We start from the raw sequence: 576,716 nt of genomic DNA on the forward strand, positions 1-576,716 counted from the left end.
TAGCTTCTCTCGATCCCAAAATTACACAGAAGGGAAAAAAAGTTCAGTTCAGTACAGTTCAGTTTGCTGATTCCGCCTTCTCAACTGGAGTGTTACCAACCCAGTAGAGTGAATAGACAACTGTTCGTGCCGTGAGCGACGAAACTATACTATAACACGGCACAATCCAATTGTTGTGTCGTTCCGCGATCCAATGACGCAACCATGTCGCAACCAGAGAGCGCATAATCGCTACTCGCAACAATGCTGGTCAACGGATGGTGTTAATTATTATCACGAGTTTGTTATAGAACTTTGTTGTAGATATTTTTAATATAAATCGTCGTCTTGCTTAGAATCCTTGTTAATTAAATAAAGAATGAAGAGGGAACCTCTACCGAAGAGAAATTGGCTTTAGATCAATGAAACGTGGCAAAACTTAAAATAAAGAGGATTTACTGGTAAATATTTACTAACCATTTTGCTTTTTATATACACTTATTTGGAAATATACACTCTTGGAAGACTAGATTCATCAGTGGAATTGATTAGTTTTGAAGAAAATAGCATTTTCCTAGGCCTAATGCAAAACTGTACTATGCGTCTAACGGCAATAATTAAGGCAGAGGAATTCCCATGTCAAATATAGGCCAATAAACTATGAAATAAGAGACTACATAACATACATAAATATGAGATTATAAAATCAAGTGGAATACAATGGTTCCGCTTTAAAAATAACAATACTGTAATAATACTATTTTAAAATTAAAAACATTTATTTTGGTATTTTTTTACTGTCTGTAATGCTAGTTTACTTAGGCTCACAATGGTTTTAATGACTTGAGACGACAGGGTCGTGCAGAAAATGTTGTACAAACATCACCAACACGTGATCATGATAAAAATGTTGTTATATAATTAGTTTTATTACATATTTTAGCCTTATTTAATAACATGGAAATTTTACATAGGCCTATGTTTATTTATTTAACGTCTCCTACTAAGTTAACACCACGATCAATGCTCGATGTTAACTATTAAATAGGCTGAACAACCTCCATAAGTGTAATTTATTTACATTACAAAACGATGACTAAATACATCTCAACTATGTAATTGTAAGATTAGTAAAATGTAAAACATAATAACATCTCCTAACTTCTTCAACTGATTACAGCTTGCTGTAAAAGTGAATTGTTTTGGGATGAGGCAATCAGTCGACTTTTATTGACGTCTCAGCGCCTTCAAGTCAATGTGTCAGTCAAGACGACACTTTTCGCCTCTTCACACAAAGTCTTTCGTTGTGCTGAATAGCAAACTCTTTTCGTAAAATGTTTTGTTCAACACTTTTCGGGATACAAATATTTTTTTATCATCATCATCATCATCATCATCATCATCATCATCATCATAAAATGGCTTTTAGTGGAAAGATATCACAACAAAAGGGAAAGTTCTTGATGTCTGAGTAACTATTTATTTTGATTTTCTCACATTCAGTGAGTCATGCCTTTACTAGGACCATATAGCTATAGCTGGAATCTTTGACTATTAATACAACAACTGTATCCAATAGTCAATGCTGGAATCCATTGATGGTATTTCATGATTAGACCATCGTCCTATCCTATATGATCTTTATTAAATACTGTGTTCCAACTATAGAAACAGTCTCATTTTTAAAGAATTAGTGCTTTATTGCAAAATTAATCATTATAATGAAAACATCAGCTAGAAGATGAACTTAAAACAAAATAATAAAAACAACTGTTAGCTGTTAAGTAAAACTTTACTTTTAAACCAGTCTCTTCAAGGGGAAATTTATTATGAGAACAATTTATCACATTGTACGCCGACGTTTTCTGTCAACGCAGGAAGATAATGTTTCTTGTTATATGAGTAATGCCAACGATGGTGCCGGAGTGTCTGAAATTATTTTGTGTTCTGTACATAAAAGAATTGAATAAAAATGACGGCCAAGTAAAACTACCTTTTTTAGCATTCTCTACCTAAAAATATGTTAGTGCAGTATTGGAAAACAGTAAAATGAAAAAAAGTACATAGTAAACATGGAAAAACAAATTGTGTTTAGATTTTTTATGGAGATGATAGGCTTTTACTTTTAGTAATGTGATAGTAGTATATAAGGTATTTAAGCTAATTAATTAATTCATGTTGAAGCCTTGTATATTTTATCTAAGATACAAATTAATAAAATATAAATAAGTTAAATCCATATGATAAGTATCTCATATTAATTGGTAAAGTTTTTAATTTGACGGAATTACTTGTTGGTTATTTACACAAATAATTATTTTTAATTGTTTTAGGATCCTCTAAAAGTAGGAGAGGTAGTTTTGTTTTATAACCCTAATATAAACAAAAAATTATTGTAAATACAGTAAAAGACAAAAGCATAAACTTTACATTCAACCAGTTCCTTAGATAAATTTGGAAGCCAATTATATTACACATGCAAAGAAACCACATTGTAATTAGTATAGGAGATTTCAATAAACATTTGTGTTGAAGCATTAAAATTTTGACTCTAAATTATTTAATATCTTTAACCAGCATGATCTATAAGAAATAAACTTTGAACAGTTAGTAGCAACATATTCTAAAAATATTGCAATTGCGTTCAACGTTAATCTTTGCGTCGTGGCATATTGTAATTTAAGCTTATAATCTATACAAAATATTAAATACACAATATGACAATACATAACGCATTGTATGATAAACAAATCCGAAGTTAAAATAAAAAAAAATATTTCATCTTCATAACAAGTAGCGTTGTAAATCACTTGGCAAACACAAGAGTTTTAAATATGAATTTTAATTTACATCTTGGCTGCAGGCACTCTTCGCTGAGTCTATGCAAAATATGAGAAGTGAGCGTCATTTTATTATCCAGCCAAGGATTTGTTTTATTATTTCAGCACATTTCCGAGCGCACAATCATCTCAGAACGTCAAGTGAGGGCTGCTTAGCTTGGATTAGGATAAGATTTATGTAATACGGACTGTAAATTTTTTATTAAAAATAAACATGTTTGTTAGAATGTTTTAAGTGTTAAATTACGAAGGCGATATCGTGTTCAATTAAAACTTGCAGGACAATAATGCCAAGTAATGATATTCATTTCACATTAAACCTACAAAAGAAAGGTGATCAAGTGGAAAGGAGAGAAGAGGAGGAAATAAAGAATTTTTATTGCCAGATCTAAAGATGAAATGAAACGCTTCGACTGGGGCATATTGGATTCCACTTTCCGTATTACGATTGGACTGTCAAAGCTAAAGTTTGCACAAAGAGGACAAACTCTCCGTTCCACGAAGTAAAAGAAATAAATGCTCCCCATTATTTAATTTATTTTGTGAGATAGTTTTAACCCTCAAAAAGTGAAAAATCCAATGAAAATAATATGTTGGGGTTGATATATATACAATATCGTATTATTTACTTTCCGTATTATTAAGTAGAACAGTTTTTCAGTTTAAGCTAATGTACCTCTACTTTAATATATAATTTTAGTGCAAACCTTGCTTTACTACATTTGTTTATTAATAGGTACATTTGCTGTATTAAACCCGTATTTTTAATATGTTTACAGTCTTAATTCTTTATTTAACATCTTTTAAACATCGCACAGTCAATAAAACACAAATTATTACTAGTTTTAGCTACGAGTATATTTAAAATTCATGTTGGCAATAACGAATTTGGGTTTTCAACCGAAAAAGGTATACTGAAAATCACGTTTACAAAAATAAAATAACTTTACCCTACGTTTAGTAGTCTCTTTTACGCTTGGATGTTATAAAAAACTATTCCTACCTTGAAATTCGCATCTGAAAGGAAAGGGGGTTTAAATGAATATGGACCATTTTACACTCCAATTGTCAGCAAATGTTAGATTCTAAATAACATGATGGCCCAATATGGCCTTGCTTCTTCAAACCTTTTTCCTGTTTTCCTAATTATATTTTTACCTCTCCAGTGATTTACACAACGTTTAAACATTATTTGTGACAGCATTTCGATTTTACTTAAAATATATTGATAAAGTTAGTTGATTGAACTAGTTAGATAAATGATTTAGTGTTTTAAATTTCAGGGATGTATCCCTTCGTATGTTATTTAAATAAATCAATTAGGACTGAATACCCAAAGGAAATCAACGAAAAAATGGAAACAACCTTTAGTAAACTATAATGAAAATACTAACTAGTGTTTATATGGTTTAATCCATAAGACTGGTAGATCACCAAGAATGATTGGCCTAGTTTGGATTATGTATTCTTTGCTTTTATCTTTTTCTCATAATATACTGTACTTCATTCATCTGTTGTTGCCTGGCTTCTTGTACGTAAGATATTTTTGTAAATCTGTGCATTCCTCCACTTTGTGTTGGCATCTTCTGAGGTCAATTAAGAACAATTCATCTTTTAAGAATAAAGGCAAAAAAGTAAATCTAATTTAATTTAAGTTCTAAAAACTGAGATAGCAAAAAATATATTCTCAATATAGCTTTGATATAAACTATGAAACATAAAGTTAGAGTAGGACATATACGATAAGTTAAGAATTGTATAACTGAGTCTTACCTAAAATCTGAACTAAACAAAGCAAAAATAAAGAATTCTTTTACGTTTTACATCCGGTATTTGTATAGAACCTAGACAGTTATTCAATTAGATTCAAATACAAAACCCTGGTTAACAATGTTTAAAATGCTCTTTATATTAACGATTGGGAACAAAACCAATGATCAATTCAACTCTGATTTGTAGACCCAGAACAACGACAATGTAACATTGTAACATTGTTCAATTCAATACAATTGTTTACAATCAGTACAAACGCATTGCAAATACAAGCTTTGAAGGTAATTGCCAAATTACATAATTATTACCGTCTAGGTTAAGGATAATCAGTTATTACAAGCAAATTAGGTGTCATGTTTAACTAACGTTTTTGTAGATTATTGTCTATTTAACAGTTAGTTGTCTCGTTGAAATAGTTTACAAAATTAGTGGGATCAGTTAGAAAAAAAAAACACCAGTAATACTTGTTATAATCTACTCAAGTGTTGTTTGCGTCATATTTAAAAGGAAACTAATGCGAAAATGCTAAACGAATATGACAATTGTAAAGTGTAAATTGTTGAGCTAAATCTATAAAATTAATGTTACTAAAATTATGGGGAAACTGTTCTAGTAATACAGTAGACATTTTAGAATGATACTGAGATCTTAACCCTTTCGACTATCATTTTAGGGCTCCGCCCCTATCCCCTGTATTTAATTTACCATGCAGATAATTAAGCTTAACAGTATTTCAACTTCAAATCATAGCCTATTAATAATAAAAAAATAAAAAAATTCTAAAAACGTTTTTAACTTTTCTAATTTGTTTGGAGCTGTAATTTGAACCGGTTACGAAACGGCCGGTGTCGGCTTACGGCCGATGTCGGCTTACGGCCGATGTCGGCTTACGGCCGATGTCGGCTTACGGCCGATGTCGGCTTACGGCCGATGCCGGCTTACGGCCGATGCCGGCTTACGGCCGACAAGAGAGGTGAAAGGGTTCAGATTGTATAATATACAAACGTAATTTCAGCTATGACAAAAACCAAAGGTAATAATTTTTGCCTCAGTGAAAAAAGAAAAGAATATTTGACACAGCTTAAAGTAATTAATTGGTTTGAAAAATTAACCAGTTCAAAATGCTGGATAATTATTTTTATATTATAAAACTTCTGCTGTTCTTAGATGGTGAAATGGTATTTTTGCCTCATGTTTCACACTGTATAATAACATGTTCAGCGATCTAAGTGGTTATATTTTATTTGTCAAGACATGGTCTTGGGGAAAATCACGAACATATGTTTACACCCTCTTGCATGTTTCAGATACAAAGGGTACCAACATAGACTCAACTAAGGCAACGTGATGGTCGAACAAGTAGTATATCAAGTGACAAAGTTGTGTCTACATGTGTCAGAACCATGCATGGCTCAGTTGTCAAGGGTATTGACAATGGACTATCTCAAACATCGTGCTGTATTGTACGCCTGACGTATCTGGTGACAAAGCCACTTAATTATGTGTCAAAACACAACACTGGTCACTTTAGCCCCGGCTGGTATAATGACCCAATAGACACCAATTATGGTATTTGACAAACAGAGTTCAATAAATAAAACATATACGAAACACGATAACACGGAACACTTAGAATGAAGTGATTACCTTGAGGTCTGATGATGGTTTAGAAGAACCGAAACTAGTTGCCAAAACAGCAACAAATATGCAGGTATTGTAAACCATTTTAAGTATAATCCAGTTATCCGGAAGCTAAACAACTATTTGACATAATGAAATACACAGGGCATACAAATTACAAACCCCAAAGATATATGTTTTTATCATACATCCATAAACAACGGAAAACTACATTTTATAGACGTCAAAGACGAAGCTTTTTCCTCAATCTATCAAAAGAATACAATTAAGCCACAAAAGTGACTTCGGAACGAAACGATCAGTTTGTTGGTGTCTGAACGCCTTTAAGTTAACGTTTCAGTCAATTTGACACTTTCCTCTACTTCCTCTCACTTCTCTTCCCACAGTGTAGTATTTGTATAAAACTGTTTGGAATGCTTCAGTATGTTTTCTCAAATATAATTAATTATGATCGTTAAAGAGATTTTAATACAAATATTTTCCTAATGGAGGAAACAACGTAGTCATCGTCTACGATACATAATTTATTTATAGGCCAACTCCTAGTTTCCAATTAGGTTGGGATATCCAGTTTAAAATATTATCATATCGCTAAAGCCCGCTACACACTGCAGTTCGGTGTGTCAGTTTGAGGATTGTTAGGATTTGAATCCAGACTTCAGGGACAGAAGGACAAAGCTCCTTTATTAGACCGTTCGTTCTGTTCAATGTGGCAATATTAGTTAAGGAATTTTATATTTTCTAAGAACCGCAATTTTATGAGCAAGTGAAGTAAAATATAAAACCTACGCACAGCTGGCTTCCGAAAATCTAAACCAACCTCTAATTGTAATATGAGAACTATTTCTAACATAGAATGATGACGTTTTCTGTCAACCACAACTATGACGTTTGTTGTATGAATAACGTCAACAGTAGTGCTATGTTATCTTTTATTACTTTGAGTTTTTTTAATAAGTAAATTTAAATAACCATCAAGGACATTAATTTAATAAACTCATAATAGAAAAAAGGTAAAAAAATAGAGAATACAGAGATATTGTTGTGAGATATTTAATTATTTTGTTTTATTAGTTCTAATGGATATTATAACTAACTGCAATAATTACAAAATAGTATCCAAAGAAAAAAATCACGTAGAAAATAGTTTTGTAGAACATTATTAAAACATCCATGTCTTTCTCAGTTAAAATATTTCACTTACAAACAATACCTTAAGTGTCAATTACGGTGACTATTGAAATGACTTATTGGATACATATTGCTACTAGCTAAAAAGAGGGAAATGTCAATAAAGAAACTCAGATATGTTTCCGCTATCTAGACGACAACAGTTGATGCTCCGTTTATTAAACAATTGTTTGCCGGTGTAATTGTGTTGGTTTAGTTACAACGTTGGATTTAAATTATCTACTTAACACAGTAGAGTGAACATTATTTGCATTGTAAAATGGGAAAGAGCAAACAACAAATGTGTCCTCAGTCTAAAATTACCTTAGCGATTAATGATCTCATTGAATGAAGACTTTGTTGATTTTACATGGTTCACAATGTATATTTAATGGTGGTTAAAACTTGAGAGGAAATAACACAAATTACATTGCAGGAAATAGAATCAGCATAAAAATAGACAAACAGTCTGTAAGTGCTTTGATTCTATTATTTTTAACGACCTTTGATGATTAATTTAATTGTTTTTGTAAGAACTTACCATAATTAATTGCTAATTTTAAGCTTTATTGTATATTATAATTATAGAAACCCATTAAATCTTCCAATTGGTTTAATGGGAGGTCTTTTTAAGAGTGGGTGATACACTTATCAATATGCTTATATAAATAAAAGAGGATTATACTTAGTATAAAACAGTGATCCCATTTTCATCATACTTAACATACAACATATTACAATTATAGTTCTGTCAAAGCCATATAAAATATTGATTTTATTACGAGGCTAAAATATATACATTTTATATCAAAATTTACCTCACCAAAGAGCACTATTCCAATTTAGGCCCAAACGCACATTGTGGATTTAATTAGTACTATTAGAAAAAAAAACACTACGAAGATAACCAAAGATTATTAGAATTGCATTTCATAAAGACATAACGGAGGAAAAAGATTATACCATTGTAATAAACCTTTAGAGAATAAAACTTAGGTTTTATTAAGCAAAACTGAATACAAGAATTAAACAGAATAAATAAACAAATCTGACTAAAACATTAAGAATGTCAGCTGACATTTTGTACAGTACTTGGAATATCACCACATTCTTCCGCTCTAGTAAATTTTATACACATCGAATTTCTTAGGTAACACCTTTGGTCTGGTTGACCGACGTGGTGGATGAGGTTGATTGCAAGGAGCGCTGCTGGTTTGATGTTCATCATTTTCAGGAACACCATCTGACGTTGCTGGTGGTAAACATAAATCTGTATAGTTTTGAAGGAGCGGTTGTGACGAAGTAGTGTTCTGTTCCAGAAGGAGCGATTTTGACGAGGTAGTGTTCTGTTCCAACTGTTCATCACCGTCTTCGTTTTCATAAGTAAGATTTGTTGGATTTTGCATTACATTTCCTCTTGGTGCTAAATATCTTAAGGACACAATTGATTCTCTTCCTTCTTTATTGCGGACTAAAGAATATTTTGGGTTTGTCTCAATTACTTCAACCTCTTCGACCAGTGGGTCAAACTTACTGCCTCTTATGTGCTTCTTCATAAGAACTTTTCCTGGAATAGTCAGCCAAGTAGGGATAGTTTCTCCATTGCTAGATCTTCTTTGATGTTTAAACATTCTTTCGTGCGGTGTACAATTCGTAGCTGTGCATAAGAGGGATCTGATGCAATGAAGGGCTTCATCTAAAACACTTTCCCACTGAGTTATTTTCATCCCTCTCGATTTCAATGCTAGCTGAACAGTATTCCATATTACTCCGTTGAATCGTTCAACTTGCCCATTTCCACGTGGGTTATATGGACTTGCACGACTTGTAGCTATTCCCAAATTATGTAAAAATGATTTTAGTTCTACCGACATAAAACCGCTACCCTGGTCTGTGTGTATATATGATGGTGTACCAAAAATACTGAAGACTTTGTGAAGTTGTTTGATAATAGTTCTTGAGCTCATATCAGGACAGGGGAGTGCAAAAGGATAACGTGAATATTCGTCAACTATAGTTAGAATATAGGTGTTATTTGTTACTGAAGGGATTGGCCCTTTAAAATCCATATTAAGCCTCTCAAATGGGGCCATAGCTTTGATGAGATGTCCACTAGAAGTTTTCAGGAATTTTGGTTTGATCTCTGCACATAGTGGACAGCCTGCAGTCATTTTTCGCACATCTTCGACTGAGTAAGGAAGATTGTGGGTTCGGACCCAGTGCACCATTCGAGTAACGCCTGGATGACATAGTGACTTATGTAAATCAATTAAACTTTGATTTGGCATCGAACTGCAGAGTCGAGTGAAGGCATCAGCGACTGTATTTTGAATACCAGGCCTGTAGACAGTGTCAAAACTAAAACAAGACAGTTCTAGCCTCCATCGTTGAAGTTTCTCATTCTTTATTTTGCTACTGTGTTTTTGATCAAAAATAAATGACACCGACCTTTGATCTGTCACAATCTTGAAATGCCGTCCAACTAAGAAATGTCTCCATTTCCTGACTGCCTCGACAATAGCTGCTGCTTCCTTTTCTATTATCGAGTGTCTCTTTTCACTGTCTGATAACGATCGTGAAAAAAAAGCAACTGGACGACCCATTTGACTAAGAGTCGCTGCAAGTGCATTCTGTGATGCATCAGTTTCTACTACGAATGGGATAGATTCATCAATAGTATTAATAGCAGACTGAGCTATCTCTTGTTTCAGTTTTTCATAGTCAGAAACAACTTCTGGAGGAATTGGGAATGTTTTGCATTTAACTAATCTGTGTACTTTTTCAGAAAATTGAGGGATCCATCTTGAATAGTGAGCTAGCATTCCAACTGCACGCCTTAATAAATCAAAATTACTAGGAACAGGTAAGTTCAGAAGGGGTTCAAGTCTTTCAGGATCCGGTTTAATAGTGTTATTTTCAATTAGGTATCCCAGAAGTCTGATTGATCTTTGGGAGTATGAACATTTGTCTTGATTCAGAGTCAGCCCGTACTTGTTGGCTGCTGCCAAGAAATTTGCAAGATTTCTATCATGATCTTCTTGATCTTTACCACAAACCGTCAAATCATCTAGATAAGCAAAAACCCCTTCTAACTTTTCTTTACTGATAATACCATTAATTACACGCTGGAAACAAGCAACTCCATTGGTAACTCCAAAAGGTATTCTGTCGAAATGATATAGTTTTCCACCTGCTTCGAAGCCAGTGTACTTTTTCTCATTTTCACAAATAGGGATTTGATGGTAAGCGCTTCGGAGGTCAACTGTACTAAATACCTCATACTTAGAAATTTTTGAAACAAGATCTTCAATATTTGGTAAAGGATAAGCATCAAGGTTAGTGAAACGGTTAATAGTTTGAGAGTAATCAATGACTAACCGTCTTTTGTGATTCTCATTTTTGGTAACCAGGACTTGAGCCCTCCAAGGAGAATTGCTCTCTTCAATTATTCCTTCAGACAACAATTTACCTATTTCATTTTCTATAAATCTTGTTTCATCAAGGGAGAACCTTCGAGATTTTATTTTTATTGGGTGACAATCTGGTGAAAGATTAGCAAATAGTTCAGGAGGTTCAACAATAGCTGTAGGCAAACTGCAAGGGCCCAAAGTTAGTGGTGGCTTAGAACCGCCAAATGATATGCATAGATTTGTATACTTAGAGAGAATATCATGCCCAATTATCATGTCTGCACAGAGATTAGGCAAAACTGAAACCTTAGTTTTTATATGTTGATGCCCTAAAAGCTCAATATCAACGAAGCAGTGCCCACAGATACGGGATTGTAAGTCTACAGATGCCATAGAAATCTGGCCTCCTCCAGGAACAACTAAAAACTTTGTTTTGTCAACGAATGTTTTATTTATGAATGTTTCAGAGCTACCAGTATCTATTAGAGCATCAGCAACAACATTGTTAATCTTAACTGTAACTACAGACTTTGATAAACATCGAGGAGCGGCAGCCAGCAGTCCCGACTCATGACTTTTCTCCATGGCTGAAAGATTAGAAGATTTACCTGATTTTTTACGACGACAAACATTTGAGAAATGACCTTTTATCCCACAGTTTCGACAATCAGCATCCCTGACTGGACAGACATTTCGAGGATGTTTGGCTTTTCCACAGAAGAAGCATTTTATTGTCCCTGAGGCAGCCAGTGATGATTCCTTATAACATTCTTCTTGATTCATCTCTTGATTTAAAGTACTGTTCAAGAATTGATTTTGATGAGTTTGTTGGTAGATTTCTGAGTGTTTCTGAGCTGATTCTAGAGCTCTTGCTTGAGCAACGGCATCCTCTAATTTCAGAGTATTGTTCTCTAGTAGTCTTTGACGTATTTGAGGAGATAATAGCCCAGTGATGAATGAGTCTCTAATGTAATCGTTTTTACTTTCTTCTGCATTAACATTACGAAAATTACAATCTTTACTCAAAAGTTTCAGCTTTTGTAAGAATTGATCTACAGACTCCCCAGGTTGTTGCTTGGAAATAGCTAATATATGCCTTGAATAAACTTCATTTTGAGGTTTCACATAGAGGGTCTGTAAAACCTTCACAGCATCTTCATAGGTCTTTGCTTCTGAAATAAATTCATATACGTTGTGACTAATGTAATTTATGAGTAGTTTTAACTTTTCTTCGTCACTTACTTTATCAACAGAGGATACAAAATTTTCAAAAGTCCTCAACCAATGTTTGAATTCAAATGCTGCTTTGGTTGTATCAGGTAGACATTCAAATCTTTCTGGTCTTAACAGTTTATCCATTTCTTTCTCTAGTATTAAGTGATTGAATAGAATGGTTTATAGGAAGCTTATAGATACTGATTCTCAGACTAATTATGATAATATTTGCTTAATAAATTGTAATAAACCTTTAGAGAATAAAACTTAGGTTTTATTAAGCAAAACTGAATACAAGAATTAAACAGAATAAATAAACAAATCTGACTAAAACATTAAGAATGTCAGCTGACATTTTGTACAGTACTTGGAATATCACCACAACCATTTAATCTGGGATAAAATATATGTATGTAAATGTATCATGCTTCCATAATAAGTAGTGTATATTAAATCATTCTGAAACAAGAGTGGTGAAATATAATGCAAATTTATATCTTGGCTGCAAACGCCATTCGAAGTGTCTGTGCGAAATATTAAAATAGCGCTATTTTGTTGTCCAGTCTTGGTGTTGTTTGTTTTTTAATACTTCTATTGCAAGGGTATAATAATGTTTTAATCCTAGTCAGGTTAAGTTTGCCTTAGTTAGCTCTGGATATATTCATAAGTATAATGTATTTATTTAACACAACCTTAAAAATCAATAATATATAGTTAGTGCTGTAACCAACTTTAAGACATCCTTCAATTTTAGTAAACCTACTCCAAAACTGAAATGTAAGCTAATAGTTACTTATGTGTCAAACAATCGTTTCTAATGTATTTGTAAAAATCATTACAACACATAAACTCTCGTGCATATCGCCAAAAACGTATGCCTAAATTTCCCTGTCACTATGAAAAACTACTCAACTTAGTACAACTTTAACTTAGTTTATTACAACACTTGCTATCTCACAGTGAATATGTTAGAGAAATAAGTACAGTTAAAGCATTGGATGTAACCAAACTTACTCCTTTAAAACATTGAATTAGGCAATCGCTCTTCTTGAAAATTATCTAATATAACCGTTATAGTGCAATATGTTCCTGGATGATCGCAGAACCTGATTTACACATTTACAAATGATTTAATTTACCCATCCAACAATTGTTTTTCTTATGAAAAAGTAATCAGTATACTTCTGTTGCCTTGCACTTGACCAAACAATGAAAAATAACTAGGAATTTCAAACGTTAGTAAAGTCTTTATAAACTTAAGTATGGAATATTAATACAATTAAAAGTGAGTATAAACCACCTTTAAAAAGAGTTACGGATAATGATATTCATTTAACATTAAACCCACAAAAGAAAGGCAATCAAGTGGAAAGGAGAGCAGAGAAGAAAATAAAGAATTTTTATTGCCAGATCTAAAGATGAAATGAAACGCTTCGACTGGGGCATATTGGATTCCACTTCCCGAATCACGATTGGACTGTCAAAGCTAAAGTTTGCACAAAGTTTGCACACTCTTCGTTCAAGGAAGTCGGACAAAGAAATGTTAACATCATTTCATTTATTTCGTGAAATTAATTTTTTTAAACTATCAAAATAGTGAATAATAAAAAAAACTACTCTGTCCGTTCAAATATAATCTAGATATATTGTAGTTTTATCTTCATCCTAAAATATTGTAATACGTATTTCAACTGTTTTTAGCAACAAGCCTTTAAATTTAACAACGTTTTTACACCATTAAAACATGGACTACTAATTTTTTTTAGTTCTTTGCCCTGTATGATTGATTTAAATCGGAGTTTAACTTGATAAACCTTTTTTAAATGGGGATGTGGGGTAACAAAAGTACAAAAAAAAAAAAAAAAAAAAAAAAAACTGTGTAGATAAAGTAATCGAGAAAATAAATTATTTGGCAGTCTCACTTTTTTTAATTATTTTTTTTAAAATACCCTGAACACATATACTAATCGATAACTCATCTCTACAGATATTTGAATTTATCTTTACTTCAAACGGCCGTTGTTATCACACTCAAATAATTGGGGGACTTAAAATAAAATATCTACCAGACTAAGATCCTGGTTTACCTAACATTTTAAAGTATATGTTTTCGTCATGGACAATTTGACGAACAGAATAAAATAAAAATGCAACAAACATTAAATAAATACTTTTTTACGTTTCTTGATGAAGTCGATAGATTTATTCGAACATAATAATGTTAAAGAAAAATATTCCTTAGAGATTTCGTTGAAAAAGTTCTAAATATTTGAAATAGCCTAAAATTTTATTTTTTCCATTCAATGAAAGCTATGCAACAAAAGGCTTCGATAGGTTAATTATTGTTAGGTCGTGTACTAAGAGTAAGTGGGGAGTGCTGATGATTTAGTTAGAACGACTTAGTTTTGAAGGTCTTTGCCAAAAACCACCCGAATAGATTCGTATATAATGATCTGGGATGCAAACCCTGCGTAAATAGTTCGAAAAAATTCTTAAATGTATGGAATTCGTTGCCTAAAATTCCGTTAAGGGTATGACAAAATTAAGGAAATCATACCGTACAATGTACATAGAATAATTCAATAGTGGAATGAAATAAATCAATAAATATCTCAACGAGGTTGGATAACTCCTAATCCACGATATTACCTGGCATCACCAGCTGACTGAACGTTGTACGGCTTCAAGATCAGGTTACGGCCAATGAATCGCGACGAAGATTCGATAGAATTTACATAATCCGAACCGAGAGTCTAGACGATCCTTCCTGAATGAAACACATCCTATCATTCCATCATCTACAAAATTGGTGAATAAAACGATTTTCATCGTTTTAGCCTTTTGTTTAAAAATGAACATAAATTTACAGGCAATGGATGATGTAATTATCTGAATTTTTAGATTTCACGATTTGTATGAATACAAAAATATATTTGTATGATTGGTTTGCTGGTGAACGTAAAGCTATTATGGTTTTCAAAGCTATTTATAAAATAGTTAACGACCAACGTATGGTTGTTGTCGATCATTTAATTCGTTACATAGCCTCACTGTCAATCAGAAAACTGCATATGCATTACAACATTTGAAATTTAATTACAATTTATGACTTTCATTTTAAATCAAACACTTTTCCCTTGAAAAATCGAAACTTAAGTATAAATCTCTATGTGAATTTCGAATGTAATTTTGTTAAAAAGAATTTCACATGGCAGCAATTAGGCCTACTTCAAAATTTCTGTCGTAGCCTACGATATGTGCAACTTAAGAGTTATTGACTGTATAGAAAAATAAACTAAACAAAAGATTTTCTTTTATATCTCCAATAACTATGGGAATGGCTTTTGAGTGTTTGAATTGCGTAGGATCTGCACTATTGTATTTTATGCAATCCAAGATGTTTTACAAGCTAAGGAATCTGATAGAGCATTTACGGTGGTTTTGAAAATCGGAGGAACGTTCTTAGGAAATGCCCTTGTGTAAAGGAAACCCTCTAAACTGGTCTTACACAAATATAAAATAAGTTAGATATGATTTGGAAAATCAAGGTTATAGATTAAATAGTATAATTGATATTTGCAAAAGAGATACTGTAATCAAATTCAAATCATAACAAGCCTAACAATCAAACTAGATGAAATAAAGTAAACTTATTACAGTCAAATAATAGGAAGGATCTCTCTTCTGACAATGATTTAAGAGAAAACTAAGTTTACTTTTTCTCTAACTAATTGCTCCTTCGTTAAATGTTCTTTTAGTAGCCTCATTATATTGTAAACTTTTATTCAACTGCCGAGGACATTGTAATATAGAATCTGCATAAACATTTGTATTAATATCAAAACCGTTCGTAATTGTTAACTATAAATGTTTTATATTTAGTAATATCACTTTTTTCGGAACTGATGATGGTGGGGGGAATTTATTTTATAAGATGATTCTTAAAATAAGGCACTTTTTGTAAATATACAGGTGATATTTACGATTGACCTTCAGTTGGTTGTATTTAATTCGATAAAATAAAATATACATATGATGTATTTTTTACTATTTCTGGTTAGGTTAGGTTTATTTGTATAAATTCATGTACACACCAATAATTGTTACTTTAATATTAAAAGAATTATATGCTGTGATTATCTTTAGTATAATAGTCACAATTGAAAATACCGATGGTTTTGTAGGAGTTGGATTATCAGTTTTGCCAAATAATTCGATCTGTTATTGCAAGTAAGCCATCAAAGTAGGCTACAGAAAATTTGTTTATGATACCTGATATACATTTATTATACAACCTCAGGAATCACGGACCATGTTTCATATTGTTATAACGATTTGGTTTCGTAGCAACGTTGAATTGTACTATTGAAAAATAAATAGATTATAGCAGCTATTGAGAAACACACGTGCTGTAATGTTATAGTTCTATTGCATTAAGTAATTATATGAGATCAAAGTTTCAATCATGAAGGCAGTGGCGAGGGACAGTAGAAACAATACAATCTGTAGATGGCATTGGAGTGTAATCTGCTCGCCAGAAGCAAACTTTGATGACAACTTTTACATTGTTCTTTAATTAAATTTAACCTCTCCCCGCGTCACGTAACTTACGACACTTGTTCAACAATCTTGGAATGAATCTTTTTTATTACTTTAATTTCCGCCTTTCATTTATGTTTGCCTCTTCAAAATATAAAATTAAATCCAAGCTGGGATTAGCATTTAATGGCTAAAAACACAACATGAACATTTCAATAAGATTTTTTCGAAAAATAATGTATCAATAACAATTTTTCATTCCCGACATATCCATGTGAAATAGACTTACCACAATGATAAATGAGAGTTGATTGTAATTTTCATACACTTATTAATAAATGTCTTCGGTATGAAACATAAAAAAATATAGTATTGAGTTATAAATTAAATACATGTAAGCATACACTTAAAGATATTATCATTGACTTTTCGATAGTATGGTAGACATCTTATTAGAAACAAAACACAGGTCTTATTAGGTAATAGTCAAGCTATAGCAATGTTTAATTTAAAATGCGTTTAGTGAAATGAGCCTCTCATAGTAAAATATATGAGAAGACTGTATTTCTCTGATTTTCAACGTTTTAAAATTTGATGTGATGAAAGATCCTAAATTTTAAAACAAGCTGTCGTCTGAGTTTGGCTTGGTAAACAAGTTGTGCAAGTGACTGAAATAAGTTATTTACAGCTTCATGCTTTGTTATTGACTTTCCTTGGCTCAGTATAATTTATTTATTATTTTCTTTAAAAACTTGTTAACGTTTTACAATGGAAAGATGTGTTATTCTATCTATAGTCAAAGTGTTAGAAGTACTCTATGTAAACTCTCTACTGCCTGTCATTTGAGGATAAAATCATATGTCTTATTAATTGTTATGATCTATTTACTTACTTGTTTACATTATATCAGTTTTGTTCTCAACCATGTTAATAAACCATCAATTGTTTTTCATCTCTTTTATTTAGTAAAATCTAATCAATCTTACTATCTATCATTAACACAAAGGTAATACTTAAATCTATAGTAAGGTAAAAACAATAATTTAATAACTTTATCTGTCTTTTAAATTTTGATTTTAAAAACTGGCTGTAATTGATTTAATTAAAAATACAACATTGAAAAATATTTTTGGCATAACATAAAGCGTAAAGTATGTCATAATACACACCCAAGCTATACGGTAAATGAATGTGTACAGAAGTAATGACGTATAATATTTAATTTGGAAAAAAGTCGGAACAGACCAATTGGAATTCAGAAAGATAAAGAAATACCTCAATTATTTTGTCAAATATGAAAAAATTTACTTCTTGACAGTTAACTTTTGGAATTAAACTTAAACACAGTTAAAAGTTGACTTTACTTTTAGCTAATTGCGGCTCTTAAACTTTGTTTCCGGCCGCTTCCTCCTGCGAACACGATATAAACGAGTTTGAATTTTTACCTTTCATTTAAGTGTTTTCCCCAAACTCTAACACCAATAAGTAATTGAAAACCTTGTTGAAGTGTTGCATGACCACATCGTATTTGCGGTTAAGTATGTAAAAACGATTTTGGAATGTCTTTCCATGTCAGTTTTTCTTATATTTTTAGTTTCCCAACGGTTTATTATGTATTTATCAAGTTTTAAAAGTAAAATGACTATCTGTTTGTATTTATTCAGAACATCATAAATAACAGTGTATAATGAATTTAAGCTGTTAAATACCATAATTATTTTATTTACCGTACAAACGTAAACAATATAACTATTGAACTTCCCAAGCAGGGAATAAGCTAATACCGAAGGTCTCATGGTAAGGCCTAGACGCGTGACTGATTTACTTTATCTTTTGACTACCCCATTGGCCAGAACCTTTTACTTACGTAAAAAGACACCATTCAAGAAAATAAAATTTTGCTTAAACACATTATGTCAAATGAGTGAGGATAAAAAACAACTATTTTTTCCGTACCTCTAATTAGAAAATTGTCACCACCAATATTGTTGAGAGGCTAAAACAATTCAAGACAATCAGGCATTTTAATTAAAGCACTTCAGGAAAACTTTGACTAAAACTTTTTGAACCCACTTTAATTAAATTTCAAAACCTGTCTGCATTTCCTCCAGTATAATTTAACATTTGATAAAACAACAGTCGAGAAAGAGCCAACCTCCGTTTTCAAAGTAAGTTATATCCTCTAGGAAATGATGCTTTACATTCCAGAAGAGTGTTTTCTACAAGGAGTTCAGCTTACACCAAGCACATTACTTAACTATTATCTTGGTACTTGCTTTTGTAACAAGGTAATGGAAAAAGGCTTTTTATAGTCTGGAAATATATTTTTAGCTAGTAGAACTTTTATTTGAAATCCTTTTATCTATCTGTAGAGTATAGATTTAAACCAATCATTCTTTATTTTGCAACATGAAAACTTCATTTATAATGTGTTTTTTCATACAAATTTTGACTTTATTTTTTGTTTTATGGATTTCACTAACTCAAAAATTAGAAATGATAGGTGATTATTTAAAATAGATTTTTTATCGTTAGAAAATAAGCATATACATTTCGTAGAAATAGGTACAGCAAAGCAGGCTAAGCATATTACGCGTATTGTACCATTAAAGCATGATTAACCTTGTAAATTATTATCTCTGTATTTCTACAATTTATTACATCATTTATACTGAGTGTATGTGGAATAATATAGCCGTTATTAGGACGTGAAAAAGGTTAAAGAACGTATAAATACGAGCGGAGTGCGTTCAAATAGTTCATTGCAACGATATTACACTTATGTTTCTGTCAGATTTAATATTTAACAAGTAAATATGGTTTACGTAGTTTAGTATGGGTTAATTTAATTAAGAATACTACTTTTTTATGAAACACCGATAGTTCAATAGCTACATAGTACAAATATAGACTGTCTAATTTGAATATACCGTTATATGCACAGGTGAATAATGAGCTAAACAATGTAAACAGATTTGATTGCGTCATTATTAAATTCTACGAGTTTGCATTAATCTCAACATTAACCTTATAAAAATAACATTTATATTAACATTCAGTGAAAGATAACAAGTTAAATAAATCCTTAACACATAATTACTTTCTCCAAAGACAAATTTACAAACAAGATACAAACAGCTTACAAACGATTTTAAAAATTCCGCTTTTATTTCTAAAAAACGATAATCTTATTTTTGTACCCAACTTCTCAAAACTTTGCATTAGAAAATTAAAATGTAAAAAAACCAATAAAATTATTTAATATTATTAATTAATAAATTATTAGAATGTTTATTATTTATTTTTCTAATTTTGGTGTTCACGAAAAAAGCCTGCTGAAAATGATTTTTTTCACTTGGTCTACTTTAAATAATTTCTTTGAAATTTTGTCGTACATACGTTCGTTCGAACCTGGTTTAACGCGATGACATAACTTCGCATATGGATTTTCCAGCGAGATCCCATATAACTAGGTAAGACTTAATAAAACTAGCAATAGGGATCGTTTCGCAATAGCAGTATTGGCTTAGTTTTTCACTTATAGGCCTATTAGCTTACCAATAAGTTTATTTAAACGTTTGATTTGTGTAAATAAATGATCGACGTTGTTTTACTTTCTCTCCCTACACAGTCAATTAAAAAAAAAATTGTTTTCGTTAGAGTTTTCGAGTTTGAGGTTTCAGTGGATAATTCGTTTTGCCCCCCCCCCCAAACCTCAAAAGTGGTTTTCGAAGTGTTACCACATGGTGGTATGTCTGTCTGTGTGTCTGTATGTGTAGATGTGTACAGAGCTGCAGACCACCCTGTTGTCCGATTTTCATGAAATTTGGTATGTATGTACTAATCCATTGTATCTCTAGGATTTTTTTTTAATTTTGATTTCCATTTAATGGAGGATTTCCAATAAAATAAAGGAAAAATTAGATTTTCTCAAAAAAGGCCCATACGATTTTGATGAAATTTGAGTATATAATAGTCCTTTAAATTCTAAACATAAAGGTACAAATCCAAATCCCCCAAAAATACGATTCAAAAGTTATTGTAGCCTATGTTATTTCCTAAAAAAAAAACACCATAAAAACGATAAATCTGATTTTTTTTTACTTCTACCCCCCTATTGCTGAATCAATTGCGGTTCAAAAATTATTGCATCTTTTGACATTTCCCTATAAAATATCATAGTTTCTCCCACTGCTTACCTATGATAAAGGTTGTTCACAAGATAATAGGAGAAAGTATGTGTCAGATTGCTAATAACGTGTATTTTTAAAACATAATAGATATTAGAGCGTTCCAAGAATCTTTATGTATATCCGGCATTTTCAGTGTTTTAGACAACGGTCGTAACCCTGGTCTTGTTACCATCTAACGCTGATCTTAGTGCTTGTCTAATGCTAATCACCTTGTTACAATCCATCAGCCAGAGCAATATAAATAATTTCAACCAAACAATAACTCCCGTAATCTAAATTACTACCAAAATAGAAAAGTGAATAAAAACATTTCTACCTCATGTTTTCCTTATCAATTCAGTTTCAATAAATATAGCCTATAGTAAAAATTACAAAGCAATAAATTCTAGTTACATAAAATCTTCTGGTAACTAAAACAAAACCCTTACTCAGAACCGAACCAATAAACAACCTAACCTAACCCTCAGAGAAGTAATATAATAAAGTATAGTAAATATTAGTAAATAACTTATCCAACACTTTCCACCCATTTTCACTCGTGTTTTACTTAATTGCAAATAAATCTTATACAATTGTAATCAATTCCATACGTGTTTTCAGACCTAAAATATTCAAAAGTATAAATATTTTCCGAAAGGTTTGATTGGAAAGCGTGTATTTATCTGCGTATAGCACAGAGGATTAGAGGATTGGCGGATCTTTGGCCATACTGTCGGCATGGAGGTTCAATATGACTGTCCAGGAGGGGGTTTATAGGGGGGTTTATTGAGGGTGGGGGTTGCTTCCCAACAACAGTGCGTCTCTGACGTCCGCGCCGTGACGTCGTGTGTTCAACGTTCGTATCTCGCGGTGAGTTCAACGTGCTGTGTTCGATACAAAGCCTCCTCGATTTCCGGTTCCGGTAGTGTTTGTCTTGCCTTATGGATTTCATCGTCGTTCACACAATGCTGCATTGAGGGATGACAATGATTAATTTAAGGTTGGTAAGATTCAAAAATGATATTTATGATGTACTGTTAAGGTAGACGATTCAATTGAAAGGCAAAATGCGTTTGATTTCAACATAATTTACAACTTACTTTCACAATTGTATTTAGGGTTTTACCACGTGCTTGTGTTTTATTGCACATCTTACTGGTCTTTTAGTTGCGAGTAAATATATTTCATGAACATGACGTATAGAGTTATTTTGACCAGTTAACACTATATTTTTTCAATCGAACTTACATGTTAATATTATGTCCATGTCAATGATATCAACAAACTTTAATATTATCGTAGCTAAAATTCACAATCACACGTGACTTTAAAATGTTTTAAAAATATACAGTATAGCCTACCAGTTTGTTTTATCAAGCATTATGCAAGTATGTGAAATGCACTATATTCTAAGTCCCATAATGCCCGATGAAGATTAAATAACTTCTGCATCAAGCACATCTAGTATATAACCATATTATCTCTATTTGCCGTCAGTTTAACAAAATTGAAATACATTAAATTTCCGACAATCTTGTGGTAAAATGAGATGCACAACAAAGGTGAGAGTAATTCCATCACGCTAAGGCAACGTTTTTTTTCTGCAAGAGAGCCATACAAATCCTCGTATTTTCCTGCCTAACGTAAACATGCTGTTAAATATGATAGTTATTTATAGCCAGTTTACAAATAAATGTTATTTCCATAGACACTGTCTTGGGTTTCAAACCATCAACCTTTAGATGCGAATGCAAGTTCTTTAACGATTACGTTTTTATATGATTATTTTTCTTAATTGACAACACAACAAGCACATGTTTACAACATCTATGATTCGGAAATTTGGTCCTTTCTTTAATATTTTTATAAAACTTAAATAAAACAAGATTGATCCGCAAATTGGTAAACAGCGGTAAACAGACAAATGATTGAAGGAACAAAAAATTAAGTATCATCCTACACTGTTTTACTTGCAACCGATCAAAGCTCAATTTAAGTTTAAGTCTACCGTATCTTAACCCTAACCACATTTAGATTGCACCTTAAAAACATATAGAACGTATTAAAGTAGGAAGCAGCATGCAATGTGCAGGAGGTGACACCACTAATAAAACATTCATGTTGCAACCTAGATCCAACCTCACTATATATCTCAATCATGATATAGAAATCATTGCTTTCACCGACCGTGCTTTGAATCACGCTTAGCCCTAATGTCTACTGTAGGGGTTTGTGTTGTATACAACTGTTATATCGTCATGACTGCATACCTGCATTGCGGAAGTAACAACTGCTACATTGTCTTACATAACATAGAGAGTAGACTCATATAGGATTGTTGTTCTTGTACAGTGTAGGCGTTACATGTTGTTACTTTATAGTTTGTATAACAACATTGCGGCAGTAGCAGTCCTACATTGTCTTACATAGCATAGAGGGTAGACTGATGTAGGGTTGTTGTTCTTGTACAGTGTCGGTGTTATATTATGTTGTTACTTTATAGTTTGTACAACAACATTGCGGCAGTAGCACCTGCTACACTGTCTTACATAACATAGAGAGTAGACTCATGTAGGATTGTTATTCTTGTACAAACGTTATTATATGTTGTTCCCTTTTAGTTTGTATTACAACATTGCGTAAATAGCACCTGCTACATTGCCTTACATAACATAGAGGGTAGACTCGTGTAGGGTTGTTGTTCTTGTACAGTGTCGGCGTTATATGTTGTTACTTTATAGTTTGTGTAACAACTTTGCGGAAGTAACAACTGCTACATTGTCTTACATAACATATAGGGTAGACTCATGTAAGTTTGTTGTTTTTGTACAGTGTCGTTGTTATATGTTGTTACTTTATAGTTTGTATAACAACATTGTGGCAGTAGCACCTGCTACATTGCCTTACATAACATAGAGGGCAAACTAATGTAGGGTTGTTGATCTTGTACATTGTAGGCGTTACATGTTGTTAATTTATAGCTTGTATAACAACATTACAGCAGTAGCACTTGCTACTTTGTCTTACACAACATTGAGGGTAGACTCATGTAGGGTTGTTGTTATTGTACAGTTTTTGTACCGGTGTTATATGTTGTTACTTGATAGTTTGTATAAACACATTGCGGCTGTAGCACCTGCTACTCTATGCAAGCTGCAAGGTGACATAGCCTAGTATAATCACTAGTGTCTGGTTATTGTATTTGTATAGTAGCAAAGATAGATCGTGTACCAGTTTGCAGTGGATACCAGCATTTCGCAATATCAGCTGTTACACCGTGCCAGGTGTGCTGGTGTGCAAACGATATTTGAAATAGTTCGAGGGGTAAAATGTAATGCATTTTTGATGATTTTTTAATAATCTTGGTTATCTTTGTGGGCAGAAATACATTATATTGTGCTGTATTTGTTATCCATTTCAAACATTTTGTGATAAATAATTGAATAGAATAGTATATGCATGAAAGTGTTTAAAATATCAATCTTTTTACCATATCTTCTATAAGAGAGATTAATAGTTTTTTCATACACTTCAGGGTTGTGGTTAAAAAATTGTTTGTAGCATAAGAGGGAAGATGAGCTATTACATATTTTTACCAAGAATAAAACAAAGATAAACTTTAATTATCAATTGAACCACATACTTAGATATTCCCTGTTTATTAAACAGGAACCCTTTTCAACCAGATATTTTATACGATATTACTTGAATGTAATATTAGAAGATAACACTCCAAATACTGGAAATGAACGTCAGCATTTGTATTTTTCATAGTAAACACCACGTGACACACTAATACAATTTCTCAATCTCTCTATTCTAAGTTAGTATTTCCTGCTTCAAACTTCCTCCTTGAACTTAATCTTGTTCTGTTCCAAGAAACCTATGCAAATAGTGACAACAAAATAAAATGTACAAGTATATTTTCAATCTTTTTAAGGATTTATACTATTTTCATTTAAATATTAAGTCTAACAAGTTCATGTTTGGTTAAACAAAAATTCTCAATAGTCATGTGAAACATACGTAATTAAAACTATTTATTTGAACTAAAATAAATTTAAATGGAATTTGAAACATACATCTCAGTTTACATTCATCTCTCTAGACCAGATTTGTCCATCTTACAAGAAATCTTTTTAAACTATTTAATTTGAATAGTAATATCTTTTTAGTTGGTAGTTACAAAAGTGTACTTGATGTACTAATTCGACTTATCTGTGCATTTTTTCAATCTTTGCCTGGTGAAATAAGTAATACTGTAAAATTTCACGTATATACCGCTTGGTAATCCACGTCAAGTAATAAAACCACTAACCCTCAGTCCTGCATTAATGTATTACATTCCCAGTTCAACATTCTCTTTACCATAACTTCACCGGAACAAAACAATTCCATTATCACGACACCGGACAAAGCGTCATCGCTATTCTAACCGTATCGTTCACCACTTTAACTCCATTATTTACAGTTAGGTTTAATATAGGTCTCATTTTGCTACAGTAATATCATAATGTATAAATCAAAAACATCCTTATCTTAGTAAATAAAATTGTATATAATTATCAGTTCAGCGTAAAAATTCTACACAAACATGGACACAGTTAAAAATCTACTCATAGTAAATTTGTCAATTAAAATATGTTTTGAACCATCTAACGGTTCTAGGAATTTGTGTGGTAAAATGTAGAGTTATAATAACACTCTATAAATAAGCCACAATGGTTTAATTTATGTATTTAAACATGAAATATTTCAAGAGGCCTAAATTAAATAATAACTAAACAACATTGTAGTTTACTGACATGTTGAATAGAAAAGAATGGTTTACTATGCTGCGAATTTACTCACTTTGGTAGAGACAATGTTAACTGTAATACAGGTGTCTGACAAAGTGTAGTCATGAAGCCAAGAGACATAATTAACGGTTCCGTTTAATCTGAAGGGAAGTTCCAAAGTTTACATCAAAGGTAGTCTGTAGAATATCTGTTACAACGTCCCTTTGATGGAGACAATGGTCTTGCATTTGATGTTGGAAACACGTGTTTCCACATTTTTGAAATATCTCCTCGGAGAAGCGTTAATTTTACTAAGGTTATAATTTCATTCCAAAAGCTTAAGATATATGTAAAACAAATGTATTATTTTTATCGTTACATGTTCGTTAATAATAATGGACTGTTATAGTTAACAAATACGAAAACATTTGTCGTTTTTCACTTTGACAACGTTAAACACTTCAAAGAAAACTAAAAAAATTGCAGTTTTAAAATCTTTTTTTAAACGATTTTTGCACATTTCTATGTAACCAACTGAAATAAGCTCAAGCTTTGCTTTACTTACCGGACCCTGAGTCATTGAGACTCACACACGATATTATACAGAGTGTTTTTAACACACATCCCAAATTAAAAGCACTGTGAGGCATATTTTAATGACAAAACAACCTTATATTTTGGTATCCCTGCGTTATTTACTTCATTGCCAATCAGGTGATAGTTATCCATGAAATTTAGTGTTGTTGGGAATTTATCGTAAATACTACAACATGGCGTTTCCCCAATCTCGAAGACCTTAGTCTGCAGGTTTGCTGCGATAGGGTATTCTTTGTTTACTACGGATCCGGTTTCCTTAAATTTTCAAACAAAAATCACCCCCTCGCAACAAACCTGCAGTCTAAGCGAATTTCTATATGCCTGATATAATTTCCACTTAAATCTAGAGATTTAAGCGTTCCTTGGATTCGGATTAAATTTCCTAAGATTTTTAAACGTCAATAATAGTTAGTTTATTAGGAACATCACTGGAATCTCACCTGGAAACTTAATTTTAAAATCTTCTTGGTATAAGACCAATGATTTACTTTCAATGTTCTATTCTAAGGCTTTGAGATTAAGGAAACGCCATGTTGTGTTTTATTTACAATACATTTCCATTAACACTAAACCTCGTTGATAGTTATGCAACAACGCAACAATTTAAATTGTTACAAAGAGAAAACAGAGCTCTTGATACAATTGTCGAGAATACATGCAAACTCCGATTGCTCAGGGACCTTGTTTGTTTATTCTCTTTAATTTAGTGGAATGTTTTATTTTACAATGTATATAATAATCGAATAATTCTGATTATTATAATTTTCGATTTTAATGTAAACGTGTTTTGTTTATTCGTTCGATATTTATCAATAACCTTACGAGTAAAGCTATAAATGGCAAATGCCACAATTTAATTTAGATTTCTCGTGGCTTTTGAGAAACAAACATTTTTGATTTATAAATTAATAAAATAAACTATTGATAAATAACACTTTAAAAAAAATCAATAGGGCTGTGAAAAAACCTGGAAAGCACGTTAAACGTGTTCAAAAACAATATTATTCTGTAACAGGCTGTATAAAAAACCCCATTACAATAGTATAGTGAATATAAAAATGCAGATTTTCCGTAATGATTTATCTTGAAAGAAACGTAGTGTATAAACAAATAAGAATGAATAAGAAATCACAAAATGGTAATCAATTGAAAAACTAATTAGTTGGTTGTATTTGCGTTGTCTGTTGATCAATATTTGAAAAGACGAAATAAAATTATCATGTGATTATTATATAATTAAGTACATTCCTTTATTTTGTATAGTCAATGCAGATTAGATCATAATTAAGAAAACACATAGTAAAATACTGAACTGGATAAACAAACCATTTGAGTCAACTATAATTTTTTATATCTCTCAAAAACGTGATTAATTTTGTTGTGTATGAATGATATGACTGTCAGCTACAAATAGGCTTCACCAAACATATTTTAATTTTTTAAGTGAATTTCCCTTTTAGGGAAAAAGCTTTTTAATGTTTAGTTTGTTTCCAAACGAAATCTTGCCATAACAATTAGTGCTTGACCAGTGCTTTATGTACTCCATTTTAATTTTTATAGGCTACTATTCAGTCTTTCTCAGTGCACTAGCTTGTCCAATATAGCCAATGTAATATAATTCCCATTGTAGTACTCTCTGCAAACGTTATATATTCTTGTAACTATCGTCGTCATACTAACCCTCTCCACCTAATGATATAACCTGAACGACAACCAGATCAACAATAGATATGCTTTACCATGTCTGAGCAATCATATAAATTCTTTGTTATGAGATGTTTTTTGCCGTAATACGCTCAATGCAGCATTTGAATTACTCCAATTTTCACATGCCAGCTAGATATCCTAGTATTATTATTATTATTATTTATTTATTTTTTTTAGAATTCGCCAACTCTAGATTTGCAGAGTAGTACTGTTCCATGTATAACATTCCTTGTGTTTTTTAAATAAATGCATTCACCATTTAAAAAATACTACTGAAATTTGAGATTCTTTTCTAGCAGTGTGGCAGAGCAATGTAAAAGGCGTTGTAGTTTTTCTAATTGTAGCTTTGAGCTACTAATATTAAGCTCGAACAAAGTTTAACCTTCCCTTGTATACGTAGAACTATTTTACACATACCGATCGGTCGGATGGACATTTGGTGACGCGAAAAGGATGTGGAAACAAATATTCAATTCGAAGTACATTGATAAATATTTGTTTATAAAAAAGGGAAAACCAGGGTTTGTTTTGACAAGCAGGTCAAATAGCAAACCAACTCCACTAATATAACAATAAACTGCAACAAAATCACTAAAGCGTTCAACAATGTTTCAATCAGCTGTACCGAGATAACCTGAGCAATCAGTGCTGTATTTGTTACGGAACGCATCCAACTGTAATCAGTGCAGTGAAATGATTGTTATTAATAAGCTGCGTTCAATATTGAATAATATATATATTCATTAATATTAATAAATTAAATCTACCTTTTTTCAAAGGAAATAATTTGTCGTTGATCATTTTCACTAGATGAACTCATAAATACATGAAAGGGTCATTATCACAAATAATAGAACATCCAATCATTTCAAACGTGTTTCATATCCAATTATGATAAACGCATTAAATTGAATTACTGGTCACGTCGTAAACAAGCATTATGTCCGGGAACAGTAACTGGTGAGGTTAGGTTAATGTTCAATCTATTTATTCAATTCGCAATCCCTTTACAACGTATGACATTTAAATTTAGTCTGTACTAAAAAAAAAACATTTAAATTTATACAATGACAATCCCGATATTTCAAAGTCTAAATAAGATTTACTCACCTCTACGATTATGAAGCATAATTTATTCACTTTTACCACTTGATGTTCAGTTGCATGTTGTAGTCGTAAGAGAAAACTAGTTCATTAGAAACCGAAATAAGTGTCATTCCACAATAAAACTCTATAACAACATAATCGTTCTTTATAGCTTAATATGTTTCGAAATATTATTAAAGCGAGGGAAAGCAAAGATTACTTGGATTTTATATTTAACTTAAAAAAGCATGGCCTTTACTTATGAATTGGGTCAAGATTTGTAAAGATGAAGGGTGCCAGCTTGCGAAAGATTCTAGTAACCTATTTGTACAAAAAGAGGAGAGTTTGCAAGATTTCAAAACAACACTCTCGCATAAGTATGTCCGAACCAATATACAGGGTGTCTCACCTAAATTGAATTTATAGCTAATATTTGTACTATAAGAAGTGTAGTTACATGTTAGTTAGTAGTTATGGGGCATTTCCCTTTATTTCTTACATTTTTTATGGTTTCAAAACTATTTCTGCTGTTTTATAATATGGCTGACAACTTTGTTATTTTTAAAGCCCCCCATACACGGGCGAGCATGTTCGCGAGCATGTTGGCGAACATGTTCGCGAACATGCTTGGCGTTGGCAACAGACGGACGAGCATGCTCGCGAACATGCTTGGCGTTTCCAAGAGACGGACGAGCATGCTCGCGAACATGTTCGCGAACATGCTCGTCGCTCGGTAGCGGTTCCTAGGCCTATTCTTGCTTTTCTTGTGCTCTGTGACAGTCAAGTTGTGTGTATGCCTATTTAGCCTACTCCTGCTTTTTGCTGCAATTACAGCATTTAGTTTTTTTTTTTTTTTGCAACATACGCATAATTTCTTAGACATAAATCAGGGGCGATTTATTTTTAGCCGATTTTGTAATCGGCCGATCTAAAAATAGACTGTTTGTGCCAGGCCTTAAGTTAACGGATTAAATTCATCTGATATGGTTTGAAAATAATGTTGGTTAAAATTCCATCGTTGTGCAATAACATTTCTCGTAGTTTTGCTTATTCTAGCCTTTCTTAGAATTATTTAATTGTGACAAATTACTACAGAATTGATTGTACACATTTGTGTAGTAATATACATATTGTAATTGATGAACCCTCTATTTTGGAAAGTCATTTAAATTTGTATTTATTGCGTTACAAACAAAAATATATATTTATTTAGCTTCTGTAAACATTGATTCTAAATCAATTACTGGAACTGGAATACATCAGAGTATCAACACCATGATGATTACAAGTGCAATCTGTCTATTGCGGCTACTTTGTAAGGGCGGTAACGAAGTAATAGTTTGGAACCGGAACGGTTACTTGTAATGAGTCCACGAGTGTAACTGGAATCATAGTAGCGACTACATGGATGGAATCATTTAGCATATCTCTATCCAAGTTGCAGCGGCGAACATGCTCTCGAACATATCGGTCGTCCCCACAGACGGGCGAGCATGTTCGTGAGCATGTTCGTTTTCGGGCTCGTCAAGTCCGACGAGCCGAGCACCGAGCCCAACATGCTCGCCGCGACAGATCCCACACATGGGCGAGCATGTTCGTCGCCAACACCGTCACGAGCATGCTCGCCCGTGTATGGGGGGCTTAAGGAAGGTATTTTATAATTGTTTAAGAATTTACATCTTTTTATTCCTGTGATTCTTTTTCTAAAGCTACTTGTTTAGGAGTTTCAGCGTGTTACACCTAAGAAAAAAAATGGCTTGTGGTATACATTCTGCATCCTGTAGCTCCTAAACGAGTATAAGTTTAGAGAAATTAGGCATAGAGCAATTAAGTTTTAAAATTGTATCAAGATAAAAAAAATGATAAAGCCAATATGTTACAACATTAATGAATGTTAAGAATGGTTTTTATGATTGTAGTTGCAAATGAAATTAACTTACAAATAAAGGTTTGGGCAGCAAAAGGTGGTCCTTTAATATACAGAAGCTTGTTGTGCCGAGCAGCCCACTTTTTCATCTTACTAACTTTATTTATTTTGTTTGTTTTGCTTTATTCTACTATTTAAAGGTAATAATAATAGTAATGCATATGTTTGAGTCGTAGCCAAAGAGATACTGATATTTATTAAGTAAAACATTTTAGTATGACCTATTAGTATTATCATTTGACAGTTTGCTTACATGACCATGACTAAACTTAAATGGGAATAACGTGCATCTGCTATGTATTTGGGTTAAACTTAACGGGTTTTCTTAAAAAAGACTTAAATTTAAGGATATAAGTAAACCAACTAATAATAAACTATAAAAAACAAACACCTACTAATAAACTATCAAAGTAAACTATCTTTAAAGCTGTTTTGATTTAAACAGTGTATTTCAAAGACGGGACATCGTGAATCCGACATCTTAAGACCTGTTTTGAATGCAAAGTACGTACAATATTACATGTGAAGCTGAAGATGTTGCTCTTGAGATCAGAGAAGTGATGAGGCCCAGAACGTTCAGTGTGAGGATTTTAGAGTAGAAGTGGTTTGGGGAGGGGGAAGACTTTACACAAAAGTAAGCAGAGTTGAGTAAAGGAGTAGTAATAGAGATCTTTGATGTTAGTGTGGACTGCAGGTAACTGTTGCAACAAACATATCGACCGTTGTTACATTTTACATTTAATTGGCATTATTATCAAAGCATTAACTATTTATATAAAAGAATTACCACTTTATATATGCAGTAGTACTCTCTGTGTAAACTTATAACAAACAAATTAATATTGAATCACTTTTATAGTCTGAATAATTCACCAATGTTAAATTATTTTTTGAGAAAAATCAAGCATCTATAAGCCAATAAAAAACGAATATTTTCATAATTGCTTTTGCTTAAAACTGTTGCTGATACTTAACACCTCTATATATTTATTTTACATAGAGGATAGTTCGAGATCTACCTTGCAAAGGAAAAGAAAGTATAAATTGGACCCATAAAAACCATAATAAAAAATGAAAAACTGTGAAACCATAACGACTTATTTTTGTAAAGGAGATTTACGATGTGTTTGATGAAGTTTCAATTTCGTTTAAGATATAACTAAACTGAGGTAAAAACTATTATTTGACTACATAATATGTTAAAAACTTCTGGATAAATGGGTCTAAAGTTACACTGACGAACAAGTATAAGTTTCTTCTAGACCTGTCAGTGAGAATATCTCACGTATCTTTTGACTTTAACACAAGTTCAACTTTCGTATCAATATCATACAAAAGTGGCATTAACTAGAGTTTCTATATATACCATCCATTACCGATATTATATCTGTTACATCTGTATATTATATCTGTTCAGTAGGGTTTAGAATTGTAATACAAGTATTTTTGTTCCTTTTAATTGTACATAGCTAATGTACACAACAAGTTGTAGAAGGTTCTCGCCTTGAACTTTAATGTTGATCTATTGATTCATCGGGTTTAACAACATGTTGAACGGGCCAATATTTTGAAAATGGAAATCATAGCTTCTAATTTTAATGTAAGTTTCTAGAACATTTTAAGCAATGGTTAAATGAATTCAAAAACTACATAACGAAAAATAAAATCATCCAGGGAAATTGGTCTAACCCACTAATACTAACCTATATAAAATACTCTTTTAAATTGAAACTAGCCATGACAAAATTAAAAAGTCTAAACATGGATTTTGTCAACCACAATTCATAGTTCAATATTTTACGTCGTTATTGTTTGTGAAGAACTACAACATTAAAAATGATCCAGCTAATACCAATCTGAGGCTAAACATGTTTAACAGTTATTATGAGTCAATTGAAATGGTGTTTTGGTGTCAGCTTAATGCTAATTTTAATAAAATGCTAGTTTGAAGATCAAGTTAAAAAGAGTAACCCATATGTGTTACTCTAAGATTAACAGTTACTCAATTCAATCTGCAGATTTAACTAGCAATATCGCTAGTTAAATCTGCAATTACGTTTACAACTTTGACTCTTTTATCCCTCCCCCACCCCTCTCATAGGCAAAGCCCCTCTCACCAACAACACTTTCAACCCCTAAATCTCCAGATGGAACGTTCCGTGTCTCATCTCGTCTTTGTTCCCACGAGATGATCTTTGGCTTGACATACAATATTGTATGTATTTTGCATTCCAACATGGTCTCAAATTTTAATACTAGATGTTTCCTTACATCTTTGAGTTGAATTTGTAAAACATTTAATTTGTAATATATTTGTCAGAGGATGGCCTATCCTAAACCTCTCTTAGTCGTAAACATGTTTTGCTCATACTTAGATGTAAATAAAATATGTATCTTTTCAGTGAGAGAAGCTGTAACTTGTAACTATACAACTCAAATAGAACAATGCAGTACAGAACAAATGAATAAAGTAAGTTGGTAAAATACAAGAGGGCCGCCCAGTGCAATTATCTTGTGTCAAATGGGCTCCACATTCTGCCTGTGACCTTCATTTGTAAGTTTTACAACATTTTTAATTTCACTAACGTAATTACCTTAATGAAGTTGTATAAAATTGTATGAGCAAATTTAAAGTATTTACTGAGGTAACGCACTAATTTATAATTTTTTTTGTCCTGAGTTCGAATCCTGCAAATGAACAATGCTATTAAGATATAGGATAAACACGGAACTCTCTAGGCCTACCCTGTTTTAAACGGTTCAGGGCTAGAATCTAGCATGTTAGGATGTTTAGAAAAAAACTTCGAAGAGTTATGGCCAATTTAATTCCTTATTTTAAAAAATCAGATTTTTTTAACCCTCCGAGGGTCACGCGTCAAAAAATAGACGCACAACACACTTTGTGTAGGGTCACGCGTCTAGTTTAAGACGCACAAACATCGTTTACGGCGAAGGCTCTATGACTGACTGAATCGGATTGAACTGGATCGAGTTAGGTATCGTTCTTTTCATTAGATTCTAAGCTTTCTAAAGGTCTGTCTCTAAGCGCTGTTTGTTCTCTGAGCCGATCGTAATTGTTAGCAGACAGCTGACGTGCATATTAGTAAACAGGTTACTTAACCTCGGACCGATGACTGATGTGTTTTATTATGTTTATCATTGTTTTAGTGTTAAAAATCAAAAGTAGTGATATACGTGGTGCATTATAAGAAGATTTAAGTGGTTTTGAAGTGCTGGTTGATGATCCTGAAGAAGTAGGTAGTGATATTGATGTAAATTATCAGCCAGATTCCTAGCTATGGTTAGGCTATGCATTCTTAGCTAAACGCTATGTACTGAAATCCGTTTTTCGCTCATAACTTATTTATTTGATAACTTACCTCGCTATATGATTATATATTTGTAATCCTCATTAAATTTAGAACAAAGTGGCTATTTTCAAATATTTATAGGCCTATAATTTATACAATTTCATTGAGCGCGAACTTACTGTCAAATTATCTTACAAAACAATGCGAACTTACAACTTCTAAAATGCGTATTTTAGAATAAAAGATAGGTTCCCAACTTCTTTTCGATTCAATTATATAGCAGTTTTTATCGTTTTAAAAATTATCTTTAATATACAATATACAAATTATTTAAACAAAAATACTGTTCTGTAGGTATTTGTTAGGAGGTTTTAAGTTCAGTAAGTTATTAACATAACCCTTAGGACATCACTGATATTAATATCTTCGCTGAACTCCTTGCAATTCATTTTTTTTAATTTTTTCCTTATTACTGCTCTTAGTGCTCGTGTACGAACATAATCGTCTTTGTTTTGATCCTACAACTTAATTGGAATTTTGACTAAAATATTCTTTATTGCCATTTATTACCCTGACTCACGACCAAGATAAAAAGAAGTTACCAGTAGATTATGAAGTTAAGAGTAAACGAACATAAAATGTTTGATGACATTTTGAAATTCAAGAAATTTTAACATGTTAACTATCCGCGTGATTTCACTCTATAACTTCATGAAAATTAGTTTTTATCCATGTCAAGTGATTTCTTCGTGTTGTTTGGACATAATTTTGGATTTAATCATACGAGGACATCCATATCGTTCTGGCTCTGTAATGAGCTTGGCAATAAAACGTTGTCCGCTTATCCACTTAACACCACAGCCATGTTTGGATTGAATTACGCACATCGATAGCAGGATCAAACCTAGCTCATGTTCTGTGTGGATTAATATTTCAATGCGTCCATGGTTAAATTATATTCAAACGAACGTTTAAATGTTGTAATTGATTAGTAGACGTATAACCTGTAGACTGGATTCATAAGTTACACAATTTCTTTTCGTAATACTGCAGAAAATTGTCGTTTTAATGCATGCGTTGTGAGTCTAAAATAGCATGTTTACTCTCTAGCTAGGGAGTAAAGCGTTTTTAGCCCCTAGGGAGTAAACATCAAAAAATGTCACTGGATATAATAATAATTATATTATTCATAATAACCATAAAGAGGTTGTCATTGCAGCAAAATATACGGTGTACCACAGTGATAAATAGAGTTAAATTCTAAGTCAAACGATAAAATGTTTTTAAAAAGTTTTAAAATGGAAACATGTTTAGTTGTTCAGAAAATTATTTTTATAAGGATACTATAAAGAAGTCATTCGTGCTGAAGTAAGAATGTTAGGTTTACACCATAAACAATTTTAGCAATAAAATCTTATATCAAAATTGAATATGATTGTATACATTTGAATAATAGAATAATGTTGAATAGGAAAATAATGACCTACCAACATGAAGTTGTATAAATGAATAACGTCTAAAATAGTAGGTTAGTGTCACACAGAAAATAATTTCACTCCGAAACGGAAAATTATACGTAAAAACATTGACTTTATAACCACACTGGATATAAAGTCAATTGCAAAACTATAATACAAAGGTGTCTGCCAAAGTGTAGCCATGGAGTCAAGAGACATAATTAACGGTTCCGTTTAATCTGAAGGGAAGTTCCAAAGTTTACATCAAAGGTAGTCTGTAAACTATCTGTTACGACGTCCCTTTAAAGGAGACAATGGTCTTGTATTTGATGTTGGGAACACGTGTTTCCACATTTTGAAATATCTACTTAAGTAAAAGCCAAAAATAGCCGTAGGGTTTCGGTTATTTCAAAAGAATAATACTAAAGGACATCCATAGATTTTAGTATTGAATTTACATGTCAAAATATTGGATTTTCCTTTTAATATATACAAATAAAACCTCTTAGATGCTTTTTCGATTAGGCCTATCAAACTTCACTCATTTAAATGAACTGTTATTAAAACTCAGTTATTAAATTGTTGAACTGTAATTTTTTTTGAGCATTCAAATAAAAAAGTTAATAATTGTATTTAATCAAGTTTAAAGTAACACAACTGATTAGAAAAACTATAATTATTTAAACGTGGCAAACATTTATCAAATATTCATATAGTGATTTATTTATTCAAACGGCCAATGTTTCCATGATAAATTCATCGTACTTCTAAACAACGTTTGAGTTACTATGCTGCTAAAAGCTTTGAAGTAAAATTAACATTTCTTTCTCGATTTGATATTTTGAAATATAAAAACATTATAAACATGTTCTTGATAGGAAATCGATTAAATTTATTATTAATTGTACGCGATTTTTATATTTATTATTTTATTTATTTTTACTATTTATACTACTACTACGTTTAAATTGTTACAAACAAAACAACACAGCTTTTGAAACAATTGTCGAGTACACATGCAAACTCAGATTGCTCAGGGACCTTGTTTATTGTCTTTAATTTAGCTGAACAGTTTTTATGTAAATTATCTGTTTGAATGATACAATTAAAATTAAAATAGTTTTATAGACTTACTAGCAGAGTACCCGTCCTTCGTACGGGGTTGGAATATAAGTATAAAATGCTTATTGCAGTTATACTCAAGCTTTGCGTTTGCAATAAGGGAGGAAACAGTTTGATAAAATTTGCTTTTTTAAATTTACAGTATTCTATAGTATTACACATCTACCATAGCCATAATGTTCTACCACTTCATCTAAACAACAGAGAAAAATAAATTATCAACAATTTGCAAAATATCACAAAATATTCATGAAATGAAAAACATAAACATAACTGTAAACAATCCTACTTTGACAGTTCTCATTGCGAATCACAGTTTTTTGTTGCTGCTTAGTTCATATTAGCAGTTTTCATAAATGCAAAAAAAATATAGTGCTGCACCCTGTTGGTAAATCTTATAACTTTTTAATGCTTTTCTATATCATAGAACCAACTTTTTTAGTTGAAACAGCTGACTAAATTCTTTAATTCCCTTTAAATATGAATACTCATAAGGTTAACATGGAGAATTACAGAGCCACTGTAGCCCAGGCAAATTAGACATATGCTCCCCAAAAAATCGTCTAAAGCTGGAAAGTGTTTTAATACCTTTTGGGGGTCCCAAATAAGACTCCTGTGAGTTTGCGACGGATTCTGACGTCTGCTTAAGTTTTGGGAGTCAAAAAACTATGAAAATTTTGCACTTTTTTCAGTTTTTCGCTTATAACTCCTAAATAACGAATCCTAAGGAAAATGATGTTCAAAGGTGACTTTTATTGCATTACATTCCGCGTCGATTGATGTTAAATACGTCAAAATCGGCCGAGCCGTTTAGCCGCTGTAGCTTTTCAAAGTTGGGATATTTTCATCAACATGGCCAAAAGGTTGATTATTTGACCAGTTTTCGGCTTACAACTCCTAAACGACGCATGCTATACAAAAATGCACCTGTAGTTAGTTTGGAAAAACACAAAATTCGGCGTAGAATTATGATTATGAATTACTAGATAGTGGTTTATTCCATGGTTATCATCCAGAGGTTTATCCAAGAATGTGTGAAGGGAAGGGTAGCAAGACCCCCTATGTAATTTTAAATCTAATATTGTTATCTGGGGTTACAAAAATTCTAGGATTCGTCCTAAGCTCCCATTTATACGATCCCATCTATGGACACTCCAAAATGGTGTTAAGCGATTCTAATATATAATAAGATCTTACAACGAGAAAGATTTGATTAAATATAGCAATAATGTTATTTTTATTTTAATAAGCGAAATATGATAATGGGACAGATGTACATAGTTTTACTATGTATTTAGCCTATTAAAAAAACCCATTTGGTAGTTTTCGTAGATTTTACCATATATAACTTTTCTACTTCTCATCATTAGAATCTTAAGAATTCATTCTTTGCTCTTATTGGTCTTGCCACAAATGGTGACATTCGGTACCATCCATCTTTTTCGTCAGATATAGAATTGAGATAATCGTGCCCCTTGCAAGTCTTTCAGACAGTAGTGCATTATATCCCTGCATTTCAAAAGGAGCAAGATAATGTAAACCTTTTTTAACATGTACTTACTGTACTTACCGTAATACGGTAATACGGTACCGTATTACGGTAACGGTCGAGATAGGTAGACGGAGTTGAGAAGTTCTTGTCGAACCGGTGGATTAACCGTAGTGATGGGAGCTAACCCATTGGCGTTAATTTTCCATACCTATCTCTCTGAATTAAGTACACTTTTAAATGAGCTCTAAAGGATTGGTGGATGAGCAGCCCCTTTTGTTAGAATCAATGTCAAAATTAGTTGAAAGTGTCTTCTAAAAGAGACCAACCCTCACTGGATTTGGATATTTTCTGCTCCCAACCATGTATAGGGCCAACCCGCTTCAGAACACAGTGAGATCTACATTGATTGGAGTAAACAGCATGAGTAGTTTTAGGCTACATGAATAGATTTTCGACTTTTCTACATCACGCTTTCTTCATCAAACTGCGCTAGTGGGTGCGGACCTATTTTTAATCCAAAGTATGATTCAAAAATGAGGCTTGGATTTAATGTGGAATATCACGTGCCGACTGAGGGGGCAAATTCTTCTTTAATCTTTGCTGGTGTCATCACAGCTCGCAATTATGGTCACCACTTCCTTTTATTCTGCACAGTTTATGGTCATTATAAGCTTGCCTATTTACGATTTTCTTGCAAGCTGTGCCTTTTCATTATGCTTTATACATATCTCGCGTTGATGCTATCATATGGGATAACTGCTGAGCCGATTGACATGAGCGAACTATTTTTAGTAAATGGGTCGTGACACTGAAACCATTTGATGAATTTCTTTTTGATCCCACTGTATCCTTGGAGTTTATATTGTCAACTTGCTGATAATATGTTGAAGAGGTGATCCCACAATATCCCTTAATTTGATGGGTAGCATTCACTGCGATGGGCCTGCCAGCGAACCATTGGGCTAGATCCCCATCATTGATTCCCCTATCTCGGAAAAGCTCTCCACAGTAAGATGAATCATAAATCATAAATCTTTATTGGTTATTAAATAACATATGTTACAATAGACTTCGTCAATAAAAAAAAGTGCCAAAAAGGGCCATAGATTCTAGATAGTATAACATGGAATCTTCACTAAATATAACAAAGACAACAAGAAAATAAATAGTTAAAAATCATTTGAAAAAAACAGAACTATATACAGAAACAAAAAGTAAGGTACTTAAACAAAGTGATTGAAAGACTAGGTAACAGTTGACTAGGGACTAAGTAAGAACTAGATAACAATTTTACCATAACAATTATGTTCTGCAAAAAATTCATCCAAACTGTAAAAAGGGTGGTCAGCAAGCCAAACCATCAACTTTTCTTTTAGCCGAGTACAAGGAATGTCAGGTTATTTCACTTGCAAAACAATTTACTATTTTTAGATGTTGCTCTCATGAGCATTTACTTGTTCATAGGCCATGCTGCAGGATCCATGACGTCACACTAGTGGATAGATTCACTGCCATATCCCCTATGTTTTTGGTAATAAGGCTGGTTGTTTGCCAGATTTCAATGGTAAGATTTTAAACTTCGGAAACTTGACAAGCATCTGATCTAGTGTTAACAATCAATAGCGGTTAAATGGTGAAGCCGATCTTAATGAATTGGAAAACATTCTACGCAGACGTTTATGCTCTACAGGAAACTACTACAGGAACATTTTTTTATAGCATGCGTTATGAGATGTAAGCCAAAAACTGAAAGATGAATACAGGGATGGATCGTATATAATGGGTGGTTGGGATATGAATCCTAGAATTTTCGGAACCTCGGACAACAATATTGGACTTAAAATTAGATAGGGTGTCTTACTCTCATCACACCTTATTAGATAAATCTCTGGATGACCATCATGGAATAAACCACTATCTAATAATTCATAATCCATTTAAGGACAGGATCTATGTTGTTACCAATTTTAGTAAAATTTCCCAACTTTAACTTTAATACTTTTTTCTATGAAATGGCGACCATACGAAGTAAGTAACAATCAATTGCCGTTATTGATTAATAAAAAAAACATTATACGCAGAATTTTGTGTTTTCCATACTCACTACAGGTGCATTTTTGTATAGCATGCGTCGTTTAGGAGCTGTAAGCCGAAAACTGGTCAAATAATCAACCTTTTGGCCATGTTGATGAAAATATCCCAACTTTGAAAAGCTACAGCGGCTAAACGGCTCGGCCGATTTCGACGTATTTAACATCAATCGACGCGGAATTTAATGCACTAAAAGACACCTTTGAACAACATTTTCCTTAGGATTCGTTATTTAGGAGTTATAAGCGAAAAACTGAAAAAAGTGCATAATTTTCATAGTTTTTTGACTCCCAAAACTTAAGCAGACGTCAGAATCCGTCGCAAACTCACAGGAGTCTTATTTGGGACCCCCAAAAGGTATTAAAACACTTTCCAGCTTTAGACGATTTTTTGGGGAGCACACCCTAAATTTGATCTAATTTGCCTGGACTACTGGGGCGGAGCCCGAAAGGATTTTTGAGATAAGAATATGCCTATATGTTAATCGGGAATGTAAGTTATTATCATGCAAAATTTCAGCCCAATCCGTCCAGTGGTTTATGCGTGATTGAACTTCAAACAAACAAACAAACAAACAAACAAACACACAAACTTTCACATTTATAATATTAGTAAGATAAGATGGAAAACTTATGAACTATTATTCGGGAAAACATCATGGAGTTTTTCTTGCACACGAGAACTACGCAAAAACGGCCGTTACATAAATAAACCGCCCTCTCATTACTATAACTATAATTAATACTATACTATAATTAATATTATTATTTACCTTGCCCTTATTCATAGTTATATTATAACCACTAACGATATACCCTATAATAAACACATGACTGCAACCAGATCAACAATGGATCAGCTCATACCTGTGCAATCAGAGCACGCAGTTGTTATGGTCTGCTTGTTACTGTAATCAGTTCAGTGCTGCGTTTGAATTATTTTGATATATTTCACATTTTAACAAAACTGTTTTTAGCGAATTTCCCATATAGGGAATAAGCTATTACCGTAGGTCTCATGGTAAGACCTGGACCCGGGCTGATTTACTTTTTCGTTTTGAGGTCCCCAGAGGCCAAAAACACCATCCGTTCAAATTCATATATATGTATATATTTATATGTTTATATATATATATATATACTAGCTGACCCGGCGAACTTCGTATCGCCTAAGTTATAGGTTTCCCCTAAGACAGACCGATGGAAAGAAAGTACCGTTACGTTTAATTTTAAAGATGATCTCGTTCGCATCGCTCAATCACGTCCTGGTTGAAGTTCGTTCGCTACGCTCACTCACCTTTGGGTTGGAGCTCGTTCGCTACGCTCACTCACCTTTAGGTTGGAGCTCGTTCGCTGCGCTCACTTGCCTTCAGGTTAGCTCGTTCGCTACGCTAACTCGCCTCCAGGTTGAAGTTCGTTCGCTACGCTCACTCACCTTTTGGTTGCAAATTAGCTGTTGTCATAAATGTAAAAGAAATAATAGTGCTGCACCCTGTTGGTAATCCTTGTAACTTTAATGCTATTGAACATCATAGAACAGAACCAACTTGTTTAATTGAAACAGCTGTTAAGATTCATTAATTCCATTTCTCATAAGGTTAACATGGGAAACTCCAGAGCCACTGGGGCGGAGCCCTTTTAAGAATTTCGAAACGGGAAATAGTTTACGTCCGATTCGCATACCTACAGAATTTACACACCAAATTTCATAACGATCGGTGAAGTCGTTCCGGAGGAGTTTGCAGACAAACACTGTGACACGAGAATTTTATATATTAGAAAGAAAGATAAATGCGTCCGTTAGCACGATAACTCGAGCAAAAATGATCCGATTTTGATGCAATTTGGTACAAACGTGTAAACCTACGTTTATTCGAACGAGTTCGCGATCCAGCATGATCGGACCATGGGAACGGGGGTTAACGGGGGGTTTTATGGGGTAAAATAGGTTTTTCCCACTTTTGACAAAAAAAACATAAAATTTAGCAATTTCTTTAATTAAACTGTTGTAACTTGTTGATTAAGTAAACTGTTGTAGTTTGCTTGTTTATGAACATATTTTTATCAAATTTGGTAAATGTTTTTATTTCTTAATAACTATTAACATCTTACAAAAAAAAAAAAAAAAACAAAAAAAAAAAACAGTTTTACCCTCCTGATGCAGCAAACCTAAGTACTTGTTAAACTAATTCTATTTAAATAGGCAATAAATGTTATATTTTTAAGGATAAATTTCAGTTTAAATCCAATCAGTCAAATGGAAATTCGCTTAGTTTGCAGGTTTGCTGCGGCGGGGGTATTTATATTTTTATAATCATTGAAACTAATACTTTCAGTTTATTTTATAATTGGGACAGACATAGCATAACAAATATTGTAATTGCTCATATATTATTGATTTGAATCAGCATAACCACTATAAGATGGACATACGTACCATTTAACTTAACGAAATAGCAGTGGAGGTTAGAAAAAAGTAATAATCTTTCATATCTCCCATGGAAACTTATCAACAAAAATATCCTTATAAGCTTTACAAGATAACTTTAAACTAACGTGGGAACTGTATAAAGTTTGAATTAACACTCAAACCACGGAGAATAAACTATTACAAGTTTCACGACAATCGTATTTACATTGGAAAATGCCAAAATGACATGAAAAAAATAAATTTGATTTTATTGAAATATATAAATATGTTTGTGTGTTATAAAATACACATAGTTGGTTTTGACAAGCAATTCAAATGTAAAAACCAACTTGACTAATTTAACGTGATAATACCTGCTCATTCATTGTTGATCCATGGCGTATTTGTTACGGAATAATACCAAGAACTACTACAAGAGCTACTATATTGGATAAAATAGTGAAATATAATTATAAAAGTACAAAATCCCATTCAAAGCGAATTGGCTACATAAACAGTAAAGTAAATGATTTACTATTGACCACGAATAATTACTGAAATATACGATATTATTATTACCGCGAGTTATGTTACAGCAAATCATTTCATACGGGGTGGAGCTCTAATGTTGGTAAACCAATTAAATTTAATCACTGGCAAACTCGTTAACAATCTCCTATTTCTGTAACTGATATACGCAGGTTAATTTTCAAACCAACAATAGAATTCACAATTACAATTGGAACAACTGAGTATGTTTTTTTTAAGTCCCATAAAAAAGAGGGTTAGTAATAGAAAATTGTTATTTCTGAGCGTCTATAAGATTCAATTTTTCTCTTGACGTATTTGATTTGTAGTTATAAATTAGCATTTGAGTCACAAAGTGAGGCGTAAACAGAGTTGTTAATCAGAAACAAAATGAGTGTTGTCAGTCCAAAATATTGTTAGTTGTTAATGTCTCGTAATTATTTTGTTAAATAATTAGGAAATTGTTAGAAATATTAACGATAGTGTTATCAATGTTTTTATATCGCGTGCACTGTTTTCTAAGGACCCAAAATTAAGCCATTAAATGTTTTTTGTTGACTGGCATATTATTTTTTAACCAAGATTAACAAAATTTTCCTAAAAAAACATTTATGTAAGGCAAATATATGAGTGAAATAGAAATTATATGAACATTGATAAACCGTTTACATGACATCTGACCTATAATGCATCACAAGGACGTAAAATATTTATTACATGACATCATGACTAAACAGTTTACTTTAAAAAAGGTTCTTCGTCTTAAACTAGTTTCCTTTACTAGTGTGTCAAGGACTGTAAACACGAGTTTTTACATTATTTTATAAAATGTCTCGGGTCTCGGTTGTTTGTAATAAACATGTATTTCTAAAAACATTTTTTGTTATATCTCAAGCAATAAATATGAAATAAGAATCATAATGAATGCAAGGGTATAAAAAGGGATATTTCTTAGATATGAGACACAAAACCACAGTTCACTTAGATTCTACTGAGATTTCCTTTGATGTTAACTTTAGCACTTCCCTTTAATTATACTCAACCGTCAATTTTGTCTCCTGGGTTCACCAACCTTTTGAAGAGTTAAACATAATGTTTTCTCAGTCTAGAACGTTCTAGAACGTTGTTTGGGAAGTTATCACGATAAATAAATAAATAATTAAACAAATAAATAATAATTGCGTTTGGAATTTTATTCAATTTCGCACAAACGTCAAATATGATGCATTGCTAGTATTTCAGGAGATATTCTTATTTAATCCACAACATAAGTTGATAATAGGGAATTATGACGATGTATTTTCCATTTAATTAAAAACACAACTTTTAAGATAATATCCTTGAGATTGTTAAAATATATCACCTATTTAGTCATGAAAGTTTAACAGTCTGTTAAAAAAGAAACAGTCATTAACATAAATAATAGTGTAGGTCAGACAAATGTAAAAAATCGTTACCAGTAAACGGACTACTAAAAAATTAAATAAGTTGGCGAAGGTTTTTATTAGTGTTCCTAGTTAAAAATGTACTTAACTTACAAATGGAAGTTTGGGCAGCAAAAGGCGGTCCTTTGTAGAAGATTGAGTCCATTATACAGAAGCTAATTGTGCTGGCCGAGGCCGACCCTCTTGTACTTTTCCATCTGTATTTATTCATTTGGTTCTTTTCGTAGGCTATTCTTCTAGCTTTTAGTCCAAAAATTGAAGGTGGTGTTTAAATATTATTACTGTTTCACTCTCAATATCTTAGTTTGAACAGTATTAAAGACAGAATTAATATTTCGTAATGACAACTAATCACATATTAGATGAAACACCCACATTCACTTTAAATGTTAAATAGCTGTTCCTTGAGCTGTATTTTAATTTGTTTGGTAAGAATTTTGTTTGATAGGGGAAAAATACTATTACTATGTACATGGAGGATTTTTTTTATGGGGATTTATTTTTGAGGTTTGGCATTAGTTCATAAAAACTAGCGCATACCGTTTTGTTTGTTCGCATTTCAAAACAGATTTTTATGTAGTGTATCATTTGTTTGTATTTTCATTCAAGCATTTTATTTGAAATTCTGCTTACGTAAAACACAACTCTTATCCTTATCATTTATTAGTCGTAGTCTGCTTCCCTGATTTTCGATTTACTTGGGTTGTAAAATTTAAAGAGTTCGTTGCATTTCAAGTTAAAAGTACTATAATTTAAAATTATTATTATGTTTTATAATACTAAAATGAATTTTAGATTCACATTATTTTCAAACTCTCCAGACTCTTATATCATATGTTTAAAACTAGAGTATCAAACTCATCAAACAAAATTATTCACAAAACATTGATTTACCGTACTAAAACACACTAAAAGTGCTATATTTAAAAGTGAGTATTTATTTACAGATCATTCGTTTAGGGTTATTATTATATAATGTAATTATTTTGTTTAATAAACGTTTATAAATAAACTAATAACAAACTAATAAACTAGTAAAACTAATAATCTTGTAAATTAACGTGTTGTAGAAGCTATTTTGCTCCAATCAGTTTATTTGAAGGCAGGAATGTAAATATCATTTGTTCTAAAGTTTGTGACCAGCGTTTAATGTAAAGTACACTCAATGTCACGGGTTAGCTGAAGAAACTCGGGATAGGATGACAAATGATGAGACCAAATAAGTTCAGTTTGAGAATTTTGGGGGTTGAAAGGTCTGAAGGGACGAGGTTTTGCAACAAAAGGAGAGGAATTGAGTTAGATAAGTGAAAATCAAAATATTGAATGTTCCTGTCGCGTTCATGTTAATAATCTAATAACCAAATTGTATATCCATCACCACAATCAATTACAAGTTTTTTGACTCATTATATGGAATGGATTACTTTGTATGTCAGCAGAATTTTAAAATGAAATGTTACAACCTCTAACTTATCCAGTTTGCAATGGAAATAGTGTTACTTTCATTGGAATATTTTTAAGGAAATGTAAAATTAATGTATGGACTCTGTTATGTCAGTGTTCCAAAATACGTTACACAATTTGGGATAAATAAGTTTTGAGTTATTCGGAGGAACATGTCTAAGGTTCTTCTAGACCTGTGAGTGAGACTATCTTACGTACATATTTTAAATAACACAAGTTAGTTCAACTTATCGTATCTCCTTCATACCGGTAAAAATTAAGGTAGTTGAGTACAGTTACCACATAAACTAATCCAGTAGTAATTTATTGAAACAATACTTGTTTGTTTTATCTCTATGTTTGCTGTAAACTAAATGTATTATTCATATTATATTCATAATAACGTAATATTTAAAACAAGTATAATATTCAGTGTCACCCAAAAAAGGTACTTATCTAAACTGCTGCTTTAACTAAACTTCTGTTTTAATTGACATCATTTAACAACAATGTTCAGGAATGGTTGAAAACATACAAAGACGGATGGAATATGTAATAAATAAACAATGGTGGAAACATGTAGACCGCTTGGTTTTAAGATAAAGTAAGTTAGTTCAGCTAATAAATAATACTTAATTGCCGTGAAATGATGAGTACCTTTTTCTGAACACCCTGTACTTACCTTAAACAGCATTATAGATATGTTGATTTTAAAGTATTAGGCTGAAAATGTAAACTACAGGGTGGTTGTAGATAGTTTTAAGTTGAGTTATCCTTCATTAAAGGTAACATCTTGGATATAAAATAAAAATTAAAATCATCAAGATAAATTGACGTGTTCCACTTCTGAACACATTAATTTATAAAGATTGTGATGCCGGCCTTAAGGATATACAATTTATCCATGGTAATAGCTACTATTCCAGACCATTTTGTTATGTATATGATCAGGTAAGTGATAGTACTTAAGATGCTTGCCATTATCATAATTCCATCGCATGTTTAGGATTCATTTGTAGGATTAATGTTACATCATTAGTGGAATCAAACGTAAATGGTGATCCTCAAGGTTTGACGGATTCAACTGAAGCTTAAACCATGAGTGATGATATAATTAATTAATGAGGATCTACATTGATGACAATGATTTGGTGCTACCAATTAGTATAGAAACTTAACTAAAGATATAAAAAATAAAAAAAATTATATTATAATTAATAAATAATACTGACAAATATAGTATTAATATTATTATTATATATTTTAATACATATTATATATATTATAATATATATATTACAATATATTATATTACATATATTATAAATATTATAATATATTATACATATTATAAGTATTAAAATAGTATTATACTTTGATAGTAATTAATATTATAAAGAAATACTACCTTTTTTGGTATGAGCAACTATATATGAACGTTTACTTTGTTCAAAGCTATACTTGTCTAATTAAAGAGGTAAACGTACCAAAACCAACAAACTTTCAGATAGATTATGTAAAATATAATGAAGCAGTTGATCAACTGAAATTTCATTCTTGCGGCGATCGCCTTTGATATCAAAAGAAACGACTTATCATTGTTTAATTGCATTTAAGAGCTACTTGGAGCAGAATTTCAATATTTACAGATTGGTTTAGCTCTTATCTTACATACTACATACTTCAGTATGGACCATCATCCTGGTTAAGCTCTTTTTATTAATCTGATTATACAAACAAATTAATTAGAAAATTGATGGTTGAATTATATTAGTACCTGGCAAAGAAAAGATTTGAACGAAAATTTATTGACGAAATAGCTTAAACAAAATACTAAAATAATGAAGTAGTAACATCAATTCAACCTTATTAGGCGATTCAATGTTTTAAATATTCATACTATGTCTGTTAAGAACGATAGAAATGCAAATTACTTAGTTACCTCTAGTCTGTAGTTGGACATGGTTAGCTGTTTAAATAAACTAAACGATTTTTGTGTTCTGAATGGAATTTGCGGTTACTGAACAACCGTAAAAACAGTAGGGTAAATAGGTTAGCATATCCGAAGTGACTCACTCCCATCCTTGAACCTAGGTAAAACCTCTTTCACCAAAAACACTTTCAATCCCTAAATCTCCAGATTGAACATCCTGCTGTTCATCTCTTCTTTGTTCACACGAGAGAATCTTTGACTCCTCATACAATATTGTTTGTTCGTTGTATTCAAGATTTAACACGTCAAGATTTATGTTAGACATTTCTGTACATCATCTTTGAATTTTGAAAACATTTTGTACATGCTATTTGTAAATACCTGCAACAAAATCCTGGCGTAGAATTCCATACTTAAAATAAAACGCATAAGATGGGTGTTTCAAATAATGAATCATGTTGAATAATAATTTGTAGTATAAAAAATATCTACAGTATATTCGCAAAGATTATAAGATTTTTTTTTATTTTATTCTTCCATTTTTCAGTACATCCCAAAATTGAATAACTATTATTAGGGTTACAAGTATAACTTGTAATACATTGTACAAGTAAAATAGAATATTTCAGTAGGGAAAAAATTATTAAAGTAAGTTAGCAAAGTACAAGAGGGCTGCCCAGCACAATTAGCCTGCATAATGGGCTCAATTGTCTACAAAAGACCGCCTTTTACTGCTCAAAAACTTCACTTGTACGTTTTACAACAGTGTTAACATAGTAATATTTTATTGTTATTCTTTTTTTACGGTACTCAGAATGTTGACAAAAAAGATGCATCACATAATAATAGTGTTTTTTGTTTACTGCACACGAATTAAATCAAATACAAGTAGTTAGTATAAAATACAAGAAAAAAAATTATAGTTGAAAACTACAATAAGCGATGCTTCTTATTTAAATTCTTCACATACCTTTAATGACACGTTAAAATTGTAGATTAAATTTATGTTTCTGTGTTGTCTAAGCATTACAAACGTCCTCTTATAAAAGCAATTAGTTTTGTAGATTATGTTATGTCAACGATGTAACCGAATTAGACTATGTCACAAATACTTTATTGCATAATTGCAATAAAAATTTAATATACAACTAGTAATGGCCATCAATCAATAAAGAAAAGACATATATTAATAAACACTTTCCACAGGACTTAGTAAGATGAGATATTCTAGTCGAAGTATTACTAAAATCTACGGGAGATGACGTCAATCTTTCCGCAAAGTTACTAAATTAGCTTCAAAGTTATTTATTGAATTTAAAAATACAATCCCATTCTTTAAATATTTCTTTGTATTATAGCATCATTGTTTGTAGTAGTTAGATTTTAACTACGGTGAAATTTCAGTTAATAGCACTGATATGAGTTTACATTGAGCGTGTTGGTTTAACCTTTGTAGTAACTGGTTTCTCCCTACATTACCCACCCTTTGCTCACTAATCTAAAACAATTATTTAAATTTTAATATTTTTTAAAATCTTTTAATGCCACATTACTTTATATTTTTATAACTGGTGAAGATCAAATAATATTAGTAAGAAAACCACTTTATATACTTTTTCTAATGCAACTAATTGTACAAAGTTTACAAAAATGTCAGTAGCTAGGTAAAAGTGATTGAGTTAAGTAACAGTAATTAAGTAAAAGTTTGAGTTACAGTGTTATAGAGTTACGGTTTTCGTCCTTCAGATCTGATCAATAAAAAACTAAATAACTAAACCGAATTACACATTTATTTTGTCGACAAGCTGTAAATTTGTAAATTTCAGCATTCGAATTAAAAGCAATTCGTTAATCAGTTTAGCTAGTTTTTATGTTCTATTTTGATCTAAATTTAGAACCAATCATACGAGGACATCCATATCGTTTTGGCTCTGTAATGAGCTTGGCAATAAAACGTTGTCGGTTTATACACTTAACACCACAGCCATGTTTGGATTGAATTACGCACATCAATAGCAGGATCAAACCCAACTCATGTTCTGTGTGGATTAATATTTCAATGCATGTATACTTCAATGCGTTATAAACGTTTTAAAATGTTGTTGTGTAATCCCAAGCGCATACACATTGGATTCATTAGTTTAAAAAAAATCAACATAAACCATTCTTTTGACTTATTTCATAAACAATTACATGGTGCGTTTAAATTAGATGTGTATGTATTAAAGAATTTGGCTATGCAGCTAGATTTGAAGCACACTATTTAGTTAAACTTTTGTTGACTTTAGGTGTAACATTTCGGTTGCTTGAGTTTGTACCTGTTTTGTTTCCAATGCAGGGTTACGACATTACTTTCATTTTTATTGTTTAGACCCTTTCACCTAAAAATGAAAATGTACCTTTGCCTTAATTATATTTATATACAAATTTAATTCATGGAAAAATTTCACAATTCAAATTTGATAAACATAGCTCCAACTTAGATCAAATAATTTGCGAAATATTTGATCATATAAATAAATAAAAAAAGCTAAGAAATTATCATTTAACATAGCACAAATCAAATATGGATTGGATTTACTATCTTCGGTAGAAAAAAAAAGATTGAACATAGAATCCTCTTTGTGGGAATGTATGACAGAAATCCTCCATTGAGAACCTCTGAGATATTCGGTTTCTCAAAAGAGCCTTATCATAAAAGTGTTCGGAAATAGTGTTCGTGATATAAAATATAAGTTAGTACTTACATCCCCTTTTCTTACAAATTATTTTTTAATTTAAATTTATTTAATATTTTGAGAAATGCAATTAGATTACCAATTTTAATCCCGAATACAAATATGAGAATATGCTTAACTTACTTCCTATATTCAGTTTGTAAATGTAGGACACAGTGTGGTTTGGATACAACAACCCAAGACCGTTTATAAAAGACTATATTTCAAAAACTGTATTCTTAAAAATAGATTATCAGATAAGCTTGTTTACTTTTAAGTTAACTATTACTGTCTTTAATATTAAAATACCCCCGCCGCAGCAAACCTGCCGACTAAGCGAATTTCCATTTGTCTGAATTGATTTTCAGTTAAATATATTTTATAACATTAGGTTTAACGAGTACCTAGGTTTGCTGCTACAAGGAAACTAATAAAGTGTGTTTTTGAGTAAAATATTGATAGCTTAGTACAAAATAAATAAATTTGCCAAGTTTGATCAAAATATATCCATAAACAAGCAAACTACAACATTTGACAATATTCTCCATAAGAATAACATGGGAATTTTAAATTTACAATTTTTTTAATTTTCTCCGTTACTAATAATCGAACAAAAATACTTTTATATACTAAATTATTTGTTTTTTTAAGCTCTTTAAAAAGGTCTAAAGAGAAATCGGGAAATTTTGTGTTTTGAGGGTCAAAAGTGAGAAAAACCAATTTTTACCCCATAAAACCCCCCGTAAAGCCCCGTTCCCATGGTCCGATCGTGCTGGTTCGCGAACTCATTCAAGTTTATCCCGCTTTACACCTTTAAACCAAATTTCATCAAAATCGGACAAAAATTACTCAAGTTATCGCGTTCACGGACGTATATATATATATATATGTATATATATATATATATAAGTCTATATATATATACATATATAAAAATTTGAACGAATGGTGTTTTTGGCCTCTGGGGACATCAAAATGAAAAAGTAAATCGGTCCCGGGTCTAGGTCTTACCGTGCCACCTACGGTAATAGCTACTTCCCTATAGGGAAATTCGCTAAAAAGTAGTTTGCAAACCAGACGCTAATTAAACATGTAAAACCTTGATCTTGATACTATCTGTGGTTGAACTTATGTTTAAAAGCGTTATTGCACCCAATAAAGAACGTGATTTGGGTTCATATCTATCTTGTTTAGGATCAAATCAGCAACGTAGATGTAAATTTCAATAAAATATGCCACTATTTTTGCCTTTTTAAATTATTAATAACCATTACATAAATTATTACATATCACAAATGGGACGCTGGTATTCTATCATAAAAATATGCAATGAGATCTACATTGTATTTTTATATTGACTATGAAACGATGGAGTAAAATTAATAACTTGTTCTCAATGGGCAATTGAAATATACTATACACGAAAATAACCACACTATCGTGTTTTGAATGGTACCTTAATGAATGAGTGGGATGCAATTTTATTTATAAGAGACATAAATTATAAGTTTTAATTATAATAGTGCAAGGCTAATTCCCTAGCGCTTTCCAGTAACCAGATGACATTGTAAAGTACAACAAGCATACAGTATTTGTATCGAATAAACACACTATCAGAGAAGCTTATTAATTATGTAACTGTTGGGGAACCATTTGTAATAATGACCGTAACATCAAATCACACGATTTAGCTGAATCATCACTGCTAATATCATTTTGTAGTTTCTAAACAAAATTTGTATGCCTATAGTGACTTTAAATTTTATATTTTTAAAATTAAAACTACTTGACAATAAATATAAAATTGTCGTTATTATGATAGGGACTTCTTTGAATAATTACACATTAATTACACATGCTAAAAATTGGGTTCAGAATTGGAACGTTCACAAGATATCAATAAAGTTTAAATAATTTAATTCATCCCATAGTTTCTTGCTTGTGCATTTAGTTGAATAGTACATAGTATTTTTAAATCATTGTTCAGTAAATTAGGGTAGAGCCCAATACGGTATGGTTACGAATTCATTGTTTAATGGGATATATTTATCTATCAAATCATTCAAACCTTAAAGTTCAGTAATAACAATACTCTAATTACATTACTTGATACTTTAAATAAATATTCCATACTTTATTTGAGCCAATATGTTAAGTACAGCATATAGCTGCGAACATATGTAATATCCATGATGTCATAAAACTAATTATAAAATATAAATGCTTAATAAAATATATACTTTGACAACTTGTTTATATATCATCTAGTGTCTTCATTTATCTGCATGTATGAGTTTAGTAACTCGGTTCAATATTATCAACCCTAATTATTGCATTTCTGTAAAACATTAGGTAAGCCTACTTAATTCCTCTACGACTCATTTCTTTGTATTGCAAAATTAGTACTTTTAGTAACTCAGTAAGATGTACCTACTAAAATGTATCGCAATGAATAATAAATATTTCTTCCGATTTCAGGTAGGACTACTGTTCTCTGTTCTCTTGGTTTGTACCGTAAGTAATTGTGCCTATAATTTACTACAGAATAATTCATGCATCATATGTAGTTCTTAAAGGTTTATTTAGTTTTTTTACACCACATGATAATTATACGTTGGTATGTAAATAAAATAAACGTACACTTTTAAATACAATTTCTTTTAATATAGGCCTTAATGGCACTATAATGAAAGCAGTATACCTAAATATAATAAACTATACTTTAAAAACCACACATCATTACAGTTATAGTCCTTCACATATGCATGTTTTAATCAATTTCTTTGTAAAAGGTACTTGTAAAAGGATACTTGAGTGAAACACATTTGTTCTACAGAAAATTAAATTTTATAACTGCTTGCACATTTAAAAAAATTAACCAATAAATGTATTGTAAATGAAGTTTTGTTGCAAAGTAGCTGATGATATAAAAGGATTTTGAATGTCAAGAAATATACGTAAAATATGCTTGCTGACAGGTTAAGGAGAAACTTTTACACAAAAAACGTGTAAGAAGGAATATTTTACAACTTGCTGTCTTGTTGGACATGCTTCTGACAGAAATGAATAAAGAATATGTTTAGTGAAACAGAATCATAATGTTTTTGGGTTTTACGTATACACGCATGAAGGTTAGATGTCAATTAAACATTATAAAAGTATTATAAAACTTAACTCCTATAAATTAACAATTCTTTGCTAAAAAAAATTACACGTTGGTTTTGTACAGTATACAATTTTTATGTGTTTAATTTACTCGGCAATAAAAAAAGGGGAAATATTGATTGTATCTCCAATTTTCTCATTGTTTTCTCACTGTTATATTTGAAATGTCAGATATTATGTAAACTTTAGTTGCCATGCCATTTAAAAATTAAATGTTATTCATACCTCATTCTTCTCTTCGCTTAGTGTAATATTTACGCACATTTTTAGTTCTTTCCTTGCCAGTATACCTTAGTAATCCTAATTTATAGCCATTATATAAAGAAAGAAAGTTAAACTATGTTCTTTAAAATTTCTCTAGGCTATTACTATTATAGTACACATTGCTCTAATAACTTTCTCTACTAGATATGACATTTTGTGTGAATGTTAATAATTATTTAAATAATTATTTATATTAAATATTATTTAAATAATTATAAAACGTTTTACATTATGTTTGTGAGATGTGCTGCTATATACCATATTTTAAAAGATTTTCAATCACGTTGAATAAAAAAAATAACTCACTGAATACAAATATTTAGATATATTATCATGTTTAAGAACGTGACATATTTTAAAAAACTAACCATCCTTACATTTTTATTTAATTCAAATATTTTGCAGATCTTTAACTAGAGCAACAATTCGTTCAGTATTACCGGAATAAATGAATGTTTTTCTTTTCTGGTTATGCGATCATAAAACTTTCTCTGCCAACTCAATGATTACACAACTATTTCATAACGATTACCTGAAGAGGTAACTCGCTTTTAGCTTATTCATATCTAGTTAGGAAATTGAAATAAAAACATAATATAATAAAATGCTAGTACTTTATTGCCATAGAATTTCTTGCAGCAATTAACAATTAAGAACTTCTCAGACGTAAGTAAATCTAGCCTTCTATAAATAACAATAAAATATCAATTGTGTTCATTCTCTCCAGAAGAGAAAAAAGTTTATCTACTTGTGAGGTTGTATGTCAGCGACATTTTACATAAAGATTCCAAGATGTTATCTAGCTTCTCAAAAAACTAAATCGATAAAATAAGAACTTTAGGTTTATTGACCTAAAAATAATCTTAAGAATAACCTGGCATTGTTTTATACTGCAACTTTATGTTTAATGATCTGCAAATTACAAATAAATATATTTTAATAATATTAGTAATGTCAGCTTCTACTCTCTCTAGTATCGGTGTTGTTTGGGGAGCGAGCTGGTCTAGTGGTTAGAGCGCGGGACTTCGGTTCCAGAGGTCCCGAGTTCATATCCTGCCAAATCACCAATGAATTTTATCCATGTGATAATGCCGCAACCCCTAGGTCTAGCCTGAAGTAATGTGAAAAACATTTCCGGGCTCGTGCCCTGCGTCCTAGGATAAAAAAGTATCGGTAGTTCGTATACATAAATGCATTTTATTTTAATGTATAATTAATTTTCTTTTTAAGACTACTAAGCGGGGTTTAAATGAAAAATTTAGGATGTTTCCTAAATGCTAAGCCCGATTTTAAATGGTTGTGTTTTGGCAAGAAAAAAATAGAACCGTACGTGTTTTTGTAGCCTGGCCTGGTGGGATCAGAGAAGAGATGAGGGCTTAGATGGTTCGATCTGGGGATTTTGAGGTTGAAAGGGTTAAGAGAGGGAAGAGTAAGAGAGAGAATATAAGGGGTAGTGAAAAGGTTAGGGGGGGATGTTTGAACGTCAGTGCGGTTATTTACCAGCGAGATGTTACAATCGTTTACGTGTCTTGCATTTGTGATTCTATGTTTACGTGATGAAAGAATCATTTTTGTGTTTTTATTTTTTCCAAATGAGGCATGAAATATTTTATCAACTGAAATTAGTAAGTTAGTCAATTTGTACCAATCCAAAGATAGCCTTTATTTTCTTCAGATGTAAAAAAAACTTACACTTACACAAACACAACCAAACTCAATTGGTATGAACAGGTTTTCTTATTTTTTTAAAGGCCAATTTCTAAGAGTTTTGCCTTACATGCCTTCAAAGTTTGCATTATGTAATCAATCAAAAGATATATAGATGGTCGATGAAATAAATATTTTAGTATACAAACCAGCTGTGTCAGAGTTTGTTTTATTTACATTTGGTAAATCTTTTAGATTCTTTTTTGCGTCTTCTTCTCAATGTGAGGCAAGGGTAAAGTATCTATATATAAAAAGGGGATATATTTGGTTTGTATATTTGTATATTTGGCAGCGATAAACTCAGAGTACCACTGGACCGATGGACAGGAAACTTGGTATATACATGTAGAATTTCATGGAGTAGGTTCATAAACCATCAATTTCGTATAACTTTCAAGTATAAACTAGGGACCGTCAGGTTCTCGTGTGTCAGGGATTTTGAAATAATTTAAGTTAGGTTTGTTTACTAACAAAATAAAACAGGTTTAAAACAGGTGATGCAAATTAATGGTATGTTTCGTTCTGTCATTTAATTGGATTTGATTATATGCAGATTTGTTTCTTGGTGCCATGTGGTTAATGAATTAGGCTTTTGCATATTGCAATACACTATATACAATGCTGATACAATATAAAATATGAAACCACGTGATAGTAGTTGGTCTATAATGTTCTAATATAGAGAAAGAATATTTCACATATTTCTAGCTTTAACAGTGTCAATATTCGTGTACAGTTAGTACATCTATGACCTTTATTTTATTATTGTTTGTATCCAGGCAAAGCCGGGGTTTGCTGCTAGTGTGACTATAATACGCTTTAGGTTACACGTATAAATATAAAAAAAAACAATAATAATTCTAATAAATTAATAAAGCTTTGTAATATAGAATAAGTACAACAGCAACATCAATTTAAACAAATACATTTGCTATTCATGGGAAAATTAGTTTTATTTATAATTTAAACAGTGATAACAAGGCAAGAAAAAGGCCTAAAATGTAACTCAATATTAAATGGTTCTTTCTGGTGGTTTTGTGTTTAAAAGTATTGTAAAGAGTGATTTGGTGTATGGATTACTTACAAAAAATAGGCACACAGTTTGTAGAATATTGTGTAAAATCATAGGATTCGTTAGACACTATGTGAACCAGTAGGCTGTTCTTGTCGTAAAACTAGAAACAAAACTTATTTTCAGAATAAAACTCATGAGTTTTTAAATATAAAAACTAGCTTGGAGTAAAAAATGATTGAACAGCCTTAGTAGTAATTAATGGCTAATATGATAATTTCAAGGGTGTAAAGCAATATAAGCTTATATACCATATCTCTCTGATATCATTGAGCATATCTAGGTCTAGATCATGGCGAGGGGACTGACTAGGGATTATGGGTATTGGAGTAAGATAAGTAGGCCTACCTTACGTCTTGTAAAGGCTACATGTTAAAATGAATTATATTCATGAAAGAGAATGCTAATAAATATTTATCTAAAACAAGTTTTTAGTTTTATTCTTTTAAATCTTTTGTAAATAATATATCTGACGTTTTTACAATTAATTATTTTTATGAAAATAAACGGATGCTTTCTAAATAAAGAAAATATCACCATAGCAAAGCTTATGGAGATGGTGTAATAACCGTATCGAGATAATTAAGCTGCAAACACATCCACAAAATGAAATGTACACAACAAACCAAAATAGGTTTCCCAGAACAAACGTTGATGTAACTTTGGAACTCCGCTAAATTTAATTAACTGAAAACGTAGCACATAGGTAATTGAACCATTTTCAACCTCTTGTGTAAAACCTCAATTGCATATCCGATATGATGCATTTCATTGAACAACGAGGAAAACCAACTATATGTAATGGTGGCGTACTAATTGAAAAGAAATATATTCAAGTTTGATCGAAGATTTTACAAAAGATAAGTATGTTAAAAAATGTAGTCTAGTAAACGTAGGAAATAAATAATTTATAGTGCAATTTTAATATTATGTTGGAAATGTTCTATTACAAATGCAACTGACAATGAGAATATTAGAAGTTCTATTTACAAAAAAAATTTGTTATGTATAGGTTGAAACTGAGAAATCCACAAAAACAATAACATCGTAAATTAGTTTTACTTCACAAGCATTTTATTTTATAACAGATTTATTTATGAAGTACGGATCGATCAGAAATCACTGGTGTTAAATATGTTGATTAATCTTCGCCGTATGTTGGATACTACAAATTAGTCTCTAAATCAATTAAATCACCATCTCTTTAACTTATTTTGCTAAATAACTGGGAAATCAGGAAAGTCTGAATCAGAATCAAAATTCGCATTTCATGTCCCCTTAAATATTGTTGCATCAATGTTCTGAAGAGGAAGCGACGACACACAAGATAGAGAAATAAGCTAAAAGTTTTTTTATGATCTCTTAACAGACCTAACCTACTTGTGGCAATTTGCACGTAATCACATTGTAATGGTTTGTACGAAAACTCAATAAATATAATATTTTATTATTTTAACGAAATAACTACCGGTCCTAAAGAATTTAAAGTTTAATCAGCACACACAAAGTAAGATAATAAATAGATACTTATCTTGAACCAGACTATATAAAAGATTCATCACAAATGTGCCGTATGAGGCAGCCATGACTTACAAAGACCAACCATATATTCATGTTGTGGTCAGCAGTAACTGTTCCGAGGCTTCAGTGAGGTTGGTGCTTGGGGTTTATCACATGTTACGACATTGCTTCAAAACTAGGGTTAGAAAGTTTAGTACAAATGAAAATATAACTGTATTATTGAGTATGACACACTAGTTGATGAATTGAAAAAAATATTTAGTTTTCTGTTTTCCGCAAAATGACTTTTACAAAACTATAGTACACTAAAATTAACTTTAGACACGTCGGTAACTGTTTGGTATTCCAAAGATCATGAAATTCAAATGGTTAGGTTTTACCTTCGTCTACAGCTCAATCAGTTGTAACTTGGCGTTATGGCCGTTCAGTGTTATGTGTTTCTACTGTGATGACACTGCTTCAGCTGATTGACCTGTAGACGAAGGTAAAATCTATTTTAGTTATAATGGAGCCCAGGGGCTAAAACATGGATTTTTATAAGTTATGGTTTTTAATAAATTTGCAGACTAAAACACGAACAAGGTTTTTGTTCTTGGTTAAGAACTTATTTAAAATTACTGGATTTGATTCTCATTATGTTTCCCTGTGTTTTATGTTATTTTTATCCCACTTCATGGGGAATACCTAGGTTATAATGTAATAAGTGATAATGACAGACTGGTTTCCTGAGTACCATTTAGGATGGCCTCAAATCTGACGGTTTCTCTTGTATTGTAAGTCGGCTGTTAATTGAAAAGCTATCCACTTATCTCCAGGACATCGTTGAGTAGTGTGGAAACCAAATATAATTTTGTTATAAAAGTTGTTGTATTAAACGTAAAGATTTTCAGAACCATAAACAAATTTTAATAGTGTTAGCTTGGTCTAAATAAAAAAAGATTAAGTTTGATTAAAAAAGTGGCGATTTCATACTTATAACTAAAACAATACCTTACCAAAATTTACCACGGGAACCATTAAAATCATAAATAAGGTGATCAGCAGATATGGAAAATTATTATCAAACTAATTACATAATTTTAAGCATCATAGAAGTGATATAAAATTATGAAATATGATTGCTATAACACAACTAATTCTACAACTATTCAAAAGAAAAATGGATCATTTAATGGATGTGATATATTATGTGTAATAATCAAATATATTTAAAATAAAGATGAATTCATTCACATAAGTACCTAAGGCTGTATAAATAATTTAATTTAAAATTGAATATAATAATGTAATGTTGGTTCCAAGCATAGAACGTTATAGGATTTGTTCCGTCCCAACAGCAACGTTTAATCTGATGTTATGGTTATTGCCAATGGCATTACCAGAGTCACAGTTCAGTAACTGTTAGATAATTAATGCATTTACTCTCTGATAATGTGTATATTGAATACAAACACAAGAGGATTATTGTATTGATATTGCAGAATACCATTGACTGTATGTAGTTCATATCTCCGTTCTAAATAGACTATTTGTCAACAATGACTGGTAGTGTATACTTATCTTTATCTAGCACTATTTTGATATTATGGTATTAGTTTGAAATGCACAATGTTAAAATAGGCTAAATAAAGTTTTAAAAAGCCCTAATAACTATAGAATGGATATAAAACTGTTTGTGGCATTGTAATCAAGGTAAAAATCTATTTCGGAATAATGGGTCACAACCCCACCTTTACATTTGAAAAAAAATATTTTGCATTCGATATGGCAGATCCAAGATGGCGGCCGGAAATGACCACCTTGTCAAAATAGTACTTACTACCCAACAATGTTTGGAAGTGGTCTGGGATTGATATTTGAAAAAAATTATAAAAAGTTGGGGGGGGGGGGGCAATAAAAACTCACCCTCTATATATCAAAGTACATAAAGATTTGCCAAATGTTATGCCAGGATGTAAGATTTTATTTAACAAACTGATGACGTTTTTAGTTTTTCAGGTAAGAAGACTGACTCCTTCATTGCCTTGGCGTGGATTTTGAGTAATAACTTCACATTTTGTATATTATAAAGTTTTAGTTTGCATCCTAATGATTTGTTTGCCTTGCAATATCTTTGTTTTTTACCCGAATGTAAGAAAAAGATTAAGTTGATTTGTATTATTAATTACACATCCGGGATAATATAACACCTCTGCAGGTTGTGCCTTAAATAACAAAAATGTAAAGGCATTTATTTCGCAGGCACCGATGCTCGTTGATATTAGTATTGCAGTAAATTTGATCATCTGTACGATATAATATGAAGTAATGTATGTTAATTTTCTGTTAGCGAATTTCCCTATAGGGAAGTAGCTATTACCGTGGGTGGCACGGTAAGACCTAGACCCGGGACCGATTTACTTTTTCATTTTGATGTCCCCAGAGGCCAAAAACACCATTCGTTCAAATTTTTATATATGTGTATATATATATATATATATATATAGACATATATATATATATATATTCTTGGAATATTTCAACTTTAAAAGTGAGGTACTTGTATTCATGAACTTTTTGATTGTTAGTCATTATTATACAATTGTTTAGATAAAGGGCCACAAAGAAAAAAGTTAAAAGTTAAGTTTAAAGTTGAAAGATTCCAAGAAGATATAAAATTTAATAAACAATGCCTATCTAAATATATATATATATATACATACGTCCGTGAACGCGATAACTTGAGTAATTTTTGTCCGATTTTGATGACATTTGGTTTAAAGGTGTAAAGCGGGATAAACTTGAATGAGTTCGCGAACCAGCACGATCGGACCATGGAAACGGGGCTTTACGGGGGGTTTTATGGAGTAAAAATTGGGTTTTCTCACTTTTGACCCTCAAAACACAAAATTTCCCGATTTATCTTTAGACCATTTTAAAGAGCTTAGAAAAACAAATAATTTAGTATATAAAAGTATTTTTGTTCGATTATTAGTAACGGAGAAAATTAAAAAATTGTAAATTTAAAATTCCTATGTTATTCTTATGAAGAATATTGTCAAATGTTGTAGTTTGCTTGTTTATGGATATATTTTGATCAAACTTGGCAAATTTATTTATTTTGTACTAAGCTATCAATATTTTACTCAAAAACACACTTTATTAGTTTCCTTGTAGCAGCAAACCTAGGTACTCGTTAAACGTAATGTTATTGAAATATATTTAACTGGAAATCAATTCAGACAAATGGAAATTCGCTTAGTCTGCAGGTTTGCTGTGGCGGGGGTATTTTATATATTCCTTTGGTTGTTAGAGTTTTAATTCAAAACTTGGCTTAGATAAATCTTTACATTAGAAACATTATATGTAGGGAGGTATGGAGGTAATTATCTAATTACAAGAGAGTTTTCAAGCACTTGTATCGTTTAATGGACTTAACAGTCCAACCAAGATTCATTTTTAATGACCAATCCCAGCTATTCTTAATTTTTTTACATTTTCCCCATGTTTATGTCTAATAAGCTCCTCAAGTATCATATAATGTTACAAATGGTTAAAGAACATTGTGAAATACATGAGAGTAAACGTTTTGTGTTAAGTAAGCTCATTAAAATATAGATTGCAATTATCTAAAACAATAGAAATTAAATAGCAATATTAAACTATTTGTTGGCTATCAACTTTTTACCTATTAAAAATGTTCTATCAAGCTGTAAAAATGTGTATAGAAGAATCGGCTAATGAATAAGAAGAAACTATTTAGCATTGTTATAATGATTCAATATGATAATATAAAAACAAATTTCAATCCCTTTAAACTATGACAAATAATTTCGAAATAGCACAACCTATACTTGTACAGCCTTAATAACAATGTTATTAAAGCAAGATATTTAATACTAAATTTATCCTACAACCGATATTTTAACGAGTGAAAAATGTATGCACGTCCTTGTTTCATCAGCTTTATAAAACGAGTATCATAAAAGAATAGAATAAATAGAAGAATCTTTAAAAGCCAAGAACATATGTTAAAAATAACGTAAATTATAATCCGAAGCCATGTTTGTATTCTAAAGACAATGTAAGTCTTGGCCTCGCAGGTTAAAATAAGAGATCAGGCTTAGAGGGCTCAATCTGGGGATTTGTGGGGGTGAAAGGGTTGCAAGAAAAATCAAGAGGAAAGAAAAGCCAAGAGAGAAAAGGGGGTGTAAAGAAAGGGTGTGGGGGAAGGGTGTTTGAGCGTTAGTGCATTTCTAACCAATGAGATTGTACAATTGTTTACGTGTCTTGAATATGTCTTCATTGGTTTGTTTTGTAAAAGAGGCACGTTGTTTTATATTTTCAAAATAGTGTAAGTCTGTATACACTCAGTGCACAATATTATTGGCCTATTAACTATATAGAAAAATTTAAACCTTTTAGATTTGCTTAGAATTATTCTACACTACAAACGGTGTAAATAGCTCTCTCAGAAGTCAATGAACAGCTCTACAACTCTGCTATATAGTAAGTTAAGTAATGCGGAAGCACTATCTGGAATTAGATACTACTGTGTGAACAGACTGTTCATGTTTGTACGTAATACATTGCAATAACCACCTAATCATTATATTACTCTTGTTGTTATTAATTATGGTATTACTCTAACTATTATATAACGAGTAATATATTACTCTTGTACAGTAATAACTCCTTAACCAACTAGGTTTTGTAAATTTCATATTCACCTCATATGTGATTTCAACATCTATGACAATTTCAGTTATATACAAATATATAATACCTAAAGTATTGTGTTTATGAAATAAATGTATCGTGAACGAAGGGTTTTTAGAAAATTGTTTTATTTTAATTTATACTATTTTGGTGGTTTTACTTTTTATGAAATTCGTTTGAAAATAAACGTTTGAAATCACTTTTAATCGAAAAATAGATATGCAAATTTACAGCTAAAGCATTTAACCTCTAAAACTATATTTTCTATTCCAAACCACAAATAGATAGCTCTATATTACTATATTAAACAATTCAATTAGTCAAGTAATTATTAGTCTACTAGGCTATAATTTATTTGTTATGTGTAGCAACTAGCAACCATTGTATACAATTGTTTTCATTACAAATGGTTGTGTAAAACCTTGCTTGCATTCAACGACACGTGTAATCAACCGTTGAATGAAATTTAATTAAAATATATATCTTTCAGGTAAAGGACACAGGTGTGACTTATGCTTTAAATGTTTTTAGACGATTTTTCGTTTGTTATTAGTAAATTTAATAATACCTACTATACTGAATTTAATTTACCGTGTATCGAATAATTTCTATAGCTCGTGTAATTTATTGTTGTTTTGTACAGAGCTTAGAGTGATTATTACCAACGTATGGTTACAGTATTGGATCACTAAAATATCCATATAAAGGAGTCTGATTGGAGTTGATTCTATTTTTGGATTTTTTATCTATTTTAGGTTCCTAGAACCAATCGTAATAACTTATAATTATAATATTAAGACAAATAATTAACAAACAAGTTACCAATTTTAACATTTTTTCTGATCTTAGTAACCTATAAATTTTCTGAATAGAAAACATAATTGATAAACATCAATATAAAATGAATATAAGAATAACAAATTGAAATATTGAAAATTATAGAACAAAAGAATGTTGCATTACAATATACTAAGCAAACTAAAAAAATTAAAATGCACTCGCATCATTTTTAAGTGAACATATTCAAACGCATTTTAATACTACTATATGAACCCTAGGATCATATAATACACTAAAATATAATGTGCAAGTGATATATTTGGTTTACACTATCATTAAATAATCAAGTAAAACACTGACATTCATATTTGGTGTATAAATACAAAAAGTGAATAAAAATGCAATACTATTTTTTGCACAAAGAAATGTTATAAATTTTATTATCATTGCAAGAGACTCTATTTTGTAGAAGGATATTCTAGCTATTTACACTCCTAATACCACTTATACCAGACTCTGTACATCATAAATATATTACGTTATATTAGGCTGAGTTTCAAATTGTTATACATAGAAACACCTTTTAATGATTTTAATCACTTGCATACGTAGATTATCTATGTTTCTTAACTTAAACCGTTGTTAAAGCGTAGTAAAGGTCGATACAACGTTCCTAGCTACGCTTTGTGAAAGCTGCCTTCACCAGCACCGTGTTAATCAGCCCTTATCAATCATGTATCATCTGTAGTAATGAACAGCTTGTGGTTAAACAAAGACTTGCTTTTACACACTAAATTGGGTTGCAACTAATTAAACCCACATTGATATTAAGCCATTGATTTATTTTCGTTAGTAAACCTGCGTAGGTTTCAGCTTTCTGAATTCTGAATTCCCATCGAGCAGCCCACTTTTAAAATACCGTACATATTTTTAATCGACTCTTTCTAACTCAATCAGGAGTACCACTGTTTCTAGATGCCCTCAACTTCCATAACATTATTAATAACCCTACCTGAAATTTGTTTGCTCTATACTAAGCCTAAACAACTGTTGTTTTGTAGATATTCACTAAAAATCTAGGTGTTGCCAAACACATTTTTTCTATGAGGTATTCACAGTAAAAAAAGATTGAACAGTTAATAATGTTTACATAACCTAAAAATTAAACTGGAAAAATACAGAGAAGAGGAGGATTACACAATCAATAATAAATGTATTTTTATAAAAGGCAAATGCAAATAGCTTCCACTGAAGCTGAGAAAACAGGATTACGTTTAACTAGACTCAGTCCAGTTTCTCTGTTGTCAACAATAAAAAAATACCTTAACTTTGTCTTATCAACAAAATACTTTACTTTTTTTATTTAATTAAGTGGTCAGTTTCACCTACCAATGCAAAATTATTACTTATTAAGTGTTTTCCGAATTTCTTCGATATTTTATAAGTAGTATGATAGTTCTTGACAATTATACATTTTTCTGGATAAATTCATTACACCAGATGTGTTTGTTAAAGTCTGCGTGATGTTAAATATTAGGTTCAATATACCATCCATACCACCAACATTTTTAGATATTTGTGTACTTTTCAGTATAAAAATACCATATTACTAGGGTCTCCCTACACTCAGTAGGTGCTTCTGGGTATCGCGTTAGTACTGTTAGCTTATATACGATTGCACATCTTGTTACTCTGAGATATTATCTCTACATCAGAGTATCAAGTCTTAGGAGATATTGGAACTGTTACGGTTGAATATTCATTGGATATAACCGTTGCGTTGTAACACATATCATATAAGCCTCTTATATACAAAACATGAGTTTAGTGTTTTGTAGATTTTCAACAGTTTAGAATAATAATCACGTCACATATGTGTTCCAATAGGTTGTAATAATATCATCGTAGCAATTGTCAAGCGGGATTCGTAAAGAGAGTGCTGCATTACTAAAAAGTCTTGTTTTTAAAATTGTGTACCGGTACCACAGTTAATTTTCCATATACAATTCTTAGCGTAGATAAAGAATTATTTAGTAGTCAAAATAAAATAAAATGAAACGTTCACATGAACTGTATTAATCCTATTTTAAGCCTATTTTGAGTTATTTTATCCTATATTTCTTATTATAGTACTATTATACATTGTGGGGAGCGAGCTGGTCTAGTGGTTCGAGCGCGGGACTTCAAATCACCAATGGATTTTATACAGGGTGTTGAAAATGTCTGGAACCAACATTATATCTGGTGAGTGGTTAAAGAAAAACAACTGATATTTTGTGTACGGATATACTATGGTTTTACCTATCTTTTGGTGCCTTATGAAATTTTTTACCACTTATAGGGAACGTCCTGTGGAGGATGCAGTAAAAAGTTTTAATGGAAGCCTATGGTAAATGATACATCATTTTAAAGGCCATTTTTTTCTGAGTAAGGAGCCGCAAGTTTCATCTCAAAAGGACCACCCTAGCGAAAATGGTGACTGTTTGAAATTTAAAAACCCACTTATAGGGAACGTCCGGTGGAGGATGCAGTAAAAAGTTCTAATGGAAGCCTATGGTAAATGATACATCATTTTAAAGGCCATTTGTTTCTGAGTAAGGAGCCGCAAGTTTCATCTCAAAAGGACCACCCTAGCAAAAATGGCGACTGTTTGAAATTTAAAAAACCACTTATAGGGAACGGAATTTTTAAATTTCAAACAGTCGCCATTTTCGCTAGGGTGGTCCTTTTGAGATGAAACTTGCGGCTCCTTACTCAGAAAAAAATGGCCTTTAAAATGATGTATCATTTACCATAGGCTTCCATTAAAACTTTTTACTGCATCCTCCACAGGACGTTCCCTATAAGTGGTAAAAAATTTCATAAGGCACCAAAAGATAGGTAAAACCATAGTATATCCGTACACAAAATATCAGTTGTTTTTCTTTAACCACTCACCAGATATAATGTTGGTTCCAGACATTTTCAACACCCTGTATATGTGGTGATGCCGCAACCCCTAGGTCTAGCATTACTTAATGTGAAAAACAATACTTGGCTTGTGCCTAGCGTCTTAGAAAAAAACTACTATATATTTAAACGGTTTAACGTTAGTAAATATTTGTTGAGAAGGGTGCATTTTATTTACTAGTAAACGGCGACAAATTTAACATGAATCAATCAAACGGACGCTGTGTTCTCAACTTTAGTGGTGGCCTCTTTTCATCAGCTCGTTATAACGATAATCCTATTATTGAGACTAAGCTTCCTTCTTAAGATTCTTCCATGACTTACGTTTCATGGGTAACGAAACAAAATAGTCCATTTTAATTGCAATAGTTTAAACGATTGATTTTTGCCATAAAAAAGTTAACATCTTATCTATATGGATCAGCAGTAGCCAATGCTTATCACACTATCACTAATCTCAAGTGAAAAGTATTTTGTGAGTATTCACCTGAGATATTTTTATACTAGTTTGTAGCATAAAATATGAAATTAAGTTGTTCTTAACAATTTTTATGGCTATAATTCGGGATACAAGACAACAATCTGTTATTGACAGCAGATCACTCTGTCGGCGACTCAATACAACTCAGTACATATATTTGTATTGCACAACAATGTTATCTTAGAAAAAGTATAGTAATCATAACGCATGGTTACAGAAAAGCTTATCTTTCATAACACTTGCCACAGGGTCTCCATATATCTTGTGGGGACGTAAAACCCTAGTAAAAGTGGATAGCTGATGAAATATGCAGTCATCGATTGGAATCGTTTTTCCGGTCTTCTCTACAATATCGAATCCAGTTATTCACTTTGGTTTGATGCCAACAATGAATTGTTATCGATACCTTTAAGAAATATATACTTAGGTGTGTGTTGTGTATATCCTTAATAACTTTATACTTTTTCACAAATAACTAAACAACTTACATTTAAAATTCGTCAGATTTATTATAACAATCTTCTACGAGGCATTCTGCAGAAGCTTTTTTAATACAGAATTCATATAAATGTAGATAAATAAATACTTAGGCAATAGAGTCTATGTTGAATTGACAAAAATGTGGGACTTTCAGCCTTGATAATACCTTTTACAAAGAATGAAAATATGAATCACCCTGAACTAGTATTTTAAAATGGCAAACCTATGAATAAGTTTAATACCCAGCTCAAAGAATTTATTTAGGTAAATAGTAAATTACATTTCCTAACAAAAAGCCTGTTGATGCAATTATCTATATACAAGCAGGTATATATCAACCAAGCAAAAGTAATAAAAGCCGATACGGTGGAAGAAATAGAAGTCTGTATCCGATTGATGGGCCAAAGATATAGTCATTAAGTTTACAGTTTAAATAATATTTATTTCACATTCATTTGTTTTATTTGATATATTTTTTAGCTATAGTCTTATGTTTAAAACGCAATTACTATTTTCCTCTTTTTGACAAGCCTGCATACTGTGTGGTACTGTAGTTTTAGAACCACGAGGTTTTAAATGTATGTAATGTATGTAGTTTTAAAGGTTGTAGTTTACAACCAATATCCATACTCTAACCATAAAAAAAACTCAAAATGCTGTTAAATGTGAAACATTTATTTTAAGGAATATTTAACGATTAAGCTGCAGAAATTAATTCTAATTGTAGAAGTAATCTATTGAAATAAATATTAAAGTTATTTCAAGATGAGAGATCAAAATGGTGTACAGAACCGTATTCCATTTTGGATTTTAAAGATACTTTGTTTACGATTCCCGAAGAAATAAATTAACGGATTAACACCATGTGGTTTCCCCATGTTTATTGTGATAGTCTAGTTGGTTTAGTATGATTGTGCACCATCTCATCTAACTGAGGCAAGATCTCTATGGTAAAATATACTCTATGTCTATTCAAATCTGTACTGATATTAGAGTTGATTAAGTTGTAATAATATTTATTACGTGTTAAAACAACGTACGCTATCAATAAACTGTATATCCATAGTTACATTATTGAACAACGCTACAAAAATATATATCAAATAATTTACTTAAGTGTTTGTGATAAATGAAAAATTGTGTAAATACTTTAGGAATATGTAGTTGACACCAAAAGGTTAAGTTGATGTAAAGGTGCATCGTAAAAAGAGGTTATCGAATGTTACAGAATCTGTGAAAGCGTGATTTATTGTTAGTCCCCGCCCGCAGCTTTCAAGTCGGCGAGTCCTATCTGAAATACGTGACTTTAGTGTACTACAACCTTTACTGTGTTGGTAAAACGTGGTTTGGTAATTTAAGTGTAACTACAAAGACCTAACAAGCTTAACTTATAGTAACTTAACAACAAACACAATCTAACAAGCTTATACAAAGTAATCTAACAAGCTTATAATTTATATACAATTGTTGTAATGTTTATTCAAACAAAATTTCAAAAATTTTTAGTTTTCATAGTTTTGCGCACACGTCTTAGTTTTGATTTGAAGACAAAAGAGTTTAATATGGGCTAAAAATATAAGTACAAATGCACTATGTTTGCATTCGTTCATAGAGATGTTTATTGTCTACAACCATCTAACTGACTCTTATTTAATATGACCTTTTAGTTTTACACAATCTAAAGTTCAGACTTATGGATATTTTAGTAGAACTTCTCCGTAAGCCTTCTAATTAAAGTTCAAAGCTGCAAGCGGTTTAAGGGATCAAGTGACTTGAGGTGGGAAATAGCTTACAAGTTCGATTGGGCGTAAATACGTTGGATATTTGTAAACATTTCAAACCTTTCTTGCTACACACATTGTTCAAATCGAAATTCTAATAACCCAGTTTCTTTTTATCAGAAACGGGTTTGTTTTGTTTATGTCTTACGATTAAGTTACTTCTTACCTTAGCATTCCACTGTTAATAGTTAATCCGTGACTGTTTCTAGAGTTTTACAAGTAAACAAAATCCTCTTTTTTAATTAATAAAACTTGCCACGGGGTCATATATTTATAACTTAAAAAGCATACAACAATCATACCGTTTTTGGGATTATTAATTAATTATATTAAATATATGTTATGATAATAAATAAAATAAAAATTATGCTGTTGGTTCTCTTTATTAGATTGAATTATAAAGGGAATTGAAAAAAAAAAATAAAAAAAAAATAAATAAACGGCGTAATATAAAATGTTGCTACTTCAACATACATGTTATAACATATGATGCCTTTTCTAGCTTTTTGCAAGATATCAAAATTTTGCCCCCCACCCCCCTTAAGGGTAGATAGGGGGCAACTGAATATATTAAAATGTAAAAACTCATGTTGGAGATATGTTGAAGTAGCAACATATTATCTTACGCCGTTAAATTTATTTTTGGGTGTGTTAAGACGTTTTCAATACCCTGAATATTTAAAAAAGGTACTAATAAGAGAGGAGCATTGGCTGCTACATAGGTTTATATAAATGACGGGACTGCTAAAGACTTTTTATTTTAAATGATTCCAAACACTTTTAACCCTTTTGATTGCACTTACAAAACTGATAATACATTTTAAAAATTATTAGGACGCAATAGCCTAAAAATTTAGTTTGAGTTATTATGATAATAATTTGGATTGACTTATGGTGTAAATTGTTTTATACTATAAATGCTGGTGGCTGAACCAAGTTGTTACATAATATATGATACTTTATGTAAATAACTGTAAAGATATAGCCTTGTTTACACGACAGACATCTGCAACTGGCAGCAGAAAACTGCGTTGGCTATTCAATCTAATACATTGGATTTCATTATACAATTTGATAGAAAGTTACCTTGTTGACGGGACGATTACTTCTATCCTCAGTCAAAAGTGAGAATGATGTGTTTCTATTGAAAACATGTTTAAAATTATGTAAAGATATGCCACAACTTGTACGAATATATGGTATTGTCATTCAGCTAAAAAAAAAAAAAATAAACACCTTGAATCTTTTACCAACAAGCTTTTGAAAATTATTTATTAGGAAAATATACTGTATATGGATAATAATTGTATAATAAACGTAAAATATCACACTGTAGAAGAATTCAATAGGTAGTAATTACAAACGGAGTAAATTTAACACAAAATGTATACATTTACATTACCTTCAGTAGTTTAAATGGCATCAATGTCTTACATGCCTTAATGAAACCACAAAACGAAAAACAAGTTGTTAATACTAATTGTGAATTATATAGAATTACAGAACAATTACACTTGGCACAGGGTTCACACATTTATCTTGAGGAGGCATAAAACCCTAGTAAATGTGGATAACAGATGGAATATGCAGTCAACGATGGGGTTCATTTTTCCATTTACCTCCCGATATGAAACTCACTTATTCATTTTCATGATATAGGCTACCAACCATGGGTGATATTGATGTTGTCAAAAAAAATAATATTAAAACATATTGTGTTGATATACCTTTGTATAGAATTTAAAATTTGACAATTACTTTAAAATAAACTTTTTTTGTAGAAAACAAAGTCATTATACTGAAGCATGTTTCCATAAAACAATGGCTATGATATAATTTTCTGATTATATGAATATATATTTATGCTTTTGACATTTCAAAAGTAAGATCCACCCGGCTTAATACGTATTATGATTATCTAAGCGATAATGCAAACTATTTTCCTTATTCAGATATTTTTTCAGTTCTTTAAATATTACACATTATTTTACAATATTATAAAATCTTATGAAAAAATACGAAAAAAATATAAATAAGAGTTACCCTTATATTATTGTTATTAATTTACGATCATTTCACTTTTAATGCTACGTATTTATTTTAGTAAACCATAAAATTTAATACCCCAACAAAAATGTTTAGACAAAATGCATGAGCTGGACTAAATAAAGTAAATCAATAAAATACGTTACGGAGGAAGTAATAAAGGTCTGTATCCGACGGATGGATCAACGTTACAGTCATTAAGTTGACATTCTACCTAACATTTATGTCACAGCAGTTTGTATTATTTATTTGTTTTTTTTAGTCCTTCGTTTCTATGGTCTAATTTATAGTAAATACACATTTGTAACAATAAAAGCATTCATTTAGATGGACGATTTAAACTAATTATATATTTGAAGAAACAATTTAACAATCAGGGACCAGAAAATATTTTAATTTGACAGTTATCTAAGTTATTCAAAATTAGAGATTTACATTTCTTACACCTTAAATATTAAATCTCATTACCATTGAAATAGTTATTGATGTAGTACCAATTATAGCATTAGGTTAATTCTGATTTAATTCATTTACAAGGAAGTTTTAGAATATAAGACAGTGTTGTTTTCCCATGTTTATTGTGATAGTCCGGTGAGCTAAGTATGATTGGATACCATCTCGGGATTGGAGATCTCAATGGGATTGGATATAGTCTATGATACAATATCTCTACAAAGCAACCTTAATATTTGGGCTGATCCTGTTCCATATACATTGTATATTGATATTGTATATTAAGTTTTAGCCAAACAAAAATGTAATACATGGTTTCCCATCCATAGCCACACCATAAAACAGCGCTACTATTTTATATCAAATCATTTACTCAAGCATTTATAATAACAGAAAAATGGTGATCACACTATAAATTAACTCCTTGATTAGCATCGTACGTGTTATTAAATTACCTGAAAAAAACAAAAAGATCTAGGAACACATGTAATAATATATTTACACTTATACTGTTGACTTACAAGACGGTAAAAACATATGAAACATGTTGGTGGTAAGTGGTGATCGATTCCGATTGGACACACACATCATCAGACCCAACAGGCGAATGACTATTGGGCAATCATCCAATCATTCGCCTATTAGGTCAGATGATGATTGGAGTGCCCTATATTTTTGTTGTGTATATATATATTTTTTCACACTATAGAGGTATTTACTTGACACTTAAAAAGTTAAAGTCGGTCTAAATTGTAAAGGTACAGTGCTACACAGTGTTATAGAATGTCACAGAACATGTAAAAGTGTGATTCACCGTTAGTTTCTAGCCCAAAGCTATCCAGTGTCATCCAGTCCTATCTGAAACACGTGACGTTTGTCTATTACAACCGTTATTGTGTTGGTGAAACGGGGATAGCAATTCGATTATATTCAATAAAATTTAGCAGTTTTATTCAATTATTCTCTACGTAAAAAATTTTCTATTAATTGCTATTTTTGTATCCAAACTGCAATTTCTTAAACCTTTGTCTCTCGTTTAACCAACGCATCCTCGTTTTTTTATTTCGAAACTACGGTAGGAGTTGTCGTTTAGTCTGTTCCTAAACTTCTCACAGAATACCACAAAGATAACTGTTTTTACGAAAGTTGTTGTCTCCTTAACCCATTTCCTCACCTTAAGCCTACGACTACTTACTGCACAAGATGGTGTAAAAATATATATTCGAATTTGAACGAAGGCCTCTGGGGACCTCAAAGCGCAAAGGTGAATCGGTCCCGGGTCCAGGTCTTACCATAAGACCTACGGTAATAGTTTATTCCCTATATGGGGAATTATCTAAGTATTAGGTGTTAACATGACAAAAGTATCAATTTAGTATTAATTCATGCAGACTATATTAAGGTCGTAAATAAAGAAAGTTTAATTTAGTGTTCTACTTTATTAAAGTTAAGCAACAATTTTTAACGTTTTATGAAGAAAGTAATAAGCATAGTCATAACAAGAAGGTATTAAAGCTAACTTATGGCGCGAGATGAGGAAATATCCCTAAGGTAACCTCTTATCTTGCAGTTCATTTTAAATTCAAGACAATTTATGAGCATTGAAATTAATCTTAAGCTAAGAAGGAAGAACTATTAAAGTAGATGCATTAACAAGGGCTTTAAGGATTTATACTCCCCACAATATAATATTAAAGGTAAGACGGTCTTTAGATATTTTTAACTCTATTTTTGCAATAAATAATTAGAACAATCATTCAAGAAATTTAAATACACAACCTTCAAAAGGTAGTTTGAGTGTTTGATATTATTAATATAATTTAGATTGAGCTTTACTGGAGATGGTCTTTCATTTTAAATTACGGGTTTCGAAGATAGACATAACCAAAGTTATTTAGTTTTTTGAAAAGAGGAACGAAACCATTTCCAGGAATGTTGCACTGTCTATTCCCAACTTGTGTTAAAATCACGTGGAAAAATAAGGTTGTGTCTATAACAGTTTCCTCACTGTGTAAAAGATTAAGATTAAGAAAATGATTTTTTTAAACCCTTTTAGGACAATTTTGGTTTTTTACTGGGTTTTCCTTAATTGAATATAGAAAACATTGTTGTAATCAGTATAAAGATGCTAAGCTAATATGTAGTAAAAATATAAATAAATAATAATTATGAATTGCATTTTGAATAGCTATGGATTTGATTGTGGCCGGTATTAAAAGTTGAAGAAGAAAGTTATATCACCCTTTTGCTCTAAAGACATGATCTAAGGACGTAGGTCTATGCCATACTGTTTATGAAACCTGATTGTTGACGTCTGTGTCTAATATGCAGTATAAATATAGCTGAACTTTTTCTAGTAAGTGTACACATTTTAAAGTTCTCTCTTGACGTATACTGTGCTGGCTTGTACTCATAGAGGGACATACAAAAATTGAGCCTAATTACTTACGATTGTTAAATTTCTACCTACCAATCAGAACACAAACCATGCTAATGTGTTCGTAACTGACTTGTTACAATTTTAAAACACAAGTATAAATCGTAAGAATGAAGTACGAACAACAAATAAAATACCAAACGATTTTTATCCAATAAAATTGTGTCTTGGGAGAATCTGCGGCACATTATATTTTGCTGGCGATGTCGGTTGAAAACGGTCAAATGGTCACGTTCTTGAGACATGCCTAGCCACTGATAAATCTGTTGAATTTTTCCGTTAATCTTAGAGTTTTAATTTAAGTAAAACAGTGGTAAACTATTTTGAAGGTGAATCCGTATTGTAAACTGATTGAATCTTTTTAAGTCTGATATTATGACTAGTGTTTAAAATATTTAGGAAATGGCGAAAATTTCGTAACGATATGAAGTATGACAGTGTATTGTTCAGGGCAAGAGGTGGTGGAAAGCATATAATGAAAGAAATGAACCACGCAAGAATAATAAAACATGGTTATAATTTAATTTTTTAAATGTGCAGTGTGAAAAATTGGAAGAGATCCGGAAGGTGGTCAAGTAAAAGTGAAAAAGAAAACCTCAACACTGTGCACTGTGCACTGTGCAGGCTATGTTTGAGCGAAGCCCGCAAAAATCAAGTGAGACAAAAAGCTAGAGTTTGTGAGCATGGGCAAAAGTAGGGGTTTACAGGAGGAGTCCAAAGACTTTTCATTACTTTGTAGTTTCCATTTGAAATGTTTCTGTAAATTTTTCACAGGATTTTATGCCAAAATCTGTTCAAAATGTATATGTTCGATTAAGACAATGTATTCACAATGCAGTAGCATATGATGAGGTAGGACATGTTCCATAATAAATGGTATTAATCAATGTTTAAATGTACAGTATTATTTGTTTTTGTAGTCCCATAAAAAGTAATGACAATTAATAATTGAAAATAGGTAATGACTTTCAGCCACCCTGTATAACACACCAGACATCTTTTTAGGTAAAACATAGTTGTATTATACAATTATAAAATAATATAACGTTTAAACAAAAAAAAATATGAAGACCATTTCTAGCTTAGGTTACGTAGCCTATTCTTATTGCTACTGTGCTTAGCAAAGACAAGAAAGGAAACTAAATACAAGACACGCCCGGTTTCGGTGGGGCTGTAACCAATTTGCATACAGAGTAAAACATTTCCCCACGTATCTTCACTCTGACTAATTGGTAAATAATTGCTTTATTTTCAAACCAGATACTTTAAGGGAGTCTGTAATAAACGGTAGTATCCTGTAATTTTTTAATAATAATTTTACCCTTGAAGACGTTTGTAAACTTTGTAAATATTGCTTCTAGTAGAAATTTGAAAACAAAATCGTATGAGTTAGAAAACATATTGCTATGAAAAACTTAAAAATGGAATTCCAAATACATTATAAGCTATTATGTAAACAAGTCATTGTTTATACTTACATTTAAGTTTTCTATCAAAGTGTTCTGTTACATCATTCTCATGTTTCCAATGTATGTATGCCTTTATTCTTTTAAGAAAAATCTTTACATATAATTTACCGATTTGAGTGATTTAGAAGATATATAAACCCTTGTTATACCAAACGGTGTCACCGAAACAATATATTACAGCCAGATTGTAGCGACTACCTTTGTAACACAAAAGCTATATCCCAATAAAGCATTTTCTATAATTCCCGCTGTATGTACTAAGAGTCATGACCTTCCAGAAAAAACTGATAATAACAATTTAAGGAGGAACTACTTTTTATTATACATTTAAATAATATTCTATTTTATCATTGTCTCAGGTTACGTAGTGAGCACTAGGTGGAGCTATTTATTATTATAAGCTGCAAATACTTACCTTATTATAAATATTCCGATTGACCTTTTTTAAAGAAATATTTATGTAACTGATTTTAAAAACCTATATATAAAGAGAAACGTGTAATGTGATGTTTACATTTTGTATAATATAACATTAGAAAATTAGTTAAGGTTTCCGGGTGAGAAAGAAAGTAGGAATCGACTTCATAACAGTAATTGGAAGCTATTAACTTGAATCAACTTCTTTCTTCATTCCACCTGCGTAACTTGTTTTATACTTCAACCAAAGACAATAATTTAAGTAAAAAGAACATTTTTTTCTTTGTAACACGAATTTTTTTTTTCAAGGCTAACCAACTTTCACCAACTGGAAATACGCCTATTCCCATTTTTTTACATTGTTTTAAATATTGTTGGAGGCTTACAACTAACCTACATTTAACTAACAAAACAATTAATCTAACCTTACTAATTAATTTATACAAATTCAAAAACACAATTTTTATGAAAAAAGAACACATACACGATAGCGATGGCTAAAGTACTGTAGCAATACTCATCGCAAACTATTTCTCACATGATGTAACGTTTTCCTTAAAATAGTTCTAATACAAACTACTGATCTTAGACTTTTTTATTTCTTTAAATTATAAACATGAGGTTTTGAACTAGGTTAAAATGTATATCAGGTGACAAAGAAACTCTCTGAGAACTAGCCTTTGTATTGATGTATAATAAGTGAAAGATATATATTTAAACAACAAATAACGTGTACTGTAGTGTATATCTATCCGATACAGCGATATCCAATTCCGCACAGTGTTTCCGCATTGCCTACCTTATGGGGCTATTCGTGATGGTATTATAGAGCTATGAGATTACAAGCCCCTATAGTCTCCATAAACCTAATTAAAAACAACCTTGGTTTATTTATATTAAAATTAGAGGGAGATTTCCGTCCAATTTGCAATGTGTTAATACAATGCCTTAATGTATAAGTTTTCGCATACAGAACCTAACCTACCTCCTACCTAACCTCCTAATCCTAATCCTAAACCTCCTAACCTTACCTAACCTAATATAAAATATGAATCTAGAATTTTTAAACTTTTCATCTAACAAAACCTTTCATGTTTTATCCAAAAAAACACACAAAAGTCTTCTTTGTCTAGTTCTAAGTAAGAAATCTTTAATCGAAAACGTGTAAGGTGTTAGTTTTTTCACAGAACTTTACTAGTCCAAAGCACAGAGTAGGTTTTATTAACACATAAACATCACTTGATTTAAGAATTTTTATTTTCTTAAATAATAATACAATAAATGATAATAACATACAAGCTTAATCAATTTGTAATACCAATTAACACAATAATTCCAGTCGGTCACTGAATACAGTCAACGTTATTATTATATGTAAGATTGAAATACGAAATACATACAGTCAGTGGTATTGTGCAATATCAATACAATAATCCTCTTGTGTTTGTATTCAATATGCCCATTAACAGAGAGTAAATGCATTAATTATGATCTAACAGTTACTGAACTGTGACTCTGGTAATATCATTGGCAATAACCATAACATCAGATTAAACGTTGCTCTTGGGTCGGAACAAGTCATATAACCTTATACACTTTGGGACTTACATTATTGTTTTATCTAAATATTATATTATAGTATGAATTTGAATTATAAATGATACCTCAGTCATTTGTATGATTATATGTATACTTAAATTATAATTGGAAATATTTACAAACCACGCACAATAGAAAACGATTATATAAGGATGCATTGATATTCTATAATAATATTAGGTGTAGAAAAGCATATATTAATCATTATTCAAATTATATCACTCCCATGATAATGAACGGTATAATATCGATTTCTGAACGTAAATGTTTACTTAATTACCTTGTTCGAAAATGATTTTATTCTATGCGTTTCCATTATTAATCTTTCAAATAAAAAACACTAAAATATCACAAAGTCCCTAAATATAACATTAGATGGTACATGATCGAATAGGGAAGATTTATTTTATTCTATTTACATTCCAACGGCCAAGACCATTACATTAACCCAATAACCCCCATTAAGATTGTACAACATACATCTTCAAGCAATGTTTGAACTGAATTATATTTTTAAGCATTATCTTTTGACGATGGGGTAATCATAGTGCTATTCAAAAGATTATGCTTGAAAAATAATAATTTCAGCTCAAACATTACTTGAAGATGTAATAGAAAATCTTTACTTAAAATGTAAACTCCACCTAAGTTAATTTTCTAAGTTTACGATACCACATATTTAAAATTTTATAAACCTTAATGTGTGTACGCTATATAATACCATTTATTTAGGTGTGTTCTTTTACAGTAAGTGGGTACTTATAAATTCGATTATCTACTTTCATTTAAAGTTTTAGTAGTCGGATGAATAAAAGTTATATTTTACATGATAGGTTCTGATAAAAAGTCATAGATGCCACATAGATGCTATGTTACACAAAGTGTTTTTTACTTTTTTCAGGGAGGGACTGCTTTGGTTTTTTGTGGGTATGGTATTCTATGGATACAACTGAAATCCATCTATTAAAAACATCCCGTTACAAAAACCCCGACCTGTTTATGATAGTATTAACATGTATTGATAAATTTCATTTTGTAGCCCCAGAACTGCGTAGTAGAGACTAAACAATTACATACCTCGTTTTGCAGTTCAAATATAGTGTTTGAACTCCAGTACATACGTTTCGCCAAATACAGCATTCTCAAGTGGTTAACATTAATCCAAATTGGACTCGTCAACATGTAAATTTCGAATACAAAAATATGTACATTGTGACATGCAAAATAAATAACGAATAGAACACTAAACCTGTAGAAATCCATGAGTGTAGCCCCTGAGCTGTGTGGTATAATGTAAACTAAATTACTTACGTAATTCCCGTCACAGCTCAATAAAATATGTCCTGAATAGACCTGTAGGTCTAGAACACTTAACCCGACCAACGGCATCGACTCAGACAGACTCAGAAAGTGCCGTTGGTCGGGTTAAGTGATCATAAACTACTTAACAGTATCTGCTACTTAATCAGTAGAATCAACAGAAGGTCTCTGATTATTTTCATGTATTAAATTAAATTATTATTACAATAATATAATAATATAATATTACAAATACACGTTATACATTCTATTCAACATCCATATTAGTGATACACCTTTGAGCTTTTATTGGTCTTCAATCTGACCAATGTAAAAAAAAAAAAACATTGTATACTTTGTTTAAAAGTTAAATAAAACAGGACAATTTCTAAAGAATATTAACTGCGTTATGTGTTATGAGTTTAGTCGTTATTATAGTTAATTTTAGATATTCAAACACAAATAAGATATGTATTGTAGTCCAATACCAGTAATCCTATATAGTATACAACTTATCTAGTTACAGTATATTCCGGACATTATGTATCGGATATTGTTCTGGTATTACAGATCTGATGGGACTATTCTTGGTGATATCAGAGGACTATGATCGTTCTATAAACCTCTTGCTTCACGCTCCAGAACTTAATGTATCAGTTATTGATATTGAAGGTTGTTCTGAAATATTCAGAAACCATGAAATAAAACAGGATTTTGCCTGTTGAACTGATTTTGGATTGAATACGAAGCTTATAAGGAAATACAAATAAATAATTTTTAGGATGTAAAGTTGTATAAGATAATAATTATTGTAATGCATTTGTTTGTGTTTCAGGTAAGGCCAATGACTCCTTAGCTTGGTTGTAAGTAACTCTTGTTTTATACCACAACGTGTTTTATACTTTTTACTGCCTTGGAATTTTAATTGGCTCTTTACTACATCTACAATTATTCTAGGTAAATGATTGTATTAATATATTGAAAATTTGGACGGAAATCTCCCTCTAAGTTTTAATATAAACGAGGTGTTAGCCCGTCCTACGTACGGGAGTAGTCAGTTAAAACGGTGTAGGCCTATAATTCAGAACAGCTAGTTTACACGTATAAAGAAAAATTTTATTGCAGCCTACAGTAGAAAGAGTAATTATCAATTGAGAAGTGTATAGGCATAGTCAATTATATCACCTTCCATCGCATACCTGCCTCTTCCATAATCAATATTACCACAATACAATTACTCATACTATACACGATTTCCAGTAGGTCTGAATTGAAACTCCCTAAAATAAAACGAAAACATCCAGTAAAATTCGCAGTACACATAATGATAACGTTGGTGTCCTGACATCATTAAAAACGAATCGTCCACACACATCCTTTATGTCAATTTCACTGCATCAATTGCTAAATAAATAAGTGTAAACAATGAAAAGTAAACACAACAACATATTACTTTGTTTTGTAAACAGCTGAGTCAAAAATAAAATAATATTCATTTGGACAAAAGAACCGGTCGGTCACATGTTGAAGGAATTTAAAAAGTAAAAACGCTAGTAAAGCTAGTGACGTAATTAATTGTCTATTGATAATCAAACCACCCTCATTGCATCAATGTACATCGTAATCCCCCATATTCATTTATTTAAACTATAAAATGTTCAGCGCCTCCAAACGTAACCACAACTAAACACACACCAAACAACTTTTTAGATTTCATAAAAGGATGGTTAGTCTAATTGCAGTATCTTAGGTCAATGATGACGTTATCAATAACAATCTATGTCATTCATCTGTATATCTTTGGATAAAACCCGTCTGAGGTTGTGGTGGTAATTTAAAATCGTATTCTTGAGGATTCTTGATCTCCATCTTTAAGACATCAATATTTCCGGCCTAATCCAAACAAAGTTCAAGCATTCAAAAACATTGATTGTAAACAAAATCTGCCAAGATGAATTAAAACATGTAAACATTGTGATTTTCCTACCCTTTCCATAAAAGTTGAGGAGTAAAATAATTTGCATATTACTTTTTTTTTAACTCGTGTACGGAGCCTCGACTTGTACACGTCGATGGTGCTACTTATCTCGGTGGTCTACTAATCTTACTTATTTCCTATAATAATTGACAAAATCAGAGTAAATAACCTCATAGTTCTATAGGGCATTTTTATAAAATTAACCAGCTGTTAGTTAAAACAAATTATATCGCTCTAAAACAAATCGAAGATTACAAAGATTGCTTTAAAAAATAATTTGAACATCCTAGTATTTTACTATGTATAATTTAATTAATCTGTCATCCTCTTACAGAAGAATTGAACGTATCAATGATTTGCATTACACATAGTATAAATAAGTCAACCCTAAGTATGTCTTTACATTTTTATCCAAATGCTGAATTTGTGACACAAAAGCTGAATGTTTACAGCTGTTATGTTAAGCAAATTATTTTATGCCAAAAGCTAGTTTAGAATCTCAGCGTCGGCTGCTAGACTTTAAAAAAATTAAAACTTAATTTCTAAAAAACTGGGACCCTAAACTAAATTTATGGCTTCGACATTCCCCAGTTCTCAAAATTATCTTTCTTTCAACACAAAAATCATGAAAATCCGTCGAGTGGTTGATTCAGAATCGTGAAATAAAAAAACACTGTTTCGTTTTAATATTATAGATAAATCAAGGTTATTTTGAATTAGGTTCATGGAGGCTATAGAGGCTTTGTCTCATAGCTCTATAATACCAACAGGAATAGCCCCATGAGGTAGTTAATGCGGAAACACTGTCCGGAATTAGATATCGCTACATCGGATAGGTATACACTGCAGTACACGTTATTTGTTGTTTAAATAGCTCTTTAACTTATTATGCATCAAGCCATAAGCTAGTTCTTAGAGAGTTTCTTTGTCACATGATATACATTTTCACCTCAAGCCCAAGGTCAGTCGTTTTTATCAGGGAATTTTCACTATAGGGGATAAGTGATTCCTGTAAATCTGATGGTTGGACCCCAACACCCGAACTGATTGACTTTTTCTTACACTTGCACAGACACACAAAAATACATATACATATACTTATATAAATATTTACAGAGAACAAAATATATTTACAACTTATATTTAAATATTGTTTTCATTTATCTATTGTACCCGTCAGCACGATCGTGGGTAAACCATTTTTATAATTTTGACTGAATTTAATAAAAACTTGTAAACCTAAGTTTATTCGAACAAGTTTGCGAACCACTGTGATTGGGCTATGGGAACGATTTCTTATGGGGTGAATTTGAGTTTCCCTATTTTTGACCCTCAAAACATAAAATGCTGCCCTTAATTTCCACACATTTTGTAGAGCTTAAACAATATTTAGTACGCTGGTGCTTTGTTACGCTTACGGATAAAATAAAATAATAAAAGTAAAGCTGTAAGTTTTAAACTTCCAAGCTTATATGATAAGAAAACAGGTTTGGTTTGATTTTTTATGGATATATTTTAATCAAATTTGTCAAATATTTAATTTTATACTAAGCTATTGACATTCACTAAAACATGATTTATTAATTTCCTTGTAGCAGTGACTTAAAATAGGATTACTCATTGAAATAGGACATCAAACTTGAATTTTACGGATGTATTTCAATGAAAATCCAATCAGGCAAATATAAATTATTCGCATGATTCTAGCGGCTGGGCTAATTATCAACTTATTATGCTTCAAAAAATCCAGTAAATTTGTAAATACACGTTTGAATTGTGATTGTTTTTTTTTTCAAAATTTATATTTTATGAAAACATACCACCATTGAATTTGGTATAAATTACTTATTAAACTTAGCCTACAATAAAACTAAAAAATATATCTTTGGAAATTAATAAATTATTAAATATTGTGTGTATTTTTCAATTTAGATCAACGTTTATCAACTTAGACTAAATTAAAGTCGTAAATAAAAAGTTTTTTATTCAATATACCACTTTATTAAAGTTATTAAAAACTTTGAACGTTTTATGAAGAAAGTAATAAGTAACGTCATAACAAGATGGTAATAAACCTAACTCATGGCTCAAGATGAGTAAATATCCTTAAGCTAAGCTGTTATTTCAGAGTTTTCATTTTGTACTGAAGACAATTTATGAGCGCTAAAATTAATGAAAATCTATGAAGGAAGTTGAGTAGGTGTGTTAAGGGCGTTAGGAGTACATAGTTAATATAATATTGACGATAAACGTAGTCTTGCCTTTGTCCTTCATTAACCTGTTTTTGACACTAAAGAAACGGATTATATTTTTTCAACTTCTTAGAAAACTTATTACAATAAATACGGAAAGTTGTTTGAATATTTTCAATTATAAGCATATTTTAGATCAGTTTCCTGGAGATTACTTTCACCAGCTTTGTACTTGTAATACAATTTCCGAAAATATCACAATATTAAAAAAATCTTCCTCCACAAACTTGAGAAGTTCTTTCATCATATTATGGATTACGACATTCGCAATAATTTATCGTGGTTCAATGACATACTAAAACCATATCATTGCATACAAGGCCATAAAATAAAAATAAATTTTCCATAATGTATATTTACTATTAAGTAAACAACCAATTTGAATATATTATAAAACACTTAATTGGCCCTGGCTCATGCTAAAATTTTGAAATACAGAATTGAAACATAAATGAGAATACTAACCATGGACCGTCTTCATACAATAATCATATGTCTAGGAAATATCCGCAGCACATATATTTTGATGGCGACGTGGATTGGAAACGATGAAAAGGTCACGTTCTTGAAACATGCCTAGCCACTGATAAATCTGTTGCAATTTGTGGATAATACTCGAGTTGTACGGCCTACGTCATGTAAATTATTGTTGTTAGTACAATAATATTGTAATAATTTTGTAGGAGCCGTACAAAAATGCATTGCAAACTCGAATTATTATTACTACAATTTTATTTGTAAAGTTAACAAATAATTGATGATTAGGTTGATGTTTAAATTAAATTAGCATAAGGTATCCTTTTGATTGTGATAATGGTTTTTCTATTTCCCTCAGATTTTATTCCATACATAAAATAACTGAACACATCAAGCGTTTAAATAGAACGCGTAAACTTCGCTTTGTTATTGAACAATTCTTAAACAGTTTTAAAATACGACTACTCTTGAATTTATTTTTTTAACCAACAATATACTCTAGATCTTCCTTTGAATTATGCCTGTATATTTTTATTGTGTAACGCACTATCAAAGTTTAAGATTTTACAGCATATAAGCTCTTAAACCATTTTAAGAACTATGTCTGTAGTAAATTGTAAGAGCATACCTAATTTCATTTTCAATTATAAAAAAAGCTTGAAATTTAGTTTTGAAACTAATTGTTTTTAATTTAAACCTTTTAGAACTGAGATCTAATAGGTGAAAGTTTAACAGTCGAAAAAAAAATAACATTTCAAGCAGTAACCTGTATTTTACTTAACATTGTTTACCCATCAATAAGAGCGATGTTTACAAAGAATATGATTTTGAGTGAATTATCACATGTTTAGACACTTTTGTCATATTCCAGTACATACATATAGTCATCAATGGTTTGTGATTTGCATTTTTAGGAACGATTGTCAAGTTTACATAAATCATTTAGCATAAATTCAGTACCGCAAAATTAAAATTTTTAAATTAATCAGTACAACATAGCGATATTTAATACTCGTAACACTTAGATGTATTAGCGTGTGATTAATTTGTCAAATGTAATCCTATATTTCTAAAACTTTTCAACTTTTTGACCGGCGGTGATGACCCGTGGTATCGACAAAGCAAGAACAATAACTACCTACTATTTTATTGGGGAGGATATTGACTTTGGTGACACAACGGAAGCCACCACAATCTGTCTAAAATATATTGTTCTGGTGGCGTCGTTTGCAATACCAAAGGGATTTCAAAATATCTCTATACTCCTTTGATGGTCATGTTAAATTAAATTAATCATTGTTTTGAGAAATAGTAAAAATAATTAATTTGTGTAGCGAGTGAAATAAAACCTATCCATACAATCTATCTTTATCCTTTATAGGCCTAATCTATAATAAAACATTCTGTTGGTAAAGTTAGGTTGAATTAGATCAGTTACATGTTAACTATAGTTGTGATGATTCATTTTTTAAAATTTTAATTATTTAATTATTTTTTTTTTATTTTTTTACCACAACAATGCTACAAAGCAGTATATGCCAATATGTAGAATTAAGCATTCAAAAATGTTTACAAGAGTAATATAAAATACAATATAAATATAATTAGGGGAATGTCCATCTATACTGTTGGCAGTCTTCAAACAATTCCTTTCAAAATATAAATATAAGAATGAAAATTTATAATTATATTGATTACAACCACAAGATCCTTTACTTACTAAAATAATATTGATGGTTATGAATATGATTATGAATGGTTTATTGATTTGGTTATCAAAGACAATTTTATAGTGAGACAATATAGGTTTGAACATGGATTCAAGAATACAATTGTAAAACATTTGTTAAAGACTGTAAAATTTATTAAAGTGTATATTTATGTATCTCGTTGAAAAAATTTATTAATAAGTCAGAGTAAAGGAAATGTTTTACTCTGTATGCAAATAGGTTGCTTACATCTCTCCACACTTGGGCGTATCTTGCATTCATTTTGCTCTCTTGTCTTTGCTAAACATTGTTGCAATACTTATGATACGTAACCTGGAACTGTAAAAAGGTGATTGTGTTATACATAAGCCATGATGAATATAACTTGAAATATATCAACAACTCTTGTAGATAAAAGGATTTTGTCTAAAGAGGGTTTACTGTTGACTTTTAATAACTAGTAAAACCTTCCACCTAAGTGATATGTTATGAGGCTATGACTTGGGGAGAGGAGGGCCTTTCTAATAGTAATTGTAGATTAACAAGTAAAAAAGTCCATGGTTCCAATCACCAGATCACTCGATGGTAAATTTCTTAAATAATAAACAGAAAACGCTATTTATATGTTTAGCAGAGTTTCTACGCCTCAAGAGGCGTCAAATTGTAAAGAGGATGTGTTTGACAATGTCGATCAACTCTTTTTATAAGTGCTTGACTATGTTAATGTTTGTGTGTTACAATGAATTCAATATGATTTGTATGAATATGACGCGGTATTTTATATGAAAAAATGATCATGCAATATATTCTTATAATATTGATAATTTAGCACTTTGCTATTCGTGTTTGTATCATGAACATTCTGATAGCTCTTTCTCATCTCATCCTCTGTTCCTGTAAAGCCGTTATGGAAACAGGTGTAAGAAAATGGCCCGCTATAACTAATAACGAAATCTGTTACACGAGTATAACCCTGCACTCTCTGAGACGATTTCATTTTTTGTGAACAATTTTTCAGACTTATGACTTATGCTATGGTGTTTTATAGTCACATATAAAGATAACTGTTGTTCAATGTTCCCATATCATAAGACGTATACAATAACTTTCAGTTTTATTAAACTTTGAGGCAACTGAAACCTTTAACATACCGGATCTAAAGAAAAATATGTTTGAAATTGTGAATTTATTATATTAAAAATGAAGTCTGTACGAAACTATGAGTCATAAGCACAAATCATAACAGTATAACGTTAAAAAAAGGTAAAATTGATATATTTCAGTTACTTGATACATTCTTTACTGGTAAGAGTATATACAGTAATATCAAAGCATTTTATAAATTCTAATTAATCACTATACATTTTCATTTGCTATTTTAGATTTTTGGGTTTTGAATGTAGGCCTATCATTTCTTGATTTTTATTTCCTAATAATATCTTATTTACTATGTTCTTTTTTTTATAAGTTACCTATAAAATTTTTTATAAAAAGTATAAAGCCAACATTAAAAAATAGACCAACGAAAGAGCTACTCTTATATTATTTTATGATTATACATACATATACATATACATATAGGTACGTGTTTTTGCATTCAACACAGTTTTAATAAGCTTTCAAAGGTCAAATTACAGGTTTAAAAATAAACTATTGTTTGCTAACCAAATATTCCAAGTCCTATTATTTTTGGAGTGATGATAAACTCCAAGCACTGACATTGCTGCTTGGGTCTGTTACTGTGATGGCCACAACATGAATATATTGTTAGCTCTTCTAACTTATGGCCTTTTGGTAGAGTATATTTGATGAGAATGTTTGTTAAGTTTGATGATTTATAAATAATTATCTAGGCTAATTAATACATAAATGTAAAGACTAGTTAGATAATGTGTGTATAAATTAATTGCATTGGGTTATCATGATACCCTGTCTAAAAACAATAGGGTAACGTTAGATAGTAAAAAGATCAACGTTTGGACCATTGCCTCTTTAAAGTTAATTGAATGGCCTAAACAGACGATAAAATACAAGGAAATAAACTAGGATCTTTCAAAAAAAAATGTATTCATCTAATTGCATCTTTGTATAATTCTTTAAAGTAGTTTTACTTCGGCTAGGTACTTATGCAAAAAAAGTTAATAAGCCACAACCATCTTAACTTAATACGACCATTTAAAGTGATTTTCCTAAACAATTTTCTTATTCTATACTGTACGCATCAATTGAAGACGATGATGATTTGTATAGTTAAATTATACGGTCCTGTACTTTGTGTGCATAAAATATAATCGCTTATCAGTCTTTTGAATTTCTGAATAACAAAAATAATAATTAGTTCCATAAAATCACCTACGGCTGAGAATGTTTCCTATGTAATTCAAACAAATATCCATTATCACTATTACAAAATGTCTTAGTTAATCAGTCAACGTCAGTTTTGATGTCAGAGTAATGGAACTGTTTTCAATCAAGCGCAACGTGTTTTTACAGCTTCAACTGCAGGATTTTGTGTTACGCTGATATCATACAAATTATACAATGTGTTGTCACTGAAATATTAAAATAATCTTCTATAGTGTCGAAAATAGTTTATGTTAAATCCCAATTAAATGTTGACTAATTAGCTTTATGAAGACAATGTTTTAAATAAACTAACTTCTCTGCATTGCTGTTATTTGTTTCAGAAAGTAAAAAGTATAAACCATTTTTTGCTAAAAAGTAAAATGTAAAATATTTAAAATGATTTTCTTTTATCAGAAAAAAGTCCACTAACATGATATACATCAAAGGCAAGAACAAACAGTGAAAGTTGAGTATAAGGTGTGGTTCTATTAAGTTTAATTAACCCTTATACATAATACAAGGTTATTTTGATTCATATTAGGTTATTGTCACAGTTAAGACGAGTTAACTCATTGTTAATAAATATCCAACCCTTTCTTGTAAACTGTTCAAAGAGTTTCACGACACAGGGATAGAAAATATACTCTAATACTTATAATAATGTGTATTAAAACCACGCAACTTTCATGTTAAAAGTATTTAAGATGAAAAAGGTAAAAAAGTGTACTGTAAGTTAAATACTTAAAAACCTACTTGATACTACCAACAATAACGTGTCTTGAAAATTTCCGCAGCACATTTATTTTGCTGGCGACGGGGATTGGAAACGTTTAAAAGGTCACGTTCTTGATCAAGTGTGTTAGAAACTTCGGTTTAACTTTTTATTTTTAATATAATAAAAATTTGTTCAAACATCTAAACAATACTGTAATCTTCAATTGTAGATATACTAAATTTAGAATAAACAGTCAATTCTGTGCAAGGTTTAACATAAAATATTTATTTCCATACACGAACCAACAAAAATTGTGTATTAACATCAATGTTTGTACAAACACAGTTTTGTATGGACGGGTTTTTAAGGAGGTTAAAAACGTGATTGTTAACAAAATAACTAAGTTAAATATGTCATTGGTTTCTCTTTTTAAGAGCCTGCTGTTTTTACTGAAACTTTGTTATCATAAAGGGTATTCTTTTAAGCGACTTAAATAACAAGAGTACAAGTGTAACTGTTTACAGACAATGATGCTCATAAGCTAGTAGCCCTGCTTCCCCTACTGTATTACCGATTTGCTCATAATGTATATATTTTTGCATTAAATAAGATTCATTATGGGGTTTCCTCAAACGCAACCCATGGTCAAGTTGGACCTATTAAATAGGCTTTAGAAAATACAAGTATTGTATTATTTATATTTACATTTTTTATAAATATAGATGATGTATTAGGTCCTGGAATGTCACCTAAAAACTTAACTGCAAACATTTCTTAGCATGGAACGGATAGTTCAGTTTTAAAGTATTCTTCTACAACACATACTCTTTGAGCTTGTGAAAAAGCCACCTCAACACTAAGCCATGTAGACTACCATGCTAAGATACATATCAGCTGATCGGAAATGGAAGAATGTAAGCAGCACTGCCAACATATTATGACCGTGTTTAGGAAAGCTATTTCATTTGAGTTTAGATTAATAAAATATTTTATTTACTAGTAAAAATTATGCAATCAAATAAAAAAATCAAGCTTTAAATTATATATAAGATAAATGTTACTTTAATATATTATCTTTGGTTTCAGTATAAAATAAGATATACAGGTGGAATGAAGATAAAAGTTAATGAAGTATAAATAGCCTGTTATTACTATATACTATTGAGTTTGTTCTCACATTCCTTTTCGCCAGGAACCTTAACGGTTTCTAATGTTCTAGAATCAAGTTAAAACTAAACATTACACGTTTATCTTTAAAAATATGTTTAATATGATAGTTTTAAGTCAATTGGTATACATTTTAGTCTAACTTAACCTTGTATTGATATTATTAACCATTCTTTGATGCTCATAGCTCTTTAAAAAATTATGAAACTGTAGTGTGTTCTTTAGTTTGTTTAACAACCTTTCCTTTTCGATATTTTCCATATATTTGTCTGGAGGACGAAGACCCTTGGTATTGATAAAGTAAGAAATATAGAAGCTGTTATTTTATTAGGGAGGGTATTGACTTTGGTGACACAACGGAAGCCACCACAATCTGTCTCCGATATATTGTTTTGGCGGCGTCGTTTGCAATACCTAGTGCTGTATCTCCACGCTCCACGACTCTTTAACCATTAAATTGAATGAAACACAGTGTCATAAAAAACACTACATACAAAATTAGAAACCCGAAAACCGTGTTAATAATAAAATATACTTGTTAAATTATGGTGAAAAAACTAGGCCTACTATTAGTTATCCTCTATAAAATGAATTTCCTTTTTTATATGATATCCAAAACGTCACATTAAAAAAAGCTAATGTTTAATTCACATTAAGGATTTTTATTTTGGCAATAGTTTTCCACAGATAAAATGGTCGTTGAAATTAAACGACACAACAGTCGTAGACACAGTTTATTTTTGAGGTTAGGTTTTGTTTTATTTTTAGAATTTTGAAATGGCTACTACTATTATATACATTCTAATGGCACTCACTTCTTTTATCCTATGTCCCCATGATCCATTACGGAAACACGTGGAAGAAGCGGCAGGCGGTAACTAATAACGGAATTTGTTCAACAAGTATATTTCTGCACGCTCTGAGACGATTTGACTACATAAAAGTTGGATAATTAAACTAAGGTATTTTGAAACAATTATTGCGAAATTATTATTTTAAATATTTGGAAATCGTTTAATATTAAATATTATGATAGTAAAACGCATTAAAAAACTAAATAATGGTGTAAATATCTGCATTTATGTGATCAATTTGTTGCTATATTGCAACCGGTTTCGACTCACAAAGGAGTCATCGTCGGGTCAGTACAGATGTCTTCTTGCTTCATTTGAAGGTCGTCAATTCATGATAAATAAATACATTTAACACGCACACGTACACGAACATAAAAACAAACACACAAATACCTAATATCCATCAACTATGGCTTAATCAAAAGTGGTAATTTTATGATTGGGCTTAAATAAATACAAAGGAAACGATGTTTTATTATTCTATCACCACTCTTACGTCGAATGATTAACTAGTCATATGGTAAAATAAATAACATATTGTTGTACCGATAGCATAGGTACAACATGCTATTGGTTGCGCTACAACATGTGCTATAACATACGATTGGTATCTAAGTTACTTGTTACTCGTCGTACTGTTGTTCGTCGTAATTGTCTTTTATACGCAAGAATTATTTTCCTCTGAAGTCTGTATGGCTTTGGTGGTATTATGTTTCGAAAACGTATAGCCAATCTTACTTTATTACAGTCAATTTGAAAACGATACAGGTTCCCAAATATTACATTTCTGAGACTATTCTCGACAGTATTTGATCTAATAATTGAGCAATGGTTTATGGAAATTGCCTGCAACTATGATATCAGCCTATCACGGTTGTTCTGGATAGTACTTCTTACCCAAATCAACTTTATTTCATTAAAAACCCGCTGTATTAGTAGTGCTGTCATTAGACTTAGAGGTCTTTGCTCAGACACAATATATACAGTATGTAAATCCGATACACACAATTTTAATTATTATCACAATTAGTGTTGCCCACTGTAGTAGTTATAATGAAAACCATTCTAATGCAACGGGAGCAACGCATCCAATAAATTAATCCTAGCAATATTAGAAACTTAAACTCAACATTTTGTGTGGAGGTAATTCTAGATACCTGAGTGTTATTAATTTGCGGATGTATTACATGTTAGCTCGTTATTACTGCATGTTTCATAACGTGTTATTTGCTATATATACTTTTTAATAGTACATACTCGTTTTTGAAAAATTTATCCAATCTGAAATGTACATTAATTGTTTGCATAACAGTTTAATATTGTTCTTCCTAGTGCGTTTTATTTGTAATTGTGCAATGCTTAACAGTATGATATATTAAAAAAATGTTTCTTCGTGGCAACAAGTTTAAGAAATAAATTTTGTTTTACCCATCAAATGTTTAAGTAACTTTTTGCCCGAAACTGTGAGCTATAAATTAATCGTCTGCTACTTATAGGAGAGAAGACAAAGCATTACTCATAACTTATGAAAGCAATAAGATAGTATGTCTTTGTCTATGGCTTTAAGTATAGATGTGTTTGATTAAATCTATAATCTACCTACTTTGAATGAATTTCTAGATTTATATTAAAGTAGTACAGCTATCTACAAATATACAGTATTATGTAGTGTATTAGTTTATACAAATATATGAACTATAAAACCAAAAGGACATTAACAATGTATCTTACAAAAATATATTGTTTTTATACAAACATATGTTGTTCTTAAAATTGACTTGATTGATTTACTAATTTAAAAAGGGGTTTCAATTATTGCAAATGTACAAGCAAGTAGAAATTTCAGTCGTTATAACTTAAATAAGAAATCGTAAACTTATGGATGATATAAACGAAATCAAACAAATTTACACGGTTATGCGTACAGTATATTGACATATTGTGTACGCATATAGAATTGACCATAGAGTTAGTTATACTGGAACGATATCTGGACCTGATGTAAGTAACACAACTAATCTTAGAACCCTTTTCAATAATATAATTTTGTTTGTTGATAACTTATGAGTTGTACAAGTGATAACCCACTTATAACAGGTTACGTACCTTGACGTCCACAATTCCTTAGTCGGTGTCTGTTGACTATAGTTTCGACTACTACGTAGTCATTATCAAAAACAGAAAGTTAAAATAATTACATTCGTTGAAATATTACATTATTACAATATTACATATAACATTCTTAACTCTGGCCTATAGAACATCTAACAAACTTGGGGCGAAACTAAATAAAAAGTTGCCGAAAAACAGTAAACCTAAGGAATCAGCTACTGGTACTTATAAAATTAAATGTTCTGACTGTCCAAACTATTACATAGGTCAGACCGGCAGATCATTTAAGAAACGTTTTTCTGAACATTTACCTAAACCAAAACAAACAGAACAAAAATCTAAGTTCGCTGAACATTTACTAAATTCAAACCATACTGTTAATAGTTTTAATGATAATGCAGAAATTCTACATGTTTGTAAGAAAGGCTTCATGCTAGACACCCTCGAAGAGTTTGAAATATACAAAGCCACTAAATCCGACCCGTACAACATGCTCAATGAAAAACTTAATTATGGTTCAAACAAACTATTCAACACAGTCTTAGATCACTTTGGTAACAATTATGTTGGCAACACGAGTCCTGGAGGCACAGCTGATAAACGAAATGGAGTGGGGTAAATAGTCAGTCGTCGTCGACCAGTTCAGTGACGTGTGCCGGCCGGCCAATTATGCTAAATGTCTACCGTGTCCGTGTTATGTTTGTTTGTGTGTTCGATATATTTAAGATTTGACGACATTCAACGAATGTAATTATTTTAACGTTCTGTTTTTGATAATGACTACGTAGTAGTCGAAACTATAGTCAACAGACACCGACTAAGGAATTGTGGACGTCAAGGTACGTAACCTGTTATAATTGATTACCAATTCCGGAAGGCTTCAACATGAATAAAATGATAACCCACATTAAAAAATAAAATATGTTAACTTTGTTAAAGCTGATGAGAAATCTATAAAAAAAAAATGTTTGTACTCCTGACTCATGTTGATATCAAAGTTTGATTATTAAAGCCATATGATCCTGAAAACCAGTGCAATAGATAAAACAAGATAAATTTACATGATTTTTATTACAACCGCAATTCATTAGAGATAAATGATTAAAGTTACTGAACGTTACGTTACTGAGCTTTGCTGCAACTGACATTCAGCCTGAAACGGTTACTCTAGCCATAATATTCTTCCGTTAGAGTTGTCATAAGGAGTAACCTCATCAGGGAGAGGGAAATATTAGGGTTGTTTTGATTCCTTATACTTATTATGTGTACAGGCGTAGCAAAACCCATTCAGTTTTCATGTATAGTAAAAATATACAAATCACAATACATTTATCTTTAATTTTGTTTATCTAAACAACTAAAATTCTCATTAAATGTCTAAGATCTAAAATTACTGTAAACTTTTGTCAACAAATTCCATTTCCTAAAATATCACACTCTATAAAACGATTTATACACATCATAAACTAACCTAAATGCCAACAATAGCTATGTGTATGGCTAGATATATTAGTTCTAAATATGTTGCTTAGAAAATTATCACAGGCATGTTCCATCACTATAAACAAAAATGAAGTTTACACGATGTATCTAGATATGAAATCTGATCCCGATCTTGGTGGGAAACCCCACAAACAAACAAATATTAGTGCATAAACCCAGCAAAAGCTGGAAAATTACACTTATATTTTTGTTTAATCAAACTGTAGAGTATCTATACATATAAAATAAAATATAAAAAAAACACAAAAAAGCCTATCGATAAACATATAATACAGTTGTAACAAACTAGTTTAGAGAACACAAATTACACGTCTGTACAAGAATATTGCTGTTGTGAGACTAACGTCATACGTCATCCTAGCAATCGGCGAAGCGATAACAATGAGATCCGGAACTGGCGACAATTGCAACACCTGGAACAAAAAATATATGGCAGTAACCATTACTACCCGCAATAACTACTTAAAATATTACATTCGCCAAAAAAGGATCTTTCAAAAATCTCAATTACCGTATTTTATTTAAGCATAGAAATATCTGAAGTATCAACTCGTATACGCACGTTGTTTAAAATCTAAATTAGTATTGCAAAGTTATATCTAAAATACGAGTATAAATAAAGCCGTTGGATTGTTAGTGAATAGAAGCAATTCGTAAGAGCATTTCTAAGGAAAACAATTAAATCATTATAGTATCCTAAAATGTATCGAAATAATTAAACCTATTTTATAAAAACATTCAGTTCGTTAAATTTACTTTCTATTTTATACCACTGAATAAACATTTTTACCAACTGTTTATGTAAACACGTATTTTAGTATCTGAAGTACTAGGAAGTAATAATACATCTGACTTGTTTATTATAACCGGTTTTATACATTTAAATTCACTTCGGGATTTGTGGAAAACCATTATAACAACTTTGAAAACTGCTATTTTTGGTACGTTTTCTTGTAAATGAGTATACATCTAGATTTGCATATAGATTTAGTTTGTTAGTTCATGGAGTAACTAGGTCTAACTAGTTGCAGGGGTAAGCTATGGAGCAATTAGATTAATGAGCTGTCTTGGCTACAATGTCATATAGGACCTTCCTATTGTCATTGCATCAATCCAAACATCAATTTTAGCTAAAATCAACTAAAACCCTTATAGATAAATTTGTTTGCCAATTTGAAGTAATATAACTCATAATATGTCTCATATTGTGCCTAATTTGTGAGTTTTACATTAGCTAAATCCTTGACGAAACAGTAATAAAGGCTAAAACGTTCCAAGCTACGCTTTGTGAAAGCTGCCTTCACCAGCACCGTATTAATCAGCCCTTATCAATCATGTATCACCTGTTGTAATGAATTTCGTTGGCTTTTGTTTGAACAATAACTTGTTTCATTAACACATATTCAAAAGTGAATTTATTAAAAGTTGAGTGATCACAAAGACCTGTGTTAGAACTCTTTTTATTTCTTGCCACGGCTATTACTTAGTTAATAGTTTTTTTATTTGTTCATGAAACTTGCATTAGAAAACATCAGTTTTCATTACGATATCCCTTATCTCCCAGGAGTTTTGTAATTATTTTATGTCCAAAGTCTTATTTAATTCATTAATCTCTTCTTAACACTAAAATAATTTTGCCATTAGAGGAAAAAAGGTTACAGTTTATTTTAAAAATGTTTTACATATCTGATTTCAATTAAAATCAACAGTTTTATTTAATCATTTGTAACGAAATTGCACATGTAATTTTCATAGCTTATACTAGCGTAGAATTGATCAAAAAGAAGTGTTCATAGTGAAATTGTTACAGAATATTTATACAGAATATCTAACATTTGCAACATTTGGTGGACTGCGGTCTTATTTTTAAGTTCGTTGATAAAACAAAGAGTACACAGAACAAAAATTGAATACATTAATAATGGGATAAATGCAAACGAAGGATGACATTGATTTTCAGTCACGTTTATTGTGATAGTCCAGTCTAGTTAGTATGATTGGACGCCATCTCATCTTACTCAGACAAGATCTCAGTTAGATGATATTGTCTATGATACAATATCTGTACAAAGCTGCTGTGGTATCGGGCCTGATCCTGTTCAGATGTATATACATTGTGTAATATGTGTTTAGATAATCGGTTCTTTATTACTACAACTTTCTTGTAGTAATATAGTTCGATGGTTTAGAGTGATAAGCCTTTCTTTACACTATACCTACATAGTTGCTTTACGTTCTAAAATTTCTAAATGCAGGTAAAGCCTAGAGAGGATAAAAATATTTAACCAAATAGTACTTAATATACATAAATAATAAGTAAATGATCTTACGGTGTAAATCGTAAATGTACAGTATTACGCAGTGTTATCAAATGTTACAGAATCTGTAAAAGAGTGATTTACCGTTAGTACCTCGTCCGTGGCTATCATGTGTCGACCAGTCTTATCTGAAATACGTGACTTTTGTGGTGGAAAACCCGTTACTGTGTTAGTAAAACGTGTTTGGCAAAGCTAAGTACACTTGTACCGTTTACTACGATCAATCCAAAGTCTGATTTATAACTAACCCAATAATTGGTAATTATTAAACCTGCAGAATTAACACCATTGAAAATGTTCAGACATTGTATCCATATACCTTTGTGTTCACTAAGAATCAATCCATCTAAATTGTTAAATAAATAAAAACACAATCAAGTTCCATATTTTTAGTAATCTATAAAACTTGTACGTTTGCAAAGTTAACAGAGGTCATATCTAAACCCCACAAAATTACACTAATCCAATATTATTGACTATGAAATGTTTTTAAGGATATAATTTTTCAAAATTTCCATAGTTGCAAATTTAGTTTGATTGAAATTGGTTTAATAACCTTGAATAAGCTTTTAGTGAAACCGCTACTCTGTAAGCACTAAGCTCTTCAATTAAAGTTCGAAGCTAGGATGCGTGGTTTAAGGTATCATGTGACTTAAGGTAGGAAATAGAGTTCAATTGGTCGTCAACAACTAGAGGCTGAGTGATCAAAATTTTTTCAATAAAATAAGTTTAGTCACTCCTTTGTTGTTATTGACATAGTCTATTTATTTAGTAAAAGGGGTCGGAACTCGGCACTCTGATCTTTCAATTACCTGGACAACTAAGTATAAAATACTTTGAACAAAAAATAATCCACTACAATTCAAATTCATTTTGAAATAAATTGCTACTCCAACTAATTCAATTTTCCTCTCTTGAAGTTCCTGATGAGTGTAACTTACAACAAATAAGTAAACAAACACCAACGTTGAAATGTTTTTATACCTCTTAAATTAATTATATACAAAACCTAATGGTTTTAGAGCTAAGAATTCTTGGTGACTCAGGAGTCTTATCAGCAACACTTTTTTTGAATTGGTATTTTTGTTGGTTACATTTTTCATACATTGTTGTTTCAGTTATTTTTAATAGCAGTAAAACTTAAATTGCAATGAATAATTAATAGATTATCCCCAGAAAGTCTAAGATAATATTTCAAATGAACACTAGAGGGTTACCAGTTATCTTGATCCTGATCTTGATACTATTATTTAAGAAGCTTGTAGTAAAATACTTAAATTTATGAATAAGTAATAACAATAAAGTATCATAAGAAAAAATAACACATAATTAAATATCAGAATTATTTTTACTATAAAAAATCTATTAAATATTTATCAGAGATTACTTTATAAGGCCAACAAATTAAATAACACTTTTAATGAAAATCCACTCTTATTAGGGTTACAGCATGTACGTAAGGAAACTTGAAAGATGAATTTTATATGCTATTATTTCAGTACAAATAAGCATTGTCAATCATGTAGGGTTCGTTTAAAGCCCTGATGTTTTGATCTCGGCCGGAGAGTCCAACTGTAAAAATGAAACATCTCCAGTTATCCAGAGGTGCCTTTTAATTAAATATTATCTAGACCCCTGTTAACCTTTATACAAATCACGTCGAATAGATATACATGATCTTAACATGCACTGAAAATAAAGTCGAGTATTTAAATATGATTGGATTGACCCTAGAAACTACATTATGTGCAGTACAATGGTTTGAATATGGAAATGTATACTGTTTTTAGTTACAAAACGTAATGTTATATTCACAGGAACAGAACATAACTTGCATTATGGCTATGTTTTGCCTTATCAAAATTATATTTTTAGCCCAACTAAATTCTGAAATTACCCACTTAAGCGAAGGAAATATTTTCAATCTTCTAAATCCAATACAAACTAAATATTTCACAATGTTTTGGAATCTCTCATGAACTGCATCGTTTGCACTATAAGTTGCCAGCAAATATTATATTTTTTGATGGAATTGATACCACTCGCCAGGTGGCTTTTAATTTAAAAATTTTATTTTTGTATCGTGCATAATGATAGATAATTGAAACTATCCATGTAAACTAACATTTAATTTCTCAAAACATTAAAAATTAACAGTCAGTGCCGAAATTTGTCATGCTTTCTCTATAATAGAGAAGAGAAAAGTTTTATTCCAACAGCTGGACCCCTCGGCCTGAGATGTTGGCGGTGAAGTTACAAACGAATCTTACATGATTGATAAGGGTTGATTGAACGAAAAGAAATCCAACTCTGCACTCAACTTTGTCGACCCACCCTTATATTTTATTCATTATATTTACTATATATTTAGCTATATTACGTATATTTATACAGATTATGAATTTTATAACTTCTTGTGGTAAGTCTTAATTGTTGTGAATTTAATACATTTCCCCCTAAAATGTTCGATAAATTGTAATACATATTCTGAAGTTCTTTACAATAGTAATTACAACGTATTTATTTTAATGTATTAAAAAAGAAACCGAAGGCTAGAGTTTCTTAAGAATATTTCACAGGATAACGGGTGTTTTAATTCATTTTATTCAGACATTTTGGTATACAGTTTCCAATTCCTTCTCTATTTATAACCCATAACTTTTTTCTCTGGTAATTTATTGCAGAATCTATTTTCTTTCGCTTGAAAATCATATTGAAATGAAAGCACTCTTGGCTTATAAATTTGTTTAGGTGAAGAGGTAGAATATTATGGCTATGGTAGATGTGTAATACTATAGAATACTGTAAATTTAAAAAAGCAAATTTTATCAAACTTTGTCCTCCCCAATTGCAAACGCAAAGCTTGAGTATAACTGCAATAAGCAATTTAAACTTATATGCCAACCCCGTACGAAGGACGGGTACTCTGCTAGTTAACAAATAATTCTATAAGATTGCAATATTTTATTAAAGATAAGATCTTTCAAAAGTTATTGTCCAATTTAAAATACATCTTGAAGGTCGTCTAACGCATTTCAGTAATAAGGTAATTGTAACAATTTATACGTTTTCCATAAGGAAACTTGTGCTGAAAAGGTTTTAGCCCTTGCTGACAAAAGAAAAATTGAATCTCATCCAATTAACTGTAATCTGTTTTGTTAGCTTCAGTAGAAGCTATATTCTCTTTTCTCATTTTGCTATGAAGCTTTAACCATTGTTAAAACGTTTTGTTGATTTTTATTTTTAAAAGTAAAAGAAATCTTTTTGGAATAACTTTTTTCTGTCTTAAGTAGTCTACTTTTGAATCTTTAAATATCAATAAACATATATTTTAAGTCAGTCATAATAACTATTATATTTTAATTTAGTTAGTTAATTATTGACATATAAACATAAACATGTCAAACAAGACATATTCATAAGACATAGGACATATTAACTTTAACAACTTTCTATATCATACGTTGATTATAGTTTTCACTTTATATGGTATTTGCGTATACTGTAGATAAGCAGTAATAACCATATTATACCAGGAACAAAAGTATAATCACTCTATTGTTAATAAATAAAACAAACTACTTAGTAAATACTATTAGTGAATTAATTTGATTGCGTTAAGACTTAAATTCATGTTCCTTTTTAAAAAAAGGGAAGCTCTATAAATTAGAAAATTAATTATTGAAAATAAATATATGACACTCTTTGTTCCTTTATTTATTCAAACATTCGCCCGTTAAATCGAGTTAGATCCCACCAACCATCAATTGATTTTTTCCAATTGATAATTTAAAATCATTCTAAGCCTTTTCTGAAAAATGTGAAAGTCGATTCAGGGCTGGTGCTCAGTGTCATAAAAGTGGAACAAAATAAGAGCGCCCAATATAAATACAAATTACACCCTAAAAAAATCACGTTGTAATCAATACTGTTTTTTCACATTATGACATATAGCTAACAAACTCAACCTATTCGAGGTTTGACAAGAGGTCATTTAATATTTTCAGGCGATGTTTTACGTTTTTATATAAACATAGACTACGGTTAAATAAAACTTATTCAATTAATTGGTGGGAATATATTAGGTACCTATCTTTTCCTTAGGAGAAAAGACGAACATTTCATCAAAATGTCAAGATTATTTAATCACACAGGAGAATTTATCAAAAGCATTTCCGTAACATTTGTTTATAGTTCCAACATTATAATGCACTATAATGTTTATAATATAACGTTTGCAATGGCATAGTTACAACACAATGTGAAAATAACATCAACATTAACCTTTATTTTGTTGTATGTTTTAACTATTGCATGAATGCTTTGTTCTTTTTTATAAATATGGCTAAACATTTGTTAAAGTTAGTCAGGAAAAACAAACAAAGCAATATAAAAAGTGTGAAACGATTCATGATTATTATAGTTTAGCTAAACCCTAACTATATTGATTTAGTTAAACTAGTATAGTTATAAAGGGTTATATAATATAGCCGTTAGTGCATCTTACTTAATGTTTTTAAGCTTTAAATAGGGTTTAAAGTTCATAAACAGACTTGAGTTTAAAATGAAAACCTGGAATGAACATTTAGCTTAGGTATATCTGCTCATCTCGAGATATAAGTTAGCCTTAATACCATCCTGTCACGGTGTTGCTCATTACGTGTATCATAAAACATTACAAGATTTTGTTCGAACTTAATTAAAGAGATACATAGAGTTAGATTTTTATCATTTACTTCTTTAGTAAACTCTATTCTCTGTAGTTATACACTATGAATGCAAAAGTGTTAAAAACATAATATATATGATGTATGAAGTTAAAAATTTTTAACAAACCAAGAACTTTCAACATTAAATATATGGGGGTTTCCAAAACTCCTCGAGGCCTGTGCGTGGAACGTATCCTACAAAACAAGAGATGAACAGGTTAAAGACCCCCCACACACTATCCAACATGTTGGTCGAGCATATCAGGATCCAACGTCTTGTCTTTATTCGTCAGTCTGTGGGTTCCAATCCAACATGCTCGACGGATATGTCAGGTGCTAGGTCCGGTAGCACCGCCCGACAAGTGCCGTCCACCTGGCATGTTGGACCGTGTGTGTGGGAAACCGTCGAGCCGCTCACCCGACTAGCCACAGTTTGCAGGCTTCACTTGTATTTGTATGAGTGAGTTGTGTTGTGAAGTTATTGCCCCAAATGCCTTATGAACACTTTTGTTTTCCATAATATCATTTAATGATAATAAACAATTCCGGTCAGAGTTCATTGAATTGAACAGAGACTTAAAGAAGATATGGCACGTCAAAAGTACACTTTATTGTAACGAACACGCGCATAAAGAAGGGTATGATATCATTTTGGAAAAGTGTTTTTAGTCTTGAGGCATTGATGGCGAGTACATCCAGGAGTGTTATGGGGCTAAACTTGTTTTGCTCCAAAAATTACTGCTTTGACCAACACCACCTATTTTTCTTCTTTTTACGTTTCAAACACAAATCTCATGCACAAACAGCTACAGTAGTCTAAATCCATCTCAAAAATGATATTATACCCGACTTGTTTGGTAACATGCTTTACAGTGTGTGGGAAACACCCAACATTGTCAGTTTAGATTTTGGGTCCGTCATGAGGTCTTGTTCAATAGTGTGGTGGGGGCTAGAAAAAGAGACAGTTGGATACACTAGGACAATAACTCACGATATTCCTTTCATTAATATATAGTACAGTACGTAGCTCTACCTCTCTACCAACCCACTTAAATAAAAAAGGTACATTTATAGTTACAGTTAGATTTACCTTATTGTCATTAAGGTAAATTAATTTGGTGTATATTATTTATTATAAATACAATTTATTATTTCCATATAAAAAGTCCATGCATAACAGAGTACATACATGCATTAAATAGCGCATAACACCTTTATGAAGTAGGCTGGTACATTGTATTCATTAATCTTTTAACTAATTTATAGAAACATAATTGTAGTTAAATTTATTTCACTTGTTTCTAACAATTATTTAACGCGAGATATTTATATTTTGCAACGTTTTCAAAGGTAAATTTGTAAAACTCTATCCTATGTAAAGATAGGATAGTTTTAAAACCAACTATACTAAACTTTTCATTAGTTATAACCTATTGTTGCATTATTATTTGCATAATAAACCTAATGTGTTTATTTTACTTTATTTTGTTTGAGTGTTCACTAAGTGCAATAATTGTTCAATAACCATCTTTTACTCTCGGTAATCATTCATATATTTGACTTCTTCAGTTGAAATGTTGTCACCAAACAAAAAAACTTATTTAAAAGCAACGAAACATATAAATAACGTATATGTTTCATATGCAGAAAGAGATGTTGAAATCATGCGCATCGTTGACTGTATATTTCATCTGTTATCCCCTTATACGAGGGTGCGGGTTTCACAAGTTATGGTCTGACCCGGTGGCAAGTGTTATTGCAGATAAGACTTTTGTAAGTCAACAAACCTTCTTTATATATTATTTCAGTGCTTTATCGGGTTTATTAAAAACACGTGTATACTCTTACATAGTTTGTGTAGTGACATTATCTTTGTAAGGGTGTATTTACTTAATTGTTCATATCTCCCTATTTATTTTGCATTCATCTGATATAGAATCTGACATTTTTGATTCATTTATAACTGACATCAAAGTCTTATAAATTTGTAAATTTTAAATTAATACTTAGTCTAGGCAAGAGTGCAGTGTATGTTTCCTTATTTGAGTTTTTACTTGACTCGATTAAGAAAATTACTTCAAAAGTTATGAAGCCAATTTTTCGATAGGAAATATTTTTAGTGAATGTCATTTTTCGGACAGTGTGTTGATTAGATACTCCAACGAAAGGCATCGTGAACTGTCTTCAATTTATTGTTTTGGAGGATAAGTTTGCTATAAATAGTACTTTACAAAAAATTATAACTATTCTGTATTACGTAAATTTTGAACACGCATGCTTATACTCTAAATAAGGCAATAAATCCTGGAAACTGGAATATGAATATGTTTCAGTTACAATCTTGGTCTGAGCCCTGTAGGATACCCATATTCTTAAAACAGTTTTTTTAGTGAAAGAAATTTTCTAGGAACACTATTGGAGTTGCAGCAAATTTATCTCTCTTAAAGTTTCTTCATGTCTATGTAAGGCATAAGAGGGAGCATTTAGTATTTAGGCTGAGTAAAGATACACGATGAAACGTTTTACTCTGTATGCAAATTGGTTGCTTACAACTCCACCGCACTTGGGCGTATCTTGCATTCATCTTACTTTTGCCTCTGGAAAACACAAAAAATAACATTTTGATTACGTTTTCAGTAAACTAATATATTTTTTCTAACATTACTCGCAATAAAACAGTGTATCAAATAATATTTCAAAAAAAAAAAACATTCAGAACTTTTGTATGTAATTGCGGCTTTATTGTTTTATTCAGTAGCCCATTACGTAGCGCAACGAAAGAAAAATTCATTACAGAGAAAAATGGGTGAGGTAGTAGATATTACTGCGATAACCATTTAATTAATATTACTTACCCATCAATATTAAATGGGTTTCTTCAAAAATGCACCTAAAAATTATAAAATCCTATGAAATCATTCTGTGTACATTGCCCGATTTGTTCGACTACATAATCATAGAAAATGGGAATCATCCAATGTGTTATACAAATTTCTAGGTTTCTTGGTCGTACCTTATACTAAGCAACTAAATAGTTACAACCCAAACCATCTTAAAACGTATAAAAAGTATAATGGTCCGTAATAGGCTGGTGATTAAGGAAACGCTTTATCGATTCATGAAGTTGACTAGTCATTTATTAATATTTCTTAGCCTGAGTTCTACTGAAACCCGTAACAAACCCGTAAAAAAACTAAGCCCCTCCGTTAAGGGTCTTTTTGGGAAATCTCCTTTTGACTTCCCTTTCAATGTAAATACAGCCTAATGATTCCTATTGCATGAGTATACTGCAGCTGGTTTGTGGTATATGCTAATCAATAGTCTTCTGCCAAAGGCATAGTTGTGGTAATTTGTAATTTGTAAAAGTTACTTTGATGTTTAGCTTCAGTTTCCTTCAAGTACGTCATTCGTGGGAGTACATAGAGTACATACTTAGCTACTTGGAGGTTACCAAACACGGGTTTAGGAAAGTAAATCAGGCTAATGCAGAGTTGAAAGCTTGTAACTTGTTTGTAAACAATACATTATCATATTTTTTTCGGATAAAAAATATAGTGTATTATATCTTAAATATAATAGTAATCCTTTTTACGCAATAAGTAGAGCGTATTAAGTAAATTGTATTGTATTAAATAGAGGAATCTTTTAATTAAATTTCCGTAATAATTAAATTTTATATTGGAATTAGGGTTCAAAATAAAATTAGAGAGAAATAATTATGACCTCTAATTTGTAATCACTTACATTTTTCAAAGCACTAATACTACTTATTACATTATTGCAAATGAAGAGTACTCTTCACCGAAACAATTCTACATTGCAAAAATATAAAGTTGTCTAATACTTTTAACTCTGGATGAAAATATTTTTATTTAGATTTATGTCAGTTGTGTTGGGTATTTTACGTCAATAAATGTAGTTTGTTGATCATGTTAAACGTAGTGCTTTCCTTCAGCGTAGACAAGAACAAAAAAGAAAAGAAATATTTTGCCTAAAGGGAAAACAAAATTAAAACATAAAAAGGAAAATTGGAAATATCTAAATGATATTGACGAAATATTGTCAAGAGCTGTGTTAAATTACAAAGCGTAATGTGGAATGTATCGCTAGTCAAGTGTGTGTGTCTACCGTATCCAACGAAGCGAACGTTTTGTGATAATTGCACTTTACTGGGAATTTTTATAATCGCAGATTTTTCCAATTAATATTAAAGACAGCCAAATAATCTTATAGCCAATAAATCAAGGACATCATAAAAATGATATTGAAATAACTTAATTTACGTTAATTACAGTGCACGACATGTCTGCCTGTACTTGTTCATTATCCATTGTAAAATAGCTGTACTTAAGTTTGCTCAGTAAGAATATAGTAAATTTTATTAAAACACATATATTACCCGAATTGACACTTTTTCATGAAGTCTAGCTATTTAACCATCGTGCAGTATTGACGGTCTTTCAAAGGTTGTTAAGGTGTCCTTTAACTTATGGTGAGTTTCATAGCAAAAAATATTATTTTACATATATGACAAGTTTTTATTTAGAATAAATAAACACCCCACTCTGTCACTGCCTTTATTTCTACTTCAAATCCACTTCCCAGTTGAAAAAAAACTATTTTTACTTATTTCACTAAACGGTGGTTAACTAATCAATAGAGTTAAGCCAATGTAATCTATACTTATTTAATACGCAAGCAGGTTTTTTGTGACAATTACTCCTCCGAAGCTACTGAACCAATTGACATGTTTTTGGTGTCATTGGAAAGAGCGTAACGGGAAGTTGTGCAGGAAACTTTCTTTTTAAGGAAATAATTAGAGAGTGAGGCCCTGGAGCCCTTTAAAGTTTCGTATTTATCCATAAGATTAACATGGGAAACAAAATTTGTTATGGAACTCCAGCTGTTGTTAGAAATTAAAAGTGAAATATTTATTGATGGTATCCATGGTAACAAAGACAAACCCACAAAATTTAAAAATGTAAACAAGCAGAACTAACTGTCAAATTAATTTTGATTTCACAATTCCACACAGCTGGTTCAAATATATTAAATACTGCATGATTATTAGAACAGGAACGGTAGGGATCATAAACATTAATAAAATATGTCACTCGCCCGAATCATTTTTGTCTATGCCCGAATGTAAACATTTAACATTGATTAAATGGAACTGTCAAATTATATGTTAATCTCATTAGTACGGAATTCTTTCAGTTACATCATTTGTTCATCGAGTTTGTTACAATATTTTTGAACTGCTGTAATAATATTTTACAGGAAATAATTGTTAGATAAATTCATGGATATAAGTAATAACTCAGATTCTTCAATCTTTGCTGTTATTAACATTGTGTATCCGCAGCAAACCTTCAGACTAAGCGAATTTCCATTTACCTGGCTTAATTTATACAAAGATATTCCCTGAAAATCATTTTTTCCTATTTTAATAACATTAAGTTAATTTTAATATGAGTACTTAGGTTTGCTGCTACAGGGAAGGTAGGTGTGTTTTTGTTGAAATGTTGATAGCTAAATATGATTGTTATTGGTTTGCAAATCCTGTAATACTTTACAATTGCTCGAATTCGAGCAACATGTACACTAGTATATGATTTAAATATAAAATTTAAAACTTACCACTTAGGATGCCTATGCCTGAATGTACATTTTGTTATTTCTGACGTATTATATTCTATGTTCATCCAACTAACATCTGTTCCATGTCTATGGTATTTGTGAAATTCCTTTTGTGAAGTGTGAAATCAAACAATTGCATTATATCATCCATTGAAGGCAACGAAGGCTACTGATAAGATGTAACCGCATTGTCCAAGACAATATTCATTTCAATTCTGCACTACTCGCCACATGTTAGCAACCGCAATCAGTTGTGGTTAAAGTATGTTTGCAAACTTGCCCATCACCATTCCCACATCAATTGTGAGATTTAATGGGTTTCACCACTTTGTGTTGGTCTCGCATTCTCTTTCCAATGGAATTTAACTCAATAAATCGTAATTGGAGTGGACCACCAAGCCGTCCAAAACGGAGGTTTAAGGGTTTGAATGTCAGGTTGTAAAACATTTTTATACAAAATACCTCTATGTTTAAGGTAATTAGACTAAAGTGATCTCTGGTTAAATGATCTTATCTAACATTTTACATTTACAAGCCAATAATAATAGAACCGTTGCCCGTGAATTGTAGCTTGATGAGAAGTTAGATAATACCTCGCATTATTAGCGTATATGATGTTGATGTACTAGCTTTATCCACATTATTGTATAGTTTGATAACTCTTTGTCAATACCAAAACTAAAAAGATCAAATGTTCATAATTTTTTATCCATTCATGTTTATAGTAGTGTCAATATAAAGGCCCTTAAGAAAATTTTGTTAACAAAATAATTGTTTAAAATGTAAATAATGTGCGGTAAATTAGTTTTGAATAATCGTAGTCTTTAATGATAAACTGAATTATCTGTGTAAAATAACTAAAAATGTAGTCTTTGCACAGCAGATAAGTGACATTTAGATCCTTGTTTATGTTCAAGCGTCTTGTAATTTTTTTTTATAAAAATCATTTCCCTTGTAACTATTTAATTCGTAATAGCCTGGGTTAGATTTTGGTAGAAAGATTTCTCGTATATAAGTTTAATCTTGACTATCAATGTAATTTATTTTGTGTTACGTTTTATTCTGTAGTTTATTCGAATTCTTATTCTTCAAATTTCATAAACTGAGAATGTACTCGAACTATAATGACGTGTTGACATTCTAGTTTACAAGAATTCCAGGCTGCACTTTCTGTACCATATTTGAGGTTCTGGAATGTCGTTATGAACATGATCAAAGCTTAATGGAATGGCTGGAATGTTAGGCTTTGCCTCTTTTATAGTAAATATTTTGACGAACTATATTCCAAAAATGTTTTTATTGACAATAGAAAGGATTTTTTGAAATAAAAATGGATGTCATTTTGGGAACATATATTTAAATTAAAGTATTTTAGTTAGTTATCATGTAGAGTTATTATACATCGATGGTTATCATAGTTTGCTAAAATAATGGTGCTAAAAATGTAGTTCATCATACGAGCTAAAAGTGTCTTTTCAATCTATAATTAATTTAACATGCAAATTGAAGATGAATAATAAAACACTTTTAATGCTCTAACAAAGTAAAACATTCACTTCAGATCAGAACAATACAACTCCACTAGTAAAAATATTATTTTCTCTATGATAACGAGAATCTATAAAATCCTCCAAAGATAAACAAAATCATCCAAAGATAAACAAATAAAAAATTTTACAATGTCAAACAGCTGATAACTAATTTACATTACAAGCACAAAATCCTCGGTATTTTTTGGGCATTTTGGAGATAATTTTATATTGTGATATCATGTTTCATTTTTAAATGATATATGAGTTGGATGGTAAGTTAATTGAGACTTTTTTATAATTGTGGTATAAGCTTTAACATTTATTTTAAAGGCAAATAATCATTGTGTTTTGCACTAGAAGAGTCATTGAATTATAAAATATAAGTTTAAAACCAAACTATTTTGTTTTCTATAAAAACAAATTTTATAATCAATTTTAAGGGGAGTGTTGTATTTCAATAAATAATGTTGGTTTGTCTTTTAGGAGGAAGTTATGTTTCCTGCAATACTGTGAAGTGTCCTTTTGAACGACGAGGGGTTGAAGAGAGAGCCCATTGAAAAAGTGACAATGAATTGGGAACGGATACACCATCGCGTCAAATTATCCCTATCGCAAACTCACAGAATATTATGTATTACACTACGAAGAAATAGTACTGGGAACCAACAAAAAAAAAGAAAAATATAAGTTTTATTGTTTACGAAATTATAAAACATAATGTCAGTATTTGAAGTTCAAACAACTTTGTACAGTTTTGGCGAACGACTGTAGAAAACTAATGAAAGCACACTCCGTTGATCAAATGGTTTGCAAGGAGGATACTTTTAACTTTGTTAAGCCTATGAAATTTATCATTACTTAGTTAAAATAAGATAAGTAAACTAAGGTAATGCAGTTAAAACACACATGTGCATACTTCTATTGACATTACTGAGGTTTTTCAAAACTAGCAATCAGGTTCAATACTTAAAAAAATTACATAAATAAAGACACATCCCTAGTAAGCAAACATATCTTTTAGCCACTATTTCCGTAAGCTGCAAATAAAAAAATATATGTGCAGCAAAACGTAGGAGTAAGAGTAAAGGTTATGTGTTGAAATTCCTAAAACTATATTGCACGAGTGATAATCACTTTGGTCCTGGCTTTGGTCTCCATGCTGTGGTTACTGGCAGTCAAGTAAAAAGGTAACCTAAATTATGCATACTTCTCATGTAATACAATTATATAATACATTGTACTTACTAAAGTATTATATGATTAAATATATTTATAAGTATTTATACCACTCATATAAGATCATAATAGCTAATTTATGTTTAATCCAACAAAAACTAATTAAATTAGTTTAGGAAATAGTTATTTGTATAAATAATAGGATACTCGAGAGAGATTTAATTTTTATGAGTATTTTTACATTGAATCATAACAATACTACAAGTTTAAACTCCTACCTTTAAATCTATTTAGTTGAAATAAACAAAACATATCTTGTGTATTATCATAAATTGAAGTTCTAGTTTTTCCCCTTTGGTTTGTTAAGTATTTATAATATATTATTTTGTATAATGTTCACCTCAAGCCTTAAAAGTTAACACACTAAAGTTGTAAACCTATTAGGCGTAGCTAAGCTTTGAGTTAGGTAGGTCCAATCTAAGTCGTATTTCAAAGTTAAATTGTGTTTTACAATCCCCTAATCAAAGACATATACCTATGCCTCATGTTAGTATAGCACAAATACGAATCTAGGCCTTCACCTTGTATTATAAATGTATATTTGTGTGGTTGTTTTTATTTATAAAACAGGTTATGAATATTTCATGAGAACGTGTTCAAAGTTATGAAATCAATATTACGTCATTACCTATTGAATAATGTGACTCTAAACACGGGATTTTCTAACTTGCACACTTACAATTTGTTAAAAATAATTAGTTGATCCCTAAAAGCGGTTTGTATATGTAAATATAACAAATTAATTATGATTAAAATTGTAATTAAAATGACAAATGCACACATAAAAAGGTAGGCCTACTTGCATATTTATTGATAAACAATGAAATAGTTTGTTTACACTTTTATATTAGCAATAATCTAAAGTTGATAATGATAAATTAAATATTTTTGCCATAACAAATTACATATGTTTTTATCGTATAATATGCTACTTGTTTTTTTACATATAGGTAGTCGAGTAGGTAACTTTAAAAAAATTGAATAAGCGACGGTAAAGTACAAACGTTTCATATCAAAGCAAACTCTAAGGTACTTTCAAGGCAAGCACATTTAGTCTACTGGGTCTTTCCAATTAAACTTTTAACGTTTTGCTAACTCATTCTTGATTTGCCCTTAACTCATGTTTACAAACGAAGTCGGCAACCTGCTGTATTACGCTGCTTGAGGTTTGATAATCATCTTCATTATAATTTTAAGTTAATTAAGTTTTGAACATAAAAAAATATTTGAGTATCAGGTAGGGTTCTGGTTTATTTATTTTAATTGATTGTAACAAATGAAAAAAAAATCGTAGTAAAACCCTAAAAGTACATGAATTGTCCAGCACAATACCTTTCTAAAGGTGGTTATTAGTAATTAGCAATTTTATTAACGAAATACTCATACATAACAAACACCTAAAGTTGTGCGTTCGGATTTTCCACCAGACTTTACGCTACATCACAAGATGTATTGCAGTTAATTTAAATGCATTTGTAAACAACATGGTCGTCAGAAAAAGATGTACTTTAACTGTAAGTAACAGACTTAAGTTTGCCTAATTTTTTTTAAATAAGCACTCATAATAAAGAAACAGGTATTTCTTTCAAGAGAGGAGATATGATATAATAAAGGTCGTTTATGTCTTCTTTTACGGCCCCTGAAAGCATCTCCATCATGTCAAATTGTGACTCCATAGAGTTAAGTATCCACACATATTCTTAACAAGGTCTCCATTGTCCATCGTAATCCATTTTCCATCCTAAATAGTTAAATCTACAAAATTTATTTGTTAAGTTTTTATGATTTTGATACCACGCGTTTTGAAAGTCTTGATAATTTCACCTAAATAGTACAATAAAACAAAAAAAAATCATCCCTACCTAATATAGTTTGCTATTACTGGTTTAGTTTATGTTATATAAACAATTTTACAGAATATCTCAAATAAATAACTTATTTCTGTTTTAATTCCTGTTTGGTCTTTGACAAAAGGTATTTAAAGCCTTGAAGAGTCTATTACTTTATTGACAGGTTCATAACACGTTAAAGTATATTTAAAAACCCAATTAATTATCACAAAGTAAACGTTAGGACAACGATAGTTTTAAAAAGTTACGTTTAAGATAATCATAGAAGGAATTGTGGTAAGTTATTACTCTTTTCAGGTCTTATACGGCGAAAATCAACACTACTTTTGATTCCGTACTATAATTTTTCAGTTATGAAAAAAAATTCCTCAACAATTTAGGTATATAAATAAAGGGATTAAACAGAAGAAATATTGTGGAAATTATGCCTGTATTCCATTATTATGAATTACATTAATTAATGATGTACTTTTATTTGGGAATTTTCTTTTAAATCATCGCTTCTAAAAGAAGTCATACGACATGTAACTAAGAACTAAGAAACTACTACTAAGACTAACTAACTAGTAACTAGTAACTAAGAAATACTTGCAAATGTTAAAAGCAGTAATTCTTATGGGCAAGACTAAAGGTAATACTCCTAATAGGTCTGCCAAGATACACTCTTCTATGATATATTTTTATGATAGTTTCAAATCACCTTTTTATCGTAATAGTGCGATTATAGGAATTCTATTTATACTATAAATTTTATAATTTCACTAAGCAAAATAGTTTACAGCCATTTATATTTTAGCTCAGCTCATTAATCATGCATTAAGAAAATTCTGATGAGTAAATCTTATCTTGGTATATCTGCAAAGCATCAAACAGGCAAGGTGTTGAAAAGAAACAACAATTTTTCATTACACTTATTTGAAACAGACCCTATGACTGAGAGAATCACTTATTTATCTGAACATTTATACTCAAACTTTGAAAGGTTCCAAGAAATTATAATAAGTTATTTGTTTTTTGTGTAGCTTCCCTGAGCATCTTAAACTATTTGCTACGTTTACATGGTGAATAAACTATATTAGTATCAATATGCTAAGAAATAAATTGTAAACACATTTTATAATTTCATTTATCGGACAAACTATTCTGCTCTATTTTAGATGTTGTGTCACGTGAGACACTTAGTGCCGTGTTATGTCTAGAGAAACCCATCACTGTAGATGAACTTTGACAAGAGATTCATACGAACGAGACTTCTTAAAGTTTCCTTCATGGGTTTCCATACTGCAGTAAATTTGTTTGATGGATTTATACGATATTTCTTGGATGTAATTCCAAACTTTTACAGATAAGGTTGCGGAAAAGTTATTGCTTTATGTTTTGTTCACAGTGTGCATATTTGAGTTGACGTTGTTGGAAAAATCATGCTTGGTAAATTGTATACACTATAGCAATTTATTTCTTGTTTTTCAGTCATTTAAAACCTCTTTTAACCAAATAAAACGATTTAATCATAAACAATAACTCGTTCCCTAGTTATATAACCAAACAGTAAAACACAAATAATGTAACTAACCGTAACATAATGGAATCAAAGTTTCGTCAACGCTAGTGATCAGTGTCACCGGACATGAACTATACAAGAAAAACGAGCTCCAATGTTTACAATGCGATGAGAAGTCTACCGTTGGTCAGACTATGGTAATAGAACGAGGAAAGTTAAGCATGTCATCAGAAAGACGGCGTAACATCCCATCATGAAACAGGGGTGTAGGCAAAATGTTGAGGGCAGCATTATTTATGGTTGGTTAATTATTTATGTTTGAGGATCATTAAACAAGTGGTATACACTTTTACTTTTCACCTTAAACATTATAATACACCAATATTTTTTGTTTTAATAGTTTATTATCAATAATAGTGTTTTGAAATGCGGTAATATAACCGGCCATCTGTTGATTACGAATCATTCTATAGTAATAAGTTATATTATAATTCAGTAACTATACATTGAAACAAATGAACTATTGTATTTCCATTCTAGGAGTGACTAAAAATTTTATTTTTATTCAAGGCTTCCTTAACGATTATTAAATAGATATTGAGTAATCTTATTTCGATTAGTGTAATATTAATAAATTAATATAAATTGGTGTCTTAGGAATCTTTTGGCTACATGATTAATGAAAGAGTAGCTTACTACTGGTAATCCCAAGGCTAATAAATTATGTAGAAATCCTTTCAATATTTTTTTTACCCGCTACGACCTTCTGACAAGGAACTCAGTGGCCTGAATAACTAACCTCACTCCATTCACATGCGGTAAATCCCCTACTTCACCCTTTTGTGCTAGGAGTTGAGCTACAAAAATAATTTTTATTATGGTTTATATTTTGTATTATTTAGTATAGTTTCATGAATTAGGTTTCCGAGCTGTGGAATTATAGCCTTACAAAACTGACGCGACATGTCTGTAGTATAAACAACAATTAAATCCTTTAAACTAACACATAAAACATACCTAATATTTTTTAATTATATATTGTTATTTTATTTGTGTATTTATATGTGTTTCATTATTTATGTTCTAAACAATTCGTGCTCATATAATGGAAACGGAAAATAAAAATAAGTATTTTATTGGTACTATTCACTTTGTAATTTTACGCAACAAATTTTTATTTGTCATTAAACAGCATACTTGCTTGGTGCTTTTAGGGCTTTAGTAACAGTCATTTTAAAGATACGACTATAGACGCATGATTAAAAAATAAATACAACTAAATATAATATCTCAGTTAATAAAAATATTATATTTCAGTTGCTTGATATGAAGCACTATTAACTTGTTGATCCGTGCGATGTTAATGTATGTAATGTATGTGTAATTAATGTAATTAATTAATCATGTGTAAATTAATGTATGTGTAATGCGATGGAAATGTTCGAACATCAACAACATTTCCTTCACCGACGTTTACAGAGGAAGCCATCAATGACACTTAAGATGAAAATACCTATAATTATGAACGACAACTGCAATAAATGTTATCTAATTTAAAAAAACCAAAATATAATTTTTCACTTGGTCACTTAGAAAAGACATTATTCGTGCCAAATTTATTCACTTCAGAAATAGACTTTTTAAGTTGCAACGGTCCCATAGGTTTACAATATTTAATCAGGTCACCTTTATACCATAAGGCAACAGAGCACAAAGAGGTTATTGAAAAGAGAATTAATACATAATTAGTTTTTATAGTTACTGCTAAGTACATCAAACACATAAGTCAATCAAATACATAAGTGAATACGAAATAAATTGTAGATATTAATTTGTTTTATATTTAACAATAAAATTCTAAATACAAATATAAAATAACATTATTTGCATGCATTAAGTGAACTATAGAAAAGTAATTTAAGATTACTCTTGAAGCACAAACAGAAGTGAAATGCACAACGCTGAAATAGGTTTTTAATAATGTATAAGACTTTGTATTCTATGGCTTGCTTGCTTGCCTGGAATCGCATTTGTTTATTTCCGACAGAATATTAAGACAGAATTGTAAGAAGATTTACGACACATAACGCTCTAAAAATTTCTTACATCATGTTAATTAACGTGTACTCATATTAATATTGTTATACATACTATAAAAATTAAAACTATTCTTATAATTCAAACTATATTCAATATATAATATGTTTCCTTACTGACCACATTCTTAGTATTGTTTTTAAACACAAAATGATTTTGCTACTAAATGTATGAGCTAAGCAAACATTGAATGTTAAATATAACTCCCCAACGACTCAATTTAGTAATATTTACAAATATAATAATATAGTTCTTATGTTTCCCATTGGAAATACATTTTCTTTCACAATAGTAGTTTACGCAACGATTGCGTTAAGTGAGTCTTTACGACACGAGTAGAAAACCTCTACGAGTGTCGTAAAGACTATTAACGCGAGTTGCGTACACTACTTTACCTACGACCGTTTTTTATTACTATCAATCTGGATTTAATTACTAACAATCACTAATGATAACTTTTTAGAGAGGTTATGTTTTCGTGTATTGTCATTGCCACTGAAAGTGATGCAACGACTTGTTGTATAATCAGCTGATTTCCTGTAATTACGTGTTTGTTAAACTTCGTTAAATATTACATTGCTAGCAGCATTCTTACCATAAATAATATTGTATCAGGTACAATTCGGCAAATATTTCATTTATTTTTGGACTTCCACCAACTTAATTAAGAATACAGGAGTATCAACATGAACAAGTCGGATCAACAATTAAATTGGTCAACTGTTCAGCTGATCAGCTGATTAGTTGACGTTCGAAGCATTACAATTTTAATTCTTTTCTCTCAATACTTGAACCTCATTGGTCCGTTACCTGTGTGGATATGAGAAAACTATGCGGATATGAAATGAAACTATGCGGATATGAAAGTAAACAGCTGTAAAGTGAAACTTTTCAATTCTAAGAACTGGACTGAAATGGCTACTTTAGAAAACGGTCGTAGGTAAAGTAAATTAACCTAACTATTAACCATTACATTATTTATTTCACTATTAACATACACACATTTAAGTATACGAAATAGAGAAGTGAGTTGAAAAATGTAAAAGTTGATTTGAAAATATCTCAAGTATAACATTCATAATCTTTGAAAAAGCGATTACTCAGAAAGTTTTCAAATAAACTGCTTCGTGCAACTTAGTGCAGCAAACTTTGAATGCTTTATTGCCATTATAAATGCGCAGCTGTTAAATATATCTAACTGTTACAAGTTTTGTTTATTTATAACTAGGTACGCACAGAAAACAGACAGCGCACTGATGTATTATACATTGCATTATAATTAAACGGCTGAACATTTGATCATCGTTGGCATTACTTACATTGTTGCAAGGGAGGAGTATGTTTTATCCATGGTAGTACCATGCTGGTCTGCTTACAATCTAACTTTGGACTTAAGCTACTTTTACTACTATAGTTAGTTATGGACCCAGACGCATCAATATAATTGTGTTATCAATTATTGATTTGATAGTTGTTTAAATGATCAATTGACTAATTAATAATTAATTAATTGGTAGACTAATCATATTGATGCATCTGGGTCCATAACCAACCTCAGGAGAGAACCAACCATTAGGCTACATATCTGAAGGTGGGTACCAAACTACTCGGTTCTCCAGATATTTAATTAAGCACTGTATGTAAAACAAATATATACATAAAATGAATTGTATTTGCAACAAGTAATAAAAGACATGAAATGTTACGAATAAAATAATTTGAATTATGTACCAACATAATAGTCTAACCAACATGAAAATAAAAAAAATATATATGAACTAACCCCCAATAACATCTTATACCCGAGACTGCGGTACAATTGTTTAAGGATTTCTTCATGGCTTACAAAAGTAAAAACAATTTCCACTGGGTCAGATAACTTCAAATTTTTGAGACGTAAACCCCTCGTATGTGGGGGAACAGATGATATGTGTAGTCGACGATGCGAATAATTTCAACATTCCCCGTACTATAAAAAAATACTTTATTTTTTTAGACATTTATACTTGATTTTAATGATAATTTTTTGTAAAATCATGACAGCAAAGGACAATAAACATAATTTTAAACACGTTTTTTAACTCATATTCTGATAATTTGTATCGGATCCAGGACTTAGGTATTTATTTTAATTTTTAATTTTAATGAACAAGTTATATTATTGTTAATTTGAACATGTTTTTATGTAAGTTTATAAATATGTTTTTAGTAGTGACGTCAACGAGTGCCATGGACTCTTCCTCACGCCTAGACGTAGTCTTGTGAGGAATATATTTCCTATTTTATAACATATGTTTGAACATCCAATTGTACAATAATGGAAATAAATAATCTTGAATACGTAACTTAATATTTCAAATGAAAACAAAAATCTTTAAGGGAAAAGGTACAAGTAACGAAGTAGCTTTGTGTGCATAAAAGCCTACTATACGTTTTGGCATCGGTGAGAAAGGCAAATGTTAAAAGTCTATGGGTGACTTGTCAAGTTTTTTAAACTAGTAATTAAAATTATAATTTTTTTGTAGTTGTTTGTAATAAATTGTAATAGATTTATAACATAGGATACTAAACGTTTTAGCATCTGTGAGAAAGGCGAATCATTAAAATCCATGGGTAACTTGGAATGTTTTAACTATTCAGTATCAAATAGAAATTAAAGTTTTAACATTTCTTGGAGTTATTTGTAATAACTTACAATATTTAACGCAAAAATAAATACAAATTAATGATAATAAGCCATTTACGCATTTAAAACAAAATCTTAATAAATAAAAATAACAGAAAACACTTGAATGAGTCAAACACTTAAGGAATTAAAGGAAATTAATTTGACATGAAAACTGAAACTTTAAATAATGAAAAAAACCATCAGATATATCTAATGTTATCTTACCACATTACAACATAGTCATAAACATCTAATGGGATATTTATGAGATTTTACTTTTTTAACCTAAGGGAGAACATATTCAATGTACAATTACCCAGAATTGCAGCATAGGAAGGAAGAATCCTTAAAGGTTATTGCTGGTTACGACTTTTTCAGTTCAATCCACCCTTGTCAATCATCTACGGTTCGTTTGCAGTCTCAGTCTTCATCTCGGGTCGGGTACACTCCCCGTTAGAACTTAACTGTACGATTGAAACATATCTTCCAACGTTGTCTGTGCAATACCATTTCTTCACATCTTTCCAAACTTGAAATTACCCTTAATAGTTTAAACTAGATGAAAACTACTCTAACATGTACTGCAAATATTATGAAACATTCAAACATCGTATAAACAAGAATTAATCTAAGAATGTGTTGTATTAAGGGTTTGGAAATCTAATATTACTAACATACATACATACTAACATGCTCATAAATTACAAATTTGACAGAGTTTACTGTAAGTCAAAACTCATTCTGTAGGTCGTACATGTCAATTGAAAGTCATAGCTTTTTATACCAGAAAGATTTAATAATTGTCATTTTACGATATTCAGATATTAAATGGTATGGGAATAAAATAATCAAGTGTCATGGAGTTATGGAGAGGGTTAACTAGGGAAAAGTGGTATTCCAACAACTAGGCCCCCTGGGGGCTGTAGTTGTGTACAATGAAGTTCTACAAGTTGTACAATGTACAAGTTGTGTACAAACTTTACATAGTAATAAAACCAGTTGTTGTCAATCTTCTGTTTCAAATCTTCAATGAATTAATAAGCTGAAATTTCCGATAAATTTCTTAGACTCGTTATGGAGTTTGTTCTCATTGTGACATATCAAATCGCATTCCTCCGAATTCAATTATTCGGTTATCAGTTTTTTGAAACTTATATTTAAAAGTAAAATAGTAGTTAGTATTCTCATGGAGAATAAGTAAACTGTTGTAGTTTGCTTGCTTTTGGACATATTTTGATCAGTAATAACATGTAACTTATTTATTTTATACTGAGCTTTTCATATTTCACTAAAAAAATAGTTTATGGCCTCCTTGTTGTAGAAAATTAAATTACTTTGTTAAAGCTAATGATATTGCAATAGATTTAATTGCAAATTCAATCAGTTGAATGAAAAATGTCGGGGGTATCACAAAGAAACCTATTTTTTATATTTATCTTTAATTTCTTTTACACATAATTTTTTCATTTATAATGCGTCATTAAATATTTACCATACCATAATTCATTCTTTAACCTCATAAAATAATATAAAAATGAAGTATAAAAAATGTAAGGAAGACAATAATGATTAATGTAAAAAAATTGGTACCGGTACCTGATTGGTTCGAAAAAAATATAGAAATGTCCAATACTGTCATACAATTACAGAATTTGATTAAATTTGTGAACTTCCTAAAATTGTTATTTAGGTGTTATTCTTCCTATATTTGTCAAAGGCTTTATAAACTGATCTACAGAAAAATGTAATTGGAAAAATGTATGTTTTTTAAACTTGTGCTTGCAAGGTTTTAGCCCTTGTTGACAAAAGAGAAATTGAATCTCGTCCAATTAACTGTAATCTGTTTTGTTAGCTTTAGTAGCAGCTATATTCTCTGCTCTCATATTGCAATAAAGTCTTATATACTGATAAAACGCTTCGTTGATTTCTTAGTTTCGAAATAACTATAAAAGAAAGAAATTTAAGGAAAGATATGCAGGGCAATTGTATTTCAGCCTTAAGCAGGATCATTCAAAATTGAAAATATACAAACAGCATTTTTTTTTAATTTTCTTAATATCAGCGTAAAAGTTTTAATATTGTTAAAAAATTAGCATGTTAACAAGCACAGGTATACCAAAATTTATTTTGTTCATATAAGTAAAATATTGGTGTGTCATTGTAATCCATTACTTTTATTATTTTCCTTTTTTTTCTTTTACCAAAAGCCTATTTTATTTTCTAGCATCTTACATTATTATCTATTTTTTAGATTAGCCTAAAAAAAACAAAAAAAAAACAACTAATATATACGTGTTTGCGCCAACGCTATGAGTGAACTAAAAGAAGAGTTTACCTTTGCCAAAAGCTCCCTATATTGCAACTTGGGTTACAGCTCTTTCGGGATTTACTTCATTTCGCTTCTGTAAGAATTAGCTGAAAGTTCTATGTGTCTCATGATGGTTTTCTAATGCCGAAATGATCGTAACCAAAGCTACAACGGATTGTGCTGTTGACAAAAGTAAAACCTTTTTTAGTAAAACTAGGTTTTACTTTAAATGTTGGGTATGTTTAGGCATACCCATATGAAATTTATATCCTTACTGTATCGTCAAATATCAATATTTATACCCATATAATTCTGAACAACTTGAGCAGACTACTTAACAGATGTAAGCTATGCCAATTTCATATAGGGTAAATATATGTATATAAGTTTAAAAAGGGACACATTTCAAATTATAAATTTACGATTGGAATAAATCGTTTTTTAGGGAGAGGAGGGAAAATGCGTTTACGTACACCAGCCTGTAGTGTGAGACTCCTGAATATATCAGACTACTAATCCCCCTCTACACACTAACACTAAAAAAACCCCTCTACTCTGTTGGACACAGACCTGGAATTTTTTGTCACATTACTTCAAGTCTGGCCAACATATGACCTAAGCCCTCAGGGCTCTTACCGCTTCTGGCATTTAAATTATTTATGACCAACACCGCATCCCGGTCAAGGTCAAGGTTCTCAATCGAAACCTAAATTAAACACGTAAATAATACTGATAAAATCAATATAAAATTAAAATATTGTTTGGCTTAATATGAAGCTGACATAAATTAATGGTCACATAATGCGAATCATTTCATAAGTATCATTAGGCTCAAGCCAATTTAGACGATAAACATTTTGTTTAATGTTAATTTTGAATAAATCACGATATGTATTACTTTTCTTCGAATAAATCTCTTACTGTGAATTATGTGAAGAAGGCTGGTAATACTAGCAAAGTAACAGAAGTATTGACCCATACTGGATAATTAATCAATATCCCTACTGATATTTTGAAGAAAAAAATCAGTGTTCTTAATTCTTCAGTACGTTTTGTCATTAAAATACACGTTAATGATTTAAATAATTGGATACGTTACCAATATAACAAAATATCTGTATTTCGTTTTAAACTACAATCAATGTACGTGTTTTATTATCAATCTAAACATTCATATTTCATAAAGTTATCAAAGTAAGTCTAAAACCTCAATCTTTATAAAAATAGTGCCATAAGTTATTTATTACTTCGTTAAATGTATAAAATATTGTATAAATGTTTTACACTTTTTCCAAGCAACGAGTATTTCTGAGAGATAGACTGAAAATAATCTAAGTGAGAAACGTTTCATAATATACTAATAAGCCTCTAAAACGTTATTAAACCTAGTTGATACACTTCTTGATATTACATGTAGCTTAAACTTTATAAATAGACTTCAGTTTAAAATAAAAATTTAGAATGACTATTTACCTAAGGGATATTTACTAATCTTGAGTTAAAAGTTAACCTTATTAATCTTGTCATGACGTTGTTGCTCATTACTTTAATTATGAAAACTTCCAAGTTTTTGTATTAACTTAAACGAAGAGGGTCATCGATGTTTAACTTTTAATTTACTTCTTCAATATAGTCTCAGTATATTATATTTAATACACATTCTAAGTAAAACAATCATTATATTTTTCATTTTATAATTTTAATCAAGCCTAGTGCATTCAAATTTTAATATTGGAATTTTAGTAAAGTCTTGGGCCTTTGCGTGGGATGAATTCAGCAAAGAAAGGGATAAGCCGTTACAATACAACAGTGAAAGTACTGGAAATGTGTAAGCGGTCACTGGGACATTCAAAATTCTTTTTCAAGAAAAAAAAACAAGTAAGCTAAACATTTTTACACAAAAGCCTATTTAGTTCTTAAGTACAACATAGTTAGCATGCAATAATAGCTTTTATAAATCTCTACATAGTAGGAAATTAAACTTAATTATTATATTTACTGCAATAATAAAACAAATCCCGTTAAACTTAAATTTAATTTTACTAATTAATCTTAAATTTAATTTTACTGTAATCATAGTCTATTTGAGCTTTGATAACAACATTAAAAACAAACATAATACACGTATAAACAAAACTACAAATATAAATAATGTATGTGTTTCTTATACAGAAAGAGATGTTGAAATCATGCGCATCGTTGACTGTATATTCCATCTGTTATCCCCTTATACGAGGGTGCGGGCTTCACAAGTTATATATGGTCTGACCCGGTGGCAAGTGTTATTGCAGATAAGACTTTTGTAAGTCAATAAACCTTCTTTCTGAAGCATTTAACTGGTTTGTCGTGTTATTTTAGCAGAAGTGGCGTTTTCATACAGCAATATATTCTTCTTCAAGGAGAATATATTCTTGGTTGGATAAAATGTTCTCGTTTGTTTAAATTTTTAAGTTTAGTTCATGATTATAACTAAAACCTATTTACATTATGTTACTAACTAACCAATAAATTACTTGGGTTTTGTAATTATGTGATGACATTAACCAACTCATTTGCACCTCATTGAGCCTCGGATACCACTGGATGGGCGTTTTGAGCCCCGGGTACCACTAGATAGGCGGGTTGAGCCCGCAAGATACCTGATAGGCGTGTTGAGCCCCAGGTACCACTGTATGGGCGTTTTGAGCCCGCAAGACACCAGATGGACGTGTTGAGCCCGCAAGATACCTGATAGGTGTGTTGAGCCCCGGGCACCACTAGATAGGCGGGTTGAGCCCGCAAGATACCTGATAGGCGTGTTGAGCCCCGGGTACCACTGTATGGGCGTTTTGAGCCCGCAAGACACCTGATGGACGTGTTGAGCCCGCAAGATACCTGATAGGTGTGTCGAGCCCCGGGCACCACTAGATAGGCGTTTTGAGCCCGCAAGATACCTGATAGGAGTGTTGAGCCCCGGGTACCACTGGATGGGCGTTTTGAGCCCGCAAGATACCTGATGGGTGTGTTGAGCCCCAGCCCCCGGCACCCCCGTATGGTTGTGTTGTGCCCGCGGGTCCGTAGTCGAAGGTGAAGGGGAGGACTCATGTAGTAGGGGCACAACCATAAAATCTTATAATATATACGCATATTATGAGTATACGTAGTGTATTGACGGAAGTTACCGTCGAGACTGCAGACCAAGTAGACCATCTAGAGAGTGTCCTTACTTCTTAGCAAAGTGACGCCAGAACCGTCTCTAGTGAAGAGCAGCAGCTAAGGAACCGAGGATTCCGGAATGAAGGTGCCAAGGTGGTCAAGGTGATTGAGACCGCGGACCCTACCGGATATCTTGTATAGGAGTGTCATATACTACCAGGTCAGTAAGGACGTACGGTAGGACTGATCAAAACACTGCCAAACCCTGAATACAAGCCCGGAGACACTACTTGTTACGACGGACCCAGGATAAAAACTGCATAGAATTATAAATATAAAACCTGTGTGAAAGGATATAGCACATTGAATAGACGCAAGTGTGAGAAATTTGAGTCTTTCAATTGTCAACCCTTACCACCCTTGATAAGGCTTAGTGTTATAGAAGAAACTTACTCACAAGTTAATACGAAAAATGCCAGTTTGTTATATTTAAATTAATACTTATTGTTAGATTTTACCATATGAACCACCAGCTTTGTTACAAATTTCATACTCTCCATCAGGACTAACTTTTGCAAAGAAACAACTTAACTAGGAACACTTATTGTTTTTGCTAATTACTTGGTATTTTCATCAAAATCTTTAATTTATAGTTTGTGTTGAACACAAGAGACAACATTTACTAATTAGTTGGAGTGAAGATTCGCGAGGAAATGTTTTACTCTGTATGCAAATTGGTTGCTTACAACTCCACCGCACTTGGGCGTATCTTGCATTTATCTTTCTTCTATCCCTGCTCCTGCTCGTACTTAGCTTACTTCGGTTATTTTGAGTAAACTAATCATTCTAGCCAATTTATACTATTTTGCAACATAAGTTTTTGAAACTGAAATATATCTGTTTTTATATTTTTTATTATTGTTTAAATAGGTTATCCGATTCAGTATTGTTTAATTTTATTCATTATTCGAGTTCAAAAACTATAACCTTTTAAAATTTATCATGGTGACTCAGTTTCCACAGTTAACTGACTAATGTTTTTCTCAATGCTGAAATTGAAAATTTAATAATATGTAGGAGGATGCCATAGGAATGTATGAGGTCACTGTTAAGTCATTTGTAAAAATTACTTTGATACCGAACATGATTCAGGCATCCTCATTTGCACGTACTCAGTTGAGTTTATTTGGTCAGCCTACTAAACTACTTGTATAGTTGGAGCCGTGGTTGTAGAAAAATAAAGTAGCCAAATGCACTTACTCAGAATATCTTTCATACCCCAATATTTTCTGTACAAATCCTAACAAAAATAACCATTTTTTAAACAACAGTTTTGTTGTATTTCAGGACATATTGAAATCGTGGGATCATTCAACATGCACTAACTAACTTATACTATTGTTTATACCTATCTCAAAGAATTTCAAATAAAAAAAAGAGGTTGGTGGCCTCTTTTAACCTTGCATTTGCCCGTCCACGCAAACTACTGATCTGTGCGTGGAACGTTTCAAGCAAAGCAAGGGGTGAGCCGGTTCAGTAAGGAAGGTAAACTGTAAAATACTGATAAAATTTTTGCGGCTGTGACCAGGATCTGAAATCACGGCATCGTAAAGATTTCCAAATTGTAGCTGCACTATTGGCGATAAAGATTCTTCTGTTAAAGCTCTTCAAAAATTACAAATTAAGGTACTCTAATAAAGAAAAACTTGTAAAAACTAATTAAATGTTTGTCAAAATCAAATAGAACGATATTTTCTAAGACGACACGTGTGTGACTCAAGTAGTGGCAATATGATGGTCCTATGACACTTTAGGCATGTTTTCCCCATAAGAATAACATGGTGAGCTTTTTTTGACCACTTTTTTAAAAATCCAGCTCTCGGCCTATACAAGCCTATATAAATGTTCAATACCATTGTATAACACTATTACTATTTCAAATCCACATCCATTCACAAAATCATCAACTTGACAGTGTGAGGTTTGCACGCGAACTTGTGCGTGCTCCCACATATAAAATGCATGCTACCCATATAAAATAATGTTAAATTTTTTTCTTACTTTTTGATTTTTTTATGTTGTAATATTGTTTATAATCAAAAGTTGACACCCACTACGTTTGCCAGAATTTCAACCGTTTTGCCGTATCTCAAGCCGTTTTCGAGATATAAGCGTTTTTAGATAGTTTTTACGGACTTAGACGATTTTTCATGGTAAATTTTATTCCTACCCATATAAAATAATGTTAAATTTTTTTCTTACTTTTTGATTTTTTTATGTTGTAATATTGTTTATAATCAAAAGTTGACACCCACTACGTTTGCCAGAATTTCAACCGTTTTGCCGTATCTCAAGCCGTTTTCGAGATATAAGCGTTTTTAGATAGTTTTTACGGACTTAGACGATTTTTCATGGTAAATTTTATTCCTACCCATATAAAATAATGTTAAATTTTTTTCTTACTTTTTGATTTTTTTATGTTGTAATATTGTTTATAATCAAAAGTTGACACCCACTACGTTTGCCAGAATTTCAACCGTTTTGCCGTATCTCAAGCCGTTTTCGAGATATAAGCATTTTTAGATAGTTTTTACGGACTTAGACGATTTTTCATGGTAAATTTTATTCCTACCCATATAAAATAATGTTAAATTTTTTTCTTACTTTTTGATTTTTTTATGTTGTAATATTGTTTATAATCAAAAGTTGACACCCACTACGTTTGCCAGAATTTCAACCGTTTTGCCGTATCTCAAGCCGTTTTCGAGATATAAGCGTTTTTAGATAGTTTTAACGGACTTAGACGATTTTTCATGGTAAATTTTATTCCTACCCATATAAAATAATGTTAAATTTTTTTCTTACTTTTTGATTTTTTTATGTTGTAATATTGTTTATAATCAAAAGTTGACACCCACTACGTTTGCCAGAATTTCAACCGTTTTGCCGTATCTCAAGCCGTTTTCGAGATATAAGCGTTTTTAGATAGTTTTTACGGACTTAGACGATTTTTCATGGTAAATTTTATTCCTACCCATATAAAATAATGTTAAATTTTTTTCTTACTTTTTGATTTTTTTATGTTGTAATATTGTTTATAATCAAAAGTTGACACCCACTACGTTTGCCAGAATTTCAACCGTTTTGCCGTATCTCAAGCCGTTTTCGAGATATAAGCGTTTTTAGATAGTTTTAACGGACTTAGACGATTTTTCATGGTAAATTTTATTCCTACCCATATAAAATAATGTTAAATTTTTTTCTTACTTTTTGATTTTTTTATGTTGTAATATTGTTTATAATCAAAAGTTGACACCCACTACGTTTGCCAGAATTTCAACCGTTTTGCCGTATCTCAAGCCGTTTTCGAGATATAAGCGTTTTTAGATAGTTTTATGGGCACTGTCACAAGGGCCAAGTGAAGCGGTCACGAGAGTGGGGAATCCTCAGGTGGTGACGTCACTGGGGACGAGCCTATATATAGAAGTGGCATCCGGGTGATATTTCATTCTCGTGCGTGATGTCGACCTGTCAACACTGCGCTGCCTCGCTCTCCAAGAAGAGCAATTTGGTCCGCCACTACAAGCTAGTACATCAAATGAAGGTGAAACTGTGCAAGGTATGTGATTTAATCTGTGATGATAATGTGGTTCTAAAATCGCATATATTACAAAGTCATAAGAATTGTAATTTTTGTAAGAAAAATGTGGTTGGTCATTTTAAAAGACATGTCGATTCTTGTAATAATTGTCCATATACAATGATTGAATTTGTTGGTGAATCGATTAGAAATGAACTTAAAAATAATCTTCAGTCTTGTCCTCTGCCGATAAAATGGACTTTAGTAAGGAGAATTAAATTTATAAAATATTCAATGGATCAAAATGGACAATTAGTTAATGAAAAAGAATGTATTGCAGATTTTAGAAGCCTTACCACCTTAACTATTGAGAAAAGAGATTTAATTCACCAAATTGAAAATGCACTTTTAAAGATTGATGCTTCCATACACAAATATCAAGCCCAAGGCAGTGGGTGGATTTATGACCATACTAAATATTGGCAGTTACATGTTTACAAGTATAAGCCCCTAACTCCAAAGTCATATATCCCTACACCAGAGAGTGTTAAATTGACAAAAGCAGTTTTAAATATAAAAAATGATGATAATAAATGCTTTCTTTGGTCGGTATTAGCAGCTTTACATCCAATGAATAATACACATCAAAATGTTAAAAGAGTCTCTAGCTATGCACCCTACATAGGTCAGTTGAATATGACAAACATAAAGTATCCTGTGAAAATATCCGATATAGATAAATTTGAAAGACAAAATAATATAAGTGTTAATGTATTTGGGGTTGAAGATGATAAATGTATATATCCATTAAGAACAACCAAACTAAATAGTAATACTCACATCGATTTATTATTATTACAAGAAGGTCGTAAATCACATTACTGTTTAATTCGTGATTTTGATAGGTTAATGTTCCACTCTACAAAACATATGAATAAGAAGCATTTTTGCAAGTTGTGTTTGCAACATTTTTACACTAGTGATAAATTAGAACGTCATATAACATATTGTAAAAACTTTGACGCCCAACGAGTGGAAATGTCGAAACAAGATACATTACAATTTAAAAATTATAAATATCAACTTAAAGCCCCATTTGTAATTTATGCTGATTTTGAGTGCTTTATAAACTCTAACAACCATATTCCATCTGGATTTGCATTTGTTGTAGTGAGAGATTCTAAGATTATTTCTGAAGAGTTATATAGTGGTGCAAATGTTATGGATGTATTTTTCAAAAGGTTATTTGAGACTTATGACTTCATTAAACGTCAAATGTTGATATATATTCCTCTTGTAATGACTCCTGAACAAGAGGCATCTTTCCAAAACTCAACGCATTGTCATATTTGTGAAAAACCCCTATATTTTGATAGGGTGCGAGATCATTGTCATTCATCTGGCCGATACCGTGGAGCTGCCCACAATGATTGTAATTTAAACTATAAAGTAACAAAGAAAATCCCAGTATTCTTCCATAACTTGAAAAATTACGATGGACATTTAATAATGCAACACTTGGGAAAATATGATCGTAAATTAAATTGCATAGCCAAAGATATGGAAAAGTACATTTCATTCTCTGTTGATGATTTAGTGTTTTTGGATTCCTATAACTTTCTGTCCCTTCCATTATACAAATTAGCTTCCAATTTAAATACATTTAGATTCATAGACAATCCACTACTACAACGTAAAGGCGTATTTCCCTATGAATATATGACGGGACCAGATAAGTTTGCAGAGTCTCTACCCCCAATTGAAGCATTTTACAGTACTCTAACTAAAGAACATATCTCTCCCATTGAATATGAACATGCTAAAAATGTCTGGACTCATTTTAATATAAATAATTTACAAGAATATCATGATTTATATCTTAAAACAGATGTATTGCTACTGGCTGATGTCTTTGAGACTTTTAGAGACCTGTGTTTAAAGGATTATAAACTTGACCCCGTACATATGTATTCACTTCCTGGATTAACATGGGAGGCCTGTCTTAGAATGACTGGTATAAAATTACAATTATTTCAAGATATTGACATGCATTTGTTCATAGAAAGTGCAATCAGAGGAGGAGTCAGTATGATTTCCACACGTTATGCTAAAGCCAATAATAGATATATGGGTGAACACTATGATCCCAATCAAGAGAGTGTGTATTTAATATATTTAGATTGTAACTCGCTATACTCTACAGCAATGTGCGAGCCACTGCCTGTGGATGAATTCCGTTGGACTAATGAGATAGACTACAAATACAATCAAAATTATGAGTTTGGTTACATTTTAGAAGTTGATTTAAAATATGATAAAAGCTTACATGATTTACATAATGACTATCCATTGGCACCAGAGAAAATGAATGGGAAATTAATACCAAATTTAAATGACAAAACTAAATATATTTTACATTATAAAGCATTACAAAAATATGAGGAATTGGGGTTGGTTGTTACAAAATACCATAGAATTTTAAAATTTAGACAATCAAAATGGCTTGCACCCTATATTAATTGATACCCTATATTAATTATTATATTGAAAAACGAAAAAGTGCTAATAATGATTTCGAAAAAGACTTTTACAAATTGTTAAATAATAGTCTCTTTGGTCGAACAATTATGAATCAACGAAAGTTCCGTGACATATATCTCAAGGATGAGTCACTATTAACAAAATATGTCACTAATCCAAGGTTTGACTGTAGCAAAAAGTTCGATAACAATTTACATGCTATACATTTAAATAAATTAGTTGTAAAGTTTAATAAACCAATATATTTAGGAATGACAATTTTGGATATTAGTAAAGTAATAATGTATGATTTCCACTATAATTATATGTCAAAATTTAAGAATAAAAGATTTCTTATGACAGATACAGATTCATTAATGTATGCTATAGTTACAGAGGACTTTTACAAGGAAATAGAATGTGACTTGCACTATTTTGATACCTCTGGATACAGTAAAGACCATTTCTTATACTCTGATAAAAATAAAAAAGTCACTGGAAAGTTTAAAGATGAATTAGGTGGTCATATTATGTATGAATATTGTGGTTTAAGACCAAAGTTATATTCTTACATTCCTCTAAAATGGTTATATGAAGAAGACAAGCAAGCTTTAGAGGTGAAGAAAGCTAAAGGAGCTGATGGTGCCACTGTTAAACATCTCCTCAGACATCAACATTATTTGAACTGCCTTGCAACTGGGCAAGATTACTATGAGAATGTGACAAGAATTAAATCTACAAATCATCATCTTCAAACCTTGACCATGAATAAAAAAGTACTATTCTTTGATGATGACAAGAGGTTTATTCTGGAAGATGGTATCAATACTCTTGCACTTGGTCATTATAAAATTGATCAAACATAGTTATGTTCAAATGTATGTAGATATATAATAAATACAAATGTTAAAAAACTCCAGTCTTTTATTTATTTACCCTTACCATCCTCTTGATAGAATTGGTCAAACATAAATCTATATTTGCCATTATTCTTTGACCTTTCTTTGTCTATTACGAAAAAGCCATATTTAGTTTTATCCCAACATTGATGACAGAGATTTTTAAATTGGTCAAATGAAAAGTCATTACCAACATGATTGTGATATACATGTTTTAAATTTAAATCATCTTGTTTGAATAATATTAGGAAATTTACATTATCACGTAAATGTTTGTGTACTTTGCTGTAAGATTGACACAAGTAAAAACAGTTAATATTTTTGTGTCGACCCATTGAGAAAAATTGTGTAATATTTGGACTATTTATGTCATCAAATACAACAACTGACTGTGATTTTACATCATTTGGTGTGATTTCACAGTCAGTAAACGTGTGTAATTTCACTTCGTCACACAAACTAAATATTTCAATTATTTTTTTATATTTTTCTTGTTCTAAAGATTTAGATATTAAATATAAGTTTGTAAATTTTAATCCTTCCTTTCTTACAATTAAATTGTAAATTACAACCGTCTTCCCACTTCCACTTGGACCACAAATAACACATCGAATATTGGTAGGAAATAGACCCAACTTCTTTGGTATATTTTCCTTAGTATGTACTATTTTAAATTTATGTTTTTGTTGAATAAAAGACATTTTTTATATAATAAAAATGGTAAAAAATGATAATAAGAAAACATGTAAAAAGGGCAAAGGTTTATTCCTAAAGCCTTACAGGGGTCGAGGGTTATTGAATACTCTTATAAATAACCTTCCATTCCCACTTCACATACCATCATATCAGTACTGTGGACCTGGAACGAATATACGTGGGAATCTAGCCAAAAATGTACCTCCAAAAAATAAACTAGACTCTTATTGTAAAGAGCATGACATATTCTACATGAATAATCCCGATACCGCTGCTCGGAACAAAGCAGACATGAGATTAGCAGACTTAGCTTGGACTAGAGTTACGGCCAAGGACGCAAGTCTTGCTGAAAAAGCTGCTGCTTATGCCGTGACAAATTTGATGAAGGCAAAAGCAAAAATGGGAATGGGATTAAAATTTAATAAAAAAGATGGACAACTACCAGCTGTTAGAGGCCGCAAAAGACGTGCCTCACTTCAGGGGGGTGTACCTAAAAAACGAGCTAAAAAATCTAAAACCAAGAGTAAAAGAGTGCGGAATAGTTAATTTGGATAGCTCATCTGGCACACATTGGACAGCATATCGTAAAAATAAAGATATTGTAATTTATTTTGACCCATTTGGAATCCAACCTCCAAAAGAAGTAATTAAATATTTTGAGGGATATAAAATCTTCTATACAACCGATCAAATACAAGATTTAAATAGTTCCATTTGTGGAATTTTATGTTTATCATTCATAAAAAATATTTCTTTATAAAAATGGATTCATTTACTATAACATTTTCGGGTACAGAGCCAGAGCTAAAGTCAGTGTTCTTTCCTCCCATAGAATTAAATGATGATTATGTAATTGGATTAGTAGATTTTCAAAGTTATAATTCTATATTTAATGTTAAAAAACCACTAAATACTTTAACATATTACAAAGTAGAGAAAAAAACATTACCAAAAGGAGAGACCTCTGTCGACGATTTAAACCAGTTATTAAATAGTAAACTTAAAGTTATAATAGATAAAAATGGAGAAGCATTAATTAATACTAAATCCAAACTTTTATTCAAAGGGCTTATTCCAAAATTAAATCAACTTAAAGGCAACAAATTAACCATTGGAGAAGGTGATAATGTTTTCTATTATGATCACAATGCTCCAGTTACAAAAGAAATTTCTGAAGGAACATATGAGGTGGTTGAGCTTGCAAAGGAAATTCAAAAGCAAATCCCAGACTTTTTCCTTACAGCTAATAATAAAACTATGAAAGCGACATTACTTTCTAGCCATGTGTTTGATTTTACAAAACCATGTTTAGGGTCTGTCTTATTGGGATTTAAAGGTGTTTCTACTCCTGGTGTTCAGTTTGAATCTACAAATAAAATAAACATTAATAATGTAAATGTGATTAGAGTAAAATGTAATATTGCAAACGGGTCCTATTTAAATGGCAACAAATCACACACCATACATAGCTTTTATCCAGAAGCTCCTCCTGGCTACAAAATTATTGAAGTTCCAAGAAATATTATATATTTTCCTGTAAATAAGAGAAGTTTAGATGTTGTCAGTATTACATTTGCCGATCAACACGACAAGGCAATTGACTTTAACGGAGAAGAAACTACAATTACTTGTCATATAAAAAAGATATGAGAATTTATAAGAATTTATCCATAAGTGTACAAAATGCTAGGTTCCTAAAGTCAATAGGACTAAAGTTAAAATTTTCTATTAATAAAAATGGAAGATTTTCTAGACGTTACAGGGAAATCCCAATTCGACGATAGTGTGGTTAAAATTACAAATCACTCCTATGTTCCCCACAACACTTTAGCAATAAATAATTCTGATGAAATTCGAATATGTATTAATAATCAAGATTTGCTAACTCTCCCATGTAGGAGTTATCTGTATATTAAGGGAGAAATTGAAAATCATGATAAAGGTCATTTTATAAATAATGCATTTGCGTTCTTATTTGATGAAATTAGATACGAAGTCGCAGGTAAAGAAATAGACATTGTAAGAAACCCAGGAATTTCTAGTCTTATGAAAATATTGAGCTCTTACAATAAAACTATTAAATTGTCAAATGTAGCATTTGATTCTGACACAAATTTAAAAGAGTTCCATAAAGGTGGCAAGTTTAGTACATGTTTGCCATTAGAGCTGTTAATGGGTGTATTCGAGGATTTTAATAAGGTATTAGTAAATGTCAAACAAGAATTGGTGTTGAAAAGATCCAAAAATGATTTAAATTGTATATTAACAACCACTAGTGCTCCAGCCAGTGGCACTGCTGATATGATTCCCAAAATTACACTTAACTCAATTCAATGGGTCATGCCACATGTGATACCATCAGATGGGGAGAAGTTACAATTACAAAAGATGTTATTGCAAAATAAAAATTTGCAAATTGCATTCAGAAGTTTAGAGCTGCATGAACTTCCATCATATCCCAATACCACAAGACATACATGGTCAGTAAAGACGTCTTCAAGTTTGGAGAAGCCTAGGTATATTATATTTGGTTTCCAAACAGCTAGGGATAATAGTGCACGAAAAAGAACTGATGAATTTGATCACTGTAAATTAAAAAATCTCAAAGTATTTCTAAACTCTGAATATTATCCTTATAGTGATTTAAATCTCGACTTTGAAAATGGAGATGTCTCTAAAGCTTATGAGATGTTTATGAGGTTTAGAGAGACTTACTATAATACTATCCCAGATCCTATGATTAGTAGGGCTGAGTTTATGAAGAAATATCCACTAATTATAATAGACTGTTCTAGACAGAATGAAACAGTGAAGGAAGGAATTGTTGATATTAAATTAGAGATTGAAACTGCAGACAATGTACCAGCAAATACATCTGCATATTGTTTGATAATACATGATAAAGTGTTTGAGTACAATCCTTTGTCAAATGAGATAAATAAAATGTAAATAAAAGATGAAAAACATTCAACAAGAATTGGTTGACTCTGCAAATCAAATACGAGAGAAATATAGAGCTTTAAAACGTGGCAAGTTTCTAGAGGCTGAAGAGAGGTTCCAAACATTCCAACCTTTAATAGAGCCATTACAAGAATTAAAAAAAATCACAGCTATTGGCAAAACAGAGAGGCCTCAAATGGAGATACTCCCAATGACTCCATCTAGAATATCAATGATACCAAGATTACAACCATTACAACCATTACAGCAATCCACTCCACAGAAATTAGATTTTGGTCTTTTAGCATCAGACTATTTAGGAAATTACCTCAGTAAAAGTAGTATGACAGACACTACATATGGTATTAGACGAGAAGCAAATAAATTTTTTATTGGAAATAAGGAAGTTGATATTGCCAATGATGATGTCACAGTTGCAAATAAAACCTACAAGGGGACAAAAGGCTTGTGGCAGTTGTTAACTTTAAAAGAACCTGAGGATTATACTCAGGTTGATTTGCAAAATTATAAAGAGATTTTGGAAGCCACAAATGGACATTTAAAGAGTTACAAAGATGGTGCACCAATTTCAAGTAATAGACATACTAAATATCTTAATATAATTAAACCTCTTTTTAAATCTGTTGGTGAAGGTTTGAGACAAGTGACTGGTAATAAAATAGACTATATTTATTGGGATGATCCTAATGAGCTTGTAGATAGGTTAAGACTTCTTTGGCTAAGTCGCCAAGCCGGTAACTCAGGAGTGGATAATGAAATAGATTCCATTATTGAGGAATTAAGAGAAATTGGAATTATTTATTAAATAAAAATATGTTTATAGATAAATTTTATCGTTTATATAATCCATATAATAAGCCTACAGAACCCAGGGCTAGTCATGAACCTACTTTAAATTTAAAAGACGATAGTTGGAATTGTTTAAACCGTAAAATTGGTAATGTTAAAGATGGGGAGTTTGTAGATGATGTATCAACTTTGGGTCAGACATTAACTAGAAAAGGTGATGTATTTTTACAAGGTAAAACTAAATATGAGTTTTTAGAATCTAAGAATAAAAATTGGAATGCTAAAAAACAGAAAATTACTAATGTGGAAAAGGGTGAAAGTTTAGATGATGTGCCCACTTTACAACAGACTTTAATACGAACAGATGGTGGTACATTTGTACAACACAATAAAAATTATGAATTTTTAGAATCAGAGAATGGTGTTTGGAATGCTAAGAAACGGAAAATTACTAATGTAGAAAAGGGTGAAAGTTTAAATGATGTGTCCACTTTACAACAGACTTTAATACGAAAAGAAGATGGTAAATTTGTACAAGACGATAATAATTATGAATTTTTAGAATCAGAGAATGGTGTTTGGAATGCTAAGAAACAGAAACTTAGCAATTTGATAGAAGGTACAGATAGTAAGGATGCTGTGAATGTTTCACAAGTTCCAAAAATGGAAGCAGGCTATTGGGATTTTAATAATAAAAGGTTAGTACGTGTTAAACCTGCCGTTGATGACACTGACTGTGTTACAAAAGAACAGACTATAACTTTTGATAAAAAAGAAAAATGTTGGGATGCCAAAAAACAATATATAAGAAATCTGCCAATGGGGGAATATTTAGATGATGTTTGTTTAATGTCACAAGCTATGTATTATGATGGATCAAAATTTGTATATGGAGGAAGAAAATTTAATTTGATGGAATACAATCCTGATTTATTAGTTGCCGACCCCACATCTTTGAGTGGATTTAAGTATATAGATAATAGACCATATATACCAGAAAACTATGTATTTAAAAGAATGGAAGATAATCTATTGATTGGGGCTAATGGTAATATATTTACAGTACAAGGAAAGAGTGATGTTATAAAAAATGAATGAAATTGCATACGAACTTCATAAGCCTGCAAGAAAGAATTTCATTAGAAGGTCTTTTAAAGTATTAGGTATAAACGAAACTGTACAAATAGATTTAATTGATATGCAAAACTATGCTAGAGAGAATTCTGGCAATAAATATATTTTAACTTTAATAGATACATTTTCTAAAAAAGCTTATGCTGCTCCGCTAAAGAATAAGACGGGTTTGGTGGTTACAGAAGCCATTAAAACCATTCTACCAAAGGGGGTTAAAAACATTCAATCTGACAATGGAAAAGAATTTTTTAATCAATATTTTAGCAAACTAATGAAACAATTAAATATTAATCACTATCACACATTTTCTACAACTAAGGCTGCAATTGTGGAGAGGTTTCAGAGAACTTTAAAGAATTGGTTATATAGGGAATTTAGTGCTCAGGGGAGTTATAAATGGTTGGATTTACTTCCAAAGTTAATTCGAAAATATAATAATAAGGTGCATAGATCTATAGGAATGAAGCCTAACCAAGTGAATATTAAGAACAGTAAATATGTGCATGAGAGGTTGACTTCTAAAGTAGTGCAAGTTAAAAAGCCAAGATATAAGGTAGGTGATAGTGTGAGAATTTCCAAGTATAAACATGTTTTTAGTAAAGGATATACCCCGAATTGGACAGGGGAGCTATTTACAATAGCAGAAGTAAAGAATACAAAGCCTGTGACTTATATCTTGAAAGATGAAAATGGTAATATAATCAGGGGAGGCTTCTATACAGAGGAATTGTTAAAGACCAAATATAAAGACATGTATTTGATAGAAAAGGTTATTAGGAGAAAAGGTGATTTATTATATGTCAAATGGCTTGGGTTCCCAAGTAGCCAGAACTCATGGATTTCCACTAAGGATGTCCAAGGGAGCATGCCATGAGCCGGGAGCGCGCCCAAGTTCGCATACAAACCTCACACTGTCAAGTTGATGATTTTGTGAATAGATGTGGATTTGAAATAGTAATAGTGTTATACAATGGTATTGAACATTTATATAGGCTTGTATAGGCCGAGAGCTGGATTTTTAAAAAAGTGGTCAAAAAAAGCTCACCATGTTATTCTTATGGGGAAAACGTGCCTAAAGTGTCATAGGACCATCATATTGCCACTACTGACTCAGTATTTGAAATTACGAAAAGAAAAAGAAACTGAAATATCTCAATGATATTGATGAAATGTTGTCAAGAGCTGTGTTAAATTACAAAGCGTAATGTGGAATGTGTCGCTAGTCAAGTGTATATCTACCGTATCCAACGAAGCGAACGTTTTGTGATATCATCATCACACTAGGAATCTTATGCGTCAAATGAATTTTCCAATAAATGACAACCAAACTATCACACAGCTTCTGAATGTCAATATTGTAATTTGAAGTCATTATTAAAACCCAATTTATGTTTTTCAATTACTTCAAAAAATATGTTTGTGATTGTAACTTCTTAAAATCCGAACCACCATACAGTTAACTCTTTTATTCCAACATATACTTAAATTTAACTTTTATTACTATGAATGTACGGTCATTAAACAATGGTGCCATTTAAAAGATTAAACGCTATACTACCGTGTGGTGGATTTTCAAAGACAAAAGAACACTGAAAGAGTTTCAGAAGTGTATATTATGAATAACAGAATCTATTAATCTACCTGTGACCTGACTTAAACTTTTGAATTAAAAATAATTTCAAAATAAAATAAAAACACATTTTGATTTAAACCAATAAACCGTCTTTAGCCTACCCTGTAAATGGAATTAACAGCATACTATTATAAAAGTAATTACCGTTAAGGATGAATAGGCATTAATACAACTTATCATTGAGTGGGATACATTAATTATATGTTAATTGAATTGTTATTATATTCTATACATGACCCATGTCTGTGGTAGTTATTACAGTAACTTTCAGAATTTACTCAAGTGCATAAATATATAATCCACTTAATGTCGCTGGTCAGATGTAACAATATCATACAAGGTAATATTAATTTTAATACTACACCACAATCCACACAGTAGAAACCACAAACAGTTGTGGTTAAAGTATGTTTGCAAACTTGCCCATCACCATTCCCACATCAATTGTGAGATTTAATGGGTTTCACCACTTTGCATCGATCTAGCAACATTACTCCAATAGAATGTTGGTATTATATTTGTGGTTAAAACCGTCAAATTGCCCAACCTAACGCTTGTATTCAAACGTACAATACAATTACCACAACATTATAATATATTGTAAAATTAGTTATAAAATCGCATGCTTGTGAATACAATTTTTATTGACCATTAATTAGTAACATTATTGTGCTAAATGACATAAAAAAGTAATTAAAACTAGGTGACAACATTTTCTAATTAGAATCAAGTCATAGAGATGGAACAAAAGTTTTTCCTTTGTTAATTAGGAAGTGTTTATAACCTAAAAAGTTACTGGGCCGTCCAAAAAGGAAGTTCTAGGATTTGAACCCCAGGTTTAATATTGCAGTGTCTCTGCCTCCTTACTAAATTGTGGTATTTTTGTGGATACATATTTTAATCCATTTGGAAGCCCTTTTATTTAGAGGACATTTAACTTAAGTGATCCCTATTAAAGATTGTGATGATATTAATTTTAGATTTACAAATAATACTATTAGTACTGTTCTTCGTGCGTTAAATAAAATAATGTGTGGGTACAAGATAATACTGTAACAATACTAAATACAAATATTGTAATATTTTCCACCCTGAACCACATGTCATACAAATTTGAGTGTAGCACATATCTAAAGTACTGTAATGTTTTGGACATATTTTTTTGTGACGTTTGGTTTTGATATATCACAGACTCACATCCATAAAATATTCACACCGCGTTGTTTATAGAATGAAATTGTTTGAAAATAGTAAAACCATTATGCAGGCACAACCTCCATTCACTCAGTAAAATACACTTCCTTTTTCAGGAAATCGTTTTCCGTATTTAGCAGAGAACCACTTAATGTAAATAAAGTGTGTTATTTTTTTAATCATAATTCTTGGAGTCATGGTTTACGCTCAACATTATTGCAGAGAGTTATTGCATTAGTACAATAAATTTACCGTATGAAAGGATAACCAAACATGAGAAATAGCAGAACAGTAATTGCGTATAAGCCATAGGCTGTAATGTGAGATATACTTTCTTTCATCCATAAAACCACGATGTTCAAAGTTATAAATTAGAAAATATAAAAACCGCAAGAAAAATATCTTGTCTTCTAAGTAAAAAAATGAATAAACAACAATTATTATTAGTAAATAGTTAATAATTGTTTAAAAGAAATCATATCGTATTACCTAATTATAAAAATATGTTCCAATTTATAGTTTGTATATCTGTAATGGAGCTTATGAGATAATTAGACTGCCAAAGATGAGCTGTGGGGAAACATGTTTTCCTTTGTATGCAAATTAGACACAGGAATCCCTAGCAAGCCTGGACTCACCTTGTTCTTATTTGTTGAATTTGCTAATTCTCTTGTTTCAGTTTTTCATTCTAACACGTCAAACTCAAATATGCACCTTATTGAGGAAAGCCTATAGAAGATGTACAATATAACATCCAAGAGTTGTAGTCTGCCAGATATTTTAGCAATTTAATTAAAACTGTCAAGATACGTAATTGACTGTGTATTTTAGGCGGGAAAGTATTCATACAATTTAATTAGCAATGGCAACGCTGTTAATCCCTCAATACAAGATTAAGCTCAATGATTAATATTGATGATTGATTTGATTGTTTATAGTAGGAAAAAATACAGTCATCTTTTGCTAATTTTATATACATTTTCAGGTATGCACAATTATCCTGTTTCAACAAATACATTTCGGTAAGTTAATTTTACACTTGTTGCTTTTATAACCACTCTCACAACAATCTGTAAACCTAGAGATGGTTTATATTATTTCCAATATATGCTTTGCTGTTGTTTGCAATGTAGGTTAAAGTATGAAACAGCTGAAGTAAAAAAGAATCTCAAAGTGGACGTCTAAGCATTAAGCACACTTACACACATTCCATTACATTTTATGTAATTTAGAAGTCGACCAGGAATCCGTAAATTACACTTACGGTTATTCTTACACGTTAAGTACTTAAGGTATAAAAATAGCTGATTACGAAGTAATGAATAAATGGTAATAGTGAAAATATTGATATGAGGTAATAGCTTATAATGGAACTTGGTGGGTCAGTTAGTTTTAAACGCTAATCATTGTTAGTAGTAAAAAAATAACCTATACGGAATAATGAAAGGCTCTAACTCTTAGTTTCCAGCCCCAAACTTGCCTCATCTGTTAAATATGATGTCATGCCAAATCAATGCAACACTTAATACACACCAAATGCACTAGGACTCTTTTTATAAAAGTTAGAATATTTTATGACTCTCAATACTAGTTTACTCATTACAAACCTTCAGTAAAAAATGGTGTAATGAATAATTCCCAGGTTTTAAATCTTTGGATGGAAATCGCAGGATTGCAATTTTAGATTTTATTGAGTGATGTTGAATGGGTACTTTATTGAAATTTGTCTCAATATTACAACTAAGAATACACCCAGATTAACAATGTTTCGTTGACATTCTAGTTTACAAGCATTCCAGACTGCTCTTTTATGTACCATATTCGTGGCTATGGAATGTCGTTATATACCTGAATAACACTAATGGTACGGCTGGAATGTTTAGCTTCGCCCCTTTTAAAGTGAATATTTTGATGAAATATACCAAAAGAATCTAAAATTACACACAGTTATATTCCCCTTGAACCACTTAAAACACAATGTAATATCTTTTAAACTATATGGTTGTACATTTCAGTTCAGCTGCCCTTTAGGCTATAAGGTTGTACATTTTATTTCAGCTGTTCTTTAGGCTATAGGGTTGTACATTTTATTTTCGCTGTCCTTTGGGTAAAAGAGATTTTAGATTTTAAATTCGTACGGTATTAAGTGTTGCACAATACTTTAAAAGAAAATAACCTAAACAATATAGTTATTGGATCGAGATTACACACTTCTAGCTAATTGACAACGTATTTATGCATTGTGATTCATCCATGAGTGACTTGATGTGCAGTAGTAATCTAACACTAACACTAGAGAAACCTCGCAGTTATATTGTCAAATTGAATATAAAAATTAAACAAAGAAACTTAAGTGTATCACTTAATATTATGATTTATTTTTTTCAATTACAAAAGAAAGACGAGATAAAAATACTTTTGATGCATTTGTTGAAGCCTTTTGATGTACGTTTTACGTACGATGTAGCATTATTACATACTTAAGTAGTAAAAAGGCAATGGCTAACAGGACCAGCTTATAAGAACAACAAATAAAACAAAATTTCTGTATCTTTGTCTAAAGCACTATTATAAATGAAAATAAGGGTTTAACATAACAGTAAATGGTAAGAGGGTTGTGTTATAGTAGGAGGTTATGTTTCCTGCAATATTGTGAAGTGTTCTTTTGAACGACGAGGGGTTGCAAGAGAGGGTCGTTTGAAAAGTGACAATGAATTAGGGAAGAGACATCCCATCGTGTCAAAGTATCAATTTCTAAGGCTCATGAAATATATGCTTAAACATGACACAGTTATAATAAAACTTATTAAACTACAAACAATGTAATACAGTATATTAGGAAGGTATCAGTTTGCTTTACAGTATACATTCTAGAAAAAATGTTGAATAAAAGTGGATCAGTGCTCTCTATTAATGCCAAAAAGCAGTTCCTCTTCACCCTACAATTACCATTCATGGTAAAAATATACTATTTAAACTGTTCAGCATGTAATGTGGCTGTATCACTTAACATTATAGGAACACAAGTTGTGATATGATGGGTACAGACTCGTCACAAGGACCGTAAAAGGAAGTCATAAACGACGTTTATGGTATCATATCTTTTCTCTTGTAGGAAATACCTGTTTCTGAATTCTTAAAAAAAGTTTTACGAAAACGAACGCCCGCGTTATTTTCTGTTGTGGTACGTGTATATTCTGGTAACCAATGGGTACATAAAAATATGTAATTGCAAAAATCTACCCGGGTTTCTGAAATAGAACTCCCTAATTTTGAATGGTTTTATTTATTGAACATTATATTGACTGATGCATTTGATGAAAGGTAATTAAATACAAGTTTTTTAACACTAGTACACCTCGATATGCGAACTATTTGTACCCCCTCAGATTCAAATGGTATTCAATCGCTCCAGGTATTAGTTAAAATAACAGGTGTGACAGTTGGTATTCCAGGCGATTTTCCTTCTAAAACATTACCAGTCTCTTTGAATTGTTCTAACCATTTACGGATTGACATAGGATCAGGTGCAATACCACGATATTCACGCCTAAAACTTGTGACGCTCAGCGCCACTATTTTATATAGTGCCACACAACTAAATCGCTGGCCTTGCGATCGGCGCGCCTCCTTCGGTCTGCCGCTTGCCTTTTTTTCGAGAAACGTCAAGGAGCTACGAAATCGAGTTTTCCTCGGTCTTGTCTGTCGCCGGCCTCCGTCCCCTTCGTTGGATTTTCTGATTGTCCGTTTACTGAGATCGACATGCCTTCGTTTTATCAGGATGAGTCTATAATTAATTATTAAGTAGAGCTAAGACCAGGATGATAGGCTAGTTTAATTATTTAAGGGGAAGCCGGCAGGCTTTCGCCCCATTCGCAGAAATGTAAATTCCAAATTATATGATTACCTCGCTTAACGAGGTAATCATTCCTAGACATGCAAAAATCACCACGTTGAAGGCTTAAGTATCAATTCTTTCAGGAATCGCCTTATGAGTCCAAATTGATTCAGTAATGAGTTAGGGAGTGATATTTACCTGTTTTTTATTCATTACCATTTACACTATCTACCAGTTTAGTTTGGAAGGTTAGCTATAGTTCTTTTAAATAGTTAAAAATAAGTAATCAAAGCTGGCTTGGCCTGCTTCTGGTCTGGGTAAAGATTTCCGCCCTCTGGTTCCCCAACAACGTTTCCAATTTAATTGTCATTTCAAGATGGTAGTAGAGTACAGCACTTTCTTAATTGCAACATGTTAGGGTCCTCCAGGCCATAACACCCACAACAGCCAATTACCAACACATTTCACTTAATTACAATCAATACATCACATCACCACAGAATCAATAATCAGTTTTCACACCATCAATCTCACCCAAAGGGCCGCAAACTGCGCTGCACAGTAGTAACGGAATTTGTTTCCTAAAACCAAATTACACATTGTGCTTTCTTCTAGGGAGAAGCCATTGCACTGACAGTACTGACAGCGCTGAGAGCTGAATGCGTCAGAAGGCAAAAACAGGTGTACCAAACTCATTGCCAAAGCATGAAACTAATATTTACAAGTATATTCTACAGTACCGAAGGATACTTAACAGAATAATTTAATAATTTAGTAATAATAACAATAATTTAATAAAATAATAATAATTATAAATATAATAATAATAATAATAATAATAATAATTTAATAATAATATAATAACTTATTAGTTCAATAATAATAATAATAATAATTTAATTTTTTTTTTTTTAATTTTGTATAGTGGACTATAAAGTAATAGTATGTAAGAAAGAGAGTACTCATCTATTTAAACTAATACTATTGCGAGGTATATTAAAAACTAGGGAGTTCTTTTTCGGACACGCCGTATAGTTTAAAATATATTGTTTACGATTTAATTTCAATAAAATAAAACAAGAATTCATTGAATTTTTAAGTTTATTTTTTTACTGAAGTAAAGAAGTATAGCAATTTAAATCATGTATCTTTTCTAAAATCTTAAGCAACGTTATAAACATCGTTTGTAATCATGAGCTAAGAGTATATAAAAAAATAAGAGGGTTTAACTCACAAACATGAGTTAAAGTTTTATAGGGCTGACCCAGCAAAATGCGCTTGCAAGAGCCCCTGGCTTTGCTTTGATATAAAACGCTTATATTTTACAGTTACTTTTAAATTATTTCAATGTTTCTTGATAAACAAACATATCCCAAAATTATCACCTAGTTGGATATCAAAATTATTATAAAGAAATTACAACAGAAACGCAAATTATCACTATTTATACCGAAAATTGTATTTCTGGCATAAATGTTATAACAAGCTCATTTATTATTTAACAGTGAATGATTTTCTGTGTGTTTTATTGTTAGTGGTCATGGGTGTATTATTATATCGCCAATAAATTCGGCCATACGTATAAAAACTATTTAAAGCCTTATTCAAAGTATTGTAATGTACAAATTGATTTGATGCTTTTACTACGGCTCAGTTGTGACGTCATATTGAGTATTGAATACAATAGCTCTTGCAATACACTTAGACAGAAAACCTCTTATATCAAAATATAAATTATCTGGGATTAACACTGTTTTTTATCCTTAATCTACATAACGTAAGAGAAAAAAAATAAATCTTTGTAACTAAGCTAATTCGATTACTAACCGTCGTTTTTACAAATTGAAATAATTCTAAAAATAATTAATTAAATGTCTAATTACTAAAGCTATTATATACAATAATTAAAATGAATAGTAGCATGCCTTTTGACATGATATGTCAAAACCAACCTGCAAAGATCGGCTATTATATTATAATAGCATGCCTAATGTTAACATGCCTTTTGATTTAAATGACGTCATAATTCACATTGGAATATTCAATATTGCTTACTAAGCTTTGTTGAAAAATAAACTTCACTATGATATTATCTTACGTTAAAGAAATGACTAACTATTCGTGTTTAAACATATATTTGATGAGCATGAGAAAGGGATACTTTGACACGATGGCGCGTCTCTTCCCAAATTCATTGTCACTTTTCAACAACAACCCTCTATTGCAACCCTTCGTCGATCAAAAGAACACTTCATAATATTGCAGGGAAGATAACCTCCTACTATCGCACAAACCCCTTACAATTTACTGTTATCTTAATCCCTCATTTTAATACTGTAGATATTAAGTGGTTCCTAATAGGATTTCAAATATACATTTATATATTTGAACATTATTATTAATAATTCAATTCCTTATTTACAACGTTAGATTTGATAAAATGGACGTCTTTAATTAGTATGGTGATAGTGTATGATCTGCCAAAAATACTACAATATATAGTTGAGAAGTATAAGGAGAGTCTTTTAACTTCATTGAAGCTTGAAATTAAACTTTTATCTCCGACTTGCCTGCTGAGAACAAAACTGTGTTATTTTGGGGAATATATTCATATATGCTTAAACGTTTTACTCATTCAAAGAGCTGTATTTCGGATTTGTTCATACTTATCAACACTGTAGCCATTCTAAATTCGTGATAAATGTTTTTATATTGGTTTCAAACAGCAATTATTGGTATGATTTTCAACAAAAGGTGTTCACTTACTTTTCTATTAATACTCGCTTTATTACACCTTAAGCATTTGATTTTACTATGGTTTATATAAAGTTGAAATTCCATAACTGAAGGTAAAGAAGTGAAGCTATTTCATAAGCAGCTACAATAGTGAAAAAAAACATTTAATAACATTCAATTTTAATGTAATGTGGTAGTAATACATACTTATTCGAAGAGGTAAAACTGCTGTAAAAATTCTTTTTGCTAGTATAATTGATGTAAAAATATAAATGAAGACTAGTAGGTTTATTTCAATAATTCCAGAAATAATTTAAACAAAAAAGATAGTGTACGTCCTATTTGGATTCCAACGAAGATGTGTAAATGATTATATTTGAAGAGATAGTAAAACTTAAGGAATGGAGATGTATTTTTTGCCGTATGTGATTTTTGCAGCTAGACTGTGAAGGGTAGTTTTGAACACATGATTGAAAGGAGAGGGTCTTTTGAAAAGTGACAATAGACGAGGGAAGGGAGCACCTCTACGTGTCATTTCATATCTTCCTGTGGTTTATGAAAGTCGTAAAATTTGAGAATATCTAACTTTTGAAATGAAAAAAAAAAAAACAATGCTTTATTTCCATATTTTTGGTACAAGTTTTACAAAAAAAAATGTCCATAATATAGACAGGTCTATGATTCACGCAGGAGATTTGCATTTTTCCTACTTTCTCTTATAAGACCGTTAGCCGGGTTGGCAAACACACAATAATTGCTAGATAAAACAAGTACACTATGCATACATTTAAATTAGCTTTCTGCTCTATTACCAACCTTTATTTCAGTTTATAAAATTTGCAAGTGTTTAGGCTTTGTTGTATTCTATATATCTATATCTAGATATCTAACTTTCATGGTAATTCTAATTAATTTGGTATATTATTTTAAGATGCACTTTTACAAAAGAATAAATACAACATTGTTTATATTTAGGGAATTAAATTATTTTGCAGATTGCATGCAAAGATCTGCGAACAATTACAAACATTAACTCATCATTAACTCTTCATTTTACAGTTTTGGTTATTCGATACCAGCACTCAACCAACACTAACACGTGAAAGAAGTTAACAACAAGTAGTTTTATGTATAACAACTTGGTTAGTATACTTTATTTTATGGATTATATGGACTATTTTTCCAAATAGAACAATAGTATTTTATCCAGGAATGACAAGGCTAAAACATGATTTATTCATCTTTGGCTTAGCACTCCGGTAAATCTCAAAGCTAATAAATTATGTAGAACTCCTTTCAATAACCTCTTCGTCCGCTACGACCTTACGACAAGGGTCTGAGGTGCTTGAATAACTCAAACCTTCTTTATTTACATACCACCATAGTCTTTTTGAGTAGAATCATATTTTCCATTAATAAAAATATACTTTTCGGTGTTAAGTATAAGTTAAAATAGTGTTAGTAAAATAATTCAAGATACGTTGGTTGTGTAATCACGATGGTAAAAATCACATTTTCAACATTAAAAATACTATGGAAAATTATGAAGTTAATCGTAGGTCATTATAATGTAGACCATGAACAATCTGTGACTAGAAATAACTTAAGTTTGTTTACCATTTAAATTTCAACAATGTCACAGTATTTTACGACATTATTTTTTATGTGCTTAAGACATTTCAAATAGTTAAACCGACGCAATAAAAGTAGTTGATGTAATGTTAATTATTGTTTTGTCCGTGTCCTGACAATACCAGAGTACAGTTTGTGTTTGTTCACGAAAACCCAAAATCATATTTAATATTATGGTAGTTTAATCTTTATAATCCCATATACAAATCATACTTTTACTTATTGTTATACTTATTACTTAAAAATAATATCTATCAATAGTATTTTGACATTCATTATCAAAACAATTTAGGTACTTATCTTGACTGTAGGTTTCTTTTTAATTAAACCTATTGTGGAAAGATAAAAGAAAAGTACCAATAAGGTCAGATTTGGCATAACTTCTAGAGATAAATATAACCTTATCAACACGTGAAGTAAAATAAAATAGGTCACAGAATTTATATAAAATATTACCATTAAAGCTGCAGAAACAAAAAATAAGGCCTCTGTGGTAACATATTGCATAATCGTTTCGTATTTTGCACATTTTTCCTTATCTCAAACAAAACAAATATTGTTGTTACACAATCTTAAAATACACTTCAATGCTTAGATGCTTGGTGCAACAAAAATGAAACTTTAATAATAAAGTGCTCTTACAACTTCCAACAGAGACATATTTCATAAAGTTGTTAAATTTATAGCACCATAAAGCTTGTTGCGCCTTGGAATGCTAGAACTACGAAGTGTATAACAGAGTCTTGGGTAAAATATATGCACTAGGATGAGTATGACTCTTACAGTAAAATAGACTTTGAAAGAATTGTCTTTCTTTTAAACTCTATATAAACCTCTATATTTTTCATTAACTTCTTTTTGGCTAGAGACTTGAACTATGTATGTTTAATATTTCTAAATCCTGGTACTGGTTCTCTTTTAGTTCAAGGAAGCATAAAATAAAATATTTAATATTTTACCAAATTTGATTTCATGATTTCGCTGTAAATAAATTAAGTCCTCTTCACAAACTCTACTTTCGTTTAGCTTTAAATAGTTTTCTTTTTGACTAGGGATAGTAATTACAATACTTACAGAGATTTCTAGAGCAATGTCTTTCTTATCGATATATATTGATTTATAATCAGCTATCACGTTATCTCGACTTTTAACTGAAACAATTTTGAATGGTAAACATAATGTTGCTCCAACCCTACGCCCATGTTTTCTCAACTACTTGAAATTTCTTAAAAACATAATCTAGAGTACTACTGATTGTTATATCTTATGAAAGTTTGGTTTAAGCATGTTAATCCTGGTCCAACAAACATCACATTCTAGTTTACACAAAACATTCTACACTTGTTAATTGCTTACCTTACGCACTTATACATACTATGATAAAATATCAGAAACAATTAAATGATAAAATGTTTAATTAACCTATAGATACACAATGGTCCTTTAACCCAAACAACATTTATCAAGCATTACGATTAGGATTTGTAAATAAAACAATGATAATAAGATACTTCTACGTTATTTCACTCTATTTTGTTTATTATTAATTATTAGAAAATATAAACAAGTCTAAAAAGACCTACTTATTGCAACACAGTATGTATATTACTACAATTTAATATTTGTTTGTTCCTTGTACTACAATTTTTAATTGGTCTTAACATGATATGATAATTCATCATAAATAAATCAGCCGCATAATTTAAGCTAGACCTCTGTCTAATTACAATGTATTTTGGAAAAATTACCATGAAATTATCTTTAATATTTTGTAGAAAGAACAACAGCAACAACACATAATCTTTTTCTGACGATGACATTATTTTACTGATGAATGTTGTGATTCCTTCACTTTCATGTCGCCAGCACGTGCCTATTTCCATGGTTGTATTTTATTATATGTCGCAGACATCATGCCCGCGACATCAGAAATATCGGCGACATTATGTCTGCGATACCGGTGTGTAACCCGCCCAAGATCCATTTACTCCATGATTTCATAAGAATAGTTTTTATCCTTCTGTTCAACTGAAATTCATTCTCATTTCAACTTGTGGATTGATAAGGTAACTTGATTTGATATATTATTTTTAGGTTTTGGAAATGGTAAAATTTAATGGCTTACATTGGATAAGTTGTTATACTCATTAGTTTTTTGAGAGTTTGTTTATATATTTTTTTAGGGATTAGTTGATTAGACTACTTCAACCCTGAGTTAAACAACTTGAACGTTCATTTAATGTTGAATCGATTTCGACAGCCAAACAATAAAATTAAGGCAACTACAACCAGGATAAATGTAATGCACACGAATGAACTAGCAACCTCTGGTTATTATAGTGAGCGTTGTAACCAACCAAACTCATTTTTTTTAAAATATATTTTAAATTTCATTTCACCGTTCTTTTTCCAAAGAGGTACAAAAGAACATCATCAGTGAACATTTACTTCTTTCTCTATGCATGTTTAACATGACATGTTGAAGTTAATAAATATGCGTGAAAGAAAGAAATAACCGCCGCCGAAGCAAAGCTGCGGACTAAGCAAATTTCCATTTACCTGAGCTATTTTCAAATAAATCTTTTTAAATAACATTAGGTTTAACGATTACCTAGGTTTGCTGTCTACAGGGAGGGTGTGAAATTAAGTGTTTTTGGATAAACAAGTAAATGCTTAGAATAAATTTAATAGATTTGCCCCGTTTATTCAAAATATTTCGTTAAACAAACAAACGACAAAAGTTGACTTAATCTCCATAAGAATAACACTCATTCATAAGAGAATTCATTCAAGCTTAAGTAAATCGGTCCCGGGCCTAGGTCTTACCATTTTTTACCATGAGACCTACAGTAATAGCTACTTCCCTATAGAGAAGTTCGCAAAAAAATGAATTTGGAGTCTAAAATAAACTAATTTATTGTTCAATTCGAATGCATTGAGCAGAACAATTGAAAGTCATCAACGGGAAGCACTGAAGCACATACATGAGTGGAGCGAGGAACGCTGAAAGAGGTTTTCAATAATGTATAAGACTTTAGATTCCCGGCTTGCTTGCTTACCTTGAATTGCATTTAAAATTGCCTATCCCTCCCGTTCTTTACCAAACATACAACTAACGATAATTTAAAAACAAATTAATTTTTTTTTATTAGTTACCATATAATTTTGTCTAAAGTTTTGTAGTGTTTAAGATAGTTTTTTTTTTATAATACATTGAACTTATACGAAATATGAGTCTTCATGCATGCAGTTAATATGAGCATACCAAAAGTATAATTACATTTATAACATGGAGAAAGTTTTCAATTAATTTGGCAATTGTATGTTGTTAATTAAAACGCTCACTTTTTTATATTGGCGAATGAAAAAAAATTAATAAAAATGACTTTGTATTACTTGACTATTACTAATAACCTTTACACTGACAAGTTATCCTTGCCTCAGTATTTCAGCAATTTTACTAATTTCACGCAAGTGGGACCAAAGGCGTATTGTAACTTGTACTTCCCGAACCATGGGAACACAACATAGTAACACAAATATATTTTTGTAGTTTGCGTTTAGTTTTTCAGATTTATTTTATATAAACCATTTCTTGATGACTGGGGTATTGAAGCAGTAGGCCTAAAAAGTCAGGAGCATCTTCAACTCCAAGATAGTTTTTCTTGAAGACGGAGATTCGTGATTTTGAGTATGGCTGTTCCAAAATCATTTTGGTAGCACTAAGCTTATTGAAACAATTATCTGTCTTTAGAGATGAAATATGCCATAAATCACCTTTTCTCGTACCATCATCCGGGATCGGAACGGGAAGTTTTCAACTGGAAGTAACTTTTGGTCCTGCATTAAACAAATATATTTTGTTACACCTCATTGGTAATATTTTCGTTATTGAAACATAGAGGGCTACACAGTAAGTATATAATAATAAGTTGAAGGACAATCAAGGCAACAAAAGTGAATAAAAAAGCCTGAGAAGCGCACTTGATACTTTATTGATGTTGAGCCAGCTGAATAGGCAGGTACAAATAGGTTTATGTCGTACTTTAAGGGAATGTACGATTATTAAAATTCCTAGTCATTATATAAGATGCCTAATTATTAAATTTGCCAGTAACATACACATAAACTAAAGTTTAAAGTGTTTGATCAATTAAATTAAGTAACCTGATAACTATATACTTATAAAAACGATGGTATATTGGCTAAATACTCGGAAGTCGTGTAACTAGTTTGCAGGTAGTGATCTACGATTTCGTTGTACAAACATTGTATGTTGTAACTGAGCATTCAGAATTTTTTCTTCATTAGGGTTTAGGGGATAAATTATGATAATACCACTGATCCAACTTACATTCATATTGGAAATTTGTATCATAAACTAACATTCAAACTCGAAAAACGTAAGTTTGCTTACTTAAAAAAAAATTAAATAAAATGCCTTTATTTTTACTAACCAAAAACATATGGCAGACTTAGGCAAAATGTAGGCCTATCGTTAACAAATAGATAAAAGAGGTAAAAAGGTTGAAAAGAAATTGTCAGTCTGGCCCTATTGTTATTGAATATCCATTTTAGCAAAGTGAGTGATTGATTGTATTGGGAAACAAATGTTTGAAAAATGAATAGGCACACTCGTTGAAGCTATACTGCAATTATTTCGTTACATTTCTATATTTCTCTTGTAACAGGATTATATTTTGGAATCTATATTGTACTAAAAGGTTAAAACTTAAATCTTTTTTCTACTATTCTTACTATAAGTCGTCTTACTGATAACGTTATTTCTCAGCTATTGAAATGTATATTGCTTAGCAGCTTTAAATAGCTATAAAATGAATAGTTTATACAGATTTTATATTGTAGAAGAAGATATCCTATACTTACAGATTTTCTTTACGTATTGCTTTTCCCCAATAGCATAGTAGTTTGTATTCTTGAAATATAATCATTTCATATAATTAAAATTATTCATTTATAACTTTATTTAGATTACTTTGGATAACTTTATTGAAGAACAGACTATTAAAGTTTCAGAACAATGTCATGGAAAATATCAACTAAACATTTATACTTATAATTTATTTTTGTAAAAAAATACAACCGACTTCAAACGCTCTAAAAAGAATGAAATAATTTCAATAAAGTAAACTTTTGTATTAGGCAAGCTCACGTACTTCAAGTCGGCGCGTCTCTATGATGATTTTTGAAACAAAATTGAAGGAGGGTGTCCATATTGCAGGTGACTATCTATAACTAAAGTTGTTAATCTGCATGTCTTTTTCATAGTTATGTGTTAAGTGTTATTTTATTACCGTAATCAGAGATCGGCATTATAGTGGTATTAACGAGCATCTTTAAAAAGATTATAACGCTTATAAAGATTATAATGTTTTAACATGGAAAAGTAACGTTTTAATACCAAACTAGCTTCTTTTCCCTATCATAATATCAAACTAAATTATTTTCCTATTCATATAGAAAATTTGTGTGTGTTATTTTCATAATGCATTTATTCTGAAGTAAACATAAAATACAATAAAATATTTCCTTTAATATATAAACAAAACAGTTTAGTATGATTTTTATATATTTATGTTATGCAGCTACAATTTATTGATTTTCAAAATACACACACGCACATTATTTAATTTCAATCATATTTGCAGTTTGAGCCGCGCCGACTTGAGATACGTGAGCTTGCCTAATACAAAAGTTTACTTTATTGAAATTATTTCATTCTTTTTAGAGCGTTTGAAGTCGGTTGTATTTTTTTACAAAAATAAATTATTTTATAATTTTTAGTGACTGTATAATTTTTTATATATTAATTACTTGAGGTTTTATGATAAGCAAAACTGTTTGTAATAATCAAAAGTTCCACAGAACAATCATTATTTTAAAACTGCTTGAGTCACCTGTTCAGGTTACATAATCAATGGGTATGAAAATAAACATTTTTAGATATTCCTTAAGAAAGAAAGAGTTGTCCATTACATTAGCTCTAATGAAAAACTAATAGTCTTTTCTAGATACATTGAAATGTCAGACATCATCGTTTCCTGCAATCGGTGTACTTCTACATTATAAAAAGAAATACAGTAACGTCTCAAGCCTTTTGGAACAATATGAAAGTTATTCCTCAGCTACCAGCAGTAAAAAATCTCTCAAAAGTGGAAAATTGGTCGATAACACGTATAGTACCTTTGGAAAATATTATATGAAAGATTGGTTCAGCTAAAAGTGGTGTAAGTCATGTAGGGGGTTTTGTTTATTTAAGATATAGCCTAGTCGAAATTGCAAATCATCTTCTTCTAGGACTTTCCGAAGCAGGCATAATAGTATTGATATGTTATAGTAACTGGGTAGAGAATATTAATAAACATTCCACATCTGCAAATGAAATATGTGTATGAACGATTGGTTCAGCTAAAAGTGGTGCAAGCCATGTAGGTGGTTTTGTTTGATCAAGATATAGCCTAGTCGAAATTGCAAATCATCTTCCTCTAGGACTTTCCGAAGCAGGCATAATAGTATTGATATGATAATATAGTAACTGGGTAAAGAATATCAATAAACATTCCACATCTGCAAATGCATGTTTAGTAATAAAAATATTTAACACTTTTAAGACAATTGACGATTTTGCAATGTCACACTTTTTAGGTCGTGTAAGGAATAATTGCAGTTAATTTATATTTAGACATGTTTTACGAATGCTTTGGTTATCACAATACACCTTTATTTGTCAATATCAAACAGCTATTTACTGAAACATATATGTTTTTTTTAAGTCAGAATATTCAATACTAAAAACAGAATTACTCTATACACAAATCAGATCAAACGTTAAAATACATTTTTATAGTAACCAAAACAAAATGCATGGCAAGAAATAGTTTATTGATCAATATGAAGCAACTGTTTCATGAAGAATTGTCTCTAGCTTCATTTAAATGGTTTCAACTAACAGCTGTAGGAATGTTATCATTATTTATTGCCTTCTCTGCACAAATGTAAACAATCTGCACAAATGTAAACAAAATAAATGTTAAATATTTAAGGTTTTCAGAATTTTTCACCGAAACAAATATTATACTTAAACATAATATATAAGGTACCAAATAGAAACTCTCCTGGTTATTTTGGTGGTGGAACCACACTGATCGGTAAAAGAATCACAGAGAAATTGGTGAACATACATAGAAAAAAAAACATCGCCACAAACAAATTGAGAACCTCCTCCTTTTGTTGGTAGTTGGGAAGTCGGTTAAAAAGAATGTGGATTTGTTATTAATTGAAGAACAGCCTTATATTCCGTCGGATGGCAACACATCTGTACTAGTTCATTCTCAATGCATTGCTCTCACACTACATAGTCTTAATTTTCGTCGAATTCAAGGTCCTTGATGAACTTCGTGATCTTCCTGACGATTGACAGCCATAAAATGTTAACTAGCACTAGCAAAAACTTAAAATGGTTAAGCATAAGCAAAAACTCGTCAAAAAACAAGACGAGTTCTGGTACTACCTGGAAACTGAGTTTTGGAAACTGCCTAACTATAGAATTCTTTCAAAACGTAATGAGATAAAACAAACCCAAAGTATTTAACACTTTTAAATAAATATGTTGTTTTCCATCATCTATACTCTATATACAGGTTTAATTCACTAGCAAAACTTTAAGCTAAGGACGAAAGGGTTAGAGGTGTTGGATTTTATTCAAAGTTTTCTGCTAGTTTGAATGTTTCAAAGTGGTGCCAAGACAACACTTGTGTCCCAAACCTTCCCCCCAATCCATCCCCAAAACCCTCCCCCAAATGCCGGAGCCAGGGTGGCGGGCTACATTGATCTCTAGTCCAATTCTCAAATAGAAAACTTGGTTTAGACGACAAAACTGTATTGAATTTGTGATAAAAAAATAATTGATGTACATAATTTATTGTACATTTATTTTATTATTTTTGGTCTGTTGTTAATCAAATGGTGTCTACTGGAATTTGTTATAATCTCCCTCATTAGGAAATGAATGCAAATCTGGTGCATAATTTTAATATAGTTAGATTTTTTGTATTCTATTTAAGTGTAGCCTGTATATTTTCGAATTGGTTTTGCAGTCTGAAACAGTTTAGTGTAAAACTCTATGCAAATAGGTATGGAACACTTGCATCAACCAAGGTAACATATAAAGAATTAAAATTAAGTACGTTTAAGCCATGATAAACAAAAAACATTCGAATTTAAAACTCGAACTCGAGACAATGCTATAACGAATTAAACAACTTTTTGAATTTTGAAAACAACTTTAAATTTACCATTGATGTTTCATCCAATACAATACAAAATTAAAAGATAGCACATTTATCTAGTGTATTTAGAGATGGATAGTCTTTGGGTAATATCACGTTTGAATGAACTAAAACCAATGAATACACAAACTATAATATAGTTTGCGTATTCATTGCTAAAACATGCACTATATTATAGGGTTTAGCATTGGAACTGATTTCAATATTGCTAAACTGATACCCATGTTATTATCAACAAATCTAAGAGGAAGCATTGATATCATATAACAGAACCTTATGCACAATTCCAATGAATTGTAGTTGTGGATGAGCCAATTGAACGTCCATTTCCTGTCAAAGTTCTATTTTGTAAGGTAATAAACTGGAGAGAAGAGTTCAAATCATCGAAGAAAATTCGTCAACATTTGGTTGTAATTTAAATGCAATGTTCTAAATAAAAAACCTAACTGATTAATATCACTAAGAAATTGTAAATAATAAGCCTGAACAAAAAATATTATGATTTAAAAAAAGTTAAAAATATTCAGCCCGCTGTATTTGTTTTATATTACTATAGTTAGTCTCTATGCAGTTATGTTTCGTTGCAAGTTTCATTTTCTATGACGTCTTGTATAAATTTTGAAATACTAAATACATTAATATAATGTTTTATAATACATTTTCAAACGTATAACAGAGATATTTCCAATGACAATTTACTTTGATTCCATAAAGGACTGTAAAGATGTCCGTGAGATGTTAGGAAGCGTTGGTTCTAAGACAAGCAGTAAAACCGGCGGTAAAAGCACAGTAAATACTAACAAGGTCCAGGAGACCGTGTTTTATAGTCATGTCCTGTTTAATTTAGGGTAGGAGGATTCTCTAAAACACTTTTCTCCTTAAACTTATCATCATATTGCATTTTCCATAAAAAGTAATCTAATATAAAGGCCTTTATAAGACTTTTTATTTATTACTAAACTTCTGATTTTGATAGTGTTTTTATAATGTTACCTTTAGTAACAAATATAGGAATGGATTATACTTCAGATTTGTTGAGTCAATAAAAATATAGTTTTTTGTAGGATACAGAAATAATGCTAACCACTAAGTAGGTTAGTTGTTAAGTATATAAAGGAAAGCGGTAGACAACTCTACTGGTGGTACAATAATCTCTTACACAATTCTCTGTACAATAATATGTTAGTATAATAAACTACGGTAAAACCTAATAGGCCGTTAACCATATTTTAAAAGCAGAACGGTGTCCCAAAAACTATTCTAATGGAGTTTGACCATATGAAAATAAATGTTTTTCGTTAATATACCTATATAACACACCTCAATATATACATTTTGAACAGATTGATCAGTATCATATTTCAAACCATTCCATTAAAAACACATTTGTTACAATATTATTTCTTATATGGGGGGATGTGAGTTGTAGATGGTTATTCCCTTTTATTTCTATTGTATTTTATTTGATGTGTCATGGATTTAGATTTTATTGTATTAATGTTGTTCCAGGAGTGAAGTGGTGGTTCCTGTGGTGATTATCTGTTGTACCTGCATAGTTGGTGTGTCGTGTGCTTCAAGAGGCCAGGATGGTAAGTTAATATCTGCTAGGCCAACCTTTACTAATCTATATACGTTTTTATTTAAATAAAATTTGATTTTAGTTTATTTCGGTATTTACTGTTATAGGAATTATAACAATGAGCATGTACAATATATTTATTAATGCTAACTGATTAATTATAATTTACCCATGTTGTGTTACCTCATCATCTAGACACGGGAAAATAGTTGAGTCATAAATGTCTACCCATTTTTGAATTAAGTATCCATTGTTAAATGGAACAATGGACTGGTTTCGAATGAATAGGGAATTCTTCGTAAAAGACGTAATCACATAAAGTCCCAACACATAAAACGTTTACCGTGGAGCGATATAGCACAGTCAGCTAAACTGTGACGTATTGAAAATCCCCGGTACAGTCATTTAAACACGTGCACATAGTTATAGCTAGTTATACTGTTGTTGCTAATTCGGATGAAAGTGTTTACTTCATTACCGTTAATAAGTATTAAAAGCAACAAAGAAATTTACTTTTCAGTAATAAAGAGACATCGCAAACAATTACGTATCAGTTTTTCAACTTTCATACCTATAAATTCCAAAATAAGTTTCATATGGAACAATCTATATAATTAATACGCTACATGAAACTTTGTCGGTTGAACTCCTCCGCCATTTCTTGACCGATTTTATCCATTGACGCCTCATTGGAAAGAGCGTGTCGCGTAGATTTGCATTTTTTACATTTTTTTTAAAGTCCCTTGGGCTCTGCCCCAGTGGCTTTGAAAGTTCCCATGTTATCCTTATGGAGAACACAATTGTTTACATTTTGATCAGCTGTATAATTTAATTGCTGTTATTTATTTTTCAATTCAACGAGCGCATTGAGTACATTTATTTACCATTTGAGTTTGTGTAAACATAACCCCCAAGACGGATCGTGTTAGTATGATTGTATCCTAAATTTGTGTATTTATCGTTGTTTTGTGTCGCTATGACGGATCGGGTTAGCATGATTGTAACTTTAATTTGTGCATTTATCGTTGTTTTGTGTATCTATAATTTGTTTATTTGTTGTTATTTCGTTAAATGCCTACGACGCGACGAAAACGAAACATAGACAGGAGGCGTAATCGTGATAACGACCGCAGCTACAGAACAGTGGCACGTAATAGGCTTCTTAACTCATCACAGTCAGCACCTGACCCTGGACAATCTCAACTATTAGGTTACAATGCGCCCTAACACTACCACAAAACGACTTTTCGTTCTCAATTGGCCCTCTATCAATGACCTGTGTTGCCTGTACAGCGAGGCATTTTGAGAAGGAGAAAACCGACCGGAATGCTTGAGGTTTATCAATAACGAAGATAAACGTGGTCAACCTTATATGGCTATAAGTCAGGAAGTGTTTGTATAAAACATTAAAAAGCAATCTTAGGTTATGAAATATGATACAATATTTACAGGGAATTTTGATTACTGTTTGTTTTGTACATCTTGAGTATCTCCATGAGTTACACACCGGTAATCTTTGAGTTGACTCTTTTAAACTCAATGTAAATATGACTGTTATTCGTTTAGAAATAACTCCTTTAGGCCTAATACTTTGCAATTGCTCGAATTCGAGCAACATGTACACTAGTACTTAATGGTTTTTGTAAAAAATTATTACATTTAAGATGTGTATTAGATTGCTTAAGGACTTATACAAGATAAAATCGATAATACTACTGACAGAAGTTTAAAGGACTTCTTACAATCTTTCAATGAACATAAAATGATTAATAAAACGTAGACAATTCATGTTTAGACACCTATAAACTCACAGAGTAATAAGTTGTTTGTAACATTATTTACCATTCCTCACAGTTAACTCATAAAATTCTACTTTATTTTTATTTTTGGTGTAACACATATCGTCGTTGTTTTAAACTGAAAATATGGGTAAAAATATGAATGTAGGTATATTGTTTTACTAAATCAATTTAGGTATATAGAAGTAACAATCATATATTACTGGACAGTGAATAACAACCACCTCATATTTGTTGTTTGATCAGTTCGTGTAGGCATTTTAAAATCTATTATTTCCGATACCCATCTGACTTGAACCCGACACAATCCGAAAATAATCCATTTAATTACACCATATATAGTCTGTATGATACTATCTTACAACATTTTGATAGACAGTTTAAAGATATATTTTATCTAATTTAATGGCCAGATCACTACCGATAACACTATTTATATAAAATAAATATCTCAATGAAGACTAACAATAATGTTGAATAATTTGTAATGGCATTAAACATTAAAGTAAAGTATAAAGTTCAACTAGTAGAAGTGGAGGCTGCTATCAAGAGTCTGTTTGCTTTTCTCCCTATAAACATAACTTCACAAACCTTCTGATCAACTGTTTGAGTTTCCCACAAGTACTGTGTTTGGTTAATCAGCTGTAATTAAAATCAACGCAAACTAACCACACTGTAGGTTGTATGAGAACAAACGTTGAATGCATTATTTCAAGGTGTAATGCAAATGTTTATGTAAATGTTATATGTTTTAAGGGGAAAAAATACTTCCTATTCAAGAATTTGTTTACTTGTATAATCCTCGAGTTATCTCTTATGATATGTTATTCTGGGAAACCTATAGGTAATGTTAAAAAGATTTCGACTGTAGACTGTATTCAAGGAGATAAATATAATTTATTAGAAAGTTTTCAAATTTTATTTGGAATCGTATTTGCAAGTAGAAATAAAATTACGCCGAAAATAAAAAAAATCGCCTATTGGGTCTGATGATGATTGGAATGTCCAATCGAAATCTTTCACCACTTACCATCTTTTAAATGTATATTTACGGTCTTGTGAGTATCAGTATAAGCGTAAATATAATATGTTTTAAGTGTTATAAGACGTTTCTTTTATTTACTTTCTGTAAATTTAATAACACGTACAATGTATTTACCGTCTTCTGAGTAAACAGTATAAGTGTAAATATATAGTTACAAGTGTTATTTGACTATTTTGTGTGCTTTCAGGTAATAAAATTTAAAAACTTTCATTTTTGCTAAATGGTTAATTTTTAGTGTAGAATTTGTGTAAATTTTTGTATGAATTGTAGGTTATTGTGATGCAATACGTAAAATCAGCTTCGGTGCAACGAGTACTAAACGGGTCCAATTATAAGTTTTTGTATGAATGTATTTTGCCATTCTCCAGGTCACTGAGAGTAATATTTCCTTCAGATTAAATAACTCTTCGGTTATTCAGGAATCACAGATGAACGATAACTTTGTATTCTTCATAAGTAACCTGAGAGGCAAAATGAATGCCCCATGAAACATGGAACTTAGGGATTTTTGTAAGAAGATTCTAGATTTATACACTGAAGTAGGTATTTTCATCAGGATATAACCCAAACGCTAATCTCTCACGTGCTTTAACATATTTATTTACTTACCATTATCTTTAATCATGAATATATACTGTGTACATTTTCATAATATTTTTTAATTTTTGTATAGGAAATGACTTTTAAATGTGATAAAATAGCTGAGTTGTATAGCATTTAAAGATGATACATTGTATCATACCTGTAACATCATTGATCTTTCTAGTTTGACGGAATAGGCAAGACTGCTTTTTCTAATTTGTGAGCAAGAGTTTTGATTGATTTAAACTTATGACGGAAACTCCTTACAAAGTATTTTGGTTCCTAGAGATATGATGAAAAAAAAAACAGTTTCATCGTTAATATATCTATTTAGTCATCAGGTTATTAAATAAGCTTGTAAACAAATAAAATCGTTTTCCTACAGTCGCCCGACAAAGTTGGCTTCCTTGTACTGTTTATAGTACAGAAAGCTGCTAATTGCTGCATATTTATACTTTGCCGTACGGTTTATACTTTGCCGCACATCAGGATTCCAACGAAACAACACAAAACAGCGTGGTTCCATTATGCACGTAATCCGTGTACGCTTGGAAATAGGTTGGCAACACTTAACTTACAGATAATTATACTATGAGCAGCTGATTGACTATTATAACTACGATTTAACCTGTCATTTCGTGTTTATAGTTTCGGTATTTCTGAACTTTCTGGACTTTTCTTTTAAACGTTTTTAAAACCTTCCTACGATCTTAATAAACAAGAAAATACCTTTTAAGCATTTTTTTTTGGGCGCGGAAACCACTTCAAATTACAAAAACATACGGAACTATATTCTCAAAACTCGGAGCACATTTCTTGCCGAGGAAAAATAGCGGAGTGATATGGACCGCGGGTACTACTTTCTCTAGGGCACCATTTGTGTTGCCAGCTGAACCTAAAAACGTGTTGCATAGTGTTTGAAAGACTAATTATTTATATGCTTTATAGTGACTGTAGGAAAAATATAATGTGTAACACGAGTGAAAAAGGCCTTTGCTGCACTCGAGATCATTCCACACTCGCCTGCGGCTCGTGCGTAAACATTGCTCTCGTGTGCAGCAAAGTGCCACTTTCACCACTAGTTACACAAATAACTATTTCTGTCACAATGGGAATATATTGAACATAGCGGTATCCCAAAACGTCAGAAGTTTTACTGGTGTTCTTTGAAAGCTGCCTGTTTATGTAGTCTAAGTTATTAGTGTTATCAGACCATGAAAATGGCACAATCGGACAATCAACATGAGTATATAACCAACAACTTCGCTGGTGTTGGCATTGGAAGCTGGGACTTGGCAGTGAACAAAGGTAAGTTATAAATACATTGAAAATATATAGAAGATTTTTTCTTTGTAACACTTTATATAAGACTTGGATCTATTTGTAAATATTACGTTTTAAGAACTACAATTGTGAGTATATCTTTACTTTTGGTTTATTTCGTTGGGATTACTTTATATTTACCGTGTGTCTTTTGGCTAAATTTTACTTTAGCCATTTTATTTTGTTTTCTATCCATAAATAAATGTTTTATTGAAAAATACACTATCCACAGGTATACCTATACAATTTTTAAAACAACATAGAGATACACAATAACGTAATGCTTTGGAACGTAACAGGACTGATAGTTGAATGTATAGTCCAGCTTCTAAACTTCGTAAATTTAAACGAAGACAAACTTTAATATCTAAACTAAATTTAAATTGAAAATAGTGTATGAAAATTACCTGAAACCCGTATATTTAAGGAGGATGATCGTAGTATTGTGTGAGTTAAAATTGCCTGAAAATGCAAAAAAAACTTTCTTAAATAAACGGATTTATCTAAGTATTTGTTTTAGGGTGTACAGCATAAATGTTTAACCCTTATTGCATGGATTTGGTTTTGACTTGTAGTTAACTTAGTTGTAACCACTAAGTACTAAGCTGTGAGAAAAAGCTGGTCTAGTGGTAAAGCGCGGGACTTTGGTTTCTGAGGTCCTGTGTTTGTATCCCGCCAATCACCAATGGATTTTATCTGAGTGATAATACAGCAATCCCTAGAAATAGCATGGTGGTGTGTGAAAAGGGTACCTGACTAGAAACTAGTCTCTTAGGGAAAAGAAGAAGAACCACTAAGTTGTCTTATTGCTCTGTTTTGATTGATATGTATTATAACTAATTAATTTGTACTATTTCAGTGTCATTCCAAAGCAGAGCATAGTTTAAACCATGGAGAAGTCGTCCACCATGCTTTGTATAGGAGTTTTGTGGCTATGCTTTGTAAGTAAAGAATGATTAAATTTTTTTTTTTTTTTGTTAAAGCTATATATAAAATGGAATTTAAGAAAATGATCATGTAAAATTATTTGTTATTTGGATATGTAGGTGAGGACAAAAAGAAGTTTGAGAACAAAATTGATTATTGACGATTGTTGTAGAAAAAAACATAAAAAAATTATCCTAAAGGTCTTACTGCAACAATACTGTTGGCATACCTTATTGCTAAGGAAATTATAACGTAGAAGTAAAATAAGCCATTAAAATAATTACAGTATACAGAAAAAATCACAAATGTTTAACATTTTGGTGATAGTTATTACATGTATGTTTTACTTATGAACAACTTTAACAAATCTTTTACCAAAGGAGCAAGTTGAAATAATGAAATGATGATTTATTCCACCATAATTACATAAAATAAAAATTAAATAAAAACTCTGAATTACGTTGCCACAGCATCCAGTTAATGTGACAGTTTTACAACTTATAACAAATTGTAATTTTAGTTTAAAGATTGTCGTATGGATTTAATTATAACATGTTAAATTTCATATATCATATTGTTTTTTTGTTGTTCTATAAATATATTTGAAATATTGTGTTAGCTTAAATACATAATTAACAGCTTTAAGATTATTCTTTTGACATTATCGGTTTGGTTTATAAAATAGTTTGATAAATACTATAAATACCTCACTACAAAAATATTCAAGTTTATATTTTTTTTTATCCATCGTTTTTTAGCGAATTTCCCATATAGGAAATAAGCTATTACCGTAGGTCTCATGGTAAGACCTAGACCCCGGACCGATTTACTTTTTTGTTTTGAGGTCCCCAGTGGCCAAAAACACCATCCGTTCAAATTCATATATATATATTTATATAAATATATATATATATATATATATTTATATATGTGTCCGTTAGCGCGATAACTCGAGCAAAAATGATCCGATTTTGATGAAATTTGGTACAAACGTGTAAACCTACGTTTATTCGAACGAGTTCGCGAACCAGCATAATCGGACCATGGGAACAGGGGTTTATGGGGGGTTTTATGGGGTTAAAATGGGGTTTTCCCATTTTTTAACCTAAAAACAAAACATTTTGTATTTTCTTTCTCAACCATTTTGTAGAGCTTAAAAAAATAAATAATTTAGTATATTGAAGCGCTGTTGTATGCCTAACGGTCACGGAGAAAATTAAAAAAAGTGTAATTTAAAATTCCCATGTTATTCTTATGGAGAAAATTAAAACTGTTGTAATTTACTTGTTTATGGATATAATGTTGATAAAATTTGGCAAATTTATTTATTTTACCCTATACTATTGACATATTGTCAAAAACACTTTTTACCTCCCCCGTAGCAGCAAACCTAAGCACTCGTTAAATCTTATGTTATTTAAATTGGAAATATATAACTTATGTTTTATTTATCTAAATATTTTAGTAAAAATGTAATCAGACAGTTGAAATTCGCTTAGTCTGCAGGTTTGCTGCGGCGGGGGTATTTTTTTATCAAACGGTATAGGCCTAAATTATTGAATCATTGATTTTTCCCTCAGTATAAAAAGGTTAGATTATTACAATCTTAAATTATAAATGTTTCGTACAATTATATTTGAAAAATATAAAACACTGTGATAATTCAATGTATAGCTTGGTATTTTATTTCAACATATTTTATCCAAAGTTCAAACCTTTGTCAATGTGTGATATAGTCTCCAAATACATATAACTGAGTATATCACTAAATGTTAGTATTTTTTTTCATTGCAGGCAAGTGTTACTGGTGACGTAAGATATTGGGTCTATAATACTGTATCTTTAGAACACCTTTCTCCGGAACAAATGGTTAACACATCTAAAGAAATGGTTAGATTCAAAGACGAGCATATTTATGAGAGATGGTGGACGACAGAAAATCTTACATGTCAGGAGGTAGAGAAAGTATTAGATCTGATGAGAGATAAAATGGGGAATGACCTGAACTTGCTTATGATTGATGCAACAAGACATTTAAATAAAGCTAAACGTGTTGGAGACAGGAAAATACAGAGGTGCAGCGAAGATATTACAGTCCAAATTAAGGAAGCTGTTGATGATGGTAAGTTTATTGAAACCACTATATCGAATTTTCCCGATTATGCAAAAAGATTTGTAATTTGATCTTAAGGACTTACTGCGAATGAAAACAAATCTCAGTATTGTAACGATGATATCTTTGACCAAAAAACTAGCTTGATAAAACTATTTGGCTTTAAATCAAATAAGAAAAAAAACATAAAAATAAAAATCCCTGTTAAAGCAAGCAGCTGATATTATTCACTTACAAAGCTACACACTCACTCAGATCATCTTGCTTCGTTCTACACTTTTTTTTGCATTAATATTTAGCTTAAAATACACTCCTAAGTGTGTGTCACTGTATAAATGTAACGATAATAATATATAACGAATACAATAGTATGTTAATAACTAGGGCATAAAGTGACTCTTTTCGACCCGAGCTTAATTTATTTGATCGAAGCGAAGCAAAATAAGCGTGGGTTGAAAAAAAACTTGTTGTGCTCGTATAATAAACTATATTTTCCACCATATTGCTTCATTATATGAACAAAATGTGTTTTACAAAGCTAAAATAGTTTTTGTTTACAACCTCTTAAAACTACTTCTATGCTAATCGAAACAAATATTTAGTAAGTGATTCAATCGTTTCGTCCATTACGAGTGTGTTAGTGAACATTATACTACCGATATGTCCAACTATTTATAATAAGGCAACCATAAGCTACAATCCGGTTAAACAATCGACAAATACTTTTTATACATGCAACTGGTTACAATCGAAATCATAACTGAGTTCACTACAGGTTATCTTTACTCCCTAGGGGCTAAAACGTCTTTTACTCCCTAGAGCTAGTTTAGACCTGCAAAGTATGCATTGAAAACCCCGAAAAGTACATTTCAGAGGTATGTCAACCAATATAATAAAAAATGACATTGTTTGAATTAAATACTATACGAATATATATTACACAAAATTCATAGGATTTGTATATAGCATTAAACTGTTTTGTAAAACATCGAGTAATTTTCTGGCTTAGTATTTCCCTGGGCAGTTAGCACCTGAATAAAATCTAGCCTTACCTTAAAAAAACAATTGTACTAGATTGTTTAACTATATCCAAGCAATTCGAAAGAAAATTATGCATAGACAGAATTTTCACCGCTATAAATTTTTACAATCAAGGTAGAAAGGTATACCGTATAATATAACCCACCAAATCATAAAATTTAGCCTACTGGTATATGAAATGGTACTAATATGATAATTTAAGCTTTAGATACAAATTCAAATGAATAAAATGACTCAAATAAATATTTCCTACGATAAACATTTTTATTTCATTCGTGATAATGTTTATTTTAACATGATATACTTGCATGGGTTTTTACTCCTAAAATAGGCTGTTTTATGATGGACCTAATTAATCTTTGGAATTGAAAATGTTTCAGGGGTTTACAGTTTCTTAAGATGCACTGCAACGTCTTCAATAGTACAAAATGACATCACAACAGATATGCAAAAGAAAAGATTTAAATACCAGAGTGCTATTAACCATACGCTAAATAGCATAGATGGCTGTTTAGTGTATAGCAATAAAAATGCAGAAACACATAGAGATCAGTGCATCGAAAAATTAATCAACGGAACTCAAATAGAAACTAAAGAAGCCTGTAAAACATTCACGGAAAGCAAATGTATGGCCCATTTCACTGATGATATTCTGAGCTGTACTCACAAAGTATTTAATGAAATAGCAGATAAAAGAGAAAAACTTTTTAATGAAATACGATCTTGCGTTGGATATCATCAAGTTTATCAAGTAAGTAAAGACATGGTCTACATTCAAACTTTACGTCAACAGGTGGAATATCCAGTTTTTGAAAGAAGATCTTCGGTTTTATTTTTATAAAGTAAATAGTGACAGAAAGTTCAATATTTATAGAAAACAACAAAATTCTGAATTACGACCAAACGTTTCGGAATCGGACTAGGGTTTATTGGAACTTTTTTGTTCCTTTTGATCAGAATCCACTGACGAAGTTGTGGGCGTCAGTAGAAGCTCACCCTGTATATCGTTTTGTGCATTTTCATTAGTTATTTATACAGGGTGTTCATTTGAAAACTTTCCATATCTGTTGTGTGCAAAGGTAAGGCTTTTACCACTTGTTTGTTCTCATTTCCCCCTAATTTGGACATGCCAAATCCAATAAAATTATTTTCAATTTCGAAAAATGCCCCAAAAGGGCCCAATTTGGGGGGTAGGGGTGCTTTTTGAGAAATTTTCAAATGTAAACATGGGTTTTTAAAGGTCTAATCATCCCGACTATTTTAGTGCAATAAAAATGTAATTATCTTTAACCGTATTTACAGGGTGGTTCAAAACATTTTAAAAAAGGACTTTGAGGTTATGTACCGTATTACCCGAACTACTGAACGGAACAGCGCCAAATTTATTTCCAAGCTTATTATTGATCTACTCTTTAAGTTAACTTGTAATAAGGGCATTTTCCATGTTATTTTCTAATTTTAAAAAAATCTCAAATTTTAAGAATAAAAGAAAGCTGAAAACTCAAAATTCTTAAATAGCAAGGTATAACAAATTTCATACCACGTGAAAGGTAATTTTTTAACAAACATTTTACGTATTTAAGTTTTCTTTCTATCTCTTACCGTTTAAAAATTGCAGTAGAAAAACTGAATTTTCTATGGTAAAATTATAACTAGTTTTCTAACAAAATACGCATTGCACTTTGCTCAACGATGTATTATGATTAATTACAAATTGATCAACTACTTTTACTTGTGTCAGTTCATCTTGGACCCTCCATCCTGTTCTTTTCTCATTGGTAACTGAGCCAGTTTCAGAAATTTCTTAACTAAATCATTTACAGCTTTATGACTTAAGGTCTTACCTGGATATTTTTTGTTAAACACTTTGCAGTTATCCTGAAACACTTTTGTTCTGCCCAATAAGTAAAAATAAAGTCTATTTTTTAAAGTGTACACCATATTCGATTAGATACTATAGAAAATAGTACTTTTTGAAATTAGTACTACCATTGACTAGTCAATGGTACTACAAAAAGCGGCCCACATGTAGGTTGTCCTCATCAGCTATACGACTTGTTTTTCACAAATTAAAACGTAATAACTTGTTTGTCAATCAGGGTATCAATAATTATGAATTGTTTCCTTCAGTTAATGCACCATTAAATGTGTCTAGAGACGAATTTTGGCTGTTTTATTAGAAAACTAGTTACAATATTACTATGGAAAATTAAGTTTTTCTGCTGTAATTTTTAAACGGTAAGAGATAGAAAGAAAACTTAAATACGTAAAATGTTTGTTAAAAAAGGACCTTTCATGTGGTATGAAATTTGTTATACCTTGCTATTTAAGAATTTTGAGTTTTCAGCTTTCTTTTATTCTTAAAATTTGAGATTTTTTAAAAATTAGAAAATAACATGGAAAATGCCCTTATTACAAGTTATCTTAAAGAGTAGATCAATAATAAGCTTGGAAATAAATTTGGCGCTGTTCCGTTCAGTAGTTCGGGTAATACGGTACATAACCTCAAAGTCCTTTTTTAAAATGTTTTGAACCACCCTGTAAATACGGTTAAAGATAATTACATTTTTATTGCACCAAAATAGTCGGGATGATTAGACCTTTAAATTGATGTATCACACAACCCATGTTTACATTTGAAAATTTCTCAAAAAGCACCCCTACCCCCCAAATTGGGCCCTTTTGGGGCATTTTTCGAAATTGAAAATAATTTCATTGGATTTGGCATGTCCAAATTAGGGGGAAATGAGAACAAACAAGTGGTAAAAGCCTTACCTTTGCACACAACAGATATGGAAAGTTTTCAAATGAACACCCTGTATAAGAAGAATCTGCAAACTTAAAATATTAATTTTTTACTAACAAAAATAAAAAAAAAACCAATAAACATAAAGAGTAAAGAGAAGAGGACTTATAGTGTTTACATGATTCTTAAAACTTGATTTCTTTTTCTTTATTCGAACCAAGAAATTGGCCTAGAGATCTACGTGGTAAAAATATCTTTAATACTGTTTGGGTTCCATGTGTTTATTTTATCGCACTTAAATAATTTAATATTCAAAGAAATCGCTTCATCACTAATTTTGTAGTTGCTTAGAAAAGCTAGAAACGAACAACACATACGTGAAAAGTTTATGTGTGACAGATAATAGCAAAATACTAATTTGTATAGGCCTCCATTCTTAAATTGATAGTCACCTCATCCTTCAATTCCTAACATATATCTCAGTGAATGCTATTCGGTTTCTAACCACATAAAGAAAACTATAGTAGTTTTACTCTTTAATATATCTTTTTACATTGATTTTACAATATTTTTACCCTTTACCACTTTTGTTATTTCAGAAGCAGGACAACTACGGTCTGCTATCCAAGGATGCGTTGTCATCTTTCGCACACTTTTACAAGGCTCTCAACTTTGCGTACGATAAAAAGCTAACCGAAGCTCTGGCATATTATAGTTCACAAATTGCACGAGAGAACTATAACTTGGCAATCAACAATGAAGATAACTATACAAGCCTACTTTACCCCTACTTTATTGCCTTAAATAAGACCTGGGAAGAAAACAGATCTAAGAAAGAGAGAGCTTGTAATTTGGAAGCTAATAAATCATTGAAAACGTATATTGCTGAAGGTAGTAATCGGTTATTTGTTTTTCTATCATACGTTTTTCTATTTTATTGATTTAAATTTCAGTATAAGAATACTCACTTGAAAATTCATTTTAGGAAATCATAACTATTGTACAAAAAAACGACCAACGTTTGTTTAGCTTATGTTTTACCGTATTAGTTACACATTTTGTGATAATTTTTATTTACGCCTTTTGAAAACTATTATTAAATATTTTTAACTGTTCTAGATTTTTTATTTAATATTAATACATAAACAATAACGTTTCAGCTGGAAAGGACAACCAGGAGTGCTGTGAATACTACAAGAATCAGTATATTCAAGATTTTGATACATTTAAAAACACAATCAAAACATTTAACTCAAAGCTTCAAGAAGCAGGGAATGTTGCAGTCTTAAGATGCATTGGACAAAGACCTATAGAAATCTTCAACCTAGCAACTATTAAAAAATGTGCTGCGCTAGCAAGAAAGAATATTGAGTGGGAGTGGGAAAAGGTAATGGGTGAGTTCAGAAAATATTATTTCTCTAGATTTGCTGCCCCAAAAATGCCTGAAAAAAAGACTTGTTATGATCTAAGGCGTTCGAGATTGATACTGGATGCAGAGAAGACTATGTATAACTGTACAAGATGTTTGTTTGGCGAAAATGGGGACCATTATGCAGTGACACCGTTTCCTAATATTTATACTGTCCAGGAATGGGACATTTTCAACGAGTCAATATTGAAGTTTGATGGGATCATGCGCGATTATTATAATGAGTTATCAACAACAGAGCAACCAACAACAACAGAGCAACCAACAACAACAGATTAACCAACACAGTATTCGTCAGTAAAACCAATGGAAATGGAAGAAGATATTATATTATGGTCATGATGTCCAGCTAACAACTATGTTAGTCTGAAGTAAGCTAAAATATTTATGTGTGTTGTATTTTATTATTTTGGCAGAATAAATTATTTGAACGGTTCTTGTTTTAACTATTTATTTAGCTCATTGATTCCTAGAACTGCTGAGTAAAAATGTTAGTGTTATACTTTTAAACGGACACTATTTCAATTCGCATAAGTGTCTGAAAACTAAAAGAGAATAGAGGATTATAAAATTACCATCCTATATTAGAGTATACGTAGATCATAGTATAGTAAAATAAATTTTTAAGAAATACAAATTTACTTTTGACGATGTCAACAGGTAACTTTCTTGAGTAAACATGTTTAACTCTATTTTTCTTTATTATTTATTATTCTTTTATTGTACATTATCATTATTCTTTATTTCACTTTTTCAATTTTAATTGTTCCTCCTTTATATTTATCAAAGCTGTTGCTGAAACCTCCAACGCCAGGTTGACCATTTGTACAATCTACGTAGGGAAATCAAGCTCATAACACCGCAGTAATATTTGATATTTTCAAAAGATATTGTTTTGGAAATAAAATACGGATTTATTAAGATAATTTTTTACATTAGCAAAGATTTTTAATAGTTCTTATTGTTGTTGGGAAATACGTATTCTTAACCTTCTTACAATGTTCTGTTTAAGCCATCAATTGATAGTCCAATTACTTTTTTATAGAATCACATGTATTTATACTTTTAAAAATTACATTTCGATATTTTTTGCTACTTGTTTAAGTAAAAAGCATAAATAGAAGAAAGCTTTTTTCGGGACTCTATGAAAATACTAAACATTTTTCATCGGCATAATATTCAGGCATAATAGTGTAGGGACATTTGTAAATATAGGAAAGTTCATGGGATTTTGAATGAAGCAATTATATGACAGATAGGTACGAGCTATATAGAATCGTGTAATACCAGGTGTTTTGTCTGAAAGTGTGGCTGAGCTGGTGTATGATGCAATTATATGTCTTTAACTAAAGAACAATTTCCAAATCAAAATAATTAAATGTTAAATGAATAAGGTACATGTCTCACTTTAGGTTTTGCTAGAAATGCATCAATGTCACTGTTAGCGGCCATCTTGGAATATGACGTCACACACCAGCTAGGCCACGCCACACTTGATGACAAAACGCCCGGTAGTACACGATTCTAAATTTCATTACCATTTTGTCACCGGCAATTATACAATTGCTCAATTCAAAATCCCACGAAAATACATATGCCCCACAACTACTGTATAACAATTGGTACTACTGTGATTGTTGGTGAGTCGGTGGCTCAGTCGGTAGCGTAACGGACTTCGGGCCGAAGGCAGCGACGGTTGTGGGTTCGAATCCTGGTCACTGCCGCAAACATTTTATCAGTACAGTTCACCTTCGTACTGTAAAGGCTCACACCTTGCTTTGCTGGATACGCTCCACCCACAGGCAGTAAGTCTATGTGGATGGGCAAATGCAAGGTTTAAAGAGAGAGCTAAAAAAAGGAAAAAATATATTTTTTCATGCAAGGATAGTATTTAATTTGCAAACGGGTTCACTATTCTTGCAGAAAAATGTACGATTTATATGGGACGACTATTCATAATAACTGTATTTCTCGAATCTTCTCTAATATCTATTTATAACAAAGTTTTGATGTTGTAAATACATTTAAAATTTGTATCATCTGACAAGGATGTAAGAATAAAATATTTAATATACAGTATATTAAATTAGGGAAATATATTATCGAATATAACGAGAATGACATTGCATTTTTTAATTTATTCTTGTTTTGAACCAAATTGTTTTGGATTATTGAAATATACGAATCATAAATGCAAATGTAAAGCACACCAGTCCATTGCTTTACACAAGTTCAATATTTATTGAGCTTCTATGGATTTTTAATTAAAAAATCTTCAATCTCTGTGGTTATTTAGATTCTTATAGCTATAATTTCAATTTTTAGTTATAAGTGTTATTTGACAGGGTTCACTATGCTTTAAAACTTTAAGGGTGAAGGACCTCATAACAATTTATTGCAAGATTATGTTTACTAGAATTGTATTCTATGAATTACAGCGATATTTGAATTATTATACTTATATAAATTGGAAACATAACATAGAGAAATTTTGAAGAATAAAAAGTGATTTAATGCTCAATTTAACTTTTACCCTGTGCGAGAGTAAACAAACGAAAACTTTGTCAGCGCAATCTCTTGAAGAATATTGCACGGTGATAAAACGACAGTAAACTATTTATAATCTTACGCTATGAAGGCTTTTAAAACCTGATAGCAGTTTGGTGTTTTTTTTTTCAAATGGTAATCAAAGAATAGGAGATTGATTGGCTATAGTACCTTACAAACCTTAAGTTATTGGCAAAATACTTGATTCAGAATTAAAGAAAGATTACAAGACTTACACAGGCTCTACTACCATCACTTGACGACTCGCTGATCTGTTGTGCAGAAAAGGATCTATGTAAGAATAAAATAATATAAGATCAAAAGAATTGTAATTCGTTTTCAATTCATTCACAGTTCTGACATTTTTATAATCCATTTTCTTTCAATTACTTTTTATAACATAACATGGAATCCTTGCGATGAATTTTGAAGGTTGATGGTTGAGTAAGTCAAATTAGCCACTTGGATTTTTTAAATTGACTTTCAGAATTTTGTTGATTACTGTGAGCTGTTGGATACTTTAAATTAGTAAAATGCCAGAAAAATATTTTTAGTGTAGGCTACCTACCCTTTCTTCTCTATGGTGTAATATACAGTACTATTATACTAAAACAACTATAATTTAATTTTAACTAATGATTTTTCTGAATTATATGAAGGTTAAAAAATCATATAAGTTGTATGATTTAGGTGTAATATATATTAAGGTGCAGTCATGTAAGCGTAAAATATAATCAATTTGTTTTAGCCTTTCCATTTAGAGAATTTAACATAAAAGTCATGCAGAGTACATAAATTTGGTAAAATATCACAACATAACCTTAGGTAAAGTTTCAATAAGCTGCATCATTCATAATGTTTATTGTTCCATTACATTACTCTATAAATAACAACTCAGCACTGTAAACAAATTAATTCACAATTTTTCATTTGTACATACTGTTTCTCTACTGAAATAATCTTTTCATTTTTCTGCATGCATATGGGGCAGTAAGCGTATTATTATTTAAGTATCACATCATACATAGTCTCATTACGTTTAGAAATATTAATTATCTTTCTTGTATTGTGTAGGGTATTTAGAGAATACAACTTAAAATATATAGTACTTTCATGGACAAGTTTTAGTTTCACTTGCATTAAACTGTTAATAAAAACTTAAAAAATAATACAACAAAGGTTTATCGAAGTATGACTTTTTTTAAAGTATACTCAATTCATTGAAACACTCTTTTGATAACTAGACCAGTGGTCTTAAAAGTGTATAGAAGTTATAAACAATCTCAGATTACCAATTATATTGTTGATGTAAAATAACTTACAGTGCAATTATTTATAGTTTACAAACACCAATCTTTCCAACTATACACATCCGGTTTGTGAAAAGCGTACTTTTTTACTGGCACCTCGCATGTTGAGCTTTCAGCAAATTAAGCGTCATAACCAGGATGAAAACGAGTTTTCATCTGCAAGCATCGCATCTGACACACAGAATTTATAAAATGGTTCACAGTGGACACGTACACATTTTATATAACTGATGAAACAGTTGTAGTAAAATGGGTAATATTACCGTAATCACATAATTTACATACAACTGTAATCCAACACAAAAGAATCGTGTTCGAAGTCGTGTTGCCACTATAATAATATTTACAAAATACCACCACTGCAGAAAACCGGCATACTAGCAATTTACCATTCGTTGGTAATTTCCCTTAACTTGTCAGATTTTGTCAATATTTAAATATCATTAGATCTCATGTGTACCTAGGTTTGCTGCTACAGAAAATGAAAATAGTGCCGTTTTATGTAAGATAAAAATTACAACGGTTTACTTTTTGCCCATAATATAAGTGTTTTAAATGTGCACTTTTTTCTCAACTGTTATCTTAAAATTTAACCCTAAAAACAACGCTATTCATTATTAATTACTTTAAGCTTCACACGCTAGTTAACAGCCGTGCCACGTAGGTAATAGCTGCATCCCTATAGGGAACCTCGCTAAGACACTGGATTAAGGTTTTTTGTGAAAATTAAATTGAAATCTTAGTATTTAGTTTGTGACATGTTAATAGAGCTTTCAACTGTAAGGCCACCAGAATGGGCTTCTCTTCGTCCAACATGAAATAGATTTTGATTTAACCACAATTTTACTGGGATCTCTTTTAAAAATTATTTGGTTTTACCGTATAGAAGTCGATTAAATGGTGGTGTATTTAAAATTAACTACTCAAGTTTTAAAGGTAATTCATTTAATTAGATATTAATTTACATAGCCCATAAAGCCTATATCCTGATAATATCAGGAATTAGATAATCCAATGGGCCAATGAAAACATCACAAATTTCAATTGCGGTTAGAAGTGTGAAATCCAGACACATTTTACTGCATTACTTTATCAGGTTTAAAGATTGTTTTATTAACTTGCTAATGCAAGGACTGGATTTTTGAAGTTTTAGCTTTACTGTGGCTTCCATAAAATACCTTCCCTAAAAGTATGCCATACCATAGGCATTTGAAATTAGGTTAAGAGCACTATAAATATTCTTTCCTTACAATTACGTTTGCAAATATAACACTTGAAAAGTTCTTTACTATTTAGAATTCAACAGATAACCCTACAATAATTAATTTATTCATTGCACAGATAGCAGAGAGATTCTTTTTGTTAAAACCTGTGTCTCCAGAACTAATAAAAAAGTATTGAAGAAGTTGCTTTATGTTACGTTGTTATCATAATTTCGTTCCTTTTAAATTCGCCTTATGAAAAGTCTGTTTTATTGATCCATATCATGAGAATTGTGAACAGATGAAAGGCTCGGAAATAAAAACTCGCCCTCATTGCTGGATGTGATCCTTCATTTGCTAAAAGCCCGATGTACGAGGCGCTAATTAAAAAGCCGGTGTTTTCGCAAAGCCCGGTGCAAAGTAGTGAAGTAACACACTTACTAATACTGAGTATCCCTTACGCGAAACATTGTTAAATAAGAGGTTTACTATGTAGAGAATATACAGTGTATACAATGTTATAACTGCATTATTATTTTAATGAATGAATAAATTAATAAATGAGTTTATTTCCATTAAAAATATAAAAAAATTACATTATTGTTGGAAATAATAACTGACCACTTTAATAAGTTGTGTGGTCAGCAGAGAAAATTCCTAACATACCTTAACAAACATTAAACTAGGATAGCTCTACATAAAAATACCACTTGATCTCTGTGATGTATGCTTTACAATCCGTTCTTTAACTATTACGTAAAAAACAAGCAAAGAAAACATACAAAGGAAACTCGATATTAACTAATGTTTTTACATTTAAAATATATTTCATAAAGTGGTCCCTGGACTACATCATAAATCATGCTAAAATTGTGTTTTTGGTTATTTATCATTATTAATTTTTAATTTTTAATCAACAAATTGAAAAAAAGTGGGCATCTTGAGCGCAGCAAGGAAAATGCCTTTATTCATGTCTTACTGTTATCTTATAGTAGGGTTGTGTTCAAACGGTTACCAACTCTCTCTGTGACCAACGGGCGTAGCCCCGCCTTGACAGAGCCGTCAAAGTATCCGTCCCCGTTGTACGGTATGGACTCGGCTGAATAGTTAATTTACCCACCAAATTTACTTGTTTACTTTTGAAACAGTCATACATTTTAGTCACGCTTGCCTAAAAAATTTCAATATATGTGGCAGTACTTGTAATCTGTTCTACTTTTATTATAATTTAAGTGTGGAATGTCTATTTTTTATGTTGAACAGTTTACTGTTATCACAAACTATTCAATTAGGTGTTGAAGGTTCAGGTTTCATAAACTGCAAATGGCAATAAAATACGTAGAAATGACACTTATGTTAAAGAACGTCACGTGTAAAAATGTAATACAACAATACCTCGAAAACAATTGACCAAAAACTGTTGTGTAATTGCTTGGAAAATAATTTTACAAACAGTTAGGTATAGCTACTTTAATTTAAAATAAACGGTATCAGCATTCTGACACATACTTTCTCCCATAAGATTGTCAACAACCTTTCTCATGAGTAAGCAGTTAGAGTAAATATACGGAAATGGGATTTGTACAATTTTCTTCAGAATTTAAAGGACTATAACATACTAAATTTTTATCATAATCGTTCTAGCCAATTTTGAGAAAATCCGATTTTCCGTTATTTTATGGGGATTTTTATGGGAAAATAACATAATTTACCATAACTTTTGAACCGTAATTTTTACAGAAATGGGATTTGTATCATTTTGTTTAGAATATAAAGGACTATAACATACTAAATTTTTATCAAAATCGTTCGGAAAATTTTTGAGAAAATCCTATTTTTCCAGTTTTTTATGTGGTTTTATGGGAAAATCCCCATTAAAATAAAATTTTCTAAAAAATGACAAAAACTATCAAAATTGTAAGGATCATAACATACTCTGTTAAATCAAAACCGGATTTTTGTCTAAAATCCTATTTTTTGTTATTTTATGGGGGTTTTATGGGAAAATAACATAATTTACCATAACTTTTGAACCGTAATTTTTACAGACATGGGATCTGTATCATTTTGTTTAGAATATAAAGGACTATAACATACTAAATTTTTATCAAAATCGTTCGGGCCATTTTTGAGAAAATCCGATTTTCCCAGTTTTTTATGGGGTTTTATGGGAAAATCCCCATAAAAAAATCAAAATTTCAAAAAAATGAAAAAAACGCCTGGAGATACCACGGATTAGAACCTACATACCAAATTTCATTGAAATCAGACCACAGGTGTAGTCCCTAGCTCTGTACACATCCAGACACACAGACACACACACACACACACACACACCTATACGTGTTTGAGGGGGGAAGTGAGGACCTTGGATATTAAATGACGTTGTGAGGACAGAGGCTTCCAAGTGCTTTATCGTTAGGTTGGTGAGTATTAATTGCTAATCATATGATTAAAAACTATTTACACACTTTATTTGAATGTTATATACAACTTTTAAATTTTGTAAAACCTTGAGAGGACTTTGGCCTTCTCTGTACTTTGTGAGGACATTTTAATGTTTGACACATAAATACTACTAAGTGAGGACACCTATTTTTTTTTGAGAACCCAATGTTAAACTGTGCAATAAAATGTTGTAGGCTAAATGAAAGTCAAAAAGAAATTATTATTCCCAAACTCCAAATAATGGTCAAATATTTTTTTTCAATCAATGAATAAAAGATCTTAAGTTTTTCTTTCGTAGTTACGCATTTCCAATTGCAGTTTATATTGAAAACAACCATTTATCATCTAATTTATTGTAAACACGAATTTGTGGCTATATTAATGTTATGTATTTTGACATATTGCTAAATGAGTGGACCTTAAAATGCACATTTGCTCTGATTACTCCAAGTGAGGACCTGCAGCACTCACAGTCAACGTTGAGAGGACCTTGGAATTTCTAATTCGTTCTGAGGACTTGTAGGGAGACACAGTACTAAGTGAGGACCTTCAGCACACACACTCAACGTTGAGAGAACCTTGGAATTTCTAATTCGTTCTGAGGACTTGTAGGGAGACACAGTACTAAGTGAGGACCTTCAGCACACACACTCAACGTTGAGAGGACCTTGGAATTTCTAATTCGTACTGAGGACTTATAGGGAGACACAGTACTAAGTGAGGACCTTCAGCACACACACTCAACGTTCAGAGGACCTTGAAATTTATAATTCGTTCTGAGGACTTATATGGAGACACAGTACTAAGTGAGGACCTGCTGCACACACACTCAACGTTGAGAGGACCTTGACATTTCGGGTTTTCCACCCCGTTGAATGAAATATTCAATATAATACAATTTATAATTGTGTACTAATTCCTATATTAAACTATAATAACTAATGAAGTTTATTTTTTATGTATAAATTATATATAGTTTATTTCCTATATAAACTAACGAAACTGAATAGGGTCACTGTTTTACAAAACCGTTTGTTTCTCCATGCTAGAACGTTATGAATGAATGTAACAAAAATAAGTTAGGTGTAAGGCAGAAATTCTAGAAATTGGTTTTGTTTCACAACATGTAATGCAACCTTTGTACTATACCGGTACCTAAGCACTATTGCGGACAGTAAATCATATTCTTAGAAGTACTGTTTAGTATTATCAGAGAGAATTATTAACCAAACACTTTCCTCTTATGTGTGATGATATGAATTTTAAGACATATACAGAATAACAATGGCACTCAAAACACTTTTTACTAATCGTGTCTTTGCAACATTATACAAATACTCCTATCGTCAAAGGAACACGCCTAACAATTCGATTTGTAAATTTATTATTCAATTTTTGTTATTGCCTTTACGTTAGATACTTCCTAGGTTTAGTATTTATGACCTTATCAATTACTTGCTCTGAACCTTAATATTAGAAATTTCTCATTAATTACCAAACAAAGCAGGTAGTAAACGATTCCTTGTTACAACTAAACAAAGGGGGATTACCAGTCCCTTTTCCTGTATATAGTCTACATTTTATATTTTAATTTACGGTAACATTGTATGTTAATAGTTTACCTAGAATGTCATAATAATACAGTATTTGGTTATGGGTTACCTGTAATACCTGTAATAAACATTTATTTAATACTAGGTGAAACCCGTCAAAATCAACGGTTGCTTCAAAGGCTTACGACAATTCTTTAACTGCGACAAAAAGAGTGAAATTGTAGAAAAATTGAGCGTTTAGCATTGTTTAATGAGTAATAAATAGGTCTAGAAACATTAATGACTATTGCGTTAGTTACAAAATATGGTTGGTCATTCAATGAATAACATATTTCTTATACCGTCCGTCGTAGGAGGTATTGTTCCTATGTTAACTGGTCTATCTTCTTTTTGATGAATATAATATAAAGAATGCTTTTGGAAGAATCTTTATAGTATTAAAATCGTATTGGTTTTTTTGTGGTACACACTTCTGCAATTTCATCAGTGTTATGCAGATTAAATCTGTGTGTGTTTTTTTTTTTAGAAAAATATCTGTTTGTTGAGAAGGCACGATCTTACTTCAAAGGGAGGCCCACCCTAAAGCCGTGTAAGTTTTTTTTTCCTTCGTCACGTCGGTCATTATACCGCATTTCTGTGCCAATGAATAACCCTCTAAATTTAGCAATAATATTTTTTTAGCATAGCTTTGATTCCATGACATGTGGATGTCAGTTGTCTCGGCCTTATCAATTACGTCAAGTGTTCAATATAAGTACCTGGGGACCGAGCTTTGCTCGGGAAAATCATTAGTTTACTCTGAAAGCAGTATTGCAGATACATTAATCCATTCCCAAACTCCACACTGCTCGTCTTTACTACTTCTTTCACCACTCCCTACGTCGTGGACCTGTTTTCATCTCTTTCCACAGCATTTTAGTATTTTAGATACATTATTCTAATTGCCACAAATATTCCCCACACGCCTTTACTACTTTCACCGTTTCCTGTGTCGTGGACATGTTTCCATCCCTTCTCATAGCATTTCAGTATTGCAGATACGTTAATCTAACTGCTACAAACGGTTTCCAGTTCCCACACTCCACACACTGCTCGCCTTTACTACTTCCTTCACCACTTCCTACCAGAGAGCACAGAATAGAAATAGAGGGGCTACGTATATCCAGCAGGCGTTGCGGGCATTGTATCATAGCCACCTCTAATACAAGGCCGCGGCGAGCGAAAAGTGGCAACGTTGCATCCGTGTCTTGATGCGCGGTCGTCTTACCATTACAGTGAATGGAGGAGTCGCGTACTCGACGTACATAATCGCGTTTCTAATACCCTTAATCATTAGTAATGACATTGAACTTGTTACTACAGCATGCCAGATAGATGTGATGTGCCTGGATGCAAGAATAATTACGAAAGCTCAATTAAAAATGAATAATACATACAGAGTGTTCTAAGATTCTACGTGATCCGCCGCATAAGCAACAATAGCTTCCTGCTATTCTTCGGTCAAATTAGACATCTTAAAACGATTCTCGTTTTTGTGTGAAACATTTTCACGAATATGAACTTAAATTTGTAAAAAAATGTAAGAATAAGACAATGATTCGTGTAAATATACACGCGAGAAGCGAGTTTTAGGTATGAGAAAGCCGTACTATTTCCTTGTTTATTTGTCTATCTATTGATAAAAGCTGTTGTTAAGTGATTAAAATAACTAAAATAACTAGCACTTCGAAGAAATAAACCGGTGTTTCTGTTAAGTAGGCCTACTAGTAAAAAATATGTACTACACCATCTAACATTTAAAGCATCATATTCTCCGACCCCAGTCTGAATGTTGATGTGATAAAACAATTCTATTAATATTGTGGAAAGCCATATGGAGGCCTAGCTTCTGAAATCGTTTACAAAATGAAAAACGTTTTGCTTAGTAATTATCCAAAGAAAATAAATTATTTATAGTCAGTATGCCTTCAAAATGAAAACTTCAAATTTTGTTGTCGCTAACTAATGGTTTTCTCAGGTAGACTAAAACATAATATTCCTATTGAAAATTGAAAATTAATTTTATTCGAACAAATTGTTAGATGTTAGTCTCTACAAATCCCAAAGTCTCTACAAATATTGAAGTGGCAAAGTTAGTCAGTCCTAATGTATTATCATTCTTGGTATAGTAGCTATATTTTGTAAAATTTAAGCCCAGTCTGTCTAGTAGTTTTTACTATATTGAATAACACACATATATACAGACCCCATGAGGATGTTATATAATAGTATAGATTATCAAATTAACAAAGGAAATATGTAAAGTCCATCTATTATCCACAATTATCGTACTTACAAAATACGATAAACGCAACCAAAAACATTATGTTAGTATTTTTAGTTTTAGACATATTGTGGTATGTTGCAATTTTTCACTAAATAAAAAAACCTAGATTCTAATTTGTCTATTTTACCATACCCTAAAATCCATTAAAATATGTAATTTAAATACTTTGATTCATTGATACAGAGCAGCAATACTCTCATTGATGTTTATAGCCTAGCACGAGTGCCGGACTCAGGCGGCGGGTAAGTGTGGCGTTGCCAGTTCGAACGTCGTGGCCTTGTATTAGAGGTGGCTATGATTGTAGCCAATCCCCCACCACTTACACGGGCAAGTGGCGGCAACTGCTGCATATAGCGGTAGATCACCTTTTCCAAATGTACGATGATTAGACACACTTAGAGTAGACTTAAAATTACCAAATTTGGCACAGCTACTCTAAATTAGTGCTTCTCACTGACAGTAAGGTTGGAATGCGAAATAGTTATTTGTGTAACTAGTGGTGAAAGTGGCACTTTGCTGCACACGAGAGCAATGTTTACGCACGAGCCGCAGGCAAATGCGGAATGATCTCGAGTGCAGCAAAGGCCTTTTTCACTCGTGTTACAAATTATATTTTTCCTACAGTCACTATAAATCATATAAATAATTGGTCTTTCAAACACTATACAACACGTTTTTAGATTCAGCTGGCAACACAAATGGTGCCCTTAGAGAAAGTAGTACCCGCGGTCCGTATCACTCCGCTATTTTTCCTCGGCAAGAAATGTGCTCCGCGTTTTGAGAATATAGTTCCGTATGTTTTTGTAATTTGAATTTGAAGTGGTTTCCGTGCCTAAAAAAAATGCTTTAAATGTATTTTTTTTTATTAAGATCGTAGGAATGTTTTAAAAACGTTTAAAAGAAAAGTCCAGGAAGTTCAGAAATACCGAAACTATAAACACGAAATGACAGGTTAAATCGTAGTTATAATAGTCAATCAGCTGCTCATAGTATTATTATCTTTAAGTGTTGCCAACCTATTTCCAAGCGTACACGGATTACGTGCATAATAGAACCACGCTGTTTTGTGTTGTTTCGTTGGAATCCTGATGTGCGGCAAAGTATAAACCGTACGGCAAAGTATAAACCGTACGGCAAAGTATAAATATGCAGCAATTAGCAGCTTTCTGTACTATAAACAGTACAAGGAAGCCAACTTTGTAGGGTGACTGTAGGAAAAATAATTTTATTGTAATTTTAACAGCCGTTAAAACCCAAAGAAATCATTAAATTTAGAATTAGAACATGAAAAAGTAAGTGATCTAGAATTTTTTTTATATTTTGGTCAGGAAAGTTTCGTCAGCGGCAAAGTTTGAGAGCTTGAGTTGAATCATAACATATATTTTTTGGAAAAATTAATGATGAATAGTTTTGGAAATAAATCAGGTAGAAGAGGGAAGCAAAATTTGGGACCCCGACACTCGGGCGCTGCCTTGCGACTAAACGTCTCTCATACTACGCACACAGTGATTGATGCATTGAATATTCATTCTAATTTATGCATTTATAATATAAGTACGGAAACATTTGTATACTTAAAATTGCTATTCACATTAGTTTTATTATTATTTTGTTTTGGTAAATAATAACTTAATGACGACCAAATCGGCCCCATATTGGACCATACATTGAAGCCTGTTTACAAACTTTAATAAGGATATTAAAACAAATTTATTTAGTTTGGTAATTTTTACTTCGCTCAAAAAAAACTACAAATCATGCATAAATGGCAATAAATCAATAACTCATAACAACAACAGATAATTTTACACTGTAAATTACATGTTTTAACAATAATAGTTAGAACATAAAACATTTGACAACAAAATGCTGTCCATAAATAAATATGTTCCAAAATATTTTTACTATACTACGAATGGCACAACCTTTGTTAGAGATGCCTAAATTGACTTTCATTTAACTTTAAAACAAAAATATCCTTTTGTGTTTGTTTTACCTTACCCAAACAACTACAAATCAAGTGAGTGTAAATGGCAGAAATGAATTATACATTACGAAAACACAGGATTTTGCACTGTAAATTACATTTCTTAACAACAATAGTTTGAAATTAAAACGTTTACAACAAAATATTGTAGACAAGGCTGTTCAAAAATACTTTTATTGCCCTAAAAATGTTACAACCTTTGTTAGGTGGCGCCTGACTCGACTTACATGTAACTTGTCATTGAACTTCTTACTGTAGTGGTGCAGTCTTACAGTAAAATATTTCCGACATATAGCCTTTATTAACAAAGTAACATGATTTTGTTCTAACTCCTGCTCATCACAGTGGTCTGTCAGAAACAGGGTTATTCCAATACAATTACTTTACACTTTCGCGATCAGTAAATCAGTTGCATTGCTTAGTTAAAATGTTACACGGGCAACGCCGATTTTCGGGTGGCTTCACTTCTCTCGCCCAAGCCCTCTCTATTTATATTCTGTGCTCGCTGCTTCCTACGACGCGGACCTGTTTCCCTCCCTTCCCGTAGCATTTTAAGATTGCAGTTACATTAATCTAATCGTCATAAACAGATCCCACACTCCACACTGCTAGCCTTTACTACAATATAACGAGTAATCTTCAGTATAATCTTTGCTCAATAGTAACAAGTGATGTTTTTCCTTTTGTACTGTATTTTGTCATTTGCTAGTATACTGTGGTTAGATGGTGTGGGAAAATAAAACTCTTCAGAACTTTCTACAACTTAGTTATATTTTACACTTAAAAAAACAGGACAACAAAACGAACCTTCTCTAAACATTAATTCAACTCAACACCCATTAGTCACCATGACAACCGAAATATCCAAAAACGTAAACATAAAGGACACTAGTCAGCTGATGCTAGTTCACAGCTACACGCCCCCGTGGTGTCAACACCACCACACGCCCTCGAGGTGCCGACACAACTTACACTTTCATTTTTACTTTCAACTACTTTTCGCACATCTGCTATGTGATGAGGCCTGCCATTTACTTCAACACTTCTGAAAAGTGGTGAAAACTGTCCAGTAACCACTCCTTCCTTCCATCTCGAAGTACAGGATGGGTTTGGCGGCTTGACATACACACGTTCACCTACTGTAAAATGTGACCCTTCATACACTTCACCTTTTACAGGTTCACCTTTACATCGCCATTGGTACGAAAAAATCTGGGAACTCGGCGATGAATCGCCACCTAATCCTTCTTTAGGTGTCAAATTGTACCAATAGACCATTTCTTGGATACTCCCTTTAGTTCTTGCGGCCATACGCTTGATTGTTCTGTGGTTTCGCTCAACTATCCCGTTTCCACACCTAAACACAACTTTAATACCCCATTTATCACAGAGCTGAGTAATCTCTTCGCATCGAAATGTTGCACTATTGTCCATCAAAATCTCATGTGGTGGCCCTCGATCAGTAAACAATTCCAACAACACTTTAGAAATCTGATCTTTCGTCTCTTTTGGGATCCGGTGCCAAATGCAGAACCTACTTGGACCACAGTCCACAATGGTCATGAACTTGCTTTGACCATAGTGTGTTACGTCAATGGCAAGCCTATACCAATTGTTCTGGCAATCCAAATACCCAGGCTCCCATTTGATGCTGGATGGATCAATTGACAGACACTCTTTACAACTTTTCACAACTTCTTCAACACCTTTTGTGGTAAAGTTAATGTCTGGGTGACACCGTCTGGCGGTGAATAAAGTACGGTTAACACCAAAATGATGCAAGTCATGAATCTGTTTCACCAATGTCTTTTGGTCCACACTCTCATTCTCACACACAAGTGCAATGCTAGTCTCTTCGTTTCTTGCTAACCATTTTTTTGGCACTCTTGTAAGAAGATCTGCTTTGTTGAACTGTGACTTAATGAGTTCTATTTGTACATTGAGACCGCATTCCAAAATAATGTCTTTAAATAGGCTTAATCGTCTTCTAACCAAAACTTCACTTAACCCATGTGTTATGATAGGACGGTCCCCCGTCAGTATAGATGACACCCAAGCATGAACTGTCGCTGAGTCCGTGATTAATACGATCTTCTTTAACCCCCAACGCAGGGCCAAATTAACTCCTTTTAGGATAGCTTCCAATTCTGCTAAATTGATATGTGCTGAATCATGCTGCTTCCTCAGCCACGAAGCATCTTCGACTATCTCACCTTCAATTTCTAGACAAACTCCGATCGCTAGACTGCTTGCGCCACACCACACTTTTCCTTCTTCTCCAGGAGTCACAGCCCATTTGCCAGTGGCTGGGTCTCTTTCATCGATTCGATCCATAATATTTGTTAACATAGTTTGCGCACGTTCACTGATCAAATCATCCCAATTCAGATCCGACAAATGTCTCTTAACGAAACTACATGCAGGTCGAAGCCAGCTTGATACTGGATAGTGACCAATCAATTGCCCACACAACGAGAAAACATCTTTCTTTGTTTTAACTTGGTCCAAAGGTTTTAATTTGTTATCTCTGTACCACATTAGCTTACATCCTGCTCTTCTCAGCCTTAGTCCTAATACTCTGCCTCCATCAAGCGTTTCTGCTGGCTTTGCTGTCAAACCATATGTTTCCAACAATCTAATCACAACATCACTACTGACGATTTCTTCATTAACGACGATGTCATCGACATATGAATCTGTGGCACTCCTAACTATCGGATCCATCGATAAAACCTTGTTAACAATACTGCTCATAATCTTTGGGGCAACGTTTAACCCAAACCCAAGTCGAGTTAAACAATAGTTTTCACCCTTAAATTTGACAACTTGAAATTTCCACAAATGTGGAGCAATATGAATTTGCAAGTACGCTTTACGAAGATCAACTGTACTCACATGTTCACCCAATCGTCTCCACAATTTTAACTTTTCACTACAAACCTCACTTCCAGCTGTATGGCTTGAAACGAATTGGTTAAGTTGTCTATAGTCCATTACAGGCCGCACTTTATACTTATTTTGCTGTATGACAGCCATCAAAGGAATCACACCTTCAAACTCTCCATGACAGGGCTGCAGCCAACCACTTTTTATCCATTCTTCAACTTCAGTTTCGAAGGCTTCGGTAGCATTCTCAGGAATTCTGTACATTTTTACTTGATTTTCCAACATAGGCAGTCTGTTCACATCCTTCCAATTCCATTCCACTGTCCATTTTCCATCTAAAGATTCTGCCTTAAAATCGCAGTCTTCAATAATGATTTTCTCTGCAGATTTCTTATCGATATTAATTTCTTGCTTGGATTCGATCTCCCTGATGATTTTCTGGTCACCGTCACCCTTTTGCTCAGATTCAGCCACTGCTCCAGTACACAAACCCTTTTTAAATTCTACACCACCATCCCCCTGAATCGTAACTCCACCCATTGCAGAAATCGCATCCATTCCTAATAGCACCTGATAGTTTGGCAATAATCGAGCAACTAAACAGTTTAATAATAGGTTAATCCCACTAACGGACACCTCTGTCTCACACATTAAGTTACAATCTACTACGTCCCCGTTCATCATTACCACTCGTTGACTTGTGGGCCTTATTAGTTTCTTAGACCTGACAAGACTCGGTGAGATAATAGTTCTTGAACACCCCGTATCTAATAATGCACAACACTTAGTTCCAGCAACAGTTACCATCAAAGTCGGCCAAACAAGGATAGCCACCCGCGCAACAAAGGGTGGCCCCTTTTACTCGTTTTTTTGAGCCTGTGAACACTTTGGAGCATAATGTCCTGCCTCTCCACAGCGGAAACAAATTACATTCGAGGTGCTACTCGGCTTTCTTTGTGGGCATGATCTTGCTAGATGTCCTTCCGAGTTACAGATAAAACATTTTCTACTATACTGTCTTTTATTTACGGACACTTCCATCTGAGCGGCGGCTCCAACATTGGATTCACTTCCATTCACTAAACTTCTCGCCCTTTCTAACACTTTTGACAGCTCCATGTCTTGCAAACAACATGCCGCCTTTAACTGATTTTGAACTTCTCTGGGTAGTCCGTGAACAAAAGAACTCTTTATCCACTCGTCAGAAACTGAAGAATCTATTAATTTAGCCAACCTTTTCAAATCAGATGCGTAGACATCAACAGATTCTCCTGGAAGCAAACGTCTGGATATGAACTCCTCATACGCTTGGAAACAGTTAGCAGAGAAAGCCTGCTGCAAAGCTTGGGTCAGGGCGGAGTAATCACTCTTAACTGCGTCGGTAAGCCCATCGTAGACGGCAAATGCTCCCCCAGACAAAAACAAGGGAAGCACTGATTGTAATTCTTTAACCTTCTGAAGTTTACATACAAGCTCTAACTTTTTCAGCCATTCCGAGAAGTCTCCTTCACCATCATACAACTTTACCAAATCCGAAAATCTTGTACCGTTTCCAGACATGCCGAAATAGATTGTGGGAAAATAAAACTCTTCAGAACTTTCTACAACTTAGTTATATTTTACACTTAAAAAAACAGGACAATAAAACGAACCTTCTCTAAACATTAATTCAACTCAACACCCATTAGTCACCATGACAACCGAAATATCCAAAAACGTAAACATAAAGGACACTAGTCAGCTGATGCTAGTTCACAGCTACAGATGGCTTATTACGAACACATATTACGACTTACAAGTCTTTTGTTTACTTTTTCCTTGTTATTTAATTAGGACCAACATAGTCCAACATGGTTACCTAGCAACCCATAAGATTAATGTTAAAAAATGTGACGTTCAGTTTAATTTTTCTACGTAATTAGATTTTTGTTGGCAGTTCTAACTGCAGTAACAAATCGTTTTAGGCCAGAAATAAGCTACTTTACAACATTTGAAGAAAATCGTCGAAGCCGTTTTCGAGATCATTGTGCAAACATACATAGGTACATACATACATACATACATACATAGGTACATACATACATACATACATACAAGCAAACATTGCTCATATTAGAGTATAGGATATATCTTCAAGTCTAGGACACTATTGGTTCTAATTAAAAGCTTAAAAGTTAATATTTTCTATTTTAAATCTTCAAATAAAGTCGGTACTTTTAAATGAGTATTAAAATATGACATGAACAAGTTCGTCGGCTGCTACTTTTTTTATTTATTTGTCAGGTAAGTTAAAAACGGTGAATTTTGTAGCTAAAGAGTTGAATTTTTTGGATCATATTTTTTAACATTTTTAGCTGGTGTAGTTTGGTTGTAATTTTAAATTGTAATATAGGGGCTACCCGCCGCGCCGCGTTTCGTCATGCGGGCAGATTCTGCCTACAACCTCACTTGTAATACAGTTTAGATACTCAAGTTTGGAGCTATACAGAAAAGTCACCAAATAATTAGAAAAACACGGAGTATATATAAATGTTCTTCGTTTTATTTTTTGTATTCATCTAAAAATTTATATTTTTAGCTCTTTCACAAAAATTAATATGCCAGTCAGAATATAAAGGAGAGTTCTATCTTGTGACTTGAAAACTCGTACATTGTAAACCAAACGCCAGAACTTTATCAAACTTAAAGACGATGTAGATACATAATATATTATAAAGTAATTTGTAGCTTTTCAGGATATTTCTTTCGACCAAAAAGTTTTTGTTGTTAATTATGTAAACTAACTTTTTCTAAGAAACGGTTAACGCTAGAAAACAAATTAAAAGCGTATTTTGAAGGTCATTGTGTTAGTACTAAAAAAGTTAGTATTTCTGGTCTCCGTAAAATAAGTGGCCTCTGTATAATTCCAAAGTACCTTTTCTTGTACCGTATCCTTGTATTTTTTTATTGTAGAAAAACTAAAAATTGGTTTTGTAATAAAATTCCCTTTCTTCCCCTCACCCTCTCACTATCCCTCTATGCCGTGCCGATTATATGCCTCTTGCCTCTCTCTCATGGGCCGAGTTAGCTAAGCGATACCACGCGATACTAGGACTCACAAGACAAAGCCCGGATTATATCATAGATGAAGTAATAAAAACATTTCCATAAAAATTGATTTATTTTTTTGTTTAATTTAATTTTTCATAAACCAAACAAATTTATTTCCCAGTCTGAATAATATTAGATTTGAGTAGGGAGGTTATCTATGTATAGTGGTCGGTATGGAAGTTCCTGAAGCACCGCATCGAAAAAAATAAAAAAAGCGTATTAGTGTCGTTTTTAAATGTTTTCATCAATACACAATAATTAATTATGTATAGCTCATCATTTCACTATAAACATATAATAATTCAAAATTATCTCTATCACAATATATTACTTATTCTAACTTAGTCATCGATTTGTTAAAAATTGTACCGATAAAAATACAATCTTACAGCTTGAGCTTCCTAGGTGAAAGCAAAAAGTATTTTTTTTCCAGTTTGTTGCTAGCCTACGAACCGTCTACATCAGTATCTATTCTGCAACGGAGACCAGTGCTAGAGACATGATTATGCTGTCTTTGAATAAAGCTTGTGTTAACCGTAAACGGAAAGACTTGCGACGTTTGCTTTTGACAAATAGCGTGTTTCAGAAAGCTAGAGAAGTGTTTTTACAGGAGGCATTCTTTGGTAGTTGTAATAGCGGAAAAGCAAAATGAGTATAAAATATTTCCAAACAGTGAACCGGACATTGTAGTTGAGACATATAAGGATGTTTATGAGCATTGAATAGAAAGTTGTTATTTGTGATTAGAGAACACAAGTTTCACCTAACTTGAGCAATTATATGTGTACTCATATTGGCGAAAACTAACTTCCACTTCCAATGTATTGTCTGAAACGTTATAAAGTCCTCCAAAATGTTAAACGTTTGTATAAATCTTTCAAAATGTAAAATGTTCTTGTCAATTTAATACCCAAATACATATCAAATTTTTTCATGTACCTACTGCAAAAATTACATTATTTGTCTGGATATTTATAACACATTCCAAAAATGTTAAAAGTTAGTACGACTCTTTCAAAATGTATAAAAATGTTCGTGTCAGTTTTACATTAAAATGTTTTCCGGTACCTTAAGATTAAAATAATATCTAAATTCTTATAAAGTCAAAATGTTACAAAGGTTCTTGTAGATTTGATAGTCAAATGCTTTTCCTGTACAGCAAAAATTAAATTTAATGTTTGAATTTCTTAAAGTCTCCCAAAATTTTAAAAGTTAAAAGATTTTATAAGTCTTTCAATATTTAAATATTCTTGTGGTTCTTGTGTTCAAATGTTTTTCAAGCACTGTAAAAATATATTTAATGTCTAAATTTTTTAAAACAATTCATAAAAGGTTAAAAGTTAAAGGCTTGTACAAATCATTCTAAATGTAAAAAAAAGTACTTGTTGATTCGATATTCAAACGTTTTTCTGCACTGTGAGAATTACATTTGATGTCTGTACTTTTGTAGTCTTCCAACATTTTAAAAAAGTTGAAAATGTGTATGATAAATCTTTCAAAATGTAGCCTAAAAGAGCTTAGTGAGAATTGGATATTCAAATGTATTTCCTGCACTGCAAATATTAAATTTGATGTCAGAATTTTTACAAAGTCATACAAAATTTTAAAAGTTAGTACAAATCTTTCAAAATGTTAAAGACTTGTATTATAACTCTTTCAAAATGGAAAGCATGTTTTTGTCAAATAATTTTCATGCACAAATAGATTTGATGCCAGAATTTTTACAAAGTCATACAAAACGTTTAAAGTTAGTACAATTCTTTAAAAATGTTAAAATTTTCTTGTGGATTAGTCATTTAAAATTTCCAGCAATGTAAAAAAAAAATAATAATGTCCGAATGTTCAAAATCTTTCAAATGTTAAAAAATTTGTATAAATCGTTCAAAATGTTGGAAAGGTTCTTGTACATTTAAAATTCGAATGCTTTTCCTGTACTGCAAATATTAAATTTAATGTTTGAATTTTTTCTAAAGTCTCCCAAAATTTAAAAGTTAAAAGAATTTATAAATCTTTCAATATGTAAGTATTCTTGTGGTTATTATATTTAAATGTATGTTTCTCGCACTGCAAAAATTAAATTTAATGTACGTAATTTTATAAAGTCTTCCAAAATGTTAAAAGTTAGTATACATCTTTCAAAATGTAAAAACAGTTGTTGGCAATTCGGTATTCAAATCTGTTTCATGCACTGCAAACATTAAATTGAATGTACGTAATTTTATAAAGTCTTCCAAAATGTTAAAAGTTAGTATACATCTTTCAAAATGTAAAAACAGTTGTCGGCAATTCGGTATTCAAATCTGTTTCATGCACTGCAAATATTAAATTTGATGTACGTAATTTTATAAAGTCTTCCAAAATGGTAATAACTAATACAACTCTTTCAAATGTAAAAATTGATCCTGTCATTTGACATTAAAATGTTTTTTCCTACACTGTACAAATTAAATTAATGTAAAAAGTAAATTAAAGTCCAAACTCTTAATGTCAAAGTTTTCTTTATAAATCATTCAAAATGTTAAGAAGTTATTTTTTCTAAATCGTATACCCAAATGCTTTTTCCTGTACTCCAAATAGTAAACTTAATGTTTGAATTTGTACTTTCAAAATATAAGTTTATAGTTATTATAAACATTTCACTATGTTTAAAGTTTTTATAAACTACCGGTATGTAAACAAATTCATGTCGATCTTATACTCAAAATTTTTTTAGCAATATAAATAATATTTCATGTTTACATGTTTTAAACTCTCCCTAAAATTGTAAAGTTGAAAGTTGAAGGATAAATCTTACAAAAATGTAAACAAAAATGCTGCTATAAACTACAATTGATCAAGATGTTATGGGTCGATACGACATGTCTATAGGAGTTACTCACGGTGATCATTTGAGCATGTGTAGTGTTTAATAATCGTCTTCAGGTTCTTTTGTAAAATATATATATATATATATTTGTTATTCCAATTTTCAAATGTATAACCCCTTTATTAACTATCTGTGTATTTACTTCAGCTCCACCGCTGAAAAACATCAATCATGTCACGTATCCACTAAGTGTAGTGACATTTTCAAGTCCTCTTAACACTACTTTTTACTTTTCTAAACCATATAGATGTACCAGAGTAATAGACAAAGCTCATTTCAAACTAAGAATTGTTCAAGTTTGGTCAGTTTTATGCAACTCGCTTTTGCTTAAGATTCATCACACTAGTCAGTTTGCTCTCTCTACGATCATTTAATTTGTTCTAAATTGATTCATACATACATATGAAAAGTAACACAACTGTCCCTCACTACTCCTGTTTTCCTACATTAAAAGAGTCTGTACAGTAGTTATAATTCGGTTTAAATTTGGTCAATTTATCTTTAAAATATGTGCATTACTACTTTGTTGAATATCAATGTGTTTGCTATGATTTAAAATTGTAAAATGGCAAATTGATTTGTATAAAATAAGCACTGATCTTTCAAATAAATTAACTTAAATAATTTTCAAAACATTGACCTTAAACGTGTTCAGGTTATCTTGTAAAAATGTATACACTTTTCGTTCACACAGTGTAATTACATTATTCTTAAAGCATGTCTCACATCAATGAAAGAGTAGTGACATTCGATACATGCTACTTTTCTAACTATGAAGATTGGAGGTGCACCAGATTAATAGACAAAGATCGTTTCAAACTAGGATTGTACAAGTTCGAGCCAGTTTTACGCAAACCACTTTGGTAACATATCAGTCAATGTTCTCTAAATGATCATTTAATGTTTTTAATTTATTCTATAAACGTGAAAAATTAACTCCACCGTCTATCACTACTCATATTTTCTACACAAGAGAGTTTGCACACAGTTGCTATTTGTTGAAATTAAGTTTCTAGTTTATGGATGATCACTTTGTTGAAGATCAATGTGTACAATTTAAATCTAATATGCTAACTCTCACATGTACCCGAATTTCCCCCATGAGGCAAGCGTACCGTTACAACGGTGGGTAGTTCCTAATAGTAAGTGAAAGTATGATGTTTACTTGAACTGTTTAATCTAAGTTTGTGCTAGTGTAGTAAACATCCTGCTTTCACTCTATCTTTATAACCAGCCCTTGTCTGCAACTATATAAACATATCTATGCTCTGGAGGGAGACACACTCTTAGCGAACGCACTTGTGACGCCTAAGCTAAAGAGTATTTACCTCGTCATGAACGCATCATCATCATCTTCATCATCATCATCATCTGGATATTGGGGCGACATCGACTCTGAGACGGAACAGAGGATGGTGAAGCTTTGTGAGATGGTGGAGGACATGGATGACATCTTCAAAGAGTGCAGAGAAGAGGAAGAGTGGAGACACATCCGGGAGGTAGATGACGAGCTGCGACGGGTGGCTGACGAGGCTGAAGGCTGGGGCACGGCACTAAGTGAAGAGGATCTTTGGCGTACTCTACATTATGTGGAAAATGACCTGCTCCGGGATGAAGCCGTCAAGAAGCTCGGAACCTACGAGTTCAAAGAACGCTCCTGGTTGTGGTCCAAGGTATATGTTTACCATGAACCTCTATCCAATGGCCAATGGAAGATATTTATGGAGGGTAAGGACGAAATAGACGGTTTAAATCGTCGGGGGATTAGATGGCCTCCTGAATTGGTTGGGGAAAATTATCTTATTTATACATACTTTATTGATCTACAATAAATAAATCTGTGACCCCAAACAATGTTATTATTTGAACTTCCCCTATTTATTGTTTTACAAATAATATTAAGTAGCAGTGTATGTATACTATGGATACAAGGTTAAAACATCCACTTCCAGCTCTGGTTACTGACCCTTAGGATTTTGGAAAGTCACATTTTTTAACAAAGTTTATTGAAAATTCAAGCTTAATTTGTGATACTTTTCATACACAAGATATTGACACTATGGTGAATGGCAGCCTGGTTATTATTTAGCACATGCTATTTACAAAGAATGTGAACCAAACGTGAGTGATTTTGATGGATCTGAGCCTAGCTTGGTTATAATTGATGACTTGATGCGTGAGTCAGATGGTAGAGTGTTTGACTTGTTCACAAAAGGCTGTCATCATAGGTATATTAGTGTATTATTTATAACAAAAAAACATGTTTCACGAAGACAGAGGCCAGAGGGACATATCACTGAATGACTGAATGCACATTATATAGTGCGTTTCAAAAACCTCCAGAGACAAAGCACTGAATGTCAATGTGTAAGATTTTAAAGAAACATGTATATGATAATTAATTTTGCGTGAAATCAGCACAGATGACCATCAATGATCATCTTTGAGTCATCAGAAGGAACTGCTGGCTTCTATTTATAGATATCATTTGGAACAATATTCATACAATTGCTGTTGAGCTCCTAAATTCCAATGGTATTGCCAGCAGTTTCTTCTGATGAATCAAAGATGGTCATTGACGAGCGGTGGTTATCAAAAACTATCAAAGTACATAATCTATGAACCCACTTCTGACCAGATAAATCACAATCACTCAAGCAGAATCATGTAGTTGGGAAAACTAACAATGCCAAACATTGGTGTATATCCATCAGACTGTATACCTGATCCACAATCCAATAAGTGCAGGCTTTAGTGTGAGGATCAGTGTTTACTGCGAAATCCGTTGATGGTTGATTTTTTTACATGTATACAGTCTGATGGATATACACCAATGTTTGGCATGGCTGTTGGTGTAATCTGTGCTGATTTCACGCAAAATTAATTATCATATACATGTTTCTTTAAAATCTTACACATTGACATTCAGTGCTTTGTCTCTGGAGGTTTTTGAAACGCACTATATAATGTGCATTCAGTCATTCAGTGATATGTCCCTCTGGCCTCTGTCTTCGTGAAACATGTTTTTTTGTTATAAATAATACACTAATATACCTATGATGACAGCCTTTTGTGAACAAGTCAAACACTCTACCATCTGACTCACGCATCAAGTCATCAATTATAACCAAGCTAGGCTCAGATCCATCAAAATCACTCACGTTTGGTTCACATTCTTTGTAAATAGCATGTGCTAAATAATAACCAGGCTGCCATTCACCATAGTGTCAATATCTTGTGTATGAAAAGTATCACAAATTAAGCTTGAATTTTCAATAAACTTTGTTAAAAAATGTGACTTTCCAAAATCCTAAGGGTCAGTAACCAGAGCTGGAAGTGGATGTTTTAACCTTGTATCCATAGTATACATACACTGCTACTTAATATTATTTGTAAAACAATAAATAGGGGAAGTTCAAATAATAACATTGTTTGGGGTCACAGATTTATTTATTGTAGATCAATAAAGTATGTATAAATAAGATAATTTTCCCCAACCAATTCAGGAGGCCATCTAATCCCCCGACGATTTAAACCGTCTATTTCGTCCTTACCCTCCATAAATATCTTCCATTGGCCATTGGATAGAGGTTCATGGTAAACATATACCTTGGACCACAACCAGGAGCGTTCTTTGAACTCGTAGGTTCCGAGCTTCTTGACGGCTTCATCCCGGAGCAGGTCATTTTCCACATAATGTAGAGTACGCCAAAGATCCTCTTCACTTAGTGCCGTGCCCCAGCCTTCAGCCTCGTCAGCCACCCGTCGCAGCTCGTCATCTACCTCCCGGATGTGTCTCCACTCTTCCTCTTCTCTGCACTCTTTGAAGATGTCATCCATGTCCTCCACCATCTCACAAAGCTTCACCATCCTCTGTTCCGTCTCAGAGTCGATGTCGCCCCAATATCCAGATGATGATGATGATGAAGATGATGATGATGCGTTCATGACGAGGTAAAATACTCTTTAGCTTAGGCGTCACAAGTGCGTTCGCTAAGAGTGTGTCTCCCTCCAGAGCATAGATATGTTTATATAGTTGCAGACAAGGGCTGGTTATAAAGATAGAGTGAAAACAGGATGTTTACTACACTAGCACAAACTTAGATTAAACAGTTCAAGTAAACATCATACTTTCACTTACTATTAGGAACTACCCACCGTTGTAACGGTACGCTTGCCTCATGGGGGAAATTCGGGTACATGTGAGAGTTAGCATATTAGATTTAAATTGTACACATTGATCTTCAACAAAGTGATCATCCATAAACTAGAAACTTAATTTCAACAAATAGCAACTGTGTGCAAACTCTCTTGTGTAGAAAATATGATTAGTGATAGACGGTGGAGTTAATTTTTCACGTTTATAGAATAAATTAAAAACATTAAATGATCATTTAGAGAACATTGACTGATATGTTACCAAAGTGGTTTGCGTAAAACTGGCTCGAACTTGTACAATCCTAGTTTGAAACGATCTTTGTCTATTAATCTGGTGCACCTCCAATCTTCATAGTTAGAAAAGTAGCATGTATCGAATGTCACTACTCTTTCATTGATGTGAGACATGCTTTAAGAATAATGTAATTACACTGTGTGAACGAAAAGTGTATATATTTTTACAAGATAACCTGAACACGTTTAAGGTCAATGTTTTGAAAATTATTTAAGTTAATTTATTTGAAAGATCAGTGCTTATTTTATACAAATCAATTTGCCATTTTACAATTTTAAATCATAGCAAACACATTGATATTCAACAAAGTAGTAATGCACATATTTTAAAGATAAATTGACCAAATTTAAACCGAATTATAACTACTGTACAGACTCTTTTAATGTAGGAAAACAGGAGTAGTGAGGGACAGTTGTGTTACTTTTCATATGTATGTATGAATCAATTTAGAACAAATTAAATGATCGTAGAGAGAGCAAACTGACTAGTGTGATGAATCTTAAGCAAAAGCGAGTTGCATAAAACTGACCAAACTTGAACAATTCTTAGTTTGAAATTAGCTTTGTCTATTACTCTGGTACATCTATATGGTTTAGAAAAGTAAAAAGTAGTGTTAAGAGGACTTGAAAATGTCACTACACTTAGTGGATACGTGACATGATTGATGTTTTTCAGCGGTGGAGCTGAAGTAAATACACAGATAGTTAATAAAGGGGTTATACATTTGAAAATTGGAATAACAAATATATATATATATATATATTTTTTACAAAAGAACCTGAAGACGATTATTAAACACTACACATGCTCAAATGATCACCGTGATTAACTCCTATAGACATGTCGTATCGACCCATAACATCTTGATCAATTGTAGTTTATAGCAGCATTTTTGTTTACATTTTTGTAAGATTTATCCTTCAACTTTCAACTTTACAATTTTAGGGAGAGTTTAAAACATGTAAACATGAAATATTATTTATATTGCTAAAAAAGTTTTGAATATAAGATCGACATGAATTTGTTTACATACCGGTAGTTTATAAAAACTTTAAACATAGTGAAATGTTTATAATAACTATAAACTTATATTTTGAAAGTACAAATTCAAACATTAAGTTTACTATTTGGAGTACAGGAAAAAGCATTTGGGTATACGATTTAGAAAAAAAAACTTCTTAACATTTTGAATGATTTATAAAGAAAACTTTGACATTAAGAGTTTAGACTTTAATTTACTTTTTACATTAATTTAATTTGTACAGTGTAGGAAAAAACATTTTAATGTCAAATGACAGGATCAATTTTTACATTTGAAAGAGTTGTATTAGTTATTACCATTTTGGAAGACTTTATAAAATTACGTACATCAAATTTAAAGTTTGCAGTGCATGAAACAGATTTGAATACCGAATTGCCAACAACTGTTTTTACATTTTGAAAGATGTATACTAACTTTTAACATTTTGGAAGACTTTATAAAATTACGTACATTAAATTTAATTTTTGCAGTGCGAGAAACATACATTTAAATATAATAACCACAAGAATACTTACATATTGAAAGATTTATAAATTCTTTTAACTTTTAAATTTTGGGAGACTTTAGAAAAAATTCAAACATTAAATTTAATATTTGCAGTACAGGAAAAGCATTCGAATTTTAAATGTACAAGAACCTTTCCAACATTTTGAACGATTTATACAATTTTTTTAACATTTGAAAGATTTTGAACATTCGGACATTATTATTTTTTTTTACATTGCTGGAAATTTTAAATGACTAATCCACAAGAAAATTTTAACATTTTTAAAGAATTGTACTAACTTTAAACGTTTTGTATGACTTTGTAAAAATTCTGGCATCAAATCTATTTGTGCATGAAAATTATTTGACAAAAACATGCTTTCCATTTTGAAAGAGTTATAATACAAGTCTTTAACATTTTGAAAGATTTGTACTAACTTTTAACATTTTGTATGACTTTGTAAAAATTCTGACATCAAATTTAATATTTGCAGTGCAGGAAATACATTTGAATATCCAATTCTCACTAAGCTCTTTTAGGCTACATTTTGAAAGATTTATCATACACATTTTCAACTTTTTTTAAATGTTGGAAGACTACAAAAGTACAGACATCAAATGTAATTCTCACAGTGCAGAAAAACGTTTGAATATCGAATCAACAAGTACTTTTTTTTACATTTAGAATGATTTGTACAAGCCTTTAACTTTTAACCTTTTATGAATTGTTTTAAAAAATTTAGACATTAAATATATTTTTACAGTGCTTGAAAAACATTTGAACACAAGAACCACAAGAATATTTAAATATTGAAAGACTTATAAAATCTTTTAACTTTTAAAATTTTGGGAGACTTTAAGAAATTCAAACATTAAATTTAATTTTTGCTGTACAGGAAAAGCATTTGACTATCAAATCTACAAGAACCTTTGTAACATTTTGACTTTATAAGAATTTAGATATTATTTTAATCTTAAGGTACCGGAAAACATTTTAATGTAAAACTGACACGAACATTTTTATACATTTTGAAAGAGTTGTACTAACTTTTAACATTTTTGGAATGTGTTATAAATATCCAGACAAATAATGTAATTTTTGCAGTAGGTACATGAAAAAATTTGATATGTATTTGGGTATTAAATTGACAAGAACAATTCACATTTTGAAAGATTTATACAAACGTTTAACATTTTGGAGGACTTTATAACGTTTCAGACAATACATTGGAAGTGGAAGTTAGTTTTCGCCAATATGAGTACACATATAATTGCTCAAGTTAGGTGAAACTTGTGTTCTCTAATCACAAATAACAACTTTCTATTCAATGCTCATAAACATCCTTATATGTCTCAACTACAATGTCCGGTTCACTGTTTGGAAATATTTTATACTCATTTTGCTTTTCCGCTATTACAACTACCAAAGAATGCCTCCTGTAAAAACACTTCTCTAGCTTTCTGAAACACGCTATTTGTCAAAAGCAAACGTCGCAAGTCTTTCCGTTTACGGTTAACACAAGCTTTATTCAAAGACAGCATAATCATGTCTCTAGCACTGGTCTCCGTTGCAGAATAGATACTGATGTAGACGGATCGTAGGCTAGCAACAAACTGGAAAAAAAATACTTTTTGCTTTCACCTAGGAAGCTCAAGCTGTAAGATTGTATTTTTATCGGTACAATTTTTAACAAATCGATGACTAAATTAGAATAAGTAATATATTGTGATAGAGAGAATTTTGAATTATTATATGTTTATAGTGAAATGATGAGCTATACATAATTAATTATTGTGTATTGATGAAAACATTTAAAAACGACACTAATACGCTTTTTTTATTTTTTTCGATGCGGTGCTTCAGGAACTTCCATACCGACCACTATACATAGATAACCTCCCTACTGATTTGTGGTTTAAATAGTAATTAGATTTGCTTCTAATGGGTATGTAAACGTGTTGAGTATAGGACGAAGTAAATAAATTTGCCAAAATTTCGAAAACATATATCCATAAGCCAACAAACTACAACAGATTACTTAATTTCAATAAGAATGGCATGGGAATTTTAAATTTACATTATTTTGGAATTGAAACTCATTTAGGCTTTTCACGCCCCTTCATGAAAATTGGACCAAAATCAATCAAGTTAAAAACACAACTATGCATGTAACAATTCGAACCAATGCGGACGTCAAAATGCAAAAGTAAATCGGTCCCGGGCCTAGGTCTTAACTGTGCCATCCACGGTAATAGCTACTTCCATAATTCGCTAAAAATCTAGATTTGGTTAGGTGGAAATGAAAATAAAGCAGCTGGGCATTCTGAATTTTCAATTAGAAAACTAATCAAACATATTATGTAAACAAAGATTTTTTGCATTACAACCTAGTAAATAATTGAATGTTGAAGTATGACAGTAAATAAATTAAATGTTATAATCTGTATTATAAAACCTTTTATATCAACTAAATAAAAGAATGAAGGTCCTGCGTACTACAATAATATAGCATACAAAATCAGTTTAAATTAGGCCTTATATTAAAATATTATTTCATTCACATAATATCCACCAGTATAGGTATTAGTTTATTTAATAATATAAATGGAGTATTTGCATTTTTGTAACGCTTAACACGCACACTGCGCCTCTGCGATGTTAAAAAATCAAGCAGTAGACACAGTAAACTTTTAATCCATGAACCGCCAACCAGGCCTCGAAGTTGCGTTGGGAATGTACAGTACAATAGGAAACAATGCTATTGTTTGCGCTTCCGTTGGTACCGCAAATATTTAGGGCTCGATATACTAGGAGCAGCACACTACTAGGCTATAAAATGACCACGCTAAACTACATATGGTTGCCTATCTTATTACTTCATCTATGATTATATGATGTGGCTCTCACTGACGCCGCCGCGGGGTGATGATGGTAGCGTCTTCGCTATAGTCTGGTCCGCGAGAGAAAGTTGAAGCTCAATTTGTCGGCAAAAATGTTGGTAAAAATACAGTCCGACTATTTGAAATGAAATTAAAATACTTTTTCACCACACTATGATGTTTTAGCTGTTTTACACACGTTAATTGGTGGCTGAAAGTCACGTTTTGCTGACCATGCCAGCTGTTATCGTCTTTTGGGGACCGAGCAAGTTTTTACATCCCTAGGGCCGCAAAATCAGCTGCCCACTTATTTTCCAAAAACATAAATGCATATTAATAATAATAATATTAAATACACAATCAGTATCCATAGCATTGCAATATAATTGTTTTTTTGTCACCGCTGCCTAGCAACTATTTATTATTATTTTTGTTGATTCTTCAAATTATTTCTTCACATAACCTTAAAGTTGTAGTTGTGTTGACTATCAGTGTGCATTATTATTGTGGTGAATAGTGGTAATGGTAATAGGATATAGTGTGGTGAAAAATAGCGTTCGTACCACGGACCGAAATGGTTTTGCAGCTCTCAATTTAAAAAAATATCTCGAGCCGGCAAAACCTCATTTTCGGCCCTAGGTACGAAATATACTATTTTATTGACGCGAACATTGGGACTACATGGTCCTTTCTTACAGGTGCTTCCGTCTAAATTAAATGCACGATCGCTAAGGGATTTTAAAATGATAACATAGTCTTCGTGAATTTGTGTTAGTCAAGTAATAAGCAGTATTTTGTGGTAATGTCTGATTATCTAGCAAATGTTATATTTTTACACCATCATACATACTAAACGGGGATTTTTACATAATTAGACTACGACTGACATAACTTTACTCTACCTACTGTATCAGAATTAATAAAATGCTTGAATCATTGTTCTGCGGTCTACGACGTTCCACGGACTTGATGTCTGAATATTCAGTCTAGGCCTACAAAAGTTTGTCGGCAGAACGGGAACTTCACAGAAAAACGATTCAAGTTTTGTATTAACTCTAACTCTGATAGGAAATTTGTAAAATTATACGTTTAGTTTATGGAATTTGTGTTGGTCAGAGTGATTTCCATGAAATTGGGGATGACAGTGGCAATGGCTGGGGTCTATATTACGTGGAGTTAATTTCTAAGTTTTGACCAGGTTAATTTATTTCTAGTACAATAAACGAAGTTAATTTTCATAATGGTGAGCAAATGCATCATGTAACTGAGTGATGCAGTATACTGTAATTGAATAATTATATTATATAACATTTTCAAATTTTTCACAACGATTCTTCATCTTGACATCTGAGTTAAGTTCCTTGTTGGAAAATATTTGTTGAAATTTAGTTGGCTTACTAACAAAAATACTAAATTATAGATTTTATAAAATTCTATAAAAACTCAATAAAAATGGGGTAAATGGGGGAAGTCTAGATAATATTAATTTACTTGTTGTATTCGGTATTTGCTATTATTAATACGGTACAGTAATGACAATTTCTTGCTGAGAGACCAATGTCTCACCATTAAAATTACAACTACCAAAACAGATTGTTTTCTAAATCAGAACTCATGCTGGACCTGTGATGAGTGTCAAGTAAACTAGACGTTCTCTGTTAGCTTTTATGGAGGCAAGTGGCTCATAAACGAACAATGCGACCCTGTGTGGCTCTCCTAAACCTCCCAAACCTGGCACACTGTTAAGGTACTGGACTGACACTGCCCCATGCGAATTCCTTTAAATATTTTCTTTATAGTGTTACTGCCTGGACTTATGCTACAGATACCGGTCGCATGTGGGCACAGCCGCAATGGGTAGGACACCGTGGATAACGGGTGGTTCTGTGATCGATTTCACAAAAAATAAATGTTTTCACCACCTGGATTAGGGCAGACACATCTACCTAGATCGAGACTACCTTAAGACGTGAACATCGATGTATAATACTCTACTGGATAGCACGCTGTGTGGTGGAAAAACGGTCCGTGTCCACCACTCGAATTGGCGGGTGAGGCGGACGGGCCAAATGAACCTCTCTGTTTTGCACAAATATACATTCACTCAACCTGCTCTGCTACACTTATTTGTTAACATAAACATTTCAAATTGTTATGTAATTTTTCTGGAAAACCAGTGCTTACTATGTATTTAGTTTTAACCTTAACATATTTTTTATAATTTATTTAGGAAAATTAAAACTGATGATCGTTGACATGAACAATTTAGTAAGCGAGAAACTTTTTAATTATTTTAAAAATTCATGCGGCAAAGTTTTAGATATAAGTATGAATTTTATTTTTTATTTGCAGCTTTTTTGATACGGAGTTTGCTTGTATAATTTTTAAGCGATTAAAAATAGGCATAAAATCGCTTGGCGCGGTATTCTCGGCCCGGCTATATGCATCAGTTTGGGATTTAGATACTGAGTTTCTGGCATTTAATTATCATTATACACATTAAATATGTCATTACATTACAAAGGGTGGGTAACTAAATTTACAAGCGTATGTTTATGCATTTTATTGCTTACCGTAGTCTATAATAGTTTATAAAAAATTCGTTGAATCAAAGAATAAATTTTGGATTCATAGTAGAATTTAATATTAACCCGAGAAAATATAGCCTATTACGTTTTTTTTACTTTATTGAAAATTAAGAATGAATTGGAGATATTGGCATAAAATATTATATACTCCTTTTATTTAACAACATATAATATATTTTACAAACACGTATGACAAAGAAACATACTGTAATATAAACAAAATGTATATTCTTAAATGTTGCTAAGTCGCTCTATAATAATTGGGCCTCACCGCAGCAAATGATGACATGCTTATGTGATCAAATAATTATTGTGATATATTTTGTTCTGGCCAATGTTCAAATATAAATAAATCTAACCCTTTCATAACATTACTTAATTTCTTATGAGAATTACTTTCGACACATAGTCTGTAAAGTGTGAGCAAGTACGTAGATTAATTATATCTTCTCCCAATCAATTATCCTCGGAATATTTCCACAAAACTAACATAGCAATACACGGTGAGAGCGGGCGCGACGCTCGGCTCTAGGGTGAGTCATGCCTTTATCCCCACTCCTGGCGGACAGAGCGAGGTAGCGACTAGCGACGGACTGTTTTCAGCACAGAGCCTTACTTCAACCTGAGTGCGCAATCCAGGGAGTATTATACATCGATGGACGTGAGCAAGCTCTAAGTTTGGCTTACACTATGCTATAGTAGGGTTTAAAGCCTATGATTGACGGCGATCTTATACACTTCAATCGCTGGATAACAAATATATTCAAATAATCATAACTGCAAGACTTCAAAAATTTCGTTATGCATTTAAAAGGTGTTTACAGTCAGTACAAATCATACAAAATAAGTATATAATCATTGTATACTTATTGCAAAAGTTATTATTTTAGTAAATATTGACAAGAATTATATAAATAATATTAAGTCCTCAGATAGTCAGCGGAAGTTACACACACGTGTTTAACCTAGGACCTCACTTGTCGTGTAGGAATCGGGCTGCTAAACACACCTGGGCGACGGTGGCGCTGATGACGATAAACAGCTGAACTGTAAATTCGGTCTTTTATGGCGTAATGAGGACCTACGTAAATAAGTATGGGAGTGGTCAGAATATATTATTTTTCATTCTTAGAACGCTATTTTACTGTAGTTTCGTTGTGAGGACTTGGTCAGGTCCTCACAACGTGTTAGGTCCTCACATCGCTGTAAGGAATCGGGGACATGTCCTCACATCGTACTATAAACACACACACACACACACACGCGCACACACACACACACACACACACACACAGACATCACTTCAAAAACCACTTTTTTGGGTCCAGGGGGACCCAAAACGAATATGTCCACTCAAAACTCAAACTCGAAAATTTTGACGAAAACAATACTTTCTCCATATACTATGGTATAGGGGGAGAAAGTAAAAGCAAATGGTACCATTTTGAGCTACCAATTAATTTACTTTTACAGTTGTCAGTGACAGATCTGTTTTTTCAAGACCTTCATTTTTGTACATCGTATATTTCAAAGTGTGTTGTTTATCAATATGTCTAACAATATTATGACACTTATTTATTAAAAGTTCTTTTCAAAATAATTTTAGATATATTCTAAACTGGCAAATAAAATATAAATGTCCTTTATTAAGTATTAAATAAATTAAATATAAATTAGTTAATGAATGTAAAATGTAGAATCATGTTTAAGTAAATAATCCATGTATAAACTATCATACACAACAGAGCAAAACCAGCTTAAATAAACAAGCTAAAACAAACAAGCTCCATTAGTTAAGTAAAAATAATCTAAGCGAGAGTTTTCCGAATCAAAGCTCTCAAGTATGTTTAAACGAACAAAATCTCTTTGTGCTCAGTTTATTTTAGGATTTTCTGGAAATACTCCACTGTTCTTAAAATAAGTGAGTAAATGTATTACAGCCATTGACATGTGTTGTTTCCCATCTCAAACCAGTATTGAGAGGTACAAATGGAGTACAATTTCGCGTTTTGCTTGTCCAAAGAGTAATATAACGTTGTTTACATCGATTTCGAGGTTCTTAGGGTACATAATAACACATAAAATTTAGTTTATTATAGCTAATATTGATTATTTGGTAATTCATGTATAATTTGAAGTCACCAAAATTGGCTCAAAGAAAATATAGATAATAATTCAAATGATTTTCTCTGCATGTTTTATTCTTTAAAAGCTTTATGATACATGACTTTTTGACATACTATTGTAGTAGGGCCTATAGTTGTACGTACCCAGAGGGTACGTTCTTTTAAAACCGATACTTATAGAAAAGTGTTTTACTGAAGTATATCAAATCTGAAATCGAAACAAACATCAAACGAACAAAATTCGTATTATTTGTATAAAAAAGGCATTTAAGTTTCTTTCACATTAAAAATTTCCTACAGCATAAACATAACATTACAAACCCATTGAACGACACATTTAAAATCTCAATTCTTTGAGATCCAAACGTTGAGATAGCAATCAACAAAAAGTGCTACCTTTTTGCATGAACACTCTTGAACTGTGGCCTTTTAATGGAGCAAAAACAGCTCTTCATGTCTTGCGAGTGAGGAAAATTTAAATTCTTCAGTGAAGCTTAATTATTGAAACAAATTATCAGGCTGTAAAACAATTACTTTCTTGATTTGAATATGTGACACAGTTAAGACTTATTTTACTTTGGGTTATGTATTTGCAGACATTATCACTTATTATAAAGATAATTATAAATGGATAAGCTCATTAATGGATTGTATCCAAAGTTATATTATAAAAATACTCGTCAACCTAAATATGACGATATATCTAAGTCTTTAAGTATAATTTAGTGGAACATGTTTGTCTTCAATCGGCATGCAAAAAATTGTTATGACAAATAATCAAATTCTGTCAAATGTATGACTTAAATATCAAGAATTAGTGAGCAACAACATATTTTAGATCGAGGGATAAATATAAAAATTAACATTACCGGTAAAGGTTTTTCATTACATAAATTTATAATAATCATTTTGTAACTAACTAAAAAATCTTTTTATTGCAATTACACAGATTTTTATAGTAGTAAAAGGTAAAAAATTGATAATTAGGTAAAATTATATAATACATATAAGTTATCTAATCCTAGATGTTTTAATTGAATCCTGGTTACTTTGAGAATATAAAAAAAAATTGTTATCAATCAGTACAAAAAAACTGTTATCCAAAATTAAATAAATGGTACACAATTAAGGATGATAACACATTTAAGTTTGATTTTAACAATGTTTACCAGGTAAATATAAGCTTGGATTAACAATATCTTGTAATGGAAGTCGTAAGCACTCTGTCGGATATTTGTGACCTTACACTGTTGAAGTTCCGCGATACGCCGCTAGGTAGCAGAGTCGTATAGTCCACGCTTCTTGGTAATGCCACCGTGCATAATGTGGTAGAGATAATAAATTCTTCTTAATATATGTTACTTAAATTAGTTTCACATGCACCGTACGTTTGAACAACAAAATTTAACTGTAAAATTCAGTTTGATAAAATGTCTTTCTTTCAACACAAGTAAGTGGGTAAAAAGTGGGTAACTAGTACAACACTTAAAAGCGCTGATGCAGTTGTGACATAGTGTAACTATATATAATTTAATTTTAAATAGATACTCTTATTAAAATATTTATTTAGTTAAAACACCACCTAGTTACATAAACGACATTTTTGCCCAAACTCTTCGTTTTTTACAAGGCCTCGTTGCCTGCAGATCATTATATAAATATCACAGTAAGACAAATTTAAATAATAGAAAACATTCACTCCTTTTTGCAATAAAATAGAATTCCTTTACCGGTAACCATGATAGGACTTTCCTCAATGTAAATAATACATAAAAACAACACAATTTAACCAGTTATTTTTAACAGTTTTATTGTTTATTGCAATACATTAATTTATAAACTACCATAGATTAAATAAAATCAGTAACATATATCTTTGGATTCAGAAACGAAATTCAACTGCATACACCTTAGTTTTATGATATTTTCCTTTGTTTAGTTCAAGCAGCGGTGTAGCAAATCCTGACCATAACGTTTATCGAGATAGTAAACCATTATCGTTAATAATTATTGCAGGTTATGTTCTGTTAAAAAGTTAGTTATGTTAGAAACGTTCCCTACTGTCAAAAAATATAAATAAAATTATTCTCATTAGTGTGACAATAATAAAAGTCGAGGCATATGCATAGGCTGACACAACAACGGATATAGATTTCAACTTATTTCATAATTAATGACACAATCTAAAAAAAATGCTACTACATATGTTGTGCAAACTATTTTAGGCTGTATATTTGTTTGTACTAACTGTCTGTAATTTTGTAAAATACGTGGATTTGACAGTTCTGCTATGTGACATTGATATGCCAATGTAAAGGTAAATATTGATAGTTTCGTACTCTGCCATGAAAACGAATAAATATTTACTTTTAAAATCCTTGTCTTGATACTTAAGACTTCACGAGAGCAGATAGTAGTTCAAAAATAATCTACGGAAGTGAATCTCCTTCTTTGTCACATACAGTATACATACTTTGAGCTAAATATTACCTTAATTGGTCCAGTGTTTAAGCCTGATGGACAGACAGACAGACAGACAGTCATCTCACAAATTTAATAAATAAACAAACCAGTATAAATAAATAAACCAAATTCTGCCTTAACAAACACCAGAATTGCTCCAACTATCAATGATTGATATGTATGCGTCTCCTTTACAAACATAACTTAACTGTTAAACAAACCTCTAAAATAAAAGGTCTAGGTGATATTGAACTATAACCATAATTTTAAAAAAATATTCTTTAGCTGTGGAAATGTTGTTAATGTTATTGTTTTAAAAGTCAGGGTGGATTGTTTTCGATAAGGATAAATAATCGAGGTTGGGATCTTCTTTAAGATTTTTTTAATTTTTCAGTATAATAAATTATTGTATAACGTAATGAAGACTGCACTTAAAATGTTGTTTAGAAAACGTGTTGACCTTTCTAATATCAATTGAAAAAGTGCAATATTCATGTTCAAATATGACAAATAATTGTCAACCTACACGGAGAGCCTACTAATAAGACACATGATATGCATTTTTACTCTCTGCAAGAATATCGGTAAATTTGATTTACTGTGTAATGTGACGAAAAAGACTTTAAAATACTCAATCTTGTTTCAGTGGACATGACAGAAAAAGACCTTCTACAGGCGATCAAGATCCCCTTCGATGATCCGACCACGGTGTTCTTTGACTACGGCCTGGAGGGGTTCCCGGCTATGGGTCTTCGCCCTGGATCAGACATAAAGTCGCCCTACAGACTCTACCTTCCAGAGAGGTTCTACCCGGAGTTCTCGATCACAGCAACGGCCAAGCTGTCCAACCGGGAGGGAGGGTTCCTGTTTGCAGTCGTCAACCCTTTGGATACGGTGAGAAAATGTTAACCTTGAAGTTCCTTCATTGAGTAATACTTTTTTGGAGGGGAACCTACCTTTGCGGTGTGGACAGATTTATCTAATGGTTGTTTTTTAGTATGTTTAAACGAAGTTTTTGAGTTGTTCCACTGTCTTGAATTGGGGATATCTTGCTACCTGTTCTGTAAAATCTAAAATATTTCAAAAGGAAATAAATTGATCTGAGATTGTATGAAATGAAAACCTTTCTATAGAGTTTATATAGATTTCTATAGATAACAAAAACATCACATTAAAACAATATTTAATTACGAAGATCACTAATTTTGTTTGCCTTTATTGTTTGAGAACATTAAAAGCTATTTATATTTAACAAAAGTATACAATTATTTATTAATGTAATTGGAAAAAGTAATTAATAATTTCATTTACAAGTATTATTCACTTATTATTCAACTAATCCAGGAATTTACGTAGAGTTAATATTATTTGCTAGACATGTACTAAAACCGTATATGGTATTAATATTGTTTGCATAAAAACTACACTTCAGCATAATCGACAATATTATTTTCATTCCATAACGTTTAAAAACGATGAAAATAATATCAGTAAGAAGGAAGATTATTGATCCAAATCTTTCAAGTGCATTTGACATTTAGTGGAAGATCCATGTTGAATGGATTGCATGAATACGAACAAGATCTCTGTTAACATCTTATACAGTTTATTTACATGGTATATGTTCACTGGTACTACCCAATGTGCTACTGAATAAAATTTGTGTAGCAAAAAAATCACTTCCTTACAATTGGCACAGTACTCGATCTTTCTTGAATTCAATTACTGATTCTTACAATTTAGAACAAAATCTAACTTTTTAACAGTATAAATCTTGAACTGATCAAAACAATTTAAATATGCAGTATTAAAGGGAATCTTAGGCTATAAGTACAAGCTAATGATCAAGTTTCTTATTCCATAATACGATGTTAAAGTTTTTCATGTCTCGTGCCAACATTTCACATACAAATTAGTATGCTAGTAAATCGTGGTACATTTGTTTTCAAATAATTTTTCACCAAGGAAAATAAATATGCCTTTTAAAACCCCATTAAAAACCCGTTTGAACCCTATTTAAAACACGTATTGTTAATTATTTTTAAGTAGTAATAATCAATTCCTCATGTGTCACAAACTATAAAGTACGACGTGAAAGTTTTTAACCAAATATGAGAATTGAAAAAAAATTCCTAAAATAGCTCGTGTTAACATCTTAGAATCTCGTCATAGAATAGGAATAGCTGAGTGCATTTTGAAGTAAGAAAGTTGAAATTACTTGTAGCTAAATCATTGGCAGTAAATTGTGTATTTCTTTGTCTACTGTCAGTAAGTCAAATTATTTTGTTCGTTTACTGTGAATGATGGTACCCAAAAAAATATTTGACAACATTTTTTTTTTAAAGAGTTAGAGTGACTCAATATTTATTAACATACCCACCACTAAAATAGATTGAAAATAACTTTCCTAAGACATACTGCTTAATTCGTTATACAATATCACATACTCCTCTACTCTTTGCATTTGCAGGTGGTAGAACTGGGGGTCCACCTAGGAGCAGCAGGGATTGGCATGTCAAACCTCAGTCTTCTGTACACGGATGTCAACACTCACTACGCCTCCCAGACAATCGCCTCCTTCCTGCTACCCTCCTCGTTCACCCGGTGGTCCAGGTTCGCCCTGAGAGTCACAGCTGAGGAGGTCACTGTCTACTACAACTGCGAGAGGTACGACAGCATCCCCGTCAAACGAGAGCCCCAGGAGTTGGTGTTTGACAGCGCCTCCACCCTGTATGTGGGTCAGGCGGGGCCAATCATCAAAGGAGCTTTGGACGTAAGTGTATTTTTTTTCTAAAATTATAATATGACATACTATTATTGACATATTATTATTTTGACATACTATTATTGTAATTGATTATAATATCCAACCAAATTTCAAATAAAATCAATACTTTTGTTGTAGGCTATTGGAATGTCCGTGGTTTAAGAATGAAGATGGAAGTAAATAATAACACATTTTACAGTTAAAAATGCCGCGGCCGATACGGGCGGGACTAACACGGGAGTTGGTTACATCACGGGAGCTGCTGGAAGACTGTGAGGAAAAGCCGGGAAAATAGGAGCGTGGTCAGGCTGTGTTGTGATTGGTCGGTTGAGGGTGGAGTGATGATCGGACCACGGCAACGGTTTATTCACTTAAACACGGCCATCATGATACATACATTGACAATAGTTATATACAGCAAGGTGTACTATATAAAATACACTACAGCTATGGTTTTGCAAAAGCGGTTACAATAAAACTAAGTTGTAATAAAATACTCAAGTTTAAGACTTTCGTAACAAAACTTACCCTCATCTGAATCTACACTTACCATTTCGGAAAAAAGGCTAGTTAATCTTCTTGTAACAGTCTAAACTCAAATGTTCTTGTTGGTTTTAAGACTATGCACTTTTACTTTTCACTGTAAAATTTACTAAATTTTCCTTATTCTCGTGATTCATCATTTTTTCGTTGTATTAATTAATAGAGGTAACTGTGAACATGTTATTGGTAAAATCCAAAGCAAACACAATTAAGATTATTTATTTTTACAAACAATTTGCACTCTACAAATTTACAGATAAGGGAAGTGGAAATTTCCTTACCCACAACATGAATGGAATATCATGTCCCAAATTAGACCGTAGAGCAAAGCTTCTAGTTTACAAACTTCAAAACCAATTAGCGGAGCTTTACCGAGCTTCTGGCAACAGTCATTTGTCACAATCATCTAACGCGTGTTCTATTTATGACATCGCAGCTACGTCAGTGCATTTGCGGCTTATCAAAACTGTAAGGAATAGTAAGACTATTTATTACTGAAAACCGATTTATAAGGGAGTTATTTGAATTTTATTAATGACTATTGGGATCAAAAACTCGATTTGGAACTAATTGTGTTTTTTAGAGGCCGTTTAAACAATGTACGCATGTTTAATCATCCATTGCATGCAAGTCATTTCAAACTGCGATTAAACGCAGGATATTTTCAGAGCTTTGTTTAGATAATGCAGTTGATATCTTTATTTAAACTAAGTAAACATAATAGCACCTTGTCATATCACTGCCAATCAAAAGAAAATCCTTCTGAAGAATCAACTGATTTTGTTTAGGCCTTTGCAAACTTTTTATCATTAGTCATTAATATGTTGCTGGAAAAATTAATCATGTGACTTTGCTTAAAAGAGGATTAATTTTAGAATAACCCCCTCCCCCTACATTTTGTCCAAATATCAATTATAGAGTCAATACCTATAGAGTTATAATGGGTTTCCTAGTAAACTAATCGTGGTATCGCTAGCAAATGCATTTAATTGCATTTTGTCCTAATAAAGAAACCCCTTTTGTATAAAAAAAAAACTTAAACCATATATAAATGGCGAAATATTTATCAAAATAGAATAACTACCCGCTAACATCTTTTAATGACTTAAGTGTCACTTGCTTTACAAATGGTCGAGTTGCTCTAAGCTCGTTGAAGAACTAAATATAATATACTTATAGGTATATATAATATTATATTATACAGGGTGAATTTTAAATGAGTTCCCCCCCCTACTTTTTTCTACATTTCTTAAGAAATCATCTCCGAACCACGTCAGATCATTGTTGAGTAGTAAATACTTCATTTTGACTAGGTATACATTTTTGGCCGCCATCTTGGAACCGCCATATTGGATACAAAGTTTTTTTTTCAAATGTAAAGGTAGAGTTGTGACCCATTATTTCAAACTAGAATTTTACGCTGATTACAATGCCGCAATTAGTTTTTAAAAATCTTGATTCGTTCTAAAATTATGAGGACTTTTTATAACTTTATTTTTAGCCCATTTTAACATTGTGTATTAACAAACTAAGACCATAATCTCAAAATAGTGCTAGATAAAGATAAGTATACACCACCATTCATTGTCGACATATTTTCACTTGGTTATGACGGATGTAGTTTTTTCAGCCGCCATCTTGGAGCCGCCATTTTGAAATGTGATCAATTAATTTAAATATGAAGGTGGTGTTGTGACCCATAATTTTGAGTTACATTTTTATGCTGAACTCAATGCTGCAATCCGTTTTTGGTAATCAAGCTTTCTTGATGAAATATTAAAATACTCTTATTTAATATTTCAATATTTCAAAATCCAAAGATGCAAATGAAAAACGGATTGCGGCATTGAGTTCAGCATACAAAAGTATCTAAAAGATCCAAATTAATGTACATCAAACATATGTGCCGTTATATTATATCTTATGAATGCACACTAAAGTACAACACTTTCTCATAACAGATTTTATGTTGCACGATATTTTCCACAGATAATTTGTTATTGTAAGTATGATTATACTAGACTGGAGGCTTTCAAATAGAGTGCTAAACACTGCAGTTGTGTGGGTAGGAGCAAAGTGTTCTAATGTGATTGGAAAGTTACCAGTTGTTAGGAGAATATGTTAGTACTAAGTGTATCTAAAATTGATTTTGCGATTACGATTCATGATAAAGATATCGTTATCATTCCTGCATTTATATAAATGTATATAATTTTCATGTCTAATATGCTGGAGCCTTCCAAAATGCTTAAAGTAAAATGGAAATTGCAATAGCACTACTAAAGCTACAAGACAAGAAACGTATTTTTAATTCTTATTCATTTTAAAACTCGTAAAATTTATACCTATAAATAAAAAAAGGAACATAATAGTTTATAACAATCTTTTGGGTAATCGGTCTAATTATATTACGAGTTAAAGTAATATTGGTTAGTTCAATATATATATTGATTAAATAGTCCTGATATTTGTGATATTAAATCTTGAATACATTGCATTCCACAATTTCATATACAGTCTTATTGAAAATATTTGCACTAGAGTTTACGTCACGAGCTCATTGAGGAACGGGGTTTTCAGCAAGGGAATAAAGCTGACATTCATTACTTTGCATTTGCGGGGCTTAAAAATTAAAACCACCCTTCTTGACGTGTAATTAGCCAATGTTTCTCTAAACTTTCTTATCTTTAAAACCTTTTACGCATTTAAAAGGATCATGGTTCCTAACCCGTTTGACCAAGCTACTTTAACGTAAAACAATATTTTTATACTAACCATAATCTGTAACGTATGACGCTGAGTAAAAAAGATAATTTATTAGTTGTGTTAGACGATGACTCTACTATCTTTCATGCGTTATTCGTAAAGCTATGCTTTATTTGATATGAACAATTATACAACGAAACAAAATTCATAGTTCCACGTCGTAGTCTGGGTTTTTATAGTGTACCCAAATATATGATTTCTTTGCTATTTTAACAGTTGAAAAATCATTCATCATCAGTCATCTACAGACCAAGACCTTTCTTTAGAGACCCCTACCGAGTTTCTACACCCAGCCGTTCTCTCAAATTAGCTGCCACAAAGAAAAACAGTTTCAAATTAATATATATATTATTTTTATCTCATTCAATATGGCTTAGTTAACTAATGTAAACATATATCTTAATTATTCCCGAAGGAAAAGCAGTTCCTTGAAACGTATATCTATATAGGGTAGACTAACTCATGTCTGTTTGTAAATTCAATAGTTAGGTAACTAATTACAACTACAAACAGTTCCATTAGAGCTTTGGTTGTAACTTAGTTATCGCACGTTGTCATTGAACTAGTTACGAGGCTAAACTACCACAAAGTTACTAAATCGCAATTTGAACAGATCGCTCCAAATAGCAGGATATTTTTATAATGAGTCAAAACATTAGTTTGAACCCGTTCGTAAAGGCTTTTTTTTTTGTAGGATATAATATTATTTTATTATTACACAACTTATAAACGTATATATAGGGCCTATATATTTGCTGAATGAAATATATTGTATTTATTTAGTTAACGATACAAATTGTTATACATGTTTTAATACTTATATTTTATAAAGATAGCATCCCTCAAATTTAATAAAAATAATGTTCAAACAGTCTACAAAATAAAGATACTTACAAAGTAATTTTTCTATCCACCTTACTTGGGAATAAAAACTGTCAAAAATTGGCCACAGACTTAGCAGTAAATACGTTCGAATCCAACAATACAATAATCTAAAGAGTATTAGTTTCAATATTGTACCAAAATATTTTGCTGTAAGCTCAAAAATTTGGTAACTAATAACCCTTATTAACAGTGCCATAAGAATTATTGTAAGAGTGACATGTGTTTTATATTATGCTTATCGTGTTAGGAGGCAGGACTTACACACAGTCATGAAGTGTTAGTAATAACAAGATTTTAAGTACAAAAATTGATCAATCTTTCATGTTTTATTTTTAATGAATGATATATTATATTCTTTAATTGGTTTATACCAAACTCCATCAATGTTTTCCAGTTTCACGCTTCATTTTCGACTGCTTTCCTCCAAGTTTTTAAAGATTCCTCACCCGGTCTATTCTTCTCGCACCTTGTGGATTCCAATTTACACTCTTTTCTCGTTAAATTTTTCTGGTTTTCTTTTAGTGTACAGACCCATCGCCATTTACAATCTCGAATCTACATATTAATGGCGCTCGCCTAGTCTGTCTCTAGACTTGTTTATTGGACACTATTTCAGGCCAACGTTTATTCATTATGTGGTTAATATATTTGGCCTGTTAATCCTGTAAGTAAAACTTATTGCGTCGATGTTATCATATTTGAAGTATTATATGTCTAGTTTATATACAGCAAGACTGACTTTTCATTTGTATTACGAATGTGCAGCTTAGTCTTCTTTGTAATATTCCTCCTACGCTATACTTGGTATAGTCGTATAGAGGTCACATTAGCTTTCCTTATACAAGGCTGAAAATCATTCATAATTGATAATCCTGTAGAAACCATACTACCTAGACGTAAACAAAGCGTTTTACTACTTCGTCAATTCGAACCAAAATCATCACAACAAATTCTGAAGGGCCAATTTGTTGCGTTTGTAGTCGATGTTTTGATGCTAAATTATTTGCAGCTTATTTAGAGTTTGACCTGTGTTGCATGTCTGTTTACCCCTAAAAAAATACAGATTTCATCCATGTGGTCCTGGTCCTCCAGTCGGACACTAAACCCCCACTGAGTCTCTCACAAACTACCTCTCCAACTTTTGTCACAATTGCATCTCCTACCAGAAGGTGACATGATGTACTCTCGATGCACTCCATCTCTGACAGAGAAAGGCTATGTCAGACTTATTTCGTGTTGAATGTGAAAGAGGATATTACAGTATACATATCCTTTACTAAATGTCTAATCCGTAACGTAATTCCAAACTGTACAAGGACATTCCAAAACACTTTGCGAATTTCTGAGTCAAACTCTATTCAATTTTCAAAATCGGTAACACACAAATACTATTTTAATTAATATATATATTTATTTTATGTTTTACAAGACTTTTAAATTTTACTATGACAAAACATCAAAATATTTATTAAAACTTTAAGATGTAACCCGCACTCTTAATTTTTAATTTATCAACTTTTAACGTGACATCCTAACTTTGCCTCGTATAAAAATCCCCATTAGCTCCTGGTTTAATACTTTAAGAAGATAATCAGTCTTAACTAAAAGAGCTTAGGCTCAGGTAACCTTTTTGCTATTTAACAAAAGAAAGTCACAGTTAATGAACGTTTGTTTAAGTTAAGTCTTATTTGAAGTTTGCTTAAGCTACATTTTCTTCGTCGTGTGGCTTTTTGTAATTCACTTAAATTTAACAAAGGATCCAAGGTAAAATAAAAGAAAACTGTGTTCCTTAGATCATATCTGTTCACTATTAGATGATATGCTTAAGTGATAAGCATTTTTAATCTCAATAAATTAATATTTTTGATTTTAAGTTATTTTTTTACTAGTGTGAGGGAAAGTTTTAAAGCATAAACAACCATGGCAGAGAGAATCAGACGCTGTACAAAATAAATGCAAACAGTACGTCATATTGAGAGGGAGTACTAATTTAATTCAAAACTACCTAATCTTTTGTAACACAAAGCTTGTAAAGTAAACAATAATAAACTGATGTTAACGAATAACAGTTTTTTTTTAGCTTAGGTACTTTTTAATGATGAAAGATTTTTGTATTCAATCATAGATACAAACAGCACCGTTATAGCTTTTGTACAACTAAATAGATGAATGGGTTAGTATCACACTTAAATAGTTCATCATTTAATCTCTTCCTTAGCATATCGTTATTAAAATAAATATTTCGGAACATTTATAATAGTGTGTTCCAAAAACATATTTTGTAAACTTGTAAACATGTTTGAAGAAAACGTTATGGTTGTCGTCAAGAAAGTGTGTTATAGAGTTAAAAAGACACATTCATCTCTTCGTCTCTAATGTGCAAAGGCTCCTCACTGACGTTCTTGTATTCTTTCTTTTACTTTTACAGAATTTTAAAGACTAACTTTGACTTAAGGATTGTGTTATGTACATTTGCATTCGCAAGAAAGGGTTTGCTTGGAACACAATGGCGTGTTCCTTTTTAGATTTTAATTAGATCCTAATAAATAATTTTTGGTTTGAAAATCCATTAAGAATTTCTTTTTAAATGTAGAGTGGAGTGTTACTAGGCAATTTAAAAAATAATTAAAAGCCTATTTTGTCTTTATAATTGTGCCTAAGATTACCAGTACCTATTAATTTTGTAAACAACATAAATAAGAAATATTATAATTTAGAATTTTACTGAAAAATAATTTATGTGCCTAGATGCTTTATCCACCCTTTGCGAAGCATAGTGGTCAAATTTAAATCAAGAAATGACAACTGTTTGTTCCAAATAGTTGTTACGTTATGCCATCGACTATTAGTCATAGGTTAGTCATGCTATAACACCAAGTTAGTTGAAAATGACATTAAATTGCCATTCGTTTTGTTTAACTACCATTAAGTGAACTATTTTACTATTTAATTCAATGCTTACGAAAGAATTAACTTTTCAAGACCTGAGTAAGCTCTTAATGGAGATTTTAATCCCCAGATTTCCTGCAAAAAAGGGTGTCTTTAAGAGTAAATTATTTCCAGCTTTTGGGATTACGAGGTTAATAATTTTCCCGTAAACACATTTAATAATCAAAATAAATTATAAAATTATTTAAATAAAATTTTATTGCGGTATGCAATAGTATATTTGTGGTAAAACATTTCGTTTAACCCTAGATTTTAACTGATAATACGCACTAGTTATTTCAAGTAGAAATGAATTTGTAGATTATCGTATACCACGATGCACATATTGATATTACCAGTATCTTACAACATAAACAGTTATTATTTTAAGCATTAGAAGGGCGTAGGCCTAGATTTGTAAAATGTAGAATAAGTATTTTTGTAATGAGTATTATAGACTTAGATATACGGAATAAATAAAGGAAAAATAAACAATAAACGGTAACAAGTTGTTAATAGTAGTCGTTGTATACAATTAGGCCTATTCGTGTTAGTTTTTAGAAGAAATAATGACCTAAACCATTATCCAGCAGATTACCTCAAAGCTCAAAAACATAATTATTCTTCAAAAGAAATTTACGCCACATTTTAAACTATTAAAATAATAATTATGCCATATTACTATTCACAAAAAGGCACAAAAATGAATTGCAATAATATAAAATTCTAACGTTTGAAAAAAAATATCCCGTGATATTTTTGATGGCTGTGAAAAGGAAATGGAAAAACATGCTTGACTTTTATATTTTTAATCTATGGAAGTCAATACATTATATCTTTTGTGAGGTAGGATAAAAAAGGTTGGATCACTTAAATGTACACTCACAATACAAGTCACGGGTTTTCCTTATAGGAGCATTGCTATTAGTAAATAAAAACAAATGAAAGCTTACCGAACATAATATTCATCTTAACTGAATATTGACTAAAACCAAACGAAAGGCCATTCTCGAAGTAACTTTTATTCGATCGATTTTTCTTTACCTTGAATAAGAAATCATGTTTTTTATCAAATAATTTTATGACAAATATTTGAATTTTTCTGTATGTATACCTTATATCTGTGATTTCTTTCCATTTCATCCCAGTAAATATTAAAGACATTTATGTAAACTGGAACATTACCAAACGTTCAGAATAGATAATACTGTTCCAACGCAATACCATTTTGTATGGGGCTTAGTAGCACTTGTGATAGAAATGGTAGAGTTGAGCTGAGCACTTCGAAGAACTGAATATATTTTGATAAGCTGATTAGGTATGCTTCATCTTACTCATAGAATTTGTAATATAGCTTATAAAGGGTCTATAAATACATATAACTATTTTGAACCGATTAGTACAATAGTGTATATTTTACATTTTACAATTTACTAGTACTTGTATCAGAGAAGATAATGTGAATACTGTTGGTTGTAGCTTATGATAAGTGATCTAATAAGAACCATGTAAAATACAGGTCCAAAGTTGATCAATTAGCTTTTGCAATTAAAAACTATACTAAATGCAATTAAACTAGTATCATATTGTAGTTGCTTTTCTAAACCACGTTAGCTAATCAATAAAGGGTTACAGTACCTGCAGACTGCCTTGTGGGTTTTGTTAATCCAGTAGGATTACGTACGTTTCGGCAAATATATTGCCATCATCAGATCCAGAACTTGAAAATTGAAATTTATTTATTTATTTATTTCCCAACGGATTGCACCTTTTTACAAAATATGTGTGTACAATTGAGATGGCATTTGCAATATTACTAACTAGAAAAGTGATGACAATGGTAATAACAAAGTGATAATAAATAGTAATAGCAAGTAATAACAAATAGTGATAACAATAGTAATAATAAATAGTGATAACAAAAGTAATAACAACGTAATAAATAACTATAAATATTATAACAGAAGAATAAACTAAAAAGAGTATCAACAAAGAATATGAACAGCAAGTTTCAACGATGACAAGACAAATACGCAGATGTGCTGGAGTGTGGTTGCTCAAGTGATCAGGGAGACCTTCTTTTTGAACCGTAGGGGCTTCTCACCGAAGAAATCCAGTTGAGCAGCCGCCGTGCTACCAGCCTTGAGTAGTCGGCTAATTCCGCTGTTGTAAGAATAGTAGGTTGGGAGAAAGCGTCTGCTGAATATAGTCCTGGAGCGGGTGCCTCTGGGTGTGGTAATGTCGATACCACTCAGGATGTTAGGGCAATCGACAAACCCGTTAACCAGCTTGTAGAGCATGAATATGTCAGCATGATGACGTCGGAGTGACAAAGGCAGAAGATCGAAGGACTTCTCCACATCGTCAACCGGGGTAGTGCGGTAGGTAAAACCAAGTCTCGGTCCAAGCATCCGTATGAAGCGGGTTTGTATGCTCTCCAGTTGGCTGACGTGGTTCTTCTGGAAGGGAGACCAGATGATAGACCCATACTCCAGCAGCGGGCGTACCAGGGACTTGTAGAGCGTGATCAAGGTGAAGGGTGAAATGAAATTCCTTGTTGATCTGAATATGAAACCAAGCAGGGAGCTAGCTTTGGTTGTAATGTGGGCAATGTGCTCGTGAGGGTTGAGCGAAGGGTTCATTATCACTCCGAGATCTCGTACCCTGTCCACTCTCTTCAGTGAAGAACCATTGAGGACGTAGTCATATTGAACTGGGGCTGCACCACGTTTGTAGGAGATGACGACACATTTCAAGACGTTGAGCTCCATGAAGTTTTCCTTGCACCAGGCGTCGATGTTAGTGAGAGAAAGTTGGAGGCGCTCAAAGTCAGAAGCCAATGACACCGAGCCAAATACCTTAATATCATCGGCGAACATGAGAAATTTGGTGAGGATGACGTTGCCAATGTCATTCATGAACAGGTTAAACAGCAAGGGACCGAGGTGGGACCCTTGCGGGACTCCAGATAGGACACTGAATGGCGTAGAAAGGCACCCGTCGTACTTGACTACAAGGGTTCTGTTGGTCAAGTAGCTGTTTAACCACTCAAGCAGGGCCCCCCCACACCATATCCGGCAAGCTTTGCTACAAGGATGTTGTGATTGACCTTGTCAAAGGCTTTGGAGAGATCAAGGTAAACACAGTCAACTTGGAGAGCATCGCCAAAAGCGGCCATGACGTATTCTTGAAACTCCATCAGGTTTGTTACTGTTGAGCGTGAGCGCAGGAAGCCATGTTGAGAGGAGGAGATACATTTACGGAGATGAAAATAGAGGTAGTCCAAAACGATGCTCTCGTACACCTTGGCAACAGCAGAGAGAATGACAATGGGCCGATAGTTTCTGACATTTGAACGATCACCAGATTTGAAGATGGGGACGACAAAGCCACGCTTAAGGGCCGATGGGAAGATTCCAAGTGAGAGCAGGGATGTAAACCAGATAGCCAGATGAGGAGCCAAAATAGGGGCACAGTATTTAAGAACGCACGGAGGAATAGCATCAGGACCAGCTCCCTTATTAGGGTCGAGCGAGGCAAGTTTGAAATCTTGATTCCTCGACACACATGTTCACGTAGGAGTTTAAAATAATGTTGAATGTTAAAATAATGTTAAAATGTGTTCGATTTTAAACTCTGAGGTGAACATGTGTGTCGAAGACTCAAGATTTTAAATTCCAAGTTCTTGATTTGATGATAGCAATGTATTTTCCGAAACGTACGTAATCCTGCTGGATTAACAAAACCCACAAGGCAGTCTGCAGGTACTGTAACCCTTTATTGATTAAACTAGTATATGTATACATTGCAAATAATTTACCCTAGGACAAATAAAGACGTACAGTATGTTAAAATTATTTTTGGATGGTTTCCGAAAGGCGAGGAAAAGTAAACATCAATCAAATATTTAAAAATACTCTAGATACTACTTTGACCGTTCCACGAAGAGATAAATTTTAAGATCTATATTTTAGACACATTAACACGGCACCAATTAAAACTTCTCGTATCTAACAAGTTTCTCAAAATAGTTTTACCATAACAAAATATACAAAAAGTTATGACTTAAGCTATGTTCAAACGAACCATGTTTTGGATGTTTTTCTCATTACTTAGTGTTCGCATATTGTTTGTACAATATCATCATAGCTAAAAGTGTTCTTAAACTTATCTTTATTGTAAAGACCTGCATGTAATATATTTACTTGCGTTACAAAAAACTAACTGTCCCATAACTTTAAACACTAAACACCCTTTAAGAATGTGGTAGTTGGTTAAGACCGTAACAACAAAAAAAGTCTGCGAATAAGCTAAACGTGAATTTTGTCGTGTCGTCATTACATTCTAGGAGACTAGGTCCTAGCGCAAACCGTTTTAAACATTACTTCAGGCTGGGCTCAAATGATCTAATTGTTAACAGCTTTCAATCTTTAAACACGATCATCCGCTCTCCGGATTCATTCATTAGTGATAAATTTGTTTTCAAATGTGAACAAAAAATGAAATGTCGCTAGTGACAACAAAGTGAAGACTTAAGTCCCTCGTCCCTCTGTGTCTTCATTACGTCACTATGATATGACGTCACGATCACCTAAAAAATCCTAAATGACTCACCTGAGATAAATTACTTTAATTAAACTGTTGTTTGTTACAAAGAAAACAACTTTATAAAACTCAATTTTTAAAACATGCAAACCCTTGTTTGCAATTTGTTAAAAAAGAGGGATGTTAATCAATGATCCAGATTGGCCACATTATGAGTATTATTGTATTAAAACTATTTACATATAGTGAAGATTTCCATAGAAAGCTTAGCACTGCTGTGTGGGTAGAAGCAGAGTGCTTCCAATGCATTTGAAAAGTTACCAGTGTTTAAGAGGATGCGATAATACGTGATTTATACAAAGTTTCAATAAATCTTCATGTTAAAGATACAGTTATATGATCAAAATCCATACGAATGGAAAAAGGTCAAACTGTTTTAGCTTAGAATCCGCTTTTCAAAGAGTGGTTATTAGCCTACTTTATTTTAAAAGAAAATAACTAACCGTTTTATTTATATACTGTAAAGGGTGCAAGTGATCTTGATGTGATTGAAGGTGGAAGTCATAATGTAAAATGCAATACCCTTAGCATCGGCTGGTTAAGATCTCTACGTCACAAACAATTTTTTATGGATTGCACTGTTTTTCTATTTACAAACTAGTATTTATAAACTTTAAAATTAAAACCAGGAAAAGTTTCAGTAATGATAAAAAAATTGTTTATTTAAAATCTGGTTGGTTGCACCACAAAATACTTGGTATTAAAACATAAATATATTTATCGGTAATAGATTTAATAATTTTTAAAAGACATTTTTTTTTACCATATTTACACCAGAGGTTAAGTCACAAGCTCATTAAGGAACGAGGTAATCAGCAAGAGAATTATGTTGACATTCATTACTTTACATTCGCGGGGGTTAAAAATTAAAACCGCCCTTCGTGACTGGTAATAAGCCAATAATTTCCTTCATGGGTTTTCAATTTCTTTTATCTTTTATATAGAATTTCACTTCTTTATATGACTTTATTAGGTCAAAATCACCTAGTTTCCAAAGTTGTTTTATCGAGGTTCATTAACCAATGCTATTGATTTTACAAAAACATTTCTAACGTCATCACTTGTGCCTTTCATGAATAATAGATATATATAAACAAAAAAACAATTAAAGAGTTTCTTTGAAATAAAATTATTATTTTCAGTTGAAATTTTATAAAAAGCTTGTTTTTGAACTTTGGTTTTAAAATGTGCAGGGCTTAAATTCGGTATACTTTATGAAAAGCATTTTTCTATTTAATACTTAAACAATAATACTGGTATCATTCTGAACAGTAACACAAATCCTTTATACCTTCGACAGTGACAACATAACCTTTCAATAGATCAAATCTCTTAACTTCAACAATAAGGACAAGTTTGTACTTTTTGTAAAAAGTTTTATTTATTTAGGCGACGAAGAAAATCGATATAAATATGTCGTGCAAATCCATGTATTCGTAAAATTCATCTAGCCTGCATTAGTGAGACCATACACTCATTTTATCTAGTAAACAAAATGTGTACAATGATTTATGAGTAAACATTTTTTGTAATACTATATTACAGTAAACATTATTATGCCTATGCAATCATTTTAATTTTACCCCTAATTAATGCATATTCGATAGCCATAGTTTTAAAATGTACCTAAACGGATATCGGTATCTGTTGGACTAATTCGTGTTTGTAAACTCAATAGTTAGGTAACTAATTACAACTACAAACAGTTTCCATTAGAGTTGTGGTTGTAACTTAGTTATCGCACGTTGTCACTGAACTAGTTAAGCGGTTGAACTAACACAAGGTTATCTTAATGGTAGTATAAACAGGAAAGTTAATAAGTAAAAATACATTTTTATAACTGAATCAAAATACAGCTTGTATTATTGAAGACATTATTATAAAAATCACTTAAGACAATCATTATGTTGATTAGGTTTTTAAAATATACCACAGTACATTAGTTTATTATTTTTACCTACGACCGTTTTTTAAAGTAGCCATTTCAGTCCAGTTCTTAGAATTGAAAAGTTTCACTTTACAGCTGTTTACTTTCATATCCGCATAGTTTCATTTCATATCCGCATAGTTTTCTCATATCCACACAGGTAACGGACCAATGAGGTTCAAGTATTGAGAGAAAAGAATTAAAATTGTAATGCTTCGAACGTCAACTAATCAGCTGATCAGCTGATCAGTTGACCAATTTAATTGTTGATCCGACTTGTTCATGTTGATACTCGCGTATTCTTAATTAAGTTGGTGGAAGTCCAAAAATAAATGAAATATTTGCCGAATTGTACCTGATACAATATTATTTATGGTAAGAATGCTGCTAGCAATGTAATATTTAACGAAGTTTAACAAACACGTAATTACAGGAAATCAGCTGATTATACATCAAGTCGTTGCATCACTTTCAGTGGCAATGACAATACACGAAAACATAACCTCTCTAAAAAGTTATCATTAGCGATTGTTAGTAATTAAATCCAGATTGATAGTAATTAAAAAACGGTCGTAAGTAAAGTAGTGTACGCAACTCGCGTTAATAGTCTTTACGACACTCGTAGAAGTTTTTAAGGCACTCGCCAAGGCTCGTGCATTAAATTTTCTACTTGTGTCGTAAAGACTCACTTAACGCAATCGTTGCGTAAACTACTATTACCTAACTGCCGTTTTTTTAAGTGGCCGTTTCAGTTCAGTTCATAGATTTAAAAATATTCACGCAACAGCATTGTTTACTTAATTAACATCATCGTTGTTTTACTTAACAACCCGGGTAGCGGATCAATGAGGTTCAAGGATTGAGAGAGAAGTAAAACTGTAATACTTCGAACGTCAATTAATCAGCTGTTTAGACCAATTTAATTGTTGATGAGTTGTGCATTAGTGTTTCTTACAATGTAGTCGAGTAAATATAGGCACCTGAGATAGAACAAATTCCAACAAATGGTTTTTCGACGGTTTTGGTAGTAATAGGTGTAGAAAGTACCAGGAAAAAAGTCTACCAAAATCGGACAACCGGAAGTCGGGTTTTTCCAAGATGGCCGCCGTGAGGCCCTCAAATCGACAAGATGACTGCAAATTCGTCGATTTATAGTTCAGGATTGGCCGATTTCCACGAAAATTGGCAAACACATGTAGAACTATATTTCCAACCTTAAATATGAAAACTAGGCAGACAAAGTAACCCAAAGATGAATTTTCAGGGTATTATGTGCTAAAAAATAAGATTTTTTACCTCAAATATATGTTTTTCTAATATTTTGTACAAAGTTTGTTATAATTTCAAATTTATTTTTTCACCATTAGATTCAACACAAAAAACCTAACAATTTAGTATATTGAATCTTTGTTCTGCTTCAATTTGTTACAGAGATATTGAAAGTAATAACTTTAGTATGTTTTCTTGCCAAGATAGCTCAATGTTAATCTTTGTAAGCATAAATATTAATATTATTTTTCATTAAACCTATATAGATAAGACTTTTTGTTCTGCTTCATATTATCTGTTTTAATATTTTTTTTACTAAAAATTCCTTTTTTGGCAGTTGCCATTGCAGCAAACCTACGTATTCGGATCCTCAGTTTTAATCATAAAAAGAATAAGCAAAAATCAATTTTTTATTAGTCCGATAAGAATAGAATATTCCCTAAAAAATTTCAAGAAAACGATTTATGGTTTTATGTTGTAGTGTTGGGTATGTAGAGTCGGATTTTCCCAACATTGGACAAATTTTGAAAAAAAATATACCATAAGCATTTTCTATGCACAATTTTTTAAATATTGACTTGGGACCAACATCGATATTTATTGGGTGGTCAGTACTTCATTTCGATGGGAAACGTATTTTGGCCGCCATTTTGGATCCACCTTATTGGATATAATTTTTTGTCGTTGTAACGACAGTGTTGTGACACATTATTACTATATATACTAGATTTTCACGCACATTCCATTGCCGAAATCCGTTTTTAAATAATTTTTTTGTTTTTAACGTTTTGTACTTTGAAATTTTATTACGATTATTTTCCTTATCTTCAGTTAGTAGTTCGTTCTTAAATAATTAATGATGTAAGGGCTTTCATTTGAGCTATTGATCATTAAAATTGGACGAGTTAGAGACGAGATACCAATCCCCAAAAAATATTAATTTTAACTTTTTATAAATAAGTTTTTATTAAATGATTTATATCTCGGGTTCTTAATACGTCACCAAGTTCTTACTGGTCTCAAATTACTCAGTAGAGAATTAGATATTTTATTTTATTAGTCACTAAATAATATCTGACTAATTAATAAAAAATGAGTCATGCACCTTAATTTAATATTAAATTATTTGCATTTGAAATTTGTCTTTAGTTAAGTACATATATCTCCAATTCTAATAACTACCAATAAATAATCCATAACTACAGTTAAAAGTCAATACTTTGATGAATCTTTTAAGATTATAAAGGGTATTGGGAGTTATTTTTCGATTTGGGGGTAAACGTCTTAAACTAAAGACAAATCTCGAAAAAAAATTATTGTTAAATAAGACAGACCCATATTAAATTTGTCACATTTTATTTAGTGATTAAAAAAATTAACCCAAACATTTACTGAGTAATATGAAACCAGATAGAACTTGGTGGCGTATTAAGAACCCGAGATATAAATATTTTAATAAAAATGTATTTCTAAAAAGTGAAATTTAATATTTTGTTGGGGTTGGTAACTAGTCTCTAACTCGTCAGATTTTAATGATCAATAGCTCAAATGGAAGCCCTCAAATTACTAAATGTTTAAGGCTAGAACGAACTGCAAGCGTTAATATGTACTGGAGATATAAGATAAAATAATCTTAAAAAATGTTCAAAATACGAAACGTCCTTAAGAAATGTATGCAGGAGAATTTTCGTTTGAATATATCTTTAAAACGAAAAAAAAGATATTTAAAAACTCATTTTGGCAATGGAATGGGCATGAAAATCTAGTTTAAAATAATGTTTCACAACATTGCCATTACATTAAAAAAAATATTTATATCCAATATGGCCGATCCAAGATGACGGCCAAAAACACGTTCCCTATTGAAATGACACTGTCATTACATTTAAAATAATATTTATATCGGATAGGGGGATCCAAAATGACGGCCGAAAACACGTTCCCTATCGAAATGAAGAAATGACCACCCAATAAATATCGGTGGTGGTCTGAAGTCAATATCAATGAAAATGCATGTGGATTTTTTTTAATTTTTCCAATGTTGAGAAAATCCGTCATATTAAATCTTGATTAGGGGTTTTCCAGTAGACCGATTTTTGTCAATTTTTACTATGTTACTCTGCATACCCAACACTACAACATAAAACCATAAAACGTTTTCTTGCAATTTTTAAGGGAATATTCTATACTTCTCGGACTAATAAAAAAATTGATTTTTGCTCATTCTCTTTATGATTAAAAGTGATGAACCGAATACGTAGGTTTGATGCAATGGTAACTGCCAAAAAAGGAATTTTTAGTAAAAAAAATATTAAAACAGATAATATGAAGCAGAACAAAAAGTCTTATCTATATAGGTTTAATGAAAAATAATATTAATATTTATGCTTATTCTCCATAAGATTAACATTGAGTTATCTCGGAAAGAAAACATACTAAAGTTATTACTTTCAATATCTCTGTAACAAATTGAAGCAGAACAAAGATTCAATATACCAAATTGTCAGGTTTTTTGTGTTGAATCTAATGGTGAAAAAATAAATTTGAAATTATAACAAACTTTGTACAAAATATTAGAAAAACATATATTTGAGGTAAAAAATCTTATTTTTTAGCACATAATACCCTGAAAATTCATCTTTGGGTTACTTTGTCTGCCTAGTTTTCATATTTAAGGTTGGAAATATAGTTCTACATGTGTTTGCCAATTTTCATGGAAATCGGCCAATCCTGAACTATGAATCGACGAATTTGCAGTCATCTTGTCGATTTGAGGGCCTCACGGCGGCCATCTTGGAAAAACCCGACTTCCGGTTTGTCCGATTTTGGTAGACTTTTTTCCTGGTACTTTCTACACCTATTACTACCAAAAACCGTCGAAAAACCATTTGTTGGAATTTGTTCTATCTTAGAGGCTTTTTTGGGCTAAATCGACTCGTCTAATGATTCGATGCATCACTATCAGTGGCAATGTGAGATTATAAACGAAAACATAACCTTTGTTAGAAGTAATGAGTAGTGATTATTAGTAATAAAAAAACTGTCGTAGGTAAAGTCTGGGCGTAAATAGTATTAACGACACTCGTTGAAGTTTTTAAGGCACTCGCCAAGGCTCGTACCTTATTTTTTCTACTCGTGTCGTTAACACAATCTTTACACGATCCTTGCGTAAACCAAACAAAGCTATATTCGTTTTGTTTTGTAAACTACAATTTAAAAATAATGCTAAAAGTTAAAGGGTGTATAATTGCTTATAATCGATTAAAATTTAATTGTAGAAACACAGGCCTGACGGCAAATGCATTTTAAACTTGAGAAATCACAAATCTTAGGAGTAAAAGTTATGAAATACATCTGTAGATTTTAAAGGATATAAACTATTACTCTTATAAAAAGTGTGTAATAGTGTCATAGTTGTTACGTAGGTGTTGTTTGTTGTTGCTAATCAAGTTTTGAATACGTAATAACAGAAATATATGTCATAATTACAGGGACAAAACGTATTTCTATCTTAAAGCAATATGTCTACAATGGAATTAATAGCCTACCATAAATTCGGTGTGAAATTGCATTCTGAATTATATTATTAAATATGTCACAAATTATTTATCATCAAAATTGTATTGATATTCATTTTATGTTTTAAGATATCCTGAACTATCCTTTCGAAAAAGCTTGATATATTTTATAACCCTTAAGGAATTAACTCACACTCTCATTTTTAAAGCATCAATTTTCAGCAAAACCACTTACCCTTCTTATAAGTGGTATAAACATCTCCATTAGTTTCTGGTTTAATCCTTTAAGGAGATAACCGATCTTAACTAAAAGGGTTTAGGGACAAGGCAGATTTTGTCTGTTACTTAACAAAAGAAAGTCACGATTAATGGGCATTATTTTCTTTTCATTTAGTATTTTAGCGTTGAGGTTTCGTAAAACTCCTTTCTTTACGTCATATGGAATGTATAAGATAATGTTACCAACCATGTGGAAAATTAATAACAATTTGTTAGACTTTGTGGCTTTGCAACGACGTCAACAAACGATAGCATTGTGTAAATACAGGAAAAAGAACAAACTTGTATGCTAGCCCTATTTAAACTAAAAAAAAGGAGTAGAAATTAATTGAGAAAAGTTGGGGATACATGCAAATAATATGATTTTGAAAAAGAAAACAATCGATCACCAATTCTCCAATTTAGTTACGCTTGTATTATTGAAGACATTATTGAGAGAACAGTAACAATGACGCTTTTAAGTGTTTTGTCAGAAAAGGTTCGTGAGTTTAAAATATTAATAAAACTGTTTGCATCGATAAATCTCTTGTTCTTAAAAAATAAATGATAAATAGATGAACATGGTATTTCTTCATACGAATTACACATGAGTTAATCTCTTCTCTACCACATCATTATTCAAACGGATGTTTCCCAGGGAATGTACTTGAGTAAAGTAAATTGTGAACATTTATCATTGTGTTGAGAAGGAAAAACTGCTCTTGTCAACAAGAAAGTGTAGTGTGTTATGGAATTAAGACATCGTATCCATCTCAGTGTCTCTAGATGCTGGAATCAATCAAAATGTCGCAACTGTTTCTCGCTGACATTCTTGGGTTTTTCCTGTTTTACTTTCATGTAAGGCCTGAGTTTGAATTTTCTCCACGGCAAAGCTTTACTTGGTTAATAATATTTTTTTATATGGGTATAGTGTTAAATAAATTTTAATGAATAGTTAATGATTTCTAATTGCATTTGTTTCGATGACGATAATAAATCTTATAAATAAATCGTTAAATTATTTTTATTTATTTTATAACACGTATTCAAATTAAAATAAATGAAAATGTGTAGCGTTAAAGGTTGACATTTGGGTAAAGATCAATATGAAATATAATTTAGTTGTCGAAAAGCTGCATCCAATTATAAAGATGGAACAGGTGCCCTTATGACCCAACATTGTTTTCATAGTAAAACACTGCATTACTTGGTAAACAATTAGGTTTACACCCTCATCAGCAGTGATTAAGTGAGATTTCTGGACTGTTAAATTCAGTTGGTACTTACGAAAGAATTAACCTTTCCAAGACCTTCGTAAGCTGTTAATGGAGTCTTAATGACAAGATTTCCCGAGAAAAGAAAGCCTTAAAGAGTAAACTAATTAATTTTTGAAGTAAAGCATAAAGTCACGAACTTTTAATGCAACGTGAAATACTGCTTTAGTAAAATATATATTGTTCAACCTTTATTTTACAATACCATTTAAACAAAAATAGATTTTAACCAACGCCTCAACAGTATCAACAAATCCATCGGTCACTTTAAAAAATACGTCTATTTAATAAGTTAAGAGATAGGCTTTCTGTTTATATAAATGAAATGGAATGGTTAACAGCAATTCAATCGAAAAATATTTTTTAGGATCGCTCTTAATTAATTGACACTTTTAAATACTACATAGAATAGTTTTTCTGCAGATTAGTTCAACCAACTAAATAAATATACTTAGAGAAAGATTTCTGCTTTGTTGCCATTTGTTTAAAAATAATTAATTCTTAAATAATTTCTGACAAGATTATAATTAATGAAAAAAACTAATTAAAAGATGACATGATGTTGAAAAAGGATTATGTCAAAAATTTATATGAAGATCTAAAGTTTCGATTAGTACTTATTTGTAATGTATAAAGTAAATGAACTCATTGTATGTTCGTGAGTTTTTGGTAAAGGGTATAATTCGAGCTGGTAAACTCTTAATTGAGTTTTTAATCACAAACTCTCCACCAAAAAGACAGTCTTTACGAGTAAATCGTCCTAAACATTAAGGCCTTTTTGTAATTGTCCTCAAATTAGAATAGAAGTATGAAAAGACTGACGGTAAAAAAATAAAGGTATTATGCTACAATACTACTGAAGGTTATGAAATGGAATATAAAATGACAACAAGCTTTTCTGCCCCATCCTACTTTTTTTTGTAGGTCATTTGTGGAATTATAGTAAAGGTTGTTTAGAGCTTGGTTCACTTAAGTGCTCAATAACAACATTAGTGATCGTTGCCTCCTTAGAGAGTCATGGCTCTTAGTGCATACAAAATACATTAAAGCGTATTCAATCTGGGTCAATGATGATGACTGTTGATTAATAAATTTACTAAGGTACATTTTGCATAAAATACACTAAAAAATAACGAGGAACCTACCTGGTATAGGGGAAGGGTGCGGGAATAAAGTTTACAAGGTCCCGGGTTTAAATTTTGCCAATTAACAATTTATTTAATTGTTAATTAATTAATTGCTTAATCTAGTAGCAGCCATTATACTTTCATTTGTCTTTATATCTAGACCCCTTTCTTAATGTAATGCATCTACTGTATTTAAAAATTAGGGTTGGTTTTGACACCAATTATAAAGTTATTCAACACATTGATCGATCATAAAATTTTTGAAATTTATTCTAAATAAAAAAAACTATGTGTATATTAACACCCTAAAAATAGTAATATAATATTATATCTTTCTTTCATCGCCTGTGTAGCCTCTCATTTATTAAAATAGCGATTCCCATACATATTAGTGAGTAAAGAAGATTTTTTTTTTTTTTAATATCTTTGTAACCTGAGTGGTTTTGAGATTTCTTGGAAGCATCTGCCGTCTCGACAATGCTTATCTATACTTATTTAATACGCAAGCAGTTTTTTTGTGACAATTACTCCTCCGAAACTACTGAACCGATTGACATGTTTTTTGTGTCATTGGAAAGAGCGTAACGTGAAGTTGTGCAGGAAACTTTCTTTTTAGGGAAATAATTATAGATTGAGGCCCTGGGGCCCTTTAAAGTTTCGTATTTCTCCATAAGATTAACATGGGGAAAGAATTGTTATGAAACTCCAGCTGTTGTCAGAAATTAAAAGTGAGAAGAAGAACATATGTTAAATGTAAACCGTCAATAAGTTTGTTACTGTCTTATAACACTAAAAAACAAGATCAGCTTTTGAAATATGATAAGATATTTGCAAACAATTTTGATTGTATCGATCTGTTATGTACATCTTGAGTATTTTCATAATCTTTGAGTCGAATATTTTAAAGTCATCAGAAATTATGTCTGTTATTCGTTTTAACATAACGTCTGTAATACTTGGCAATTGCTCGAATTCGAGCAACCAGTACACTAGTTTAATTTAAATAGTCGTATTTCCATTTCATAGCTCTTTCAACTTGAATCCGTGCATCTCTAGCTAAGATTTTCATTGTTTTTTATACAAAGATCACGTCGTGTGTAAGGTCTATAAAAACTCAAATTCAATACAAAATCAATAATTGAGAGTGGTCTGGTAGCAGACTTTTTACAGTACTGACCTGAAATTTAAGGATTACTGATTCGGTTTCAATCGAGATTGAATTTAATCCCAGATGTCATTAGGTCACAATACCAGCTGTAGACTCTTTACCAACGAAACAAGTTTGAAAATTATAAAAATTGTTTATCTTCTTTAAGTTTGGAATACTTAAATAATTTGAAAATAATTAAACCCATAATACTAATGCACACAATTAAACCTCTAAAAATTCATTTTTGGCGTAAATATTAACGGGTTATTTTAGATTATTTTTATATTAATAAAAATGATGGCGTTGCAGGGATCCATACAAGAACTGAAAATCTACGGATCACCAGGCCTGGCGGAGCTGCAGTGTGAAAACACATTCAAGGTTAGTACAGTTCTTTAGTACAACATCATGTAAAACGCATATTTAGGCCTACTGCAAGTATGTTAACAGCTGGCTCTGGATTGAAAAATCTAATCGCTTCTGGTTCGTCTTAAGCTTGAACCGACGATATTTCCTTATTCACGAATATAAAACCACTAATTTACTCAGGTGTGGTAAAATAAACTTAAATAACGCTAAAAACAAAACACACTAGGCTCAACGGTTTGTTGGATACAAAACAACTCTAACTAATAAACTACACTTTTGAGGCCATTGTAATACTGAATCTCAAACCTTTCTTTTATTTAGACGAATTATTTATTGAACGGTTAAAAATAAATTGTTGTTGACGGGAAGAGCAGCAAGGATAAGAAAGTTGCCCTTGATTTTGCCAACTTTAAAGAGCTGTGTCAACTAATTATAACTGACAGTTGTTATGCTTGCTTTCCCCTGTGAAATTTATAAACGGAAAATAAAATAATATGAATGATTTCTGCATGAAAAGTTGCAATACTATTTTTCAAGTAAAAAACTTATACCGTTATAAAAATTACAGATGTTTTATGTTAGTTTTTGTAAATCACACATACGATTCAAACAGCCATTTCGTGAAAGGATAAGTACAAGCTGTAATGCTATTGGTTTGAGTGTGAGTCTTTTATTATGACAACTACAACGGTTTATTTTAATTTACTTACCTATGTAAACTTGAGGGACCTGTATAGCTAAGATACAGTGGAAACAGGAGAACACTGTTGTTTAGTGTATAACGATTGTTAGTAATTGTTTTATTTGTATCAGCCAGTACAACTTAATGCGCACACTTTTCCACGATTCTTCTTATTACTATATTAAATATAAAAATTATATTTTCCATATAATAGGGCTAAGAGTTGAGCAACGTAGACAATTTTTCCAAAACGGAACAAGAATGCAAAAGCTGGTTTCAAAGTTTGTTGGAATACGAGATAAAACTATTTGAATTCTAAAAAGTTCTTACAGAAAAGTGGTGTTGATGATGCGGAAAACGAGCGAATAAACTTTCTGAACTTTGAAAAATTAAACCTACTTTTAGATCAAGGGTTTGGATACCAAAATGTGTATTATAGCAACTCTAATTCTCGTAGTCTTCATGTTAGTGGAAAAATTTTACTATTTAGGCTTCAACTGCAACTGTTGTCTCCTTTTGTAGGCATATACATTTGTGTATCAAGTTAATTTTTTTATTGTAAAATTGGTGAAATAAGAAAAACATAATCAGAATAATGCAGATATTTGCCGTAATGTTAAGTTAGTAATGTGTTGGACTTTTTGTTCTATCTTACTTGTCTTAAAAGTTGATGACGAATATCAAAACAACTGATTGACACTTGGTTATTCTTCAATTTTGATTGTTACCTTAGCTGTCGTGTCGATTTGGATCTGTTCGTTTTAACAAAATAAAAATAAAATTTTTGTAAACTTTCTCCTTTGTCTATTGAACTTCGCTTCCACTTTTAGAAGAGAAGTAGTAAAGTACGTAGCTTGTAGGTTAATATTAAAGATAAATATAATTAAGTTTTCACCATACACTTTCAAGTTGCTATTTATGCAGGGGAGCAATGACAAAGACAAAGCATTTGGTATTACATGGTACTAAAAAAATATCAATTGATCAACGAAACTCTTTAACATTTTTTAAATCCAATTTGCTTTCTATTTACGTGCCCGTTTTCAAGCGAGTATAATTGCTTTCAAGCCTTTTGAAAGGAAAGCGCACGCCAAGCCAAAGTAAGGACCGCGTACTCGTGTGGAAATAGGTTATTGATGAGGAGGAAGCTGACAGAAGGAAGTTTGGAAACCGAGCATTTGCATTTACTTTGTAGCCTGATCGATTTCCCAATGCCAACGACTGGTATCAATATATATTTAGGTTTCAACACTATACCTAAACATGTTGTTTCATTGGTACGGATAATGACAATATTACGTAGGATAGCTTTTGACAATCCGTGTAAGCTTGTTACATTTCAATAAATGCCTTTATGCTAATTTGTGTTAGATATCACTCAAAAAACGTACAACACAATTAAAAAATAAAAGTAAGTAAACGGCAATAAAATGTGCCCACAACTACAGCGTGTGGACATATTAGATAGCTTATGTTTTGTTTAAATACAGTTTCTAATAGTTTTCAATATATAATTGTTGTTCTGTTTGATTTTGTTTTAGTTTCTTGGGTAATATAACAATATAAATATTTGGGACACTATACATAACTTAACCATCACCTTAGAGTTTGGAGCATTCACAAGCCATTTTACTAAGTTTTATATCCTTCACGAAGTAGATAAAGGACTTTAAAGACTCACCAGAGACCGAAAATAGCATTTTGTTCACGTTTACTGACTTATGTCTACAATTGATCTTTGGAATGTCCCTCCCATTCCGAATGATAAACTTTCACATGATGGCCTTTAGCCAGCGTTCCTATTGTTAACATTTTTATCAAAGAATTATTGTTATCGTAAGAAAAATATTCATTACAATGAATTTATAATTAAAAATCTATTTGGGCCTTGAACATTCTTCTAGGTCAGAGTCTTAATTATAACTGTATTTTATCTCATAAGGGACTATGCTGCCTGTGTAGCATAAAACTGATAAAAAAATAAAAACCGCTTATAAATGTTGATAATTTTAAGTTGGCCCGTAATCAAACATCCAATAGAATATTTTCATATACGAATTACTCTACCGAATTCTACCTAATTTAATTGCTAATCCCGATAAAAAAATCAGTTACATTGTTATAATAATTAGGAATATTAATGACCAGTCAGATTAATAACTTTTTACTTAAGATCCAAAAAAGTATAACGAGTTTTTTTGTAAAGTGCCCTTTGAAGATGTGTACAAACTGATCAACTTGAGTGTTTTCAATTAATCGAACATCCAAGCTTTAAACAATATTGTTATCAAAGGGTAAATACCAAATCTGATTGGATCAAAATTTAAAGCCCGGTTCAAAAGGTGATCCATAGTTAATTGGCAATTAGAAGTAATAAATCGCCACTGCTGCCAACTTGTCAAAGAGCGAGTCAAACGTAAAACTGGCTTCAGTCTACTTGTTGCAATATCTTTCTAAAGGCCACTGTGTGACTACGATATTCAGTACTTTAATTTTAATTAATGATGTTTAGCATCAAAGAAACATTGCTTGACTAACAGAATCAAAGAAACGTGCATACATTGCTTGACTAACAGCTTATTTTCATCATCTAAATCCTTAATTATCTACCTAACTTAAAGCTACACCTACGATTTTAGTTCTCTATTTAGCACATAACACATAGAGTTAGTAGTTAATTTATGCTTCAAATGTGCGTATTTGAAATCACTCATAATATGGTGTTTAGTTAATCTGGCAATAAGTAGGTTTGATTTAAGCTGGTTTTATTATATTCAGTCCAAATTCCACCAACTGCTAATTTTGTAATATGGAGAAATACATACATAATATTATGTTATTGTAATTTCTTAAGCATGGTTACGAAAAATCATTTTACCTACGACCGTTTTTTTTAAAGTAGCCGTTTCAGTCCAGTTCTTAGAATTGAAAAGTTTCACTTTACAGCTGTTTACTTTCATATCCGCATAGTTTCATTTCATATCCGCATAGTTTTCTCATATCCACACAGGTAACGGACCAATGAGGTTCAAGTATTGAGAGAAAAGAATTAAAATTGTAATGCTTCGAACGTCAACTAATCAGCTGATCAGCTGATCAGTTGACCAATTTAATTGTTGATCCGACTTGTTCATGTTGACACTCGCGTATTCTTAATTAAGTTGGTGGAAGTCCAAAAATAAATGAAATATTTGCCGAATTGTACCTGATACAATATTATTTATGGTAAGAATGCTGCTAGCAATGTAATATTTAACGAAGTTTAACAAACACGTAATTACAGGAAATCAGCTGATTATACAACAAGTCGTTGCATCACTTTCAGTGGCAATGACAATACACGAAAACATAACCTCTCTAAAAAGTTATCATTAGTGATGGTTAGTAATTAAATCCAGATTGATAGTAATTAAAAACGGTCGTAGGTAAAGTAGTGTACGCAACTCGCGTTAATAGTCTTTACGACACTCGTAGAAGTTTTTAAGGCACTCGCCAAGGCTCGTGCCTTAAATTTTCTACTCGTGTCGTAAAGACTCACTTAACGCAATCGTTGCGTAAACTACTATAACATCATTAATATTCTGGATTACTAGGTGTATCACTATAGTATACAGAGAAGATTAAATTTTGGGCTGCACTTTTGGAAGGAATACAGGTATTAGTTGTGGAAAACACCTAAAAGAATCTTAAAAAATATTATATAAGTGTAACAAATGCTTATAAAATTGGCGTTTGGATTGAAGAAACATAGTTAACGTTAACACATGCAGTAGAAGAAAATACCAACATGACATCTATTAAAACCTCCTCTATATTACAGGTTTTAAAACTACGGTGTCTTTCAATTCCGTAGTGCACTTTTTATTTTATTTTATTTTATTTTTTGTGATTAGTAACTTACTACTAATCACACAGTTCATATGACAAATGCCACAGAAACTGTTTGATCTATATTAAAACCATTAAGCTTATAAAAAATGTTCAAGCTTATTCAAATGTTTGAGGACAGTTTCGTATCGAGATTTCAAATTAAAAACAAACTTCTTCTAGAGAGTAAACTGAGAATGATTTTTGATATATTTTAATTACATGTATAAATTAATTCACACTATTTCTTAAGTTTATGGCTGCATTTGTTTTGTACTTTTAAGTCTATTGGTTATGTCCATCGATGTCTAAAGTACATACATTCTATAAGTAATTTTAGACCAGTCAAAATATATAAATTAATGACCCAACCTCCGAAATAATCCAAAAGTCTGAACTTTGCACACATATGCAGACATATGTCTAGGTAACTGGGAAGATTGTACCAAAAATCGCCATTAATATATGAGGCGAGCTCTAGTTGCAATTAGCTAAAACAATTGACTTTAATTTTGTTCATTATATTATCATCAACAGGGCCCAATATTTTGTTTTTGACTAAAATCTCGAGAACCCTTTTTGGAGCTAAAAGTTATCAATACTAAATGAAAGATTATTAAATTTCAAACAAAAAAGATATTTACACTTTTATTTTATTCCTAATGGTTACCAAGTTATAGGGTGCTAAAATATGGGTTTTATTTTCTCAAACTGTCTGTACTTTAGTTTGCACCATTGTTTGCACCCCGACAGTTTGAGAAAAAACGCCATATTTATAACTCGGTAACCATAAGAATAAAATAAAGGTGTAGATGTCACTTTTGTTGTCATTTTTGTTGCATTTTTGATGTCATTGTTGTTGTCAACAATTGTTGTTATTGTTGTTGACATTTTAAGATCTTTCATTTCGTATATACCACTTTTAACTCCAACCAACAGTTCTAGAGATTCTAGAAAAAAAAAGTAACCCTTTTTCGCTAATTGCGACTAAAGCTCGCCTCATAGGGACTCTTCCATAGGTACCTAGAAATAAATGTGCAAAGATTCAAAACTGTCGGAGTTTTCTGAGGTTAAACCTTTTTTTGACTGGTCTATTTAACGAAATATGGTTAAGTTACAGCTAATATTAATTGAAATGAACATAAACAGTTACTTATGGTTATAAAAACAGATGTTTAGTAATGTATGTTTATAATTATAGCAAAATACTTATATTATAAACTTAAGAATTACCTGCAGAAGTAGGCAAGCAACAACTTGTCTTTTTGGTTCTGTTGCAGCTACAATTTATTATGATAGAGACTTTACAAAAACACAAGTACCATTGGATATAAGAAACACCGGGCATTTGTAGTTAATATATGTAGTATAAAGCCAAACATGCTTAGGCATTTGCACGTTCCGTATATAAATAATTCATAAATATTTTGTACTAGTCATTTATGAATTTTTGTAATTTATAAATCAGCTACTAGCATAAAATAGTTTCATTATTATTTAAAAAATATCCCATACAGATTTAAAGGGTAACACTGAAAAATTGTATTATTTAACTGTAATTTTAAAGTGAATCCATTAATCCATTCAAAACTTCCATGTCTTAGTTCTTACTTAAGAAATATGGTCTTGTACATTATAAAACTGTCTTTGGAACTGCTTCAAGTTTCAGAACTTGCCAAGACAAAGACGATTTAAAGGGATTTATTTACTTTGTTAAAAGCAATAATTCTCTTAAAGACCAGGCTTTACACTTTGTTTATCTTTTTAGAACCTTTATCTCACTAATATATACATGAATTAATAATAATAAGTCAATAAGTCATTTATTAGGCCAACATATACATTCATTAGCCAAGTAAAATGAAATAAGTTTTCTCCGTACATTATGTGAATCATGCAGTTTTTCGCTTTTTAAAGTTGTATAGCTTAAGAAAGCCGAAACGAGTCTTACCTCAATTTATGTCTATCTGTCTGTCATTGTGTCTGTGACACAATGTCTATTATTTCCGAACATGTTTTGTTAGAAAATCCAAAACCAAGTAATATTAAATATTTGTGAGAAAAAACAAATTGATTTAGTTAATCGCAAGTCCGATAGTTTATAACTGTAATTTAAATAAAAAAAAAACTGGGTACCATCCTGGCCTAGAAACCGTAGATTACTTTACTTGAATTTTGATAACCAGGGAAAGAGAACGCATTTGTTTTAAAAGGGCTGACAACTCATAAGTTTTTAACAATTAATTGTCACTAATAGCCAAAATTCTGTGTTTTGATGGTATTTGTGTCAATTAAAAATCAAAACTGCAGTAGGTGGTCACGGATATTGCTGCGATCTCGGTTGATATTTACGATGTTGTGCACGTTTGCTGCTAAAATCGCTTATCCGATGTGTCGATTTCAGGTCGACCTACCACTGGTGCCCCACCATCGCTAGGCTGTACCGCCAATAAGCCTATTATACCCCACCAATGCGATTGTTGGTATCTTCATCATATAGCTGTAATATTTAGACTGAATGATAACGCAAAAATTATTAATTAAAATAAATTTGCCACGGCTTGTTAAAAGTTTACTTTAGAGCACACAAAACTTACACACCGAGTGTCCCCAAGATGTTGTAGGAAAGTTTAGTTACAATATTGACCAATTAAACTAACAAGCCTAATGGAAACTAACAGCCTTGTACAAACGAAACTGGTTTTTATTATTTTACATAATAATAGAGGAAATTCTCGAAGAACGCTGAATCGTCGTACGTTTGTATTATGCTTAAGGTCTTAGATATTAATGTAAAAAGTTAAGTATTTAAAATAATTGTAGCCTTTTACTAAAAAAAAAAAAATAATAATACTGCCATTTTAACAGAGGTTTTGTAAAACCCGTCAAGCTTAGAACTAATCTAGTCTATGGATAAATAAAACCAGCACTACTATGATTAAAACATTAGTCCTTTGATACAGGATAAGCAACTTTCTCATTATTTTGAATTTATTAACATTGTTGGATTTAAATAAATTCGTATTGTATCATATTTTCTCATATTAATGTAAAAGTAGGACATGATTAATATTTACATGTATAACATCACGATATTTCTTTCTTTTAACTACATTAGATGAGTTGAAAATTACCCAGGTAAAAATATGAAAAAATAAGGATTAATTTAGTTAAACTAATTAAAATTTAAAACTATTTAAGTACAATGTTAATAGTAAAAAAATTATATTTAACTAATTATTTTACTAGTTATGGCTATTTAGTTAAGTCTTTTCAAAAGTCAGCAACTATTTAACGATATTAATTGTCAAGGCAGTATGAAAACGTGTTGTTGTTCTGATAAGTCATTTACCAATAGGTAAAAATAGCTGTGTGCGTAAACAATTTATGAGAGGATAATGTTAATCCCTTTCCCAGACTATTTTGCCCAAAAAGGAAATAAGCCATATTAAACTTTGAATTACCTAACCTTCATGCCACAACAGCTGTAGTATAAAATATCTAGTTTGATGAGGAAGTATTGGTTTTCTCTGTAAATTTCGTCAGTAAATCAATCTTATCCCAAGAGAAACACAACTATTGGTTCAGAGGAACAATGGGTAGTTAATAACACTTGTGGTCAAAGGTTCGGAGTTAGTTGTTCAGAATTGTACAAGTTCTCTTGAACTTGGATCTTACGTTTATTTCCATTCTAGTGTTGTTCTGAGAAATCGATCTAAACTTGGAGTAGGCTCGGTAACATTATTATGTAACGGCCTAAATATTTTGTATTACTAAAAATTTTTTCAATTTTAAACGAAAACTATAGCATACACTGTCATCTGGTGGAACACTCTGTAATCATCAAGAATAGAATGCCAAGGAGAATATTAAAACTACTGAACATTGATGACCTTTTGTATCACAATGACTGAACTGATTTTAATGTAATTCGACGCTGGATTTAATTTTCTTTAGGAAAGTATATTAACATATTTTTTGTGGTATGCACTGTTTTTGCGATATAAGCGAAATCGGCCTAGTTTGTTGCCTACCATACACTTAGCTCACTTCAGAATCCGTCGCAAACTCATTTTTTAGCTTATTTAGGATCTCCAGATCAGATTAAAACGATTTCCAGCTTTCCCTTAACTTTTAGGAGCTACAGCTCTTTTTTGGGCTAATTTGCTTGGGCTAATAAGGAACATTCTATCAAATAAATAAAGTTTTTAAGTTCAATTTTATAAAGTTATTGTACAAAGAAATTTGTCTTTGCAAGACCGATTTCAGAGAAATCTATTTTGTCTAATATAACATCCATTTATTTAATTAATTGAAAATTTCAAAATGAATAACTAATAACATTACATTTAATTCACAAAGTCGAGTAAAATATAAATCGGAAAATGTGTCAAAGGCAACACGTCGGTAAAGGATAACGGGATTATAGACTTAGCAGCAGAATTTCCAACCGACAGTTTGAATGTATTGTTTGGTCGTTATTTTATCTGGTGTGTTTTTTGTTTGTAAGATTCTCAAATAATAGTGTTACTTGTGTTAGTAACATAATGTATATCTTTTTAATAAAAGAGTATGAAAACAGATACTTACTGAAACAAATGTAATAAAAATCTAAACATGAAAATTTAGTTTAAACCAACCGAAAATCTATTAAAATATATAAAATTAAAACCTAAAAATACATGCAAGTAAAACAAAACACCATGTAGAGTACTATGGTACACTAAATGGGATGAAATAATGGCAAATGTATATATTACGAATCAGCATCGTACGTTTTCATTAAATTACCTGAAAAAAAAACAAAAAGATATACGTCTAATAACACCAGTAAAAGTGTTTTTAGACGTATATCTTTTTGTTTTTTTTTTTTTCATTTAAACTGAATTAAAGCTGAACATTTGAAAATAAACTGATCTTTGTTTTACCTTTTGAATAATCTCATACGTCCCATGTTATTTTACTTGATGCCTCAAGATATTGAGGCAGATGAAATAATTAATCTTAATTTTATTTTTGAATATACAGTTTTCATAAAAAGTTTGTTTAGAGTGCTAATTTTGATACGTTTTACTTTATGGTGAGAAATTTGTATATACTTTTTACACAATATAGTTCTGTTGTACAGTAACGCCATTAAAGAAGTACAGCAATGGTGTATTTTTACAACGGTATCAGTAATTGTATTATGTAAATACCGGAAAATATGTGTACAATTGTATTTTATATCAAGTATTTAAAGAAGAAAATAAAGTATTACTACCATAATTTTAAAGTACTAAAATGTTTGTTTAGCAACACATTTTACTTTATAATATACCTTAAAGGCATACCATAAAGGCATTACAACTCTACTTAGGTGATACTGTATTTCAATAAGCTGCTTAGCAATTTAACACGTGGGAATGTATTCTGTAGTGATTCTAACAGTCCTTAATGCCTACGTAATACCTTTTCCTATCGGAATAAATCACTGTGACCGTGTGTAACACTGGGTGTTCTCAAAGTTTTAAGCTATCAAATGGATATATTATTTCGCGTTTACTATGCAAAGTTTACTTACAAGACGAATAAGTTTCTTATAAAAACTTAATTTACACTTTTATCAATGTTATTAATGTTATCGATGTTGGTGGTGCCTCGTAATTAATGCGCAATATACATCTAATAAATGTCGTAAATGTCCATGATGTGTTTTATTTATTTCCAGATATCTCTTTAAATAATTTCTTATTTTCAGTTTTCAATTTACGTGTAAAGACCATCAAACGTATTGTCTCGGTCAATATTTAGAAAATTGAAGCACCGAAGCTGTGGCACGAGAACCATGACTTTGATATATCCAGTCGATTGTCCAAATCCGGCTTAGGTGTTCGACAGCGTTTGAATAATCGGATAAACTTGTTGAACTCAAAGAATTAAGCCTTCGCGATCAGCAAACAATTTGTAATTGACGTTAATTAATATCCTTCCTTTACATCCCACGGCGCTGGGCTCTAGCCTTGAGCCGTTTTACGCATTACTTCAGCCCGTAGGTTTAAAGGGGATGCAACTTAACTTCTTAGCTAAACCATTATTAATAGGCTGGACTTCAACAAGGTTTCAAATAAATATCGATTTTTATAGTTGCAATACTTATAATCGATTAGATTAGCTTTGCTGGTGTAACAACCTATTAAAAATGATTTTCAATAAATGTGTTAATTTTTTCAGTTACATTTTAATTGACTGTTCCATTGAATAATTGAATCCATCATATAACTGGCGTTGAATGAAACAGGAGTTCTAGTGAGAAAGTAGCACTCAATATCACTAACTTTACACAGTTGAATTAATATTATTATCGTTTGTCAGGATTGAAATCCCGAACAACCTTGAAAATATTAAAGAGACGATTTGTATCGTTTCAGCTTCAAAATTTGTATAAACATTTTTCTAGTAAAATATACATTTCTTATTCACTAAAAATAGCTTTATGGGACTTTTATATTTTAAATAAACATACTATTTGTTCAGCTATCCGTTGGTTGGATTTGAAAATGCTGAAATGGCACATTTGTCAATATATATGAAGTATATAGAAGTATATAGAATAATTCAAATTATATGTACAAAGATATGTTTAAATTTGTGTTCGATGAACATACATATAACGGAGTTAGGATGATTTCCAGACTCTAATGTAGCTCATACTAACAAATCTATCAGTTAGTTAACTATTAACTTAAAATAAATATGAATACCGTATAAAACCGAGTGGTGACACACTTTGGCTATATTACCCTGATGGAAAACGAATGGTATTAATGCTATTTAAAAGGTTTGTCAGAATATGACTTAAAAAGATTTTGCATTCTAAAAAGTCGTTTGAGAGAATTACTGTTGAAGAGGTTGAAGAAGATGAAACACAACTTTCAAGAAAAACCCTATATTTCAATTGGCGATTAGAAATCAAAATGTATCTTAAAGTGTAGGCCTATTCCGTGCTTATTCCAGATTATTAATAAGAGTTACCATTCTAACCTTTAACTGCAACTGTTTTTAACATTTATGTATTATGAAATTTGTTATAGTTTTAAATTAGAAAAAGTCAACAGATATTTTCATAAAACGGTTTACAATATGGAAGAACATCCGTGGCTTTTAGGATTTTGGATAGGGAAATATATTAAAAACAACTCATTGACACATATCTTTCTAAGCCATTCAATATGCATACTTTTAATAGTAATGGTTTAACTGTTGGTGGTTTTTGTTTCACATAATAAAACGAATATTATTTTTCGTAGGCTCACATTCATGTGCATTGTCACCTTTTTTTAGAGAAGATGGTTACCACTAATAAGTAAATTTACTAATTTACTCTCGACTGATTAAAATCCTACTGGAAGTTAGTTCCACGTGAAGTTCAGAGGGTAAAAAAATGGATCCCAATAAACTCAAACACCATATCTTTTGGAAATACTTATAGAATTGACAGATGTGAACAATGAATCTGTTAATTAAACTTTTTTCGAGCCCCCACATGAAAAAAAGTGTACTAATTCTTTTAGAAAGATGAATTCTTTTTGAATTCGAATGAGTTATTTTTGTTGGTCAAACACTTTCCAGTCTAAAGTAAGGTTTGTGTAACCGGTTGAAATCGGTTATTGATGAGGTGGAAGCTGACGGCAAGAAGTTTGGAAACTGAACATTCACCTTTTAGCCTTTTTGATTGCCTTAAGTTAAGAATGTTTTAACACAGGTTTGGAGTTTACCAATAAGTCTGTTGTTTATTTAATTTAATTTTTATATTCTTAGCTAAGCTTGATATTAAGAAGGTAAATTTGACTTTAAACCATTGTCCTTTTACGTTATACTCCGTTGCAATTAGCAGTTAAAGATTAAAAACAAATATGATCCATAAACATATTAAATAGCTTATTGGTTGTTGAAATTCTAATGACACTACTAATACTAACCTTATGTTTTACAATCGATAGGCAAAAATGAAAAAGTTAGATTGCTTTTGTATAATTAATTGTACTTTAGTTCTGTGTACAGCTGTATACTTACAATTATAATTGTATAAATGTACTAACATACATTTACAAGTTTGAGATATAATAAATTACCTTAACACTAAGAACCATTAACAAATAGTTATACTTTGTTCCAAATGCTCTATAACGTACGATTTAGGACCTTAAAGACCATCCAGGGATCGAAAACAGCTTTAGGTCCACAGTTAGTGACAAATGCCTACAATTGATCTTTGGAATTTCCTACGTTTTCTCCCGTGGTAGTCATCAAACGTATGTTACTATTGTTAATGCTTTAAAAAAAATATTCAATCAGTGATTGTACGCTTTTCATAAATTTTGTATGATATTTGTTAAGGAAAATGTATGTGATCCCAGCACTATTTTAGGTAAATATTGTTATCTTAGCACAATCCTAACGCAGTAAAGTACCACTATTGACTACATCAATTGCTACCACATGGCTCTTAAGTTTACGAATAACCATTTAAAACTGATATATTTGTTTAAAGTGACTGTTTGTAATTTTAGTTTATGTTTAGAGTACAGTGTTTTTCCATACTAATGTGAATTAAGGGGTTTTAAAAATTAAACTGGCTTTTCACAACACAAATATTTCAAGGTAAAACATTATATTTTTTCAGCTCATAAAAACCATGTACGAGTCCCACCGACGACTTAAAAAATTTAAAGTAAACAACAAAGATTTTTTCTCATTATTTAAAAAGAAATTATTCATGTAGAAAAAATAATTGTCCTAATGTTTTAAGAATCTAGTTTAGTCAAAAGAACCATGGCACATATGGATATAATGCAGGTGATATTTCTTTGGCTTTATCGCACAAAATTATCATCTTAAGCCTGTCTAAATAGAACTTACAAGTTTTAAACAATCATCAAAAGCTGAGTATCAAAAGTAATTGGATCAAAATGTAAAGCATGGTTCAAAGGCTGATCCATATTTAATTGGCAATTAGAAGTAATAAATCGCCACTGCTGCCAACTTGTCAAAGAGCGAGTCAAACGTAAAACTGGCTTCAGTCTAATTGTTGCAATATTTTTTTGAAGAGTCGAACAACGATATTCAATTCTTTGTTTCGAATTTCGGTGTAGCTTAGCGAAACAAATATTTATAATCGTTAAACTATTAGGTTGCCTTTTATTCCGTTAGTTAACTTGAGCTCTTGAAGCCCAATTAGTCCACTGATACATATTTCTCCACGGCGTGTGGCATCTTCAGAGTTACATTAAAAAACAACACAAGACGACCAATAAAATACAATGTAACTTAATTAAACAGATTTTCAAACTGGGTAACAATATCAACTTTAAACTATTGTTGCATATTGTCGTTAATGAACGTATCAACACTTTTGCGTAGCCCAATATATACACTCACAATAATTTACTCTTAAACCATTTTTTGGTAACCTAATGGTTGGCTTTAAAATTTCTTCTCTAATATCAAAGACTTAAAAATCTGGGGCTGCACTCTTGGAAGAATTAATGTTCTAATAAGAAACCAAATCTCTAAAAGCACAGTTTAAACCTCTTTTATGGTAATCCTAACTACTCTAATGTTGGAACTGAATAAATACTAACTAAATTCAATTATACAGGTTTACAATGTCATAAAATGACAAAAAAACACACTATTGTTAATCTTAAAAATTATACATTACAAAGCTACAATTGAAATCTATATGGAAAGCTATATTGAAAGCTATATGGAACTTGCAAATAATATACTACTACTTAAAGTTTCGAAGGGAATGTTAAGATATTGTTTGGACACTATATTTTATCCCTATTCAAGAACAGTTATTTTTCAACAATTAATTTTGAGACAGGGAGATGACATTTTTTTCTAAAAATAACAATCACAATGATACAATGATACACAGTGGCTAAAGAACAACCACCCAAAGGGAAAGATCCTTACAAAGACTGTTAATCTGCGAATAGAAAGAGTCTTAGATGTCGCTCACCATTTCGAAAAATAAAACGTGTGTTTGTCGGAAAAATAAGCTAATAGCTCACAGTAAATAACAAAACAAGACTTAAATTAATATGTAAAATTACTAATGTCAAGTAAAAGATAACTAACTGAGTAAAAGCTGATGTTATATAGAATATGATGAAAAATGAATGAGGTGCCAGTACGGAAGTGATGTACAGAAATATCCCAATAACAAGAGATTAAAAAATGATTTTTTACTCATGCCCAAAACTGGGATTTGATGTGGTCTACAGCAGCCTCATCTCTCAGTTCAAGATTCCATCACCCAACTATTCTGCCGCAAATTACGACACTGTCTCTCACCCATTCTCTTATCTCAGTGTCGTCGTCGTTTACCTTATTTATTGATACAAACTGTTTTTGACTGTAAAACTGGTTCAAAACATCTTAAGGTATTTTATTTTATACCTAATAAATTTAGCTTTCGGAGTAATAATTATGTTACTAACAATAGAATCAAAAGCTTTAGTAAGATCCAAGAATATTATCATTACTGTTCACTGATTTCTTGATAAATATATTTTGTAAGATTAACAAGTGCATCTGATGTGTTTAATCCTTTTCGGAACCCGTATTGACTTACTTGGTTATAATTTTCTTCTGCTCCAAAAAGTTTAAAAGCTGTTAGTTAACTATTTGAATAGTCTTAGACATTTCTCAAAAATTTCATTTATCACACATGACAATGAAATAGATCTATTGTTATTTATTACGAATTTATAAGCAAATTTATATAATAAGATAACCTTAGTTAATTTTTTAAATTTTTCTAAGTTTCCAGTGCGAATAACTTGTGTTTATTAAGGGCTGAATAATTGGAATGTGAAGGATTTTATTTTCTTTAAGATTCTGGCTGGAATATCATCCCAGCCCGGAGCTGAATTTCTCCTAATGCTGTTTATTATGTTGGAAAACTGAGGTTAACTGGCAAAATATTTCGTCGTTGGTTAGTTATATTTGTTTAAACATTTTTTCTTTTCTGATAATATATTTTTACATTGAATATCAGATTAAATCTCAGCTTTAATTTTTTAATTCATTAATTTAATTATTTTTTAAATTTTATTACGGTAAATTTTTATTTTTTAGCTTTAGTTTTTTTAGCTTTATTTTTTTTTAGATATACCAACTTAACAAAAATACAAAATTTTGTAAAATGAACCCCTACGAATAAAGTTATCTACTTCTAAAGCCTTAAAGTTATCTAATCTATGATTAAAGGTATACAACTAAATATGTTTAACATTTGGAATTTGTGTATGTGATTACTATGAGATTCTATTAGTTTTGGGAACACCTTATACTGTACTTACCCAGTATAGGATGTGTACTGTACTATACCCAAATATTTTTACGTTGTTTCTTAGGGTTGGTTTAGTGGTAAATAAAGTCATTTCATCATTTTAAGACAAACGGGTTGTCTTAAATCAATATGGGAAACATTAAGAGATTTGCTCTGTATCCTAGCTTTACCTCAATTTCTATAACTATGCCAATTCGCTCATTGCTTTGGTAGATCCTTTGATTTTAATACAACTAGACTTTCCATCTCCATGTTAAAGCCGTCACTAGTTTTAAACCAACATTTTCGTAGTCGATGGGAGCCACCGACAGATTGTGCTGATCTAAATTACTAATTTCTGTAAAATACGCAAACCATTTTGCTAAGTCAAACCAAATGGAATTGCTTATTTGGAGCTGTAGCAACTGTTATGACCCACTACCTTGGTCAGCAACAAAATATAAGGTAGAAAATAACATTTTCAAACACAATCTGTGACTGGCTCACACGACGAAGTTCTTTTTTGATAATAAAAAATACATACAGCTGGTACATATATATGGGATATCTACTTTAGGATCCAATAGTCAATGGTAAATTTCAGCAAGATACAGAATAAGTATAACCAATATCAATAAAACTAAATACAATCCTAAATTAAATTATTTTTCTCATTTTAATCTACGGTATATTTGATTGCAGACCAATATGATTACAGTTCTAGGTTATTAAATATAGTTACATAAGACTAGTTAAAATTGACTAGTAACTTACAAATCCAACAAACCAAGAGCATCCAAGTTGTATTTTGAAAGTTCTGGCAGAAGATCAACCAATTACACTGTGTAAAAAGCCTCATGGGAACTAACTTCCTCCTCGAAAGAGGACTGGAAGTATTTCATATCATAAGGTTAAAATGATATCGGCTATGAGTCTCTGTGTAGCGCTGTCCTGAAAATAATAATGTTTAAATCCAGTATGTATATTAAATTGTTGTTTGTTATAAGAAAAACTATAAAATAAACATATATAGAGTAATCAACAGCCAACCATGTTCAATCTCAATAACCATATGCTAAGAATTAATAATAATGATGAATTTATTAAGAAGACAACTACGAAGATAAAACAAGTTTTTACCTGGATAAACAATAGGGTATAACTATTTATATCAAATATGACTTTAGTAGATTCTTCAATTCGTATAGAAAATATCTTCACTTACTGTGCTATTTTTAACGCAAATTATAACTAATGCACTAAAGTAACATTTATTTATATTATACATGCTGTTTTAATAATATGATTGGACTTTGTTATTTGATATATATCAGTTAATTTACAGTAAACCAGATGAAGGTTTTAATCCACCAAAACTACACCATCTATGTTTCCCATCCTTTGAATTAGTATGATTTCGTTCAAAGTCTGTAACGTTTGCATTTTGTCTCTCAAATACGGCTTTAAGGCACTAAGGCTACGGAAAAATATACCCATTTACCATCACGGATGTTTGAGCTAAAAATAGTACAACTTATCAAAATATAATTCATAATAAAATGTATAAAGTCGCTTCACTATAATAACACGCCCATGCCTAACATGTTAATACAACCTTGTATAAGAACTGTATACAATCAATGCACATTCCGTACTACAAACATATTGAAGGCCCTTGTTCATAGTTATATACTCATGTTTTAGAAAACGACATTTATTTAATAAATTAGTATCTATAAGCTAAGTCTAACAAATTTTCAGCAAATCAATCTTATTCCAAGATAAACAGAATTATTGGTTCAGAGGAACAATGGGTACTCAAGAACACTTGTGGTCAAAGGTTTGGAGTTAGTTGTTCAGAACGGTAGAAGTTCTCTTGAACTTAGATCTTAGCGAGGTTTCTAGTGTTCTTCCTAGAAATAGACCTAAGCTTGGAATACATTTTAGGATGAGGCATAATCAAACTCCTTATGTCATTCAAGTAAAAAGATAAGACATGGGTTAAACAAAATAGAAAACGGATTCATTGGAAATATACGTTTTTGAGGGTTTGTACATTTACATTATAACGGAAAAACTTTTAAAGTTAACGTTTGTTAGAAGTTTTAATTTCTTATTATCACAAATTTCAATACACTCAATCATGGCTAGTGTTACTTTACATGTTTGACGTCGTAATTGGTGTCGTACGAATTTCAGGACGACTTTTACGAGGTGTAGGAATGTGGTGAAGTGAATTGAAAATTAGCATGCGCCCCACGTTTTTCGTTCCCAATCTTATTTTTTGTGTGCTTAAAACGTGGTATTTTTAAAAGTTTTTATTTATAAATTATTATTTTACCTTACATGTACTAATTGAAGATTTTATCATTTGAGAAATGATAAAAATCTTCAATAAAATAGTATTATAATTTAATGATAATATTTTTTATAGTATTATAATAAAGTTTAAGTATTTAAAAATACCATTACAAAGTATACGAAGTATTATTAAAACAGTTGGAAAATTATTGTTAGATAGCTATCAGAGGAACGTCCCAACGATCAATTGCTGACATAAGGAACAAAACATAAGTTGTAGCATAGATTAAACATACATTATGTTTAATATATGGTTGTAGCCATTTGTAATCTGTCTAAAACGATATCTTATATTTATCTTTTATACAATAAAGATGTGTTTTTAGTAGTGTGACTACTCTGTAACACTTAAAAATTTTAATGATAATAAACTAAATTAAATCATAGAAAAACGTGACATTCATTTTTTTTACACAATGAAAACATTTTTGTTAATTATCTTTTAAATTTATTAAATACTTAACATTAAAACAGTTTGATAACATTGTAACGAAAACGAAACAACAATAAAACAGCATTACCGTACAGCTTATTTATTTACGTTTCACTTAAAATACTTTAATCGTCTGAATTGGGAATGAGTGTACATGTTCAAAGAGATAATTTAGTCGAAATCAAATAAGGTAGCTTACAATGGTGATAATATTAATTTTTACAAACTACAAATAAGGCTTAATAAAGTGAATACAATAATATTTAAACACAGGCCCATAATTATCGTCAAAAAGACGAAATTGATAGTTTCATCATACGAAATAATCAAACCGTCAACATTTGTAAACGCAAAATAAAAATCAACTTTACGATGTTAAATATTATTGTAAAATAAACATATGGGCTTGTACTAAATAATTTGTATCCCGAGAAAGCGCAGGGTGTTTGGTAATCAGTGTCAAAGTTTAAGACATTGTTATGCTAGCAAATGACTATACAAATGTGAAATTCGGAGAGTTAAATCTCACTACTTCCAGAAACAATAATCCAATGATTATATTTCTTGTCATTGCCTATAAAAACTAATTTCATCATCTTGTAGCTAACACAATGATATATTCAACGGTGTTTTAGAATCTGCATTTAATATTATATAAAAAAAAAATGTATAGCTGGTTACAGTAGAGTCTATAATATATTTTAAGACTCCGTAAATTTGACTTTTGAACATTTTGAAAATAAATAAAAAGGGTGTAACCGTTATAGGAGGTAACTTATAAATGAGTAAATAAAACAAAATAGAGGCGAAATCATTGGACATTTTACTGCGAAGAAAGAACTCGTACCAAGAGCGACTTTCAAAGTTTGTCGGAATGCGAGATAAAAAAGTTTTGAATTCCAAAAAGTCTTGAGAGAGAAGTGATGTTGATGAGGCAGAAAACGAGGAAGTATAAATTCACGAACTTAGAAAAAATAAAAAGTACACTTAACACTCAGAATTTGAATTATAGCATTATAGCGTTTCAGTTTAAACTTTTGTAAGAAAATTCTTCCTCCGGACCATTAACTACAAATGTTTTACCATAGATACTAAATAAGTAATCTTTTTAACATATATTTTTTTCAAGAATACATTTTTATTTTATAAAATTTACACATTATGAAAAATATAGAGCAATTCTTAGTGATGCATGTTTAAGCATTTCTTAAGGCTGAAGTGAGGATTTTGTACTCAAATGGAAATCTGTTATTGATCAGGTGCAAGCTAAGGCAAGGAAGTTTGGAAACAGAGTATTTGCATTTACCTTCTATCTTATGGGTATCAACACGGGCTTAGAATCTAGTACTACTTTGATTCACTAACATTTGATTATATTTTTATTTTTCTCTTTTTATTGTTTATATTTAAGCTAGATTTTGTAATTTCATTTAAATAAATTTGGCTTTAAAAATAGCCTGTTGCTCTATCTTAGATCACGAAAAATGAAAAAAAAATCATCCTAGTGGTATGAAACAGCTGTAGTTGCACTAACTACACACGGATTGTTTGACGCAAAAAGGTAAAATAAACCATTTTTATATGAAAAAAAAAATAAAAAAATATTTGAACGATATGGATAAAACAATTACATAGTTTTAGTTTAACAAATAATATCAAATCATGAAACTGTCGATTGTGTTTGTATAATTAATTGTAGTTTCGTAGATCATGAAAAAAATAAATAAATATTTATGAATGAAATGGATAAGACAAAAGGTTTTGTTTTTAAATAACAGCAAATGATAAAACTGTCGATTATGTTTGTATAATGAACTGTAGTTTATTAGATTGATAAAACTAATTAAATATGTTGGTTAATTTAAATAACCTCAAATAAACCTCAGATAAGGAAACACTAACAAACCAAAGTACAGTAATATGTTAAAAATACTCTTGAACGTATGTTGTTGGACCTTAAAGTCTATTCAGGGATTGTCAATAGCTTTAGGTACACAATTACTGACAAATGTATACAATTGATCTCTAGAATGTCCAATCCATTTGGAACGACGATTTCTCCCATGATCGTCATCAACTTTTTGTTAAGGGTTTTGACTTCAAATACAGCATTTTTTGTTAATTTTGCGGTGAAAATTACCTAATGAAGCTTAGATTATCATTGTTACTAGGTTAATTTGTTTGTTATTTAAATATTTATAGGTAACGAATTTTAGTCATATCTCAATTTCATCATGGCACAAAGTTGCATGTCAGTGCAGTAAAAACTAGATTCCAGTCTAATTGCTGAAATATCATTCTGAAGGCTTTTCGATATCTAGTACTTTTTAGTTTTGGCGATTTGTGTTTAAGATAAAAGTAGGCTTTGTAATTTTTGACCATTGATTATATTAGTAGGTCAGTAACAGAAATGATAATAAGAATTGGCTCATCTGTAAATGGAGGTGTGTATTAAAATTTAATGATGGAACTTAAGTTAATTAATGTGTGTTTTGTTTATTTTTTCCAGATAATTTCTGATGTAAAAATAAACATTCTTTTACATACACATATGGTTAGTCTGCAATGAGAGAAAAATTGATTAGACTGTTCACTAAGAAATTTCTTCTACCATGTTAGAAAACCTGTTCTAGCTCTCCTGCCAAATCTAGTAGAAGAGCTCCTCTGTTCTTGCCTGTATCCCCCCATGCTACTGATATATATATTGCCTTTTTCCCCACCGCCAAAAGTGTGATAGAGATGACTAGATCGACAACCAGAAAATCAGTGCTAGACAATGTTCGTTTGGTGGACGTCACACTAAGTACTATTTATACAGGAGTTTATAAGTTGTATAAGATATGATTAATTTAAATTTCACCATAACAAATTAAACATACACATTTTTTTTACCACGACTTTTTGCAACTCAGTTTTATTCAAATGTTTAAGAGCGACTTTGTGTCAAGAATTCAAGGTAAACTTCATTTACTTCAGTTCAGAGAACTGACGAAGAGGTTATTGACATTTTAAATTTACAGGTACAAATTAATTTTCATTTCCTACCTTTAAGGCTGAGATTGTTTCATTACTCGATCCTTTAAAAGCTAGATGTTTTTTTACAGGATTTAAATATTTTTTAAGTATTAATGATTTTACCGAGTCATTCTAGTCTCGTTAAAATATCTAAACCTTGGTTAAAACTAAAAGTATAAACACATACTGAAAACAGAAATAGTAAATGCTTGTTTAGAATTATCGAATACGAATTGAATATATATTATGTTGATACATATGATGATGAATACATAAAATATATTAAATAATACTATAAATACCCACATATATTGACATGCTTTAATAATGTCTTTTTGATTCTGTTACGGAAACAAAGTTTAGTTTTGTTTTCTAGTTTTGTTTGGTAGACTAAAATAGTTATGAAAATCATACAAAAATACAAATACAAAGTGTATACAAAACACGTAGGACAATGTGAGTAGTATACTAGTAAAAGATTTAGCTGAATAATATACTTACTTATTCTTATGCGCATTTATAAATATAACTTCATTATTCGATGCTAGTTACACATGCATATTTGTATTCATGAAAAAGATAGAAACAAAGAAATATTTGTTATTCCAATTCAATAAAAATTAAGTTGTACAAATATCCCATTCTAATTTGAAGGCGCGTGAAGGAAATGAAATGCTTTATGACAACAATGATACAACCGGTAACCTTAGGTAATGTATAAACACTATTAGGCCAAGACTGTGATGTCAGAAAGACATGTTTAGCTTAAGTTTTGCGTTAAGTATATAAAAAAAATGTTATTGACTCAATGCAATAAAAAGAACCTAATATAAAAATTAGGATATAGAAGATAGTATTTATGTACTTTAACTGCCATGTACTTATACGTTTATCCAGTATTAAGATCGCCAAGCTATATTATATTCACCTAAATAATTAATACGGTAAAATTGTATCCAACCTTAAAGCAAATCAGTGTTTGAAAGAAAATTAATCTCCTTTTTTGGGAGTTTTAGAGTAATACTGTTAGGACTATTAAGAATAACTTAAATAGTTTTAAGTTTTTAAACATAGTTTTTCCAAGCCTGTTAAAAGTTTTCTTTGGAGTTCACAAAACTAACAGACCAAGATGTCTTTGGAAAGTTTTGGCAGAAGATCGACCAATTAAACTGTATAACAAGACTCATGGGAACTAACTGCCTACCCGAGATATAACTGACAATATTGCACATCAAACAAAATATATAATATCGAATACGAGTCTTAATGTAGCACAGAGCTGAAATGTTCACAGTCAGTATTTTTATTTTTTATTTTTTTTTTTTTTATTTATTTATTTCACAAACGATTTTTTCTGTACGAACAATGAGTAAATACCTGTCAACTTAAAAAAAATCTCTACAAGTTATTTAAGAACACAACTAATAAGATGAAAACAACTAATTCAAATTAGGACTGTCAACAGTCTAAGGGTAAAAGTATGTGTTCAAAAGAATGTACCAATTGTGTTTTTATATTTGTATTGAAACATTTCTTTACTTTCTACAACTCTTTTTATAGCATTATTCAAATCTATATATTAAAAAGTCCTTTATGTTTTGATCTAAGAACCTTCAGATAATATCAGCTTTAATTTAAGCTATTCATTAGGAAGATTTGACGTACCTAAGGCTTATGAAAGGTTTAAGAATCACAAACAACCCAAATTGTAAAAAAATGAGTTTTTTTCATCGATTGATAGTAAAATGATTTTACTTGAAACCTCAACTGCAACCGTCAATTTCGACAGGTTTCACTTATTCACTTGTTATAGTGCAAATTCACATGTTAATCCTAGCTAAATGTGTCTTGTTACTGTTGGCCCCCAAAAAATATTTGACTAGGGCATTATCTCCTTTGCTTTCATCCATGAAATATTTACTTTTAGGGGCCTACACATTTTATTTTATCTATTCTACAAATTTTAAAAGCGACAAAAGGTGTAAATTCCTACTAATGTTGTAAGCAGTTGAGCATTCAATTACAAGGAAAGCGAGTAAAATCATAACAACAGAGGAAAATTTTGCCATAGGCCTACTTATATGCGCATGGTTTTAAGTAACTATGTTTTTATTTATTAAAACGTAGTGTATTTATATTAAATTGATTTTTTCACATGAAACTGGGTCTTTTAAGTATGAAGTGGTCTAAAGCCGTATATTCATCGGTCAACGTATCTCATTGGTTTGAATGTGTTATCAATTAATTAACTTCACATTTATATTCCTCCCAATTACATCCATATATGAAGGCGAACACTATAGCCCTTTGACCACACAGACAGATTATACACATCCGAGTATAATTTTTTTACTAGCCAGGTTTTTTAACCTATCAACATAAATTATTGTTAAAAGTTACATATATTTCTACTTTTCACGACCCATTGTACAAAGCTGTTGCAAACTTCCTACACAGGGAATTCGTGCAGAATGACTCCATTGAGTCAATTTAAAGTTGAGCGTGGATTGGTAATGGCTTAAGGTATACTTTTGCTGAGTTATGGCTGCCATTGATCTCTGAAATGTTTGCCCTATTAGCAGCAAATTTCTTTTGTGTCTCACGTTATATCTTCTACGTGTATTAAATCAAAAACACTTTGATATTTTTGAAATGCTAATAATATAAAAGTTTCGTATAACTTACATTTATTTTTGGTTTATTTTATTCATTATCCACTCGTAAAAGTTATATCTTATGCGGAAACCAAAAGTCAACATTGTATTTATTAATGGACTTAGCTATGTTCTATGTTTAACTTGTTTTTATCGTGTTTAGCGAATTCCAATATAGGGAAGTAGTTATTACCGTAGATGTCACAGTAAGACCTAGACCCGAGACAGATTTCATTTTAACTTTCTCTCAGTTTTACGGTATATCAGTTTTGGGACACTCCCCCCCCCTATGAATGGTATAGGGAGAAAGTATTGTTTTCGTCAAATATTTCAAGTTTGAGTTTTGAGTCGATATGTCCGTTGTGGGTCTTTGAAGTTATGCCTGTGTGTGTTTCTGTATGTGTAGATGTGTACAGAGCTACAGACCACAATTATGGTCCAATGTTGATGAAATTTAGTATGTTGGTTCTAATCTATTGTATCTCCAGGGGTTTTTAATTTTTTCTTTGCAATTTTGATTTTTTTCCGTGATTTTTCCCATAAAAACCCATAAAAGGACGGAAAATAAGATTTTCTTAATAAAACTGGATCGAACAAGACCGATAAAAGTTCAGTATATGATAGTCCTTTAAATTCCAAACAAAATGGTATATGATAGTCCTTTAAATTCCAAACAAATTCCCTTTCCGTAAAAACTACGGTACAAAACTTATTGTAGATTATGTAATTTTCGTATAAAACCCCCTATAAAATAACAAAAGATCGGATTAAAAAAGCCAGTTTATATTAGACAAAATGGTTCAAATCCTATTTCTGAAAAATATGGTTAGAAAGTTATTGTAAATTATGTAATTTTTCCATGAAAAAAACTCATAAAATAACAAAAATCTGATTTTAGGAAAAACAGCTGATTTTGATTTAAGTTAATGTTTTATGGTCCTTAATAAATTAATGATTCTAAACAAATTAGTGCAATCTTTCGTTGCTGTAACAATTACGGTTCAAACGTTATTGCAACTTTTATGATTTTTCTTTATAAAATATCATAGTTACTCATTGCTTACCCATGATAAAGAGTAAAGACAAGCTTATGGGATAAAGTATGTGTCAGATTGCTGATACCGTTTATTCATTTTGTTGTCCGTAGGGGCTGAAAACACAATTCGTTCAAAGTCGTCATAAATTCTATATGATAATATATGATATTCATACGATATAGGCCTATGTATAAAAATATACACAATTATTTAAATATACAGTATGTACTTGAAATTCTCTAAAATGAGATCGAAGACATAAATTCTAAATTCAAATCACTCACCAATATAATTACATAATTCTTTATAGTCCACGGTAATAGGCTATTGGTATGTGATTCTGATAGTAATGGATGGAGATGTCAATGAACTTAAAGAAGTGTTACGTTGGAAACAGTGTTTATCGGCTCTTTTATTGAAACTCCAAAAAAAATTTTTCCAAAATATTTACCCGGTACTCAAAATGTGTTAAACATTCTCTTAAAACGATAGTACATGATCCTGTTTATTTCTTTTCTCTAGGTTTTATATTGTAATCAGAAATAATTCTCTAGTAAAATTAAAATGTAAAAGATTGTTAGGCTTGAAAATAGTCCAAAATGTCCTAGGAATCTGTTCAAGAGCTATACCTAAACAGTATTTCTTTGAACATTAGTTATTTGATATAATCATTATCTCATTTAAATGTATGAAACACCCCAATAGGTTTGTTATGAACATATGAAGCAGTTGTTACCATAGCAACCAAAATGTTAATTATCAAAATGCTGTTTACTTTTCCATTCTGATTTCTAATATAACACAGTAACTTCTATTTCAGCATTTTGTCTTTTTAATATTATAATATTCCACTCAAGTCATCTCAGTTGGTGACGATTTGGTAAAAAACTATTATCAATTCTTGTTTTATTCTATTATTTTCAAGATATTTTATTTTGTTAAACATTTCAACTTAAAATGAATGAAGAACAATTTGAAAGACTCATGAATGTTTTGGCTGCAGCTCTAGGTAATAAAACTTCAACTCCTCAGATCTATCCTTTTGAACATTTTGATCCAAATAATGATAAATTCAAATCATATTTGGAACGTTTTGAAAATTATTGCAATTTTAAGAACATTAAAGAAGACGAGATTAAAGCTCAACTCCTGTGCTCATCTATTGGTAAGGAACATTACAATAATCTGACTACTCTTTTAGGCCCAGACAATCCTGTAAAAGACTCAATTTTTTTTAAAATTAATCGAACATTTCACAGTGATGTTGTCACCTACAGTATCTCATATTGTTAAACAACACTATTTCCTCAGTGTTTCACAACCGTTGTATCAATCTATCTCTGATTTTGTCACAGTCCTGAAAGGTAACCTGAATCATTGTAATTTTTACACTTCTTGCAATGAATGTGAAAGTAAAATTTCAATTGCTGATGAATTTCTCCGCCCTCAATTTATTAGAGGACTAAAAGACAATTGGATACGTGAACAACTTCTACAAGACACTAATCTCAACAGTTTTGACACACTCCTCAAAAAAGCAATTGCCCTAGAAGCTTCCCGCTATGAATCAAATCAAATTTGTATTCCTGTCACACAATCATCAAGTGAAAATGCAGATAAACACAAAATTGATAGGCATTCAAGGTCTAAGACAAAGGAATATCAAAGTTTCAAGCAATTTAAGACTCCAAAATATGATGACCGCGTTTCCAATAGATCTCAATCACAACAAGGTTTATAAAGGCTTCCTTCAACAATCGTTATGCGTAATAATAATGTGGCCATCCTATAACCGTATTTGAAATCTTGCCGTTTATGCAATAATAATCAATTATAATTCCTCAAAATTTTGTATGAGATGGATGTAAAACGTCCTATTGCTATTTCATCTAAGGACTTAAACTATGTAAGGGCTATTTAAAAGACTGACTTCAAAGACGTTTAATCCGGCTCCTACTATTATTATGATTGATGAAACATTGTAAACCTAACAAGTGACAAAATTGTATTTGAAAGTGAGTAAAATGTAAATGAGAAAATGTGTCAAAGACAACGCTTTGGTGGAAGATAACAGGATTATAGACTTAGCGGTTGTATTTCCAGCAGACAGTTTCAATGTATTGTTTGTTCATGATTGTATATGCCTTGTTTTATAGTGTAATCTTTTCAAAGTGTTAGTAGAATTAGTAACATCATGTATATACTAGGATTTTTATCGAAAATAAAGTTTAAAATTAAACTTAAGGTTTAAATTAAAAAAAAAACTTATGTATTTTTGAATATACACAATAAGAACGTTAAATTATATAGGCAAGTATGACCATTTTATTACCAATTTACTTACCTTAATTAAATAAAATCTAGGGGACACTTGAAGAAATTGGGAATCTTCAGAGATCTACACAAAGTTAGTTTTCAAAGTTAATGTTTGTTTAAGACATTTATAAGGGGAAAAACTATTGATTTACAATATAAATAATTATCTATACTTATTTAATACGCAAGCAGGCTTTTTGTGACAATTACTTCTCCGAAACTACTGAACCGATTGACATGTTTTTGGTGTCATTGGAAAGAGGGTAACGTGAAGTTGTGCAGGAAACTTTCATTTTAGGGAAATAATGAGAGATTGAGGCCCTGGAGCCCTTTAAAGTTTCGTATTTCTCCATAAGGATAACATGGGAGATAATTTTTATTTACAGAAACATATGTTTGTTACTTAAAAATAGTCAAAGACTACTACTTAATAATTTCTGGGTATTATGACTCTTAATGTATACCTACTACATTTCAATCAAGGATTGTGTACCTTAAAGTTTACCCATAATGGATCTTCATCTTACTACTTTATTTTAATGCTGGGAATAGTAAAATTTAGTGGAGAATAAGTTACCATGATTTAGAAAACTTTACTATAATAATTTATGTATTTAAATCACAAATCTTTGACATTATTAATTCATTTGAAACTAAACAGCTGATCAACAAATCAAACAAATCATCTACTTCATGTGAATAATGTTATTACACAAACATATTTTTTTTACCGATATCTTGATTCTTTTTTACTTGTGGGTGTATTTTGAGTTTGCAGGTATGAAAGCACCAAGCCAAGTAACTTTTATCTAATTTTTTTTATAGACTAACAGTATAATGAATTACTACATGAACTTGACAAGTCAGGTAATTAATTGTCAGTATACCAGAGGAAGAAGAGTGGGTCCTTGAAAACAGACGAAGGCGGAGACACCCATCTAGAAAATCCAACTGAGTGTTTAAATATAGAGGTCAGTGGATTGCCAAGACACAGATTAGACTAATAAAAGGGGGCAGTGGGGGTTATTGATGAGGAATATTGATACATAAAAAGGGCCTCATTAATGGCACAAGGCTTCATGTGATCAGAATGGTTAACAACTTAATAGAATGTAAAGTCTTAACTGGAACAAGTGAGTGGGGACATATTTTGATTTTGAGGATAAAAATTAACCGTCTGAAACAAACTTACCTTTTAAAATGGAAAGATGCTAATTTCTGTTACCTTTGGCATTTGCAGCGCTGTTCTTACCCGGACCTATTTCAGTCAAGAGCAACTATATTATACGTTGTTTTAAGTAAGGCTACATCGTTTAATAGGATACGCATATTCGTTACGGAAAACTCTGACCAGGGTAATCTTCCTGAAGGTAACTTTAAGGCTAAAATCATAGTATTCATAGAAGTGCTTTTGTGATAAAAATATTGTTTTTTTAATGTTTATTTTTAAAAGTCTGTTTTCTTCAAGCAGCATTTTTATGACCCTCAAAATATGCTACATAGGCCTATTGGTTTGATATGATAAAATGTTTTGTTAAATTTGTTTTAAAAATCTTTAAAAAATAACTGCCCTACAACCTTGCTCGCTTTCGATAACATACTTGAACTTGAACATTTATTAATTTACTAAATATAATACACATACAACTAGAAAATGACTGGACTGCTTCCCTTTTAAGGCGTTATTATTACTGTATTTAATTTTTGACGTCGAGTCAATATATATGTAGTACGATGAATTTGTTTTCTAAATTCATATGTTATTTTGCGGGGCATTGAGCCGCACAGGTTCACTAGTTATAGATATATAACAAGATACGTAACATAAATAGTAACTTACCTACTTCAATAATGATTACGATTATCACTAAAAGTTGGCCAGGCTTATTGTTATCTCTTTTCAGCTGTAGCTTAATTCACATTTACATTACCGTAAATAAATTAAACAGTCTTTAATGATCTTTCAAAGATCATCCCTGGACTCATCAAGTCTCATCAAGACTCATCAAGTCCTAAAATGTTTTGTACCCATTAAAATTACACTGAAATTGTAAACATTAGTTGGAAAGAACGGGAGGAAAGGGATTTTGCACAGAAATCTGTGTTTTTTATTCTGCCTATATGTGGATTAAGTAAAAGTTCCATATCTCAATATAATATCAAAATTTCTATATTATAAACATATCTCAAATCCAGTCGAAGATATATTTTGATCCATTATACACAATGATTTGCACAAAAAAATATTGTTTTCATGGGGGATCGGTGCAATAACATGTTAAATATAGATTTACTTTCAATCTGTGTTTGCTTTGTAGTAAAGATCCTCATACTTGTATTACAACGCATTTACATTTTGCTACACAATCTTAATCAATTCCTAACACACTGTTTTTATAGAAAATATTTTAGAAGACAATTAATTGAGACTTTTGAAATGAACATTTTAATGTTTGTACATTAATTTTTAACTCAAATTTTCTGTTACACAGATACCTTTAACATTACCCTTAAAAACCAATTTGTTTATAAAAAAAAACATAGGGGAAGACGTTTGTACAATCCGGATAGTTAGATCGATTTGTATTTGAAATCTAATATTTAGAACTTAAATTAATATTACGATAATATTTTTTGTTTGGTGGCACATTTTACTTTGTAGTACCTCTTAGAGCCCATTAATAGAAAGTTCTGTACTTAGATGTCTGGTGACATTTCAATAAGCATACTAGCAAATAAACATCTGAGAAAATACATTATGTAGTGTTTCAAACAGGTAATATGGCTTGTGTAATACCTTTTGCAATTTAAACAAATTTATGTGTGCATATAGCATAATGCTAGGTCTTATTAACATTTTAGTTGACTAAAATGTTCTAATTTATCTTTTAAATCGTATATATCATCGTCGATTTATATGCTACAATAAGTAAGACAAAAATCATATTTTGCAGACAACGGGCCATTTTATAGTTAAATAAAAAAATCAGCAATCTTCAAATTGTCAGTTTTCTGCAACCTTTGACACATCTCTATAGACTGACCAAGACCAAAGGAACAAAATAATGTTTAAGATTTAATAAAAAATACTTTTGTTGTAATGAATCAAAACACGTATATTTAAGTTAAGTAATTTAGTTTATTCAATTTTATTTCAATTTTAATCTGTCCACTGAAAAATAAGTTAATGGACCAAATAAAACTAAATTCCCTGACCGACAAAGCAATTATAAATTCACGGGTTAGTGACAAACCAACTTAAATGCAAATTAAAACAGTAAAAACTAAATTATCTATCTCCACGTTAAATATTCATTATTGGTAGACACGGTCATTAGCATTGTATATTTACCATGCAAAGTTTAGTAAACAGTTAACTTACATTCGATATCAACCTTATTAACATTGGCACCACGTTTAGTATATTATTGTTATTGTTGAACATTACCCAAATGATACCTATTAAATAGTCACGTCATGTTCTAAGTTACTTCTCAATATCTATTAATGTCATAAATGTCTAATGATTCAGCTCAGTATAAATTTTGATTTAATTTTGATGGTCATTGATATTAGGTTAAGAAGTTTGGATTGAACAATTAATTAATCTGTAGGCCGAGGCTGAAAATGTCGATATAAACGAGCAAATTTTAAACATAATAGTTTCTTAAAATGTTTTAGTTTTTTAGGTTTCATGCGGTACAGATTGGAGAGAATTGAACAAGCTTAATTTGCAAGTAAACCTAAAAATGAAGCTATTACAGCCTTGCTTTTTTTATTAATTATTCTACGGCTCAGAATATTTTCTTTCCATATACCTATTGAATATTGGTGAATATTTGATTTATTTAAAGATTTGTTTGCCTGTATCTATATACAAAAGTAAAAATCATACCCTAATTGTCTTTCTTTTAAACTCAATATGGACAAAGTTTTTTCTGTTCGTTACTTTTGGTAAAACAGGAAATAAGTGGGTTTAATTATTATTGACGAATCTTACGGAGTTCAGTTACTCTGTAGTAGTATTCTTAAGAAATAGAAGATTGTTCTTGCATTAAACACTAGACACATAAACACTAGACTTCTATATATAAAAATTAAATTGATTTTACGAAAAAAAAAATACCATTGATATGATAATAGCCTAGCCTCTGTACCACTATGATTGGTACAAGATTACAATAAATAGGTTATAATAACTAGTTTTAGTTTATCATTAAGTGAGGTCAAGTAGAGTAGGTTCTTATGCAAAATATTTATTTCTCACTGCCATGAGACTGAACCCTTATATTATATTATTCAGAACAATGTCATGATTTAGACTTAAGAATTAATGTCTATAAAGCCCTGTAAGCTACTGTGTGGGAAAATCTTTTTTGTATATTTTATTTCTACCCAGGCTAATGATAGAGTGGAGTATCTTTAGTAGAAGCAGAAGGATTTTATTTGCTTACAGGCTCCAATCAACAAATGGAAACTATTTGCGGATAACCTTGGTTACTAACGCAAATAGACCCTTGAATAAAATTGTGGTCTACTAGATATACTGAATGAACCATGTATTTTATAGTAAATTATTTAAAGATGTATTACTTCACTCAAATGTATATATAAAGTTGATTTCATGTGCAGTTTAAAACCGTTTAGATCCGCTATTCCAATTTGGGAATATTTACCTTTTTTTCTATAAAGTGGGAAATTTCATGTTTTAGAGGGGGTTTTTGCACCTGTATGTATGGTACCCCTGTTTACTCTAACACCTGATCCTTTTCTTGGGCACATTGCATTGGAGCAGCAGTAGTTCATTTTGAGACATTTAAGGAAACAATTATTTCATAGACACGTTGCTACATGATTTTAAGGTCCTCCTTATGCTACTAATTGATCGGATTACAATACACCTAACGATAAATTATAAAATGCAATTTATTAAAATTTTATTTTAAGAGAAACTTTTGATTGTAATAATACAGTTAAAACGAATGTGATCTAACAGTAGAGTATACCACGATTCGATTAAATAGTGTATACTTGAAAATGCTTGAAAGTCATCGGAAATTGGCAAGCAAAAGATAAGCAAAAAAGGTTTATTATAATTAAACTTCCTTCGTCTAATGACTAGGGTTTTACTGCATAAGTTGTATAATTGAGAAACAAACTAGCTTAAGAAAGCAGCAAAAGTTCCACCAACGAAGCTCACATTAAACTCACCCTAAGTTCACATTCTAATAGGCTACTTATTAATTGCCTCAACTTTATACCTTATTTTATTCGCTTAAATTGAAATAGTTTTGAGTTTAGTACATTTAATTTTAGTTTATTGCAATAACTATTCACTTAAAAACCATACACAACATAACAACTTTATATTTTCCATAAGTGTTAAAGTAAAAAAATTACAAAACAATTTTAAAGGTAAAAAATGTAGCAAATTTCCCAATAAGAAAGTACCTATTACCATAAATACAGGTTATCTGTGACGGGGACATTTTTAATTTCCCTCCAGTTAAATATATGCAGTTCTTTTATTAGTTAAGTTGGATGGTTATCCAATTTGCTCATCACAATTACAAGCGATCTATTGATCATTTTTCAAACATCCTATGGATTAATTAAATCAGTTATTGCCATGAGTATTTCATACGAGGAGTGCTATAAATAGTAGTTGGAGCAAAGATAAACTCTTGGCTCTCGACAGTACAACAGAAACAGAAACAGTCTGATTTCAAACAACGCAAACACAAGTGAAGCAATATACACAGAGACATGTTGACGCTCCTGAAAGGAAAGTATCTGATTGCTTTTGCTTCTTGAACGACGGTTTGTCAACAGTTTCATAGTTGTTTATTTGCTGTCCAAAATAAGATTTACTGCATGCATATTTACTATATATCCGCCTGAATAATTTATATACATTATTTAACAAGTAATTGCATCATTTATTCGATTTATTTATTCGATTAAGATTTATTTTCGATCTAACTGGCATGATCAGAATGTAGTTTACTATGAAATTATGGGGTAAACATTTGGTTTTCCCATTTGATCTTAAAATCATACTATTTTAATATTTGTTTTCATACTATTATATACGGTAGAGAATTGTTGTAAAGAAAATAATTTACTATATATTGTCGTGCGCCAGGATGGTGGGCAATGACGAACAACAATTATGAATACTATTCTTTATTAAACACAAGTTGTATTATCATACTTTTAAATAAATTCAAATATTTTCACAGTGTTACATAATTACACTAAATTATCATACTTTATTATTGTTACTTTAAAATAAACCAACAGCATCATGGCTGAGTGAGCTCTCTGATATTCGAGAAAGGTTTGTGAATAAGTCTTAAGTTTTGTCGGTAACTAAAAATTCATAAGTTAAAACATTACAACAAGTATTAGTGAACTTGGCTGATTTAGCAGTAACCCGAGGGACTACTTACAACTCAGAAGGTGAGTGCTGCCAGCAGGAGTCTGTAGAAGAGAATGATCTCTTCTTCAGCTAAAAACCTATGAGTTGCAAAAATCCCCTCTCTTAGTTTCGCCATAATCTACATTGCCATATTTGGTAAATCCTTGAAATAAACGATTCCTATTGGTTAGTCTATTCGAGGACAACAACAGGATGCTCATATCTGTAAGTAAGCGCGTGGCGACTGATAATCATAACTGGACGAACTATCCTTTTAAATAAAATTATTTAAACAATTAAACTTTAGAAAAATATAATTTATATAATTTATATTAAAACCAATCTAAATAAATTCCAACTAAAATTTGAATATGTATCTATATATAGTGATGACAGCATCACAATATGGAGGATAAGTAAACTCTGATAGTTTGCTTGTTTATGGATATTTTTTTTCAAACTTGGCAAATCTACATATTTTATAAGCTATCAATATTTTACTAAAAACACAATTTATTACTCCCCATTTATCAGCAAACCTTAGTACTCATTAAACCTAACGTTAATTAAATATATTTAAGTAAAAGTCAAATCAGGCAAATGGGAATTCTCATAGTCTACAGGTTTGCTGTGCAGATGGGGGAATTTTATTTACTCGACACTTAAGTATGTGAAGTTTTCGGTGCTTCTATAACATTGTTCTCAATTCATGTTTTCCTTTATTTGGTTTAATTATTCTTACACTTAGGATTCTGTTTATCTATCTGTAGAGCGTGTATTTTGGACCATGTGCTCTCTGTCCAAACTACAATGGCTACGCGGTAATGACATGACCCTCAAACTGTCTATCCTAAAGTATTGTGAAAATCAGCATCGGACAGCCTGGCGCTCAGGACATTACAAATACTGGTGTTTGCAAAAGTAAACGACAATACCTTCCTTGAATATAGATTTTTCATTTACAATAGTTTATATGTAGTGCCAATAAAAAAAAAACAAATTTCTGGTGTGTAGCTGAAAAGGTCAGGCCTTCAGAGAACCAAAAATACCTACAATCATGAGAGTTGCAGAAGTTAACATAATTAAAGGTAATACTATTACTTGTTAAAGGGTGTCATTGATTTGAGGACTGTTTCTTTTTAAACCAAAGACATATGCTAAGTAGTAACTAACTATGTTGCATTGAATCTTTTGTAATAATTCTAAATGTAAGACCAAACAAAGCAAGTTTTGTTTATTCTACTGAGTGTAAAGTTCTTGATTGCCTCTCAACAATGTTCTATTGGATGTAACTTTAAGTCAAAGGCAGGAAGCATTAAAGACAGCCGACTACTAACAAGCAAGCCTGCAATAAATAGTAACAACTAGTAATCAAATAAGCTTGCCTGTCAACTAATGTTCTTTGATCTAAGTTTATGTAAAACATTGTTTTTGATATTTAAAAAGTTATAAATGTATACGTTGTAGTTAGAATATTGAATTACTAGGTATACAAAATTCACCAACTATTAAATATTATGTTCCTATCGATAACAATACTATTAGATAAAAGATAACTTAAAATGTTTGTAGAAGTCAAATAAAAGCTCAAAATTGACATTAGATAGACCTGATTGTATAGTTACTTTTCAATTAAACGATTTATAAGTTTGTATTTTTAGGTTTTATTTAATTTGGAATTGGAATACTACTAATAAAATGTTAAGATTACCACTTCAATAGGTTTTTTAAAGTATAATGTTATAAATTATATAACTTTTCTATAATTCTAATAGAAATATTATCTGAGGATGTTAAAAAAGCAATAGTAAATAGCTGAAAGGGAAGAACGTTCACGCACAAAAGAATAAGAAAATAACTAAAAAGTCGTAGGGAACATAAGATTAATAAAGAGAACGTTTCCAATATCAATGCCTGCCGTTAAAGTCGGACGTGAAAGCTTAGCTATTTGTGATCCTTCCGGATATTCAATTGTGGAAGTATTTTATATGATCGTTTGGGTAATACGATGATCCAAGGTATTATAAAGGTCTCATGTTGTGTAAAAAACGTGTCATGCTCAACCCGATTATGCAAACGTTAGTTACTGTATTTTGTAAAATGGCTAATTGCTTGAAGTACATAAAATAATGTTTATCAAGTAAATTTCAAGTTTTATCGTAGAAACAACACTAAAATTGGACGTGTTCATTTTAACATTTTAAACTATTATTAACTATTTTATACGTAGACGAGCATAATATACATTTAGCCATTACGTGTTGTTAACGCGTAAGAGATTTTGAAGCTCCATTTAATGCAAACTATTTATCGAGGGAAATTGGTAAAAATCCTTGAAAATAAATACAGTTAACAAATTTTACTGATAGACGACTACAATTATTTAAACTAACTAGGCGTTACATCACTAGGTTATATCTAAAACAATTTATTAACAATTAACTGTGAAAATACATTATAAATAATGTTTTTTTTCACATACAACTTTAGTGCATTTCAATCTTTTGGTAAATCGATTAGAAAAACACAGAAAAAACATTTATATGTTTAATCAGTACAATACTATTTGCTTACAAATAAACTTCAAACATCAGCATTGTCTAAGATATAACCTTGTGCTATTCAGCCATCCTTAAAACCTCTGTTTTATAATTACATATGTTGAAACACCTAATAAAAGAAAAAAAAATCGGTTTTCATTAGCGTCTTGATCTTGCAAGGTTCCTAGGGTTTCATACTAAATGTTGCTGTTAATAAAACCGAAAAATCCTCAAATGTTTGTATAAGATCAAAGTGCGGCGTCTTATAACCAACGTCAAGTAATGAATGAACGCATTCAAGAGCTTATTTCAAAAGACAGTTGTAATCTAAAGTAGTAAATATAAAAAAAAACTCAACCGTGCGGAAACCGTTTAAAATTAAGGCTTTAAAACCATAACCACTGTTGTTGGACTCTTTTAGCGAATTTCCCATATAGGGAATAAGCTATTACCGTAGGTCTCATGGTAAGACCTAGACCCGGGACCGATATACTTTTTCGTTTTGAGGTCCCCAGAGGCAAAAAACACCATCCGTTCAAATTCACATATATATATATATATATATATATATATATATATATATATATATATATATATATATTTATATATGTGTCCGTTAGCGCGATAACTCGAGCAAAATTGATCCGATTTTGATGAAATTTGGTACAAACGTGTAAACCTACATTTATTCGAACGAGTTCGCGAACCAGCATAATCGGACTATGGGATCAGGGGTTTATGGGGGGTTTTATGGGGTAAAAATGGGTTTTTCTCATTTTTGACCCTAAAAACTTTAAATTTCTAAATTTCTCTCTAGACCATTTTGAAGAGCTTAAAAAAAAATAATTTAGTATATTGAAGTGTTTTTGAATGTTCATTGACTATGGAAAAAATTAAAAAAATTGTAAATTTAAAATTCCCATGTTGTTCTTATGGATAATAAATAAACTGTTTTAGTTTGCTTGTTTATGGATATATTTTAATCAAATTTGGCAATTTGGTTTATTTCATACTAAGCTATCAATATTTCAATTGAAAAACACACCTCAACATCTTCCCCGTAGCAGCAAACCTAACTACTCACTAAAATTAATGTTATTTAAATAGGAAATAAATCTGAAAATTTATAGGGAATATTTTAGAAGAAATCAAGCCGGGTAAATGGAAATTCGCTTAGTATGCAGGTTTGCTGCGACGGGGGTATTTTTAGTTACACTGACGTATAATTTTTCTTGATCCAAAGAAAGCAAAATACAGAGCTGTCGTTAAAGGACTTCTTGGCTTATTAGCTTGTTGTCCTAGAACTTGGGATCTAGGATGAACACTGCAGACTGGTAATGACTACTTTTTCATGTCCTAACTTTACACTTAAGATACTAGGTTCTTTCATTGACTATAAATAGGTATATATAGTCAATAGTTCTATCCCGGGACCCATTTTACTTTAGGCTAGTCCTAGAGGGTCACGTAAGCGGATATAAACATTGATCGTGAATTCTTTTCTTCTGACCCAAAGAGGAGCCTTACGATTCGTATATTTTCACTTTGTTTTGGCTTAGATTTATTTATGATAAGATTTTTAAGTAATTGTTTTTCAATGATGTAAGTAATTAAATCATATCGGGTGTTTAGTTTTCAGTAGAATTGTTTATATAGTACAAAGGAAACTAGCCTGTTTAAAAAATACCGCGGAATCGTTATCGTCAAGTAAAAAGTTTCACTACGTCATGAAACTAAACATAAAACGAAAGGGATATGGACTATAAAAGTAAATGTTTTTTTAGAGCTTTTTATTTACAGTAATAACAAAATATTTATAATTTAGCTTGATATTTATTACGATTATTTTAAAACATGTAGGCCTACTACATCTAAGGGCCGGTTGCTGAGCTCGGGATTTAGCTAAGTTCTAGACTTAAACTGGCTTTAGACTCTGGAGTCTAAGAAATGGCTTGCTGAGATTGGGCGTTAGCGAAGTCTAGAACTTATTAGACTCCGGAGTTTATTTGACTGGTTAGACTCTGGAGTTTAAAAATTGACTTGCTGAGTCAAAGACCTATAAGTCCAAAACTTAATTTAGATTCTCGTCTCTTGCTGAGACAAGGATCTAGCAAAATCCGTTAAGTCCAGAACTTAAAACACTACGATTTTAGATCCTCGCCAGGGGCAGGATTTAAAACTAGATCCTAGACTTAACCGAGTATAAACGCCTCAGTTTTGGTTTTGAAGTCGGTTTGTGCGCATCGTTATCATAAAATAATTTGGATTTTTGCCATTTTTAAAGCACCACAACGTAGACCAAGACAAGACATCTTGGTCTTGCACTTAACCCATTGTTCGTGTTACCTGAAGAAGAGTTTCAGGATGATTTCATCTTTCAAAATATATTACGTTTACTGTCTCCAGGAATAAGGGTTTATAATAAAAGAGCTCCACACAGCATTCCGAAATTTTTTTTCCTGACGTGACTTTTTACAGGGAAACTGGAGATCTTCTCCATTGTGTCAGAGTCTACTGCTTGTAGAGTTATCCATAAGGTACCAAAGGTAATATGCAAGATATGAAGGGCATAATTTAAATTTCCTGAAGGGGAATAGGACGAAAGCAGGCATGTTTCCTGGGATGTTAAACAATGTCGATGGCGCTTCGTACCTATTATGTAAAATGTATATACCGGGTTCCTATAATACTCCCCTGGTTAATTTTTGAACGGCTGCATATATTCAAACGAGCTTCGATACACGTTACTGGGGCAATGAAAAGTATCTTTTGGTGGTATTTTGAAATTCACCCCCCACCCCCAAATAGGGGTTGCTAGGGGTAACTTAAGTTTTCTTAAAGGCAACCTGTATCAAGTAGCACACCGTTTTAACTTTAAGAAAAGAAAAGAACTTTAAAAAAGGAAATTAATGCTGCAAATTCAACTTTAATACGACAAATTTTTTAAAAGTTGTGGCAAGAAATGTGTTAGATGTTAATTAATTCCATCACTTTTATTATCTTTTTTCATGACTTTTAATTTTCAAATACTCTTCAGTACACGTGACCAGGGTAATGTAATGCACCTTTTAACTTGACTTTAAATATATATTTGAATTTGAAATACCAAATAGGGGCTGGTATTAAAAAATCAAAACACCACCGGCAACCCGTATTTGGGGTAGGGTGATGAACGTGACATCACCCTCACGTGAACTGAAGGTTATTTAAAAATATAGTCATGAAAAAATAAACGTGAAGGAATGTAAAGTTCAAGTTAAATTAACGTCTAACATTTCTTACCATAACTTTTTTTTATTTGTCGTGTCAAATTCAAATTTGTGGCATTAATTAATTTCCTTTATTAAAACTCCTTAAAACTATGTGCTACTTGATAAGGATTGTCGTTTAAAAATTTTAATTTATCCCCAGCAACCCCTACTTGGGCGGTGGGGGTGAAATTCAAAATACAACCAAAAAGTACTTTATATTACCCTAGTAACGTGTATTGATGCTCGTTTGGATATATGCAGCGTTCAAAAATTATTCAGGGGGATTTATTATATGGGACACCCGTATGTAAGATTGTTCGAATAAATCAAACTTCATCTTGATATTTTACGTCATCGACCTTTGGTACGCATTTTTCAGAAGAGAGGACTGTCGTTAATTATAAATTGGTATTACTTTAATTGAAAACAATCATCTTATAAAAACCTATAAAATATAAAATAACTTATGAAGTATAAAATCATGCATAAAGATGACACAGCACTCCTAAAATGGATATGAAGATAACAACATAAAATGTCATTTTTCGTTCTCTTTGTTTAAGTAATTATTAACATAGTTTGTACAACACTATTTATTTTTATTTTATTTTTTATAAAAATGTATTTCAACTTACTTTATTCACAACCAAAATTACAAATGAATGATTTTGAAATAAATTTTAGCCTATACTGCATGTCAAAATAATGAACCATTTAAAAATGTTAAATATAAAAGCAATTCAAAAACAACAAACAAGTTGTTTTTACTTTTAACTCAAAATTTTTTAACATGACCTTATCATACATATATTTTTAAATACACCTAAACCAAACAAGAATGATCATGTAGGATAGTAATGATTATAATAACAGTTAACATTAAAATTTTACTAATCTCTAGTTTAAGAGGTGGGGAGCAGACGGCACAGCGCGGCCGGCTATCACCCACTGCCAACATCACAACGCCAAATACTCTACGATTCCCTCAATTTTTATTGCTTTAAGTTCTGGACTCAAATAGGTCCAGGACTTATAGATCCTGGAGTTTCAGAGATAGATCTGCAACTCAGCAAGACGATTTAGATCCGAGAGCTTATTTGAGTCCTGGACTCAATAAGTCCAGAACTTATAGATCCGGAGCTCAGCAACCGGCCCTAAAAATTGTACTCCTACTTAGTTACGTCTTATATAAAGGCTAGTATTAAAATTTGGAAACCAATTAACACTTTTAAACAAACGAAAGGTAAAACATGATAAATTATCAAGACAATAACCTACATAATATAAATACAAAACAGACGTATGGGAACCTTAGACGACACTTAACAAAGAAACGTATAATAATTGTTTGTATATAAGATATTTTTAGGGGCTACTTCAAAGATCTTGTTTTTCTGAGGGTAAATTCGTAGTAAAGTCTTAAAAAACATTTGGAAATCCAAAAATAATTTCAAATTAAACCATACCATCAATTAAGGGTTTATTCTTATAAACTTTTCATAAAAAAGTGTCATTAAAATAAAAATAAAAAGCCCTATTATATTTTTTGATTAGTTAATTTTAATTTTTGAGAGCAATTTATTTAATGACATGTTTTAATTAATGCATATAAATTAAAAGTTTAGCTTGCGGATTGCCATGTATGGGTCATTATCATTTTCTAGAGTTGGCGAAATATAATTGGGGTTTAACAATGAGACTGAAGACACATTAGTTGATGGTGATACAAAAATGAATCTACATCCGCTCGTTAGTGAAAACGTTGACGTGGCATCAAATGTGTGAAGAATTGGATACTCATTAATCAAACGATGTTCTGAACGTTGCAAACTCAAGTTAGAAGATACGGTATACCGATAATTTCTTTCTTTCAGGCCTGTTGGGATTTTGAGAAATTAATTTTCAAAAACTAGGTTAGGTAGAAATTCTCTTGTGTGTTGACAAATATTAAACGTTTAAATGTATAATGTATATTTAGTAGTTAATTTTATGTTACGTACAAATGCGTCTATATTGATTGCATCGAGTTTTGTTTTTTGTATCTACATTATGATTTGAATTTTATATCCAAGCTTCATATGTGGTTCTGTTGAAAAATGCATTGAGCCTACGTCTTGAAGTGAGCACTTTATTTTCATCTAGTAGCGTACTGAGATTGTTACTTCAGAATACGCCAAAGACTTTCTTCAATGTATGTTTTGTAATGCTTTTTTACTCACTCTGCCTAAGATGTCATAATTATGTACAACTAAGGTGGAAAAAATCATGTCTATGAATCTACAACTGGCTATCCGTTTGCACCCCTTTTATCAAGTCAAGAAACTATAACTGTTAAAATTAAAAGTCCATACGGTATTCCCTGGTTAAAAAGATGTTCTGTTTTGAGGAAATACACTTGTAAGAACTGAATCTGTGAATGTACAAGATAAATTATTGATAGTCTTATTTCCAGAACCTAATGTCAGGTATTCAAGAAAAAGTCTTTCCATTAAAATAACGTTGCTTCTTTTCTCACGGCAATGTAACATTGTGTAAACCTAAAGTTCTGAACACGAACAAAGATAAACTCTTGCTATGGCTCTCGACAGTACAACAGAAACAGAAACAGTCTGATTTCAAACAACGCAAACACAAGTGAAGCAATATACACAGAGTCATGTTGACGCTCCTGAAAGGAAAGTATCTGATTGCTTTTGCCTCTTCAATGGAATTCTAACCAAAAATACCAAAACCCATTTGCGCATATCATGCTTTTGAACCAACTGACACGTTAAGAAATATTAATTTTCCTTCTGCTTCTGCATGCGTTACTCAAGGATTGTTAAAGGTGCTATATATAAAATTGGATTGTTACACCGTGATTAAAAAAAAAACCTATGCTACATATTAACGAGTTAACGTACGTCAAAATCTTTTGCGTTACCTTGAAAAACGTGTCTGGTCTACTACTATTGACTTCGTTTCGCCTAAATTTCAAAATCCACTACACTGCAATATGCACATGTATTCTACGCCTAACCTGACCAAATACCATCACAAAATGTTCCTATAGTTTAGTACGATTCAATTATTTATCTACTCCACCAGATTTTTAAAATTTTTAACTCTCTGTTGCCTTTTAATAAGGTTAATTTTAATTGTCTTAATTAAAGGATTTTAATAGGAAATTCTGGATGTCAATTTGTTCATATTGTTTTTGATTTATAAAGTGCCAATCCATTTTATTGCCATTTGTTAATTGTTTTACAGAAACAGTAGTTGTGTTAGATCTTTTTCCATTATTATTACCATCAATTTGAAGTTTTTGTTTTAGATAAACTATCTTACTACCATAAAAAATCATACTGTAAATTAATGTATATCAGAATTTACGATAGAAATAAAATATCAATTTACCAAATCGCATTCCATTACAAACTAAACAGTTTCTCTATTGTCATTCATAATAGACTGATGTAAAGAAATATGTCTTCTTAATTTCGTTTCAGGAATTCTTACAATCTCCTTTCACTTTACTCTAAACTTCAGTTTGTAAAAGTTTCCGGCGCTCGTTTTCCGGCCCATCGAGATCCACTTCCACTCCAAAAAGGCAATCCCGGTGCTTGCCTTAGTAGGAAATGTAGAACAGCTTGCACCCTAGCTGTTGAAATAATTTTGATACTGATAAACCTTTTCGAACAAAACTTACCGTTAAATGTATTTGATAACTTTATCCCTAGTTTCTCGTATATCAAGTACCTCAGTTGTATAATTTATTGTAGTACAGATCAACCACTTAATTTGGTCGCTGGGGTTTTAGTTTATTTAACTATCTTTACCACAATGTAAAATCAAGTCTTATATTAAAATTCGAATTCTTCATTTTACACTAGCTGTATATTAGAACCTAAGTAAATGATTTTTTATGTTTGGAAATGCCATTTGGTAGAGCACGGCATGAATACTGTTATGTTTATGGTTAAATCACTATTGATATCCTCAACAGTATATGTGAGAAAAAAAACTAACATAAATTATAGTTTTTTTTTAATATAAATATGGGCGTGTAAATTTTTTAGCACAGAAAAATCATGTATGCAAGGTTTTAGTTGTTTAATAGACCGTGTGATATCATTTTTAAATAAAAATAAATATTAATATTAAGGATCATTATGTTTTTTTAACGCGTCGACGGTTTACGGGTTAGCATAGGCCTACTTATCAAGAGGATTCTAATTTTGACATTACTACAAAATTATTGAAAATCTATTAAATCTTAAATATATATAATATAATATATACTTTATGTGCCCATTCACGAGCAGTTTGCAATTAATACATAAACATATCAGAAATATACCGTGGAAAGATGTATCTAATAATTACTAATAAGCTAAAATGCGCTTGTTAAAACATTCAATAATAAATTATAAAGTTATAGAAATATAATTACATATCGTTAATAAATTATCAATGGTAGAGAGCATCGAAAAATTTTTACAGTAGCAAATAATGAAACTAATTGGTTAGTAAGCTAATATATTTAACATAAGTATGACGCTTTTACCGAAATTATAAACAGATCATGTTATTTAGTGTTTTTGTTTCACTCAATTATTGCAAAGTAAAGTACATTAACCGATGTCAATGAAAAATTGCTCTTGATGAGTTACACGAATGGAATCGTTCTAGTAATGGGACGAACATTCCAGAGATCAATGACAACCATTACTCAGCAAAAGTAAACCTGGAACCATTACGAACTCGTGCTGAACTTTGGACGACTTCTAAAAGTCACTGAAACACCCATTTAGTAATACATTTACGTATTGTAGCGATTGTTTTTAATTGTAACTATTGATCGTTACTGATTGTAACTGGTGGAGTTTGTCTGTGGAATAATGGTTGGATAGATAAAAGTTGAGATATGGAAATATATAATAAATTATATGATTCAGGATTAGAAAGGGCTGTAACTGTCTATTTTAAAGACAAGGTTTTACCTTGAGGCTTATCGTGCCCATTGCCGTAAGCAATATAAAGTTACAGCCTTAATGTTCACACAATTGTGCATACGATTTCAAAGTGTATGCATTTAATTGGATAATTATGTATTATAATGCGCCAAATACCTTCTACAAACTTTTAAACTTTCGATACTCCTAGGTAAAACTTTTGCAAAGTATTGGAACATAGATATTTAACAACACGTACTGATTTTAACTATTTTTAACTTATGCACATTGGTTTTATTCTTAAAACATTCGGTATAATTTAGTGTTGGTCAGCTATGTAATACAAATCTCAAACCATTCATTACTGTAAAAAAAGAAAATGTCACGAACAAAGCTCGAGGGAGATGTATTTAAAATCACTATTTGTCGGTATTTTCAGTTATCACTTTCATAAACAAAAAAAATTGGCATTGTTAATATTAACACTAGATTTACGAGACATTAAATCTAATAAATTTAATTATTTGCAGGGTTTTAAATTACCTAAGGCTAATTTATATGTGTTGTGATGATAAACCTCAATCAAGCCTTTAGTAGTCCTATAATAGATTCAATATTATATCCAATCGCGATTGGGCAGACAACGGAGAAAGCTTTACAAATCACGATTGGTTAAATATCTTATTTTCAGTCCGCGAACATATCTTAAAACTACTTTAGCAGCTACGATAACCTATATTTCCCTTAGTTTCTTAAGGACGGCCACTATATGTATTTGTGTTTCATTAAAAAATAAAAAAAATAAATATCAAGAGTCAAAACACTACAGATTCGGGCCGGAAACATTTAATAATATATTTACTAATCTTCTCAATTCAGTAAATGAATTATAATGTCTACGAAAGTTTAATGTAACTCAATGAAAAAGTAATTTTAAACTTATGGTATTTTAAACGTACAAGAAGTAATTTAAGGGGAGTAAAAGTACCCGGCTATACCCTGGCACCATCATGTTATATTGACCTTTGTCTTTTTATTGTTCGTTTTATTTCTCTTCCGTATCGTGTGTCGGTTTTATGGCTTTATAAAACAAGCATATTCATCTGACAATAGCGGTTGCTGAATATAACAGCTACAATAAAAGTTTATGGTTTAAGTTATATGAGAGGATTTGTACAATAATGTTAGGTTGTAAAAAGACAAATTGCAAAGGAAATAATAATTAAATATTTATAATACGTGCATAAAAAAATGCAAGTTATAATGTATGGTAGTCAACGCATTTGATAAAACATTAGTCATGAAAGAGAGAACAATTAAAACAATATATCGTGGGTTAAAGTTCAAGCTAGATTGTAGGTATTGTAATATTTATTAACAAAAAATATTCATCATATGTTTATAATATTCAATCACTTTGATGTATATAAGATCTGACATGTATTATAAGTTAAACTAGTTAAACCGATTATTCGAACACCGTCAAGCTCCTAAGCTGGGCTTGGACATTATCCTGCTTAGGGTATTTGTCCAACAGTTTGAAGATAGTTTAAAGTTTTTAAATAGACTAAAAAATTAACAAATGTTTAAATATGAACAAAAGTATAGTTAACACTAATTTATTTTTAATACAAAGGTTATTTTCAATCCTTACTAACAAACTAAGGTGAATTTAGATTACAACAAAATTCTATAACTTAAATGATTTTTTTTCTGGCCCTAATAATAAGACAACGTTTGTTCAGTAAATGTACCAAAAGAATCTGTGTTGCGTGCAAAATAACATTATAGGAGATAGGCTTAAGAAATAAATTATCTTGCTGGTACAAAATATAATTAAAATTGTTGTGATAATTAAATTTTCTAAAAAGCCAAAAGTTTCAACCTCGTTACATCGTAGCAGTTTACTGGAACACGTCTGACAGATGTTTTACAGATGTTGAAAAACACAAAGGTTTTTAAATTTTATAGAAACTATAAAGTTTGTATCGGTAGTGCGAAAAACATAGTTGGTGTTCATTCATAAAAAAACATGTGTGATAGGAAAAACACTTTCAGGAACTTTGTCGGTTATTTAAAACTGTATTTGCCCTCAGTTGAGTTGGATTCACGAAATTTATATTATACGTCACTCAAACTAACTAACAACACGACTTATAAAACGTCATTTAAATTATGTTTAAAGGATATTGATTACATGGTTTTCATCACTACTATATTGAAAAGTGAATGATTGAAAGGAATATACTGCGAATTTACTTTTTCGATATACAATTTCCTCCTTGTGGCAGAAATATAATTTAAAGAGAGTTTTAATTGAAGATGACTTTAAATGATAACCTCAATTAATGTTTAGATTGACTTTTGATGAACTGATTAGAATAATTTTTTTAACACTTATAAATAAACAATATACTACATAAATATAGTATATTAATTTAGAAGGTTATTGGGAAAAAGACCGTATTATTTAATAACCAGATTGCAATCTGAATCAAGGAATGCATATTATTGTGATATAATATCCATGCTAAATTAATCAGGGTTCACTGATGAAATTTAGTGTATTTCTAAGAATTGTAATAATAGCTACTTCCCTATAGGGAAATTCGCTAAAATGAATCCGCTTATACAATATACGCTGGTGAATACAATATACACTACAAGTAGTTACTAATTTTAATGTTTAATCCCTTTTGAGTGTACTTAGAATTTCGCTTTTAAGAATACATTTTCCATAAATATTTTTTATTTCATATTTAACCTCTGTAATTTAATATTCATAATAGAATCATAAACAAAAGATCATTATTCATCTGAAAAATAAATTACGTAACAGGGCTTAAACCACAGTTGGAATAACCCGAAACTGTGTTCTGAGGTGTTCGTTTACTAAACCGATTATTGAAACAAGACACGTCAGTGCAGGTGTAATACCATTGTTCTGCTTCTAAAGTATATTCTCACATTTGAAAGACAATTTCCTCAAAATGTTACACTGTTTATAAGTTGTTCAAAAATTAGATTTTTATAAAATTTTATGTTGGAAATCATTAGTACTTGTTTGTTACACAAATACAGAAACCTTTTTTACTTTTTTGCATTTTAAATGGTAAACAATTTTAAATAGTTGTATTGGATGTTTATAGTTGTTTAATTGCAAAGAAATAGGTAATAATTAACTTGCACGTACCGTTTTTAAGAATATAATCATTTGCTTGGTTTTCAACCGGTTTTTATTAAGTACTAACTGTTGCCCTTCGGCTTCGCCCGACATAATTTTCAGTTCTATTATGAGCCGGCCGAAGTTGTGACTTAACTACGGGGTAAAATGACCTTTTACATTATTTTTCTGTATAGTAACAGTGATAAAAAATCTATTATTTTCTTATAATATAGTCCTATCACTTAAGCTAATTAGACATATGGTACTACTGAAGTCAATTTAAAAGATAAATTCTTCGTTTGAAAAATTAACTGCATTTCTACCAAAAGCTTCCAACTACTCTTTCAGGAACTAAATCGTAATGTTTTTTACTAAGTTACTACTGTTATATCTCATTAAGGTAACAGTTATCCAGTTAAATCAAAATTTATATAGCTAGATGTTACGAAATAAATAATTAGAACAGTTTGTTTTGACAGGAGCAAACATTTAAACATGACATATAATACAGCTATATCATAGTTTTATCAATTTTTTTATAAAAATCTGTTAGGAATTGGGTAAGTACGCAAGTTTGAAATGCATATGATATTCCAGTTATCTTGTGATATTATAAATTATCCGAATGTAGACATATTGACTTGCCTAGAGCCAACATTCTTACAAAAAGAAAGTTTCAAATCGAGTTAAGGAAATGTCTTAATGAGGGACCATGTACCATGAAAAGTTCAGATTCTATTATGTATGACAGAGCAAGCCATGTTTTGTTTATTTTACTGATGAGTCAGTTCCTAATTGCCTCTCAACAATATTCTGTTAAATTTAGCTTGGAAAATTAGATCGAAATATGAAAGAAATTGAAACATTTATTGACCATAGGAAACACAAAAAGCTAATAAAAATCAATAAATGGAAACTGTCTTCTCTATATTAATTTCATTGGCAAAAAAATATTCTAGGGCTAAATTTCTATCGAAATCATCTTGGCCATACTGTATTCGAATTTTCCGTCATGTAATGGGTTTTTATGGGAAAATCACCATAAAAATTAACATTAAAAAAATGAAAAAAACTGGAGATACCATGGTTTAGTATCAACATACCAAATTTCATCAAAATCGGACCACACGTGTAGTCTGTAGCTCTGTACATATCCACACATACAGACACATACTCACAGACATCACTTTTCGAAAAAAAAAACTTTTTTCTATTATATAGGGACCTAAAACGGATATATCTATTCAACTCAAACTCGAAAGTTTTGACTAAATAATCCATTCTCCATATACTATGGTATAAGTGGAGAAAACAAAGCGCTAATAAAATATACTGGAATGTTAGTTTACGTGTATTTATAATACAAATAAATTACAACCGATTACAATAACTGCTAAGGCCCCGGAGGAAATCATACTTTTCAAATTGTGTTCCCGAAAAAAAAACCTCGTAACAAAACTAGGTAAAAACCTCTGGAGGCGAACATGTCTTTTCATTCAGTGGTGAATGCATGATATCAGAATGTAAAAAGTTCATGGAAAGTTGTAAGTAGCCGGAGGGTGGCATTTAGTGTAGGAAGGGATGATGATAGGGTGGTAGAGGGGTGGTGGTAGGTTGAGGTGGTTTTTATGATCAGTTGCGACGCGCTAGTCATGGATTGCAGTTCGCGATTGATCCCATTTTCGTGTTTATGTTTTCACGTAAAGTTAGTTTGTGAGTCTCAATTATGTTAAAAAACAAATGTAATTTTATTAAATATGGAAAATTAGTGATTCTGACACAGGCTTCGTTTGTGAATTGTGGATATAAGTGTTCCTCGTCGTAGGGTTTGCGATTTTAACTGGATGTTTGTGTCTTGGCTCCAAATAATACCTAATGTGAATTCATGTTTACACCACGTTTCAATAGCGTTAGCACGGACCATGTACAAATATTTCACATATTGCATTTCTCAGTGTTCACACGTAAATGAATAATAATGTTTTCACCGACTAGCTCGGGTGTAACGGATCGTTCATATTTCAGTAGTGACAGTGATATAAGGGTATGGCGATAGTGATCTCTACCAAGTCTAAAGTAGTGACGTCAGTGATAGTGACGTGTGTTGGTCTAGTGATCACGGGGATTGTAGGATTATCTTCAAATTGGTTTGGTGTTGTATATAGTGACAATGTGGCGCTGCCTTATAGACACCTGCATATAAAAAATCAACATTCTAAAAAGGTAAATATTTTTATACTATCAGCTAGTTCTATATGAATATTCTATGAAGTAAATAGTTTAGTAACCTAATATACTACAAAATAATGCACTGTTGCATTACTTGAGGGGATTTTTACCTAGGCTCAAACAAGTTTTTCCAAAGCTACGCTTATTAGTAACCGTATTGATACCCACATGAATCTAGAGTTATCAGAAGTACATGCTAGACACTACATAGATACATATTTGAATAGTAATGTACAAGTTTTCAAAATACGAGTTTGTTAAGTACTAGCACTGGTCATGAAGTGCGTTATTGCTAATCAAATCAGTGGATGATTTGTCTCATTGTTGTCGTATCAATAACATTGAATATTGTGATCCAATTTCTCCGTAAATGAAAAAGTTATAATCGTTTAGCTCACATTCTATACCCTCAATTCAGAAGTAAAAATATTTCTCATACCTTAATGTCAACAATACTTTTACTTTTTATATGTGCCAAAGGGGGGTTTGAATGAAACGACGTCTTAAACTTTTTCATCATTGGTAATAGGTTATTCCTTCTCGACGATTTTACTTTCATAATTTATTTGCTATTCATCTTATTTGTATTATAGAAGTTATTAATTAATAATAGCTAATAATGTGTTTAGTAGTCTAATTTATTTTAAACATGAAGTTTAGTAAAATACACATTACAAAAGAAACAAGATACGGTATTATAAACATACCAATTCGAAATAACGCCTATATGGAGAGCTTGAATTCTTAAAACTTAAATTTTAAAACAAAATTTGTTACCTTTAAAATTCTGTTCGGCAAATGTTCCATCAAGACAAAAATAAAAATAAAAACATTTAACTGTGTAATGTTAAACTGATACCTCTTTATTGTTTCATTATTTCTTAGACTCAGAATAAATTATTTTTGTATAAATTAAAACTATTCAGCAATTGGTTTGTGTTTCTGTTGGGTTTCATCCACATAAAGTTCCAAAATAGTTAAAGAGTAGGAAACTTGAAAAGGATCTCGGAAGTTAGTGTTTACTCTGAAGGAAGTTCTTTGCTTAACTCAAACTCCCATCCGAAGTTGTAAACTTTGCTTAGTTTATTTTAAATTTGGTTTAGGCAAAGAAAATGAAATTCTCAGTAAGAGAAGGCAATGAATGAAACGTAAAATATATCCCTTAACATATAATTGGAATCCCAGGAAGTTTTAAATTTCAGTAAAATTAAATATATTTAAATAAATAGTATAATTGTTTTTATTTAGTATAACACGAATACCAGAACTTAATAATTCATTATTGGCCTTAATACAATAGTTCATTTACCAACTAATAGTAAAATATTATAATAGACACTTGCCATCAATAAAAAAATATAAACAATATTTAATATTATATTTGACGAAATATATACACCATCTCACTTGTGAGCTTAGGTTTTTGTATACATTTAAATATATTTATATATACATTATATGTTTTTGGATCTATTTAAATATGCTGCATGCTGTGTGCTAGGGTATCAAAAGTTTTGTATGTGCGCTATTTGAGGTACCTGTTTTGTTCCTAGTGAAGACATATGCTGGAATTAATTTATGTGCTTCTTGGCTGTATTTACCTAAATGTTAATTATTTTACAAGTTTGCATTCAAAATATCTTCTACGGATCACAATAGGTAAAGTTGGGCTGTCCAGTCACAGTAAGAGATTAATTACTTTAGTTACATCAGTCCGACTGAACTCCTCGACTCAATTCTGTGTAGAAAGGGACTCGCAACAATCTCCAATAGCTTAACAATAACTTGGGGTTTAATTACATCTTTTGTTTCCCTTCCTTTCTTTCATTGCTAATAAGATACCTGTATTTTTTGTTTAAGTAAAACATGCTGTTTTCTTTTACTTAACAGCTTATTAAATTTAAAAATTCCCCCTAGTTTTTAAGTTTTTATTTTATTTTAAAGAAAAATCTTTAAGCAAAATAAATAAATAACTGTTATAAATTTAATGGTATTGTATTTTACTCTAATTTTTATTTTTGTATGTTTATAACCCCAACGCAAACTAAATTAAAAGCGTGTCATTTTTTAAATATAACTAAGGTTCCTGAAATAAATTTACTTAAAATTACCATCCTATGTAGATTTTCAGAAGCAATACAGTAGCTGTACTCTAATATTGTACAAGATATTTTCAATCTTGCCTAACAATCTTCTCCCACCACTACTATATTGGACAATGCGAATTGGCCACTGTAATTTTACTCTATCGATCTAGGTTTAACCAACAAGTGGATGTTCGTAATATGACTTTTATAATTTCCAGACTAAAGACAAGATTATGTGTAATGTTTATACCGCACGTTGTAATTCCGAAGCAGCTCTTGCATATTAAAACTGTAAATCTATTTGCAAATACAAGAATATCGATTATTATATAGGGAATCAATATTGGGAAACCTTTGGAAAGGTTAAATTGAAATCAAAAATGTTAGTCACCCATCTTTTTACAGTAAGAAAGTGTTACCTAGCCTCTGATAATGTACAAATTCATCTGAATACAGACAAAGATAGGACTTGCACCCGAGGCCTAATATCGTTGTTTACCTGGCCGAACAAGTGCAATCATATTGCTGTAAGTTTAATAAAGTTAACAGCAGCGGTCGTTTCATTGACTCTTATGTGTTTCTTCACTTTTTGAATAATATTATTTTCCTGCAGGGAACGTAAACTATATTGTATCCAATGTAAGGCTTACGACAGTAATATTCAAAGAAACTATTGAAAAACATGTTCACATAATTCTGAATTTCAACAATTTAATAAGTATTTTTTAGAACAACATTTTTCATGGCAGATATTATTTTAACTGTATGTCGCCCTGAAACCACACACAATTCAAACAAACCGACTCAAAAATATACTCGTATATAAAGTGTAGCCTATATTCTATCTAACTTGTACCATGAGCTATGCAATTTTATTACTTGCTGTAAAATATGACCCGATGATCTGGACGTACATAGTGTAAAATCATTAAGAGATTTTTTTTGTTTCAAAATATTGAAGGGATAAGGTAGATTAGTCGGTGTGAGTTGTGTTGCACAGATAAATCCAACAGTGACAATTGCATGTGACAGGTTTAGATACTGTTTGGTCTTTCACGTCACTTTGAAAGAGACACACGCATGTTTGTACTGTAAAACACATAGGCCTAGCCCTAGACAATCAAATAATGTTTAGACAACATAAATCCTGTAGGTACTGTGGTACTACAGTGAACATGTGGATTTTGTCTGTGGTGGTGTCATTGTATAATATGCTTGCTTGTTTTAGTCGTACAGCTTTGCACATCTAAACACGTAAACAATGATTGAGGCTTGTACAGAATTTACCTGTTATAGCATAGTTGTCTGTGTTGTAGCATATAAAAATATATGAAAATATATAAACCCCCATTAGCTCTAGGAAGCATGTTTATTGATAACTAAGAAAGCTTTAGATATTTGTATTGTTTAAAGTAAATTAAATTAACTAAATTAAAGTATAAAATAAATTTTGAAATTTTTATAGGAAAAATGTATTTGAAAGATATTATGATGCATTTGATAATATATTATATTATTAATATATTATATTATTAATATATTACACCGTATGGTTACCAAGCTTATAAATTTATAAAAATGCCAAACGGCAATGATTGTCGGTGCAAACATGTAAAGTAAATGCATATTCATAGCAGTGCTTAATTAGGGAAAAACGTTTTCAGCAAAAAAAAAAACAACAAATATTTAGGTAAGTAAGCGAATACATTCAAATTATTATAGCGAAAAATTGTATTATTAAATTTATATTAAGTTACCCTTAATATCATAAATTTACAAAGTTTATATTGTTGAGCTTACCCATTACAGAATGTATAATGAATTAAAGTTGTGTAATATAATGTAAATATTGTGGATATTTTAACTTATGTTTAGTTATTCATGTATGTTACTTATTCTTTAGCAACTCTGAATGTATTGAAACCGTTTATTTCCAACATTAAAACCAACAAAATAGCAGTGTTTATTAAATTATTAATACTATCAGTGAAGGATTATCAATAAAAAAAACCTTTCTTTATGTTACTAGTGGAAATAACTAATATTTTATATTTGATCATATACTTCCCTTTTATGCAGGTATTATTTATTCTAATTATCTTAGTCCTACATTTCCGAGCAAGTAAACGTGTACCGACCACCTATAAAACCCATGAAGTTGGGATTTTAGCTTGAGCTCTCAGACTAGCCAGTAATATGTTCCTCGTCCGCCATCATTAAAAGCCCAGGCCTCATCCAGTATATGTGTTATGCACTCACCAGTGCGGAGAATTTGATCTTTTCTTGCTTTGAATTATGTAATGTTTTCTTTCTGGTGCTGCTTAATTTTGGCTACGTTAAGATATAATAATATCAGTTTATTATTTTACTATTACTATTAATCCATTGGCTTAAAGACTAGATATCGTTGGTGCATAGACTAGATTGAAGTCATCCATATATTTGTTTCTATTGAGTAAGCTATAAAACAGTCAGACAGTTAACCATGTTAAATACATGTACATTCAAAATATTAAACCTGTTAACGTGTGATTGGTAGCCCTACTTTTAACTGTACAATTTTCCCGCTTTATAATAAAGATCTTAAAAAAATTTTCTTCCAACGTCAATAGGTTTGCTCCAAATGAGCTACTTGGTCATCATATGCGTGGCATTTATTGACTGCGGTCAGTTATGGTTTCAATAAAACAAAACAAAAAAAACTTATAACTGGTATCCCATTAGATTACCATATGTACACTTAATAGCTCTAGCTTGCATAAACTACAACTTTAAACTTTACATTAAATTGGAACTTTAAACTTTATTTGTAAATAAACCAAACAATCTGAGGCCTGCTCTATATGATAAAAGTAATAAAAAACACATTTTTTCACCATTGAATAAAAAAAGGGTCTTTGATATTAATCATCAGCTTATGTCATAATACAACTTCTTAAAGGCTTTTGACGGCTTTCATCATGATTGGTCGTAGAAATCACTGAAAGCTGAAAATTTGTCACGAAAATTAAAACAGGCTTTACATTTTCATTTATAAATGTTTCTTCCTTGCATACAGAAATAATTAGAATATTTATCTGTAGGCTGAAATAGTGCATATTTTTATATTTCCATCAATTCTTTAATTAATTTTTACAATTTAAATTATATGTTCATTCAAATTTTACATTAGATTTTATATAATATTGTCTTTTTAACTACACATAGCACGTGCAATTTGCAAATACAGACCTGAACATATTTGTTTTACCTTAACCTACAAACAGTGGTACTAAACTGCCTAGAATAAAAGAGTCCATTGGATTGCAATAAACTAACACGATTGGAGTTTCATGAAATATATGTAAAGCTAAATAATCGTACATCGTTACTGTATTTGCTAAATCACTCATATACAACCCTACTTGCAGACTTTATAAGCAATTATATACTGTTTAATCCTGCTTAAGGCTACGTAATAACACCACTTCAATATAAGACTATGCCATTTGGCTACTGTAATTGTACCCTAAGTAATTATTTAGTTCCGAGAATTGTGTTTATGTTGGTAATATTACCTTTGGAATCTTTGCACTAATTGTAGGTGTGAAGTGGATTATGGGTCGTTTGTAATTGTTGTTACTGTTATTGTTCACTTCATGTATAATTGGTATTAATTTCAATGGTATGCTAATTCTTGGTTGTAAAACTATGTATAGTTATTTTCAATTACAAGAATATTGATTATTAGATTTTTTTAGTGATTTTGTGTATAAAAAAGAATTAGGATTTACCATGGAAACACAATGGACTATCATCTATTTAATTTCATTTATGGAAGGTAAATACAAATACGTCTCCTATATTTACACTTATACTGTTAATTCACAATTCGGTAAATATATATAAAAAATCGTACGTGGTCAATGATTTCAATTGAACACTCCAATCATCCTCAGACCTTATAGGTGAATGTTAATATTATTTGAAAAATATCCATACGCACATATTACATAACATAAGTACATATGTATTGCAAGACAAATATATGTACTTGGAACATTGTATATTCTAAAATATTCTAGAAACCTTTCGGTGACGTTAGTCAAAAAGCATATATTTGTCTAAGTTTATTGTCACGAAGTTTTAAGTAGTCTCAGACTCCATGCATTTTGTATGTCGTAAACTTTTGCCGCACGTGATTTTATGTCAAGTTTATTTTATTCTAGAAGGTCTACCCATAAAAGCACAACGGCTGCATAAAGCTGCAATGGCAATACAGGATAGAAATAACTTTTTCCCCCACATAGGAGATAGTATATTTCAAAGAATTCGTTTTCCAGTGGGATAAAAACCATTTATTATGAGTTTATATTTAATTTTATTTATCCTTCATTTCTACGTACCTGTTAGAATATCATTCAAATGTTTAAACCTTTATAATAATTGTATTTTTATTTTATCGCAAAGCCGCTAAGCTATAACAAATTCTGTATACTATTGGAATTTTATTCCCTAATTTATTACTTCATAGGACAACACGGAAATGTAAGTTGTAGAATGGTTGTGTGTTCTTGGTTCAAACATATTCAATTTTGTGTATTAAAATGGTTTGAAGATGCATTGATAAAATGAAATATTCATGATAAGTTGACAATATTTCATTACTAAAACGACCTATATTTATCTGTTAAAAATTATTTGAAATAAACTTAGACATATTATACGTACAGTGTATCTGTTTTAAGTAATTTTACAGGACTGGTACAATTTAGTTGTTATAGCAATATTTTAGTATATTATTTTGGTTGATTATACGATTTATCCTTCGGTTTTACCACCAAGTGCTTGTATTTGGTTCAAACTAGCTCAGAATCAAGAAGTAGATTTAGCTACTCTATAGATATAATCCATACAAGTTATAATTCTTATACAGGGTGTTTTTTTTTAAACTTGCATCTTTATTTATGTAAAAACCGCAATAGATAGAAATATGCAGTTTGCGGGAATCATCTATTGAAGTAGGGGGCCCAATTGTTTTGAATTCAACGTTACATTCACATTCCCCCCCTTTCCCCCTCTGCCCCCACTTATTTTTTTTAAATAGCAAGGTACCAATTGTGACATATCAAATGAAAGAGCATAAAAAAAGAAAATGTTTGATGAAAAAAAATTAAAAATCGGTTCATAAATTTGAGAGATATTCCCCCCCCCCCTTCCCCGGAACTCGATTTTTTTTAATAGCAAAGTACCCCTTGTGACATATCAAATGAAAGAGCATGAAAAAAGACAATTTTTGGTGAAATTTATTTTTCATTTGATATGTCACAAGGGCGGGTACCTTGCTATTAAAAAAAACAAGTTATGGGTAGGGGAAAAAGGGGGGGATTATCTCACAAATTCATGAGCCGATTTTAAATTTCTTTCCACCAAAAATTTTCTTTTTTCATGCTCTTTCATTTGATATGTCACAAGGGGTACTTTGCTATTAAAAAAATAATCAAGTTCCGGGGAAGGGGGGGGGGGAAATATCTCGCAAATTTATGAACCAATTTTTAATTTTTTTCATCAAACATTTTCTTTTTTCATGCTCTTTCATTTGATATGTCACAAGGGGTACCTTGCTATTTAAAAAAATAAGTTGGGGGCAAGGGGGGAAAGGGGGGGAATGTGAATGTAACGTTGAATTCAAAACAATTGGGCCCCCTACTTCAATAGATGATTCCCGCAAACTGCATATTTCTATCTATTGCGGTTTTTACATAAATAAAGATGCAAGTTTTTAAAAAAACACCCTTTACGTAGAGGTTAAAATAAGAAGCGTTTGTAATTCGATGGCTGTATTTTTCTAATAGATCCGGCAGTTACAGTTTAACTGTTGTCGAATGATTTTAACTAGCTGTACTATCAGATTGTATAAATACTGTATATAAGGTCTTTTCGATAAGAACCATCTAAGACCTGCAGTATAGTAAATCTGTCTTTGACTTTAACAACTTTTTCAGCATTGCAGTTCCAGATTCAACAGATAACCGTTCTCAAGTTGGGTCTACTCACGTACTAGTAGGTCCGACTGTGATAGTTTAACAGTTGTGTAGTTAACGACCTCAAGTAGTTAAGCTGTCCCAACTGTTATTGAACTGGCATTCAACACAATTCACTATTTAAGCTTCATCAGGGCTATTTGAACGTTATATTATGAACATAGGTCAAAAAATCAAATTAAAAAGTCCAGGTCAACCACAGAAAACTAGATTAAACCTTTAAATAATAAAAACAGTAGATTCTTAAGTTTAGCTGGTTCAATAAAAGTATACTTTATTTGTGGACAACATTTGAATTTGGTTATTTCAATAATGTTCTAGCACATAGTTATGTCCATGTCAGTATTGCGTGGAAATGTTTTGTTGTACTCTCTGTACTAAACTTCGTGATAACTGGTATATTGCTGCAGAATAGATACAAAAATCCTTTTACTAGTCAAGGACGTATAACAAGGAATTTTGGTCAATAGCTCCCGAAATTCTTACTATCCAGAGTAATACAGCATTAATTAATCATTTTCTATCGTTTAGTTAACTTACCGGTGTTTACTTTCTAGTAAACCTGCTTTCATACGACGAAAAGGAATATTTCCGGAATAATGTCTATATGTTTCCTCCTAAATGTATCAAGAGCACTTATATTTTGAATTGAAATTATTTGCTGACGTAGTAAAAATACATAAAAATAAATTGTTCCCCCAAAATGTTGAAGAGATAAAAGAGATTAGTTAGTGCAAGTCGCGTGTCACTGATAAATCCAACAGTGACAAATGCATGTGACAGGTTTGGGTTGTTACATCACTTTGAAAACGACAAACGCGTTGACGTTCCAAAAACATATAGGCTTAGTTATAGACAAGTAAACAATGTTTGGATTAAAGTTACGCAGTTGGGTTGGTGATACTCTTATAACACGCGTATGTTTGCCGACATGATATAAATTTTACCTCTTGCAGCTTAAAGTTTGTGTTGGGCCAGAGTAGCATACGTTCTGTATCCATACTTCACAAATAATTTAAGCAAAACACATTGCCTCATTAAAGACAAAAGTTAAATAATAATAGATATTTTGACACGTTTTATCGTTAAATTTATTGCATTTATTTAGTTAGTTAACGTATCCCCAGCTTATCATTCCTCCCAAAATATGGTCCGGTTCCGAATTCGTTACATTGTTTAGAGCATTTTATACCACCTTACAAGTCGCTTCTCCTTTCTTCTGTGAGAATAAAAAGAGTTAAGTGATTTTGCAGAAAATCTGGGTAATACCCAACAAAAGTAATTTTTTCTACAAGTAACAATAACGTTTATATGAAGACCACTAGGATATTGATCGGTTTGTGTTTTCGTGCCTTTTTCTTTACATGCGAAAGAGTTGTTTTGTTGACTGTTTATTATCACTACGCATATGCATAGGAGATAAATTTAAAAACAGAAACCGATGACAATGTTTTAATACAATTCCAAATGTATTCATAATTATTTATTTATCTTATAAAGTTACAGAAACAAGTAAATACATATATGATATTTTCACTAGTTATAAAACAAGTCCATCAATATGCATTGTATTGGATAATTTAAACACATACTGAATTAAATAGGCTACATACTGCTGAGTTAACCATAACTGGTTCCACCGTGCAATTACATTATGTAAATATTAAGAATAATTTATCTTCTATAATTTATTCATATGTTAGAATATCAGTTACATAATTGCCGCACTGTGTTTATACCCATGTTGCAACAAAAAAGGTTGTAAAATACATTTTGCAATGCTACATTGCAGGTAGTTTAACAAGAAAACGTTTTTCCCTATGACCGTTTTTTATACTAGCTACTGTATTTCAGTTTGGTTCTTAGAATTAAAAGATTTACTTAACAGCATTGTTTACTTACCTAATTGTGGTTCATGTTAAATGTGTTCTAACCGCAACCTTATACATGCATATACATTTACCATATATTTATAGCTTGTTAGGCAAAAAAGAAGATATTTATAAATGATTGAATTCATTAAAACAATTGATATTTAGTTATGTACAACATTAATGGAAGATTTTCTTCTTACCTCTGTTTGGTAGTCTGCCAAAAATGGGTTATGAGGTATTTTATTATTTTATATCTAGTATGTTTGATCAGTTATTTATTTAAGTTAATAAGTTAATATTGATTGCCTTGACATTGCTAAATCCATTTATGATTTGTATTTGTTGTACGTTACATGACAATTAAGTTAAAATATTCCGCCAAATAGATCATACAGCTTAGAGTATGTTTAATCTGAAAAAAATCAAACTTATTTTGTGAAGACATGAGACTAGTGGAAATGTGTTTGATCAATAATCACATTACTGCGGTAATACCACTCCCAAAAGGCTTGTGCGGGCTCTCATCATAATTGGTTGCTCGTTGAAAGCTGAAAGTTTTTTCATGAAGTCTAGAAAATCTGTACGCGAGGTCTTTTGTCACCTGTAGTTTTTACAGTCATTCGTTGAATAGAACTATACCTACTGAATAATTGTAAACTACTACTATTTATACTTCCCGGACGTGATATATCAGCGTAGCAGCCTACACTCTAACCTTTAGCCAGTATTGTTGTATGGGTCGTTAGGAGTTGATGAATGGGTTCGATGTATTGCTAACCACATAGTAGATTAGGTCTCGGTCCTTGGTGATGGAAAGCCAATATAATTAAAAAAACTCGGGCATAACAGCAAACAACACTTTAAAACACTTATCCTTTCAAGTGTTTCGTGTTGTCTCATAACGAAATGTAGCTGACCTTGAAAGTTAACTAGTAAAAAATGCATACAAGTTACAACTGCTTAAACACCTAAGAAGGAAATGAAGTCATTTCTGATCAATTAGGGTAAGAGCTAGAGTTATTGGCACTACCATAGTTATTGTCACCTTTTTTTCAAAGCCTCGTACACTTAAATGCAAAAGTCGGTGGAAGAGGGGAGTTAGTTGCTGAAATGCCCACATGAGTTCTCTGTACTTCAGTGTGTGTTTGGTTATTTCAGAGGCCATGCTAATCTGCACAGACATTTTTTTCAAATGCTTAGCCGATTTTTATTGATTCTTCACATTTCCTTAAGAAACTGACAAGGACTTAAATACCTGTTTATTTTTTCCTATTAAAACTGAACGTTAAAAAAATACGTTTTCATTATTTCATTAGTATTAGGAAGGACTGATTTGTCTATTCCCGCCACCCATTTACCCATATACTTAAAAATTACCTAATATATGAGGGTGCCAACAACTGTGTCTAAAATATGTAGTGATTTAGTTATTGGCACTACCTTGGCACTGCCAATAACTGTGGTAAATACACTAATGCCGATTGGCACTGGTAATCATTGTGGTTATTGGCATGCCAATGACTTTAGTCACTGGTAACAGGTGACACTGCCAGTAACAGCATTTACTGTTATGGAAGTCTCTAAGTTATCGTAACATGGTTACACGAGTATATGCTATAAAAATAATTTATTTAGGCCAATATACCTAATTCATATATATAAAGATAAAAAGCTTCACATGCCTAATTATTACCATATTAAAAAAAGGGTAAACTAAAAACCGATCCATCATATTATGTTTAAAACCATTAAAATTCTGTCGAAAAGCCCCAATCAGGATCAAATACGTAACAAAGAGAATAAAAAAATAATCCTACAAAAGGTAAAATGTGAACGTTGTAATGAAATATTTCACAGGAAATATTTTGATGGCATTGATTACGACGAACCAATACCAATTAATATGTATGAAGACGGTAAGTTCGGTAAAGGCGGTGTTGCCAAAGAAACTAGGCCTACCATGAGCAATTTTAAGGATTTTAATTTTACTTACTGTATAATTTTCATTTTTTCTTCTATATAGGCTTATAGGCCTACTTAATATGATTAGGCATACATCACGTAAGACAACAAAGACCACCTTAGGACGCTTAAAATGTAATATTTGTAGACTATTTTATAGGTGCCAATAACTGTGCCAAGATGTGACAATAGCTATGGTTGATGGTGCCAATAACTATGGTTTTTGTATTTTTTAACATTTTCATTTTTTAATAAACTTAAGTAATTATATTTATATTTTCTTATGCATCCCAGTATTCTCAGTACATTCTGCTACATGATTAAAAAAACGTAGATATTAAAAAAAGTATTGCAAAGGAACTGTGGTAGATTTCTCCGAAGCTTACCGTTAAGGTGCCAATAACTGTAGCATTTACCCTAATTATAATTTTTGTATTAGTAAGCTACCATGGTTTACTAATTACTTTATATCTTACGAACAATTTCTGGTCGAAACAATTTCTGACGCTTTATAATTGCTATTATTATTATTTTTCTCTGCTTTTTGTGAATTGTGAGAATGCATGCATGCATGGGCGTTTCACAGTGAGTTAGAGGTTATGTTCGTTCGGTCAAACCAAACGAAACGACTAAAGTTTCAGGTTTTTTTGTTCTTCTTTTTTTTCAGTCAGCTCAGCTCGGCCAGTGCCAGTCTGCTGTGCTAACCTAACCTAACCTAACCTAACCTAACCTAACCTAACAAACAAACAGTTCAAACATGGTCTACGAACCATGAAAAACAAAGAGGACCAAATATGAGCAATCCAAAAGAATTCCGTAGATTATAAAGCAATATTTATGTCACTACATTTTAGATTTTTTAGTGTGCTGCCAACTACTTTGTTTTAAGTTAAAGTGCCTGCCACAAACCGCCGTAGAAATATAGGACATTAAGAAATCTTTGTTCAAAAAAAGAAAAAAAAATGTAAGTTATTTGTTTGTTAGCCTTATATTGTATCAATTGGACCTCACCGACAAGTTTTATAAACTTGGTGAGGCCAAGCTGTTGTAATTTTCATAATAAATATATTTGTATTTGTATTTGTATTTGTATCTATTATTGGTTATTCTTTGTATCAATAGTCTACGCTAACTGTTGCTATATTATGAGTAATTGCTTTTATTTAATTTTAATAATTATGTGATAATAGGTTTCAAAAGTCCGAATTTAAGAATACTAATTTTATTAAAAATTAAATTATTTTGTTTTCTTGACATGTAGGACCCAAGATAATACTTTTTGCCTTATCAGTTCATTATGGCTGAAAACGTTATATATTCCAATTCAATATCAAAATAAAAGGTGATTTATACATTTTCAGCAACAATAAATCCTTTAATGGAGCAATCATAATAACAAAGGAAACATCAAAAGTTTGTTTAAATAGTTTACAAAATGTACTGTAAACATGACTTTGCACGTGGCTTTTATTAAGGAAGTGAAATGCATAAATTTCAGTAGATTTAAATACATTATTGTTTGTTAACATATCAATATAAAAAAAACATAGCTAAAATTAATCAAAGGATATATATTTTTTTCTTTTGGTAAAAATAAGTTAAACTACTTGGTGTAACACATGGCGTAGTTATTATTGATAGATTAACTTTGTAGTATGACGGCTTGCCTATTAATAAAAAGCACCTAATTATCTGATAGCACAGAAATTGTCTGATAAAATTAGCAATAACTGCTTATGTTCTTGAAATAAAATGCACTTTCCAGTAAAGCAGAAGTGCCTGGTTGAAGAGAGTAACAGAACCTTAATGACATATGAAAACAAGATAATGTCTTGAGTAACATAGCCACTAGCTGTGAAACTTTGACTGCAGTTTGATGTCTTGTTTGGGATTTGAGACGGGTTCACCTTAGACTTTGGCAGTGTACACTACACCTTCAAATCCTAGTGTTATCTTGAATTAGAATCTATCGCTATCCAATTGGTTTTAACCATCGATAAATAATTACATCGATGGTAGTTATATATCGATGGTTTCAACATGTTAGGTACTTAGCAATTCAATATCCGTGGAACAAAATAGAAAACAAACAAAATAAGAGTTATTGATGTACTGTAGACGTATTTTTATATAAAATTGTTAATACTATTAATTGAAATGGCGACCATTCGAAGGTACGTATTTTATGCCAATTATGAATAATTCAATAAATAGAGCTACCTTCGTCAATATGGATTTTAATTCAATTATGAATGGTTGAACAATTGGACCGATCTAGTAGTCTTATTACTGAATAAGGACGACATGTTCCTTAGACAGGACTAATAATTAATAGCCCACACAGCCAAGGGAAACTAAGGGACCTACAGTTTATAGTGGAATCCGAACCACATTTTTGCCTTGAGTAGTGGAGAACTGCCGGTTTTACCTCACTTTAGACACGTTTTTCCCATGTTATTCTTATGGGGATCATTTTTTGGCCACCAATTCCAAAAATCCTGATCTTTGCCCAAATATCCCTATAAAATTGTCAAACCTTATTTCTTAGTTATTCCCTATAAATATATTCGATATTAAGCAAAAAATAAAAAAAAAACTAATTATTTCATTTATTGACCCATGCATGTGTATATGTATAGTAGTATAGTTTGTCGCCGCCGTTTTTTGTGGTGCGGGGTTTTTGGGCCAACTCCCCTCCCCCCCTCACCCCCTCACCACTCCCCTCTGCCCCATGCACAATTGCTAGTACATCTACCATTCCCCTTTCCAGTTGATATATTATAATTCTATTTCAAAATCATGTATGTGCGAACTCGGCTCATGGCGTGGGCGCGCTCCTGACTCATGGTTGTTTCTTGCCTCTAGTGGTGACGTGGTGAAAACGTCACTCACTTGGGCTTGCTCCTTGCTAGTCTTGGATCTGTTGAAGTAATTTTTACAAATTTTTAATTTCTAGCTGAAAATTTTTAAAATTTCCAAAATTTTGAAATTTTCGAAAAGTCTATAAATAGAAGTGACACAAATTTTTTTGTTATATATAAAAATGAGGCCCACCTGTCAACACTGCTCCGTGTCGCTCTCCACCAAAAGTAATATGATTTGTCACTACAAGGTAATTCATCAAATGAAGGTGAAACTGTGCAAAGTTTGTAATTTAATCTGTGATAGTAACATTGCTCTAAAATCGCATATATTACAAAGTCACAAGAGTTGTAATTTCTGTAAAACGAATATTGTTGGACATTTTAAAAGACATGTTAATTCTTGCATGAAATGTCCATACACAATGATTAAATTTGTTGGTGAATCGATTAGAACTGACCTTGAAAATACTCTGAAGTCTTGTCCTCTACCGATAAAATGGACTTTAGTTAGGAGAATCAAATTTATAAAATATTCAATGGATCAAAATGGTAAATTAGTTAATGAAAAAGAATGTATAGCAGATTTTCGAAGTCTTACTACCTTAACTATTGAGAAGAGAGATTTAAAGCCTCAAATTGAAAATGCACTTTCAAAGATTGATGCTTCTATACACAAATATCAAGCCCAAGGCAGTGGATGGATATATGACCATACTAAATATTGGCAGTTGCATGTTTACAAGTATAAACCCCTAACTCCAAAGTCATATATCCCCACACCAAAAAGTATTCAATCAAAACATGCTGTTTTAAATATAAAGAATTCTGACAATAGATGCTTTCTTTGGTCGATTTTAGCAGCTTTACATCCAAGGTATGCAAACAATGCTGAAAGGGTTTCTAATTATGTACCCTATGAAAGTCAGTTGAATATGACAAACATAAAGTATCCTGTGAAAATATCTGATATAGATAAATTTGAAACACAGAATGATATAAGTATTAATGTATTTGGGGTTGAATATGATAAATGTATATATCCATTAAGAACGACTAAACTAAATAGTAATACTCACATAGATTTATTATTATTACAAGAAGGTCGTAAATCACATTATTGTTTAATTCGTGATTTTGATAGGTTAATGTTCCACTCTACAAAACATGGCCATAAGCAGCATTTTTGCAAGTTGTGTTTACAACATTTTTACACTAATGATATATTAGAACGTCATGTAACATATTGTAAAAACTTTGATGCTCAACGAGTGGAAATGTCTAAACAAGATACATTACAATTTAAAAACTATAAATATCAACTTAAAGCCCCATATGTAATTTATGCAGATTTTGAATGCTTTATAAACTCTAATATACATATTCCATCGGGATTTGCATTTGTCGTAGTAAAAGATTCAAAAATTATTTCTGAAGAGTTGTACAGTGGCACAAATGTTATGGATGTGTTTTTTGAAAGATTATTTCAGGCTTATGATTATATTAAAAATCAAATGGCAATATATATTCCTCTTCAAATGACCCCTGAGCAAAAGGTATCTTTCCAAAACTCAACACATTGTCACATTTGTGAAAAGCCCCTATATTTTGATAGGGTGAGAGATCATTGCCATTCCTCTGGACAATACCGTGGAGCTGCCCACAATGATTGTAATTTTAACTATAAAGTAACAAAGAAAATACCAGTATTCTTCCATAACTTGAAAAATTATGATGGTCACATAATAATGCAACATTTGGGAAAATTTAATAATCGTAAAATTAATTGTATAGCTAAAGATATGGAAAAATATATATCATTCTCTGTTGATGATTTAGTATTTTTAGATTCATACAACTTTCTGTCCCTTCCATTATATAAATTGGCTTCCAATTTGAACACATTTAGATTCATACAAAATCCACTACTACAACGTAAAGGTGTATATCCCTATGAATATATGACGGGACCAGATAAGTTTGCAGAGTCTCTACCCCCAATTGAAACATTTTACAGTTCTATAACTAAAGAACATATCTCTCCCAATGAATATGAACATGCTAAAAATGTATGGACCCATTTTAATATAAATAATTTACAAGAATATCATGATTTATATCTTAAAACAGATGTATTGCTACTGGCTGATGTGTTCGAGACATTTAGAGACCTATGTTTAAAGGATTACAAACTTGACCCTGTACATATGTATTCACTTCCTGGACTTACATGGGAGGCCTGTCTTAGAATGACAGGAATAAAATTACAAATATTAAAAGATGTTGACATGCATTTGTTCATAGAAAGTGCGATCAGAGGAGGAGTCAGTATGATTTCTACACGTTACGCTAAAGCAAATAATAGATATATGGGTGAACACTATGATCCCAATCAAGAGAGTGTCTATTTAATATATTTAGATTGTAACTCACTATACTCTACAGCAATGTGCGAGCCACTGCCTGTGGATGGATTCAGTTGGACTAATGAGATAGACTACAAATATAATCAAAATGATGAGTTTGGATACATTTTAGAAGTTGATTTAAAATATGATAAAAGCTTACATGATTTACATAATGACTATCCATTAGCACCAGAGAAAATGAATAGCAAATTAATACCTAATTTAAATGACAAAACTAAATATATTTTACATTATAAAGCATTACAAAAATATGAGGAATTGGGTTTGATTGTAACAAAATACCATAGAATTTTAAAATTTAGACAGTCTAAATGGCTTGCGCCCTATATTAATTTTAATATTGAAAAACGCAAATGTGCTAAAACTGATTTCGAAAAAGACTTTTATAAATTGTTAAATAATAGTCTCTTTGGTCGAACAATCATGAATCAACGCAAGTTTCATGATATATATCTCAAGGATGAGTCACTATTAACAAAATATGTCACTAATCCAAGGTTTGACTGTAGCAAAAAGTTTGATAACAATTTACATGCTATACATTTAAATAAATTAGTTGTAAAGTTTAATAAACCAATATATTTAGGAATGACCATTTTGGATATCAGTAAAGTAATAATGTATGATTTCCACTATAATTATATGTCAAAATTTAAGAACAAAAGATTTCTAATGACAGATACAGATTCATTAATGTATGCAATAGTTACAGAGGACTTTTACAAGGAAATAGAATGTGACTTACACTATTTTGATACCTCTGGATATAGTAAAGACCATTTCTTATACTCTGATAAAAATAAAAAAGTCACTGGAAAGTTTAAAGATGAATTAGGTGGTCATATTATGTATGAATATTGTGGTTTAAGACCAAAGTTATATTCTTACATTCCTCTAAAATGGTTATATGAAGAAGACAAGCAAGCTTTAGAGGTGAAGAAAGCTAAAGGAGCTGATGGTGCCACTGTTAAACATCTCCTCAGACATCAACATTATTTGAACTGCCTTGCAACTGGGCAAGATTACTATGAGAATGTGACAAGAATTAAATCTATAAATCATCATCTTCAAACCTTAACCATGAATAAAAAAGTACTATCCTTTGACGATGACAAGAGGTTTATTCTAGAAGATGGCATCAATACTCTTGCGCTTGGTCATTATAAAATCGATGTTTAAAATGTGTAGATATATAATAAATGTAAATGTTAAAAAAATCTTTCATTTATTTACCCTTACCATCCTCTTGATAGAATTGGTCAAACATAAATCTATATTTGCCATTATTCTTTGACCTTTCTTTGTCTATTACGAAAAAGCCATATTTAGTTTGATCCCAACATTGATGACAGAGATTTTTAAATTGGTCAAATGAAAAGTCATTACCAACATGATTGTGATATACATGTTTTAAATTTAAATCATCTTGTTTAAATAATATTAGGAAATTTACATTATCACGTAAATGTTTGTGTACTTTGCTGTAAGATTGACACAAGTAAAAACAGTTAATATTTTTATGTCGACCCATTGAGAAAAATTGTGTAATATTTGGACTATTTATGTCATCAAATACAACAACTGACTGTGATTTTACATCATTTGGTGTGATTTCACAGTCAGTAAACGTGTGTAATTTCACTTCATCACACAAACTAAATATTTCAATTATTTTTTTATATTTTTCTTGTTCTAACGATTTGGATATTAAATATAAGTTTGTAAATTTTAATCCTTCCTTTCTTACAATTAGGTTATAAATTACAACCGTCTTCCCACTTCCACTTGGACCGCAAATAACACATCGAATATTGGTAGGAAATAGACCCAACTTCTTTGGTATATTTTCTTTAGTATGTACTATTTTAAATTTGTGTTTTTGTTGAATAAAAGACATTTTTTATATAATAAAAATGGTAAAAAATGTTAATAAGAAAACATGTAAAAAGGGCAAAGGTTTATTCCTAAAGCCTTACAGGGGTCGAGGGTTATTGAATACTCTTATAAATAACCTTCCATTTCCACTTCACATACCAACATATCAATACTGTGGACCTGGGACAAATGTACGTGAGAATTTAGCTAAAAATGTACCTCCAAAAAATAAACTAGACTCTTATTGTAAAGAGCATGACATATTCTACATGAATAATCCCGATACTGCTGCTCGGAACAAAGCAGACATGAGATTAGCAGACTTAGCTTGGACTAGAGTAACGGCCAAGGATGCAAATCTTGCTGAAAGAGCAGCTGCTTATGCCGTGACAAATTTGATGAAGGCAAAAGCAAAGATGGGAATGGGATTAAAATTTAATAAAAAAGATGGACAACTACCAGCTGTTAGAGGCCGCAAAAGACGTGCCTCACTTCAGGGGAGTGTACCTAAAAAGCGAGCTAAAAAATCTAACACCAAGAGTAAAAGAGTGCGGAATAGTTAATTTAGATAGCTCATCTGGCACACATTGGACAGCATATCGTAAAAATAAAGATATTGTAATTTATTTTGACCCATTTGGAATCCAACCTCCAAAAGAAGTAATTAAATATTTTGAGGGATATAAAATATTCTATACAACTGATCAAATACAAGATTTAAATAGTTCTATTTGTGGAATTTTATGTTTATCATTCATAAAAAATATTTCTTTATAAAAATGGATTCATTTACTATAACATTTTCGGGTACAGAGCCAGAGCTAAAGTCAGTGTTCTTTCCTCCCATAGAATTAAATGATGATTATGTTATTGGATTGGTAGATTTTCAAAGTTATAATTCAATATTTAATGTTAAAAAACCACTAAATACTTTAACATATTACAAAGTAGAGAAAATGACATTACCAAAAGGAGATATCTCAGTTGATGATTTAAACCGGTTATTAAATGGAAAACTTAAAGTTATAGTAGATAAAAATGGAGAAGCATTAATTAATACTAAATCCAAACTTTTATTCAAAGGGCTTATTCCAAAATTAAATCAACTTAAAGGAAAAAAAATTAACCATTAGTGAAGGTGATGATGTTTTCTATTATGACCACAATGCTCCAGTTACAATAGAAATTTCTGAAGGAACATATGAGGTGGTTGAGCTTGCAAAGGAAATTCAAAAGCAAGTCCCAGACTTTTTCCTTACAGCTAATAATAAAACTATGAAAGCGACACTACTTTCTAGCCATGTGTTTGATTTTACAAAACCATGTTTAGGGTCTATTTTATTAGGATTTAAAGGTGTTTCTACTCCTGGTGTTCAGTTTGAATCTACAAATAAAATAAACATTAATAATGTAAATGTGATTAGAGTAAAATGTAATATTGCAAACGGGTCCTATTTAAATGGCAACAAATAACACACCATACATAGCTTTTATCCAGAAGCTCCTCCTGGCTACAAAATTATTGAAGTTCCAAGAAATATTATATATTTTCCTGTAAATAAGAGAAGTTTAGATGTTGTCAGTATTACATTTGCCGATCAGCATGACAAGGCAATTGACTTTAACGGAGAAGAAACTACAATTACTTGTCATATAAAAAAGATATGAGAATTTATAAGAATTTATCTATAAGTGTACAAAATGCTAGGTTCCTAAAGTCAATAGGACTAAAGTTAAAATTTTCTATTAATAAAAATGGAAGATTTTCTAGACGTTACAGGGAAATCCCAATTCGACGATAGTGTGGTTAAAATTACAAATCACTCCTATGTTCCCCACAACACTTTAGCAATAAATAATTCTGATGAAATTCGAATATGTATTAATAATCAAGATTTGCTAACTCTCCCGTGTAGGAGTTATCTGTATATTAAGGGAGAAATTGAAAATCATGAAAAAGGACATTTTATAAATAATGCATTTGCGTTCTTATTTGATGAAATTAGATACGAAGTTGCAGGTAAAGAAATAGACATTGTAAGAAACCCAGGAATTTCTAGTCTTATGAAAATATTGAGCTCTTACAATAAAACTACTAAATTGTCAAATGTAGCATTTGATTCTGACACAAATTTAAAAGAGTTCCATAAAGGTGGCAAGTTTAGTACTTGTTTACCATTAGAACTGTTAATGGGTGTATTCGAGGATTTTAATAAGGTATTAGTAAATGTCAAACAAGAATTGGTGTTGAAAAGATCCAAAAATGATTTGAATTGTATATTAACAACCACTAGTGCTCCAGCCAGTGGCACTGCTGATACGATTCCCAAAATTACACTTAACTCAATTCAATGGGTCATGCCACATGTGATACCATCAGATGGAGAGAAGTTACAATTACAAAAGATGTTATTGCAAAATAAAAATTTGCAAATTGCATTTAGAAGTTTAGAGCTGCATGAACTTCCATCATATCCCAATACCACAAGACATACATGGTCAGTAAAGACATCTTCAAGTTTGGAGAAGCCTAGGTATATTATATTTGGTTTCCAAACAGCTAGGGACAATAGTGCACGAAAAAGAACTGATGAATTTGATCACTGTAAATTAAAAAATCTCAAAGTATTTCTAAACTCTGAATATTATCCTTATAGTGATTTAAATCTCGACTTTGAAAATGGAGATGTCTCTAAAGCTTATGAGATGTTTATGAGGTTTAGAGAGACTTACTATAATACTATCCCAGATCCTATGATTAGTAGGGCTGAGTTTATGAAGAAATATCCACTAATTGTAATAGACTGTTCTAGACAGAACAAAACAGTGAAAGAAGGAATTGTTGATATTAAATTAGAGATTGAAACTGCAGAAAATGTGCCAGCAAATACATCTGCATATTGTTTGATAATACATGATAAAGTGTTTGAGTACAATCCTTTGTCAAATGAGATAAATAAAATGTAAATAAAAGATGAAAAATATTCAACAAGAATTGGTTGACTCTGCAAATCAAATAAGAGAGAAATATAGAGCTTTAAAACGTGGCAAGTTTCTAGAGGCTGAAGAGAGGTTCCAAACATTCCAACCTTTAATAGAGCCATTACAAGAATTAAAGAAAATCACATCAGAGAGGCCTCGAATGGAGATACTCCCAATGACTCCATCTAGAATATCAATGATACCAAGATTACAACCATTACAACCATTACAACCATCCACTCCACAGAAATTAGATTTTGGTCTTTTAGCATCAGACTATTTAGGAAATTACCTCAGTAAAAGTAGTATGACAGACACTACATATGGTATTAGACGAGAAGCAAATACATTTTTTATTGGAAATAAGGAAGTTGATATTGCCAATGATGATGTTACAGTTGCAAATAAAACCTACAAGGGGACAAAAGGTTTATGGGAATTGTTAACGTTAAAAGAACCTGAGAACTATACTCCGGCTGATTTGCAAAATTATAAAGAAATTTTGGAAGCTACAAATGGACATTTAAAGAGTTACAAAGATGGTGCACCAATTTCAAGTAATAGACATACTAAATATCTTAATATAATCAAACCTCTATTTAAATCTGTTGGTGAAGGTTTGAGACAAGTGACTGGTAATAAAATAGACTATATTTATTGGGATGATCCTAATGAGCTTGTAGATAGGTTAAGACTTCTTTGGCTAAGTCGCCAAGCCGGTAACTCAGGAGTGGATAATGAAATAGATTCCATTATTGAGGAATTGAGAGAAAGTGGAATTATTTATTAAATAAAAATATGTTTATAGATAAATTTTATCGTTTATATAATCCATATAATAAGCCTGCAGAACCCAGGGCGGCAACCATGAGTAGTGAACCTACTTTAAATTTACAAGATGATAGTTGGAATTGTTTAAACCGTAAAATTGGTAATGTTAAAGATGAGGAGTTTGTAGATGATGTATCAACTTTAGGACAGACATTAACTAGAAAAGGTGATGTCTTTTTACAAGGTAAAACTAAATATGAGTTTTTAGAATCTAAGAATAAAAAGTGGAATGCTAAAAAACAGAAAATTACTAATGTGAAAAAGGGTGAAAGTTTAGATGATGTGCCCACTTTACAACAGACTTTAATACGAACAGATGGTGGTACATTTGTACAAGACAATAATAATTATGAATTTTTAGAATCAGAGAATGGTGTTTGGAATGCTAAGAAACAGAAAATTACTAATGTAGAAAAGGGTGAGAGTTTAGATGATGTGCCCACTTTACAACAGACTTTAATACGAAAAGAAGATGGTAAATTTATACAAGATGATAATAATTATGAATTTTTAGAATCAGAGAATGGTGTTTGGAATGCTAAGAAACAGAAACTTAGCAATTTGATAGACGGTACAGATAGTAAAGATGCTGTGAATGTTTCACAAGTTCCAAAAATGGAAGCAGGCTATTGGAGTTTTTATAATAAAAGGTTAGTACGTGTTAAACCTGCCATTGATGAAACTGACTGTGTTATAAAAGAACAGACTATAACTTTTGATAAAAAAGAAAAATGTTGGGATGCCAAAAAACAATTTATAAGGAATCTACCAGAGGGAGAACATTCGGATGATATTTGTCTAATGTCACAAGCTATGCATTACGATGGATCAAAATTTGTATATGGAGAAAAAATTTTTAATTTGATGGAATATAATCCTGATTTATTAGTTGCTGACCCCACATCTTTGAGTGGATTTAAGTATATAGATAATAGACCATATATACCAGAAAACTATGTATTTAAAAGAATGGAAGATAATCTATTGATTGGGGCTAATGGTGATGTATTTAGAGTTACAGGAAAGGATGATGTTATAAAAAATGAATGAAATTGCATACGAACTTCATAAGCCTGCAAGAAAGAATTTCATTAGAAGGTCTTTTAAAGTATTGGGTATAAACGAAACCATACAAATAGATTTAATTGATATGCAAAACTATGCTAGAGAGAATTCTGGCAATAAATATATTTTAACTTTAATAGATACATTTTCTAAAAAAGCTTATGCTGCTCCACTAAAGAATAAGACAGGGTTGGTGGTTACAGAAGCCATTAAAACCATTCTACCAAAGGGGGTTAAAAACATTCAATCCGACAATGGAAAAGAATTTTTTAATCAATATTTTAGCAAACTAATGAAAAAATTAAATATTAATCACTATCACACATTTTCTACAACTAAGGCTGCAATTGTGGAGAGGTTTCAGAGAACTTTAAAGAATTGGTTATATAGAGAATTTAGTGCTCAGGGGAGTTATAAATGGTTGGATTTACTTCCAAAGTTAATTCGAAAATATAATAATAAAGTGCATAGATCTATAGGAATGAAGCCTAACCAAGTGAATATTAAGAACAGTAAATATGTGCATGAGAGGTTGCATGAAAGGACTTCTAAAGTAGTGCAAGTTAAAAAGCCAAGATATAAGGTAGGTGATAGCGTGAGAATTTCCAAGTATAAACATGTTTTTAGTAAAGGATATACCCCAAATTGGACAGGGGAACTATTTACAATATCAGAAGTTAAGAATACAAAGCCTGTGACTTATATCTTGAAAGATGAAAATGGTAATATAATCAGAGGAGGCTTCTATACAGAGGAGTTGTTAAAGACCAAATATAAAGACATGTATTTAGTAGAAAAGGTAATTAGGAGAAAAGGTGATTTATTGTATGTCAAATGGCTTGGGTTCCCAAGTAGCCAGAATTCATGGATTTCCACTAAGGATGTCCAAGGGAGCATGCCCGCGACCAGGAGCGCGCCCACGCCATGAGCCGAGTTCGCACATACATGATTTTGAAATAGAAATATAATATATCAACTGGAAAGGGGAATGGTAGATGTACTAGCAATTGTGCATGGGGCAGAGGGGAGTGGTGAGGGGGTGAGGGGGGGGGGAGTTGGCCCAAAAACCCCGCACCCCAAAAAACGGCAGCGACAACCTATACTACTATACATATACACATGCATGGGTCAATAAATGAAATAATTAGGTTTTTTTTATTTTTTGCTTAATATCGAATATATTTGTAGGGAATAACTAAGAAATAAGGTTTGACAATTTTATAGGGATATTTGGGCAAAGATCAGGATTTTTGGAATTGGTGGCCAAAAAATGATCCCCATAAGAATAACATGGGAAAAACGTGTCTAAAGTGAGGTAAAACCGGCAGTTCTCCACTACTGCCTTGCAATCTACGGATTGGTTTAGTGGCACTGCGGATAGTCGGTGTACTCACTAGTGCGGGCACTACAGGGTACAGGGTTTATTTCATCCGCAGATCATGCCTATAAATATCCACAATTCATGACCTCCAAGTAGCTGGATTACAAAAAGACTCCATGGTCTCGTTTATGTTTTATATGTCAACTACGTGTAAACGTCACCGGTGATGTATTATTATTCTGTTCAACAGACAATTACATATTTCCATGATTCTTTAAATATGTGAAAGGAGATCATGAGAACCGGGTTTTGATTTAATTTATTGGTTTAAATTAGTTTTTTTTTACAAATTTTATTTAATATTCATTTCTAAATAACTAGTTAAGTACCCATTCTTCATAAGGGGTTGGCATATAAGTATAAAATGCTTGTGGTAGTTATGGGAGAGAACACGGTTTAAGTAAATTTTGTTTTGTTTTTGTACAGCACTTCTACCAAAGCCATAATGTTCTACCTCTGCATCCAAAGCATAGAAAAAAGTAAAGTTCACATTGTGTACCGCAGCTTTTTGTTGCTAGTTGGTTCAAATTAGCTGTTGTCATAAATGCAAAAAAATAAAAGTGCTGTGCCCTGTTGGTAAACCTTGTAACTTGTAATGCTATTTTATATCATAGAACCAACTTGTGCAGTTGAAACAGCTGACAAATGTCTTTAATCTATATAAATCAAATTAGAGTTTTGTCTGTACATTGCTCAGAATTATATACTTTTAGGTTATTTTTACGTTTTATACATTAAAGAAGCAGAAACGAGTCTTATCTCAATTTCTGTCTGTCTGTCTGTCCCTTTGTCTGTAACACTCAAGATGGCATTTTACGCAATCTTCTCCGTGAAAACCAGAGTACATATCAAGATCCAAGTCATTTTAATGTATTCACTGGATTGGCGAGAGTGTCTTTAGTGATTTAAATATAGCCTCACTACTTTGTAAATAAAATTACGGACGTTCAAAAATGCAGTTTTGTGCGATTTTTGTCAAATTTTCGTTCAATTTTTATCACATAATCGTCTATAAAATAACGAACAGCTGTTCGGATCAAGATTATTTTTTCTAGCTGTCAATGACATGTTTACAAATGTTGTTTACAAATACCGCAACTATTTCGAATCACGTTTTGAAAGCAAATCCCAACCAAGTGAGATTAAAAACGTTTTTCTTACATAACGGATTTAATTAATCGCAAGTGCAATAATATAGTCTAATAGTGTAACCGTAAATGAAATTAAATAACTAGACATCCTCCAAATCGGAACCGGAAATTCTTTGAGTATAAAATGTTTCTTGAGTTTTGACAACCAGAAAGAAGAAGACCTTGAATCAGTGTTGTATAGGGCTGTGACACTGAAATGATCGTCGCCAATAGCTTACAAAATAGGTTTCCACTCATTGACGGCGCTTCAATGGCGGTTGTGTGAAGTGTAAAGTAAAAAATCACAACTGCAGTGGGTGATTGTAACAGAGGTTTAACAGAGGAAGTGCTAAACTCGCTTTTCCAATGTGTCACTTTCTGTTTCTACTCACCGTGTGATGCAATCGCTGGACCATACAGCCAATAGGCCCATAGCTCATATCTTGGGTACGTAAGCTTACATATTTATTCATAACAACCTTTTTGACGACGATCCTTGATACCGGTACTTTTCCATAGAATACATGGCCTACCTACTTAAAAAATAAAATTACAAATGACCAAAACCCCAACATTGTGTGATTTTCGTCACATTTCCTTCTAATGTTAATAGATATACTAATCATTGTTTAGAGAATGCGTAATCTATTAAATAACAAAAAGTTGTTTGGTTAAGGTTGCTTTTTTTTCAAACTGACACCGATAAGTTTACGCTATAACTTTTTACGAGAAAATCCAAAAGCAAGAGATCAATAACCTCGGGACTAGATATTAATGTATTTAATTGGTCCGATTTACTATAGTTCTTAGGTAGGTTCTTACGTAGGTACTGGTTCTTTTCCTTAGAACCGGTAGTTTACAAATGTGATATCGTTGGTGTTGCACCTTATTTATTAGAGCCGTCCGTATTCAATTTAAGTGATGTCTTAACTCTGTATAAGTTTTGCTTTTTCTGTCTGGATTCCAAATCTTAGCTTACCCGGTATGCTAAGAAAATGATAACCTATTTGAGTAAAACATTTGTTGGGCAAACCATCATGAATTGTTTACGCCTTTATATTGTTTATGTATCAATAGTTCGTGGCCTTTGTTGGATTGTTGTATTGTGTTGTTTTGTTGTATGTTGGTAACGCATTAATGTCCTTATTTCTCAGTGTTTCACGGAATGGACAAGAGCACCTTTGATACTGAAAATGTCAACCGGAATAAAGTGTTAAATGGTGAGGTTGAGGTAGTAGGTACTTTAAATGCGTTTAAGTTAACCTATGTGGAAAGTAACTTTCAATTATAGGCCTACTTTAGGGCTACGCTTCATGGATCTATAAAAGATTTTTTAGTTTAATCATTGGACATATGGACCAACACGATCCGGGTGACATTTAATTGCGAAGCATTTATTTTGGCTTGAACTGTCAGATACTGTATTTGCGAAGGTTTATAATATAATAGTTTTGCCAGCATATCTGCAAATATGCAAATCAATTGCTGTTCTTAATCTTAATATAAGAAGGTTTTAACTGACTACTATAAGATCCCCGTGCGTAGAACGGGCACACAGCTAGTTCCTTTTAAATATGAATGCTCATAAGGTTAACATGGGTAACTCCAGAGCTACTAGGGCAGAGCCCGAAAATATTCTTGAAGTCTATATGTTAATCGAAAATGTGAGCTACCATCATACCAATTTTCAACCCTGTCGGTTGAGTATTTTTCGTGTTTACTTGTCAAAAACATCCATCGATACATTTAACTTTCTCACTTGTAATATTAGTAGAACGTAACTATGTTTATAAGTTTGCTATATTTTAATTTCTAGCATATTCAATGTATCAGTATTCTAGTAAAATACGAACAAAAAATTATGTCTGTAACGCAATTCCTTAAAAATGAGGAGCTTTACTGCAGTTCAATGCATCGCTTTGCGTCTGGTATGAGTAAACCATCCTTTCATCCTGCCTGATCTACTGAGCTATCAAAATAGTAGAAACAGGTTTACTTTTTTAAACAGTTATTTAAACGATTGTATTGCTTGCTCTCAGTAACATTTACAAAATAAATGGTATTAAAGCCAACGTTCGGATTAAAGTTTTTAGATTTAAAATTGGTATAAAAAATATCACAGTCCAGAATAGTTATGTAATAATGTAGGAGGACCGCTCACATGAGGACCTCCCCGAGGGCAGAGATGTCAAATACAACAGACAGCTGACAGACTGGAGACTTTTATTGAATATCGCTCTTTTTCTCAAATCCTTCAGGGGGAGGGGAAGTTTAAATTGCTATTTTTTGAATATTCAGGTTCCTAAAAGGTATTAAAACATAATTAGTAAATTACTGTTGTATTAAAAAGTAACGTTTTTGGTTCCAGACATTTACTTAGCTGTTAGTTATTAAGGTTTTATGTAATTAAGGTTTAAGTTATTAACGATTAAATTACTATTTTTTCAGTTTATTCATATTTAGCTAATGTATGTTTAAATGTTTATGATTATACTGTATATTGTACTCAAAAGTCTCTGTTCTAAGATTTTTTTTATATGCTAGCTGTAAAAATTTGACATGCTTTTGGAGTTATTGTAGTTAAATATAAAGAAATTTCAAATATATTAATAAAAAAAAAATCAATTTTATATTGTAAGCTGACATTTCTGCTTTGAAATCCATATGCTTAAAGTTATTTGTACACCAACCAAAAAGCTTCCAACACAGATTATACTGATTAATGCAGCATCGGAACAAGAAACAATAACAATAAACAAGCACTAAGTATTTGAAGTCACGTAGGATAGTTTGTTCAGGTTCACTAGCCTCTGATAAACTGCAATATTTTGTCCCTCCAGCTAGTGTTTACAAAAAACATGTTTTTTTATAATAAAAAAATATAAAAAAATATTTAAAAATATCAATTATTTGTAACATATTATTTTTAATACTTTTTTAAACATATTAATTCATATGATTACCAAGTGTATTGTTTTGCTATATTATTTGAGCCCACAATTTATGCTTTAAGACAGCATTCATAGAATAAGTTTACATTAAAAAATTAATACTTTCCGAATATTCCTTTTGTGGAAGAAGATAGATAATTTAAGTTACAAAGTGGGATAATAACTTAGTTCCGGAATATTCATCTCACATAATGCCTTGATAAATGACAAGCTGCAGACTACAACTTACTTCTAAGACTTTAGTTACTTTGAACCGAATTGTTTAGAATCGCATTATTGAGACATTCACCTATTACATTACTGTATTTAGTCTCACAAATTAATCACTTAGAAAATATATCTCCTAATTTTATTTTTTGTATTAGTAGCTTTAGTATCTAGGTATTACCTAATTTATCATTACTAAGTGTTTCAAATTGCATTCTCAAGAAAAATGAATTTATTATTTTTAGTCTGCCAAAATAATGATTAATGATATACTAATCTTATAAATTGTATTATATCTGGCATTGGCATTATTTTCTTGGTATTATAAAAAACTAAGTTTAACTAATATCGATGGGGAACATTGGTTTAGACAATTGATATTAATTAGGTTTTTGATGAAGGTTGGTCACTATTTAAAATTACTAAGCCATCCATGGAACAAAGTTTTGCTATTTAAAAAATGTAATCTCTTGAAATGTAATAAAAATAGAGAGAAATAGAGTAATACATTCTGTATTTGATGCAAACTTACATTTTCTGCAACTAGAGCTCGGTTGATATCCTGAATAACCTCTTTGTTTAACGATATGACGTGTAATAAACAGGTGATCGATTTTATGTTTTCATACACGAGGCAAACATACTAGTTCTACACAGTCTGTGTTACAACCTTTATAGAATATGAACTCATATAAACATATTCGAGGTTATGTTTAAGAAAACTGGTCTTAATTTAGTTTAAGCTTAGCATTTCATCAACCCGTTAGAATGTGGGGCAGAAAGGTTAAACATCAGCAGTAATTTTTATCCACTATTTTACTCGACATTTCTTTTGAAACATTATAAGTGAATTGTTTTTTTTTTTTTTTTTTTTTTTTTTTTTTTTTTTTTTTACTAGACCACACTTATTTACTCTTATACATCGTAGGTCTCAACACCTTAGTAAATGTTTTGGTGTACATGGAATCAAAGCTAAGGTCTTTTAACAGTTTTACCATAGATGAATTACTTCATCCCCCCCCGTAACTATAGAGAAAGCCTAATGACTTCTAGGGTGGCGTAATATACGAGTATGACGCAAAGTCGGCTTCAGTTTATTTCGAATAGTTGTGTATTGAACAGCTTTTTGGGTTTGTATTTTACGATAGAAAATTAAATAATTTGAAATATCATATACTTTAAAAATAAAACACTTAAGCAAATAATAATTTTTTGACAGGTTAAATTAGAATAGATCGGGAATTGAAGGATTTAGCTAGTAGAGAGAAAAATTTAAAATATTTATTAGGTCACTAAAAAACGGTAATCTAAGCAAGGTTATAATGACATTATAATGATATTTTTGTCGAGCGGAAGCAACAACTAAATATTGTTATAAACCCTGTTATGGTCAATATTTGAGGTTAGATAAAACCGATACCGGTAACCAAGCTCGTGAGCCTTGTGTGTAGGTTGTACAAAGGTTGTACACAAACATACGCTTTACTATGTCTGACAATGCAACATTCAACCAGTTTATAGGTTTTTATGAAATCCAGAGGAAGTAATATTTTTTTTTAAATTTGTCATCAGTTATTTAACTATTACTTATAGGTTGTTCACTTATTTTACATAGTTTAAAATTAATTTTTCTCCAAAATTGAGTGAAAGGTATGTGAAATAAGAAGAAAAGCTTGGTTGGTTAAATACTCAAATACAGTACAATTTATTTTGACAAGTTAATGCTTTCCAACCAAAAATAAAGTTGTAAGTTGTCAATGTTTGTTAACTGGTCTTAAAGTTTTTATGTCAAATCATTACAATTACAATTACATTACAATACATAACATTACAATTAATATTTTCAAATTAAAATCGAATGGCCTGTGACAAACATTGACAACTTAAAACACTATTTTTGATTGGAAAGTGTTAACTTGTCAAAATAAATTGTATTGTCATTGAGTATTTAAACAACCAAGTTTTCTTCTTATTTCACAAACCTTTCACAAAATTTTGAACGAAAATGCATTTTAAACTATGTAAAATAAGTGAACAACTGATGACTGAATTTAAAGTGCCACAGTTCTAACTTACAGTTAATTATAGTTTACAAAACTATTGTAATTATAACTCCATAATCATACAAATTACTGAAAGTTAACAACAATAACATAAACAACATAAAGAATTTATCGATTTCTTTTTGGGTAGAGTTAAGCAGTATAGAGATTTTAACCGTTTACACAATACCACAAGTGATAAATCTTCAGCTACACTATTTAAAAACCTTTTGAAAAACTAAATATTCTTAAAAATGCCATCCACATTAACCAATCATAGTATTCATAGAATTATACCAATTAAATTTGGTTTAATTGGTGATCGTGTTTACTTACCCCATTTTTAAACAATGATATACAATCCAAGTTACTAAACTAATATTATAAAAATTCAGGCCCATCCATATTATATAATAGCTTAAATAATTACTAGCATTAGAATATAGTTTAGATCTTGTTGTTTTTCAGCGGGGCAAAATATAAAAACAGCGAAAATATACAGGAAACCTATATGAATGTTAAATGGATTGACAAAATTTGAATGTTGTTTATTCGAAAGCCAAACATGATTTGTATACGTTGTTTTGATCCAAACGGAGAGGAAATATGTGCAATATTCAACAATATATGCTACAGATTTACTTTTAAAACACCTGGCGTTCAGTTGATACGCTGAATAGCCTCTTCGTGACGTGATATCGTACGGAATAAACTGTCGATGAAAACTTTGTTTATGATAAAAGACTGAAATAGTTTATTGGATGTATAATATTGGATGTTTATAGCCTTCAAATATCAATGCTTTATAAATACAGGCACACTTAGACATGAAAATTACACACCGTTAAAATATAGCGGTGGGCATATGCATGTATTATCTTCATGTTTAGTGTTATACACAGCAATGGTGTAAATAATAAGAATTTTTTCGAAACTGAAAAACGTGTTATGAGACAATGCAATGATAAAAGCAGGTCAAACAGTATGTTTTGTATATATGTAGTATATACATTTTTGAAATTTATTTAATTTTTTTGAGATTTCAGTTCACTGTTAAGATTCTCCATATTTAAGGGGAATTATAAATGCCTAGAGGGTAACATGAAATTATTTGAAAGTTACCAAATTCAATTTTAGGATACTATAGGAATAAATTATTTTACCTAATTATATATACTAATGACCCTCGGATACCTATAACGCCCAGGGATCAAAGTGTAAACAAAACTATTTAGATCAATATAATTTTTCTGATTATGAATAAGATTTTGTTACTTTATCAAAATCTATATAATTTTTCATAAATCTTTTTCTAGTAAATATTGTTAAACCTGAAGGTGTGAGGGCTTAAAGAAAGTGGCTCTTATTAAAGCGAATCATAAAGATTATTATTATTATTAAATGCTGGGAATTTGATGAAATATTTGTCATACACAAATATCTATATTCAGTACCTCCGTCTAACCATAGACTAAGAAAGATCCTTAGTCTATGGTACAACCCTGTATCCTTTTTTTACTTGCTTATATCAAAAGAAACTTTGGTGTTCAGCCTAATCAATGTAGAGAGTTGACCTCTATGAAGTCATTTTATCTTATTTTTTTGCTATTGTTAGTTATTAATTATATGCGGAAGTGAGTTTCAGTGTTAAATCATCAATAAAACAATATAACACACTCAATAAATGCGTCAAAGTGTAAACATCCAGCTGGTCGATGCTGCCTACTCAGCCATCTGTGCTGGCTTGGTTGTCTTTACATACCAAACATACAGTCATCTACATGCGTAACATGACATATGCATACTGTCACTACATTTGAATTTGTATGACTTGGTGTTGGTTATCGTACTTAAACAAACATCTACTTGCATTTCATGGTATAAATGTACGCATACTGTCGCTATAATTGAATTGTTATGACTTTTAGTCTGCTCTCTGTGCATGACAAACAAACACATGTTTGATAACGTAAAAGTAAAAATATCGTCAAAATATTCTTCTCTTATGGCCCTTTGCAGAATTTGCACGTCTTATCTTTACACGTCAAACATAATATTCAAACAAAATTGTTTGGGTTTTACATAAAAAAGATAATCAAGTATTTATTTCTTCTATTCTATTTATTTCCTAAGTATCTATTTTTATAATTTTTTTTTATAAGCAGTTATATACTTTTCATTACTTATGGATAATTTAGGTTTTGAACTTTTTAAACGTAAAGCTATCCTAATACTTGTTGATTGATATTACAGAAAGCAACTATACGTCAAAAAGCTATTCAAATAATTATTTTATATTAAACTTTCCTACAGCGCATTATAACTTTAGATTGCAAACAGATCCTCTGTTCAATATTACTTCAATGCGACTTTTATATTATACTATCAAAGTTATTATAAAATATATTTCATACACAAGACTGTTTTATATACATGCAACAATGTTTTACTCAACTTTAAGATATAATTAATGCTTACTGCAAAAATTAGGTTAGGGATTTTAATTCCTCAATTTTTTTATAGTTAATTTTTTGGTTTTATTTTTTTAGGTATGCTACAGCAGTTATAGAACAGAACAAGTCCAATAGGGGAGTTATCCTTGTTTAATTATGAGTACAAATGCTACGAAAATCATACCAGTAAATCAACAACATGTAAAACAATTGGCAAAACCGGACGTATTACCTACTTGGATTTACCTGAAATGTTACTGGATGCATCTATTTGTTTTTACATTTTCGTTTCACTTTCGCTTTAATGATAATTTGCAATTCAAGAACCACATTAGAATGAAGGTAGGTCGTTTCACGGACAGCATAAAAATTACCCAACTTGGCATCTTGGGTTAGTGAGAGAATTAAAAACTGTTGTAAAAAATTGCTCTTAACAACGAGAAGAAATCTGTTAGGGTTTCAAGGTAGTGCAACCGTTCATATAACTAACGATTGATTTCCAGTACAATTTTTTTTTTTAAATTTAACTTCTTGGAATCTAATAAATAGAATTTTCCTACACCATACTCTTAAATTCACTAAACAAATCGATTGTTTTTTAAACTTAAATCTAAAGCAAAAAACTAATTATGTCTGTGAGTTGTGTCAACATACTGTAACATAAGTTGAGATAACATAAGTTTAAGGCCAGTTTTGATAAAAGTACTTAATTTGTTTGGAAATAAATGGAAGGTAAATGTTTACTAGTTATTCTGTAGGCCTACTTGAATACACCACTTATTTTCGTAATGTAAATTTTGTTTTTTAAGAAATTGTTAAGCTTAGTTTTTAAGAAATTGTTAAGCTTAGTTTGGTTTGGAACTGATATCGGCAAAAACATTGTGGTAGAAAGCACCGTAGGGAATTTGTGTAGGATTTATCGTTCAATGATTTCGTTTACAGTTGCAGTAAAAAAAAAAAAAAACTAAAACTCAGGAATGTCATTTTTTAGTTGAAGGTCCAATTCAAAAGACTTTTCATTTATTTGGGAAATATTCATGTTTTTTTTTTTATTATAAAACCCTTTAATAATCTTTACTGGCCTGTGGAACACCAGTTTTAGCTAAGCGATTCATTTTGTAAACTGAAGTAAATATATCTCACAATACGGTACTTTCCTGTTAAAGGGAACATTCATTATTATCGATGGTTTTTTCTCGATATATCGATATTAACGAATTGAAACACATCAGCTGACAACTACGATAAATATTGTTCAGTATCAACAAACAATAATAAAATGAAAACTAAAAAAATAACCTAAATAACTAACCAAACTTGCTGTAACATTTAAAAATTCCGTGTTTAACTTGCCTTTTCTGTTATCAAACGGTTAGCTTAGAACAGTTTCATTTCTTCCATATAATAGACTGTTTTAGCCTAAACAAGATCAGTAGTTAGTTGTTGTCAATTTGTAATGGATCGGAAAACAAAAATATCGGTATATCGAGAAAAAAAAACCATCGATAATAATGAATGTTCCCTTTAACAGGAAAGTACCCAGAATACTCCCAATTTGAGTAAAATTGTTTAAACTTTAAATTTTAAACTTTTTTTGTAAAGCACTAACATTGTATGTAATGTAACTGACATTATGATGAATATAACATTATTTTAACCAATTATAGTCAATTTAATATAAAAAATTAAATAGTTTTGACTGAGATGGTGAAGGAGGTATTTGATACTATATTTTATTTTATAGTACTATAAGGTAGATAATATTTTTTGTAAAGGATGCGCTAAAACAAGAATCAGACGGTGGCCCGAGACTGTTCAAACTATTTAAAAAACCTTTTTGGATCAAAATACTCATAGCTTCTGTCTCATAACTATTGTAAAAGCGTTAGAGGAACGAATAGCTCAAATAGTTGTTAACAAATTATCTGACATAACAGGTTTCATTTGTTTTGTACAGAAAAGCTTACGATATAGTGATCTTTACCGTGTGTCCTTTGATCTGTGTAGATAACTATGCTGGACGTTTGATGTCATTTATCTCGTGTTACTGTTATCATGTTCAGGACAACATGTGACATATTGTAAAGATTGGCAACACTGATTCTGATTACTTATTTTACATTGCATAAAATTATTGAGGTCACCAATTTGGGGTCTCAATGATGTATCTCTCAGGACTGTAAAAGTTCTATTGATCATCCTTTTTCCAACTTTTTTTACCTCATCCAGTAATAACCCTTAATCTATATAAATATAAATACATTCCTTGTTTTGATGATATTCTATAACTTGAGAACGAGTGTAGCGAATTGGATGATTATTTTTTGTGTGTTCCTTAACGACAGGACGTCAGGGCCAGATAGTCGATAGTAAATACATAGATCGTTATACAACTTCATTGTATATAAAATCTCATGTGTTTTACGTAAATATATCTGTGGTGCTAGTGAAACTCACTAAAAGAATTATATTATTTTAAAACAAATCATATTGGGTCAACAATTTTCCTAATCCCAAAAGGTGTACAAACAGTTTGTAAGTTTATCTTAAACTTAGCAACCATACTACTTAACTTGACATATTTAGCTACTTTAAGAACAATCGACTATTAAGGCCAAGTTGAAAAGCACGGTGGCAATTTCTAAGAATAATTACATATTTCAGACGATTACCTTTGTTAATAACTGATGTAACAACGTGGTAATTACTCGCTTGAATTACTCAGACTGGCTTTAAGCGTTGCAATAAAACTTTGGCAACACACTGGATCAAAATACTCATATTTTAAACCTCAAATTCTCTTTAAAACTATTGTAGACAGCGCTAATAACTCAAACAGTTATTGATGATCTGACAAATCAAGTTCCATTTGTTTTGATAAAAAAACTTGACTTAAGAAACCGAAACATCTAGTTAATAATAGCAACGTGTAATTTTTATAAAAACTATTATATTTAAAGGTTGTTGAATGTAAAACTAGTTATGCATTAACCTCGTAGTATCAATTTCTGGTAATAATAGTAAACTGCTGATACAAATAGAGTAAGGTCAATCACACGGTTACAAATTTTGGTATATAAATTTAAAGTGTGATCATGGAACAAGTTGTGTACGGACAGGATTGTTATAACTAAAGCCTTATTACTTTATAGAAGGAGTAATATACCCGTAATTATACTCTGGTTATTTAGTTTGTTTTTTTATCAAGTTAACGTCAATAATATGACTTTTATGACCTTCGGACTAAAAATAGGTGTGGTAAAGATGAAGGTTTTACCGCGCATTGAAAGTATCCTATTTACGACAACGCTTTAACGTTTTAAAGTTTTACTACAATGCTATTAACATCGACCCTTTTAAAATTGATATAGACTCAACAACATTTGTATTGCCTTACAGTAAAGAGTATTGCTAGTATATGTTTGTTGTTTTACGTTTACTAATAAAATGGAGTAAGCCCTTTTAGAAGGCACAGCGCACTTTTGGAAATGTATTAGCAATATGAGTGTTCTATTTTATTGTTGGTAACCGCATTTTAACTTCTTTACTGCAAATCCTAAATAATTACTGCAGGAGAATAATATTTCTAGTTGAAAATTATCAAAACATTCTCGGAAAAGTTAAGGGATATTTAAACTACAAGCGCATATTTCACTAACTTTACTGTGACATAGTTTTAACTAGCTCCATATTGCATTCATTCCATACTGCAATGTGAACTTTTTCCACGCATAATCCTATTAAAATAGCTAAAACAAATTTTTGAAGCTGCAAAGTTGAGTTTATATAAATCTCAGAACAACATATATTAATTAAGGGGCAGTTTAGAGACAAGTACGACATCAGATTTTACATGTGAGTCAAATTCATATAGAAAAAATATTCTACAGCTACCTGACAGAGCAGGCTTCTTTGCACTGATTATTGTACGCAAAGTAGTTAATTACTGCATTTACTTACTTGGTAGCACTCATGTTTCTTTGCCAAATTTCTTTTACTTCACCGCACTCAATTTACCTTGTCGCACTCAGCTGCTGTTGTATTTTGCTGTTTTCCAACCTAACAACACAAAAAAGGGGTTTTAAGGCACCTAATACGTGTACGCTTGAAAATAAGCTGACAACACTTAAAAGATGCTACGACTACGATCAGCTGGTGCAGCGTTTCACAGCCTTTGAGTATTGATACTACGACTTTACCTGTTGTTTCGTATAAACATAGATAAAACATAGACCCTTAGGTGTTAACATTTTATTTGCGACCAATGCTTGGATTTAGCTTAACCTAAAACGTTTTGTTTAGTGTTTGAAAGATTAATTATTTATATGCCTTATAGTAACTGTAGGAAAGATTTAACGTGTAACGCGAGCGAAAAGTATCTTTACACACTTATTACACAAATAAATATTTTATAACCTAATTAAACTCCGTTAGGAGTTTGTGTCGACCTACGATTCTCGTTCTTTAAACAAACGTTTCATACATACTCAAACCAAACAGTTTTGGGGCTAGATTTGGACTACATAATTTTTACGCATTTCTTGTGTCTGATAACATAAAATGTCACCCTTGTTCACGTATGTAATTTTTGTCTTTTAGAGCCTATTTCAGTTCGATCTTGCAGAATTTTCAAATTTGTACCTGTTTTAAAAGGGAAGTAAGTGAAATATTTTTTCGAAACATAACTAACTTAGCCACTCAAATATAGCGTGATTTATAATTTATAAACAGTACATTTTTAGTCGTGAAAACACGATTTAAGAGCATGGAAAGTAAGGGAAATTATTTAGTGCAAGCTGTATTTCACAGATTATTCCAACAGTGACAAATGCATGTGACAGGTTTGGATTTTGTTCGAACATTGTCGGGAATCGCTTTGATGCCGCCTAACAAATGTTTGGACTGAACAAATGTATAGGACGAAAGCTATAACCATTAAACTTCAGGAAACGAAGTTGATTTAGGAATGGATATCAAAACTGATACTTGATTATGACCTTAGAATCAAGAATCACTGATTATGTAAGTGAATCGTAAAACTCATTCATATATGTAGAACAAACTATGACAAAAAATCACAAAAGAAAACTTTTGTACAGATGAGCTTTCCTGCAATGTAAAATGAAAATTAAAACTAATTAAATTTACAGTATGTATACCAGATCACATACATCAATAGACACAATCAAGCACACTTAATTATACTCTAGTCTCTAGAAATTGTGAAGCCTTAAAAAGACTGAAGGTTTTTTATCAGGGTTCTGAGTAACTAAATTTTCACTTCCCAATGTTAACCATAGTCCAGTAACACTGACATGCATTCATATTGTTCAAAACTGGTTGAAACTGATGATAACCATATATTTGTTATTCCACTTTCAATTTCAATAGAAATCAAAAGTCTAAGCCTGTTACTGAGTGCTTTTATTGTAAGACAGAGGAAAGCGAGTTTTCAAATTATTCATAGGATAACCGCGTTATCAATCAGATCAAAACTGATTGATTTAAACGAAAATGGATATTTTTAATGAGAAACTTTCCAAAATCATCTGTAAATTTGAAGTTTTAAGACTGTTGGAAACGATTAAGTTGTCACTTTGGTAAGCCAAGCGTTGAGTATCAAATTAAAAGTTCGACATATACTTTTGAAACGTCAAACTCTAATTACCAACGAATTGTTTTTATTTAAACAACACTTCTCTTCTTTAAACCGGGTAAGAGGCTTTTTTCTGCCTCCCTCGTCCTGAAAATAAATGTTTACATACATACATATTTTTAGTTCATAATAATGTATTTTGGTATATGACGTAGTAATAAAAAAACATATACTAAACAATATTGCTTATATTTATTTAAAATGTAAACTAGCTTTTTACGTGTACCATTAAACAATTACTGAAATTAACTGTTATACATTGTACAAATATTATTGGGCTATAAAAAAAGGATTGAAGAAAAAAATTAATGTTTTTATAATATATTAGTTTGTTGAAAAAACTTTGAAATAAAAGAACCTCTATTTAGAAAGACAATATAAGAGAAGTGTTTAAAAAAAGCTATTTTTTAATTGTGTGTAACATTTAAAATCTTAAGTCGTTTCAAAGATTTTAGTAAAGTTTTCTGTCAAATGTTCACCTACGATAGGTTTAAAAAAAAATATATACCAGATTTCTCCCATAAATAATACTCATGCATTGATGCAAAAACTCCAATATTTACAAATTAAACAATAGTTGTTTGGGAGAGAACATTTTTATCGGAAAGAGGAAATTAAATTTTACAGTCCGTTGAATTTTCTGTATGAAACAAAATGCATTCAGATTTAATCCAAAACGTATCGTATGATTTAGTTTTTTCTGTAGAGACATACTGCACATGCTATCAATATTTGATTAGTTCATAGTTTGTAGTTCCATCAATTTATTTACATTATGGTCTACACTCAAAGCTTAGTTATACATATTACAATGTGTTTGCAAAGGTTTCAACAAAATTTTGTCCAAAACCTAAATTAATATGATTTTTATGGTCCTAAATTTACAGTAACTTATTGATTAAGGTTTAATGACTTTCTTTGGTTTGTGATGGGCTTGCCTTAGAATTGTACAGTAAGTACAGTTTGGCTTCAATTGCCCTCAAATTACAATGTATACTACAAATTAGTTTTGAATTTAATTAACATTACCATCAAAATCGTGCTACTGGGTTCAGTATTCTGTATGTGTGCAATGTTTGTAAGAGTTATTAATTTTGTAATACAAATAAATATAAAAAAATGTATTCTCAATATTATATTGTGTTTTACTTTTCCTGTATAAGGGAAGATACACTGTCAAAACTGTTGCCAAGGATAGCACAGCTTACATTAGCTGGATAAAATCCCAGGATCTGCGAAGACGGATACCATTAGGCGGCCGGGCCTCACTAGTATAGGGCTGGCTCTTACACGGGCACTGTAAACAAGTCAAAACAATCCACCAAAAAATCGGCCAATAATCACCTCTAGACCTACACCGGTTCTCCACTCTCCTAGAGGGTCGTTGCTGACGTCACAGCTCGGGCTTCGTCCTCACTCTCCAACAACTAAGCCCAGAGTTCCCAAAACAATGTTAGTGACATGATAACTTGCCAATAATAACCTTAATACACGTTATCACTAAGCAGGGTCTACTCGGCCAATAAAATCTATTCCACAATAAAAATGTCTCCAAGATAACAATCAAACAATAGTACACTAAAAACCACGATAATTCAAAATAATAATCAGAGTATAGACACAGTGATTTAACACCTAGTAGCCGGCCATTCAACTCACACCAAGCAAAAACTCTCGGTTGCAATCTTGATAAATTTTTGAGGGGAGGGGCTAAGTTGCTTATTGCTGATAATTTAATTGTAGAATATTTTTATTAATCAACTACTCAGGATGTTTATTTATAATATAGCTCAAAAACACAGCAGCTTGCATTTCACAAGCAACCCAGTAGCATGTACACTGTTACAAGTTATACAACTACAAATATAAGTTAGGCAACTTTATTACTTTATTTAAGAATTTAGGACTAGTAGGTCTCTATGTTGGCAGCCTGACGTTTTTGATTTTAAATTATCTACAGTGTTTTTTTGCAGACTAGAGTAGTTATCTAATAATGTGTGAGGACCTCCCCGAGGAGAAAGATGTCAAATACAACAGACTGACAGACTGACGGCTTTTATTCAATATTACTCTAGATAAGCCCGTCAGGGGAGGGAGAAGTTTAAAGCGCAAAGTTTTTTTATTGTGTAATTTTTTTTACTTCAAACGATTTTTGAATTAAAGACAATATGTAAAATAAAAAAATTTTATTAGGTAAAATACAATTAATATGTTCAAATAATTAACCAAAGCCTTATCAGTAATGAAATTTTGCTTACAGTTTATTTTTAATTTTAAATACATTCTATTTGTCAGAAATTCATTCATTTTTGACTGTGAATAAATAATATAAATGTATGGTGGTTATTTCATAGTAAATCAATGTATCCTAATTCATTTAAATTTGCATAATCATAAACTAATCAAAAGTAAAAAATATAAAATATTCTGTACTCTAAAGTGTCTATTGTTGATATATTCAAAGGGGTTGTAAGCGCCGCAACAATAGTACAAATAGATCAAAACAATATTGAATATATAGTTTTCCTGATATTTTGTCCTTGAACCAAACCGTTTATAAACCCGTAGATCAAATACTTTGATAGATTGTGGTATAGAATGCGCTAATTATTGAAACGTTGAAGCAAAAACAGTTAACAAAAAACGACAATTAATTAAGCATTTTTAGTCACGTAGTAAAAGTCTGTTCAGGTCACAGAGCAGTTAGGTACACAACCTTCTGATAAAATATACTAAATTTTCTCTCAAATTAGCTATCAGTGTTTATTGATAACTCACTTAAAACGAACCACGTATTATAGCCTAATACAATATTTTGTAATACACATTCTAGTATCTAATTATTGTCCGTTTCAAATATTCCTAAAATCATCAATTTCCTTTACAATAACATTTCTTCCTGATGTTTAATTTGTTAAAGAAGATTGATAATTTAATTTCTAAAGTGGGATAGTATTTCCGTTCCGGTATATATCTTATGCCCTGATAAATGGCAAGCTGCAGAATAAAATGCATTTCTAAAACATTTAATGATTTAAACCAAATCGTTTGGAATCTGTTTACTCTTCAGATATTAGTATTGACCTTACTCTGTCATATTGATTATGGTGTATTCGTATATTAAAAGGTCTTTAATATACTATACTATAATATATATACTATAATTTATATACTATAATATATATACTATAATATATATACTATCTTGCAGATATTGAAAGTTTATTTGTGCTACTTAGATCAGCTGTGGGTAAAACAGTGTGCGTCTTGTAGTGTCTATCAGTAGATCATATAAATTATATTCTGGTAAGTAGATATAAGCCCTACTATAGTTTTTGTAGGTTTACTTTGATTTGAAAAACACACAATTGTTACATATCTTATCCAATCCTCTTATTCCATTATAAAAAATTCTAAAGGTCTATTGGGTAACAAGTGACACAATTCTTTTGAGGTTTGACAAGATTTCTAATATTAGAACGGATCAAAATATTCCGGAGTTTACAAAACAGTATTATAATAGTTATATCACTGTTTATAAACACAATCGCTTTCCAAGCAATATTTCTTGGCTTAAATGATAGAAAGAATGTTAAATATTCATGATATGTTGCATACTCACATTTTCAGCACCTGGTGTAGGTTGATATGCCAAATGGCCTCTCGGCTCTGCGATATGATGTGTTATAAACAGGTGATTGACGTTATGTTTTCCTACAAAAGGTTGGATATACTGGCAATACACTGTCGGTGTTTCCAGCTTGAGCATAAATGGCGTGTTTACACAACATTTTCATCAAAGGTGTAAAAAGTGGACTATTTGAGAGCTATAAAAGGCAAAAAATGAATTGCACGTACTTGCTAAATTAATTCTTGGGTTCACACGATATCGAAATCATTTAAACAAATCGTACTCGTGATCTCAGTTTATATTGAATATTTACTTAATGTTCATATCAGTTTAGGTATAGTTCGGACATTTAAGATTATAAAAATATTCAAATATAAAATGTAGAAAGACTAGAATGTTTTTAACATTTCAAACACACTTTGCATGCACTTTAATTGGATTATAGAATATCAGAAATAACTGAACCAATTCTCAAAAGCGATTGGTGAGTTCTATACTTCCTTTATTCATTTTCTCTCTATTGTAGTAGGAAAAAAGAAATATTTAATTTAATTTTTCAAAAGTTATTCTTACCAAACAGATGCCTTACCAAATGCTCTATTCCGTTCAACGGAAACAATATGCGGTGAAAGGTACCTCTGTGGCCAATATTTGTGGTTTGCTGAAACCGGTATCGGTAACCGAGGTAGAGGTATTGTGTAAACTATTTAATGACATGTAGTGAATGCTGCAATTTTCTGTCGTGTTTTAAATAAACTGCAGTCAAAAACAATATTATTGTTTACGATTAATTATGATTAATGCTTAAAAATGCTTGTTACTCAATGCGTTAGTTACAAATGTCGATAAATATGTTAATTTGGTTAATATACCTTAAATACAAATGTTTACGCCCAACCAGATTATGAATATTTATTTACCACGAAAATAAAATTTGTTTCGTTTTTGTTTTGCTGAGTTACATGATTTCAGTAGACCTATTTCAAACGAAAGTGAAGGGCAGTCATCGTATTAGATTCTTAAATATTATTTTATTATATTTAATTTGTATTCCTTATCAGCAATGTGACTGGTACTTGAGATGTTTTAGACATGATTGATCAAGGAAACCTTCGTGTGTTATAAGTTATGAATATCCCTAATCAACGATGAGATCTAAGAGATTAGTGTGCAGATGTTAGTAACTGTCTACTCATCAATCAATGCTGGCATGGTCGGCCTAATATACATACCAAACATACACTGATCTGCATGCGTACCGTGACATCAACACATGCAAACTTTCACTACACTTGAAGCTGTATGACTTTGTGGTTAGTTGCCTTACGTTTCAAATGAGTATTTCCATCATGCCATTGTGCTACGGGGGCAGCGATCTGTTCTAGTGGTAGAGTATGGGACTTCGGTCCTTGAGGTCCGGGGTTCAAATCCCACCAAAATCACCAATGGATTTTATCTAAGTGATAATGCCGAAACCTTAAGGTCTAGCCTGAAGTAATGTGTAAAAAAATGCCCGGCTCGTGCCCAGCGTCCCTGGATAAGAAAAATACGCCTTTTGTCACTAAACTTTAAAACTAGTGCGACGTTTTTGCTTTTCACTCAATAAACTTGTCGAATTACGTAAAATTAGGGTGCAGAGTTATTTCATTATTTGCTTCGTTACGAAGAACAAAGTTTAGTTCAGCATTTGTTTATCTACAATTTAACGAAGATTTTATCGATTTATACCATAAGCGTTCGAAAGCGTTATTAAAAAAGTTCAGTCATGCTATATAATATTTAATAATAACCCTAAATACTTATTGGTAAATTTCTCTTTTCTATGATCCCATATGGATGAACACTTGATGACTTCAGAAGTTCACGGATCTAAATACTCTTCATTCATTCATACGTTTAGGTTCTCTCAAAAGATCATTTGCAATGCAAGTTTGAGATCTTTACTGGAATGCACTCATTATTTTATGAAAGTAGTGGATGAAAAAATCTGTTCATCTAAAAATGGTCGTTTTTGTTTATAATTCGCTAAAATCCAACAGATAAAAGTCCGTTCACTCAAAAAGACGATCGGATTATTCACTTTGAGAAACCTATAACTTACTACTCGTAAGAACATGTATTTCTTTTTAGTGCATTGATGAAATAATATTGATAAATCCTTAAGCCTATAAAGGTAGTTGGAAATTAATATCATTAATTTGTTTGCAGAAAAAATATTGACGAGTAAAAATGTACCAGACGGCTTATAGATGGAATGTCGAACTCATATTGCAGTTGTACTTTTTGTTTTGAAATGAATCGTCTAGCTTGGTTTGGTTAGGGACTGATATCGGCAAAAATGTTGTGATTAAATGAACCGTAAGGTTTTTGTGTCGGCTTTCTCGTCCAGTGAATTCGTTCAACGCAGCAGTAAAAAATAAACTGCGATCCTGAAATTCAACTTGTCTCATCACAATCATAGTACTAAATATTTCTCATATGTTTTGTGTAATAGTAATAACTACATTACTTTGTACCGGTAGTTGGTAAAGTAGGTTGGAATAGATTTAATAAATTATTATCATTTAAAAAATTAGTAGATTAGTAGTATTTACTGAGTATAACAAAATAATTTATTATCATCTATAGTATTGCAGTAATCCTACTAAACAGCTGAGCATGATATTTTCTAAAAGAGAATATTCTAAATCATTTTAAATCAGTGTAAATAAATAAATTTCATTATTAGCTCAACAATGTGTAGCTTTTCTTATTTAAAGTACAATATTATTTAAACCTTCTTTCGATAAACACGCTGAGACATAAACCCTGGAAGGTATCGCACCCAGAAGAACAAAAAGTGACGGGTGTAGAATAAATGTTAGCGACGTGCCACAGAGATAATACGGAACTTCAGTGTATCGGAACTTTATCGTTTCTAAAGAAAAAAATGCTTTTAATTTCAATAATTATCTTGAAAATTACTTTTGGTTACAAAAATATAATTTTTTACTCGAAGTGATATGGATTTTTATTCTCTGTTGAATATTGTATTTTGTCAAGCATATAAACAAAATAATGTAATTTCATCCCGTTTTGAAAAGTAGATTAAATAGTAAAAACAAAAAAAACAGATTAATTGTTCAATGAGTCAGGAATTTACCGTATATTTTTCTGTTTTTCTTTTTTTATATTCTGATTAGCCTAATAGAAAGATGTTTTCTTAAGGTTTGTTGCATTTAAAAAACAAATCCTCAAATGTAATTCAATATTGTAATACATTAATGCGTAGTTAATGTAGTAGCCAAGCAATAGGCACCTACTTTTATGCTTTAAGGATAATGGTACTTAACATGGGATTTCATAATAACTGGCAGTGCTCAACTACTAACTCCGCTCTACCATGTGTAAGGTTATAGTTTACCGTGTGGTTGAGTTTAATTTAAAACATGTCATTGGATAGGTTTTAACAACATTTAATCAACTCGATATATAGCTTAACACATTTTTTCTAGATTGTTGAGTATCTAATAATACGTTTTACCATTCATGTTGCAAGGCCTGCTATTCCATATTATTCAGTTTTGAGTATACCAGTATTAGTCCGTAATAAGTACGCCTGGCCAGGAAGAACTGATACAACAGTCCGTCTTATTGTTTATTTTAAGTGTTTTAAGTTTTAAACAAACATATACTGATGTAAGCAAGATTGTGGCATCCTTTTAGCGAATTTCCCTATAGGGAAGTAGCTATTACCGTAGGTCTCATGGTAAGACCTAAGCCCGGGACCGATTTACTTTTTCATTTTGATGTCCCCAGAGGCCAAAAACACCATTCGTTCAAATTTTTATATATCTATATATATATATATATATATATATATATATATATATATATATATATATGTGTGTGTGTGTGTCCATCCGCACGATAACTTGAGTAATTTTTGTCGGATTTTGATAAAATTTGGTTTGAAGGTGTAAGGCGGGATAAACTTGAATGAGTTCGCGAACCAGCATGATCGGACTATGGGAACGGGGATTTATGGGGGGTTTTATGGGGTAAAAATAGGTTTTTCCCATTTTTGACCCTAAAAACAGAAAATTTCACAATTTCTTGTTAAACCATTTTGTAGAGCTTAAAAAGACAAATAATTTAGTATATTGAAGCGTTATTATGCGCCTAATTGTTACGGAGAAAAATTCAAAAAAATTGTAATTTTAAAATTCCCATGTTATTCTTATGGAGAAAAAGTCAACTGTTGAAGTTTGCTTGTTTATGAACATATTTTGATCAAATTTGGAAAATACAATAATTTCTTCCTACTAAACCACAGCACCTTTTAACATTTTACATTAAAAAAAACTTTTACCCTCCCTGTTGCAGCAAACCTAAGTACTTATTAAACTAATTCTGTTTAAATAGGGAAATGTGATATTTTTAAGAAGACAATTTAGTTTAAATCCAATCAGGCAAATGGAAATTCGCTAAGTCTGCAGGTTTGCTGCGGCGGGGGTATTAAGTTTTATGACAATAAATTACATAATTTAATACGCTAGCTAAAATTATTGTAAAGCAAGCATTTCATGTTAAGGACAGGGTAAAATAGATACTCCAGTATAGACCCCGCATTAGTAGGGGGGCCAAGTAAATACGCAATAGAACAGTTGGTAAACCTAGAGAACAGGGTTACTATCTAGTTTAGACTACTAAATAGAGGGAAGGGTATAGTAACTAGTTAAATAAACAGATCAAGTGGGGGATATGGATGAAACATAAAGTAAATACTATAATATATAGCGACCAGTGAATGAAAAAGTAATAAAATGCTTTTACGTGCTCTAAAAAGACCATCTCTTTCCTTGTACTAAACATTATTATCGTAAGGGCTTTCGAGTAAGGAGTTATTTATTGCAAATCAAGATTTAGTCTCAGTGACCATCTGTTCACTTCGCCGTATGTTTACACACATCTTGTGGTAAGCTGTCAAAGCTACAATCAATTAGTAAGATTTTATTTAATCTATTCATAACAGAAGTAACGTAATCATCACCGTAACATAATCATCACCGTAACATTATCATCACATTGTTGTAGCTGGATGATTCACCATCCGACTTGCTCTACAGTCTGGCTCAGTAATGGGCAGACAGTGAGGTCATTATCCTCGTGACGTCATTTAACTGGTGTTACCTTGTGATTAGCATTGACAGGAATACATCTGACATCAGCTTATTGTCTAGAAGATCAGCTGACGTGAATGTTATCCAACTCAGTTTAGACCATCGCTGTTTTGATATAAATTGGGCTTACATGCTTCGTTGCCTTATTTCGTAGGCCTGTCATTTTCTAAATAACCATCACAAGCATTACCTTCAATTTCACAGTATGGCCATGTACTAAGCAGACGAGTAAAAATTAGCAAAATTAGCTTATTTTGGTCATATTATGTAAATAACCTCAACAATAATTATTCGTATTTTACCAAATAAAATCAAAATATCAAATATTGTACATCTAACTTAAGTTGTACACATTAGGTGCGTCATTATTATATGACTGGTCTACTCCCTTTAAGATATCAAATTCATTGCTCAGTTAACAAGTTATCATTACCAATATCACACTACAAACTTACTTATAGCTTTAAACTTACTCGTAGTCTTATACTTTTCAATTTTATGTAAAAAATTTCGCATTTTGATTTAATAAGTAATCTTTAAGCCCCATAAGAAGATTTTTGTTGTTTACCACCATATTGATATTAAATTGCTACATGGCTTATACTAACAATAGCTTGACATATTCATTATCGGGTTAAAAAAGGCCACTAAGGTTTTTAGAAGATTAGAGCAATCTACAAGCACTGGCAGGAAACGTGACGTTTGTTCACATTTTTTATACATCAATACGTAAATTAAAATCAAACCGTGCATGCTTAGACGTGAATTTAGCTTTGACATAAATCTTACCCTTATTTGTTTACCTTTGATAGTAAAAAAAGTGAAAAAAAAACATTTAAGATTTTGCCATATGTTATGAAACTAAAGATTGAACATGATATTCTATTTTACAGTATTTAAAGTACCAACTACTGTATAGTGAAGTAATACCAGTTAAATAGGCTTATACTCTTTACTTGTTGTGAATATTTTCTGTAATTTAAATTTTCTATCTGATGTTGATTGATACTTTAGATCAAAACATTGAATTATATTTTAGATCATAAACCAAATCAATTGAAGCAACGTTTTACACAATCATTGTTTTATATATTGGTTGAAAAAGATCATAAATGATTTACATTGTTAAAAACATGTTACAGAAGGAAACAATTATTAATGAGTATTTATGAGCCAATGTTATTCATTTGCGGTTCATAAATTATAGGTAAATTATGCAATCCAATATAATACGTTTGGAAACACACATACTAAACACAATATATCGTTACACGATTCTTTATTAAAATACTATAGCAGAAGGTATAATTTGAAAGTGGATATTAGTTATACAAGCCGCAAAGTTGGATAATATCTACGTCTCGGACTATTAATCTTACATAATGCCTTGATAAATGACAGCCTACAGACTAGAATCTAGAACATTTGTGACAGCCAAATAAATTGTCTTAACTTAAACGATTGACAGAATTCAAAGTGACATATTACTCAGTTAATACAAGTCTTTTTTATTATAAAAAACTTACAAGACATTTAATTAGCAAAATCACGATGCAATGTTCTCGTTTTGATTTATTTAAGCTACTGTAAATCTATTTCGATATAGGTTTAAAAATATGCAATAACATTGTTTATTTTATTTTGTTTTTGCAATTACACACAATGTGTGTGCTTTTGATTAGTTTTGTTATCGATAAGTAAAATGAGTACGTGTTTTACAAAAACACCCGAAATCAAAAACCAACATCTATAAAATAATTAACTATTAATAAGAATTAACTAAATGTTGTTTTTAAGTACCCTAGTGCAAGGCGTATATTACGTTAATAACCTTCATACCTAAATTAGGAAGCTATACGTATTACGTATATTTAAAATATAAATAAATAACTAAAATATTATTAGCTATGAAATTTTATTAAAAATATCATAGGCTAGTTTAAAAGATATTTACGGTTTATTCTACTAAAATATATTTAATTTTTTATCAAATTGTAGTATTGACTATACATTAAGTTACCGAGCCTATTGTTTGAAGAAAGGTTTTTGATCCATGAATGTACAACACATCTTCTTGGTTTTATGACTTCATATTCACTAGATTAGAAGATTTACAGCATATTGTACGTATTATAAAATGTTAAGTTAACAGATTCGAACGCATTTTCATGATAGTTATGATTGTCAACATTAAGATGTGCATTACAACTTTCAGAGGTTGAATCATGTGAGAGATTTGCCTGAGGGAAAGTAAAGGTTGATGGGAACAAATATCTTTACGTGCCTTGGATTACGCCAGAATAAAGTAGAAAGGCTTCAATTTATCAACTAATGTCTCAGAATTTTAAATATTTTTACTGAAAATACTCTTTAAATTACGCTTATGTATGGAATTAATTACTATTAGATGTGCATATAACCAACTCGCAGTAGTGTTATTTTCAAATCGATTTCTTGTATTTTGCAAGAAAAACTGATTTACAAGATAAACTTATACTAGCCCAGAAAAGGGATTGTTCAAATTTTTAAATCACCATATTATAATTTTGGGCATTACTATAAAAGTTCTTTATGGCCATCCAATACGATTTCCAATTTGGAACAGAATTTCTCAAGTTACAGTAAAATGGCATTTCTTATACTTACCCTAGAATTAATTTCATTATCATGTTGGCGGGAATGTTTTTTTGATAACCAGTTAATGTTACATTGTAAGTTGTATTAAATTTACAGTTAGTTAAGATGTGACCCCAACAAGAATACTTTCGATAATGATCTTGTTGATGGAAATAAATACTGGTCATCTGCATAACTGTATGCGTTTAAATTTTTTGCATACTAAAAATTGGCCATCCATTGAACTGAACGCAAGATTAAAACGATTATATTGGTTTGGTTACTGACTCTTAAGGGGTTCCAAGTTTAACTGTAATAACGTCTCCTTTTTCATTATTTTATATGATTGATGATTTGTGATTTCTTAAACTTGTGTCTTTTATTAGTAAATAAATATAAAAATATTTTTGTCTGAGAACTTTATCGAGATATTTCGTACTATATTTTTTTACTGATTAATTAGTGTATAGTGCGTTTTGACGACTGCATTGTACCAGTATTTAGTTATAGATTGCATATGGCATTGAAATACGACTGTTCAGGAGTTAATGAAACCCTAAAATCCTCATGATAGTGTGTGACCTTTACCCTTTGGCCATTGATTTGTAGATGAGATAACTAGGTCGGACCTCTGACGTCGTTTCTATCGTTGTCACTGTTATCACCGTGCTACGTCATGTTTGTGTTGCAAAATTAATATAGTTGACTGGAGTGTGTGGCTTAGGTGGGAAATGCGTCTCTACGGCTTGCCTTAAAAACGTGAGGATTTTGTCTCAGTTACACTTATTATTACACTTATTAGTTAGGAATTGTTTTACCAATAATAAATAATATTAACATTCGCTAACAGAATGTTAAAGCGAGAGGCATATTTAGTGAATTGGGATGGTAAATTAATACTCAACGTACTCTAGAAAATAGATTTGTCAACCCAAAATGTAAGTAATGAAACAAATTAATAGATCAATGACATAATTAACAGCTTTTCGAAAATGAGACTGTAAGGTATAACATACAGGGTGTCCCATAAGTAAAGTGCCAAACTCTGGGAATAGGTTCTATGGGTCAAAATAAAGAGAAAATCAAGAATAAAGTTTTTTTCAAAAACGCTTCGTTTACCAGATATCCGCCATTTTGTATTTTTTACTAAATAATTTATATCTTCTGATTTTTTCAACCGATCCTTATAAAACTCGGTAAGTATGTTTAGATAAAAGAGACCTACTGTAGAAAAAAAATTCAACTTGGTCCAATTTAAAATTTCAAAATGGCGGCCATTTTGAACATTTAATCTAAAATTACGGGAAAACGGTAAAAAATACAAAATTGTACTAAGAACACTTTTTTTTATAAAATTTTATTTCCAATCTATCAACACCAAAAACATGAAAATCGAACAAAAAATAACCGAGATACATTAAAATGTGTGTTAAGAGGCAGCAAAAAATCCATTTGTTGTAAATAGCCCCAATCACCAGATCAGCTGTTTTTAGAAAATAATTGTAATTGGTATAATTCATATTTTTTCAACCGACCTGTATAAAACTCGATAAAAGAGACCTACTGTAGAAAAAAATTAAACTTGGTCCAATTTAAAATCTGAAAATGGTGGCCATTTTAAACTTGTAATCTAAAATTAACAAAACAATAACCGAGATACATTGAAACCATTTATTGAGTGACAACATAAAAAATGAGGAAACTAATTAAATACAAAATCAAATCTTAACAAATGATAGCTTTTTTGAAAGTTATCAACTACAACAAATGTTCCATGTGTCCTCCATTCATTTCTACGACACAAACCATCCTCTTTCTCATCGACTCTCTCACTCTTTCAAATACCCCAGGCTTTTGTCTTATCACTTCACAACCTGCTACAATTCGTTCCCTTAAGTCCTCAATACTGTCAACAGGGGTATGGTAAACCAAAGATTTTAAATAGCCCCATACAAAAAAGTCCAGGGGATTAAGGTCAGGAGACCTGGCAGGCCATGGGATGGGCCCCCCACGCCCTATCCATTTATTTCCAAACACTTGATTTAAATGTCGCCTTACATCCAATGAAAAGTGTGGTGGCGCACCGTCTTGCATAAACCACATATTGTTTCTCAAATGAAGGGGTAAGTTTTCTAGCAATCCGGGAAGATCTTGTGTTAAAAAGTTTAAGTAAGACACACCATTAAGTCGGTTGGGTAAAAACCATGGCCCTATAAGATAGTCCCCAACAATGCCTATCCAAACATTGAGAGAAAAGCGCACTTGATGCCTTCTTTGTGATATCTCATGGGGATTTTCATCGGCCCAGAAGTGATTATTATGAAAATTAAAAATTCCTTCTCTCGAGAACCCAGCCTCATCGGTAAATAAAATGTTGGAGAGAAACAGAGGAAGTAATGCGATCTGTTGCAAGAACCATTGACATAAGTTAATACGGGGTGGAAAGTCCCTATCGGTTAGGCATTGCACCCTTTGGATATGGTAAGGATACAACTGCTGATTATGTAGAATCCGCCACACAGAACTTTTTGAAATACCATGTTCAAGCGATATTCTTCTAACACTAGTACTTGGGTCTTCTTCCACGGCCGTCAAAACTCTTTCTTGATTATTTAATGTATCTACAGAAACAGCCCGTCCGGTCTTCTCAGTGAATTTTAGTGTTCCTCGTTCCCTCAAATTCCTGTGAACATTTACAAACACTTTCCTACACGGAATTCGTCGGTTGGGGAACGTTTCTGCGTAAAGGCGGCATGCCTCACGCGAATTCCCATTACCTAAGCCGTAAAAAAAATGAATATCAGCTAGCTCGACATTAGAATAGCTATGGTTCGGCATTTAAATAAACTTAGAAAATATCAACCTAACCTGATCACAATGATGATGTTTAAAGTAAACAGAACAATAATAACAACAATGCAACAATGCAACTCAACAAACACATGTTTTTCAATCAGCTGTTCAGCTGATTGGGGCTATTTACAACAAATGGATTTTTTGCTGCCTCTTAACACACATTTTAATGTATCTCGGTTATTTTTTGTTCGATTTTCATGTTTTTGGTGTTGATAGATTGGAAATAAAATTTTATAAAAAAAGTGTTCTTAGTACATTTTTGTATTTTTTACCGTTTTCCCGTAATTTTAGATTAAATGTTCAAAATGGCCGCCATTTTGAAATTTTAAATTGGACCAAGTTGAATTTTTTTTCTACAGTATGTCTCTTTTATCTAAACATACTTACCGAGTTTTATAAGGATCGGTTGAAAAAATCAGAAGATATAAATTATTTAGTAAAAAATACAAAATGGCGGATATCTGGTAAACGAAGCGTTTTTGAAAAAAACTTTATTCTTGATTTTCTCTTTATTTTGACCCATAGAACCTATTCCCAGAGTTTGGCACTTTACTTATGGGACACCCTGTACAGGGTGATTGATATAAGTGTGCCAGCCGTTTTATTCGAAAACTATAAGAGATATCAAAAAAAGTTAAATGGTAAGTGCCTTGGATTTTTTATTTAAAAAACAAAAAAAATTATTTTAGCCGCCATTTTTCCAATATGGCCGCCAACTTTGGTTTTTCTTACGGAACACCCTGTATTTTATGATGTATTCTGGTAGAAAAAGTAATTTTAAGACGATTTTATTCTTGTGATTTTTTTCATAAACCTTACCGTTTTAAAGATAATAATGGTTAAAGTTTTGAAATTTCTGCATGAGAAAGAATTTCGATAAAGGCCTAAGCAAGCATGCCAGCTGTTTTGCTCGAAAACCATTCAAAATTTCACAACTTAAACCATTATTATCTTTGAAACGGTTAGGTTTATGAAAAAAATCACAAGAATAAAATCGTCTTAAAATTACTTTTTCTACCAGAATACATCATAAAATACAGGGTGTTCCGTAAGAAAAATCAAAGTTGGCGGCCATATTGGAAAAATGGCGGCTAAAATAATTTTTTTGACTCGACTATAATTTTTTTAATAAAAAATCCAAGGCACTTACCATTTAACTTTTTTTGATATCTCTTATAGTTTTCGAATAAAATGGCTGGCACACTTATATCAATCACCCTGTATAGTGTTTGTTTGTATAATTAGTCACGTAATCTTGTTTTTCATACTGTAAGAAAATTTTAACAATAAAACTTCTTTAATTCTTTTTAAAAAAAAAACGACGTTTCCTGCTGGTACAAATCATGTGAAGCCAACTTATAACGTTAAACTGTTGTTGTATGATAATACGCATATTGCGCCTCTATTTCTACAGACAACATATCACTGGTTGACCAGGAAGAATCACGTAGTACGAGATGTATAGTTGAACGCCAGTTTAACAAGTTATACCATCGGAGTTGCCGATACAACAGACGATGGGTCAGAAGTTGTGGGGGCTGGTCACGTAGATATAACTGCCTTTGTCGAAATGTGTTTTGTTACATGGACTTGACGATGAATCGTTCTAACTGAAGACGTCAGTTACTGATACATCTCTATTTAAGATCATGAGCTAGTTAAATAAACATAAACCTACACCATGAAAGACTTAGTTTTATCCATGACTTAAATCATAAATTGTTGCACCTAAACAATCCATTGGATCAGTTAGTTTATTTGTTGATACAACGGGTTTCAAAATAAAAACACATTATTTGTTTGGTAATATTTTTATATCGGCAAACCATAGGCGTCGATTGAGAATCGCATGTTGTTTATCATGTTTGAAGTTTTTAAAATCAATGAATTTGTTTCTTATACGCACTTTTCCATAAAAATGTATAAATGCTTTCCCAGGTTGGTGGTCTCGCAAACTTTACCTTTATATTTGACATTTATCGCTTGATTCGTGTATACAAATATATACATACAACTACTTCCATTTTAAAGATACTTTTTCACTACAACACACTCTTCTATAACTGTTTAATTTTTTCATTTATAAGTTGGAGTAAGTAACGGTTTGTTACTTTAAATATTCAAAACAATTTAATACTGATAGTTTTCTATTTAATTAATTACGATTTTTATACTCATATTACCTGAAAATTAAATAAGTTTCTTACTACCATTATCAACTTATATTACCAATAAATATATGTTATTTTCCCAAAAGCTATATTAAAAAAGGAAGATTCGTTTTGTGAGTTATGTTTCACAGATAAATCCAACAGTGACAAATGCATGTGACAGGTTTGGATACTGTTTGGAATTTAACAGAGTTTTAAAATTGTTAAATATATGTTTGGGCTGAAAATGGAAGCTATGCCATTTAATCATAACAAATTTGATGTTGAAATAAAAAAAAGTTCGTAAAAAGTTTAATTGATTTTAAGAAATGATTTACTGTTCAATGTTTTATCTCTTTTTTATATCCGTCATATTAACATCTTAAGTTAAAAGTAAATAGCTAAATGAGAACGTTAACACCACAAATAATGTAAAATATTTTATCTCTTTGGTTTGATAAGGTTAAATACAGGCGAGAGCTGGATGGTTTACGTTTTTATTATAAATGTTTTACAGTGTCCGAGATCATTTCAGTGGAAAACCAACAATATAACGCCTCGACTGTCACAGTCACTCACGTTTAACGTTTCAAAAGTGACAATGCGTTTATATGAGCTGGGGATTATAGACAATACAATAGACCTATATGATATTCTTGTTAAATTAAAAACTAAATTTAAGAATAATTAAACATTTATGACCTTACTATTATATGATACTTTTCCCATATTTATTGTTTGCACGACATTGAAAATGTATTAACATATAAAATTGTTATTGTAAACAAAATTAACGACTTATTGTCTTGGTCAAACTCCAATGTAAGTAAAACGAACAAACGAAGTTTGTCAACGTTTTGAAAGGTTTGTAAATAACTTCTTGATCAGCATTGTACATTAAATTAATAAAAGTAAGTTTAATTTAATTGTTCAGTTACTTAAAGCATGCTCTCCGAATATTTAAATAGTTTTAATTGGAGAATGTTATATGTATTATGTACAAACATAATCAATATATTCTCTACTTGACATTTAAAAGTAAAAGGTATGGTGTATACACACGTTAAAAACTAAAACACACTATAATATGCTATTTTAGTTATAACTTTAATAAAATGTCTCTTTTTTACGATTACTAGCTGTATATTATAGATGATTAAATCCTAAATATTTCATTTGGAACTTGTTCTAATTATTTATTCATTATATGGATTTATTTTATTAGTTGATGATATATAATCAATTAAAACAAGTCAGAAACACGATCATAAATATAGAGATTTGTAAGACATTTTGTCTAAAATGGTCCTAATACTGGTTGAAAACGGGTCTTATTTGATGGCATAGCATAAAACCTTCCACTTATAATTAAAGAGTTATTTTCGGAACTAAATTATTTGACAGAACATATTTCAAATGCATATTCAAATCTTTGAGCATGACATCGATGACATAATTCATATTACCACTCCCAAGATGACTGAATTAGGAGGTTAGACAGACCGTAATAATGTATGACGCAACGATAGACCTTTTAGGTTATATTAAAAGTGATTATCTCCGACATTAGAACTACGTCACAGGTAGTATGGAGCTTCTCTTTTTACCAAAACACCTTAGAACACCTGTGTGGTTAGTGGACCAGGTGACTTTCAACCGCATCCTGTGATCGAATAGTAACAGGTTCCGTACATCGTACGCAGTCTTCATATGCTGGGTGTTCAACAGAGACATGTACTAAGTACATGTATATGGCTGAGAATAAGCAAGTTCATTCTTAGAGCACATTGTAGAGTACGATGTAGAATGATATTGGCGTGATGTATATAGCGTGTTCATAGCCCATATCATCATAGCTATGTGTTCATAGCTATTTCAATTAATTGTCCCACTTATAAATAATTTCCAATCATATTGAAGATGATTATCTTAATCTTGACAATTATACTATATACTTATCAGAGCCTTGCTTATAATTGTTACATCGAGAGCTTTTCTATGTTCGTATCCGTAATGAAAGGTACTGAAATTTAGGGAAAAATTTTTAATTGATCTATTCTTCAAATATTTTATATAAACAATAACAACAGCAAATTCTAATTGTTGCCGGTACTTTAATTGTCAGATCAATATTCATTTTTGTACTATATACAGCATATTTTATTATTCAGCAAGGCCCGCCAGTGGTTTACGTTTTTTTAAGATCTACAATTTCTTGATACAATAATTTATTCAATAAAAAAAGTGGTTAAGGTAAGAAAATTTCATAAAAGTTTAAAATATAATTCAAACGCACCCTTCTACAGTTTCGTCCATTGAAAGGCTAGTTCATTCCCTTGCCTGAGCTCTCTAGCGTCACCTAATCTCAAACACATGTTCCTAGACGCTTTTTTCTACTCTATCCCTCGTAGTCCAGCACCTAGACCATGATGTGGGCGGTCTCTCCCCGTAGACAGGTCAGTCTATTATCACCATATGTGTAGCATTCGCTCAGATGGTCGCACCTTGACTCAGTCTCTCTACGGATCTCGGTCCTACAACAGCTACAGCATCGCTCTCCTTAGTTGGAATATGCGGGCGTGATAGTGAGGTCTAAAACACGTGTGGCTATACACAGCTTTCTTAAATAATGATTTATTAGTGTTTCTTCGTTTTTCTTTTGTCCTTAATTTATCGGTTAGAATAATTTGTATAGAGTGTTATGCGGTGACTATGCGGTTAAATATAGTGATAATTTGTGCTGTGTTTTGCTCTTACTGTGAAGGTTACATGGGCGAAGAAGGTTCTGGCAGTGGGAGTGGAGATTTTATTTTTGAGGTAACATTAGTATGGGTTTGCTATGTATTGTATGTGTGTTGCTATGGTTTGTATTAAAGCTGTTTAATAACTGGTCATTGTTGAAAACATTATATTTTTTAGGATAGGAAATTCTAAAAGCATTTTTTAGCCATGCAGTTTGAGAAAGCCGTATAAAAGGGGTTTCAAGTAAAACAAAATTCATCGTTAATATTATTCCATCAATTCGTGAAACAAAGATTTTTTTCTACGTAACTACTTGTTATTGCTTATCACGCATGTTGTGGTATTTATTCATTTCTTTTTGTATGCATTATTTAACATTTATTAGTAACCTAATGCAGCTTATTGTTTTCAATATATCAGAGAGGACATTTTACTTCACTATTCCTCGTTCTATTTTTTATAACAGATAGTCAATAATTACAAAACAAATTCCTCATTAGCCTTGGGTTTAACTGGCTCTTATTTACCAAAACAATTCATTTTAGATCATACAAATCAAATTTAACGAATACTGGTTTTAAAATTGTATTACTTAAAATTATAATTTAATATATTTTGTATTGCTAAATTAAATATCTAATGTCAGTTTGGAAGAATTCCATGCACTTGTTACACATGTAAGTATACCTAAAAGACCTTCAGCGCCAGTTTAACTACAGCTATCAATTAACACTAAATAATAATCGTAGTCAGGCGTTCGCTTAAATAAGTTCCGAAACTCTAATCCTCTAAATATATGTAATTTATGAGATATATTGGACAAATGTAATGCCAAATTGTGAGAACTGCAGTTCTTGGATTCCGATGAAACCTCCTTTATCTATCAGCACCTATACCCTGACGTTGACTGTTTTAGGGTCTATATACGTTACCCTGGATAATTTAATTATGTCTGTATTTTTAGCAATATAACACAACATACTCTGAATCAAATATGAGATTTTCTTACTATTTGGTCAATGAGTAAAGTGATTGCTACAAAATGTGACCCTACATATTGAGTATTTCGTCTACTTGACTAACAGTAACGGGAATGTGCATAAAATGCAAATCAAACCAGAATCAAACTGTACAGAAACACGAAATGCCGTTATCAGTATCTAAAGTCAATGATAAGGCCTACGCTCTCCTTACTATCCTTTGTGTTTCCTCTACTAGTTATCGTTATCTACTAGTCATCTTAGTGTTACTGGTCTTATGCGTGTCCCATTATATCGACAAGTATGGATGCTACTTTACCAAATACAGAATGTTCCTCTGGTCACCCACATGCGCTGGTCAGATGTCCAGGGTATAGTTTGACAGGATAGATTACAGCTGTTAGCACCCACACGTAGGAGTGGCGCCTTCTACTGTACCAACGCGTGCCGTGACATGGTGACATATGGTACAGTGGGCGTTGCGTAGAATAGGACCTAATGTTATAGGCCTACCGGGCAGTGCTACAAAACTGGTGTCATTATTTGAAGAACTCATTAGTATGCCCACAACTGTATTTTAAGGTGGGATTATTTATCTGGATATGAGACATATATACAGGATGTTAGGCCTAATAATGCTAGTAAATAAATGTAACTATCTTAAATAAATGCATCCATTTAGGTACATGTAACAATCAACATACTACTCCAGCCCTTAATCCTATAGATTTAGTTTTTTACAAATTTACCTCAAAAGTTCCGGAGAAAATTTGTTTTTTTTTTAAGTAAATCTAAGATTAGGTAGAGTTTAGGAACAAAGGAAAGATATTGTTCATTCACTATCGTACACTAAAACTAAGTGATAGAGTTATGAATACCATTGTCTACAGTACTTTGATTATAAATATTTTTGTATTAACGTTTAATACAACATGTTAAACCTTTTATAAACGAATAACATCCGAAATCACAATGCAAAAAGTAAAATAAAAAATCTACAGTTTATAGTGATAAACAACCTATATTTTAGCAAAGTATTTATTTAAAAACATTAGCAAAATTAACTCTTATTGGTTACACAAGGCTATACTTATACCCATTTACTGAATGTAATATGACCTATCCAAACCCACTAGAGTCATAAACCACTCCTATTTATAGTTTCTGGATCAGCGTAGCAGCCTACACTCTTTGACGTTTAGCCTATAATAGTGTTCTACAATTTGTATAAACAAAACAAAATAAGAACTTTTTAAAAATACCTAGTTTTGGCGTTCTCTTTGAAAGTGTGAAACTTCATTTTAGGTACGTTGATAAAAACATTTGGGTAAAATATGACTCATTAATTAATCACCATAACGAAAATTAAAAATAAGTTTGTGTTTACAATGCATTACTTTAAAGGATTTTGTTTATATTTAAGGAATGTATACTCCATTAACTGCTTCATACAAAACCTTTGCGAAGTGATGTTATCTGAAGACTGGGAAAAGGTATTTTCACATAAAATAAACCCGTTATCACTCAGCTCGTAAACTATTGAGTTAAATAAAATATTATAACTTGAAGTTTGACAGTTCTTAATATCGACTATCATGTAAAATTTAAAATCTTTAGAAACAATTAAGTTGTTAAATCTTGCAAGACAAACATTCAAGTTCAAATTAAAAGTTTGGCGTTTGCTAATGAAAAGTCAAACTCAAATTACTGAAGAATTTTGCTAATTTTAACTTCAATAATATTTTGTGTCTTCGAGTGAACATTTTACCTCATAATGTGCTGTGCGTCCAAACATAGATTTATGTATATATATTTCAGCTCACTGAACCAAGATTTTGTATTTAAGCTAGTACCTACAATTTTATTTAGTTTAGAGAAACTAAAATCACTAAGCTCATAGAAGAGTTCATTTTTATTTTGGAATCACCCCTATTTGTTTTAACTAATTCGGTTTATTTACATGTAACATGATACATTTATGTCAATTGTTCATATTCGTCTTTAATTCTAATAACTAATAAAATCAACACAATTCCATCCGTTGACGTTCAAGTTATTGTTGGACAGATTGAGATATTTTTCACAGATAACACTGTTATACAAGCTCGTGTTTTATTCCAGTTACAAAACAAACAAAGGCTGATGTGTGTTGTCACTGTTAGTCACGCTTCAGCAGATTTTATTCTTTATTTTTTATTTTTTACAAGGCCTTGGTTCTATATAAACAAAATTTGAGTATATAAACATTTACAGGAGTGAAATTAAACTTGTTTTCATAAATATTGGTGATTGTAAAGTTACATATAATGGTTTATAATTATATATTTACCCATTTACATTGTATTTTCTACAATGAAAATACATTTATTTTTCATTTAGTTTTTCACGAATACGTCAAGTACATGCTGAAGACAGTAAATATATTTAAAATGATCTAAATCTTATAATTAAAAATTTGGTTTTTCTTTTCCGAGTTCCTTTGGCTCTTCTACCCGACCGATTTTCTAAATTGATATTAAATATATCAATATATATTTTTTGATGTAAAAAAATACCCTAACCCTTATTTTCAATTAAACAATATTTTTTTACTAGACCATACAAGTATAAAAATAGCCTACTTGTGACATGTGTTTTGCATGTTGACATGTTTTTTACCTACAAATAACTAGTCCTAATCGTTGTTTTAACTAACCTATTTACAGCACTTACGTCAATTAAATAAAACATCTTAAATATTACAACAGGTTTCATTATTTTCAAATCATTTGATTACAAACATATTAACATGATAGCTATGTTCACAAAATTAAAAATGATTGAGATTGAAATTAAATTTAGAATTTTAGTTTAAAAAACAAATTGGTTTTCAGCCAAACTGTTTAGATTATTGAAATTGTTAACAAAGAGAATATGAGATTAGTGTCCTTAAACCCAGTCTACTTAATATATCTAGATCAATTAATATCTAAGTTCAGTAAAATTCAAGTTCATGGTAATTTCAAAATAACTTTTAATCTCGCATAATATTATTAAACATATATTGGCTTAAAACTACCAACGTATGCATTTAAATCAACATACAGTTTACTGCGGAGATCAAATTATATTTCATCGTTCATTTGATTTTCTGTATGATAAAAAGTGAATTCAGATTATATGTAACATGTGCAATTGTGTTGTTCCTACAAATCCAAGATGCTATCACACAATTAATCGTATTTTTTGTTTATTTTTGTCATTATGATAAATTGAATGAAATTAATAACTTGATGGTTTTGCTTTAAATATGTTACAGTATTTTCGCATACATAAACTACTATAATTGATTTGTTAGGCAATTATCCATACATACTATATTACTATAGGTCTCATGGTAAGACCTAGACCTGGCATCATTTTACTTTTTCATTTTGATACCTTGAAATAAAGCTTGCTTTAATATGCACACAATATTGATGCCTTACGAAATGTATTCACAATTTAGTTATACATTTAATCCTATACAGATCATTTACTATAACTCATGAGCCAATATGTCCATCAAAAGCAGGGTGTCGAAATGTTCTGATTACTATTAAGGCTAGTAATATTAGTACAAAAATATCTCTTGTATAAACAAATTAACCAACCTACCTATACTAGAGTAATGAGAAAAGGAACATATGAATTATTTATGACACAGTATGAACATAAATTAGATTTCTAAAATGTTCGAATATCTGCCCCAAACATTGTGCAGCATCTAAGGCATATCAGAAACTAGACCATGTCTGCCGTAATACTGTACTACCTTCAGTTGAGAAACTTTGACTACAGTTTAATGGATTGCTTCGGGCTTAGGACGGATTTGCCTCATAGTTGGCACTTTGTAGAGTTTACCTTAAAATTATCAGATATTACAACATTTTCATATATTTATTTACTATTTTGATCTATAGCGTGGTATTGGATTTAGTCTTCCACGATAAAGTAGTTTTAGAATAAATAATTATAAATTACATATTATGATGGTGTCATATATTCCCCGCATTATTATTTTGTAATATATTAATTTCATAAGACTTATACACAGATTTACATATATTTTACTGTATTTTTACTGTATATGAGTATACAGTAATATTATAGCTTTAACAATAAAACTGCGAAACGGCAACACTACACATGTTGTTATTATTGTCAACAGATTTACGACCATACAACTTATTTAATGGTGTTCGTAAGCTCGACAAAAGATTTGACATGCAAATCACGGATATAATATTTTATACGGTTTACAATTTTATGACGCAGTACAGAATAGTTATGTAATAATGTAGGAGGACCTCCCCGAGGGCAGAGATGTCAAATACAACAGACAGCTGTCAGACTGCCGGCTTTTATTGAATATCACTCTTTCTCTCAAGTCTGTCAATGAAGGGAGGTCAGTATGATCTTAGCTCAGTTCGCTGTGTGGATTTCAAGCAGAGTAAATATTTATTTATCCAAAGTTTTCAATAACAATTAATGTGTATACGTAGTAAACCCCGCTCTTCAACTTGAAAGGCATTTTATTAGTTAAACAATGTTATTTTATATTGGACAAAACATATTTTTTTTATTATTCAAAGAGGTTTTATCACGGAAGCTAACCATATGCAATTACTGCCTATAAACATACTTGTAATTATTTGAGCATCTTATAGACTCACACATATTACTATTCAGAAATAGTTTTATATTCCTATTATTTCACTTTTAAAGGTCACGTCTTTTCATTATTAATGTTTCGTTTTAATCCATTTTCATACTTTAAGGAGCAATCACACACGTATTAGGTTAAAATTATTAAAAGTTTATAACTAATATGCGGTGGTTTATTTAATTTCTTTTAAGAACTACACACAATCTTGCCCAGTAGTTTGAACGGTTACTCTTACTAATGAAACAATGAAACAAGAAACAATAACAATAAACAACAACTAAGCAATTGCAGTCACGTAAGATAGTTGGTTCAACCTCCATTCCAGCTGCTCAGTTCTCCGTTAAACGACAATGTTTGTCTCTCATATTAGGGTAAGATAATTGGTCTAATAGTTGATAAAGTAGTGGGATAACACGTTTGACCTTCATTATAATATTTTACTCATAGTTGCAAATATTAGTAAAATACCTCCGCCGCAACAAACCTGCAGACTAAGCGAATTTCCATTTGTCAAAAATGATTTTCATTAAATATATTTAAATAACATAAGGTTTAACGAGTACCTAGGTTTTCTGCTACAAGGAAACTAATAAAGTGTGTTTTTTAGTAAAATATTAACAGCTTAGTATAAAATAAATAAATTTGCCAAGTTTGATCAAAATATATCCATAAACAAGCAAACTACAACATATGCTCCATAAGAATAACATGGGGTTTTAAAATTTACAATTTTTTAATTTTTTCTGTTACCAATAACCTAACAAAAATACTTTTATTTACTAAATTATTTGTTTTTTTAAGCTCTTTAAAAAGGGCTAAAGAGAAATTGGGAAATTTTGTGTTTTGAGGGTCAAAAAAAAGTAAGAAAAAACAATTTTTATCCCATAAAACCCCCTGTAAAACCCTGTTCCCATGGTCCGATCATGCTGGTTCGCGAACTCATTCAAGTTTATCCCGCTTTACACCTTTAAACCAAATTTTATATACATGTATACAAATTTGAACGAATGGTGTTTTTGGCCTCTGGGGACATCAAAATGAAAAAGTAAATCGGTCCCGGGCCTAGGTCTTACCTACGGTTATTACCTACGGTAATAGCTACTTCCCTATAGGGAAATTCGCTATAAAACTGTGAAATTACCAAGAGGAACACTAACGAAGCATATTTCCAAAGCGCTGTATTTGCATAACAAAATATTCAGATTTCATCAAAACATAGTAATTCGGATTTCTCAATAGTCAATCCTAAAATCAGGCATGAACGAGTGTGTGTTAGTATACAATTAATTCAATCTGCACTTTTCTAAGTAAATCTTCCATATTTTTTATTTATTTTCTTATCCTCCTAAAAGTACCAAAGCTCGGTCTCCTGGCACAAACTAGTAGGCCTATATGCTATACTTCGCAATTCCAATTATCTCAAACAATTCTCTAAATCAATTCTTAATAACTTAGAATTTCCTCACTCACTCTAAATCAATTTGTTTCTCAGTTAGTTGAAAGCTGTCGCTTCGATGATATTCTTCAACAAAAAATACCCTTTAATTATTTATATAAAGAAAACTTACAAAGTTGTACCAAGCATAAACTAAACTATGAGTCTTCAACAGAACTGTCAAAATAATCTGTTGTATCTTGATCTTCGAGGGGAGATCTCGTTGAACTGGAAATAATAATTACCGACTTCTCGGGTGCTTTGGAGCAAGCCAACTCTTAGAAAATCACCACAACAACTGCTACAATACAACTGCTGGAATGTTGAAAGAAAACGGGTTTTATCATGGACAATATTCCTTGGAGAACAAACCAAATTTTGCATTTGAGAACAAATTAGTATTCAGTAAAATAAATTTAAACAAAATATAAACATATAAATAAACCCAAAGTCTATTCTCTTAAAAAATAATGTCTGATGATTATGTTCACTGACAACCTATTTTGCGTGGAATTAAAAAGTTGTCAAACATATAGGTTATTCACTACTAAGTTTGTTCATTATATTGAGAGCTTTACGGACTAAAAAGGACATTCTCACTACTCACTATGCCAATTTATAACCAGAACAGTTTCATAAAATATCTTGTGTTAAACTTTTTTGAGAAATAAACACTTATCATTAACACTTGTTATAAGATGAAAATTATTTTAACCTGTGGTTAGCATTTAGAGATATTTTTTAAAACAATCCATATATTAGAAATTTTTTAAAGCTAAAATGTATTCTGTGACATTTGAGAAAGGAGATTGATAATTTAAGTTACAAAGTGGGATAATATCTTCGTTCCGGAATATTCATCTTACATAATGCCTTGATAAATGACAACCTGTAGACTAGACTCTAGAGCATTTGTTACTTTAGGTCGAATTTATGTAGCTTCTAGTTTACAAACACATTTGTTTGATAGGTACATATTTTAAGGTAGTTAAAGTTTATTTGAAGTTTAAATCTCTTGGCTATTTAGGAATGTTTCCGATGTAATATTGTTAACTGTTAAGTAAAAAATAAAACATATGCACTTACGTGTGGTTCTATGCTTTGTTGGCCTTGGCAACAAATCAGTAGATATTTCATTATGAAATAAACTCTTTTAAAAAAAATATTCTGAAGATGTGATTCCTATCCAGCCAAATCTTTCAAGTGTTTGTGAACATGAAATGCTACAGGTCTAAGGATTCAATTCTGAACAATACCAACTAAAGAATAAGCTAATACAATAGTCTTTTTATTACAAGTGGTTAGCTTTGCTTTAATAGTGATATTTATCATTTTAACATCAAATCACTAGGAACAAGCACAAAGGAAAACCTTTATCGTTATGGAAAGAAAATTCCAAAACACAATATTCCTTTATTTGTAAATATTTCCTCTACTGAAACATCACGGATTTAGTTGTGAAATAAGACTAAGCTGGTGAGGGTGTTCTAATTACGCTGTGTACATTTTTACAAATTTAGTTGAAAATAAAAATCTATATGAAAACACTTGGAGTTTCAAACAAAAGTTGAAAGTTTTGACAGTTTTTGTGATAATTAACTTGTCATTTAATTTTAATGTTGAAACGTTGATTTAGAAGTTTGGAAACAGGATTTTCGTGTCGTCAAACTCATAATTGTAACTTAGTTTCTCTTTTACCTTTTTATAATTTTCATATAATATTAATTACCAGGACTCTATTTTAATTAATAGAGTGTTTATTTTGGTATTATTTTAAATTTACATAAACATAAAAAAAATACTCTTAGCGGTTGTAAATGTTCATTTATTTATATGTATAAATGATACACGTTTTAAAAGTTAACTATTATATTGAAAAAATGTGGCAAGTAAAATGAAGCATTCACAAATGGTATAAGTTGTGAAGAGTCGATTCATTTGTACTCATAAAATGTGTTGGTCAATTGAAAAAGTATCCTATGTTTGTAATTTACTTAAACTGTAGGTTAATACTGTCTGATTAAATTCCCTAAATATGATAAATTAATACATTTCCCTTACATTGAAGTTTAAAATAACTGCTTTAAACTTAATCTGTTCATGATATTTGTGTGGATACATTTCCTCTGTATAATAAATAATATGTTTATAATATATAATATGTGTATAATATATAATATGTATCTATAATGTAATTTATACATATGTAAAATTTCAGTAAAATATATATTGAATATACATGTTAAACATGATTTTTAAGAAGCAGGTGCAGTATATACATTCTGTTGCCAATGTTGTGGTTTCTAGGAACCGATATCGGTAACCGAGCCAGAGGCTAGAAGAGGCTACATAGAAACATCGGAGCTGCTTGTGGGAATGTCACACAGATTGCTAAGATATTAATAATCCTAAAACGGTTCAACTAACAGTACTTACACATATACGGGTTAAAACACTTCGTAATAGGGGTAATGTAAATCATGTGTAATGGTAGTCTAAGAGAAAATATAATTAAATATGAATGGATGTTTGGTGATATTAAAAATTACAACCTACTGAAGCAGATTAAATGGCAGATATCTTAGGAGCCTTTTTAAAGCCCTCATAAAAGCTTTTGAGCTTTTAGGTTCTAATTCCAATTGCTAAAACCCACACCCGTGTTTTTAGATGAATAACCTAGTTAGATCTTGGTAATCTTCATTCATTTATACGTTTAACTTTCTCTCCAACGATCATTTGCAATGCAAGCGCCACACTGGAATGCAGATAAGCGGCGTGTTGGTGTCAGAATGTAGATTGTCACATGAACAGGATTCAAATGAAGTTTTTTGTGTAGGTTACTAAGTGGGATTTGGTAGTAAAGACGCTAGTGAAAATATTTAGTCTAGATTAATCAAGTTTGGGTCTGATACTGACAAACATGTTGTGATTAAATTCAAGAGAGGCAATTGTATTTAATTTTCAGTCCAACGAACGAATTAATGCTATTGTCTAGAGTTCAATTTTTTCTTCTTTATTTGAATACCTCATAAATCTTATCACTGAAATCTAAAGTTATATTTCATACACTTATTTTTGTGTTACTTCAAAATCAAAATCAAAATCTAAATCAAAATCTTAGATTAAACCTTTTCTTTTATGGGCTTACAATATTTTTTTGGATTACATACAGAAAGTTTTAATGTTGATTCCATCCGGTTCATTTAGGGAGCGTGTTTTGTGTATTCAAATTGCTTATTGTTTTTTCGCTCATTTGAAACCAGTTTAACCAAATAAAATATTCTATTAGTAAGAGAAAGCTCGTATTTCGGGCTTACAACAAATAGGTCAATTATAAGTGATAAAATTAATCATACAATAAGAGAAAAACACTTTGTAACAATGGCGCTCAACGTCAATAACAAGAACCACACATAAAAACAGGTTTCAAATTTACCATCGGGAAAAAATTCAACTAATTCCATTAATTGTAACGGTAAAAGGTACTATGTTATTGTATGTAATCATAGACAACTTTTATTGTTTAACATGAACAAAACAGTGTCTTCCTTTTGATAGTAAAAAAAATAACTTCTAATCCATTTTATTTGCTTCAACAAATTTATTAATCTACACACCTTTTCAATTATATAAGGATAAGAGAAAAAAGGATTAAATAGGACAAATAAGTGTTTTTATTGGACTAAATGTTTTCTGAAGCTTGTATTTCTTTTCTCTGTTGCATCTTAAGCCTGGCTTAATTCACTACTTCACTAAAGACACTAGAACATAAAACCTGGAATGGATCGCACCTAAGGGAACAAAAAGTGAAGTGTGTAGAACAAATGTCTGGGACGTGTTACAGAGATACAGCAGAACTTTACTACTGCGAACATTTTATGGAATATAGAATAATCATAATACGAAAACGTTAATTAGACCAATAAATTATTCATTAACTTTCTTCCAAATGGATTAGCACAAATAATAAATCACAATTATTATCATGTGCATTACTTGTGTAAATAATAACTTGTCACGTTACACGAATAAATTGAACTTATTAATTTATCAGTAATCGATTTCGAGTGAATAATGATTTTTATAGGATGTTCAAAATACAAATATTTTTGAGACCCTCCTATTTGTTAATTCTAAATTTAGTTTTAATTCAATAATTTCAATGGGCAAATGTGTGTTTATTTATCTTTTTAATGGTAGTTTCATTTCATTTCTTTCATCTATAATTGTAGCCTATATTAATGTTATTCTTAATTGTAGCCAAGAAAAGTTTAAGGGAATTACTTACACTATGTACATTAAATCGCCTTTTAAAACCCCTTTTTTTACTCCAATGCCAAAATTTTGTACGATTTGTTCAAGAAGTAAGGCAAATGCAAGGTTTTTGAAACTCTTAACCATTTTACACATCCATATAAATTTCCAGCAATGTTGTAAAATAACATTAAACTAAATAGAAGACCTAGAAAAATACGTATTCGTAAAGTATCACTTCATATATTTTTACACAATACATAAAAATTTAGTACAATCAGTAGATGTGGATGTAAGGGCTCAAGCAGGACTTAAGCTTAGAGTAAGCAGTACATGTAGGGGCCAGAACAAATGCAATACATTAGTGTAGAACGTGCCGTTGTAAATACAGAGAGTAGGGTTAGGAAAAACGTATTTCTACAGTTAAATCTCTATGCAGTTACCAAACTATCCATTGGCATTTTAGGACTTATTTATAAAAAGATGTAATTTTTTTAACAAAAATTTCCAAAAAAAGGAAATGATTTTCCTTTCATTTGTTACCATTCATAAATCAATAGCATAGAGCTCTAAATGCAGGGGCCGTCTTGATCGAAAACCTGCTCTTCTTAGTTGGTTAAATAAATAGCTTTAAACTACCAGATGACGAAATTATTGTAAAGCTAAGAGCCATATTAGTGATCTTTTTTCGGGAGGGGGGTTCGATCCCAAGCCAGAACAGAATCAACGCGCTCTAATCAGTTACATAGAGCATTGTTGTTGCTGGATGAATAACTTTCCTACTTGTTCATCCTACAGCCAGTCTCAGTAATAACCAGACGGTTAGCTTATTATCCTCGTGACGTCATATAACTGGTGTTACCTTGTGATTACCATTGGCCTGGATACATCTCACGTCAGCTTATTGTCTGAGAGATCGCGTGACTTATGGTATTATCTCACACTTTCCGGACTTGTTAGGGCATCAAAGTAGTTCATCCTACAGTAGCATTGCCTTGTTTCTTATGATGATTTTATTCCTTTCAAATGAAAAAAGATGCAGTTAAAGTTAAAGTTAATATTTAAAAACATATCTTAGCATTATGAAGTAGGCATTACGCTTATTCAATCAATCGGTAAAAGAAAAGATGTAAACCTACAACGAAGCTTTTTATCTATCGACCTTCGCGATATATTAACGAATATGTTCATAGTGTTTAGGTGCAAGTGAAAGTTCAAGAAAGCTTTATTTTATCATCGTCTCTAATAGTGTGTTTCAGTCGTAAATATAATAGCTCTTTGTGCATTAAAACTTTAAATTTAAAGTCAATACACATTGCTTATCTATGTAGCTTCTTACCTTTCGTCTGAATAGAACTAAATTATTATATACATCGGAGTGTAATCGGTTAAACAAATAAAACAATCATCAAGATGGTTTGTTTGTGGTTTACAATTCTCACTGTGATAAAGGATTTAATAACGTAACTCAATAATGTAACCAAGGCGTAAACACTTAACAGACTGTGTGTATAATACTGACTCTGTTTGACTTTGTTGCTATTATATAAACATTTTGTTTCCAGACCATACAAATAAATAGCTTATATTACTTAACATGACGGAAAAGACTAAATATATAGAGTGTATCTTTTATTTAATTAGTAGAAGTTTAATTTATTACTTGTTGAAATATTTACTAAATATCTAATTCATCTCTGGTGTTAAATTTTAGGCCTAATTGCTTTACTATTTATTCGCGTTAAGAAATAAGTGTTCTAGTTACTGTTTTGGCATTTATCAACAACCTAATAACCTAATTATTACCATACTTAAAAACTTGTATTCGGGCTTTAACATTTTTGTACAAATATAAATAATTGCAATTAAAAATATAAACCTCGGGCTTACATCGATGGTTAAAAATCAGTGTAAAGCAAGTAGAATATAATATTTCAAAGAGAAACAAGTCTGAAAGTATAGCAAATTAACCAATACAGCAACTCATATTCAATGTTTCATAAAATTGAATAACAAGTAGAAATGAGTTATGCATGTTACAATGTAGGCTAGTCTAAGATAATTTATTAGTTCCAGACCATTCATTTTAACTATGCCTTGATAAATGACAAGTTGCAGACTTAAGTGTAGAACATTTGTGACAGCCAAATAATATTGTTTTCTCTTAAATGGCTGCTTAAATTCAACGTGACATTTCCTACTTCATACTTATGATAGTTCAACATATATTTGACTCAGGAACATTTTCTTTAACTTTTTATTATAGGTAAGTAGATAACTGGTGATATGTAATAAATATTTGTCAGGTCAAATTGACTTATTTGACTTTCCTACAAAAATATCGAAACTTCAGAATTTTCCTAATTAGTCCTGTAAATAAAGTTGATTTATTACAGTCACATGTGGGAGCGAGCTGGTCTAGTGGTTATTGCGCGGGACTTCAGTCCCTGAGGTCCCGTGTTCAATTCCCACCAAGTCACCAATGGATTTCATACAAGTGATAATGCTGCAACCCTTAGGTCTAGTGGACAAAATGCAAGTCGTTATATACTTTTTTACGATTAACATAGCTCTATTATTTGTATAGAATGTTTTAATTATACGTATATGGTGGATAATTTTGTGTAAATATGTTCATCATACAGACACTGCAATAACTGAAATTATTATAACTAAGTTTGTAATATTTACATCATTATCTTAATGTTTTTTAGAGATTTAATTCACACCTCATATCTTATACAAATTACCAATCAAAGTTTTTGTTGGCCTTTGGATTGTTATAGATATTGCGATAGGATTTTTCTTATTAATGTTATGTGTATATTGTAAAGCAATACCCACATAATATTATTCATGACATTATAACAAGTCAAACAACTGTATATCCTGCAGAAACGTTTGTAAATAACTAATGAAAATCGTAGTAAACCTAAACATGGTTATTTGAAAATTGGATACATCGATTTGCAGTATTAAATAAATAGAATCGTAAGATTTGTGGATATGAAGACATTAAATGTTTTGAAATGTGTTTGCTTTAATTATTTTGTTTCCTTATAACCATTATACGCTGACACCCTATCATCTAGGCTTAAAGTAAACTAACGGCTATAAAGTACGAGATTTGATTGATTCAACAAACTTCAACAGTTCTAAAGTAGCTAAATAGTTTAACAACTAACATTAGCTTTATCGTAAGGCACGCGAGCCATGTCACGCACTTTGGTTGACATTGATTGGCCAGTAATAGATACAAAACTGAAATAAATATTTCTTTTTTTTTTGCAAACTATCAGAGGTTTTATGCCTTAAATCATCCAGATAAGATACAACATCAAAATACAGTATAGTTGTTTGCGTTAGCGAGTTTCGTACTATGAATTTATTTGTCTTATTTTGTACGCACAAGGTCTGTGTGAAAAATTGAAAAACAAATGTTTGTAAAAACATCCAGCTCCTCAACGGATTCGACATTTATTTCCTTAATAGTTAAAATATGATCTGTAAATTATACTTATATTATACGAACTATCCACCATGTACAATGAGATTATGTTCACGTGCAGGGACCTTGAGTCTGACCCCTCAAATGATCGTAACTGATTTCATGAAAATGCTTTTTTACAATGTAAACCCCTTGTTGGGTCTGTACAGTTAAGGTTTATCTTTTAATTCCTTTGTTCAAGCTTTTAAAGACAAGTTTTATAAGAAAATATTTAAATACATCCACCTCAGCCACCAGAGGGAATAGATTTATTTTTGTTATAGCTGTAGCGTACAAATTAATATATTAGGTATTTTTAATTTATTTTAGTGCAGCTTATTGTTTAGATGTAGTTTAATCTAAATTATGAATAAACAATCCACCTTGAGACCTGAATTTAAAATTATTTTTTCCATGAAATTCATCTCGTAACACTAAAATGTTAATGAGTGCAGCAGTAGGGTTATTGTAACGATAACCAGTCAAAGTGGAACTTAATCCCAATCATTTTCACTCAAACAACTATTTAAACCTCTATGATGTTTTGGACGATTTATAAAGATTTATATCCAAACCAACAAAACAAAGCAATGCCGCAATAGATGATAAACTATATAAAACATGCAATGTTTTGTTTTTAAAAAAAAGTATCTTCCCTAAACACAATTACAGGCTTAAATTTCATCAGTTAGGTTGTCAAGCCTAGTTTGTGTAAGTAATATTTTATGATTGTCATGGAATGTTTTGGAACAAAACCTCATGTGGTGATAGATATCTGTTATGGCCAGTTTGGTTAGAAACGGGTATTCGCAAAAACAGTTTGTGGTTGGTGGTCGGTGGATAATATCATTCCAGCGATCTACATAAGTGGATACGTTACTGTACCGCGTTGCGCGTATTATTGGTCAAGTGCCTTATGCCTTATGATGATTTGCATCGTCTATATTAATATACAGGGTGATTTGTACTCAGTGTGACAAAATTGTTTTGATGTAAGTACAAAGTAAATGAAGTGTGATGATGCATATCAAATGTTCCAAGTCTCAAAATTAGCTTCCCAAAAAATTATTTTATGTTTTTCAAAAATAACCATGCTTTTAAACTTAATACAGCGATTTCTCAATTACCTGTATATGGATTTGAGTAGATAATGTCATTTTCGTGTTCTACATTAAATTTTGAACAAGAATAATGGAAAATGACGGAGGATCAGTTGTAAAAACTCCATTGTAAATAGATTCAAAGATAAAAATTAAGATATTTGATAAAAATTGTAAAAACAATGGTCTATTGCATTTTTCACACCCTGTATACAAGAAAGTGTCGGAATATGTTAAAAACTGCGCCGTTTTATAAGCTTTCCAACCATATGCTACACTATTGAGGTTTAGATATTTTTTTGTTTGTTTTAGTGGTTTGAATACCAGAAAACAGGGAACTTTTTTACTGTTTTTACTGTTCAAGTTGAATCAAAAATACAACTTTTGCTTAATGCATGCCGACTTTCGATGTTTTAAATGTTAAAGACACCATGCTTTGTAGTCTTCAAACCATTAAAGCGTACATAAGCAGACATAAACCTCAATAGTGTAGCATATCGTTGGAAAGCTTATAAAATGGCGCAGTTTTTAACATATTCCGACACTTTCTTGTATACAGGGTGTGAAAAATGCAATAGACCATTGTTTTTAAAATTTTTATGAAACATCTTAATTTTTATCTTTGAATCTATTTACAATGGAGTTTTTACAACTGATCCTGGGTCATTTTCTATTATTCTTGTTCAAAATTTAATTTAGAACACGAAAATTACATTATCTACTCAAATCCATATACAGGTAATTGAGAAATCGCTGTATTAAGTTTAAAAACATGGTTATTTTTGAAAAACATAAAATAATTTTTTGGGAAGCTAATTTTTAGACTTGGAACATTTGATATGCATCATCACACTTCATTTACTTTGTACTTACACCAAAAAAATTTTGTCACACTGAGTACAAATCACCCTGTATAGTGCAATATATCTTAGTAAGGATCACGTTCGCATTAATCAATTCATTTAATTTTAGTATATTGTAATGACTTTTAGTTGATTATACTTGATTGTATTTTTTTAAACAACTTTTTAAATTGATTACACTTTTAGTGATTTCGGAATTTGGAAATTTCCCCCTCATTACCATTATGGTAAAATTGGTAACAACTATTTGGCTTTTATGCTTGTTTTACTACCATACTGATTTAAGAGCACTGCTTTATCAAGAAAAAAATAACTACCTAACTAAATAGGAGACCTAAAAGTGTATTATTTAAGATAAATCTCAATTCCGGATATTGTTGTTGATTAATAAACCGCATAAACTTGTAACAAAACTTTAAACTTTTGTAACAATACAAAAACAATACAAGTTTTATTTGAACCGCAAAAAAATTATCATACAACTTATCACATCTATAACACCAATCTAAAGTTCAGTTTTCCAATCGCATGTGTTCAAAATCCTTGTATCATTATATGTGTTAAGTCAATAATTTGTTAGATCATTTAATTCAGTAACATAGGACCACGCTAATAGTCCTCAAGATGACAAATTACTCTGTTAACAAGTCTTCAACGCCGCTCCCGCATTACTATTAGCCTGCTAATAAGAAAAGGAGACATATAATTATAATCCTTTCTTCCTTGATGTAATATTTATCCCTAAATTATACTTTAAAATATGACGGATGTTGTTAGGGGTATACATACATTTATTATGAACTATTGTTACAGCCTTTTTACGGTATGTTCACATAGAGATAATTGAAAAACAGCTTAGGCATATCTATTATATGAAATCCCTTATTACTGAACTAATTGTCGACGTTGTGGAATACAAAAATCATATTATAAAAATACAAAAAATAACTATAAACTTTAGGTTCTGAAAATTGTATGTAATGGTTTACAATAGAAGTCTAATGTACATTATAGTTTAAATAAAAGTTACTCATAAAATTTTGGAAATTCACAAACAAATCGGTTTAAAATAAATCATTTCCACGCGCATTTCCCAAAGGTGAAGAGAAGCATTTACTTTGGCTGTGTTTGTCCTTCCAGCCAATAGCTTTCAATGTTTGAGTTTCTTTGCTTTTACGTGAGACACGTGGCTTTTATGACTAAGGTTAGTTTAAAATAATTTCTGTAAATTTCATTCACGATTTGCTCGGATCAGAATGTCACGTTTACCACAAACATTATCTTCTTTGTTTGAGTGGCTAAACTGAAGACAATATCAATTATGGCACGTCATCATATGACTTCAACACATCACAATATTAATACCAGTGTCAATTTAACACTCTCAGTGTTGCCAACGTCATGTAAATGTACTGAATAAGCTGTATAATACTACTACTCATTGAAGCAAGTTCAAAGAAGAATTTTCACAAAACAACAAGGGGGTTTCTCCAAGTAGCGGACCACCACTCTTTTTCGGTGTTCTGCGGTGTTTAGGTTAGGTTAGGTTAGGTTAAGTTCGCTTAGTATGCTTGTTGATAAAAATGCAAACAAGCTAACGTTAACGAATATAAAAGTTGTGTACTTGCGTAGTTAGTCAAAGGGACAAATTTGCAAAGACGACAATTATTATGAATCGTGCCTCTTTTAACAAGAACGTCCCTTAAGAAAGAACAGTTGAAAAATTTGTATATGTAATTATTATAAACTAAGTCATTATAACTTAACATTACCTAGCCTAGCCTAACCCCTACTGTGTATCGTATAAGCGTTGGCTATCTTTTACAAAGTATCGAATAATTTATATGAACTAACGTAAATAATTTATTTTAAATAATTAAGTATATGAAGCAATACATGATTAATCTTCTAAAATTTTGGTCATGCAGTTAAGTCATTATATTTAAATAGTAAGTTATCAAAATTAACAAAAAATAATGAACAAGTATCTGCAGAGTGTTTAAAGAAATTGAGAAATGTGTTTTTATTACTTAGCAATTATAATCCTTCATTTCTCGGTGGGACAGTTAGACTAATAAGTATTGGGTTTTAATAAATATTTTTACTCTGAACTTAGAACTATTTTGACTGTTAGGAAATATTACATTCACTACGTATATATCTATATTTAAATACTCACTAAAAGTCCAATCAATAGCTTGATTTTCCAAAAAGAAAAATCACATGAGAAAGTTTTCGTTTGTGTAGCGAGTTGGAGGAAAGATAAATCTCCAATTTAAGCAACGCGGATACTAATATTGTGAATAATTCAGCCTCTTAGACGACTACTTTCGTAATTGTGGCAACATAGCGGAGTTCCCCGAAGAACAATTTGGCTGTTGGTGAACTTGTAAAATATAAAACTTAAGTAAAATTACTTTCAGAAGATAATGCTATTCATTTATTTTCTTATACATTGGATGAAAATTCAAGTATTGTACTTGGTCACATTCCAATTGATTTAATGTAGATATGTGCCTTTAATAGTATAAAATACGATTATGTTTTAGTTGTCATATTAATCGAACAAATTGCTGAATAAACAAGGTTATTTTAATTTACTTGGCCCAATTGTAATTTACTTGTTTTGACCTTATTTGACACGGGAAGAATATGTCGATGCTTTCACGACCCTGGGGTCTCTGTTAACGAAATCTACACGACCGCGGTAGATAATGATGATGATTCCGTGACCCAGTAAGACAACAGAGATATGTACAGAACCACGGGATATGTTAAGAATTTTTCCACGTTCACGACTTCTTCCTTCTTTATCCACGATTCTAATAGGTACTGTAGTTTAGGTTTTAGAAATTTTACCTCTAAGTTATTCAGATAATTGGTGATTCAGATGGTTGGAGTCGGAGTTCTGCTGTATATTATTTGAACTTTATATTAATTACAAATTTGTCCTATTCTTACAGATATACAAATGATAATCCTTTGTATGGATTACCTTGGTAATATTAATTTAAGTGCAATTCAATCCAGGAATTAAATCTACCTTGTCATTAAAAGTTCAAAGTGGTTACTTTTTATTAGTTTGTATTATATTATATTAAGTTTTGTATTATATTATATTATTATAAGACAATTTTGAATCATAATCCTAAATTCACTTTGTTCATGGAAGCTGAATTCTTCTTGAAAAGTGCGTTGCATCAGTAGATAGGGTTGCCTGATTTTTTCTCCGGCGAATAAAAGTGACAGCGATGTTGGGAATGAGTATACGAGTGTGGGCAGGGGGACGATTTGTCCTCGAGCGAGCGACGACGACTTGTGCAGGTTAAAACTGTATGTTAGTTCCAGCAGAGTGCTTGCTGGTAAAGACTTATGGTGTATGAAAGCTAGGATATGAAATTATGAGTCTTTGTTAAATTAAGTAGTAAGTTTATTTAATTGTATAAAACAATTGGAGTGATCACTAAACTGGCATGTGTTAATGTGTAATACTTTGGATAAAAGTGAGTCTTGCAAAATTGTTCCAACCTGAAGAATCCTCAGTTTAAACCGTTCTTTGTCGATGGAACCGGTACAGCGCCTGTCTTCATTATCAGCAAAGTAAAAAGTTGTCTTCATGGGATTAGAAAAGGTAACTACCTTTTCACATTTGTAAAACTGAGACATGAGCAACTTGTTATGACTTAAGTCAATAAGAGTAGCTGTGTATCTGGATGATAATGAAAGATGGTAAGTTTATATATAGGTTAAGCTTAGTAAAAAACAACATTGGTAAATAATAAAGATTTGTTTATTCAAAATATGAAGTTGAATACATTTCAAGCCTTACACATATTTAGAAGATCATCATGAGTGACTTCCAGAGACAATGTATATCTCCCAGTGACATCCTGGCCCAATGTATCTGATCCGTCCTCGCAGTAGACTATATTCTTGGTGCTGGCCTTGTCTGTTGTCTGTTCCTTGAAACGAAGATAGGAGCAAAACGGTGAGTTGTAGCGATGATCTTCTATTGCGTCATCACCTTCTTCCCACTTGAAAAGATTAACTCCACAATAAACGCATTTAGTGGTGTCCTTCATAGCAGCCATTTTGACAAAGCCTTCATCGGCAAGCTGCTTAGCAGAAGGAGTTTTAAGTTTCCATTCGTCAAAGGTCTTTACTCTCACTTCTGGGTTGTTCATGTCTAGCATAGCTGGGTTTTTCAAACACCAATCAGCCAGTTTGTGTACATTGGTTTGTGAACAATAAAATCCTGGAGCATGTAAATGATGAAACAAACACTGATTCTTCTGTTTGGATAGTTCTTCAACGGGAGGAAGTAGTAGAAAATCGCTCGATAGAGGGGGGCCTCCAAGTAGCTCAAGACTGAACACAACTCTTCTGTTCTCTAGCAACTTTTCCAAAACCTTTGCCTTTTCAGTTGAAGCAGCATACAATAGGTTTACATTGCAGCAAATGTCTCTCAGAGATGACGTGAGAGAGCTATATTCAACGTTTCCTGTTCCGAATCCGAGGCCGTGATAGTGTTTACTCAACCACCTGTTATGATTGTCAAACTGTGAACTGTGCCACCCTCCGCAATCATGTTGTGTGCTTGGAAAAGTAGATCTGGATCCATCCTTAGGTGGTGAGAAAATCCAATGTTGTACACATCTTGAATCCAAGTCCAATATGCTCAATTCCTTGATAACCACTGTCTTATCCTCTCCGATAAAAGCACTAAAATCTATGATGGCCTGTTTAATCATGACTGAAAGTTCTAACTCCAACGAAATTCAAGTTGAGACTGAGAAACCAAACCGACAAGAGCGGGCTTTATAGCCTATCCCCACCCCAAATTCCAACACTTTCTGCATGAATCACATTATCCGATGAACCAGGTTAGTGGCTGGCTCATAGCTGAATGACTTGTCGTGAATTATTAAACAATAAGCAGCAGTCCCTGGAGGGAAAGCTTCGCTGGCCTCAAATTCTAAACGAATATCAACAGGGGCTGACCTAAGGGATTCGTTTTGCTTAGAACAGTCAATTACGATTAGTGGTGCATAAGAAATGAAATTTTTAACGTCCAAAAGTGGTTGTGATGGAACATTGTAATACGACTCCTGAAAACGGCTATACATGTCGTAGAGTATAGCGTAGTGGTTCTTTGCAATGTCTAGTTTTAAATCATCATAAGGATAGTTAATAGAGTTTAAATGAAGTTTTATGTTTGATATCTTGCAGTGATCAAAGCATGCGGCAGACTTTTTCATGTTGTTTTTGCGATTCTCCTGGAAAGCCACTATGACGTATCTTGGCTTCTCTAGCTGTGATGCCGTCTTTACTGACCAAGATTGTTTGTTTGATTGTGGCAAAGAGGGATACTCATAGAGTTCCCAGCTTCGATACTCTACAGGAACACTCGTTCCCCTTTCCAAATGTCTAAGCAATGCAATTCTTTGTCTATCACTCAAAGAAACGTAGGGAACCCTCCAGCATAGTTTCTCTAGTTTAACTTTAATATCTTCAGGAGTTGTGTCAGTAGCACCACTTGAGGTCCACAAAACTGCATTTTTGTCCCCGGCCGACCTCAGTAGAACAAGCTCATGACGGCAGTTGACAATAACCTTTCTATAATCTTCTGCGAACCCCAGAAGCCTACTTAGCGGTATGCAAAAACTAAAATTTCCATCAGTGTCAGTCACATGACTTTCCAAAGTGGAAGACAACTTATTCACCTCGGTTGGCCAGCCAGAGTTCCCTAAACTTCTTAAAGAGTTCTCTCCAATAGAAGCAAATCCTTTCATTGTAGAAGTTATACCTGGGTTCCTAATGCGATCTATTTCAACTCCATTTATTTCATACCGTATCTCGTCAAACAAAAATGCAAATGCGTTTGGAGTGAACTTTGTTTTTGTAGTTGCTGTATTGTCTGACTTCAATAGCTTTCCCTCAACATACAAATAACTCATAGAAGGCACAATGCATATATCTTGTTGTTGAATTGGTATTCTTATCTCGTCATTGTTGTCTAGTGTGGTAGAAGAGTAAGGGAAATGAGTGTGAAATTCCATGTGAGAAATAGTGTCATCAAATGGGACACTACTAAAAATGTCCAGTACATCCATTATTGAAGTATTTTATAGCCCAAGGAGCGTAAAAACCTTCGGTTTGTGTGTGTTAGTCGCTTGGGTGACAAACAAACACTGTTTGGTACTGTTGAGTGTGCACCCAATAAATAGTCGTCGGAGTTATGGGTTTTCTTGACTCTGTCTATATGACCCTTTGATATTCTTGGTCTTGATAAACAGTTTGAAAAATATAAGTAACCCATCTCCTACTACCTGTTCAACTAGGGACCTTCCTCAAGTGTAAACACACTGTAATACGTTCTCCTCTAAAATTCACCAACCTATCGTCCTGGTCTACAATCCGTAGTGTTATGTTACTTATTGCCCTCGTGGTGATTGGAAGGTAAATGATTGTACTGGGTATTTCAACAAGCTTATATCCTGGTGGTACTGCTGGGAAAAACTGATGGATTGTATGACTTTGCTTATTATTAACGAAAGACCCGCCCGCTATGCTGCATTCAACTCTAATCGTGTTTGTCTTAAAAATATCCACAACATTCTTCGAGTAGTGCTCATTTCCAGGTCCTATGACCTCAGAATCGAAACCCAGGAGGCTGCCAATAGAGTTGGGTTGAGAGAAATCCACCTGAGCGTTACATTTCAGAGTAGTTTGCAATGTATTGTTGTTTGTTCCCAAGCGAAAAAAGTACTTCTTTTCCTGTGTAGCCAACATCTTTAGCTTATCCTGTATGAAACGTTCAATATCCATTACTTCATATGTACCAGTAGGTATTTTAATAATCTTTCCATTATCAAAATGAAACTGGTTGTTTGTTTCGTCGACATTTGGTATGGAGTTATAAGACTCGAAGCTAAGCAAACCAACTTCATAATCATAACCACCTTCAAGTTCGATGGGAGGAAAGTAGTCTACTGAAAGAGTAGAAGTTCTACCTGAAAGCATGAACGTCTGAGACATGACTAAAGGGTGGAAATGATAACAACAAATATATATATGTGTACACTGTAATATCATTTAAATTGAGGTTAAAAAATACAAACACAGATGCCCACAGATCTCAGAGTAAGTGTTGACATCCTGATAAGCGGTTCGGTTGTAAGATACGTATTTCCCATTTAAATACTTCTGAAGTTCCAGTGGAGGTATCAAATCCCCGTAGCTGTCAAAGTACCTCACGTAGTCTCCACTCTTCTTGTAGCATACCCAATGAGTACCACTACCATTGGTATTGTCCAAGTTGACTATTGCAGACTCGTTCCTCCATGGACTTTTAGGAAGGTTGTCACGCATAAACACTCCTCTAAAATGGGGGATTTTAAGCTTCCTGGCCCAACGTGTTAACTCAAAATCATACATTGCCCTTCTGGGCAAAATATCTATAAGTTTTTTGGCTGCTTCTGATAAGGTGCCATGTAAATACCAAGTCCTTTCTTATATGGTCTAAAGTACAGGCCCTTGCCATGTCGCAAAGCTACTGCCTCCATAGTTTCGTTATGTCTTTGCATCTCGCTCAGCCGTTTCTTGGCATCTCTAGCTTCAAGCACTGCTTTGGCCACACCAGCAGCCCCACCTGTCAGACTTCCCAATGCACTAAGCCCTGCAAAGATTGGCAGCAATGGTAGCACACCTCCTGACTTGGGAAGTGATAGAATCCGTGATCTACGTCGTAAATGACTGAACGCACTACGCCTCCCTCTCTTCATAGATCTGATGGCGTTCAACGCTGATGATGCTGCCTTTGTTATGTGTTTTCTACTCCCTCTGTTTAATATTCCACCTCTGCCAACAAGATGCATTCCTGATCCCCGCACAGCCGTCCTTGCTTGTCGTAATACATCGGAAAAAGTAAAAGGTTTAAGTCTTCTGCTGCACTTTCTAGTGGTGCCTTTTCTTTTTCGTTTTAGCGCACTTCCACCTCTTGCTGTGCCCCCTTTGGCTAACGATCCCCTACCTAACCTCCCTCGATTTCTTCGTCTAGTCTGCCGTCTCCTCCTCCTCCTGCCTTCGGTTGTTCCGGCACCAAGCTTCAATTTCGCGTTCATTGCGCTTGCAACAGCCCAGGAAGCGAGCCTCTCACCAATAGGAACACCTTTTGTTTTGAACCTTGCCCACGCCTCGTTTGCTAATACTCTGTCAGCAGTGTGTCGAGATGAAAGATCTTTGCTCTTACTGTAGGCAATATCGTGTTGTTTACAAGCTTGATCCAATAGGTTGATTCCTTGATCCTTCCTTTCCAACCTTTCCTTCAATCTTGTACCAGGTCCACAAAATTGGTATCCTCCAGGCAGGTGAAGTTCTAGCGGAAGAGAGTTTATAGCACGATTAAGCAGACCACATCCTCTAGTGATCCTACGCATACTGAGCAGGTCTTACAAATATGAACACCTTATATACGATTCTTCATTTCACTTTTGTCCCCCAGTGTGTGAAGATGAAATTTAAAAAGCACCGTGACACTTTTGTTGTGGACAATGCTGTGGAAAAACTCATTCAATCCACTTCGGATGGAATTAAATCCAAAGAAGTGAAAAAACATAGTGAACTCCTTCCTCAATCCATTCGAGGCATCATTTGTGGTCCATCTAACTGTGGAAAAACAAATTTGATGTTTAGCCTTTTGACTGAACCAAAGGGATTAAAGTATGCTAATGTATATGTGTTTAGTAAATCATTGCTGCAACCTAAATACAAGATGCTTGAACAAATAATGCAAAACCTGTCATGTATTGGTTATTTTTCATTTACTAACAGTGAAGATGTTCCCAATCCTGATGAAGCTAAAAAGGACTCAATAATGATATTTGATGACGTGGCCTGTGATAAACAAGACAATATGAAAGCATACTTCAGCATGGGAAGACATAGAGATGTAGATACGTTCTACTTGATCCAGACGTACACGCGGCTCCCTAAACATCTCCTTAGAGATAACGCCAATTTAATAATTCTTTTCAAGCAGGATTACTTAAATCTAAGACATGTATACAATGATCATGTTAATAGCGATATGACTTTTGATCAATTTAAGTGTTTGTGTCACACCTGTTGGAACAAACACAAGTATGGATTTGTAACCATAGATAAAGATTCTGAAATAAACAAAGGTCGTTACCGTTTAGGTCTTGATACCTTTATTGTCGATATATAAAGGGCTCTTTTCAGCATCAATACACTAAACGTTAATCAGAGTGACAGTGAGAGGATGGAGAAGTATGGCAGTGCTCCGATGGCTCTTAGAGCTCCTAAGAAAAGAAAGCTAAGAGCGAAACAAGTAATCCGACGTATAGTGAAGAAATATCCAATACCAAACTTGAAGGAGCGGAAGCAAGACAGTGCTAACAAGCACGAACATATAGTAAAAAATGAACTACTTAGACTAACAAATGCTGTGCGTAAAAAGTTTCAACAATTGAAGCATAATGCTGATTATGTTGAGAGGTTGTTAGAAGTGCAAGCTAAACCCATAGTCAAACCCCTGCAAGAGACAGTAGAGAGACGTTTGAAGGAACAGCAGTACTATTATAAACCTGTTAAAAAAGAAGAACTAGACTTTGTGGTTAAAAAAGATGATCAGAGTACAACTATGGATAGAACTTTTGTACAAGACGAAGAAAAGGAGGATGACTTCAATAAGTCCTTAGATGTGTCTACTCAAACCATTAAACCCAATCAGCTGGATACGTATTTAAAAAGGCTTTCCAATCCTCAAACAAAAGATAAAATGGACACGACTTATGGTGTTCGACTTGATGGAAGGGGTAATATGACAATTGGTGATTCTAGAATAAAAATTACAAATTCAAAGATACAGGTAAGGAATCACAGCTTTGAAACAACTCCAGGACTCCTTGAATTACTATTCATGCAGGTTCCCGATAAGGATATAGTAGAAAGGCAGGATTTGAAAGTGTATAAAAAGATCCTTCAAGACACCAATGCACACCGACAGATGTATTCTGCTGAAAAACCTGTAAATGCAAATAGGGGCAAAAAGTACTTAAGCGTAATATCGGTACTTTTTCCACCAAAGCAAGGCATGACCGTTACAACACCGGAACACGCTAGTGGGAGTGGTATAACTGTTGACAACGTGGACAGGTACACATCTGATGTGAATTTACTGGTGAAGCGACTTAAAACCTTGGTTTTGTCACAAGAAGCCGGTCACAACGCTCATAGCGAAGAAATAGACTATATTATAGAGTTGCTTCAACTAAACGGAATTATCGCTTAAGTGCTCATAGGTAATAAAGGCATTATGAATAAAAGAAAGAAGACAATGTCAAGTCAAGCAGATGCTGCCAAGAGAGGTATTGTTAATGAGTTACACAAACCAGCTAGGAAAAACTTTGTCAGAAGAAAGGTTTTTGTTCGAGGTATTGACGATTTGTGGCAAGTCGACTTGATAGAAATGATACCTTACTCAAAAGCGAATAAAGGGAAAAAGTATATCCTAATGATAATTGATGTTCTTTCAAAGTATGCATGGGCGGTTCCTTTAGACAACAAAAAAGGGAAGACAGTGGCCTCAGCTATGGAAAATGTTTTGAAAAATAGCGGAAGAATACCACAAAACATTCAAAGTGATCTTGGTACAGATTTTTATAATAAAGAATTTAAATCCTTAATGCAACGTTTTGCGATAAATCATTTCAGTACATTCACCCATTTGAAGGCCTCTGTGGTAGAAAGGCTGAATAAAACGATTAAAAATTGGATGTATAAGGAATTTGCTGTACAGGGAGATTATAGGTGGCTAGACATGCTTCCTCGTTTAATTTCCATGTACAATTCAAGGCTACATCGGACAACAGGCATGAGACCACGAGATGTTACATCGTTTCACGAGAGGGCATTGGTGAGGAAATTAAATCAAAACAAGGTACAAGGGATTCCAAAGCTAAGAGTCAATGATAAAGTCAGGGGTTCTAAGTATAAAACTTTGTTTGAAAAAGGTTACACCCCAAACTGGAGTACTGAATTATTTAAAATCATACGAGTGCGAAAATCTGTCCCACCAGTGTACTACCTGCAAGATGAAGAAGGGGACATTATCAAAGGGGCATTTTACGAACCAGAATTACAAAAGACAAATTACCCAGATACGTATTTGGTTGAAAAGGTTATAAAGCGCAAAGGAAACAAGATTTATGTCAAATGGCTTGGGTTTCCCTCACGCTACAACTCGTGGGCTTAAATAGTATATTAACCTGTTTCTCCCATCATTCTGGGTTAGATCTTGTTATTGTAAACATATATTGTACAAGCTATGATTAGAAGACACATTATAGATAAGTTTGGACATGCTTTGTATCAAGAACAGAAGCATCACTTATCTGATGACGAAGATGATGCATATGTGATAAGTGAAGATGGATCAAAGAGGTTTAGAGCTGCAGTGGAACCTGACGTATCACGACAAAAGGTGTCTAAAGGCTATTTAAATCGTTTCTATGTGAACAAAGACGATTTGAATGAGGTGGAAGGAAAGTTAAAGACCTTTGTTGTTAGCCTCAAAGAGGCCCAGCAAGCAGTTAAGGATGTAAAACAATCAATAGTCTCCATAGAGGGTTCTATCAAGACCGAGCTAAAAGACATAAAGGAGAATCAGTTATCCTATCACGATAGACTAAACAACTTAGAAGAATCAGATGGGAAATCATCACAATTAATTGCTTCCTTGGATAACAAACTAATAAAGCTAGTTGAATCAGACGAGAAAACGTCTGCATCTTTATTATCTTTGGATGATAAGCTCAAGAAGCTGAAAGACTCGGATGAGAAAACGTCTACACATTTGTTATCTTTGGATAGAAATGTCAAAAAGCTGTTTGAATCAGATGAGAAAACGTCTGCATCTTTAGTATCTTTGGGTGATAAGCTCAATAAGCTACAAGACTCGGATGAGAAAGTTTCTACATCTTTGATGTCTTTGGATAAAAGATTCAAGAAGCTACATGATTCAGACGGGAAACAATCTAAATCGCTAGTATCCTTAGATGGAGAGGTAAAGAAGCTGCAAGAATCAGATGAGAAAACATCAAAATTATTAAGGACCATTGATGAAAGGCTAAACACGTTGGATAGATCAGATGCCGAAACTTTAAAATTTTTTGCAACTATTGATAGAAAGCTCACTGCATTACTTACGACAACAGGATTATCTATCTCTTAAAATTTCTAGCATGTATAAATAAATGGAAACCTGTCTAGACTTGTTGTCAAAGCCTTCTTTATACAACAACGTTATGTAATCGCAAAAAAGAAAGAGATCCTAGAGGTTCAATGGATTTGTCCTTGGCGCTCAGCATCCGCCTCGTAAGGTCAATGATCGTACTAAGACCTGTCCAGACCTGCAAATACACTGCATATAAAACCTAGAACTGGTTTGCTGGTTCAGTCAGTATGAACGTGTCAGTGAAGCGGTCGGCACCAGTTCCACGTAAAGATCTATCGCGAGTGAAACGCAAACGTACTAAAGCTCCCCCTATACCCCCAGTGCATAACGTAATATACTCCGATGTAAATACTATGGACATTGACCAGCTTCTTGCATCTCTAACTGGTGAGACTCTACAAGACGTATCTGATTCTGTACACACAACAGCAGGTGCAAGTGCGATCCAAGCGAATTACTATACCCGCGAGTGTTCAACAGTTTGCAGTGAAAATGGTAATGCAGTGGAAGAGGATGAGGATTACGATTCAAAGGAAGTGGAAGAGTATCGACCGGAACAGCCGTCAATCGTACAACAGAAAATACCAGCCCACTCCAATTCGGCAAAATCTGGCACACGCGCCAGGTCGAGCCAGGTTTTTCGTCAGAAAGGTCATCAAGAAAAACTTCATGCCTCGATTTTACCATCACTGTCATCACAACTGCCACCACCGCCGCCGCCACCACCACCACCACCTCAACGTTCGCAACAACTATTATCAAATACATCAGCACCTAAGCTATCTACGTCGCCGACCACACTATCGACTTCACCACCAGTGTCATACGTGTGTTCTTCTTCGACGTCTACTTCAACACCTGTGATGACAACATCTGTGGTGAGTCACTCTCATAGTTCACACAAAGCAGCTGTGCGTTCTAACCAGCAGTCTAACTCATGGGAACCACGTCTTTTACTCAGACAGATTTACAAAGTTGCAAGCCAGGCTCATGCGGTTGTTGGTCTTGATTCTATTAAAGACTTTTCTCCTTCTATTTGTTTAGTGAATAATGAAACCTCAATTGAATTGACATTTGAAGATCTTTTAAGTCTGCAAAGCTCTACAGTTCACCACTCTGTCAACAACTTTTACTCCAATGAAACTCCATTCAATCCATTCTATCTACATACAGTCATATTGGAACCCAGACCAAATGGATTAGTATCATTTTGTAACTATCGTCTGAGAAATAAGCCAGTTAATCACAATTTGAATTCTGTTACGCTTTCGAGAGCTTCTAGTGAATCTGATATTATTCGACAGACTCCCAGAGTGGTTCTACAAAATGATGGATGGATTTCTTTAAAACGCTTGTTCCCATCCCTTGAAAGCTACTTTAATATCCTACTTGAAATAAACCCAACTGTGCAGTTTCTGATCTCTCGTTACACACGATATTTTACCAAACACTATAAGGTAATGGCCTTGCTTTCTTCAAACACTACAAATGACTTGACTTCAATGACTTTGGATAAACAACTCGTTCGACACATTACAAGTGATTTGCCACGTTTACTTTCTGACTTGAATGAAAGGAGGTTGCCTGCAGAGACTCAAGATTTTTGGTATGAACGGACTGCACTCAGGACATCAATGATGCCGTGGATAGACAGTGAGGTACGCCGCTTTTGTGCAGCAAACATTACCGAAGCTGTGATGGAGAACTTAAAATACTTGTCAAAATGGTAAAGAGAAAATTGCTGTATTCAATGTATCTTATGGTAATATATTTGTATTACAAACTTTGATTTTATTTATTTGTTTACCCTTTCCTTCAGCTAAGCTAGCAACAACACAGTAGAGGATTGACTTTACTTTTCTTAGCATCCATAGCAATGATACTTTTTAAAGTAATTTTTCAGAGGGTGTTTGGAAAACTTTTAAATAATGGGTTTAGCAACAAACAAAGTAGTCAAGTTTAACATAAGTTTATTTGAAAGATAAATGCTATATAGATAACACCAACATAACAGGTAACCATAAACATTTTAGATGTATTTATTATATACAACTCTAGCGTTACATAAATGTGTTAAGATTAGTAAACATGTAATAGTAAAACAAATACAGATCGAAAAAGGTTGTTAGTACATTACAAAATATTCATGAAATGTGCACAATAATATACATGTGTTAAATATCATAATGCTAAGCATTATCTTACTTTGTTATATCATGTTATTAAGTTATATTTTAGCTATATACTACTAGAATTCAGTTCTCAAGTAGATAAACAACTCTTATAGAGTATAGACAACAAAAAGGCATGAGTTCATCAAATTATTTTACATTAGCTAGGGTTTACAATAAAACATAATATATAAACAGAAACGCAAAACAAACAAAGTAAACGTGAAATTGTATGGTTAAAAAACAAAACTTGACCAACAGCCTCATTGTTCAAATATGCTGGACTAGCGTATGTCACTCTCTATATGGATCATAAAGTTCTGTACGGTTAAACATTGTCACTGGAGATGCGGGGCTGTCTTCATCACTATCATGTAACATGTTGTTATTGTCTCTACAGTCAAAGTAGTTTAGAAATGTAAACAATGGTCGAAATACACAGTAGTCACACCAGTTATTTTCTTGTTTAACCACTGCATCAATTAGCCTGTTAGAGTTAACTTCAAAATGCTGTACAACATGTACAAATGCCAACCCCTTTTCGTGCCAATAACTTTGATAGTCAATATCATTATCGTCTTTTAGTGTAAAAAGGTTAAAAAAGCAGCCTCGACAATACTTCATAGGACGTTCTGTTTGTATTGTTTCATAGTAGTCCACATTTATATGACAATTATTACCATAGTAATTTCGACTCCAAAACTCTGGTTCCTCCAGAGGATGGTTCATGAGCATGACAAACTGATAACTATCAATTTGCATAAAGTCAATATCTCTAAACTCATAACTTTTTATTAAATCTCTGTTGACTGTTGTAGTTTTTATCCAAGTCCGTTTAATAGAGCTTCTCAACTCTGTGTGCATGAGGGAAGGGAGTATCGAAAACATTTCGATATCCTCGATTCTTTCGTATTCTTTTTCATATGGAATAGTACGGGCAACGGCATCCATACTCAATGAATACAACATTCTGACTACTCCTAAAGAGTGCTGATCAACCATCGAGCTAAGACTGACTAGAATCATATTCTGACGATCCTCCATCGTCATTTTGACGAGCTCGATAATGCCCATACGCCAAAGTTCTAATTTTGTCCTGCAACACTATGCGTTTGTTATCATTGGCTGACAGAGAGAGTTTATCAACTGTTCTAGAGGTGAGTTGAAATGTCTTGCTTCTTATCTGGTTAAATGTCGCTCTGTACTGTTTATCTTCAAACAGTGCCTTCTTGTAGTGATCAAATGAAATTTTGTTTTCGACATAGCGTTTGCTTATTCCCTTACACTTTTTCTTTGCCGTTGTCTGTTGGCTGGAGTTGAACCTGTAGCAGTACATTTTACAACGCAATCCTACGTACTCAAATAGCTGTCTTCCTTTGCATTCATCCTTAAATGTGCCTATTTGAGGAATCGCTCCTTCCAGCCACAGCTCATGCTCCTTGGGATAGCATGACCTATCCAGTACATCTCCCAATCTTTCCTTCAATTCATTATTTAGGTTTAACTTGGTAATTATGGTATATAACAGAGAATCAGTATCAGAATAGTTAACATACACTTCAAAGTCTGGCGGAGCTAGTTTTTTCTTCATAACCATATAATGAAACCAGTTCATATGAACTTTTGCTTTGTCGAGAACTACGGAACCAACATAGACCGGCTTGTTTAATACTACCTTTTGTCTTCTTAAATGTACCGCGATCACACCATCAGCGATAATGCTTCTGTCAACAAATCTTGCTTGACGTGACAGTTTCTGGAACGCTTCATCAGAAGTTACTATTCTAATATCTACACGATTGCGCACGTTTTCTAACGTCTTCCCAAACACACTATTATTCATAAACTTGTAGAAATTTTTGGAAAACTCATTCGTAGATTCAGCTCTTAACGTGGTGTTTTTGTCGATGAACTTTTCCATCCACGGCGACTGGGAGAATCGCAACGCTCTGTGAACTTTTGTAATTTTCAAGCCTAGTTTGACTGCCTGCTGGAACACTGTATAGTGAGCGATATAGTGTTTTTTATCTTCAAGCGTAGCAAGTAGTTTTCCCTGATTATCCACATCTTTTTGTTCTGGTAGAATGGGGAAGTCGTTCATTAGATCGTGCAAGTGCTCTGGCACTGTGACATCACATTCTAGTAAAAGTCCATACGGCGAATCTTCAGGTAAGTTTGACCAATTAAGATCATCAACATCATTTACAAACTCAAAATTTCCAGTTGGAAGGTGTTTTTTCATTTGGCTTCCATACAAGTTTATGCAGTCCAAATACAACATATATTTGGTTTCTTTGTTTGGATCATAGTCTTCGCTGTTCTCTAAAAGTGGGTTGTTGGCTTTTTCATAGCGGTGGCAGCATTGTACCAAACCGCCTCTAATCGCACTTTCAAACATTAAGAAATGGTCATAGTTCGTCAACAATTCCAAAGTTACACCAGTCATACGTAGCATACTCTGCCATGCTAGACCTGGCGCTGTAAATGAATGACAACAGTCAATGTTATAGGTGGCTACACAGTTTTTGCGAAAGCATTGAATTATGTCCATTAAAAGACAAACATCCAATAACAGATAAAAATCATGGTATTGTCCAAAATTTTTCATTTTCATTGTATTCCAAGTGTGTTGGGCATGTTGATATTCTGCATCCGTAACTTCCGAGTCATTGAGGGCATTGTAAAAGCTTTCACGTGGTGGCAGTGCTTCCTCACTGAATACAGCAAAGTCTTTTACATAATCATAGGGATAAATCCCTTTTCTTTGAATCAACTCCACGTGCTGTTCTGGCACAAGTTTGGACGACTCTACGAGTTCCGTCGGTGTGAGATACGAAGCGAGATTCGCAAGGCTGTCCGCCATTAGGCGAAATGAATCCAAAAACCTAAGCCACATCCTCCCAATCTTTATCGATATACTGATGAATCTTTCTGAATTACTAGGGATCACTTTTATTTCGCTGTTGGGTAATACTGCCAAGTTCTTAATAATGAATGCTTCGTCGTATGAAGAAAGGTTGTGAAAGTATATTGGTATGAAGTTTGGAAGTTGACAGCGGGTGTTACACAACGAGCACAAGGTATAACGAAACTGACCTGTTATATGGTCGTGGTCCCGGCATTTCCTTGACTGAACCAATGTCTCATCAAATGCTATTTCACACAGCTCGCAGTTTGTCGCTTCATCATGCTGTTTCTGTTGTTCATCATTTAATGCAATCATGCTCACATTTTTAGTGTACAGCTTTTCCACTTTTACAGCTAGCTCCTGCATTTGTAAAAGGAATTCTTTTGCAGCCGATTCCGATCTGTGTATGTAGGGTGAGGTGTTTATCTCAGCTTCCTCTAACAGCTCTTTGGGAAGGTTACTTGCTACGATATAAGCAAACGAGTTCGCCTCGTGCCGTTGATAGGCATTGTCTGTCGAGGGAACTGGATATAGTGTTGATTCGAAGTCAGCTGTGACTACAATTGGTACTTCAATTTGCATCTCGTAGCTAACAAATTTAAGTTTGCTTTTATGCTGCTCCGGCAAAATCACTTCACTTGGTTTTGATTTTCCACAGAGCATTAAATGTTCACTCAACCAGTGCTGAGGTGTCGGAACACAGCGCCTGTTTTCTTTAAAGGTGCTACACCTTTTACAGATTGTAATTTTGTTGCTGCCTTTTGTAATTTGTGGCTGCATAAGCTTTGTGAAATTCAATATTAACGTAAAATGAGCCTCTCCTTCATCATTTCTAACGAGAAGGAGATCAAAATGGTCTTGCTGCTCATCAACTATCCTGAGTGGTGTAATATGGGCATTTTCGTCCAGTTCGAAGATGTTTACGCTAGTGTTGATGTTTTGTTTTTCAAATTTTTTCATTTGTGAAATGGGCGTTGGAAATGAAATACCATCAAAGTTGTAATGTGTTTCACACTCCCTAAAGCTATGCTCAGTAAGCACTGAGTCATAACGTATATTAGGTAGACTTTTGGCTAATATACAATACATGAAACAACAATCATTGCTGTTTTTTACATTTAAAATGCATTTCCTTTTAGCAATTTTTGGGGGCAGTGGCAGATAGCCACTTCCAGCAGGCAATGCATATGAAAATTTGCTTAGTCTAAGTGTGAGGCTCTTTACCTCATGCAAAGTCCATCCACTGCCTTTCGCCTGCGCTTCAGACTCCTCACGAAGCAGTTTGCTGGCGTCCTTCTTCAGCAGCTCTTGTAGCTCATCACAGGCGCTGTGTATAAGCCTCGACGTGGTCTTGAAGTTCATAAGTTCGCAATGTCCTTCAGGATGGCAGTAGACGGCCTCCAGTACGACGTTGTACTTGAGGGATTTGGTGACACGCAGCTCATCTTGTAGTATATCGAGCACCACTTCGTTAGCAGCTTCAATAAATGGCGGTAGGTCCTTGTAGAGGTTTTCATTATTTTCTATAACATAGTCTTTGGCTGATTGAAGACCTTTTTTTAAATACCACGTCAGCCTTGTTGTTGAACTTGTATGTGATGATGGACTTGACAATACACTAGTCACAGGACGCTTAGTCACCTTTGGAGGTGGTAGTTTTCTTTTCAAGCCACTGCCACTGGGTACTGCTTTAATTTGCTGTGGAGGTGTCTGAATTGCTGCCTCGTGTGTCTCTCGTCTGTTGTCATTGTTGCTCGCTACTGCTGATGTGAAGTAGTCGTTCAACGCCAAACACATTTGCTGGTGACGGCTCCTTGCGGATGCACTAAGGAAGTAGGCTTCTCGACAGATGGCACATTGTAGATACATCTAAAACATTAATTTCAAACATTAAGTACATTGCTCATGGTCTGCTATAGTTCTATTATATTTGGTTTGAGATTGTTTACGTTAAGTTTTAGAAAAAATACATTAATTTTTAGCACTTACCTATTTTAATATTTTAATTTAAGTTTTATTGCCTATGTTATCATGTTCAGCATGAGATTTTACAATTCAGATTCTTTAAGCTCATATTACACGCATTTTGTCTTTAGTTGTGTGGATTTCTTGCAACGATGAATGTTGCTTATATAGCTGCATGGTTTAGTGTAGTTTTTGCTAGGACAATATGAGGTATTAAGGGGCTCTTTACATTCGACTATATTAAGTTGTAAGCTCTCAAATAATTACTAAACGTAGTACCAAGAAGATATAAAACTGATAGGGCTTTCTACTTACATTGTTGTAGAAGTTTTCACAGCTAGACTGCTCATTGAAGGTTTAACATCTAAGCGGAACTTTGCAAGACGGCACGTGGGGAATGACTGCTCACTTCTAGCGCTGTGAATGTAAAAATAAAGTGTCAGTTGTCATATATAGTAGTTTCGTCAATACCAAAAATAAAGCATACTCCTTCCTAAGTAGATTTTTCATCATTATATAACAACTGAAGCTAGTTTTTTGTTAGTTCTATCCACTGCATAGATCGTCAAATCAAAATCAAAATATCTTTATTCACCATCCATACTTGATTAGTGTCAATATGTTATATTTAAAACGTTTGTGATATAAGCTTAAAATATAATCACACAAAATTTATATTAACAATATCGAAATACCGAACAAAACTTAAGTTACAAAGTTTAGTTTTAAGCATTCGTGTTTTTCTTTACAATTTTTTTTCTTGCCAATTTAATAATTTTAAACTTTGTTAATGCGAATAAAGTGATTTTTTCATAGCCAATAATGCATTCACTAGTTATCTAGCCTAACAATAATGCGGAAATCATAGAATTACACATCACATGGTAGAGAGATGGTTGTGTCTGCACTAGCAAACAGAGACAGCACTCAAGAGTTAGACACAAAGAACGAGCTTTAAAGTTGCTTAATCTAAGCATATACTAAGCTACAGCTCTAAAGACAAAATCTACACTCATTTCTAAGCATGATTTATTTATTTATTTTTCTTATTTTGCTAGCTTAACTTATGACAAAAAAAAATGCGTATATGCAAGTTTTTCTAAAATAATCCTACATGCTTGCTAAGTTCACAATACCTAATGATTTTTCTTTCTGATAGATATTAATTCGTTTTTTTTTTAGTACGTTTTCTTTCAAAACATTGTAGTATAGAAGTGTTCTTAATTTTTTCTATAGGGTATATAGGTTAAAAATCATTTATTAAGTAATAAAGACTAAATAGTGAACATATATATTTTAATAGATATATAGTTAAAAGAAATATTTATTGACTTTTATTTATGTACCTACATCCCTAGTCACTAGGGTACTTTATATTTAATAGCTAGTTATTTGAACAAGGAAGAACCCTTAACCCTTGGCTAGCGTCATGATTTGTCCAGTAAGAACAATATTAAATGCAAACACACACTAGCGGATTATTTATTTCTTTTTACACAAACTAGTTCTTGGTGACATTTGAAATAGAATGTTTGTATTGATTTGAGAGAAGAATATTTCAAATTGTATATAGTATTGATTAAGTGTATATTCAACATATAATCATGCGATAGCCAGAGATTGTATAATTAATCTATATTAATCGTATTATTAGAAGTTTATTTAGTCATATTTATTTATTGAATATATAATTGGTTTTTAAAGATCAACGTATTTCTAATCAAACAGATTTTTAGACATCTTTTAATATTCTAGCTACATACTTCACTTCAGATTTCTAATTTAACGAGCATTACCACGTTTTACAACACTCAGATTTGACATTAAATAATTGTAAATAATTTTGTAAGTTTTGAGTCTAGCTATTTAACGTTGCTCTTATGGTAAGGAGAGCAAGGAGTTATAGGAAAAGCTTAAATCTAATGGTCTTTTTAAAATCCTAGCAACTATATTGCAAACTACGATATGTTTGTACTTACAACTATGGAGAAGATGTTCTGGCATCACACAAGCGTAGACGACTTCGACTGATGCACGTACTGGCCCAGACGCACAAACTGGCCGAGGTGCACGAGTTACTCACAATGCAAGCTGGAGTCGAATACAACTTTGCAGTGCCAATGGGCTGCTTTTATACAGTTTGTGTGAGGTCAGTGATTGTGGGGAGCCAGGATTGCTTATAAGCGGCATAAGCGTACATGGCTGCACAGTTCTCTGCACGCAACCGAACAGGTATGTCTCGTGTGCTTATGCATTAACTGTGAGAATAATCTTACTTATATGATCTTTTAGTTTGTATATGCTTATTTAGCTTACACTTTTCTACTACTACTATAGCTCCATAATTGTATTTTCTAAGAGTGCTAGTTATATATTCTTATTTGTTGCTGTGCTGATATTTGTTTTGCGTTAATGCATAATGATGCATTACTCTCATACCCTCCACTTACTCAAGGTTTCCCCCCTTTGTCTGTCCCAATATGTGTTTTTCTCTACACTGCTGCGTTTGCTATACTGTCTTGGTACTGCCTACATGTTATACTGACTAATATTTCTACTACTTGTTATATGAAACGGTATTCCTGACACATGATACAAGATAACATTGATTACAATATATCCATATGTTGTAGTGTAACAGTTTTGCTACACATTTAGCTATTTAGAGCTATTTGTAATATGTATATAGTTGCGCTACGATAGACTGCTATGTGTATGGTATTACGCTCTACTAATCGATATATGCAGCGATATACTTGTTACAATCTGCAAACCTTACTTGTTGTATTTGTATATTCTAAGTGCAACGGTTTTTCTATACATTTAGCTGTTATTACTAAGCTGTTAAACGTTTTATATGTATCTAGTTGCCCTCCGTTGCGCTAATATTTCTATGATATTACACCTTGCGTTATATGCTGTGACATACTTGTTTCACACAGCAATCTTCAATTGTACTATTTATGCTGTAGTGCTCCAGTTGTTTATGCATTGTCTATTAATGCTAAGCTAGTTAACTCGATAAATTTTCATTATATCAGTACTCGGCCTATAATATGGCATACTATTAGTACGACTTTTAAAACAGGATATTTTTTTTATAGATCATAATCATGGCCCTAGCAGCAAAACTCAACACCCTGGAGAAAGGACCATACCTCCCTAAGATCGACGTTTCGGCGCTTACTAACAAAGAGGGCTACTCCATTGTGGCAGGGAGGGCAGTAAACACCAAATACGGAGCGTCCATCGTCCTAGACATCCATGTGCCGGAAAAGAGTGCCGACTTCTGTATATTCTTACCGAAGCGGTTCAGCGAGGCGTTGAGTTCAGATGAACTAAAGGAGATCGCTGAGAGCAAGGCATATCGGGTTCAATACTTGGGGATGAGCGGGAACTCTCCGAATATAAAAATTTGGAAACAATAAATGTTTGATATTTGCTCACTGAATACGTATTTGGTTTATTCAGTCCTTTTTTTAGTCTTAAGTACTATATGTAGATGTAGACATGTGTATTTTACGCAAGCGTTACTTAACTTAGTGTCAGCTCTCTAGGTCAGACAGGTTGCGCTGAGTTGCATTCATGACCTAGTGCGCCGAATTGAAAGTGAATTCACTTTCTACTGCAATCACTTGTACAGCCAGCCATGACATTCACCTCGCACTTATACTCGCAACAGCGGGCTGGTAATTACAGCTCTGCTGTAACCACTTGTCTGCTAACCAATACTTACATACTTCTTATATATACAGTGCTTAGTGCCTACAGTCTACACAAACTAACATACAGTTTTAACCTGCACAAGTCGTCGTCGCTCGCTCGAGGACAAATCGTCCCCTGCCCACACTCGTATACTCATTCCCAACATCGCTGTCACTTTTATTCGCCGGAGAAAAAATCAGGCAACCCTATCTACTTGCATCAGTCTCTTTGTAAATTCATTAGTCTTTAACTTTAAAGAACTTGGCTGATTTTATTTTTATCTTGGATAAAAATATCTTTGACGTCATATAGTTGTCTAGGTAACTTTAATACAGTCTTGTTTTATTTAGGTAATGATCTATATATTATATTTTGTAATATGATTTAGTAAGATAAGATACCACTTGACTTAAGTTTATTTATTTTTTGTGACACATTTTATTTTGGCAAAGATTTAACGGTGGTTTAATGAAGTACAAGCGGTACAAAAATTGATGAGGGTTTACAAAGTTTTTAGGGCAAATTGCATTACAATTTGAATCAGATAAAAAGTACGATGAAACAGTTGTAGTGCTTGTTATTGTACCACATTGTTGGATTTTTCGTGTACCACACACTTTTATTTTATCAACTTCACCAACCAATGGTTTTATTGAAGTCGGATCTCTGCTCCAAAACGTCTTAGATTAAATAAAGTTATTTATTAAAAGTACAACAAACTAAGTTTTTAGCATGGATATTGTAAGTGACAGTTTATAAAAAAATATCCCACCACATAAAAAAATGTTGAAATCCTCTCTCACGTAGTGATTGGAAATAATTTCCACTCGCATTTCCCAAAGGTGAAGTGAAGCATTTACCTTTCTGTGTTTGTCCTTCCAGCCAATAGCATGTTTCAACTGTTTGAGCCCGCTTTCCTTATATTTTATGAAAGGCTTTTATATACCTATAAAAAGGCTCTTATACGTTGAGTTAATTTTGGTTTTCATTCGTCGTCCATTTTATATTTTCAAAACCCTCAAAATTGCTCTCAAATGTTATGCGTTAATCATATAGTTTAAGTACTTTTAAAATAAGCTTTTTCACGCCTGTTTTTGAGTAGCTTGTTAAAAAGTTTTTTTTTCAACTATAATACGTCATTTCTACCTGCTTATTGTTATTAATATATGGCATTGAATAATGTGGGTTTTTGAAGAAGATAAACATTTTTATTTTATTTAATTTTATGTATTGGTAATGATGTATAGTTTAAGTATAGGATAAAGTAGTGCTGGCATTGACTACAAGTTATTTTTAGCTTCATCTGAAATCACTAGCCATTTAACTATAATATATTTGAATGTGAGTTTACTTATTGAAACGTAGAATAGTATATGTGATATTTAAGAAGTCTAGATTTAGGAAAGTAGCTGCAATACGTTTTAGCCCACACTGAGTGTTATGATATTATTTTTAAATACATAAGACGATTACATTTTTTAAAGAAAATTTCCATAACTCCCATTTAGCACTTAATTATATTCTGTTATTTGCACGTCACTGTATTACATAATGTGGGTGTAGCTTTGTTGAAACAAAAATAGCCTTCCTATGAAACTCCTTTGATAGTATAACGTAGATGTAAAATTTCTCCGAGCTTCTAAAAAAGCTTCAAAAAAGTTACTTTCTATCAGTTTATTTTCATGCGGTGCGTTGTTCTCGTATATTTTATTCTATTTAAGAGGAGAATTATGTTTTAATGCATAAATTCCATGGTGAATCCATACTACATTCAAATATTTTACAAACGAATGGATGTATCTTTTACAAACGTATTTCGTACCTAGGGCCAAAAATGAGGTTTTGCCGGCTCGAGATCATTTTTAAAACGATAGCGAGCTGCAAAACCATTTCGGCCCGTGGTACGAACATTATTTTTCACCACATTATACTCTATTACAGCTATTCACTACAACTCTAATTTACATTAACAGTTAACATAACTATGACCTTAAGGTTATATGAAATATTTTCAGAAATCGGCACATATAATAATAAATAGTTGCCTAGGCAGATGTGACAATAAAACAAGTCTATTGCAATTCATATGGATACTACTTTTGTATTTAATATACGAAAATGTTTTAATTAGAAAATCAAACAGTTAGTTTGGGGCTGTAGGGATGAAAAACCCTGCTCGGCCCCCAATTGACGACGCCAGCTGGCATGGGCAGCAGTACGTAGCTTTCGGACTCCAATAAACGTCTGCAAAACCTATAAAAACATCGTAGTGTGGTGTTAAAAAAGCTTGTAGGGGATTCTCGTTTAATGTAAGCGTGCTTTAGGCCTATACAAGTAGGCTACATTCTTTCAATTTACCCATGAAATAATGACACATTTAAGGAAATATATAAAGGAAAATGGATCGATCCCCACGCTTTGCTGTAGCTTTACTTTTAACAGGAGTCAACTTTGTTGTTACGTTTATTGTTTGTGAAATAATCATGTATTCGAAGTAATAAACAGCGAACTTTTAATAAGTAATAGTAATTAGTGTTGTAGAATTATAGAATTTCCTGTCTTTTTGATCAAATTAGTTACGAATAATATATCTATGTTAGGTATATATGCTTATAAACTGTTTTCATATTTACAGTATACAAGAACAGTATATCATTAAGATATTTATGTATTTACGTTAATTTCATTGTTTAAGAGGAAAAAACGTTGTATTGTATTTTAAACTCTAATTTGAGAAATTAACTTTAATTTGAATTAGCACTCCAATATTGATCAACTTGATAATCATAATTTTTAAAATCTACCTAAATAACTGTTTTATTTATTATCAGCCAGTTATACAATGTTATGTTCTCAAAGAAAACAATTAGTAAAATTGTAGTTTTATTAGTAAAATTTTTTGATGACCTTTTATTTTAAAATCCTTCAATGGGCTTTTTCAAATGTTAGGAAGATAACTTAAACACGCTTTCTGCGTTGCTAATGAGGGCGATGTATCATTATAATCATCTCTCACGATCACAGGAACGTTCCTTCCTCTTGTTCAGATTTATTTCTTCCCCCTACACCATGGTGGGTAATAAGTACACCCACCATTCTAACTGGTGTTCAATTTGGTTTATAAAACAACTGTTTCTTTTGCCTACTTTGTATATGTTTCAAATCCAATTCTAAGCTATTTATAATTTATGTATATTAAGACATAAAGCAGAAAAAATTGTGATCATTGGATAGTGAAAAGACTGAAATCATTTCACACTGTAAAATAGGCTATTAAAATACTAAATACATCATCATACATATTCTAGATTTTAAAAAGAAACCGTAATCCTGACTGTTACTCGACGTATGAATATCATGTACACATTTTGGTTAATCACTCATTAAAAATAATATACTAATCATATGAATGGTATCACTTTTTTGTTTTGTTAAAAAACGGTATTTTGTGGGGTTTCAATGGGTTTTAGTTTTTATTTGTGTTGAGGTGTAAACAAGGCGAGTCAAATTCATTTATTTGACAAAGACACGTTTAAGCAATTCAATGCTTAGCTTAATTTAATTTGAGACTTTATTATTGATTTATTGTGTTTTTGTTTTCACTTTAATTTTGATGTGTATTACACTAACTAATTTGAATACTATACAGGATGGGGCAGGGAATTATTCCTACTTTTAGGATGTCACTGTGAGTTGTGGGGATGTCCTGAGGAGTTGGGGTAGGCTTGAATAATTGCTAATGCTTTAAAATTTGCTATAATAGCACTATTAGTAGTAGACATGGCTTAGTAAAATGAGCAATGCACTTTTGACGTCAATACGTATTTCCCCCCAAATTAGACTATTGTTGCTGTGCAGCGTGCGCTGCGAACTTTATCGGGTCCCCTAACGCAAAGCTGTTCCAGATCGCAAACTATTTTGGTGTGGAACATTACTTCCTTGTATGTGATAGTGTATTTTGAGGAAGAGTTGGAGCTCAAGGAACCACCCGAACTCTTTAAAACATTGACCTTGTAACAATTTAGATTTTGCAGTCCTCACGACGTTCTTTTCAAAGCATGCTATAGCACTGGCATTGTCGACTCCTACTGTGCGTCATATTCTCCATGAGGACCTACACCTCCATCCATACAAGATGGTAGTTGCTCATGAACTAGCCCATGGTACTAGAAATAATGCATGTGAAATCTTAATTGCGGACCTGTCTCGTGATTGCCGGGTTTTGTTTCGTGACAAGGCACAATTCCATATTTCTCGGTAAATAAGCAGAATATGCGTTATTGGAGTAATGATAACCCTGGGGTGGTTCATGAGGGGACCCTAGATACCTTGGAAGATGCAATTTACCAAGTGGCTTCATTCAACATAAAAAATACTTCACAGAGTTATGAATATAGCAGTGTATTGCCAATAATGGACTGCAGGATGTGCTATGAAATTATATTAAAATAAACATTTAAATTCAACCTTTTGGTCCAAATATTAAGTTTAGTAAATTTAGCTCTTAATATACCTTAAATCTTTTAATATACCTTTTTAATATACCTTAAGAATTAGAGATACTTCCCAGCCCCACCATGTATCACAATTATTGAGGCATGCTATGTATGGTATTTTAGGGCATGCTAATCTCTGTACTACTAAAAAGGTTTCTATTTTCTAGAGTAATATGATTTACATAAATATAACATTATGTAGTAGCCATAGTTTTGCTATATAGGTCTAAACTAGAACAGCGTACGTAGTTACTTAACTTGTCATAAATGAGTTACTTGAACCTAAACAGCACTAACAAGGGCTTACAACAAACAGGATCGTTTCCATACAGATCATATTAAAACGTAAAGAAGCGATCAACAGGGCATTTCGTTAAATATTTAGCTTGGCTCTAATTACAATGGTGCTATAATACTTAAGTACTTTCCCTTTATGAAGTTTAACCTCCAATATGAACGCGAGACTATTAATAAACACTTTCACTTTTTAACTAGCTTAAACAATAATAAAGTGGTTTGGTTTGTTGCATGTACTATATTTTTTCCTGGTTTTGATTTTTCTCTGATTTCTTTAACCCTTTCATTAGTTCCATGTTCATTGGATGACGAAACCCTATATTTCCCAACACTATACAATCCTCTCATACGATGATATTACTGTTTTCAGACCTTAAATCCCCATAACAAATTTGATTTATTCATATAGTAATTAATCTTTTTGTTTCAGGTAATAACCTTTCCTGAACCGTTAGCTGCCTGTAAGTAAAATATAATCAAAGATATTAAATTTGTTTTTAGGTATTCAAATTCTTTTTGATAATAATTTATTATAACCCATGTGTATATAAAGGATGTTCACTGCAACAAAACCACCCTTGCCTATTCGCGTTCTTTGGATAATAAAGTGATTAATATTATATATTTACAAACATTAAACATAAAAATCTAGAATTTTATAATAAACCTACTATTCTCCTATACAAATTTGATCAAACACGAATGACGACACGAGCAGAAGAATCTATTGACCTGGTATACACAACCTATTTGACGTTTCATTCAATCTTTCTTGTTTTACATTAATCGTGGATGTTGTAAAGAGTTGTCACTCTTGTATTTGAACAGTAAAAATTCAGGGTTTCATTAGTCAATGTACATACAGATCTTTAGAACTGTATTTAAATGGTTAAATAAATCTCTTTATTAAACGTGTTTTAAATTAGTATACCTTTTATACTTATTTAAACAATCATCTCAACATTGCCATTCGTATTTAAACTGTCATGTTTTATAGGGAACATAAAAAATGCTTACCCATTACGTGAGTGAAAATATTTATAACAAAGATACAAATAATCAGTGTCTAATTTGAAACTGATAGTACTTGGCATTAAACGGCAATTCAACTAATTGGTATGGATTTAAGCTATATAATTGGTGGTTTTTATCCTACTATTAGCTTTTCAGCTGCTAAAACCAATGGACGAATAGTTTTAATTGCAATTTTCATTTCTCCACTTTTCAGCTGCTAAAACCAATAGACGAATAGTTTTAATTGCAATTTTCATTTCTCCACTTTTCAGCTGCTAAACCAATGGACGAATAGTTTTAAATTGCTCATTTTCATTTCTCCACTGCTTTATTCATAACTAGTAAATGAATTCACAAAAATTTATTTCAGTTATGCGGTAGAGCTAAAATTCTTTTCAAATAATCCTCCAAACGTAGGTTTGTCTTTTAAAGTGCCAAATTGTTAATGCTTTCCATGTGCAAAACTGATACGGCCTACAATCGACTGAGTTTTGAACGTGTTTCTGTAAATTACAACCGTATATCACTGCTATCAACTTTAGATATCTGTAATGATGTTGTGATTTCCGGTTGGGAATTACAGTTGTCCTGAAGGTAATTACTTAAATGATTAATATTTGCTATACTATAAACTATGTAGTCTTACATAAGTCCATTCTATTACAGTTTTTTTATGTAAATGTATGGTTACATTTATGATTTAAGTAATTCTACTCAACTAAAAGCTTGTTTTAAATTTAATACATATTGACAATTTAAAACAGCTTAATCTTGAAATTATAATCTAAACACAAACTGTCTCTGATAAATGCTGTTTTGATCTAACTACTATACCTACGTATTTACTTACAATAAATTCATTTATATACTATACATTCTTCAATGTAATCATACGTTGTGTTGTGAAATGCCTATTTATTTTTTCTTATTGCCTTGAAATATATTTAATACTAATTTAATTTTAATACATAGTACATAATAACATTTTGTACAACCATGATCAGGTTTATTTGTTTTGAGATTGTGGACATTAAATATAGGCTATGGGTAGTATTTTATAACTATTGCTGCATTACCCTAAACACTGCCCCTAATTTTTTGATGTTAAGATTTTAAGAGTTCATTTACTATTGACAAATATTTTTCGGACAAATATAAACCGTATGAAAATGGAAAAAAATCCATTGTTAAATAGGTTTGTAATTTTTATGTTTGCAGTTTTAATGAAGTAACAAGCGTTTGGATTGGATATTAAAATGTAGACATAAAACAAGATTATTTTATATGGATTTGTTTTCATGTTTAACGTTTACACCATTGTGCATTATTACAAAATTTACTAATCATGATTTTAGATTAAAATTATAAATCCTGGTGGGTATACCTAAGGATATTTGATACTTATAGAACTACTTCTAGTCTTGTTATTGTTGAATCTAAAGCGTATTGGCCTGTGTTTCATGCGTCACCAAGTCGTCACTCATCAAACTATTTATTCTTATTACACATCTTATGCTAGGACCTGACCCTAACATATTGTTACTGTTTCTGTAATAATACTACTCAGATGTCAGTAGGTGAAGTCAAACACGCCACATTTTATAGTGATCTAGTATGCATGTGTTGAACCCAGAATACATATATTCACCTGGAGCATACCCCAACGTGTTGTGTTTATTTACCCTTCATTAAACTTATCTAGTACAAGAGTCCAGCACTATGATTCCACTTCGAATATAAACAAATCATGTCGACGTTCATAAAAATATGTTAAGATTTTCTTAGTATAGTATAGTATACATGCAATTTTTGTAGGCTCTGAACATGTTTATACTATAAACCCAAAAGCTAGCTACTATTAAAATTCATAGTTAATAATCATACGATAGACTAAATAACCGTCAAATAATTAGGTAATGTATAAGCAAATTACGAAAATATTTAGTTAATATCTATTTTGGTTAAATAAGATGTATGTTAATAAGCAATATAATCTTGCATGGTATTTTGGGTCATTGGATTTTAAACTTAATTTAAACTTTCACAAATATTAAAAGAAGGTTTTATAGACAATATTAGCTGTTATTTTAACTGTCTATTCTTCTATCAAAAATTTATAGAAACAAATATATAAATTATATGTAATTGAAAAATAAATTAAAATATGTAAAGAATGGAATATTGAAAGGCTTATTGTTTAACTGTTTAGACCATTAATTAAAACAATAAATAGTACTATTAAAATTATTGTGTCGTTTGGCAACTACTAAATAGTGGTACCATATTTTGTTATAATACAATTTGATAAATCATTTAGCGTAGTTTTCCTAATTTTTCAAAAATATTAATAATCCTTAAAATCAACGCTTTTCTTGTTTACAACACATGATGCTAGCCTACACTTGCATAATCCGATACACAGTAATGTCGTTTTACATTGTGTAGAGATAAAAGTTGTAGATTTTAAATTCATAACACTTTTAGTTGTTTGATCTCCAATTATAAAAGAAATGGTCCTAAAGTTAAAGTATATTTTGCTGATTGACTCCCTGCTGATATTTTGTCATTAAATTGTAATAATAAAAATGCAAATAATTAAACGCAACAGCCTATGTTTGCTACTGGTGGTTGAAAAAGTAATGACTTCATAACAATATACTCAGCTACAATATCATTGATTACAAACTTTGTTTCTTGAATAATATAGATCTTATTGCAGAATGAACTTGTATTTCGAACAAAAACTCGGACCATTTTAATTTACAAAATGTAAATATTAAAAAGGCAAAAAAATACAGTCATGAACAGTTTCATTCGTAACAAAAGGCAAGCAATAGCTAAACCAACATAATTTCACTGGTTGATATTTAATTTAAGATGTGGTTTTAATTTTGTCTTTGACTGAAGGCTGTGTTTTTTTATTTCCAACTCTAGTTTTCTCTTAAGCATTTTTATTACAATCTTTCCTATCTGTTTGATATTCCAGGATTTTTAAAATTTCCTTACATTTTCATAGATACACTGTAGGGATTTCTAGGCACCTGAGTCTTTTGTTTTTCCCTTTTGCTTTTAGTCGGTAATATCAGGCCGAAGATGTATCACTTATTGTGTGTCAGTTACCGTAGTAAGATTTCATTTCGATAAATAGCAATTTAATGTAGTAAGCCCCTATAATATAAGTTATGCTTAGCGATATTATGTTAGTTAGACATGGTTCAAAATAACTCACTAAATCCTACTTACTGTTCTTTTGCAGTCACTTCTTATTTAAAACAGTTTCTTGTAGAAACCCCTTCCCAGGACACATTGTCTAGGTAATTGTTGTAATGGTTTATAACATACATCTTCGGATATTTAAACAACTGTAATCTACCATTGTACTACATACTGCAACTGTATTTAGCAATGGTACAACAAGATCAAAATAGGACTATTAGGTAGCAGAACAATGATATTGTACGGTAATTACAGTGGCAGTGCATTAGTAGAATAGGGTCAGGTCTGTGTGTTAGTTCTCAGTTAATGCTTCTTACTATTGTAGGAATCCATTCATATGATTACATTCATAACCCATAATCCATTCATATGGACCAATATATTTAGGTGCCATGAATATTTGAACACGTGGAAAATGATAATAAGAAAGTTAGTACTTACATTTTATTTTTGAATCTTCTTTATAATTTTTGATAACCCTTTTGCACAACGTGTTGTTAGTATACAATGAAAAGATTTGAGATTTATGTCGAACAACATTTAAATCTCGTACGTACATCTATCAATTACATCAAAGGTAATATGTTTTAGAAATCTTTGTTGTCATTATCATCTTAGCCACTGAACAACTTTTTTTCTGGTATTTTATCATCCGTAACCTATACATTCTAAAACAACTATTAGTTTTATTTCAACTGAAAAATACCTTTGATGTTTTGAATTTAAAACTCTTAAGGAAGACTCTTTTGAAAAAAACCTACATGAATCTATTAAAAAGGCGTAATTATTATCTTATGATAATAAAGCTAAGACTTTTTATTTTTAAATAACTTCTTGATCAGCATTGTACGTGTTATTAAATTTACGGAAAGTAAATAAAAGAAACGTCTTATAACACTTAAAACATATATTTACGCTTATACTGTTACTCACAAGACGGTAAATATACAAAAAAGATGGTAAGTGGTGATCGATTTCGATTGGACACTCCAATCATCATCAGACCCAATAGGCGAATGACAAGAATCTTGAATCTTGAAGTAGGGACGCCATTCAAGATTCTTGTCATTTGGTTTAAGTGTTATAAGACGTTTCTTTTCTTAGTTTTAACAACGTTTTAAAATGGTAATACAGTATAATGTTGGATAATAAATATAAACCTGAATTATTCAATAGTTATATAATAGTTATAATTCTACGAAGAGATTTTATATTATTACCGTGTTTTCAGAGTTTAGCCAATAATACACCACATATCAACGCAAATACCGTATTAACATGAACCACTTGTAAATAACATGTATGGTAATACAATATAGTATACAAACAGTATGCAATATAACAATTCATCAGTTACAGCTTTAGGCTAACGGTGAGTTAGTTAATAAGTTAAGATGAGAATATTTAAGCCGCTATCACAAGACCCCGCAAATCATATTCAAGTCGTTACTCCACTAACAAGCTGTTAACGCAGCTCTCGCTGTGCTAATAGCTTACTAATCATATTGCTTCCTTCTTGATGTAATATCTGCCTGTCAATTAATTATCTTTACGTCATTTGTGGATAATATTTGTGACATGTGGATATTTAATGGTTGGAATGATTATTAGTAATGTATTACTACCTAACGTCTCCAGTGGCTTTTAAATTTAACCATTAATACCTATAAACAAAATATGTATATTAACCTACAGTGTTTTAAATATTTTAAATTAGGGAAGTAGTTGAGGTATCATTAATCACATCTTACAACGTGATTGACTTAAAAATATCTGCAATACTGCACAATTTACTAGTTCCAAAAAGATTAATAGTTTTGATGTCCGTACCACCGCATCGTATATTCTACAGTCCAGTGATATACAAGAAATACTCTTTGAATTTTTAAACTACCTAGCTTTCTAACTAACGTTAGATAGAATATTTATATCCCCCACTCGATTTTATAATAATATATCCTACGGCAACTGAATAGAGATTCTAATGTCATAGTATTATGTAGATACATTTTTATTATGTTAATTCAGAAAAATAATATTGATGTTAGTAGTATTTTTTTACATTTTATTTTTCTTTCTATTTTTGTTCTGTTTTTAAATAAACTTACTAAATAGCTCTAAATATTGTGTTTTTAAACTGATATTAGTATCGAGATTTAACTGGAGCACGAATTTATGCTTAATTCACTTTTTGATTAAATATTAAGTTTGAGAAAAGAGAAATCCCGAGTTTGAGCAACGCCGTGACTAATATAGTGAATAATTCAACATCTTGGACAAGTACTTTCGTAATTGTTGCGCGGTGAAGTCACTTAAATAACTCAGATTTGCTGTTAGCAAGATGATAAAATCTTTCCAATATAATGTGCTGTACAATACACGGATGGTTATATTAATTTAGCCTTTTATAAAACATCTTATTTTTAATTGTGTTACTTGACCATCTACGACCGTTCAATCAGGTACAGTTTAAATATTATTTAAATTTTTTACAAGTTAACATATTCATTTTGCGTTTTCAGAATTAGCAATTACGTGTGTATTTACGTATGTGTGTCTGTTGGCTTGACAATTAAATTTGCATCATACTTTTTAATTTAGGTTGCAAATTGAACGATTATGGTCTACAATATTGTCGGCAACATTGATTTTTCGAATGTTATTCCAAACTAAATAAAAATGTGTTAAATATTCTGTGAATTAGGTTAAAGTGGTTTTAGGTAAATATACACGAATTAATCCTATAGTGCCGACTTATGCCTGTCCAAAAAATAAAATAAATAAAAATGGGCGTACGTTTCTCTGGAAATTTTAGATATAAAATATTTAAAACAAAAATAATAAGAATGATTAAATAAATTATATGGAAAAAGATGATCTAAATATTAAGTATCAAAGATCAAGTTATGGTGATTATTTATGTAGAATTCTCGAGATTGGTTATAGGCATTCGTGATTCTCTTTCGTTTGAAATTTCCTTAAAACTTTGACGAGTGTTGTCTCTGAGATAGTTAAGAGTTAATTCAACAAACGATGGACCATTTTTATTCCCATTTTTAAAGACTGTTTTTTGTGTCATGCTTTTATAAACAAGTCTTACCATCTTTGTTGTAATATAATTTATAAATTACCAAACACATTTAAATACTAAATAATGTTAATCAATGCCATATCGGAATGTCGAATAATGTCTAAACAAACAGATGCATAGTTTTGTGTGTTATTAACATATAGTAACAAAAATAAAGTAAACCGCATTATTTACACGTTTGCTACAACAGGGTATTTTGAATTATTTATCCTCAAAATAACCTTTTAATTAATCGTTGGCATTTGGTAAGGAATACATTTGAACAGATTTTGTTGTTCTTAATGTCTACTTCCTATGGTTCAGATACTTTTTTTATCATTAAACCTGAGTATTTTAGTAGAATCACACCTACTACTTGTGTCTGTTCCGTTCCTGTAAGATATATATTTTTGAACTCTATGATTTACAGCGAGTTTTATCAAAACATGTTAATAGTCGTCATACAAGTTGGTTGAAAAGTAACTTGCACCCTCGTTAATTTTTAACTATTTGAGATATTTGAAATCGCTTTGCGGCAACTTGTTTGGAAATGAAGGGCTACAACAATTATGATCAGTTTTAAAAAAATTGCCCTTAGGGGTAGCGGGGTAGGGGGTAGCTCAAAATTTTCAAAAGGCAAGTATAGTCGAGTTTGGTATCATTTTACAGATCTTGACGAAACATAACAAATAACATAAAGAAAATAGAAATCAGACCATTAATAACAAAATAGCAGCTAAAAATGATTGAGACAATGGTTGTTCGAAGTAATTTTGAACTGCCATTTTGTTTTTAATGGTCCGATATCTATTTTCTTTATGTTATTTGTTATGTTTCGTCAAGACCTGTAAAATGATACCTAACTCGACTATACTTGCTTTTTGAAAATTTTGAGCTACCCCCTACCCCCGCTACCCTTAATTGTAAATTTTTAAAAACTGATCATAATTATTGTAGCCCTTTATTTCCAAAAAAGGTGCTGCAAACTGATTTCAAATATCTCAAATAGTTAAAAAGTTAACGAGGGTGCAAGTTAATTTTTTTGCCACCCTCATGGTTATTTGGATTTAAAACGATTTAGGGCGCCATTTTATTATTAGTGAGCCGATTTTGGGGTTCTTTATGTCAATGCTTATGTTTCGTCAAGACCTGTAAAATGATACCAAACTCAACTATACTTGTCATTTTAAAATTTTGAGCTACCCCCTACCCCCGCTACCCCCAAGGGCAAAATTTTCAAAATTGACCATAACTGTTGTAGCCCCTCATATCTAAGAAGGTTGCCGCAAACCGATTTCAAATATCTCAAATGGTTGAAAAGCTAAGGGGGGGGGGGGTGCAAGTTACTTTTCAGCCACCCTGTATAAGTAAAGGATTACTTGCAAAAAATAACTGGCAAGTCTAAAGGACGTTTCAAACATTAAATTGTTACTCAATATTTGTTTGTTATTTAAGGTACAAGTAATTTTATCTAAGCCACAAAAGTATTATAAAGTAGTAACATATTTAACACATTGATCAAGTGAAACGACAGTTAATATCAATGATATAAATATATAGCCTAAAAAACGGAAAGAGTAAATACATAGTTCTATATAGACATGTTTAAAACAGCATATTGAAACATACTGATAGGTTATACTTTAGTTAGCTACTTCTACTCTTAAAAGAGTTTTGTAATAATACAAGGAAGAAGCTACAAAGACAAGTACATGGTCATTTGTCTTTGTAAGGGTTCAACGTCCAATCCTAACTCGATTCTCCGTGCGAAAACTTCCACACTAGCCATTTTTAATTAACTTGCTCAACGAGTGTTGAAACATTTTCCTGCTGAATTTTATTCGTGGCTTTGTTCTCGTTCACATATACAAGTTCATTGATTTCTGGAAATCAGGAGTTTACATTCTAGAATCATAAAAAAGGGCCTCGTCAACAAGAATAATTGTGCAACGTAAATAAGTACATTAGACAACTCTCCCTATAAAGAATGATAATTTAATGAAAAGTTGTTAAATAACTTCCTACAGTAGTTAATTATTTGTTTTAGGTAATATTTCTGCTTCAATCGTTGGTTATACGTAAGTAAAATTGCAATATAATTTTTGTATCGAAGTAATTTAGTTGTTTTGGTTGGCAAAAGTCGTTTATTTTAAAGACGCTGTTGTTAAAGTAAGTAAAAATTATATCAATTGTTTTACTTATTTTCTAACTCATTACATTTTTGCGTTAACATTGAGCCGACGATATTTTGCCAGGTTTTTACTATTTTAGAGGGGAAAATCAATTTTAATTCAAAACCACTTAAATCTTTATAATATTTTAATTAATAAAAGCTCAATTAAACATTTAAGAATTTAAAAACTAAGTTTTTTTTTTAAAATGTAACCGTAATTATAAAAGATTATTGTGTCTAAATAAATTGAACGCTTTTAACCTTAACGTATAAATAATTCAATACAAACAACAGGACAGCTTAGTTAAGAAAAAAAGCATTTTACCAATTTGTTGTTTTACCTCACCTTTAAGCGGTTTACACTTCTGGTTGTTTGTACTGTGACAGAAACAAAATTAAGGTTGCTTGTTAAGCTCAATGTTTATTAAACTTCATATAATGTTAGAATGTTTACACAACTGTCGAATGAAATGTTTGTAAAATTATTAAACTTAATTAGTTGTCTCACTTTGTTTATCAATAAAAAAACTTGTGTGTATAATGCAGTTTTAAATTGAGTAAAAATTGCATTATTAGATACTGGTATTTTTTATGTGTTACAACAATAATTTCCTACTAAGGTATTATCATATAAAAATGCATTGTTTATATTTAAAACAGTTGAAGTACATAATTAATATAAACACCTTAAACAGGAACTAAGTATTCGTATAAAAAAAAAAAAACATGCGTATGTCTTTAAATTAATCAACCACTGTAGTAATTGTTTCACCGCAAAATATAAACGTTATTCCAGCTTTTGTAAAGTTTTTGAAAAGTTGTAAGCAAGTATATCGGTTTTATACTTTTTGAATTGAGTTAACTATAGAAAAGGTTGTACCAGGAAACAATACCACTTAAGTTTTCAATCATGAGTGAGTCGAAGTGTTTTATATAACTTGTATTCACCAAATGGGGCAGGATAAAATTAGTTACATCGTAAAGCGGATAGAAGTGGTTTTAACTATTCAAATTGAGTAGCGCCTTTTTCGAAATTACAAAATCAATTAATTGTATGCATCGGATTGTTGAATATTTTGCCTAAATGTCATTTACTGTATTACATTATATTCAGGGACAATGTTTATCAAGAAAAAAACAGCTAAAAGCAAAAGGAGTATTCGATTTAACCTAACATACTGCTAATCGTAACATTTTTTTATTTATATTTCACAAGTATGATGAGTACAAAATTGGAAAAGGAAATCATTTTTAATCGATTTAAATGCAAATGTGTTAAGCTTTAGACCAAGATACATAACTATTAACAAAAAGCTATAAGTCAAATTTAGACTTGAAAGACGGCATGCAGGCTATTTAAATTTCGGAATCGTTTTTTTAAGGTTCGGGAGTACATTTAAATGTGTCTCTGATTCTAGTAAACACACATTAAGCTAATGTATAGAGGACATGAATATGTAAAACATGTTGTACACGACTACAATGTTCAGCAGCTGGTAGTGTACATTGTACATGTCGGGGAGATGTAAGCCTTGTAGTTGAACAGTATACCATTGCATGTCTCTGTATTTTGTACATTTCTTCTTACAGTTTTACATTAAATAAAACATGGTCATAAAAAGTAGTTTTTGTAAGATTTGTTTACTAGCTATAAGAATTAAAAGGCGATTTCGACTTTCAATGTCTTACAAATTAAGATTATTTCTTCGCATTTAAGTAATACACATATACGCAGACACTTCAAACATTTTTCGTAGTTAGAGAGAGGGTACTGAAAAAATCAATCCATTAATATAATAAGTGTATTTTGCGTTTGATATGATGTATAATTTTAGATTATAATCCTCCATTTACTCCAAAATCCTTTGCTGTAAAAAGGGTTTTTTGGAAAAAGTGACAATTCAAGTTATACTGTATACTTTTTATTAATTTCAAGTATTTTTGTTACTGTAGTATGTTTGTTAATTTCAAATTCCATTTTTTACAGGTATATTTTTTCGTTAATTCTTAGAAACTTAGTCATTGACTTCTGCATTAGGGACATCTGTATCCTACTTTTCGGGAGGTTAATATAACCAAAGAAGTTGGACTCAGAATGTATAACAGTTTAAAAATTTAAGAACGCTCAATGTCCCAAACATTAGCTTTATGGCTCTATAAAAAAATATAACTAAGCTTTTGCTTCGTTCGCACAAGAATAGCTTTACAACCCAATCTTTATCATTGTGTAACTTTATATTTATTATCAAAAAATAAAAAAATAGACAACTAGCAAAAAATTAGTAGTATTTTTTATTGTGTTATATTAAATAACTTGTGATAGATATGCCATTATTTTATTGTATAATACACACTATAAATAATGCGGACAATGCAATTTAATGTTTAGCTCGTGTCTAATTTCAGCAATGTAGGCACTACAGTTGATTAAAACTGGTTTTCCTACTCCATATAACAATAACCCGGTTTAGTAAGAACATTAATTTATACATTACGAAAATTGATAAGTACATAAAGTACGAACACATAAAATGAATGTACACCGTGTTGACTGTTTGTATAAAAAAGCGATATCAAACAAATTTAACTGTTGAATATTTAAGTGATGTTGGCATTTACATTTCTTTACTCGGAATTTGCTTATGCGTTAACACAAATACAATTACTCTCATGAATAAATACTAAGGTCACTTTGCATAACTGAAGAATCTGCTTTTGTTGAATTCCCCTTTCTACTTTTATTAATACTTCGGTTATTATAAATTTGTCAAAGCTGGTATGTATTTGATCGTATTGAAATAGCTCAACGTTGATAAAGTAATTACTTCTGGAATTTTCATTAAAAATATATATTTTTAATTATTTTTTATTTGAGAATAGTCTAAAGAATATATACATTTGATTTATTTAATACAGTAGTCAAATCTGTCTTACTTCAGTATGCTAATAATATACTTAACAATAACTATTTTTTACTATACAATTTTTAATTACTTCATATTTAACGTAGTGTAAGTATTTTTATTTTAATGTTATATGTTTCTAAATTAGCTTTTTAACACCTAAAGCTATAAACTCTTATTCGCAATAATTTTTTTGGGAAATTAAATAAGTAATCTGATGACCAAGCCAGTGAACAGCAATTTTAATTTTGCCCAAGTTAAAATGTGTATTTATATTTTAATGATGAGGGATTTAAGCTGTCATTAATTCTAAATAAAAATGACATTAATGTTTTATAGAAAATTTTTAAAGAAAATTTACTATTGGAAAGAAAAAAACATTAAATTTTCATCGTTTGAATTTCTGTTAATCGCGCAAACTATTTAGTTGTTAAAGATTGTTTTGATAATATTTTTTTGATATTATATAATACAAAAAATCACTCGTGTTCATACGTATTTTAACAATATATTAGGTTTCTTATTTAAGATTTGAATACAAATTTAAACAATATCAACGTATGTTATTGTCAACTCCCATGATGTCACGTATATTGGTTATCATTGTTGAAATCGTAACTTAGTTCGGTTTATAGTAAGCCTGCATAGTAAAAACACAGCTTGGTTAGGGATATTTGAGTTTATTGCGTTGTGATTTGTTTTTAAGCTTTTATAAGCTAGTTTAAGGTAGGATTTTATAAATAATTCTTTTTTATTTTATACTCACTACCGTGAAGTTATTCAAGACTAATATAGGAGTAAAAAAATATTTTATATGGTTTATTTAGAAAGAAAATGCTCATAAAACACATTATTACAGTCAAACGGATTTCATTAAACTAAAAACAAAACGGTCAAAAGCCCCTCTCAGTAATTTGTAAGATTTTTCTTTTCTTTTAATAATTTTTTAAATAATTATTATTATTGTTTAACTAGATTTAGATTACAGATAGAAGGTAAAGTCAATGTTCTTCGATCTGTTAGCCACCCGGTAACAATCGAATAACTCATCGCAGCTGACACTACACTGATAACGAGCCTTGATAATCTGTTATTTATTGTTGCAATTTACTGCTTTGGATTAATTATTATGAAGCCATGTTATTATACACATTTAACAAAGCTTTGTCGTTTTTAAAATTATGCTTTTAATAAACTTACACACGATTACATATCTTAAAGGTATTACATATGCCTTTGTATTCACAAAATCTCTTTCCGTAGCCTAATAAAATTTAAATTCTGCTATGATATGGTTGGTAGATTTGATTGTTAAATATAGTCATTCAAATTTATTTTATATTTTTACAAGTCTTGTTAATCTCTGTATTTAATGAATGTACTTCGAGGTTTTCATGATTGGGCTTAAATAAAAAATTACAAAAAGTAGTCATGGTGTCCCCCCCTCCACACACACGTGGTTGGACAGGTAGTTTTTGAGAGAAGTAACCGTTAGTTTCCCATTTTAAAATATTTATCATTAAGCAGCTTCGATGTATTTTTAAATATAGGCTACAAAATTTAGTGGAATTAAGTTTTATTAGTTTAAAATGTAGTTAGAATCACTTTGATTAATTCAAATTTTGTTTATTATTGTAATACTCTAACTATATAGCTGGTAATATAAATGCTTCATTATAAGGCTTACGAAGATAGTTTCCTCTCGAGATATAAGAATTAATGCAAATAATAATGAAACTAGGCCAGATTCATATAGTGCTGGTAAAAACAATTACAAGCGAAATAGAGTACAAAATAAGAAAAATTCAAGATGCAGTGATGACGTCATCAGCCTTTCGCCATTACAAAGTACCCCTCCTGACAACATTGCTCCTAATGGCAATAGCAATAGAAATGACAATGACAACAGTGACATAACCTCACTACGCCAAAATGCAGATATTGAAGTATTGACGATTGGACAAGTCCATAATGACGAGCGAAATTGTGGAAATAAAAGCTATTCAGATATGGTTAAATCATTAAAACCAAGTGATGGAAATGTTCCAAATAAAGATCGTGATGGCTTTGAGGTTCATACTAATAGGAGATGGAAATCAAAAAATGGAAATAACAGACAAGGCTCTGGGCCTGTAATTGGTACTTCTAAATCTACAAGTGGAAGTATTGGTGCAATTAGGAAATTGTCTTGGATATTTGCCACAAGATTTAATACAGACACGAAGAAAGATGCTATAGAGGAGTATGTAAGAAACATCTGTGAAGGAAATACTGTAACCTGTGAGGAACTACAAACAAGGTACCCTAGCTATAAGTCCTTTAAAATCGGATTTCCTCAACAGTACAATAGCTCAGTGCTTGATTGCAACAAATGGCCAGAGGGAATACTCATAAATAAATATTTACCATCTAAACGAAGTAACTCTCATGTGGCAAGTAATGGGTCTGAGATTTACAACAGTCAAAATAGGCCTAGGCCTAATGCACCTAATGCTCAAGGGGTTTTACCAAAAAACACCAATTAGGCTCTAATTTTTATAGGGGATCAGAGTCTATGCCTTACAATGTACATATTATTTACCTTAATATAAGATCTGTTTTTAATAAAGTAGAGATGCTTGAAGCTTTAATGCATGAAGAGAAACCACAAATTTTATGCTTAACAGAAACGTGGCTAACCCAGGAAAAAAATAAGTCTTTTAAAATAGGCAACTATTGTAAAACAGCCGAATACTTTAGGAAAGACAAGTTAGGTGGTGGTGTGGCAATATTTTCTTTAATGGATACCAGACTTAAAGTAAACCAAATAAATAGCCTATCTTCTAAATCTCTGGAAAATATTTTCGAGTGCTGTGGGATAACTGTTACTACTGGTAAAAATAAAATAGTTTTAATAAATGTTTATCGACCACCTCAAAAAGAAAACTTTCTAATTTTTATTGAAATCCTAGACGATACTCTGAGTATGATAAAAAATCAATATGATTTGCCTATAGTCCTAAGTGGGGACTTAAATGTGGACAATTTGACAGAATCATGGCAAAAAGAGTGTCTATATGACGTTTTAGACTCATATGGCCTGCATGTATCCTTAAAAACCCCTACCAGAGTAACAGAGGAAAGTATTAGTCAGATTGATTATTTTATTACTAATTTGGATGAAAGCTTATATGTTTCTGGGGCACTGCCAGCCTTACTGTCTGACCATAATATTTTGTACCTCAAAATTAATCTCGACATGAGACACAGCCTTATCAAGAAAACCATTGAGAAGAGGAAAATAAATAGCTCATCTTTGGAACTGTTTTCAAGAATTATGACAACTCAAGACTGGCAAACTGATAACGAAAATCCAAGTGTGGATTTTATTTTTGACGAGTTTTACACAACATTTTTGTATATATTTGAATTATGTTTTCCAAAGGGTATTTTTAATGTCAAGAACGATTCACAAGTTAAATGGATAACTCAAGAAGTTTTACAGTCACAAGATAACCTAACACAATTGTATTGGAAGACAAGAAATAAAAATAGGCCTGGTAATAATTCAAAAACAGAATACTTGAATGCTAAAAATCAACATGCCAAACTTCTAAATAGTACCAAGAAACAGTTCTACAATTCTAAAATAGATAATGCTAAAAATGTTAGCAAGGAATCTTGGCAGATAGTAAGAAGTTTAACTTGTGATGATAATTTTGTAAATAATGTTAATTTAAGTTTGAAACTGAATGACGAGCACATAACTAATCCAGTTAATGTTGCAAATGTGTTTAATAATTACTTTGTAGAGGAGGTATTAAAACTGACTGGAACAAGCGAAGAGGAGCCTCTGATATCGGGTGTTGGTGATGGTGCGGGTGATTTCCGCTTATGGCCTACTACTGAAAGTGAGGTAATGGAGGTTATAGATAAGGTTAGTCTTAAAAAAAGCTCTGGAGTAGATGATATCCCTTGCTATCTCCTAAAGTCATGCAAAGAATCAATAGCTAAACCACTTGCTAAAATTATAAATAAATCTTTTGAAAATGGAGTTTTTCCTAGTAAACTAAAGACATCCAAGGTAGGGCCTATCCACAAAAAGGATGAGAAAGATCAAGTAAAAAACTACAGGCCAGTGGCAGTCCAAAGTGCATTTTCTAAGATTTTTGAAATAATTTTCCTTAAAAGACTTAATCCTTTTTTATCACATAACAATCTTTTATCACCACAACAATATGGATTTAGAAAAAACAGTTCAACAACCGATGCAATTTTTGATTTATTAGTCTCAATACATGACAACCTGGATGTGTTGGAAGAATCCCTGTGCTTGTTTTATGATATGACAAAGGCCTTTGACCTTCTCTCCCATAGTAAACTTAAAATTAAACTGGCAAATATTGGAATTAAAGATAAGCCACTCCAATGGATTTCTACCTATCTACAGGACCGACACCAGATTGTATCAGTAAAACATTCAAGCTCTGAAGGACTAACAAGAAACTACCGTTCTACAATTTCCCCTGCCATAAACACCGGAGTGCCGCAAGGCTCCAACCTTGGACCAGTATTGTTTCTGATCTATGTCAACGATTTACCCGACTCTTTATCTGAAGGGAAAGTGTGGCTCTTTGCTGATGATGTGAGTCACTTAGTTCAGGACAGTGACCTGGGTAGGCTAAGAGACAAGGCACAAACTGGCCTAAATGAAATGAGCGGATGGTGTAAAGAAAACGATCTTATACTAAATAGGAGTAAAACTAAGGCTATACAATTCTACAACCGCAAGAAGCCTGGAAGCACACCACTACTTCGCCTTGAGGCAGCTAGTATCGTTGTAGATAACTCTATTAAGTATCTTGGTCTGACAATAACCAGTGACTTAAAATGGCAGAACCAAGTAAACGCCACAGCAGCAAGACTGAAAGCTGTATGTCACTTGGTACGTAGGCTGCAATTGATAGTTGATCAAGCTGTACTGTTGAAAGTTTATTTTGGATGCTTCCATAGCATAATGAATTATGGTGTGATATTTTGGGGGAATAGTCCCTTGGCGGAGCGTATATTTTTGCTTCAAAAACGCATAGTAAGAACAATTGCGAGAGAACCCTACTTATCACATTGTAAACCAATCTTTATACAACTGAATATACTCACACTGCCTGCTCTGTTCATTCTTGAGTCTGCAGTGACAGTTAAAAGGAAGCCAGAACATTTTCAAAAAAATCAACAAATCCATAACTATTCAACGAGGCAGAAGGAAATGTTATATGTACCACAAGTTTCATCCAGTTTAGTGAGAGATGGACCAAGACCTACATGCATAAGAATTTACAATAAAATTCCAGCTGCCATAAGGGAAATTGAAGATGCGGAGAAGTTCAAATCCAAGTTTAAAGAATATTTAACGACTAGGCCTTACTACTCAGTAGAAGAGTTCTTAAATCAAGAATAGGCCAAAACTTTGACGACCATGGCACACCCGTGCTACTAATGGGATACCTACAAGTATCAAGTAAGTAAAGTAAGTATCAAGTAAGGAACAATTAACTCTCCTCAGCTGTAACATCACTGATAACAAACGTTGATAGTCGTTGATACAGCTGCAAATTACTGCTTCGTAATTTTCTTGGCCACGTTCGAAGAACATTCAAACTGTTAATATAAATCTACGAACGTGGATAATTGAAAACCGGTTATTTATTTCGTCCTTACATAATGTTACAAATTATAAAAGGGTAAACAGATGTAATACCTCTACACCAACAGTTTTTTTTTAGTTTGTTGCTTCTACATATCAGGTTATTTTTGTATTATATTTATGTGTTATACCTAATTATAAGTTGTAACAAAACACGACTAAGTTCTTCAGTTATGGTTTTACGTGTCAAAAGTTAACCAATAAACATAACAAAATAGCTTTGGTTTTTATATAAGATACATTCTCATAGTAGTGCGTTGGGATATAATTCGATTATTTCTTTTATTTTTTGATTAAAACATGTTAAATACATAAGAAATGAAATTTTAAACTGATGGAAGCATGTTCTTTTCTACTACAAGACAAAAGATCCCTCGACAAACATAATTTCACTGGCTGATGTTTAATTCAGAGTGTGTGTTCTCATTGTATCCTTTGAATGAAGGTAGTACTTTATTTACAACGGGAAAAAATTAAAATACGTTTACTACCTGCCACAAAAAAAGTGCCTGCCACAAACCGCCGTAGAAATATAGTACAATTAAGAAATCTTTGTTCAAAAAAAGAAAGAAAAAAATGTAAATTATTTGTTTGCTAGCCTTATTGTATCAATTGGACCTCACCGACAAGTTTTATAAACTTGGTGAGGCCAAGCTGTTGTAATTTTCATAGTAAATATATTTGTATTTGTATTTGTATTTGTACCACTTAAAACACATTAAATTGTATTCTGTTATAACAGAATTGTATATACATATGAAATATGGTAAAGGTGGTCCATTTCGATTGGACACTTCAATTATCATTTGACCCAATAGCCGTTGTAGTTTATATTTCTCTTGCAAATGCTGCTCAAAATAAAATTATTAAAATGAATACCTTGTAATATCCTCTACTACATATCCCTAGGGTATTAGCAATGTTACGACAAGAGCCAAATGGAGCTATTAAGTAGCAGAACAATGGGATTGTATGGAAACTGCAGTTGTAGAGCATTAGTAGTATAAAGACGGTTCTGTTTATTAGTTCTCAATTAACGGATGCTACTTAGAACTGCAGAAACACCATTAAAGAAAGTGTTGTTGTTGAAATGTATTGCATCATTTAGCAGACAATTTATTAAACTTTCTGTTCTATTAATCATATATCAGATATTTGAATATTTGTCTTTTAAACGGTTATCTTTTTTGTGATAACATTGTTAATTTAGATGGTGTTTGATACACTAAGTATTAAAAAAAGAACTTATTTACATTTAATAAACAATTTTAAGTAGGTAGTTGTTGTTCGTTTCAAAGTATTAAAAATGAGCAAAAAATAACAATCGGGTAAAATGGTACCAAAGATACCTTGAATCCTTTAATCACAGACTAACTTATTTCCTTATAGTAACACACACACACATTCATCTATCACATTCATTATTACACAGGTTGCAAAACATTAGGATAACCCATCACTTTTCATTTAAAAACAAACACTTATGGATACATAACAAACAACATCAAATATTATAATAGTACATTATAAATATTAGAACAATCTTATAATTTAATGTGGTGTCAAGAAAGGTTTAGGGGGCTTTATAAAAAATGTGTTGGGAACTAAAAGAGACGATAAAAACTCGCTACCAACAATCTTCCTAAATACATTATGTACGATGTGCTCGGCCTTTGTGGCCTTTGTATCACTCCTCTCACTGTATTCGCACGACTCATGTCGTTAACATAGTATTGTATACATAAAATGATAGCATTTTATTACAACTTTTAACGTTATTTATAGGCCAACAAGCTCTGATAGTTGCAAGACGACTCCCCTACAACCTAATGTTAAAACATAGGGTATTATGTTCAAACAGAGTGTTTGAAAGTAAGAGTGAAATAATGTGAAAGTAAAGACACAATATATCACGTATTACTATGTGACGTTTAAACACTGTAAATTGTTTGAACCCGCCACATTTTCACCAAATAGCCCATTCAGGAATCTTATTAGTAGCTTCTTTCGACCATTTGGGTGATCCAGGTAATAACCGACTATTAAATAGTTTCCGGCTTGAATTATAATTAAAAAACCTAGCAGCAAACCCTGGCTTTTCCCTCGTACGAACACAATGTACAATAATACACAATACTGTATTGTACACAATACTTAGTACCATCAAATCCAAAAATACGTGAAATATTCCTTCTCTATAGTAGAACATTATAGACCAACTACTATCAAGCACTTTCATATTTTATTTTGAAAGTCATACAACAACCTAGAATATTCTAGATAATTCTGGAAAACTCTGAAATAGTGTAATAAAAATGTAATATTTTCACATACACTCAGCACTCACTATTTTGCGCAATATTCAGCACGATATCGATCACTCATGACCTTTCGTAAATAAACATACTCCTATTTTTCATTAGGAATATATACTATAAAAGTATTTCTTTTCAAGAGCTTCAGACAAAAGCCTAACCCACGTAAATGCAAATTCTCACAGTTCTAATGTAAAAATCACTTTGTAAATAAATGTCGCCTGACCACCTTTTTCTTTATCCAATTATATACGTCACACATTTTAAATCCAAGTATGTTACATAAAAAACATCTTTGTCTATGTGGAATGCCTTAAAGTGAAGCTGGGGACTGATTTTCACACTAGTCAAAAGTAACTTCATACCATCTTTCACATTACTAAGCTCATCTGACTCCATGTCCATTGAAACCTAAAGAGGAGTTTGCCCTCACCCACTAAAATATATCTTTAATTTCTTCTATCAACTGCCTCGTCTAAGGTAGACTCCATCTTGGACACTCATTCCATTACTTGGCCTTTCCACTTCATCCTTGGTCCTTCAAGTGGTCGTCTTCCTTGTGCTACCCCTTGGAATACACTTTTTGAAGTTTATGTATTTTCTCTCCTCCACGCATAGCCTGTCAATCCGAGCATTTTACTTTCGGAAAACACTCCTATACCTGGGTGTTTATATACATAGTGTTAATGATATATAGTTAAAATAAGACATTTCCTGAAAAAGCAAACCCTTTGCGGTAAGAAATATCTACATTTAGTAACATAGTTAAAATATATCTAATACTAACAATCATTTTTTTTACTTGTAACCTAATCATTTATCGACAGTTTAAAACCAGTTGTTAGTAAAACAAAATTATATTAAAATAAACATAAAATAATAGTGTCAAATTAAAATCTAAATAATTTGTGTGAGACGCTTTAGTGGGAAGCTTGAAGATTTTAAATTTTTTTATGTTTTAAGCACTTAATTTTTGTATACTTTACAACGTCCTTTGACTTTCTTTTTGTATCAGAGACAGCCTAAATTTTATCTAGGCTCTAGAGTTGCATTTAAGACCGATTGCGATAAAAGAGGCAAAACAGAAAGCTTAATATACGAACGGTAATGTACTGGGGGTTGCCATGCACTATTGTGCCAGGCTTCCTCTAATAATTGGTAATAGCTGTAATTATGGTAATGCCAACAGTATTCTAGTTATCTAGTTGAGCAGGAGGAAATCATTAGTGTAATTTACAGTTTCTCTTGAGTTTTCACCACTTCCCATCTCGAGTGATAATCTTACTGCAGTGGAAGATAAGATCATAATTTATCGTTGAATTGGATTTAAACCAATTTACCACTACTTAATTTTATACAAATGTAGTAGTCGGATTTACCATGGTATACTAGAAATTTCACGTCAGCGCATATTTTAAACATCTACAATTACATATGACGTTATTGTACGTTGAATTCCAGTTTTGCAATACCTGAATATTGACTGGAATATATTTACTTTATTTTTATGAACTTATGATATGTGACCTACGCTTGACAGGAAATATTATAAGTAAAGGCAGATGTCATACACCATGAATATTTCAAATTTGCAAATGTCAAAAATTATCAAATCACAATTCAATTTATATTTTGTGTAAATATTTTCTGTAAAATGACTTGTTTTAAATATATATTCCTTTAAAAAGTGTGTATTTAAACTGTAAAGTGTTTATAAATTATTTTATATGAACTAAATTAATATACACAGAAGTAAATTTTAACACTCCATGAAAATTAAAAAGTTCGAAGCTTATAATATTAAAGTTAAAACTAATTTCAAATTGTAATCATGTAAGACACAAATAATATTGCAAAACACATGGTATTTAGTGAATATACTTTTTTGAAAGAGCATTGCTAATACAACATAATCACCCTGCATGAGCTATATACCTTGTGCTAGCTTAATAACTTTTCAACGTTAAAATACTTCAAAGGACACCTTAGTGTGTATCCTACTTTATATTAAGCTCTTTATAACATTTTTATATTGCATTAACATTAATTAAGTAGAACTTTTTTACACATTTTGCCACACACTTATATTATACAGTGATGAAAGTAGACTACAAAAAAAAACATAACACACACATACATTGTCATAACGAGTCAATTAACAAATTGTTTATTTCGGCGGTGACACCTTTAAACCGCCATGGTAATAGGGATTAAGTATTTCCACATTTTTTTACTATTAAATGTAAAACTAATATTTATACATGATGGTAAAACTTTATTGATAAAATGTTATAACAACTAATTTAAACGATTAAATTCGCCCTCAAAATCAATCAATTGATATGCCAAATATTCTACTATATACCATTCCTAGTATGTTTGGTAGGCATATTCTAGAAACTTCCGCGTTAATTTGAAATGGAAAGTTAAGGTCCACAAAGGCAATTATCAGTCTGTGTGACAAAAGTGTTTGTACAGAGTGTTTTGAACAGTTTGGGTCCCAAACGTCCAAAAGGCTTAGCCTGGAGACAACTGTTTTACACTGTGGAAAATTTAGTCTCTACTGTTATGTAGTAACTGGTTACGTGTCGACAAAAATTCATAAGTTTAACCGTCTCATCTTATTTAAAATAAATTACAAAAGTAATTAAAAAAAAACACCATGATAAAAGTTGGCACTCATTTCACAAACTTCAAAACACGTTTTTATAAATGGTAAATGTTATTTTTTTTTATAAATTTATGAATTTGAAATGCATTTATTTTTATGCCACAGGGATTGCAAGAGAGAAAATTTTACTTCATACAAAAACTTACATGTTAAGTTTAGTAGAATAAAATGGTTTCGTGCTAAAACCTTCAAACTTAAACCAGTGCATTCCAATTTACACTATAACACCTATATTACATAGCAAAATGATATTTCACTCTCATAATTCTTTGAACACATATTTTGCTGGCTTGTATAGAGTGACGAAATACAGCCATTCAACATCGTGTCATAAAATATATATTCTGCCCCAAGTCTTCCTTTAGGGCCCAATGTCATTACTTTCTCATCAACTTTGTTCCTGGCGATGACTTTTCTCTTCGTGCCCTAAAATTTTTTTTCGAGCTTGCATAAGCCAATTAATAGCCGATTTTTGAATTCCTTATAAAAATCGAAAACATTGAAAAATACTAACTAAGGTGACAATTTTCATTTAATATGATAAGTGTTACTCCCTAAAAGATACTGAAAATATTTGTTATTTCATTACATGAATATATTTTAATGTAATAAGTATTAAAAGCAAAACACCGATGTACGAAATTTGGTTTCATATTTATAAAAAGTTAAAAACATCTCATACCTAACAAATGGTTATATGAACTTTAAATGCAAGAATTATATCTAAAAATGTGTAATCTACACTTCAAGACCACTGAACATAACCTTCGGGTACAATATGTTATGTGTTTTCCTCCCTTGGTTATTAGCTTAGTCTTTATTTAGTAGTATTAAAACGCATTACAGCATATTCACAATGCAAACTGTATATTTATAGTCAATCTAACATGGCCGTTGTGCACATCATGTCTTACAGTAATTTTCTTGTCTTTTAACCCTTCGATAAGTATTAAGAATATCAAGTCCTGCACTGCTAAGCCACAAGAGTCACATTTTACATTCATACCGTATACAATTAGTCTTTATAAAATGGTAGGTTTGTAAATTATGATTATATTATTTAGTAGGTTACTTAACATGTGCTTACCGAAATATTTAGTCTCTAACAACGTTTCGTTGAATGAAACCCTACTCATGGTTATTATTTTACTTTTTAATTGCAAATTTTATTTATTCATAGACAGAGTGATAGTAACTGCATACTCTATAAGCTTAAATTCATTATATAACTATAAACTGTGTTTAAATAAAAATTATATTAAAGGTATCATACAATATTCCTTCAGAAAAAATAGATGCAATGACTTAAACTTTTAAAATAGCTATTAAATAGTTCATCCAATGTAGATGGGAATGTTACTTAACTAGATATTCCACGGGTGTAAAACTGATTTGTTTTAACAATTTCATCCGATTTCGAAGAGCTAATCTTGATTATTTGATTTTTGCACTGACCTTTCTAGGCTGCCACATGAGTTACAAAAGTAGTCTTTCGAAACATTAATACTGTTTACGCCATTATTTGCCTTTATGATCAAAAGTTAGATTTAGTATTTGTTCCAGTAATTAGGTTACCAAATCGTTTAGTAAACATAATTGATAGGGTAGTGTGAAAAGAATGTGTGTTTAAAAACATGGATTTTTAAATTGAGTCAAATCAAATGAAAATAATGAAAAAACCCGATTTCCAGAATTTTAAACCTCAATTTCAAGAACTTAAAACCTCATGCATAGCATGTCATATTAAATATCTTAATGTAACAAAAACAATCTATTAAATGATCGTGGAAGGCTGAGTTTTAATTACGTAATATTGAGGACAAATGAGACTTACAGGCCTAACAAGCATTTTTTGTGACCACGTTGTAAAAGGAGTGTTTTATTAAAAGTATATAAAATGTTGATAAAGTCAGAGAGTAAAACATAAAGCCACAAAGGTGAAGAACGTCGTATATTAGGTATTGGAGAGAAATTGTGTAGGTAGAGGTGTCAATGTTATCACTTTCCTATTCATCATATTCCTATATTCTGCCACAATCAATATTAAAACTTATTTATAAACATTATATTGCATTATTTGTCCCTAATATTACATAGCAAATAAATATAACTTTATCAAAACTAAAAAAAGAATAGCAACAGACAAGACAAACTCCTAATACAGAAGTATTTTATTACTGGCAATACACTTTTAGAACAAACTAAGAATGCCGTATTATCTGGTATTATTTTTATGATTTTTTAACAAAAGAGAAAAAGCGTGTTAAAAGCTAAATGTCACTTTCAGTCAAAGGATACAATGACAACACACTTTCTGAAATAAATATCATCCAGTGAAGTTGTGTTGACACAGGTATCGCGTCATGTCTTAAAGTGGAAATAAAACAGTTACAAATATTATTCTCGTGTTTCTTAGGTGTTGGTATTTGGCAATCGTACGGAATTAGTTGATTTGGTTTAAAGTGCATAGTAATACGTAATTGGGCTGTATAATGAAACAGCTGAATTATTGGGATCTCATACGTTTCAATTTTGAATACATTTTCAACATTGATTCTTTTTCAAAATAAAGCTAAATTATCTGTGGTTCTATACCTTTAAACGAATATATTTGTTGAGTATTAAATAAAAACAATGTTTTTGATGGTTTGAAAGATTACTTTGCAAAACGAATGAATTGTTACGTACACACAAAATAACGAAAGTCAAATTGTTACTGATTTAACCAAACTATGATTGGACTTTATTTTATTTTAGTTGCCGATTAGGTCCACGAGTATACATATTTTATGTATGTTACTACTTGGTGCCCATGGTTTTCAATTGATAGTGTCAAGCGTGTCTGAATTTCACAACAAACTTTAGTTAGTTTTAATCACAAAATTGAACCGGTGGCATAGTGGTGGTCTATATCTAGTCTAATCCATGTCAGATATGTCGCGGGTTTGCGTTCTAATGCTACCAGTAATCGAATCGTTATCAAGCTTTACGTTGCTTTATATTTACATGCACGAGTGTGAGGATAATTTAGTTGCACAAATGAGAGGTTTAGAGTAGTTAGCTGAAAAAAAATAAATTTATATTATTTAGATACAATGTATTAGAAAAAAACTCCCTACAAAACTAAAGATTTATTTCTAGAGCGTTTACTCAAACAAGAAGGGTGGATACAGTGTCAAAATATATTGATAGAGACGTTGAATCGAATATAGATCAAAGAGCAGAAGGCATCAACCTTCTTGCATTATGTATTGTGACATATATGTCGGTAGGACCTTTTGATCCTATATTGTTTTTAGATGGGCTCACTTCTTTTTAATGTTTTGCTGTTTATTATTTTTTCAGTTTAACTGTAATATAAAATTATTCTTTGATTTAGAACGTATAGACATGCGTTTAGTTTTTTGGGAAGTGGTCGGTTGGGCGAACTAGTGTTAATATTTAGCCCTTTGTAGCACTAGAAATCTGATAAATATAATGTGACGAGTATGTAAAATTTATGTATTTTTTTGGCTATATATTTGTAATATATTTTACGTGACGCTCGGGTTTTTTTAATTTCCCCAAGAATTATTCTTTTCGAAATAAACTGTTTTTTTTTAATTTTGTTCTGAAGCATACCTTTATTTCGTCTTAAGAGAAATTTTCTTTATCAACGCTGTGTTTTAAAATACTATAGACACGTATTTAACAAATAAGTACAGAGTATACCTCATAGGTTGGAGTATACTTTTCATTAATATGCATACTGGATTAACCATATGAATAATAAACTACTTTAACATGTTGTGTTATAAATTTAACCTACTTGCATCTGAAATATTATTAACTCGATGAAATATTATTATGTATGTTTATTTTAAATTGACAATTTGAAACTAAAGTTATGCTACTAATTAATAATAACCTGATGGTTTAACCGATTTTAATATTCGTGGATTGTATTTATTACCATTATTGTTTCTCATTATTGTATACAGTATTTAAATGTTGTATTTTTTATTTATGATTAATTATAAACTGTATTTTGATTTTTTTTTTGTAATGGCCTAACAATAGAAATTAACACTCTTAATATTCAAAAACATATGTTAATGTAATTATTTAATTTATTTACCAATTTAAATATAACATCTCTTTTACCATAAACAAGTTATGGAAATTCTTGAAACAATTTTACTTACCATACAGAGTAGATAAATAATAACAAACAAGAAAAATAGTTTATTGCTTTGATTTGGCAATTTTATTTTATTTAAAAGCTTTTTATTAAGTAAACGCAACATAAAATATGTTAATAACTGTTTGTGTAACCATACACAATTAAGTGTACTAGCTAAGCACAACAACAACAATTATAAATACCATACTTTACAATACATACAGTAACAAACATTAATCATTTGAGTAATTGCTTTAGGCCAACTGTAATTCCCAACCGGAGATGACAACATCATTACAGATATCTAACGTTGATAGCAGTGATATATTGTTGTAATTTACAGCAACGTTCAGAACTTAGTTGTTAATATCAGGTTGAAATAGTATTGTAAGAGATTATACTTTTACAATATGTGTTTATATGCACTTTTGTGGATTTATGTGTACGTTGTACAATAAATATAAAACTTATGTACAATTATATTTGAATGTTTGTGAACCTCTTCGAATAAACCTTTGGTTGTTAGACCTGAATTTCATCAAAATCCGACGTTTTTGCTCGTTTTATCATTCTTAAAGACGCACAAATATAGGTAATATTATAATTAGGACAAATGGTGTTTTTAACCTCTGGGGACATGAAAACGAAAAAGTGAATCGCTCTCGGGTCCAGGTCTCACCATTAGGCATATGGTAATAACTCATTCTCTATAGGGCATTCGCTAAAAAATTAAACGAAACATTTTTTTTACCCTGAAAGTTATATTACCTTTAATAATTGATGTAGGCCTGATTTTTTCTTCTAATTTTAAATTTAAATATTCTTCTAATACCTTAAATGGCATCTTACACACTACTTTTTCCACAATACGTTTTCGCTAAAGAGTTGTAGCACTTCATCAGTTAACCGACAGCAAATACAATTACAATGCAATTAGCTAATAACAACCTCAGAACCAGCCATAGTGCAATGCCTTGTTCTCAGTTAGTTAATATTGTACATATATTAATAAGGCTTAGTTTTAATAATGTTAAACCGTAATATTTACTATGATCACAAAACAGAAGTTGTTTATGGAAATATCTGATAATCTCATGAACATCATTATACCCCCTCTACATAAATATTTGTAGCATATTTATTACTTAAATGTTTTTTACGTAAATATTACGATTATAAACGAACATTTTATAATTTTCCACTAATGTTATTCATTGTAACAGTCAGTATTTTCGCAGAAGCTAAATACATTAGAGAACAACGCTTTCACCAAGTACCGATCATGTTCTGTGATTAGGTTTCTGTGGAAAGTGAGTTATCTTCTAACTAGATCCATTGTCATTTTGACCGTGTAAATAGTCTACAAGCATGCTACCAACCCCCCGCAGCGGAATAATATGATTAAGCTGCAATTATTACACTAAAAATATGACTTAATGTTATAAAAGCGTAATTTACAATGGATATAAATGGATAGCAAGACATTGTGAGAAAAGCGAAAAAAAACAACACCTGTATATGATATTTAGTGTATTTTTTACCAAGCGTAATAAATGAGTTATGACACTTTGGTGTAGCTAATTTGTTTCGACCTAATTTGCAAAAGGTTACAGCTTGAATCGCAAAATGTATCATTTAACAAGTACACTGATCATGTGATACACACAATCTTGCACCGATACATTATGTACGATCTGTCTTGCCTTTGTGGTCTTTTGGGTTACGCTCTCATTCTGTTCGTATGAATCCTACCCTTAGCATAGTATTGCTGTCTAGAGACAAATTAAAAACTATTGATTTTAATTATTTATTCCATTTGTGCTCTTTCAAGTCAAACGTTGGTAAAATAAATATAGCCTAAGGTAATCTGCAATCGTAGTTTTCGGAAAGTTTCAAATGCCGGTTATTTACAGCTCATCATTATAACAATTCATAGAAAAATGTATAACCAATTTATTTCCGACGACAATAGGGGAAAAAAGCACAAACTAAATACACGGTTAATTAGAGCTCGATACCTTTCGTTATATTTATTCGTAGAGACATTCTCTTACGCAGATTCAAAGAAAATGGTATAATTTCGTAGGCCTCTGAGAGATTCAGGAGGGTGACGTCACAGTATTGGGTGACTGGCTGTTCTTAGTTCCGATCCTCATCTTATTCGTAAAACAGTTATTTTTAATTTTGTCTTTAAACTTCTAAAACATTTTTACATAGTTTCCTTCTCATTAGCAATCGTATTTTGCAAATAAATAATTTCCCCTATAATTAATTTTCTATAATTCTATAAAATAGTTCATTTTTATTTGAACTCGATTTTGTGGCATATATTATTCCGTAGATACGTTTTTCGACAACATTATGCTATCTTAATCTCTAAGAAAACGAAGTACTGATAATTTCATTAAGTGACTCAAAAATTTAATTACTTCTTGTTTACATAAAATCATGTTTTTCTTTTAAATAATCTTTTTACAATTTCTATGAATACGTCTACGAGTGCAGCAATCGATTTTCGATGTGATAAATGTATGAGGTTATTGCCCTTTTCATAATTACTTTTTGCCTCAGAGAAGATACAATGCAGTAAATTGCAGCGATATATCACAGACTATCAACATTTGTTATCAGAGTCGCTACAACTGAGGATAGTTAATTGTTACCAGGTAATTGAGGTTGTACTAACTACCTCCCATAATCAACCATAGATTTTCATACGCTAATACAATTTTTTTAAAGCCCCACATTTAACTTTTTTATTCTATAGCATTTAATCATTTAAACTAAATTTCCATTTCAGCTATGGATTTTCATAAATGCTACTGTTTACATAATACAATATACAATTCAACAATGGAAAACACGTTTCTTAGTGAAACTATTCCTTGTAATAAGTTATTCATATGATGATAATAGTGACAACAAAATACGTAATCGTTTAAAAACCACAAGCGTTGTACAAGTTAATATTAAGTGGCTTTATAATTAAATTCTTTATATTATTATATTCTTTTTTTATATTCTTTATGGATAAGAGCCATACTATTAATTCAAATTATTGTAATGATTCTGAAGATATCATAGTTTTTTGGTAGTAAAAGATTGGTGTAGGAATTTGCAATTACTCCTGATATCTGCCTTAAAAAATAATTATCATACTGCAGTTTTAAGATAAGATAACCGTTTATTCACATAGGAATACTATGTTTAATTTTTATTTTCAGATATAATACACATTTGACTCTAGTCCTGTAATTTTCAAAAAGGTGGCTAGGATGAAAATTGTGTCTGATTATCTGAGTTAATATTACCTAAGCCCTTATACTTAGGCCCTTTGAAGTATAAGTCAGACACAATATACTAGTTCTATCTTATTTTGCAAAAACTCATACTTTTGAATAAGTTATTGATTCAGCTATAAAAAATTACTAACAATCTTATATACATTTTCTATTAAATATAGCCTATAAAATATAAGAAACCTTTTTGTAAATGTATTATTTATGTTTCCTACTTTATAACACAGCAAGTTAAACATGTCAAAACGTTAAAAGCTAATATAATAAAGACTAAACTAAATTTCAATCGTGTTCACATAAGACAACATACAAAATAATTATGTACGGAGAATGAACACCTTTTGTGTAAGAGCATTGCTAATACAACTTAATCACCCTGTATGTTCTAGCGCTAGCTTAATAGCTTTGTCAAAGTACGAAACCATCAAAGGGCAAAACACTCAGTCTGCACACGCGTTTAATCCACCTTTATAACAATGTAACGTTTTAATTAAATGGAACATTTCCAGTTAAATGAAGTATTTGTAAGTTTTTAACGTGTTACCGCCTTTTATTTGGTCCATAAAAGAGGATGTTTCAGTACTTAAGAATTAGTTGTACAAAATGTCAATAATTTAACTAATGTCTCTATAGCTGATACAAATGCCTTTTACATTTACTTACATGTATTACACTAAGCAGCCTATAATGGTTCAGTTACTAATTATTAGTTATTAATTAGTGTGTAATAGAAAAGAGGTAAGTTTCTTACAAAGATTAAACTGAAGAACAAAGTTGTCACTTATAATGATCAGTCTTAATATGACTTACAATATGTTGACTGATAGGTTGACAATGCTTAGTGAATAATTTTAGCCCAACTCCCTTATATATCGAAATATAAAATAATTTCACGAGAACATTAAAGATAAGGTTTTATAATAGAACTACTATATATAACTCAGGCATACCACATAAAAATATGATAGGGGTTTTTTGTATTCACTTGTATTTGTAATTTGTTTATAGCTGTAATGTTTTAGTTCCATATTAATATATTATATGCCCAAATCGTAACTACAATTCAAATTTTATTTTGCATTGCACTGTGCTCTTCCTCTACTGGCTGTTTAGTTATATATTACTAAAAAAAAATCACATGATCAGTGTACTTGTTAAATGATACATTTTGCGATTCAAGCTGTAACCTTTTGCAAATTAGGTCGAAACAAATTAGCTACACCAAAGTGTCATAACTCATTTATTACGCTTGGTAAAAAATACACTAAATATCATATACAGGTGTTGTTTTTTTTCGCCTAAAACTCACCAATAAGAAACAACTACAAAATGAATAAGGACTCTATTAGCGATAATGTAAAATAATTATAAATATCCATGACTTAATCACGGTTATTGAATTAGAATACCCACATTTGTACCAAAGAGCATAAACTTTTATCTTAAAACAATTTTTCAAATAATGTAATAGAACAACAACCCCAATGCCTATTACAGACATTAATAATTTAGTATATTAGTGTTTTTTTTTTATTATATGTAAAGGTATTTCAGTCAATTACATGTGTTTGTGCACTTATGAGTGAAGTTCTACAAATATAATCATCAGGCTGTGTGACTAAAGTGGTTGTACAGAATGTTTGGGATAGTTTGTGTCAAACGTTCAAAAGCCTTAGCCTAGAAATAACTGACAAAACATAGTGGGAAATGTAGAGCCAACTTCCATTGTCAAAAATGACTAAATTACATCTGGAAATTTTTTATATGATATTTACCAGATTATTCTAAATAAAATTTAAAATTACTTAATTTAACATTAGATAACCTTTTGGAAACAATAATTGTATTTTCAAATCTTTCCTTACCTAAAAATACCGCCCAATTACAAAAAAAGTGTTTAATTCAAAAGTAATTAAAATATTATATTATATATGTATACTGTATACTAGTAGTGTTGTTTTCGATGTACTTAAGGTGTAACGAAAAAAATTATAAAATGCATAAACATTGCCAATTCTCCACCCTTAACCCAACCACTCCCCCACAATCCTAGGCTTAAAATAGTGTAACTTCTACTATACAATACGGGGTTTATAACGAAAAGTTTTGAGCCAAAAGTTAGCTTTCACTTTGGATGTTCAGGTTAAGCAGCTTTTTGCTAATGACACCCTACGAATATGGCAACAATAATGCGAAACACAATTTAAGTTTTCACTTTTATAAATTTGTTTGCACCTGCTGTGATAAACACTAAGGTTTAGGGTTACCACCCTAAAGTATCTTCAGGGTCAATGTTTAGGGTTTAGCACCTATACCTGTGCTAAAAGTGTGCCAAACCATACAGACCGCGTTGTAGAGTGATGAAATACAGTTGCTTAACATCGTGTCATATATATTCTGCCCCAAGTCTTCCTTCAGGGTTCAATGTCGTTACTTTCTCATCAACTTTGTTCCTGACAATGACTTTCCCCTTCATACCCTAGGGTTCTTTGGCAAACTCTTACACCTTGGATGTAAATGGGATTGTTTTAATATAACATACACTTTTATACCAATTAAAAAATCGGTATGATATAATTGTTTTTCGATTTAATAGTTCTTTTAATTTAACACTCTATATGCATATGATTAAGTGGATCGACTCCATAAAGTTTTCTAAAAAGTTTCATAAGAAATAAGTTCCAAAAAATTAGTTTCGGAAACATTTAAGAACTTAATTACGAATATTCACAACTAGTATAAGAAAAATACCAATAAGGGGCTTTCAGTCATAAATTGATTCTGGTAAATTGATTAAAGTTGCATAGTATTAGATTATATCTACATTAATGCAATGCACATGTACAATGTACATTTAAAGTCTGCCTGGCCCAACTTGTTCATGTATCTTAGTCATTTACCTGATATGTATTTAAAATAACCAGTACCAACTAATAATTTACTGTTAAGTTAAAATTGTGGGTACAACTAAATTAAAGTTTTTTTTACTCATAGTCAACAGAAACACTCGTTGAGTGTTTATTAAGCAGTAGATTAGTGATTCCGGAAATATTAAAGCAAATATTTTAAGGGCCTATTAGAAGTTTACCTGTTTACTTGTTGACTGTGTTATCAACTCAGTACATCATGATACTCTGAGTTTTTTTTTTGCAGAAATTTTCATAGTGTTGTAAATATCTGTTCTGAGTTATTACCCTGACTCTGCTACGTTGCCACAACAATTACAAAAGTATTTGTCTAAGATGTTAAATTATTCAACTGCACTATCTAAGGCTTCGGTTTTGCTTTTCGTAATATTGAACGTTAATAAAATGTAAAGAAGTAGAATAATTAATAATTAATATTGTAGTGGAAATAAAATATAAGTTTATACTTTGTGATGATTTGTGTTGAGATTAAAATATTAATTCATCATTAACTTAAGTTTCATAGGGGCGTACTGATTAACTTCAGTGGTAAATTAGTTTCAAGACTAATTAGCCTGATTGCACTAGCGTAAAATAAGCATTAAGGCAATCCTTGGTTATTAAGACGGGGGATAAAAGTATGCTAATCACTGTCTATCGTTTTAAAGATATGAGCATAATCTATTGATTTTAATATTTAGTATATATAATCAATCCATAACCCATATTGGATGGTAATAAAACCAGTTTTTGGACAGTTCACTTAAATTTTATCTTCCGTTAAATTATAAAATGTCAATCTTTAACTTAATTGGATCTTTTAGGTCCATCCTACAATGAATGCAATTACATGAATTTGAGGATTTCTTTTCCAAAACTAAAAGATAGCTTTATACGTTGCATAAAATGTACAAAGACATAATACCTTGAATGAAAGATTTTAATTTTGTTGAGAAACAAATGTATTAAACATCGTGTTTGAGCTCCCTCCTACATAAATATTTTACTCTAGGCTAGATAAACAAAACCGACTACACGTGGCCGATAATTTAAACGTGCAGCACCCCTCGGCTATCGCTGTCAGGTATTTAACTGATAGCAATATTATGAATTGTAGAATATAAAATCGTATTGTGAGAAAGCTGTTCTATAATATAGATTATAAACTGACTTTAGGGTATAAAAACTACGCGTGTATTAAAATATGTAAACACAGCAGAATAGATTATTCAATTCACTTTTAGCAAAGTTTATGAATATGGTTTTGGTTGTATCATGTACATATTTGTTAAGCTGAATTAAAAATTGTCAATCCCACTTCAAGAGGTTTCTCAAATCAACACAATCACTGATCATTCTTGCACTAAAGTGTTAAACAAGTCACAGTATTAAGCTTGGTCTTCCATAAACATGCGCGTTATGATCATGTATTTAGTCAAACCTGTAGTAAAAAAAAGGTTTAGTTTTTGTTTCTGAAATTTGAAATATAGTTTTTTTGGTTAAAAGAGGGCTCTTATCCTATATAATATTAGGCAAGCATGTTTCTTGAAAACCTTTTTTCTCAGCTCGTGTGCGTTGCAGGGGAAATCTACTCATACTGTTTGAAAGATAATTTACCTTAGAAGTACAGAATCCCTTTATAAATTAAAATAGGCTTGACGCACAAACAAATGAATTAAGTATTAAAAAAATAATATAGACCTTATGGGTAGCCATGCTGTTAAAACAAATTACAACAAAATTACAAATTAAATAAAAAATAGAAGAAATTCCAATGACATGTTTTATTTACAGCGTTGGGTGAAAATAGAGAAGTCTTACATTACATATTTTTGGTTTTCGACCATTGGACGACCTCTAGTCACTTTTAAGGTACTTAACTTTACCTTATTACAATACAATCTTTTCTCAAAAAAAGGACTAAGCATTATTGTTTCTCTCGAAAACGTATATCAACACGCTAAGGATACAGATACTGCAAAAATGTATTGATAGAAACATTGGGTCACAGAGAGATCAAAGAGCAGAAGGCATCAAGCTTCTTGCATTATGTATTGTTATATATATGTTGAAAGAATTGGTATCTTTTGATCACATTTTGTTCTAAATGGTTATCCTTCTCGTCTCTCTATGGTTCTTATAGGCTGTGCAACGGGTTTACTTATAAAATATATTTTCAGTATATAATTTCTTTTACTAAATAAATATTTTGGGTATGGTGTTGAGCTATGCATGCAACTCTTCTATGGTGTAGTATTTTTAGTACATGAACCTCTGTAATTTAGTTTATCAAGTAGCATTTGTATAGTTAAAAGATGTTACAAATACCTTACACTAAGTATTATGTCTGCAAAGTATATAAGAGAGTTTCCGTTCACCTTATTGTATTTTCAATTAAATCTATTTAAATAACATTATAGGTGTGACAAGTACCTAGGTTTGACGCTACTGGGAGAGCAATGAAGTGTTTTTTTTTAGTAAAATATGAATACGTAGATTAGTATCAAATAAAACATTTTGCCGAGTTTTATTAAAATATTTCCATGAACAAGCAAACTAACACAATCATTTGCTTTTAAGCTATTTAAAACCTTTAAAGAGACATTGGTAAATTTTATGTTTTAAAGGTCAAAAGTTAGAAAAAACTGTTTTTTCTACAATTGTAAATTACATTGTTTAACTTCAACCACATATGGTTTCGTCTTAAGTGGATCTGCCACCGTTAAAATTGTTGTATATTTTGCTAGCCCTATATACTCTTCCATGTTAATATAGTACAATGTAAACACCATAGTGTACCATTTGGCCATAGTCATAAATATGTATATTGGGGTGGATATATGCACACCAGATCGCTCTGATATGTAACGTTGAAAATTCAACCTCATTGTATCATAAATATTATTCTAAAGAAAATTATTTTTACGTTTTCTTAAATTCAAGTATATGATTTTAAGCATTCATTAGTGATGTGATGATGATATTGTTTTGTATTGGCCTGATAATAAAATTGGTTTGTTTAAGGTCCTAACTGTGCAATGTTGTCTTAAGATATAAGTACGACACTGTTTTAAGCTACTGTATATCGAAAGTGATAAGTTAATTTATATATAAAATAATTAATACTACATTAGAATAATTTAAAAACAATTATAATAATCCACATAAACTTCAATAATTTTCAGACACATGTTTTATCGCTTTCTTAAGTATTTAATTATAAAGTTAGGTTTTTGTAAATATAGAAGATATATGTTTATTTGCTAAATTGAATAACAAACATTAATCGTACAAGCTATTAATTACCTTAGGCCAACTGTAATTCCCAACCGGAGATGACAACATCATTACAGATATCTAACGTTGATAGCAGTGATATATTGTTGTAATTTACAGCGTTCAGAACTTAGTAAATGGTTGGTTGTTCAGATATCGTAAGTGATTTGGTTTAAAGATAGTTTTTCCTGATAACTAAAGAATTTGTTGGTATTTATATTGTCATACAATCCAAAGACTTCCTATTTACAGTGTAATACAAAAATACCTTTGCTGTAGAAAACCTGCAGACTAAGGGAATTTCCATTTTCCAATTTGGACCTTTACTCACGTACCTCCTTAAAATGTCTTATTTATTTCCTATTTAAATGACACTAGTATAATGATTACTTATGTTTGCGCTGATATAAGGAGGTAATAAATGTGTTTGTGAAAATTTGAAATTTAGTATAAAATACATACATTATCCAAATTTTACCCAAATAAATCGTATACAATAATTAAAATTCTACAGCATACGTATTGTCAATAATAACAACATAAGAATTATAATTATAGGTTTTGGGAATTTCAGAAATTTTTCCTTACTATTTAGTGCATAGCAACGCTTCAATGTACTAAAGTATTTGTATTTTAAGCTATACAAAATATATGTTTGTGAGTATGTTACATAAGTCCTGGGGGAATTTAACGTTTTCGCCAAAAATACATAATCTTTGCGGGTTTTCTTTGAAATACGCTCAGACAAGTTACATTTGCAATAAAACATTTTTTCGTAAATTTGGTTCTGGTAATTTATTAATTTATTTAACAGCAAATAAAGTTAGAATGCACTCTGATAATTACAGCCTATTTTGTTCGTAGAAAAACATATAAATTTATGCTGAGCTTAAGTCAAATAATTTTCAACCTTATTAATAATTTAGTTAACACAGTTATTGGTCATTATTTGGTACATTGGCCATTGATTCTGTTCAAACTATATTAATTGGTGTCGATAGTAACATGTTTTTTCGTTTAGAACATGTCAACCTTATATTCATATTAACAATGAATTAATATTTTTGACCATTGGCTTTGATTTAAACTAAAACACAATAAAATAATAAAAATAAACTAAATAAACATAACACCGAGATTTTAATCAAGCATTATTAAGAAAGAAAAATTTGTCTTTAAATGCACATTAATATTTTCTTTCGATTTTTAATATCCTTCTATTAAATGGTAAGATGTACAATTACGCCAAAACGTATTGTCTTTCAACCGCTAATCCACCTTAATTCTATTTCTTCGTGAACCATACTAACAAAATGTTAATTATTGTCTGATATTTTTATGTTTTACCTACACCGGCGTCAAAGCTACACATGCAATGTGTTTAATGTCTTCAATACATAACCTAGCTATGTAGGAACACACAATGGGAAACTTTATGTCAGCTGTTAACAATGCTTTATTAGGCAGGGAACAATGTTCAAGGAAAACTCGAACTCACAATTGCTTTAGTTTACATTGTTTGTTATGAATGGTTACGTTGTAGGCTAACTACGGGCCTATCGTACGTAAGCCAATACAAGGGTACATTAATGTAGATACTGAGAAAAATTATTTTTGATAATTAGTATTCGAAACTATGGCAAATAAAATAAGTCATATTTTGTAATATTTTTTGTTTGCAAATCTATATCTATAATATGTGTTTTAGAAGCAGTTTATAGTGAACTCATTTGAAATATGAAATACGAGGTATTCATACCTAAACCAACACAGTGCATTAGGAAATATATATATTAATAAACCAATCAAACATTACTTTTAGTGCAGATTTTTAGGGTAAAAGATTTCATGAACAAAATTGTTTATGTAAATATAAAATAAAATTTTATATAATATCCTAGAGTTAAAAATTCAGATTATACGGGTTTCCCTCCTAACTTGTTAAAACTACTCAACGCACTAAAACGTTTAAAACAGAGAGTTTGTAAAAATATGTTTTCGAAAGTCTGATTTTAATTTAAAATAGAATAACAACATAATATTTCTTTTTGCGAATAAAGATCAAATAACTCCCATTCAGCAGAGAAAGCGAAGTTTAAAAAATAAAGTATCGCCTTAAGGCAAAGGGCAAAATGAGAACACACATTCTGAATTATGCATCAGCTGGTGAAATGATGTTGGTACAGCCATCACTTGAGGCTCTAGAATTGAGAGGGGTTTTAGGAAAGACAACCGCTGCTGAAATTCTTCAATTATTATTCATTTCTAAGAAATAAATGTATGTAAAAATAGTATAAAATGCTATACTACACCCAGCTTTCAACATTATATATACGATAATGTACAAGAAAATAAGAAGAATATCTAACTATCTTGGCTCGGAAGGAGTGCTAAATTATATGATTGGCAAAACTTATAAATGTATAGATAATAGATCCACATTTTAGTTTTAAGATAATAGTATTTTGCTATGTTAACGTCCATTATCCTTTTATCATTCAGGACTAAGAGTAAAATATGCTGAGAAAATCTAAGTTGAACACAACGAATAGTAATTCACTTCTTAAAATCATTTCTCACGTGTTAATAGGTAGATGTAATTTAAAAACACAAATTGTGCCAAGAACATATACATTTCAACATCTACTTTGATGAAACAGATTTTTTGTTGGAAATCTATCTTTTCAATTTATTAACTTTTTTAATTTCTTTATGGTACAAACAATATACCATCTCCGCCGACGATGTCCAACATGGCTACTATGCCAATCTGCCTTGGAATGTCTAAACATATTATTAGTGTAAGTTGGCATTACTTAAAGAAATGTTTTGTGTAAAGTGTGTTTAAGCTAAAACAAGCTCTACTTCCTAACCCTAATCCTAGGTCCTTTAAACTATAACTATAAGTAAGCAGATCTAGCGTGTGTTAATATACATGTGCAACATGTATTATCGAATGCATATTTTGTGTTTTTACAGATAGACCAAGAAGGAGGAGACGCGTATGGCGAAGGAGAAGAAGAGAGTACCGGTAGAATAGACTCATACCCTCCTGTACTACCCCTACCAGATAGCTCAGGTTCGTTTTGCAAATATAATATACTTTATATTTTTATTTTATTTTATTTTACCTTCCAACGGTCAAGAACCAATTTACAATATGTTGTATAGATGACTTAATCTAACTTAAACATATGCATACAAAAATAATTTTTTACAATGACATGCAGTAAGTAAATACAATTTGAGCAGTATCAAAATAGACGTACACAAAGTAGAACTTTAAATAACAACCAATGAACAAGAACAACAAACAAGAATAGTAAGTGAAAATATAAATGAACGACTGTTTGTCGTTAAATATATGAGTTTCAACAATAACAATAAATATGTGAGTTTTACAATAACAATAATATATGAATTTCAACAGTAACAGTCAATATAATTTCAACAATAACAAATAAAACAAGACTTGTAAAAAGAGAGAAACATTCATTGGTTTGAAACAAAAATAATAACAGTAATTTTGGGTGGTAACTATGATGAGTGGTGGAAGTCAGCCAGTACCCTCTTCTGGATTGTTTGATCAAAGTACCCTCTTTCTATATTGATCAAAGAAGGTCCTTTAAATATTGTATTATTAATTTCATAGTCCCTGTCAAAGTAGTAACTGGTATCGTAATACTAATGTGCAAAACATCGAAGAGCTAAATCGAATAAAATATATATACATTTATTCTATTTGGGAAGCAGAAAATAAGAAAGCACAGATTGACATTTTACTCCAAATATTTACATGAATGACCATTCCAATAAATGCATCATGATGTCGGTAAAATGGGTTAGTTTTTGGTAATGAAGGTGTTAATTTCCATAGTATATAAATGTGAAACTGTTACCTTAACATAATTTAATTGGGAACGTGATAAAACCAAAACTGAAGGCAAACTGATTAGGTACAAACAAACTCATAATAATGTAATAAAACAACATGGACCACATTTTATGAACAAATAAGACAGGCAAGTTAAATATGTAGGTAAGTTATACGTTACAACTCATTAATCTAATAAAACACATTTAATAATTTCAATTACCTACCCTAAGAAAGAAACTGTTCAAATAGTAGATATGCCAGTAAAATGTATATAGAGATCTTCTAATTAGTTGATTTCATTGTGTTATTAGACTACAGTCCTGGAAGGAGTTTCAAAGGGGAGAAAGGAGAACGAGGACCACGGGTAAGTAAACTGCTGGGCTGGACGTCTTTCCAAAATAGTGTATTTCTGTCTGGATGATAGCGTTACCTGTTATTCTTTTATAAACATATAGTATTTGCGATACAAAATAAATAATTTGTAAGTATTAAACAACCAATGGCCACATCACCTGTTTTTGGTGTTTATTGTGAGTTTATATAGTAGCTCAGAGTAAAATTAACAGAATATAAATATTTGATTTCATGGTTTCACGGATTAGGTATTCTAGAATATGGAATTTGGCTAAGGCATAATGCTAAAAAAATATTAACCAGGCTGCTTTATATGATTTTGTCAAAAGGTATCCGAAAACTGTTTCTTTAATTAAAATTACAAAATGTCCCTTTTTTCTTTGTTTGAAGTTCATTGTTGGTGATGGTGAGTTAATGTTGTTCAAAGGTTTATTGCGGACATTTTCCATCACGAATGTAAAATACAATACACAACGTTTCGGGATCTGGAATCTGATCCCGTCTTCAGGTGAAAAAACTTAACTAACACATTACAACTAACAATACACAAACGCCCAACCTAAGTTGGAATACACTACCGAGGGTAGTAGTCAAAAAATATGCACTGTTAGCAGTCAAGTCATGATACAACATGCAATTAATAACAAATCACAAAACACTATAATCTAAAAAAGGTTGTGTATTGTATTTTACATTCGTGATGGAAAATGTCCGCAATAAACCTTTGAACAACGTCCCTTTTTTGTTTTATTTACGCCCATTGCACACCTGACCATGTTATATTTTATATTTTAGGGACCCCCAGGAGAATCGATACGAGGGCCCCCCGGCCCTCCAGGTCCACCAGGACCCCCTTTTTCTGGGGGAGGTCGACTTTCCTACGGAACAGACTTCAGTGGCTCGGGAGATGACGGGGTAAAAGCTTTATAGTCATTGCTTACTTAACCTATAAAATTGATTAACTTTAATACATAAAAATCTAATTATTCAATGACTCATGACTTATCCATCACATATAGCTAATTTAATGTAAAGCGTTCAATTAATTTAATTCAATTTAAATTCATTCAATTTAATGTAATTTAAGAATTGAATTCTCAAACTTTCTGACCTGCTACAACGTACGTTGTGTACGTGTCAACGAGACAAACCTGACTTGCTCGACGTTTTCTACGACCAAACATCGTGTTTATTTTTATTTGATCTTTTTGAACTTGGTGTCGATAATAGGGCACTTTCAATAAAAGTGTTCATGGAATCTTTTCATAGAATCAGCCATTTTTTGTAATTGAAATTTTAAAATGTAAAATGGCCGCCGTCGTGACATTTTTAATTGGATCAAGATAAATTTGTTTTCTTACATGAGTCACTTGTACAGGCATGCCAAGTTTCTTAACAATCGGTGTGATCAATCAGATAAAAAGGTGTAAAAATTGGTGAGATCAATCCAAATATAAAAATGTCTATTTAAAAATACAAAAGGTGGATATCTGGTAAACGAAGCAATTTCGGATAGAGATGTATTCTTGATTTTCTCTTTACCCTAGGAATCACTACGTAAATTATGTCCCTATCTTTTTTGAACACCTTGTATACACATCAAAGTGTCGCATCGTGCATTAAGTGTGCTTCAGAAAATCTCAGCATACAAATAACTTTTACTAAAGGATTTAAAAATACTTCCTATAACATATAATACAAGAGTGGTCCCGGAATGACTTCATTTAGGAGATTTTATAAAGTGGCTGTATGCATGCTTTCAATGTCCTAATGCAAGCATAAAATTTAATTAGTAGTTAATTTCCATTTTCCAATGATTATTCCTCCGATTTTCATAGCTTTAGTTCACAGGTGATAAATTTAATGTTCCATTCGTTAGCCTACTATAGCAGAAAGCAGGTTAAACAGGTACGGTAGTTTAACATTACTTCTTCAACCATTGATTTTGAAATAACCTGTATTTTTATACAATTCATTGGTTTTCAAATGATATTTTTATGTTCGTGCTAGCAATCGTATGGATCACAGGTGTGTACCTAATAGTTTTAACATATTTGTGTAGTTCCCAAATACCTCAAATTGTATAAATGTTTTGTTTGTAGTTTGTATATTCTTTAAAATGTTGTAGTTTAGAAGTTAAACATTCAGTTGCAATATTAATAATCCTATCAAAGAGATATAATTATTATAAATTCATACCAAATCAATTTGTTAAAGTACCGTACTACAAAAAGTAATTTTATACAGTTGTTGTGATAGTAGTAATGTAAAAATATATTTGCAATATTTTAGCAAACATTACAGTACTTTATTTCTAGTACGCCTACGAAAACGACTGTGCACGTTATACTATTTAGTACAAATTTTACAAATCCTTTGGGTAAAACAACAGTTGCTAGTGAGTGAAATAAATGGCCTTTCCTACTCTTGTATTGTCAATTTAATCGGTTCGAAATTATTAAATAGCTTAATTATAAATTACAAAAAAAACTGGCAATTCAATTAACCATGTGATCATAAAAACAATTGGTATAATATTTGTGTGTTCTCTTACAGATATTCGGTATCGGAGATGATCTGACGGGTCCCCCTGGACCTCCTGGGATATGTTCCTGTAACCTGACAGAGATGTTGAACACCTTCAGTCATCCAGACATCATCCCAGGACCTCCGGGTATCCCAGGGATAGATGGCAAGCAGGGTCCACCTGGAGTTCCGGTGAGATTAAATTTGTTGTATTTTATATTTTTCATCCAAGAAATTAATTGTGAGCAGTAAGTTTTATGTAGAATAAGAATTTCTCGACCGTTTCCATTCCAACTATTACTAAGAGTCTGGCTAACAGATTAACGGTTGTTTAAAATTCCAGGATGAAAAAAATATATTTAACCAACAATTGGTGGTCGAAGTATTTGATCATTTTATATTACGTAACAACGATGATATTAAAAGTTGTTCATCAAAAATTACATATTCCTAACTAACGTTGGCAATTTGTAACTTAAAGGTACTCGTGACATAGAACCTTTACCAGGCTTATTTTCTTTCCTTTTAATGCATTCTAGATGAAAATGGATCAATAGCTACCGAATCATAATATTTAACAACTAAACAAAATAACAAAATAAACAAATTCGAGCAATTGCAAAGTATTACAGGAGTTATTTCAAAACGAATAATAGTGTTATTTACAATGTGTTTAAAAGAGTCAACTCAAAGATAACCGGTGTGTAGCTCATGAAGATACTCACGATGTATATAAAACAGTAATCAACATTTCCTCTAAATATTGTATCATTTCATAACCTCTGGTACGGTATTGTTTTTTTTATGTTTTCTACAAACATTTCCTGACTTATAGCCATATAAGGTTGTATGGACAAAAACCTTAAGAGATTCTACCACCTTAAAACCTTAAGTTTGTTTACATGGGTTTATCTTCGTTATTGATAAGCCTAAAGCATTCCGGCCGGTTTCTCCTCCTCAAAATACTTCGCTGTACAGGCAACACAGGTCATTGATAGAGGGCCAATTGAGAACGAAAAGTCGTTTTGGGGTAGTGTTAGGGCACATTTGTAACCTAATAGTTGAGATTGAGCTGCGGTCGTTATCACGATTACGCCTCCTGTCTTTGTTTCCTTGTCGTCGCGTCGGAGGCATTTAAAAGAAAAAAAAACAACAAATAACAAATTTAAGCTACAATCATGCTAACACGATCCGTCATAGCTACACAAAACTACGATAAATACACATATCTGAGATACAACCATACTAACACGATCTGTCTTGGGGTTATGTTTACACAAACTCAAAATAGTAAATAAATGTACTCAATGCGTTTCATTGAATTGAAAAATAAATAACAGCAATTAAATTATACAACTGATCAGCTGATCAAAATGTAAAAAATAATGTTTTCCATATGGATAACTTTGGAACTTATCCAACTCAAAGCCACTGGGGCATAGCCCAAGGGACTTTTTAAAAAATTTAAGGCCAGTTTGCAAATCTACGCGACACGCTCTTTCCAATGAGACATCAATGGATAAAATCGGTGTAGAAATGGCGGAGGAGTTCAACCGACAAAGTTTCATGTAGCGTATTAATTATATAGATTACTATTAGAAGAAAATTGCAGAATTTCCGCGTTGGATATACCATACGTAATTATTTTTAGGGCATCTCTGGAAGAACAGGAGAGAGGGGAGCCCCAGGTCCCGTAGGAGAGAAGGGAGACCGAGGAGACGTGGGGCCGAGAGGTCCTGAGGGACTACAGGGGCCTAAGGGTAAATATTGCTTACGTAAAAACTCTAATCTACAAATAAAATAAGGTTTACGTTTGCACATGACAACAATTTACTATATGTAGTAGTAAGGATTTCTTAAATACTAACAATGATTTGTTAGACACATAAAGAAAAATCAAACGTACTAAGAATACGTAAGAATTAAAGAAAATCTTTGAAAATAATAAATAAATATTTCAATTGGAAACAAGAACATTTCTATGAACATATTTACTCTATGTTTACTCAATATCTTAAAAAAATAATTCAACTTACATATATATTTTTAGTTAGGGTTTATAACAATAATTCATCTTCAATTTGAGGAATGAGTCACACGGAATACGAACTGAAACTCTTTATTTAGACCAGATTTTTCTTCTTGTTTTTCAGGAGACCCTGGATTACCCGGATTTCCTGGAACGCCCGGGACGCCAGGACCACCGGGTCCACCAGGTCCTTCAGAGTTTTCCAATCTGGATGTAAGTTAAAACCTATGTTTATCATTATAACTAATATCAAACAGTAATAAATTCACAGAGCTGAGTGTCTAACCATGTATGTAGTCTAGTTGTGACAGTTTGTTGCAACAGCGACCAGTTTTAACCTATCCTTTAAGCTCTTTAATTGATCGCATTTGATTTAAATATATTAGGGAGATTATTTTGAATTCCGTTTTGGAATCTTTAAACAAGCTCTTGTATTATTTTTTGCATAACCAATTACTCCTTACTCATAAAATTGTTTTATTAAAATGGAAGGGAAATTTTGCAAACCTCTGACGGAAAAAATATGTGTACAATTAATTACATTTAACTGGCTCAATGAGAAAAATGTGTACGACCAGTACTTTTGAATACACATCTAATAGACTATAAACACCTATAGACAACAAAGATACTTAATTTAAAAAAAAAATTAGATGCCTGGATCCCAAAGTTTTCTCTAGAGATTAAAAATTTACCATGTTAACCCAAAGACAGTATTGGATGGCTTGTTGTATTGTATATTGTACAGTATGCCTGGGAATACAGGGGCTGTGAAATAAGTACTAGCAAGATACAGTTGATCATATTTTTCAATTAGAATTATTACTATAATAAATTTTATTAAAGTATACATATTTACTATAATATGTATACTTACATATTACTATAGAGTACTTTAATAACAGACATGACTGTCTTTATACAATTGTAGATTTGTTCATAAAATATAAAGACATTTTCGTATTAATCCTAATCTGCATCGAAGACTTGGTATTATTATAACCAATATAAAACAGTGATTGTTTATGATTAAAAATCTATACATAGCCAATGTTATCTAGTATACAAAGAATCTTATTACGGTTAAATGCAATTTTTATGCTGATATAGGCCTAATCATTTTTTGCTGGTAGACATTTTACGATATTTATTAACATAAATGATTTCATATGTAACTAATTTGTTTCATGCTATTAGCCTAGCTGGAAGCCAAGATCTATGTTCAAGGTATTAATCTTGCAGCATATACAGTTTATACGCATGCAGATATTTGAGTATTTACCAGTGTTTTGTGTTTAAGTAATATATTTTTCCTACAGTCACCCAACAAAGTTGGCTTCCTTGTACTGTTTATAGTACAGAAAGCTGCTAATTGCTGCATATTTATACTTTGCCGTACGGTTTATACTTTGCCGCACATCAGGATTCCAACGAAACAACACAAAACTGTGTGGTTCTATTATGCACGTAATCCGTGTAAGCTTGGAAATAGGTTGGCAACACTTAAAGATAATAATACTATGAGCAGCTGATTGACTGTTATAACTACGATTTAATCTATCATTTCGTGTTTATAGTTTCGGTAGGTTTTTCTTAACTTTCTGGACTTTTCTTTTAAACGTTTTTAAAACATTCATACAATCTTAATAAACAAGAAAATACCTTTAAAGCATTTTTTTAGGCGCGGAAACCACTTAAAATTACAAAAACATACGGAACTATATTCTCAAAACGCGGAGTACATTTCTTTCCGAGGAAAAATAGTGGAGTGATACGGACCGCGGGTACTACTTTCTCTAGGGCACCATTTGTGTTGCCAGCTGAACCTAAAAACGTGTTGTATAGTGTTTAAAAGACTAATTATTTATATGCTTTATAATAGTGACTGTAGGAAAAATATAATGTGTAACACGAGTGAAAAAGGCCTTTGCTGCACTCGAGATCATTCCGCACTCGCCTGCGGCTCGTGCGTAAACATTGCTCTCGTGTGCAGCAAAGTGCCACTTTCACCACTAGTTACACAAATAACTATAGTAAAAATCATACATATTATTTTCTTTAGACTGAATGGTTTTCCTCATGACATTTTGTGGGGCGTCGTAAAATTTAAAAAGGTTTTAGCACATTTAAAGCACCATCAACAAATCTACTATGTTTCAGTGAATATATATCATGTTTTCCAGAAACTACAATGATAAAACATGCTACCACCAAACAACACAGGTTTAGCAAGTATTATAAAAAAAAATACTTGCACTGATTATAGTAGAGAAAGCTACCAATTCCAGATTTTTTTACTTTGCCCGCAAACGTTTATTTTGTCGCACAGTTTTTACTTTGTCGCTTACCAGTATATTCCAACCAAATAACAAAAAAACAGCGTGCTTTTTTCATACACGTAATACGTGTACGCTTGGAAATAAGTTGGCAACACTTAAAGATACTATGACTACAATCAGTTGTTTAACCTAACCTAAAAAGTGATGTTTAGTGTTTGAAAGACTATGCTTTAACTGTAGGAAAGATATAATTTGTAACAAGAGTGCAAAGCCACTTCGCCCACTAGGTACGCAAATAACTTTTCTTCACGAAGATATATTTACCACTAAGCACATTCTACTTCAATGAACATTTTGTAACGAATATCTCACACTTTGTGTTTAATGACACAAAGGATATTAATTGCAATTTGAAACTGTTGGTAACTCAACCAAAAATGGTTTAATCAAAGTCGCAAACGGACCACTACCACTACTGATGTGGCAAGTGTAATGTGACGAGGGAGGTAACCTTCTCCCTCCCACATTTTGCTCGTATATTAAAATTAATAAACCCCTCCCTTTGCTACTCGTATTCCTTTATCATAAACGTGTTACAATATTTTACAGAAAATTAAATTTGTTGGAACCTTGACGTATTGGGCGTATCACACGCATGACTTAGTTAAGAGCCATATGATTGTAAGGTGTTTCAATTCAAATTCAATTATTTACCTACTGTCAATCCTCCTGACACTTACAATAATTCATCAATTACATCCAATTTAAGTTTTAATTAAATACTAGCATAGATAGTCATGAGTAACCGATATATCCAGCTACGGTAATGTGGGAGTACTGTAGTCTTTGTATATACATTATTTAAAAATAATTTGTTTACTAGCATTAACAGTTATTATGGTTTAACATTTATTCTTCTAAGTTGTGATGAGATTGACTAAATTGGTAGCACACGTCAAGTGTAAAGTAGGCTAAAATAAAATATGCCTGGTTGTTCTAAAAATCCTACGAAGGGGACTACAAAAACATCTTAAGCGCATCACGAATTTTGAACATAAAAGACTTTACCGACCTTCTTGTTACTTTAAACAATCTGTTTCCCACATAGGAGACTCTGATGGGCGCTGGCTTCGATTCGTCCGTTGGTCGACCTGGAACACCTGGACCTAAAGGGGAACCTGGAGTGGACGGGGCTCCAGGACTGAAGGGCGACAGGGGGTTTCCGGGGGATAAGGGAGAAAGAGGAGAAGGAGGACAAAAGGGACAAAAAGGAGAGCGAGTAAGTATTCTTATAATTGATCAAAAATTAATATAAATGTACATTTTCAAAGCAATACATTTTAATTTACGTTCATAAACGTATGATATCAATATTAATAAGGTATTAAAATCAAGCATATTTAATATAGGCCTACGTGTTTAGTTTCAACTAAGTTTTGTACAACTTGATATTCTTTTTTGCGAATTTTTATATCAGGCAAAAATTTATTTTTTATTCCCACTATAATTATATTGTGTAGTTCTGTTGTGTTAGGATGGTGTTTTTTTTAAATTCCATTTAATATCTAGATTACTAACCTTCTTGATCAATACGTTGTTACTAACCGTTCGTAAAAAATGACTGTAATATATTTTTATTTTTTTGCATTTTATATCAAAGATGTATACTAATTAGTGTTTGTATCTTACAATTTTAAGTATAAAAGAGCTTGAACACTATTTTTAGCTCTTTCCATCAGGTTAAGGCTAATATCATACAAATATTTTGATTTATTAACTTTTTGACTTATATTATCGTATTTGTAAATAAAATTGAAAAAATATACCATTTGTTTACTAAGAAAATTTCACTTTTCACATAAATATTAACTACGTTTTTAAATTTTTAGATGATATTATAACACAAAATAGGTTAGGTGATAAATTATAAATTGATGTTTCCTAAAATAAAGATTTTTCTCACAACTCATAATGCAAATCAACATATACAAAACTTTAGATACCATGAAGTATTTATAAAGGTCCAACCAGTCTTATGCAATTTATATTATGTTAAAATTTAAAAATATAAAATGGTTTATGTGATAAATGATAAATAGTGCTCTCCTAAATAAATATTTGTTTCACAAACTTCATATACCTCAATGTATACATAGAGGTACAAAACACTTACTTATGATATCGTTAAAAAATGTTAATTTATTTATAAACATTTGTATTTAATTTGTTTATATTGTTTATATGTGTATTTTTTACGGCACTATTTTAACTACCATTTAAATAACCATTCATATTTTTCACAATGTACTCTTAACTGCACGGACGCAAGTGTTGACTCCGGCTTTGATTCGCAGAATTTGCGAGTTGTTATTAATCTTTAAACGGTAAAAAATACATAAAAATTGGTTGCTGATCAAATATTTTAAGAAATTATAGTAAAAAATCCACAATAAATATGTACGTTGGAGAAGTAGTTGTAAATATTTCAAATTAAACCAGTGGTATTTAAAGTTTTTGATAAGATCTGTATTAAATGTACAAAATTTATTTTTAACTTACAGGGCAAACAGCCTGGGAGTAGAACTGGTATTTTATTGTTGATGTGTTATAACAGGGACATCAGGGACCTACAGGAGTACAGGGCTTCAAGGGAGAACCAGGCACTCCGGGTACAGAGGGGAGGCAAGGGATGCCTGGCGAAAATGGTCGTCCTGCCAGCAAAGGAGAAAAAGGTAAGATAAATGTTAAAGTTACAATTTCTAAATTTGTGTAGTTTAAAAAAAAACTCATCATTATTTTGTGATTTAATATTTTGAAATTTAAAATCATTAAGAATGTATATGTTAATTGGTTTAATTTCAAAGACAAATAAATGTTCTTTTTGGTCTGCCATCATCCTTATCAGTAAGCTCAGCAAAGGTTTTGGTGACTGATGCTATATGTATTGAATAGCATTACACCACTTAACCATTGCATTTTTTTGTTTTGTGGATAGCATATGAATGTCTGTATAGCAAAAACAATTTCACAATATCTTCAATGTTTTTGTTTTTTTATGTGATCTGTTTTGTTTCTGACGTACTTAGTTATACATATTTGCCTTAGTGATGTATGAAACCTAGTAAAATAAATTTTACCATTATTAATTTGATGTGCAAAATAATGTGCAGTAAATATTCTGAGAATAGATCCATTCATGCTACTATGTTTCATGGCAGAATATAAGATTTATTTTGATTTGATTTTTCTTTCAGGTGATTCAGGGTCCCCAGGAGCCCCAGGTCCCCCCGGTCCGCCAGGAGTTGTTCCTGCAGGATTTGATCTGGAACTGACAGGATCTGGCCTGGGATCTGCTGCAGGTACTAACCAAGGAAATATTATCATTGCAAATTAGTAGGACTATTAAATGTATTAAAATCGTATGTAATTGGTAAAGTTATTACAATGGATATTATAAAGACTAGAATATATCAATTGTAAACAGCTTATACATACATGTACATAAATCATCATGAAATTCAAACATACTGTTTTCCTTGTTTTACTGCTGCTATTTGTATCTATAACAATGATCAAATAATAATAAAGAAAATAGATAGCAAAAAATGAACTACGAAACAATGCATTATTTTAATTAAGTGTTTCTGTAACTGTTTAAGAATTCGGTATGAAAGGGGAGACAGGACCAAAAGGAGAGAAGGGTGAATCTGGTGATAAGGGAGACAGAGGAGAGCTGGGCCCGAGTGGTCCATCTGGAATACCTGGATCTGTTGGATCTCCGGTACGTAACAGCATTTTCTATTTTCTGTGTTACTAAAAATGTTGTAAAAAGTTTGTTAAATAGATATTTTCAATCCCTCACGATTAACTTTATATGCGATTTAATTTTTGTTTTACAAATCAATCTTCAATGAAATTAAGTGAATAGTTAATAAATGTATTTTTTTGTAATAAATGTATTTCGATTATACAAATTAAGCTTACTGGTTATATCTTATGGTTTTATGGTTTGTACACAATTTGGTCAAGCATTAGATTCTAACTAGGTCAGCGTTTTCATTTGAAATAGCAAGGAGTAATATTATTAAATTTAAAACGTAATCATTTATTTCTCATTTAACACTTTACCACGATTTTTGTAACAGAAATCTGCAAATCTTTTACAAAAGTTAACACTCTTACTAAATCTTACATAAGAAGATTCTTATTTGAGATGAAAGAGCGTGAATGGTTCTATTACATCCACCCTTTCACAAGAGATAAGTGAAACTGAAAATGTATTGATATATAGAAAAACTCGCAAAAATCCTTCCGTGAAATTGTATTTGGTTGATATTATTTAAGTCGAAATAACTGTGAGATAAGTAAGAAATGGAGCTGACAAAGATGTGATATCTCTTGGTATTGCATCAAAGTGTTTCACATCACAGAGCTGCACATTGCAGTCTGCCAATCTTCTAGACTTCATTCACTCTCAGCATATGTGTTCGGCTCACTCTGTTTTCTGTATTCAAAGTCTCCTTTTGTGTTTCCAAGCTAGAGTTTGTTTGAAAACTTATAAATACGGTCACTGAACATCAAAACATTTGATGTAAAATGTTTAGATACATAGTAAATTAAATTTTCTTGGTTGAAATAGTTGACGTTATACATAGTAAATGATTCTGTATTTTTATTTAAGAGTGAATTAGATATAGTATAGTGTGTTTAATTTTCCAGACACTTAATTTTAAATTAATTAAGGTAAAATTATGTGTTGGATTATATGTGATGGATTATATTAGATTAAAATTATTAGTAAAATTAAATACAAAATGTTTACGTTTGCATGTTTTTACAATAGGTAATGGAACTCCTTCAATCATAAAGTCTCTAATTTCTAGTTTTATGGTGTATTTATATTCATAACCATACCGTAAAAATATATTTTCTTTCATAACTAAAAATAATAAAGTAATTAACACAAAAAACTTTTACTTTAAAAACAATCTAATAGTTTCCATTTTGATAATGGCATCGTAATGGAAATTATTATAAATAATTGTTCAGGTTTGTTAACTTTGGGGGGATTGACGAAATATTACAAGAATGCCCTTTATGAAAGATACATAATATCTCAAGTAGACTTACTTTTATAACAGTATTTCTTCCTCTTAGGGTCCAGCAGGTGAGAAAGGTGAACCAGGATCTCAAGGACTCATAGGTCCTCTTGGACCAGTGGGATCCAAGGGAGAGAAAGGGGAGCGAGGACCTCCAGGTACAGCAATGTCAGGAGAGGAGGGAGAGTTGATCACAGTCAAGGGAGAAAAAGGGGAAAGAGGCAAAAGGGGAAGAAGAGGGAAACCAGGACCTCCGGGGCCGATGGGTCCTTCGGGAAAACCAGGTCCTATTGGGGAGATGGGTATTCCTGGGTTTACGGTAAGTGTATACGCTGTTTAGCGTTCAATATGTTCGACAGTTTGAAGTCAAATATATAACAAAAATACATGGTTTCTACCTCATATTAATATCTTTACGCTAGGCTTTAGCCCATAATCCCATTAATTTAAGCTTTTCCTAAGTAACAGTCGCTATATCACTTTGAAATTAATTTGTTGTTGACAATCAGCGGGATTTGAACCCATAACCTCGGGGAACAGTGCTTTCTTTCTACAATAGGTTGGTCCCCTCACAGTTCGCTCCCTATATTTGAAATGGTTAGGTTCATAGAGACAGAACAAGAGCAGTGCGCAACATGCAGCACGTTATCTTCCTACAAACATTAGTTGACTTTAGTTATTCCTATTACATGACAGCTCTTGATGGAATCACAAATCTTTCGAGTCAATACTGAAACGAATAGCAGGAATATCTGTTTTTGTATTCAGTGCATGTCCTCTCCAGAGATGCCTTTTCCATAGGAAGGGAGACGATCTTTAATCTACTATCAACAATTGTTATAAATAGTTTCCATATTTTTAATTAAATATACTGTCAATATGTTTCTTTAATAACATGATGCCAATGTATGTTTTCATGCATCGATTGGACTCCAGAAGAGTGATGTACGTATTTTTGGAGTCTATACATTTTATTTTGTGCCTGTTTTTTAGCTAAATTTATTCAAACTTGTAGCTTGCACACACCCCAAGTCAAGCAGAAATGTATTTTTAAGAAAATATACATTGCAATGTAACACTCTGTATTTTATTACCGTAAAGCTGTTAATTATTACTTAAATATGTTTTAGGCATAAAAGCTTTATGGGCCAAATATTTTTATGGAGATACCGCCTTTTTATGAGTCTAATTGAATTGCATTACATATATTTCACAGGGGCTCCCTGGTCGACCAGGATTGCCAGGAGAAAGAATGATAGGCCCTAAAGGAGATAAAGGTGAACCTGGACAAGTTTTAGACGTGGTAAGTATGATGTAGTCTAAAATCATTTTTCATAAAATATACAAAAGTATTATAAGTGATAAAAATGATATTTAGTTTACACATCTAAAAGTAAACTGTCAACTGAACCAAGTCACTGTATACGTTTTTTTACGTGATAAATTAAGTCATATTCAGAATCATTTCTTAAATCTGATCAAAATTGGGCCCATGCTACAATGAATTTCTTATTACTGTATTGTTTTAAGATGTTTCTTCTTTTTTTGTATAATTCGATGGTCACTTTCTTGGTCCGTATTGAAATTTATTTTTTTTTCATCACATATCTGTTAAACCAATTTTAATAATTTGAACCAATTAAGTACTTAAGTAATTAAGTACACATTGTTGTGGAAATCAAAAGTCATAAAATTTGCTTAATTCTTTTCTATCGTGAAAGACTCCTTAGGTATCAACTCAGTTAAGTATTCCCCTAGCTAGAGGCATACGTGTACCAACTATTACAAACAATAATTTTCAATAAAATTACGTAATTTGTCTTACTAACTTAAAAAAACACAATGCTCTCAATCTGTATACGAGTAGACTTTATCGAACTCAATTTCAGATAAAAGGTGAGAAAGGAGACCCTGGCATGGATGGGAAAGCAGGACCCCCAGGCCCTCCTGGAATGCCGGCCCCTGGGGCAAACACGCAATACCTCCCTCTACCAGGCCCGCCCGGGCCACCAGGCCCCCCTGTGAGTAACTTAAAAGAGCAGCTACATCATTTTATTTTAAAAGCAGAATATAAAACCTTTAAGATGGTCGCATAAGTGTTCTGGAGATTTTACCTGTGGAAAGCTAGAAACGTAGTGTCAATGATAATGCCACAATACGTTTTCGTTTTAGAGTATGTAGAGGTATAAACATAGTTTGATCAAGTATGTTTCCTTTTACGTATTTACTACCTACTACTAGAAATTGAGTTTGCATGCAAAGCGAATTCCTTGTTTTCCATTCGTTTCTCATTTACTGTCCATGAAATTTGTTCACTTTCTGTTAGTTCTCTTTATGTTTTCTCCGGCGATTACTTTAACCAGACTGTTATCGAACCGGTTCTTATGTTTTAATGAATAACATTTTTGTATAAAATCCATAATTTATTGTTGCGCTGTGTTATATATTTTTTACTTGGCCATTCATTTTTCAATGATGTAGATAACTTTTGGTTACTGAAGCTTTCTAATGAAATCATTGCTTCACACAACTAACTGTGATCCTCTTTAACTTCTTGTTATTCACATATTTATGTCTGCTGACAAGTTGCCTATCATTATATTCCTCGATTAGCTAACACTTTGGATTAAATGAGGAAAATACAAAAAACTAATTAAATATGATCTATACTTCTGGATTTTGGTTTTATTGTAAGATATACCCTGGAGATAGCGTGTTCATATATCGTTTACTTACACCACTTATTTACCCAGGGACCTCCTGGAATGCCGGGGATTGGCACGAAGGGGGAGCCTGGACCCCCGGGTCCACCTGCAGGCAGACATGTGTACGGGGAAGCGGTCCATCATCCCAGACAAGGTAGGCTGTTGAAATGTACCTTGGATTACTTTGTGTCAATAAATATGTTTGGGATAAATTTACAATTTATTTAACAAAAATGGTGTAAAAGAGACGTGTGGAATGAAAAATATGTTGTAGTTAACAAAAGAATGGGTTTATCTTCATGCGTAAAAGAATGGGTTTATTGGTTTATTGTTTATTTTTGTTTAGCTTTCAATGTTCGCTATCATTTCAGTCTAAAACTTACTTCAAAATTTATGTTTCATGTTATGATATGGGTACATAAATTATTTAATCTACCTTAATTACGAAAACTATTCAGAGTATTTTAAGTTATCTTTCAATATCATCGAACAGGTAATAGTATTAAACACATACAACTTTATAATCAATCTTAACACCACATACAAATCTGCAGAATAAACCATAACATTTAACATTTCACACGCTGCAAGGACACCGTGGAAGTTTAGACGAACTCAAGGCTCTTAACAATCTCCACGGCGCGAGAGAAAAGTTTGAAAGTGAGTTACAAATGTGTTGCTATTATATGCAGACCAATAGATCAAAATTATAACTGTCATCATTATATTCAATATATCATGACATGCTGATATAAACCGCTCCTCTGGAACATATGTCGGCTTAACATCATCCTAGACTCCTAAAACGCATTTAAGTTCCTTTATATTTTTTGGTAGCTTGAAATGACAGCCTTTCTTTAGTAGGTCTAAACATTTGTGTTAAATGTATGTACATTTTTCTATGTTATATAATTTTAAAAACAATAACGAATTATAGCTTTAGTAAAAATATCAGTATAACCAGGTGTCAGATCACAAATGTTTTGTCTATTTTCCAAACAACAAGTATTTATAAATAACTTATATTTTGTTAATTCAACAACCTTATATCATAATATTTTTAAACAGGTTCGTACAAAACGACAGAGGCAGGAAAGGACGAAACTGTAAGGATAGTGCCTGGAGCAGTCACCTTCAAAACATTACAGGACATGGCCACGGTATTGTATTTACTGAGAAACAAACTTGCAAACAAATATTTTGAGGAGAAAACAAAACATTTTGAATGTATGCTGTATTACATACTTGACATAATTTTACATTCCAAATTATTCATAATATGAATTAAGTTAACCAATATGATATTTGTTATTCTATTATTTTGACGAGGATTGCTAATATTCCTAACTTTATCTTATGCCTTTGTATTTTCAGACATCACTAATGTCACCAGTGGGAACGCTAGCATATGTTATAGATGAAGAAACTCTCCTTGTGAGAGTCAATAACGGCTGGCAGTATCTTCTGGTACGTATCTTTTTCATACACAAATAATTTCAAAAAATTCTAACCTTGTTATATTCCCTGTATGTTTACCTCTTACGTATTGTAATATTACAATGACATTTACAATATCTTAGTTTGTACGTAACCTAGCTACTTAGTACTTATACATTATAAAACTGAGGAATATTGGTGGTTTATACTATCCACTTGAACCAAGACACCTTTTAACCAAATACTGTAATATACTCGTATGACTTTGAACAGAAAAAAAAAAACACTCAATTTGACGTTACAGTGGTTTTTGTGCTTTACGTGTGCCAAAAATGTCTTTTTCATCACTCTGTGTTCGAAAATAGCCAATTTTTGTACAGCTGAGATCTTCAAATATCGTTAACTTCCATACAACAAAAACAAATAGTGATCAGTTGACTTTTCCTGACTTAACATTACTTTCACTACACAAACAGTACTTTTTCTAACATCAACAAAGTTGCGACTGAAGTTCCCGGTTAACTTAAAAGGAGCGAACACCATTGTGTTTTAATTAAAAATACACAACAGAATATTGATTTATTTAAATACAATTTTTATTAACAGAGTTTATAACTTGCATTAATATCAAATTTAGACTAGTTTAAATAGTTAAGAAACACAATTAAATCTGACAGAACATAGAGTAGAGAGCACTGATTATTTGTAATATTAATAATTGTAACGCTAACATTATAATTTGTACACCCGTATTTTGTTAAGATTATAAAAACTAATAGATTATGAAATATCGGATATTTTTTCGGTTTGATGAAATAGTTTTGTTTTATCGGGATAAAAAGTATCGTTCAATATTCGTCACGAAACTCCCATTTCGGGGATTGTCTTTGACTCGCATGAAAAACACTATTTCACCCCGAAATGGGTCACTTTCGTGACTAGTAGTGAAATATACTATTGTTAGTATTTAAGTGTAATATCAATAATAGAGACAATCTGATGGATGGAATTATCTGACATTTAGACTGTCGCATACTCTTTAAATAGCTCATTTAAAACAAAAATATAATTTTTGTTTGAATTTAGTACATTTAAACAGCAGGTTCCAAATAGGTCTACTTCAGTATCCGAAAGCCCATGATTTTACATGAATTGAGGTGTATGGCACCAGCGACACGTGCTCCGAGGTAAATTCCTGGGTGTTTTATTATTTATTTTACTTCCTCCACAGCTTGGACAGCTGGTGCCCATCAGTCAGGAGGCTGACGTTGCGCCTCCACCCTCCGTCCCCGTGGAACATCCCAGACCTCCCCCCGAGGCGTCCAACCTCGTATACCACAACCTGCCTATGGACAGCCCTGACATCAGTGTGGTGAGTAACATGCCTCTACAAAGTGTTGAAAAACTGTAAAAAATGATCCTTCTGATTTTAGTTTCATTTCGCTCACCGTATTTCTTCTAATCTATTAATTCCATGTATCTAAACTATTTCTTACGTTTGGTTTTGTAAAGTAAAATTTCTACCTGGATGAAAAGTTAATTGTTCTCAATTCGTGATGGATATGCATAGGAATTTATTCTTTAAAGTTTTCTTGTTCACAATAAATTGTAATATTTATGTAGCTAATAACACTAATGAATATAAGAAAATACTCAGTAATTTCTGCACGAAAGCTTTGAAACGTTCCAAACATAACAACATGGTTTGCAACATAACTTGTAACATTAAAATAGTAAACAATTCTTGCAAGATTTTTTTGTTTTGTGCTGCCAAGCCCGAGCCTAGAGTGGTAAGTAGAAAAAATATAAAAAATAAGTAAACCAAATATTCCATAAACTAATTTTGGCTTTAAAACCCATTTACAAATATATTCAAGGAGTTTTAAATTGGTTTATCTGAATCATCAAATACATATGAAGTAGCTAGGTTTGTATTTGCGACATTGAAGCATTAACCTTTGCTTTTTTTTATAGGAACACGTTCATAGAAACAGTACGTTGTGTGGATTATTCATTTATTTATTTTCCATTCAAGTCGTTCCCGTGGGCTCTGGAGAAGATTATATTGATTACATTGAAGATGATTCAACTTTCGTTGTAACATTTAAACAGTATTCCACTCTTCTCTGACTAATGTCTAGATGAATTGAATTAGCTTTGATTAAAACTTCCAGTATTTCATTGACCTTGTGGTTTATTTTTGTTCAGCTGCGTCTAGCTGCCCTCAACGAGCCCTGGTCCGGCGCCTTGGGCGGACAGCGAGGCGCAGACTACGCCTGTTACAGACAGGCGCGGAGGGCGGGGTTGGGCGGAACCTTCAGGGCGTTCCTGACGTCCAGGGTGCAGGACCTGGAGTCTATAGTACGTGCCTCCGACAGGGGCCTGCCAGTCGTCAACATCAAGGTAGGTCTCCACTGTATGCTGTGTCACCCATAATAGATTGTTCAAATTTGTATTTCTTTACTGGAGAAATGCAACTAAGTGAACTTAAATGGTCACCTCCACACCACGTAATACAACAAGCTTAAATTAAAGCTCTTATTTAACCAAACAACAATGTGCATAGTAATTTTATTTTCCATACACCATTGTTACGATTGTTATAAAAAATACTATCATTTGTGTGTTTAGGGAGATGTTCTTTTCGACTCGTGGAAGGAGATTTTCTCAGGAGATGGCGGATACTTTCCCCAGCCTCCTAGAATATACGCCTTCAATGGCAAAAATATTATTACGGATATAAACTGGTAAGTAACTTTTGTATGGTTAAAAAATTAATGAATTCGTATTTTCACAGAGTGAGGACATATTTTTAAATTTTAGGCTATATTTGTGGATTTTTTCTTTAAAACTATACATCATAGTTTTTAGGTTTAGAGTAAAACCTCTGGCCACATTATTCAGTAGCATTTAGCTTCTTAACGAATACTACACGTTTTTCTAACAGCTAAATTTATAAAGGTTTACAATTATAAACATATTGCAGTCGATTGCGTCTCATTATATTTAGACATACACTTCAATTAACAAACATAATTTACAAACTAAGTTTTTTTTTAGAACCAAATACAAGTCTAAATCACATAACTATGCTGCCTTTTCATAACTAAATTGCATTTGTAGTTCAAAGTGGACAGAACCAATTCCATAAATACCTCTACAATGTACTACAATAATCACTAATAGTCTCGTATGTATGATGGTTGTTAGTTACGAGTTCACGAAGAAGGATAGACTTAATTAGACAATTTACTATTAACTAGGACTATGACCGTTGATCAAATGTGTAATGATGTGACCTGAATCCATATCTGAACATTGAAACGTTGGCTCAACATTTCCTTCAAACCCATCTGCCTTTATCATAAAACCATACCCCTTACTTATCCACTTTAACACAAAAAAAGATACAAGTTAATTCATTTATAGTCTAGCAAATATTTCATTTACGTTGTTTAACGAGTTCACCCTTGTACATCACCCTTTATCATTTAAGCCCTCTAACCCTTTGACTTTTCTAGGCCCCAGAAGTACTTCTGGCACGGGTCGCGCCCCTCCGGCGAGAGAGTACCGGAGTCGTCCTGTGGTGTTTGGGAGACCGACGACCAAGGCAAGTCTGGACTAGCGACATCGCTGCTATCAGAGAGACTGCTAGGCCAGGAGTCGCTATCGTGTAGTCACAGGTTCGCCGTGCTGTGTATAGAGGTCGCAAGCAGCTCCAAGCGACGACGCCGTTCTAGTGCGGACGAATAAGTAGACTCTGCCTAGTGCGGAACCTTTTGTACCGATGCGTTTTGTACTTTTTTATTTGTTAAATAGGCGGAATTTAATTTAGAGCCAGTATTAGTTTCGTAATTAGATTGTTTTTTAAACACAATTTTTGAATAAATTTTAAATAAATTTAAATAATTTATTCGCAGTAATCTGACAAAGTTAACTCCATATGAAAATAATTTTGTTATAGCAAGAATACATTGATTTTAGTTTTAAACTATATTTTACCCAATATTACAAAACATGGGCTTTGTTAATATTTTACAATGGCAATCGAAAGTGAACAATTTTATTTATTATCTAGCTACATTTTATCCGATTATTTTATCATTATTTAAAAAGTTTATACAACGGTTCACGACCTAAAACCATTTCTAAACAAAGCCTAATTAGTTGTGTAGGTTAACCTTAATTTATCCCCTGTTAAGTTTCATTTATAAATTGTATTAAACATAAAAGACCACTAATAACACCAAACTACACTGTGTCTATAGCAGCTTTCAAAAACATCACCAATTAATACGATTTTAAGTATTTAATTTTAAGTTTAGGTTCACGTGTAAATATTATTTAAGGACATATTGTATATACAATTGGTCTGTCTTGGACAGGTGTTAAAGAAGGGTTTAGTTTTAACATGTTAAACACATTTGACCACCGTTTTACTTTAAAGTAAATCTCTACTAATTGAAATTATGCACTTGGAAACTGTATGTCTCTTTATGTAATGTTTTAATATGTATAAAGTGTAGAGTTGTTTTCGGTGATTTTGAACTTTAAAATGGTGCCAACTAGATTTTGTTAAAGAGATAAAAATGTATAAACCGTATGTATTTCAATACCATTATCTGAATTTTGACTTGTTTGTGATGACTGGAATATGTACATTTCTGTTAAAATAAATTTGTGATTGTTTTTTATATTGTCTATATTGTATTCCCGATCAATTAGAATTACCTTTTTGTTAAGTTCTTGCATAAGACGAAACCAGATACGAATAACTGTAGTGTAATTTGTATTACTAAGAAGGCCAGGAAAGTCTGAGAAGGAGATATCTTTAAATCCATAGTTAATACCATATTAAAAACTATATGTAAAATATTGGACTATATCAACATAACTCTCTGTGCAAATATGTCATAATTAATAATTGTGAAATAAAGCATGATACAGTAGAGCATGTTTAAATGATGGGCTAAGAGATGATTGCATATTTACAAATAATACGAATCGTATTCATTCAAACATTTAGTGTTAACAACACAGTTGTAGTAATAGTGTGTTACCTAAACAAACGAGCTAATTTACAACTAACAATAGTACAAAACAAATCAATCATATAATTTCAAAACGTAAATCATATTTTCAGATTGAACAGGACATTCGTTTAAAACAAGTGGTCAGATTCCAAATTTAAGATTTAACCAATCGGAAGAAAGGTTGAGTGTTAAGAAGAGAAGTTTCACAGTTTACCTTAAGTTTTTGCATCATGCATAAGCTGAGGAAGGGTAATTTCTTTTTAAGGGCCTCTTAACGTACCTGGCTAAAGTCAAAAGTTACTTTCTCCATGACAAATAAACAACTCGAATTGTTCCACTAGTGCTCCTAAACAAAAGTCTCTGACCTCTTAATATAAATATTATATTTACTTAAACTGACATTGATAAAACATTAACTATATTATATACTTGTTCTATTAACACGTCCTTATAGCTAACAGTTCAATTATATGTCTTTTTCTGTAGGTAGGGACATGAAAATAACATGGGTGGAGAAATTGGGATTTTTTGTAAAACCTAATACATAGCTTTTTTTATCATAAAACAATGGCTGTCTTAGAATTTAATTACAAGTCATCGGTAAACTGTCAGTGAAAAAAATAACTACCGGTACATCATTAATTTAATTATTGTTAATTTGACCGCTCTGACAATATTGCAGAAAAAAAGTTAACTAGTGAGATTCAATTTCATGATTTATGTTAATCAGAACTATAAATCTTAAAACAAAGTCCCTATTAAATATATGATATGTGGTTGTTCTTTCTCTTTAGAGTATAAAGAAAGCAGTGAAAGATTCCTCTAGTATTTTTTTACAATATTTTTGTAATAACTGTAAAAACTTCTATAATTAAATAATTATAGCAATAAATTCTAAGGATCTTCTTCTAAGAAATAATGTATCTCAGGTTTATTGTTGGTGCCATCATTTATAAACTGATAAAACTTTCACTGTGTTTTTAAGGTGTCGTCATCAACTTGAATTTTAACATCCGAATAAAAAGAGCTTCAAAACACAACAACTCAATTTAGGACTGAGTTAAACATACTGGATTAGTGAAAGAACTAGTCCATATATCCTACAGGTAAGCATGTTACTTTTACATGTCAGACTAAAACCATTTCCATGTCATACCACATGTATACGTTGCTCGTCTACATTAGCCTATGTTGAAAGGATTAACAAGTTTTTAAACTAAAAATGCATAAATTAATTTAGTAAATTATGCTATAAGTTCCTTAACAGTAACAATATACACATTTTTGTTATAAATTCCGTAGTCAATGTTTATTAATTTTACAAATAAAGTCCTTTTTACAGTTTAGTGTCAATTAATAACCGCTTATTATATTCATTAATGGCGTATTGAACCACTTGTAAGGCATCTTGACGAAATGGAAAGTGTTTTAAATATCTTGGGGTTTTAAAATTAGATTAAGATAAAGATCAATAATATTGTTGAAAATTAATAATTAAAATATTATGTTAACGTAATATGAACTTGGTTTCCGTATTCTCCTAAATTGATTAAAAAGTTAATTTTCCAAAAATAAGTTAAAAGTTAGTTTTTATCAATGCATGGACCCATTGAAGTTATTTAAAGACCGCAAATATCAACACGCATTTACAAAAGAGGTAATTATAAATGTAATTCTTACATAGAAAGTAAATTCGTTCTTTTTTGTTGTTGCAAACTACTTTGCTGAATGTTTGCAAAGCACTTGAAATGAGAAGTTTTATATATTGGTTTCGTCAGCTTAGAATGAAAGATTGAAGGAATGTTTGCTTTCTAAATAAAATTATTTTTAAGATTCTCTCTAGATTACTAAGAGCAGGTTCATATTTTCAAAAGAATTGCACATAGCACAATATACCATACGATATATATATATTCCTACGATTTCGTATATTCCCATGAAATTTGATAGGCGATTAAAATACCCCGTTGCTGGATTGTAAGATTTTACTAGTACAAATGGAAAATCATACATACTATACATTTTAAGTTAATACAATTTAAGTTTGAACAAAAATTAAGTGACTTAAGTAATTTTATTTAGAGGGTCGCATTTTTCTTGTCTTCAGAAAGAGTTATTCATACTATCAAAACCAACAATCAATCTTTGGAATAATTTTTTACTCTAATTGATTGCTTACAATTAAAGTTATTACTCCATAGTACAGCCATCGATATATCGATAAGTACAGCATTGGCACTCTATCGACAAACAGTTAAGTTAAATTTCGGTTATTTAAATGTTTGTTTTTCAATATAAAATTAGTATGTTGGGTTGTTGTATGTTGTAACAATATACACATTTTTGTTATAAATTCCGTAGTCAATGTTTATTAATTTTACAAATAAAGTCCTTTTTACAGTTTAGTGTCAATTAATAACCGCTTATTATATTCATTAATGGCGTATTGAACCACTTGTAAGGCATCTTGACGAAATGGAAAGTGTTTTAAATATCTTGGGGTTTTAAAATTAGATTAAGATAAAGATCAATAATATTGTTGAAAATTAATAATTAAAATATTATGTTAACGTAATATGAACTTGGTTTCCGTATTCTCCTAAATTGATTAAAAAGTTAATTTTCCAAAAATAAGTTAAAAGTTAGTTTTTATCAATGCATGGACCCATTGAAGTTATTTAAAGACCGCAAATATCAACACGCATTTACAAAAGAGGTAATTATAAATGTAATTCTTACATAGAAAGTAAATTCGTTCTTTTTTGTTGTTGCAAACTACTTTGCTGAATGTTTGCAAAGCACTTGAAATGAGAAGTTTTATATATTGGTTTCGTCAGCTTAGAATGAAAGATTGAAGGAATGTTTGCTTTCTAAATAAAATTATTTTTAAGATTCTCTCTAGATTACTAAGAGCAGGTTCATATTTTCAAAAGAATTGCACATAGCACAATATACCATACGATATATATATATTCCTACGATTTGGTATATTCCCATGAAATTTGATAGGCGATTAAAATACCCCGTTGCTGGATTGTAAGATTTTACTAGTACAAATGGAAAATCATACATACTATACATTTTAAGTTTATACAATTTAAGTTTGAACAAAAATTAAGTGACTTAAGTAATTTTATTTAGAGGGTCGCATTTTTCTTGTCTTCAGAAAGAGTTATTCATACTATCAAAACCAACAATCAATCTTTGGAATAATTTTTTACTCTAATTGATTGATTACAATTAAAGTTATTACTCCATAGTACAGCCATCGATATATCGATAAGTACAGCATTGACACTCTATCGACAAACAGTTAAGTTAAATTTCGGTTATTTAAATGTTTGTTTTTCAATATAAAATTAGTATGTTGGGTTGTTTTAATTGTGTACCACTGACTTTGCGTTATACAAGTCAAAGTACATTGTTTCTGTCTAATTAATAACGACTATAACAGCTGTGTTATAAGTCAGCTGGACAAAAGGACTGTCGTTGAGAACGTTCAACACATCCTTCACAAGAGAGACAATAAGAGTCCTGAATTATGCATGAACTTCTTGCCTCGAAATTAAATTTGGAGTCTTAGTACTTTGTAGGGCCGTAGAAGACTTGTAATATCACGCCAATGTTTAATTTGTAGATGAAACAGCATTGCAAGTGTTTTGTCGCTATAGGCCTATTTATTTATTAGTTTTTGAATTTTTTGAAATAACAACAAAAATAAAAAAGCAAATGAATTTTTTTCTAGAATGAAATATTAATAACTGAAGAACTTTAATGCTTTAAGCGTTTCTAAATGATTGATTTTCTTAAATTGTGGTACATATTTTATTGTGGTGAATCTTTTAACGGAGAAACCTATTTAAGTCTCTCACTTTCCAGTTTGTTTCCAAATACGTTGGCAAAAATGTAAAGTTTCACTCCAAACTGAGAGAAACAGCATTTAAGCACAGGTAATATAAATAATGGCTTATGTTAGTTACAGATCAGCATGGAAATATGTTTATAAACAATATATCATATTATATTACATTTGTACAGTAGCTATAGTTGAGTTCGAATACAGATTTATTCATAACATTTTTCTTTTGTAAAATATATATTAACCGCCAGCTGTCACCAATAGATAGCTTTCTCAGCACGCAGTTAATAGTTTTTTTTTATCTTTTTATCACCAGTTTTGAGGAATGTATTACACTCTACAGCATAACAGAGTGTCCAAATACTAAAAATTTAAAATCGTAAGTATTGCAATATATTCAAACTAAACTATATCCATTTTCAGCTTAGCATTGTTTCAGAACCATATACAGAAATAGGATATAGCTTAGAAATTGATGAATACCTAATTAAACACATTCTATCCAGTCACAGTCTATACAAATTTAATGTCGATAATTCAAAAGCTCCCTAGAGTAGCATTAGAAGCGTCTACGACCCCAAAGCACATGTTTCAGAAAGTTTCTCAGAGCTAAGATTATGAAATCTCCAAACATGGCTCCAGGGAGGTTATTATTCACCTACAAGATAACACGTGAGGCAGTTTCTAAGGTCCTCCTGACTTATCGTTGAGTTTTTTCATTCAGGGATCGGATATTTCACAGAACGTCAGAACTATAATTTTCCTTTGTGAATAAATCATTTTCAAATATATTATGAATAAAAGGTGACTAACTGTAGTTTGTCAACAAACACATTGATTCTAGTATATTTTTAGAGTTGGGAGTAGGCTAGCCTAGAGGTAGAGGGGGGCTTCTTTGGCTGAGGTATCGGGTTCAAATGCAGCCAATCAACATTTTATTTATGTGATAATGCCGAAAACCCACTAGTACTAGCCTAAACTAATGTGTAAAACAATTCTGGTTCAGAACTAGCATCCTAAGATTTGAAGATAGATATATATCCAATGTACATAAAAAGTATATTTAAAGAGTAAATATACTTTTTCACGAAAAAACCCTCACAATGCTTTCACTAGTATTTCTTGTTCCTTATTTCTTGTTATTCTTATTTTTCGTGAAAAACATATTGACAATAGAATTGTGAAACTGTTAATATCTTAAAACTTTTAATAAGCTCTTAAATATGTTAAAGCTGGTTTCAATTACTGTATGATAAAATGTATTTTACAATTAACCCAACATTTCTGTGTGGGTCAGGTAACATGACATATTTTGAAACAAACTTAGATATCGTTGGTCGCGTTTAGGTTTAACTGTTTAAAAATCAGACAAGTATATTTTTCTACTATACCAGCTCTTAATTTGCTTTTCTTTTTCCAATCTGCTAAATTCACGGTTTAGAGAAAAGACTTATATTCATGAACTCTTTGATAACCTAGTAAAAGGTGTAGAATAAGTAATTGTTCAATTTTATCGGATACTAAACCGACAACGCTGCTATTTTACTCGAAGCAATGAGTTATAAGAACCTAATTATTTCTTGTACATCAGCCAAAGAAAACCATGTGCACATCTGAATAACGTTAAGTGATGTACTAATGATACCATGTTAAGCTTTGAAAAATAGCGAACGCGTATCGTAATACATACGGATGATTTTTTTATCACGAACAGGCAAAAGCGTATGTGGCAACTTTATCAATGAACATTGTTATGTTGCTTTATTATTGTCACAATACAGAATCAACTAATTGTACGTTTATGTGTAAACTTATACTTCATATTAACTTCGGTATGACAGCGTAAAAATGTACGTCTTTGAGCTTTCAAAGCAGGTGATTCCTTAATAAACTCCAAATAAAATCTATTACAGCATCTCTTGACATAAGAAATCTTTTGGAAGTGATTACAGGGATAAAATATTCCTACACTTTTATGTACAATGGGTTAGGTATATTTTGAATGGATGGTTTGGTTGTTACCTTACAGGTAAATAACATAGTGTTTCGATTTACTGGGTGGATATTGGCCTTTTCCTTGTTGACTGTGGGATAAGATAGGACAAAGGTCTTTTACCTCTAGTATATTTCATATTTCTTACTCATATTTTGAAGTAAAATATATTAAAACGTCATGATACGAAATGTCAATGATTTAATAACACTAAATAGCCCCGTCACAGCAACTGTGGGATACAACGAATTTAATTTTATTTCTATTTTATTTATAAGAGATTGAGTTTGGTATACAATATACATTGTTAATATCGAAGGATCAATGTTGCCCAAGGCAACTTGAGATTACATTCTACTCCTCAGCCTCCATTATCTTCGTAAATACATCGATGTAGCTTCTTACTCTAATGGAATGGATTTTTCATAATTCTAACTAAATCAATATAAAATTAAATTTGACTCTTTATTTCGAAATTACGATAGTATATAAAGTATCTGTAATAATACCATAAACCAAACAACTTTACTGTTTTAGCGAATTTCCCATATAGGGAATAAGCTATTACCGTAGTACTCATGGTAAGACCTGGACCCGGGACCGATTTATTTTTTCGTTTTGAGGTCCCTAGAGGCCAAAAACACCATCCGTTCAAATTCATATATATATATATATATATATATTTATATATATATATATATATATGTGTCCGTCAGCACGATAACTCGAGCAAAAACGATCCGATTTTGATGAAATTTGGTTCAAACGTGTAAACCTACATTTGTTCGATCGAGTTCGCGAACCAGCATGATCGGACTATGGGAACGGGGGTTTATGGGGGGTTTTATGGGGTAAAAATAGGTTTTTCCCATTTTTGACCCTAAAATCACAAAAATTTACAATTTATTTCCAACCCATTTTGTAGAGCTTAAAAAAACAAATAATTTAGTATATTGAAGCGTTATTGTGCGCCTAATGGTTACAGAGAAAATTCCAAAAAATTGTAAATTTAAAATCCCCATGTTATTCTTATGGAGAATAAGTCAACTGTTGTAGTTTACTTGTTTATGAACATATTTTGATCGAATTTGGAAAATACATTTATTTCTTACTAAACTATTAACATAAAAAAAAACACCTTTTTACCCTCCCTGTTGCAGCAAACCTATGTACTCGTTAAACTAATTCTATTTAAATAGGGAATAAATATGATATTTTTAAGGAGGCATTTTAATGTGAAATCCTATCAGGCTAATGGAAATTCGCTTAGTCTGCAGGTTTGCTGCGGCGGGGGTATTTTCTCTTCGTTTTGTCATTTTAACATATGTGTACGATGTAAAACGTTTAATTTTTGTCAACCAACCAAATAAATGTTTTAAAGAAAAAAAAACCTTTACTAAACCCAAGCACACTGCACAGTCAAGTTAACTTTGCATCAGTTAATCCTATTTTACTGTTAACAAAAGTTGTGGTGTTTATTATGATGTTACATTCGTTGTTTCACTATAAATAACATCTACAGTTTAACAAATTAAAAATTTTGCAAAGTTTAATGAATTTAAATTTAATATTGCGATAGTGGAGTGAAATGTGGGCTTTCTAAATAATGGTAACAACTGGTCGTACAAAATATATAAATCAGGTGAAGCTGGCTTGGAGGCTGGTTCATGAATGTAAATGATATACAACAATTTCGTTTTGAGATTTTGTTGGCCTAAATAATGGCACATTATAAAGAAAATACTGTTCGTTACACCACTTAGAATTGATTTTTTAACCGTAGATTAGGGTTACTGTAGCTCGTGTCGAATAATTGTCTTTCTATTCAGTTGAAGACTAACTGTGTCCTCCTTTTTGTAGTAAAACTTTAGAAAACTTTGGACAACACAAAGGTATTGGACAACAGCTTTAAAGTAAACCTAGAGTTGTATTATTCATTCAATAGTAAAACATGTATCCTTTTCACTAAAATCAACCACTGCCATTGATGTGGCTCCTTTAACGAGAGGGTGCAAACCATTAAAGCCACATCTGACAGTCAACAGCTCTTTTTGTTGGACATGTTACTGAGAAAGCTATTGCAGCCAACTTAACAAGCTATGATCAAAGAACATGGGTTAAACTTAAAAGAAAACGTTTTAGAAACAGAACCCTAGTGTTGTGTTTCTGGAAGGTAGGCTCGTTTGAACCAAAAATAGAGATGGGTCGATTTGAAGGATAAATTTCATTCCAAGGAGTAGGGCTAAACTGGTGGTATGAAAACAAGCTTTGCTAAAAGTTGTTTGTGCATTTTATGACTTATGTTTTAAAAAGAAGTAGGTTTAGTTTGTGTACCTTTTTCCGTATTCTAATTTTTGTTTAAAAAACATAGATCTCATAAATCTTTATCACGATTATGTTTGTCAAAAGGTTTTGAACTATGAACTGTTCCAGTTCAATTTATATGTTGTGATAGTAAATTCTAGGTTTTCTTGATACGGTTGGTGTTAAACTTTTTTGACTCCTTTAATATGATTTTAAAATGTTTGTGACTTACAAAACGTTTATAGCATTTGAAAGGAATTTTGTCTGCGTCCGTTATGCAAAGTGGCATTTGGTTCACTAAAATTAGTTTGCAAAACATGGTGGTTCCTCAAAATTTTGCTTTGCTCAATTTGCAATACTTTTCTGTTGTCCTCCGGGGCTGCATAAAGTAGTAGGTACATTCAAACTTTAACTTTGCCTGCAAAGACAACTGAACGAATAAAATTTAGGCTAAGTTTATTTTAACCGATTTGTAATCAACAGAAAATTGCTATTATGTGGATTAAAATAATTCTCAAATGTATTTATAATAAAAAAATAAAGTTTAAGCTAAAAACTACTTATTTTTATTTTTGAAGATGACTAACACACTATAAATATAAAGTATTTCACGTTATTGACTTTTGATGTTGGAAATGCCATAGTTTATCCAATTTCAATAATCCAGTTCAGTCACAACCATAGAGATGGTCACAACACATCTAAACGTCAATGTTCTAAGTACGTTTGCTGTGAGCACATGTTTTTACTTTCCACATAACAAAAACTTTAGGTAAAATACCTGTGCCATTCATGTTTAAAGTAACGCTTTTAAACTATATAAACATGTTTTCTTTAATTAAAAAGTCACATCATGCTTACTTGCCGACAATGTTTATTATCAGTAAATATATCAGTGGTTGTAATGATGTTAAAGAGAAATGTAGAGGTCATCTCGTGGTTAAAGGATAGGCTAGATAACTCTTTTGTGAAGTAACTAAGCTTCAAGATTATTATTGGAAAATGACTTCCGTCTTATGGTAGTATTAATAATAACGGGAATAATAATTAATTACTTTAAATGACTGGAGTTTTATTCCGTTTCTGTCTGTTACAATTGATTTGTATGCCTTATCAAATAATATAATTTTTGTGTAATTTAAACACATTAAGTAGTAAAAACAAATTTGGGAACTTATTTCATGACGAGTCAAATATAACTAATTTGTAAAGTTATATTAAAATGTGTTAAACATCATTAACGTTTTTTATGCTAATAAAAGACCAGTACAATCAATGAAAACTACATTTTACAATGTGTTTAGTTAGGTTTTCGGTAACTGTTCAATGGGTTTGAGTATTTTTTTTATATCTGTAAATGTAGGATGTGCGAGAGTGTGCAAATAACAAAATAAATTACCTATTCTAGACCACTGGTGGAAGGGTGAATTTCGTATTTAGGTGTATAAACGTTACCAAAATTACTTTAGTTTTACAAATCTGCAGAAATATAGCTTAACTTTGATAACAACTTTTTTAAGTACGAATCTAATAATACTAAAAAATGCATAGTTTAAAATAGTATAGATTATAATTTGGTGTTCATTGCTTTATGTAGTACATTATAATCTCTTTGTTTATATAATCATATAATTGTAATGTTTGAATACTAGGAAAAATATTAAATATATAAATGAGTTGCGTTATTTTAATCAAAAGTTTAAGCTAACCCACATTTTCTTCATCTTATCTTTACATTTTTATATGATCCTAAATTTTACTATAGTAACAGCAATCATACATTTTTTAACATGGGTTAAAGTCTAATTTAAGGAGAAACTGTTCCATGCATGATCTAATTTTTTTAAACTTAATAATTGCAAAACACAACTATTATACGTAACCCCTTATAAAAATAACATATTTAAAGGGTACTTTTTGTCAAGCATAACGTATTTCGCCATTAAATTAGTGCATTTAGCTAATAACATGAATGTTTTGCACACCCATAAATGTCTTATACCCATAGCATACTGGTTATTTAAATAAATATAAAAATAAACTTACTTTTTTTATGCAATATTAATAGGTTCAGTTAGTTAATGCAGATATAAATAATCTTCCTGTGAAATGAAAACCAAGCTTCATATTAAGTAGATTTGTAACATGTGCAGAGAACGATGAAAAATGCATTCCGAATAGCAAAGAGACAGCTGCTCTGGTAATGTGAATTCAGTGACCAGAAATCAAAGTGCTATTTGTTAAAATTTGACCATATGCATATGACGTTAATAAACAACAAGGGTATTTTTTTTAGAAATTAATTGCCTTAAAAAAAGCTATTACGATTAATTAAAGACCACACCATACAATCTATAACTGTATTAATTTAGAATTTATGCATTACGAGGTGTTAGCCCGTCCTACGTACGGGAATTCAGTAGTCAGTTAAAACTGTGTACAATTCAGATCAGATAGTTTAAAAAAGACAAAGTTTCTTGCAGTTTTAATGTGAAATATCATCTTTAAACAAATGTTGTGCGACCAAATATGTTTTTATGCATTTTAAATCCGATAATTTTACAATAAAACAGCAATTCTGCAATTTTTACGATGTGAAAACGTAGTGAGATTAGCAGCCGATTCGCACAGACGCACACTGATTATAAGTAGCATACAGTAGAGAGAGTAATAGCTTTGACTATTAATACAACACTTCTTTATCTTATACAACTTCTGTATCCAATAGTCAAAGGTAATAGTCAGTTGAGAAGTGTATAGACCTAGTCAACGATACTACCTTCTATAGCATACCTGCCTCTTCCATAATTATTATCACCACAATGCCACAATACAACTAACTTACTATACACAATTTCCAGTAGGTCTGAATAGAAACGACCTAAAATAAAACGATAATATCCAATAAAATTCACAGTACACATAATTTAACTTTGGTGTCCTAACATCAAACTAATCGTCACACCTATCCTTTGTATCAATTTCACTGCATTAATTACTAAATAAATAAGTCTAAACAAAGAAAAGTAAAAACAATAACAATTTGTTTTGAAACAGCTGTTTGGTTCAAATAACATTCATTTGAAAAAAAGAACTGGTCACATGTAGCAGGAATATAAAAAGTAAACAAGCTAGTAAAGCTAATGACGTAATTGTCAATGTTTATTATCCATACCGTTATCAGTTCTATCCTTGATAATTACCCACCCTCATTGAATAAATGTACATCGTAATTTCCCATATTAGTTAATTTAAACTACAATATATTCATAGTTTAAATAAAAGTGATATTTTCACGTTTGGGGGCGCTGATATTGGCACCCCCAAACGTAACCACAACTCAACACGATTTCATAAAACATGTAAACATTGTTATTTTTCTATTCTTTCCTTGAAAAGTGGAGCAGTAAAATAATTTGCATTTATCCTTTTTTATTAGGCTCGTGTACAGAGCCTCAATTTGTACTGTGGTTTAATTAATTTTGGTCCAAACTATTTTAAACTGTGGTCTAATTATCTCTACTAATCTGACTTATTTCCTATAATCAATGAAAAAATAAGAGTAAATAAAATAACCTCATAGTTCCATAGTTTATATTTAACCAGCTGTTAGTTAAAACAAATTATATTGCTCTAAAACAAATCAAGATTACAAAGATTGCTTTAAAAAATATTTTGAACATCCTAGTATTTTACTACAGTATGTATATTTAATTAATCCTGTCGTCCTCTTACAGAAGAATTGAACGTATCAATGATTAGCATTACACATAGTATAAATAAGTCAACGCTAAGTATGTCTTTACATTTTTATCCAAATGCTGAATTTGTGACACAAAAGCTGAATGTTTACAGCTGTTATATTAAGCAAATTATTTTATGCCGAAAGCTAGTTTAAAATCTTAGCGTCGGCTGCTAGACTTTTTAAAAATTAAAACTTAATTTATAAAAAACTGGGACCCAAAACTGAAATTATGGCTTCGACATTCCCTAGTTCTCAAAATTTTCTTTCTTTCAACACAAAAATCATGTAAATCCGTCGAGTGGTTGATTCAGAATCGTGAAATAAAAAAAACACTGTTTCGTTTTAATATTATAGATTCTAAATATTGGTTTACACTAAGGGTTTTTCGAGTGATAAAGTGGATAAAAATAGTATAACGAGATTGCATTAAGAACAAATAGCTCAACATTTATGTAATATATTTGCATTTTGTAGTGTAATTGATTGAAGAGCTGGTGAGGGTTAAATCAAGTCAGAGTTGACGTAAGAATTAACATTTTAAAAACTATTTATTGTTACATAATATAATTTAAATCCATATATTTCCTAACAATTTTTACTACAGACTGTGATTGGCCTAGGATAGCAAATATCGAATAAAAATAATTACCAATGTTGGGAACTATTTTTTGGGGTACACATGAATTGTAGAGGTGGAAGACGTAAAAAGACGTAGGCCGATGCGTCGTTCTGATCACATGTCTAATAAACTTTCGAATGTTAAATGTTTACTGTGTTTTAGCTATTTTTTTATGGAACAAAGTTTCTGTGTGAACAGTGACTCACAAACCTAAAATATGAATATTTTATTGTACTTGTGTGCCTTATTTAAATACTTTAAGATCCTACTAACTAAAAGGACATGTCTACGTCCATGATGTTGAGAGCAGACCTGGAGACTAGAGACAACGGGCACAATATGTGTTAAACGCATGCAATATGAAGTAATGTATAGTTAATAGAATATGTTAATCATTTTAATAGCACGATCCTTTATTGGCTTAACGCTAATGTAACTAATTGTTATAATTGTCATACGTAATGCATTACGATAAGTAAACTAAAACACCAAGTGTTTATGAAAGCTTAATAACAGTTTTTTTTTAAACATTATTAAGAGAAAAATAACTATTATTGTAATTACACAATATAGTTTTAAATCACAAATTTAATTGTTGTATGGAAGAGAGTGTGCTGGGTAATACTTGTCTTGAAGTTATTTAGAGTTGCTTTAAATTATTACCTTATTATCAGTTTAAAATAGTATTCTGCTTAAGAGGTTAAATAATAATAAAAAAATATTAAAAATTTATAAAATAATAACAAAATAATAAAAAAAATTATAAAATGACCATTTGTTTAATACGATCAAAGTAATATTTTAAAAAAAGTATCATTACATGGGTGGCCTACGAATACGACGCACAATCTACAATGCAGATCTTTGTTCTCTAAACCTCCACAAAGAGGCCTGCAGTCAAATTATAGAGCAAGGTGCATACATAATACAAAACACATGGTATGTGATATCTTTGTGTTCTCACCAAGGAGCTCAATCAAAAACATGTCTTTGAATATATATTTTTTCGTTTATTTAAATGACTGGTAAAAAAATCTCTAACTACTGATGATGACACCTTAATTGTTTTTTTTTTTTACCTTTTATAAAATGCACGTTAGCGAATAAACATGTGATCTTACCACTTCATTGAGTTTAAATACTTGTCATGGTGGTTTTTGGTGCGTTGGTGTAAACATATTGAAATAACTTCTTGATCAGCATTGTACGTGTTATTAAGAGAGTTTTCTTTTCTTAAATTGCGAAAAATTCAAAATGCACAATAATTCAATTTTGATTAATGTACAAACAACTAACTCCTATCGAACATCAATTAATGGATCATAACTAATATACGCTATTGTCGAGCGAAGTAAATATTAAAACCTTACTTTTTATTTACTTATTAAAACTCTTATTTAAATATACATTAAATAAACGGTATCAACAATCTAGCACATACTTTCTCCCATTAGCTTACAAACAACCCTTATAAGCCAAGGAAAGCTGTGGGAAAAGTATGGTATTTGGTAGTTGTACCGTTTTGTTTGGATGTAAAAGCACTTTGCCTATGAAATTTTTTCACTAGCCGTTTCAGTTTTTACTTAATTAACAGCATTCTTTTAATAAACAACACGAGTAACGGACCAATGAGGTTCAAGGTGAGGTTCAAATAATCAGCTGTTAAGACCAATTAAACTGTCATGAGTGGTGTATTTAGTGTTTGGTACAATGATTCGTTGCATCACTGTCAGTGGCAGGGCTCAAAACGAAAACCTAACCTCCCTTACAAGTTTTGAGTAGTGATTGTTAGTAATAATAAAAAAAACTGTCGTAGGTAAAGTATTTAGTGTACGCAACTCGCTGAATAGTCTTAACGTGATCGTTGTGTAAACTACTATTAACAAAACTAAATAATAATTGTTTGGTCTATTTTTTAGAAAATTATAGTTTCAGTTATTTTATGGGTTTTTATGGGAAAATAAAAAAAAATCAACATTGCAAAAAAGAAAAATCGCCTGGACCTACCGTGGATTAGTACCCACATACCACATTTAATCAGAGTCAAGCTTCAGGAATCATCTGCAGCTCTGTGAATACATACATACATTATTTTTGGGTATAGAGGGATCCAAAACTAATATATCCACCCAAAATTCAAACCGTAAAAGGTTGACCAAAACAATACTTTCTCCACATAATATAAGAAGAGAAAGTAAAAATGAAATATGTGTAGCCTTTGATTTGCATTTATTTACGTTTTTAATAACACTATTTCAAACATAAATCTTGCACGAGTAAAACAATTAAACAAGGATAAAAACAATCATAATAGTGAACAATCAGTAGTAGAAAAGTATCATGGATGTATGTTTATATGTAAACAAATTTAATACAGATAGGAAAAATATCGAGTGGTATAATAAAGTCTAGATCGAATAAGAAACCAACCATAACATTAGGTTCTTAAACCAGAAATTGCATTCATTGAATTTAATCGAATATGTTATGGGTACGTGAAATCCAGTATTAACAATGTATTTTAAAGTAGCAGTTCCAATCTATGCAATATCGAAGTGCTCGGAAAGTTTTGAATTATGTATGAAGTTCTTGTCGATGAAATTTACATGGGTTCTAATAATTATCCTCGGCCTGCCAACTGATTCCCAAAATATTAAAAAAATATAAATAAAATATTTAAAAACAAGATGAGTCATATATTTGAATAATATCAAATAAGGTCTACTTACGTGTTATGGCACGAGGGGGGGAGGTCGTTAAAGGTTGTTTTACAAGTGATATTTGAGTGTATAACGAGTAAAACGAACGGACTACTCATTAACATTTAGGATTTTTATTTTACTGAAGTGAATTTTCGTGTTAGCACTACAGATATCCATGTGTAAAATATATCTTTATATTGTATAAGTCAATTAAAGCTTACAAACAATTAAAATAATGTATCCGTGGCTATTCATTTACCTTATATTTACGTAATATTTCGATAAGCTTTTTCCTTGCCGCTTACTGGGACCAAGAATGATATGATATTTTGACATGAAATCGTGTCGGAAACTTGAGATATAGTAAACAATCAGCAGAGTCTTATATATAAACTGTATATAAAATCCATTTATTTTTTCTCCAACTCAAGTAGATGTATTGTAACTAAAGTTTGTTTTGCTCATGTCAATGGGATGTTTAGTCTTATTGAACGTACTTTTTTCGTAATTAATTAAATGTTTTTACCCCATTCAAGTATTAATCCATAAGCAATCTTTTCAACAATGTATAGTTGAATTATTTCACTCGATATAGTAGTTTTACCCTGAAACAATTACTAAATACATTTTAATGTTTTCGAGGCTGTTTAACATGCTAATGTGTTTGTTGTAATCAATCCATCACCGTATTTTCTAATTTATAGAGATGGAAAATAACGACGTAAGAGGGAGCTGCCTCAAGCAGCTCCCATTAACTAATGTTTTCAGATAGGTGCTTATAATTTTAAACTTTTGCGTCTTTTGCTATGAGATTTATAAATTAACGTGTTTACATCCAAATAAATTAAGCAAGCGTTAAGAGAGTGTCAAACCCTTTCTGTAGTTCCGCTCATCACATCATCCCCCGGCCTAGCAGGTGTCACATTTCTAAGCTCAGCCTGAGTTTACTGCTCGGCTTATCTTGTCCCTCGCAGCTGAGGTTTGTAGGACTCAACTTCATGATACCTCTTTACAAAGGTGTTTTGTGTCTTAGGTAAGAGTGCATAACTTTGAGGGTACCACTAGCTTAAGTACATTTGTAATATTTTATTCATAAACAGATTTGTATTTTTTTTTAGAAACTTATGGTACAAATAATATTCGATAATAAAATGGATTTTATTTTGTATTTATTTTTTTACTTTATACAAGCTATAATATGCATTATAGTTAATGGAACTATTCCCACAATATGTTATCCTTGTGATAAACCATATAAGTTCATACTATTAAATTATTTAATTGAATAATCAATCCTCAATAGTTTCAATAATGTATTTTGTACACTAGTTGATAGGGGTCAGGTCATGTTAAAAAAAAAACATCTCCATTATTTTGTCCCTGGATTTAATATACAGTTTTTTCTAATTAAGGGGGGGGATAGTGAAACTATATATAAGCAATACAATCAGTTGACTAAGTGGACGTTTGGATGTTACTCATCATAGCGCTCTTATATGAAAAGTGAAGATTTAACAGTACACCATTTAAGTTTCCTAAGAGGTTAAAAATGTAATCACTTTTATAAGAAATAATTTGCAAGTGTACTTATTATCTATTTAAAAATGTAGGCCAGCCTAAAGTTTAGTACATTTTGGGTTGGTTTCCTATTTATAGATCATTTTCAATCTTACCACTGTAGACTTAATGTTACCCCAAAGTTTATAGCTGATATACTGTACACACGTAGCCAGATTCTAGTTGCTATAACTACAGCCAGCAACTACTGTTGATAACTAATGGGTACTTACGGCCTTGTGTGGGGCATTTAACTCATTCTCTACTACGTTAACCATGCATAAAACGATCTTGCTCAAATATATTTTCAAATACTACATACATATACATACTAATATGGGTAAAAAAAACAAAATAACATAATGTTAATCAATCTATCCCAACATGAATTATGAACTACTTCTTTCCAAGTTATTTAATTACGTACATGGTCTATACTGCAGTTCATCGTAGCTATTATTCCCTGTAATGTTCTTAGTTAGATCTATTGAATTGCGATTATTTTTAACACTAATTACAAAATTAATTTTATTATCATATAATCTTTTATACGTAGCATTAATAATTTTTTTCATTCTCCGTTACGTCTTGAGGATGGTTCCTCCACAACAAATTATTAGGTATCCAACTATTTATTCTCAATTTGTATCTGGTAATTATTTGATATTAATTCAATCAATTTGGCATTCGATTGTAAATGCATTTTTAAAATAAATAAACAGATATTACTTGAAGTTTACATGTAACAATACGCTTATTATTGTCAAAAATTAGTAATAAAAACAGTCAACAATTTAAATCGACATTTATACAAACTGTATTTAAAAGCTAAGTGGATTCCATTATTTTTGCTTCCATTGTAAAGTGCTTAGTGCTCTGGGAATGAGGTGACGTCATAATTATTGCATGATTTCTGATGGCAGTTGTGTGTTGCCTCATTGCTTAACCATAGCATTTCTCAGTTTACTCTACAATATATGGATCTTCTTGACATCATACTGTCTCGTGTAAATATTTTATTCACGTATAACTAAAAAACCTTTTTTTTTTTCTCTTTTAACCTTGCATTTGCCAGACATAGACTGAGCGCCCGTGCGTGGATAGTTTACAGCAAAGCAAGGAGTGAGCCAGTACAGTACAAAGTTGAACTGTACTGATAAAATGTTATCGGCAGGGACCAGGATCCGAACCCACGACATCGCTGCCTTGGGCCCGAAGTCCGCAACGCTACCGACTGAGCCACCGACTCACTACTATAAGCTATCAACTAAATATATATATATATATATATATATATATCATCCTATTTGAGAGGTTTACGACACGGAATCCCAACGGTACAATATAATACATTTTAATTCATCACAAAATGTTTATGTAAAAATTATTTTTATAAAAAATATTAAAAGTCATAAAGGGTTCTTAAGAGGCGTAAAAACATTTTACGAGTAATTTACAAACCATTTTTAGCAGGGATAGCAAGGAGTACACACTGGATCCATGTTTCTGAGGTTACAAGCAAAGGGCGGGACTATTCCAGGTCCAACTATACTATAGTAATGCTATAGTAGTTTTAGAACGACGTAAACAAATATAACGTTCTCATAACTATTTATTGTATGAAATAGATTAATTCTTTCTAAGACGAATAAGAAACGTATTCAAAGGTTCAAAGTTCAAAGGTAGGTATACTATTTTATTTCAATCACCAGTTAGTTCAATCACCGCTGGATAGACTAAGCAATAAACTACTCTGTTTATTCATAAAGATAAAAAATAGAAGTGCTACATTAATAGCTAACACTTGTTAAGCTTGAGAATGAAACTAAGCGGCTGCAAACTCCAAAGCTGGCTTTTTATTCGTTTGTTTCCCTTTGTTGCATGCTTTTATTGCAGCCTAGCTTTAAACTACGAACGGCGCAATGAGCTGTAAACCAACTTCTTTGTAGCTTCACTCTTGAAAAGGATAGCCAACCTTTAACTTTTTTTTCAACAGACAATACAATTCTAGTATTAAATACAAACACATAGATGAGCATAAAAAAACAAACGTTATTCGGGTAATGGATGTTATTTATAACACACACTCTATCTAGACAATCTCAAAAATTTTAATTAAAAAGTCTTTAAGTTGAAAGTTTATATGTGGACAACACAGTTTATGATTAGGAATATTTTACTGGAAGGTATTGAGTTTCAGTTTAATAGTCATTGAAAAGTGGTGTAATCTTATTATTATTTCACTTCGTAATATTGAACATTTTCTAAATATATGAGACTTTGGATTAAGATATTTATATTTCACATAGCTAATTAAACATGACTACTAATTACATGACCGTTTTACTGCTTTGAACGATAAATGTAAAATATCATCACCAAAATAACGAAGTGATAGTTTGTTACCATTATTTTATATTAACAACTACTGTAATTGATTTCAACTGAACTCCTACAGGTGTCCCTAAAAAAGCTGTACCTTATCAAAGTGAATGTGGTTCACTCCAGTCAAACTGTTGTCAATATCTGTAATTCTTTCAAACTGACAAAGAAGCAATTTTTCGTTAAAGCTACCTTTGACTACAAACAAGGCAAATGGACAGACGCTAACTATGGAAGGATTGTACCATGGATTAAAGAGTATATCACAATCTGTTTACTCTTTAATATATAATTGTAAGTGCCAGATATCGTTTTTCACACGTGCAGTAGTTTAGGGTGTTTTCAAGGGTGTGATTTTCCAGTGAAACCTATGTCTGTGTAAAAACAAAGGCATAAACAACAAAATGTTATATAACTATGACATCACTAGTGTTCAAAGAGAAACATGTAAAAATTTAAATAACTTAATTTTTTAAGAAGTTAATGATTACAATTGTAGCATAGCAGCTATTACAGTTGATCTTAAAAGGCAATATTCACACAGATACATTTTTCTTCGTCTAAGATATTTACCCAAATTGAGGATGGGCTTTAAAATACAAATCATGCAATTATTGTAAGGACAATTACTTTTGTTATTAGTGGAGTTTGCACAGGGTAATAATACTTTGCAAATCACGAAAAACGGCAATAAAATAAGAAACATATCATAACAAAAATCATAAACATTTAAATAACATTTTGATTATGAACCGTTATGAGATGTTGTATTAGCTGGTGAAGAAAAGTCTCAAGTGACTAATGAATATATTGATATGTTTAACTTTAAATTATCTTATTCAAACAGAAAGCAATCCATAGTAGGTGAATAATGTAGTATAATCTATCACCGGCGTGACAGCTGCTCCTGTTACGCGGGATTGGGTTGCCATATAATTAGAACAACACAGCAGTATGCGTATGTTATTATTTATACTGCACATTATCTAGGTTAAGAATATAAAAAAAGAAAACACACACAAACATGTTTTGAATATACTATTTCAGGGATCATAAAATATCGTATAAACTTATGGGTTATTATTTTTTTAACTAACTTGACTTCTGAACCTTCATTTACAAAGAATTATACAGTTTTTTTTTGTTTTTTTTATTTTTTTTTTATAATAATCACAGAACTGTATTAGGCCTATTATGTTTTCAATTGTTTTCAATGAGATATTGGGGGGATTAACGAAACATAATATAAGTGGAAAAGGAGGTCGTAGTTGTATCTGAGGTTCATTTTATGGTTACAATTTAAGGAACATATGCCGCAAAATGACTTACATAACTTAGTTTTTTGATGTACAAAGAGCATTGGTAAAGTGAGGTACGAGTAAGGATTCTTGGATTTGGACCTACTTGTTGTGAGTCATAGGTGTATTAATGATAGAAAGTAGCAGCTGGTCTGCTCCTAATAGTTCTAATCCATCTGTAAGTGTTTAGCACTGAGTCGTGTCAATTGGCCACTCAATGTTTTTAAAAAAACATCGTGCAGCGTTCATTTGATTTCTTCTCAGAAACAAAACCAGCACACTATAACAGTTTATTTTAATAAAAAAATCTCTAAGGCATTTTGTATTACACAATTAGATTAACACATATAGTCATTACGTTAGTAGTGTATTTATCGTGGACATTTTAAAATGCAGTACGATTATTAGTGATTAAACACCGCTCGCAAATTATTCATTGCATAGTCGAATGTAAAGTGACCAAATGTAATTTATGTAATTTACCGAAGTAATTTAGACCATATACATATGGTCATAGTATACTGGAAATTAAGTAATTAAAAAACACCGGAATATTATTATGGTGAAGTATGTTAAACTAAAAACCGCTACTCGTGCGTACCAAAATAACAAAGGTTATATGGCGGAGGTCATAGATTACTACTAAATTTACTGTTTATCACTAGTCGTTTGCAGTCATGCTTACTGTAAAACTTTATCCTTGTTTTTTTATTTATTTTTTTTTTTTTTACTTTTTATCACAAAGGAACTTACACAAGCTAAAGAAGACTGTTATAAAATATAACTCGCACAGAATGAAAACAACACACTAATCGAAAGCGTCAAAGTCAATTTTGTTTTCAACAATAGCTTGTCAATAGGCCTACGGTATAAGTTTAATAGGAGGTTAATAAATTGAAGCTTGCCATAAAACTTCATAAAATACATTGCGAAGAGTTAAACAAGAACGAATATTTATACATATCATCAGCATAATTAATCTATGTTAACAACGTAAAATACTTCCCAAACAAGTTTTATTAGGTTTTTTTTTTGTATCGGAATCAAGATGTATGACTAACATCATAAGGAAAATGTGTACGATGAAATAAAAAGGAATTACTGTATAATGAAGAAATATCTAATGTATGTTTTTAATAAAACGAGAGGTCGTCCAGTGGTCGAAACTCGACCAAAAATATGTAATGTAAACTTACTCACTTCTGTATTTTCACCCCACACTGTAAATAAAACATGTGATTGGAGTTTCTTCCATTTGTTTTGATTTTCTGTTTATATTTCGTTGTTATTTCGTCACCAGCATGGCAACGCATAAGATCCATGTTAATTTTTTCAAATTTTTAAACTAATTTTTTGTGCTTATCTTTGAGCCTATTTAAATTTATAAAGGGATTCTGCACACCTACAGGAAAATAACTTTCTAACGGTATGCGTAGATTTACCCCACGATGCACACGAGCTGAGAAAAAAGGTTTTAAAGAAACATGCTTGCCTATTAATATATAGATAGATAATTAGTCTTTGTAGTGAAGCGAAAAGTAAAGTTCAAAACATGAGTGAAAGTTAAAATCATGAGCTCGATAAATCTCGCACTTCAAACATGGTCTCAAATACTCACTTTCTACACTTGTTACGAAATATATCATTTATAAATGATAAAATGATGGAATTAATATGACATGATGCCATAAGCTAACAAATTGTTCAATCGAGAAAACTAACTAACTCATTGTTTTATGTTTTACTTATTATTTCCCCTTACAAATCCGTGATATACAATACGCTTAAAGCATTCTACTCGGCTAAAGTTACATAAGAGGATTGTCCATTAACGACGATTGTAGATGCTCATCATCGTTTATTAAATACCGTTGGTTAAATAATACAGACACAAGTTAAACATGCGGATGATTGTAGTTTACTGCAGAGTTTAAATAAAACATTTTACGAAATCAATCTACCTAATTGCATAATCATTGTACACCAATCGAACTGTATCACTACCAACACTGTACGTGATGGGATTTGAACTAATGTGATCAAGCTTCATACATCACATTGGATGAATTTATTCTCGGCTTAAAATCCAATTCAATTATAAATCCACCCTCATCAGATTGCAAAACATTTAATTTTTATCATTATACTCATGTTATCAATATAAGTAACATTTTCAAAGAGGGTGATGGTTTAAGTGAATTGTAACCTGTGTAAATTATAAGCTGTATTCAATATGAGTAGGATATTCAAGAAGCGAGGATACAATTTTTTTTAAGACCGTTTTTCAAAATACGTGATAGATGTTATGGAGCCCAATGACATACCCAACATTCTAACATAATAATATCGTCATATTTATGATAACACAATATCCAATGTTATTGCAAGTGACGTCATTCAATATGATGTGATGTAAAGATCTGACACAATACTGATGTGAAAGATATTTTGTCACAAGAATTGTTTTGGAATGCACGTAATTTGTTCCCTTGTTTATTTTGATAATATTATTGGTGAAGGGCTTGCCTGATGATATGTTTTTATTAGGTACCTCAGAACCTCCTTATGAACTTCCTTAAAATTATCAATAACAACCCTGATTCATCCTATACAACAACTTGGTATCCTAGTACAGTAGTGAAAAGTAACTTATCTATCGCACACCCTAGCACTTAGATTGGTTGTTTACAAATGATACTTATCAACCGATGTATAATTAAATAAAACACAAAGAAAGCTGCATTCCAAAAAGTTGCGTAGCACGTTCATCTGTAAACGATCATTTTATTGCAATCAATTTAATTGAAAAATATACATCGTTTGCTTGGCAGAAAATACTTGCTAAAATAAAATTTTACCGATGTCTTGAAAATTGTGACTTAACATTTATACGTAAAGAGTTACCCTGTGTTATAAAAGTATATTTCCTTGCTACTGGCCCAACTGTTAGTTTGATAATGTATTCAAATATATAATTATTGAATTTGGATAACAAAGTGATTAAAGCCATGTTCAAGTTATTATATAGTTGGGGTTATCAAAGTGTATTATTTTGCAGTCATTCCCGTTGTTGCTTACAGTATGAGTATAATGTTATCTCAAGCATGTATTACATTGCCAATACACTCAGTGGTGAGGGGAACTACTCCTGGGAGTGTGGGTACCTTTTGGCAATTAGTTAAGTGAACCTAAGGTACAGACAGGGTTAGAGACTAAGCTAATTGAATCCCCCGTAGATGCAACATACTCAACCAAAACTACGGAATGTAAAATATGATTTGCCCTTTAAAAACAAAGCAGTGTAATTTTAGGAAGCTAGCATTACGTAGATATATACTAAGCAAATATTGACAAGAAATACTAATTAATTTCACATAAATAAATTGACTATTTAATAGGACTTATCTCTTGTTTTTTGGTACTGTATACACAAAACAAACTTAATATAGTGTAAAATAATTTTGTGTCTAAATTTGCCTTGTTTATTTTATTTCAGATTGATTTTGGTTGATCATTGTAGTACTTAAATTAATGTTGGTTTGTATAGCGTATAGGAATGGTAAATCGTATACAACAAGGAAATAGTTAATTCAAAACAGTGATTAGGGAAACCTATTACAGGATCAAAGTTATTTGGTTTTAATTAATTCTTAAACACAAAAAGAGAAGACAGTTTTGAAACATATTTTTTAAGGAATAATAGTATTGTCATAAACAGAATGAAATGACAATTAACAACAAACAGCGTATTAGAGAGTGTGACTTCATCACAAAGGCTGACATATCACTTGTCTACAGCAGTCTTCAGATGACAAGTTGTAATGGAGTGGTGAATGTACTTTACTACAGTAGTGTGATTTCACAAATATAAAAAGTAACAGATATACTATTATAGATATACTATTTTCAATACATTAAATGTACGTTATATATAAATACTATAAAATGTTTGTAGTAATTCCCTATGGCGATTTTGGTTTTGTAATCTTTTGCTTGTAGTCTTTTGATTTAAATCGTTTGTAAACATAAGATTTTATTTCAGTAACAGATTAATTATTTCTTACATAAATGTAATCAGGTATAAAACGTGGTGGTAAATTATTCTTATAATTTAATAAAACTAATAGCTATATTGTTGTAATTGTTTACAATTAACATTTTTTTAGCACAACTATTTTTTAACGTTTTTTAGATGATACAACCACAAAAAACGAAATTCCACTATTTCAAAATCGTAAACAAACGAGATTTCGAAATTATTCAGAAAGATTGTATATGCGAAGTTTAATTTTATTTCACTACCTCAAGACCGCCGGTTTGTACCCAAACAAATTAGTTATAGCTAATCAATGGTATACTTTCAGTAAACAAATATTAGTCTTTATAACCATAAGTCCATTACAGAGCAATATCAGCGATACTTGTTGTGAACACTTTAAGCTGAATTGCCCTTTGATGCCTTAGCAATCTAAAGAGAGACATTTTAATTCTATAATAGGCCTAGTATAGTTTTATATAACTAGTTAGCCCTAATATGAGAGCATTATTTTGTAATAGACATGTTTTAGTTCATTAATTTCAAAATTACAAAGTGTGAACCTGACTGGATATGTGTCAGTTCAATGCAGTTTACTAAACATTTTTACTACTTTTATTGTTATTGTTATTATTTGAATTATTATTACTTGTATTATTATTGTTTTTTTTTTACATTACCACTGCATTATTTAGCTAAGTGGTCCAGTCCAAGGCCTGAGAAGAAGTGCCACAAGGTTGTAAGGAAGTGTTAAAACATTTGCTAGAAACTTAAATCTTCACACAACCGTTTCTAATAGTTCTTACCATAAACCGAATGTGTGACCGTGGTTGTGTGTGGTTGTTGTATGGGTGCAATTATAGGGGTAAAATACTTAATAAATACTTAATCAGCTACGATTTGGGAAATTTTAAAGTATACTACCAACAACTACTATTCCAATGATTTCGAACATACCTCACAAAGATATTGGAAGATGAATCAATAATTTACTATGTTACGTATAAAAAACGATGGCTAAAATTAATATGTGTAGGTTTAAGGTTTCCAATTTTGATACTACCATCAGTCAAATGTCATAAGTGAATCAGTCACTTTGAAGAAGGTCCACAGATGCTGCAATCTTTCACCTCGGTCTCATGAGATCCTACACAATAGACTGAATAGACGTCTTCCCATCCTACGGTACATGATGTATATTGTTTACTACTTACTAATCTGACAATATATTTACAACCCCTTTAGTTGAAACCTCGTACTTGCAGAATGATATAACTTAAAAATTGTATTGAAAAATATGAGTTTTATGAAATCATGTTTTGTGGGTAGGATGAAAACACCTATTGCTAGATTTGTATAGTTGTATAATGAGAGGGGTGGATAGGTATTACCTTAAGAATAAATTAATACTGAATGTGTTGTCCTACCGCAACAAAATTTTTAAATACATTTGTGTTAGATAAAATAAAGGAGATAAAACACTGTCCACACACATTACAATTATTTATTCCGCGTATAAAAAATTACAAATTTAAAATTTAGTGTGTCATAATTCTGCAAAATTACGTTTTAAAACAAAACCAATAAATGGGAGTGTGAGTATCGTACTATTAGTCAACTAACCTCCAATTGCCAATTGCTTTGAGTGTGTGATAATTTGTCTTAAAAGTAATTTACAATTAATTCTGTTAGAAGTCACTCTATAATTACAGCACTAACAAATGATGTACTACAATATTTGTTATTAATCAATGTGTGTAGTTTGTAGAAATTGTTTTTTTTTCAGGCTAATGATGATCGGACATATTGACGTGTTTTTGGTAAAATAGAAATATATATTTACAATAATTATTGTTATACATCCATAAATATCGTAACATAACTTAGAAACTGTCATTCTTATTGTTAAACAATAAAACTATCTGTTCAAGCCGATATATTTCCATGCCACACACTTGAGGCAATCTTATACTTTATCAGTGTAAATAAATCAAATACTTATTCATCAACACAAATAGACACTATTATTTCAACGCCGAACCTTTCAATTTTGAACTTGTTAAATAAAATGCCAATCTTAAAAAAAGTTCATATGTTAAAAATTAAAAACTGTTGCTTGAAAAAAAATCTCGTATTGCGAAACCACTAAAAAGCAGCAACAAATGAATGGGCAACGAATATTTCAGTTTGACCCTATACAGGAAAAAACCGATACAGCTCCGAATATGTTCTGTTTGAAAAATTCCAACGGCAACGTATCGTTGTGCTCGGCTTCGTGGAAGTCAAATACGTTCCAAAGCAAATGGAACGCCATCAGTAAGGCTTGATTAATTCAAAACGTTTGCCTTTTGCCATGCCTTTCCTTTCATATGAAAACAAATATTAAGTACCTTCGTCTTGTTTATCGATTCCTCGTGACCTGCCAACTGTTTGTATTTCTACTTTTTACACGAAACTATTTTTAGACATTAGAATATGTGCCCATTCTAATGTAACAATAACACAGATAAATTACGTTTAATTAAAGAGGCATTGGGTCAAGGAACTGGAAACTTTAAATCAAAATGACAATTTACTCAGCAATAATCAATATTGTTGGATTTTTTAAATACTTTGTAGTTATGATTTATTCAAGTAGCCTTTTGAAGTATATGCTAACGCTTAATAAAATGTTACAGCATAGAATGAAGATAAATAATTTGATAAATCACATGAATCAAAACTAGACCGAATCAGAGGCAAAACGTTGTTTCCTTGGGCCTTATGTTGAACAGTGTAAGGGAAATAAATCAAAACAGCAAAAAAAATAATATTTTGGCGTTTTGTAAATGTGTACGCATCGCGTGGAGTATTAAAAGGCATTTTTCGGTTTAATTGTATTCCTTTAATCAGCTCACAAACTGTAATTCAATATATAGTGTGTTTAATACCTACACGCTACTATACGCTACATAAAAAGTTGGAAATTATTAACCAAATAGATTGCATAGATCAAAAGAACCAAAGAGAGAAAATGTCTTACGGCAATTTTGCAATAACAAAAAAAAATTACAATATTAATCGCTACTTAGGTTAGTAATTGGCCAGCCTAAATATTAAATGTACGACGGAGTGTTCAATTTATAAAATACAATAATTTAAAACTATTTATATTTTAATTGTTATTCTCGAAGAGAGAACCTAGGGAAATGATATTGATATGCATTGCATTTGCATGAATATGATCTGGGATATAATCCCCCACGCAAAGTACATTTAAATAATTATACTGACATGTTACTATAGTATTAACTGTTAAGATAAATTGAAATGTAGCGTGGTAATAGGAAAGGTTCTTAGTTGATATATTGTTATTGGTTTTAGTTTCAATCAATTCAAAAGGGTATGTTTGTTTATGGTATGTAGTTTTTTGTTACGTTAAACAACCGTTCAACCCTACTGTATTGTAAAAATTATATGGTAGTTATAAAAATATCATCAAAATAATATGTAAACAAAATCTTATTGAAAGTTGGGTAAGGTCATATGGAAAATCATAGGGCTATTTACGCAATGTATAATTTAACTTACCTCAAAATATGTTATTTTGTTACTAAAATAACAAATACACCTTATTTTAAAAAGGTAATTGTGATCATATTAAACATATTATACATTTATAACTCTGTCAGAAAAGGGAATTTTAAACATTCTCTTCGCTGAATATGTTTTAGTGAAATATCGCTAGCTCAACATCTGTCTCAAATGGAGTGTAACTTAGATATGAACGCGCGTCAGGTTGTCTTTAAATATGTCGACCTAGATCAACATTTTTCATTTCGTGATGGATAATTTATTTCCGATAAATGCATTTATAATTTATATAATGAGAATATGTTTTTCCTTATGATAAAAATTGATTTTATGGTAAATTACTTTTAAACTCAAACGTGGTACACATAAAGATAATTTAAATAAATTGAGTTATGTAAACGTTTTAATTAAGAAGATAACGAGAACACTCAGTATATACTTAACGTTTCAATATTAAATTTACAACATTACGCATCTTCCACCTTCGTAGCAAACGATTATGATTTTTCAGTTTCTAAAACTAAAAGCTAATGAGTAAACGGCTTAGACGTGTGTGGTTAGTGTTGATGTTTTGTTATTTAAGTTGCTTTTTTGCTAGTCCAATTTGAGAAAAATCCAGTTGATTCATAAGCTTTTCCATTATTTTTATATAATATAATATACACATAGCTGTATAATTTTAACCGACGACTTGTCCATGTATATTAATAGTCTAGGAAATAGTCATAAACAGTAAACGAGAGGTTTATTCGAAATGATATGTGATCAAATATTTGATGGTTTCGAGTTGATTGAAATACAGCAGACGACAGATCCAAATATTTCCATTAATGTATTGTGAGCAGTGTGGAGGTAAAAGCTGTATATGATGTTGGTAATTGCCCGACAAACGTTTATGAAAATATCTATTCAATTTGCTTAAACTATTTCGCTCTATATTATGGTTGAATCAATAGTTGCTAAATTGAATTTCTTATCAAAAACGATTATTTACTTGAGAAGTAAAATCTTATAAGTTAAACGATAGTGATTATTCGTTGTAAGGGAAATATGTTTTGCTTACACACACAGTAAAGGTATATTTACAATATTTTCACAACCAGTCAAAAACGGAAATTTGACTTCGTAAACACAATATATATAAATATACATTTAAAAAGCTAAATATAAGCTTTGTGATGACGTCACACTCTACAATACACTATTTGTCGGTAATTGTCTTTTTGTTTATGAAAATGGTTCGTTATATAACTTTTTTTAAATTATAAACTCATCCATTATAATTAAAATACACTGTGTTAATGACCTTTCTTAACTTTAATCTAGATTTTGTATTCTTTTTCTCATCGTCATTCTTACCAGCGATACAACCCCTACAGTAAATTTCCAAGTAGCATAATTTTCTCTGCCCTTCGACATTTCAATATGGAAAAATAAATGCTCTGACATTGTTAATACTGCCCACAAAACTTACTCCTTCATTGCTATACGTAACTGGGCCCATAACCTGTTATTAATAACCATTTTTCTTATAAAACTAAACTTTTATTGATAAAATACTACAGACTTAAGAAACTCATACAACATAAACAATATTTCATTAGGAAACAAAATAAATAATAAATACAGATGTATCTTTCTTTAAATTAATTCAATAAAAACATTGAAGACCAGTATATTATTTATCATAATAGTTTATTTTCAATCAATGATATTTCAAAAGCCCCCCAAGTGTAACATTTGGTGTGTCTACGACTCTAGAGCACATGTTTCAGAGAGTTTTTCAGGGCTAAGATTAAAATATCTCCAAACTTGACCTCAGGGAAGATATTATTCACTAACAAGATAAAATATGTTCTAGTTTCTAAGGTTCCAACTTATCGTGGAGTTTCAAGTTCAAAGAGTGAATATATTACTGAACCTTATCCCCCTCATATATTATTAAACGTTGCATTAAGTAACATTTATTCATAAGTAACTATTTGCATAACCTAATTAATCAAAATTTTTTAAGTAAAATAAGTCGTAGATAATTTAAGAACTTAAAGAATTTGGTTTTATTTAAAACGGTTTTGCTAAAGGCTTCAATTGATTTAACAAGAAAGAAAAAGTACCAAAAACTAGAAATTACAAGAAATTACATAAAATCCAAAAATAGTCATCTTACCTGTCATCATTATAGGTCATCCAAAAATTTTTAAGGAACAATAATTTTAAAATAATAGCCTTGTTTAAGAACCCCAGGTCATATTTGTATGAAAATAATATAAACATTGCTTAAAAATAACAGTAAAAGGATAACAATACTGTTTGTAAATTATCAAATTATCGATTAAAATACAAATAGAAATATAACTCCTTTCACTAACTTAATTTTATGTCTTTAATATCTTACGTATCAAATAGCCTGGTCAGTGTTCAATTTGCATTATTAAGATTAGAAGATCAGACGTGGTTGAGACAGCCTGAGATTACATGCCTTAGCCTATATTATCCCGGAAAACCAACTTTGATATTTGGTAAATGTATTTGGTACCGACTTTGTACTGTCTTCACACGTTTACATGATTTCGTATATGACAACGATTAAAAAGATCAATCCTCAAACGTGATCAAATAAACGTAAATACACAGTTTTATTTCTTTAAATAACATTTTCAAATAATACTAATACTCTTTGGCTAAAATGCAATATTTATTCATATTTTTAATAGATTGAGCTTTTTATAAAGACGTTCAGCACACCGTAAATTATTCAGAAAACTTAAAATTATTTAACATTTTTTTCATGAAGTAGGGATACAATTTTAAACGGAAAAAAACTAAATGAACTTTTTTATAATAAAGTAACTGTCATTAGGATGCAACTAGGGTCTCTTAGTGTAAATTAAAACCAATTAATAAGTAAAACTGCGTGTCTTATCATCTCGAAGGAGTTAACTTGATTCGTCGATTAAGAATTGTTTTTATATTGTTTGATTGCTATAAAGTGAATAATGAATTTTTCTAAGCTGAAGGACAAACTGAGAATTGAATAATATTTAAGACAGAAAAATAGCAAAAAATATCTGTTCACTACAGCTCATTCACTAATGAAATGAGGTGAAACAGAGAATAAGCAGTTTCTCCTTTCTTGCATCTGGGCAGGAAAGATCTGTATCCTTCCTTGCATTCGTAATGTAATCTTGACGTCCCTGATAACTATTCACCACTATTAATCACGCGAAAGATGTGATAATAACGACGATTGATTAACCGACACAACAAAGAACACTGGTTTTAATTAAGTAAATTTTAAGGATTAAAACACATAGTTTGACACATCTTGTAATAAAACAAAAAGGAGCAAACTTCCACTTAAAAGTCGCAACTAATTGACTTAACTAGAAATCTAAAACGTATAAGAACCATTTTGGTTGATTTTAAAATATATATAATAGCTGTGGTTTGTACTAACTTTCGAACTAGCCGAGATCCTAATTTCAATTCAGTTCAAGGATTCAATTCAGGGTTTCCTTATATAAATAAGTTAAATATATATATATCACATTTTATGATATTTTATACTCAGTCTGATATTCACTTAATACGTAACATCCTCACATTACAATGAGATAGCTTTGGTAGGCTAACAATAAAACAGTAAACCAGCTGTCCACCTCACCTTAATCACCCTTGCACCATTTCTAGCATCTTTGAAGTGGCTGCTTCAACGTAGGGGTGATACCATAAAAGCCACAACTAACACTCAAAGACTCTCCTTTCTGTTGAAAATTTAGAAAATTATTTTCCTACAGTTAACTGACAAAGCGTGCTTCCTTGTACTGATTCATAGCACGCAAAGTAGCTAATTGCTGCATTTACTTACTTTTGCCAAACTATTGTTTTTGCCGTACTCATATTTTCCTATACTCCAGTGTTCCAACCAAACAACACAAAACAGTGTGATTTTATTATCAAAAGATAACTTGATTTTTAACCAAATATAACTTATTTTCGTCATCAAATTTGTTCTCTGAACTAAATTTCTAAATGTCACATAGAGATGGTCTTGACAAGTAAATGAAATTTTCCTACAGTCACCCGACAAAGTTGGTTTAGATGACTTTTGGTTTAAAGGTGTAAGGCAAGATAAACTTGAATGAGTTCGCGAACCAGCATGATCGGACCATGGGAACGGGGTTTTCCGGTGGGTTTTATGGGGTAAAAATTGGTTTTTCTCTTTTTTGACCCCCCAAAAAAAACAAAATTTCCCAATCTGTCTCTAGATCAGAGTTCATTTTCCTACTACTGGATATATAAAATTGTAATAATAAAATAACCAGTTACCTTGTACAATATCCTTTGGTGCTATTAGATGACGACCGGTTTCGTGACGACAATCACATCATCGGGTCAATCCTCGTAGAACGATTCGTTATAATAAATACATAAAGTTGTTACCAAAAACAAGACGAAAACACATTATATTTACAAAATATTTACCCACAGAAACCATCGCGATGCGTGCACGCTTATGTCGAGCCGGCCGCGACTGGAGTTCCGTCGAAGGTCAAGGTGACGTCATCTGCAATCAGCTGATCGGTGGTTTCTGGTTTCCTTTCTCTGTCTAATTTGATGATAGTGTCAAACAACTCCAGCGAGCACATAATAAACAACTCGTTCGCCTGACTATTGATTTTGTCATTTAAAATATGTTTTGTTTCTAATTTAAAGGCCTTATATATTTCAAAATTGTCGAGAGCTGTTGTTTTGGCTTTATTGTTGCATGTGTGAATTACTGTCAAATTTTCTTCGATCTTTGAATAGTTGTGGTTGCTACTGACTAGGTGTTCAGCGTAATTAGACTTTTGAGTCGGGGTGTTTTTTGGTAAATCTCTTTGTAAACCAATATAAAACCCGATATAAAGAGCATTTACCAAAAAACACCCCGACTCAAAAGTCTAATTACGCCGAACATTCCAACGAAACAACACAAAACAGCGTGGTTCTATTATGCACGAAATCCGTGTACGCTTGGAAATAGGTTGGCAACACTTAAAGATAATAATACTCTGAGCAGCTGATTGACTATTATAACTACGATTTCACCTGTCATTTCGTGTTTATAGTTTCGGTATTTCTGAACTTTCTGGACTTTTCTTTTAAACGTTTTTAAAACATTCCTACGATCTTAATAAACAAGAAAATACCTTTAGTAGGCGTGGAAAATACTTCAAATTGCAAAAACATACGGAACCATTTTCTCAAGTCGCGGAGCACATTTCTTGCCGAGGAAAAAATAGCGGAGTGATACGGACCGGGTACTACTTTCTCTAGGGCACCCATTTGTGTTGCCAGCTGAACCCAAAAAACCTGTTGTATAGTATTTGAAAGACTAATTATTTATATTCTTTTTAGTGATTCTAGGAAAAAATATAATGTGTAACACGAGTGCAAAAGGCCTTTGCTGCACTTGAGATCATTCCGCTCCCGTAAAGATTGCTCTCGTGTGCAGCAAAATGCCACTTTGCCCACTAGTTACACAAATAATTATTTAATAACTTCTTACAAATTGTATTGTTGTCATCTTTTTATAGTGCGATAACTACTGTAAGTCGATGGCAAAATGTTTGCACGATTTGTAGCCCTAAAAATACCAATAATATTTTATAGATACGACCGACATATTTAAAAACAGATTTGTAACATTTGTAGAGAATGATGATGAGAAATTCTGTTTGAATACCAAATGGTCAAAAGCTGCGTTCTTGTAATGTAGATTTAGTTCTGGATTTGATTTTTATTGACTTCCCAAGCGTTAGTTGAAATCTAATAATACAATCAACTATCAACAACATAACTTGAAGGAGTTCTTGTCAAAATCTTTTCAATATTGAGTATTGACTTTTTTACGCACTTTAAAAGAAACAAGGTGCATTTTTAAAACCAAAGTACTGGAATTTTATATTAACAAACTAGTACTAGAGTGATATACTCATAGTAACATACCATAACACACATGAAAAACATTGTACATTATGTATGTGTGTGTGTGAGCATAATGTACAGTGTTTCATAAAATAATATAACATTTTAGAAATACAGTTTCACGTAGTTGTTAGTTTTAGTACAGGTTTCTGCACAGTTGAATACATTTTAGGAGTCAGACTGCAAAAAATAAATAAAAAGCCTTAGCTTCGTTAATGCCTTACTGTTAATATATTGTCATGTAGATTCAATTAACATAGGATTAAGCCTCTATGCTTAAACTTCAACCTAAAAATATATTATTTTATCAAATATGTTTCTAGTTCTAAAGTATTATAGTATTATTTATATTATTTTTTTTTGTAATACAAATTATAAAACAGACAAACATATAACTTAATTTATGGCAAATGAATCAACTGTCAATTGGGTTCTCAATTATCATGAACCATAACATCCAGTATCCAATATGCAATCTGCTCGTTTAATTTTCTCAATTACATTATACACGTAACTAAGCATTAGTAATTTGAATAAAGGACATTGCTTATTGCCCACTGAATCAAATGTGGCTTGTAAATCGATGTCAGAAATGAATATTACATTAATTTGATTACTAGCGGAAATTATGTAATAGTCTATATGTATAAAGTCTAGCGGAAAATCATCTAATAAATATGTACGAAACGATAAATCACTAAATTGTATAATTATTTAGGGTTATGCATGTTTCCGTTCCTTGATATAATCTTATTTAATATTCATAAGATTTAGATCTTACGAATAATGTCATGCTTTGCTTTAACAGAATTTGATTAATAAATATATATAGGGAAAATAAACAAAAATATAATATGTATATAATGATTCGTGAATGAAAGTATTTAAGTACTTACAAAGAGAAATAATTATGAAAAACGTATCATACATAGCAAGCATTACCAAATATTGAACACCGTATAATGAGGATTTTTGTAATCTCAAACATTCACAAAGAGTTTAATTCATCCAACATATCTTGTGTTGCCTTTTGTTCCTGTTAAGAAGTGATTATCCAAACAGCTTTTCTTTGAAATAATTATGTACCGTACGACCACTACTCTTTTGAATACAAATCTAGAGACTGAGAAACAACGAACATACTTAGTAAAAAAATTCTTAAATGCTTGAATTCAAAAGTTTTCTCGAGAGTTTTTAACATTTACCATGTTAACTCAAAGACAGTATTGGGTAGTTGGATGTTTTATTTATATTTGTTGTTTATTATTAAAAATCTATACATAGCCAATGTTATCTAGTTTACAAAGAATCTTATAACGATTGAATGTAATTTGTATGGTGATAAAATATGTTTTTGTTGATAGAGATAATACAATATTGATTGACATAAATTATTTTATATGTAACTAATTTGTTTCATGCTATTAGCCTAGCTGGAAACCGAGATCTATGTTCAAGGTATTGAGCTTGCAGCATATACAGTATATACGCATGCAGATATTGTTTTAACCAGTGTTTTGTGTTTAAGTAATGCATTTAGTAAAATTCATACATATATTCTTTACACTGAATTGTTTTCCTCATGACATTTTGTAGAGCGTTGCAAAATGTCAAGTTTTAGCACATTTAAAGCGCCATCAGCCGATTTACAATGTGTAGTGAATATATAATGTTTTCCAGAAACTACAATTAAGTTACAAAGTTTTATTAATAAAAAGAAAAAATACTTTTCCTACAGTCACCCGAAAAAGTGTGCTACCTTGCAATGATTATAGTACAGAAAGCTACTAATTCCTGTTTTTTTTTTTTTTTTACTTTGCCGCAAACGTTTTACTTTGTCCCACAGTTTTTACTTTGTTGCACTGTATATTTATTTTGGCAAACACCAGTATAAAAAAAAAAAAAAATAAACAGCGTTCTTTTCTCATACACGTAATCTGTGTACGCTTAGAAATAAGTTGGCAACACTTAAAGATACTACGCGACTACAATCAGCTGTTGCAGTGTTTCCCATTTCGTTCAACGCTTGGATTTAGCCTAACCTTAAACGTGATGTTTAGTGTTTGAAAGACTATGCTTTGAATGTAGGAAAGATATAATTTGTAACACGAGTGCAAAGCCACTTCACCCACTAGGTACGCAAATAGCTTTTCTTCACGAAGATATATTTACACTAAGCACATTCTACTTCAATGAACATTCTGTAACGAATATCTCACACTTTGTGTTTAATGACACAAAGGATATTAATTGCAATTTGAAACTGTTGGTTACTCAACCAAAAATGGTTTAATCAAAGTCGCAAACGGACCACTATCACTGATGTGGCAAGTGTAATGTGACGAGGGAGGTAACTTCTCCCTCCCACATTTTGCTCGTATATTAAAATTAATAAACCCCTCCCTTCGCTACTCATATTCCTTTATCAAAAACGTGTTACGATATTTTACAGAAAATTAAATTGGTTGAAACCTTGACGTTTTGGTCGTATCCCACTTATGACTTAGTTAAGAGCAATATAACAGCTGAGTGTGTACTTATCACAGAATATAAGAGCTTGACCTTAATTTAAGACCAGTTTACATGTATTCAATTATTCGCCCGATAACTAACAATCCTCCTGATACTACACTAATTCAGCAATTACATCAGATTAAGGTTTAATCATATACTAGCATAGTGTGTCATGAGTAACCAATATTGCAGCTGCAGAATCCCTAGAAATTGTAAAAATGTCATGATATTTCTAGCTATTATTTTAAGCTGTACATTAAAACAAGACATTGATTGGTGACTCACTTGCAATCACTAAAATAAATATGAGAGTATTGTAGTCTTTGTCAATAAATTATTTAAAAAGTCTTTGTTTACTAGTATAACAAAGATTATGGTTGAAATTTGATTCTTCTAAGTTGTGATGAGATTGACAAAATCAATAGGAGACTACATCAACTTCTTAAACGCAAGACGAATTTATAACAAAAACTTTACTGACCTTCTTATTACTTTATTCAATATGTATCCCACATAGGAGACTCTGATGGGTGCTGGCTTCGATTCGTCCGTTGGTCGACCTGGAACACCTGGACCTAAAGGGGAACCGGGAGTGGACGGGGCTCCAGGACTGAAGGGCGACAGGGGGTTCCCGGGGGATAAGGGAGAAAGAGGAGAGGGAGGACAAAAGGGACAAAAAGGAGAGCGAGTAAGTATCCTTATAATTGATTAAAATTCAATATAAATTTATATTTTCAAAGCAATACATTTTAATTTACGTTCTTATCAATATTAATAAGGCATTAAAATCAAGCATATTTAATATAGGCCTACGTGTTTAGTATGAACTAAGTTTTGTACAACTTGAAATTCATTTTTGAGAATTTTTATATCAGACAAAAATTTATTTTATTCCACTATAATGATATTGTGTAGTTCTGTTGTGATAGGATGGTATTTTTTTTTAATTCAATTTAATATCTAGATCACTAACCTTCTTGATAAATACGTTGATACTATCTATTCATAAATTTTGTGACTGTAATATTTTTTTTATTTTTCTGCATTTTATATTAAAGATGCATACTAATTAGTGTTTGCATCTTACAATTTAAAGTATAAAAGAGCTTGAACACTATTTTTAGCTCTTTCCATCAGTTTTTATATGATACAAATATTTTGACCTATTAACTCTTTGACTTATAATATTGTATTTGTAAATAAAATTTGAAAAAAAAACAAATACCATGTTTATACTAACAAATTTAATTTATTACATAAATATTAGTTACTGAATTCAAGTTTTTTAAATTATAGATTATATTATAACACGAAATATTTTAGGTGATAAAATATAAATTGATGTTTCCTAAAATAAAGATTTTCCTCACAACTCATAATGCAAATGAACATATACAAAACTTGAAATACCATGAAGTATCCATATAGGTCCAATCAGTCTTATACAAGTTATATTATGAGAAAATTTAAAAATATAAAACATGTTATGTAATTATAAATATTTCTCTATTAAATAAACATTTTTCTCACAATTCTAAATGTAAATCAACGTATACATAACTTGAGATATCTCGATGTATACATATAGGTACAAAACACTTACTTAAGTTATAGTTAAAACATGTTAATTTAAGTATAAAAATGTGTATTTAATTTGTTTATATATTTTGAATATATGTATTTTGTATGACGCTATTTCAAATGCTGTTTTGATAACCATTTGTATATATTACGATGCACTCTTAACTGCACGGACGCAACTGTTGACTCCGGTTATTAATCTTTAAACAGTAAAAAAAAATACATAAAAATTGGTTGCTGATCAAATATTTAAAGAAATTATTGTAAAAAATAAAAATTAATATGCGAGTTAGAGAAGGAGCTGTGAATATTTTAAACTAAACCAATAATATTTAACGTTTAAGGATGTTTATTAAATGTGCAACATTCATTTTAAACTTTTAGGGCAAACATCCTCGGAATAAAACTGGTATTTTATTGTTTATGTGTTATAACAGGGGCATCAGGGACCTACGGGGGTACAGGGCTTCAAGGGAGAACCAGGTACTCCGGGTACAGAGGGGAGGCAAGGGATGCCTGGTGAAAACGGTCGTCCTGCCAGCAAAGGAGAAAAAGGTATGATAAATGTAAAAGTGAAAATTTTGAGATCTTTTTTAGTTTTAACAAACTCTATCATTGTCTTTGTTGTGATTTGATATTTTGAAATGTAAAACCATCCCAAAGTTAATTGGTTTAATTTCAAAGACAAGTGATCCTTTTGGTCTGCCATCATCCTTATCAGTTAGCTCAGCAAAAGGTTTTGTGACTGATGCTATATGTATTCAATAGCATTAAGGTCGATTCACACATATCAGTTCAGTCACAGTTCCGTTACAGTCCAGGCCCGTTTTGCCAGAAGCGTCTCGTGCGTCTATCGCTCAGCGATTATCGCTCCGCGTCTATCGCTGCCCACTGCTTTGCATTGTTTTAGGTTAGTCTATTTTGCCAGAAGCGTCTATCGCTACAGCCGCCAGCGTCTGCAACTGAGACGCTAGCGTCTGACGCGGACCACTGCTCCCGGAGCAGACGGAGACGCAGTCGCTAGCGATTATTACTGGAATAAGCACGTGTTTAGTTGTTGACTTAACTTTTGTTTCCTTAAATAAGTTGTGTTTTCAAGTTTAGTGACATGTCACTATCAAAGTGGGGATTTAATAGTGAAGAAGATGAAAAACTGAAAAACTAGATGACACTAGTGAAACTTGGTCTCATCAGAGCAAAGGTGATTTCCAATCAACAATTTAAAAAATCCCTCTTCAGGTCTCTTTAAAAACATAGTGCGCACTTCTTCCCTAGGTTTGACCCTTATTTCTAATATCTCTTCATCGTCTAATCCCTCAGCTAACAAATACTTTATACTATTTGCTTTTTACAGCTCATTTTCAGAAAAATTCTTTTCGCCACCAAAGTAAACCACTCACTGATCAAATAATCGCAAGAAACAGACGCTTCTGGCAAAATAGGCCCGAGCGATAGACGCTGAGCGATTATCGCTCTAGCGATTATCGCTAAGCGTCAGACGCACCAGACGCTTCTGGCAAAACGGGCCTTAACAGTTCAGTCTCAGTTGCATCCGCAATTATTTCTCTGTCAATAGTCCGTCGGTTTGTTTCAGTCAGTCTTCCGTCTCTAAAATTCACAGTAATTTACAGTCAAAAGTTTTAAATTATAAACCTATATTCCATCAAGTTTTCATTGTCCATCTTGTTGATTGTTACAAACAGTACTCAAAATATAAACACAACCATTTAAACACTTTTAACACTATTTTCTAACCTTAAACCGGTCCGTCAGTCGCCCGAACAATCCAAAAGTATCGGTGGAAAGAAATCTGAAATTAACTGACGGATGCCGGTAGAGCGACTGACGGGACTGCAACGGATAAGTGTAGATAGCTTAATAGAAAATCCATTAAAGAATATTTTTGTTAACTGTGACGTGCCTGAAGTAACTGGACTGTGACGTTCCGTAACTGATGTGTGTGAATCGACCTTTACTCCGTTGGTACGTTGCACTTTTTTGTTTTGAGGATAACATTTGAATGCTTGTATAATAAAAAAAAATCACTATTTCTTAAAGGTTGTTGTTTTTTGTTGTGATTTGTTTTGTTTCTGACGTGCTTATTTATACATACGAGAGGTCGTCCAGTGGTCGAAACTCGACCAAAAATATGTAATGTACTCACTTATCTATTTTCACCCCACACTGTAAATAAAACATGTGATTGGAGTTTCCTCCATTTGTTTTGATTTTCTGTTTATATTTCGTTGTTATTTCGTAACCAGCATAGCAACGCATAAGATCCATGTTAATTTTTTCAAATTTTTAAACTCATTTTTTGTGCTTATCTTTGAGCCTATTTAAATTTATAAAGGGATTCTGCACACCTACAGGAAAATAGCTTTCCAACGGTATGCGTAGATTTTCCCTACGATTCACACGAGCTGAGAAAAAAGGTTTTAAAGAAACATGCTTGCCTATTAATATATAGATAGATTTGCCTCAGTGATGTATCAAACCTAGTAAAATAAATTTTACCATTGTTAATTTGCTGTGCAAAATAATGTGCAGTAAATATTCTGAGAATAAATCCATTCATGATACTATGTTTCATGGCAGAATAGAATATTTATTTTATTTTATTTTTTGTCCAGGTGATTCAGGGACCCCAGGACCCCCAGGTCCCCCCGGTCCACCAGGAGTTGTTCCCGCAGGATTTGATCTGGAACTGACAGGATCTGGCCTGGGATCTGCTGCAGGTACTGACCAACGGAAATATTATCATTGCAAATTAGTAGGACTATAAAATGTATTAAAATCGTATGTTATTGGTAAAGTGGTTACAATGGATATCATAAAGACTAGAATATATCCATTGTAAACAGCACATACATGTACATACATCATCATGAAGTTCAAGCATATTGTTTTCCCTTGTTTTACTGCTGCTATTTGTACCTATAACAATGATCAAATAATAATAAAAAAAATAGATAGCTAAAAATGAACTACGAAACAATGCATTATTTTAATTCAGTGTTTCTGTAACTGTTAAAGAATTCGGTATGAAAGGGGAGCCAGGACCAAAAGGAGAGAAGGGTGAATCTGGTGATAAGGGAGACAGAGGTGAGCTGGGCCCAAGCGGTCCATCTGGAATACCTGGATCTGTTGGATCTCCGGTACGTAACAGTATTTTCTGTTTTCTGTGTTACTAAAAATGTTGTACACAGTTAGATTAACTATATATTGTCAACTTTAAATTCGATTTCAATTTTTTTCACAAATCAATATACAATGATTAAGTGAATAATTAATTGATTTAACTTTCTTTTTAAATAAATGTGTTTCGATTACACAAATTAAGCTTACTAGGTTGATATCTTATGGTCTTATGGTTTGTACACATTTTAGTAAAGCATTAGATTCTAACTAGGTCAGCGTTTTCACTTGGAATAGCAAGAAGTAATATTATTTATTTCAACACCTAATCATTTATTTATAATTTAACTTTTTACCACGATTTTTGTAATAGAAATTTGTACATCTTTTACAAAAGTTAACACACTCCTACCAAATCTTACATGTGAAGATTCTTATTCGAGATGAAAGAGCGTGAATGGTTCTATTACATCCACCCTTTCACAAGACATGAATGAAACTGAAAATGTATTGATATAGAAACACTCGCAAAAATCCTTACGTGAAATTGTATTTTGTTGATATTATTTACAATAAAATAATGGTTTGAAAAGAAAGCCTACTAGCTTCTGTCAAAATGAGATCACAACGATAAAAGTGTGCAATAACGCTTTTATAATATTTGAAAAAAATTTTAAACATCCATGCTTTTAAAGTACCTATCATATGCCATCCATTCTATAAAACCAATATTAAACATTTTAAGTTGCAATTTTGGCATTACCCAAAAATATCAATAACACCAAGGGAGTCCGAACAGAATAGAATTTGCGTTTATTAAACACTCTAAAGTCGAAAGAAAGATTCTTAATATCAGAATAACTGTGACATAAGTAAGGAACAGCTGACAAAGATGTGATATCTCTTGGTATTGCATCAAAGTGTTTCACATCACAGAGCTGCACATTGCAGTCTGCCAATCTTCTAGACTTCATTCACTCTCAGCATATGTGTTCGGCTCACTCTGTTTTCTGTATTCAAAGTCTCCTTTTGTGTTTCCAAGCTAGAGTTTGTTTGAAAACTTAGAAATACGGTCACTGAACATCAAAACATTTTATGTAAAATGTTTAGATACATAGTAAATTAAATTATCTTGGTTGAAATAGTTGACGTTATACATAGTAAATGATTCTGTATTTTTATTTATGAGTGAATTAGATATAGTATAGTGTGTTTAATTTTCCAGACACTTAATTTTAAATTAATTAAGGTAAAACTATGTGTTGGATTATATGTGTTGGATTATATTAGATTCAAATTATTAGTAAAATTAAATACAAAATGTTTACGTTTGCATGTTTTTACAATAGGTAATGGAACTCCTTCAATCATAAAGTCTCTAATTTCTGGTTGTATGATGTATTTATATTCATAACCATACCGTAAAAATATATTTCCTTTCATAACTAAGAATAATAAAGGAATTAACACAAAAAACTTTTACTTTAAAAACAATCTGATAGTTTCCATTTTGATAATGACATCGTAATGGACTATCGTCCAGTTTCAATTTTACCAACTCTATCAAAGGTTTTTGAAAAAATAGCATATGAACAAATGTACTCTTTTTTTGAAAATAATAATTTGTTTACAGATAATCAATTTGGCTTTAGATTAGAAAAAAACACAATATCAGCTGTCTCTGATTTCATCAATCGTGTGTCGAGGGGCTTGGATGGATCTCAGAGTACTGCAGCAGTGTTCTGTGATCTGTCCAAGGCGTTCGATTGTGTGAGCCATGATGTATTAAGTAATAAACTGAAATATTATAACTTCTCTGATCTGGCACTGTCTTGGATACAATCTTATTTAAAAAACAGGCAACAGAGAACTGTTATTAAGAAAAATGGTAAACATTTCATTTCAAAATGGCAAACCATCGATTGTGGTGTACCCCAAGGATCAATTTTAGGTCCCTTGTTATTTTTAATATTCATAAATGATGTTCCTAACAATGTATCATCAAACCTAATATTATATGCTGATGGCACTACAGCTATAGTAAAAGCAAATGATGTACATACTCTTAGATTAGAGCTTGATCGTTCCATTGTAGACTTAACTAGCTGGTTTGCGGCGAATGGTTTAAAACTTAATAATTCTAAAACTCATAGTATGCAATTCCAAACACTACAAAATAAGCAAAACATAATTTTTGAATTACCATATGAAAATGATATTTTAGCTTTTGTCGAACAAACAAAATTTTTAGGCTTAAATATTGATAAACATTTGACTTGGAAACATCACATTGAAATATTAGCTAAAAAATTACATACAGCTTGTTTCCAGATGTATGTTTTAAGAAACATAATAGATTCTAAAACAAAGGTCATAGTTTATTATGCCATATTTTTTTCCATTATGCAATATGGTATTGAGTTATGGGGCTCAACATCAAATGCCTCAACTATTTTTAAGATACAAAAGAAGTTTTTAAGAATCTTATCATTTACACGCAAAAAAAAGTCATGTAAACCGCTTTTTGAAACATATGGAATGTTAACAATGCCTTCACTTTACATTTATAAAATTCTGGTATACTTCAAGAGAAATGCACAATTATTTATAGACAATCAATTTATTCATCAATACCAAACACGTTCAAAAAATAATTTGCAGTATCCAAGACATCGGCTATGCCTGTATGAAAGATCACCGTACTACATGAGTCTGAGGCTTTACAACCGTCTACCTGCTCATTTTAAAAATATCAATAGCATTGTAAAGTTTAAGAAAGAATTAAAAACATTCCTTATAAAAAAGAAATATTATTCAATAGAAGAGTATTTAAATGACTGTTTTTTAAAAAAGTTACTAGTTTAATTTTAATCCTTAGTTTTAATTTTTATTTTTGTAAGCTAAGAAATGACAATGTCATCTGTTTCACCAGCTTTGCTGGAAATGTGAAATGTTTTATGACAATAAAGTGATATTATTATTATTATTATTATTATTATTATGGAAATTATTATAAATAATTGTTCAGGTATAACCTTTGGGGGGATTGACGAAATATTACAAGAATGTCTTTTATGAAAGATTCCTAATATCTCAAATAGACTTACTTTTATAACAGTATTTCTCCCTCTTAGGGTCCAGCAGGTGAGAAAGGTGAACCAGGCTCTCAAGGACTCACGGGTCCTCTTGGACCGGTGGGATCCAAGGGAGAGAAAGGGGAGCGAGGACCTCCAGGTACAGCGATGTCAGGAGAGGAGGGAGAGTTGATCACAGTCAAGGGAGAAAAAGGGGAAAGAGGCAAAAGAGGAAGAAGAGGGAAACCAGGACCTCCGGGGCCGATGGGTCCTTCGGGAAAACCAGGTCCTATTGGGGAGATGGGTATTCCTGGATTTACGGTAAGTGTATACGCTGTTTAGCGTTCAGTTCGACAGTTTGAAGTCAAATATATAACAAAAATACATGGTTTCTACCTCATATTAATATCTTTACGCTAGGCTTTAGCCCATAATCCCATTAATTTAAGCTTTTCCTAGGTAACAGTCGCTATATCACTTTGAAATTAATTTGTTGTTGACAATCAGCGGGATTTGAACCCATAACATTGGGGAACAGTGCTTTCTTTCTACAATAGATTGGTCCCCTTACAGTTCGCTCCCTATATTTGAAATGGTTAGGTTCATAGAGACAGAACAAGAGCAGTGCGCAACATGCAGCACGTTATCTTCCTACAAACAGTAGTTGACTTTAGTTATTCCTATTTCGTTACAGCCCTGAATGGAATCACAAGTCTTTTGAGTCTAAAAATGAAACGAATAGCAGGAATATGCAGTTTTTGTGTTTGGTGCATGTCTTCTCCAGAGATGACTTTTCTATAAGAAGGAAGATGATATTTTATCTGTGAACAATTATTGTTATGTATAATATCCATATCAAATCAAATGTACTGTCCATATGTTCATTTAATAACATAATGCAAATGTATTTTTTCATGCATCGATTGGACTCCAGAAGAATGATGTACGTATTTTTAGGAGGCTATACATTTATTTTGTGAACTGGTGTTGGGTCGATTATAAAGAAATACTCAAATTTGTAGTTTTCACACACCCCAAGTCAAGTAAAATGTGCCAAATATACTTTGCAATGTGTTACTCTGTATTGATTTACTGTAAAACCATTACATAGTTCAATCTGATTTAGTCATGTCAAGTCGTTTTAAAATGTGTATGGGCCAAAAATTGATTCGCCTTTTTACGAGAATAAGTTAACTGCACTGCATATATTTCACAGGGGCTCCCTGGTAGACCAGGATTGCCAGGAGAAAGAATGATAGGCCCAAAAGGAGATAAAGGTGAACCTGGACAAGTTTTAGACGTGGTAAGTATGATGTTATAATAGTTTCCATAAAATATACTAAAGTATTATAAGTGATAAAAATTATATTTAGTTTACACATCTAAAAGTAAACTGTCAACTGAACCAAGTCACTGTATAAGTTTTTACGTGATAACTTAAGTGATATTCAGACTATCTTAAATCGGATATAAATTGGGCCTATGCTACAAAAAAATTCCTCATTATTGTTTTAAGATTCGTCTTCTTGTTTCCACATAGTTCAATGGTCACTTTCTTGGTCCGTATTGTAATTATGTTTTTTTTTTTACATCACATTATCATCTACTGAATCTGTTTTACTAATTTGGACCAATTAAGTACTTAAGTAATTAAGTACACTTTATTGTGGAAATCAAAAGTTAGAAAATTTGCATAATCCTGTAGCCCCAGCATCGTGAAAGATTCCTATAGGTAACGACTCAGTTAAGTATTCCCCTAGCTAGAGGCATACGTGTACCAACTATTACAAACAATAATTTTCAATAAAAAGTAATTTGTTTTACTAACTTAAAAAAAAACACAATGCTCTCAAATCTGTATACAAGTAGACTTTATCGAACTCAATTTCAGATAAAAGGTGAGAAAGGAGACCCTGGCATGGATGGTAAGGCAGGACCCCCAGGCCCTCCTGGAATGCCGGCCCCTGGGGCAAACACGCAATACCTTCCTCTACCAGGCCCGCCCGGGCCCCCAGGCCCCCCTGTAAGTAACTTAAAAGAGCAGCTACTATAATTTTATTTTAAAAACAGAATATAAAAACCTTTAAGATTGCCACAAAAGTGTTCCAGATATTTTACCTGTGGATAGCTAGTAACGTAGTGTCCATGACAAGATAAGGTGAGGGGCCACAATACGTTTGCGTTTAAGGGTATGTAGAGGTAAAAACATAGTTTGATCAAGTATCAATAGTGTCTTTTACGTATTTACTTGAAATCCAGTGATCATGGAAAGTATTTTACGTTGTTTTCCATTCGTCTCTCATTTTCTGTCAATGATATTTGTTCACTTTCTGTTAGTTTTCTTTATGTTTTCTCCGGCGATTACTTGAACTGTTATTAAACTGGATCTTATGTTTTGATAAATATTGATTTGTAATCCATCATCTATTGTTGCGCTGTTTTGTATATTTTTAACTTGGTTATTCATTATTCAATGTTGTGGTTAACTTTTGGTTAACGTAAGCTTTCTAATGAAATCATTGCTTTACACAACTAACTGTGATCCTATTTAACTGCTTGTTATCCACAGATAGATGTCTGCACACAACTTACCTATCATTATATTTCTTAATTGGCTTACACTTTGGATCAAATTTAAAAAAAAAACCAAACCCTAACTAAATAGGATCCATACTTTTGGATTTTGGCCTTATTATAAGATATACCCTGGAGATAGCGTGTTCGTATATCGTTTACTTACACCACTTATTTACCCAGGGACCTCCTGGAATGCCGGGGATTGGCACGAAGGGAGAGCCTGGACCCCCGGGTCCTCCTGCAGGCAGACATGTGTACGGGGAAGCGGTCCATCATCCCAGACAAGGTAGGCTGTTGAAATATACATTGGATAACTTTGTGTCAATAAATTCTGTGGTTGAGTTAAAAGTATAACTTATTTAACTAAAAGAGATTACGTGTGGAATGAAAAATATTTTGTAGTTAACAAAAGAATGGGTTTATTGGTTTATTGTTTATTTTTGTTTAGCTTTCAATGTTCGCTATCATTTCAGTCTAAAACTTACTTCAAAATTGATGTTTCATGTTACGATATGGGTACATAAATTATTTAATGTACCTTAATTCCGAAAACTATTCAGGGTATTTTAAGTTATCTTTCAATATCATCGAACAGGTAATAGTATTAGACACATACAACTTTATAATCAATCTTAACACCACATACAAATCTGCAGAATAAACCATAACATTTAACATTTTACACGCTGCAAGGACACCGTGGAAGTTTAGACGAACTCAAGGCTCTTAACAATCTCCACGGCGCGAGAGAAAAGTTTGAAAGTGAGTTACAAATTTGTTGCTATTATATGCAAACCAATAGATCAAAATTATAACTGTCATCATTATATTCAATATAGCATGACATGCTGACATAAACCGCTAGTCTGGAACATATGTTGACTTAACACCATCCTAGACTCCTAAAACGCATTTAAGTTCCTTTATATTTCTTTGGTAGCTTGAAATGACAGCCTTTCTTTAGTAGGCCTAAACATTTGTGTTAAATGTATGTACATTTTTCTATGTTATATAATTTTAAAAACAATAACGAATTATAGCTTTAGTAAAAATATCAGTATAACCAGGTGTCAGAACACAAATATTTCGTATATTTTCCAAACAACAAGTATTTATAAATTACTTATCTTTTGTTAATTCAACAACCTTATATCATGATGTTTTTAAACAGGTTCCTACAAAACGACAGAGGCAGGAAAGGACGAAACTGTAAGGATAGTGCCTGGAGCAGTCACCTTCAAAACATTACAGGACATGGCCACGGTATTGTATTTACTGAGAAACAAACTGGCAAACAAATATTTTGAGGAGAAAACAAAACATTTTGAATGTATGTTATATTAGGCTACATACTTTACGTAATTTTACATTCAAAATTATTCATAATGTGAATTAGATTAACCAATATGATAGTTATTATTATATTATTTTGACGATGATTGTTAATAATCAGTAATATTCCTAACTTTATCTTATGCCTTTGCATTTTCAGACCTCACTAATGTCACCAGTGGGAACGCTAGCATATGTTATAGATGAAGAAACTCTCCTTGTGAGGGTCAATAACGGCTGGCAGTATCTTCTGGTACGTATTTTTATATCATATGCAAACGATAAAAAAACACAAATAATTCCAAAAGATCTAACCTTGTTATATTCACTGTATGTTTACCTGTTATATATCCGTATCGTAATATTACAAAATACGGTAAGCTATCATATGACATTTAGAATACCTTAGTTTGTACGTAACGTACATGATTAGTATTTATATATATTATAAAACTGAGGATTATTGGTGGTTTATGCTATTCCAACCTTTTTAACAAAATACTTTAAAATACTTGTATGACTTTGAATAGAACAAATCACTCCATTTGACGTTACAGCAGTTTTTGTGCTTTACATATGCTAAACAAGTCTTTTTCATCACTCTGTGTTCGAAAATAGCCCATTTTTGTACAGCTGAGATCTTCAAAAATCGTTAACTTCCATACACCAAAAACAAATAGTGATCAGTTGACTTTTCCTGACTTAACATTACTTTCACTACACAAACAGTACTTTTTCTAACATCAACAAAGTTAGAACTGAAGTTCCCGGTTAACTTAAAAGGAGCGAACACCATTGTGTTTTAATTAAAAATGCATAACAGAATATTGATTTATTAAATTTTTATTAACAGAGTTTATAACATGCATTAATATCAAATTTAGACTAGTTTAAATAGTTAAGAAGCACAATTAAATCTGACATAACATAGAAAAGAGAGCACTGATTATTTGTAATATTAATAATTGTAACGCTAACATTATAATTTGTACACCCGTATTTTGTTAAGATTAGAAAAACTAATAGATTACGAAATATCGGATATTTTTTTCAGTTTGATGAAATAGTTTTGTTTTATTGGGATAAAAAGTATCGTTCAATATTCATCACGAAAATCCCATTTCGGGGATTGTCTTCAACTCGCATGAAAAACACTATTTCACCCCGAAATGGGTCACTTTCGTGACTAGTGGTGAAATATACTATTGTTAGTATTTAAGTGTAATATCAATAATAGAGACAATCTGATAGATGGAATTATCTGACATTTAGACTGTCGCATACTCTTTAAATAGCTCATTTAAAACAAAATATAATTTTTGTTTGAATTTAGTACATTTTAACAGCAGGTTCCAAATAGGTCTACTTCAGTATCCGAAAGCCCATGATTTTACATAAATTGAGTTGTATGGCATTGCTCTGAGTTGTATGGCACCAGCGACACGTGCTACGAGGTAAATTCCTGGGTGTTTTATTATTTATTTTACTTCCTCCACAGCTTGGACAGCTGGTGCCCATCAGTCAGGAGCCTGACGTTGCGCCTCCACCCTCCGTCCCCGTGGAACATCCCAGACCTCCCCCTGAGGCGTCCAACCTCGTATACCACAACCTGCCTATGGACAGCCCTGACATCAGTGTGGTGAGTAACATGCCTCTAGAAAGTGTTGAAAAACTGTCATATTTGATCCTTCTGATTTTAGTTCTATTTCGCTAACTGTATTTCTTCCTATTAGATATCATTATTATTTTAAGTATCTAAGCTATTTCTTACGTATGTTTGTGTAAAAAATATCTACCTAATGAAAAGGTATTTGTTGGTAATACGTAATAGATATGCATAGGAATTTATTCGTTAAAAGATTTATTGTTCACAGTAAATTACAATATTTATGATAATTTAATAATACTAATGGATAAGATATAACAAATTACTAAGTAATTTCTTCACGAAAGCTTTGGAACGTTCCAAACATAACAACATAGTTTGCAACATAACTTGTAACATTAAAATAGTAAACAATTCTTCTAACACGTTTTTGTGTTGTGCTGCCAAGCCCGAGCCTAGAGTGGTAAGTAGAAAATAATAAAAACAAGTATACCAAATATTTCATAAACTAATTTGGCTTTAAAATCCATTTACAAATTCAAGGAGTTTTAGATTGGTTTATCTGAATCATCAAATACATATGCAGTGGCTAGGTTTGTGAATGAATGAATGAATGAATGAAATGAATGAAATAATATTTTATTTCCCATAAATTATATACATATAATTACATTGTATTTTTTTTTACTTAAATATAATACAGCAAACATTACTAACTAGATAACAAAAAAAAATTATATTCTGTTGAAATAAACGAAAAATGTGCAAAAAAAAATACCTTCTATAACAAAGGGAAAACTCTACATAGGCAGGGCCTGTGCGTAGATTCGAGTTGCGAAAAAGGTTAATTTAGATGGGAGGTAAAAAAATGTATAGGAAAACAAAAAATAATTCGTATAATTCTAAATTTAAAAAAAAATTTCTTGCTTGAAACTGAATGTAGTGTTCTTCTGTGAATTAAATTGACGATAAAAAACTCTTTGTAAAAAACTGAGAAAATTTATAAAAATCTGGTGAAGATTGAAGAGGAGTTGTATTTGCGACATTGAAGCATTAACCTTTGCTTTTGTATAGGGACACGTTCATAGAAACAGTACGTTGTCTGGATTATTCATTTATTTATTCTACCATTCAAGTCGTTCCCTTGGGCTCTGGAGAAGAGTATATTGATTATATTGAAGATGATTCAACTTTCGTTGTAACATTCAAACAGTATTCACTCTCCCTGATCAATGTCTAGATGAATTGAATTAGCTTTGATTAAAACTTCCAGTATTTCATTGACCTTATGGTTTATTTTTGTTCAGCTGCGTCTAGCTGCCCTCAACGAGCCCTGGTCCGGTGCCTTGGGCGGACAGCGAGGCGCAGACTACGCCTGTTACAGACAGGCGCGGAGGGCGGGGTTGGGCGGAACTTTCAGGGCGTTCCTGACGTCCAGGGTGCAGGACCTGGAGTCTATAGTACGTGCCTCCGACAGGGGCCTGCCAGTCGTCAACATCAAGGTAGGTCTCCACTATATGCTGTGTCACCCATAATAGATTGTTCAAATTATTATTTCTTTACTGAAGATATGCAACTAAATGAACTTAAATGGTAACCTCCTCACCAGGCAATATAACAAGCTTGAATTAAAGCTTTTTTTAACCAAACAACAATGTGCATAGTAATTTTATTTTCCATACATCATTGTTACTATTGTTATAAAAATAATATTATTTGTGTGTTTAGGGAGATGTTCTTTTCAACTCGTGGAAGGAGATTTTCTCAGGAGATGGCGGGTACTTCTCCCAGCCTCCTAGAATATACGCCTTCAATGGCAAAAATATTATTACGGATATAAACTGGTAAGTAACTTTTGTATGGTTAAAAAGTTAATTAATTCGTATTTTCACAAAGTGAAGATATATTTTTACATTTTAGGCTATATTTGTGGATTGTTTTCTTAAAAACTATACATCATAATTTTTAGGTTTAGAGTAAAACCTCTGGCCACATTATTCAGTAGCATTAGCTTCTTAACGAATACCACGCGTTTTTCTAACAGCTAAAATTATAAAGGTTTACAATTATAAACATATTGCAGTCGATTGGGTCTCATTATATTTAGATATACACTTCAATTAATAAACATAATTTACAAACTAAGTTTTTTAAAGAACCAAATACAAGTCTAAATCATATGACTTGGCTGCCTATTTTACCTATATTGCATTAGTTGTTCAACGTGGTCAGAACCAATTCCATAAAAACCTCTACAATATGTACAAGAATAACCACTAATAGTCTAGTATGTAGCGGAGATGATTGATGGTTAAGTTAATGAGAAATCATACACTTAACTACACAATATTTACAATTAACTGGGAAGAGCCATTGAACAAATGTGTAATGATATAGAACTCCTGAATCCAGCTCTGAACATTGAAATGTTGACTCAACCTTTTCTTCAAACCCATCTGCCTTTACCATAAAACCGTCTCCCTTACTTAGCCACTTTAACACAAAAGATACATGTAAATTCTTAAATACATGTATAGTCTAGCAAATATTTCATTTACGTTGTTAAATGAGTCCAGCCTTGTACAATATACGGAATGGGGATACAGGTTACACGGTGGTTTCACTTTATCATTCAAGCCCTCTAACCCATTGACTTTTCTAGGCCCCAGAAGTACTTCTGGCACGGGTCGCGCCCCTCCGGCGAGAGAGTACCGGAGTCGTCCTGTGGTGTTTCGGAGACCGACGACCAAGGCAAGTCTGGACTAGCGACATCGCTGCTATCAGAGAGACTGCTAGGCCAGGAGTCGCTATCGTGTAGTCACAGGTTCGCCGTGCTGTGTATAGAGGTCGCAAGCAGCTCCAAGCGACGACGTCGGTCTAGTGCGGACGAATAAGTAGACTCTGCCTAGTGCGGAACCTTTTGTACCGATGCGTTTTGTACTTTTTTATTTGTTAGGTAGGCGGAATTTAATTTAGAGCCAGTATTAGTTTCGTAATTAGATTGTTTTTAAATAAAATTTTAGAATAAGTTTTATATAAATTTAAATAATTTATTCGCAGTAATCTGACAAAGTTAACTCCATATGAAAATAATTTTGTCATAGCAAGAATACATTGAATTTAGTTTTAAACTATATTTTACCCAATATTACAAAACATGGGCTTTGTTAATATTTTACAATTGCAATCGAAAGTGAACAATTTTATTTATTATCTAGCTACATTTTATCCGATTATTTCATCATTATTTAAAAAGTTTATACAACGGTTCTCGACCTAAAACCATTTCTAAACAAAGCCTAATTAGTTGTGTAGGTTAACCTTAATTTATCCCCTGTTAAGTTTCATTTATAAATACATTGTATTAAACGTAAAAGACCACTAATAACACCAAACTACACTGCGTCTATGGCAGCTTTAAAAAACATCACCAATTAATACGGTTTTAAGTATTTAATTTTAAGTTTAGGTTCACGTGTAAATATTATTTAAGGACATATTGTATATACAATTGGTCTGTCTTGGACAGGTGTTAAAGAAGGGTTTAGTTTTAACATGTTTTAACACATTTGACCACCGTTTTACTTTAAAGTAAATTTCTGCTAATTTAAATATGCATTTGGAAACTTTATGTATCTTTATGTAATGTTTTAATATGTATAAAGTGTAGAGTTGTTTTAGGTGATTTTGAACTTTAAAATGGTGCCAACTAGATTTTGTTTAAGATATAAAATGTATAAACCGTATGTGTTTCGATACCATTATCTAAATTTTGACTTGATTGTGATGACTGGAATATGTACATTTCTGTTAAAATAAATTTGTGATTGTTTTTTATATTGTTTAAATTGTATTCCCGAGCAATTTGAATTAACTTTTCTGTTAAGGTCTTGCATGAGACGAAACAAGATACGAATAACTGTAGTGTAATTTGTATTACTAAGAAGGACAGAAAAGTCTGAGGAGAGATCCTTAAATCTCTACTAAATACAACTACTGTATGTAAAATATTTGCTATATCAACATAACTCTCTATGCAAATATGTCATAAATAATTATGAAATAAAGCATAACACAGTAGAGCATACATCAAATGATGGGCTGAGAGATGATTGCACATTTACAAATAATACAATGATTCGAAGCCATACAAACATTTAGTGTTACAACATTAACACCAACACCTTTGAACAACATTAACTCACCATCACCAACAATGAACTTCAAACAAAGAATTTAGTGTTAACAACACAATTGTATTAATACTGTGTAGTAATAGTGTGTTACCTAAACATACGAGCAATTTTACAACTTACAGTAGTAATAAAAATCAAGCATATAATTGCAAAACGTAAATGACATTTTCACCACACTATGATGTTTTTGGCTGTATTACATAGGCCCTACGTTAATGACTGACCAAACGTCGTTACTGAGTCTCGACTTCGTCTCAAACTTAAAAACTATCTCGAGCCGTCAAAACCTCATTTTTGGCCCTAGGTACGAAATATACTATTTCGGATTAAACAGGATATTCGATTAAAACAAGTGTTTGGATTTCAAATTAAAGATTTAACCAATCGGAAAAAAGGTTACGTGTTAAGAAGAGAAGTTTCACAGTTTACCTCAAGTTTTTGCATCATGCATAAGCTGAGGAAGGGTGATTTCTTTTTAAGGGCCTCTTAACGTACCTTGCTAAAGTCAAAAGTTACTTTCTCGATGATAAATAAACAACTCGAATTGTTCTACTATGCTCCTAAACAAAACTCTCTGACCTCTTAACATAAATATTATATTGACTTAAAACTGACTTTGATAATATATTAACTATTAAGCCAAATTATCCTGACGTTAAGTAGGACAGTTAAATTATGTTGCGTTATAAGTATTTAGCTTAATACTTGTTCTATCAACATGTCCTTATATTTAACAGTTTCATTATATGTCTTTTTCCGTAGGAAGGAACGTAAGAATACCATGGAAGGAGAAATTTTGATCTTTTAGAAAAAAACTTAATAAATAGCTTTTTTATCATAACATAATGGCTGTTGTAGAATTTAATTACAAGTCATCGGTAATCCGTCAATGAAAAGAAAAATAACTACATCACTAATTTTATTATTGTTAATTTGACCGTCCTGACAATTTTGCAGAAAAAAAGAGAGATTCGATCTCATGATTTATCTTAATCAGAACTATAAATCATAAAACAAACTCCCTATTAAATTAATATAATTTTTTATTGTTATTTTTCTTTATAAAGAAAGCGGTGGAAAATTCCTCAAGTATTTTATTTTTACAATATATTTTTTTTATAACTGTAAAAACTTCTATAGTAAAATAATTATAACAATAAATTCTATGGATTCTCTTCTAAGAAATAACGTATCTCAGGTTTATTGTTGGTGCCAGCATTTATAAACGGACAAAACATTCTTTGTGCTTCTAAGGTGTCGTCATCAACTTGAATTTTAACATCCGAATAAAAAGAGCTTCAAAACACAACAACTCAATTTAGGACTGAGTTAAACATACTGGATTAGTGAAAGAACTAGTCCATAAATCCTACAGGTAAGCCTGGGACTTTTACATGTCCAACTAAAACCATTTCCATGTCATACCACATGTATACGTTGCTCGTCTACATTAGCCTACGTTGAAAGGACTAACAAGGTTTAAAACTAAAAATCCATAAATTTATTTATTAAATTATGTTATAAGTACCTTACCAGTAATAATATACGCATTTTTGTTATAAATTCCATAGTCAATGTTTATTCATTTTATAAATAAAGAGCTTTTTTACAGTTTAGTGTCGATAATAAAGAACCACTTATTACATTCATTCATGGTGTATTGAAAAACTTGTAAGGCATCTTGACGAAATAGAAACTGTATTAAATCTCTTGGGGTTTGTAAACTTAGATTAAAATAAAGATTAATAATATTTTTGAAAACTAACAATAAAAATATTATCTTAACGTAATATGAAGTTGGTTTTCGTATTCTCCTAAATGGATTAAAAAGTTAATTTTCCAAAAATAATTTAAAAGTTATTTTTTATCAATGCATGGAACTATTGAAGTTTATTAAAGACTGCAAAGATCAAAACGCATTTATGAAAGAGGTAATTATAAATGTAATTCTTACATAGAAAATAAATTCGTTCTTTTTTATTGTTGCAAACTGCAGTGCTGAATGTTTGCAAAGCACTTGAGATGAGAAGTTTTATATATTGGTTTCGTTAGCTTAGAATGAAAGATTGACGGAATGTTTGCTTCCTAAATATTATTAACTTAAAGATTCTCTCTAGATTACTAATCTTTGGTCCATATTTGCAAAAGAACTGCACATAAGGTATATTCCTACGAAATTTGATAGGCGATTAAAATACCCAATTGCTGGATTGTAAGATTTTACTAGTACAAATGGGAGACATACAATATATTTTAAGATATTAAACAATTAAGTGACTTAGGCAATTTTATTTAGAGGGTCGCATTCTTTTTGTCTATCAGTAAAAGTTATTCATACTATCAAAACCAACAATCACTAATTGGAATTATTTCTTACTCTAATTGAGCTTACAAATTAAGTTGTCAATCCATAGCACAGCACTAACACAATCCCAACAAACAGTTAAGTCAACTTTCGGTTATTTAAATGTTTATTTTTCAATTTAAAATTAGTATGTTTGGTTGTTTTTATTGTGTACCATTGACATTGCGTTATACAAGTCAAAGTACATTGTTTCTGTCTAATTAATAACGACTATAACAGCTGTGTTATAAGTCAGCTGACAAAAGGACTGTCGTTGAGGACGTTCAACACATCCTTCACAAGAGAGACAATAAGAGTCCTGAATTATGCATGAACTTCTTGCCTCGAAATTAAATTTGGAGTCTTAGTACTTTGTAGGACCGTAGAAGACTTGTAATATGTCGCCAATGTTTAATTTTTTGATGAAACTGCATTGCAAGTGTTTTGTCGCTATATTTATGAAGTTTTTGAATTTTTTGAAATAACAACTAAAATAAAAAAGCAAACATTTTTTTCTTGAATGAAATATTAATAACTGAAGCACTTTAACCCTTTAAATGTTTCTAAATGATTGATTTTCTTAAATTGTTGTACAGATTTTATTGGGGTGAATCTTTTAATGGAAAACCTATTTAAGTATTTCACTTCAGTTTGTTTCCAAATACGTTGGCAAAAATGTTAAGTTTCACTCCAAACTGATAGAAACAGCATTTAAACACAGGTAATATAAATAATGGTTTATGTTAGTTACAGATCATCATGGAAATATGTTTATAAACAATATATCATATTATATTACATTTGTACAATAGCTATAGTTGAGTTTGAATACAGATTTATTCATAACATTTTTCTTTTGTAAAATATATATTAAACGGCTGTCACCAATTTATAGCTTTCCTAGCACGCAGTTAATAGTTTTTTTTAATCTTTTTATCACCAGTTTTGAGGAATGTATTACACTCTACAGCATAACAGGTTGTCCAATTACTAAAAATTTAAAATCGTCAGTATTGCAATATATTCAAACTGAACTGTATCCATTTTCAGCTTAGCATTGTTTCAGAACCATATACAGAAATAGGATATAGCTTAGAAAATGATGAATACCTAATTAAACCCATTCTATCCAGTCACAGTCTATACAAATTTAATGTCGATAATTCAAAAGCTCCCTAGAGTAACATTAGAAGCGTCTACGACCCCAAAGCACATGTTTCAGAAAGTTTCTCAGAGCTAAGATTATGAAATCTCCAAACATGGCTCCAGGGAGGTTATTATTCACTAGCAAGATAACACGTGAGGCAGTTTCTAAGGTCCTCCTGACTTATCGTTGAGTTTTTTCATTCAGGGATCGGATATTTCACAGAACGTCAGAAGTTTAGTTATCCTTTGTGAATAAATCATTTTTAAATGTATTATGAATAAAAGGTGATCCGTGGTTTGTTAACAAACACATAGTATATTTTTAGAGTTGGGGGGCAGGCTAGCCTAGGTAGAGGGGGCTTCTTTGCCTGAGGTACCTGGTTCAAATCCAGCCAATCAATATTTTATTTATGTGATAGGCCGAAAACCCAGTAGTACTAGCCTGAACTAATGTGTAAAACAATTCCGGTTCAGAACTAGCATCCCAGGATTTAAAGGTAAGACATAAAAAGCATATATAAAGAGTAAATTTAACGAAAAACCTCCTTACAATGCTTTGACTGGTATTTCTTGTTCCTTATTTCTTGTTATTCTTTTTTTCGTGAAAAACATATTGACAATAAAATAGTGAAACTGTTAATATCTTAAAACTTTTAATAGGCTCTTAAATATGTTAAAGCTGGTTGTAATTACTGTATAATAAAATCTATTTTACAATTATTCCAACATTTCTGTGTGGGTCAGGCAACATGACATATTTTGAAACGAACTTAGATATCGTTGGTACGCGTTTAGGTTTACCTGTTGTAAAATCAGGCAAGTATATTTTTCTACTGTTCCAGCTCTTAATAAGTTTTTTCCAATCTGCTAAATTCACGGTTGAGAGAAAACACTTTAGTCCAGTCAATGAATGCTCAAAAGGGGGGTGTAGAGAACATGGAGAGGGGGAAATTTTTTTTCTGCGGGAATGTGTTCGGGGTAGTTAGAAGATAAAAATACCAAAAGTTCCCACCCCTGGCCCTGCTGCTTCAGCGGGGGGAGGGGGGGAAAGACCCCATTTTTTAGTTTTTTACTTCTACAGTGAAAACCGTGCATCGTACGGAAAAAATGTAAATTATAAAAAGAAAGATTATGAAATTCTTTACAAGAATGGTCATATTCATTTCTTCCGTATATGCATTGGTTTAAAAGATATTCTCAAAATAATATAAATATTCTTAAATAAATTGATTTTTCATGCGTTTTTTTGTCAAATAAGTTTATATAATCCATTAGCCTGTTGTTGTTTCACATCAATCAGGATAGAAAACATGGATGTTTTTTAACATTAACCTATATAATATAATATATCAATCGTATATATTGTGTTAAAAATAATGTATATAAATTTAAATAAGTTATGTATATTTGTCATGTAAACAAGTAATTTTGGCATAATTATTACACTAAAAATTAAAAAGATTATAGTTGTAGCTATATTTGTCCAGGTTTATTTATATCAATTACCGAAACCAAGACTTCATACTATTGTTCATGGTCTGGCTCACTTGGGACGAGAGGGTCCGACTTCTGTCCCAAAAACTGGTGCCATCTGGAACTGAAAACCACCATCTAGGACATCTCCATCATTCAATTATTGTTGATTAGACTCAGTATTGGGTATCGAAGTGAGAATTCGGTGTAGGCCTATATATTCTTCATCTTCCTCATTCATCAGAATGGGCATTTCATGTAAACAGTTCCCTTAGCAGTTCTGGCATAACGGAGAACAATTATTGGAAATTTTCTTGCATGCGCAAATTGCACATCTGGCACTGTTATAATCTTTAGTACATTTGCAAAATACTTGGTTAAGGGATTAACTGTTCCTGGTTACTATAATTTTGGTGTCTATTTTCAAATGAATATCTACTGACCAGTGGCGGTCCCTTAGGGGTGGGAGGTATATATCCTCTCCGAAATATTTTATTAGCTAACATAAATACTATTAGCTTGAAGATATTTTAGAGCTCAAATGCATATCAAAATACGTTATTGTGCTTTAAATTCCACATTTTTTCGGGGGGGGGGGGGGTTAACCACCGTAGGCCCCCCCCCACGGAAATTAAATCCTGGAACCGCCACTGCTACTGATTTTTTCAATCTGTAGCGTCTTTCTTGGTCTGCATATCGCAGACACTGAAGATCCCCTTTGAGTTTGCCATATAACCTTATGCGTGAGAAATAGCCCATCGATAACCAAATTAAAAGTCGTTAAAACTGTTGTTGGTTGGGTCCAAAGAACTTAAACAGTGCAGGCATTTTTGGTCTTTACTCATACCACTCTCATTAAATAAAGGGAAATGGAGCAGGTTCAAATCGTTAACAATCCTTTAAATCTTGATAATTTTTTTAACTTATACAAATCCTTTGAAACAGAATTAAAGGTTTTGCTGCAACGTTTTAATCATTGATATCGATGGTTGAACTCACAGAGGACAAAGGGAGAGCCATATTTTCCCGTGACAGCCTGTTGTCTGCAAATGATTACAAGCATTACAGCATCGTAACAGTTAACGGATTCATCTCCTACAACCCCAGATGCTATTGACATGATGCCTTGAGTTTCGGGGAAGAGTGGGTGATTTTCAAACATTGCTGTCAGTTTGGAAATATTTGATATTTTATCATTTGTATAATTTAATCAAGGACAACTCTGTTTGGAAAACCAACTACCCTCAGAAATGTGGGATTGGGAGCGCAAAAAAGGTAATCTATTCCCAGTTTTAACCAATGAACCACCTAACCCATGAGAAATATTGGGCTTGTTTTTTGCAAATATACTAAAGATTGTAGCAATGAAAGATGTACATGCAATGAAATGTCCATTAAATGTTCCTCGTTGGCCGATATGCCAAAACTGCTAAGGGGGCCGTTTAAATAGAATGCCAATTCTGATAAATGAGGATAATGAAGAATATATACACTGCACTCTCACATCGATAGCAGATATTGAGTCTAATGAACTAGAATTGGATTATGGAGAGACCGAGACCATGAACAATAGTATGAAGTCTTGGTTTCGGTAATTGATATAAATACCTGGACAAATATAGCTACAACTATAATCTTTTTAATTTTTAGTGTAATAATTATGCCAAAATTACTTGTTTCCATGACAAATATACATAACTTATTTAAATTTATATACACTATTTTTAACACAATATATATACGATTGATATATTGTATTATATAGGTTAATGTTACAAAACCTGTTTTCTATCCTGATTGATGTGAAACAACAACAGGCTAATGAATTATATAAACTTATTTGACAAAAAACGCATGAATAATCAATTTATTTAAGAATTTTTATATTATTTTGAGAATATCTTTTAAACCAATGCATATACGGAAGAAATGAATATGACCATTCTTGTAGAGAATTTCATCATCTTTCTTTTTATAATTTACATTTTTTCCGTACGATGCACGGTTTTCACTGTAGAAGTAAAAAACTAAAAAATGGGGTCTTTCCCCCCCTCCCCCCGCTGAAGCTGCAGGGCCAGGGGCGGGGACTTTTGGTATTTTTATCTTCTAACTACCCCGAACACATTCCCGCAGAAAAAAAATTTCCCCCTCTCCATGTCCTCTACAACCCCTTTATTGAAAAAAAAAAAAAAAAAAAAAAAAAAAAAAGGTTTAAATTATACGATTTTTTTTTTCTCTTATATATTTTTTACTTCCCATTTAAATTAATCTTTTCGCAACTCAGTCTACGCACAGGCCCTGCCTATGTAGACTTTTTCCTTTCTTATAGAATGTATTTTTTTTAACACTTTTATTTACTTATTTCTACAGTATATAATTTTTATTTTGTTAGCTAGTTAGTAATATTTTGCTGTTTCATATTTAAGAAAAGAAAAAAATACAATGTACTTGTCTGTAAATAATTAATGGGAAATAAAATATTATTTCATTATTATTTATTATTATGACTGGACTACTTATATTTATGAACACTTTGATAACACATTGTTTTAGTGTAGGGTGTAAGTAGTTGCTCAATTTCGTCGGATACTAAACCGACAACGACGCTATTTTACTTGACACAATGAGTTATAAGAACCTAACTATTTCTTGTACATCGGTCACATAAAACCATGTGTATATCTGAATAACGTCAAGGTATTATACTAATGACACCATGTTAAGCTCTCAAAAATAGCAAACGCGTATCATAATGGACACGGGTGATTTTTTTATCACGAACAGGCCAATGTCGAACCCTATGTGGTAAATTTTCTATTCATAAATTGTATTTTTTTTACAATTCAGATTGAATTGATTTCATTTTTGTAAGCTAATACTCCATATAAACTTTTGTATGGCAGCATATACAAATGCAAGTTATGAAATTTTCAAAGTAGATTATTCCATTTTAAAAAATCCAAATTTCCATTACAGTATCTCTTGACATAAAAGATCTTTTGGAAGTGATGACAGGGATAAAATATTCCTACACTTTTATGTATGATGGGTTTAGGTATATTTCGAATGGATGGGTTGGTTGTTACCTTACAGGTAATGACATAGTGTTTCGATTCCCTAGGTGGAGATTGGCCTCTTCCTCGTTGACTGTGGGATAAGATAGGACAAAGGACTTTGACCCTAGTATATTAAATATTTTTTTCTCATAATTTGAAATAAAATATATTAAAACTTTATGATACGAAATATCAATGATATAATAACACTAAATAGCCCCGTCACAGCACACCTGTGGGATACAACGAATTTAATTTTATTTCTATTTTATTTATAAGAGATTGAGTTTAGTATACAATAAACATTGTTAATATCGAAGGATCAATGTTGCCCAAGGCAACTTGAGATTACATTCTACTCCTCAGCCTCCATTATCTTCGTAAATACGTCGATGTAGCTTCTTACTCTAATGGAATGGGCTTTTCATTATTCTAAACCAAATCAATATAAAATTAAATGTGACTCTTCATTTTTAACTTACGATATTATATAAAGTATCTGAAATAATACCACAAACCAAACAACTTTACTGTTTTTTCTTTTTGTTTTGTCATTTTTACATATGTGTATGATGTAAAACATTTAATTTTTGTTAGTCAACTAGATAAATGTTTTTAAACAAAACAAAATTGTCTTTACTAAAAAACATTTTTAGTCAAGTTAACATTGCATCGGCAAATCCTATTTTATTGTTATCCAATTGTTGTGGTTTTTATTATGATGTTACATTCGTTGTTTCACTATAAATAACATCTACAGTTTAACAAATTAAAAATTGTGCAAAGTTTAATGAATTTGAATTTAATATTGTGATCGTGGAGTGAAATGTCGGCTTTCTAAATAATGGTAACAACTGGTCGTACAAAATATATAAATCAGGTGAAACTGGCTTGGAGGCTTTGGTTCATGAATATAAATGATATACAACAATTTAGTTTTGAGATTTTGTTTGCTTAAATAATGCCACATTATAAAGAAAATATTGTTCGTTACACCACTTAGAATTGATTTTTTAACCGTAGATTATGGTTACTTTAGCTCTTGTCGAATAATTGTCTTTCTATTCAGTTGAAGACTAATTGTGTCCTCCTTTTTGTAGTAAAACTTTAGAAAGCTTTGGACAACACAAAGGTATTGGACAACAGCTTTAAAGTAAACCTAGAGTTGTATTATTCAGTCAATAGTAAAACATGTATCCTTTTCACTAAAATCAACCACGGCCATTGATGTGGCTCCTTTACCGAGAGGGTGCAAACCATTAAAGCCACATCTGACAGTCAACTGCTCTTTTTGTCAGGCATGTTACTGAGAAAACTATTGCAGCCAAGTTAACAAGCTATGATCAAAGAACATGGGTTAAACTTAAAAGAAAACGTTTCAGAAACAGAACACCTAGTGTTGTGTTTCTGGAAGGTAGGCTCGTTTGAACCAAAAATAGAGATATGGGTCGATTTGAAGAATAAATGTCATTCCAAAGAGTAGGGCTAAACTGGAGGTATGAAAACAAGCTTTGCTAAAAGTTGTTTGTGCATTTGATGACTTATGTTTTAAAAAGAATTAGGTTTAGTTTGTGTACCTTTTATTGTATTATAATTTTTTTGTTTAAAAAACATAGATCTCATAAATCTTTATCACGTTTATGTTTGTCAAAAGGTTTTGAACTATGAACTGTTCCAGTTCAATTTATATGTTGTGATAGTAAATTCTAGGTTTTCTTGATACGGTTGGTGTTAAGCTTTTTTGTCTCCTTTGAAATGAATTTAAGTTCTGTATGCCTTCCGAAACGTGTAAAGCATTAGAAAGAAATTTGGTGTGCGTCTGTTATGCAAAGTGGCGTTTGGTTCACTACAATTAGTTTGCAAAACAGATGGTTCCTAAAAATTAAAACTTTAACTTTGCCTGCTTAGACAACTGAACGAATAACATTTAGGCTAATTTTATTTTAATCGATTTGTAATCAAAAGAAAATTGCCAGTATGTAGATTAAAATAATTCTAAAATGTATTTATACATTAAAAAAAGTTAAAGTTGAAAACAATCTTATTTTTAATTTTCAAAGATGACTAGTAGTCTATAAATTAACATTATTTTAGTTTATTGAATGTTGATGCTGGAAATGCTATAGTTTATTCCGTTTCAATAATGTAGGTCAGTCATAACACATCTAAACGTCAGTTGTATGTAGGTACGATTGCTGTGAGCTCTTAGGTTTTTAACAGCCACATACAAAAAAACTGTAGATAAAATGCTAGTGTCATTCTTGTTTAAAAAAAACTCTTTTAAACTATATAAACTGGTTTTCTTTAATTAAAAAAAGTCCCATCATGCTTACTTGCTAAACAAATGTTTCATATCAGTAAATATATCAGTGTTTGTAATTATGTTTATGAGAAATGCTAAGGTCATCTCGTGGTTAAAGGATAGGCTAGATAGCTCTTTTGTGAAGTAACTAAGCTTCAAGATTATTATTGGAAAATGAATTCTGTCTTATGGCAGTATTAATAATAACGGGAATAATAATTAATTACTTTAATTGGAGATTTACTCCGTTTCTGTCTGATACAATGGATTTTTCATTCCTTGTCAAAAAAAAATATTTTTTACATTTCAAAACATTAAATAGTAAAAACAAAGTTTGGAAATTCTTTCATTATGAAACAAATATAACTAATTTGTAAAGTTATATTAAAATGTGTTAAACATCATTAACATTTTTGTATGCTAATAAACGACCAGTACAATCAAGCAAAACTTCATTTTGCAATGTGTTTAGTTAAGTTTTCCTTAATTGTTCAGTGGTTTTTTTGAGAATTTTATATATATATATATATCTGTAAATGTATATTTGCTAGTGTGTACAATGGGGAAAGGACGAATTTCTTAATCAGGTGTATAAACATTACCAAAATCACTTTAGCTCTACAAATCTGCAGAAATATCACTTTAAGCTGCGGTAATAGCATTTTTAAAGTACTAATCTAATGATTGAAAAAAATGTTTAAAATAGTTTTAATTAGTACCTATTTGAAATTGGCTTGCTTTATGTAGTACATTATAATCTTCTATGTTTTTATCATCATACAATTGTATTGTTTAAGTACTGGGAAAAATAATAAATATATAAATAAATTGAGCTATTTTTATCAAAATGTTACGCTAACCCGCATTTTCTTTATCTTATCATTACATTTTTATATGATCCTAAATTTTATTATAGTAACAGCAATCATACATTTTTAAACATGGGTTAGAGTCTAATTTAAAGAGATACTGTTACATGCATGATATAATTTTGTAAACTTAATAATTGCGAAACACGAGCATTATACATAGCACCTTAGAAACATAACGTATTCAAAGGGTACTTTTTGTCAAGCATAGTGTATTTAGCCATTAAATTATTGCATTCAGCTAATAACATGAATGTTTTGCTCACCTATAAATGTTTAATACTCATAAGATACTGATTATTTAAATCAATCCTACTATCCTACTAATATTATAAATGAGAAAGTTTGGATGTATGGATGTATGGATGTATGTTTGTGACAAGTGAACGCGAAAAATACTGGTCGGATTGGGCTGAAATTTGGCATGATGATAGCTCACATTCCCGATTAACATATAGGCATATTCTTATTTCAAAAATCCTTTCGGGTTCCGCTCCAGTGGCTCTGGAGTTTCCCATGTTAACCTTATGAGAAATGAAATTATTGAATCTTAACAGCTGTTTCAATTAAACAAGTTGGTTCTGTTCTGTGATGTTCAATAGCATTAAAGTTACAAAAATTACCAACAGTGTGCAGCACTATTATTTCTTTTACATTTATGACAACAGCTAATTTGCAACCAAAAGGTGAGTGAGCGTAGCGAACGAACTTCAACCTGGAGGCGAGTTAGCGTAGCGAACGAGCTAACCTGAAGGCAAGTGAGCGCAGCGAACGAGCTCCAACTTAAAGGTGAGTGAGCGTAGCGAACGAGCTCCAACCTAAAGGTGAGTGAGCGTAGCGAACAAACTTCAACCAGGACGTTATTGAGCCATGCGAACGAGATAATCTTGAAAATTAAGAAGTTAAACGGGGCAAAGCCCGCGGGTTACAGCTAGTATAAGAATAAACTTACTTTTTTTTAATCCAACATTAATAGGTTCAGTTAATACACATATAAATAATCTTACTGTGAAATGAAAACCAAGCTTCATATTAAGGTAGATTTGTAACATTTGCAGAGAACGATGAAAAATGCATTCCGAATATCAAAGAGACAGCTGCTGTGGTAATGTGAATACAGTGACCAGAAATCAAAGTGCTATTTGTTAAAATTTGACCATTATGCATATGACGTTAATAAACAACCAGGGGATTTATTTAAGAAATGAATTGCCTTAAAAAAAACTATTACGATTAATTAAAGACCACATCATACAATCTATAACTGTATTAATTTAGAATATTTGCATTATTCTAAATATTAGTTTACACTAAGGGCTTTTCGAGTGATAAAGTAGATAAACAATGTTAGCCTATTACGAGATTGCATTAAGAACAAATAGGTCAAAATTGATGTAATTTATTTGCATATTGTAATGTAATTTATTGAAGATCTGATGAGTGTTAAATCAAGTCAAGAGTTGACGTAAGGATTTAAAATTTTTATTTTTACATAGTATCATTAGGATCCATATATTACCAAACAATTTATACTAAATACTGTGGATAGCAAAAATATCGAATAAAAATAACTACCAAAGTTTGTAACTACTTTTTTGGGTACTCATGGGGAAAGTTAGGGGTGGAAGACGTAGGCAGCGTCGTTTCGATCAGATGTGTCTAGTAAATTAATAACTGTAATAAAGAGGGTGCTAGGTAATTGATGAAATAAATACTTGTCTTGAAATTATTTAAATTGCTTCAAATTATTACCTTATTATCAGTTTAAAATATTATTCTACTTAAGAGGTTAAATGTAGAGTATACAAATCAAAACTAGATTGCCATTCGATTTATCAATCTTGGCCTAATTTCTATGAATACCTACAACACTTTAACGTTATTTCGCTGTACATTTAGCCTACATATTCTAGAATCTCCTATCCATGTAAGCATGGAAAATATTTTTTCACACTGCTTATTTACAAAAAATAAATATGATTTGTTTTACAGTATTACTTTAAATAAACAAAAAAAATTAATAAATAACCATTTGTTTATTACGATCAAAGTAATATTTAAAAAAAAGTATCAGCCTACGAATACGACGCACAATCTACAGTGCAGATCTTTGTTCTCTAAACCTCCACAAAGAGGCCTGCAGCCAAATTATAGAGCAAGGTTCATACATAATGCAAAACACATGTATGTGTTGTCTTTGTGTTCTCACCAAGGAGCTCAATCAAAAACATGTCGTTTAGTATAATTTTGGCGTTTATCAAAAATTACTGGTAAAAAATAATCTCAAACTACTTATGATGACACCTTAATTGTTTTTTTTTACCATATATGTAAAATGCACGTTAGGGAATAAACATTTGATCTTACTACTTATCGGAATTTAAATGCTTGTCATGGTGGTTTTGGTGCGTTGGTGTAAACAAATTTGCTGAACATCAAGAATGGATCATCGCTAATATAAGCTATTGTCGAGCGAAGTAAATATTAAAACCTTAATTTTTATTTAGTTATTAAAACTCTTATTTAAATATACATTAAATAAACGGTATCAACAATCTAACACATACTTTCTCCCATTAACTTACAAATAACCCTTATAAGCCTAGGAAAGCGGTAGGAAAAAGTATGGTATTTGGTAGTTGTGCCGTTTTGTTTGGATGTAAAAGGACTTTGCCTACGACATTTTTTTAACTAGCCGTTTCAGCCCGGTTCTTACAATTGAAACATTCACTTAACAGATGTTTACTTAATTAACAGCATTCTTTTAATAAACAGCACGAGTAACAGACCAATGAGGTTCAAGGATTGAGAGAAAAGGAGTAAAATTGTAATGCTTCGAACTTCAAATAATCAGCTGTTAATACCAATTTAATTGTCATGAATGGTGTGTTTAGTGTTTAACACAATGATTCGTTGCATCACTGTCAGTGGCAATGAGGGCTCAAAACGAAAACTTACCTCCCTTACAAGTTATGAGTAGTGATTGTTGGTAATAAAAAAAAACTGCCGTAGGTAAAGTAGTTAGTGTACACAACTCGCTGAATAGTCTTAACGCGATCGTTGAGTAAACTACTTTTAACAAAACTAAATAATAATCAAAACTGTTTGGGCTATTTTTGAGAAAATTAGAGTTTTAGTTATTTTAAGGGTTTTTATGGGAAAATTAAAAAAAACTCAACATTGCAAAAAATAAAAATACCTGGACCTACCGTGGATTAGTACCCTCATTCCACATTTAATCAGAGTCAAACTCCAAGAATCATCTGCAGCTCAGTGAATACATACACACATTATTTTTGGGTATAGAGGGATCCAAAACTAATATATCCACCCAAATTTTAAACCGTAAAAGGTTGACCAAAACAATACTTTCTCCATATAATATAAAAAGAGAAAGTCAAAATGAAATATGTGTAGCCTGTGGTTTATTTACGTTTTTAATAACTTTATTTCAAACATAAATTTTGCACGAGTAAAACGATTAAACAAGAATAAAAACCATCATAATAGGGTACAATCAGTAGTAGAAAAGTATTATGAATGTATGTTTATGTGTTGTAATAAATTTAATACAGATAAGAAAAATATCAAGTGGTAATAAAGTCTAGCTTGTGTTAAATATACTCTAATATTGTGCTTAAAGAATAACTTGAATAGTTTAGATGCTTCGAATAAAAAACCAATCATAATATTAGGTTCTTAAATCAAAAGAAATTTCAATTGATTGAATTTAATCGAATATGTTATGTGTACGTAAAAACCAGTATTAACAATGTATTTTAAAGTAGCAGTTCCAATCTATGCAATATCGAAGTCCTCGGAAAGTTGTGAATTATGTATGAAGTCCTTGTCGATAAAATTTACATGGGTTCTAATAATTATCCTCGGCCTGCCAACTGATTCACGCAATATTAAAATATGAAACGAAACATTTAAAAACAAGTTAAGTAATCGATTTCAATAATACCAAATTAGGCCTACTTACATAATCTGATACGGTGGGGGGGGGGTTAAGATTGTTGTTCTACAAATGATCTTTGAGTCTATAAAGAGTAAAATGAAAAGAATACTCATTAACATTTATTATCATTAATTTTCTTAAGTATATTTTAGTGTTAGCAGTTAATGTGCAAAATATATCTTTATATCGTATAAGCCAATTAAAGCTTACAAACATTAACCGTGGATATTCATTTACATAATATTTTGATAATCTTTTTCCTTGCCGCTTACTGGGACCAAGACTGATATGATATTTTGACCTGAAATCGTGTCGGAAACTTGAGATATAGTAAACAATCAGCAGAGTATTATATATAAACTGTTTATAAAGTCCATTTATTTTTCCTCCAACTCAAATAGATGTATTGTAACTAAAGTTTGTTTTGCTCATGTCAATGGGATGTTTATTCTTATCGAACGTATTTTTTTCGTTATTAATTAAATGTATTCACCCAATTCAAGTATTAATCCATAAGCAGTCTTTTCAACAATGTATAGTTGCATTATTTTACTTGATATAGTAGTGTTACTCTGAAAAATTTATTAAATATTTTAATGTATTAGAGGCTGTTTAACATGCTAATGTGTTTGTTGTAATCAATCCATCACCGTATTTTCTAATCTATAGAGATGGAAAATAACGACGTAAGAGGGAGCTGCGTCAAGCAGCTACCATTAACTAATGTTTTAGATAGGTGCTTATAATTTTAAACTTTTGCATCTTATGCTATGAGATTTATAAATTAACGTGTTTACATACAAACAAATTAAGCAAGCGTTAAGAGAGTGTCACACCCTTTCTGTAGTTTTGCTTATCACATTATATCCCCCGGCCTAGCAGGTGTCACATTTCTAAGCTCAGCCTGAGTTTACTGCTCGGCTTATCTTGTCCCTCGCAGCTGAGGTTTGTGGGACTCAACTTCATGATACCTCTTTATAAAGTTTTTTTTGTGTTTTAGGTAAGAGTGTATAACTTTGAGGGTCCACTAGCTTAAGTATATTATTAATATTTTATTAATCAACATATTTGTATTTCCTTTTGTGGAAACGTATTAAAGCTACAAATAATAATATACTCTTGATAAATGTATGCATTTTATTTTGTATTTATTTCTTTACTTTATGCAAGCTATTATATGCATTATAGTTAATGGAACGATTCCCATAATATGTTATCCTTGTGATAAACCATATAAGTTCCATATAACCGTATAAGTAAGACTAAATTATGAAATTGAATAATAAATCCTCAATAGTTTCAATAATGTAGCTTGTACACTAGTTGATAGGGGTCAGGTCATGTTTAAAAAAAAATCTTTATTATTTTGTCCCAGGATTTAATTTACAATTTTGCTAATTAAGGGGGGGGGGATCATGAAAATATATTATATAAGCAAAACAATCAGTCCACGAAGTGGAAGTTCGGATGTTACTCATTATGTATGAAAAGTGAAGATTTCACAGTACACCATTTAAGTTTCCTAAGAGGTTAAAAATGTAATCACTTTTATAAGAAATAATTTCCAAGTGTACTTATTATCTATTTAAAAATGTAGGCCAACCTAAAGTTTAGTACATTTTGGGCTGGTTTCCTATTTATAGATCATTTTCAATTTTACTACCTACTATTGACTTACAATGTGACCACAAAGTTCACAGCTGATATGCTGTACACACCTTGCCAGATTCTAGTTGCTATAACTACAGCCAGCAACTGTTGATAACTAATAGGTACTAACAGCCTTGTGTGGGGGCATTTAATTCATTCTCTACTATGTTGGTTGCAGAAAACGTTGTTGCTAAAAGACATTTTCAAATTAAACTTACTATAATATGGGTTTTAAAAAACTAAATCATATAATGTAAATAAGTCAATCCCGAAATGAATTATGCCCTAGTTATTTCGAGGAAAGTTCTTTAATCACGTTCATGGTCTTACTATAGTTCGTCGAAACTATTATTACCTGTAATGTTCTTAGTTGGATCTATGAAATTGCGATTGTTTTTAACACAATTTCAAATTGAATTTTATTCTAATGTAATGCTTTTCACGTAGCATTAAAACAATTTTTTTCATTCTCCATTACGTCTTAAAACATTGTGAGGTACCCAACTATTTATTCTCAATTTGTATCCGGTTATTATTTGTTATTAATTCAAACAATTTGGCATTCGATTGTAAATGCATTTTTTAAGTAAATAAACAGATATTACTTGAAGTTTACATGTAAAAATAAGCTTATTATTGTCAAAAATTAGTAAAGAAGGCAGAAAGATTAAATTAAACTTAAGTTAGCAATTTAAATCAACATTTATACAAACTGTATTTAAAAGCTAAGGGTATTCCATTATTTTTGCTTCCATTGTAAAGTGCTTAGGGCTCTGGGAATGTGGTGACGTCATAATTATTGCATGATTGCTGATGGCAGTTGTGTGTTGCGTCATTGTTTATTTATCACATTTCTCAGTTTACTCTCCTACATATGGACCTTATTGACATCATAAAAATTGGCTGTCTTGTGGAAATATAATATTAACGTATGACTAAAAAACTATAAGCTATCAACTAAAGAAATTAGGAATCCCAACGGTACAATATAATACATTTTAATTCATCACGAAATGATTATGTAAAAATTATTTTTATAAAAAAATACTTAAAGTCAAAAAGGGTTCTTAAGAGGCGTAAAAACATTTTACGAGTAATTTACAAACCATTTTTAGCAGGGATAGCAAGGAGTACACACTGAATATATGTTTCTGAGGTTACAAGCAAAGGGTGGGCCCATTCCAGGTCCAACTATAATATAGTAATGCTATTGTAATTTTAGAACATCATAAACAAATATAACGTTCTCAAAACTATTTATTGTATTAAATAGATGAATTCTTTCTAAGACGAATAACAAACAAATTCAAAGGTTGAAATTCAATGGTAGGTGTACTATGTTATTTCAATCACCAGTTAAAGGGTTTTCATTGGATAGACTACTTAAGCAAGAAACTACTGTCTATTTATTCATAAAGCAAAAAAATAGAAGAGCGAAATTAATAGCTAACACTTGTTAAACTTGAGAATGAAACTAAGCGGCTGCAAACTCCAAAGCTGACTTTTTATTCGTTTGTTTCCCTTTGTTGCATCCTTTTATTGCAGCCTAGCTTTAAACTACGAACGGTGAAATGACCTGTAAACCAACTTCTTTGTAGCTTCACCCTTGAAAAGGATAGCCAACCTCTAACTTTTTGTTCAACAGACAATACAATTATAGTGTTGAATACAAACACATAGATGAACATAAAAAAACTTTATTCTAAAGCTTTACGTTTTGTAAATGTATATGTTCCGTGTCGTGTTGTATTCGTGTTACGTGTTACGTGTTTATTTAATTGAACAATGACGAAACCATATGATGAATAAAAACTTTAGTTAGTACTCAGCTGATGATGGCAATGTTATTTATAAGACACACTCTATCTAGACAAACTCAAAAACCGAAGTAAAATGTATATAACTTAAGATAAAGGTTTATATGTGGGCCACACAGTTTATGATTAAGAATATTTTATTAAAAGGGATTGAAATCAGTTAAACAGTCATTTAATTATGGTCTAACATTATTATAATTTTACTTCGTAAGATAATGCAATTTTTGAAATGTAATGAAACTTTGGAAAGAGATATTTATATTTCACATCGCTGACTTAACATGATTACTATTTGCAACATGTCCTTTCAAACTGCTTTGAATGAAACCTAAATGCAAAACGTAATAAGCAAATTCACGAAGAGATAGTTTTTTATCATTATTTTTATAATAACAACTAATTAATTTCAACTGAAACTTCTACAGGGTGTCCCTAAACAAGCTGTACCTTATCAAAGCAAAGGAGGCTCACTCCAGTCAAACTGTTATCAATAGCTGTAAGCCTTTTAAACTGACAAAGAAGGAACTACTCGTTAAGGCTACATTTGCCATGACTACAAATAAGGCAAATGGACAGGCGCTAACTACGGAAGAATTGTACCATGGATTAAACAGTAAATCACAATCTGTCTAATCTTTAATATATAATTGTAAGTGCCAGATATCGTTTTTCACACGTTCAGTGGTTTAGGGTATTTTCAAAGTTGTGATTTTTCAGTGAAACCTATGTCTGTGTAAAAACAAAGGCATCAACAACAAAATGTTATATAACCATGACATCACTAGTGTTCAAAGAGATCCTGCAAACATGTAAACATGTAAATAACTTAATGTTTTCAAAAATTTAATGATATAAACAGTAAGGCCACGTCTATTTCTGACGTAAGTACCAATACCTAAATCCACGACGCACTGCAGTATTAAACTTGTGTTAATGGGATTTGAGGAGGATGTGGGGCGAATGTTACGCACAGGTCGGTTAGTATAAGAATTACAATTTGGTGGAAAGATTGGAATACTATTTAGTACTCATCACCGAAGAGCATAAGCACATTATTAGCAAAATATTCTTAATCTATTCGAAAACATATTTAAAATAATTTTTACAGAACTACGAGTATTTTGCTTTAAATCTACAGTATATAGCGTTAAACAAATCTATTTTCCTGTTTGAAATTTTAATTTCCTCTAGGCTGTGGCATGCTCAACATCTGTAATTACCAATGTGTTATTGGTGGGATTTGCACAGGGTAATCATACTTTGCAAAACACGAAAAACGGCAATTTCTTAAGATACGTATCATCACAAAACCATTAACATTTAAATAAAGGTTTAATTTGACTTTGACTAAAATAACAGTGGTGACTTTTCTCATGTGACTAATGATTATGTTGATATGTTTACCTTAAAATTACCTTATTCAAACAGAAAGCAATCCATAGTAGGTGAATAATGTAGTATAATCCATCACCGGCGTGACAGCTGCTTCTGTTACGCGGGATTGGGTTGCCATATAATTAGAACAACCCAGTAGTATGCGTATGTTATTATTTATATTGCACATTATCTAGGTTAATAATACAAAAGAGAAAACACACACAAACATACACACAAACGTGTTTTGAATATACTATTTCAGGAATCATAAAGTATTATCGCATAATCTGTTGGGTTATTATTTTTTTAACTAACTTGACTTCTGAACCTTCATTTACAAAGAATTATACTGTTTTTTTTAATAATAATCACAGAACTGTATTATTATGTTTTCAATTGTATTCAATGAGATATTGGGGGGATTGACGAATCATAATATAAGTGGAAAAGGAGGTCGTAGTTGTATCTGAGGTTCATAAACTACTTACATAACTTAGTTATAAGGTGTACAAAGAGCATTGGTAAAAGTGAGGTACGAGTAAGGATTCTTGGATTTGGACCTACCTGTTGTGAGTTATCAATGTATCAATGATAGAAAGTTGCAGTCGAGCTGCTCCTAATATTTATAATCCATATGATGTAATTTTGACCATATACATATAGTCATAGTATATTGGAACATTAATAATTAAAAAACACCGAATATTATTATGGTGAAGTATCTATATCTATACTTATTTAATACGCAAGCAGGATTTTTGTGACAATTACTCCTCCGAAACTACTGAACCGATTGACATGTTTTTGGTGTCATTGGAAAGAGCGTAACGTGAAGTTGTGCAGGTAACTTTTTTTAAAGTAAATAATTAGAGAGTGAGTCCCTGGGGCCCTTTAAAGTTTCGTATTTCTCCATAAGATTAACATGGGAAACAAACATTGTTTTGAAACTCCAGCTGTTGTTAGAAATGGAATATTAATAATTGGTCTCCATGGAAGCATGAGAAAATTCACAATGTTTACATTTACTTTGACATTTAAATGTAAACAACCAGAACTGTCAAATACCAATTTCACAATTTCAGACAGCTGATAAAAAAAATAAATAACACAACTATGTGGTAGGTTTATTTAATTTTAAACTTTATGATAGATTATTATTTTATTATAAATCTATTTCAACGATTATGAAACAGATTCTTCCCGTTGCGAAGCAAAAGTTAAAAGTGAGAAGAAGAACATATTAATTGTATGCAAACAGTTAATTTATGCGTTTAATGATATAACTTATTAATTATTGAATTTAAACCGCTACTCGTGCGTACCAAAATAACAAAGGTTATATGGCGGAGGTCATAGATTACTACTAAATTTACTGTTTATCACTAGTCGTTTGCGGTCATGCTTACTGTAAAACTTTATCCTTGTGTTTTATTGTTTTTTTTTACTTTTAATCACAAAGGAACTTATACAAGCTAAAGAAGACTGTTATAAATTATAACTCACACAGAACGAAAACAACACACTAATCGAAAGCGTCAAAGTCAATTTGTTTTCGACAATAGCTTGTCAATACGGTATAAGTTTAATAGGAGGTTAATAGATTGAAGTTCGTCATAAAACTTTATAAAATACATTGTGAAGAGTAAAACAAGAACGAATATTTATACATATCATCTGCATAATTAATCTATGTTAACAAATTAAATACTTCCCAAACAAGTTTTATTAAAGTTTTTTTTTTTGTATTGGAATCAATTTGTATGACTAACATCATAAGGAAAATGTGTACGATGAAATAAAAAGGATTTCTCGCTACCTTACTGTGAAATTACCTGTTTTCGTATATGTTTATCACCTGCAAAAATTCATCATTACATTGTTTACTACGGCAAAAGAATATTTACAATGCGAAAGTAATGTTAAATTTTCAACAACCAAAACAGTACAATTGAAGTTATTGTTAACTTTAAATTGAAGGTATAACCTGTAGTCATGTTCCTAATTAATTGTAATGAAGAAATATCTTATGTGTGTTTTAATTTAAAAAATAATTATTCTTTGTAGTGAAGCGAAAAGTAACTTTCAAAACATGAGTGAACGTTGAAACTTGAGCTCGATAAATTTCGCACTTCAAACATGGTCTGAAATATGTAATGACTCACTTTCTACTCTTGTTATGAAATATATTATTCATCAATTATTATAAATTATAGAACTAATATGACAGGATGCCTTATACCAGCAAAATGTTTAATCGAGAGAACAAACTATCTCATTGTTCTATGTTTTACTCATTATTTCCCCCCCTTAAAAATCCGTGATATACAATACGCTTAAAGCTTTCTACACGGCCAAAGTTACATGAGACGATTGCCCATTAACAGTTGTAGATGCTCATCATCGTTTATTAGATACCGTTAGTTAATAAGGACACAAGTTAAACATGCGGATGATTCTAGTTTACTGCAGAGTTTAAATAAAACATTTTACGAAATCAATCTACCTAATTGCATAATCATTGTACACCGATTGAACTGTATCAATACCAACACTCTGTACGTGTTGGGATTTGAACTAATGTGATCGAGCTTCATACATCACATTGGATGAATTAATTCTCGTGTTAAAATATAATTCAATTATAAATCCACCCTCATCAGATTGCAAAACATTTAATTTTTATTATTATACTCATGTTATCAATATATGTAACGTTTTCAAAGATCACGATGGCCCAATGACATACCCAGCATTCTAACATAACAATATCGTCATATTTATGATAACAAAAACATCCAATGTTATTGCAAGTGATATCATTCAATATGATATGATGTAAAGTGCTGACACAATACTGATGTACTGTACATGATATTTTGTCACAAGAATTGTTTTGGAATGCACTTAATACGTTCCCTTGTTTATTTTGATAATATTGTTAGTGAAGGGATTGCCCAATGATATGTTTATATTACCTTAGAACCTTTCCTTATGAACTTCCTTAAAATTATCAATAACAATCCTGATTCATCCTATACAACAACTTGGTATCCTAGTACAGTAGTGAAAAGTAACTTAACTATCGCACATACTAGCATTTAGGTTGGTTGTTTACAAATTATACTTTTCAACCGATGTATAATTAAATAAAACATAACGAAAGAGCTGCATTCCAAAAAGTTGCGTAGCACGTTCAACTGTAAACAATCCTTTTATTGCAATCAATTTAATTGAAAAATATATATAGTTTGCTTGGCAGAAAATACTTGCTAAAGTAAAATTGGACCAATTTCTTGACATTTTTACTCAACATTTACACGTAAAGAGTTACCCCATGTTATAAAAGTATATTTCATTGCTAATAAACCAACCGTTAGTTTGATAATGTATTCAAATAATAATGGAATTTGAATCAAAAACTATGATTGATTTCAAGTCAAGTTTAAGTTATTATACAATTAGGGTTATCAAAGTGTATTCTTTTGCAGTCATTCTTATTGTTGCTTACAGTATGAGTATAACGTTATCTCAAGCATGTATTGCATTGCCAATACACTCAGTGGTGAGGGGAACTACTCCTGGGAGTGTGGGTACCTTTTGGCAATTAGTTAAGTGAACCTACGGTACAGACAGGGTTAGAGACTAAGCTAATTGAATCCCCGTAGATGCAACATACTCAACCAAAACTACAGAACGCAAAATATAATTTTCCCTTTTAAAACAAAACAGTGCACTTTTAGGAAGCTAGCATTACGTGGGTGTATACTACGCAAATATTGAAAATAATATTAATTAATTTCACAATGAATGAATTGACTATTTAATAGCACTTATATCTTGTTTTTGGACAACAAAAACAAACTTAATAGTGTCAAAATAGTTGTATCCCAAGTTAATTGCCTTGTATATTTTATTTCAGATTGATTTCGGTGGATCATTGCAGTAATTAAATTCAATGTTGGTTTGTATAGCGTATAGGAATGGTAAATCGTATACAAGAAGGAAATAGTTAGTTCAAAACATTGATTAGGAAAACCTATTACAGGATCAAAGTTTTTTGGTTTTAATGAAATCTAAAACACAAAAAGAGAATACAGTTTTTAAACATATTTTTAAGGAATAAATAGTATTGTCATGAACAGAACGAGATGACAATTAACAACAAACAGCGTATTATAGAGTGTGACGTCATCACAAAGGCTGACATATCACTTGTCTACGTCTTCAGATGCCAACTTAAGGAGAGGTCAATGCACTTTACTCCAGTAGTGTGATTTCACAAATATAAATGTAACAGATATATTATTAGTATTTTCAATACATTAAATGTACGTTATATATAAATACTATAAAATGTTTGTAGAAATTCCCTATTGGGATGTTCTTTTTGTAATCTTTTGCTTGTGGTCTTTTGATTTACATCGTTTGGAAACATAAGATTTTATTTCAGTAACAGATTAATTATTTCTTACATAAATGTAAGCAGTCATAAAGCATGATGGTAAATTATTCTTTTAATTTTATAAAAATAATAGCTATCATAATATTATTACCATTTTTAATAATTAAACTTTTTCAAGCACGAATATTTTTTACGGTTTTTTTTGGATGACCGACAACCAGAAAAATGAAACTCCACTATTTAATAATCGTAAACAAAGGAGATTTCAAAATTATTAAATAAAATGGTATATGCGAAGCTTAATTTTATTTCACTACCTCAAGACCGCCGGTTGGTACTTAAAAAATTCGTTATATATAGGTATACTTTCAGCAAACAAATATTAGTCTTTATAACCTTAAGCCCATTACAGAGCAATATCAGCAACCATTGTTGTGAACACTTTAAGCTGAATTGCCCTTTGATGCCTTAGCAATCGAAAGAGAGGCATTTTAATTTTATAATATAGGCCTAGTATAGTTTTATAAGGCCTAATATGAGGGCATTATTTTGTATTAGCCATACTTTTGTTCGTTAATTTCAAAACTATTAAGTGTGAGCCTGACTGGTATGCGTTGGTTCAGTACAGTTGGTCTATTTACCTAAGTGGGCCAGTGCAAGACCTTGGAAGAAATCTCACATACCAAGGTTGCAAGGAAGGGTTTTATTTATTTATTTATTGCTACCGGCGATACACCAATACAAAAGTATTACAAATATGATAGCGTTGAAAAGAATGTCCAGTTTCACAGTTTGACTTATATCAACTTTTATTCTTTGGTTAAAACGTTTGCTAGAAACTTATTTTTTAATACAACCTTTTCTAATTGTTCTTACCACAAACCGATCGTGTGACTGCGTTGTGTGTGGTTGTTGTATGGGGGCAATAATAGTGGTAAAATACTTAATAAATACTTAATCAGCTACGATTTGGGAGATTATTAAGTATACTACATACAACTACTATTCCAATGGTTTCAAACATACCTCACAAAGATATTGAAAGATGAATCAATAATTTATTATGTTACGTATAAAAAACGAATGGCTAAATTTAATATGTGTAGGTTTAGGGTTTCAAAATTTGATGCTACTAACAGACAAATGTCATAAGTGAAGCAGTCACATTGAAGAAGGTCCACGGATGCTGCAATCTTTCATCTCGGTCTCATGAGATCCGATACAATAGACTGAATAGACGACCTTTCCCATCCTGCGGTACATGATGTATATTGTTTACCACTTACTAATCTAGCAATATTATTTAAAACCCCTTAGATTGAAACCTCGTACTTGCAGAATAACATAAACTACTGATAAGTATTAGTTATGAAATCATGTTTTGATTTGGTTGGAAAGAAAACACCTATTGCTAGATTTATATAGTTTTATCATGAGAGGGGTGCTTAGGTATTACCTTAAGAATAAATTAATAGTGGCAAGTGCTATAATACTGTAACATGATTTTTAAATACATTTGTGTTAGATAAAATAAAGGAGATGAAATACTGTCCACACACATAACAATTATTCATTTCACGTATCAAAAATTACAAATTTAATATGTAGTGTGTCATAATTCTGCAAAATTACGTTTTAAAACAAAACCAATAAATGGGAGTGTGAGTATCGTACTATTAGTCAACTAACCTTGGCCAATTGCTTTGAGTGTGTAATAATTTGTCTTAAAAGTAATTTACAATAAATTCTGTTATAAGTCACTTTATAATTGTTAAAGTACAGTACTAACAAATGATGTACTACACTATTTGTTATTATTCAATGTGTGTAGTTTGTAGAAATTGTTTTCAGGCTATTGATGATCGGACGTATTGACGTGTTTTTCGTAAAATAATATATATTTACAATAACTATTGTTATACATCCATAAATATCATAACATAACAAATATTTTGAAACTGTCATTCTTATTGGCGATAAAACTATCTGTTCAAGTCGATATATTTCCACAACTAGAGGCATATCTCAAACTTTGTCATTGTAAATAAATCTAATACTTATTCATCAACACAAATAGACACTATTATTTCAACGCCGAACCTTTCAATTTTGAACTTGTTAAATAAAATGCAAATCTTAAAAAAAAATCTCATATATTAAAAAATTAAAAATGTTGCTAGAAAAAATTTCTCGTATTGCGAAACCACTAAAAAGCAGCAACAAATGAATGGGCAACGAATATTTCAGTTTGACCCTATACAGGAAAAAACCGATACAGCTCCGAATATGTTCTGTTTGAAAAATTCCAACGGCAACGTATCGTTGTGCTCCGCTTCGTCGAAGTCAAATACGTTCCAAAGCAAATGGAACGCCATCGGTCCTTGATTAATTCAAAACGTTTGCCTTTTGCCATGCCTTTCCTTTTCATAAGATGAAAACAAACATTAACCCTTTGATGCACAGGAAAATTTTTTTATTTCAATTTTTACTGAATTGATGTTTTTTGGTAACCTTAACCGTGTCAGAGCTCAGGAAAAATAATTTAAAAAATTTAATTTTGTTTTTATAATTTTTATTAATAAAAAACGAGGTGGTATTCTATATATACCACTGTGTATCAGTGCGTAGTCTAATGTGCATATAAAATATTAAAAACCTTCCTTGAAACGTAAAACCTACCAATATGTTACAGATAAGAAACAATTATTTACCTGTTCATGTATTGTAATAAAAAGATTACTTATCTAATCTATGTGAAAAATAGTAAATTAGCTCAAGATATTAGTACTCGTAAATACATTTGTATGACAATACTGAATACATTTGAAGGTCTGTTATAAAATAACAAGTTTCCAGAGAATCATTGTACAACATCGTATTCTCCAATCTTAAGATTCAAGATTAATCTTTATCTTAGTTCAGTTGTGAAACTCATAAAAACCATTTTTTGTCTGTCTGGCATAAGCACACTTTGCGCTCGTTACATTCCCAGTATGAGCGAATCTTTTTCTCTTTTGTTCTGCATAAGTTGCATCTCGTCCATGTTGATATTATGGGCATGTGAACGTTCTCCTTGAGCCTCTTTTCTACTGGCATTTTAAATTCATGTTTGATCAAATTTAATTTAGCCTTTCCTTTGCCTTTCGTCGATTTTGAGTGTAAGCCATTCGTGACGGAGATACGGAATTGCTTCACCTGGGTTATGATTCCAAACGCAATAGGTGATTTATAATGATAAAAATAAATTATGTATTTTCATCAATGAAGATGATTATATTTGCTGAAGAGAGACTACTGTCATCTGGTCAATTATCTGATAAACCTATTTCATCTTAGCAACCGTCATTTAGAATTTCTGTTAGTAAGATGTCTTCAGTCATGTCTTTTGGATATCTGAGAATAATAAATAAATATTTAAAATATAGTAAGTAAAATTTATATGACTGAGTTACCTAAAAAAAATAACGAAAGTTATCACAAAATATGCTTGAAATTATATTTTAGCTTAGTAAGGCAACAACAAAATATGTCTAGTGTTAGTAGCATAGTGGTATTGTAGGTATACCACCTATATTTGGCAAAATAAACTTTCAGTTTGAACAAAAACAGTGTTTTTGACGCAATATAACAATTACATAGTGTCTAATTCAACATAAAAACATATATCTTACTTTGTTATATGTAATAGAAGGGTATACAAGACAGTCAAAACCTCTGCATAACAGCCTGTAGCCTGTAGCATGCAACGACGCTTTGAAACTTCAACTTTAATACTAAATTAATCTAGAAGCTACTAGTTCCTCCAAAATACGCTAGGTTACAGCACTGACTAGGCCCCTGGTATGGTATTTCCACAATACCAGTATGCATCAATGCAGTAAAAATTATTTTACAAGTGGTATCCTGATAATACCACTGTGAATCAAAGGGTTAAGCACCTTCGTCTTGTTTATCGATACCTCGCCAACTGTTTGTATTTCTACTTTAAATACAGAATATTTACACGAACCTATTTTTAGACATTAGACTATTTCCCCATTCTAATGTAACAATAATACAGATAAATTACGTTTAATTAAAAAGGCATTGGTTCAACGAACTGGAAACTTTAAATCAAAATGACAATTTAAAAAATTAAACACTATTGATCATTGTTCAGGATCAATAGTGTTTAATTTTTTTGATACTGAGTATTTATTCAAGTAGCCTTTTGAAGTATATGCTAACGTTTAATGAAATGTTTTAGCTTAAATAAGGATAAATTTAATAAATCACAGGGATCAAAACTATACCTAATCAGGGACCAAACGTTGATTTTTTGGTCCTGATGTAGAACAGTGTGAGTAATCAAAATCAATCGACACTGCAACAGATACATTTTTTAGCGTTTAGTAAATGTGTGCAGTACGTAGGCATCAAGTGTAGTATTAAAAGGAATTTTTCAGTTGAATTGTATCCCTTTAATATGTGTTAATACCTTACACTCGACATAAAAAAGGAAATTATAGACCAAATAGATACCAAATTATAGACCAATTATAGACTAAAAATACGATTTGTATTGCTACTTAGGTTAGTAATTGGATAGCCTGAATATCAAATGTACGACGGAGTGTTGAGTTTTTACAATACAATGATATAAAACTATTTATATTTTAATTGTTATTCTGAAAGAGAAAACCTAGGGAAATGATATTGATATGCATTGCGTCTGCATTAATATGGTCTGGGATATAATCCCCCACGCAAAGCACATTTAAATAATTGTACTGACATGTTACTATAGTATTACCTGTTAAGATAAATTGAAATATAGCGTGGTAATAGGAAAGGTTCTTCGTTGATATATTGTAATTGGTTTCAGTTTCAATCAATTCAAAAGAATAAATGTTTGTTTACTGTAAGTTGTTTTTTATTCCGTTAAACGACCCTACTGTATTGTAAAAATTATATGGTAGTTATAACAATATCATGAAATACTATGTAAACAAAATAATATTGAAAGTTGGGTAAGGTTATATGGACAATCATACAGCTTCTTACGCAATTTATAATTTAACTTACCTCAAAATACATTCTTTTGTTACTAAAATAACAAACCTTATTTTCAAAAGGTTATTGTGATCATATTAAACATATTATACATTTATAACTCTGTCAGAGAAGGGGATTTGAAACATTCTCTTCGCTGAATATATTTTAGTGAAATATCGCTAGCTCAACATCTGTCTCAAATGGAGTGTAACTTAGATATGAACGCGCGTCAGGTTGTCTTTAAATATGTCGACCTAGATCAACATTTTTCATTTCGTGATCGATAATTTTTTTTTCGATAAATGCATTTTTTAATTTTATATTAAGAATATTTTTTTCTTATGATAAAAATGCATTTTATGGTAAATTACTTTTAAACTCAAACGTAGTACAAATAAAGATAATTTAAATAAATTGAGCTATGTAAAAGATTTGTTTAATTAGATAACGATTACACTCAGTATATACTTGACTTTTTAATACTGGATTTACAACATTACGTATTTTCTACCTTCATAGCAAAAGATTATGATTTTGCAATTACTAAAATTAAAAGCTATTTTGTTGATGTTTTGTTATTTTAGTTTCTTTTTTGTTTGACCAAATTGAGAAAAATCCAGTAGATTCATAAGCTTTTCCGTTCTTTTTATATAATGTAATATACGCTGTATAAGCTGTATAATTTTAACCGACGACTTGTCCATGTATATTAATAGTCCAGGAAACAGTCAAAACACTAAACGAGAGGTTTATAGGAATTGATACGTGCTCAAATATTTGATGGTTTCGAGTTGATTGAAATACAGCAGATGACAGATCCCAATATTTCCATTAATTTATTGCGAGCAGTGTGGAGGTTATACTGTGTATATGATATTGGTCACTGCCCAAAAACGTTTGTGAAAATATCTATGCAATTTTCTTCAACTATTTTGCTCTCAATAAATACAATTTCATCTGCTAACTTGAATCTTTTACCAAAATTCATCATTAACTTAAGAAGTGAAATCCTACATAGTTAAACGATAGTGATAATTCGTTGTAAGAGTAATATGTTTGCTTATACATATGTTACTTAATAGCATGTTTTTAACAGAAATATATTTTCGTTGTATACAGAAAAGGGTTTGTGCAAAAAAAATAGTGATTTCTGTGATCATTATATATTTACGGTATTTCCACAACCAGTTAAAAACTGAAATTCGACTTTGTAAACACAATATATAAATTTAAAAAGCCAAATATAAACGTACATCTAATTTTTATTAGTATAATATTAATCATTGTGAATGTTTTCAACATCTAAAGCAACACTCCATTAGACCAGTATATTCAACACTCCATAACAACTTGTCATCTGAAGACTGCGGTAGACAAGTGATATGTCAGCCTTTGTGATGACGTCACACTCGATAATACGCTATTTGTCGGTAATTGTGTTTTTGTTTATGATAATGGTTCATTGTATTACTTTTTTTAGAATTATAAACTCATCCATTATAATTACAATACACTGTGTTAATGACATTTATGAACTTTGATCTAGCTCTTGTATTCTTTTTCTCATCGTCATTCTTACCAGTGATACAACCCCAAAGTTCCTCATGTTCCAAATATGCTTGTACAGTAAATTTCCAAGTAGCATAATTTTCTCTGCCCGTCGACATTTCAATATGGAAAAATAAATGCTCTGACATTGTTAATACTGCCCACAAAACTTGCTCCTTCTTTGCTATACGTACCTGGGCCCATAACATGTTATTAATAACCATTTTTCTTATAAAACCAAACTTGTATTGATACAATACTACAGACTTATGAAACTCATACGAAATAAACAATATTTCATTAGTAAACAAAATCAATAATAAATACAGATGTATATTTCTTTAAATGAATTCAATGAAAACATTGAAACCCAGTATATTATTGATCATAATAGTTTATTTACAATCGATGATATTTCAAAAGCCCCCAAGTGTAACATTTAGAGTGTCTACGACTCCAGAGCACATGTTTCAAAAAGTTTCCCAGGGCTAAGATTAAAATATGTCCAAACTTGACCTCAGGGAAGATATTATTCAGTAACAAGATAAAATATGTGCCAGTTTCTAAGGTTTCAGCTTATCGTTGAGTTTTAAGTTCAAAGAGTGAATATTTTCCTGAACCTTATCCCCCTCATAAGGTATGCATTAAATAAAATCTATTCATACGTAACTATTTTCATAACCTAACTCATCGATATTTTTCAAGTTAACTAAGTCGTATGATAATTTCAGAAGTTATAGAATTTTTTTACGGTTTTGCTAAAAGCTGCTATTGATTTAACAAAAAAACAGTACCAATAATTGGAAATTACATATGCTTATTTTGGTCATCAACAAATTTTTAAAGAACAATAATTTTAAAATAATAGCCTTGTTCAATAACCCAAGGTCATATTTATATGAAAATAATATCAACATTGCTTAAAAATGACAGTAAAAGAACAACAATACTTGTTTGTAAATGATCAAATTATGGATTAAATTATAAATAGAAATGTTACACCTTTCACTAACTTAATTTTATGTCTTTTTAACGTATTAAATAACCTGGTCAGTGTTAAATTTGCATTATTAAGATAAGAAGATCAGATGTGGTTGAGACAACCTGAGATTACATGCCTCAGCCTATATTATACCGGAAAACCAACTTGGATATTTGGTCAATGTATTTGGTACCGACTTTGCACTGTCCCCACACGTTTACATGATTCCGTATATGACAACGATTAAAAAGATCAACCTTAAAACGCGATCAAATAAACGTACATCTAAGTATTATTTCTCTTAATAATATTTACAAATACCTTTTGGCTAAAATGTAATATTCATTATACGCTACTTTTTAATAGATTAATTTTTTTACTTAATATGTTTAGCACCCCGTAAATTATTCAGAAAGCTCAAAGTAGTCTAAAATACGAGTTTTTTTTTTTCATGAAGTAGGGATATTGTAATTTTAAGCCTCAAAAACTATGAGACCTTCCTTATATTAAAATAACTGTCATTAGGCTTTTAACTAAGATCTCTTAGTGTAAATTCAATCCAATTAATAAGTAAAACCGCGTATCCAATCATCTCGAAGGAGTTATTTTGGTTTTGTCGAATAAGAATTGTTTTTATATTGCTTGTTTTCTATAAAGTCAATAACGTAATTTTCTAAGCTGAAGAACAACCTGAGAATTGAAAAATAGTAACAAATACCTGTTCATTTCATCCCAGTTATGAAATAAGGTGAAACAAAGAACAAGCAGTTTCTCCTTTCACACATCTAAACTGGAAATATCTGTATTCTTTCTTGCATTCGTAATGTAATCGCGACGCCCCTGATAACTATTCACCACTAGTAATCACAAGAAAGATGTGATAATCACAATTGATAACCTACACAACACAGAACACTGGTTTTAATTTAGTACATTTTTATGACTAAAACACATAGCTTGACACGTATTGTAATATAATAAAAAAGGAGCAAACTTGCACTTAAAAGTGGCAATTAATTAACTTGCCGAGATATGTAAAACGTAAAAGAACCATTCGGGCTGATTTTAAATATATATAATAGCTGTGGTTTGTACTAACTGTGGAACTAGCCGAGATCCTAATTTCAATTCAGTTCAAGGATTCAATTCAGGGTTTCATTATATAAATAAGTTAAATATATATATCACATTTAATGATATTTTATATTCAGTCTGATATTCACTTAATAATTAACATCCTCATATTACAATGAGGTAGCTTTAGTAGGCTAATAATAAAACAGTAAACCAGTTGTCCACATCACCTTAATCACCCTTGCACCATTTCTAGCATCTTTGAAGTGGCTGCTTCAACGTAGGGTAAAACCATAAAAGCCACAACTAACACTCAAAGATTCTCCTTTCTGTTGAAAATTAAGTTAGAACAGTATTTTTCCTACAGTTACCTCAACCTGACAAAGCAGGCTTCCTTGCACTAATTTATAGCACGCAAAGTAGCTAATTGCTGCATTTACTTACTTTTGCCGCACTCATTTTTGAAATGTTAAGAATTTGAATAACTTTTTTACAAATGTTATTGTTGTCATCCTTTTATAGTACGATAACTACTATAAAAAGATGGCAAAATGTTTATACGATTTGTAGCCTAGAAATATCAATAATATGATTTAGATCCAAACAACATATTTAGGAACAGATTTGTAACATTTGTAGAGGATGATGATGAGGAATTCAGTTTGAATACCAAATGGTCAAAAGCTGCGTTCTTGTAATGTAGTCCTGGAATTGTAATTTCATTTTTATTGACTTCTTAAGCGTTAGTCGAAATCTAATAATAAATTCTACTATCAACAACATAACTTAAAGTAGTTCTTGTCAAAATCTTTCCAATATTGAGTATTGACTTTTATTAAACACATTTTAAAAGAAACTAGGTACATTTTCAAAACCAAAGTACTGGAATTTTATATTAACAAACTATTACTAGAGTGATATACTCATAGTACCATAACATAACACACATGAAAAACATTGTACATTATGTGTGTGTGTGTGTGAGCATAATGTACAGTGTTTCATAAAATAATATAACATTTAAGAAATACAGTTTCATGTTGTTGTAAGTTGTAGTACAAGTTTCTGCGCAGTTCCATTAATTTTAGGAGTCATACTGCAAAAAACTAAATAAAAATCCTTAGCTTCGTTAATGCCTTACTGCTAATATATTGCCATGTAGATTCAATTAACATAGGATTACGCCTCTATGCTTAAACTTCAATCTACAAATATATTACTTTGTCAAATATGTTTCTAGTTCTAAAGTATTATAGTATTATTTATAATATTTTTTTGTAATACAAATTATAAAACAGACAAACATATAACTTAATTTATGGCAAATGAATCAACTGTCAATTGGGTTCTCAATTATCATGAACCATAACATCCAGTATCCAATAAGCAATCTGCGCGTTTAATTTTCTCAATTACATTACACACGTAACTAAGCACTAGTAATTTGAATAAAGGACATTGCTTATTGCCCACTGAATCAAATGTAGCTTGTAAATCAATGTCAGAAATGAATATTACATTAATTTGATTACTAGCGGAAATTATGTAATAGTCTATATGCATAAAGTCCAGCGGAAAATCATCAAATAAATATGTACGAAACGATAAATCACTAAATTGTATAATTTAGGGTTATGCATGTTTCCGTTCCTTGATATAGTCTTATTTAATATTCATAAGATTTAGATCTTACGAATAATGTCATGCTTTGCTTTAACAGAATTTAATTAATAAATATTCATAGGGAAATTTAACAAAAATATAATATGTATATAATGATTCGTGAATGAAAGTATTTAAGTGCTTACAAAGAGAAATAATTATGAAAAGCGTATCATACATACCAATCATTACCAAATATTAAACACCATATAATGAGGATTTTTGTAATCTCAGACATTCACAAAGAGTTTAATTTATCCAACATATCTTGTGTTGTCTGTTGGTTCTGTTAAGAAGTGATTATCCAAACAGCTTTTCTTTGAAAACATTTTTAATAATATTTGCGAAAAAAACTATGTTACACTTTATAAAAATATGAACATTCACATTACTTTATTAGTAGAAATCTTATACGTTGTAATATAGTTTTTAGTTGTGCAACACGTAAAGACTTCATTATGCTTGGTGGCCCAGGATCACTTATAGAATAAAATGGTTTATATTACCTGTCCGTCAGTGATCCTATTGTTGTCGTCTTAGGCGACCGGTTTCAGGATAAAAATCCCATCATCAGGCTGTCAAAAATGTCATGTCACTCAAATTGAGGTCGTCGGTAAACATATAAACACATACATACAACACGAAACACGAAAATACGGATTAACATTGCTAGCTACTGGCCAGTACAGGACACTACGACGCGGCACGGGTAGTTGCGTGGTCATGACTGAGGTGTCCTTGCTCCTCTCCCGTTATCTATGGAATGCCGGTGGTATTGTTGTCCTATTCTAATCGCTGCGTCATAGATAATGTTGGATTTGAAAGAAGTCTGTTCATTTAAAATGTGTTGTGGCTCAATCTTGATGGATTTGTATATCTCGAATTCCTCTAAACAATCTAAAAACCGTCCTTTTTTAGGGTAACTATGTAAAATGTGTAGGTTATGGTCAAGGCTAGAATAATTATGGTTACTGTCTGCGAGGTGGTTGGCGAAAGCGGATTTTTGCTGGGCTATTGTTTTGGATGGAATGTGCTCTTTAAATCGTTGCTTAAATGAGCGAGTAGTCTGGCCTATATAATATTTAGGGCAATCATTACAATTGATCTTATATACTCCAGTCTTATTGGCTTTATCAAGACTGTTCCTTTTACGCTCTTTGAATATGGAATTAAGTCTATTGTTGGCCTTGAATGATACACAAACGTCGTTTTTTTCTAGTTCTTTCTTTATGGTGTTGTTAAGAATATTGCCATAATTAGCAGAGGAAAGACCATTCATTTTACTTCTCACCACCCTCACAACCAAAAAATGGCTGCCTACAATAGTTTCGTGCACAGGTTATTGTCTCTGCCTCTAAGCCCAACTGATTATCAACAAGAAGTCCTCATCATCAAACACACAGATAATTTCCTGTGGCTAACGGATACAAAAGCAGTATGATTGATAAACTAATACATAAGCATAAAAACAAACCACTCACCAGACCCCAACCACCTGATAAACCTCGTAAATTGTACGCCTCTGCTAATTATGGCAATATTCTTAACAACACCATAAAGAAAGAACTAGCAAAAAACGACGTTTGTGTATCATTCAAGGCCAACAATAGACTTAATTCCATATTCAAAGAGCGTAAAAGGAACAGTCTTGATAAAGCCAATAAGACTGGAGTATATAAGATCAATTGTAATGATTGCCCTAAATATTATATAGGCCAGACTACTCGCTCATTTAAGCAACGATTTAAAGAGCACATTCCATCCAAAACAATAGCCCAGAAAAAATCCGCTTTCGCCAACCACCTCGCAGACAGTAACCATAATTATTCTAGCCTTGACCATAACCTACACATTTTACATAGTTACCCTAAAAAAGGACGGTTTTTAGATTGTTTAGAGGAATTCGAGATATACAAATCCATCAAGATTGAGCCACAACACATTTTAAATGAACAGACTTCTTTCATATCCAACATTATCTATGACGCAGCGATTAGAATAGGACAACAATACCACCGGCATTCCATAGATAACGGGAGAGGAGCAAGGACACCTCAGTCATGACCACGCAACTACCCGTGCCGCGTCGTAGTGTCCTGTACTGGCCAGTAGCTAGCAATGTTAATCCGTATTTTCGTGTTTCGTGTTGTATGTGTGTGTTTATATGTTTACCGACGACCTCAATTTGAGTGACATGACATTTTTGACAGCCTGATGATGGGATTTTTATCCTGAAACCGGTCGCCTAAGACGACAACAATAGGATCACTGACGGACAGGTAATATAAACCATTTTACGTAAAGACTGTCATTTGTTTTATATTTCCTCAATTATAATTTGACTACTTGGTACCACGTAAATAATAGTAGTACTGTTTTATGGAAACATAGTATAGAAGGCAGCCCAGCTACACATTTTGCATTTTAATAGAGTTGCAATTAGAAAGATTGCAACATAATAAAAAAATTTAAGTTAAGATAAATAAAACATAATCATATGAATTTTAAAATTATTGTTTTAATAACATTTTTAGATTAGCAAAACTATTAATTTTAAGAGTATTACCATAGATGAAGTAATATAATTATATTACTTCATCTATGGTATTATAAACCTATCGTATTTTATATTTATAATTGAGTTATAATTTACCTTAATCAAACTTATTTCAAATTTTTATATTCTAAATTATTTAAGTGACGTGTTTGCTATGTTTCGGTAGGTATTAACATATTTTGTAAAGTAGCTGCTACAATCAACGCAATATCGAAGTTGGTGGAAAGGTGTGAATTATGTATGAAGTTCTTGTCGATGAATTTTCCATAGGTTCGAATAATTATTTCCCTTTGCTTGGCAACTGATTTTAGCAGAAGCAATGCATTAAATGAACTTGTTCCATGTATGAAAATTAAGACGGTTAGTTTTAACAGCAATTTTAATTTACCTTTAATAGAGCAAGCCTACACTATTTTATATAAAGAGTAGACTTTTTTAATACAGGCTACAAATTTTGCATTTTAATTACGTTGAAATTATAACGTTGAAGTTGTCTTTTATTAATCTTATCTATTCCCATCAAAATCTAAATGTTCTGGTCGTACGTTTGCTATACTAGGTCCCTCACTTGCTTCTTCACTTTTATGTTGCTAACACTATCAATGACTAAGTTTGGTCAGAGTTAGGCACGAATATTAGAACAGAAACTGTATGGATCATAAACATGATGTTACTGGCCCGAAAGTAAACATTATTAACATTATCTTAATGGAACTGTCCAAACCATTTTTATTAGTTCTTCTTTAATATTTTGTGTTACTTTTTAGATCAAATGATAATTAACAAAAATATAATTTGATGCACATTAAAAATCATCAGTGTGGAAAGTGTAGAAGACAGGAATGAACTAATTAGGTAACTATGGGAATATTAAATAATAAACAAAAACTAACTTTTACTATTCAAAACAAATCATTGTCCAGCTGTTTTTAAAGTCTTTTGGTGCACTCCACCAACCATATTTTACATGTGATTTGTGTGCTAACGGGGCAAAAATCACTGTTGTAAATAATAACCTCAACGTTATCCTAAATAACGTAACGTCAAAGGTTTTAGACTGTAAAGCCCTTCCCCTATAGCTGTTGATGTAAGATTTTGCATGTAATTAAAAAATGAAGATCAATTTGTATAATCACCTTGTACAAATTTGTATAGAGAATAACTGTAATGTAAATTCTTTCCTTTTCGAAGAAAAAGTGTTGATCATTATAAATTAATAATCCAAGCAATAGCAACCCTTAGGTTAGTAGCAAAGGTTGTTATTCATGGTTACTATAATACACTTGAAATAAATTTTAGAGAGTAAAAATATATCAGAGGAAATTATCCCCTTGGAACAGGTTATCGGAGGTTTTTTAGCGGAGAAAGCAAGAAGTACACAAGGGATCCATGTTCATGGGGGTTACAAGCTAAAGGCGGGACCATTGGGAGACTAACTGTTCGACTGTAACGTTCTTGTTCCACTAATATAAATATTGCCTTTCCTAATGTTTATAAATGTCATTATTGAATATAAATAAATGTATGAGCAATTAGCTTCTTTATGATTCTACAAAATTATTATTTAAATGCAAATAGTTTTCTTATTGCAACAGTTGTTATAAATTAATCTAGGTATTTTAGACAGTCTGAACCCAAACTACGTCGGGTTAGTGTCGTCTGAACGTCGTTTTCTTAACTGTTTAGTTACCATAAATGTCTCGTTTTCGTGTTTGTGCCATGTTGAAATGTATATTTATTATTTTGATGAAAACAATATGACGCTCTCCGTACGAAGAAAGAAAACCGTCCTTGTACAGCCTATTGATGGTGCCACACAGTCAACGAAAGTAGTGGTGTTTATTACAACAACGTTGGATTGCTTAATAGAAGGTATTTGAACTTTTTTTAACGCCATCATATGATCCTTACTCAGATGTAGTTTTACTCACAATATTTAAGTTTCTATTGTTTGTATTAGGCTTATTCTCATAGTGTTGTCTTGAGAAAAAGTATGATTTGTAAGAATTCAGAAAGCAGGCCAGCAAAGTTTTCTTGGAAAAGTATATTTTTGGACATTTTATTTCTACAAATATTTACTTGCCTATCAATATACTAACTGTAGATTTTCATCTAATACAATTTAGGTGCATTAAAAAGTTTAAGTGCAATTTAGGTAGATATAATAGTTCATGGATTTAAAAAAATCAAGTTTGTCTAGGTACTTGTTAGACAAATCAAGATATTAGATTTTCAGTAAATCTACTTGATATTCATAATAAAACAAACTAAACACATTTACAAAACAATGTAAATAAAGAATGAGAAGTTTTATCTTGTCACCTATGTCAAACTCGACATGCATAAATGTTAGTTTTTTAATCACTTCAATTTAAATACGGAATGAAATAGAGTACGGAGTGGTTGAGTATACTACTTAAGACTAGAAAATCATTTTACGCAGGGATAAACGAACACGAATACTATTTCATTAACCATTTAATTTCTTAGAGGCCATTTAATCATACAAAAACATCAGATTGTAAATCAATTGAAAATACATATTTTTTATCACATACCGATTCAAGTGAAATCAATCTAAATCCTTCTTTGTTATTTTAAAAGGCCACACGAAACTTAAAATTCGCTGACAGTAAGATATCGGATTAGTGTTTAATAGAATAACGTTAGGTATACGTTTTTACAGATTAGTGAATATTTTGGTTTCAAACAGGTCAGACAATGAAAAACTCTGACGTTGGAACCATCCACTGGAAATGTATTTCAGTTTTCAATTAGCGTTAACAAACAGAATATCATTCGTGTTATTTCTTACTGAACCTTTGCCGTGCTGATTATTCTAGTACATATTCTAGGAATATATATTCATTTGCGCCTTAAAATATATTTTTTACTTAGAAAATTTTTTAAAATTTAATTCTCTTTTGAAATAAAATAAAAAGTGTAACACATAAAATTGCCGCATGTATGATACATTCTACACGTTTACAATATAACTCAACTCATTAAAAACTCAATGGCACATTTAGTACACTATGGTTCACGTAAATGAACTGCCCAGTTACACTAACCAAGATCAATTGATAATTTGGTTCATGTAGATAAATTGTCTACTTGCAGTGTCCAAAGTGAATGATATATTTAGTTTACATTCATGGAATGGCTATTTGGAGTATTAAAAGTCAATGGTACATTAGCTGATTCCAGAGATTTTAATGATTGGTTATTCATTTTGTAGTAATTCCAATTTTAATCGTTACTCAACGTTATTAATCCTATTGTTCTTTCATTTTGTTCTGCATCTATTTTTATGGGCTAGTTCAGGTGATTGGTTGACCAGCATATGTTACGACTATTTTGTTTACTTTTTTATTAATCTTGCAAATGATGTCATGGAGACCATTAAGTCCATAAGCCCAATGTTAAATGTCTAAACAATTTAATTCCCGTATAGAAAATCTCTTTGGTCCGATTTGTATCATTTCAGACCTATAACTTCCTACAGTTAGTTACTATGACTGTGCTAAATTACATGCGGATCGCTTGGCCGTTAAGAAGGAGTAATTGTAAACAAAAGGCAGGAGTGTAGTATAAGAGGAATTGAATAACTAGTAATATACTGTTACTTTGGTTTACTTTTACAGTTGTTAACAGAATAATATTTATCTGTTTCATTTAGTTTCCTTTTTAATTTTTGGCAGATTAATATTTGTTTCATTTAGTACTCTAGTGTTGTAACCACAACGCAAAGCAAACATTTAGCTGAAAAGAGATTTATATAATATTAGTGATATATCTATATTACTTTCATGTACGTTATTCAAATTCAAATTCTTAAGATATTACAAGCATGGCTTATAAACACAATGTTTAATATATAATATTCAATTATTCGAAGTAATTGGAAACTAACATTGATATGTATACGAATCTCTTTTAAAGCCAATGAAGATTTAAATAATTCTTTATTGAAAGTCAGGATACAAAATAATTCACCCTTCTATTTGAACATCTCATATTTTAACATAACCCCCAATTTCAGCCAGTTAAAGTAAACAATAAATTCCACAGTAGGTGAATAATTATAACAATCCATCATTGGTGAGACAGCAGTTCCTGTTCAACTAGATTGGATTGCCTTGTAATTAGCGGATAATAGTATAAATTCTTCAATACGCAAAAATAATAAAAATAATATAGTTTGAAGTTGAAATATTATAAAAGTTTAGCTGAAAATGTAATCATAATTTACTCTGTAGTGTATTTATTTATTAAATTGTAAAATAAAAACAAAGGTTTTAACATAAAGTAGTCATTTTCTCTGTGAAGTTCATAATCATCATGAAGGAGTTTTTCTAAAATGATATTGTAATATAATTCAGAATATTTAAAGATAATAATTTAACTATCACCATACTTTGTATCAAGCTTTGAAATATTATGAGGGATTGCTAGTTTATATTGTATTCTCATTTTGAAAACCATATTTAATTTAATGTATAGAGTTGCAGACTTGTATATATCACTGTTTTGTGGATATTTTCTGTGCACAAACCCTGATTTCGTTCCAAATTTGTAACTGTCTTGTATTTGTTGTATGGATTTTTAAAAAGATTATAGTTATTTAAACGTTATGTATCATAAAGAAATATGTTAAAGATTTTTGATTGAAAGTGGGTTTGATGGTAGAAATATGTTTTGTTTAGAAAGTTAAAAATTGCACGTTTTGTTTCCTCCAAATATGAAAAGTTTGATGGAGCAATAAACAAGTTACCACTTCCCTTTCCTTCACAGAAATGTTCGATCTTGGGTTGGAACATTATCCCCAATACAAACCCGAATGTTTCTTTTACACTTGGTTAGTTAGATAACGTAGTTAGTCATTAAATAGAGATTAGCTGATGTTTAGTTAATATGTTTACTAACTGCTGAGGAAACTGTTTAACATACACGAGTTTTCCAAAACAATTCAAGAATATTATTACTCTTGTTTGAACGCAACAAAGTCAACAAAAAAGATTGTAATGAAATCATATTTACAAATTTCAATATTACGCAAGTTTAGTCTGAATCCACAACTATTGTTCTTACATTAGCTATTTTTAACGCTTTCTAAGTAATAAAGCGTGTTCACAATGTGATGTTGTCACTAAGTCTTGCCATAGTGGACACAATAGGTGAACGGCTTCCCTGGATGGTTAACATTGTCTAGCTTTTGTTCAGGGTTTATCCAATAGACTTCAGTGGTTTGTAGCATCACTGTGATCAGATAAACTATCGTTTTGCTTTGTTTGAATGAACCAGAGTAACAGGTTTTAATAAAATATTTAACACAGCAAATTGCTTTGGCTTAGCTTAACAAATACAGAAAATAAATGTTCATTGGTTTATTTTGAATTAAGGCTTAATTGCAGTTAATAATCATTTATCGAAAAGTAAATCATGCAAATAAATAGTAACATTTACCAAAAATTTGGAAAAATAAATTATGGATCTAAATTAAATACGTTTTCCTACTGCAACAAATGAAGTATTAAGAAAACTACGAAAGGTGACGTTTCCGAAACGTAAATGTTAAGTGTGACGTCATCACAAAGGCTGACATAGCACTTGACTACTGCAGTCTACAGATGACAAGTCGTAGAGGAGTGTTGTGGTGAATGTACTGTCGTAATGGAGCGTGAATTGGAATATAGGAAACACTTGAAATAACGCATTAACAATTGATTTGCTTAGAGATCCTCCATTTTGTATTTTATGTAAAGTAAAAATCCACGCTTTTAAGGATTGTTGAATTAATATGGAAACGTGGTTAAATACATTGTTATAACTGTGAAAGCTCGTCACATCAATTGTGTTCCTTTGCACGGAGAGCTATTTTGCCAGTAAACATAAAATATATTTTATACATAAGAAATATTCAAAATCATTTACCCCTTGGTTACCTATACTTACTATACATTTATGTAAATACATCTAACCGTTATGGCGACCACATTGGCGAAGAGTTTTGTGGACGAAGCAAGAAGTAAAATGATAGATGGCAGCACACTCCGAATGAGTAGACAATATACGCAAGACTGCGAAATAATATGGTTACGTTATCAAATGTATATTTTTACGCAAACGTTACGTAAATATGTTTTAGATTAATAAAATCAACAGGAAGTCAAAAGAGATAGGTAGTATGACTAACTATGATTAATTTCTTTTTTAACTCCATTTTACTGTAGAATATCAAAGAACGCGTTCCGCATTTGATCCCAACTGACTTGTATTCAAGTAAAAATATTGCAAGCGTAGCAGATGTCAAGTGGATTATGGCTTTGGATATGAACGTGTCGAGCAGTCTTTTCATATGTCAACCTACTTTACACGTATGTCAGTTCCAAAGCACATTTCATTTGTTTTCTATTTAACAAATTATAAAAGAATATTAATTTTGTATATAATTTTTACTTAGCTATGATTATAATATTTTCCAATGATTTTTTCCACTGAACCAATTAAGATACGTATATTATTTTTTTATATTATTTAATCGCCATCAATAAGATCAGAATGCAGTTCAAAATTTTCATGAAAAACAATTTTAATTTTTTTAAATATGATTATTTACAAAACATTTATATTGTTATTTAAAATAAGTTGTTATTAGTGCTAAAACAGTACGAACTGTAAAGGTAAAATACGCGATAATAGTTGCAGAAAATTACGAACACAAGATAATGGAAATGATTAAAATAAGTATTTTTTTCTTATTTTCTTCAAGTGTATCCAATCAATAATCAATAAAGTATGAATTACTTTTGAACGCTGTTTGATATCATTTTATTACTAAGAAAAATTTATAAGGTATTTAATGCTAATGAAGTATGCAAAGTGTGCTTGCATTTCGATTAGGCTCTATTTTAATAATCCTCAGAACAAATAAAGATCGTGAACAATAATTTGGACTGTAGTTTTTTTAAACCTAAATTTATTTGTTTATTTGTAATGTTATCTTAAGTAAAAAATATAAGAGTAGGTTAGAGTATGTATTGTATCGCAGCAAAACTAAGGTATTATTGGCAAAGAAATATTTCGTTTTTAAAGCAAGTAGAGCGAGAATTTAATATCCTTTTCAATAATACACGGAATAAGATCGTGAATAAAATGTGAATTATATACCTTTGAACTTTATAATATTATTTGACTTTATCTATTCGGTTTTTCTGTTCAAACTTATTTATTATATTATTAGTTAAAAGCAAGGACGCCTTAATGTAAAATTATCTTATTGCATACCCCAATCCATAGTAAATAAAAAATAAGTGTGGTGTGATCCATCAATACTGTGACAACAGATTCTGTTCCAAGGCATTGGTCTGCCCTGATAATTATTATAAACAGTTGTATTTATATACTGTACATTTAAAACACGTTAAATAAAAAGTGACTTTAATTCATGTCTTTAACATTGACTCGATTACCATTTTGATTGCAATGATTTTCACATGTAATATACTTAGGACCTTAAAATTTGCAGTTAGAAGGTCTACAGACACCAAGACCTTACACTGGCTTGTGAGGCTCCAGTATTCAATAGGTGGCCCTATTCACTCATACGTATATTATGCATGGTCAATATCTGAATATTTGAGGGAAACACTTTTACGAATATGATCATTTGACTTTATTGTGAAAGTAACACTGTTAGTTTATGTATATGAGGACAGTTCTGTTATTAAATACCTCGTTGTCTCTGTTAAACGGAAAACATATATTTCCCTTTTCATAAGCATCACCCTTTACCTAAATTAAGGAGGTGTGAATAACCACGAATGTTTATTCTTACTGTTTTTCTTTAGGATATTATCGACTTTTCAAAACTTTGTTATAAGAACTTAGCTACTGTATTACTACAAGGTGAATTTTCCCAAGCGATATAGATGAAAATGCAGGCTATTCCGTTTGCCAAATGTTATTAAATATGTTATATTGATGTTATTGTTACCCCAAAAAACTATTATTATTATTACCAAATCATTATTGTGTCTATCAAAACTAAGAGAAATGTATGCTATACTTCGTTATCATTTTCCTTGTAGCTCAAACTAAGAAACGTATACTTTACTTATAATTGGTTATGTCTTCCTACGCGAGATATTTGTGAGCATGTTACAATGGCATTGAAAATCGCCAAGATCATTATATAAGTTTTGAAATTGTAATTAAAACTTGTTTAGTTTATTTTATTTGTCATCTGGAAGTTTCAAACATCTAACGAAACTTTAACCGAGGTAATTTTTTTTTCAGGGATAAATAGGTGATGTGTTTTGCTTAGTGTGATAATTTAGGTAGTAACGTTATTTTTATATTGCATAAAGAAAGAGGGTTTACAAATAATAAGTCACCTTTAAAATACTTCTTGACAATTTAAATACATCCCATTAATATGCATTTAGAAAAAAACACTTTTTAACTTCATAAGACAATTTCTAATAACTAATGCAAAGATATTAACATTTCACTGAGTACCACCGTCATTGTCACAGACGTTTCCCGAGTTGTATTATTATAATATTTTATTTTTATATTTCCTCAGAAAATCCCTTTTTATGTCATTTAAATTCATTTGACGATATAAAACCATCATATACAGGCATATTTTTAAGTGAGTGGTCTAATGGAATAATGAAACCCCTTTTGTGTTAAATACAACTAAGCATTATTTTAAGTATTTTATTTGAAATCTTTACGTACAAGTTGTTTTAAGTACTATACAAAAATATTTTAATGTTTTTACAACCTGTGAAAAATACTGTTTTACATAATAAATACTGTTTTTAAATTATTACAGTTAAAGGCATTAAAGGATTCTGTAAATGGTTAATTAGCTAAATTCTAAATAAGCTCTTCAAAATGAAAGTAATATTTTATACGTTACAGAATCATACATTAAAAAATACACCTTTACATTAGTTTGGAAACACTAATACTAACAAAGGCCTAACAAATTTTTTAAATAGTTTTAAAATACACCTTAGATACACAAAATTCATTTCATTTTGGAAAATAAACTGAATAAAGTACTTAGCCTGTACATGTTCTAGTGTTTAAATAGTATAACATCGTGTAGATAAACAGAGTTTACTATTATAATGAAACTAGCTGTACCCGCGGGCTTTGCCCCGTTTAACTTCTTAATTTTCAAGATGAGCTCGTTCGCATAACTTGATCACGTCCTGGTTGAAGTTCGTTCGCTACGCTCACTCACCTTTAGGTTGGAGCTCGTTCGCTGCGCTCACTTGCCTTCAGGTTAACTCGTTCGCTATGCTAACTCGCCTCCAGGTTGAAGTTCTTTCGCTACGCTCACTCACCTTTTGGTTGCAAATTAGCTGTGTCATAAATTTAAATAAACGGTATCAGCATTCTGACACATACTTTCTCCCATAAGATTGTCAACAACCTTTCTCATGTGTAAGCGGTAAGTGTAAATATACGGAAATGGGATTTGTAAAATTTTCTTCAGAATTTAAAGGACTATAACATACTACATTTTTATCAAAATTGTTCTAGCCAATTTTGGGAAAATCCGATTTTCAGTTATTTTATGGGGATTTTTATGGGAAAATAACATAATCCACCATTACTTTTGAACCGTAATTTTTACAGAAATGGGATTTGTACCATTTTGTTCAGAATATAAAGGACTATAACATACTAAATTTTTATCAAAATCGTTCGGGCCATTTTTGAGAAAATCCTATTTTTCCAGTTTTTTATGGGGTTTTATGGGAAAATCCCCATTAAAAATAACATTTTCTAAAAAATGACGAAAACTGTCAAAATTGAAAGGATCATAACATACTCTGTTAAATCAAAACCGGATTTTTGTCTAAAATCCTATTTTTTGTTATTTTATGGGGTTTTTATGGGAAAATAACACAATTTACCATAACTTTTGAACCATAATTTTTACAGAAATGGGATTTGTACCATTTTGTTCAGACTTTAAAGGGCTACAACATACTAAATTTTTATCAAAATCTTTCGGGCCATTTTTGAGAAAATCCGATTTTTCCAGTTTTTTATGGGTTTTTATGGGAAAATCCCCATAAAAAATCAAAATTTCAAAAAAATGAAAAAACACCTGGAGATACCATGGATTAGAACCTACATACCAAATTTCATTGAAATCGGACCACAGGTGTAGTCCCTAGCTCTGTACACATCCAGACACACAGACACACACACAGACACACACACAGACACACACACACACACACACACAGACATCACTTCGAAAACCACTTTTTTGGGTCCAGGGGGACCCAAAAAGAATATATCCACTCAAAACTCAAACTCGAAAATTTTGACGAAAACAATACTTTCTCCATATACTATGGTATAGGGGGAGAAAGTAAATAAACGGTATCAGCATTCTGAGACATACTTTCTCCCATAAGTTTGTCAACAACCTTTATCATGTGTCAGTAGTGAGAGTAAATATACGCAAATGGGATTTGTACAATTTTGTTCAGAATTTAAAGGACTATAACATGCTAAATTTTATCAAAATCGTTCGGGCCATTTTTGGGAAATCCGATTGTTCTGTTATTTTATGGGGGTTTTATGGGAAAATTACATAATTTACAATAACTTTTGAACCATAATTTTTACAGAAATGGGATTTGTACCATTTTGTTCAAAATATAAAGGACTATAACATACTAAATTTTTATCAAAATCGTTCGGGCCATTTTTGGGAAAATCATATTTTTCCGTTATTTTATGGGGTTTTATGGGAAAATCCCCATTAAAAATAAAAATTTCTAAAAAATTAAAAAAGACTATCAAAACTGTAAGGACTATAACGTATAATGTTAAATCAAAGCTGGATTTTTTTCTGTAAACCTATTTTTCATTTTTTATGGGGTTTTTATGGGAAAATAACATATTTGACCATAACTTTTGAACCATAATTTTTACAGATATGGGATTTGTACCATTTTGTTCAGAATTGAAAGGGCTACAACATACTAAATTTTTATCAAAATCGTTCGGGCCGTTTTTGAGAAAATTCGATTTTTCCAGTTTTTTATGGGTTTTTATGGGAAAATCCTCATTAAAAATAAAAATTTCAAAAAAATGAAAAAAACGCCTGGAGATACTATGGATTAGAACCTACATACCAAATTTCATCAAAATCGGACCACAGGTGTGGTCTCTAGCTCTGTACACATCCAGACACACAGACACACACACACACACACACACAGACATCACTTCGAAAACCACTTTTTTGGGTCCAGGGGGACCCAAAACGAATATATCCACTCAAAACTCAAACTCGAAAATTTTGACGAAAACAATACTTTCTCCATATACTATGGTATAGGGGAGAAAGTAAAAACGGTATCAGCATTCTGACACATACTTTCTCCCATAAGTTTGTCAACAACCTTTATCATGTGTCAGTAGTGAGAGTAAATATACGCAAATGGGATATGTACAATTTTGTTCAGAATTTAAAGGACTATAACATGCTAAATTTTATCAAAATCGTTCGGGCCATTTTTGGGAAATCCGATTGTTCTGTTATTTTATGGGGGTTTTATGGGAAAATTACATAATTTACAATAACTTTTGAACCATAAATTTTACAGAAATGGGATTTGTACCATTTTGTTCAAAATATAAAGGACTATAACATACTAAATTTTTATCAAAATCGTTCGGGCCATTTTTGGGAAAATCATATTTTTCCGTTATTTTATGGGGTTTTATGGGAAAATCCCCATTAAAAATAAAAATTTCTAAAAAATTAAAAAAGACTATCAAAACTGTAAGGACTATAACGTATAATGTTAAATCAAAGCTGGATTTTTTTCTGTAATCCTATTTTTCATTTTTTATGGGGTTTTTATGGGAAAATAACATATTTGACCATAACTTTTGAACCATAATTTTTACAGATATGGGATTTGTACCATTTTGTTCAGAATTGAAAGGGCTACAACATACTAAATTTTTATCAAAATCGTTCGGGCCGTTTTTGAGAAAATTCGATTTTTCCAGTTTTTTATGGGTTTTTATGGGAAAATCCTCATTAAAAATAAAAATTTCAAAAAAATGAAAAAACCGCCTGGAGATACCATGGATTAGAACCTACATACCAAATTTCATCAAAATCGGACCACAGGTGTGGTCTCTAGCTCTGTACACATCCAGACACACAGACACACACACACACACACACACACACACAGACATCACTTCGAAAACCACTTTTTTGGGTCCAGGGGGACCCAAAACGAATATATCCACTCAAAACTCAAACTCGAAAATTTTGACGAAAACAATACTTTCTCCATATACTATGGTATAGGGGAGAAAGTAAAATAATAGTGCTGCACCCTGTTGGTAATCCTTGTAACTTTAATGCTATTGAACATCATAGAACAGAACCAACTTGTTTAATTGAAACAGCTGTTAAGATTCTTTAATTCCATTTAAATATGAGTACTCATAAGGTTAACATGGGAAACTCCAGAGCCACTGGGGCGGAGCCCGAAAGCCCGATCAGAATAAAAACTACTTAGTTTTCCTATTTAATGCCCAAAGAATCGGTGTACCGAATTTCAGCCTTCTAGGTAAATGGGAAGTGGGGGAATTAGTGATGAGTGAGTGAGTGAGTGAGTGAGTGAGTGAGCGAGTGAGTGAGTGAGTGAGTCAGTGAGGGCTTTGCCTTATATATATATAGATATTCTGGTTATAGGAATATAAATCTGGTGAGATACAAAACCCCAATCCGGTAACACAGTACATTCACCACTCCATTACAACTTGTCCTCTGAAGACTGCTGTAGACAAGTGATATGTCAGCCTTTGTAATGACGTCACACTCTACAATACACTATTTGTCGGTAATTGTCTTTTTGTTCTGTTTATGATTGCTTTTATTTCTTGGGAATCTATTATTCTCTTCTTTCAGTTCTTTCTTTTGTATATGTCATATTGTAAAGCCATTCCATTTCAAATGTTTCGATAATATTCTTTTGCTAATACGTTACTAAAAAATAAGGGAATATATAGTTGTGTTGTTATACCATTTATTATATTGATTCTCGTAACGAGAATGTTACGTATTAAATAAGTTTTATTTGTGTAGTAACGAGTTTAAGCTATAAACATTACTTCGCTTTGCATCGGATCAATCTAACGTTGAAGAATAGAATACTAAAATCAATCAAAAGCATTATATTACATGAATTATTAGTTTTATCGCCAAAGAAATGACTTTTAGTCTTAATATGAATATTAGTCATCATAATAATAAAAATTGTATAAAATACTAGTATGATTTAAAGCTAAAAATAATTATAAAAGCACCTAAAAATTTTAGCATTCGTTTCTTTTCAATGCGTATGTAATGCGAAGTAGTTTTTGAATATTTACTATTTGCTTATTTTTTCAACATTGCAATAAACGGAACACAATCCAAATAAATGAATGTAATAATTGGTGATCAACAAAACATACACTGATTTCAAACGACTGTAAAACAACATAGCAACAACTTCCAACACTGGCTAGGCATAGGTTTTTCCGTTAATCTCATTATAGTTAAAATTGGGATAAAAAAAGTTACTACGTGGTCAGAGCTGCGGGAGGCTGGAGTTTTCATATTTCCTTAAAAATAGTTATTTATATGGGTTATTCATGTTTGATGTCTAGGCTTAAAATATGTTTCTCCATGATTATAAGCACATCCGTTGTATGTACATCTTTTTGTTAAATCCAGTTATTGGTATCATTTTAAAGGGTACCAAGGGGTGGTTTTAAGGGGGCTTAACTCTTTCCACCTGCATCAACATTGTATGTCCAACCAAAAGTACCACGTTGTCATGGGGAAATGAAAAATATTCTAGTTTTGATGAAGAGAACATTAGGATGTGCACAGCCACTGTATGTCCTATCTTCATACTGACTCTATTAGAGTTAAATGGCCTAGTGCACACTTTTTGCATATGAGGACATAAATCATTTGAGCACTAAAGAAAAACATATGGATCCAATTCTAAGTAGATATACAATATTTGGGAACTTAAGAGAAGGGCTCACTTATAGTATGTCCGTCCTCATTAAATATTTAATTTTTTATTAGGCAAAAATAGTTCAGAATTATCTCAAAATGGTTATAACTATCGTATGCAGTATAGAATTGGGCACATATTGTATACATAGTGTTAATCCATGTTTTCCTCAAAGTTTGAAATCTTGTTTTTGCGTTTTCCGAAAGATTATAGAAATGGACATACAACAATGATTGAGCTTTTAGCCATCGTATGCCAAATGCCTCTTGCCTACTTACAACAGAAAAACATAAATGTAAAACTATTAATAATGTCAAAATAAATAACAGGATTAAATATAACAGAGTCACAAAAAAATAAAAATAAAAAACATCAAATGCATGTGAGTTTTAAGTTTAACCGCATCATAGTTCTGTATAAAGTGGTCAGCAGAACTTGTAATAGACTAAGCAAACCCTGCTACCAAGCTAATATACGTTGCGTGTCGGCTACGGTCGCGTGCCAAAGTTCTATTTAGTTTGAATTAGTCAAGTTTGACGATTGAATGTTGAATTGCTTTTATATCTAAACTTATAATTTAATTTTTTTGTCAAAAATGTTCACGTCATCAACGGTAGTATAATTTTTATTTAAAGGAAATTTCATTTATAAAGTGCTGTAGGTTTAAATACTTTTGTGTAAAAAGGGTGCATTTAAAATTTCTGATTATGTAGTTTAAAGCTCTGTGAATTTGAATACCACTTAACTGTTTGCTAAAAAAGGGTAAATATTACAAAATTAACATTCGTCTAGTATTTAAATATAGAATTGGATTCAACCATCATGTTTCACAAAAAATTTAAAAGTGCGTATCAACGTTTATTAAAACAATGAGTGCATGTATGTTTGTAGCTCTTTTTTTACATGATATCATTATATATCATTAAAATATCATTATATGTAATTGGTGATTTCATGCAGACAGCTATTTATTTACAGACTACGCTGTAAATACTCGTATACTAACGAAATTTGTCAGAGGTTACGTTCATTTTACATTGGTAATATCGAGGGATTGCAACCGCTTCAGGAAACTTAAAATTAAATTCTTACCGAGCCTCAAGCCTCTTAAAAAACTAATATTCCTAATATAATTTTACTAAACAGACTTTCCTTTGCAACTTAATTTTTTGATCACTTATAACATTCATGAAGAGATTCTAAGAAGAATTTAAATACACATGTATGTTACCGTAACGTATTGCAGATGTTATAACTATCTAATAAATCAATATAGTTTCTAAAAGCAAACTAATAATAAACGGAAACAAAAACTGTTTAGCGATTGGTTTTGCGCAACAATAAATGATATCGGTTAAGGGGCCGAGCTTTAACACATGTCAACTTTCCTTTCCCTGTTTTTAGTTGCCTACCTATACATCCGACCAGGCATTTACTAGGCTCTAACCATAACTTCACACGTAGCTTGGATTGCGAAATTATTGCATTGGTAAAATACATTGGTGATTGGTGAAATTATAATCATGGGCCTCAAGGGACTGAAGCTCACTAGACCAGATTATATCCTAGCACAATTAACACTAAGATTAAAAAAAAAATCACCACCTATGTTGGTCTGAAATAAACACAAACCTAGATTTCGTATGAAGTATGATTTGCTTTTAGCGAATTTCCCTATAGGGAAGTAGCTATTACCGTAGGTCTCATGGTAAGACTTAGGCCCGGGACCAATTTACTTTTTCATTTTGATGTCCCCAGAGGCCAAAAACACCACTCGTTCAAATTTTTATATATGTATATATATATATATATATATATATATATGTGTGTGTGTGTCCGTGAACACGATAACTTGAGTAATTTTTATCCGATTTTGATGAAATTTGATTTGAAGGTGTAAGGCGGGATAAACTTGAATGAGTTCGCGATCCAGCATGATCGGACCATGGGAACAGGGTTTTATGGGGGGTTTTATGGGGTAAAAATTGGTTTTTCTCACTTTTGACCCTCAAAACACAAAATTTCCCAATTTTTCTCTAAACCTTCTTAAAGAGCTTAAAAAAACAAACAATTCAGTATATCAAAGTGTTTTTGTACGGTTATTGGTTACGGAGAAAACTAAAAAAATGGTAAATTTAAAATTCCCTTGTTATTCTTATGGAGAATATTGTAAAATGTTGTAGTTTGCTTGTTTATGGATATCTTTTGATCAAACTTGGCAAATATATTCATTTTATACTAAGCAATAATTATTTTACTTAAAACACACACTTTATTAGTTTCCTTGTTGCAGCAAACCTAGGTACTCGTTAAACCTAATGTTATTTAAATAGATCAATTGAAAATCAATTCAGCCAAATGGAAATTCGCTTAGGCGTCAGGTTTGCTGCGGCGGGGGTATTATAACTATCATCAATACAACCTTATAGCTAGTTTACCCGACTATGTGCAACTCCTTGATCTAGTTGTAAGCCGCTGCTGGCATCATGCAAGTAACATTATGTAAATGTGTAATGAATATCCCAAACTAAATGTGATAGTAGCGTGTTTATTACGGCAATAGATAGCATCCGGTCATAATAAAATACTGAACCTCACAATTATCTGGCGTTAGTGCTAGTTCTGCTGATTTGCAATGCTGATTGAAAATCTATACGAAAACATTGTAGTAACTGGTTTTATAACGAAAGAGAGAAAACACACAATGTGACAAAGTCGAAACTTTCTTATGATATCAAGTGTTATAAATTTACCACAACAAATTTGACTAAGCACTTAAATGCAGATATAATGAAAACTAAATTCACCCAAACTTAGTACATTTCATTTCAATAACACTAAAATTGCTTTAAGCTCAATCATAGTTTCTTTTACATTTTTAAATATGTGAAACCAAAGTTAGAAACCAAAGTTGAAACCAAAAGCCATGGCTAGAAAGTTTATCTTTTGAGAATTTTCCGATGAGATTCCATTTATGCTCATTTTTTTAATGACGCCCCTTTGGTAAATTTAGCGACATCTGGCTAATTTGGCAAATTTATTTTGTGAAAAACAGCTATTAGCAGCTTAGGTGTGTCGAAAAATAATTAATTTGTTTAAAATGTCCATAAAGTAGGAGAAGTAAAGTATATACTTCAATTGAGTATACTTTTTACTAATTGAGTTTAATATATGCAAGTAAAAAATCGTATTTTAAATACATAATTAATGTATGCTATTATAATAAAATTTGCTATGTTGTATAAATGGATTTAGTATCGATAAATTAAATTCTAATACGACATTTATTACGGAAAAGTACACTGTAAGAAGTTGATTCCCACAAACCTCAGCTCTGAGGGACAAGATAAGCCGAGCAGTAAACTCAGGCTGAGCTTAGAAATGTGACACCTGCTAGGCCGGAGGATATAATGTAGGCCTGATGAGTGATGTAGCACCTAGTTTTTATAGTGGATATATCAAATCAAATTTGCTTAAACCAATAATCTCAGTATCAGTATATCATTTAATTATTATCGATTGGACTAATTTCCAGTCATAATTGTTAATACCAAGACATCATAACTGCCCAAAGCAAGTTGTTATTGTTATTGCATTCCTGAGCCTCATATTTCTTGGAAACAATATCAATATATTTGGTTGAAGAAAGATTATTGGGTTATAAACTGGTATTTACATTTCATAGTTTTTTACCTCAGCTAATCTTTAGGTATACATTAACTTAAAACTATGTAGGAAAATTGTATAATTATTTTAAAGGAACACGTAGGCCTATAGGTCATTTAAAATGTATTTTTTATGTCGTAAATTTTGTATTTGTGTATTTCTTTTAATATAGTAAACATTTCAACGAACATATTCTCACTTATACAAACAAAACACAACATCATAACTAATTTTGCGATTCATTATTTACTTTGTTTTAAATATTTACCATAAGTAAGACTTTTTACGCTAACTAGTAAAAGAAATTATAGACGAGTTCACAAAAAATATTTAACAACATGGAAAATTGCAAAGTAGACTAGAAAATAAGTTTAGAAACCAAATAAATGTTTAAGAAATTGTATGATTTTGTTATTGTTGTCAAGTACCGTAATACATATACACAAGGGTAAATTTTTTTACTTATATATTTATAAATATGCCTACACAACTATGTACAACACACTTACACACAAACTATATTATTATAAATATAAATACATGAATTTAAAATTGATTTTAAATTTTGATAATTTAAATAACAATAGTTAATCAAGTTACTAGCAAATAATTTACACAATTGTTATAAAAAACAAATGTTTGTATGTGTACAGATATTAAACAGTTTTAGTTGTGTTTTAGAAAAACAATTGAATAAATATTTTAGTAACATTTAGAGTTTATTGATCAAATATTTCATAGTTATATCTAATCAAAAAGCACATTTCATTTTCGGAAATTGAATTCACATTACCAGAACCCCGCGTACAAGCTATTTGGTATTCGGAACGAATTCTTCTTCATCGTTCTCCACAAATGTTACAAACTCATTTTCCAAGAAGTGGCTTAGATACCATTTAATTGTAGTTTATTGATGTATCAATCTCATTGTTGACTGTACGTATTATTATTGATGTTTGATCTTAAAACGCACTTTTTAGTTTTGAGTTTATGGATTGCTATTTTTTGTTTGCAAACATCAATAATAAATGTTACAATTGGTATGATCAACTTTTACATTATTAGTTATGCAAAATGATATTATATGATATTAATAATGCATTGTTGTTTTATTATTTTTTGGGGTGTTAAAATTAACACTAGGGTCCTCTCCCTTGCATAAGAAAAACCAATTTTAAACCGGATGTCACCAAAAGTGAATCAAAAGTAATCTCCTATAAACACTTTATTGGTAAAAATAAAAGTTTACTTTAAATACATTTTTTTCCTTTACTTGCTCAGTTTTATTTATCATGGTTTCAACGCATAAACTCTACATATTCTCTAGTATTTGCTCTAAGAAAATCAAGTTTGTGATCCAGTTCTTAACACAACTTGTGGTACATTTTGTTTGATATTTTCAAATTCTTCCCTTTGCTTCATCTTTGACTTTTGATCTGTGCTTGACATCGGCGAGCGATACGCTTGATCTTCCACAGGCCCCCAGACAAAAAAGATCACACTATGTATTTCGTCTTCTTAAACCATTCAACACACTGTGCTTTACACTGCTCCTCCATATTGCAACTGAATGTTTTGAAAATTCAAACGTACCAACAACAATTGAACAGCTAATTACTGTTGAAGGGTACAAAAATAAACTTAAAAGAAGGCAGCTTTAAAGTTAAATATTAATAGTGGTTTATTTAAGTGTAATTAAGTGGTTTACTTAAAGTTAGTCATAGTCGACTTTTCTACAGCAATAATATTAATAATTACCATGAAATAAATTAAACGATTGCATGACATCCGTCAACAATTAAAATAAGTTAAACAAATAAATACAAAAGCATACACAATCCAAAATACTCGTGAAATGACGCAAAATTAGTAATTTAGTTGATTTGGGTTCTCAGAGCAGCTGAACACGCATCTACTCATCAGTGTAAAAAAATTCATCCAAAGTGAAATATTCCTTTTCAACCAAAAACCTTTTTAAAGCAGTTTAAAACGTTTCCATTCCTCTGCTCTCTTATTTCTGCAGAAAGCATATTCAGGAACCCCAGCCCCTCTGAGAGGGCAAGTTGAAGGCTGCTCCCAACCTGTTTTGGGCCAACCTGTAGGCCTATTGTTCTCTGCCCTTCGTAGGATCAATTTTAATACGTATTTGAACGTATTTCAATAGTAGTACGTATTTCAATTTTAAGCTGTATATTTGATCGATTCTTTTTGAGACACGATCTATAATTTTTATGACCACTATTACATTTGGTCTGGTACAACTATTTTTTTTAACGATTCTTTAAATATAATTAATAAGTACAGTTACTTTAACCAAATATTGACTGGTATTTTTTTAAATAAAGGAGACTGAGGAGCAAAGTACAATTTCAGTTTGCCTCAGGCAACGATCTCTTGTTCCTAACAATGTATATTAAACATTGCATAATTATATTTCGAAAGATTCCAAGATAACGATATGAGTAAAATAAAGAAAAGGTAAAGTATAATACTTTGAAATACGATCCAATAATTAGTCAGATTATCGCATTAAATTACTGCTTTTCTTTGCTCTAACAAAGCTATTGTTTTTTTTTTCATTACAGTTTATTTCACTGAAACGTATAGATTGTTTCAATTTTTTTTTATACATCAAACCCTTAAAACTGTAGCAAAATTTAATCTTATTAGTGCATTTTGGTCTATCTCTAAATCAATATATGAAAGTGTTGTAATATAAGTCGTAGAATCATGAGAAATGTGTTCTGTACGTCATAGAAGATTCTAATGATACTTCAATTGATTATTCCTTATGGTTATGAAATACCGAGATTCGGTTTATTCTGTTTGAACTCATTCATAGTCGACTTTATAATCTTTTTGCCTATAACATGAATAATCTTTTATGTTTCACTATAGTTTAATCATCTAATTATACCCACAACTTCTGTTCTAAGAGCCTGGATTCCAAACTCGTATTCACCAATGAACTTAGCTACGTAATAATACTGTGACAATGTGATTTGAAGTCTACTTAAGCTATAAATAAATAATTTAAATCCAAATGAATCATTTATTGAGGAGAACTAGCTTCGTGTTTGATAACTATCTACTCATAAAAAGCGTAAGATACAAATAACCAAAATTATTTGTAGTAGTTCAAACTGATAAAATTCAATAATTATACTACTATTTAGATAAGATTAAGTTACATAATATCAATTATTAGTTTCAAGTAGAATCAGAATGGTTTAACAATTACAAACGTTGTATGCAATAAGTTCAACTGCTGAAATGTTATTTACTTCCTCTTTTTGATGAATGAAAGTGTTATCAACATATTACAATGGCACCCACGGATTGACAATGTAATAAGACCCCACTCAGGCAACAAGCTCATAAATAATTCAGAGTTATCATTGTCTTCGATGTGAAGTATGTGTAAAACCTTCTCCTAGTCATCATTTTCTAGCAGACTTGGTAGCCTTTGGAATAGGTGTAAAATAAGTTACATGAATATCACAATTGAATTCATATTTATTTATTAGCTGTATTTTAACCATTTGTGTTAGTCAATTAAAACTATAAACATAGTTTATTGTATTAACATATTACCGATTACATCTCTTTTAAAAACTTGATCAAGGGTAACTGTTTTAATATAATTAATATTTTAATATAATCACAACTAAGTACAGATTACTTTAATTACTTTTCGACCATTTTTAGATTTGCAAAAATACAGCCTATTAATTAAATAATTGTTTTTAAAAAGTACATGAAGTGTTACGATTAATTTCAGTTTTTCAAATATACAGAGTGATCAACTCAAGGAAGCCACCATTAGGATATCGGAAACGGTAAGAATTAGATACAACTTTCAATAGGATACATCCTGTATTTTTCGTAGCGGTTAAAAATATGAATTTAGTTTTTTTCTAAATTCAGCCACCATTCTCCAATAGGGTGGCCCACTTTGAAATTTATTATAGATAAATCAAAAAATGTATTCTATTATTTAAAAAAATGGCCGCCATTGTTTAAATGGGAGCAGAATTAATAGTATAAAACTGTGTATTTCTGATTTCTTTAGAGTTAAAATTGTTTACCATTACACCCTCTAGTTTTTGAATTACGTCTGAGAGGTAAGAATGTAAGTTTAACTTACAAGAAAGGATCGCCTCATTTTTTATTATTTCGTATGAAATAAACTGTCCTCCAAACCATACCTAGTAGGATTACTGAACCGAAACATGACTCTCCTTATTTCGAAAGCAATGCAAATGACTGGGCAATGCATTTAAGTATTCCAGATATATAAAATGGTCAAAGCGAGAATCCCATACACAGTTCATGGCTGATGCTTTTAGCTACTAAATTTTTGTATCTACTTTTTTGAGAGCAAGTCAGTTTTGTTTCTTTAAATGTAACAGAGCTTTGATCAAAAATATTTGTTTAACTGATAAACTAATGTTTGACAATCAACGTACTCATAAAAGTAATAAAATGTAAAATAAATTACACAGTTATTTTCCGTTTTTCCAAAATTGGTAATAGAGAACTCATCTTAGTTAATTTACAACTAATGTACACGTGGTGCCAAAAGAATAATAATTAAACATAGATCAAAATAGAAGCTAGATAAAACATTTCTTATACTATTACTTAATCTTTCACATAATTAGGTACTATAATAATGCCCACGAGAATTGATTAAGCGAATTTTAGTAAGTGGTAGTATATAATGGAACTATCAAGATTTAGTTTATTTAGCATTACAGTTTACATTACAGACATAAAAATATGTCAAAGTTGACTAACGTAAATTAGGTGTATGCATGTGAAACAACATGAATTTAGTCGGACGCTTCAAGAGTTTTAGTTGTACCTGTAAAGTATAAACAAGGCCAAGGTAATAGCGTGTTTCAAAAGGAGTTTTCAAACAGTTAATATTTGTTTTTATAGAAAAAAATTAACTACGTTAATTGTTTCTGTTTTTTATTCAAATTTGTGACGTGAAAAACGTTGAAAAGTAATTAGCTCGATACATAAAATGGACTCTATTTTTCGTTTATATTTTTATTTCTGCATTATTGTCATGTAACCATAAAAGATACTCTAATTGATTTAACAAGTATATTGTTTGTCCCAAATTTAAAATATAAATTTCACCAAACAATTATGAATAACAGATTTGTTAGCAATTCAAAAGTATAATTTTTCACTTAACATATTGTAATCCTACGTATAATTTTCACACGTTATTAACGTGACAGTTTGAAATCGATGTTGGAATGATCGCACAATAACCATAACTCAGCCATAACGATTAGGCCTGCTAGTTTCAACATATGTCACAATGTGATGGAACTATCGTTTTAAACTGATATAATTATCCTCAATAATCATCCCTTGGCAAGAAAAATATTTAAAGAAACACTAATCAACAACTTTCAAACTTAAAATATAAATTTAACAACACATAGAAATAACAGCTAACATGCGTTTAGAAAAATTTTCTAGATTCGCACAAACCATATTGTAAGCCTACTCCTACGTATCAACATCACACTTTATTACCATGCCAGATTTAAATTGATATTAATGGCATGATTGAACAATAATGATAACCCAGCCAATGTTTAACGGTTAGGCCTGCTAGTGACAACAGATGTCACAATGTGATAGAGCTACTTTAAACACATGTCACCAACGTTTGCCAACATTACAACCATCCTGTAAATGTTGCGTTTTTAAAGCCATTCACCTAAATGCCCAATCATATATATAAACATTGTAATCTAAATCGAATGGATTTGTATCAATATTTTGTCCACGCAACACTCGTAAAAGTAACGAATCACACTTCACACGAGAGGTAGATTGGAATGAATACGTTATCAAATATTTGATGGGTTCAAGTTAATTGAAATATTGGACAAAATCCAAACTGTTGGAACGAAATATTTCCCCTTGTATTATTTTGAATAGTTACGGGATTTAGTATTTTATTTACTACTAAGCAAGCATCTCTGTAAATTGTATCATTATTGACATCATGATTAGTTTTAATGGGTACTAAAAATATTATTGATTAAATCCTCAAATATATTTTTAGCTACAATTTCAATTGAAGAAACTTCATATGCAGCCACGATGTTTAAAATCTATACTATGTATACTGAATGTATACTGAGTTCTGAAAAAGTCTTTAAAATGTATGTCTTGAAAATAATAAATAGAATTATGTTAAACTGACAATGTTACTAAAAAAAATCAAATACCGACAGTGGAATATTTGTCTAATAGCTAAAGGAATCATTTCAGTACCGATTTTATGTAGTGTAAAATACAAGAGTCTGTTACACGGAGTATGATCTTGTATTTAAGTTGACTACCATAAATTAGAAAGATTATAAAATACTTCGCCATTGGAATTGACTTTATATTTTATTTTAAGGTCTAAATTAGATTCGTTACAAAACCCCAACCCGGTAACACAGTACATTCACCACTCCATTACAACTTGTCCTCCGAAGACTGCTGTAGACAAGTGATATGTCAACCTTTGTAATGACGTCACACTCTACAATACACTATTTGTCGGTAATTGTCTTCTCGTTCTGTTTATGATTGCTTTTATTTCTTGGGAATATATTATAGCTTCTTATTATAGATTCAGTTCATCTATCTTAGTATAAGGTGATTCAATTCTATATCAATTTATACATTTCTTTTTGGTTTATAAGTCGTTTGTGCTTGTGGTTACAATCTAATTCAATACAATCCTATAAACAACCAATCGCATTTTATTACAAACATTTTTTTTCTTCAATATGGTTAACAACTGTAATACTGATAGAGATATTAGTTGTCAAAAGTTGAATAAAATAAAAAAAATCAAATAGCTTGTCAGTAGAATAGCTTTATTTCGAATTTTTATGAACTATTGTCAAAAGTAAGCCAAAAAATATTCGTGTTTTTCCAATGGGTAAGGAGGGGATATTAAACATGGAGGATTTATCCATCATTGTTCCTAACATTACGAAAATGACAAACAATATGATTAGGTAAATAAAATCATCTTTTTCCGACAATATATGACAACACTAGTTTAAAACATAAGTGACTGCCAACACTGACAAGGCCTAATTTGCCCATTAATTTAATTTCAATCCATAGATTAAGAGAGTAGTCACGTTCGATGGTCTAGGGTGTTAATATTTATTTAAATGTTTAGGTGTAAAACAAGAGTGTGTAAGGTAATAATGCGTTTCTTAATCTCAACAGTAAAATTAATTTAAAAAAATATTAATACTGAAAAACACGCTAAAATACTGTATAACATAAGTCAAAATTAGTTATTTGAAAAAATTACATTTACTAAAATTCAAGTTTCAATTCCGTTATAGCTTTCAATAATGTATTCTATAGAATATAATAAACTAAACAAGTAACCCTTCCCTCTACATCAGAATCTCTGACTTAGTTGCGTGTCGGCCGTCGCGTGTTTAAGTTCTCTGTAGTTTGAATGAGTCAAGTTTGACGATTGAATGTTGCATTGCTTTTATGGCCTAACTTATAATTTAATGCTACGTACAATGTTTTTCACGCCTACAAAGATAGTACGATTTTCATATTCTATACTTTTAAAAGTCAAATACCATTCACTGAATCACAGACATTTTTTTAAGTACTAACCATAAGAACTAAGGAATTGGCATGGAGATTCTAATTAGGATCAAGGTGTCCAATAAAAAGCATGAAATGAATTGATGTATTTATTTTAATTATTTTTTAGTTAAGTGATATAAAAATGTAAGTGATAAAGCCTATTGTATTTCTTTAATGAATAACAAATCAATCTTTTGAATCTGTTTATGGTTATTGACGTTTTGACGATTATTTAAAGGCCTTAAAGGTTGAACAAATTTTGTAGTGAATGAGCCCAATGTATAAAAAGGTAGGCCTATGCCAAATTTATTTAGCTTTCCACGGTTTGCTGTTTGGATTTGCTATTTCGTTAAGTTTGTTTTCTTTGGTATTTTGTTTTAGTTAATTTTTTTTTGAAGTAGCCTGTCGTTTAAACTTAATAGCCTGGCAAAATCTTTAAGCCCATTAAACTGCGTCATCTACATACATTCTATATACTATATGTAAACATATGTTAACTATGACTATTTAGAAGAATATTACAATAAAAGATTATAATTATAATAATATTACTAAAGTAAATTAAGATTTTACGCAGATTATTAGATTTGATTGGCTTATCTACAACGAATTCAATTTAGCTATATATTTGGCTTAGTCAAATTAGTTTTTTATCCCATCACGTACAATGTCTCTACCTGTTTTGTCGTGAAATGATTATTTATTATTTATTTTTTTATTATTTAGGATAATTTGAAAAATAATTTCACGGATGACATTGAAGTTTTCATGCCACACGATCTAAGTTTATAATATTATCAAATAGATGCAATACTATTTTATAACAGCCTACTCCATTAAAATAATAATGCGTTACGCTTGTTTTATATTGTTGACATTATTGTGACTATGTGAGTATGGCGAAGTTTTTTTTTCTGCAAGTATTATTCATCGTATATGGAATAAACAATATGCTGCCAACCCCAGTTAAAAATAAACCTGGACCTAACGCTAAAACTGTCCAAGGCACGTATTTGGCACTTATACTACCATATCGCTTAGAGTAAATAAATCAATGTGCCTAATACAGTATAATATATACTTTTTCATAAAGGTTGGCAGCATAATAATTTAGTTATAAGTGTTCTTGTAAAATAAAACAATCTATGTATTTCCTCAGCCGGTTTAACGTATTCTGCGTTTGAATGTTGATTTACCAATTACAGTATAATCATTTTCAATTCGAATATAACTCTTGATTAAATCATGCTATTGCAAACTTCATACGTACATTTTCTAGCAGCCTTGAATCAGGTCAAAGAGATATATTTCAAAGTCAACATTAATTTTGTAACAATAAGAGTGTAAACCTTTGCAGTATGTCTTCATTTCTAACTAAAGGATGAGGCCTAAACGTGTATTATCATCGAATATAAGCCGTAGCTTCAGATTTAAGATATAACGACATCAAGCAGGTTTGTTTGAACTTTCTGCAATGACGAATAGATTTATTCATGAGTGGCAAAATGTGCTTATTAAATCGATTATGAAAGAAAGTTTTACATAATACCCGGACCTCACTTTATTATGTTAATATTCCTACTATATCAATGCTAAACTGACACTACTTTGTGTGCTCATAATCTCTATAAGAAAATCAATAGTTTTAATTGAAGTTGCTGAAACATTTTGGTATTTTTTTTTATTATTTGTAAGTTTATTTATCCTACTTAAGTAGAAACTAATATTGCACCATCTCGCAGTGTTGGATTTCACATTCAGTTGAGGTAGCATAACTGGGCAAACAATTACTACTAAATCATTAAAACATTATGAGACAATGTGACACATGCGTTATTTCCAACACACTTCGCATATATTTTGGAAGCTAAAACATATCAAACAAGTTAGTCCAATTTATTCACAAGTACAGTATAGAATACAATGGTTAGGTTCAAGAGGTTTCCAAGATTGTTTTTTCCCTAATAACACAAAAAACATAGAGCAAAATTCTATTTAATAAGTTGCTGCTACTTCATTTTGGTGAAAATTCTACCAATAACCAAGCATTATCTGTCTCTATCATGTAGCCCAGCACGCCCCTCAAGAGTTTAGTAACTAATTTAGATCAGTTGCATATAATTTTGGTAACTGATTTGGATATATATCTTCTAATCTTTATGTATCTTCTATATCTATATCTTCATGTGATAGCTTGTGCCAATGAGCAATAACTATTACTCCTTTAACACTTAGATTTTTAGTGCAATGTTATAAATTTGTCCACAGACAATAATACCTTTAATGGATCAGATGATCATACATCTCCATACACTCATCTCCATTCATACTTGGCTTAAAATACCTACGTGGTATGGTCGCCATTTCGATGAAAAATATTGAAGTATAAAAGTATTACAAGTACAATAAAAAATCTATTTCGCTAATAGATTTTAGAACTTGTTTTTCATGTTTGTACTAATTTGACACAACTCTTATATTCAATTATAATAGCTTCAAAATAACCTTTATTTTAAGAGTCATCAAACTTAGCAAGGAAAGCTTGGTTGTGGTAGTCCACACTAATAATTTAATATGGATTTAACTGGGTTGTAGCGTTCTCTGAAATTATATTGAAACCAATAACTGATGAAGAAGTTTAATTAAAATTCTAAAGGTTGTTCTAAAGGTAATTGAACATGTAATATTAAATTCAATTACAAAATAAATGTGCCGTAAATGATACATTAGTTCAATAATGGACGATTAATTTTGCTGTCCACATACTAACTTCTAGGAACCTGTTAGTTAGTCAAAATAAACGTTTATAATTTAACAAATCATACCATTGTTAGGAGAAAATTGATAGTTTTATATTTGTGTTAAAACCTTCAAATCAAAAATACTTTGGACTTTCATATTTGTTTATAAGAAATAAAAAGCAGTGAGTTGGCTGCAAAATAATAGTCATGATAAAACTTTACACGCAGCGATTAAGAATTTCTATACTACGGTTGATACGATATTAAACATGTCTAGCCACTTATTCGTAGATTCCTTTGATTTGATTCGTATTGCGTCATTTAATCATCACTATCCCCGAAATTGAATTAAATTATACCATTTGTATAGCATTAACATTTGCTTTTAGATCTGTGCAACCATAAAAATTTGATTATACGTTTTGGTTTAAATTTTTTTGTTACTTTTATTATGTTTGTCGAAAATATAATACTGAACTCATTATATATCTTTTCTGCATAATAACAGTATTCTCACTAGTTTAAATAACTCAGTACGTCCTTCATAGTTGTTACGTCCACAAATAAAAAATATGTACATTGTGACACGCAAAATAAATTAACGAATAGAACATTTAAACGTATAGGCGTATATAGATGTATATGAAATTTACATCTTGACGAGTCCAATTTGGATACAATGTTTCTGTCAACAACTTGATAATGACATATTTAGCGAAACATTCATATTGGATTTCGTAAAATGTATTTGAGAAAAGAAGGGATCGAAACATGTCCTAAACAAAGTATTGTTTTAAGCTATCCTACGGAAATTTCGTGGTTTGGAAATAAATTAAATTCAAAAGAAGTCACCAAACATATGTTGTAACGTGGCCACAAAGTTGAGGAATAAGTTATACTATAATATGTTATACTAGTGGAGTCTTCTAGAGGATAGGAGGATTCTACTAAATGTCATTAACATGGACGAAGGAATGTGTTTCAATAGTAAAACTGTATCTTATAAATATATTGCTATCTATTTAACGCTTTAGAAAACGTTTACTCTAGCAGTATTTTAAATAACATTTTTTTGTAACTTTCAATAGCCAAAAGTATTTTAGGTTGCAATTACGTTACGATTATGTTTTTTCATTCCCATATTGGTTCCAATTACAGTTGATTTATAATTAGAATTAATACAAAACGTGACGTGGAAACAATTACCACTGAAGATTAATATTCATATTAATGTAAAAAATTGCTTGTAGTGAGAAATGAAAGATAAAGTTGTGCATTGATAGGTTATTTAGTAGTGCCATCTTTATTGATAAATAAAAGCTAATATACTTATCAAATTTATAAAACCATAATAGGGCTTGAAGAACGAAATCAATACATCTTGACCCGTTGGGGGTTGTGAGCTATTTAAAATTATTTTAAATGAATATTGTATCATCTTAGAGTATTAAATAATCCAGTAATTATTTCGAGAACACTATCATAACGATTGGGTAAATTTAAAGAAACATTTTTCTATAAAAAAAAATTCATTTCACCGTATATCATTAGTATTTATAACCATTAATAGTATGTTTAATATACATAAAGACGAAAGGCGTTTGGTTTTATTTTCTTTGTAAATATTATATTACATTGAATAATAAAAATTAATTTTCAATTATTCTAATGAAGAACGTTTTTTACCTTTCATTATCTTCGTGTTCTTAACTACACATGTAGATATATTAACGATGGATTTATTTCAAATTGTTAGGAAAATATATTTTTTGTGGAAATTCACTCTTCAGGACGTAAAAAGACAGAATAAAAACATCTTGTAAGTTACAGAGGCGTAACAATCTGCGAGGACAACATGTTACTTACACGATCTAATCAGACGTTATGTGATTGTAGAAGTTCTATCGGTCCGGAAACTACCACGTTAGGTACTGCAGCGCTTGTGTAGAATCACTATTGGCCTTTTTATAAGGAAATTTATCTATAGTTTATTACACTACATTAGACCAATAACAATATAGTTTACTAATTACTAAATAGAAACGCATTGGTATTTTAGTTTCATGTTTATAAGCATTTCTTGAATATAATGTTAACTATCGAGTTATTAAAATTAACTATATTTTTCACAAAAAAATAGTTTAATAAATAATCAGTGAATAATCAGTCAATAAAATTGACCATGATGTATTAGTTTGGTTACAATTAATTATTCAATTGTTCAATTGTTATGTTGTAGAAAATATGAAAGATTGTTTAAATTGTTCATTTAACCAAATTTTTTTTCAACTATGTGCTGTATAATATTTACGTGATGTTAATTTTTTTTTGTGGAATGTCGTGTTAAACATGTAAAATGTTAATTGTTTTCATTGCATACACTAGACCAGGGATATTATATGTGCATAATTTTAACTTCTAAAATATTAACCTTAGTAATGGGAATTTCCAATTAATAAAACTGTTGCGTTGCCAGCACCACTTGGTTGATACGAAATAACTATACCCCCATATTGTTGTTGTTCACAAACGATGACTTCCTATAGCGCAATTTGTTTCGTGTAGAGGATACACCCAGTATAAAATTTATAAATCAATATTTAAAACATTTATCAACATTATAACATAATAATTTATATCTAAATTTAAGGGATACTTTATTATTTTCACTACGATATTTTTTTGTGTCTACGCCAGTGGCATTTTTTTTTATTAACTCAAATGATTTTAGGGTAATGTGGTCCTAACCCATTAAGATTCTGTGGATGTTCCAGGAAAAAAACCCGTCCCTCCGAATTCCAAGACGCTTACTACTACACAGTACACACCACATATTATCTAACTTCCAATGTAATCCTAACACGCCAGATAAACTTTATTTGTAAAAATTTAGTTTTTATTAGGTCTATAACTCTCATTTACTTGTAGTATTTTTTCGTATTTTTTACTAATCCCTAAGCATTGAAAAAATTTAAATGAGTAGGGTTTAACCACAGGTGGCTGTGGTTAATACGAAAAATATTTGAATTTACATACGCGTTAACCAAAACCACAGGCAGGCCTATTATAACAGAAACTGTTGTAATTGATTGAAAATACACATATAAAGTAACAATTTTGTCTTATGATACAACGAACTATAACACGATAGTAATTACTACCATGAATATTTGTTATAGAATACATAAATACTACATTTCTGTTTCATCGTTTATCAACAGGATGTTTACTTCCTCCTCATGACGTAAAATGATGAGGGAAAATGATTGATTTTCCTCCTTGATTTTTATATTAATTATAATATTTACAACACTTTTCTTAAGCTCGTTAATCAAAAAAATGTTTTACCTTTGTATAACGTATGTTAGAATAAGCATGTTGTAATACAACATTGAAGTTTTTAAAAGTTATGAGACTTTTGAAAACTTTTTTTATTAATTTTTTGTGTTGCAATCAATAATAACGTCTAAAAGAATAAAACTTAACACAGGTCAATTTTTTTCTTGAGGTCCTATCATAGTAAACTTGCCTCTAGCTCAGAGCCGTTTTCAATATCACTTGATGATTGGCGGGATTTGAACCTAGGATCTCAAAGACCTAAGCCCCCTAATTGGGAATCTGCTCACTTCCCAGCAGAGGCAAACTAGGTTTAATGAGCTGCTAATCATTCACAGCTGCTAGTGGTAACACTAGAAAACAGAAGTTAACAACTATGAATTTGAAATGTGAATTCCATGGTCTCATAAATTTTAAGTGGCGGCTTCTTGACATAATGTTGACCTTTTACATAAATACAGATAATATAGGTTTTGTATTTATATTGTTTGTCAAACAACTAAAGTTCTGTTATTAATTTATATAAACATGATTTATTTTCATACGGAAACCCCCCTGATTATGTTTAAATATGCGGTTGACATTATTCAAGTAATATTATGTAAATGTGTGAATAGCCTGGACTGTGATAGCTGCGTGTTGATTGCTGCGATAAATAGCAGCCGTTGTCATAAAATACTGAACCTAACCATTATCTAGTATTAGTGTTAATTCAGCTGACTCGGAATATACATTGAGTGTACGATACATTTACACTAACTTATTTAGAATATTATACATATATGTTGTATTTATATGTAAACAACTAAGACTAAGACAAAATAAAACAGTTGCAAGATTTATGGAATCCACGTTTCTAAGAAGATGTTTGACAAATTAAACAATAAACCAATAAATACAAAATTCTTTTAAAGTCATGGTGTTAATAACTTAATTAATTATTTTCAGTTGAAATTTTTTTATAAAAATCTCGATTTTGTAATTGTATTAATATTATAGGCAATTATATACTCGTTACACTCGTCTTGACGAGCAATATCGATTGTGTAGGGTCCGGAAAGAACTTTGTGATAGTCGAAAATTGGTTTGTAGGAGATGAAGGTCCACCAAAAACTTAATTTCGTAATTGTCTTAATATATGCAATTATGTGATTGTTTTAACATATTACCTGTTTATGCTTCATATTCTAGCATTAAAGATTGTTTGTTTATTAATGTATCGATTTCATGTCTTTATAGACTAGTTGAGCTTATGAAGACATTTATTATACTATTTTTAATGTGGCCCGCCCGATTGCTTGTCAACTTACCAAGAACCTTGACTTATTGGCTACAAAAATACCAGAAAAGAGTTGCTTACTGTCTTGTTTAGTAAACACCACTTTAAACGTAAAAAATTCCTAGAATATTAATAAAGTAAAGTAAACCATTAAACTTGGTTTAATGTTAGCAAAGTATACCATAAATGAAATATCATAATTTATTATCAAATAAATCATAAACATATTTCTTAGGAAAGAACGTATACTCTCAAAAGGTTACATATAAATAACTCAAACGCTCATTTGACCCTCATTGTGACTAAGTAATGAACAAGAAGTTGAGTCCCACAAACCTCAGCTGCGAGGGACAAGATAAGCCAAGCAGCATACTCAGACTGAGCTTAGAAATGTGACACCTGCTAGGCCGGGGGATATGATGTGATGAGTAAAGTTATATGAGTTAAATGTGTAAAATGTGTAAATAAAAATTAAAACCTAAATTTTGCCAGTACGAGGAGGATGGAATTTAACAACTGTGGATTGTACATAACTGTAATGACAAATCTACTGTACATTGTTCATATCAATACTGCACATCAGAACTGCTTAAGGCAAGTTAAGTCCATATTACTCAGCCATCATTATTTGGAAAATAAATCGACATATGTTTTTGGAGCGAAAGCAGTGGTATATGACAAATATTTAAAACTGACTATTTAGGCAAATGTCAACTGGATACTATAATTTTGTTTATAAAAAGCGTAAACAGTGCGTTGTTATCTTGTTTTTAGTTATACATCTAAGGTATTTTAGTCGTTCATGTATTTGAAACGTATAGTTAAATACAAGGCAAAGGACACATTGATACATTGATAGACATATATCTACATATAAAAATAGAAACAGATGGTAACTTTGGCCTTTGGAGACACCAAAATGAAAGAGACGATCGGTCACGGTCTTGCCATGACACTTCTCGTCTTGCCTATCATGCTCCTTCCCTAGCTTTTTACAAGTGGAAATTTGGATTGAAGTACAATTTTCAGCATATAAATAAAAAATTATAAAACTTTCGTAAGAATGTTGGTTTATTTTTTCGTTTCAAATAATTAAAATTACTTTAAATTGAAGTCAAAATGTAACGTACATTTAAGTAACAATATCATTTGGACATTTACTGAACACAGAATGTAATTGAACACACGTGTTCTAGAGAATAGGACCGCCTCTTGCCAGTAATACCAGCAGCAATGCTATGACAGTACAGTGTGGACAGTGTAACATAGATTTCTTGTAGTACAGTCAGATCATTAGCAGATTAATAAGTAAGCAGGGAATACGTCAGAATGGTCCCTCATTTTGGCCTTACTTAATTTCGTGAAATGATACTGTGATGAATATGATTGTACAAATGACTAAAATATCAACGTTATCAACATGTTTCAATTCAAATTTTTAATATTTAAGTAGGTTTAAGTTACAAATAGTTAATTTTGAGCATTTCAATGACTAACATTATGATTGATTAAAATAATTGTTTGTTGGATATGTAGATATTTAATCAATAAGAATTCGGTGTAGCCTTTTTATCAAAAAGGGCAAATTTTTAATAAACTACGTAGTGCAAAACAGCTTTAAATTAAAATGTCCGTTAGTTTTTGTTAATAAGCTAGTTGATAACATATAAAAGATAGTAAAATTTCATATAAGTCGTCCTTAGTTTGTATTTACGTATAAATACATTTTATATACAAGAGTAACTAAGTTTCAATGGAAACTTCAACAAATGCTTAGTGATAAGTCAAAACTCCATAAACTGCCAAATATTTTTTCTTCTTAGTGAACAATTTATCCGTTGGGAGATGTTTGAAGATACTGTAATTTTTGTCTCCAGAACCTTAATAAATAGGTACTTTAGGGTCATGGAGCTTTTCCTACTCCACGGGGAAATATCATCATTTGGTATCAGTGTAAAATAAGACTTGGTAAACGTTTGGTACGTTAAGGTCAATATTGGAAATACTTTCAATAGGTTATTCTTGATGGTTGACACAAATTGAACCCTGCATTTGAATCTTTCCAATAATCTCAGCTAAGTTGTTAACAATTTGAAAAATAACACGAGGCCTACCTTAAGCTGTAAACCCGATAAAAATCAAATAAACAAAAGGTCTTTTAGTTGGGGAACTATCTCTGAATTTAATCTCTATACCGGAAATGGTTCTTAATCTAACAATAGATTAATTTAATGTATTTATTTCATTTATTTAAATAACAAAATACCAGTCCATAAAACGTATAATATTAACCATTTCATGAAACCATTTCTTAAGTATTAAGACGCTGTTTTTAAAAGGAAAACAATTACAATTATTCATGAAATTGAGGAAATGTTAACTTATAAAAATGTCAGTCACGTGATGATGAATTGATAAATAAGATTTCACTAAAGTAAAAAGTTCATGAATAATTCAGAGCACTTATTGTCTTGCTTGTGAATGATGTGTAAAGTGGCACCTTCAACATTGTCAGCTGACAAGAAAGCACCTAATAACCTAACAACAGTACATTTTGATGTACATTGTAACGAAACAATAAACAATCTAATATACATGTTACCTACGTATTAAATAATTATAGAATAACGATGACCAGGCTTTTTGTAAATCATTGTTCAGTTATTTTCCTCTTTAGTGTTTAATACATGGGGTTTCAGACTTTTTTTCGTTTATAACATTAAAATGATATTAACGTTTTCAAAGCTCTATCAACTAAAATGCTAAACAGTAAACATAAATCGTTATGAAAATCACCTAAGCTATTTAGGTAATTTTAATACTAAGAGGCTACATGTTAAAAAAAATTGTTTAATCTATACTATTATAAAAAAGAGGTGGTGTCTGTGTGTGTGTATGGGAAAAGTAAACGCGAAAACTACTGGTCGGATCGGGCTGAAATTTGGCATGATGATAGCTCACATTCCCGATTAACATATAGGCATATTTTTATCCCAAAAATCCTTTCGGGCTCCGCCCCAGTGGCTCTGGAGTTTCCCATGTTAACCTTATGAGAAATGAAATTATTGAATCTTAACAGCTGTTTCAATTAAACAAGTTGGTTCTGTTCTGTGATGTTGAATAGCATTAAAGTTACAAGGATTACCAACAGGGTGCAGCACTAGCACTAT

The 576,716-nt window shown here is 31.2% G+C and overlaps 3 protein-coding genes across 9 annotated transcripts; all 3 read left to right on the forward strand.

Annotated features, from left to right (window-relative positions):
* Positions 1–21,598: 21,598 nt before the first annotated feature.
* LOC129003884 (collagen alpha-1(XVIII) chain-like) lies at positions 21,599–449,060 on the forward strand. 7 transcript variants are annotated; one of them, XM_054432216.1, is made up of 29 exons: positions 21,599–21,739; positions 156,938–157,017; positions 208,912–209,159; positions 210,736–211,038; positions 233,592–233,663; positions 427,121–427,220; positions 428,330–428,382; positions 429,168–429,287; positions 430,383–430,400; positions 430,929–431,090; positions 432,550–432,658; positions 433,052–433,140; positions 434,125–434,154; positions 436,315–436,485; positions 437,821–437,938; positions 438,461–438,565; positions 438,866–438,987; positions 440,364–440,624; positions 441,522–441,608; positions 442,195–442,326; positions 443,059–443,164; positions 443,602–443,670; positions 444,079–444,170; positions 444,385–444,477; positions 445,679–445,819; positions 446,223–446,237; positions 446,656–446,850; positions 447,079–447,194; positions 447,969–449,060. In XM_054432216.1, exons 1-29 carry the CDS (start codon positions 21,720–21,722, stop codon positions 448,198–448,200), a joined length of 3,459 nt encoding a protein of 1,152 aa, XP_054288191.1. In that variant the 5' UTR covers positions 21,599–21,719; the 3' UTR covers positions 448,201–449,060. The 7 variants fall into 7 exon arrangements, with proteins under 7 accessions (XP_054288191.1, XP_054288192.1, XP_054288195.1 ...); XM_054432217.1 differs by lacking the exon at positions 446,223–446,237; XM_054432220.1 differs by lacking the exon at positions 443,602–443,670.
* On the forward strand, positions 164,542–170,448 carry LOC129003888 (uncharacterized). Its single transcript, XM_054432225.1, has 4 exons — positions 164,542–164,805; positions 166,218–166,588; positions 169,183–169,474; positions 169,744–170,448. The coding sequence occupies exons 1-4, from the start codon at positions 164,550–164,552 to the stop codon at positions 170,289–170,291; spliced, it is 1,467 nt and encodes a 488-aa protein (XP_054288200.1). The 5' UTR covers positions 164,542–164,549; the 3' UTR covers positions 170,292–170,448.
* A 37,498-nt stretch (positions 449,061–486,558) lies between the features above and the next one.
* Positions 486,559–502,735, forward strand: LOC129003626 (collagen alpha-1(XVIII) chain-like). The gene is made up of 15 exons (XM_054431924.1): positions 486,559–486,720; positions 488,051–488,168; positions 490,247–490,351; positions 490,650–490,771; positions 493,886–494,146; positions 495,042–495,128; positions 495,717–495,848; positions 496,583–496,688; positions 497,574–497,665; positions 497,895–497,987; positions 499,233–499,373; positions 499,789–499,803; positions 500,648–500,842; positions 501,069–501,184; positions 502,003–502,735. The coding sequence occupies exons 1-15, from the start codon at positions 486,559–486,561 to the stop codon at positions 502,232–502,234; spliced, it is 1,977 nt and encodes a 658-aa protein (XP_054287899.1). The 3' UTR covers positions 502,235–502,735.
* The last annotated feature ends 73,981 nt before the right edge of the window (positions 502,736–576,716 follow it).

Source organism: Macrosteles quadrilineatus, unplaced genomic scaffold, assembly GCF_028750875.1.
Source record: "Macrosteles quadrilineatus isolate MER2022 unplaced genomic scaffold, UCM_ALF_1.0 Scaffold_9__3_contigs__length_116548681, whole genome shotgun sequence".
Taxonomy (NCBI): domain Eukaryota; kingdom Metazoa; phylum Arthropoda; class Insecta; order Hemiptera; family Cicadellidae; genus Macrosteles; species Macrosteles quadrilineatus.

Coding starts and splice junctions, on each gene's coding strand:
- LOC129003626 (XM_054431924.1), top strand. CDS start 486,559: ATGGGTGCTGGCTTCGATTCGTCCGTTGGTCGACCTGGAACACCTGGA. Junction 494,147..495,041: donor TGGGTATTCCTGGATTTACG/GTAAGTGTATAC, acceptor TATATTTCACAG/GGGCTCCCTGGTAGACCAGG. Junction 495,849..496,582: donor CCGGGCCCCCAGGCCCCCCT/GTAAGTAACTTA, acceptor TTATTTACCCAG/GGACCTCCTGGAATGCCGGG.
- LOC129003888 (XM_054432225.1), top strand. CDS start 164,550: ATGGTTAACACATCTAAAGAAATGGTTAGATTCAAAGACGAGCATATT. Junction 164,806..166,217: donor TAAGGAAGCTGTTGATGATG/GTAAGTTTATTG, acceptor AAAATGTTTCAG/GGGTTTACAGTTTCTTAAGA. Junction 166,589..169,182: donor GATATCATCAAGTTTATCAA/GTAAGTAAAGAC, acceptor TTGTTATTTCAG/AAGCAGGACAACTACGGTCT.
- LOC129003884 (XM_054432216.1), top strand. CDS start 21,720: ATGACAATGATTAATTTAAG. Junction 211,039..233,591: donor TCATCAAAGGAGCTTTGGAC/GTAAGTGTATTT, acceptor ATGGCGTTGCAG/GGATCCATACAAGAACTGAA. Junction 438,988..440,363: donor CTGGATCTGTTGGATCTCCG/GTACGTAACAGC, acceptor TCTTCCTCTTAG/GGTCCAGCAGGTGAGAAAGG.